The 576,716-nt window shown below is 41.2% G+C and overlaps 5 protein-coding genes and 1 non-coding gene across 17 annotated transcripts; 3 read left to right on the top strand and 3 right to left on the bottom strand.

The window, feature by feature from the left end:
- Nucleotides 1-8,088: 8,088 nt before the first annotated feature.
- On the bottom strand, nucleotides 8,089-41,109 carry LOC132818965 (interleukin-6 receptor subunit beta-like). Of its 2 annotated transcripts, XM_060830148.1 has the most exons (14): nucleotides 40,852-41,109; nucleotides 38,490-38,610; nucleotides 33,472-33,635; nucleotides 31,863-32,020; nucleotides 29,582-29,732; nucleotides 27,253-27,335; nucleotides 25,205-25,421; nucleotides 24,353-24,544; nucleotides 19,080-19,181; nucleotides 17,519-17,662; nucleotides 16,272-16,412; nucleotides 14,643-14,736; nucleotides 13,014-13,095; nucleotides 8,089-8,966 (listed from the first exon to the last, which is right to left on the bottom strand). In XM_060830148.1, the coding sequence occupies exons 1-14, from the start codon at nucleotides 41,009-41,011 to the stop codon at nucleotides 8,298-8,300; spliced, it is 2,478 nt and encodes an 825-aa protein (XP_060686131.1). In that variant the 5' UTR covers nucleotides 41,012-41,109; the 3' UTR covers nucleotides 8,089-8,297. The 2 variants fall into 2 exon arrangements, with proteins under 2 accessions (XP_060686131.1, XP_060686140.1); XM_060830157.1 differs by lacking the exon at nucleotides 13,014-13,095 and having other exon boundaries at nucleotides 8,851-8,966.
- A 57,560-nt stretch (nucleotides 41,110-98,669) lies between these two features.
- ddx4 (DEAD (Asp-Glu-Ala-Asp) box polypeptide 4) lies at nucleotides 98,670-244,398 on the bottom strand. Of its 6 annotated transcripts, XM_060823043.1 has the most exons (20): nucleotides 244,193-244,398; nucleotides 231,883-231,956; nucleotides 186,160-186,260; nucleotides 186,025-186,076; nucleotides 166,440-166,517; nucleotides 158,674-158,793; nucleotides 156,840-156,935; nucleotides 144,869-144,934; nucleotides 141,665-141,721; nucleotides 140,732-140,773; nucleotides 130,151-130,293; nucleotides 127,099-127,251; nucleotides 125,616-125,770; nucleotides 125,054-125,183; nucleotides 122,433-122,599; nucleotides 111,994-112,139; nucleotides 111,005-111,104; nucleotides 107,258-107,528; nucleotides 106,843-106,950; nucleotides 98,670-98,901 (listed from the first exon to the last, which is right to left on the bottom strand). In XM_060823043.1, the coding sequence occupies exons 3-20, from the start codon at nucleotides 186,226-186,228 to the stop codon at nucleotides 98,815-98,817; spliced, it is 2,040 nt and encodes a 679-aa protein (XP_060679026.1). In that variant the 5' UTR covers nucleotides 186,229-186,260; nucleotides 231,883-231,956; nucleotides 244,193-244,398; the 3' UTR covers nucleotides 98,670-98,814. The 6 variants fall into 6 exon arrangements, with proteins under 6 accessions (XP_060679026.1, XP_060679039.1, XP_060679010.1 ...); XM_060823056.1 differs by lacking the exon at nucleotides 244,193-244,398 and having other exon boundaries at nucleotides 231,883-231,985; XM_060823027.1 differs by lacking the exons at nucleotides 231,883-231,956; nucleotides 244,193-244,398 and adding an exon at nucleotides 194,237-194,392.
- Nucleotides 100,790-100,871, top strand: trnal-aag (transfer RNA leucine (anticodon AAG)). Its single transcript has one exon. It is a non-coding gene; the product is annotated as a tRNA-Leu (tRNA).
- slc38a9 (solute carrier family 38 member 9) lies at nucleotides 243,303-324,603 on the top strand. Of its 5 annotated transcripts, XM_060823223.1 has the most exons (16): nucleotides 243,303-243,585; nucleotides 243,965-244,085; nucleotides 255,130-255,288; nucleotides 273,238-273,367; nucleotides 277,699-277,820; nucleotides 278,142-278,205; nucleotides 278,352-278,445; nucleotides 279,782-279,952; nucleotides 280,314-280,373; nucleotides 284,975-285,172; nucleotides 286,609-286,716; nucleotides 291,317-291,423; nucleotides 297,371-297,484; nucleotides 306,431-306,579; nucleotides 308,030-308,119; nucleotides 322,833-324,603. In XM_060823223.1, exons 3-16 carry the CDS (start codon nucleotides 255,191-255,193, stop codon nucleotides 322,996-322,998), a joined length of 1,671 nt encoding a protein of 556 aa, XP_060679206.1. In that variant the 5' UTR covers nucleotides 243,303-243,585; nucleotides 243,965-244,085; nucleotides 255,130-255,190; the 3' UTR covers nucleotides 322,999-324,603. The 5 variants fall into 5 exon arrangements, with proteins under 5 accessions (XP_060679206.1, XP_060679138.1, XP_060679225.1 ...); XM_060823155.1 differs by lacking the exon at nucleotides 243,965-244,085; XM_060823242.1 differs by lacking the exon at nucleotides 243,965-244,085 and having other exon boundaries at nucleotides 243,305-243,371.
- Nucleotides 324,604-341,076: 16,473 nt separating this feature from the next.
- Nucleotides 341,077-436,910, top strand: plpp1a (phospholipid phosphatase 1a). Of its 2 annotated transcripts, none has more exons than XM_060822980.1 (6): nucleotides 341,077-341,761; nucleotides 377,385-377,539; nucleotides 392,614-392,894; nucleotides 399,573-399,630; nucleotides 428,467-428,643; nucleotides 436,411-436,910. In XM_060822980.1, the coding sequence occupies exons 1-6, from the start codon at nucleotides 341,704-341,706 to the stop codon at nucleotides 436,534-436,536; spliced, it is 855 nt and encodes a 284-aa protein (XP_060678963.1). In that variant the 5' UTR covers nucleotides 341,077-341,703; the 3' UTR covers nucleotides 436,537-436,910. The 2 variants fall into 2 exon arrangements, with proteins under 2 accessions (XP_060678963.1, XP_060678984.1); XM_060823001.1 differs by lacking the exon at nucleotides 377,385-377,539 and adding an exon at nucleotides 386,664-386,815 and having other exon boundaries at nucleotides 341,080-341,761.
- Nucleotides 436,785-575,904, bottom strand: mtrex (Mtr4 exosome RNA helicase). The gene is made up of 27 exons (XM_060822963.1): nucleotides 575,798-575,904; nucleotides 565,024-565,164; nucleotides 563,656-563,722; nucleotides 559,607-559,669; nucleotides 555,828-555,940; nucleotides 554,822-554,996; nucleotides 553,675-553,765; nucleotides 546,147-546,271; nucleotides 540,610-540,708; nucleotides 538,534-538,636; nucleotides 533,813-533,944; nucleotides 510,706-510,785; nucleotides 507,833-507,943; nucleotides 505,480-505,581; nucleotides 503,826-503,951; nucleotides 498,749-498,899; nucleotides 492,876-493,048; nucleotides 491,302-491,370; nucleotides 477,510-477,638; nucleotides 475,018-475,128; nucleotides 474,632-474,820; nucleotides 472,308-472,471; nucleotides 468,154-468,259; nucleotides 453,907-453,963; nucleotides 447,995-448,157; nucleotides 440,472-440,576; nucleotides 436,785-437,115 (listed from the first exon to the last, which is right to left on the bottom strand). Exons 1-27 carry the CDS (start codon nucleotides 575,899-575,901, stop codon nucleotides 437,063-437,065), a joined length of 3,102 nt encoding a protein of 1,033 aa, XP_060678946.1. The 5' UTR covers nucleotides 575,902-575,904; the 3' UTR covers nucleotides 436,785-437,062.
- Between the last annotated feature and the right edge of the window lie 812 nt (nucleotides 575,905-576,716).

Raw genomic sequence — 576,716 nt, 5'->3', positions numbered from 1 at the left:
ATAACTTCTCTTTTCAATCCTCCCACTTCCTCCAAACTAAAGGAGTTGCCATGGGCACCCGCATGGGCCCCAGCTATGCCTGTCTCTTCGTAGGACAAGTGGAACAGTCCATCTTCCGCAACTACACTGGCACCACCCCCCACCTTTTCCTCCGATACATCGATGACTGTATCGGCGCTGCCTCGTGCTCCCATGAGGAGGTTGAACAGTTCATCAACTTTACTAACACCTTCCATCCCGACCTCAAATTCACCTGGACTGTCTCAGACTCCTCCCTCCCCTTCCTAGACCTTTCCATTTCTATCTCGGGCGACCGACTCAACACAGACATCTACTATAAACCGACTGACTCCCACAGCTACGTGGACTACACCTCCTCCCACCCTGCCCCCTGTAAAAACTCCATCCCATATTCCCAATTCCTTCGTCTCCGCCGCATCTGCTCCCAGGAGGACCAGTTCCAACACCGCACAGCCCAGATGGCCTCCTTCTTCAAGGACCGCAGATTCCCCCAGACGTGATCGACGATGCCCTCCACCGCATCTCCTCCACTTCCCACTCCTCCGCCCTTGAGCCCCGCTCCTCCAACCGCCACCAAGACAGAACCCCACTGGTTCTCACCTACCACCCCACCAACCTCCGTATACAATGCATCATCCGCCGTCATTTCCACCACCTCCAAACGGACCCCACCACCAGGGATATATTTCCCTCCCCATCCCTATCAGCGTTCCGCAAAGACCACTCCCTTCGTGACTCCCTCGTCAGGTCCACACCCCCCACCAACCCAACCTCCACTCCCGGCACCTTCCCCTGCAACCGCAGGAAATGTAAAACTTGCGCCCACACCTCCTCCCTCACTTCCCTCCAAGGCCCCAAGGGATCCTTCCATATCCGCCACAAGTTCACCTGCACCTCCACACACATCATCTATTGCATCCGCTGCACCCGATGTGGCCTCCTCTATATTGGGGAGACGGGCCGCTTACTTGCGGAACGCTTCAGAGAACACCTCTGGGACGCCCGGACCAACCAACCCAACCACCCCGTGGCTCAACACTTTAACTCTCCCTCCCACTCCACTGAGGACATGCAGGTCCTTGGACTCCTCCACCGGCAGAACATAACAACACGACGGCTGGAGGAGGAGCGCCTCATCTTCCACCTGGGAACCCTCCAACCACAAGGGATGAACTCAGATTTCTCCAGTTTCCTCATTTCCCCTCCCCCCACCTTGTCTCAGTCGGTTCCCTCAACTCAGCACCGCCCTCCTAAGCTGCAATCTTCTTCCTGACCTCTCCGCCCCCACCCCACTCCGGCCTATCACCCTCACCTTGACCTCCTTCCACCTATCGCATCTCCATCACCCCTCCCCCAAGTCCCTCCTCCCTACCTTTTATCTTAGCCTGCTTGGCACACTTTCCTCATTCCTGATGAAGGGCTTATGCCCGAAACGTCGAATTTCCTATTCCTTGGATGCTGCCTAACCTGCTGTGCTTTAACCAGCAACACATTTTCAGCTGTGATCTCCAGCATCTGCAGACCTCATTTTTTACCTTCAGGCTATTGGCAATAATGGGAGAAGGGCCTTCAGAAATAAAGATATTTGACCTGGAGCAATTGGGACAGCCATTAATAGGGAAAGGAGAGGACATAAGTGTAATTATGAAGTGCAGGAAAGCAAGTCCTATTACAATTACTAAAACTGTTAAAAACAGAAGAGTGCTGTTCCAGAGACCATTTAAATCTGTTCAGTAAGGTGTATAGAGGATTGCAGTGTAAGGATGCAGAAGTTATGCTGCAGCTATACAAAACCCTGGACAGGCTTCACTTGGAATACTGTGAGTACATCTGGGTATCACACCTTAGGAAGGACGTAGGTTTACAAGAATGATACTTGGACTTCTGAGGTTATGTTACAAGGAGAGATTATATAAATTAGGCTTTTTTTTTACTAGGATTTAAAAAGCTAAGGGGTGATCTAATTGAAGTCTTCAAGATATTAGCAGGAAAAGACCAGGTAGATAAACATAAACTATCCCTGCCCATTAGAGAGTCTAAAACAAGAGGATACAATCTAACAATTAGGGCCAGACCATTCAGGAGCGATGTCAGGAAGCATGCCTACACACAAAGTGTGGGAGAGATTTGGAACTCTCATCGCAAATGTCAGTTGATACTAGATCAATTATTAATGTCAAATCTGAGATACATAATATTTTGTTAAGCATAGGTACTGAGGGATATGGGCCAAAGACAGGTATATGGAAGTAGGTTACAGATCAGTCATGATCTCATTGAATGGCAGAACAGACTCAAGGGACTGAATGGCCTACCCATGTTTCTTTATTCCTATGTATAGTATGCAGGGTATATCTGAGCAATTTCTATAATGTTGGGTAGATGCCAGTATTTCAATTACTGGAAGTGCTTGGCTAGGAATGCCACTATTGTCAGAATGCTGTCAGAACTCATAGTCTTTGCAGTAACCAGTGCATCCAACCATTTCTTGAATGAATGGAATGAGCTGAAGACTGGTATCTGTGATGATGAGGACCACTGGAGAAGACATGTGAATGATCAACACCACTTTTCTTCCCTCCTCCACTGATGCTAAATTGTCAGAATGTTGATACAGCATCCAGTACAGGATGACTAGAATCTGCTTAAAATTAAATATTGAAAAGGCTAACACATTTGTCTAGGGTTCCTGATCCAAATTCTGTTCCCTAGTTTCCAACTCTTTCCCTCTCATGGGAGAAAGTTTATGATTAATTCTATTTGTTCACCAGCTTGGGCCCAAATCTTTGTGGTGTCATGAAGACTCAGTGGATGAATCAAAATGGCACCAGAACCCCAGCTTCTGAAGTCCAAATCCAGAATCCTGCCCCAATCACTGACAGATCCTGTTGTTTCCAAAGAAACAGGGAAGGGAACAGAAAGTGATCCACACATGTGGAAAACCCAAACCCAAGGCCAATTGTACTTTGTCAGTCAAGCAGAAGTGGGTATTGCAGATGCTAGAGATTAGAGTCAAGATTAGAGTGGTGCTGGAAAAGCACAGTAGGTCAGGCAGCATCTGAGGAGCAGGAAAATCGACATTTCGGGCAAAAGCCCTTCATCAATTGAACTCTGTGCTGAGTTTAAACAGATTTTATTTTCACTGGAGAAAGGTCATATTACACACGTTATTTTTTAAGAATAGATGGGAATGTGCGTAAAGGTAGATACAATGATTAGATTAGATTCCCTACAGGCCTTTCAGCCCAACCAGTCCACACCGACCCTCCGAAGAGAAACCCATCCAAAGCCATTTCCCTCTGACTAATGCACCTCATACTGTGGACAATTTAGCATGGCCGACTCACCTGGCCTGCACATCTTTGGACAGTGGGAGGAAACCAGATCACCCAGAGGAAACCCATGCAGACACTGGAAGAATGTGCAAACTCCACACAGTCACCTGAAACTGGAATCGAACCTGGATCCTTGGCACTCTGAGGTAGCAATGCTAATCACTGAGCAAATCTGAACAAGAAACAACATGCTGTGTCACGGATTTGAAAATGTCTGTAATTTCAATAGCTGTGAATTGACAAAAGTCTGGGGGTTATTATTATGGTGTTACTACTGCTTGAATGCTTCTGTAACCTTTCATCATCACAGTTAGGAGTTGCAAGTTCATAGTTTAAATAATGGCTCCTAAAGGTTATTAAAGGATTGAATTTTTATGAAACTAAAACATGTAAAAGTAGAATAGGCCATTCTGCACATTGAGTCTGCTCCACCAGTCAATGACATCAGGGCTGATCTGACAATCTTCAAATCCACTTCCCTGCCTTTTCCCAATAAGCTTTGATTCCCTTACTGACTGAAAGTTTGTCTGTCTCAGCCTTGGATGTACTTAACAATGCAAGCTCGACGCTAAAGACTTTCACAGCTTCGTAAACCACTGAGAGAGGAAATTCCTTCTCATCACTGTCTTAAACTGATGACCCTTTTTCTCAGATTATGCCTTCTGGCCCCAGGTTCATCCACAAGGGGAAATAATCTTTCCACATCTACGCTGTCAAGTCCCAGATGATTTTTTAAAATTTTGCAATGAGGTCTCTCATGCCAATGAATACAGGCCCAACCTACTCAACCTCTCATTAATCAGTCCTAGTGAACCTACTCTGCCAGTTAGATAAGGGACCCAAAACAGTTCACAGTATTCCAGCTGTGGTTTGACTACGGCCTTGTACAACTTTGGCAATTCCTTCCTACTTATATGCTTCATTCTCTTTGTAATAAAGATATGGCACTATGAATATAAATGCTTGTTTTTTTATAAGGGATTAAGTAATTAATGAGCTTTAAATGTATTAAATATACCTTTGCCAATGAAAATATAAAAGAATACAAGACTGTTTTTTCCATGTTGAAATGTGTAATAGATATTTAGAACCTTATTTTATACGGCATTGTGTCTTCAAAGGTGGGTGCAATAAGCTGGGAATTTTCCCAACTCTGCGCAGCCAACACAGGAGTGTCATCCAGATCCTGATGTCACATTTGATAAAGTGTTAAGCTCCTGATTCATATTTACACCATCACTGAAATCAATTATTCCCACTTTCCTAATTTTGTGCCTTTCTGAGCTCATCTGCCACTGAAACCATCAATCATCTTCGTTATCTCCAGACTCAATCAATGTGCCCTTGGCTGATCACCCACTATCGTTTGTGTAGCGTTTATCTTCAAAAATATGAACTCATCCAAGACTCTGCTGCCCATATCTTAACTGCAAGAAGCCCTGACTCCCTGCCCTTTATGTTAGTTCCTTCATTAATTCCCAGTCAAGCAACATTTGGTGTTTAAAATTCTTATTTGTTTTTGCATCCTTCCTTGGCCTTATCCTTCCATCTCTTAACCTTTTCCAGATCCTTAACCCTTTGAGAAACCTATACTACTCAAATTCTCCCCTTATGTGCATTCCCGATTAAATTTATTGTGGGCCATTGGCAGCCTTCAGACATCTCAGCATCACGTTCTAGGATTCATTCCCTACACCTCTTTACACTGTCCTCCTTTAAGACATTTCTTAAAACCTGCCTCTTTGGCCACACTTTTGTTTATCTGACCTGCCAGCCTTCCCATCATAACTGAATAAGTGACTTAATCATTGCTCCAGCTGGAAAACTTATTTGAATCTTATACAATAACAACTTACATTCATATAGTGCCTTTAACATAATCAAAATCACTCATGGTGCTTCGCAGGAGTAATAAACAAAATTTCACATACAGCCACAAAGAAATGATAAGCATGATGAGACTTGACCAAAATTTGGTGAAAAGGGCACATTTTAAGCTCCAATGTAAAAGGAGAGGGGTACAGAAAGATTAAGAGAACAAAGTCTGAAACTTGCATCACAGGTAGACAGTATGAATGAGAAGGTATTTAGCATGCTTGCTTTCATTGCTCAGGCCTGTGAGTATCGGAGTTGGGACATCATGTTGAGGTTGGACTGAGTATTGTGGATGTTATCTACCTCGACTTCCAAAAGGCCTTTGATACGGTGCCTCACGGGAGGTTGCTGAGTAAGGTGAGCTACTGGGATGGATTGAGGATTGGCTGTCTGATAAAAGACAGAGTTGGGATAAAAGGTTCTTTTTCAGAATAGCAACTGGTGACAAGTGGTGACCCGCAGGGTTCAGTGTTGGGGCCGCAGGGGTTTACCTTATATATTAATGATCTGGATGAAGAGGCTGGGGGCATTCTGGCGAAGTTCGCTGATGATACAAAGTTAGGTGGATAGGCAAGTATTTCTGAGGAGGTGGGAAGGCTGCAGAAAGATTTAGACAGTTTAGGAGAGTGGTCCAAGAAATGGCTGATGAAATTCAATGTGAGCAAATGCGAGGTCTTGCACTTCAGGAGAAAGGATATAGGAACGGACTATTTTCTAAACAGTGAGAAAATTTCTAAAGTCAAACTACAAAGGAATCTGGGAGTACTAGTCCAGGATTCTCTAAAAGTTGACTTGCCTTTTATCTTAGCCTGCCTGGCACATTCTCCTCATTCCTGATGAAGGGCTCTGGCCCGAAACGTCGAATTTCCTGTTCCTTGGATGCTGCCTAACCTGCTGTGCTTTAACCAGCAACACATTTTCAGCTCTGATCTCCAGCATCTGCAGACCTCACTTTTTACTTGCAGGTTGAGTCCATGGTTAAAAAAGCAAATGTAATGTTATCATTTATCTCAAGAGGGTTGGAATGTAAAAGCAGCGATGTGCTTCTAAGACTGTATAAAACTCTAGTTAGGCCCTATTTAGAATACTGTGTACAGTTTGGGCCCCACACCTCAGGAAGGACATACTGGCGTATCCAGCAGAGATTCACACAGCTGATCCCTGGAATGGTAGGCCTAACATATGATGAACGACTGAGGATCCTGGGATTGTATTCATTAGAGTTTAGAAGATTGAGGGGAGATCTGATAGAAACTTGCAAGGTAATGCATGACTTAGAAAGGGTGGATACTGGGAATTTGTTTCCATCAGGTGGGGATACTAGGACCCGTGGCCACAGCCTTAGAATTAGACGGGGTCAATTTAAAACAGAAATGAGGAGCCAGAAAGTGGTGGGCCTGTGGAATTCATTGCCACGGAGCGCAGTGGAGGCCAGGATATTAAATGTCTTCAAGGCAGAGATTGATAAATTCTTAATCTCGCAAGGAATTAAGGGATATGGGGAAAATACAGGTAAGTGGTGTTGAAATGTCCATCAGCCTTGATTGAATGGCAGAGTGGACTCGATGGGCCAAATGGCTTTACTTCCACTCCTCTGTCTTATGGTCTCATGGTCTAATATTGGCGAGGCCTCTTCTGGAGTATTGAGTGCAGTTCTGGTCACCCCTCCTCTGGGAAGGTTATTATTAAACTGGAGAGGGATCAGAAAAGATTTAGCAGGATATTGCTGGGAAAGGAGCATTTGAGTTATAAAAGTAGGCTGTAACTTTTCTCACTGGAGCATATGAGGTTGAGGGGTGTCCTCTACAGTTTTATAAGATCATAAGGAGATTAGATAAGGTGAATAGCAAGGGTCTTTTCGTAAGGGTGGGAGATTTAAAAACTAGGAGGCATATTTTTAAGGTGAGAGGAGAAAGATTTGAAAAGGACAGGAGGGTCATCATTTTGCAGAGTGTTTTTTTATGTGGAATGAACTGCCAGAGGAAGTGATGGATGCAGGTGCAGGTACTGCCACAATGTTGAAAAGATATTTGGATAAGTTCATGAATGGGAAATGTTTGGAGGGATCTGAACCAAATTCAGGCAGACTGGATTAGTTTGGTTTGGGAATATTGTTGGCATATAGCTGGACCAAAGGGTCTGATTCTATGCGATATGAATCTGTCTCAAAGTTCAGCTCTTGGGACCCAGGCAACTGAAGGCATACCCTCTAGTGGTAGAACAATGAAGCACAGTGATGCAGAACAGGTCAGAATTGCAGGCACACTGAGATCTCAAGGGTACTGTACATTTCAAGAAGGTTATGAACATATGGAGGAATTTGAACACAAGGCTGGTAATTCAAACATTCATATAATTGTGGATTGCACTGTATTGGCTTCCTGAAATAATCTACTGTTTTATTTACCTTTCCTGTGCACATCCAAGCCCTGAGTTTCATATATTTAGCTCCAGTTAACTTTCATATCAATATATTCAATGTATTACATGACTCCAACACATAGTGACACTGTTAGACCTGTGTAACACTGGTGTAGTTTCACCAATAGATGAGGGAATATGATTTCAAACACAATGTTTTCTAACACATGATTTAGACTTTGACTTTTTGCTTACATTGTTCCTGCATCCCTGGCACAATTTTGAAATTATCTGTTGGGGACAGAGATCATAATGTGACACAGATTTTGTTATTGTGATGGTGCTTTCAGTAGTAATGTGAGCCTTTTACATGAATTATTTTCTTATAAAGCCTGTAATGGTTCTGACAATCATGACATAAAAGTTCAATTCCTTGAGGACAGTTGTGGCTCAAATATAAAAACAAGCTTAACATTAAAAAATACTGTTAATGCCGATATAAAATTATAAAAATATTGGACATGAAACCAAAAGAAACAAAATAAGTTAATGTTCGCTCATAATTGCAGAAACATTAACTTATTTTCCTCTATTCATATCCCAACAGGCCAGCTGTGTATTAAATTTTCAGTTTTAATGCTGATAACTAAAGAGATAACTGAGCTGATAACTGAGATTTCTAAATGGGCGCAGCACAGTAGTCAATTACATTTCATTGTTTAACATTAATCCAAGTAACTGCACTGTAATGTAAGTTTGCACTGGGTTATTCGGCTGGTTATCTTGAGGAGAACTCTGTGGATTCACATTGACAGTTCCAGCATCTCCTTGCACTTTCGTGCCCTCTTTACAGGAGCTATCAATTGAAGAATTGCTTGAGCTATCTGAATCCAATGCAATTTTTGACTCAGTCATCTGTAAGGAGTTATTCAAGTATGAGTTGATTTTAGTTATTTGTTGAAATACATCATTTTCATCAGTATTTTGTGGACACCAATTTTCTTCAACTCCATCAAGTGCACTTATTTCAGTTCCATGATCACTTGTACTCTTTTCTGAAGTATTTGAAAGTAGTGGCTGCTTTGACAATGACCGGCTGAAGTCAGGGATTTGACTCTTGTAGCCTTCTTCTAAGACTGTGTACACAACTGTATCTGTTTGCTGTAACAACTTGGTCTCTTCACCATTTGATGCGGTCTCATGATGGGGAGGCACAGTAGGGGGACATTCCACTTCCACTGTGTGTAGATGTGAAGTCAGGTCTTTCTTTATGGACTGTAGCTGGCTTTCCTCAGGCAGATATAAGACTTCAACTGTGCTGATGTCGGTGTAGTGGTCTTTTCCTGGATTCAGTATTTTTGGGGTTTGATCATTCTTGAAAAAGAAAGGAAAAGTTATTCCATCTGGTAGCATAACATTCTTATTATTTCAGTACTGCCACCATTCAGATACTTTGTATAACTGCCGAAATTCCCATTGCCACTACCTACCCAGACATCACCATTGATCATCGCCCAGAGTTTGTGGCTAAACCAGCTGTCATTTTATTTCAAATTCATGCCACTACCTTTACCATGCTCAGCAAAGTCAGCACAATCCAAAATTAATTTTGGTAGAAATCAGTTGCTTCTTTGTTTTAGCGCTAACTGGCAAATGCTAATCTCAAGAGGCAAAATACACCTAAGATCATAGGATATAGGAGCAGAAGTGGGTCCTTCCATCCATAGAGTCTACTCTGCCATTCAAGGAGATCATGACTGATCTGATAAACTTCAATCCAACTTTTCTGCCTCTTTCCCCATATTGCTGGATTCCCTTACTGATTAAAAATCAGTTCATCTCATCCTTGGATGTACTAATGACTCAGCCTCTACAACCTTTTGTCGCATAGAATTTCACAGAATGACTACCTCCTGAGAGAACAATATCCTCCTTAAATGAGTGACCAAACTACTCTGAGATGATGCCCTCTGGTCCTCAACTCTCCTACAATAGAAAAACCATCTCTCCACATCTATCCTGTCAATCTCCCCAAGAATCTTATATGTTTTAATAAGGTCTCTGCTCATACTTCTAAACCTCAAATGAGTACAAGCCCAACCTACTCAACCTCTCCTGATAAGAAAATCCCTCCATACCAGGATCAACCAAGTTAACCTTCTTTGGACTGCATCCAATGCTAACATGCCTTTCCTTAGATAAGGGATCAAAACTGTTCACAGTTTCAGCAAGACCTCCCTATTTTTATACTCCATTCCTTACTAAATAAAGGCCAACAGATCATTTGCCTTTCCTGTTCCCCACTAAATTTGGATGCTAGCTTTTTGAGATTCATGCAGTAGGATCCCCAAATCCCTCGGTGCTGCAGCATTCTGCAATCTTTCCCCACTTAAATATATATTCAACTCATTCCACATTCTAAATGCCATTTATTCTTCAAGAAATAATGATTGGAGTGATCCTTGTTGTCATTCTATTGCTAATAAGTATCAATTTGAAACAGTGATAGCATTCACATCAAAGTCAAAAGCTTGATGATTTAATCCCTCTCCAGGGCTGTCCCATTACTTGAAGAAAGATGTAATGTGGAGGTGCCTGTGTTGGACGAGGGGTGGAGAAAGTTAAAAATCACACAAAACCAGGTTACAGTCCAACAGGTTTATTTGGAAGTACAAGTTTTCAGAGCGCTGCTCCTTCGCCAGGTAACTAGTGGGGCAAGATTATAGGACACAGAATTTATAGTAAAAGATCAAAGTGTCAAACAACTGGTGTATTGAACAAACCAAGACTGCTGTTAAGTCTTCAATCACTTAGCATGGGTTGCAGGTTTTGATTCATTAATATCTAGATCACAGAACTTATTTCCAGTCACATTCCTGAGATAACTAAAGGCTTTATAAAAAGGTGACATCTCAGCTCAGACAACATACTAAAGGTGTGAGGTTAGAGTCTGTCCGCACTCCAATCTTGAGTCAAACTGGATCTATTTCCAAAATAGGAATTTATAAAATCTCACATGGACTGACTGCCTTTAGATTGTGTGCTTTCAGTGTGTGTACACATCAACCTATGGGATGAATTTGCATTTGCAGATACATTCTATTTTGTTCAAAAAGAACACAATCTCTCAGCATTCCGAAAGCTTGTACTTCCAAATAAACCTGTTGGACTATAACCTGATGTGGCATGATTTTAAAATTTAAGGAACCATGTAATTGTATTGGAGGCAGTTCAGACAAGATCCTTGGATAGTATTTATCCTTCAAGTCAAACCACCAAAACAGATTAACTGGTTATTTACTCGATATATTAGAGAGTCATAGAGTCATAGAGATATACAGCATGGAAACAGACGCTTCAGTCTAATTCGTCCATGCCGACCAGATATCCGAACCTAAACTAGTCCTATTTGCCAGCACTTGGCCTATATCACTCTAAACCATTCCTGTTCATATACCCATCCTGATACCATTTAAATGCTGCAATTGTACCAGCCTCCACCAGTTCCTCTGGCAGCTCATTCCATGCACACATTACCCTCTGTGTAAAAAATTTGCCCCTCAGGTCCCTTTTAAATTTTTCCCCTCTCATCTGAAACGTGTGCCCTCTAGTTCTGGACTCCCCCATCACAGGGAAAAGACCTTGTCTAGTTACCCTATCCATTCCTCTCATGTTTTTATAAACATCTATAAAGTCACCCCTCAGCCTCTCCAGGGAAAAATGCCTATTCAGACTCTCCCAATAGGTCATATCTTCCAACCCTGGCAACATTCAGTATTGAATTGAATTGATTTGATTTGATTTATTATTGTCTCATGTACCAAGATACAGTGAAAATTATTGCTTTGCACTCTATCCAGGCAAATTAATCCTTACACCAATATATTAGAACAAAATGCAGAATATAGTGTTATGGCTATAGAGAAGGTGCAGAGGTATTGTTTCATGAACCTAGATGTATGCCAACTGACTCGCACAAAACAACAGATTACATTCTAATAAAAAACTGATTAAATCTGAAGCATCATGGTTATCTGACAGCAGATTAGCACTGTTTTCCTTCTGTTTAACTGCCTGCACTTCCCCTGTATGTGCATAATCAATACCAAGTAATTCGCTCCACAAGTTTGTACAACTAAGTTTATTTAATGATGATTATCCTGCGGGATATCTTTTAAATTAAAGGGATTGGTAATACAATGGCAATTGCCAATGAACTGAAATACATTGTGGGGAATGAGCTACCCAAAAGCAGGAGGTATAGAAAGAATTCAGCATGTCCCAGAAATTCAGCAACAGGAGCAAAGGGTGCTAGAATTCAATAAGTTTGTATTGTGTGGGAGGCTCATTACAATTAGATGATGTAACCTGTCATAATAGCTGGAGAACCTGAGCAGCACACGTTTGGAAGAAAAGTGTTAAAGAAAGGGCAGTGCTTTCATTATAAATGGAAATGCCCACCTTCACCATGTACTTTCCTTGCCAGGTGAAAGTGGCAGCCAACAGCTTTTTGCTGTCTGCTCTCATCTGAATAGGGTTTTCATTTGTAAAGGTCCAAACAAGATAAATGCAGAAAGGATGTTTTCCCTGGCTGGGATGGAGGGATGAGTGAATGCAGACACTATAGTTTCCTAAAAAGAGGCAAGGCATTATGACTGAGATGAAGAGGAATTTTTCACTCAGTGTGTAGTAAGTCTTTCTCTATTCTCTATTCCAGAAGGTTCTCGTGGGCACTTCATTATGCACGTTTAAGCCACATCGATAGATTTCTATTAAGGAATGACATCAAGAGTTGGTGCAGAAAAAAGCAGCGCTGAGGCAGATGATCAGCAATTATCTCAACTCAACAGACTGAATGGCCTATTCCTAATCCTACACTCCTTTGTTCCTATAGCATTCCAGCACGTGGTGATGCAAGCACAAACAGTAAATTAAAGAGATGCTCACATTAAACAGTAAAGTGAAGTCAAGACAATGAAAGATGTGTTGCTTAGGAAAAATATAAAAGTAATTGAAGTGTGACTAATAGTTCAATCACTGCTTTTATTTTAGTGACAGATCGCAAGATGACACCAAGTATTAGTGCAATTAAAGAAGATCAGAAGCTAAGCTGCCATAAGGATTATGATGACTTTTTAAATTAAAATCATTTCAAAGTAGGAATTTAAAATTTGTAGAAACATGGAGCAAGCAGAGAATTTTGCTACTGATTGAATTCCTTTCCAAAATGTAACAAAGATAAACATCAACTTAAAATAAAAGCAAAACACTGGGTTAAGTGAAAAAAAAAACAAGACTATTGATTTTAAATGCTAACCCTCTTACAAACGGTGTCTCGCCTACAGAGAATTTCCAATATTTTTTACTTCTGTACCAAATTAAACCTCTACAAGTCAAAGACATAAAAGGAGAAAGGTATACCTTGTATTGATGTTCATGAAACCAATCAGCTAAACTGCTACCTGCAGGATCTGCCACGTCAGGCCAAATGTGTTTTGCAATCCTAAGAGTCAGAGGTAACAATTACAGCTGTACATCCTTCAAATGACAAAACAAACCATGGCTGCAGTGTATTTCAAATGCCATTTCTATACTTGATTGTCATTCAAAATGAGTGGAGACATACTCTATAATATTGATGGCAGATACAAAATACTAACTTTAGCTTTTTTTTGACATTTAACATCACCCTGTTAGTGAGGGTGTTCCAGATTTTGGCTCAGTGACACTGAAGGAGGAGGAATGTAATTCCAATACAAGATGGAATGCAGCTTGAGGGAGGGAGCATGATGGTGGTGGGGGTCCCATGCCTCTTTTACCTTTATCATTCCAGGTACAAGAGGTCACATGCTTATAACGTGCTGTTAAAGATACATCTTGTCGATGGTAAACATTACTGCCACTGCACGTTGATGGCAAAGGGACGAATGTGGACAGTGTTGATAGGTCTGGAGTCACTTTCAGGCCAGAGCACATTAGAATGCCAAATCTCTTTCCCTAAATGGTATTAGTGGCGCACATGGTCTTTTTTTTTTAAATGACAATCAACAACAGTTTTATGATTGTTATTAAAATTTTTAATTCCAGATTTTATTGAAATCAAATTTCACAATCTGCCATGTTGCACTTCAAACACACATCCTTTGAGCATTAGCCTATTTCTAGATTACTAGTCACATAATCTTACCATGATATCACTGTCTCCTCCAACATAAGTATACACTTACATTAAGTTTGATATTTTAAGATATTCAGTGTGGTATGGACGCTATTGGGAGACCAAGTCAAAGAAAAACAAACCGCTCCAGAGTATCCCCCTCCTTAAAGTACGACCACCTTCCACCCTACACTTGTTTCTTTTTGGTTCCTAGCACCCATATAGAGTCATATAGTCATAGAACCATAGAGGTTAACAGCACCAAAAAAGGCCCTTCATCCCTTCGAGTCTACACTGGTCAAAAATGACCAATTATTCTAATCCCAATTTCCAGCACTTGGTCCATAGCATCCCTTCACATTCCTCTGAACGTCCTGCCCCCTAACCTTAAAGGTATGCCCCTGGTCATTTATCCCTTACCATCTACCCTGTCTATACACAATTTTATGCATCCTCATTATGTCTGCCCTCAGGGTGGCCCTGGACAAAATCCTACAAGAGAATGAGGTTCCAATGTTGGAAGCACAGTCAGCAGTTCCTGCACTGATTGCCGAGATCAAGATACTCCAGATCACAACCCACAGCCTAATCCTCATGCTTCATGTGATACATGTTGCAATGCCACAAAATATTGTAATATGTCAACCTTTAAATTATATACACGTTCATATTCAATGTTGCCAGTACAGAGCTCCACATGCAGGGAATATGCAATGGAAATTTGGGCAGGTACTATTCAGTGTTCACACCTACAGAATTGAGTTGATGGAAAATCAAACCCATTTTTGATTTGTCCATATGTACTGTGTGTGAATTTTTCTGCCTTGAATGCTGATGGCCGGAACTTACCTCTGGTACTTGGAACTCAAAACATTAAGAGTTAACATACTAACCTATGCTTGTTGTTGAAACAGATTATCAACATATTTACTAGCAGTAGGAAGATGACGAGAACAGGCACCAGAATCACCACAATATCTTTTTGCCCTGTAATAAAATTATAAACTAGATATTACTTTGAAGCAATACCAGTCACAACTCTGATCAGCAACATATAATGCTTGTATTTCTATTTAGATTCAGCAAAACTTCCCACAGCATTTTGTTTTCTGCCATTTTGTTCCATTTGCAGGCATTGAATGTCTTACCAGAAAATGCTGAAAATTCTGAACATTTAAACAAACTCTCTAAAGGTTTGCCATTGCCACACAAATAATAATACCTATTGTTTGAAACCTATTAATCAACTATTTTGAATGACTTAAATTTTTGGTTTATGATATCCAAAACATGAATTCCACAGATCAGAAATTTAACATTTATATTCACAGAACACAATTTTTCAGCCAATACCATACATGTAGATTTAAAAATAGTCTATAATTTGATATTAAGTGACTGTGTTGACCAACTTATATAAATGAAAATGAAAATAGCAATTCCTTAACGTCCGGCATCCAGCAAAACCAGGTTACACTGCTTCTTGTTTGAAGGGAAAATGGTTCAGACAAGGTTTACTGAACTAATAGCTGGAATGGACCATTTGCCCTATGAGGAGAGGTTTGGACAGGCTAAGGTTGTTCCCATTAAAATTTAGAAGAGTAGGAGGCAAATTATTTGAAGCATAAAAGATCCTGAGGATCAGATGATTATGGAAATGATTTTTCCACTTGTGGTCATTGTTTAAAAATAGAGATTAGCAGAAACCTTCGTCTCACAAAGGGACATGAATGCTTAGAACTCTTTTCCTCGATAAATAAGGTGAAATTAGAGTCTTTGAGTCTTTATAAAGTACAGGTAGATAGATTCTTAACAAGCAAGGGGATGAAAGGTTCTTATGGTAAAGCAGGAATGTGGATCTGGAATCAGATCGGCTATGATCCTGTTGAATGGTGGAGATGGCTCAAGAGGCCAAGTGGCCTACTCTTGCTCCTAATTTGTGTGTTTGTATGTTCATTTGCTAAACTCATAAAATACTTGATCTCATGGGAATGTCAATTATTTTGAAATAGTGTTTGAATCTTGCAACATCTGCAGAACACTGCCATAACTGAATATGCATAAATTCTCAGTCAAATGACTACAAATATAATGAAATGTAATATTTTTAAAGAAGTTAGAATGCATTAATCTGCTTTGTGGATTGTAATTAGAAATAGGTCCACAATTTAAGGTGGTGTGCGGAAACAGGGACTGGTACCTTTTTTATGCAAATAGGCTCTATTCAGTTCCATTTCCTGATGGCAATTTGACACTGATAAAATCTGAAATTCACCTCTTCTGTCACAAACATGCACCATTCCCTTCAGTAAAGGGAATGAGACCCAAGAAATCACAGGGAACACAAGGTCTATCACTTTAAAGTCAGCCCTGGCACACAGGCCTATTAGGGATGCGTGTTAGCTTTATAGGTCAGGAAAGTTGGCTTGGCAGGGGAACACCATAGCTGGTTTCAGTCCTTGACACAAACACAACTCAGGAATAAAGTAACATTGAACTTTTTCGAAGTTTTTTTCACTGACCAAGAGCATTTGTTGTGAAGGAATTCAACGTGCTGTTCATGCTTCCCTTCACAGTGGATGCCATAACATAAAATGTGTAATCAGTATTCTTTTGCAGAGATTTCAGTGTATATTCATGGACTGTTGAATTCACTGTTACACCTGCGAAATAATGGAAAACATTATTAGAAGGCAGTAAACCTTTGTCCAAGAGAGTTTTGTGAAGACGTCTCTGTGTGCAACAATAATGTTTAATATAGTGTTCATTTTACGAATTTGTAGGATCATTTATTCAAAAAAATCACCACACAGGAGGCCATTAGCACTTATAGTTCCTTGTGCTATAGTGCAGAGCACTTCAAGAGTATTGCCATGTACTGTTAAATGTTTCTGTCTCGGCAGCCCTTCAGTCAGTGAGTTATAGGCCCTCCAGATTCTGAGTGACAAAATGTTCACCTTGTTTCCGTCTTATTCCTTCTGTGTTAATCCTTAATCCTTTAAATTCCACTCTTGGTTAATGACCTCTCTACTAAGGGAAATAGGTCATTTCCATCCACACCGTCTCAGGTCCTCATAGTTTATTTATATATCAATAAGTTCCAAAACAAACAACATCAGCCTCTTCATTCTTTCTTCAATTAAAATTCTTCAATCCTTGGTAAAACTCTATGTTTTTCCAGTGTCATCATATCCTTCGTGGTGATGATTACCATAACTGGGCTGGTTTAGCATCATATAGAGTTCCAGCGTAAAGTCCTTGCTACTGCATTCTATGCCTCCTCTAAGCAGTGTACCTGAAATGCCTTTTAACCACCTTATGTACGTGTCTCATTAGATCTGTGAACACCAGCAGTCAAAACATGTGGGAGCAGAGGACAGACTCACTGCAAAAACCTCACAAAGAGACTACAGGTTTAGTTGAGGTAAATGGACCATAAACATTTCTCTCTGTTACAGACAAATGGCTGTATAGCTTGAGAGGTATCACACTGCATCAAACATGGGGCATGACAAGGAACTACCACAGCTGATACAGGGATTGAGATCCATGCTGTTGACATCATCTGTACCATGGTCCGGCCAATTAGCCAACAAGTTAACCAGTACGAAGAGAGTTTCAGAAGGGTAGAATAGTTCATACGCAGGAAACATATAAATGATAGTGAATGTACACGCCAATACTGGAGCAATTGCTGCAGCAATGATATGGATATGACTGTGCCCTCATATTTATTTGTTTACAAGACTCCTTGAAAAAGCACACTTACCTGCCTCGCCTTTTGCAGATTTGTAAAAAATGGTGTAATTGGTGATGAATCCACGCCTCTTTTCCACTGGGATTTCATGCCATTTAATTGTGCATTCTGTTTCTCTCGCAAGTGGAGCATCAATAATTGGGCCTACTTCTGGAACTGATAAAGAAAATCTTCATTGAACAAGCAGCGAACACTAACAATCCTTAACATTTATTCATTTAGAATCAGAGATGTTTTTACCCTTCTCACTTTCACTAGTATTCAGCACAGAGAGTGTGTAGTCTTACATGACATTGCCATGGGATTTTCCAGGTAACAGCATTCAACAGCCTCGTAACACCATATCAGCTCAACTTACGTTTATCCCACTCATTTGCCAGGAACATATTAAACGAATATAGCAATCACCTCCACTATTACAGAACAAGATGGGCCCAATTTTAACCTGGTTAATGTGGATCGGTTTTAATAATTAAAATCAGATCTAATAAGTCAGTCATGTTATTTTTCAAAGTGAATTTTATTTCTTTGCCCATTAAAAGGAATGCATTCTTTGTGTTAGGATCTGATCAAAATATGATTAACAATTTTTAAAATAATCCTTTCATAGGATGCCATCACTGTTGGCAAATAAAATTTGTTCATTAGACTACTTGCCCTGCAGAAGGTGGTGGTGAGCTGCCCTCTTGAACAGTCCTTTTAATGTAGGTCCAACAAGAATGCTATTGGTGGAGGAGTTCCAGGATTTTGATCCAGTGGCAGTGAAGGAACAGTGATATATTTCCAAGTCAAGATTTGTGATTTGAAGGGGAGCTTGTAATTACTGGTGTTCCCAAGTAGCTGCTGTCCTGTCCTTCCAGTTGGTACAAGTCACAGGTTTGGAAGGTGTCGTTGAAGGAGCCTTGATGAATTACAGCAATGCATCTTGTAGATGGCACACATTGTAGCTACTGTGTAGCAGTGGTGCACGGAGTTAATGTTTGGGTACGTGGTGCCAATTAGTGGGCTGTTATGACTTGGTTGGTGTCAAACATGTTGTAGGAGCTGCATTCAACCAGACATCTGGGGAGTATTCCAACATACTCCTGACTTGTGTCTTTTAGATGATGGACAAAGTCTGGGGAGTCAGGAGGAGGTGAGTTACTCTCCACAAGATCCCAAGCCTCTGATCTGTTCTTATAGCTACAGTATTTACATAGCTACTCCAGGTAAAGTAACAAATCAATGAGAAAAATCATATTTCCACATAAGAAATACAATGTTGTATTTGTAATTTAATCAAGGACTCATTATTATTGTGTATAATAATACTAGGAGACAGGATTACAAATAAATAATTTTAACTATTCAGAAATAAAAAAGGTTTTAAACTTTCTAGAGTATATCCAGTTTTTAAGGTCAGGAAATAGAAAATTTGAACAAGGCCAATTTTACAAGCTGCATTTGTAAATTGGCAATACAATAGAGGATATAGCCTCCTCTCTGCTGTTTAATCAAATTTATATAAACTATCTGAAATCAAGGCCTTTGGAAAGTCTCTTATTAGCTGTTAAATCCTTGAATATTTACTTACTATCTTGCTGTAGGTATGCCGGTATTGAGAATGGATTTCCAGCGCCATCAGTGTACACAGCATAAACAGAGATGTTATAGCGCTTAAACTTTTCTAAATCTCCTGTGAAAAAAAATCAACAAAGGGGAAATGTGCAGCTCATGAAGATTCTTATGCACTTTACTTTCAGCATTAAAAAACAAAATGTAGATGTCATGCTCAAACTTTAACTCGTCACATTCTTTACAATAGTGTATGCAATGCATTGCTTGATCCTTCTCACTAATCTAGAACCACACATTTGTGATAGTCGCTGTTCCAAACAAAAGGACATTAATCAGCAGACTCATTATGAGTCTTCACAGACATCTCAACCCTGCTGAATTGTTTATATCATTATACTCCGAACAACTGAGGAGAAGTTAATTCGAGCTGTAGCTGCCTGTTTTACAACAAACTGATGTAGATGAGAAGATACATTGGGTAGACTCTCATCTTTGTTTTATATTAATCAATTAAAAATATTGTAGCATGTTCATTAAAGTATATAAGTGGGAATACTATGGTCTCAGATTTGATAATAAACAAACTGCTATAAAAAGTAATCTGTAATTTCTACTCTCTTAAAGTCCACAAGTTTGGAAGACGATTGCAAATAGACTAACATTTCTTAAGCACTTTTATTATTTTACATTCACATTTTATTTAAATGTGCATTAAGAATGGGTGTAGTTGTTCAAGCTCATAAAAATGCGCTTCGAGTATGTCCGCTAAATTAGACATAAGTACAGATTTTCCAATCAAGCATCAGTTAGCAGCAACAAAAACTGAAATTGTTGGAAAAACCTAACTGGTCTGGCAGCACAGTTAATGTTTCGGAACGAATAACCCTTCTTCAGAACTGATAGTAGCTCGGAGGGAGAGGCAAGGAAAAAACAATAGGTGGAGATAGAGCCCAGAGAAAGGAAAAAGGAACAGGTACAGATCAGCCTGGGAGAATGAATAACTATTAATGGAGACCATAAGAGGGAGAGAGAGAGAGAGAGAGAAAAAAAAACCTGAAATGTTAACTCTGTGTTTCTTCACAAATGCTGCCAAACCTGCTGAGTTTTTCAGCAATTTCTGTTTGCCTTTCTGATTTTCAGCATTCACAGTTCTTTGCTTTTTCTGATCAGTTAGCAGTAAGTTATTAGTACCAACTCAGCCAGCAGGCTGCACATAGCTGATTCTGCAGGGTTAGCTTTATTCATACTTAGTGGGTGCGCTCAGGCACATATTTAATTCAATGCTGGGAACTCTCTCTTGAGAGAAAAAATGCGTAAACAGCTCCTTAAGGTGATTATGAAAATAATAATTAAAATCAAAAGGAGACTTTTTTTATTTCATTCGTGGGATGTGGGCGTCACTGGTATTTATTGCCCGTTCCTCGTTGCCCTTGAGAAAGTGGGGGTGAGCTGCCTTCTTGAACTATTGCTGTCCCTTTGCTGCAGTTATACACACAATGTCCTTAGGGAACGAATTCCAGGATTTTGACCCAGCGACAATGAAGAAGTGGTGATATATTTTCAAGTCAGGGTGGTGAGTGGCTTGGATGGAAACTTTCAGGTGGTGGTGTATCTGCTGTCCTTTTCATTTTAGAAAGAAATGGTCATGGGTTTGAAAGGTGAACTTAGTGAATTTCTGCAGTGAATCTTGTAGGTAGTATACATGGTTGCTATTGAGTGGGTTATGAACTCGGCCAGACTACTCAAAATATTCTTAAGCAGGCAGCCCAGACCATAACTTTGCAATTTGTTTCGGTACGTGTACAGTGAACATTACCCAGAGTAAGTTAGCTAGGTTGACCACCAGGTTTTAAAACAGACAAACTTTATTCACAAAATTACACAATGAAACACAAAGAACAGAAGAAAGACCCCTACAGAACTCTGATTTAATTATGCTGTTCCAAATATACACCACAGTCTCAATAAGCAAACCCCCTTAAAAAAAACAGTAAAAATGAAACAAATGTCTACAGGTTTAAGTTAGAAGGGCAGAAGGAGAGAGAGTTTTTGTTGCCAGTTCACACACTCCAGTGCTGAACTTCCAACTAGTTCTGAACTGAACTGCTCAGCTAGAGAGCTGACCACTCCCCTTTCATTATACAGGTCACTTCTAAAACATGACCACTTTGGCCTGAGGTCTCATTGGTTTACATATAAACAAAAAGGCCTCTCAATATCTGTCAATCTCTGTATCAAACCAGTCTAATCAGAACTGGAAGCTGTTTATAATCCCTCTGAAAAAAAAAACCAAGGACACAGTATCCTTGAGAAAAGGAACAGCTTTGAGAAAAAAGGGACCAGGTTTGTGACAATGTCAGTGCTGGGGGGAGTGGATATTTGTGCATATTATGCCAATCAAGTGGGCCATTTTGTCTTGGATGGTGTCAAGCTTCCTGAGTGCTGTTGGAGCTGCATCCATCCAGGCAGTTGGGGAGCATGCTTCTGATGGTGAATAGGCTTTGGTGAGTCAGGAGTTGAGTTACTCACTGCAGTATGCCTTGCCTTTGACCTGCTCTTGTAGCCACTGTGTGCATGTGGGGAGTCCAGTTGAGTTTCTGCTCAATTGTGACCTCTAGATGTTGATAGGGGGTTTCAGTGATGGCAACACCATTGAATATCAAGGGGCACTGATTAAATTGTCTCTTATTGGTGATGGTCATTGCCTGGCACTTTTCAGTCCAAGCCTGGATATCATCCAGATCTTGTTGCATTTGAGCATGGACTACTTCAGTATCTAAGGAGTCACAAAAGGTCCTGAACACTGTGCAATTACTGGTGAACATCCCCACCTCTGACTTTATGATGGAGGGAAGGTCATTGATGGAGCAGATGAAGATGGTTGGGCCTAGGACCTTTTCCTGAGGAACTCCTTAAGCTGAGTTGACTGACCTCCAAAAACCACAACCATCTTCCTAAGTGTCAGGTATGATTCCAACCAGCAGAGAGTTTGCCCCGATTTTGCCAAGGCTTGTTGATGTCACACCCGGTCAAATCTGGCCTTGACGTCAAGAGCTGTCACTCTCAGCTCACCTCTGGAATTGAGCTCTTTTGTCCATGTTTGAACCAAGGCTGTAGTGAGATTGGGACCTGCAGAACCCAAACTGGGTGTCACTGAGAAGGTTATTGCTGAGTAGGTGCTGCTTGATAGTACTGTTGATGACACCTTCCATCACTCGACTGATAATTGAGAGTAGAATGATGGGGCGGTAATTGGCAGAGTTGGATTTGTCCTCCTGTTCTTGTACAGATCACATTTTCCACATTGTCGGGCAGATGCCAGTGTTGTAACTGTAGTGGAACAGCTTGGCTGGGGAGAAGCAGGTTCCGGAGCACAAGTCTTCAATATCATTGCCAGAATGTTATCAAGGCCTGTAACCTTTGCAGTATCCTGGACCTCCACTCCTTTCTTGATATCAAGTGGAGTGAATTGAATTGGCTGAAAACTGGATCTAGTACACAACCCTGAGGAAGGGCGCAACACGACCCGAAGGGTTAACTCTCATTTCTCTCCACAGATGCTGTCAGTACTGTTGCGTTTCTCCAGCAATTTACATTTTTGTGGCTGAAGACTGGTATCTGTAATGCTGGAGACCACTGGAAGAGGCTGGAATGGATCATCTTTTACTCTGCATTTTTGGTTGAAGATTGTTGCAAATGCTTCTGCCTTATCTCTGGCACTGATGTACTGGGCTCCTCCATCATCGAGGATGGGGATATTTGTGGAGTCTCCTCGTCCAGTGCATTTTTTAACTGTCTGCTACCATTCATAACTGGATATGGCAGGTCTGCAGAGTTTAGAACTGATCTGTTAGTGTGGAAGTCTCTTAGCTCTATCACTTGTTGCTTATGGTGTTTGGCATGCAAATAGTCCTGTTTGGTAGCTTCAACAGGTTGACAGCTCATTCTTAGGTATGCCTGATGGATTCCTGATGAAGGGCTTTTGCCCGAAATGTCGATTTTCCTGCTCCTCCGATAGTGCCTGACCTGCTGTGCTTTTCCAGCACCACTCTGATCTCTATGCTGAACCTACCATGCTGTCTTGCACTCTCTATTGAACCAGAGTTGACCCCTGGCTTGATGGTATAATATCTATTACAACTCTAATGGCTTTATTTAGAATAACATTATTGGTAAGCTTTCCAGAGTTCTCTAATGTTCAACATTAAATTCAGCATTTGCAAAGACATTGATAAGCAATGGAAAGTTAGAATGGCAGCACATACATACTTGGAAATGGGAGTACAGTTGGTGGTCAGGTCACAGAGGAGTGCAATCCCCCTGGCATACCATTGAGGGCCGAAAGGCCTGCTCTGTGCTGTACTGTTCTATGTTCTATATTTGATGGCCATCACGATGGAAGTGGTGTGAGTAGAATGAGATGAGATGAAATTGAGATGAGTAGCCCTGCTTGCCAGTCTGGAGAACCCTCAAAAGATTGTTATGTGGTTATTAGGTGAGAATATTACTGATGAATCTTACTGGTCATTTCAGCTCACCCAGAAGAAGGTATAATTTCAAATGATCCATGGAGCCCAATCCCAGTAAAAGTCAACATCCTCAGGAAATAAAGATGGAAATGGGGTGAAAGGAATAGCTGTCTCTCTCCACAGTGTATTCTCCACAGTGGTCATTTCATTGTAGACTAATACCCAGACAGGGAAGGTGATAGCCTAGTGACATTAACACTGGGCTATTAATCCAGACAGCGAAAGCAAGGAATGCAGATGCTGGAGATTAGAGTCGAGAGTGTGGTGCTGGAATAGCACAGCAGGTCAGGCAGCATCCGAGGAGCAGGAGAGTCGACATTTCAGGCAAAAGCCCTTCATCAAGTGCTTTTGCCCGAAACGTCGACTCTCCTGCTCCTCGGATGCTGCCTGACCTGCTGTGCTTTTCCACCACCACACTCTTGACTATTAATCCAGAGACCCAGCTAATGCTCTGGGGACTGAGTTCAATTCCTGTCATGGCAAATTTGAACTCAACTTTTTAAAATCAGAGATTACAGGTCTAAAGATGACCATAAAACCCTTGCCAATTGTCAGGAAAAATTGTCAGTTTACTAATGTTGTTTAGTGGAGAAAATATGCCACCCTTACCTAGTCTGGTCCATGTATGAATCCAAATGCACAGCAATATGATTGACTCTCAATAACAGATGGGCTATAAATAATGGCCTGGTCAATGACATCCACATCCCATGAATAAATAAAAAAGAAAGTCTCTTTTAATGTTATTGTAAGTGCTTACCCTGTAAGTATGCCATTTTGGAAGTGTTGGGCTCATGTTGCCAGTGTAATGGCCCTGCACATGAACTTGCATTCAATATCAAACACCATTCAATGACATATCCATCATCAGGTGGCCTTGAAGTGTTCCAGTGTATGAGCAGTTGGTTATTCTGTGATGTTGTGGTAATGTCTTGAACAGCTGGAAGATCATCTTTTAAAAAAAAGATGCAGAGACATTAATGCACATTGCAGCATGAAGCCTAATAAACTAATAAGAATATGTCTTATATTGTTAGGAAGCAGGACTAATAATATCGCCATTTTACTTGTTGATTTCTACTGACAAAAACTGCATGAGGCAAGCTGCTATCCAGTACGGTCCGTTCAGGTCAGTCAATGACTCTGAAACTGGTCACTAGGAGATGTGTAACATTAGTTGGAGTACACCATATAATTGACAATGTAGAAGGGGTCTATTCTAGCATTTTATTGGAGGTATCATTAGCCTCAGTTCAAATCCCATTTGGTCCAGAATCTGTACTCAGGATTTTGCCTCATTGAATTCTAGCAGATACATGGGAAAGGGATGAAGTAACTTGGAGTGAGGGGCAGCAGGTGATACTTTGAGTTTGTGCAAAACATCAACTCATCCTTTGGAGAATGCATAATTGTCTAGCTTTTTATCTAAAGTTTTGAGATGAGAGACTAGTGGAGACTATAAAGTGGTGATTGGGAAGAAGTACTTTGGAGTTAAGCACAGCAAAAAGGCTTTTCATAACATTTCAGATATTAATATTAATAATTTCTTCTGTGGTATTTTGAAAAGATTTTAGTTAAGTAATTGTTATATAGTAAGGACAGTAAAACATACCCATTTGGTTTACTGCCGGAACTTTCAAAGTGGCTTCAGGAGAATCACCAGCTGAGTTATAAGCAATTACAGTTATCATGTATGCATCACGGGTCAGGAGGAAAGACGAGTTCAAAGATGTTGTATTAAACTGTTGTATGATTGTTCGATCTCTTCTTTTCTCATACCAGACTCTGTATCCTAAGATGATTCCATTGGCTTTGGACCTGTTTAATGCCTGCAACAAAAATAACAAGTCATTTTGAAAATAATTTCACTTCCCATTATTTTTCATGGTAAGGCTTATAGATTTGTATCAGTGCATATTCAAGATCATAGTAGATGCTAATAATTTGACAAGTAGTACATAACTGAAAATAATACCATTTCCCCACAAACTCTGAGTCATTTCTCACTTCTTGTATCCCCTTATGCTTGCGCAATTTGGAAAATTAAAGATGTTGGGAAAACTATAAATTCTGACTTCTAGAATTTGCGTAGATACAAACAACACTAACTGGAAGATCAATTTAAAATAGATACCTACTGAAAGTAAAAATTGCTAAAAAGCCTTTCATAATCAAACCACAATTATTTCATCTTAGCTGTCCATAATGGCATTTCTGCAGCCAAGACTGTAACTCAGTTGGTAGAAAATCACATTAAAATAATATGTATTTCACTTTGACAATTCACAGTATTAATTAACAACTTAGATGATGGCATAGAAAGTCATATATCCACATTTGTTGATGACACAAAAATAAGTATTGTATGCAGTATATATGGAAAAGCGATGGATTAAGAGAATGGGCCCATCCACTTTGGGAGACATAACGGAATAGAAAAGATACTTTTTAACTGGTGATTGGGTAGAAACAGGGGAGACACTAGTGTATTTGCTGGGCTAGGTATTAAAATATAATGAACAGATGCAGGAAGTAAACAAAGAGGCTAAGAGAAGGGATTTGAATATAAAGGAGTAGAAATGTTACTTCAACTGTACAAGGACCTGGTTAGACCTCACCTAGAGTCATCAAAACTGTTTTGGACACCACATCCTTGAAAGGACATACCAGTCTTGAATAGGGATCTTGTCACATAGTGGTTGTACCTCTACGTCTGAGCCAGAAGGCCCAGGTTCAAGTTCCACCTGCTTCAGAGACATGTAATAACATCTGTGAGAAGGTTTATTCCAAAATGCCTATACTGGTCTAAGATGGGGTTCAATGAGATTTACCAAAATGATACCTGGACTCCAAGAGTTAACTTAAAGAAGAAACTAAACAAAGTAAAATAAAACAAAACAAAGAACTGCAGGACGTAGCAATCTGAAGCAAACAAAACCAGGACTTTGTGGAGAAACTCAGCAGGTCTGGCAGAATCAGATAACATTTTGAGTCCAGTGACTCTTCACAAAGTAAAGCTGAATTTCCTGGAATTGTAACAAAAACAGAAGTTGCTGGAAAAGCTCAGCAGGTTTGGCAGTATCTGTGGAGAGATGTCAGAGTTAACATTTTGGGTCCAGTGACCCTTCCTCAGAACTAGAACTGAGAATATTAGAGAGCACCATGATCAATCATTAGCAAGATATCAGGGGAAAAACTGGGAGAGGTTTGTTAGGGTAAAAATATCAGGAAGAAGTGACCTGACAACATCCACTATTAACGAAGGAGTTTATCATCGCACTTCTTTTGGGTCAGAAGGAGTTGGGGGGGGGGGGTAAGAGACTGGAGATTGAAATCTGAAGAACTAAAAATTGGATGGAATTAACCTCAAATTATTGTAGGGTGGAATCCTTAGCCGATAGGAAGACATTTTAGAAGCTTTTATGCATAATGTGACAGTGTCAGAACAGATATGACAGAGATGAAGCAAAAGAAGAGGGATGGAATCTTTACAGAAAGAAAACCCATCACAGAAAGAATACCAGGAAGCAAACAACGAGAGTGATAGATAAACAAAGAGGGCTGCAAATTTAAAGCAAAGTTAATGCAATTCTCCCAAGGTTAATATAATTTGTTGGTCCAAATTTATCTCTTGACAATCACGTAACATTTTAAAGCTACCTTCCACTGAACATGCACTTTTCTCTTTCCCTCAGAATCAAGATTTTTAATTTTTCTCCAAATAGAGGGTCCCGTTAATGGATCTGCAAACAACAAGAGGAAGTATAAAATAAACACAGAACTCTATTAAACTTCATCCTGAACAATCCACTTATTCCATGTCTTACTTTAATGAAATAAGTCAGTCTTCAGATGTTCATGTTCATAGGTAGGTTCTTGATTAGTAAGGAGATCAAAGGTTAAAGGAAAAGGCAGGACAATGAACTTGAGAAACATAATCAGCCATGATCGAATGGTGGATCAGACCAGATGGATTGAATGGCCTAACTCTGCTCCTATATGTTTTGTCATATTGTCTTCATTATTGATGCTTTCTCATTTCTGCAGGAGTGCTGTGTTAACAAGGATTCTTATGTTGCTGCAGTCTCAAATATAAAACTAAAACTGAACTGCTTTCAGTAAGCATAATGTGAAATACATTGGGTTCAGAGAAGAAAGGCTATTGTGGAAAGGTTCAGAGAGACAGACATAGAAGAGACAGAAATATCTTTGTTGCTGTTCAAATTTTTGTACATCAAGGTTAGTGCAAAAGGTCAGAGAGTAACAATGTCAGATGGAAAAATATCCTTACAGCAGTGAAAAGCTTGATTTATCAATGTTGAGTCCATTGACAACAAACACCAACCTGTTCTGTGCTTTGTTTGGCAATATAGGGTACAGTCTGATAAGAGCAATGTGGGCTAGGCTGGATTGAGTGGTAGAAATGTGTAAGGAGTTGCAGAGGCTATTCACTACTTCACACTCACCTCTTTGCATCATGCATGATTTATCAAGCAGCAGGTTGAAATTAGCACTAGACAGCAGCAAATTACCAGTTAATGCCACAACTCACCTCACTAATCTAGTTTCCTATCTTATTAACATATCAAACAAGCTACACATGAGAGAACCTAAGTGATTGATGGGCGACCTGAATGGGATCTCTGTGTTGTACTGATGCCATAGGTGCAATATCACACTGGCTCATTTTCCTGTTATTTTCCCATGACAAGTTTAGACTGGAACCTGGATAGTGCAAACATAGCTGGTTCCTCCGGAGGCAGGGACCATCAATCCCACCCACTTGGCACTGAAAGGGCAGTGTCACAATACTGTGGAATTCATCAGAGGGAAGGCTTACAATCCATTACACTTCCTGGAGATGTGTGCCTACTATCCCGGCAGCTGCCACCACTCCTTTATTCTGGAGGACTCCCATGTACCTGGTGCCTTACAAGGCTGGTTACTGGGGCACAGGGCTACCAATTGCAGCACGGCTCAGGACAACATTGCACAAGCCCCTGACTGATGTGGAGCACAGATACAATATTGCCCATTCCTCAACCAGAACTATAAGTGAATAAGCAACTGCTGAAGATGGGGTTTTTCTGCTTGGAATGGTTTGAGGTGCCCCTGCAGTATGACCCATACAGAGTGTGCTGCATCATCCTGGAGTGCTGTGCTCCACAGTGTTGGAGGAGGCCACGAGAGGACATGACAGATACTGAGGCGTCGGGGAAAGCAGCAATCTTCCAATGAAGAGACAAGGACACGATAGAGTTGAACCTGATTGACATCCAGTGCCTGTGGGTGAAAGCCAGGTGCAGCAGACCATCATGGACTGAATAACTCACACTGGTTATCCTGCCAACAGGTGGATTACACCAACAGGGCAAAATGCAACCTCGATCATTTTGGTTTGTTTGATTTTTGCTACTGTCAATTAAAGCTCATGTTTGGAATTGTCCAATGGCTTGCTTGCATATAATGATCTTCTACTGCACAAGGACAAGATGTGGCTGCACATTTGGTATTGGAGTCAGAGTAGCTATGACTTAGAGGGAGTTTTTAAAACAGGGTGTAGCTGAGGACAGGTAAACTATGAGGCCTGGTGGATAAACAGTGATTATGGTGAGAGAGTGGATTGTATGTGGGAGAGTTCAGCTATGTTGGCTATGTGCTGTGAGCAGCATGGCTTTGTGGATAATGTACTGTTACTTTACCAGTGAGGGCCAACACCAGATTGCTGGGTATACAGTGAACTTCTAAAGATGCATGGGTGCAAGTGGTGCTGGTCTTTTGAGCATGTACTCAGTGAATGGTGAGGTGTTCTGAGAATGGCATGTGGAAAAATCCAAGTTGAAAAAAGTTGCAGCAGGGTCTGTAGTTAATGAGGTACACGTGGTAACGTACAATGAAAAAGCTCACTGGCCTCCTAACAAGAAACATCCCAAAATATGCAGCTATTAGTCCAGAAGTTCTATTAATATTGTAAAATTTTAATACATACTATCTTCAGAGATTACTCCAGTTTTCATTGAGCTCCATTGACTCCAGTAAATTTGGTCTTTACCAATGCATCGCACAGCCACTGTATAGTTGGTGAAGGGTTTGAGGTTCTTAAGCACAAATGAAGTGTTACTAGTTGTTTCTTCTTTTACCTAAGAAATGTAATGGGCATGTATAAATAATTGTATTTAATTCAAACAGCAATGAATGCAAAATGTCACACCAGTAATAACTTTTCTGGAAAAAAAAGATGGATCAAGAACTAAATTGTTAACCGGTGTTTGAGAAGACCATCCCCAATTGCCCTTGAACTGAATAGCTTGCTAGGCAATTTCAGGGAGTTGTCATGCATCAGCCACTGTAGATCTAGAGCCAAATGTGGGTTAGCTGACTAAGAATGAAAGGTTTTCTTCTGTGAAGAATCTGAGCCAGATGGATTTTTATGACAGTCCGTGATAAGTTTATGATCACCATTACTAAAATGAGGTTTATATTTCAGATTTTTATTAATGAATAGAATTTAAATTCCACTAGATGTCATGGTGGGATTAGAACTGGTATCCCCCTAAAGCATTAGCCTGGCCTCTGAATTACTAGTCCAATAACATTATCACTACATGACTGTCCCAGGAGGATTTGCTCATGTTGTTGGCATGGTTTAAGTTGGCTTGTCAGGGTGTTGGGATCCTGAGAGGCAAGACAGAAATGAGACAATCAAAGACAAAAATAGAAATTTCTGGAAAAGGCCAGCAGGTCTGGCAGCATCTGTGGAGAGAAATCAGAGTTAACGTTTCGGGTTGAATGACCCTTTTCAGAAATGAGGCAATCAAAACTGGCAATGGGAAGTAGAAAAGTAGGAGGTAAAAATGGAACACACCAATAACAAATACCAACATCAAATAGAGCAAAAGCAGAATAACATTCATGAGGCATTCACAGCAAGGTGGGTGAATTGATAGCATAAATAGAAGATGACAGCATAATCTAGTTGCCATTATGGGAACATGGCTGAAAAGTCACCACGGCTATGAATATTCAAGGATATTCAATATTTAAGAAGGGCAGACAAAAAGAGAAAGGAACTAAGGTGGTATTTTTAATTTAGGATGTGATCTGTATATTGGTGAGAGAGCATCTTAAATCAAAAGATGATTTCATTTTTTTTAAACTCACCAAACAGTTGTGCTAATGTGGCACACAGTATAAATCTGTCCAAGTGGAGCTCGAAAAAGCAAAGGGCAAGAAACATTGGTAGACTTTTTGTAAACTCACCAAACAGTTGTGGTAATGTAGCATACAGTACAAATCATTGAGTTAGAGGTGCTGCAATTAGCATGGACTACTTAAATCTACATATAGAATGAGCAAATCTAATGAGCACCAATTTGATGGGGGCTGGATTTCAGGAATTTGTACAAATTGGTTTCTCCAGCAGGATTTTAAGGATCCAAAAAAGGAATAGGCTATTTTAGATCTAGCTTTATACAATAAAAAGGGTCAAATTACTCTTGTAAAATAATGTTTAGAAAAGAGTACCCAAAATATGCTGGATTATTCCATTATGTTTGAAAACAATGTAATTCAATCTAAAACAAGACTCTTGAACCATAGAAGTATTGGAAGCAAGTTGGCTGTGATGGATTTGGAAAAATGTATTTAAAAGGCATGATGATAGTCTGGTTCTGCTTGTCTATTTATATTTGGATGGTCAGGAAGCTTTTGATAAGTTGCACACAACATTCACGTACATGTGAAAGAGGGTAATATGTTAGCTTGCATTGTGCGTTGATTAACAGAAAGAAAGCTGAGCATTGGAATAATGAGTAGATCTCCGGTTGGCTGGTTATGACTAGTGGATGTCACAAGGATCAGCACTGTTTCCGGTTTCCAGCATCTGAAGTTCGATCAGTTTTGATCAGCATCTTAGTTTTGTTTTAGTCATTAAAGACCAAAGTTCTTTTAACATTCCAGGAAAACTTAGAAGTCAAACTCATGATCATTGATATACATGAGGATGCCAGATGAAATATTCCCAAGTTTGTGGATGACACAAAACTAAGTGGGAATGTGTGTTATCAGCTTGATTCATCAAGAGTTCAAGGGGATTTAGATGGCTAAGTGAGCAGACAAATACAGTCTAATGTTGTCACAAACAAGATACATTTCAAACTATTAGTTACATAGATAAAATATTACACAGAACTTGAAACACTATTTGTTTGCACTTTGGTGGCATGCTAGTTCAAAACAGTGGCTTACAATTGATTCAAATGGTTGTGTACCTGAATCCATTTGCTTGTACCAATGGCTTGATATTGCAGAACATAATATAATGGAAGGTTTGGTGGTGCCATTTTAGGTTTGCACCATGTTACAAGCAAAGACCTTGATTGACCCAGGATAGAGTGAACAGTTACATTCCAAGGTGGATCAGTTTTCCCTGTATTAAAGAATAAACCAGTAATCAGTCAAGTTATCTTGCATTTATTAAAATTTCAAAAAACAAATGACAATGAGATTGCTTCATGTTCATCTTAGCCTATATTAGCCATTCTTAAGTGAACATATTCTTGGATACATTGAGAAAAATTATAGCATTACTGAGGAATGTGATTTGGAGGCAGGACCAAAAGTAAATTTTGAGAGAGACATGATGGATTCCCTGATATTTCCCTGCCTCTGTACTCTTTTACCAGTTATGGGTAAGGAATGGCTGGTTCCCCCTTTCTGGGAGCACAGGCAGACAATTGAGAACATTTACAGTCAATTTGGAACGTCGAAGCGGAGTCGCAACCAACCTTGAGAATGAAGAACAGGCCACTCATACTGTTCTTTGCTAAACTATAGGAGGCATCAGTCAGGGAATACTTAGACTTAGACTTACAGTGTGGAAACAGGCCCTTCGGCCCAACAAGTCCACACCGACCCGCCGAAGCGCAACCCACCCATACCCTTACATTTACCCCTTACCTAACACTACGGGCAATTTAGCATGGCCAATTCACCTGACCCGCACATCTTTGTGACTGTGGGAGGAAACCGGAGCACCCGGAGGAAACCCACGCAGACACGGGGAGAACGTGCAAACTCCACACAGTCAGTCGCCTGAGTCGGGAATTGAACCCAGGTCTCTGGTGCTGTGAGGCAGCAGTGCTAACCACTGTGCCACCGTGCCGCCCACAATACTGTGAACAGTTTTGAGCACTTTCTAAAGGAAGATACACTGCCATTGGAGACAGTCCAAAGAAGGTTCACTTGGTTACACCAAGTATAGAGGGGCTGTCTTATGGGGAGACATTGATCAGGTTGGACTTGTATTTATTGGAATTGAGAAGAATGAGGAGTGATCTTATTGAAACAGACGAGATTCTTAGGGACATTGGATACATGTGGAAGGGTTGTTTCCCCTTGTTGGACAGCCTAGGACCAAAGGACATAATCTCAGAATAAGGAGTTGCACATTTAAGACAGAGATGAGGAGGAACTTCTTCTGTAAGGTGGTATTAAATCTATGGAATGCTTTACCACAGAGGAATGTCAAGGCTAGGTTGTTAAATAAGTATTTAAACTTGAGATAGACAGATGTTTAATCTAAAGGAAATCAAGGGTTATGGGGAAAAGGCAGAAAAATAGAGTTAAGGGTTATCAGATTAGCCATAATTTCATTGAATGGCAGAGCAGATGGAATGGGCTGAATGGCCTTTTTCTGTTCCTATGTCTTATAGTCTTATGTGTATTGCTATTTGAAAGGAAAGTGTACAATAAAGAAGGATGTTCTCAGGAACATAATGCGTGTTCTATTTTCCCCCATTTTACTGACACTTTCACGCTTACAATGGCTTTGAAAATTACTGCACAACATAGATTGTTGAATGAAATATTGATAATTACAAGTATGCCAAATGTCCAGGTCTAAAGGATCAGATGAGACTTTGCCGAGAGCATTCTGTGCCTCTACAGTAATTGCATAATTTCCTAAAATGTCTAACTCTGGGTATTCAAAGGAACACGAGCTCTTCTTCAAGTTAGGACAGATCTCACTTTTCTTATATTGCCTGTAAAATAAAAATAAAAGCGGGGATAAAATTGAAATACTGTCAAAAGAAATAATTTACTTTTTTTAAATTGATTATATAAATGACAGGGATTTCATGAAATAAATCAACATGCCAGTGCTAAACAGGTTCTATCATTGCAGATCACATCAGAAGTGCCAACATGCACCATTATCAATGTCCAATCTATCTATTACGCCTCATTGTCATAAAGCTGAGCCAATGTGGATGAAAAGGCTTTTTTTGCTGTTTCTGAATCAAATTAGATCAACCAAAAGCTGTAATTTTCTCCTTGGCGGTCCTTAGCTATTGTCCCTTTGAATATGTTTGTGTGATGGTATCTTTGCTGAAATGGCAAAAGCAAAAGAACATTATGGAAGTACTGGTATGATGGCAATGCAGTACCAATTTAAAAATAGTGAGGCAAGAAAACAATGCTGTCATGGTCTTGCTACATCTGAGCACCTAATGCTTCAATATTTGAGGAGTCAGAAGTAATGCTGAACATTGTATAATCAGCAAAAATGCCCACTTCTGAGCAGCTGAAGATGATTGAGCCGAGGGCACTACCCTGAGAAACTCCTGCAGAGATGTCCTGGAACTGACATGACTGACCTTCAATAACCACAACCATCCTCCAATGTGCCAGATATGACTCCAACAGCCGAGAGTTTCCCCTGATGCCCACTGATTCCAAGTATGCTAGGGCTCCTTGATGCTTCACTGGGTCAAATTTGATATTAAGAGCTGTTATTAACTCAAAATTAGTTGAAGACTGGCTGTGTGTGTGTGTGTGTGTGTGTGTGTGTGTGTGTGTGTGTGTGTGTGTGTGTGTGTGTGTGTGTGTGTGTGTGTGTGTGTGTGTGTGTGTGTTGAGAGGGTGGACAAAGGATTAACCCCAAATTGGAAGAAGGTAAGTGGATATCCAGAAGTAGAAAAGTTGAAGACAGAAAAAGAAAAAAAAACTACCATCAAGTACAGGTCTACCTGGAATGTGGAATAATGTAAAAAGACAGTGTTCTCAAAGACAAACACTATCTGAATACACAAAGCTTTCACAACAAGGTTAATGACCTAAGGTCAAAGGCACAAATAGAGGTAAATGGTTTTGATCAAATTGCCATTACAGAAACATGGCTGATTAATGGCTGGTAAACAAATATACACAGATATTCAAATTTTAAGAAAGACAGACAAGGAGGAAAAGAGAGTAGAGTTGCACAAATAATAAGGGACGGAATCAATACTTTGGAAAGCGAGGGTCTCAGATCAGGAAAGCAATACGTGAAATTTGTTTGAGTAGAACTAAGAAATAACAAAGGGTAGTAAGACTTTGATTCAAGTTATTAATAGGCCGCCAAATAGTACTGGTAGTGTGCGGCATGGTATTAATCAAGACGGAAGGATGTAGTACAGGCAACACAGACTTTAATCTGTGTATAGACTTTAACTAATTGTGAACTAAAGCTGTGGAGGACCAGTTTCTGGACTGTGTCAGAGATGATTTTCTAGAACAGTATGTTGAGGAGCCAACTAAAGGACATGCTATTTTAGATCTAGTACTATCTAATGGAAAGAGTTAATTAATAAACTTTCTGCAAAAGAACCATTAGCGATGCGTGAACACAATATGACACAAATCCACATTCTGCTTTTGGAGAAGGTAGGTCAACCCACATAAAAAATGTTTTATATGATTAAGGGAAATGACAAAAGCATGAGATTGGCTGGGCTAAATTGGGAAAGTGCATTAAAAGGCATGACTGTACATAGGTAATGGAAAACCTAGGTAATAGGTAATGGCTTACAGCAACTATATATTCCGTCAATTGGCAAAGTTTTAAAAAAGAAAAGTCTGTGCTATGGCTTACAAAGAACATTAAGGATTGTATTAGTTTAAAAGAAGGGGCATATAAAATGGCTGGAAATAATAATAAATGTGAGTACTGAAAGTTTTTTGAATACAGTGAAAGGGGACCACAAAATTGATAAAGAGCGAAAGAATAGAACATTAATGCCATCTAGCAAAAACATAAAAATGGACTGTAAAAGCTTCCATGGTATGTGAAAAGGAAATGTTTGGCTAAAACAAATGTTGCTCCATTAAAAGTAAAGTCAAGAGAATTGCTAAGGGAGAACAGAGAAATGACAGAGAAGTTACTTAAAGAAGCTACACAAACACTTATGTTTGTTTTCACTGAAGAAAACATAAGAAATATCCCAGAATTAGAGATCTAAGTGACTAGGGAGAAAGAGGAGTTGAAGGAAATTAGCAAAAATGTTGAACAAGAGAATTTGACAGCATTACAAGTTGTTAGGTTCCCAGAACGTGATAGTCTACATCACAGAGTGTTAAAGGACATGGCTATAGTAGGCATTGATGCATTTTGATGATCTTGCAAATTCTATGGATTCTGGAATGACTTCAGCAAATTAGAAGGAAACAAATATCATTCCATTATTTAAAAAAGGAGCAAGAGAAGATAATATAAACTACAAACCCATCGACTTTACATCAATAATATGAAAATATTAGAATCTATCATGAAGGCCTTGATATCTATACTTGAAGAAAAAAAATTTGATTAGGCATAGTCAGCACGGATTTACAATGAGGAAATCATGTTTGATGAACTTGTTGAGTAAGCTACTAACAACATTTATTATGGGGAGTAGATGGATATAAGTTTGGATGTTTATATATATTTATATTTGGATCTTCAGAAACTTTTGATAAGATCCCATACAAGAGATTGGTTGGCAAAATTGAAGCACATTGTATAGAAGCTAATACAGTAGCTAACAGACAGAAAACAGACAGTCAGAATAAATGGGTCATTCCAACATTTGCAGACTGTGACTAATGGGGTACTGCAAGGATCAGTGCTTGGGACCCAGCTATTCACAATATCTTTCAATGATTGGAGACGGAGTTCAAATGTAATTGCAAATACAAAGCCATGCCAGAATGTGTGTCGGGCAGAAAGTGGAAAACATTTTCAGGATGATTTGGACAGTCTTACTGATTGGAAAAGAATGTTAAAATAGAATATAATGTGGAAAAATGTGAGGCTCTCTGCTTTGATAAGAAGAACAGATGTGCACAGTAATTCTTAAATAGTGAAACTTTGGAAAGTGTAGATGTCCAAAGGGACTAGATGGTAATCAGGAGGTTTCTTTGCCCATGTCTGACCCAATGCCATGAGACTTCATGGAGTTTCTGTTCTTCCTAGCAAGGTGGATAACCTCATATTTTTCCACATTACATTCCATTTCAATATTCTTGTCCTATCACAAAACCTATTCAAATCCTTGAAAAACAATTTTGAGGGCTCTCAGGCAACTCCTTCCTGACTGTCTACCACTGTGCTGCTTTCTCTGATTATGCCAGGGATAGTGGCCATGTTGTCTGGACTATTGTAAAGAATATTCTCAGAGTATGAGTGTATAAGGCTGTTGCTGGACTAGTTTGTGGGACAGCTCTCCAATATTGGCACAACCCCCAGATGTTAGTAGGGAGGATTTTGCTAGGTTGCTGTTGTCATTCCCAGTGTGTAACCTGTTGATAGATGGTCCATCTGGTTTCATATTTTCTTTTAGGCTCCTTAGTGCCTTAGTAGAATTTGGAGGCTTGCTAAACCATATAAGACTCAGCTGTATTGCTTTGGGCCTGGAGTAATAAACGAGACAAGAATGGCAGATTTTCTTCGCTGAAGGGCTTCAGTGAACCAGAAGGGATTTTTATGACAATTGAGAATTGTTTCAATGAGACAAGTTTTTAATTAAAGCTTCATTAGTTGAATTCAAATTATACTAGCTACAGTAAGATTTTAACCCATCCTCCCCAAACTTCTACTCTGGGCCTCTGAATTATAAGTCAAGTGACACTACTACAATACAGTCTCCTCTTGATGCCTATAGAAGACTCTTGGATTTCCTTTTATATTAGATACCAGCCTCTCCTTACATTTTCTTTGTTTCTTAATCACTTTTCCCTTCACCAATGAATTTATTTTATTTTTATAATTGTTTTACCATTATCAACTGTATATCAGTCATGCATCCATTTTTTCAGTTTCAGCTTTCTCTTTTTTTTTCATCACCTTGGGAGCACCGGTTTGTTGGACATTTCTTCCCCATATGTAGAAATGTACTTCAACTATAGCTAAACGACCTCTTCTTCAAATCTTCTGAGATGATTTCAGCACAGATGACCTCTCGCTCTCCATCAATTAATGCTTACTTGTTTAAGGATCCCCTTTCATTATCATTATTCTACTTCCATTAGGTTAACTTTTGGGTCAGAGATAACAATTGCTAAACGTGATAGCCACAGGACTACCGCACAGCCCTTTTATCAAGATCCTGTCTTGTGCTCAGATGCTCTGCAAATGAAAAACTACATTTTTTCTGGAATTCCAACAATTTTTAAAACTTAACAATTCTTTCTGGTTTTAACTGGAGGCACTTCCCAGCAGTTTCATCATCAATTATTCTTAATGCAGCAGCAATAATGTAATGTATATGATTTTCATTTGTTTATAATGACCCTGTCATGACCAAATACTGTACTTAAAATGTAGCAATATCAGCATATACAGACCTAACAGGAAATAATCCAAAGCAAAAGCAAATTTGATCCCTGATCAGCAGTTTTCTAAGAGTAGAGACACCATACCAGCACCAATAATATACTGGAAATGACAACAAAATTTGAATTCATTCTACAGTACATGGTTTGAAACATTCTATGGAAGTAATACAGTTCTTCTTTGGCACAAAGAAATTGATTGAAACATTGGTATCAAGTCCAGTGTTTCAAGATCAAGGGCAATATGTAATTTTTATACTCACTGTTGTCTAGTTAATGTGAAATTAGTCTTTAGGTGGGTTTCACGCCCTTGGTCCCAGGAACAAGTAAAGTTTACACGCCAGTATGAAATGCAGGAAATATTCTTTGGCTTATCAGGAGGCACTGAAACAAAATAATTATGATGAAACACTACAGGCAGCATATTTTATGAATTTGCATTTCTGTCCAGTGCATGAAGCATTATGTTTTGGCAATTCAGAAATTAAGTTCAACAAAATCTAATTCAGAAGATAGCAACAATTATGAATCATTAAAAGGAAATTATGCCGAAATCTTGAAAAGTTGATGCCTTTCAGTTTTAAAAAGTGATGTCTTAAAAGAGACAAGTGTTAGAAATTTCAGCTTGGTAGACACTATAGTAATCCCTCAGTATGTGCAAGTGCAATGAATTTCTCTGCTTTGCTGAGGGAAAAATTGCATGTAAAAAGATTACAATTTCAGATCTGACAAGAGAATATAAAAAAAGTCACCTGGAGTTTATTGCTTTTATTCTGCAGGAATATAGTAACATGCCAAGTTGTGGCTTCCTAATTGCCTTCCTGGCAGTCCTCTTTGGAGCAGCGTTCCTAGCAGGCTAGCACATTGCAGCCACTAAACATACTCACTTACCCAAATGAAAAGCAATTCATTTCCAATTAATCCAGCAAGGAACTGGTTATTTCAGAATGAAACTTCAAACTAGATGCAATCTTGAAAAGCTTAATTAAAGGCTAACTAGTTAAAGTATTCAGGTTCTGAGGAAGGGTCACTGGACCCAAAACGTGAACTCTAATTTCTCTCCACAGGTTCTGCCAGGCCTGCTGAACTTTTCCAGCAATTTCTGTTTTTGTTTCTGATTTCCAGCATCCGTAGTTCTTCTATTTATTTGCTTCTTCTCCTCGAAAACCTTAACTCCGTTATATTAATCAATGCCACACCCTCAGTTGTACCCGAAGATTGTTCTCTCGTAATCAGTATTTCAGGCCATAACTGTACACAACATTCAGTGTTCAATCCCTGTCTTGTGCCTTACATCGGACAATTACCATTTTGAAGTGAACCCAGGGACTGAACAGAAAATGCTTATTAGTTCAACACCATATATACCTTTCTTGGATTTCGGAAGATAGTAGAATACATAATTTGTAATATGCTGTTTAAGGAATAAACAGCAAAACAAATGTAGCTGAGTGGGACTTCTGTTGGCCTTCAGACAAGGTTATTACTATATGTGATTAGATGATTTGTGGCTATGATGTGGAGGCACAATGGAGATATCCACTCCAGCAGCAGATTGCATTCAGTCACCACAAATTTGTGGTCCTTCCATGGAGAAGGAATAGAACCTGAAAGAACCAAAGCTATGATAAGACATCTCAAAAAGCAGCATTAAAGTGACAGCATGGAGAAGGTCATAAACTTTGTCTCTCTGGGGTTACTAATGCTAAAAATACTCAACAGGTCAGGTAACATTGATGGAGAGAAAAGCAGAATTGGCCTTTCAATCCATTAACTTTTCACCAGAAGGTCACTGACCTGGAACATTAGTTCAGGTTCTTCCTCCAGACCCTCTCAGTATTTCTGGCATTTTATGTTCAGACTGCAGATTTCCAGCAGCTACATTATTCTGTTCTTGATTTCCTTTTTCTAGAGCAGTCTAAGGCTTTTCTGACGCTGCAGTTCAATCCATTTTGAGCAACGTGGCTTGATATTTGGCAAACTTTTGGCTTTATTTTTATATGTTGCATGCACAAACCAGCTATAACAGATTTCTACAGCAATGAGTCCAATTTTCTGAGTAGCCTGAGAACTGTTCAAACCTGCACCACAAGAAGGAGGAATTCAGGCAAGAGGTTCATCAAGGCTCTTTAAACAGTGTTGGATTATAAGTTAAATGGAATGGAAGCCTCATGGATCCAAATTGCATCTCCTAAGCTAAAAGGAATTTTGGACCCATTCTCTATAAACTGATGTCACTGTATCAAATCACCATAATCTTCTCCACAGCAATTATGAATGGGCAACAAATGCTGACTCAGCCAAAGACAGCACATTCCTGTTGAGTGAATCTGAGCTTAACCCTATATGTACCACAATAGGGCGAGAACTGGGGAAAACTTTTTGTCTGCATCCAAGCCTTTGATTCTCAACCACAAAAGCAAAGTTTTACATATTACTGGGATACTAATAATTATGTGGATTATTCCCAGAACTTGGTATTTCTTTATATGAGGTTTCATTCGACGAAAACTGACATTAAATATGGTCACATGCTCTAATCAGCCATATTAGAATTTCTATTTCCTAGAGCCCTTATTCTAGCCTAGCAAGAAATACAAACATTGTTACAGAAAAGATACTTACAGCCTGCTTTAATTTCAAAACGGTGAAGGATATTTGGTGCTCCTTTGATGTTAATGTGACATGTCAAATAGGTTCTTAAAGCATCAATCCTCTTTAAGGTTACCCAGGAAACAGTTGCATTGAAATAATATTGTTCTCGTGAAATTTGGGTATCATTCATTCTCCAAAATATGTGACTTGCATTTGCATCTAATAACTGGAGGCACTCCTCTCGTAATGCACAAGACAGAGATATATTTGATTGTAGTTGAACCACTTTTGATGTTGAATCAACATGATGGCATAGCAATTTCAATTCACCTGTGCATTCAGAGAAAGAAATAGCACTGAAAGAAAAAGTCATGTCACATTGTACAGATGGAAATCAACTGTATTGCCGGACAATGTCACTGAATGATATATTGAACAGCAAGCTATAAGTATCAGCAATTGAAGGTCTTTCAATGGTAAATCATGATGAATCCTTTCGCCAATTTCCTGACTCAGCTCTTCTGCAGCTGAAATTCTTATCTGTCTTTCTTATCTCTAGACTCAACACCAGGGACTATACAAACAGAACATCTGCAGCATAAAAGGAGGCCCTTGCATCCATCATTTCTAGGTCAGCCAACATTAGGTTAACCAGCCTAATTCCACTTTCCACTGCTTGGTCTGTAGTCCTTTAAGTTACTGTGCTTCAAATGCACATCCAAACAGATTTATAAATACAAAGAGTATTTTTACCCCTTTCATTGATTGAAGTCGTGAGTTTCAAATTCCTACCATCTTTCAGAGAAAATGATTTCTCTTCAACTCTTTAAATCAATGCCCCCGACTACTGACCTTTCTGCTGAGCGGAATAGGTCCTTCCTATCCATTCTATCCAGATACAATATAATTTTATACACCTCAATTAAAACTACACTTAGCTTCCTCTCTCCACAGTAAACAACACCATCCTATTCATTTTTCTTCATAATCAAAATTCCCCAATCTTGGCAATATCCTCATAAATTTCCTTCATAGCCTCTATATAAAATGTTTCCTGTAAGAAGTTACAGTATGAACCTAGTACTCTAGTTCATGCCAAACTATTGTTTGATGCTATTCTAAACTCCCTATTCTTGCATCCAAACCTTCAGTTATTAAAGGAAAGTATACAGTTTGTCATCTTAACTCCTGTAACTATCTGTCCTACTACTGTCAGTGATCTGTGGACTTGAACTCCACCATCCCTCAGTTACTCTGTAACATACCATTTATTGTGTATTATTTTTCTATTTTAGTATGCTCTAACTTCTACCCCTAATTACCCCGTCCTCATTAACTTACATTAGCTCCTTCCAGAACTGCCTCAATTTTAAAATTCCCATTCCTGTTTTCAGTTGTCTTCAGGGTTTCCCTTCCTCCGATAACCAGAATCAACTTGATATTTTCAGAACTCTGCACATTTCAAACTCTGGCATCTAACTCATCCTTGACTTTCACTGGTGGCTGTGATTGCAGCTACCAACGTCTAGAACACTCTCTTAAATCTTTCTACCTCCCTCTGTCTTTCTCTCTTTTCTCCTTCAAGACGCTATTAAAATCTCTTCTTTGAACAAGCTTTTGGACATCTACCTTAATATCGACTTAAGCGGCCTGGTAGTAAATTTGGATTTGTAATGCTCCTGTGAACTGGCTTGGATGAATTTACTAATTTAAGGCAACTCTATAAATTTAGCGTGTTCTCACTGTTGTGTGAATTTTGTCATCTTTTTTTCTATGAAACACCACCCACGTACAAGCCATTCACTCTGGCTAAACATTCATGCTTCAGTTCCCAGCATATGTCATGAGTTTACCGATTGCAATCCCAACAATAGGATGTGCTCTGATTGAATTTTGTATCCCTAGGGGAAGGAAAGTTAAGTTGAGACACTGTTCGCATTTCCTTATTGTTACTGAGTGACTTTCGAAAGGAAATTACATGCGTATAGATATCAACTGATAATAGTCTTGGCATTACTTCCAGTATCCTGTATAGCCTGTCAGATACAGAATAGAACATAGAACATAGAAAAATACAGCGCAGTACAGGCCCTTCGGCCCTCGATGTTGCGCCGACCAAATCCTACCTAACCTACACTAGCCCAATAACTTCCATATGCCTATCCAATGCCCGCTTAAATGACCATAAAGAGGGAGAGTTCACCACTGCTACTGGCAGGGCATTCCATGAACTCACAACCCGCTGCGTAAAGAATCTACCCCTAACATCTGTCCTATACCTACCACCCCTTAATTTAAAGCTGTGTCCCCTAGTAACAGCTGACTCCATTAGCGGTAAAAGGTTCTCAGTGTCTACCCTATCTAAACGCCTAATCATCTTGTACACCTCTATCAAATCTCCCCTAAACCTTCTTTTCTCCAATGAGAACAGCCCCAAGTGCCTCAGCCTTTCCTCATACGATCTTCCTACCATGCCAGGCAACATTCTGGTAAACCTCCTCTGCACTCGTTCCAATGCCTCCACATCCTTCCTATAGTATGGCGACCAAAATTGCACACAATACTCCAGATGAGGCCACACCAGAGTCTTATACAACTGCAACATGACCTCAGGACTCCGGAACTCAATTCCTCTACCAATAAAGCCCAGTACACCATATGCCTTCCTCACAGCACTATTTACCTGGGTGGCAACTTTCAGAGATCTGTGTACATGGACACCAAGATCCCTCTGCTCATCCACACTACCAAGTAGCCTACCATTTGCCCAGTAATCCATCTTCTTGTTACTCCTACCAAAGTGAATGACTTCACACTTAGCTACATTGAATTCCATCTGCCACCTTTCTGCCCAGCTCTGCAACCTATCTATATCCCGCTGTAACCTGCCACATCCTTCTTCACTGTCCACAACTCCACCGACCTTTGTGTCATCCGCAAACTTGCTCACCCAGCTTTCAAGCCCCTCCTCTAGATCATTTATAAAGATGACAAACAGCAACGGTCCCAAAACAGATCCCTGTGGTACACCACTAGTAACTGCACTCCAAGATGAACCTAGTCCATCAACTACTACCCTCTGTCTCCTTCCAGCCAGCCAATTCCTAATCCAAACCTCTAATGCACCCTCAATGCCATACCTCCGTAGTTTTTGCATTAGCCTACCATGGGGTACCTTATCGAACGCCTTGCTAAAATCCATATACACCACATCTACTGCTTTACCCTCATCCACCTCCTTAGTCACCTTCTCAAAGAACTCAATAAGGTTTGTGAGGCACGACCTGCCCTTCACAAAACCATGCTGACTATCCTTGATCACATTATTCCTATCCAGATGTTCATAAATCTTATCCCTTACAATTCTCTCTAAGACTTTACCCACAACAGAAGTGAGACTCACTGGCCTATAGTTACTCGGGCTGTCCCTACTCCCCTTCTTGAACAAGGGGACCACATTCGCTATCCTCCAGTCTTCTGGTACTATTCCCGTTGACAATGACAACATAAAAATCAAGGCCAATGGCTCTGCTATCTCCTCCCTAGCTTCCCAGAGGATCCTAGGATAAATGCCATCAGGCCCAGGAGACTTATCTATTTTCATCCTTTCCAGTATTCCCAAAACCTCCTCCCTACATACTTCAAGGCCATCCATTCTAATCACTTGTGACTCAATATTCACACCAGCAACAGAGTCCCGTTCCTGCGTGAATACTGATGAAAAGTATTGATTTAGTGTCTCACCAATCTCCTCCGCCTCCACGCACAACTTCCCACTACTATCCTTGACTGGACCGATACCTACTTTGTTCACTTAGATTGGATATTGGAAAACAGAGAATGTCGGTGAACAGTATTTCAGTAAAAGGGGAAAGAAATTGTACTTTAGTTTCTGAATCAAAATAATATTGTTAGGTTCCATGTAAACATGTTATTTGCATTATATAGCAATGCCAGACTGTGATCACAACTGTACCACATAGATTTCCTGTACTTCATTTCCTCTCCTGTTTCTCAGGTCTGTCATCTTTAGTCTTCACTTAAATTACTTCTTTATCATCTGTACCAAACTGTCTTTTGTCACTGCTTCTACTTAATATTTGATTTTATTGCCAGGCTATTATAATCTTGTCCCTGTATAAGAAGGGAAGAGGCAGAAGATGGAACATTACAGGCTGATTAGCCTGACCTCGGTAGCTGGTGAGAATTTAGAGTCCATTATTTAGGATGACATGGCAGGATAAAATAGGGGGAAGTCAGCACTGCTTTGTCAAAAGATGGTCATGCCTGACAAATCTATTAGAATTCTTTGAGAAGCAAGTTAGAAAAAGGATAATCAGTGGATATTAACTATTTGGATTTCCAGAAGGCCTTTGACATCGTGCTGCACAGGAGGCTGCTAAATAAGAACCCATTGTGTTAGGGGCAAGGGATTGGCATGGATAAAGGATTGGCTGGCTGGCAGAAGGTAGAGTGTGGGGATAAAAGCATTTTTTTCAGGCAGCTGGTGACTATGGAGTTCCTCAGGGGTCAGTGTTGGAACTTCAACTATTCGCATTATACATTAACAGTCTGGATGAAGGAACTGATGACATTGTTGCAGATGACACAAAGATAGTTAGAGGTTATAGGTAGTGTTGAGGAGGTGGGGAGGATGCAGAAAGACTTGGACAGGCTAGGAGACTGGGCAAAGAAATGGCAGATGGAATACAATGTGGGAAAGTGTAGGGTTATGCATTTTGGTAGGAAGAATAGATGGACTATTTTCCAAACAGGAAATGCTTCTGAAATCTGAAGCACAAATGGACTTGGGAGTCCTTGTTCAGGATTCTCTTAAGATTAACATACAGGTTCAGTTGATAGGTAGAAAGGCAAATTCAATGATTGCACACATTTTGAGAGCGCCAGAATACAAGAATAGTGATGTATTGCTGAGGTTGTGTCAGGCTCCAAGCAGACTGCTTTTGGAATATTGGGAGCAGTTTTGGGCAGTGTACCTAAGAAGGATGTGCTGGTCTAGGAGGGGATCCAGAGGAGGCTGACCAGAATGATCCTGGGAATGAAGGGAAGGTAAATAGTTTATTTTCTAATCCTTTTTTTTTAGTAGTCACTTCGGGAGTTAGAACAGTGGGAGTGGAGTGTAGGGCAGTGGAATGTTCTCCTGCAGAATGTGGGAAGTAAGGGTCACCACTAGTGTCCCTGCTGACTACATCTGTGGGAAGTGTATCCAACACCAGCTCCTCAAAAACTGCATTAGAGAACTGGAGCTGGAGTTGGATGAACTTCAGATCATTCGGGAGGCAGAGGGGGTTATTGACAGGACTTACAGAGAGGTAGTCACTCCCCAGATAAAAGAAAAAGACAGATGGGTGACAGGAGACTGAAAGGGAACCGGCAGGCAGTGCAGGAATCCCCTGTGACCATTCCCCTCAACAATAAGTATACCGTTTTGGATACTGTTGGGGGGGATGACTTACTAGGGGAAAGCAGTGGGGCACCTGCTGCTTAGAAGGGAAGGGGGAAGAGGAGCAGAGCAGTAGTCATTGGGGACTCGATAGTTAGGGGGACAGATAGGAGGTTCTGTGGGGACGAGAGAGACTCACGGGTGCCATGGTCTGTGATGTCTCTGATCGTGTTTTTTGGGATCCTTCGGGGGGAGGGAGAGCAGCCCCAAGTCGTGGTCCACATTCGCACCAACGACATAGGTCAGACAAGAGATGGGGACTTGAGGCAGAAATTCAGGGAGCTAGGATGGAAGCTTAGAGCTAGGACAAATAGAGTTGTTTTCTCTGGTTGGCTGCCCTTGCCATGTGCTAGTGAGGTGAGGAATAGGGAGAGAAAGGAGTTGAACACTTGGCTACAGGGCTGGTGCAGGAGGGAGGGTTTAGAGTTTTTGGATAATTCGAGCTCTTTCTGGGGTAAGTGGGACCTCTACAAGCAGGATGCTCTTCATCGAAACCAGAGGGGTACCAATATCCTGGGTGGGAAATTCACTAAAGCTATTAAGGTGGATTTAAACTAATACAGCAGGGGGATAGGAACCAAAATGGTAGGACAGGTACAGAAGAGGATGAGAGTTGCGAGATCCAAAATCAAGTATCTGACACTGGCAAGTGAGAACCTGGTTTGAAGTGTGTGTACTTCAATGCGAGGAGCATCCGAAATAAAGTGGGTGAACTGGCAGCTTGGGTTGGTACCTCGGACTTCAATGTTGTGGCCATTACGGAGACATGGATAAAGCAGGGACAGGAATGACTGATGCAGGTTCCGGGATTCAGATATTTCAGTAAGAACAGAGAAGATGGTAAAAGAGGGGGAGCTGTGGCTTTGTTGATGAGGGACAATAATACAGTTGTAGAAAAGATGTTTGGGGACTCATAACTGAGTTAGTATGGGCTGAGGTTAGAAACAGGAAAGGAGAAGTCACCATGCTGGAAGTTTTCTATAGGCCTCCGAATAGTCCCAGAGATGTAGAGGAAAGGATAGCAAAGATGATTCTTGATAGGAGTGAGAGAGGCAAGGTAGTTGTCATGGGGGACTTCAACTATCCAAATATTGACTGGGATCACTACAGTACGAGTACTATAGATGGGTCAGTTTTTGTCCAGTGTGTGCAGGAGGGCTTCCTGACACAGTATGTAGACAGACCTAGAAGGGGCGAAGCCACTTTAGATTTAGTACTGGGTAACGAGCCTGGCCAGGTGTTAGATTTGGAAGTAGGTGAGCACTTTGGAGACAGCGATCACAATTCTGTCAGGTTTACTTTAGTAATGGAAAGGGATAGGTGTACTCCACCGAGCAAGAGTTACAGCTGGGGGAAGGGAAATTATGATACAATTAGGAAAGATCTAGGAAGCGTAGAATGGGGAAGGAAACTGCAGGGGATGAGCACATTAAAAATGTGGAGCTTATTCAAGGAAAAGCTCCTGTGTGTCCTAGATAAGTATGTACCTGTCAGGCAGGGAGGAAGATATAGAACATGTGAGCCAGGGTTTACTAAGGAAGTGGAATCCCTGGTCAAGAAGAAGACAGCTTATGTTAGGACAAAATGCAAAAACTCAGGGCGCTTGAGGGTTACAAGGAAGTCAGGAAAGACCTAAAAAGAAAGCTCAGAAGAGCCAGGAGGGGACATGAGAAGTTGTTGGTAGATAGGATCAGGGTTAACCCTAAGCCCTTCCATAGGTATGTCAGGAATAAAAGAATGATGAGAGTTAAATTAGGGACAATCGAGGATAATAGTGGGAAGTTGTGTGTGGAGTCAGAGGAGATAGGAGAAGGATTAAATAAATACTTTTCGACAGTGTTCACTATAGAAAATGAAAATGTTGGCGAAGAAGATACAGAGAGACTAGAGAGGTTCATAAGGAAGAGGTATTAGAAATACTGCAGAGTGTGAAAATAGACAAGTCCCCTGGGCCGGATGGGATCTATCCTAGGATCCTCTGGGAAACAAAGGAAGAGATTGCCGAGCCTTTGGCATTGATCTTCAAATCATCATTGTCTACAGGAATAGTGCCTGAGGACTGGAGGATAGCAAATGTGGTTCCCTTGTTCAAGAAGGCTACTAGAGACAACTCTGGTAATTAGAGATCAGTGAGTCTCACTTCAGTTGTTGGTAAAGCGTTGGAAAAGGTTATAAGAGATAGGATTTATAACCATCTAGAAAAGAATAATCTGATAAGGGACAGTCAACACGGTTTTGTGAAGGGTAGGTCGTGTCTAACGAATCTTATTGAGTTTTTGACAAAGTGACCAAACAAGTAGATGAGAGTAAACTGGTTGATGTGGTGTATATGGATTTCAGCAAGGCGTTCGATATGGTTCCCCATAGTAGGCTATTATAAAAAATTAGAGGAATGGGATTGTGGGAGACATAGCAGTTTGGATCAGTAATTGGCTTGCTGAAAGAAAACAGAGGGTTGTAGTTGATGGAACATGTTCATCTTGGTGTCCAGTTAGATGGACACCAAGGGTCACCAAGGCGCACCACAAGGGTCAGTGTTGGGTCCACTGCTGTTCGTCATTTTTATAAATGACCTGGATGAGGGCTTAGAAGGGTGGGTTAGTAAATTTGTGGACGATACTAAGGTCGGTGGAGTTGTGGATAGTGACAAAGGATGTAGTAGGTTGCAGAGAGACATAGATAGGATGCAGAGCTGGGTTGAAAGGTGGCAAATGGAGTTTAAAGTGGACAAGTGTGAGGTGATACACTTTGGATGGAGTAATCGGAGTGCAAAGTACTGGACTAATGGTAAGATTCTTGGGAGTACAGATGAGCAGAGAGATCTCGGTGTCCATGTACACAGATCCCCACAAGTTGCCACCCAGATTGACAGGGTTGTTAAGAAGGCATAGAGTGTTTTGGCCTTTATTAATAGAGGGATTGAGTTCTGGAACCAGGAGGTTATGCTGCAGCTGTACAAAGCTCTGGTACAGCCACACTTGGAGTATTGTGTCCAGTTGTGGTCACCGCATTATAAGAAGGATGTGGAAGCTTTGGTGCAGAGGAGATTTATGGCCCGAAACGTCGAATTTCCTGTTCCTTGGATGCTGCCCAACCTGCTGTGCTTTGACCAGCAACACATTTTCAGCTCTGATCTCCAGCATCTGCAGACCTCACTTTTTACTGGTATGGAAGGAATGTCTTACAAGGGAAGGCTGAGGGCCATGAGGCTGTTCTCGTTACAGAGAAAGAGGTTGAGAGGTGACTTAATAGAGACATACAAGATAATCAGAGGGTTAGATAGGGTAGACAGGGAGAGCCTTTTTCCAAGTACGGGGACGACAAACACAAGGGGACACAACTTTAAAGTGAGGGGAGATAGGTATAAAACAGATGTCAGAGGTAGTTTCTTTACTCAGAGAGTAGTAAGGGTATGGAATACTTTGCCTGCAACGGTAGTAAATTCAACAAGTTTAAATGCATTTAAGTCGTCATTGGACAAGCAATTGGACGTACATGGAATAGTGTAGGTGGGATGGGCTTCAGATTAGTATGACAAGGTGGTGCAACATCGAGGGCTGAAGGGCCTGTACTGCGCTGTAATGTTCTATGTTCTATGTTATATGAAGAGCAGTTGGGAACTCTAGATCTGTACTTGGAGTTTAGAAGGGCAAGGGGGGGATCACATTGAAAGTTACAGAACACTGAGAGGCCTGAATATAGAATGGACCTGAAGAAGATGTTTCCACAAGCAGGAGAGATTAGAGCCTGAGGGCACAGCCTCAGAGTGAAATGGGGATCCTCTAGAACAGAGATGAGGAGAAATTTCTTCAGCCAGAGAGTGGTGAATCTGTGGAACTCATTCTCAGAGAATGTTGTGGAGACCAAGTCATTGAACATACTTAAGACAAGAAATAGATAGGCTCTTGATTGGTAAGGGGATTAAAGGTTATAGGGAGAAAACAGGAGAATGGGGTTGAGAAACAGTATCAGTCATGATCAAATCATTTAGGATTAAACATGATGGGCCACGTGAGCTAATAGAACCTAGAACATTACACTGCAGTATAGGCTCCTCAGCCCTAAATGTTGTGCCCACCTGTGAAATCAATCTGAAGCCCATCTAACCTATACTATTCTATTCTAATCCATATGTCTAACCAATGACCATTTATATGCCCACAAGGTTGGCAAGACTACTACTGTTGCAGGCAGTGCGATCCACGTACCTACTACTATCTGATCAAAGAAACTACCTCTGTCATTTGTCCTATATCTATCATCCCTCAATTTAAAGCTATGCTCCCTCCTGCTAGCCATCACCATCTGAGGAAAAAGATTCTCCCTGTCCACCCTATCTAAACCTCTGATTATCATATATGTCTCAATTAAATGACCTCTCAACCTTTTTCTCTCTAATGAAAACAGCCTCAAGTCACTCAGCCTTTCCTCATAAGACCTTCCCTCCATACCAGGCAACATCCTAGTAAATCTTCTTTGAATCTTTTCCAAAGCTTCCACAATCCTTCCAATAATGCAGTGACCAGAACTGTACGCAATACTCCAAATATGGCCGCACCAGAGTTTTGTACAGCTGCAGCATGACCTCGTGGCTCCGAAACTCAATTCCTCTACCAATAAAAGCTAACACACTGTATGCCTTCTTAACAACCCCATCCACCTGGGTGGCAACTTTCAGTGATTTACACACCTGGACACCAAGATCTCTCTGCTCATCTACACTACCAAGAAAAATACCATGAGCCCTGTACTCTGCAGTCCTGTACTCCTTCCAAAATGAATCACCACACACTTTTCTGCATTAAACTCCATTTGCCACCTCTCAGCCCACTCTGCAGCTTATCTATGTCTCTCTGTAACCTACAGCATCCTTCATCACTATCCACAACTCTACCGACTTTAGTGTCATCCACAAATTTACTAACCCATCCTTCTATGCCCTCATCCAGGTCATTTATAAAAATGACAAGCAACAGTGGACACAATATAGATCCTTGTGGTACCCCACTAGTAACTGAACACCAGGATGAATATTTCCCATCAACCACCACCCTGTGTCTTCTTTCAGCTAGCCAATTTCTGATCCAAACCACTAAATCACTCTCAATCCCATGCCTCTGTATTTTGTGCAATAACCTACCGTAGGGAACCTTATCAAATGCCTTACTGAAATCCATATACACCACATTAACTGCTTTACCCTCATCCACCTGTTTGGTCACCTTCTCAAAAAACTCGATAAGGTTTGTGAGGCACGATCTACCCTTCACAAAACCATGTTGACTATAATCAACTTATTCCTTTCTGTGTGATTATAAATCCTACCTCTTATAACTCTTCCCAACACTTTACCCACAACCAAAGTAAGACTCAGGTCTATTATTTCCAGGGTTGTCTCTACTCCCCTTCTTGAACAAGGGAACATTTGCTATTCTCCAGTCTTCTGGCACTATTCCTGTAGAAACATAATGATCAAAGTCAAAGGCTCTGCAATCTCCTCCCTGGTTTCCAAGAGAATCCTAGGTTAAATGTCAACCAGCCCAGGGGACTCATCTATTTTCACACTTTCCAGAATTGCTAACACCTCCTCCCTATACACCTCAATTCCATCTAGTCTATTAGCCTGTATCTCAGTATTCTCGTCGATTTTTCTAGTGTGAATAATGAAAAATATTCATTTAGCGCTTCCCCAATCTCTTCCGACTCCATTCACAACTTCCCACTACTAGGCTTGATTGCCATAATCTTGCTCTAGTCATTCTTTTATTCCTGAAATACATATAGTCTGCTGTTATGTCTTATGATCCAATCTGTTTCTTTTTCACACACTGTTTAATTCTAACTTCTAACTTGTTAATCTCTTTCATTTTTTCTCACTAGCTTTTCATTTTACATTCTTTTCTCACACCATCTACCTGTTACATACATGTAAGTTGTGTTTGAATGCCACAGGTAGTGACAATTAACCGAGTATTCTGTCTGCCACTATAAATTGTCCCAGACAGCATCTGTGTTGGTTACGTTAGGAGTTACATGTTTATAATGTGCAACTAAATAAGTGCTTATAAACATGTGCAAACAATGGCTCCACTTCTACCCACCAAGTGGCTTCTTGTTAATCTTTAGTTAACTTTCCTGCTTAAATTCTGAAACTTAATGGTAAAGTCCTAGGGAGTGTTGCTGAACAGAGAGACCTTGGAGTGCAGGTTCATAGCTCCTTGAAAAAGGAGTTGCAGGTAAATAGGATAGTGAAGAAGGCGTTTGGTATGCTTTCTTTTATTGGTCAGAGTATCGAGTACAGGAGTTGGGAGGTCATGTTGCGGCTGTACAGGACATTGGTTAGGACACTATTGGAATATTGCGTGCAATTCTGGTCTCCTTCCTATCGGAAAGATGTTGTGAAACTTGAAAGGGTTCAGAAAAGATTTACAAGGATGTTAGCAGGGTTGGAGGATCTGAGCTACAGGGAGAGGCTGAACAGGCTGGGGCTGTTTTCCCTGGAGCGTCGGAGGCTGAGGGGTGACCTGATAGAGATTTACAAAATTATGAGGGGCATGGTTAGGATAAATAGACAAAGTCTTTTCCCTGGGGTCGGGGAGTCCAGAACTAGAGGGCATAGGTTTAGGGTGAGAGGGGAAAGGTATAAAAGGGTCCTAAGGGGCAACTTTTTCACGAAGAGAATGGTATGTGTATGGAATGAGAAGCCAGAGCATGTGGTGGAGGCTGGTACAATTGCAACATTTAAGAGGCATGTGGACGGGTATTTGAATAGGAAGGATATGGAGGGATATGGGCCGAGTGCTGGCAGGTGGGACTAGGCTGGGTTGGGATATCTGGTCGGCATGGACAGGTTGGACCGAAGGGTCTGTTTCCATGCTGTACATCTCTATGACTGTATGACTCTATTCTGCTGCTGACTCAGACTGTAGTGCAGTATCAGAAGGAAGAAGAACAATTTTACAACTTATATAGGGTCTTTCTTGATCTTACAATGCCATAAAGTGTTGCAGAGTTAATGAAGAAATTTTGAAGTGCAGCCACTATCATAATAATCTTCCCAAATGTAAATTTTAGCTAACAGCATCAGAAAAATAAATAGCCAAATGCAGGAGAAAGAGATCACTCTGGAGACATACCATCTGAACCATAAATTCATAGAATCCCTACAGTGTGGTAGCAGGCCATTCAGCCCATTAAGTCCACACTGACCCTCTGAACAGCATCTCACCCAAACCCATCCTCTACCCTATCACCCTGCATTCCCCATTGCTAATCCACCTAGCCTACACATCCCTGGACACTATGAGCAATTTAACGTGGCTAATCCATCTAACCTGTGCATTTTTGGACTGGGAGGAAGCCGGTGCACCCGGAAGAAATCCAAGCAGCCATGGGGAGAATATGCAAACTCCACACAGACCGTCACCTAAGAGTGGATTTGAACCTCAATCCTTGTCACTGTGAAGTAGCAGTGCTAACCACTAAGCAACAATGCTGCCCTGGCTGTTTATTATATTTATCAGATTTTCCATTTTGTTAAAGTTCTCCATATTCCAGGTATGATGGGGATGACAATCATTTCTTGATTTCTCTTGGAAGACATTTTTCCTGCTTGTTCCTTATTTTCACCATAGTCCAGCTTTTTCACTGCAGGGAGATTGGGTGGGTGGAATGTCCTAAATTTTAACACACATTTAGTCACGATTGAAAGATAAAGATAATCAGGGAAAGAAAAATAAAAGCTGCTTTTACACTTGCAATAGTAGCTGATAGATTAGAGTGGAGCTGAAGAGCTTTTGCCCAAAATGTTGATTTTCCTGCTCCTCAGATGCTGCCTGATCTGCTGTGCTTTTCCAGCACCACTCAAAACTAGACTCTGATTTCCAGCATCTGCAGTCCTCACTTTTGCCTAATATTAGCTGATAGCCAATGCAGAACTCCCTTGTTATGGAATGACAGGAATACTCACAACTTACATAAAAGGTGCAATATCAAACAGAAGCAGAAAGATAGAGCTGTTCTCTAAGTACATCACAGGCTGAACTGTAAAGCATATCCATGCGTCAGAGAAGATCATTGCAATAATTATGCCATGCATTGCTTACCTTCAATAATAAATGTACTTATCATCACCCATATCCAAGTAGAGATTAGATTTTGTGTGGTAACTGTAAAATTAAATATATAACTTATAAATTGATTTTAATTATTGAAACAAACACAATCTAACCGCAAAAATCAGTGAAAAAAACAATTGGGAATTATCAACACATAAAAATGGATGTTTAACTGAAGCATGAATCTCTCTGTCCTCTCCATAAGGGTTGGCTGACTCACTCCAGACTTCATTTACAATTTATCTTCCTTTGGAAATTGATAAGAATAGAAATGGACTGATTGAATTTGATTTTCTTATTTTTAGGATATGAGCACCGTCAAGGCTGATAGCTATTCCCCATCTGCAGGAGTGAGTAATAACCAATAATTTTGACATGATTAAACAAGTAAGGAATCAAATGACATTGTGTTTAGTTGTAAAGCACTTTCTGAAAGGAAGAATAGTCATATGGTCCAAGTTAGAATCAAGGTTCATGGTTTCCTGGGTTTTTTAAAAATATGGTTTGAGCTAATATAGACATTAGGATAAAAATTATGAAAATGTTTGAGATAAAAGAAACCTTTTATTCAAACATACTGCTAAATGGGTTTTAGTTTGGTAAATTATATTAGTTTTGTCTAAGCTATAGTTTACTTTATGCATCAATAGTTATTTTGGAATGCACAATTATTTTTAGTAAAGGAAGATAGGCTTTGGAGTTGAGATAATATTAGTCACTAAAGGGTGACACAACGTACTCTCAGCAAACTCACAACGTATTCTGCTGGTGCCACATTATCTTGGTAAAGATTTATGAAGTTAGGAAGCTGAGGGACAAGATGTCATTAAATTCTCATTTTAAGGAATGAATAACGAGATAGTAGGAAGTGAAATCAATAAGGTGGTTATCACTTTTAGAGAAACCAGATAGGAATTGGACACACCTGGCTGAACTGATTTTGATCACCCCTTGGTAAGGCAATTAGAGCTCAGGATACTTCTGATTACTATGAGGAGACCCTTCCAGCTCCATTTTGACCTCTCCCTCTCCCTGCATTGCCTTCAACAAGCTTTATAAGTAAATGATTCAATTGGAAAAAAGTGGTGATTTCCTGGTGGTGGTTAATAGATACAAACAAAGGGTACAGATTAATTGGTAATAGAAAAATATGTTTTGTTGTGTGTAAGAGTGCTTCAAGATATAAAAAAAATCTAAGGGAACAGTGGCAACAGAATTTATAAGCAGCAATACTTGGTAGTTCAATGCACAGAAGAAAAATCTGAAGACAAAAGGATAACATCAGTCAACCAAACACAAGAGAACAGAACAAGAGACAAGTACTTTGTCAGCCAGAAACCATGAGTTGGCGAACTGAAGTGGATTAATTGAAAAATCATAGTTTTTATTGAAAATCATTTCTTTTATGTTTGTTTTAATAAACTTAATTACATCTGCAAAACTTGTGAAACAAACTTATCCCTGGAATCGACCTGGCAAATAATCAGGATTAATAAACCTTTAGATTGGACTTTTCAACCCAGTCTATAATTGTAATTGAATTAAAGTCTCATAACTGAAATTAAGTCAAAAGCTAAAATCTTGCCCTTGAAATAGTTGTGAGCTGTGACGAAAGGTTGTCAATGGCAGGTTACTGTTCTGGGAGAGGGATATAAATCCCACTATGTCAAATGGTGAAATGTGAATTGAGTAAACAAAAATCTGGAATTAAAAGTTGGCCGAATGATTATAATAATCATTGTTGATTATTATAAAAATCCATCTAGTTCATGAATATCTTTCAGGGAAGGAAATCTGCCATCCTTACCTAGTCTGTTCTACATGAGGCCTTAGATTCTCAGCAATGTGGTTGACTATTAACTGCCCTCTGAATTGGCCTAACAAGTCACACAATATACCCAACAGCTACAACCCCTAATCAAAAGAATAACACTGGCCTGACTGTCTGGCATCAAACTAAGCACTGGAAATAACAGTCATAAACTCAGCCCAGTCAACCCTATAAAGTCCTCCATACCAAAGTTGGTGGTTAGTACCAAAATTGGAAGAGCGGACTGTTACACTAGTCAAGCACCAACCTGGCACAGTCACACTCACCTTACAGACAATGTCCCAGATATCACACCACCACCCTGGATATGTCCTCTCCTGTCAGTAGGATGGACCCACCGGACATTATGGTACAGTTGTGTACAGACTTGAAAGAGTTGCTTTGCGAGTTCTCAACAGTATTCCTGGACCCCATAAAATCTCATGCCATCAGGTCAAACATGGTCAAGGAAACAGACTGTCCTCCTTCACCCCCCTCAACTGATGAATAACACTCCTCCTTGTTGAACATTACTTGCAAGAAGCGCTAAGAGTGGAGTGGGCACAGAATTTACTCTGATTGGCAGACTTCCGTATCCATCATGAAGAGTGACTTGACAGTACCTTTACTGACCAAGCTAGCCAAATTCTAAATGACAGAGCTGCCAGCCTGGGTCTGTAGCAGGAGTGAGGGAACCAACGAGAGGAAAAATTCTACTTATCCTCGTCACACCAATCTACCTGTCACAGATCTGTCTCCTCATGACTACCGTGACAATAGGAGTGACTACCTCAAAGTCCTTGTGGAGAAGATGTCCCATCATCACATTGAGGATACATTGTGTGGGTGATACTAGCACCATGCTTAACAGGACAGATTTGTACAGATCTCGTAACACAAATTTGAAGTGCTGTGCGTCACCAGCAGCAACAGCACTCTATTTGACCATAATCTATAATGTTGTGGCCTGGCATATCCAGCATACTACAACAGAATACAAGCCTGGAGATCAACACTGGTTCAATGAACAGTGCAGGTGGAGATGCCAGAAGCAGCACCAGGCAAATGTAACAATGAGCTGTCGATCTGGTGAAGCTGCAACATGGGATTACTTGCCAAATATCAGAAATAGAATGCAATAGACAAGACAAGATCCTAAAACCATTAGATCAGAGCTAAGCTCTGCGGTCTTGCTCCATCCAGCTATTTTATCAATGGCTTCCCCTCCATCATAAGATCAGAAAAGGGGATGTTTGCTGTTGATTGCACAATGTTCAGCACCTTCTGTGACTCTCAGTTGTTGAAACTGTCCATGTCTATATGCAGCAAGACATAAGCAACATCCAAGCTTGGACTGATAAGTGGCAAGTAACAATTACACTGCACCAGTGCCAGGCAATAATCATTTCCAGCAAAAGAGAATCTGATCATCATTCCTTGATATTTAATGGCATTACCATCACTTAACCTCCCATCAACAATGGTCTGGCGGTTACCATTTACCATTTACTGAACTGCATGGGCTATATAAATACTTTGTTAGAAGAGATAGTTAGAGACTACAAGTCCTAACTCCCCACAGCAATCAAAACCATCTACAAGATACAAGTCAGGAGTGTGATGGAATACTCCCCACTTGCTTGGATCGGTGCAGCTCCAACGACACTCAAGAAGCTTGATAGCATCCAGGACAAAGCAGTCCACTTATATGGGACCACATCTACCATCTTCAACTCTCTGTTGCTTCACCTCCAACACAATATGAACCATCTACAAGACAAACTGCTGTGGCTCATTAAGGCTCTTTTAATAGTACCTTCCAAAGCCAAGGTTCCCCTCACCATTCTGAACTGGAAATAAATCACCACTCCTTCAGTGTCACTGGGTCAAAATCCTGGAACTCCCTCCATAACAGCATTGTGTGTCTCCCTCTAGCACATGGATGGCAGCACTTCAAGAAGGCAGCTTACCATGCCTTTCTCAAGGGCATTTATAAAGTGGCTATAAATGCTGGCCCAGCCAGCAATGTTCATGAATGATACATGAACAAAATCCATGACTGACATATTTTTAAAAATTTAATAGAATCTGTTGTAGCATCAGTGGGTCTCACCTACTGGCTGGAGAAACTCTTTCACACATTCATTCCTCCTAATTCCTACCTTCTTATTCTATTTCATTTCCTCCCAAAAACATTTTTTTTAACATTCTGCTCTCACACAACGATCTGTTACATTGATGGTACTGGTGTTCTAATGTATACAGACTGTGGGCATGAAATGTTGAAAGAACACCAGCAGTGTTTTCAGGAGGATAGCAACCCTTTCTCGCCCCCACCCCTTCCACAGCCAGAATCATAGGATCACAGAGAACTCAGGCCACAGCATGATTAGATTTTTTTTAGATTAGATTAGACTTACAGTGTGGAAACAAGCCCTTCGGCCCAACAAGTCCACACCGACCCGCCGAAGCGCAACCCACCCATACCCCTACATTTACCCCTTACCGAACACTACGGGCAATTTAGCATGGCCAATTCACCTGACCCGCACATCTTTGGACTGTGGGAGGAAACCGGAGCACCCGGAGGAAACCCACGCAGACACGGGAAGAACGTGCAAACTCCACACAGTCTGTCGCCTGAGTCGGGAATTGAACCCGGGTCTCAGGCACTGTGAGGCAGCAGTGCTAACCATTGTGCCACCGTGCCGCCGCATGTTTTGTAGGTTGGGGATGGTTTGCAGAATGGAGCAGAGGGGATTGAAGCAAAGAAGCAAACACTTTGATCAGATACTGATTGCCAGAAAATGAGTTATTTGCTGTAGAATTCCTAGTTTCCGACATGCTCTTGTAGCCAAGTAATTGTGGCAGAGAATTCGGTGTTTGCAATGCCATTGAATATAAAGGGAACATTCTTCCTTATTGGAGGTCGTCATTGTCTGGCATTTTTGTGAAGCTCATGTTGCTACTTATCAGCCAAGCCTGCAAGTTGTCCAGCTGCTGCTGCTTATAGAAATGGATTGCTTCAGAAATGATGCCAGTGTGACATAAACATTGGGCAATTATCAAATATTCATATTTCCAGCCTTCTGTTGGAGGAAAAGTCACTGCTGAAGTAGTTGAAGAAGTTTAGATCTCAGCCACAGTTTTGTGGAACTCTTATGACAACATTGAAGCAGAGATGACTGGTTTCCAACAACCACAACCATCTTCCTTCTTGTTAAGTATGACTAATCAGTGGTGGGTCTTTCTCTGGTTACTAATCCTGATCCTTGATTTTGTCATCAAGTGGAGCTTGCGGGAGGAAAGGGTTAGAGTCAAGGACAGGGGTATGATTTTCAGGTACCACTCCCTTTCCTGCCATTCATGTCTCTAATTGCTTCAAGATTGGCCCCAACTCAGCAGGCGACCATGGTTTCCCAGTTCAGAAACTAGCCACAATTCTCACCCGTCAGGAAGGCAGATAATCAGGGAGGTCCGTGAGTTGAGGCTCTTAAGTGGCTATTGATTGTGTACTTAAGGGCCTCATTTTGCCAAGAACGAGTGTAGTGATTGGGATGAGGTTGACCTCATTAACTACAGGGTTCCTGATTGGCCCAGTTTAACAACCCCAATCAAGAACCACTTTGTTAACAATGTCAACCTGCTCCCAATCACTATAACTGGGCTATAGATAAGGATCCAACAAGAAGCTAAAATCATATAATGGCCATTATGAATCCTATTGAGCAAATACTGTTAGCTAAATGCAAAAACTGTGACATCTTCTGTTCTACATTCTCAGCACAGTGGTTTAGTGCCTCACAGCAACGGGACCTGTGTTTGATTCCAGCCATGGGCAACAGTCTATGTGGAGTTTGTGTGCTCTCCCTGTGCTGCATAGGTTTTCTCCAGGTAGTCTGGTTTCCTCCTATAGTCCAAAGATGTGTCGGTTAAGTGGATTGGCTATGCTATATAGCTATGTAGTGTCATGGGATATATTACATGGTTAGCTATGGTAAAAACCCAATGTGGGGTGAGGGAGCTGGGTCTGGGTTGGATGCAGTTTGGATGGTTGGTTGATGGGCCAAATGGCCTCTTTCTGCACCATAAGGATTCTATGATTGTGCAATATAATTGTTCAGCATTATGATCTGGTGCTGATCCATGCAGTTCCACAATGTTAACACTGTTGAAAATTAATCTTTCCTTTCCATAATTATTAACTCTAAGAACTTTTGACCATTGTAATTATCATTAGTAAATAAAAGGTTAGTGGCAAATCTGTTTCATATTTAGATTTTTTTTAAAAGTTACTATTAACATTTTAATTGTTATGTAAATTTAGTCAAAAGTGTAAACACTAAGTGTCAGTAGGATACAAATCTTGGCCTAAAAAGTACCAATAATTGTTAGTATAAATGAAATACTATGTGGTAATATATAGTACACTTTGTTTATTTTGTCTATTAAGAAATTAAAACTACAAGAAAATTTGGTATTTGTGCTGATATTCATACCTATTGAATATAATTTCTTTCAAGAATCCTTCTAAATGTGGTGAGTATTTAACTCATCACCTTCACCACTGAGATGACTCACAGGATTGTCTGCCAATTAGCTCATTAAGAATTGACAAGTAGATTATGTATTTTATCCTATCACAGGCGTTAATGGTGACATCCCATCTTCTCCAGAAGCTACCAGGTAAAGGCTAGCTGCTTCTAGTTACTAAAAGCTGCTGGATGAGGCCCACCCCTCAGGAGATCTACTGCTGAGAAGGGAATCTTTTATATCCTTCTGCTCATCAAGTGGAGCTTGTGGGAAGAGAGGTTCAGAGTAAAGGACTATTGCTTGTCTATAAGGGCCTTAATTGCTGGTTAAATCAAGAAAGTTTCCACTGGACCTTGTTGCCCAGCCCATCATTGCAGATGTGGCAAGAAGGGGCAAGTTTTGCTCCAGACCAAACTCATTTAATCATTCCCCCTTTTCACCACCTCCCTCACCAACTTCAGAGAGAGGAAAATTCCACCCTACTTTTTTTAAAATGTTAACCAGACATTTCACCATTGAGCTGTGAGATATTCTTAAGGAAATGAGTCGTGTCAAACTATTGACTGAATTCTGGTAAGGAAGTGTGACAAAAATCCTGTCCCACCACAGTATTAGAACATTGAGACTTGTGTTTTTGACTGACTGTGTGGACACTAAAGACCTGCTGTTCCTTGAACAAAACTATTCTGAGAGAGTTTGACCGAGATCCATTTTGCAAAGGAGCAGTTCTACCTACCTGCTTTTTGTTACTTGTTAACACTTGTAAAACTTAAACCCTCACTTGTACTTCCCTTCTATATTCCACTCTCCCGTTCTCCACATTGCCATCTCCCTCCCTTTAAATCTTCTGTCATTCTCCTCCCTACCTGTAACTAATTTTAATCCCCTTGTCCTGTCCAGCTTTCTCCTTCAGCCCTTGTGGATTACAACTAAGAAACCAAAAATGTTTGAATGTTTGTATTGTTCAACAATAACATAACAATTACTTAAAAAGAATCAGGAATAATTTTTCAGAAAGCATTTTTTTTAAATAAAATCATAAAAGGTGCTGTAGAAGGTCATTTTGTCCCTGATGCCTCACTAAGAAACAGTCGGTTATCCCCAAAATGTCGTTGATTGTAAGTATAAGTGTGGATATGATCTGTTTTGTTTTCTTCCAGCTAAGTGTCGCACACGTTATGTGGTTTCAGAAGAAATGAGACAAAGGCAGGAACTCTCACCTCAGCTGCTAAGTTGCATAACACTATCAAAACATTCAGTCCAGAAGTTCCTGCTGCCTAGGGTACTTGGTTCAAATTCTGTTATAAATCACAACCACAATAGGTTTTTCTTATGTGCAGACAGGAAATATGTCACAAGCTGACTGAATATTACTCTTCTTGATGCCCTGCCAGATCATTTGACAAACTGTATTTTTTTTCTCTCTTTGTTCTGAATGTGTTTCCCTGATCCTTTGCCAGTAAAAAACATGAACAAAAACACACTTCCATCCAAAGGTTTCTTTTTCTGTAACCTTTTCAGGATGTTTTCAGACATAAATGTACAATTGCAGATCAATACTCTGGAAACCCCCAGGTCTGCAAGCATCAGCACTCAGATAGGTAAGTAGGACACAACCCCCATCAATTAGCAGTTTGAGGTTTAAAAAAAACTGCCAATCTACAATTTCAGTGATCTGAGATTCAGTGTGAAATTCTACAATGAGTGCAATAAAACCTAAAACAGATACAAACCAACTTCTTCAACCTAATCCCTATCATGGTTTAATAGATGGTGCACCATTACAGAGTTTTGTACTTTTTATATATTGGTGGGAAGAATCAAAAGATTGACTGTTTTTTAAATGTGCCAAGACACTAAGAAAAGAGGAACGCAGAGGGATATGGATGTTCTTGTGCACGAAACACAAAAATGCAAGCAGACACAGCAAGTAATTAAGAAAGCAAATGGAATTTTGCCCTTTACTGCTGGAAGAGTTTAAATATAGTGAAAGCTTGTGCAGTGTGTTAGAGAGGCCACATCTGGAGCACAATGTGAAGTTTCGATCTCTGCATTTAAGAAAGGGTATACTGGCATTGAAGGCAGTTGAAAAGTGATTCACGAGGCTGATTCCTGGGATGAAAGGATTGACTTATCAACAAAATGGCTTGATCCCTTTATCCATTAGGGTTGAGATGAATGAGGGGTGATCTTGTTGAACCATATAAGATTCTGAAGGGACTTAACAGGGTTGATGTTGAGATGATGTGTGGGGAATCGCGAACTAGGTGCCATAGTTACCAAATAAGGGGACTCTCTATTAAAACATGATAGGTATTAGGTTGAAGAAGTTGGTTTGTATCTGTCTTAGGTTTTATTGCACTCATTGTAGAATTTCACACTGAATCTCAGATCACTGAAATTGTAGATTGTAGGTTGGCAGTTTTTTTTACCTCAAATGCTAATTGTCTTGGCACATTTAAATAACAGTCTATCTTTTGATTCTTCCCACCAGTATATAGAAGTACAAAACTTTACACTTCATACATCAAACTTCATCTCCGCCAAAATGTATCCCCATTTGCTTAATCTTACTATATCCTTTTACAGATTTTCCTCTGTCCTATCACAAAATGCGTTCCTACCTATCCTGCAGCTTCTACAAATTTGGATACATTACACTCTGCGCCGCCTCCAAGCTATTAATGTAGGTCATGATATTTGAGGTTCTAGGACTGATCCTTGTAACTGTCCATTGGTTACATCTTCCAAACCTGAAAAGACTGATCAATCCCCATACTGTTGTCTTGTATGCTAATATTCTATGCTAATATTCTACCCCAAACATATGAGCTCCTATCTTCTGTAATAACTATTTATCAGATGCTGTCTGGAAAGCCAAATGCAATAGATCAACCAGTTCTCCTTTATCAACTCTGCTTGTTGTATCCTCAAAGAACTCCAGCAAATTTGTCGAATGTCAATTTCCCTTTCATAAAACCATGTTGATTATGTTTGATTGTTTTAAGCTTTCTAAATGTCCAGCAATATCTTCCTTAATAATGGACTCTAGCATTTTCCTCAACATATGCTAAGCTAATTGACCTACTGGTTTCTGATTTCAGTCTCCCTCCTTTCCTCAACAGGAGTGTCACGTTAGTGGTTTTGCAATCAGCTGAAACCTTCCTGGACTGCAGTGAGTTCTGGAATATTCTAACTTATGCCTTCACTATCTCTGCCGCCACTTCCTTTTAGCCCCTGGATGGAGGCCATCAGGTCCCCGTGACTTCCCTGTCTTCAGTCCTGTTATTTTGACAAATACTTTGTCCCTCATGATTGTGGCCCTGATATATCTTCCCTCCCATTATACCTTGCTTATCTACTAGCTTTGGGATGTTTGCAATGTCCTTCACTGTGAAGCCCAGTGCAAAATATTCGTTTAAATTATCTGCCATTTCGCTGTTCCCTAGTATCACTTTCCCAGTTGTATTGTGGAGTTTGCACATTCTCCCCGTGTCTGTGTGGGTTTCCTCCGGGTTCTTCGGTTTCCTCCCACAGTCCAAAAAAATGTGCAGGTTAGGTGAACTGGCCATGCTAAATGGCCCGCAGTGTTAGGTGCAGGAGTAGATGTAGGGGAATGGATTAGGTTGGGTGCGCTTCGGTGGGTCGGTGTGGACTTGCTGGGCCAAAGGGCCTGTTTCCACACTGTAATTAATCTTAAAAGAAAAAAAGAGTCCCACATATACTTTTGTTACTCTTTCTTTTAATATATCCATATAAACTCTTGCTGTTTGTTTTTATATTTCTTACCAATTTTCTCTCATTCAATTTTCTCCCTCTACATTTGCATTTTAGTCATCTGCTGCTGGTTCCTAAAAAAAAACACCCAATCCTCTGACCTACCACATGTTTTCAGTCTTGTGTGCCTTAGTGTTTGATTGGATACACTCCTTAATCATATTTATTAACCATGGGTGGCTCAGCCTTCTCACTGAGTGCTCCTCCTTCACCAGAATTAAATTTTGCTGAGTTATGAAATATTTGCTTCAATACCTGCCACTGCTCAACCTCAGATGTACTCCTTAGTCTATTTTCCCAGCCCACTGTGAGTTTGTGAGCAATTGTGACACCTTTTGAGAGAAAGTAACTTTGCACCAATTTAATTACACAAGCAGACCCTAAAATAATTATTACAAAAATGTTCATAGTTAAATAAAATTAAAGTGCCGGAGGTACTCGAGGTTTAGCAGCACCTATTGGGAGAGAGGAAAAGTTAACACTGTATCAAACGTGACTCTTTTTTTTGCTTGGAAATGTTACAAGAATAAGTATGGGGTCTGTGCTACTTGCCACCTCTGGGCATGAGTAGAGTAGGTGAATGATTCAAATGAAACTGTTGATTTCCTCTCTCCATTCCTAATCATCTCACAGTAAAACCAAGGTTTTAAAATTTAAGACAAGGATTCCAACAAACTCTGGATTTTCAATCCATACCATGTCCTCCCAAACACACTGTCATTTTCAAGTACTGATAGAGAGTGTGGAAGAAAGAGGGAGGGAGTTATTCAGCCAGAGGGAATGTATTTAAGTGTCACATATGCATGTGTAATATGGGAGCTGTGAGAATAACACACAAGAACAGCATTGTTGCTGAAGGGCCAAGTTATTTAGGCCTTGGCCTAAAAGCCTGAGGAGCTTGATAACACAGATCCTGTTTTTAGATAAAGGCAACTTTTGAGTATCATGTCTTAGTTCAAATGCTTGTGTGTTGGAGGTAGCAATGAGGTGGAATCATTCGTACAGTATTTGCAAGAATCAGAAGATTGCTTTGGAGTTCTGTTGTCCACAGTTTGATCATGTGACTGCTCTAGGGCAAGTATCAAATTGGTTCCTGTTAAAGTCCAAAGACGATCTATGCTTCCATGGTTACTTGGAATGTCAAATTGAAGAGGACTGTCTCCCCAGGCCAAAAGGCCAGGACCTTAGTCTCAAACAAGCATCGTATAAGGCTTCATTGTTTTCACTTGGGACTAGTAAACCTTTCTCTTAAATTAGTTTCAGGGTGACTGTACATACAAGCTCCTGGTAAGTCTGGTCTCCCACCTCCATGTGCTGTTACCATCATGGAATTCCCTCAGTATCAATATTCTGGGGTTTCCAGAAACTCATCCGGATTAACTAGACAAACATAATTCCTACAAGTGCAGGTCATAACCTAGGAATCCAGCAGCAAGCAAGTTGCCTACTGACTCCCCAAAGGCTGTCCACCTTATACAAGGTATAAGTCAGGAGTGTGATGGAATACTCCCCACTTGCCTGGATAGGTGCAGCTCCAACAACAGGAGAAAGTGAGGACTGCAGATGCTGGAGACCAGAGTTGAAAAATGTAGTGCTGGAAAAACGAACCAGGCCAGGCAGCATCCGAGGAGCAGGAGAATCGATGTTTCGGGCATAAGCCCTTCTTCTGCACCAAGTTTTTCAACGCAGCTCCAACAATACTCAAGAAACTTGACGCCATCCAGCACTAATCAGCTTGCTTCTTTGGCACCACATCCTCAACATTTACTCCAATGACTACTCAGTAAGCAGTGGTGTCTACTATCTGCAAGATGCATGACAGAAATTCACCAAGGATCCTCTTGACTTGGAAATGCATTGCTATTCCTTCAGTATAACTGGCTCAAAGTCCTGGATCTCAATGCTGAATGTCATTGTGGTCTACCTGCAGCACATGGGTTGCAGCAGTTCAAGAAGGCAGCTCACCATCACTTTGGAGCAGTATAAATGATATACCTGCAATAAATCCTTATCAAGTCTCAGCTACCTGAGCGTTCTGTTGCAACAGAGTAGCCAATTACCTCCTGCACTTCTGCTATGGAAGAAGCACTGAAGAAAAACTCACGCTAATGTCAACAGCATATTTCTTCATACACTGACACTACAGGGAAGTGTAGGGGGAAGGATGTCAAAAAGAAACTCAACATCTCAAGACTCAAAGTGGATACTATGAGGCAAAACTTTTCAATTCTGAATTGCAGCTAGATAGTGTCAAATTGTCTGTCACACAATGGAGGACAACCAGAGAACTTTCAGAGATCTAGGGCAGTCTATCACCTCAGAAAACTTGAGTCACGCCATTCATAAGCACTAAGACTGTGCCCCAAACTTCTTTCCAGAACATGAAACGCAACATAGTAGGGACCACTTTCATTTGCATTCCATAACTATGGTCTCACTAGCTGTAGCAAAAAAACTGTCCCAAAAAAACAGTATGTGAAGCAAACTATTTCAACCAGAATGATCATCAAATATACCTACCTGAGCAGTTCACAATGACAATTAAGCCAATATCAGAATAGTTTATTTCCTTTGACAAACCAAAACAGGGGCTGCAAAGAGGAATTAGTCTTTCAACTAAAGTGAAGGTATACTGAGCAGTTGTCCTTCCCATGTCTTGCAAAGTTGTAGAAAACTTACTCTAAGTATGCAAGAAAGCTACATCACCTTGACTTACGGAGGCAGTGGTATGTCAATAGACCACCGATCCAGAATCCCAGACTAATGTTCTGGGGAGATGAGTTCAAGTCCCATCATGGCAGATGATTTAAAATTAAAAGTTAGCCTAATTGTTACCATTAGTGTTTAAAAATATTCATAATTACTTTCATTCAGGCTGCAAAAGACAAAGGGATAGGTTTTAAGATAACAGTACAGAGACCTGCGGTGTGGGAATGTGTATTTGGAATTTGGACATTCATACAGTAAGTTAAAGAACATGCAGGAAATTGGCTTGGGCACCAATATCAACAATGGGATGATGAAATATTACCCCATTGTAAAAGGGTCTATATTGGGTCTACAAGTTCATTTAATCCAAATCAAATGTCTTTGTTGTTTGGACTAGGCTTGCTTTCCCATGCACTTCACAGACTAAGTGTTAAGCTCATTGAAATTTTAAGTTGATTAAAGGGGTTGTTAGGATAGGTAGAAACTATTTCTTATCATGGGCTCAATATCCCTCCATCTGATACTGAGTAGCTATGAATGACAAACGCAACATATGAGGCCAGAGGCTGGGCAACTATCAGGACATGCAGGAGACCCATGGTAATCCCATTAGATTATAAGGCATCATGAAATCCAAATGGGCTAAAGGATCATTTTTTCTCAAGCAGCTCAATAATAAGCTTAATTGACATCCTGCCATGTGTGGATGAGTGGCTCACCTGCAACCTAATAAATGTAAGACAGGTATTCTGCCACTTGGAATTGAATACTTGACTCCCATCCAATTTGTCTGCACAGATGCTGCCTGAACTGCTAAGCATTTCTGGAATTTTCTGTATATTTCCAGCATCTGCAGTATCTTACTTTGACATGTATTAAACTTGAGTTGATGCTGTTCAATGGCAACATCAGGAAAAGCATTTTTACATAAGGAGGAGTGAAGCAATTTCCCAGTGTCATGAAATCATCTTCCCAAAAAAGCTGCTGAGGTCAAGTCAACTGGAAATTGCATCGCTAAGATTGATCATTTAAAATTGTTTGGTTGTCCATGTGAACCACTGCATTGTATGGAAAACACTACAGAGAGCTGTTTAAACTCAGTGACTAAGTGGAAGAAAAATTATGAATTAACATTTTCAACACAGGGTCTAGCATCCTATAACATTTGCTTGTTCAGAATCTGAAATTAGAACTCAGTATGTGATTCGCATTTCTTTGTCCATGAAATTAATAGATGAAAGTTTCTGAGCACTATTAATTTCCAAGTCTAAATTTTTGCTGTGAGTTCCTCATATCAAGTATTGCTTAAGGAACACTAACTCGTTAAATCTGCCAATACAGTCAACCTCAAATAGCATTTTAATGAAAATATTTTAAAAATTGGAAAATTAACATCCGATTTTATCTCTACACTTTTCTTTACAACAATTATATATCCTCATTGCACCACTTAAAGAAATCAGGAAGTAACAAGAAGATAAAGGAAATGATTTGTAGTTTCACAACATTGCGAAGCCACAACTTTTCCAGATCTTATATGTGGTTCATTTTACAAATTCATTATTTAAGATAGTTTAATTTAAAAGGACCCCAAGCTGAAACAAAAAACTTGGAAATGTAGAAATTAATAGCAAGACATCCCTAAGCATCCCAGCCATTATGTTATTGTTTACTTGTAGCACCATTGTGAAAATTACCTAACTACAACATGCATTTATGGAACACTTTAAAATGTAGAAAACAACTCAAAGCATTTCACTGACCAAGAAGCATGGATGCCAGGCAAAGAAGATATTAGGAAGAATGACCAAACCATGGTCAACACATCAATTCAGTTGGAAGTTTGACAGGTGAAGAGCTTTAAAGAGGAAATTTCAGAACATAAAGTACAGAGTGCTGATGCATTACTATCAACTTTAAGGCAAAGGGCATAGAAGAAGAATGACAAGATCTATTGAAAGCTGCAAGTTATAATCAAAAATCCAATATTCGTCTGCGATCATATGAGCAATTGAACCTGGCTATCTTTTTCAGATTTATTCAAGGGATGTAGATATCTTATGTCTAGGGCAGTATTAAGTGACCATCCATATTGTCCTGGAGAAGGTGGCTGTGAGCTGTCTTTGTGACCTGCTACAGTCCTTGGGGTGTAGCCCACGAGCTATCAGGAAGGGAGTTCTTCTATTTTGACGCAGCTACAATGTAGGACCAGCTGCTAGTTCAATCATATCTGAAACTTGTTTTATTTCTTTATTAGATTACAAGGCATTCACTATTTAACATAAGTTAGTACAGAGTAATACAAACATAAGAACACACTCAATTTCATCTGTGGTGAAAACATACAAGTTATCTCTTACCAAGCTACTCAATGAAACTTACACATTGTTGGTAGATCCAGAAGACTTTTGCTTATCCAGATTACAATTGTTTGGTGTCACCAGGAACCATTTTAATTCTTCAGAACTGTGAATGAAATATGTAGGAAATGGGCAGCAGATCCAATAGCATCTGCAAACAAAAATGCAAATTAACATTATGAGTGCTGATTTAGCTTTGGAATTTGGCTTGTGACAAAAGGCTTATAGCTGAAACACTCAACTGACTTTTCAGATGTTTAAAGCTGACCTTGTATCACACCATTTGCAGCTTTAATTCAGATTCCCAACAGTTCCATGATATTTTTAGCTGGTGTAAAGAAAAAGGATGCAGGTCATGTATCAAGTGATCACACTGAATTTCAATTCTGTATCATTCGTTTATACTGCACTGTACAAATGTAACTAAATGACTAACTGGAGGGTTGTAATCTTTAAATTAAGGAACCTTAAGGATCACTGATTTGGCTGTCAACATCATTGCAAATCATTTTCAAAGTTCCAATACACAGAGCATACAGTGGCAACCGAAATATAATCCACTTCAAAGAACACTGCCAAACCAATGTACAATAAACTGAAGTATGAAATTAAATTTTACTTCCCAATGTTTTAGAGAATCTACTTTTTAAAATTATTTTCTTCTGGTATCACTCTGAATGCACTTGAAGATTTGCTTTGGCATTCTCTACAAATTGTTGGAGTCAGAAAATACCATGGGCTTCCAGTCATCCGGAACCTCTTATCACTAATACTTCAACATGTCATCATAAGTTGTATTTTTTTTAGTTTGAAACAATTTTGATCTTACTCCACCTCCTGACATTTTATTATTAATCTTTTTCACCATCCAGAGTTTGCTTAGCCATCTTAATATGAAATGACAATCATTTAAAATGAAGAATCACATATTGCTGGCCACTGAAGAATTCAGGCAACAAAGCTTATGAGAATAGTCTCAGCAATTACACACTATTCAATTTAAGTTAAGTAACTTCCAGAAATCTTTATTCAAGATAGAATTAGTAGTCACATGGAAAAATGTGGGTTGATTAAGAAGAGCCAGCGTGAATTTCTAAAGGGAAGTCATGAATGACTAACTTGCTGGAGTATTTTGAATGGGTACCAGAAAGAATAGATGAGGGTACATTGATTTCCAGAAGGCATTTGATACCATGCCATACAACAGACTTAGGAGAGAAGTGTTAGCTCATGGACTAAATGGAAGAAAACAGCATGGATACAACATTAGCTGAGTAACAGGGAGTAATGGTCAAGGGGTACCTTTCAGGCTGGAGGAAGGTTTGCAGTGGAATTCCCCAGGGGGACTGTCTTGGAAGCCTTGCCTTTTCTGATATTAATTAACTATCTAGATTTTGGAGTGCAGGGAAAAATTTCAAAGTTGGCAGATAATGCAAAACTTGGCAGCATTGTAAACTGTGAGGAGGAGTGTGGAAGTCCAAGAGGATATAGACAAGTTGGTCCAGTGGGCAGACAGGGAGCAGCAATGTTCCCCGTGAGTTTCTTGCTGTCGCGCAGATCTCTGAGATCCATGCACTGCAGCAGCTTCCAGAGGCATAAACCATTCACCTGCATGGCCAACCAGCTTGTACAGAGCTTCAAAGCAACTGTTCAACTTCAGAGGCTGAACATGGAGAAGTCGGAGCTGATGCATTTTGGTAGCAAGTACTTGGTCAAATACTATAATGTCACAATTTTTAAGTGATGCAAGGCAAGTTGAGAGAGCAGTAAATAACACATACATATTCCTGGGCTTTCTTAAAAGGAGCAAAGAGTACAAGGGAAAAGAGGTGAAGTTGAAAAATCAACATATTATACAAAATCCTTATCAGACCTCAGGCAGACTGGTGTGTACAATTCTGGGTGCCAGATTTAATGACTGTGTGGATGTGAATGTATCGGAAGTTTGTAAGAATGGTTTGCGAGATGAGAACCTTCAGTAAAGAGAACAGATTGGAGAAAGTGGAGAAAAGAAGGCCAAGAGGAAACCTGATAGAAGCTTTCAACATCATGAAAGGGCGAGATAGGATAGATAGTGAGAAACTGCTCCTGCTCAGAAAAACAAACAGCAAGAGATCACCTTTTTTCACAGAGAGTCGTCAGAGCATGGAATATACTAGAAGTTTAATGAAGGTAGGTCCAACTGAGGTATTAAAGAGGACACTGGATGGTTGTTGGAATAGAAACAGTATGTGAAGGTACAGAGAAAAAGCAGAACATTACTAAATGACACTTTTCATTTGGAGAGCTACTGCAGACAGAATGCAGACACCTCCTTTTGCACTTTGATACTTTAATTCTGGGATCCCAAATCACTCCTGGCTCAGCAATTCAAAACTTTTTTTTATCCTCTGTATTGATTATGAGACTAGTAGGGAGGAGAGTTGGTTCCTATTGGGAACAGGAGACAGAAATTACGATGTGCGGCTGAAAGCCGTGTTGAAAAACGAAGTCTTGTAAAAGCAGGCGGATGTGGTGGAAAGTGAGTTGTTTTTGCAGATGCTGACAGTTACTGCTGTTTGAGCAGAAATGTTTATGTACATCTCACTACATAATAAAACATTGCAAATATATTCTAAAATTATATGTAATCAGCGAAGCTAATTAGAGTTCCAGAAAGGACTGGACAACCCAAACAACTGCAATAAGAGAATTGGAAGGATTTGAGGCATAATTTATCTCTGTGCAAGCGAGAGTTTGTTTTAAAAATGTATGTGCGAACTCCAGCACGAATTTATTCTTAACCAACTATATATGTATTTAAAAATAGATACTCAATATTTTCCTCGCTGGTCTTTTTGATTTAAAAAAATCACATTCAATAAATGTTTCTTTCCGAACAATGATGTTTTTTTACATTAAACAATAATTGCTGTGGTGGTGTGAACTCTGCCTGCGATGACCTTCAATTCACTTAAAAACATTGCCATTTCCCATACGTTTTACTGCCTCGACCTTTTGACAATAGACACCAGTAACTCGGGAAGGTTGAACTTGGGGTCTGGTATGTGTAAATAACGTGGAATACAGCGTTAAGATGATGAGGCTTCAGGGGATGCAGGAAAGCGTCTCACCGTTCCTGAAACCACTCACTATCCTTGCTGCAGCACGTTGCTGGATAAAGCCTGTACAGTCTCTGGCTCTCAGTAATCTGACAACCCAGCAGCCAGCGGCAGACAATGTGAGTGACAAGAGCTCAGCACTGCCAACATTGTACAGTGCCCTGGACTGCCGAGGAAAGGAATCAATTACAAACTTTACTTGTAAAACATGAAGCCTTTGGCACAACAATCACATGACTTTCGCGTATGTTTTGCTTCTTCAGAAAAACAAAACTAATGCTAACAGCTGCATATTTTGTCATGCGCACACGCCACCCAAATTGCACTGTTAGCCCATGATCAGCTTCCAGCACTTTGGCACCAAATCATTGAACTCTTCACATTAAAGGCCAGGGGCTCGGAAATGAAATCGAGATTAAGTGCATTCACACCGCGCCCGGACTTTGTGGTTCACATTGCATGGAAAAATAATATGAAAATAGAAATAATTGGTAAGGTACAAAAGGTGATTGATAATTAACAAGGGCCAACTGCATAAATGTGTAAAATATGTAAGTGAGATTAGCACCTTTTTTGCATCTTTAGCATTCATTTTTAAGTATTTTTTCCTTCTCAAAACAAATAATTTGTTTGAGCAAAAGGATGCCAACGTCATGAAAAACTAAACTTAGGTCCTGAACATTTTCCACAGTAGGGATTCTATGACACAAAAAAGCTCTAACATGTACTTTAACTGGAAAAGGTTCCTTATGCCTGCAAGCAGTTTAATGTGACAGCCCCAGTAAGTGATTACAGTGGCACAGTCAATGTTCCTCTTAGTGCAGAGACCAGGAAGGTACAATATTCATTGTCTACCCTGGCTGAGGCAAGAACTTCCATTTGTACCACAGTTATGACTTTCATAGAATTATATGTAGAGAACAGGCCATTCGGCACATCAGGTAATCCAAGATGGAGGATGGGAAAAAAATTCTGGCTGTAAGAGCTGCTCCTTTTTTTGAGGTATTTTAGGCCTTGGAGGTGATTTCCTCGAATTCCAGGAGCAGCAATTACTGTTTTATAAGCTTCGCATTGTTTTGGAACTTTGGGAAAAAAAAGTCAAAACAGCAGCAGTTTAAAAGGGAGAAGAGCAAAGGAAGCACATGGTGAGGACAGTGCAGGAGGGAGAGGGAGAACCTGCACAGTTACTGCCTTTGCTGTTTGAATTCGTGTGTCACTGGACATCGGAGTGCATCTGGGAAAATTAACAAACAGTAAAATTCACAACTAATCTTGGAGGAACTGTTGGGTGAAGTTTACAGCACAGAATCAGATAAGTTAATTGTTGTTTTAAATCTGTCCAAGAGAAAGGCTGCAGTAGTGAGTATAGTGGATTCCTTCTTGATTATATGTTTTTTGGAGATAAGTCTCTTGATTAAACCTAAAACATAGGCCATAATTATTAATTTAACCTGGGGCAGTGTTTGTAGAGGAATAAGACGGTGTTATTTTCTGGGTCTGTAGATTGTGAAGGAGCAAAAATGGCCTTTACAGTGATATGTACTTCTTGTCAGATGTGGGAGTTTAAAGAGAGTTTAAGGGTTACTGTGGATTATATCTGCCATAAATGCTGTTGGGTGCAAATCTTATCAGATCGAGTGGATCGGTTGGAGAGACAGATGGAAGCGAAGAGGAATTTGTGACAGCAACAATATGGGGGAAAAGTCTCAGATACAGTCATATAGATGGGTTAACTCCAGGAAGGGGAAGAGAGGTAGGCAGCTAGTGCAAGAGTCTTTTGTGGATATACCCATTTCAAACAGATATGCTGTTTTGGAAAATGTAGGGGTGATGGATTCTCAGGGGAACGTAACACAAACAGCCAAGTTTCTGGTATTGAGACTGGATCTAATGCAATGAGGGGTATGTCGACTTCCAAGAGATCAATTGTGTTAGGAGATTCTGTAGTCAGAGGTACAGACAGATGTTACTGTAGCCAGCAGAGAAAGAAACAGAATGGTGTGTTGTTTCCCTGGCACTAGGATCAAGGATATTCCCGGAAATACATCCAGGGAAGTTATTTGGGTGGAACTGAGAAATAAGAAAGGGATGATCACATTATTGGGATTGTATTATAGACCCCCAATAATCAGAGGGAAATTGAGAAACAAACTTGTAAGGAGACCTCAGCTATCTGTAAGAATAATATGGTGGTTATGGAAGGGGAATTTAACTTTCCAAACATCAACTGGGACTGCCATAGTGTTAAAGGTTTAGATGGAGAGGAATTTAAGTGTGTACAAGACAATTTTCTGATTCAGTATGTGGATGTACCTACTCGAGAAGGTGCAAAACATGACCGACTCTTGGGAAATACGTCAGGGCAGGTGACTGAGGTGTCAGTGGGGGAGCACTTTGGGGCCAGCGACCATAATTCTATTCGTTTTAAAATAGTGATGGAAAAGGATAGACCAGATCTAAAAGTTGAAGTTCTAAATTGGAGAAAGGCCAATTTTGACGGTATTAGGCAAAAACTTTTGAAAGCTGATTGGAGGCAGATGTTCGCAGGTAAAGGGACAACTGGAAAGTGGGAAGCCTTCAGAAATGAGATAACGAGAATCCAGAGAAAGTATATTCCTGTCAGGGTGAAAGGGAAGGCTGGTAGGTATAAGGAATGCTGGATGACTAAAGAAATTGAGGGTTTGGTTAAGAAAAAGAAGGAAGCATATGTCAGGTATAGACAGGATAGATCGAGTGAATCCTTAGAAGAGTTTAAAGAAAGTAGGAGTATACTTAAGTGGGAAATCAGGAGGGCAAAACGGGAACATGAAATAGCTTTGGAAAATTGAATTAAGGAAAATCCAAAGGGTTTTTACAAATATATTAAGGACAAAAGGGTAACTAGGGAGAGAATAGGGCTCCTCAAAGATCAGCAATGCGCCTTTGTGTGGAAGCACAGAAAATAGAGGAGACACTAAATGAATATTTTGCATCAGTATTTACTGTGAAAAAGGATATGGAAGATATAGACAGTAGGGAAATAGATGGTGACATCTTGCAAAATGTCCAGATTACAGAGGAGGAAGTGCTGGATGTCTTGAAACACAAAAAAATGGATAAATCCCCAGGACCAGATCAGGTGCACCTAAGAACTCTGTGGGAAGCTAGAGAAGTGATTGCTGGGCCTCTAGCTGAGATATTAAACAACATCTGCCACTCCTCAGCCCATTGTATCCATGATAGTTTTCTTGAACAGTAAGGAATGGAACCAACGAGGGAGCAAGCTATCCTTGATTTGGTCCTGTGTAATGAGACAGGAATAATTAATGACCTCACAGTCAGGGATCCTGTTGGAAGGAGGAATCATAGTATGGTTGAATTTAAAATACAGCTGGAGAGTATGAATATAAAACCCAATATCAGGGTCCTGTGCTTGAATAAGGGGGACTATGATAGAATGAGGGAGGACCTGACTAAAATAGACTGGAAACAGAGACTTTATGGTGCTACAGTTGACAAGCAGTGGAGGACCTTCAAAGAAATGTTTCAGTGCTCAGCAAAAGTATATTCCAGTGAGAAGGAAGGACTGTAAGCAGAAGGGTATCTAAGGAAATAAGGCAGGCTATCAAAGTGAAAGAGAGGTATACAATGTGGCCAAAAACAGCAGGAATCCAGAAGATTGGGAAAACTTTAAAGGTCAACAGAAAGACAAAGAAGAACTATAAAGAAAAGTAAGGTAGAGTATGAGAGAGAACTAGCACAGAATATAAAGACAGATCGCAGAAGTTTCTCTCAATATATAAAATAAAGAAGAGTGGCTAAAGTAAATGTTGGTCCTTCAGAGGATGAGAAGGGGCAGTTAGTAATGGGATATGATGAAATGGCTGAAGCATTGAACAGGTATTTTGCATTGGTCTTCACAGAGGAGGCTACTAATAACATGCCAGTAAGTGACAAAGCAATGAAGGTAGGTGAGGACCTGAAAACAACTATTACTACACAGGAGCTAGTGCTAGGTAAGCTAATTGAGCTAAGGATAGATAAGTCTCCTGGCCCTGATGGAATGCATCCCAGGGTACTAATAGAAATGGCTGGAGAAATAGCAGATGGACTGGTGGTAATTTTCCAAAATTTACTGGACCCTGGGGCAGTCCCAGCAGTTTGGAAAATAGCAAATGTGATGCCAGTGTTTCAAAAGGGAAGTAGAAAAAAGATGGAAATTATAGACTAGTGAGCTTAAACTCTGTCGGGGTGTGGGGGTGGGGGGAAACGCTTGAGCCTCTTATCAAAGGAAGAAATAGCAGGGCATCTTGAAAGAAATTGTTCCATTGTACAGATGCAGCATGGGTTCATGAAGGGCAGGTCATGCTTCATAAATCTTTTGGAATTCTGTGAAGACATTTCAAGCAAGTTGGACAATAGGGACCCAGTGGATGTGGTGTACCTAGATTTTCTTTGACATAGTGCTAAACATGAGGCTGCTGCATAAGATGAAGATACATGTTGTTAGGGGTAGAGTATTAGCATGGGCAGAGGATTGGTTTCCTGACAAGAAACAAGAGTGGGGATAAATGAGTACTATTCTGGCTGGCAATCAGTGACTCGTGGTGTGCCTCAGGGATCAGTATTGGAACCACAATTATTTATAATTTATATAGATGATTTAGAGTTGGGGACCACGTGTACGGATGTCAAAATTTGCCAATGACACTAAGATGAGTGGCAGAGCAAAGTGTGCAGAGGACTGTGCAACCTTGCAAAGGAACATAGATACATTAAGTGAATGGGCAAAGATCTGGCAGATGGAACACAATGTTTGTAAATGTGAAGTGACACATTTTGGTCGGACTAACAGCAAAATAGATTATTACTTGGATGGTAAAAAGTTGCAGTATGCTGATTTGCAGATGGACCTGGGGATCCTTGTGCAAGAATCGTGGAAGGTTGGTCTGCAGGTACAACAAGTAATTAGGAAGGCAAATGAAATTTTGTCCTTCATTGCTAAAGGGCTGAGAGGTAGTGTTACAGCTATAGAAGGTGCTGGTGAGGTCACACCTGGAGTATTGTGTGCAGATTTGGTCTCCTTAACTAAGAAAGGATGTACTGGCACTGGAGGGGGTGCAGAGGAGGTTCACTAGGTTGATTCCGGAGTTGAGGGGGTTGGCTTATGAGAAGAGGCTGAGGGAGAATCTTATAGAAATATATAAAATTATAAAGGGAATCGATAAAATAGAAATAGATTGGATGTTTCCACTGTTAGGTGAGACTAGGACAAGAGGGCGTGCCCTCAAGATTAGAGGAAGCAGGCTTTGAACTGAGCTGAGATGGAACTTCTTCACCCAAAGGGTTGTTAATCTATGGAATTCCTTGCCCAGGGAAATGGTTGATGTTACTTCAGTAATCATTTTTAAAGCAAAGGTAGATACTTTTTTGAAAGAAATAAGGGAATTAAGGGATCTGGTGAAAATGTAAGTGGAGCGGAGTCATAATCTAATTGAATGGCGGAGCAGGCTCGAAGGGCCGGACAGCCTACTCCTGCTCCTAGTTCTATGCTCTCATGTCTTTTCCCTGTGGTGGGAGAGTCCAGAACTAGTGACCATAGGTTTAAGGTAAGAGGGGAAAGATTTAAAAGGGATCTAAGGGGCAGCTTTTTCACCTATGTGGTGGTGTGTGTATGGAATGAACTGTCAAAAGTGGTGGAGGCTGGTACAATCACAACATTTAAAAGGCATCTGGATGCATATATGATTAGGAACTGTTTAGAGGATTATGGGCCAGGTGCTGGCAAATGGGGCTAGATTTATTTAGGATATCTGGTCAGAATGGATAAGTTGGACTGAACGGTCTGTTTCTGTGTTGTATATTTCTATGTCCACATTCACTTCGGGAAACAATTTTTGTATTCTTGCTTCATGGTAGTAACCCTCTGGGATGTACTCGAGGGGCATACAGCAAGGGAGGGGAAAGCAAGCTCATCCACATTGGCAACCTGAGTGTACATACTGTGCTCGACATAAAAACAGCTTTCATTATAATTAAAATAAGAGAGGGTTAATGAGAGATGAGTGAGATTAACATTGAATTTTGTTCAGAAATATGGATTCAAGCCATGATTACAGGCAATGATTGGTGAGCAATGAATGTAGATGAATTATAACAGTTACAAACTTTCTTCTAAATACTGTATAGTATATCTTAATGCAGTTACATTTTAGAATTCACTGTAGAAGAGTTATATTCAATTTAAGACATTCATGAACTATTATGTTTAGTGAGATTTTGATAGAGCATGTGATAGATTTATTGTATTTTACATATGATACATAGTTATGTCATTATCATACTTTTATATTATGTAAAACGTGTTAGTGAAGAGTATTACAAATTTTAAAAATCACAAAGTATTAAGTTTCAGCACCTTCTGATTATTCAACAGTATTGTAAGTATTAGAAGCAGCAAATCATCTTTGAAAGGATTGAAAAATTCAATGATTTTTTTCACAATTTTTCACAATATACTTCTTGATTCCTTGAGAGATCACAAATCTGGCAATCTAATGCTTAAATATATTCAACAAATGAAACCAAAGAACAAAATTGGTGTTTTCAGGAGTATTTTACTGTTGGGCATGAGTTTCACAGCAGTTACTTGTGGGTACCTCATCCAAATGTTGTGAGCCAGGACATTGAGTGTTGGCATGACACAAGCCATCTCACACACTCACAGAGTCCAATACAGTTCATGCCATGTATTCAAACAAATGTCCCAGTTTGGGTCAATAGCTAGTCATCAAAAGTGGGAATCTGATTTTATTTTCCCTCTCCCATGGGACTAGTCTGGTCAGCATTGCTTCTCCAATGCTTCCAGATTTCCCCACTGAACTTGGCACAGAAGCTGGAAATAAATCTGGAACTGTTGGCAATATAACCAAAATGAGCTCAGCCAACGATAACATTGGATTAAACAAGTTACCAGAAACTCACATACAGTTGCAATGAGCAATTCTGAAGTGAAATAGTACAGTAACCAACACTTAGTGCAGCCTCCATACATGCCAATCAGTACGTCAATACCTCTTCCAGCTTTACCTCTCAGTTTTGGAAATTAGCGACATGCATAGATCTCAGTGGTTCACACAGAAGAGAAACAGATAACAGGGAATACAGATATCAGCCTTTAATACATGGTGATTTGAGAGCAAAGATAAAGGAGTCTTACTTCAATTAAATGGAAAACTGATGAAGCCACAACTTGACTATTGTACCCTTGGCTAAGGAAAGGGATCTTCACCAATAAGGGAGTGCAACGGAAGTTCACAAGACCTTTCCCTAGGATTTTGGGACTTTCATGTATAGAGTGATTGAGGAGACAGAGCCTGTATTCTCTAAAATTTAGAAAATGAGAAGAAGCTAACAAAATTCTTAAAGGAATAGATAGAAAGGATATTTAACAATACAAACCCAATAGGCCATCTCTATGTTAGAATGAATCTATTACTCTGTTCATTCTCCTGAAAGCAAGTCATCCCCGAATGAATCTTGCAATTTCAATGTTAATTCATTGATTTTGCAGCACTACAGAAAATCAACAAGAGCCTCAGGCAGACAGAGTTCTCTCCAAATTCTATTTGGCCAATGAGGAGGAGGCATTAGTGAATTCAGCTTGAATGCTAATAGTTCTAATTTGTGGATCTTTTTTCTGATTGAACTTTTAGTAGAATGTTTTTAACAAACCTGTTCCGATATCCTCTGTTACAGCTCTAGAACAGTCAAACCTTGAATCTGGACCAGACCAGCACGGTGGCACAGTGGTTAGCACTGCTGCCTCACAGCGCCAGGGACCTGGGTTCAATTCCCACCTCAGGCGACTGACTGTGTGGAGTTTGCACGTTCTCCCCGTGTCTGCGTGGGTTTCCTCCGGGTGCTCCGGTTTCCTCCCACAGTCACAAAGATGTGCGGGTCAGGTGAATTGACCATGCTAAATTGCCCGTAGTGTTATGTATGGGTGGGTTGCGGGTCGGTGTGGACTTGTTGGGCCGAAGGGCCTGTTTCCACACTGTAAGTAATCTTAAAAAAAAATGTATGGGCAAGACCCCTTCAATCTTTTAGGAAGCAGATTGAAATTAACCAAAGTAATTCAAATTTTAATTTCAAGCAAAGTCTGAAGCCCAGAATGCAGAATGTTGAATTATCTTATTCCATCAGTCCTTCATTAAATTAATTCAAATGTAAATAACTCATAAAGCATCTAAAATCATACCAGTTCAAGAGTGCATTTTGATCCAATTATCTGTTGTCAAGTACAATAAATTGTGTACATTTGTTTTCTGCCTGATTTCCGTTTCTGGCAGTAATTCCTTCCATTACTATGCTTTGTTCACAAGGACACTCCCCTTACTTGTAAAACTGACTTGAACTGTAATAAAATGTAATTATAACATTACATTGATGTGCCAGCAGATGCTCATTAGTCACGAACAAAAGCTACATTTTATTATTATGCACTTTGGCATAACAATTCTGTAAACTATTCAAAATGAAAAACAAATATTTCCTTACATACTCCTAGGAGTTTTAAAACAAACAATAAATATTAAAGCCTTGAATTTCCATTATACTCCTGCTGGTCATCACCACACATTAACTCCCAGAGCAAAGATGTAAACAGTCACTTACATAGTGTCTCCAAACATTCCACATTCTTCCACAAAATTACAGTGGGAGAATAAAACATCCTTCAAAGGAATTCAGAATCAACATGTTTAATTGCCATTTTGAACACCGATTACTCTAAGATTGTGCCCTTGGGTCCTAGTCTCTCCTACTAATGAAAACATTCTTTAATATTACTTCATGCACACCATGCCTTGGAGTTGGACTTAGTGCACACCGAGGACAGAATTTTCCCAAACCAAAAAAGAAAATGCCGGAGAAACTCACTAGGTCTGGCAGCACCTGTGGAGAGAAAGCAGAGTTTTGTGTCCAGTGATCCTTCTTCAGAACTTGAGATTCCTGTGATCTTGGGTGAATTCAAAACAAGAAGGAATGAACTTCAGTTGGGATGCACGCGGGATTAGTCTGATCCAGAGGCAGTCACTGAGGAATGTGATGTGGCTGTGAAAGTAGGCCTTGACAAATACCATGTCAAACATGAGGAGCAACAACAAAAGTCATGAGGGTGAACAAGAAAAAAGATTAAGAACCTAAGAAATAGGAGCAGGAGTAGGCCATCTGGATTATCGAACCTGCTCTACTGTTCAATGAGATCATGGCTGATCTTTTGTCAACTTAGTTCCCCTTAAAATTGGTCTTTTGTCAGGATCCCAATAAGATCCTGTCATCTTAAAGGTGAAGGAACTAAAATCTCCAAGACTTTATGGCTTATATCATCAGGGTCAGAAAGATGTACTGCACAGTTAGTAGATGCACTGGTTATGATTTTCCAAAATTCCCAAGATTGCACAGCAGTCTCAACAGTTTGTAAGTTAATTTGTGTAACAAGTCAGTTCAAGAAAGGAGGAAGAGAGAAAATAGGAAACTAAAGGTCACCTAGCATGACAATCATCAGAAAAATTTTTTTTACTATTAAAACCATACTTAGAAAATCAGAGTGATCAGGCAAAGTCAACATCATTTTACAAAAGAGAAATCACGTCCAACAATTTTATTCAACATTTTGAGAATCTATCTAGCAGGGTATATGAAAGCGAATCAGTAGGTACAGTATATTTGGATTTCCAAATGGCATTTGATAAGGTGTCTCATTCTGCAGTGACTAATTCACTTGTGGCTTCCCAAATACTGACCAGTATCTACAAGGCATAAGTCAGGAGTGTGAATGGGCACAACTCCAAACTCAAGATGTTTGACACAATCCAGCATCATAGAATCACTGAATTCCTGTAGTGTGGAAGCAGGCCATTTGGCCCATTGAACACACCAACCCTCCAAAGAGCATCCCACCCCTGTAACTCTGCATTTCCTATGGCTAATTCACCTAGCTCACACACTCCTAGCACTATGGGCAATTTGGCATGGCCAATTTTTGGACAGCGGATAAAACAGTCTGTTTAGTGTCCCTTCGACTACCTCAAATACTCATTCTCTTTACTGCATTGTGGGGACTGTATGGATCCCACTCAAGGCACAATGGGGAAATGGTGATATTACTGATTTTAACTGAAAAGGCATGAAATGTGTAAATACTCAAAGAGACTTAGGTTTGCTTATATATAAGAACCACAGAAAACTAGCATATAGGTACATCAAACAATTGGGAAGTCAAATGGCATGTTGGCTTCTATTGCAAAGGGATTTACAAGACAAATAAGGTCTTGCCACATTTGCACAGAGCTTTAGTGAGACCACACGGGAAGCAGGTTTGATCCCTGTATACAAATAGGATATAATAACTTTGGAGATTGTACAGTGAAAGTTCAGAAGGTTAGTTCCTGGGATGACAAGAGTTGTCCTACAGTCAGAAGCTGAGTAAAATCAGCCAATAGTTTCTGGAGTTTAGAAGAACGAAAGGTGAAATATATAAGGTTCTAAAGAGGTTTGACAGGGAGACACTGGGAGTTGTTTCCCCGACTGGAGAATCTGGAACATAGACATACCATCTCAGAACAAGGGGCCAATCATTTAAAACTGAGGAGGATTGTTGGCATGCCTTTATTAATTATTCTTCAGGCTGAGATGGACAGATTGTTGGTCAGTCAGAAATCAAGGGATGGAGGCAGCAGGTGGAGATATAAAATTAAGGTCCTGATTGCTATTAAATAACGGAGTAGTCTACTCCTATTCCTGACAGTTATGTTCATATGTTTCACAGGCACTGTGCGTCTACCTACAGCACATGGACTGCAGCAATTCAAGAAAGCAGCTCACCCCCACTATCTCAACTGTGATTAAGGGTTTGTAATAAATGTCAGTCCAGACAGCAACATTGATGTGTTGTAAGGCCTTTAAAATTAAACTATGACCCCTAACTCTCGATGCACTTACAAAAGAAAACATGCTTTCAACATCCATCTAGTCAAAACCCCTCAGGATCTTATATGTTTCAATTAAATCACTTCTGGTACTTATAGAAGGATGTTAATGCATTGGAAGCAGTTCAGAGAAGGTTTACCAGACTAATATTTGGAATATGTAGACTGCCTTGTGAAGAAAAGCTACATAGGACAGGCCTATATCCTCTGGACATGGCACGTTGTACAAAGGAAATATTTATTATTCCTTAAGAATTGAGAGAACAGAGGATACAGTTTGCTTGCAATATATCAAGAAATCAAGTTAAGGAAGGTGAGAATTTTGCTTTGCTGACCACGCATGAGCAACAATATCAGGATCCACAACAGCCAATGTAATACTCGTAATGATTATCAAGCTAAGCAAGCTAGAGAGCGACTGATGACACATAAAATCATGCAGAAAGCCTAATTTTCATTTCAGAAGACTATTGCATCATTGCAGGAATTGAACATTGGAGTGCCAGTCAGGGTACAAACCTTCAAAGTTCTCAATATGTCATCCCAAGTGATAGCATTGGACCTGTATAGAACAGTTGTCACCACAGCTGTGTGTAGTAGAAGTGAATGAGTCACTATCGAATCTACTTCCATTACATTAGAAAGTAATTTTACAATTAAGAGTCACTGAAGAGATTCAATTGTGCTACCACACCACAGGCTAGTATCAAATAGGATTAATGCAAATGCTGCATTACTTTTATGATGTTTTATAACTTCTTCTGCACCATTGCCTACTAACCTAATTCTTTTAAATCAAAGTGAGGTACAACATCTGTCAATTTTATGTCAAATTCTTTCCAATAATTTTGGTGTACTCTTAGAAGTTGCTTGACTTTTACCTGTACTCTAGAATAGAATAGAATAGCCTTTATTGTCATGTGCATTTGATTGAGCGCAGTGAAAAGTTTGAATATTGCCTCTAGGTGCTATCTTATATCCAGGGTATCTGGATACAGATACTTTCAGTGAACACTCTAGTGAATGCTTACAGCCTTAGATAATCATATTGAAAGTTGTTTTAGTTTTTTTTAATGGAAAATATCATTTTCTACTGTGTTGATTTACTTTAATATTGCACAAATTTGCTTTAGTAAAACCTAAGAAGCTAAGTTAATCAAGATTTTTTTCACATTGTTGGCAGTTTCAAGAATACGATGGACTTTCATTTACCCAAGCAAATTGATGTACCTATTTAGACAGTCTAACTGAGGTAATTTGGCTGGTAAATAACGGGTCAGTATCAAATCTTTTTATCTTGGCTTAATTTTTTGTTGAAGCAGAAAGATATTCAAGTGGTTCATTGCACTAAAAGTATTACAAAAAGGTATAGGTGTGTCAGTGTTTAATGGCAAATATTCAAAATGAGAATAAACTGCAAATAGAAATCTTCTACAAATTTTACAAATTTTGGGATATCTGTACAGTAATAACAGAAGTTTGTCAAACACAAGCATTTTGTTGGGGGAGTTTAAAGTAAGTACATGTTTGGGCTCTGAGTTTTGTAGTTTTACACTTTTTTCTCCCTCAAGCCATTTCCAAAGCCATTTTTGTCCATTTTTTTAGTCTTTTTTTGTTTTCCAAATAAACCAAATTCATGGGTTGATTTTGCCTAGATTTGTATGACAATAGTTATTTCTATCCTCCTCAAAAGGCAAGTTTTCTTTTCCTGTATTCTTCACAAGTTAAATTCCCTGAATATTATTCCTATGCAGGCAGATAGGACTTGTTTAGAATGGCATCATGGTTAGTGCAGACATGATGGGCTGAAGAGTCTGTCCTTGTACTGGACTATGTTCTATGTTTTCTACACTTTCACACATAAATACAAAAATACTTACACTTTTCTGCTGCACTTTTCCTCCTCAGAGGAAACTCACATAAACTGCAGGGTCTGTTTAAAATGCACACTCTTGCACTCTATTAACCAAGATTTTAGGTACAATATACATATTACAAAAACAATCACTGTATTATTAGTTTTCGACATTGAGTTATTTCTCATTTGAAATGTTTGCTGTTTGCTGAGGCTGCATTGAACAAAATGTTTTTTTTTTCTGTATTACAGTCTAAATGAGGCTAAATCAAGTTATGCTGGTCAATTTTCAGAGTAACTGGTACTGACGCATTACAAGTGAAAAAGATCTTTTATGTTGGTATCCAATCCCAACTTTACATAACCTACTGAAGTACCCAGGTGCTGAAGCTGTTTGGTTCAAAGATTCCATCAGGATAATGATGGCATGGAGCAGGATGATAACTTCTATGTTCCACTATTCCTTATGCTAGAAGACCACATTTGGCTGAAAATGGGGCTGAAAGTCCTCCCAATGCTTACAATACAAATACAGTTTAAGTACAAGCAAGCGGTATTTTTTTTATTTTGGTTTCAATATATGTTGAAATAACAAATTTGATTTCAAGAGATACACAATAAAATGCTTTTGTTGTGAGATATATCAGAATTGTTTTGGTCAAATTCTGTGCTCCATCTGAGTCCAATAACAAGATAATGGTAGACCACAGAGATTCTATGTAATGTCAGAAGTGAAATATTACAGAAGATTTTTATTCAGTACGTGGCTAGTTCAGTTTACAGTGAAAACACTGTTGGATGCTTAAGAGTGCACCTTAGTTTGCAAGGAGTGAGAGTCCATTTTGAAATAGCTTTAAATCAAATTCAGGAAAATAACTTGTGGCCGGAATCCCCAAGACCATGTAACACGTAAACAGTCAGAAAATTAACAATTGCAGCATGTTGATGTACTAACACAGAAACAGCTACTTCAGTCCAACATATCCATGCTGACCAAGTTTCCAAAACTAAACTAGTTCCATTTGCTTGTGCCTGGCCCATATCACTGTGAACCTTTCCTATTCATATACCTGTTCAAATGTGTTTTAAATATTGCAACTTCTGCTGGCAGTTCATACAAACCACCGTCTGTCTGAAAAAGTTCCCCTCAGGTCCCTTTTAAATCTTACTCCTGTCCCCTTAAAAATATGTCCCCTAGTTTTGAACTCCCCTGCCCTAGGAAAAAGACCTTTGCTATTCATCTTATATTTGTCCCTCATGATTTTATAAGCCTCAATAAGGTCATCCCTACACTCCACTGAAAAAAAGTTATAAGCCTCTCTTGAAAACTCAAATCCTCCAGTCCTGGCAACATCCTGGCAAATGTGTTCTGAACCTTCTCCAATTTCATAATATCCTTCCTATAGTGGGGTGACCATAAATGTATACAGTACACACAAAGTAGTCTCACCAATGTATTGTACAACCTCAGCATTATGTCCCAATTGCTACACTCAATGGTCTGAGCATTGAAGGCAACCATGCTACCTGCCTTCTTCACCACCTGTGGCACAACTACCAAAGAACTATTTGTCTTGATGCCTAGGTCTCTCTGTTTAGCAACACTACCCAGGTCCCTCCCATTAACTGTGTAAGTCCTGCCCTTGTTTGTTTTACTAAACTGCAATACCATGCATTTATCCAAATTAAACTCTATTTGCGACTCCTCAGTCCATTGACCCAATTAATCAAGATCCCTTCGTAATCTCAGAAAACCTTCACTGTTGACCATACCACCAATTTTGTGTCATCCACAAACTTACTAATCATGCCTTCTACATGCTCATCTAAATCATTTATGTGAATGACAATCAGGTGAACCCAGCGCTGATCCCTGCAGAACACCGCTTGTCCCAGGCCTCCAGTCCGAAAATCAATCCTGCACCACAACCCTGTGTCCAATCTCAAGCCAATTTTGTATCCAATTGGCAACCTCTCCCTGATCCCTTATGATCGAACTTTACTAATTAGTCTACCATGCAGAACATTGTCAAAAGTTTTATTAAAGTCCATACAATGTCTGCTGCTCTGCCCTCGATCTTTTTGGTTACATCCTCAAAAAACTCAATCAAGTTTGTGAGACATGATTTCCCTCTCACAAAGCCATGCTGACTATCCCTAATGAGTCCTTGTTGCTCCAAGTACGTCAATCCTATCTCTCAGAATCGTCTCCTACAACTTGCCCACTGCTGTCAGACTCCACAGTCTATATCACTGAACTGTCTCTATTTCACTAGATGAGGGAAGGTGGGGAATTGGAAACTGATGATCTAATGCAAACATTATTGCCAGTCCGTTTGCTACATTTCTAAATTTGCCACATGGATTACTCTAAATCTACATCACATGAGCAGTTGTACACAGCACAGCACTGTCCCGAAAAGTAAGACTAAAAATGCTGCAATTTAATGTAATCATTTTCATGCATTCTATTTTAATCAACTGTAAATAGTTGAACATTGCTATTTAGTGACCAAAAAACTTGAGTTGACTTGCAAAGTTAGTACAGTACCTTCGTCATCTTCGAAGGGAATCAATTTGTTCACCTATACAAGTAGAAACACGAACAAGGAGTACTCACACGATAAAACAATTTTGAAAATGTGACCAAACTATGAATGATGAGGATTTCAGCAATCCCGGAAACACAATCGTAGTGCCACAGATAACAGTCGTAATTCTTGCGACAACACGAGAGAAATGAATCGATTCTACTCGTGTAGGGAAATTCCACTTTTGTGGAAAAGAAACTGGGCAATCTGAACGACCAGTGCTTAGTTCTCAAGCCAGTGCAGTTCTGTGTTGTCTCTTCCACATCTCGGTTCCTAATTTGCTGCAGATTTTCGACTCCGGAAACTCCTACAGCCCTTGACTGACAGACTTGGCTCTTCTTAAAGCTGTTCCTCAGAACTGTAGCGAGTTGGGGAAAATCACTTCTTGCTTTTCGCTCATGGGACGTGGGCGTCGCTGGCTGGCCAGTATTTATTGCCCGTCCCTCGACTATGTGGATGAGAGAACTAGTAATGATGTTCAGTGCGAAGGACAGGAATGGGCATACCCTTTACGGGAGCAAAACCTAAATCTCTGGTGCAAAATTTTTTTTTTAATTTTCATATTGCAAATCTGTCCACGAACGCTCAGACAAGAATAAAGTAAATCACAGAAAATGGCCAGAAACAACTGTTATTTTCCTGGAGACATTACTCTCCCACCTTGCACATGTACATCCCTGAGACTATAAATGTCAATGCCTGAGATTTTATTCTCTCAAACGCCAACATGTACAGACCTTCTCACTAAGTTTGTGTTCAGACTTCGCTCTCCATTCCGCGGACAAAGGGGGTTTTACGTGGAATCTGAACTTTTTTTCCAAAAGCCAGGGTGTGTTCCCTGTGATTATCTAGCGGTACTGCCCCAGCTCCTAAACTGTTTCCAGAACCCCATTGCCTGGCACTGAACTTTTGTCACCTTTGCTCCGCGTGAACGTTACGCTGTCTTTCATGTGATCGAACCACCACCACCATCCCCTAGTTCTGTTCGCAGGAGTTTTCCTCACTTTGATAGTGCTGCTTCCTTACTTTGCTCGAACAGCTTCCTGCCTGGACATTCCCCCTGTCTGTAGGTCATACCACACTATTCTTGGGTTTCTTGGAAAACGAATTTTCGTTTCTCTTTTCTCTATTCGTCAAAGCTGTCTTGCTTTCGCTTTTCACGTGTCTCAATCCTGTCTCTCTCGTCCCTCCCATGTGAAATCACCTTTACAAACGCCATCAACAGTATCAAATACAACGCCTGCAAGATCCTGGCTTGACTACAATTCTCATTATGCCTCGACAGACACCAATTCATCCGAAATAGTGTTGCCCCGAGCTGATCACGGAGCGTATGCTTCTAGGATAAAACTCTCATCCTTTAGTTCAAAAGCCTCATGAGCCTTTCTCACTCTGTAAATAATAAATATCCAAGAACTCAGTGTTGCTCTAACTATGACCTCGTCCACCTACAGCCTCATCATTGGTGAGTTTCTGCCACTGATCTATTCCCATAAGCCCCTTTAAAAGTCTCCCTCTGTTGACTTGAGACTTCAGTCATATGCCAACATCGTTTTTACTGTCAATATTTTGTTGATCGTGCACAGAATCATATAGTAGAGAATCAGGATTAGTGGTACTGGAAGAGCACAGCAGTTCAGGCAGCATCCGAGGAGCAGTAAAATCGACGTTTCAGGCAAAAACCCTTCATCAGGAATAAAGGCAGAGAGCCTGAAGCGTGGAGAGATAAGCTAGAGGAGGGTGGGGAGAAAGTAGCGCAGAGTACAATAGGTGAGTGGGGGAGGGGATGAAGGTGATAGGGTGGGGGTGGGGGGGGGGGAGGGAGGAGAGGAGTGGATAGGTGGAAAAAAAGATAAGCGGAAAAAAAAGATAGGCAGGTAGGACAAGTCATAGGGACAGTGCTGAGCTGGAAGTTTGGAACTGCGGTGAGATGGGGGAAGGGGAAATGAGGAAACTGTTGAAGTCCACATTGATGGTTGAAGTGTTCTGAGGTAGAAGATAAGGAATTGTTCCTGCTGGTGTCTGGTGGTGAGGGAGCGGCGGTGAAGGAGGCCCAGGACCTCCATGTCCTCAGCAGAGTGGGAGGGGGAGTTGAAATGTTGGGCCACAGGATGGTGTGGTTGTTTGGTGCGGGTTTCCCAGAGATGGTCCCTAAAGCGCTCTGCTAGGAGGCGTCCAGTCTCCCCCACGTAGAGGAGACCGCATCGGGAGCAACAGATACAATAAATGATATTAATGGATGTACAGGTAAAACTTTGATGGATGTGGAAGGCTCCTTTAGGGCCTTGGATGGAGGTGAGGGAAGTGGTGTTGGCGCAGGTTTTGCAGTTCCTGTGGTGGCAGGGGAAGGTGGGAGGATGGGTTGTAGGGGGGGCGTGAACTTGACCAGGTAGTCACAGAGGGAACAGTCTTTGCAGAAGGTGGAAAGGAGTGGGGAGGGAAATATATGCCTGGTGGGGAGGTCTTTTTGGAGGTGGCGGAAATGTCAACGGATGATTTGGTTTATGCGAAGGTTTGTAGGGTGGAAGGTGAGCCACCTCGTGCTCCCACAAGGAGGTTGAGCTATTCATCAACTTCACCAACACATTCCACCCTGACCTTAAATTCTCCTGGACCATCTCTGATACCTCCATCCCCTTCCTGGACCTCTCCATCTCCATTAATGACGACCGACTTGACACTGACATTTTTTACAAACGCACTAACTCCCACAACTACCTGGATTACACCTCTTTCCACCTTATCTCTTGCAAAAATGCCATCCCGTATTCCCAATTCCTCCACCTCTGCCCTATCTGCTCCCAGGAGAACCAGTTCCACCACAGAACACACCAGATGGCCTCCTTCTTTAGAGACCTCAACTTCCCTTCCCACGTAGTTAAAGATGCCCTCCAACACATCTCGCCCACATCCCGCACCTCCGCCCTCAGACCCCACCCCTCCAACCATTACAAGGACAGAACGCCCCTGGTGCTCACCTTCCACCTTACCAACCTTCGCACAAACCAAATCATCCATCAACATTTCTTCCACCTCCAGGGATATATTTCCCTCCCCATCCCTTTCCACCTTCCACAAAGACCGCTCCCTCCGTGACTACCTGGTCAGGTCCACGCCCCTACAATCTATCCTTTGACCTTCCCCTGCCACCGCAGGAACTGCAAAACCTGCACCCACACCTCCTCCCTCACCTCCATCCAAGGATAGAGTACGTATTGTACTCTATGCTTTCTCCCCACCCCCACCCTCCTCTAGTTTATCTCTCCACTCTTCAGGCTCTCTGCCTTTATTCCTGATGAAGGACCTTTGCCCAAAACGTCGATTTCGCTGCTCCTCGGATGCTGCCTGAATTGCTGTGCTCTTCCAGCATCACTGATCCAGAATCTGGTTTCCAGCATCTGCAGTCATTATTTTTACCCAGTAAAGAATCCGACCCTTCCTTTCATCTCATCTATGACAATCAAGTTTCCTGAACTAAACTAGTCCAATTCGCCTGTGTTTAGCTCACAGCCCTCTTCATGTAGCACTGTGCTTTGTTTTGCCAAAATGCAAAACCTCATATTAAACAACATCTGCGACTCCTCAGCCCATTGGCCCGACTGATCCCAATCCCTGTTACATTCTTAGATAACCTCCTTCATTATCCACTTGTACTACCAATTCTCCTTTTAAAAGGGGCTACGTAAACACACAGTTGCTACTATTGAAGTGAATGGACTAGTTTGCTCATCACAACTTTCCCAATTATACTGGTTGGCTGCAAGAACTCAGTCTCACATCCATTTTCCCCTGCATTTCTACCCAAACCACTTTGAAATGAAAATGGAAACAAAGTCCCAATAAATCTGCCTGTCTCCAGCAATGTATTCCAAATGTAACTACATACCACGCAGAACACTTATTCTGGTGCTATCATTTTTGTTTTGTGGATCACCTGGTGTCCTTAGAAACTATTCAAGTTGGCAGAAGGATAGAATCAATCTGTGCTGCCTTGGTACCCCAGGCTTTTGAAAATCTCTATCAAATTTTCTTTGCCACTCCTGACAGAGGTTCCTCAGTCCTGAAACTATGTTCACGAATGCATCTAATATTATTTAGCGATCAGAATCATATACTAATTACAGATGTGTTAGGGATCATATTGCAAACTTGCCAATGCAAAACATGACTTAGGTAGGCCACATCTGATTTATGTAGACAGTCACTTCTTTGAATGCCCTTAGCTGAAACAATTATGGAAAAATACATCAACAAAAAAGTGCAGATAATTCAGATCAAATATGGTTACTGAATTTTCTTAAACAGCAAGGTGATGTTAAACTCAGAATCCCTACAGTATAAAAACAGGTCATCTGGCCTATTGAGTCCTCCGCCACCCTCTGAAGAGCAGCTCATCCAGAACACCCCCCACCCCCACCATCCCCCAGGGCAGCAAGTATTTGGGGTACTGAATGCACTGTCTGGAATTGTGGAGGAGGCATGCTCAGTTGAGGCATTCATGAGGGTATTGGCTTTTTAATACAAAAACTCATTTGTGGGACGTAGGTAGTGCTGGTTGGCTAGCATTAATTGCCCTTCCCCAGATTATTTGGATAGAAGTAGCACACATGGATTGGGTGGAGGACAGGGAGGAGATTGGCACTAGGTAACAAGCCCTTCCTGCTGAAGGGCTCCGGCTGAAATGTCAATTTTCCTGCTCCTCGGATACTGCCTGGCCTGCTGTGCTTTTCCAGCAACATATTCACAAATCCGATCTCCAGCATCTGCAGACCTCACTGTCTCCTAGGTAACGATACTCATTTTGAAGAGCTGGTGCAGGAAGAATGGGCCAAATGGCCTGTTTCTGCATCATAGCAATTGTGATTTTCTAAACACAACATTAAATCAGAGCAACCTAAAACTCTTTAGAAGCAGTTAATAGATAATTTCACGAATAATTGAAAAATTGAAATATCACATGACAGGTGATTATATGGGCCCAGTTATGTTCTAATTTGGTCAAGAGTAACACAAAGACAGCAAATTTGCTCTTGTTCTTTGGAGATAATATCGCTACCGCTGGGTCAAGAAGCCTGGATTCACATGTCACTTGCCCCAGACTAGGTTAATTAGCAAATATCTAAAACAGTAGCAGCAAAAATAAATAGAATAAGCAAAAGATAAAGTGAGGTGGAAGCAGTTGAAAAAAAAAATCAGAATTTAAATGAAAATTAGTAGTAGTAAGGAGGACTAAATTAATCTGGACTGAAATATGTAAATCTTAAATCAAAAAGATATAGTTTATAGCAAGATATTGAGGGAATGACAGTTCTTACAGAAGCTTCAAGTCACAAATGTTAACTTTCACATAACTGTAGGAAACTTCTCCAAATGAAATAACATTTCAGAACATAGAACATAGAAAAATACAGCACAGTACAGGCCCTTCGGCCCTCGATGTTGCGCCAATCCAAGCTCACCTAACCTACACTAGCCCACTATCCTCTATATGCCTATCCAATGCCCGTTTAAATGCCCATAAATAGGGAGAGTCCACCACTTACTGGCAGGGCATTCCATGAACTTATGACTCGCTGAGTAAAGGATCTACCCCTAACATCTGTCCTATACCTACCACTCCTTAATTTAAAGCTATGCCCCCTCGTAATATCTGATTCCATACGTGGAAAAAGGTTCTCATGGTCAACCCTATCTAAACCCCTAATCATCTTGTACACCTCTACAAGTCACCCCTAAACCTTCTTTTCTCCAATGAAAACAGCCCCAAGTGCCTCAGCCTTTCCTCATAAGATCTTCATACCATACCAGGCAACATCCTGGTAAACCTCCTCTGCACCCGTTCTAGTGTCTCCACATCCTTCCTATAGTATGGCGAACAAAACTGCACACAATACTCCAGATGAGGCCTTATACAACTGCAACATGACCTCAGGACTCCGGAACTCAACTCCTCTACCAATAAAAGCCAGTACGCCATATGCCTTCTTCACAGCACTATTTACCTGGGTGGCAACTTTCAGAAATCTGTGCACATGGACCCCAAGATCCCTCTGCTCATCCACACTACCAAGTATCCGACCATTAGCCCAGTACCCCATCTTTTTGTTACTCTTACCAAAGTGAATCACTTCACACTTAGCTACATTGAACTCCATTTGCACCTTTCTGCCCAGCTCTGCAGCTTATCTATATCCCGCTGTAACCTGCCACATCCTTCCTCACGGTCAACAACTCCACCGACTTTCGTATCATCTGCAAACTTGCTCACCCAACCTTCTAGCCCCTCCTCCAGGTCATTTATAAAAATGACAAACAGCAATGGTCCCAAAACAGATCCTTGCGGAACACCGCTGGTAATTGCATTCCAAGATGAACCTTTACCATCAACTACTACCCTCTGTCGTCTTCCAGCCAGCCAATTCCAGAACTTGAGACCCAGTTGGTTAAAACTTTGACAAGCAAAGGATCCAATCCTAATAACAGCTGGACTAAATAAAATTAAGATAAGAAGTTATGCTCATAATACTGTTTATAGGTTTGCTACAGTTGATTAGCAAAGACTCAAACTTTGCAAATGAAGGACTTATTCCAACTTTACACTTCTTCTGTAAACCAGGGGAGTCTTTCTCCCTAGCACTTGGCTTTGGCTCACAAATCAATCAGTACCCTTCTGCACAGAAACTGTTGAGACCATTTGAAATTTGGTACTTTTGAAGCAATATAAAGAGACTTTGCTGCTTTAGCTTTTTACAGTAATATTCAAATTCTAAGGACCAAGCTAGTTGCCTAACTTAAGTATTTCAGCCCAGTTATATGGATAAATCACCACTGCATTTTTACTACCTGATCATCCACCACAATATGGTACCCAGCATTAGTCAAAGGATCAAGCAGAGATTATTTAAAAAAAAGTTAGTGGTAATTTCCTTTTTTCAGTCCTCCACAGTAGCTATGGAAGGTGGTGTACACAGCCCAGACCATCACAGAAGCCAACCTTCCATCCATGGACTCCATTTTCACAGCTTGCTGCGGTGGAAAGGCTGCAAACATCAAGGACCCATCGCAACCTGGTAATAATCTCCTACAAATTCATCAGGTAGGAGGTACAGAAGCCTGAACGTACACCAGCTGGTTCAGGACCTCTTCCTGGAAGTTATTAGACTGATTAATAGACTCTTTGGCCTCAAATATTGCTGACCTTGTTAACATTGCTCTCACCTACTACATGCCCTGTGCAATGTAATGTCTAAGTCTTTCTGATCTGTACTTCCTTGCTTACTATGATCTGCCTGTACTGCTCATAAACAAAGCTTTTCACTGTACTTCAGTACACATGACAATAAATCAAATAATCAGTTAAGCGGAGACTTCCTGAACATTGAAAATGTTAACAAAACAACTGCATAAATACACCAGGTGTCTGACACAGATTCTAAGAAGCTGGCTAATAGAACATGTGGAAAGCAGAACCAAATAACCCCCTTATTAATGCGGCCTCATTCAGTCCTTCTCAGGGCTATTTTAACAACAACCATCTCAAATCGGAAAAAAGAAAATCCGGTGGTCCAGAAAGCAACTTTTTAAAAATGCACTCATGTTGCTGTCCATCACTACCTGCCCCAGAGGTGGTGGAACGGAACTGCTTTCATGAATCATTGCAATTCATATCTGCTTCCCTTATTCTTTTACATGGAAATGGTCATGGGTATTAAAATAAATGGTATCTAAGGAGCCTTGGCAGATTCCTGCATTGCATGTTGGAGATGATGCATAACATTGCTGTAGTGCAAGAGTAGTACAGGGATGAAATGGTTGTGGATGTGGTACTAATAAAGCAGACTACTTTGTGCATGGTGGTACAAAAACAAAGTTGCTAAAGAAACTCAGGTCTGGTAGCATTGGTAAAACGTTCCGATGAAGGGCGATGGACTCAAAAATGTTAACTGCTAAGTTTCTCCAGCATTCACAGTGGTCTTATTTTATTGGCCTGGATGTTGCCATGGTATCAGGCTTTTTGATGGTCAGTGATGTACTCATCCAGGCAAATTGGAAATATTCCATTACACTAACATTTGCTGCATGGATGGGTAGTTTTGAGGATGAAAGGCTTATGCCGAAATGTCAACTCTCCTACTCCTAAGATGTTGTGTGCCCTGCTGTGCTTTTATTCCAGCATCACACTTTTCAACTATAGAGTACTTCAATACTAGAATCAAAAATGGTGTCAAACATTGCAGTGAACATAGTGAACACCCCCCCTCCCCCTTTATCACATGGCCATTTTCCTTTGTCAGGTGCAATTCAGACCAGTGGAGAACACTCTCCATTCCTCATCAACCTCTCCCCCTACCCCCCCCCCCCACCCTCCACTAACATTATGTATTGATTAGTACATTGATTATTTATGACTTCCAGAGTCTATGAAATCTCTCTCTGAAAAACTGAGATATTTTCATTTTCAGCCCCAAAGTGCCTAAAAGTTTGGTCAATATACACCAAAACATGGAAGGAGTTCAGTAAGTGGCACATTCTCATGAGCATGCTAAGAGAATGCCACAGTCTAAGGTCTATACAGCTAAAGGTATGGCCACCAACAATGGTGTTTTCAATGAGGGTTGAGAGCCGCAGGTGATTTGAGGCCTGAGGTAAACTGTGCATACCTGAGCAGTGTAGTTTACAAGTCTCTTAATCATGGTGATCTTCCCTTATATCAGGCAACTAATTAACCAAAAAAAAGTGAAATTATTCAGAATGAAATTATTTGCACCCTTACCCACAAATCATCCACCAGATGGGTAAAGGATACTGCGTACTGTCGAAATTGCACTTTGTTCCAGAAATGTATTTATTAATGTAATACATTAATAAATAATGTAATTATTAATAGAGAACAAGCCTGCTGGTAGTCAACAACTAAAAGTGCCTTCTTCCATCTCTAAGCAGTACCACAATTAGAAAATTATTTAAAGTTTAGACAATTAGCATGATATTGAAATATTTGACCTAAGTTACTATTTATTTTTATTAGGTCCAAATTTCCATCTACTTACTGAATTACAATGGAGTATCAATGTTAGATTGGCATTACTTTGGAGATTTTGCTGACCTGTGGCTGCCGAAACAAGGAAGACACTTTTTCTTAAAAAAAGGATATTTTTGAGACAGCCTAATCTATGTACTGCATAAGCCAATTATGAACATGGAACTAGAAATGGGGTAGATTGTCATACACATTGGGAGACTTGCCTCAAGGTTACAGCTGACAGATACAAAATAATTTGTTTTAAGAAACTGACCACTGAAGAAGTACCCACAAAATAAACAAATGGACAGGTAACCTGGTAATAATTTGGAGTCCGTGAAGATGCAGCTTGCTCTAAAAGGAGGCAGTACAATGTCTTGAAAGATGCAAATAACAAAACCTCTAATCCTGCAATACATTTTTGAAATTGTACTGTATTAAGTAATTGGATTGCCCAATTTCCAGGTTGAGTGAATTCAACTTAAGATAAAAAGTATACATGAAACAGGTTAACACTGTCCAGCAAATAATGTTACATGTTATGTTCTTTACAGTTTGTTTCAAAGCAGTCTTCAATCTCTGGTCTGACATCCTGCAAATAATGTTGTAGTAAGTCCACCTGACTGATTAATTATAATTGGGTAATAAACATAGCTCTATTTAAGGCATCATGTACATCCGGTCGTCAAGCCAGAAAACAGGTAACTGCCTCATTGCTGTCAAACATTCAGTTCCCCTAGATTAGCACATCATTAAGATTATGTGGAAAGGAACCCCCCCCCCATATATTTTAGTAAGTAACTAAATTTGACTCTAAAAACTAAATATCCCTGCACAAGTAAAACCAAGAACACACAAACCCTTAGAGTTGGTTTTGATGGCCTCATGTCCTTTGCTTAATTGGACTGATTCCTAATCAAAGGCAGCCGTATAAAAACATGCCTATTGCCGAATGCCAAGCAATCATTGCACTGAAGCAGCTTGTATTGACAATACTGCATGAAAGACACCCAAACATAAATCCAGCATCAAATCCCAAACCTCAGCATTGTCTCCAATCTCCTGCAGCCCTCAACCCTCAGTGAATGTGCCAACATTGGTGTCATGCCTTCAGCTGCATACAGCTGACTCAGCTATTCTCTCTCCATACTTCTTGATAAGATGACCCTTAAAATATTTAGATTCGAGTGCAACCTTTTGATCACTTCCAATATTTAGTTCAGCATTCAATTCCATTTAATAATGCTCTGTAAAACACTTTTGGATCGATTAAATAAATTGCATTTAATGTAAGTTGTTAATGGAATGTACACAACTGGCTATAGCTATGTAAACAATGTACGAACATTGATGCTTTCCCTTTCAAATTAAAGATGCAATTCAAAAATAACAAGACATAATGGGTTTCAAATTATTAGACAATATCAACCCTAACTTGCACTTTATTACCTCAAGTCATACAGAAACAAAAAAATGCAGTATCTGGCCACTGTGATACAACTTAAATATTAAAAACAAAAAAAAAATGTGCAGAACAGAATGTAAACACCTATCTTTGAAAAACCAATCAATCAATGAAAGTTTCCTTCAAAACAAGTCAATGAAAGTTTCCTTCAAATTACTAAAACTAGTAACCCTTTGGAGGATATTAATTTAAGAGTTCAAAGCAAATTATGGCTTGAAGTTAATCCCAAGTATCTTCACTGTTTCCTCCATATGTCACTGGTATATTCGTTTCATATCCACTGAAGTTTCTGTTTACACCCAGACCCTATTAAAAAAAGTGTAGAAAGAGAGAATAGGTTATTTGCAGCTGTGGTTCAGAGGTTTATGTAAAATACACTTTTAGCAACTACTCCAAGTATTAATTTATAAATAAGGCAATTTGCCATTTGAAATGATGGCCTTGTAAAAGTCATGTCAGCTAAATGAAATGAAATTTAAGTTTGAATACTGAATGGAGTATAAATTGCTTCGTTTAATAGAAAGCATTCAAGCAGTTTAATTCAAAAAAATCTCAAATTTAAGTTGTTCCGTAGGTCATAAAGTGTTCCTCTTTAAAAAGTTAAAAACCCAAAAATAAAGCAACAAACAAAAATAATTTCTAGTTGCCTCCATAAGTTCACTCACCTACTTTTGCTTTGCAGGCTTGCACTTAAATGAAAATAAACAAAACTGCAAAGCCTGGTTCAGAATCATTCTTTTCAACAATGAGAATAATACACATTTCAAAAGATGACCTAGATAACAAGTATCCACTCTTCACATGCCAAATTCCATGTACAAAGCTAACATATATGCCTTTGAAGCACTTCAAATCAGTGCTGGCTTTAGAGCATTCTCAATTATCTACTGGCAAGATCACAACACAAACACTGAAGTTCTAGAAACAGCAGACATCGAGGCCATCCTCTTGCAAGTTCAAATTATGTTGGGTAGGTCATATTTCCTGATCAAAGTGCTGTATGAAGCACTGTCTTTGGGCAAATGGTATAGAGAGGCCCCAAAACAAACATTATAAATGACTGATTGAAATAAGATTCTGGTCAGACTGTATTGCAATATTGTGAACTGTTTTGGGCCCCCTATGTAAGAAAGAATGTGCTAGCATTGAAGGGAGTCCAGAGGTGATTTACAAGAATGATCCTGGGGGTGAAAAGCTTACCATATGAGGTGCAGTTGAGGACTCAAGAGTCTGTACTCAATGGAGTTTAGGAGAGTGAGTGATTGAAATTTACAGAATATTGAGAAGCCTGGATAGTGTGGATGTGGAGAAGATGAGTTCACTGTGGGAAAAACAGACAGAGAGAGAGACAAACTACATTCATGCCATCCAAGATCCAAGTAATAACCATCTCCAGCAACAGACCATGTCTCTTTCACATTCAACAGCATTAACTAAATTGCTGTATATCCTCCACATATTACAATCGACCTGCTGCTGAACTGGATCAACCATATAAACATCCTTAGACAGCACTTTCCAAACCTAACACTACTTCCATCTAGAAAAGCACAAGGGCTGCAGGTTCTCCTCCAAGCCACTCACCATCCTGACTTGGAATTACCTAGATTTTACCTAGATTACTTTACAATGTGGAAACAGGCCCTTCGGCTCAACAAGTCCACACCGACCCGCCGAAGCGCAACTCACCCATACCCCTACATTTACCCCTTACCTAACACTAGGACTGTGGGAGGAAACTGGAGCACCTGGAGGAAACCCATGCAGACACAGGGAGAATGTGCAAGCTCCACACAGTCAGTCGCCTGAGGAGGGAATTGAACCCAGGTCTCTGGCGCTGTGAGGCAGCAGTGCTAACTACTGTGCCAACCACTGTGCCAACCCAAATTATCATGCCTTCAATGTTACTGGGTCAAAATCCTGGAACTCCCTCCGAACATCAAAATGGACTTGCAGCAGTTCCAAGAAAGCAGTTGGCCATGACCACCTTCTCGAGAGAAAATAAGGACAGGCAATAAATCTAGTCTATCTAGTGAAACCCACAGCCCTTGAAATTATTTTTTGAAAAATGGACAATTAAAATGATAGCTGCAAATGTGTTGCTGGTCAAAGCACAGCAGGTTAGGCAGCATCTCAGGAATAGAGAATTCGACGTTTCGAGCATAAGCCCTTCATCAGGAATGATATAGCAACTGGTAGTGTGGCCGAGCGGTCTAAGGCGCTGGATTAAGGCTCCAGTCTTGACAGGGGCGTGGGTTCGAATCCCACCACTGCCATTTCTACAGATCAGCTGCAACGACACAGTTAATTAAAATGATAGTTAATAGAAGATAAGGGTTACAGTTGGGAAGGAGATCCAGGTTGCTTTGGTATAGGACAAGAAAGGCACATGGTTGTATCAGCCAAGAGGATGGTGAAAGTAGAGACCACTCAAAACATGTAGGGCTATGGAGATAAAGAAAGCAAGAAAATGTCCCACTCATTCCAAAAACAAAAAGGCAGGCATAGCTATGAAGGTATTCAAACACCTTAATATAGTTCATGAACGAATTCTTTTGAGTTTAATGTGGAATCAAGTTCACCACATGAACAAGACAGGCCATGGATGAAGACTGGTTGATCATCCATCGAAGAAAGCATAAAAAACTGGCAAAGGCACAACCAAAGGAACTGGAAATCTGAGTCAGGTGACATAATATCAAAACATTTGAAACATTAAATGTTTGGTCTATAGAATGGCAATAATAAAAAACTAAGCTCCCAGGCTCATCCAAACCATTTTACAAAGAAAAAAAAATCATGAATGTGGTAAATAGCAAAGGGCATCATTTACAGTTAATCAGAAGGTATTATGAACTGTCTCCTTAGACTGCTATAATACATTTGGGGCAGCTACACTCAGTGCAGTGTTCCAGTGCCCAGGGTAATGTCTAGTAGTCCATCCAGTTTCATTCTTTGAAACTTTGTAGCAGTTTGATATAATCAAAGGTTTGCTGGCCCATTTCAAATCAACCAGTATTGAGTTACACATAGGCCAGAAAAGGTAAAGGCTGAAGTTATCCCTTCCCTAAAGGGCACTGTGAACCAGATGGGTTTTTAAATAAATTGATAATGGTTTCATGGTCATTCCCTTTTTTTAAAAAATACAGCTTTGACCATCAGCCTTCATGGGGTTCAAACCCAGGTCTCCAGAACATTGCACTGGGTCTTAGGATTATTAATACAACTGGCACCTCCTCCTTTACAATCTTACGGTCATGCCAAACTTGTTCTGAAATGTTAAGAGGGGAAAATCAATAAAGCAAGTCACCACAATATTGTAAAATAGAAAAATCAGGGAGAGAAGATACGCAAATACAAGAGGAGGGAAATGGTACAAGTGGTGACAGATGAGACCTAACTGTAATAAAGATGGGCAAAACAATTAAGAAATTTAACTAAACCATGCTAAACTGTACAACTGTGTGGTCAGAGTGAAGAATGTCTTTTAGATTGTGCTTGAGACAACTTCCTAGTTCAGCATGACTTTGGGTCAACAAGGCAAGAAGAATTGCTTAACTTGGTTATGGGAAATGAAACAAGTCAAATCATTAATGACTAAAAAGGAGAAAAATTGCGAAAGTGACCATAGAACAGTTGCTTCTGCATAAAAATAGAAATGGGATAATTTTCTCCTAAACCACAAATATACAAATTAAATAGGAAAAGGATAAAATAAGATTAAAAGAGACAAGTAGGATTTACCGCAACGTTTTGGGGATAAAACAGTTAGTTAACATACCTAATCACCTTATGTAACACACCTTACGCAAGTAATTTCACAATAGATCCAAAACACATTCACACAAGATAAAAGAATGCATCAAAATAAATTCTGCAGATTGAGACACTGAAAATAAAATTTCAAGAATCAAGGAGAAATCCAGAATAAAACAAACGTCGTCTCAATACTGACAGACTAGGAGTATAGAAAAAAAAAAGTTGAGAAATAAAACTAAGATTCTGCTCTGGAGCTTTCCTAGGTTTGTGGCTTTAAATAAAGGGAAAATTCTAATGTTGTATGATCAGTTAAAACCAGCAGCATTCTTGATCAAAATGAAAATCAAAAGGAAACAAAAAGTAGCCAATGTTATAGGCAGAGAATCTATAGAAAGCTGGAACTGATTCTTCATAAATTAAAAAAAACTGCTCAGACATGTTATGGCACAAGCAAAAACAGTTTGGGAATTTCAACAGTTCTGGAAGCAACTGTGAAGAGAAAACAATTAACAATGAGTCTACTAACCTTCAGAAGTTCTGAATGCAAGGACAATATCACTGTGCTACAAGAGTCTTTGCCACATTCTTTATACATTGAAGAGGGAAAAGCGAAAGATTAATTGTGTCTCAAAAATGAGCCTGATTTGTCAATTCTTAACATAGAACTTGATCACTCAAAAAGACGGTATGCAGACTCGTAGGAAATTGCTGTATTTGTTATGTAAAAAGAAGAGTGCTGGGGGAATAGAGTGAATAAACAAGAGCTGACTTACAGATGAGCTGAACATAATTACTAACACTTAAGATGGAAAAACAAAAAGGTAATTCGAAAGATCAATGCTATATAAAAAAGAGATTCAGGGTAGACAAGGACTTTTAAAAAAAGAGGCCTATCAAAAGAACAGGAGGAGGTAGACAGATGGATTGCTCAGATTCCTGAAGGGCTTTTGCCCGAAACGTCGATTTTCCTGCTCCCCGGATGCTGCCTGATCTGCTGTGCTTTTCTAGCACCACTCTGATCTAAACCCATTGCTCAGAGGTAATTACAGCTTGGCAATTGAATAATATAGTTGATCGTGAAGCAGTTGAAGATTTGGAACAAAACTTAATTAGAAGGACCACGGATATTGCAATTGTAGGATGCAGGCAATCATATAGGGAGAAGAGGTCACGAAGGGGTTTGAAAACAAGATAATTTTAAGCAGGAATTTGGAAATTAAAATTAGGTTTATTGTTACGTACCCACGAGTACTGTGAAAAGTTTACAAAGTCGTCACTTACAGTACCATCTTAGGTACAAAGGTACCTCAGTACAGGATCTTGGAATAAGTTAGAAAAATAAAGAAATAAAAAAAGTTCAGCATTAGTCTTTTGTGCCATCTTAATTACAAGTGGGTAAAGGTGGTGAAAGGGTTTATTCCAGTTTGGCTAAGAAATTGAGTTTCTGACATTGACATTAAGAGGAAATAAGTTCTCAACTGCATGCACGGTGACAGTGGTTAGCACCGATGCCTCTCAGTGCCAGGAACCCAGGTTCGATTCCAGCCTTGGGCAACTGTCTGTGTGGAGTTTGCACATTCTCCCTGTGTCTGCGTGGGTTTCCTCCCACAATCCAGAGATGTGCAGGTTAGGGTGAATTGGCCATGTGCAATGTTAGGTGCGTTAGTCAGAGGGAAATGGGGCTAGGTGGGTTACTCTTTGGAGGGACCATGTGGACTTGTTGGGCCGAAGGGCCTGTTTCCACATTGTGGATAATCTAATCTAATAGCAAACAAAAAATAGAGGTGAACTTTACATACATTTTATTTAAAAACATGTAAGTAGATCAATGAATCAATGAAGAATACACTTTGCTTATGTCAAAAATATAACACCCACTTTGAACCATCATAGCAGACTGGCACAAAAGATGAAGTCATATGGTATTGGGGTGAGTTGGCAAAGTGGATACAGAATTGGTTTAATCAGAGGAGACAGAAGGTGACAGGATGCTTTTCAGTGTGGAGGGCTGTGACTAGTGGTCTCCACAGGGATCAGTGCTGGGACCTCTGCTGTTCATAATCTACATAACTGATGCAACTGTTCTAATTACTAAGTTTGCAGACGATACAAAGATTGATGGGGTTGCAGGTAGTGTGGAGGATTGTCAGAGGATGTATATTAGTTGGAGGCATGGACAGAAAAATGGCAGAGTTTAATCCAGACAAATGTGAGGTGATGCATTTTGAAAGATCAGGTACAGATGGAAATTATAGTGAATGGCAAAACCCTTAGGAATATCGATATGCTGAGGGATCTGGCTGAAGATGGCAGCACAGGTAGATAAGGTAGTGAAAAAGGCTTGTGGCGCGCTTGCCTTCACTGAAAGGGGCACGGAGTATCAGGATACGCAAGTTATGCTGCAGCTGTATAGACTTTAGCTAAACCACACTTGGAATACTGAATACAGTTCTGGTCAACACACTACCAGAAGGATGTGAATGCTTTGGAGAGAGTACTGAAAAGGTTTACCAGGATGTTGCCTGGTATGGAAGATTTTGGCTATGAAGAAAGGTTAGCTCAACTGGGTTTGCTTTCAGTGGAATGCAGGTGGTTAAAGTGCAACCTAATAGAAGTTTAAAAGATTGTGAATGGTGGAAAGTATGAGGCTTTTTCCCAGGATGGGGGCAGGTCAATTACGAAGGGATATCGGTTCAAGGTGTGAGGGGGGAATGTTTAAAAGAGGAGATGTGCACAATAAGTTTTTCCCATAAAGGCTGTTCAGTACCTGGAATGTGTTGCCAGAGGAGGAAACAGACAATAGCAGCATTTAAGAAGCACCTGGACGATTATATAAATAAGGAGGAAATAGAGGAATCAGGATCCTGTTTTAGTATGGAAAGGCAAAACGTGGTGGCACAGGCTTGGAGGGCCAAAAGGCCAGTCCCTCCGCTGTACTGTTCTTTATTCTCATGACAGGATCCAAGTTAGTGTTTAAAATACTAAGGGACGGCAGGCCAATTCACCCACAAAAAGGTCATTGGGGTGGGTGGTGGAGGAGTGAAATCATATGGATGACCACAGAAAAAAAGTTCATTCTTAACATTTGACATGGAATGTGTTCCTCCAATCATAGGCTGCTTCTCCCCCTATGCTTACTGTTGGTAAACTCACTACCTATCAGCAACCATGGGAGAGAAACAGACAGCCTACAACTGAAGCAGCAGCATGCGACTGTAAAAACCAAGAGGACAGGACAAGAAGAGGGTAGCAAGGATAACAGCGAGAAAGCTGTGGATGGCATGGATTGGTGACTAGAGGAGAAGGATGCGGATGTAGGAAAAAAGGGAGCAACTGTAAGTCAGTTTTTTAAAAAAAAATAAACAGCCGGGAAATTCTTTTTCTGAAAATCTCAAATTCTTGAAGATAAATACACACACGCCTTTTAAGGTTCAGAAGTACTACAAGGAGGAAATTGTTGTCAATAGTATTGTAATGGAACAGTTAATTATTATACTTAAACCAGAGATTGCAATCTGAAGAGCAGCAGTTTAAAAGGGCAGTAATTGCCTAGTTTAAATATTTTAATCTAGCTTTGGGTATACAATATTTAGCAAGCTGGTGAGGTCACAGCGAAGGGTGATGGCTATGTATTTAAACAAGTCAGTTTATGTTGATTTGTTGCTAACTTGTGCCTGTTGTCTTGTGCCAATTCAAATACTAAGATGTCTAGGAAATCTGTACTTCACGAGCTTTACATTATCCTCAATTATCACCTTTCCATTAATGGAAGTCTAATTCTGTTCCTGTGCAAATCTAAGTACCAGATATCAACTGAAGTACAAGACATTTTCCTACTAAATGACTGTATCGCCTAATAAATGAGTTAGAGAGAACAAAAAAGTCAAAATGTAGCTGTTGAACATCTCAAAAGTCTTTGAACGGAACTTTGACTTCTGGTCCAATGGACAAATTAAAACAAAAACTGTTCAGCTGCAAGAACAAGAAGCTAGAATTAGCAAAGTACAACTACAAACTGTAGGACTCTAAATGTCATGCAGATTTCCATTCAGTCTAGTAAAAAAATCAGCACCTTCCATGTTAAAAAAAATTAAGAAATAAAAATTTGGCCTGCACTTCCTCCCATGAATACTGGCCCAACAGAAAACTTTCTCAATCTCTGTGCATTGGCAGCCCAAAATGGCACAAGACGATGACAATAGCACAGCAGATGGGCAATTACACTTGTAAAAGGTATACCACGGACTTTAGGACAAAGATACGTCAATAGCTAATTATAATTTACAGTCTACTCGATTGCTGTTGTTTAAGTCTGAAAAGAGTTACAACAGACATGCTTCCACAGAAAAGATACATATTTTCTGTTTAAAAAATGCTTGGGAAAAAAAGCAGTCTAAAGTCGAAAAAAAACTATTAAAAAATTATATCCTTTGTCAGCAGACGCTCACTTTCAATTTAAGGACAAGCAAAATAAAAGTGCAAACTAACCTTACGAGTATCTACGGAAGCGAACACTTTTCCAAGTGGATTATGGTAACTGGTTCCATGAGCGGCATAAGCAAATTCTTCTAGCCATATAGGAACCTCTTGTTGTGCCTAGAGCAACAGTTTCAATATTATTAAACAAAGACTTAGACATAAGTTTCTACTTCCTTTCTTCCTTTACATTTCTGACTCTTCCAAATCCTAGGGCATCTTATTTCTCAAAAAACAGGACAGAACAAAAAAAAAGTATAATTTTAGAGATCCAATGATGAGAATGCGACATAGTAAATTTAATCCTGAACAATATAGGAAATACAATAATGGACTTGGGAAACTTTATGGACAATTGAGTTACTGGAGCTGCATCACGTCTTTCCAGAAGTCTACTAAATGCCAAACAAATCTTGATATTACTTACATCAGACAGAACCTTTAAGAGAGCACGTGCGATTGGCAAATCTGTATTTGAATCAAAGAATGATATTGCTTTGCCAACGTTCCCACAACGGCCTGTACGTCCAATACGATGGACATATTCATCGATTGTTGAAGGCAAATCAAAATTGATAACATGCTGTACATGCTCAATGTCCAGCCCGCGAGCTGCTACTGCTGTAGCCACCAAAACAGGACACTTCCCTGTACGGAAATCACTGAGTGCTATCTCTCTTTCCCTTTGCTCTCGATCACTGGAAAAATTACAAAATTAAACAAAATAATTTGACAATGCTTCATGCACAGTAAAAGTCACATTTGTCATTTGCACAACAGAACCTACCTAAATAAAATCACTATTCCCTGGTATTAACTCAAAGAAAGTTCAGCAGTTCTTGAACTATTTTAGTACGTTCAAAGCATTAGTCAAACAAAGTAGCTCCATGTGGAATTTTACACATGGAATCTTCCACCAGTTCCCATATATGCAATGTTAGCTCAACTTCTGAATATAAAGTGAGACAGGAGAAGATGATGATCAGTTATGATCTTCAGTGCCTCAAAACTCATACAGACCACTCCTACAGAGGGAGAAAGTGAGGACACCTTGTCATTTTAATGAAACTTCAGCAATGTCCAATGTTCATCAAAAACATGGTTCAATTGTTTAACACTTTAGTCAAACAATTCTTCCACCACCTTGCCAAACTAGATTTGGCCAAAAATCATTCCCAAATGAAGGGATTAAAAACAGAAAATATTAGAAATATCAGAGCAGGTTCAGCAGCAATGAAAGGAGAGAAACTAAGTTAAATATTTATTTAGGTAAACAATTGTTTCTCTCCCTCCACAGATGTTGCCAACTATGCTAATCATTCTCAAAACTTTGTTCTTTTTTCAAATTTGCATTATTTTTTTGTCCAAATAAGGGAACTTTGTTTTGTTGAAAATGTTTGGCATGAACTCAAGCAATAGCTAAATCTGGGCAGCTTTAAATATCAACTCATTCTTCTTCACCTGTTTCACAACCCTCAGGTACAGCAATCTGATACTGATACGCTTCCATCTTAATTTCATATCAGAGTTTCTTTCAATAGTATTACTTTCATCCAATGTGCAAAGGTATAGACAAAAAGAAGATTGGCATGAGTGAATCAATGATGGTCATTTAACAAGCCAACCCAGACACTAATGGACAAAATGACTTCATTCAGCACCATAACACCTGGGATTCTGTGAATTCAATTCACTCTGCACTCCCAAGAATAGGTGAAGGCCCTGGAAACAGCTACAGCTCTTGATAACATCCCATCAGAAGCACTGAACAGTTATGCTCCAGAACGGAATACATCCCTAACCAAGCTGCTCTAGAATGACTACACTATCGGCATCCAACTAAATGTGCAAAATTTCCTAGATATATCCTGTTTACAAAAAACAAAGCTCAAATAAATTCAGCCAACTACTCCTCCGATCTATCATCTTTGTTAGAAATAATTCTCTCATGCGTACTGGTCATTGCTTGTAAGGGGAAAATTTAATTTCACATCCTTAATTAAACAGAGCGGCTTGTTAGTTCATACCAGAGGACAGTAAAATGCTAACCATATTGGTGAGGTCTGACGATGCTGGAGATCAGAGTTGAGCGTGTTGCTGGAAAAGCACAGCAGGTCAGGCAGCATCAGAGGAGCAGGAAAAATCAACGTTTCAGGCTGGAGCCTGATTTTCCTGCTCCTCGGATGCTGCCTGACCTGCTGTGCTTTTCCAGCAACACACACTTAACTGCTCATCATATTGCCCGCTTCTGGAGTCAAACATAGGCCAGACCAGGTTAAGAACAATACCTTTTGTTCTCGAAGTATTATTAGTGAACCAGATATTTTCCCAAAAGAAATGTTGCATGTTCTCCACTGCTTTTAATTCCAAATGCATTTCAATCTCACCAACTGCCAAGGTTGTATTTGAACCTGCACCCACTTAGCATTTCCATCAGCCTTTGTGGATTACTAGTTCAGTGGAGCTACCACCATCTCATTTGTCTGATAGTCTAGTCTTAAATGACCAGTGAAGCAATGAAAGATGTTGTGGTTTTGGAAGGTGCTGAAGCAGCCTGATACACTGCTGTGCACACGGGCTGGAGAGACTGAAGTGTTAAAAGTAGAAAATAGTGCACCAACCATGCACTCTTTTGCTCTGGATGGTACTGAGCTGCACTCATTCCTGACGTGGAATGATGGTTGCTACTGCTGCAAAAGAAACTAAAAATGTCTGCGCTTCCTCTTGCCAAATATTGTCAAAAATAAAGAAAGAAAAATCTCAAACAACAAAACTGTCACAAGTGAGTTCACCCCACCCAGATGGTTATTACATCTTAAAAAAAATTATGTTTTTGAAACTGGAACCCAGTTTAAACTTTACAAATAACAAAGTGTGTTAAAGCTCACAGAAACAATTATACAAATACTCCAGCAGAAACATTACTTTTATATGCAATATAGTCAAAAATAAGCACATTTTTGGCAATAGGCAAAAAAAGAGCATCTTTCCTTAGAGAAGGGGACCAAAATCATTCAAGCTGGCCTGAACAGTGCCTTGTATAATTTTATTAAGGTTTCCTTATTTTTATATTCCACTCTATTTAATAAATGCCAACATAGCATTTGCCTTCCCTGCTACCTGAACTTGGATGTTAGTTTGTTGTAATTTATGCAGAAGAACCTCCAAATCCCTCCATGCTGCAACATTCCCTATTTAAAGAACATTCAGTTTCTCTATTCTACCTGACCAAGTGCATAATCCCACCTTTTTCCTTTGTGCAGAAGTTTGACAATGCACTCTCGTTTAGCCTGTCCTCTACATACTTAGTCAGTCTGACTACTTACCTTCCCGACTATATTTTCTAGTGTCATCTACAAGCTGCATATGTGCGCACAGCAAACCTGAAGGCATCGTGCAAGTTACTTTTCAATTACAAAGATGCAGTTCACTCAAACATAAAGGCATCAATCACACGTAAAAGAACAAGTCACACACAAATGAAAAAAGAATGTGAGGTCACCACCCAGGCACCTTTTGAAAAAGGCTTCATATATTCCTTCAGGAAGGATCAGGATTAAAAACCAGAGTTGCAGATGCTGGAAATCAGACAAAAATCTGTCTGTCAGCAACTATGGAGAGAAGTCAGAGTATTGGGTCCAGTGACCCTCCTTTAGAACTGATCATTTTTGATCAAGATTATCTTTGTTTGATTGTTATACAAAGTCATATGTGATTAGCTTTTTAGCTGTACTAACTTTGCACAAATTGAACTGACTATGAAAATGTGACTGTATACTGCACTATGTTGGTATTTAAGCCCAACCCATGCAGGTGTTGTAAAGAAGCCGTTGCTTACCCAAATTTTCACAGATGTAAATCATTACTTTCAGCAGGTTAACCAAAGCAAAATCACTTTAAAAAAAAGGCAGTGCCCTCTTGTGGCAGTGGTAATATCCCCACCCCTGAACCAGGAGACCTAGGTTGTCCTACCTGCTCCAGAGGTGTGGAGTAACATCTCTGAAAAAAGTTGATTACAAAAACAGCTTAAAAAAAGAAAGTAGTTAACAAATACTTGCACCAAAAGCTTCCATCTCTCACATTTATTGATATGGTCACCAATCAAAAATGACCAGGATTGGGCAAGAAGTCTGAAGAGATATTAACAATTAATGCAAAAAGCAATTAAACTTACCCATGAATACTTGTCGTTGGGAACTTTTCTTGACAAAGAAAAGTAGCAAGAAAGTCAGCTTTTCGTTTGGTATCGACAAAAACCATAGTTCGTTCAATACCTGCAAAACACTGCTTATAAGGAACCATCTTACATACCAAGAGAGTAAGAAAGCATCTAGTGACAACAAAAATCATCCTATAATCATGGAGTCTGTGGACTGAATTATACAAGTCACTGGATTCTGCTCCAGCCAACTCTTCCTGTCAGAGGGGACTGACAGCCAGTTAGCTGTTAATGGACTTCCAGATCACAGGAGAAGTCCTCAGAGCGGTGTTGGGACACAGCTTTCCAACTCTATTGCATGATCATGTTGGATCTTTTAGAAATAGTTTAGACTCAAATGGGTGCCAAACTGCCTGTCAATACAAAGATGGTTAGAATGGGGAGCAAGATCTGGGGTGAAATGAGCCCAATGATTCAATTAAGGAGAGATCCAATTCTTCCCACCCCTGACCTGCTGGACATTAGGATTGAACAGTGGCAGAAGAGGGGGCAATGGAAGACTGAGGCTCTCAAATGAACAATGAGTTGCCCACATCATCCACCAGTGAAGTCACCAAATATTACTTGAACTGCTGTGTAATAGGGCAGCTGCAGACAGACTGAGCATCTGCTGGATCTCAAGAGTCCTTGTGCCTTCAATCAAATTCACAAGTGAACTTGAAATCCAGTCCCAAGTCCATCATTGCAAGTTGATTTACAATACAATATCTGACTCGGTTAGTGAAAGCAACATAAGCCAAGCAAGTTTCCATTTTTAGTCCTGAATACCAACATAACTACTGCTCCTATTTCTCTGGAGACAGGGCTTGAATTATTATACTTATGCAAAGTACTGTGTATCCTTGCCAGCTGCTAACAAAAGAGCAATTTTCTATTTTAAACATGTTCACATATATGTTTATGGAGAGATTATTTTTCCTTGATAGAAGTAAAACCACTCTTACCTATGTTAGTGAGTATTTCAACCAATTTGTTCCTTTTGGAATACTGGTCAACTTGTAGTATAGATTGCTGGACATCACCACAAGCACCTCCTACTTGACCAACAGCAAGGAACAAATAATCATTCTTCATGAAGTCTGCAGCTAACCTTCAAGAATAAAGTCAAAAAAACAAAAAATCTAAATGTTCAGACTGGTTTGAATTTCACTATTTACAACCAAATCAGTATCAAGTTTCACAACTAACTTTAGTCACAAGATAAATGTAAATAAGCTTACAGATGTGGAGAGATTACACTCTCAAGAGTATAAGAGAATAAAAATGCAAGGCGATGTTCAAAATTTCAGCAGGCTTTGACAAGCCAAAGGAGAAACCTGATTACACTGGTACTTACACCCTTTTGCCAGAGGTCAGAATGTTAGGCCAAAAAAATTGAGAGAGAAGGGAGAAACGTTTTTTTTTAAGAAAGACGACATGTAAACTGAGTTTTGTTAATCTAGAAAGGCAATGGAAACCAGTTCATGTCTAACTATCTAAATTTGCAGGGTTCTTGTGAAAAGCTGACTAATTGGATTGTGCTTTCAAACAGCTAGCACAGACACTAGACTGATACTGTGTGATGACCAGTTACAAGTCAGGCAGATGATCAAGATACTTGTTTGCTCCTTGCTTAGTGTTACTTTCAGATATTTCTACACTTATGAACAGGAGGCTGTGCATGAAGAAATCTGCAGTATAATGCACAATAAACCAGTTTTACTAGCTTCAAATCTCTAAAACTGAGTCAAATCCTGACATCTCAAGCTAGAATTAAGAGGCCAATTTAAATAAATTTAAGATTATGCAACACGTTCCTCTTGACTGACACTAAAAACAAATTATATGAATTGGTTTTGGACAAGTTACAGGTTCACTTAAATCTGTTCTAAAATACTGAGTCAAGCAGCTGTTCTGAGCATTATTCCAAACTCCTATTCCTACTGAAATATTACTTAAGCAGAAAGAAACTCAAAATTTGGTTTCCATCTAACTATGCAGCCGTACAGTGAATAAGGAAGTGGGGAAAAGGTTCCAGTTATCTAATCTTCAGGCACCTTCCAAGTATTGCTGGTTATGCAATACCCCTCACACTCACTGCAAAATGTCACCACTTCACATCAAGTCCAAGTTAAATAACTTGACCATCATCTTTCACCCTGATGCATCAGCTTGCAAAATTATCTTTTGGAATAAAGTCAGAAGTTGCTGTGACAGCTCAGCAGGTCTGGCAACATCTGTGAACAGAAATCAAAGTTAATGCTTCAAGTTCAATGACCACTCCTCAGAATTGGTTCATTTGACCCAATGACAGTGAAGGAGCATCGATAACAGTTCCAAATCAGGACTGTGTGGTTCAGAGGGAAGTTTACAGTTAGTGTTCCCATGCATTTACTACCCTTGTCTTTCAAGATGGCAGGGGTCACAGGCTTAGCATTTACTGTTGCTCTGGGCGAGTCACTGCAGTGCATCTTGTAAGTGATATACATTGAAGCCAATAGTGGTGGTGGGAGAGAATGAAAAGAATACCAATTAAGCAGGCCCCTTGGATAAAACAAAAAATTGCTGATATTGGAGATTGAAGCAACAGTTCTAAAGTCACTGGACTAGAAACAATAACTCTACTTTCTTCCTACAGACGCTGCCAGACCAGAATTTCTCAGTAATTTCCATTTTAGAAGTAGGCCCCTTGGTTCTGATTAGTGACAGCCTTCAAACACTTAAACTTGCACCAATCCAAGGAGACAGTATTCCATCACACTCCTGCTTTGTGCCATGGTTATGAAGGATAAATATTAGCGGGTTACTCGCTGCAGGGTTCCCAACCTCTGACCTACTCTTGTAGCCACAGAACTTGGAAAAGGCCAGTGATGAGTTTCTGATTTATGGTAACCTCCCACAATTCAACAATGGCAATGCCATCAAAGGTCATGGGTAGATAGCCATTGCCTGAGATGAAGGATACTTGCCACTTATCAACGAAAGGCTGCATGCTATCTAGGACCTGCTGAACATGAACACATGCTGCTTCAGGGTCTTCACACTGCAATTCATCCTTACGTCAACCTCTTTATGCTCAATGCACCTCACAGCAGCAGTCCCAGGTCCCCAAAAATCAAGGCTAATATTCAGATACTTCATCTCCACTTAACAATTAAGTGCTGCCATTCTCACACCCACTTCTTAGCATCTCAGCACACCTCAAGCTGTTCACTCTTGGCACATATCACCTAGCATAGCACTACACAATCACCAACATTCTCAACACTCTTTATTTAAGCCTGAGGTAGCATACAGAATAGAAGTAGTCACAGCAAAACTGGCAGAAACATAAGTGCTTCCATTACTGGGCAAATAGTTCAAATCATGATGCAAGCCATGAGATTGGCGATCACACACCACTACAGCAAGAGCGATGAGATACCATTACCTTATCGCCTTGTGCCTCTTCTCAACTCCTAAATTATAGTAATATTTTTAAGATGGTAAAACAAGTTGCTAATACTTTGACCTTCAGCCTCTTACTTTACACTCAACCCACTTCACCACCTGAGATTCCGCTTTCAGGCAAAGAACTGCCATCTGACCCAAGACAAAGCTACAGTGGCCAGGTTTCTACAACTGAGCCAAGCCCTTTGGTTCACAAGGGAAGTGGGAAGAACATGAGAGCAATAGGTGATTCAATTGAGGGAGGGAGAGATAGGAGCTTGTGGTTGCACGCGAGATTCTAGAATGATGTGTCGCCTCCCATGTGTCAGGTTCAGGTTTGCCACAGATTGAGTCTACCAGATTCTTCAGGGGGAGGGAGAGCACCCAGAAGTTGTGGTACACATGGTACAATGAAATAGGTAGGGAAAGAAAGGGGGACCGGAAAAGAAGATTCTAGGTTGGAAGCTAGAAGGCAGGCCGGGGAGAGTAGTAATTTCAGTGCTAGGGAGACTCGAAAGAGAGAACAAGTGCACATGAACACATGGCTGCAGGGCTGGTATAGGGAGGGAGGACGGGCTTCATTGGGATATCTTCTGGGGAAGGTGAAGTCTGTACAAGAAGGCAAGATAAAAGGTAGGGAGGAGGGACTTGGGGGAGGGGTGATGGAAATGCGATAGGTGGAAGGAGGTCAAGGTGAGGGTGATAGGCCGGAGTGGGGTGGGGGCGGAGAGGTCAGGAAGAAGATTGCAGGTTAGGAAGGCGGTGCTGAGTTCGAAGGATTTGACTGAGACAAAGTGGGGGGAGGGGAAATGAACTCCGATTTCTCCAGTTTCCTCATTTCCCTTCCCCCCCCACCTGGTCTCAGTCAAATCCCTTGAACTCAGCACCGCCTTCCTAACCTGCAATCATCTTCCTGACCTCTCCGCCCCCACCCCACTCCGGCCTATCACCCTCACCTTGACCTCCTTCCACCTATCGCATCTCCATCGCCCCTCCCCCAAGTCCCTCCTCCCTACATTTTATCTTAGCCTGCTGGACACACTTTCCTCATTCCTGAAGAAGGGCTCATGCCCGAAATGTCGAATTTCCTGTTCCTTGGATGCTGCCTGACCTGCTGCGATTTTCCAGCAACACGTTTTCAGCTCTGATCTCCAGCATCTGCAGACTTCACTTTCTCCTGTACAAGAAAGACAGGATTCACTTCAGCTGGAAGGGCACCAATATCCTGGGCAGGAGGTTTGCTAGAGCTCCTAGTGAGGGTTTAAACGATTGGCAGGGCTTGGGAACCTCAGCTATGGAGTAGGTAGTGAACAGGCAGATACAGCATGCACAGAGTTATGAGGAAGGATAGGCACTTGATAGGGCAACGGTGCAGTCAGTGTGATGGGCTGAAATGTGTCTATTTTAATTCTAGTAGTATCAGGATTAAGGGTGATGAACTTACTTCCAAGTGCTGATCCAGGCTCTGATGTTGTGGCCATTACAGAGACTTTGATATCACAGGGGCACAAATGTTTGTTGGATGTTCCAGGGTTTAGAGGTTTCAATGGAATTTGGATATGGGGGGGGGGGGGGGGGGGGGGGGGGGTTGGTTGGGGAGAGAAAGGGAGAAAGAGTGATAAAAGAGGAGTGGCATTGCTAATCAGGGATAGCATCACAGCTGCAGAAAAGGGAGATTGTCGAGGAGGGTTTGTCTGTAGAGCCAGTATGGTTAGAAATCAGAAACAGCAAAGGAGTAGTCACTTTATTGGAAGCTTTCTACATGCTTCCCCAATAGCAACCAAGACAGAACATTACAGCGCAGTACAGGCCCTTCGGCCCTCGATGTTGCACCACCCTGTCATACTGATCTGAAGCTCATCCCACCTCCACTATTCCATGTACGTCCATATGCCTGCCCAATGACAACTTAAATGCACTTAAACTTGGCGAATCTCCTATTGTTGCAGGCAGAGCATTCCATACCCTTACTACTCTCTGAGTAAAGAAACTACCTCTGACACCTGTTTTATACCTATCTCCCTCACTTTAAAGTTGCGTCCCCTCGTGTTTGCCATCCCCATACTTGGAAAAAGGCTCTCCCTATCCACCCTAACCCTCTGATTAACTTGTACGTCTCTGTTAAGTCTATTCTCAACCTCCTCTCTAACGAGAACAGCCTCAAGGCCCTCAGCCTTTCCTCATAAGACATTCCTTCCATACCAGGCAACATCCTAGTAAATCTCCTCTGCACCCTTTCGAAAGCTTCCACATCCTTCTTATAATGCGGTGATCAGAACTGTACACAATACTCCAAGTGTGGCTGTACCAGAGCTTTGTACAGCTGCAGCATAACCTTCTGGTTTCGGAACTCAATCCCTCTATTAATAAAGGCCAAAACACTGAATGACTTCTTAAAAACCCTGCAGGTCAGGCAGCATCCGAGGAGCAGGAGAATCGACGTTTTGGACACAAATCCTTCTTCAGGAATTCCTGAAGAAGGGCTCATGCCCGAAACGTCGATTCTCCTGCTCCTCGGATGCTGCCTGACCTGCTGCACTTTTCCAGCAACACATTTTCAGCTCTGATCTCCAGCATCTGCAGTCCTCACTTTCTCCTTCTCAAAAACCCTGTCAACCTGGGTGGCAACTTTCAGGGATCTGTGTACATGGACACAGAGATCTCTCTGCTCATCTGCACTCCCAACACTCTTACCATTAGCCCAGTACTTTGCATTCCGATTACTCCGTCCAAAGTGTATCATCTCACACTTGTCCACTTTAAACTCCATTTGCCACCTCTCAGCCCAGCTCTGCATCCTATATCTCTCTTCAATCTACTACATCCTCCGTCACTATCCACAACTCCACCGACCTTATTTACTATCCCACCCTTCTAAGCCCTCATCCAGGTCATTTATAAAAATGACGAACAGCAGTGGACCCAACACCGACCCTTGCGGTACACCACTAGTAACTGGACACCAAGATGAACATGTTCCATCAACTACAACCCTCTGTTTTCTTTCAGCAAGCCAATTACTGATCCAAACTGCTATGTCTCCCACAATCCCATTCCTCCGCATTTTGTATAATAGCCTACTGTGGGGAACCTTATCGAACGCCTTGCTGAAATCCATATACACCACATCAACTGGTTTACTCTCATCTACTTGTTTGGTCATTTTGTCAAAAAACTTAATACGATTCGTTAGGCACGACCTACCCGTCACAAAACCGTGCTGACTGTCCCTGATCAGATTATTCTTTTCTAGATGGTTATAAATCCTCTCTTATAACCTTTTCCAACACTTTACCAACAATTGAAGTGAGACTCACTGGTCTGTAATTACCAGAGTTGTCTCTAGTAGCCTTTTTGAACAAGGGAACCACATTTGCTATCCTCCAGTCCTCAGGCACTATTCCTGTAGACAATGATGATTTGAAGATCAATGCCAAAGGCTCGACTATCTCCTCCCTTGCTTACCAGAGGATCCTAGGATAGATCCCATCCGGCCCAGGGAACTTGTCTATTTTCACACTCTGCAGTATTTCTAATATCTCTTCCTTGTGAACCTCAAGGAGCAGAAGATTGGGAGGCAGATTTTGGAATGTCAACAGGATTGTTGACATGGGTGACTTCAACTTCCCTAATATTGATTGGGAATATCAAACAGTTCAAATAGACCAGTTTGTCATGTGCGTCCAGGAAGGATTCCTGATGCAATATGTAGATAGGTCGACTAGAGGGGAGGCCATATAGGATTTGGTGCTGGCAACGAACCATGCCAAGTGCGAGATCTCAGTGGGAGTATATTTTGGTGATAGAAGATGTCATGGAGCTGTCATCACTACACTCATGGAGAGGGAAAGGTGTAAATGGCATGGTAAAGTATTTAACCGGGGGAGAGGGAATTACAATGCTATTAGGCAGGAACTGGGATGCCTAAATTGGGGACAGATGTTCTCAGGGAAATGCACAACAGAAATATGGAGATCGTTTAGGAAGCACCTGCTGATTGTGCAGGACAGGTTTGTCCCACTGATGCAAGGAAGGGATGGTAGGTTAAAAGAACCTTGGGTGATAAGAGATGTGGAACATTAATCAACAGGAAGTACGAACTTACCCAAGGTTGAGGAGGCAAGGATTAGACAGGGCTTTTAAGGGTTACAAGGTAGCCAGGAAAGAATTGAAGAATGGACTTAGGAGAGTAAGAAGGAGTCATGAAAATGTTTTAGCAGTTGGACTAAAGAAAATCCTTAGGTGTGCTACACTTAAGTGAGGAACAAGAAGATGGCCAATGTGAGGGTACGGCCTATCAAGGACTGTGGAGAGAACTTGCTCCTCAAGTCAGAGGAAGATGGGGAGATCCTTAATGAATACTTTGCTTCAGTATTCACTGCTGAGAGGGACTTTGACGTTTCTGAGAACAGCAAGAAACAGAATGATATGCTAGGTTGATGCTAGGAAGGAGGATGTGCCAAAACTTTTATAAAACGTAAGAATAGATGAATCCCCTGGGCCAGACAGGATATACCCCTAGGTTACTACAGGAAGCGAGGGAAGAGATTGCTTGAAATTACAGACGAGTCAGTCTTACATCTGTGATGGGGAAAAGTACTGGAGGGAATTCAGAGAGACAGGATTTATGATTACTTGGAAAATCAGAACTTGATTAGAGATCGTCAAGATGACGGTGAAGGGCAAGTCATGCCTCACAAGCCTTATGGAATTCTTTTGATAATGTGACAAAACATAGTGAAGCAGGTACAGCAGTGGATGCCATGTACATGGATTTTAGCAAGGAGTTTGTGAATGAATGTACTATGGGGAACTTCATCAAAGGAGGCATGGGATACAGGGAAATCTGTCTGCCTGGATACAGAATTGGCTGGCCCATAGAAGACAAAGGGTGGTGGTAGATGAAAATATTCAGCGTGGAGCTCAGTGACCAGTGGTGTTCCACAAGGATTAGTTCTGCGACCGATGGGATTTTTATAATGACTTGGATGAGGAAGTGGAAGGGTGGGTTAGTAAGTTTGCCAATGACACAAAAGGTTGCTGGAGTTATGGATAGCGTGGAGGGCTGTTGTTGGTTGCAACGGGACATTGACAGGATGCAGAACTGGGCTCATGAGTGGCAGATGGAGTTCACCCTGGAAGAGTCTGAAGTGATTTATTTTGGATGGTCGAATTCGAATGCCGAACACAGGGTTAAAGGCAGGATTCTTGGCAGTGGTGTGAAGGAACAGAGGAATCTTGGGGTCCATGCCCACAGATGCCTCCAAGTTGCCAAAGTTGATAGGCTTCTTAAGAAGGCATATAGTGTGTTGGCTTTCATTAGCAGGGGGATTGAGTTTAAGAGCTGTGAGGTTATGCTGCAGCTCTACAGAGCCCTGGTTAGACCACACTTGGAATTTTGTGTTCAGTTATCATTATAGGAAAGATGTGGAAGCTTTAGAAAGGATGCAGAGGAGATTTACCAGGAAGCTGCCTGGACTGGCATGAAGCAAGGTTGAGGGAGCCAGGGCTCTTCTCATTGGAGCAATGATGATTGAGAGGTGACTTGATAGAGGTGTATAAGGTGTTGATAGGCATAGATAGAGTAGATAGCCAGATATGGTTTTCCCAGGGCAGAAATGTCTAATGAGGCGGCATAATTTTAATGTAACTGGAGAAAGGTTTCACGAAGATGTCAGAGGTAGGTTCTTTATAGAGGAGTGGTGGGTGTATGGAATGCACTGCCAGCATTTAAGTGTCTTTTAGATTAGATTACTTAGTGGGGAAAACAGGCCCTTTGGCCCAACAAGTCCACACTGACCCGCCGAAGCGCAACCCACCCATACCCCAACATTTACCACTTACTTAACACTACAGGCAATTTAGTATGGCCAATTCACCTGACCTGCACATTTTAGGACTGTGGGAGGAAACCGGAGCACCCGGAGGAAACCCACGCAGACACGGGGAGAATGTGCAAACTCCACACAGACAGTTGCCTGAGTCGGGAATTGAACCCGGGTCTCCAGCGCTGTGAAGCAGCAGTGCTAACCACTGTGCCACCCACAGTCTCTCGAATAGGCACATGGAAGATAGTACTAGGAAGGAGATATAGGTTAATGTGAACTTAGTAGGCTAAAAGGCAGGCACAACATTGAGGTCCAAAGGGCTTGTACTGTGCTGTACAGTTCGAAAAGCACAAGGAGGAAGGCAGCGAGTGAAAGCATAGCAAGAATGAAGACAATCACTTGATCAGTCACCCTCAGCTACCTTCGCAGATACTACAAAACTGGACTCGTGTTAAGTCATCTGAGCGTGAAGTGGACTCAGCCAAGCTACAAGTTTATGGCTCATTCCTCAGGTCTCTCGAGAGCTCAGATAAAAACATCAATGGCAGATTGAGTATAAAACAGCAGAAGGGTCAGTTCCAAGGATCACTCAAAACAAAATGTTAACTCTACTTTCTCTCTACTTTCTGCCAGACCTGTTTTTCCAGCAATTTCTATTTTTGTCCACAAAATGTGAAACTGTGTCTGTAATCAGATTGTTAGCCCCTTTAAGTGACACGACTGCAGAGTTTTATACCACTTGCATGCAAAAGTGAACAATGCAGTTTACCAGGACATCAGAGCCAGTTGGATTGGAAAATGTTAGCAGTTATTTCCACGAGTTTGAGCATATGCAGGCTGTGCACAGCTACATATCCCCAAAAATTCTAGGTTAATTCTGCACACTTGTATGAGAAGAACTGGAACTACATAAATGACCTTCTTGCCCATGAAGGACTGTGGGATGCTCACATAATAGTAATCATGGAAAACAAAAAGTCCAATATAGCCAAACATTTTTCATGCTGTACTTCATATTTTCAAGCATGTATTAGTTCTTTTGGATCTTGATTATTTGTATTAAATGTTTGAACTTTGTTTTAACAAAGAAGCTGTCACTATTGGATCTATCCTACACAAGAACGCTATATAGAGTTATACATTCATAGCAGCATTAGACAGCTATTTAACCCACCATATGACAAGTGGCTTTTCAATTAATTCCACTATAGCACTACAAATTGACCTTCACTGTTGAATCAAATTTCCATGACTTTCTAGGTATTTCAAAATCATAACCACTTGCTGCATCCTAATTCTGGAACTGAACTTAACAAGAGAGAACTAGCAACAGACATATACAATTAACATTAGTACAACTGACCTTATTTTCTCAATCTATTAAATTACAATACAATATATTCATTATCTTTCAAGTGTGCAATCTGCAAACTAATTTAGACTTCAACTTTCTCAACAATCTACGCCATTCTCTCAATTATGCAAACTCAATTAAAAAATGCCCATACACTTGCTGCAGATTGGCAGATTTAAATAACCGTCTATTTGCAGTTTGCTTTTGAACCTAAGTATAACAGAAATTAAACAGTACAAAATGTTTATTGTTCGAACAGAAATTCCTATCTTCTCTCAGTTGTATCCATCAACCTCAAATCTAAGATTTCTGTTGGGTTAGGCTTGCAATTTAAGCAACAGATGGCTTTTAATCTTCGATTTACACATTGAAGGGACTGCTTCTAAGCCAAAACTACAGAAAACTAACTTTATTTGGGACAAGTAAACAGAGTCAGTATTGTTAATTTGCTTAAGACAATTTTATCCTTGCCATGATCAGTTTGTGGATCAGTGCTGCTGGAAGAGCACAGCAGTTCAGGCAGCATCCAAAATGCAGCGAAAAATCGGCATTTTGGGCAAAAGCCCTTCATCAGGAATAAAGCCTTTTGCCCGAAACGTCGATTTTGCTGTACTTTGGATGCTGCCTGAACTGCTGTGCTCTTCCAGCACCACTGATCCAGAATCTGGTTTCCAGCATCTGCAGTCATTGTTTTTACCTCATGATCAGTTTGTACTGATCTTAAGCATGAACAAACTTTAAAAGTAAATAAGATCCTACATAGATTTCGATAAACACTGGTATTTCAAATTACCTTTGAATTTCTTCAGGAAAGGTGGCACTGAACATCAAAGTCTGGCGGTTTTGTTTAGGTGGCATATCAAAGGAGTCGACTAGTTTTCGCATGTCTGGTTCAAATCCCATATCGAGCATACGGTCTGCTTCATCTAATACCAAGTACTGCACCTTACCAAGTCCAACCTATAAATCATTTTTAAAAAGTGGTCAATTTTGTACCAGAATCATAACATTCACACAGTGGCAGCTCAATTTTGAGGTTAACCACAAGTGATGAGGGGAATAACATGCACTGAATTAAAGAGGCATTTAATTGGAAAAGCTCTAGGACACACCTTAGCCTTTAGGAGGCTGGGCAATTATTCAGCTAAAATCAAGTTGCCCAACATTTGCAGAAGTGCCACAATTTCCAGTTTGTGTTAACAATAGGCAGGTGCAAGGTTTGTAGCTCAGGTTGAGGTTTACTCGCTGAGTTGTAGGTTTGATATCCAGGCATTTCATTACCTGGCTAGGTAACATCATCAGTGGCGACCTCCAAGTGAAGCATTTGGAGGTCGGCACTGATGATGTTACCTAACCAGGTAATGAAACGTCTGGATATCAAACCTACAGCTCAGCGAGCAAACCTACACCCTAGACTAGGCAGGTGTTTATCAAATTCACCATAAGGAAAACATGTACTGGTTGCACATTCCAGCAGCTTACCAGCACTCCTGTTTTATGCAAGATATATCCTAAATAGTCAACAAATGTAAATCATTGTCACTCATTATCCAGAGACAGAATAATGAACAATGCTGTCCCTAAGAATCAGTAGTTCTTTATATTGGTTTACTTCTTGCCCATTAGACAACATTGTTTCTAAAATCAAAACACTGTGAATGCTGGAAAATCTCTTCAGGTCTGGCAGTGTCTATGCAGAAAATCTAAATTACCATTTTTAGTCTGAAGGGTTAGACTTGCTTCCCTCTTTTCACAAATATTGGTTAAATGGAAGGGGGTTTCATAGAAAGTTGAAAACTGGAATAGGCCACTCAACCTACTCCACCACTCCTCATGGTCGTGGCTAATCCTCCCCCTCAATGCCACAGTCTTGCTCCCTCTCTACATAAATTGACACAGATATCCTCTAGAAAACTATTTTTTTCTTATATTTAATCAGTGATTTCACCTCCATAGCCTATTAGAGAAAGATTTTCACAGGTTCAACACAGTGACTGAAGAAACCTCTGATCAATCCAAAATGGCTTACTACATATCCCAAGACAATGAGCCCTTGTTCTGGTCCTCAGGCACGGGAAGCATTATGTCAGAAGCAGTTTGTCTAGCCCGATCAGGAAAATGCCTGTCAATGAGATTCCCTCTCATTCTTCCAAACTCCAGTGAATATAGGTCCAATCCACCTAATCTTTCCTTGTAGGACAGTTCATACAATCAGGACAGTTCTTTAATGTGGAAACAGGCCATTCGACCCAACAAGTCCACACTGGTCCTCCAAAGAGCATCCCACCCAGACTCACCCCACTCGGTCCCTGTAACCCTTAATTTCCCATGGCTAATTCAGCTAAGCAGCACATCTTTGGACTGTGGGAGGAAACCAGAGCACCTGAACAAAACATACACAGATTGGGAGAACGCCACTGTGGAGCTTGCACAGTTGCCTGAGGCTGGAACTGAACCCAAGTCCCTGACACAGACAGCAGTGCTCACCATTATGCCATCATTCTGCCATTCCAGGAATAAATAGGTGAACCTTCAAGTATTCTTTCTCTGCCAAGTATGCCTTTTTTAAGACTTTAAAAAAAAAACTGCACAAAACACTCAAGGTGTCGTCCCTCTAAGGCCCTATACAAGTGTAGTAAGGCTTCTTGCTCCGGTACTCTCATGCTCTTGCAATGAAGGCCAACATACCATTTCACCGTATCTACAGGCTTTCTTTCAGTGATGAGTGCACAAGGATATCCTTTGCAAAAATCAATTTTTTCCAATCACCACTCTGTTCAAGTAAACAACTTCAGTTATCTGCATTATGCTGCATCTACCATGCATTTACCCACTCAACCAACTTATCTAAAATCACCATGAAGCTTTTGTATATCCATGTTATTAACACTCAACACTTTTGGGAACATTGGACTATTTCCTCATCAAAATTCTTATGCATTGTGAATAACTGAATCCTGTACCCTAATATTTGCAGCAGCAAATTCGTCACTGCCTTCTACTCAAGAAAATAGTCATTTATTCTTTTGCTTCATCTATTAAAGAATTCTCAATCTGTGCCCGTATAATACCAGACACACTCAGCATGCTTTCAGGTTGCATGGTAGCCTTAAATATTTCCAACATTATCCATTTTATGGCACATATTTATTTCCTCAGCATGTAATGATAGGCTATGCAATTGGCTAAGAATTGTGGCTAAGAAACCACAATTCCTTCAGAGAAATTTCAGGCTGGAAGATCTACTTTCCTCAAGAAATTCTGAAGTTGTTTATTAAATTTTGCAATGCATGAATATCTGAACAATTGTGTTGAATATCTCGAGATTATTAAAACCACAATGTTAGCAAAACCCTGGGCCTTAATAGTAAATTTAGATTATAGCTTATTAGGATGCAATGAGCAACAGCTTACTTTTCCTTTAGAAATAATATCCAGAAGTCTTCCTGGAGTGCCACACAATATATTACAGCCTTGTAAAACCTGACGGATTTGATGGCTGGTGCTTGTTCCTCCATAGACGACAACAGGTTTCAAAACAGTCCTGACACATTGAAAAACACGATATAGAAAAATTTTGTATGAGCTTTTGTTTTGCCAGGTGTTTGAAATCTTTTAAATTGTTCCATGCGTAGATAGCTGAGTTTTTGTTTTCCCCATTTTATCTTTCTCTCCTTGGTATAAATAAACTTCTATTTCACTGTTACAACCAAATCTGGAACCGGTGTGCTTATATTTCACTGAAAGACTATGATGTTACATTGAAAAAAGATCAATCAAGAATGCAATCAGGCATGGGACCTGTCTGATTGGGACATAAATTGGAATTACACCATTTTTTTTAAAAAAAGAAGTGCTCCATGCTGACCAAAAAAGAAAGCATACATCTAAAATGTTAATCTTTAATTTCAAAATATACATACTTGGCAGAATGCAAACCCTCATTTTAAAAAAAAATTGAGTTTTCTTTATTTACCCATAAGAAAACTTCCTAGCTTCCAGATATATCTGATTGATCAGCTCACGTGTTGGGGCTACAATAACAACGTCTGGTTCTTGTAGTTCTTTAAATCGACTGGATGCTGCATTTCCCCTCAGTAGCATTTCTATTATGGGCAACAGGAACGCAGCCTGTAACAATGACAATAAAGAAGTCACTGATCATTTCTGGCACAGAAAAGGAGAAAAATTACAACCTTACAAAGTTCTTAAAAAGCCTAGGCATAGAAGCATGCAAAAAGTTTTTCTGGCTGAAGAGTCTGTAATCAGTGGACAGTCTATGAATATGAGCAAACCACTTGGGATGAAGAAGAAATTCTTCATTCAGTGTGTATCTTAGGAATTCTTTACCTCTATTTTGTAAAAGTTCAGGCATGAATTATGCTCAAGATAGAAATTAATACAGTTCTAGATATTAAAGGAACATGGAAATAGCATAGAAAAATGGGATCAAGTTAAATGATTAGCCAGGATTTCAAATTAACAGCAAGTCTGTGAGGCTCAATGACCATTTTCCTGTTTCCATGTTTCTACATTAACATATCCCTGCATCTCAGATGAAAATACCTCAGCCTTTTATCACCCAGTAAGCTGGTCTGACGATGCACATGCATTTAATTGGGAATATTCGCCATGGGATAACGCACAAAACATTAATGACCGAAGACTGTAGTTACTTTAGACAAAAATGAAGAAAATGCTTAAGGGCAACTGAAACAAGAGGAAAAAAAATTGGTGACATAGTGGCTGAGTTGTCACGCTACTGCCTCAGTGCTAAGGACCTGGATTTGATTCGAGCCTCAGGACACTGTGCGCAGTTTGCACATTCTCCCCATGTCTGCATGGGTTTCCACCCACAATCCAAAGATGTGCAGATTAGGTGGACTGGCCATGCTAAAGTTGCCCAGGGATCTGCAGGCTAGTGAATTAGCCATTTAAATGTGGGGTTACAGGAATGGGCTGTTGGCTGGGTGGAGGCAGGATGCTTCTCAGAGGGTTACAGCATACTTGCCTGTCTCCACACTGTGGGGATTCTATGATTCTAACCCCTTTATATTCAATGCAGCTAAAAATGGACTCACAGACATTATTCCTTTAAAAACTGCATTGTATATAGATATGGAATAGCTTAGAAGGAAAAACACACCAATAATACAGAAGTGCAGATACAAAATAAATTACAGACGGTGAAACACAAATGCCTCTCACAAAGATCATTAGTAACACAGATCAGACAGTCGTATTCACAATCTAGGGAACTGTCATTTGTCTGCTAGCATACAACATTTACTTCAGAAATAGGACTGTTGGGTATTTTATTGTTTCCTAGTTTAAAGGATGCCTCAACGCAAATCTAATTACATGCACAACAGTAATTATTTGGAATTATGCTTTGGGTGATGAAGGTTAAGAAGTTTGTAATTCATTGGAGTTGACTGAAATCACTTTCCAACACTCACTGTTTTTCCAGAGCCTGTTTGAGCACAAGCCATCAAATCCCGTCCAGAAAGTACAATTGGTATTCCGTGTTTCTGAACTGGTGTCGGTTTTAGATACCCTGCTTTATTTATGTTCTTGTTCAAAGTTTCACACAGGTGAGCTTCATCAAACGACTGAAGGAAAGAAGTTGATATTTTAAAACAGTGAATTTAAATTACCATGTACAAATCTTTTGAATTGAAATTCTGTACCGGGAACAGCTTACAGCAACATTATAATCGGTGTAAAGCAGGCAGTAGTTTTTGCTTTACAGTCCCAAACTATGCATAGCAGCTTCCAAATACCTAGAATTTGACTTCTGTGGGCGAAGGCATGCAGACATTTTCTCAAAACACTGCTTTCAAAAAATGTAAATGTTTTAAATGCAAAAAAATGCCCAAAACGGAACTAATTATACCATTCAAGACAAGTGAGGTGAACCTTTTCAAAAAAAAACCAAACAAATATTTCTTGGTCCACCAGCGATCATGCACCCAAACACTGCAGACAGATGATTTCAGAACATGACACCAAAGTCACAAGCAACCACAGTCATAAACCGTTTCAGCTTTTAAATCCCTGATCACTTTTACTGAAAAGTCCAACCAAAGTAATAAATGTTGCTCCCCAATTCTTCTTAATGAACATAATCATGGGAAGAAAGAAATGATTTTAATTTTGCACCTATGAATATCACAGAAGCAACTAAAATGATCATACTGACAGAGAGAAACTACTTGACAGGCAGAGATTTGGGAGTGAGTGGGTAGTGTGCAACAAAGACGTTCCTGGGGAGTAACGTAGGTTTTTATACAAGCTCACTTGGTCTCTACAGTGGGCGGCACGGCGGTACAGTGGTTAGCACTGCTGCATCAAAACATCAGAGACCTGGGTTCAATTCCCACCTCAGGTGACTGTGTGGAGTTTGCACATTCTCCCAGTGTCTCTGTTGGTTCCCTCCGGGTGCTCTAGTTTCCTCCCAAAATCCAAAAATGTGCAGGTTAGGTGAATTGGCTATGCTAAATTGCCCGTAGTGTTAGGTGGAAGGGAAATGCAGGGGAATGGGTCTGGGTGGGTTGCGCTTCGGCGGGTCGGTGTGGACTTGTTGGGTCGAAGGGCCCGTTTCCATACTAAGTAATCTAATCTAAACAGCTCAAATACAAGGATCAGTTATAAAATTGGTTATAATGCAATTTGCAAGTGAAAATAAATCGTGCTCCTTTTATGATCCTCCTTTGAAATGAAATTTTAATGCTGTCTCGGTAGGCAGTGCCAGATTAGGGACAACCATGCACAACTGTCAGAGTTAGATGTACAGTGCGGAAAAAGATTCTTCAGTCCAACTCTTCCATGCTGACCAGATATCCTAAACTAACATAGCCCATACCCCTCTAAACCCTTCCTATTCATATACCAATCCAGATGCCTTTTAAATGCTGTAATTGTACCAGCCTCCACCAATTCCTCTAGCAGCTCATTCCACTCACACACCACCCTCTGCATGAAAACGTTGCCCCTTTGGTTCCTTTTAAATTTTTCCCTTCTCACCCTAATCCTATGCCTAGTTGTGGACTCCCATAAAGACCTAATTTATTGAGTTGAGTTTTCTTCTTCCATACAGTAACATAGCTCTCATATGGAAGACCAAGAGAGTTTGTATGAAAACCTACGTTACTCCGCAGGAATGTCTTCCTGCACTAGATATATTGCACACTACCCACTCACTCCCAAATCTCTGCCTGTCGAGCAGTTTCTCTCAGTCAACACGATCATTTTATTTTTAAAAATCAAGCTCCTTCACTAAGCTTTTGGTTGCTTGACCTAATAATCCACATGGCCATGCTAATTCATTGCTAACAACATTGTAAAACATCCACAGTGCCTTACAAATATTAAAAATAAAAGTCGTTTAAATCCAAATATCTGTCATATCTTGTTCTATACAGCACCTATCTTCTCTTCATTTGGATTCTCAATAAAATACCACTTGCCTCCTTTTAAGGGGATCATTTTCACAATCTTGAATATTAGCATATCTGCATCTTCCCCCAAAAAAAGCTCTTTCCATTGAGTTTAAAGTTTACTTGACATTATTGCTTAAAGATATACCATTCCAGTACCGGAGGTATGTGATCAACAAGACGCATTGCAGCCTTTAACTATTTTTCCACATTTCATTCTATCTTTCTTTGAGGGGACAGGGGAGGAGAGAAATGGAAGGAGATACTGAGAAGCATGGAATACAAGCACATATTTGTCTTTGAGCAATCAACAATGGTGAAAGAGCTGTTGTCACAGACACTATCCATTCTGGAAGACTCTTCTCCCCTCCTTTTGATGGCATGTTTGGGGGGAAAAAAAAGACCAAATAAACCAGACCCTCTAAAGTTAAAACAACATATTGAGGGTCCAACAAGGCAAATGTAATATGGTGCATCAAAACAGAAGTGTATACTGGAAGGAAGGGGTATATAATTTACAATTTTTTTTAAACACAAAAAAAACTTTACATTGAGGAAGTGTCTTTAGATCATATTACAGAAATAATTATTGCTAAAGTGGAATGACATTGCCTTTTATATTCCAAGATTAACATACATTAACAGTCAAAATAATTTCATGTGATGATCAATTTTTGGACAAATGTTCCCAAAGATCACATGCACTACATTGTAAATGTTACACAAGATTACTGCTCAATTTCCCATTCTATTCTCCAGGTACAAAAGAGGCAAGCTAAAAAGGTTCCTTGATATCTCACCAATTAAAGTACTATTTAGTATCATACTAAGCCATGAACAACTGAACATCTGGCCCAATATCTAGACCACAGAGGTGTCTATAAATACACTCAACTCACTGCCCAACTTAAACACCATCCCAGCGAAAAATGGACAACACAAAGCTGCAAAAGTTCAGGTCTTCTGCAGAAAATTAAACTTCTAACATCACAACATTATGTACAGAAACTGAATGCAGTCAACGTATCAGCTCTAACAAATTTATTAAACTCAATGAAGTTTCAATACTAACCAGTATTGCAGGGGGAACATTAAATCCTGAAACATCAACCAAAATGTCATCATATTTATCGAAGTTAATACCAGTCTGATAGCGAGAAAAGATGGCACTCTCTTCTTCAGGTGGTGGAGGAGGAACATAGGTCACTTTAGGGCCTTTGAAGAAACACATGAATTAGATTTGAATGTATACAATTTAAATCTCAATTCGTATTATAATAAAAAGAGAGTCAGAGTCATACAGTATGGAAAAACAGACTCCTCAGTCCAACTAGACCATGCTGAACATAACCCCAAATCAAATTAGTCCCACCTGCCTTTCCTGGCCCATATCCCTCCAAACCTTTCCTATTCATATATTAATCCAAATGTCTTTTAAAAGGTTGTAACTGTACCCACATCTACCACTTCCTCAGGAAGTTCATTCCATACGTGAACCACTGAAAAATGTGCCCCTCATGTCTGTTTTTAAATCTCTCTCCTCTCACCTTTAAAGTTGTACCCCCTTGTCTTGAAACTCCCCCATCCTTGGGAGGGAATACAACTACCATTAACCCTATAAATACCTCACTTTTAAAAAATAAATTTCTATGGGTCACCTCTCAACCTCCTATGTTCTAGTTGAAAGAAGTCCCAGTCTAACTAAAGCCTTCCATACCAAGCAACATCCTGGTAAATCCCTCCGAATCCGCTCCAGCTTAATATCTTTCCTGTAAATAGACAGACAAAACTGGGCATCGTACTCAAGAGACCTCACCAATGTCCTGCACAACCTCAACAAGACATCCCAACTCCTATACTCAAAAGGACTGAGCAATGAAAGCAAAATGTGCCAAATGTTTTAATCACCCAGTCTATATATATGACGCAAACTTCAATAGAATTATGTACCTGAACCCAGGGATTCCTCTGTTCTGCAGCACTAACAAAAGGCCCCAACATTAATTGTATAAGCCCTACCATTGTTTGTTGTACCAAATCAAAAAACCTCAAATATCTAGATTGAACTCCATCTGTTATTTTTGAGCCTGCTGACCCATTTGATCAAGATCCGTTTGCAATCTTCGAAAATCTTCTCCACTAAAATGTTACTGAAGTAAAATATTTAGAGCATCAGTTTAAAAGATGAAACTGATATTTTGCACAATCTCTAGTGGCATAACATACCAAAGCAAGTGCCTGCATTCATCTTTCACGTCATAAATTTCCCTAAACAGTGTTTATGGGAAGAATGCTTAGGTTTCAACAAGAGATGCAGGGAAAAATGTTACAATGCAAAATATGGACTACTGATACAGAACTTCATCATCCAACTTAATACCAGGGACTTTCATGGACGGCAATGGTTTTAAAAAAACGTCACACTGACTTTGACATGTTGTTTGAAACCAAGTGACAGAGGGGTAAATGAACTTGTTCTCTTTTTAAACTCAAAAACCTTTAATTAGCTCCTTACTGATACAGTAAAATGAAGGTTAACTGTTGACTTTCGCTGGAGAAAGTACAGCCTCGTGTTAAAAAAGTAACAATTTTTGTTGCAACCAAACGAATAAACTGTAAAGGTGGGAGGCATTCAGCCTTATCTAATTGGCCATAACAAGAGAGAGAAGGAGCCAAAGTCTTTTCACATTGATGTAACCAGAATGAAACAAGAAGAGGAAGAATCAGCTGCCTTCAATCTAGACAACATGAACAGCACCCAAGAGTTCCTTCCTCCAAAAATGAAAACAAAGTTGGTCCAGAATGGATGTATGAATGATTAAATATTTGTAAAGCAAATGCCATTCAGTAATACCTAACTGGCTCCACATGCTAAAGACAGCAAAATAATATCAGCAATGAGATCTTAAGAAATGACAAAATATAGAGCAGGAAGTCCTCTTCCTTGTAGATTCAATACTACTTCCCATGCTAGGAATCTAAAACAGAAAACTTCCAGTGTAACAACACTGCTTTGGAGGCCTAAGGATTCCCCCTGAAAAAGCCATGTTCATTGATGATGCTCACAGTCTGATTAGAAGGTCCACAGAGACATGACAAGGTTTTGAAGACTTCCATTTGTGAAGTAAATGAAAATATCGATCACAATAGGTCAGAAGTGGTTGACAGTTGTCCAATGCTCACTTGGAAGTTTAACTTGGCAATTTGTATTGTGGGGTCCTCTTTGCAGGATCCATTTTTGTCACAATTTGCACTAACAGTCAGTCAAAAGTTGACTGATGATTGCTGCAAGGCTTCAGGAACTGATCAAAACTGACTTCAATGGAACTTAAATTGCTCAAATCAATCTAGATAGCTACCTTTGTGAGAGAGGCTTTGCTCTCTGGAGAATGCATGTTGGCTCTAATGCAACTGAAATATCTTGTTCACCCTTATTAGATTTCCCCACTCTGCCCTTCATTCACGGAAAAGAGCTGTCACGAGCCCATCCTTAATTGCCTTCTGGAGTACTGCAGTAAGCAATCTTCTTGAAATTATGCCTTTAATGTAGTTTAGGTACTGCCACAGTGACACAGGGTAAGGAGCTGCAGTTAGGTAGTCTTCAGAGTTTGGATAATCTGCTGATTGCAACATAGTTCTGTGCTGCAATTTCACCAGGTTGACAACACGTTCTTAAAAATACTGTGATTCATTGAACCAGTACTGGTTCCCCTAGTTTGCTGCAAATGCAGTGAGGGCGATGTGCCACGCCAGTTTAACTGGTGAAGGAATAGAGTTCTGCTTCACAGTCCATCATAGCACCTCATGGATACTTTTTTTTTGGAACTGCGATATCCATTCTGAATTTATCCCATTGATCACATGTCCTGTAACGACCATGGAGGTCATCCTCTTTGAAAAGTGAAGCCCATCTTCGTAAAAGAACTGTGCAGTGGAGAATCTACTAATATTTTCTTCATGAGCAGACAAACCAAGTATGCGAATTGAGCTCAATTGTTTATTTTCTTTCAACGTATGGCGATGTACTTCAGGTCTTAATCAGCACACGTTAGTAATGATGTTAGAGACTCTCTAGGTGGAAGACAATTAAGTCTCCCACTCCATACATTCAATACCACATTTGTTCCAAGTGGTGTTAAATCTGGAGGAGAGAGATTCACCATCCACTGTTACCTCAACTGAGAAAGATTTTTGAACAGAATCATTGCACATTAAAAAAAACTTAAACTGCCCTGCCTCTTGCCTGATATCTGAAACATTTCCCCCTTCAGGTAATTATGGGCTCCACTTAAAAGTCTACAGTGTTCTGTTTAAAGTTGAATCAGTTAGTTAATGTCAGCAAAGTGCTTCAATATTACCAACATTGTGACAATACATCAACTCAAAATCAAACTTGCTTTACTCATGTAGCCTGCCTGCAACAACTTGCTGCACCGACCAGCTTCAGTCACCAGATGGAGTGTGGTCAATTGATGATCTCGATAAACTTCCATTTTTTCTTAAAAATGCAAAGGTCTCAAAATCCAGGCTTCCATATGGAAGGGGAGGGAATAAGCATAAAGCCATAGAGATGTACAGCACAGAAACAGACCCTTTGGGCCAACTCCTCCATGCCAACCCTCAAAACTTTTAATATGCATCAAAATATCTTCAAACATCAGAAAAGAAACAAAAACAAGAAGCCAACTCTTAACTGCTTAAAAGCACTCTCCAAATTAAGTCCTCTGGGCATCATCAGTAAACACAGCACTGCCTGTCATTCTGAATTTTGTACAATTTTACTGCAGGTTTCAAAACAACTTATTGGGTAAAGTTCTGGAACCACACAATCTATCACCCAAAATAGTTGTAGTTTTCTAAAAAAAAACAGTAGATGCTAGAATTCAGAACCAAAACAGAAATTGCTGGGAAACATCAGCAAGTGTGGTATCATCAGTAGAGAGAAATCAGCATTAATGTTTTGGGTCGAGTGTAAAGAAGGATTACTGGACTCAAATCATTGACTCTTTTCTCTCCATAGATGCTGCCAGAACTGCAGAGTTTTCCCAGCAATTCCTGTTTTTGTAGCTATAGTTTTAGGTCACTGCACTAAATAAATCAGGGTAAGAGTGATCTATCCATATTCAAACTATGTACTTTTTGTTTTTGTAAAATGGTCAGCTTCAGGGCAGCAAGACTTCCTTATCCACGTGATCCGAAGTCACAGAGACTCCACAGGATTAGAAAAATGCTGATGGCTATTTCCTTGTGGCCATTTATCAACATGCTGTAAACAAGGAAGTGATCGTTGCCTCACTTGCTCTGGATTTTTAACTCAAGAACACTTAGAGATATACAGCATAAAGAGACCCTTTATCTAATACATCCATGCAGACCAGATATCCAAAATTAATCTAGTCCCCCCATTTGCCAACATTCCTCTAAAACCCTTCCTATTCCATATCCCCATTCAGATGCCTTTTAAATATTGCAATTGTACCAGCCTCTACCACTTCCTCTGGCAGCTCATTCCAAACATGCACCATCCTCTGCATGAAACAGTTGTGTCTTAGGTCCCTTTTAAATCTCTCCCCACTCACCTTAACTCTATGCCCTCTACTTTTGGGACTTCCCTACCCTCCGAAAGAGACCATGGCTATTCACCCTATCCATGCCCCTCATGATTTTATAAACCACTAAGATCACCCCTCAGCTTTCGATGGCCCAGGGAAAATAACTCCAGTCTATTCAGCCTCCCCCATAGCTCAAACACTCCAGCACTGGCAACTTTCATGTAAATCAACATCAACAGATTCCACAAACAGAAGCCAAGCTGTTCGAAATTCATATTTTCCTACAGTAAGGAGTAGCCTGGAGAGCTAAAAGATAGCCAGATAGAAATAAAAGGGTGAAGGAGGAGATAGTGATAAATGAGGAACTGGTGTGTAAGAAGTGCCCATACTACAGGATATTCACAAAAGGCCCTGAATAACCTCAGTAAGGCACCCCCTACTTCAGAACTCAAATCCTCTTTCAATTAAAGCAATATACCATTTGCCTTCCCAACTGCTTACAGTACCTGCCTGTCTACTTTCATTGCTCGTCGAGCAAGAGCACACAGATCTCTTTACACACCCATAATCCCCAGTGTACATTTAACAAATATTCTTCCTGTTTTTCACTGAAGTGTATAACCCTACATTCAGTCACACTGTCCTGCATTGCCATGTGTTTGCCCATTGAACTAGTCACTTCTTTGCATCTACTTCACACTCAAAACCAGCCCAGTTAACATGTAAAACATATCTGCATATGTGTTGTGAATAATTGGGGTCCAAGCACTGACCCTTGCAGTACCCCACTAGTAGCTGCCTCCAAGAATCAACCAATTCTTGATCTATGCTAATATTTTACTACCTTTCCCATGCACTTAAAACTGTGCCCATTAATATTTTAATGATAAAACCCTTCTGAAAATCCAAATACACCACATTCACTAATTTTCTGAACTATTTGTCTAGTTACATCCTCTAAATACTCTAGCATATTAATTACGTATGATTTACCTTAAATAAACCTATACTGGCTTTGTCCTAATATGTTAATGCCTTCCCATTGTTCTGTTAGTGTGCCTTTTTATAACAGACTAATATTTTCCTCACTACTGATATCAGGCTAACCTGATCTAGATTTTTAAAAGGGAGCAAACAACTGAAATAATGGGGTTACATTTGCCACCCGCCAATTTGTAAAAACTGCTCTATAGCAGGTAGAATTTTGAAAGATGACCATCAACACACCCAATATATAAAAAGCCACTTGCTTTGATACTCTGGTATGTGGATTAGTTATCAACCTTTGACCCTATTAAATTTCTCTTGCATACTTTTCTTATTAATACTGATTTCCTTCAATTCCACCCTCTCATTACATCCTTGGTTCCTAACAGTTCTGGAAGGTTATTTTACCCTCTTTCGTGAAGAGAAAGTCAAAGTATGTTTTCAATACCTCTGCCAGTTCTTTGTTCCCCTATATAATTTCCCTGGTTTCCGACAGGAAAGGGCCGACATTTGATTTAACTAATCTTGTTCTCTTCACATTTTACGAGAAACTGACCATAAAAGCTCCCATTAAAAAAAAAGCTATGGATGCTGCAAATCAGACAAAAGCAGAAATTGCTGGAAAAGTCAGCTGGCAACATCAGTACAGAGAAATCAGAGTTAATGTATCGGGTCCAGTAACCCTACTTCAGAACTCATAAAAGCTTCTGTACTCACTGCAATTTTATTCATGCTGTAATTGTCCTATCTTGATCAAACTTTTTGTCCTCTTTTAGTTCTAAAATGCTCCCCATCCTCTATTTTTCTTTTAGCAATTTTGTATGTCTTCTCTTTTTGGATCTAACCCAACAACTACATTTTTTGGTAAGCCATGATTGAGCCATTTTGTCATTAATTATGCACCAAAGAGAAACCATTAATTGTTGCAATTCATTCTCCCAGGCTGATTATAAACCAACCCTTTGACTGCCCAATTGTTTTTTCTCTCTCTCAGGGCTCTGTCTGTACCTAACAGTTTCTTCTGACCCCTGCTTAGCATACAGGCCAACCTTTTCCGAGCTACCATCAGTTCTGAAAAACGATCACTGGACCGGAAATACTAACTTTGCTTTCCCTCCACAGATTCTGCCAAACCTGCTGAGAGTTACCTGCAATATTTTTTGTTTTGGATTTCCAGCATCCACAGGTTTTTCAATGGTTGGAGACATTGAAGGAGAAAAATTCAAAAATTTTTAAAAATGGTACTCCCTCAGGTCCAGGTTTTGAAAGGAATCCCTGCTTCACCAAAATAAAATCATGTTAATACCTATTCTATATGCAATTAATTGTTTTTTAGTGCCAAATACCAAAAGTTAAGTAATTGTCCTTGCAGGAACAAATAGCTTTCCACAACTCCTACATTAAAATTCCACTTTACAGAAAAATAAACTTGGGTACACTGGTATTATGGACTAGGCCAAACCACTCAAAACATTTTTGAACCAGCAGCCCAGACCATAACTTCGCAATTTGCTTCAGCAAGTGTACAGTGAAATTACGGGAATAGAGAATTCAAAAAATCTCTGCGATGCATTGGCCGGGAATCTCTATTCCTGAGATGCTGCCTGGCCTGCTGTGCTTTAACCAGCAACACATTTGCAGCTGTGATCTCCAGCATCTGCAGACCTCATTTTTTACTTACAGTGAAATTACCCAGAGTAAGGTAGCTAGGTTGACCACTAGATTTTAAAAACAGAAATTTATTCACAAAATTGCACTACGAAACACAAAAAAACAGTATATAGAACCCCACAGAACTCGGTCTATCCAAGCTAGACTTAATTACGCTGTTCTGAATATACACAACAGTTCCAATAAGTAAATCCCCTTCGAAACCAGTATAAATGAATGGAACAGATGTTTACAGGAAGTAGGTAGAACAGCAGAGCCAGAGAGAGTTTGTTTCCACGCAGCTCACTATTGAACTCCCAACTAGTTCTGGACTGAACTAAGCTGCTCAGCTTCAGCTGACCACTCCTCTTTCATTACACAGGTCACTTCTAAAACATGACTGCTTTGGCCTGAAGTCTCATCTGTTTACATATAAACAGAGTCCTCTCAAAAGTCTAATCTCTGTACCACACTAGACTAATTGGCACCAAGTGCATTTAATACCCATCTGAAAACTAAAACCAAGGACATAGTATCCTTGAGAAAAGGATGAGCTTTTAGGAAAAAAGCAGCCAGCTTTGTGACACTGGATCATTACGAAGGCCTGCATTTCACAGCAGATCTTGAGCTGCTGTTCTAAAATTAGAACAGTACAACACAGAGCAGGCCCTTCAGCCCACGATATTGTGCCGACCATTGATCCTCATGTAAGGTAAACCTAATGTACGAACCCTCAAACTTCTGTGACCATATGCATATCCAGCAGTCTCTTAAAGATCCTCGCTTCCATAACTGCTGCTGGCAACGCATTCCATGCTCTCTCAACTCTCTGCATAAAGAACCCACCTCTGACATCCCTTTTATACTTCCCACCAAACAGCTTAACACAATGACCCCTCATGCTAACAATTTCTGCCCTGGGAAAAAGTTTCTGGCTATCAACTCTATCTATGCCTCTCATTATCTTGTACACCTCAATTAGGTCCCCTCTCTTCCTTCTTTTTCCCAATAAAGTCAGAGCTCAGTCAACCTCTCTTCGTAAGATAAGCCCTCCATTCCAGGCAGCATCCTGGTAAACTTCCTCTGAACCCTCTAGAAAGCATCCACATCTTTTTATAATAGGGCAACCAGAACTGGATATAATATTCCAAGTGCAGTCTAACCAAACTTTTGCAGAGCTGCAACAAGATTTCACAGTTCTTAAACTCAATCCCCCTGTTAATGAAAGCCAAAACACCATATGCTTTCTTAACAACCCTGTCCACTTGAGTGGCAATTTTAAGGGATCTATGTACCTGCACACCAAGATCCTGCTGTTCCTCCACACTGCCAAGAATCCTGCCTTTAATCCTGTACTCAACTTTCAAAATGCATCACTTCACGTTTATCCAGGGTTGAACTCCACCTGCCAGCTCTCAGCCCATCTCTGCATCCTGTTAATGCCCCGCTACAGCCTACAACAGCCCTCCATACGGTCAACGACACCTCCTTTGTGTCGTCTGCAAACTTGCTAACTCGTTCTTCAATCTTCTCATCCATCATTAATAAAAATTACAAAGGGTAGAGGCCCAAGAACAGAGCCCTGTAGAACATCACTCACCACTGACTTCCAGGCAGAATACTTTCTTTCCACTACCACTCACCGTTTTCTGTCGGCCAGCCAATTCTATATCCAGACAGCTAAATCTCCCTGTATCCCATTCCTCCTGACCTTCTGAAGCCTACCATGGGGAACATTATCAAATGCCTCGCTGAAGTCCATATACACCACATCCACCGCTTGACCCTCATCAACTTGTCTAGTAACATCCTCAAAGAACTCAATGAGATTTGTGAGGCATGATCTGCCCCTCACAAAGCCATGCTGACTGCATTTAATCAAGCCATGCTCATCCAGATGGTCATAAATCCTATCCCTCAGAATCCTTTCTAACACCTTGCAGACGACAGACGTGAGACTGACTGGTCTGTAATTGCCAGGGATTTCCCCATTTCCTTTCTTGAAGACAGGAATTATATTTGCCTCCCTCCAGTCCTTAGGTACGACTCTGGTGGAGAGCGAGGATGCAAAGATCTTCGCAAGCGGCAAGGCAATCCCATTTCTCGCTTCCCAAAGTAGCGGAGGACAAATCTGGTCTGGCCCTGGCGACATGTCAATCGTAATGTTTGTCAAAATTTTCAGAACATCAGCTTCCTCAATCTCTATGCGTTCCAACATGATTATCTGCTCTTCAATGGTTTCATTCAATACAAGGTCCTTTTCTTTAGCAAAGACAGAAGCAAAAAACTCATTTAGGGCTTCTGCTTCCTCCTCAGACTCTATACACAAGTTCCCTATGCTATCCCTGATCGGCCCTACTCTTTCTCTGATCATTCCCTTATTCCTCACATATGTGTAAAGTGCCTTTGGATTCTCCCTAATCCTTCCTGCCAAGCCTTTCTCATGTCTCTCGTCTCTTCCCCCCCGCCCCCCCCCCCCCCCCCCCCCCCCCCCCCCAAACCCGCTCTCCTCAGACCATTTTTGAGCTCCTTCTTCACCTGCCTGTAATCCTCTAGGGCTGAGCAAGACCCTTGCTTCCTCCACCTTACGTCTGCTGCCTTCTTTCTTTTGACGAGAAGCTCCTCCACTCTCATCATCCAAGGTTCCTTTACCTTATCCCTTCTTGCCTGTCTCCGAGGAACACATTTATGCATCACTCGCAACAACTGCTCCTTAAACAGTCTCCACATGTCTATAGTGCCTTTTCCATGGAGCAATTGATCCTAGTCCATGCTTCCCAACTCACGTCTGATAGCATCATAGTTTCCTTTTCCCCAATTAAATATCCTCCCATTGTGCCTGCTTCTTTCCTTCTCCATAGCTATGTAGAATGTGAGGCAGTTGTGGTCACTATCACCAAAATGCTCTCCCACCGCAAGATCTGACACCTGCCCCGACTCATTGCCGAGCACCAAATCCAAAATGGCTTCTCCCCTCATCGGCCTGTCAACGTACTGAGTTAGGAAACCCTCCTGAACACACCTTACAAAAACAGCTCCTTCCAAACCATCTGCTCAAAAGGAGGTTCCAATCAATATTGGGAAAGTTGGTCACCCATTACATTCACACTTTTCCAAAATCTGCCGACATATGCTTTTTTCAATCTCCCTGCTGTTATTATGGGGCCTGTAGTAAACCCCTAATGAGGTGACTGCTCCCTTGCTGTTCCTAATTTCCACCCATACTGACTCAGTAGTCAGACCCTCCTCGACAATGGTAACTTCTGTAGCTGTGATACCCTCTCTGATTAGCAGTGCTACACCCCCTTCTCTTTTTTCCCCCCTCCCTATTCTTTTTAAATTCATGGAACATTTATTGCACCTATCCAATGACCCAAGATGGAAATAGACATGCAAGCAATGAAAATTAACTTAAGAACAAGTAAAATCTTAAAATAAGCTCAGTTTGAATGAGCAAATATTACCTTGGCTTTTATCACCTTCAACATCACCAGAATTCCAACGACCTGAAAAAGAATACAACCTGGATCAAAGCTGAAGGTCCCTATTCACTTGACCAAACAGCTTTGAATGGATGAAGTATTTTCTTTTCAATTTCAAATAGAACCTTCGTAATCTAACAAACTCAAAGAAAAGGCATCATAACTGGGGTCTAATGATGTCAACACTGAGTAATTATAATCAAGCAGAGAGAAAATAAAAATGAATCCATAATAGTGCCTTTTGAAGTGTTAATAGGGTTGGTTCGAGTAATCAAAAAGAATTGGAGTCAGTGATGAGTTACAAATTTTTTTAAAAATTGCGGGTGGGGAAAGTGCCAGGGAAAAGGTTAGGATTGTTTTTGTTTCAAACACTGGATTGTGGGAACATTCTGCTCCAGGCAGAGACAAGTGCATGACTGGAGAGAAGTAGATAAATACCTGAAACAGAGCTGCACAAAAACATGGAACAGCAAATATGGGAAGACAGAAAACAGGTCAGAGTGAAGTCAGTTGTATTTATCTAGACAGAAAGCCAAAAATATTCACAGCAAACATTGTATTAACTGGAACCTAAGGGACCAGAAATATACCAGTTGATCAAGAGATCCACGTAATTAATGCAAAAATACACACAGAGGGTATGCACATCACTATTATACTTTATTTAGCATAATTCACTTATAATTAGGCAATTTGCCTTAAAAAAAGGAGCGCGCTGTCTCACTTGTACCCTCAACTGACTACACAGACAGTCCTGAGATAGCAATAACATAGTCAGCTTCCTGTATTTGTTATATAATTTTTGCTGATTTAGCAAGGGTTAAGGTTCACAAGATACCGGCTAAAACAACGTTTGCTGTAGATTCACTGGACACCTTTTGGTGCTGTTAACATCATGAGCAGTGATCAGCTCACCTGCCAATTTAGAAGTAGATCCAGAAAAGGGTTCTTCATTTCTGCCTCTGTAACCACCTGCGATTCAAAATTCCAGAAGTACAAGCCAATTTAAAATAATACAGGTAATTGTATTCCTTAAATCACAACGTTGAAGGATCACTGATCAACAACATTACTCATTTCTCTCAGATATGTTGTACCCAAGCTGTTCCAGACTTTTCTCTCCTTATTTCTGAATTAAAATACTGGTAGCATTTTACTTTTGTCATCTTGCATCATTGCTTCAGTTCAAGAAAGACATTTAATTCAGAATTTAGGTAACAGAAGTCATGTTAGCTGGAAAATAAATCAGACCCTTACCTGTGATGGCTTATAGTGAAGTTGTATTATCCATTTTAAGTATCATTTCCTTGTGATTTTCTCATCAAAAGATCATATATTGTTTGAGCTACTCAGCTGTAATGTTATATTTAAAGAATGAGATTTTTTGGTTTGTCCCATCATTCTCACCCCATCTGAGTGACTTTGTTTAATAAATAATTTGTTAAGATAGACCAATATGCTCTCATTTCATATCTCCTTCATTCCCCGCCAAGATTTAATCATAGGAAGCAGAGACAAGGTCCTACATTCTTACACCTTTGAATGCATGTAGCTATTGCGATGGGTTTGTTAGTGCTTAGTCCATTCAGAATCACAAATATTACAATGCAGATGGTAGTCATTCCGCCCGTCACTCCTGCACTGGCTTTATCATCAAGTTCAGCTCTTGTTACCTACTGCATATCTCCTATCTTTTCCTCCTAGCTCAGCACACCATGCTCACCCAAAACAAAAAATCTGATGACCTTTCAACCACCTCAAATTGAAGCTGTCACCACAATTCCAGGCAATGCATTCCATACCTTAGCAATTCACAATGTAAAAATCTTTTCTGCATGACCCTCACTTCACTGCATATCACAAGACAGTTAAGCAATCATCAATGGATCAGATCTAAACACTGCAGTTCTGCCATATCCAGTTGTGAACACAGGTGGACAATTTATTAACTCACTTGAAGCAGCCATTCCACAAATATCCCTATCTTCAACAATCTTCAGCCAGAAGTGCTGAGTGGATGATCCTTCCATGCCTCCTCCAGAGGTCCCCAAAATCAAATCAACCAAAACAATAACTCTATGTAATAAAAATTTTAAAAACATTGGAAGCACTGATTGTTACAAAATGCTATAGGTCCTGACAATATTCCGGCAGTAATACTGAAGAGTTGTGCACTAGAACATGCTGTACCCCTAGCTAAGGTGTACCAGCACAGCTACGAACACTAGCAACTACCGAATGTGGAAAGTTGGTGATATTTTCTGAACATAAAAATGCAAGACAAATCCAATTTTTAAAAATGGGGAGAGCAAGAGGAGGTATTGGTGGTGATAGAGTAGGAGGAATGAAGAGAGTTACCACCAGTCTACTCTTGATAGTAAAGTGACTGAAGGCATCAACAGTGCTATCAAGCTGCACCTGCTTAACAATAACTGCTCAGTGACGTCCAGCTTGGGTTTCTGTCAGAGCCCCTCAGCTTCTGACCTCATTTCAGCTTTGGTTCAAACCTTGACAAAACATCAGGGGAGCGTGCGACTGCCTTTAATATCAAGACTTCATTTGACCAACTGCAACATCAAGCAAAACTAAAGTCAATTAGAATTTGAGAAAGGGAGGCACTGATGATTGTGGGTCATACCTGGCACATGAGAAGATGGCACAGTTCTTGGAGGTCAGCCTCTCATCTCCAGGATATTTCAGAGTAGTGTCCTAGGCCAAACCACCTTCAGCTGCTTCAGTGATCTTACCTCCACCAAAATGTCCAAAGTGAGGATGTTCAGTGATGATTGTACAATGTTTGACACAGTTCATGACGACTCAGACACAGAAAGAGTCCATGTACAAAGGCAGCATGACATGGACAATATCTAAGCTTGGTAATGATTTGGAGATGACTGTGTTGGACTGGGGTGTATAAAGTTAAATATCACAACACCAGGTTATAGTCCAACAAGTTTAATTGGAAGCACACTAGCTTTCGGAGCGTTGCTCCTTCATCAGGTAATAGTGGGACACACTATCACCTGATGAAGGAGTGCGCTCCGAAAGCTAGTGTGCTTCCAATTAAACCTGTTGGACTATAACCTGGTGTTGTGTGATTTTTAACTTTGTAAGCTTGGTAAATAACATTTGCAACACAAATGCCAGACAATGGTCATATGTAGTAAGACAACTTAATAATCACTCCTGGATATTTAATGGCATCAACATCCCGGTGGTTACCACTGACTATAAAGTCAACTAGATGCAACATGCATACAATGACCTTACAGAGGTTTACAAAATCATGAGGGGCATGGATAGAATAAAAAGAAAGTATCTTCCCTGGGGTCAGGGAGTCCAGAACTAGAGGGTATAGGTTTAGGGTGAGAGGGGAAAGATATAGAAGAGACGTAAGGGACAACGTTTTCACACGGAGGGTGGTACGTGTATGGAATGAGTTGCCAGAGGAAGTGATGCAGGCTAGCACAGTTGCAACATTTAAAAGGCATCTGGATGGATATTTGAATAGGAAAGGTTTGGAGGAATATGGGCCGGGTACTGGCAGGTGGGACTAGATTGGGTTGGGATATCTGGTCGGCATGGACGGGTTGGACCAAAGGGTCTGTTTCCTTGCTGTACATCTCTATGACTAAGTGCAGGTCAGAAGCTAGGAATAATGCACTGAGTAGCTCCTTGCTCCCCAGAACCTGTCCACCATCTATAAAGCACAAGTCAAGAGTGTACTGGAATATTTCCCCTTGCCATGAAGAGTGCAGCTCTTCGAATCATTAGGGACATTTAAACGACTGTTGGACATGCACAGGGATATCAGAGAGTTGAAGGGTGCTTAGATTAAGTTATTTTATGATTTATGCTTACGTATATCCAGGTCCCTCAGTTATTGTGCCTGCTTTAGAATTTTACCCCATATCATTCCTCAGCAATTTCCCCCCCCCAGAGTGCATCACCTCACACTTCTCTGCATTGAACCTCACCTGCCACCCATCTGCTCATGCTACTTATCAATATAAATCAAGCTGAAAATACAGTCTAATGTTGAGCTAGAGAAATGAAATGAAATGAAAACCAAGCCACGCAGTCTTAAGATAAATATAAGAAAGACAGTCAACATCTCACCTCTTGTTACAAGAGGTGACTGAAAGCCTGTTCTTCCTCGATTTAGACGAAATCCTCCACTGTCACCTATAAATGATTCAAAACAAGAAGTGTTGAAATTACAAAAAGGAACAAGTCTTCAATATAGTAGCATTAACATATACAAAAGCAGGGCGTTCCAGGTGTGGCACTCGCAGTGCACAATTACTCCCCGATATCTGCTGGGCCCTCCCATGTAAGGGAGCTTACCCAAAATTTCTCTACATTAGAACACTTTTTAAAAATGCATGGTAGCAGAACCTTGCAGAGAAGAGCACAAATTTGCATAACGTGGGGAAACATTGACTATATTTCAAAAGTAACTACAACAGCTTTTGAAATTGAATGATTGTAAAGAAAAAGGTGAAATTAACGCGAGATTTTTCTTAAATGCACGGTGTTATCACAGAAATCAGGTACCAAAACAAGCATATAGGTCAGATTTACAAAATTTATAAAGTACAACAATCATTTTGTCCTGTTCAAAAGCCATTTGTTCAAAGCAAATACTGGCTCTTCAGAAAATGAACCTGCGTAGACAAGGAATCAGTAACCGAGTTAAACAGATATTCTGTAGTCTTTACATTGGAAGATACAAACATCCCATTGATACAAGAATTGGGGGGAGGAGTTAAGTACTATCACGAAAGAAATAGTATGAGACAAACTAAATGAGGCTAAAGGCAGATAAGTCCCTAGACCCTAATGGCTTGCATTCAAGATCCTAAAAAAGGTAACTACAGATACAATGGATGCACTGGTTGCAATTTTCCAAAAATCTTTAAATTTTGGAGAGATTCCAGAGAATTAGAAAACTGCCAATGTGACACCCATATTCAAAGAGAAAGGCAGAAGTTACATACTACAATTAGCAAACCCGTATTATTTGAATGTATTGGAATCGATTAAGGAAATAATAGCAGCACATACAGAAAATCATAATCTAATCAAGCAGTGTCAGCATGGCTTCATGAAAGGGAATAGTGTCTGACTATTGAGTACTTGCAGGAATTCTTAACCATAGCGGATAGAGGGGAACCAATTAAATGCGTTCTATTAAGACTTCATGAAGGCATTCAATAAGGTACCTCTCATAAGATGAAGTCATAAGACCCATGCTGTTGGAAGTAGTACATTTGCAACGGATAGAGAATTGGCTCATGGGCAGAAAGCAGTTGGAATCAGGGTTCTTTTTTCAGGTTGGTGACATGGGGTACTTGAACATGAAACACAAAGCTAGCACACAAGTGCAACAGGTAATCAGGAAGGCTATTGAAATGATGAGCCTCAGTTTAAAAGGGGGTTGGAGTAGAAGAGTAGAGAAATCTGTACAAAATGCTCGTGAGACCACATGTGGAATACTGAGAGCAGTTTTGGTCCCCTTATTTAAGAGATCATTTTGTTAGATGCAGTTCAGAGAAGATTCACTAGGACGATTATCTTATGAAAAAAAGGCCAAACAGGCTAGGATTCTTACTGCAGTTTAGAAGAATGAGAGGTGATCTCAATACATACGGGATTCCTCAGCAGGACAAATTAAAACTGAAAGGATGTTTCCCTTCATGGAAGAGTTTAGGAGAAAGGGCATAGATTCCTTTTTCTAAAAAATTCACTTGAGACATGAGCATCATAGCCTGGCTAGTGTTTATTGCCCATTCCTAGTTTTCCTGGAGACGGCGGTCCACATACTGTTGGTTGACCAATGATGCCCTTGTGGAGGGAATTAATGGATGCCAAATCAAGGCTAAGATGAACAATTTCTCCTCTCAGAGGGTTGAGTGTCTATGGAATGCCTTGCCACAGAGTCTCTACTATATTTCAGGCTGTGATAAGATCAATAGAGTGTAAATAAAAGGTTACAGGGAAATGCAGGCAAGTGGACCAACCGTGACTATATAGAATGGCAGATTTGGCTCAAGGGGCTGAACCCGAGCCACATCTGCCTCTATTCTGCTATTTCTTAAATAGAATCGACCCTATCCCTTTTATTCCTTGTTTAAGGGACAGAGAGGTCAGCTTGGCCACACGGTTTATTGGCCATGTCCCACTTTTATGTGGCAAAGGTTGCAGTCAATGAGATTTGTTGAGTTACTGTGGTGCATCTTGGAGATGGTACAAACAGCTGCCAAGACTTGGATTTGGTGTTGACATGTATAAACATTTAAAAGGTAGTGGATTAGGTGTCAAATCAAGCAAGCCGTATTGCCCTGGATATTTTTAAGCTTAAGAGTGCTTTGGGAGCTGTATCCAACTGGTCAAGTGGACTCTATTACACTCCTGATTCATAGCACTGAGTGCGACAATTAGAAGACTTATTCACCCTATAATTCCCAAATCACTAACTTACACTCATTTAGAATTTACACGGTTGATCCAATTCAGTTTCTGGCCAATGGCAACTCCCAGGATATGGATAACAGAGGATCCAGTGATGGTTATGCATTGAATGTCATGGGTGGCAGTTTCTCTTTTATAGATGGTCAGTGCCCTTTCTACAAAAAGGGCAGGCAATGACTTATGAATAGAATGCTGTGGATCTGTAGCACTTCCTGCATCTGTCTTCACACCAAAGTCTGAGCGGTCAGCACCCACTGACTACAAAAGTAACATCCCAGTCCATATCTTCACACCCAGGTCCCAGCTGAAGAAAATGGGAAGGAGAAACTCTGAAACCTTATCCCAAAAAGTAGAGCCACACTCTAGCATAAAAAAAAATCATAAGTTTGCCACAGAAAATAATCAACTTCCTCAATGAATTGACCATTAGTTAACGCAGGAATTTCATCATGGCTTAGTACTACAAATCAACAATACAACTGCCTATTAAAAGGTCACCGATGAAATCCTTGATGCTGAAAATCCATTTTGTGTAACTCAATAATATGCAGCCCAGGGCAGTTAGTTGTGCTTGCAGTTATTTTCTGATATATGCAGCAGATATATATTCTTAATATGAACCCAGATGACATTTATTAATAGAAGAGTCAGATTTCAGTCAAAAATTTGGCTTGATAAATTATAAATTTATTTTCTTCATGGTTTCAATGACCATCATACAGTTTGACTTAGCTGTAGATTAAATTCCTGGCTGAGAATCTGATCGGTTCCTTGAGCCTTCATACAACTGAAACATAGACTCTTGCTTTAAGTAACCCCTTCAGTGTTTAATCAAGCACTTCTAGCCAGGGACTTTTCAATTAAACTCCATATGCCACTTATTTCTTCCATTCAAAATTGTTTCCCATCTTCAGGGGCAAGGTTTTAAACATTGAAGTTTAACCAATACTTTGGGGGAAAAAAAAACCTTCAAAACCTGTAACTGAAGCTTAAAAGAATTTCCAGAGCCTCTAACTTTAACACGCTCCCATTTACTACGTTCTGTCAAAAACCCTATTACTCACTAGGGATATTTAATCTTAATATTTCAAAACATCACCACAGCTAACAAAATACACATTAATTTTGAAATCTCTTCACAGACAGACCAAACTACATGCCACTCAAAATCCAAATTCGAGGGGATCCAAGATGGCAGCGATCTGAGTAGATCTGCCTTGCTGAGCTCTGCACCCCAGCCCAGCAGCACTAATATTTGGAACCCCACCCCCTCTAACACCTTACCATTTTTCAGAGAAAATTGATGTTAACTGGTTGTGAACTTGTTTAAATCCATTTGCAATGGAACATCGATTGACCGAGCGAGACAGACGGGAAGTTTGGGTGGCTGGGAACAAGCAGTAATCTATAAGTGCCGGTTGTCCGATTGTCTCTTGATTATCTGGCAACTCACCTCTCAAATACCTAGCAATTAAAATCATAATGCAGTCAAACTGTCAACTAAATGCTAGGTTGCCTGTGGCCGTTTTTGCAGGGCCTCGAGATCTTGTTTCGATGATGCGGGACTCAGGTTATGTTTGGATAGTCGAGGTTCTACTGTAACTTCCTTTTGAGCAAGCATGATGGAAGGAAAGCATACAGCTAAGCCCCAATACACGGGTCACTTGCCAAAGGCATCGGGTGTGCCTGCAAGTGCAAACGCAGGGGCTGCAGCTCCCTTGGCAGCCAAGAAAGAGGTACCTGTACAGCAGAACAGTGGTGATGAATTCGTGGCAATCTGAGCAATGATCAAGGAGTTGATGGAAGACAATCATATTCAGCTGGAGCCAATTTTGGTCACGCTACAAAAGCATGAGAAGGAGTTGGAAGAGCTCAGGAAGCGAGTTGAAGAGGTCGAGTGATGGACCTCGGTGGCGGACACCAAAGTCACGTCCTCAGCGGGGCTGATCCAGGCCCTCAAAAAACCAGGTCTTGACTTAACAGGTCAATGATCTGGAAAATCAAGGTAGAAGGAAAAATATCAGGGTCTTTGGGCTGCCAGAAGAAGCTAGCAAGTTTTTTTTTTGAAGACTAGCTGCCAGTTTCTTGGCTGGGATGCCAAGGCAGACCAGGTGAAGGTTGACAGAGCTCAACCAGTTGTAGTGCACAGACCAGATCTGGATTGGCGTCCCCCCACCTGGCCCTGGTACGATTTCAAAGCTACAGGGACACGCAGTGTGTCCTGGAATCTTCTGGAAGGATGGGGAAAGATCCACAGTTCCCTGATAAGTCAGGGCCTAACATAATATTTTTCCAGGACTTTTCTATGGCGGTGATCCATAAAAGGAAATACTTTGGTGAAGTCAAGAGAAAATTAAGGGACCTTAGTATTCAATATTCAATGAGATACCCAGTAGTGCCTCATATTACTCACAAGGAGACAGTGCAGTTATTTGACTCCACGGAATAAGTGAAAAGTTTCTTGGTCACTTTAAAATAATGCAGATGGATTTACATCCTGGACAATAAGGTTTGAGTTTTTTTACTCTTGCCATGTCTCTTGTAACATTACCCTTTTCTTAAAGAAGCTGCTGTTGCTGCGTTTTTTTTTCTCCAATTAGGATTGGTGTTGGTATTTAGTTGGGGGTGGCAGTGTTCATTATTGCTTGGGTCTGGGGTGCAGCTCAAGTTGGAAAGGGGAATGGAGATGTGCATGGAAGTTGTAAGCGCCCTCTATGGGCAGGGGGTAGAGACCCCCATCAAATGCCTTTTGTGTTTTGCAGTTAGTTTAGTGTTTTGGTTTTTCATAACTAGGTTCCACAAGTCTTCTTTTGCATATTCCCAGCATGCTGCAACTCAAATTCTTCCTCTCGGCAGGTCAAACATGGTTGCCAAGGCTAGCAGTGTTCTTAAATGGCACACCTGGAATATTAGAGTTTTAGTTCGCCAGTTAGAAGGAAAAAGGTATTGTTGAGTCTTCCAAGAAAACACGGAGTGCATGATCGGGTGCTTTTCTTGTCCTTTAACACGGGATATGAGCCAAGTGTTGGTAATGGGACTAGATAAGGTTAGGATATCTGGTCAGAATGGACGAATTGGGCCGAAGGGTCAATTTCTGTAATGTACATACCTATTACTAAGAGTGTGTGTGTTGGGGATGGGGGGTGGGTGTGTCCGGAACAAACTTTCATTTAATAGATTGTGTTAAAGACAAATATGGCTGGTTTGTTATCCTTAAGGCCATAATACATGGCGAGGAATATGATGCTTTGAATGTCTATTGTCCTCTGGCCCTTGAAGTTTTGACTGATGCACTAAGCTGGTGGCCTTTGCATGGTGTGTCATATTACTACTTTGGGGGGGGGGGTGCGGGAGGAGCTGGGACACTGGTCAGGATGACTTTAATTGCCTTGTGTTTCCTGTGCTGGATAGAATGCGTAAAGCAGTACCCCCCCCACCCCCCCAAAGCTTTATCCACAATCTAAACAGTTGAGTGATCTGTGTGTGGAACTGGGGTTGGTAGACCTTTGGAGATTTCTCCACCCTATATTTAGGGATTTTATGTTCTTTTCCAGTCCTTATAAATATCGTACAAGGACTGATTTATTTTTCTTAACTCCCATGCCTCTTCTAGATTCAGTTGTATCTTGTTCAGTTGTGAATATTGCTATCTCTGATCATGCAGCAGTATATCTAGTGGTCGAGATTAAGGGTAATGCAATCAGCTCTCGGTACTGGAAAATGGATCCCTTCATCCTCAAGGGCAGCAAGTTCAAGTACTTTTCTAGGGAATTTGAAGCATTTTTAGCCACCAACTCCGGTACAGCTGGTAAGCTGTCCATTCTTTGGGACAGTGCTAAGGCCCATGCTGGAAGGATAATTATCTCATACTCTGCCAGCCAGAAGTGATGGAAGGGAGAGCAGCAGAGTCTAGTCGAGGCACGACTGACTTAAGCTGAGACAGCATATTACAATAGACCATCAGTGACTAAGCTGCAGCAGATCATAGTCCTTCAATCTGCCTCAGATTCCATACTTAAGCATACAGCCAGGAAGGAAAGGTTGTTTGAGCATGTGAGGGGCCAGGTAAATATTTGGCATATCATTTAGGAAGAAGAATGCCTCCCATTTTATTGCTTCTATTAGGGAAGGGAACGGGGCTCTTACTTGTAATGCTAAAAAGATCAATGCAGTGCTTTGAAGATTCTATTCTGAACTGTATTAGTTTGAATGTTGTGAGGATAGACAGGATAAAATGGAGTCTTCTTTTTAGGAACTCTGATCTTCCTCTCCTTAGTGCTCCATTAACCGCACAAGGGATACAGGAGGCAGTGAGGCAACTTCAAAGTGGAAAGGCGCCCAGCCCTGATGGTCTCCACAGTGGTTTTATAACTAATTTGTAAACATACTGTTACAACCGATGCTAGACACATAACTATTCATATAGTTGCGATTGCCTCCCACCATCCTTGGGATGGGTTAACATCTCTCCTATCCTCAAGAAAGGGAAGGCCCTGGAGGACCTACTTCTTATAGACATTTCCTCACTGTTAGACACAATTTTATAATCCGAATTTAAGACTTTGGCATTGAGGTTGGAAGAGGTGCTGCCCTCTATTGTTAAAGATGATCAAACAGGCTTTACAAAGGGTCGTAGATCCTGTAATAACGTTAGGAGGTTGCTTAACATGATTCAAGTGTGCCAACAGTGATCAGTTCAAGGATTGCTGGTCTCTTTGGGTGCTGGCATTTGATCGAGTGGAATGGCCATATCTCCTTAATACTCTGGAGCAGTTTGGCCTGTGCTTTATGGTGATCTTCTGGCAGAGGTTCTCAGCAATGGTGTACGGTCTGAGTATTTTAACATTTTAGCTATCAGCAAGGTTGTCTCCTTTCACCTCCTTAGCAGAGGGATTGAATTCAAGAGGTGATGCTGCAGCTGTTCAGGACCTTGGTAAGGCCACATGTGCAGTACTGTGTGCAGTTCTGGTTGCCTCACTTTAGGAAAGACGTGGAAGCTTTGGAGAGGGTGCAGAGGAGATTTACCAGGATGTTGCCTGGAATGGAGAATAGGTCGTACGAGAATAGGTTGAGAGTGTTAGGCCTTTTCTCATTGGAACGACGAAGGAGGGAGGGTGACTTGATGGAGGTTTAAGATGTTCAGGGGAATTGATAGAGTAGACAGTCAGAGACTTTTTTCCTGGGTACAACAGAGTGTTACAAGGGGACAGAAATTTAAGGTGAAGGGTGGAGGGGTGGGGGGTAGTTTTCAGGGGTAGGTTCTTTACCCAGAGAGTGGTGGGGGCATGGAATGCGCTGCCTGTGGGAGTGGCAGAGTCAGAATCATTGGTGGCCTTTAAGCAGCAATTGGATAGGTACACAGATAGGTGCTTAAGCTAGGACAAATGTTCGGCACAACATCACGTGCCGAAGGGCCTGTTCTGTGCTGTATTGTTCAATGTTTCTAAAGTGTCTTTGGCGGAGGCCATTCACACAGACCCTAATATGGCTGCCCCAAAAGGTGGGGTCAAAGATGCATAAGATTACACTATGTGGATAATGTTCTTATTTTTCTTTTGAACCTGGCAGTCTCAGTGCCCAATTTCTCAGGTTATAAAATCAATTTTTCAGAGTTGCAGGCTATGCCACGTGGGGGGGGGGGGGGGGTCTTAGGAAAATACCTGATATGGAAGGGGAGTTCTCCTTTAAGTGGGCACAGGGATATTTTCTTTACTTGGGCCTCTGTTAACCCTTTGATCAGTTATTGAAGGCTAATTTTGTTTAATCTTAAATAAATAAACAAGACTTCCACAGACTGGGTGGGGGGTGGTGGGGAGAGAGGGGGAAAGAGTGTGGCATTCCATTCTCATGGTTGAATCAAGTTGCTCTTATAAAATGAATGTTCTTCCTTGCTTATTGTACCCTTTGCTCTTTCCTAGGCTTGCATTTCAGAAATTGAGTGGCTGGTTTAGTTTTTATTTGGTGCCAGAAGCAACCCCTTATTAAGCTTGCAAAACAGCAACTGCCCCAGCGATTGTGGGGAGTGGATCTCCTGGACATTAGAAGATATCAACTGCGCTCCTTTCTATCTTTTCTAAGTGACTGGGCCCATGGGGTCTCAACATCAAGGCCACCAAGATGAAGTGTCCTCTTATCAAGCTGTTGCTTTAGGACAAAATGAGGACAGTGGCGTAACATTGCCGTAATCCAACAGTTATTAACATAATAAAACCATGGAGGGCAATGAGGCAAATGGAGGGTAGTATGTCGAATACATCTTTGCTTACTCCCATAGTTGGCACACCTGGTTTCCAGCCAGAGACAATGAATCCCAGGTTTAAACTTTGGGTGGTTAGGGGAATCTGTTGTTAGGGTGAAACGTTAATGTCATTTGATCAAGTAACTCGGAAATATGGATCGTCAAGTGGGGACCTCTTCCGTTTCTTCCAGATTAGAGACGTTATCCAAAAAAGGAGACCATGTACTTGACCAAGTGCTATAGATCTGATACGGAAAACAGGGTGCTTCAGTCTAAGAGCATTCTTTAGAGTACTCTCGATCATTTGTTGGAGGGGGGGTGGAAAAGAAGGGAAGTTCAAGTGACAGAGACCATTTACTTGAGGTCTGAAAGCAAAAGAAGAGTTGAGGTCACTTCAGAAACATGGGAGAACACTTGCAAGAATGTGAGGAGGATTTTGATGTGATAGGACCCATGCTACGCAGTTAAAGATTCTTCATAGGTCTCAATCTGGCCCCAGATTTTCCTGTGCAATTAAAGCAGAGAGCATCTTCAATGAGCCCCAAAATGTAAAATATATACTGGTACCCTCACTCTGTGGTCCTGCCACAAGCTCCATGCGTATTGGAGCACTGTGGCAGGAATAATACAGGTCGTCTTGGGGACCAAAGTCAAGGTGGACCCAGTCTCTTTGCTCCTGAATTTGCATCCCTTAGATGTAAATGGGAAAAAGCTTTTTCCCCATTCTCACGTTTTGTGCAAGGAAGAACATTGATGTGTGGGGTGTCTGAGAACCCCCAACCCAGGTCTATCAGGGTGGCATAAGTCAGTTATTCTTTTCAACACTTATGGGGCACCAGAAAACAGACAACTTTTACAAGACATGGCAGCCATTTTTGAATTATTTGGAAGCAGATCTTTCTGCCATTAGGACTTTTGTCTAGCCATGATGATTTGGTCTGATCAACCAAATGCCATGAGGGGAAGAATTTCAAACAAATGTGGGTTTAATAATTGATGTTCTCGAAGGTCGGGAGCTACGGTCTTGTGCTGAGTGGCGTTATTGATTGATTTGTAATAAGTGTAGTTTTGATTTCTTTTGTACAGTATAGTAGTTGTTTATTGTTGTTTTTGATGTTATGACACTATATTTACAAAATTAGAAAGTTACAAAAACTAAGAAAAGCAAAAGGCTTCCATAATTTTTTTTAAAAATCCAAATGCTACAGTCAGAGTCCTACAGCACAGAGACGGGCCCATGCTGACCAAAATATCCACTTACACTAACACCATTTCCCTGTACTTGGCTCATATCCTTCTAAACCATCCTAACCCATAGCATTTGGACAAATGCCTTTTAAATGTTAAGGTACTAACCTCAATTACTTCCATTGGCAGCTCATTCCATATGCATACCACCCTCTATGTAAAAACATTGCCCCACATGTTTCCTTTTATTCTTTCCCCTCTAGCCCTTAATTCCCCAACCCTGGGAAAAAGACTGAATGCAATTCACCCTATCCATGCCTCTTATGGATGCCTTCTCAGTCTCCTATTCTCTAAAAGAGAAAAAAATAGTCTTAGCTTATCCAACCTCTTCTTGTAACTCAGACCACTGAGTCGTGGCAATATCCTTGTAAATTCTTTTTGTGCTCTTTGCAATTTAGTAACATGCTTTCTTTAACAAGGTGACTAAAACTGAACACAATGCTCGAAGTGCAGCCTCAATGTCCTGTACAACTGCAACATAACTTTCCAACTTTTATACTCAATGCCCTGACTGTTGAAGGACAGTGTGCCAAAAGCCTTCTTCACTGCCCTGTCTACCTGTGACTCCACTTTCAAAGAACTGTACACTTGAACTCCAAGATCCCTCTGTTCGACTATACTCCTTAAGGCCCTACCATTCGCCATGAAACTTTCTTTGATTTGATTTTCCAAAATGCATCACATCATACATATCTACATTAAACTCCATTTGCCATTTTTCTGCCCACTTCCCCAGCTGATCAAGGTCCTGCTGCAATTTCTGATAACTCCTATTATAGTGTCATCTACAAAAAAAAACTTACAAATAGTACTTTGTACGTTCTCAAGCAAAATAGTGGATATAGATAACAAACACGAATGGGCTCAGCAATGCCCTAGTCAGAAGCCTCTAGTCTGACAAGCATCCTTCCACTATTACCCTCTGCTTCCTACCATCGTAGGGGCGGCACGGTGGCACAGTGGTTAGCACTGCTGCCTCACAGCGCCTGGAGACCCGGGTTCAATTCCCGACTCAGGTGACTGACTGTGTGGAGTTTGCACGTTCTCCCCGTGTCTGCGTGGGTTTCCTCCGGGTGCTCCGGTTTCCTCCCACAGTCCAAAGATGTGCGGGTCAGGTGAATTGGCCATTCTAAATTGCCCATAGTGGTAAGGGGTAAATGTAGGGGTATGGGTGGGTTGCGCTTCGGCTGGTTGGTGTGGACTTGTTGGGCCGAAGGGCCTGTTTCCACACTGTAAGTAATCTAATCAAGCCAATTGTGTATCCAATTTGCCAGCTCTCACTGGACTCTATGCAATCTAACCTTCCAGAGCAGCCTACCATGTGGAGGGCTTACTGAAATCTATAAAGCTACATCCATAGTTCTAAATTAAAACAAAAATACCCTCTTTGGCAATATACCGCACATCAACTTGTGAAGCTTCAAAACAAAAACAATTTTTTTTAAGGCTAATTCTATCGCTGAACCTAATTCACAGGCGAAGCATATTTGCATCAAATCAAGAACATTTAAAAAAACCTGTCAATATAACTTTTGATAGTCATTTAATAAAGGACCTAGAAGAAAATAAACAGGTTGAGTCGTGACCATCATTGGAGTTGCAATTCTTTTCAGTAAACTCTAGACAACTGAAAAATAATGAAATTAACACAGAAAGAAACAACAACTCTTTAGGTGGTTAACAACCAGTAATGTCAAATGTACAAACGTGCCTTGCCATCACAAGTCTCAGTTCCACCATCATGCATCAAAACATTTCAGGAAAATGAAGTAATGATTAATTGGAAAGTTTATGATTGGCCAAGGTTTTGTAGCTCAGAAATCAACAGGGAATCACAAGCTCCCTAAGAATTCAGTAAAAAGATATAAAGTTTAGACATACATATTCATTTCCCTCAAAGAGATGGAATTCATGGACATGTACGTCACTTTTATTACGTGTAACTGTGCTATTTACAAATGCAATTGATGGGCTTATATTGGAGCACATTGGACAACATTTACTAACTATCCTAATCGCATCTGGTATTGAAACTTCAAATTATGGTTTCAGTATGTGGGCAGACGCCTAGTTTACCTTTAAAAATCATTTTTGTCTTAAAAAACTTTTAAACATGTAGAGTACTCTCACCTGATTGGCCACCAAATCCTCCCCTTTCACTAGGGCCACCTCTACCAACTGGGCCACCTCGGCCGAAAGGACCATCTCCACTTGCTTTTGCAGCAACTTAGGAAAATAAAAGTCCACATTTAGGAGATTTGATTTCAAATTATTTTAAAATATGGCACCAGATCAGCTTTAAACTTGTAATTATACTCTAGGGACACAAAGGCAAACAACAAAACAGAAGAACTTTGGACAGAGGAAGATCTGTACATAGAAAAGCATAGTAGTAGTGGAAAAGAGTCAAACAATGGCAGGTGGGGCACAAGTGCATACCTCTTGTAGCACTAAAAAACATTTCATAATGTGAGACAGAATCCACATGGAAACAGGTAATAAATTTGATCACACCTAATTTACAAATATTCAGAGTTCAAAAAAGAAATCCATTTGGTACGACAGATCAGACTTCATGTTCCAATGAGCATCCTCTCATACTTCCATTAACTTTATCCTTCAATTCGAATCTCTCTAGCCCAGCCCACCACATTGTGGCCAATTTTCATTATTCGTACTCGGAGTGCCTCTAACATCTTAAACCCTACAAGACAATGATCACCGTTTCCTGAAAATGCTCTCCCAATGCCAACCTTATTTCTAAATATTAAGATAGCTGGAATTCCTTTTATATTGACCTTACACTGTTCATGGACATATGCTACAACACAATCTTGAAATATTTGCTCCTCTCTGTCCTTCAATGTTAATTAACTACCTGAATGAAGACTGAGTCAAACTTCAGTATTACCATTCTGATATGGTATCTCATGCTCCTGCATGTTTGTTCCTCCATATCCTTCCTATTAGTTGGCAGTCTATAGGCTATACTGAGCAATATAAGCCTTTGCTTTTTATGTCTTAGCTGTAGCCAAATAAATCTTACTCTTGAACCCATAGAATCTGTTTTCTTCACTACTCCTTTAATAATATCGTAAACTTGTCCTCCTTGCCAGCTTCTCAGAATACCGTGTACCCAGGAATGTTTTAACATGCAGTCTTTGCTCTTCTTTAAACTGGGTCTCTTACTGTCACAACATCACATGCCCACAAGAAGCTGCACATTTATTATATTCTGTGCATTCACAAATGGGTGGTAACCCAAATCTAGACTTCATTACTTTCTCCCTTGCTCCAACTTCACCTCATCATTTTCTCCACTACTGCTAGCTGTATCTCCAAATATGCTCTACCCTGGTATTTTCCCGTACTATGGTCTTCTGGCTCCCACATCACTGACAAGTTACTTTAAAGCCTTTGCAATAGCCAACTGTCCTGCTAGGAATTTAATTTCCATTCTGTTTAGGTGCAACTTTCCCAGTGTCCGCAAGCCAAGAAATCTGAATGTAGTATCTTGCTTCCATGTCCATTTCACAAATACAAAATCAGAACAGTTCACAGCTGTCCCAAAATGGTCTAACCAACCCAGACACTAGTTTAACAATATTATCTTGCCTTTGTAATTGTATCCTTTTTTATTCTATTTCTCTCAATATGAACTGTAGAGACCAGTCTTATTCTTCAAATTATTTTGTACATGTAAATAACCAAATGACGTAGAGGAGTAGTGATTTGTACTGATTTTGCCAAGGACTAAAAAGTGACCTTTCTTTACAACCAAAAAAGTGTCTTATCTCAAATCAAAGTTCACTTGTCAATTGTATACATATTCCAGTAGTTAATTAATGCCTCCTTGTACTTGATCACATCACTTCGCTATGTTAACTACAAAATCCACCAGAGCTCATTGTTTGAGTTTTGTACAATCCTCAAATGAATATGTGCACATTTCCCCAACTCTTACCATTCTGAGCACCAACTCTTGGTAATCCAGCACGATCACCTCTGCCAAACCCACATCTTCTTCCGCCTCTGCCATCAAATTCATTTCTGTTCACTGTAGTAGCTTCTGTAAAGCCAGCCACTATTATAATATAAAAGATGAACAAAAAAGTGGAGCACAATTCAAAACTGTTAAAACATAACTTTAGCATCAGTTTCATTCAGCCCTCATGCACAAAATCGAGATGAGAAATATGGGTATAATGCACTGTAACAATCTGTGACACTGCATTAATCAGTGATCAACTAAAAACATCACTACTGAAACAGAAAGCATTTTTGCATTTTTGTATCATTAAGTATTTCTTCCATCAATACAAACACTTCAACAGTAATATTTGGTTTTAAAAAAAACTTTCAAAATCTTGCAGAAGCATCGCTTTTGAGCCAGAAACTTTTATACGAGCATACGTTGCTTTAGAAATAGCAAACACCAAAGCTTTGTGTCAACTCAAAATTGCAGTCAATATGAAAGCAACAGCAAGGTGCCAGAATGAAGACCAAGCTCTAATGTGTTTTTCTTTGGCAAATTGATGCCAAAACAGGGGCATTAGCTGTTGGCTCCAAAACGTCACATGAAAAGTTAAAATACTAGGTTGGTTAAATAAACAGTTCAAAATATGTATTTAAAAAGGATCCAGAGAAAATTTTAAGGGCCATGTGATTCCCTGAAAATTTGCAGCAATGGAGAGCTGAGAAACACCTGCTAATTACAAAAATTATACTGGAAAGGAGACAAGTAAACCTTTAAGAGAGAGAGAGGTGGTTTATTGTTTTCATTGCTAAAGCTTAGTTTGGAAGAGATAGGACAGTGTGCTTTGTTTGGCAACATTCTTCTGGAATTGATTCCTGGTTTACTAGCACATTCAAAATGTTAAAAGGAAAGTCCTCCAAAGCTTGCAGTAAGCAGGATTCTCTGAGGGAGAGAAGGGAGGAAGAGTTTTCATCTAAACTGAAATTCAATCTTAAGATATACTCCACTGTTGGATGGCAATCAGCATTTCAAGCTCATTGACAGGAAATTCTGATTATAACTGTCATTCTATGTTCAGAGTTCATATCCTTGATTTATTATTTCTTTAAAAAAAGCAACAATGTTTATAGAGCTGTATGGTCTCCACTTGCCATGTAAATGTTTGTGTTGGGATTGTAACTTCATTAATTTATTCTTTTACCAGTTTTGTTAATTGTACATTCAAGGGAAGTAGAAAAGACAACAGTTTGACTATTTTGATGACCGAATCTAAACATTTACACTAATGGTTTGGTTCAGAGTACTGGGCAGCCAGTACAATGGTCTCATCCAAAAGTCATAATACCAAAAAAAGTTAAGTTCTGGTCTTACCAGAGTTCAATAAATCTAAAATAGTTAACTGTTACAAAAGAAATGCAGGTTGCAAGACTCAGCGTTAAAATTACACTCAACTTCTCAAGCAGGGAACACCTAATTGCAGTCAGTCCAAAATATTTATTTTTGGAGGGCTCCAGGAGCTAATTGCGTATTCTCAAACTCTTATATTTATTTTAAAAAAGAGTAATGTATCAATATGGCAGTACTAAGTATACAAATGTACATACATTATGAAAAACAATTAACAAGATGGTTTTACTATAGATGTCCCACAGTTTTTATGATAGTGATGGAGTAACCAGATCTCATAAGTTAACGTATTGTGACTAAGTCTCATCGGCAATCCTAATTGATTGTAAGCAGCTGGCACCTCTCAGTAATTTGGTTTTGTTCAAGAGGAGTGTCTCTCAATACACTGTGTTGACAAGCACATTACAACACCAACTGTATAAAAAACAAAATATACGTAAATCTATGTTGATGCACAAAGCTAACCATCAGATAATGAATGGTTTAATTCATATTTCAGTGACTTCAACTCCATCCCCCACCCCCAATCCAATGCAGCACCTCAGATGCTACGTTTGACATTGACTTTTTGTGCTCATTGGGCAAATTTGCCTTCACAAAACCACATATGGAAAAACGCTGCGCAGGTAGCTTGCATTCTTACAGATGTGCAGTGACATCACTTGTCACTCAAGATCCAAAACCGAACAGCTCAAGGTGGCCACACTGACTACAATGCTTGCATTTGGTTCTCCAGGACATTAAAAGACCTTGGTCTACGTTGTTGTCAAGCATCTTGAGCATGACAAAACTATTAGCGCTACCTACTGGTCAAGAAAAATGAGTACTATGAAAGAAATTGTTTAAATTTGAAATCTCAGGCCTAGAAGATCATAAAGTGCCCAAAACAAAAACAGTGTTCTGAGCATGTATCACGCTTCATTAGCAAGTTTCTAGTATCAATGCTGGCAATGGTTCATCAGCTGCAATTTACTTTCTCCAGAATTACCTTTATTTCTTGATTGTAACATTTCCCCATTGCTATTCACTGTTCAACTCCATTCAGCATGAGCCTCCTTCCCCTGAATCCATACCACTACATAAATCATAAGATTTAACTACTTCCAGTTCTACAAAAAAAAATGAATGATTCAAAATATTAAACCTTCTGCTCTCTGAATAGGCTGCCTGATGGATGACTCGTTTCCAACATTTGATGAGATTAGATTACTTACAGTGTGGAAACAGGCCCTTCGGCCCAACAAGTCCACACCAACCCGCTGAAGCGCAACCCATCCATACCCCTACATTTACCCCTTACCTAACACTACAGGCAATTTAGCATGGCCAATTCACCTGACCCGCACATCTTTGGACTGTGGGAGGAAACCAGAGCACCCGGAGGAAACCCACGCAGACACGGTGAGAACGTGCAAACTCCACACAATCAGTCACCTGAGTTGGGAATTGAACCCGGGTCTCAGGCGCTGTGAGGCAGCAGTGCTAACCACTGTGCCACCCATTGATTTTCTTTTTTTTAAAAAAAAAATTTCCCATGTTCATAGTATTATTTTCCAAACATTTCCTTAAATATTTAGTGGCCCACTTCAGAGTTAAAATTATACAGGCATGGGCACTTTGCAGCCAGGTAGTTGAATTTGCCCGCAAAATGGGTCACCTGGTAACCTACACAAAGAAAAACACTAAAAAAGAGTCATCCAAAGTGTGGTACAGATGTGCGCACATATGCATAAAAATGCATTAACGGTTGCCCTGTCCAATATTCCCATATATTATGGCTCCTCTGGTGTTGTCTCAACAACTCAAGGTGATGGCTGCCAGAAAATAAGGTGCAGTTTGATTGGAGTAACAAGTTAGCCTGGCCGATATAATGCCAATAGCTGCTTCAATTGCAGATTCATCTCTCCTATGCTGCTGCTTCAGTGCCTCCAATGACAGCATCTCCATCTTCTTTTCTTGTTGCTCCTCCACCAAGGACAGAAGCCAAATTAGGGATGCAGCAAGGGCAAGAGGGAGAGAATCTATCATTGGAGAAGCTAGAGCAATTAGCCTGGACGATTATCTATTGTTTGACTGGAACACTAGTCATCCTCTAGGACAACAGCAAAGCCAAGCAAAGAAGAGGGTGGAGGAAATCGGACACCAGAAGTAGATTCAAGAGTACACACAGAAGCACTGCCTGCACCAAGAACAACAGCATTAGCTAGGAGATAAGTCTGACTGCACTTTAAATTTTATGCATAAATAGTGTCAGGTAGGTTCTGGGAAAGGCAGAGATAAACAATCGACCATGCAGATTCATTTGGTGTTTCTGTGGGAGAAAATCCACATCCTGTCCACCCACAGCATGGCCACAAACAGCAACAAGGAACCATGTCTGCCTAAGTCACAACAGAAAGGACTCTGATTGCCTCAGTCTTGACCAAGCAGGCTGACTAACACACAAAGCAGCAAACAAGGGATGACTCAAGCCACTTCCAGACTGGCAAATACACTTAATGAGAGAGCCTGACAATGGATTTCATAGCTCTCAAATCAGCACAACTGTTCCTGAAGCCCTCAGGGCAGTCTCACTCCTCACACATACTGGAACTCCACAAAAGGATGCTCAGACTGAAAGGCACCGAGGTACCTTATTTGTGGACTAATCACAATGGAAACGCAATGATGCCAGGATGAGAAACAATAGCATCTACTCTCAGAGGATTGGAATCTTCAGAGTCAAACAAAGAAAGAGTGATTGCTGCTTCCAGACGGCTGATTGTCCTCCCATTGATTGTGTTTTACCCTTGATTGTACTGTAATTCACACCACATTACTGTATGCCTACAAAACTGCCTGTGCCTGCTGCTCAGCGAAGCGAACCCAAAGTCTACCTGTACAGACCGTCAGTTCGGTGTCAGCCTAGTCAATTTATTACAAGCGATATTGCTGGAAAATATGATTTGGAGATGCCGGTGTTGGACTGGGGTGTACAAAGAATCACACAACACCAGGTTATAGTCCAACAGGTTTAATTGGAAGCACACTAGCTTTCGGAGTGACGCTCCTTCATCAGGTGATAGTGGAGGGCTCAATCGTAACAGAATTTATAGCAAAAATTTGCAGTGTGATGTAACTGATTTTATACATTGAAAAATTGATTGTCTGTTAAGCCTTTCATCTGTTAGAATATAGTGATAGTTTCACTTCTTTCTTGTGTAAATCACAAAACCGTTTTTTTAAAGTTGCATTCTCAGGTTAGCTGTTAACAATGGTGATAGCTGGACAATATGTTGAAGGTAAAAACTGCAAATGTGTTGCTGGTCAAAGCACAGCAGGCCACGCAGCATCTCAGGAATAGAGAATTCGACGTTTCGAGCATAAGCCCTTCATTCTGTGTTCTGTCTATGACCTGATGTTTACACTGTTATCTCATTTTTTAAGATTAGAATCAGAGTTCTATATGAATGTATGCAGTTTGAGCAAAGTGCAATGTAACTCTGCAAGTACAAAATCACCCCCCAAAAATATGTGGGTCTTTGTCTGTCTAGGGCGTGGGGTGAGTGTGAGAGTGTCTTAAGTCTGTGAGGGGGTGCACGTGTGAGTGCGTGTGCATGTGTGTGTGGTGCAATGGTGATCACCTGTAATGTAACATGAACCCAAGGTCCCGGTTGAGGCCCTCCCTATGGGTACCGAACTTAGCTATCAGCCTCTGCAGGGCCACTTCCCTCTGCTGCCTGTCCTGAGGTCCACCTTGGAGGATGGTCACCCGAAGGTCCGAGGCTGAAGGTCCTGGACCACTGAAGTGCTCCCGAACTGGGAGGGAACCCTCCTGTCTCGATTCTTGTGCGGTGCCCATTCATACATTGGGGAAACCGAGCAAAGGCTACGACAACGTACCATGCCTCTGGGCATCCTTGCCTGCAAGTATAAGATAGCCAACGTTGGCTGAGTCACATGAGTGCCTGCCATGTACAAGGTGGGAGGTGTTCCCACGCATAATAGTGGTATCTATGTCCACAATCTGACACATCTTGCAGCGTCCGTGACAGGGTTACACGGAGTTGTCCTGAGAGCCGGGCAGTTTGCTACGAACAATGATCTGTTTGAGGTTTAGCGGTTGTTTAAAGGCAAGTAGTGAAGGTGTGAGGAAGGTCTTGGTGAGGTGCTCATCCTCATGGATAATATGTTGCAGGTCACGAAGAACATGGCATAATTTTTCAGCTCTTGGGAAGTACTGAACAACGAAGGGTACCCTGTCAGTTGCAGCACGTGTCGGTCTCCTGAGGAGGTCATTACGGTTCCTTGCTGTGGCACGTCGGAACTGGCGGTCAATGAGTTGAGCATTGTATCCCGTTCTTGTGAGGGCATCCTTGAGTACTTCCAGGTGTTCGTCACGTTCCTCCTCATCTGAGCAGATCCAGTGTATGCGTAGGGCTTGTCCATAAGGAATGGCTGTTTTAATATGTTTTGGGTGGAAGCTGGAGAAGTGTAGCATTGAGAGGTTGTCTGTGGGTTTGCGGTAGCGTGTGGTGCTGAGGTGTCCTTTCTTGATGGAGATGCATGTGTTCAAGAATTAGACAGACAGTTGAGAGAAGTCCAAGGTGAGTTTGATGGTGGGATAAAACTGATGTGACTGTGTACTCCTCGCCATGGGTCCAGAGGAAGAACGTTCCTCACAGACTTAAGACACTTTACACTCAACACACACTTTCTCACACTCTCAACCCCCACCCCAGACAGACAGACAGACAGACACACACTTTGTGGGGTGAATTTGTACTTGCAGAGTTACATTGCACTTTGCTCAAAAACTGCATGCATTCATGGAGACCTCTGAGCCCAAAAACTGCATGAATTTATGTAAAACTCTTATCTCAGTTTTTAAGATTAGAATCAATCTAACCATCAGGTCATAGACAGAGAACACAGAACACTTTCAACATATTGTCCTGCTATCACCATTGTTGACTGCTAACCCAAGAATGCAACTTCTAAAAAAAAGGGTTTTGTGATTTACACATGAAAGAAGTGAAACTATCACTGTTTTCTAACAGATGAATGCCTGTTAAGCCTATCAATTTTTCAATGTATAATTTCAGTTACATCACACTCCAAATTTTGCGATAAATTCTATGTTACAATCGAGCCCTCCACTATCCCCTGATGAAGGAGCGTCGCTCCAAAAGCTAGTGTGCTTCCAATTAAACCTGTTGGATTATGACCTGGTGTTGTGTGATTTTTAACTTTGCTGGAAAATAAACAGAGTCAATTTCACCTGATTTGCACTTGTGTTATCTCTGTTCAATTGGGCTCAATTCTCCAACAGTTTCACAAAAGCTGCTAATGCGGCTATTTGGCGTTTCCATGTATTAGGTTATTTAGATGAATCTACTTGTAGTTATATTAGTATTTAGGTGAAGAGAAACTTTCCATGCCTTTCCATTCTGGTTTTCAACTACTATTGGACAAGTCACATTTACTAAATAAAAGGTGTGGCTCTGTACAGTAAATGTTCTCAATGTTGAGCATTGACACAGCTAGTATACTATTTTGATCTGTTCTTTAATCTTTTGGTTAAAGGTTGGATGCGTTGTCATCAACTCTTTTCATGTGGTATTGGTGCACTCTCATTTCAATGAGATCTAGAGTGGAAAAATCCAAATGCACAAGGGAATGCTGCTTGACTGCAGTACTAAAAACAGAACACCAAAAAAGTTTGATGCCTTCCTTCTGATTTCTTGTCAAATACCTTCACAACATTTGCTGATCATCCAAGGTGTTTCTATATTATTTTCATATATTATGAGTGGTCTGCACTGATCTTTAAAGAGCATTACTACATCCTTTTCTACTTCACTTAGATGAACTCCACCCCTTTCAACCAAAATTTTAACATATTGCTCCACATGTCCCTAAAAAACATCTGACTGAAGAAGAAGAATTCAGCCGACCAAGATACTGTCAAAAATTCTGGAAAATCAATACACATTATTACATTCCTCTGACCTGCCTTATTTAAAAATTGATCAACATGGAGTCCAGGAGAAACATTTTTTTTTACATTATAGTCACCACAAATCTCCCTAGAACATGCCAAGTTCATTCTGTGCTCAATGGCAGCAAACTGACCACTGGAGATACGAGAAGCATTAGTAGTAAACAAATTATTTTGCCACTGGACACCGGCAGTACTTTATTGAACAGAGTTAGATTAAAGCCAGGCCGTAAAGCCAAAACAAAAGCTAGCTTTCCTTATTAAAGCTCCAGATTGATACCACAACCTCATTTGCCAGACAAAAACAAAAAAAGTGTTGAAGCAGCAAAAACTCCCAAATGCAGAAGATCCAGAAGTGGAAACTCACCTTGCTGCTTCCCAAATCCACCACTTCTGCCAAATATATTTCTATCGCTCGTGTTAAAACCATTCCCATCTCCAGATCCTTTAATTTAAAGAAAAAGCCATTAGTACTCCTTTCGGAAAAGGAGAACAAAAAAAAATCTAAATTCACTCACACCAAAACCAAATTGTGGGGAAAAAAAGAGGAATGATTTTTCATCACAAATGGTAAATAGTTGGACAATGGAAAGAAATTCCAAACACCAACAGCAGGCTTGTGTTGCTTTCTCAAGTCCCCTATCAAGCTGACAGACTTTGTTCTTTTTGTTGCTGGGCGGTACCAAGAAACAAATCCATTAATATACTATAGACCAGGCTATTTTCATGCCATGAAGAGCAAGCACCTGTCTTCCAGGTGATGTTGTTCTACACTGTAGCCAGAGCAGAGCTTCCAAAACCTTGATCCCCCATTGAAACTCTTTTGAAGAACTGAAAGCTAGCATAACCCTACACTGCGAACCGGGGGACCAGGTTAGGAAAGACTGATTGCAATCATGACCGACTCAGAGCATCAACCAAAAAAATGTCATCTTGTGACTGCAATCCACAGAGTTTGGGAAGCCCTGTTCTTGCAACAAGGCAATTTATGATATGGAATGGAAGGCATCGGTCATGCCAGCTATAAAAATTAAAACGTTTTGTTACACTGAAGTTGTTAGTTTCCTGGTATCAGCAAAACTTGGCTGTTTTGCACAAATCTATTGTCTTTTCTAACTCAGTATTCCTCAAAAGACATCAGAATGAACACTGTAGTACAGACAGCCAAAAGGCAAGTTACATTTTAGACAGCTAATACACCCCTAATTAAATGTCACCTATCCCACACTGCCATGTTGTACAAACTACTCCTTCCCCAGAAGTAGCATCAAAATTAAGTGACCAACAACTGCACTGTTCCAAAAGAGACCACAACCAGAGAGATTACTTATGCTGAATAAATAAGTTTGCATAAGATCGACCATTTTCACTTTACCAAAGGTTACAGCTTCCCAATTGCTAGACTTTGGCAGAATTAGAGAAGTTTTTTTGAAGATTATAACAAATGCTATCTTGACAGTCACTTCTTTTAAAAGGAAAGATGACGCCAGTTGGATTTCAGTCTTTAGCCCCATCAGCACTTCTACTTTTATTTCAGATTCCTCCCTTCCTTTTTCATTCTTCAGATGCATTGGGTGCCTTTCACAAGGACAGTTATGAAACATTTTTGCAAAGCAGCTGCCATTTTCTTACTTCCAATGTTACTAAGATTTTTTTCTCCCTCAGAGACTAGTACTCACCTTAGCAATTGCCGTCGGCGTTTTATATCAGTTATATTAAGCTCCATCTAAGTTTGAACACTTCATTGATTTCTAGAATTTTCGCTACTTTTGGCCTACCACCAGCAAGGCATGCTGCTTTCTTCAATTTAGCACCATAAGAGCCATGTGAATCACAGAAAATTTTCAACAGTGTGGCTATTAGTAAATAGTGTTTACAAAGCAAAGGGACCCCTCGCTGCAAACAATTTTCACTAACAGTACATTCTCTTAAAGCAACAGTTGCATTCCTCTGCAAACATGCACTAAGGAACATCACGATATGGGAAACAGCTAGAGAAAATCGCTATACCTGTTCAGTAGAAAGTTTGCATTGTCCAGTGTTCACAAATCGCCAAATGAGTTACAGCCAATTCGTGTTGATGAAACGCATGTTATACCAGAACAACCTACTATCCCATGACGGTCATTGGCAATTTCTTTTTTACAATCCATATGCTACCTTCTTGACAAAAATCAAGTAAAAACAGCTTCCACACACAGGGCAAGAAAATCCAGCCCTACCTCACTATTACCTCCAAACTGACAACCGAACATCAGGATAAAAACCTCCTCCAATTAAATATTGCAGATACTGGAGACGAACTTCAGACTCTAGTTCATAGACATCAAATCACTGTTTAAGGAGGGTTGTGAGGACAAACCAAGGAACTATAGACCAGTGAACCTGACCGGTGGTAGGCAAGTTGTTGGAGGGAATCCTGAGGGACAGGATGTACATGTTTTTGGAAAGGCAAGGACTGATTAAGGATAGTCAACATGACTTTGTGCATGGGAAACCATATCTAACAAACTTGATTGAGTTTTTTTGAGGAAATAACAGAGGATTGATGAGGGCAGAGCAATGCACGCGATCTATATGGACGTGAGTAAAGCGTTCGACAAGGTTCCCCACGGGAGACTGATTAGCAAGGTTAGATCTCATGGAATACAGGGAGAACTAACCATTTGGATACAGAACTGGCTCAAAAGGTAGAAGACAGAGGGTGGCAGTGGAAGGTTGTTTTTCAGACTGGAGGCCTGTGACCAGTTGATGTCACAAGGATCGGTGCTGTCTCCACTACGTTTTGTCATTTTGCCTATATTCCTCAACTCTTCCTATTCGTATACTTATCCAGATGCCTTCTAAATGTTGTAAATGTACCAATTACACCATTAAATGATTTGGATGCGAGCATAAGAGGTACAGTTAGTTAGTAAGTTTGCAGATGACACCAAAATTGGAGGTGTAGTGGACAGTGAAGGTGGTTACCTCATTACAACAGGATTTGGACCAGATGGGCGAATGGGCTAAGAAGTGGCAGATGGAGTTTAATTCAGATAAATGAAAGGAGATGCATTTTGGGAAAGTAAAACTTAGCAGGACTTATACACTTAATGGTAAGGTCCTAGGGAGTGTTGCTGAACAGAGACACCTTGGAGTTAGGCCACTGTTGGAATATTGCGTGCAATTCTGATCGCCTTCGTATCAGAAGAATGTTGTGAAGCTTGAAAGGGTTAAGAAAAGATTTACCAGGACGTTGCGAGGGTTGAAGGATTTGAGCTACAGGCTGGGGCTGTTTTCCCTGGAGCGCGGAGGCTAAAGGGGGACCTTATAGAGGTTTACGAAGACATGAGGGGCATGGATGGGGTAAATAGACAATGTCTTTTCCTTGGAATGGGGGAGTCCAGAACTAGAGGGCATAGGTTTAGGGTGAGAGGGGAAAGATATAAAAACAGACCCAAGGGGCAACCTTTTCATGCAGAGGGTGGTATGCGTATGGAATGAGCTGTCAGAGGAAGTGGTGGAGGCATTAAAATTTAGAACGTGTTATTATAGGACAGAAATTGTTGCAGTTATGCTGCAGACACAAAGCACCTAAAAACCAGTGTCTGTCTTTTGCGGAAACACTGCATATTACATGAGCCTCATGTCAAATATAAGACTGCAGGATTCATCATCAGCATGTAGATGCTATATACAGGGGAACCTAGATTATTCAAACTTGATGGGCAGGCACAATTTCGTTCGGATAATCAATTATTCATTTAATTGATCAAATGCCTTTCCTCTGGGGCTCGGAGATTTTAAAGTCTGCTCCTCATCACGAGACTGCAACAGCACGCAGCGCACGAGCCCTCCCCAACCCCATGCAACATGCCCCCCCCCATCCCCAAAACCGCCCTCACTCCCATTAAACACCGCCCTCCCACTTCTGTGCAACACGCACAACTCCCCCACCCTGCCCCCAACACCATGCAACACCATCCCCAAATCGCACCCCCCACCTCCAAATCCCCCACACACCCACCCCTTCTTCTGGAGCCGTTGGACTGGAAACTAACAGAAAGACTGCTGCAGTTGCCTTTGTGGAGTAAGTTGCCAAATAGCGCACACATACACGCAGTAAAAAGTTGTGTGACAGTGGTTGCAACTTTGACAGGTTCCACCTTGCCCCTGTACAGGACAACGTTGGGGAAGGAGTGTTTATGGTACACTCCTGTGTAGAACTCAGGGAAAGCGTGGGGACAGAGAGAGGGTGGGCAGCCAGTTATTTGGAGATGGTGCTTGTTTGATCACTGTTGGAAACACTCTGATGTAATGGCTCCATCAGGACCTCGATCTCCTTCGGCTAATCCAATTTTCGGATAATTGGTATTCGGATAATCGAGTTTCCTCTGTGTACACACACTAATTTAACTTGGCTTTTAAGTCAAACTATAAAGATAGTTAAAAAATGATTATTAAATAAAAGTTGCATAAAAGATCCACGCTAATAGACATTCCAATTAATATCAGAAAATAGAAAAAAAACATTATCCTCTACATGGCTAATGTCAAAATGAAGCTCATGTGGAGGTTTCTTGCTTTTTGAACCATCACCATTTCAAGTACAGTGACAGCCATTCAAGTAAGGCATCCTAAAATGGTATCATTTGCAAGCTACTACCAGTGTGATCTTGGAGACCAAATCCAAGTATTCTCTTCACCTACTCCAAGCCACCAAATTTGCCTTCAGGGAAGTGTCTACTTGTCATCAGCATAGATGATCTTAATCCTCTTCAGATGAAGGGACATTTTTTTAAATTTCAAAATATACTTTATTCGTAAAATAACCATAAATTTGATGGACTGTACATTTGGTCATGCCATACATATGTCAACATTTACATACACAGATCAGAAATTATCATTGTTATATACAGGTCTGTGCATTTCTCACTCATATGCCCATATATTTAGCTGAGGCGTCAGCAGAGCCCAAACGACTGCATGGGCCCCCTGTTCTTTAGGCAGGCAGATGTTACACGGTGGTCTTTCCCCACCGCGCCTTGGTGGCAGCTGCCCCAAGCTTCAGCGCATCCCTCACCACGTCGCCCTGGACCTTGGAATGTGCCAGTCTGCAACACTCAGTCGGGGTCAACTCCTTCAGCTGGAAGATCAGCAGGTTTCGGACCGCCCAGAGAGCGTCCTTCACCGAGTTGATGATCCTCCAGGCACGGTTGGTGTTCGTCTCAGTGTGCGTTCCGGGGAACAGGCCGTACAGCACGGAGTCCCGTGTCACGGCGCTGCTCGGGCCGAACCTCGACAAACACCACTGCATTCCTCTCCAGACTTCCTCTGCGCAGGCACATTCCAGAAGGTGGTGTGTGACAGTCTCTTCCCCCCCACAGCCGCTTCGAGGGCGGCGTGCGGTGCGGCTGAGTGTCCGGGCGTGCATAAAGGATCTCACAGGCAGAGCCCTTCTCACCACCAGCCAAGCTATGTCTTGGTGCTTGTTGGGCAGTTCTGGTGAGGAGGCATTCTGCCAAATGGCTTTGACAGTCTGCTCAGGGAACCGCTCGATAGGATCCGCCCTCTCCTTTTCCCTAAGGATCTCGAGGACACTACATGCTGACCACTTCCTGATAAGACTTGTGGTCAAAGGTGTTTTTCTTTATAAACTTCTCCACAAAGACAGGTGATACGGAACGGTCCAACTATTCAGCATTCCGCGGCAGCGAGGCCAGGACCCTCCTTCGCAACACCGGGATAGGAAGAACCTCCGTACGTAGTGACACTTGGTGTTTGCGTACCGGGGATCCACGCACAACTTGATGCAGCCACACACAAAGGTGGCCATGAGGGTGAGGGTGGCATTGGGTGTATTTTTTCCCCCGATTGCCCAGATCTTTGTACAGCGAGTCCCTTCGAACCCGGTCCAACTTTGAACTCCATATAAACTGGAAGATGGCCCGGGTGACTGCAGCGGCGCAGGTTCTGGGAATAGGCCAGACCTGTGCCACGTACAACAGCAAAGACAGTGCCTCACACCTGATGACCAGGTTTTTTCCCCGCGATGAAGAGCAACCATAGCTTCCATCTGCCCAGCCTTACTGATACGCTCCTCCCAAGACTTGGCGCACGCCCCAGCCACCCCGAACCAAATACCCAGCACCTTCAGGTGGTCGGTCCTGACGGTGAAAGGGATCGAGGATTGGTCGGCCCAGTTCCCGAAGAGCATGGCCTCGCTCTTGCCTCGGTTAACCTTGGCCCCTCGAGGCCCGTTCGAAGTGGTCACAAATGCACACGAGTGTGCGCGTGGACAGCAGATCCGAGCAGAAAACGGCAATGTCATCCATGTACAGGGAGGCCTTAACCCGCAGGCCCCCGCTGCCAGGAATAGTCACCCCTCTCAGGCTCGCATCCTTCCTGATGGACTCGGCAAATGGCTCTATGCAGCACACAAACAAGGCAGGAGAGAGAGGGCAGCCCTGCCCAGATTTGACTGGGAAGATATCCGATTCCCACCCATTGACTGAGACTGCACTGACAATGTTGGTGTAGAGCAGTCTGATCCAATTGCAGATTCCCTCCCCAAAACCCATTTTGGAGAGAACATCTCTCATATACCTGTGTGATATCCTGTCAAAGGCTTTCTCCTGGTCCAGGCTGATCAGGCAGGCGTCCAACCCTCTGTCCTGCACATAGGTGATCGTATCCCTGAGGAGTGCGAGACTCTCAGCGATCTTTCTGCCCGGCACAGCACAGGTTTGGTCAGGGTGAATCACCGACCCCAGAGCAGACCTGACCCGGTTGGCAATTACCTTTGACAGGATTTTGTAATCTGCATTCAACAGTGTGATTGGTCTCCAATTTTTGAGATCCTCCCTCTCCCCCTTCCACTTGTAGATGAGGGCGATGATCCCTTTCCTCATGGATTCGCTCATGGTACCTGCCCGAAGCATACGGACATACACCTCCAGCAGGTCCTGGCCAATCAAGTCCCACAGAGCAGAACAGAGCTCGACCGGTAAGCCGTCACTTCCGGGAGTTTTATTCTTTTCGAAGGATTCGAGGGCCTTGGTCAGCTCATCCAGAGATAGCAGCCAGTCCAGCCTCTCGCGTGTTCGGTCGTCTAAGACTTCCGTGATAGAGGACAGGAACAGGGACATGCAATGCCACGAACTCAATAGGAGTTAACTTTAAATGCTTCTGGTCAAAATACTTTCCCACATTATACAATTAAGAAGTTGGACAGAATGTACAACCTTTATCACAGCCAAGCATGACATTCACGTGATGACAACCAGAGCTGAGCAGGAGCGAACAGAGAGCAGCCTGGGGAGGATGAGGAGTTTCTGATTCGGAGGAGGAGAAACTGAAAAAGTGATATCACAACAGGGCTGTGATTTGATTGGCTAAATAAGGGTCTAAAATTTTGAATGTGTTAAATTGAATCATTACATTTATTGGCTACAACTTGCATAAGCAGAGATACAAACAGTTGAAAAATTAACAAACCAAATTCAAAACTAATTAAAATACAAGGATGGAAGGTCAGGTGATATGTTGTTTCTGCACGATGTGGCAGGTGGTGGACTCCACTGACCGTGTCTGCAGTAAATATAGGTCACTGGAAGAATTCTGGCTCAGAGTCAGAGCTGGAGTCTGAGCTTCAAACGTTGCAACACATCAGGGAGGGAGAAAGTTATCTGAACGCTATGTTTCAGAAGGCAGTCACACCCCTTAGACTAACTCAAATTCAACCACTGGTCATGGACAGGAGGGTGTGGCTGTGAGTAAGGCAGGTTGAGGGATCCAGGAAAGAGAGTTGTAGGAGCCTCAACCCGTCCAACCAGTTCAATGTTTTTGCTGCGTGTGGACATGAATGGGGACTGCAGGGAGATGAGCCGAATAACTGCAGCACCGTAGTACAGGAAGCCATTCAAGTGGGAGACGGAACAAAAATGTTGTAATTGAGGACGGTATAGTTAGAGGCACAGACACTGTTCTGTGATCAGAATCAAGAGTTCCAAAGGTTGTTGCCTGCCTGGTGCTCAGATTCAGGATTTCTCATCTGGGCTACTGAGGAACGTCCTGAGTGGGAGGGTAAAGATCCAGTGTTCGTGGTCCTGGTCCATGTAGGTACCAACGACATAGCAGAACCTTTGTCCTAGTTTTATCTAAGGGAGTACAAACAGCTAGAAACTAAATTAAAAGCAGAACCAAAAAAGTAATCTGTAGATTGCCAATAAGCTTGTGGCAGTAAAGGGTCAATAAGATTAAGCAGGTAAATGCATGGCTTAAAGATTAGTGTTGGAGAAGTGGGTTTGAATAGTGAAGAATGAGATTTGGAATATTAGACAAGGATTGAAGTTAGTTATGAACAGGTATTATCAATTCTACAGGTAGTGAAAGTAGAAAAGTCCTCTGTGCCGGATGGGATTTAGCCAAGGATTCTCTGCGAAGCTAGAGAGGTAGCACTGGAGCCATTGGCTTTGATCTTTGAGTTGTCATTGTCTATAGGGTTAGTACCAGAAGACTGGAGGATTGCAAATGTTGTGCCCTTGTTCAAGGAGGGCAGTACAGATGACCCAGGTAATTATAGACCAGTGAGCCTTATGCCTGTTGTAGGAAAAGTTTTGGAAAGTATTACAAGAGATAGGATTTATAAGCATCTAGAAGCAACAATTTGATTGCACACACTCAGCATAGTTTTGTTAAGGGCAGGTCATGTCTCACAAACCTCAATGAGTTTGAGAAGGTGACCAAGCATGTAGATGAGAGTAAGGCAGTTGACGTGGTTTACACGGACTTCAGTAAAGCCTTTGATAAGGTTCCACAAGGTAGGCTGTTGGAGAAAATGCAGAGGCATGGGATTGAGGGTGATTTAGCAGTTTGGATTAGAAACGGGCTTTCTGGTACAAGTCATTGCGTGGTAGTTAATAGGAAATATTCAGTCTGGAGTCCAGTTACTAGCAGTGTGCCACAAGGATCTGTTTTGGGACCAATGCTATTTGTCATTTTTATAAGTGACTAAGAAGCAGGCATAGGTGGATGGCTTAGTAAGTTTGCAGATGACACTAAAGTTGGTGGAGTAGTGGACAGTGTGGAAGAATGTTGCAGGGAGACTTGGATAAACTGCAGAATTGGGCTGAGGGGTGGCAAATGGAGTTCAGTGCAGCTAAATGTGAGATGATTCATTTTAGGAAGAATAAGAGGAAGGCAGATTACTGGGTCAATGGAAAGATTCTTGGTAGTGTGGATATGCAGAGGGATCTTGGAGTCCATGTAGATAGATCCCTGAAAGTTGCCACCCTGGTTGATAGTGCTGTTAAGGAGGCACATGGTGTGTCAGGTTTTACTGGTAGAAGGATAGTTCCAGAGCTGTTATGTCATGCTGCAACTACATAAAACACTAGTCTGGCCGCACTTGTAATATTGTATACACTTCTCATAGTCCCATTACAGGAAGGATGTGGAAACATTGAAAAAAAAGGTACAGAGATTTACCAGGATGTTGGCTGGACTGGAGGGAAAGTCTTAGGAGGAAAGGCTGAGAGACTGGAGTCTGTTCTCATTGGAAAGAGAGAGGCTAAGTGGGGACTTGATAAGAGACACACAAGATGATCAAAGGATCAGATAGGGTAGACAGTGAAAGTCTTTTTCCTTGGACGATGACGTCAGCTTGTACGAGGGGGCATAACTACAAAATTGAAGGGCAATAGATTTAAGACGGATATCAGAGGCACATTCTTTATGCAGAGAGTGGTAAGGGCGTGGAATGCCCTACCTGCCAATGTAGTTAACTCTGCCACACGAGGGAGATTTAACAATCCGTGGATATGCACATGGATAATGATGGGATGGTGAAGGGGGATGGACTTAGGTTAGTTCACAGGTCAGCACAAGATCGATGGCTGAAGGGCCTGTTCCATGCTGGATTGTTCCATATTCTAAGAATTCATGGGACATTGGCACCAGCACTGTGGAAGGAGGGACGGTCTTCATCTGAACCGCAATGAGACCAGGAGTCCTAGCAAATCGTATAAGTAGGACTGTAAACATAGCTTTAAACAAAACTGGGGGGAGGTCAGAGTTCAGTTATAGAGGGAATTCGAAAAAAAAAGTTTAAGGAGATAAGAGTGCACAACTCAGGAGAGGTAATTAAAATCTGCAGCACAGACACAAATACAGTGTATAGAAAGGGTTAACAATCAAACTTCAACCACGCTGGACAAACGAATGACAATGAGAAGAGGGACAGTGAATACAGGGCTGCCGGTATTCTATCTAAATGCACAAAAGGTAAGGTAAATCAGCTCTTGGAGACATGGTTGCAAGGGGATCAGGACTGGGAGAAAGAGTGGGGGGGGGGGGGGGGGGGTCAGATGGTATAGAAATCTGTGGGGGTAGTATTGAGAAACCACAAATGTTATTTTTTGTAAAAAAATCAATTTGGAGTCAGGAGCTGGGGCACAAGATACACCAGGAGGGGTGTAGGAAATGCAAAGTTATAGTGCTCATGGGGGATTTCAATATGCAGGTGGACTGAGAGAGAGTGAGAGAGAGAGTGAGAGAGAGAGTGAGAGAGAGAGAGAGAGAGAGAGTGAGAGAGAGAGTGAGAGAGAGAGTGAGAGAGAGAGAGAGAGTGTGTTTTAGGTTACTTTTATTCACTCACCAAATTCATTCATAACCCTTTGCTAAACTGTTGTTATTTAACTATACACGGTTTTCAGTCATAAAATAGTTTTGTAGTATATTTTACAATCAAAAGATAGACACAACCTTTGATAGATCAAAATTAACAACCCTTCCTTACTAAAACCACCCTTTCAACCATTACTGTTTTCTCACACCTTCAATTCTTACCAGCCTTCGCGACAAGCAGTGTTTAGGCCTAGCCACCTCTGAACAGGTGTCAATATTGTAAACAATACCATCCCAATCAAGCCTTCACAAAACATTTTAATATTAAAATCATCCCTGACCAACTGCCTCCCAGAACTAACCAGATTACAAACACCAGTTTTTCCAATTAGTATGTACAGAGGAACTTCGATTATCCAAATGACGTGGCCGGGAAGTATTTTGTTCAGTTAATCGAATGCTGGATAACAGTTTATCAGAGCATCAGAACCTTGCGATCTTGCCGGATTATCAGATACTTGGAAAATCAAGGTTCCTCTGTACTGGTTAAATACTTTTTAACTGGACCATATCCCTTTAAGAAATCAAAACAGCGCTTCAGTGAATTTGCACGAATGAAAACTCTCACCAGCAAACAAATCTCAAACCAGCTGCAGTCACCAGTTTAATATCCTTCACTCTTAAAGTCCAGGTACAATTTCTAACGTCGAGCATATAGGTCTAGTATTTTCACTAACATTTACTCATTAAAAGACAAAAGGATAACACAATTACACAAGCAGATGGAACAGACACTCTTAATCCTATCAGGAGGAGCAGCCAACATTCAGCATGTATTTTAATCCATCTCCTGTCTTCCAGGGCAGTAGCCCCTCAAACATTTGTTTTATCCATAGTACACAATGTTACACCAGAGTCATGGAATTTTAATATATATCACAACTGTGTACAAAAAAGATTTAGAGATGCCTGTGTTGGACTGGGGTGTACAAAGTTAAAAATCACAACACCAGTTATAGTCCAACAGGTCTATTTGGAAACATACTAGCTTTTGGAGAGCCACTCCATCAGGCCCGAAAGCTAGTGTGCTTCCAATTAAACCTGTTGGACTATAACCTGGTGTTGTGTGATTTTTAACTGTGTACAAAAATGCTAGCGTAAGAACTGTATTTTGGGATTCTCGAACTTGTGCTACTTGTAGTTTCTGATTAAAGTTTTTTTTGACACTCACTAATTTTGGTTGTTATTTGAACACAATCCCACAATTGCAAGAAAAAGGAATTGTGGAATGGCTACGAGATGGCTTTTTGGAGCAACTAGTGGAGGAGCCCATTTGGGAACAGGCAATACTGGATTTTGTGTTACGCTACAAGGCAAACTTGATATGGGAGCCCAAGGTGAAGGAACCCTTAGAAGGGAGCGATCATTATTGCAATTTGAGAGGGAAAAGACAGAATCAGAAGTAACCATATTACAGCTGAATAAAAGTAACTACTGAGGCACAAGGAAGAAGCCGAGCAGGAAAGACAGTGGAACAGCAGTCGCAGGAGTTTTTGGGAGTAATTCAGGAGACAACAGAGATTCATCCCTAGGAAAAAGCAGCATGGCGCAGGGAGGATAAAGCAACGACAGCTGACGAGGGAAATGAGGGACAGCATTAAAAAAAAGAGAAAGCATGTAATATGATGAAGAGCAGTGGGAAACCAGAGGATTGGGATGCTTATAAACAAAAAAGACAATCAAAAAAAGGGAGAAGATTAAATGAAAGTCAGCTAGCCAGTAATATCTCTCTAGAAATTCTTAGTCTTCCTTTATATAAAGAGCAAAAAAGAGGCAAAAAAGTGGAAATTGGGCCACTGGAAAATGCTGCTGCAGAGACAGCAGTGAGGGAAAAGGAAATGGCTGACAGACTGATTAAGACTGTGTCAATCTTCACGGTGGAAGACAAGTAATAAACGTCACGTCAGGGACAGGGGGAAATGTTTTTGTCTTGCAGGCAGTATGAGAATGTCTAGTTATACTCTATAAATGCTGCAGTTTGGAGGAATACCCTAATCATACATTAGATCATTTCAGAAACAATCACTTTAGGTTGTTTTTAGGTGGGAAGTGAGTGTGGGGGAGTGCAGGGGTGGGGTTTGCATGGATAACTGACTAAAGTAAAACCATGTATAAAGGGTGGACAATTCCTTTGTTCAGGGAGCCTCGCTTGACATGCTCCGCAAGCATCGTGATGAGTGTTAAGTGATCCTCCAAAAGCTTGTACTTGCTGAAATAAACTGTGGCTGTTCACAGTTGGCGTATTGCAGTTGCATCAAGCATATAAGCAGCTCAAGAAGGGAACCTAATAAGACTGGGATTCCAACATATATGGAGCTTCTAGGCAGGCTGAGTAAGTGGTCACCTGCGTGGCATTAACGGAGATGGATGGGCCCACGAGGGAAGATTTCCATTGATCTCTCTCACTAACATATCACTCAGTCAACTCCTCTTCCAAGGATTCTGTACTAATTGAGATAAATTACACATTTGTACACCAACGAGTTGGTCCCAGGGAGGTCAGAGTCCTACATAGGAGGGTTTGAGGCCCCGGAACATAGTACATAAGATAAAAGGATAACTACTGCATCTGTCTCAAACACCCTGCCTTAGATTGATTAAAAAGGGAAATCCCCCACGTGAAGGTCAGGACCCTGAAGTACGTCTGGAGACTGAGGACACTAAACTAGTACATGGAAATGTTAGTAAGTTGAGACTTAAAAACACAAAAAAAGGGGGGCTGACGTCAGATAAGTTGGGTGTCAGAACGCCTTTGCATCGGTTACGCTGGGATGATTCCCAAAATTAGGAACAGTTCAGGGCCTAAGTAAAAAAAAAATTGGGAAATGAAGTTTAGCCGATGGGAGGAACTTGGAACTATATAAACGTTTAAAAGCAGAGGAGGCAATTTGGAAACGTAATATGGGGACTAAATGGAAAACTTTAATACCCATGTGGAGAAAGACTGCTGAAAAAAATAACAAATAAATCTAAACAGACCAGCTGGGAGAATAAGGCACATGTAAGAGGGAGTAGAGTGTATAATCATGAGGGAAACGCTAAGTCTCAGGAGATGCTGAAGAGTCAGTGCGAGGATTATTATACGAGTAGTGTCACGACGCAGCAGAAGCCTTCCTAATTTAAAACCAACAACACAAGATTATTTATCTCACGCAGTAATATGTAAAAAATTTGTGGGGTGAAGAGCTATTTAAAGAAAAAAAAATTATTTTCAAATTCGGGCAGCACCGTTGCCACACAGCACCAGGGTCCCAGGTTCGATTCCAGCATTGGGTGACTGTGTGGAGTTTGCACATTCTCCCCGTGTCTGCGTGGGTTTCCTCCGGGTGCTCCGGTTTCCTCCCACAGTCCAAAGATGTGCAGGTCAGGTGAATTGGCCATGCTAAACTGCCCATAGTGTTAGGTGCATTAGTCAGAGGGAAATGGGTCTGGGTGGGTATGGATTGGTTGGGCTGAAGGGCCTGTTTCCACACTGTAGGGAATCAATCAATCAATTCCTTCCTCTAACCTATCTTTTACCTTCCCTTCTATAATACTAGTCTGATAAAACTCCCCATTACGATTTACAAGAAAATTCAAATTTTAAAACTAGCCAGCGGTCATATCTTCTCTTTATCTTGGTTCGTAGATTAGCTCTCCAGGTCATTGTTGAGGTTTGTCTCTGTGCAAACTCTTTCTCTAGTCAGGTACCTCTCAGAATTCTAACAGTCTACATCTGTTGGATAGGTGGCAGTTCTCCTCCCAACTGTTGAAATTTCCCCAGTCGTATACCCCAAAGCATCAGATTGTGTCATTGGCTTTTAAAACTGTCAACATACTCAATTCAAACTTGAACGGAATTTGGTATTTTTTTGGGGTATAATTTAAACTGATTGGTCTAATTCGAATCAGTTTTGTTATTTCCAAGCAACCAGCTACTCCAGTAGCTGGAGCAAGTGTCTTATTGAGAACACTTGGTGCTAGCTTTTACTCTTAAAAAAAGTATCTAAAACCCACATCTTTATAGCAGTACAGAAAAAAAAACAGGAAAAAACTAAAGGAGAGGCAAAATAAGAAATCAGGGTTGAAACGCCAAGCCTGATCATCAGATGGGAATAAGATGGGAGATACCTCCTGAATCATTATGTCCAATAATGCTTCAAAATCATGATGCAGATGACCAGTTATGGTCACAACACAGATTTCTGACCTCCTCAGGGACACCTATTCAGAACTCACTATGTCCAAAATCTCCTCCAAGCCATCCTCCTCCTGAAGCAACTGACTTTAGTCAAGTGTGCTGCTCATGTAATCGAGAATACGGACATCAGCACTGGCAATGTCAGAGCTGATCAAGCTGCCAAAGACGTGGCAACAACTCAATTCTATTGCGCCCTCTATGAACCGGCAAGCACTAATTCAATCACCTGCCCCAAACAACAGGCATACCAGACATTTTCACTGTGCAGATTTAATAGAGAGACACCCCTGACCCAGAGAAACAAATATGGAAGACACATTCGCATTGTGTCAAAAGGCCTCTGGATCACTCCAGTTGGCCAAGTGTGTATACCTAATGCTTTGTTACCAATGCTTATTGACTGTCTTCATACTGATATGCACCTTGGCAAGGAGGGAATGAGAGGAAATGCAAAGATGCTTTCGGCAGCTAACAGTCTAAAGTTTTTCCATTCATAGGTAAAGCATGCCTTCAGAACACTGCCCATCCCCCTCACCCACAAACTGATCCAAGTCGCTCTCACTTGACCCGTCCCTAGAAATGTTACCCATTGCATACCCAGTGCCAAGTCACATTCCTAGGAACCATGCTCATCACTTCTATAGACAATTGACCCCGAAATGTATCGCACCCATTCTGGCAGTGACTCCTGCTCTCCCAGGAGTGTCTGCCCAAAATAGAGGGAGACAATGGACTCAATCAGCTTTCCAGTCAGGAGTACAAAAAGTAATGAAGCTAACAACGGTGAAGAGGACGCCTGTATGCTTTGTCAGCGCCCTTCCAACGGATATTAAACCACATGAGCTTTACCTTCTCTTTCAACCATTTATGGGACAAGAAGGTTCACCTGATCAAGCCAATAGCCAGTTCGCTTTGTTACATTTGGCAGCAGAGGTAAAGAATGCATTAAACAGCATTTGATTTGATCCCGAAAATTGTCAGACTCTCCGGTTGGAATTTGCAAAGGCAAAACACAAAGATGGTCAGAAGCACTGATGGCTATACCTAACTTCACAAATATGCACCCTGCCTTAGGAGCACACTTCATTGCATGGGACCCCTACGACCTTGCAGGAACAGCACTGATCCCTGCATCCCCAAAAGGCCTGGGCTCCCTATCCACAGTACATGACAAAACTGACCCTTGCCATTCCACACAGTGTTTACCTACTCTGCTGCTGCACATCATGCTCAGATGTGCGGGTATCCTCCACCTGAAGCATCTGTGCAAGGATGGAAGTCGTCAGTTTTGTTAAGTATTTAACTGCCCTCATAGAATTCAGATTTCTCTGTGGAGTGACGTGCAAGGACAGACTTTTATTTTCAGGTTGGAGTTTACAGAGGGAGATTTTGGATAACTGGCTTGTTCACACTAAAATTTGGGGGAGGTGGAGTGATCACTAAGGACTGTGGATTTACAAATTTTACTGGTGAACTTTATTTTCACATGGGAGGATTCTACCTACTACATGGACTAATAATTCTTGTTATAATCATTGCATGTTGTGTGCCAATAAGTTGCTTAAATACTTTTCTGTCAGATTCTTACAAATAAACTGGTAGCACCTTGGCCCCCATTTAGTTGATGATCATGGAATGATAAGGAGGGAATGAGATGTTAAAAAGTCTATTTGTTCTGCGGACATGTAATACATTGGATGATAAGTAAAAAAACAAAAACAGGGCCGGTCTGTCTGTCTTGCAGGCAGTATGTAAATGCTGCAGTTTGAGGAATAACCTAACCACACACTGTTTTTGGGTGTCATGTGACTACGGGGAGTGGCAGGGAGAGGTGCCTTCCATGCATGGCTGATTGTGATGTAAAACCCTGTACAAAAGGGAGGACAGATCCCTTGTTCAGGCAGCCTCGCTTGACACGCTCTGCAAGCATTATGAAGTGTTAAGCGATCCTCCAAAAACTTGTACTTGCTTAAATAAACCACGGCTGTTCATAGAATTTGGCGTATTGCAGTTGCATCAAGTGTATAAGAATCTCAAGAAGGGAACCTAACATGGACAAAGCAGAATTCGATAGCCACCACCCATGAGCAGGTGCTAGGAAAATCTAAATGGTGTGAAGCTGGACAAATCATTGGACTAGATGGACTAACCCCATAATTCTAAGTGAGATAGCTAAAGAGAGAGTGAAGGTGTCAGTGGCAATCTTGCAGGAATTGCTTCAAATCAAGAAGGGTCCCAGAGGACTTGAAAATCACTGTGACAACCCCATTTAAAAAAAAAGGCAAAACACTGCAAATTACAGACTCATTAGTCTAACCTCAATCTTAGGCAAGATTCTAGAATACATTTCAGAAATCTCATCTTTCACATACTTCCAAGTATGTGGTAAAACAGGGCAAAGTCAGCATGGTTCCATCAAGGAGGCTATGTCTGGCAAATCTTCTAGAATTCTTTGAGGAAGTAACAAGTAGTTTAGACCAAGGAGAGCCAATAGATGTTATCTACCTGTATTTCAAGAGGCCTTTGATAAGGTGCCACTGGGTAAAGCAAGGGCCCACTGTGTTAGAGACAAGGTGCTAGCATGGATAGAAGACTGGCTGTCCAGCAGAAAGCAATAAAGGGCCCTTGTCAGGATGGCAGCCGGTGACAAGTGGTGTTCTGCAAGGCTCAGCTTTGGGACAACTTTTCACTTTATATATTAGCTGTCTAGATGAAGGAACTGAGGGTATTCTGGGTAAGTTTGCAGATGAAACAAAGACAGATAGAGGGACAGGTTGCATGGAAGAGATGGGAGGCTGCAAAGGGATTTGGATAGATTAGGACAGTGAACAAAGTAGTGACAGATGGAGTACAAGTGTGAGGTCATGCACTTTGGTAGAAAGAAGAGAGGTATGGACTATTCTCTAAAAAGGGGGAGAAAATTAAGCAGTCTGAAGTGCAAAGAGACTTGGGAGTTCTAGTCCAGGACTGTGTCAAAGTAAACTGGCAGGTTGAGTTAGGAAGGCAAATGCAATGATGGCATTTATTTTGAGAGGACTCTAATATAAAAGCAGAATGTACTCCTGAGACTCAAAGTGTCCCCCTACGACCCACCCTCCCATCCTGGCACTTTCCCCTGCCACTGCAGGAACTGTAAAACCTGTGCCCACACCACCTCCCTCACTTCTATCCAAGGCCCTAAAAGGAGCCTTCCACATCCAAATTTTTACCTGCACATCCACTAATATCATTTACTGTATCCGTTACTCCCGATGCGGTCTCTACATTGGGGAGACTGGGCGCCTCCTAGCAGAGCACTTTAGGAAACATCTGAGACACCTGCACCAATCAACCACACCGCCCCGTGGCCCAACATTTCAACTCCCCCTTCCACGCTGCTGAGGACATGGAGGTCCTGGGCCTCCTTCAACGCCGCTCCCTCACCACCAGACGCCTGGAGGAAGAACGCCTCATAACACTTCAACCCCAGGGCATCAATGTGGACTTCAACAGTTTCCTCATTTCCCCTTCCCCCACCTCACCCTAGTTTCAAACTTCCAACTCGGCCCTGTCCCCATGACTTGTCCTACCTGCCTATCTCCTTTTCCACCTATCCACTCCACCTTCTCCTCCCGGACCTATCACCTTCATCCCCTCCCCCACTCACCCACCCATTGTACTCTATGCTACTCTCTCCCCACCCCCATCCTCCCCTAGCTTATCTCTCCACGCTTTCAGGCTCACTGCCTTTATTCCTGATGAAGGGCTTTTGCCCGAAACGTCGATTTCACTGCTCGTTGGATGCTGCCTGAACTGCTGTGCTCTTCCAGCACCACTGATCCAGAATCTGGTTTCCAACATCTGCAGTCATTGGTTTTACCTCGTAGGTTATAACCTGGTGTTGTGTGATTTTTAACTTTCTATAACCAACTGAAAGGTTGAAGTCTTAAGTGATTAATTTCCAGCTGTCTTGATACACCAATGAATAGAATATAATTCAGTAACTGCATAAAACGATGTCTACCCAAGGATGTTACTTGGTCAGAATATTACAAAGTTGTTGCTTAGTGAAATTAGTTAATCAAGTAATCAAAACAACCAAGCAATGAAGTAACCCAGGGATCCAGCAGTATGTGCATTCACTTGTGACTGTACAAAATTACATGTGGTATAGTCAGCAGAAAAGCACGGATGGAAATACAAAAAAGTTACATTAATGAAACAAAGCAGTCCAGATTAAGGTAATAAATTCACCACTACTGCAGGTAATGGTTTGCTCTGAGGAACAATCACAAGACGACAGAGTACATTACTGCTCCTCGGATGCTGCCTGAACTGCTGTGCTTTTCCAGCATCACTAATCTAGAATCTGGTTTCCAGCATCTGCAGTCATGTTTTTACCTACATGAGCTTTGTGCCAAGAGCAACAAAATCTTCAGGGCCTAGTCCAGCAAAAAGGCATCAAGAATTTACAAGCTTACGTGACAGACAACATACATCCCAACACAACAGAAAACTGAGCCTACAAAAGCAACCCACATATCCACAATCACCCGATGAAGGAGCGCCGCTCCAAAAGCTAGAGTGCTTCCAATTAAACCTGTTGGATTATAACCTGGTGTTGAGAGATTTTTAAACTTTGTACACCCCAGTCCAACATCGGCATCTCCAAATCACATATTGATACACAGGCATTCAAGTAGAAAGCACTCACAAAGCTGAAAAACCAATTAAGCATGAAAGCTTTTCAAACTGAGCAGCTCCTAAAGCCTGGCTGAAGCTACCCACTTGTCTTTATAGATGAAAGCATAAATCACTAGGAAAGCTCAGTAGGTCTGTCAGCAACTGTGGTGAGAAACCAGAGTTAAACTTTTTGGATCAGGTAAGCATTCCTCAGATATTTGAGCTTTTCCAGCAATTTCTATTTTTGTCTCTGATTTGCAGCAGCCACAGTCAGTTTTCACTTATATTTACAGTTCTATTGTGAAGGAAGTGCTGAAACTAATATACAAATTGACTTAAGAATAATTAATTTGCCTTCTTAAAAATACTTATGATTCTAAAATAATTAAACCAGATAAGTTTTAAAAATACACCAGAAACAAAAAAGGAGATACTTCACCTTTCAAGTTAAATGATGGATTGCCATTGATATCTTCATTCATTAGACCAGCCTATATTAGAAACAAAAACAAATCAATAATTGCTCGGAAGAAATGATGATTTAGAAGGAAGATCAAAACTATGAAATACCTACCATATCATTAAAAGATGGAATAATGGCAACTGGTTCTGTTCCTAATTCCGCATCCCAGTCTTCTGTCATATTGAGATAGCTTACTTATCCACAAATACACTCTAAAAAATTTCAAAGTGGACAATTATTCTTTGAAAACAAAACATACAGTTCAGAAGACCATTACAAAATTGACTCAGCTACAGCCCGCTAATTCAAACTCATTGTCAGTTCCCTGAATCTCGATTATTTTCAAGTAGTCATCCCATCCTTAAGTAACAGCCACTCTAATGACCAATTGCTAGGAGTCAGAAGTCACAACAGGTTTGTTTAAAGTCCTGCTGCTCTGTCAGGTAAAGGACCGAATTTTGTCCACCCCACTCCAACACCAGCATCTCCACACTGCAATTGCAGTAAAGCACTCCAAATGCTAAACACCCTCCCTCTACTTCCAATAACAATCCTGAATGTGTTTATATAGAAATAAATTTTGTCAAGTTACAAACCACTTTCAGGTCACACCCTAAATGCATAAACAAGCATGATACAATTTTTAAACTTCTCCACTGAATTTCTAGCTAAAAATCAGGATTGAAGAGGATAACCAGACCCAAAAACATTGACTTTGCTTTCTCTCCACAGATATTGCCAGACCAGTAACTCCAGCTATCTCTGTTTCAATTTCATACGGAGTCACATTGTACTTCATTTCCTGATCCTTGCCCACTCATTTCATCTATCTATATCCCTTTGTAGGCTCTTTATGTATTCTTCACAACTCAAATTCCAACCTTGTCACCAGGCCCATGCAGCCAGAAAGTAAATCAACAGGAATGCTGGTCAGGATCAGTATAATACCTTGCTTATACTTGCTTAGTGTAAGGGCAATGCAATAATGTAAGGCACAGTTAAGACAAATAGAAGAAAAACTAAATTTAAGTCTAAGAACACTCTAGCACAGAACAATTAGAATAGGTGTTTATAATATTAACAACCAACCATTGTTCTTTAGTACCACATGCAGGAAGTGCTTTCCTGTGCAGAAACTGGAGCTCCACTATCAGCTGGAAAAGCTGTGCACATCCCTGAGGCTCAGAATGGTGAATAGCATGTTTAAAAAGGAAAGAAATGTTACACCATGGTTTAACAGCATGGAAGGAAAGAAGGAAGCAAGGCAGGGGAGGGGAGATCGCATGAGTGCCAGGTGATAGAAGAGAAATAGATAGTGCACTGTCCCCAGGAGCCCTGCTCAAATTGGTTTTCCTATATGGAAGGTGAAAAGGGTGTTTATTTCTCCTCCCCCACCCCCCAATTCCATGGGCATGGTCACTGGACAAATCAGCACTTACAGCCTCTTCGTATTGCCCTCTAGAAGTTGGTGGTTAGCCACCTTCTTGAGCATCTGCAGTCCAGTTATTGGAGATAGACCTGTAATACCATCAGCTGCAAATGTGTTGCTGGTCAAAGCACAGCAGGTTAGGCAGCATCTCAGGAATAGAGAATTCGACGTTTCAAGGAATTCCAGAACTTTGACCTAACGACATTGAAGGAATAGCAATATACTTGAAATTCAGAATACTGAATGCATTGGATGGACACATGAACATAGTGGTGTTACCTATGTATCTGTTGCCCTTGTCCTTTTAGGTACAAGTGGTCAAGGATTTGAAAAGTACTGTCTGAGAATCACTGGCAAATTTCTGCAGTCTCTCTCAAATGGTACACACTGCTGCTACTTCTGAGCATCCATGGAGAAGGGAGTGGATGCATTGCCCAGTGAGATGATATTGAACTACAAGTGTTGTTGGAGCTGCACTCATCCAGGCAAGTGGGGAGAACTCCATCACACTCCTGACTTGTGCCCTGGAGAGATGGTGGACAAGCTTTCAAAGAAAGTCAGGAGGCAAAACACTTGTGCAGGAATGCTAACCTCTGTCCTACTCTTGTAGGAAGTTAAAAACCAAACGACACCAAGTTATAGTCCAACAGGTTTATTTGGAAACCCTATGTTTCAGAGCAATGCTCCTTCAGGTAGCTGTGCAACAGGATCATAAGACAGTTTCTAGAAAATGATTAGTGTCATGCAATTCAAATGATATACCGAACAAACCTAGATTACTGTTAAGTCTTTCACGAAACTAGTGCTTCTAAATAAACCTGTTGAACTAAAACCTGGCATTGAGAGATTTTTAAAACTTTAGTGCACCCCAGTCCAACACTGGCTCTGCCACATATGGTGACTCTTGTAGCCAGTTTATGGTTAAATGCAACCAGGGTGTTGATAGTGGAGGCAGTGATTATAATACTGAATATCAACGGCAGTGGGTGGATCATCTCTTACTAGAGATAGTCATTGTCTAAGTATGGAGAGATCGTCTAGGTCTTTTTGTATTTGAAAATGGACTGCTTCATATCTGAGAAGTTGTGAATCGTGTTGACCATTGATGATCTGCATAGCGAACATCCCCACTTCTGACTTTATAATGGAAGGAAGGTCATGAAATGAAAGAGCTGAAGATGGTTGGGCAGACAATATCCAACAGAACTCCTGTAGAGATATCCTGGAGATGAGAGAATGGACCTCCAACAACTTATGTGCCAGGCTTGACTCCAGAGATCCTGCCCCGTTCTTATTGATTCCATTTTTGCTAGGGCTCCTTGATGCCATACTTGGTCATATGCAACCTTAATGTCAAGGGCCATCACACTCACCTCACCTGTGGAAGTGAGCTCCTTTGTTTAAATGTTTTAACCAAGGCTGGAATGGACCAAGTGGAACCCAAACTGGATGTCACAAACAGGTGTCATAGCACTGTTGATATCTTCCACCACTTAACTGGTGATCAAGAGTAGACTGAGGCAGTTTGGATTGGTCATGCTATTTGTGCAAAGGACATACCTTATCAATTTTCTACATGATCAGCATTGTGGCTATACTGGAACAGCTTGGCTAGTGGTGCCATAAAAATTCTGGAGCACAATTCTTCAGTACTATGACTGAAATCTTGTCAGAACCCATAGCCTTTGCACTATCCAGTATCTTCAATTTTTGGTATGACATGGAGTGAATGAAACTAGCTGAAAACTGATATCTGGTGATATTGGCGACTAATGGAAGAGGATGAGATTGATAATCCACTCAACATTTGCGGGTGAAGATTGCTGCAAATACTTCAGTCTTATCTTTTGCAATGATGTGTTGGGTATTTCCAACACTGAAGACGGAATATTTGGAGCATCACATCCTTCAGTGAGTTGTTTGATTGTCCACCACCATTGGTTGTGGTTCCAGTCAAAGTGTCACAAAACCAAAAAGGTAGAACAGAAACATCCAGAACAAACTGGATGACAAAGACAGACATTAAGAAATGTTATCTAATGGTGGTAGAAAATACAGTTAAGAACCAAAGAGAAATACAAAAAATACAGGGCGGCTCAGTGGTTAGCACTGCTGCCTCACAGTGCCAGGGTCCCCGGTTCAATTCCAGCATCAGGTGACTGCCTTGTGGAGTTTGCACATTCTCCCAGTGTCTGTGCAGGTTTCCTCCGGGTGTTCCGGTTTCCTCCCATAGTCCAAAGATGTGCAGGTCAGGTGAATTGGTCATGCTAAATTGCCTACAGTGTTCGGTGCATTAGTGAGAGGGAAATGGGTCTGGTTGGGTTACTCTTCAGAGGGTCTGTGTGGACTTGCTGGGCCGAAGGGCCTGTTTCTGCAGTGGAGGGAATCCAATCTAGCCTAATCACAAAGTTCAAAAGAAATGAAAAAAAAATTCAAAGAAGCTAAGAGATAAGACTGGCAGCCAATATTAAATAAAGCAGTGTCCCAAAGTCTTTAGGCATATAAAATGGAAAGAGTAGCATTTAGGAATAGAACTAATTAAAGACCAGAAGAGGAATTTACACCATGCAGCAGCTGGCATAGCTCAATAGTTAAATGAATCCTTTGCAGCTTTACTTTGGTTAAAAACAAAGCAGGAGATGTTTTCCTGGCTGTGGTAACAGTGGAGGAAACTCTTACACGAGAAGGTTCAAAATTAAATGTCTAAAATAGTCTTGGCTAGACTGTTGGCACATAAAGCTGATGAGGTATCAGGATCAGATAAGTAATTCCAAGTCTTCCCTCTACTCAGGAGTGTGCCAGAAGTATCAAGAATTGCAAGCATAACAACTTTGTGCAAGAAGGTTATAAGGATAGGCTTAACAATTACAAAGCAGCCAATTTAACTTTAGTGGAGAAGCTTTTACAGATAATTATTCAGGATAAAATTAGTAGTCAAAAGGAGAAAAGAAAAAGATATTAAGAGTATGAAGAGCCAGCATGGATTCCTAAAGAGAAAATTGATCAACTAACCTGGGAGATTTTTTGAAAAGGTAACAGAAAAGGGTCAATGATGGCAATTCTGATGATATAGCATACAACCTTCAAGAATATGTTTGCTATAAGGTTCAAGCAAAGTTAAAAATAATCGAATTTTAAAAAGGACAGTAGCAACTTGAAAATAAAATTGGTGACGTGATAGGAAAGCGGTCGATTAAATATTTTTCAGGCTGGAAGATCTGTAGTCACTCACTTTTCCTGACACAAAGGATGTGGATCTTGACATGCAGGGGGCAATGTCAAAGTTTTCAGATGATACTAAACTTAGAATTATAAAAATGCAGAGGATGACAGTGTGGGACTCCTAAAGGACACTGACAAGTTGGTACATTGGATAGATTGGTGATGGATGAAATTAAAATGTAGAGGAGTGGGAGTCATTTTGGTAGGAGGAATATTGAAGAGACAATACAAGTAGTACATACATTAGGGGCTGCTGGAGCATGGGAACCTGGTTATATATGAGCACAAATCACTGAAGGAAACAAGATAGTTTGAGAGCAATAATAGAGCATACAGATTCCTGAGCTTTATTAACAGTATCTAAAACAAGGTGGTGATGTTAAACTGTAAAAGACATGTTAGACCACAGCTGGAATACAGTGTACAATTCTGGGTGCCATTTTATAGAAGAGATGTGAACACATTGGTTCCAGGGTAAGAGACTTCAGTTAAGAGGATAGACTGAGAAAATTGAAACAGATCACATTGTCGAGAACAAAGCAAAGAGGTGGTCTGATGGAAGGTTTCAAAAATCAGGTTGAATAGCATAGGCAGGGACAAACCGATCACAGCTGAAAATGTGTTGCTGAAGAAGCGCAGGAGGTCAGGCAGCATCCAAGGAGCAGGAGAATCGACGTTTCGGGCATGAGCCCTTCTTCAGGAATGACGAAAGTGTATCCAGCAGGCTAAAATAAAAGGTAAGGAGGAGCGTTGGAAATGCGATAGTTATCCCTCGAACTCAGCACTGTCTTCCTAACCTGCAATCTTCTTCCTGACCTCTCCGTGCCCACCCCCACTCCGGCCTATCACCCTCAACTTGACCTCCTTCCACCTACCGCATTTCCAACGCCCCTCCCAAGTCCCTCCTCCCTACCTTTTATCTTAGCCTGCTGGACACATTTTCCTCATTTCTGAAGAAGGGCGCATGCCCGAAACGTTGATTCTCCTGCTCCTTGGATGCTGCCTGACCTGCTGCACTTTTCCAGCAACACATTTTCAGCTCTGATCTCCAGCATCTGCAGTTCTCACTTTCTCCACAAACTGATCACACTCAAGAATGCACAAGAGATCACAGATTCAAAGCAAAACAACCTGCAAAGGAGGATGAGGGATAGTTCAGATAGTTGGGAGAGTTTGTAGTGAGAGACAAAGGAGGGTATTGGTGGAGAGGGACTGAATGGGTCTGTTGGAAAGCAGCTGAGGACCTGAAGGCAGCATGTTATATGCAGACAGACAATTAATTCCAAAACCAATGGCTCAGATCTAAGCTCTGCAGTCCACTTTCCAAGGAGGCTACAAATATGACAACCCTAAAGAATAGAGGAGTCAAAAATGGTGAGTTAAAAAAAGAGTGAACAGCAGCAGATACATGGGAACACCATCATCTGTAAGTTTTCCTCCAAGATACTTAACATGTTGACTTGGAAATAAACCACTGTCAGAATTATGGATGGGCAACAAATTGCAGCTAGCCCAACTGCAATGCTCACATCCCATGAACAAACAAAAACTATCAGCAATTAACGTATGCCTTTATAAATTTACTTTAATCCTTCAAATTATTTCAATGATTTGTTCACTCCTATCCTGCAAGCATTCAATCTTGCTTCCTTAAAAGGAAGTACATTAGTCATTCAAGGCTCTGGCATCATAACCGCAACCAGAACACAGGAAAGGGATGGTCAGATCTGGTGCTTCCCCCTCAAAAGATGGTTTGTTTGAACAGCCTGAAGCACATATACAAAGAAACCTCAATTAATCAAGATTCCTCTGGACTTGGACTCTGGCAATTTATCAATTTTCATTGATAATTCCTCTTTTCCATTTGATCATATCCATTGTTTCATACCTTAACCACATTAATCTTCATCATTGCTTTCCATCTGTCTGAAAGGAAGCATTCAATAAGATCCACCTTTTAATCGTTCATCAGCCTGACTCTTAGTTTAAGTGGACAGCTTTTGGATTAGGAAGACATTTTCTATTCAACCCTGCCCTTTTCAAATCACACCTATCATGTGGATCTGCAGTTAATCAGTTTCATTAACCCCACTCTTCCTAATCACACGTGGACACTAAAATGTGAAAATTCCATGTCACTGTCCATCTGAATTCCTGGTTTTACTTGTTCTGTATTGTTCCCTCTTAGTCCTCTGCACTTGGGGAGAACTTTGTCCAACAGCCCCACATGGACTCGTCTCCTCTGTTCAAATACTGTACAACCTGCCACACCCGGACAGATCATATCATCTCCACAAACAATCCCAATGTCACAAGTATTTAAAGTCCTCCCTCTGCAGCATTTTCCCAGTAAACTACACGCATCCTACCCATTTCCTCTCTACAATAACCACGACAGTGATACCCACGAAAAACCTGGTGTGGTTTCAGGTGTCAAACCACTGGGTCCACATTCCCACCCTACAACCATTAAAAACAAGAAAAAGAAAATCCAACACGACGTGCACTGCACCATTTCACTCATTGATCATTCGACGTGCTGCCAGAGAGCCCCATGCTTTAGGGAAGGCCTCGATAAACTCTAACACGCCATTAGCCAACACGAAGACCTGGACCAGCCATTAAATAACACCTCGCTCCCGGCGATAAGTGCAGCGTAGCCGGGCCTTCGTGAGCCGAAGGGTGTTGCGACCAGTCCAGGGAAGATAGGTGCCAGTCAGCCAGCCTGGCGTGTTCCTCACGGCCAGCCCCACGGTGAGTAACCGTTCACTTACTGAGCCCTCGCCTCCGTTTGGCGCGGTTTACACACTCACGTGGCCTCCTCCCCTCGCACCCACCTCCAGCGAGATCACGTGACTACAGGCACGGCGCGCCCCCGACGCACGGCTACGTTCCCATTGTGACGCGGGGACGTAATGGAACCCGGGCCCACCACAGCGGCCACGAGACCCTCACCAAGCGGAACCGCAACCTGCGCGTGAACCGTGTCCTGTGGTGGATCGTAAGAAGCGGGACCTAAATACTTCCTGCTTCCTCCTGTTACTTTACCCAATTCCTCCCCCCCCCAAAAAAAACAATTACGGGGGAAATTTGAGCGCAAAACAAAACGACGATGTACCAACTTTCTTAAAGTCATTAAAAAGTAGTGTATTTGTAACATTTTTCAATTCCCTGTTAATAATGCTCTACAACTTCATGCACAGTTGTTTTAAATAGTTGGACTTCCTTTTATGTATGACCTGCAGCATATATTTAAGCCAAAGTTCTAACGCAATAAAGCATGAAAGCAAAATAAACCAAGGCATAAAATTTAAACTATCAGCGACTAAGATTTAAATTCATGCCTTCTCGAAATAGTTCAGACGAAATAGAACATAGATAACAATCGTAAATAGCTACTTAAGATCAATCGATTATAATACGGGGAAAAGGTCTCCAAGATAAGCAGGGTCAAATATTTCGCTGAAACGAGAAATTAAACGATTATGCTTCCAGCAAATTCCCTGTAAGAATCAACCAACCTGGTCCACCACTTACCTTCTCGTATAGCACAGTCTTTAAAGAGGCCACAATTTCTGCCTTTGCAAACTGCCTGGATATTCTCACCTTTAAGTACAAGCTGAAAACAAACCGCACAGTTCCGGTGGGTCCTAAACTCTCCAGGCTTAAGAAGGAAAGCATGCATCCCTGATCTAAATATTTACTTAAGAGGAATAGTCTCTTTTGAATGCTAATCGTGCTTTCTTGACATTGGTGTTTGCATATTGCTAACACTAGGTGGCACACGAATAATATTACAACATCGAACCAATAGTATTACAACATCGTACGAATTACACTCAAAATTACTAAACTATCTTTTGACAAAATATTGCATAAAATATGGAAAAACGGGAAATATAAAACAAACAGTCCCATTGTTACCACACTAATTTGAGAATGTTTTGACTATATATTATTTAAACGAGGTGTCCTTTCCCTAGGGTGGTGAACTTCAAGACCAGAGGGCATATTTTTAAGGTGAGAGGAGAAAGATATTTTAAAAAGGGGCATTTTTTAAAGTACAGGGGCTAAGGTCAACCGAGGCAAGAGCGAGGCCATGCTCTTTGGGAATTGGGCCGACCAATCCTTCATCACCTTCACCGTCAGAACTGACCACCTGAAGGTGCTGGGTATTTGGTTCGGAGGGGCTGGGGCATGCGCGAAGTCTTGGGGGGAGCATATCAAGAAAGTGAGGCAGAAACTGGGCAGATGGAAGCTACGGTCGTTCTCCATTGCGGGTAAAAACCTGGTCATCAGGTGTGAAGCACTGTCAGTGTTGTTATATGTGGCACAGGTCTGGCTTATTCCCAGAGTCTGTGCCGTCACAGTCACCCGGGTCATCTTCCATTTTGTATGGACATCAAAGATGACCAGGGTCCAAAGGGACTCGATGTACAAAACACTGGGCAACGGGGGGAAAAAACATACCAAATACCACCCTCACCCTGATGGCCACCTTTGTGTGTGGCTGCATCAAGCTGTGCGTGGATCCCTCGTACGCAGACACAAAGTGTCACTACGTACTGAGGTTCTACCTGTCCCCGGTGTTGCAAAGGATGGGCCTGGCCTCGTTGCTGCGGAACCTTCCAAGTAGTTGGTCTCTTTCGTATCACCTGTCCTTTGTAGAGAAATTTATGAAGAAAGACACCTTTGACCACAAGTCCATCAGGAAGTGGTCAGCACATAGTGTCCTTGAGACCCTTCTGGGAAAAGGAGAGGGTGGATCCTGTTGAGCGCATCCCTGGGCAGACTGTCAAAGTAATTTAGCAGAATGCCTCATCGCCAGAACTTTCCAACAAGCACCAAGACATGGCTTGGCTGGTGGTGAGAAGGGCTCTGCTGGTGAGATCCTTCATGCATGCCCGGACTCTCTGCCTCACCGCACGCTACCCTCAAAGCAGCTGTGGAGTGGATGAGACTGCCACACACTTCCTTCTGGAATGTGCCTACGCAAAGGAAGTCTGGAGACGAATGCAGTGGTGTTTGTCAAGGTTCGTCCCGAGCAGCACCATGACGCAGGACTCCGTGCTGTACGGTCTGTTCTCCAGGATGCACGCCGAGATGAACATCAACTGTGCCTGGAGGATCATCAACTCGGTGAAAGACGCTCTTTGGTCTGTCCGAAACCTGTTGATCTTCCAGCTGAAGGAGCTGACCCCGACCTTCCACCGTCCTAAGCTTCGCAAAAACCACATCATCCGACAACATTTCTGCACCTCCAAACGGACCCCATCACCAGGGGTATATTTCCCTCCCCACCCATTTCCGCTTTCCGCAAAGACCATTCCCTCCGTGACTACCTAGTCAGGTCCACGTCCCCCAACAACCCACCCTCCCTTCCTGGCACCCCCCCCGCCACCACAGAAATTGCAAAACCTGTGCCCACACCTCCTCCCTCACCTCCATTCAAGGCCCTAAAGGAGCCTTCCACATCCATCAAAGTTTCACCTGCACATCCACTAATATCATTTATTGTATGCGTTGCTCCCAATGCGGTTTCCTCTACATTGGGGAGACTGGGCGCCTCCTAGCAGAGCGCTTTAGGGAACATCTCCGGGACACCCGCACCAATCAACCCCACCGCCCTGTGGCCCAACATTTCAACTCCCCCTCCCACTCTGCCAAGGACATGCAGGTCCTGGGCCTCCTTCACCACCGTTCCCTCACCACCTGACGCTTGGAGGAAGAAAGCCTCATCTTCCGCCTTGGAACACTTCAACCCCAGGGCATCAATGTGGATTTCACCAGTTTCCTCATTTTTCCTTCCCCCACCTCACCCCAGCTCCAGCCTTCCAGCTCAGCACCGTCCTCATGACCTGTCCTACCTGCCTATCTTTCTTTCCACCTATCCACTTCACCCTCCTCTCTGACCTATCACTTTCATCCCCACCCCCATTCACCCATTGTACTCTTTGCTACCTTCCCCCACTCTCTTCTCTGACCTATCACCTCCACCTCACCCCCATCCACCTATTGTACTCTATGCAACTTTCTCCCCACCCCCACCACCCTCTCATTTATCTCCCCACCCTGCAGGCTCCCTGCCTCTCTTCCTGATGAAGGGCTTTTGCCTGAAACGTCGATTTTCGTGCTCCTCGGATGCTGCCTGGCCTGCTGTGTTTTTCCAGCACCACTCTAATCTAGACTCTAGTTTCCAGCATCTGCAGTCCTTGTTTTTACCTAACCGACTGAGTGTTGTGGACTGGCACATTCCAAGGTCCAGGACTACGTGTTGAGGGATACGCTGAAGCTTAGGGCAGCTGCCGCCAAGGCGCAGTGGGGAAAAACCACCGTGTAATGTCTGTCTGCCAAAGAAGAATAGGGGGCCAATCAGTAAGGGGACTCCACTGATGCCTCAGTTAAATATATGGATAGTAAACGTACAGACCTGTGTATACGAATTATTAATTCTGATCTCTGCATGCAAAGAAATAGATTGTTTACGTATGTATGGCATGACCAATTGTACAGATCATCAAGATATTTTTATACAGGATTTAGTTTATGTGTGGAATGAGGTTCCTGAGGAAGTGGAGGATGCAGGACCAGTTAGAATGTTTAAAAGACAATTTTTAGGGATGGCTGGTATTGGACTGGGGAGGACAAAGTTAAAAATCACACATCAGGTTATTCGTCCAACAGGTTTATTTGGAAGCACTAGCTTTCAGATCATTGCTCCTTCGTCAGGTGGTTGTGGAGTAATAGATCGTAGGACACAGAATTCCTAGCAAAAGTTTAGTGTGATGTAACTGAAATTATACATTGAAAAATATCTAGATTGTTAAGTCTCTCATCTTTTAGAATTAACATGTTGGTTTCAGCTTTTTCATATGTAAATCGCAGAACTCTCTTGTCAAGTTACATTCTCAAGTGTGCTTTAACAATTGGTGTCATGTCAGCCCAGATAATGCTTAGATGGTGTGAGGTGCCCTGTGTGAGACTGTCTGCGCCACAATGTTCAGACTAATTCTAATCTAAAAAACGGATTTACAGAATCTTACACGGTTCATGCAGTCTGTGAGCAAAATAAAATGTAATTCTCACACCTTCAATGCATTATCTGGGCCGACATGACACCAACAATTAAAGTTCACTTGATAATGTAGCTTTAAAATAGTTCTGTGATCTACATACGAAAGAACTGAAACCAACATGTTCATTCTAAAAGATAAGAGATTTAACAAATAATCCAGGTTATTTCCAATACATAATTTCAGTTACGTAACACTTTTGCTATAAATTCTGTGTTTTATAATCTTATAATCCACAACCATCTGATGAAGGAGCAGCACTCCGAAAGCTAGTGCTTCCAAATAAACCTGTTGGACTATAACCTGGTGATTTGTGATTTTTAACTCAAAAGACATTTGATTAAGTACACGAATAAAAAATATTTGAACGGATATGGGCCAATCATAGGCAAGTGGGACTAGTTTAGTTGGGATTATGGTCGGCATGGACTGGTTAGACTGAGGGGTCTGTTTCCGTGCTGTCTGACTCTCTGACTCTCTGACTTATATAAATTACTAAGTAGTTGTTAAAGGAAGAATTTATCATGTATTACAGTGGCTCAGTGGTTAGCAGTACTACCTTGTAGCACCACAGCATTGGATTCAATTCCATCCTAGGGTGACTGTGTCAAATTTGTACATTCTCCATAAGTCTGCATAGGTTTCTGCTGGGTGCTCTGATTTCCTCCCACAATCCAAAGTATGATTCTATGTGCAGATTGGATGGATTGGCCATCTAACTTGTCTGTAGTGTCTAGGAGGTTGGTGGGATGGAAGGTGAGGACCAGAGGACCTGATGTGTAAGGTGTGCTTTCTCCTTGTAACCCTTAATCCCCTTACTAATCAAGACCTATCTATCACTGTCTTAAATACATTCAATAAGTTGGCTTCCAAAGCCTTCTGTAGCACTCGGTTCCACACATTCACCAATCCTCCAGCTGAAGGTTATTCCAACTTATCTCAGTTTTATTCACTCGTGGGACATCAGCATTCCTGGCTGGGCCAACATTGATAGTCCATCTCTTGTTGCCCTTGAGGAGGTAGTGGTGATCTGTCTTTTTGAGTAGCTGCAGTCCCAATCTTGTATGTAAACCCACAATATCCTTAAGAAGGAAATTCCTGGATTTTGATTCAGTGACAATGAAAGAACGGTGATATATTTCCAAGTTTAAAGGGTCACCCCTTCACTCTGAAGCTGTGCCATTCGGTGCTATCCTCTCCTACTAGTGGAAACATCTCCACATCCAGGTATTTCAGTATTTTGTAAGTTTCAGTGAGATTTCCCTCAGCTTTCTAAACTCAATTTGAGTAGAGATCCAGACTCCTCAACTGTTCCTCATATGACAAGTCCTTCTTCCCCAGAATCATTCTTGTAAACACTCTCTGGCCCCCTCCAAACCCAACACATCCTTCCTTTAATATGGGAGCCAAAAGAGCTAACAACTGACCATGGCCTTAAATAGTCTCAATAGCACATCTCTGCTCTTGTATTTTAACCCTCTTAAAAGCCCATTTTCCCTGGACCATCAGAAACTGAGAGTGATCTTACAGAGGTTTATAAAAGCAGGCATAAGGTAAATAGAAAAGATATTTTCCCTGGGGTGGAGGAGTCTAGAACTAGAGAGTATGTATAGGATGACAGGGGAAAGATATAAAAGGGACCTAAGGGGCAGAGGTTGGTACGTGCAAGGAATGAGCTGCCAAAGGAAGCAGTGTAGGCTGGTACGATTGCAACATTTAAAAGGTTAAATATCACACAACACCAGGTTATAGTCCAACAGGTTTAATTGGAAGCACACTAGCTTTCGGAGCGATGCTCCTTCATCAGGTGACATCGCTCCGAAAGCTAGTGTGCTTCCAATTAAACCTGTTGGACTATAACCTGGTGTTGTGTGATTTTTAACTTTGTACACCCCAGTCCAACACCGGCATCTCCAAATCATAACATTTAAAAGACATCTGGATGGATATATAAATAGGAAGAGTTTAGAGGGATATAGGCTATGTGGTGAAAAATTGGACGAGATTAATTTAGGATATCTGTTCAACATGGACGAGTTGGATCGTATGGTCTGTTTCTGTGCTGGTCATCTTTATGACTCTAAATGCTAATATTGTATTTGCCTCTGTAACTGCGAACTAGAGAAAGTGAGGACTGCACGTGCTAGAGATCAGAGTCAAAGAGTGTGGTCCTGGAAAAGCACAGCCAGTTAGACAGCATTTGAGGAGCAGGAAAGTCACGTTTCAGGCATAAACCCTTCATCAGAAATGAGGCTTGTGGGCGAAGGGGGCTGAGAGATAAATGGGAGGAGGGTGAGGATTGGGGGAAAGTAGCTGGGAAAGCGATAGGTAGATGAAGATGTGGGTGATGGTGATAGGTCAGAGAGGAGGGTGGAGCGGATAGGTGGGAAGGAAGATGGACAGGTGGAACCAGTCAAGCGGGCAGTGCTGAGTTGGAATTTGGGACTGGGATAAGGTAGGGGGAGGGGTAACATGGATCCTAGTGAAATCCACATCAATCCCGTGTGGTTGGAGGGTCCCAAGGCGAAAGATGAGATGTACTTCCTCCAGGCATTGGGTGATTAGGGTTTGGTGATGGAGGACGCCCAGGACCTACATGTCCTTGGCAGAGTGGGAGGGGGAGTTTAAGTGTTCAGTTACAGGATGGTGGGGTTGGTTAGTGTGGGTGTCCCAGAGATGAAGGACTAACGCCCGTAACATTAACTCTTCTGTTCCTCAGATGCTGCCTGACCTGCTGTGTTTTTTAGACCACACTAACTGCTAACTGAACCTGCAGCTTAACTGAATCCTGAATGACAACTCCTAAGTCCCTTTGTGCTTCAGATTTTTGAAGTGTTTGCCCATTAGAAAATGGTCTATTCTTGCTACCAAAGTGCGTAACTCCACACTTTCCCGTATTGTATTCCATCTGCCAATTCTTTTCCCACTCTCCTTGCCTTTGTAAGTCATTATACAACTTATTGGTTCCTCAAATTATCTGTTTTTCCACCTACCTTTGTGTCATCTGCAAACTTAGCAACAATGTCCTTAGTTCGTTTGTCCAGATCGTTAATGTGTAACGTTGTGGTCCCAACACTGATCACAGCAAAACTCCACTCGTCACCGCAGCTATCCTGAAATAGACTCCTTTATCCCACTCTCTGCCTCCTGCCAGTCAGCCAATCATCTATTCATTCCAGTACCTTGCCCCTAATACCATAGTTCTTATTTGATTTAGCAGCCTCCTCTTGTGAAAGGCCTTCTGGAAATCAAAGGAGATCACATCCACTCATTCTCCTTTGACTAATTTTATCATTACGTCCTCAGGAAAATTCTAACAGATTTGTCAGACATGACCTCCCCTTGATGAAGCTGTATTAATTCAGCCTGATAGCATCTCTTCCTTAAATCTTACCAATAATCAAGGTCAGACCAACTAGTCTCCAATTTTCCATATTCTGCCTCCCACACTTCTGAAATAGGGGCATGATATTAGCCATTTTCCAGTCCTCTGAGACCCTCCCCAACTCTAATGATTCCTGAAAAATCATCACCAATTCCTCCACAATCTTCTCAGATATCTCCTTCAGAGTTATGGGTTCAGTCCATCTCGTCCAGGTCATTTATCCACTTTCAGTCCTTTCAGCTTCCCCTGCATCTTCGACTTAGTTATGGCCACTATATTCACCTCTGCCCCCAACTCTCTTCAAGTTCTGCAATGCTGCTGGTGTCTTCCACAGTGAAGCCTGATACGAAATACCTAGTCAGTTCTTCCACCATTTCTTTGTTCCCCATTACTGCCTCTCAAGCCTCATTTTCCATCAGTCCAATGTCCATTCTTGCCTTTTTCTTACTTTTGATAAATCTAAAAAAACTCTAGCTTTGCTTTATATTACTAGCCAGCTTACCCTTATACTTCATTTTCTTCCCGTTATTGCTTTTTTGTCTTATCCTTTGCTGTTTTTTTTTAAGGGCCTCTCAAACCTGTGTCTTCCCATTAATCTTCACTACATCAGATGCTTTTCCTTTTACTTTAATGCTGTCCATGATTTCCCTTGTCAGCATAGCCACCTCATCCCTTCCCTTGCTATGTTTCTTCTTCCTTGGGATGAATTTCTGTTCTGCCTCCGAATTACCACCAGAAACTCCTGCTATTGCTGCCCCACCATCTTCATCAACTCTGGCCAGCTCCTCCCTCATGTTTTTGTTGTTACTTTTACTCAGTTGTTGATACACCTGATTCAAATTTATCCCTCTTAAACTCCAGGGTGAATTCTATCATGTTATGGTCACTGTCCTCTCGGGGTTCCTTCACCTTAAGTTCTCCAATCAAGTCTGCCTCATTACACATCACCAATCCAGAACTGCCTGTTCTCTGATGGACTCTACCACGAGGTGCTCCAAACAACCATCTCATAGAGATTCTATGAATTCCTTTTCTTGGGATCCACTACCAATCTGATTTTCCCAGTCCACCTGCATATTGATTACCCCTATGGTAATTGCAAAAGTGTCTTTTTTTACATGCCTTTTTTCTCTTCTGATTACTACTTGGAGGCCTGTACAAAGCTCCCTTCATGGTCTTTTCTCCTTTGCAGTTCCTCAACGCTAGACACACATGTGTTCTAGGTCAGTGGTGCTGCAAGAGCACAGCGGTTCAGGCAGCATCCAATGAGCAGCGAAATCGACATTTCGGGCAAAAGCCCTTCATCAGGAATAAAGGCAGTGAGCTGGAAGCATGGAGAGTTAAGCTAGGGGAGAGTTAGGAGAGTTAAGCTCCTACCCTGACAACATCCTTGTAAATCTAGGGGAGAGTTAGGAGAGTTAAGCTCCTACCCTGACAACATCCTTGTAAATCTTTTCTGGACCCTTCCAAGTTTCACAACATCCTTCCGATAGGAAGGTACTGTCACATAATTATAGAGTCATCGAGTCATAGAGATGTACAGCATGGAAACAGACCCTTCGGTCCAACCTGTCCATGCCGACCAGATATCCCAACCCATTGAAACATTAAAAAAACATTAGCCTGAGAATACAGAGTTTAAAAGTCTAAAATGAGAATAAAATGTGTCTTTAAAGTCGTCAAGTTATCGTCCTTTTCCAACATGAAGCTGTTCCCACCTAGCTTCAGAACACAAGGCCACGCTGCCTCCACACACCGGTCTCCTTCAAGGACTCGCTCTGCTCCCCATTCAGGGTCTGAGCCCCTAACTCGCTCTGCTCCCCACTTGGGATCCCAGACCCCAACACGCTCTGCTACCCATTCAGGGTCCCAGCCCCCAACTCGCTCTGCTTCCCACTCCGGATCCCAGCCCCTAACTCGCTCTGCTACCCATTCAGGGTCCCAGCCCCTAACTCACTCTGCTCCCCACTCGGGGTCCCAGCCCCCAACTCTCTCTGCTCCTCGCTTGGGGTCCCAGCTCCCAACTTGCTCTGCTCCCCACTCCAGGACCCTGACCCCCACTCGTTCTGCTCCCCACTCCGGGAACCTGCCCCCTATTGCTCTGTTTTCCACTTGTGGTCCCAGCCCCCAACTCGCTCTGCTCCCCCTTTGGGGTTCCAAGCCCCATCACACTCTGCTTCCCACTCGGGGTCCCAGCCCCCAACTTGCTCTGCTCTCCCTTCAGAGTCCCAGCCCCAAACTCGCTTTGCTTCCCACTCCAGGACCCCGCCCCCAACTCGCTCTGCTCCCCACTCGGCGTCCCAGCACCCAACTCACTTTGCTCCCCCTTCGGGGTCCCAGCCCCTAACTCGCTCTGCTTCCCACTCCGGGACCCCGCCCCCAACTCACTCTGCTCCCCACTCAGGGTCCCAGCCCCCAACTCGCTCTGCTCCCCCTTCGGAGTCCCAACCCCCAACTCGCTCTGCTCCCAACTCCGGGACCCGAACCCCCCACTCGCTCTGCTCCCCACTCGGGGTCCCAGCCCCCAACTCGCTCTGCTCCCAACTCCGGGACCCGGCCCACAACTCGCTCTGTTCTTGCCTGGGCTCTTGCCACAACTTATCTCCCTTCACCTTGCCTCCATTCTCCATGTAGGGTAGAGTAGGTTAAGAAGTTAAACGTTGAGGATGGAGGAAGGGGGTAAATTGCTGCAAAGAGGAAAAAAAATCAATAAAAAGGAAAAGGAACTGGTGAGCAGAGGAGCTCCAACTAGAGCAACTTACTCTGCTGCCAAACCTATAACCTCTAAAGCACTGAAATAAAACAAAAAAACTGCAGATGCTGGAAATCTAAAATGAAACAGAAATTGCTGGAGAAACTCAGCAGGTCTGGCAGCATCTGTGGACAGAAAGTGGAGTTAACGTTTCATGTCCAGTGATTTTTTCTTCAGAACATGATACAGAGGTTATCTGACTTCTTGCTGGCCCTCATAAGTAGCCTATGTATTCAAACTGTAACTTTGAAACGGAAGGAACAATGCCTTTCTTTCATGATTCAGCACCTCAATGATGTTCAACAAACTCCTGTCCAGCTTTTGACTGACAGGGAAATGTGAGTAGGGATTTTACCTGAAGTGTTTTCAGTCCTCACCCATTGCCACACCCTCCTTGATGTCCTCTATCCCCAACCCCAATCGGAGGTCCACTTGCTGCCTCTTGATCCTGTATCCAAGTCTGTTCCTACAGATGGACAAGCCTTTGGCAGGACATCAGAGTCTGCAAAACCCACAGGATACAGCCAGGAGCATCTTCGTGATCAAATTTGGGAAACAATTAGCCTGCCTCCAACTCTACTAAAGCTACAGCTATTGCACACATAGGAGTATAGGAAAGGAAGGGCAAGGTTCTAATGTTGCAAAATCCAATTATACTTCACTTGGATGTTTAAAACATTGGTTCCATGTGTATTGAATATCAGTTTTATTTCAAAGCTGCACTGACCGATACTCCACAGTTGAGGATGTGGTAGTGTCATAGAAATGTTATTGGATTAGTAATCCAGGACCCCAGGCTAATGTTCTGGGGACATGGGCTCAAATCCTATCATGGTGGATGGTCACATTTAAATTTAATAAACTGTCTGGAATGAAAGGTTAGTTTGATGGTTACCATATGACCACTGCTGATTGTTGTAAAAACCCATTCAGTTCATTAATGCTCTTTCATGAGACAATGCTGAGTCAATAGCCAATACCATATGAATGAACTTTTAAAAACTGCCTAATTCCCACAGACTGACGTTCAATCTCAAGCAAGATGTACATAAAGGGTAAGTGTGACATGTTCAGATTTAAATGGCTGCAATGCTTCAGATTAGCGAAAATGAGCCTGAATTCATCCATCTCAGGCTCTCTGGAAGCTAAATGAATGGTCATGGACGCGCTCACTCCTTCAGGCTTGTTTGCTCTGGTTGTTCCTTATACTTCTCATTGAAGTTCCATGCCACTATAACTCTAGAAATGGTTCCTTGTACATACTGAAAGGCCATCTCCACATTGGTCTAAGGATCTGAATCATTGTCAGTGTCCTGATAGTTTGACTGTTCCTGGAATTTTTCTGTGCATCAGTGTTAGGATTCCTCACAGGTATCATCAACTGTGCCCTGGTGATATGATCACTGAACTATTAATCTGGAGACCCAGGTAATGTTCTGGGGACCTGGGTTTGAATCCTGTCACAGAAGATGGCAGAGTTTAAGTTCAGTTAAAAATCTAGAATAAAGAATCTAATTTTTTGAGTTGATTAGATTCCCTACAGTGTGGAAACAGGCCCTTCGGCCCAACCAGGTAAAAACAATGACTGAAGATGCTGGAAACCAGATTCTGAATCAGTGGTGCTGGAAGAGCACAGCAGTTCAGGCAGCATCCAACGAACAGCGAAATCGACGTTTCGGGCAAAAGCCCTTCATCAGGAATAAAGTCAGTGAGCTGGAAGCATGGAGAGATAAGCTAGAGCAGGGTGGGGTGGGGAGAGAGTAGCATAGAGTACAATGGGTGAGTGGGGGAGGAGATGAAGGTGATAGGTCAAGGAGGAGAGAGTGGAGTGGATAGTGGAAAAGGAGCTAGGTAGGTCGGACAAGTCCGGACAAGTCCTGGTGACAGTGCTGAACTGGAAGTTTGAAACTAGGATGAGGTGGGGGAAGGGGAAATGAGGAAGCTGTTGAAGTCCACATTGATGCCCTGGGGTTGAAGTGTTCTGAGGCGGAAAATGAGGTGTTCTTCCTCCAGGCGTCTGGTGGTGAGGGAGCGGCGGTGAAGGAGGCCCAGTACCTCCATGTCCTCGGCAGAGTGGGAGGTGGAGTTGAAATGTTGGGCCACGGGGCGGTGTGGTTGATTAGTGCGGGTGTCTCGGAGATGTTCCCTAAAGCGCTCTGCTAGGAGGCGCCCAGTCTCCCATTACATACATGTTCTACTCTTTCCAAGCATATATCTCTTTGTGCTATCATTTTAATTTCATCAAATTTTAGTTACTTGTTGTGAAACTTTAGTAACCTCTGGTGAGCCTTCCTCCCCTTGAACATTTCCCCAATTTCACCACCCCCCCCCGCCCCATATATAGCTTAAGGTCATATCCACAGCCCACATTATGCTATTAACCATGTCTTCCAGCATGATATACCTTTCAAATACACAGCACATTGCAAAAATACTGTGACATTACAATATAGCTGAGAACACCTATCCAGGCAAATTTAGATATCTTTGTTTGTGCAAAGATTGTGAACAGGCACGTTTTTCCAAAAGGACAAAAAAACTCAGTATGAATGAAATAGTTACAATCTCCCACATTAGTACAGCAGATATACAATTAAAAAGAGATAGAAGTCCTTGACAAGATCTAGCAGGTTATTATCCTTCAATTTTGGACAGAGACATTGCATCATCCTCAAGCACTTCTGCCAACTCCAAATAGATCCCATCACCAAGAATATCTCACCCTCCCCAGCTCCCTCAGCTTTCCACAAGGACCATTCTCTCCAACACACTGACTCCCCAGGTACCTTCCCCTGGAACCAGAAACAGTGCAAAATCTGCCGGTATACCATCCTCTCGCCTCCTTCCAGGGCTCCAAACAATCTTTCCAGGTGAGACAGAAGACCCGCTGTCATCTAACCTAGTTTATAGCATCAGGTGCTCCCAATGTGGTCTTCTCTAAATTAGGGAGACAGAATGTAAATTTAGGGACCAGCTCACCGAGCATCGCAGATGGGTCCGCAGAGGCCAGTCAGCACCCACTTTAATTCCCACAACCACCATCTTTCCGACATGACCATCCTTGGCCTCCTCCATTGCCAAAACAAACCACAGTGCCTATTGGAGAAACAGCACCTTATCTTCAGCCTGGGCACCCTACAGCGCGGAGGACTCAACACTGAGTTCTTCAATTTTAAATAACCTTCCTCCCCATCCTCCGACTTCCTTCCCATCTTGGCCCCCTCACTGCCACTGCTCCCTGCCACCAACCGGATCCATTCCTCCCGGTGACCAACCAGGTCATACCCTCAACCCCACTTCACTATGCTGCCCCCTCCTCCCTCGTTATCTGCAACTCCCCCCACACCCACCCCCAGTCCTGAAGAAGGGTTACGACTGAAACATTTACTTCTACATCTGCTGGTGCTGCCTGGTTTGCTGTGTTCTTCCTGCCTCCTGCCTGTCTACATTATCCTTCAATTCACACCTATCAATAGCAGACCAAGGATTTGCAAATATAAAAAGGATATGTTCTTGATTAGAAAAAAAATCATTAATCTCCCACAATAGTTAGATTAAAAGCAAATTTGAAGAATACAAAGCATAAATTGGTCCAAGCAAGTTTTACACATCTGCAAAATATCCAGGCTCAACTCCCACCTGCTTGGATATGTGTCACAGCATGACTGAATAGATTGATTAAAATAACTAATTTTGCCCAAGAGTCAGAGGCTAAGGGGTGACCTTATAGAGGTTAATAAAATCATGAGGGTTCGGGATAGGGTAAATCGACAAGGTCTTTTCCCTGGGTTAAGAGAGTCCAGAACTAGAAAGCATATATTTAGGGTAAGAAGAGAAAGATTTAAAAGGGACTTAAGGGTTTCATGCAAAGGATGGTGTGGATATGGAATGAGCTGTCAGAGGAAGTGTTGGAGGCTGATATAATTACAGCAGGATTTAGAGGGATATGGGCCAAGTGCTAGCAAATGGGACTAGATTAATTGAGGATATCTGGTCGGAATGAACAAATTGGACTGAAGGGTCTATTTCCATGCTGGACATCTCTATAACTTTATGACTCTAACTTCCATACAATGTGGCAGCAAAAGTTGTATTCAGAGGTCAAGCAGACTTGGTCATTTGAGTAGAATTTAAAATACCCTGCCCCTGAGGTGGCAGATATCATTTAATTGTTTGGGAGTTGGATAGGAAAGGATTCCACTACCTTCCCAGGTGAAATATTCTCTTTTGAGACAAGCAGCGGAGAAGACACTGAAGGCAGCCCTGAAACTTGGTGACTAATTCCTTGAAGTGTGTGAATGGGCACAGGTGTACAGTTGCCAAGAGTGCTGATGCCCTCATATTCAAGTCACATGTGGGAGAATCATAAACTATATACTTGTCTTGAGTGAGTCATAGAGATGTACAGCATGGAAGTAGATCCTTTAGTCCAACTCATCCATGCCGGCCAGAAATGCTATTTCCATTTCGAACAAGTATGCCGTTTTGGAAAATGAAGACGGTGATAAATTCTCAGGGGAATGTAGCAAGAACAGCCAAGTTTCTGGTATCGAGACTGGCTCTAATGCAATGAAGGGTACATCAGGTTCCAAGAGATCAATTGTATTAGGGGACTCTATAGTCTGAGGCACAGACAAATGTTTCTGTAGCCAGCAGCGAAAAATCAGAATGGTGTGTTGACTCCCTGGTGCCAGGATCATGGATGTCTCAGAGAGGGTGCAGAATGTTCTCAAGGGGGAGAAGGACCAGGAGGAGTGCTTTGTACACATTGTAACCAATTACATAGGAAAGGAAAAGGATGATATTCTGAAGGGAAAATATGGAGAGTTAGCAGGAATTTAAAAAGGAGTTCCTCAAGAGTAGTAATGTCTAGATTGCTCCCGGTGCTGGGAGCTAGTGAGAGTAGGAATAGGAGGACTGAGCAGATGAATGCCTGGCTGAGGAGTTGGTGTAGGGGAGAAAGATTCACATTTTTGGATCATTGGAATCTCTTCTGGGGTAGAAGTGACCTGTACAAGAAGGATAGATTGCACCTGAATTAGAAGAGGACTAATATACTGGCAGCGAAATTTACGAGAGCTGCTCTGGAGGATTTAAACTATTAAGGGGTGGGGTTGGGACCCAGGGAGATAGTGAGGAAAGAGATCAATCTGAGCCTGGTACAGCTTAGTAAAGAAGTGAGTCAACAAGTCGGGGAGGCAGGGACAAAGCAGAGAACAAGGTAGGACTGATAAATTAAACTGCATTTATTTCAATGCAAGAGGCTTAACAGGGAAGGCAGATGAACTCAGGGCCTGGTTAGGAACATGGAACTGGGATATCATAGCAATTACAGAAACATGGCTCAGTGATGGACAGGATTGGCAGCTTAATGTTCCAGGATACAAATGCTACAGGAAGTACAGAAAGGGAGGAAAGAGAGAAGGGGGGGGGGGGGGGGGGTGGCGGGGGGGAGGTGTTTTTGAGAAGGGATAGCATTGCAGCTGTACTGAGGGACAATATTTCCAGAAATACATCTAGGGAAGTTATTTGGGTGGAACTGAGAAATTAGAAAGGGATGATCACCTTATTGGGATTGTATTATAGGTCCCCTAATAGTCAGAGGGAAATTGAGAAACAGATTTGTAAGGAGATCTCAGTTATCTGTAAGAATAATAGGGTGATTATGGTAGGGGATTTTAACTTTCCAAAGATAGACTGGGACTGCCATAGTGTTAAGGGTTTAATGAAGAGGAATTTGTTAAGTGTGTACAAGAAAATGTTCTGATTCAATATGTGGATGTACCTACTAGAGAAGGTGCAAAACTTGACCTACTCTTGCGAAATAAGACAGGGCAGGTGACTGAGGTGTCAGTGGGGGAGCACTTTGGGGCCAGCGACCATAATTCTATTAGATGTAAAATAGTGATGGAAAAGGATAGACCAGATCTAAAAGTTGAAGTTCTAAATTGGAGGAAGGCTAATTTTGACAGTATTAGGCAAGAACATTCAAAAGCTGGTTGGGGGCAGATGTTCAAAGGTAAAGGAACGGGTAAAAAATGGGAAGCCTTCAGAAAAGAGATGATGAGAGTCCAGAGAACTCTCTGGACTCGGGGTGAAAGGAAAGGCTGGTAGGTATAGGGAATGCTGGATGACTATAGAAGTTGAGAAGTTGGTTAAGAAAAAGAAGAAAGCACAATCAAGTGTACACAAGATAGATAGAATGAATCCTGAGAAGATTATAAAGGAAGTAGGAGTAAACTGAAGAGGGAAATCAGAAAGGCAAAAAGAGAACATGAGATAGCTTTGGCAAATAGAATTATGGAGAATCCAAAGGGTTTTTACAAATACATAAAAGACAAAAGTGTAACTAGGGAGAGAATAGGACCCCTCAAACATCAGCAAGGCAGTCTTTGTGTGGAGCTGCAGGAAATGGTGGAGATACTGAACGAGTATTTTGCATCAGTGTTTACTGTGGAAAAGGACATGGAAGATCTAAAAGTTGATCTAAAATAGAATGTCGGGAAATAGATGGTGACATCTTCAAAAATGTCCATATTACAGAGGAGGAAGTGCTGGATGTCGTGAAGCACATGAAAGTGGATAAATCCCAGGACCTCATCAAGAACCTTTAAAAGTAGTAATTTCTGGTTTACTCACGATGCCAAACTCAAACAAGGGAAGGAACAAAAAGTTAGAGGAGATAAATCAGTGGCTGAAGAACTGATGTATTGTTCAGAGATTCAGGTTTTCGGAAATTGGAATATCTTTTGGGATAGAAAAGATCTGTTCAAAAAAGATGGGTCTAACCTAAACTGGAAAGGGACCAATACCTTAGCAGGAAGGTTTGCTCATTCCATCAAGGGAGACTTTGTTCTGATAGAAAGGGGGAGTGGAGGAATTCTAAGTAGCAGTATAAACAGAAGAATTGATGGGAAAGGTTCAGAATGTGAGAAGAGCACGTTAATTAGAAAAGAAAGACGAGAGAGTCAGGAATGTGTAGTAACTCCAAAGAACTAAACTGCATTTATTTCAATGCAAGAGTAAGACTAATGAACTGAGGGCATGTTTAAGAAAATGGGATTGGGACATCATGGCTATTACAGAAACTTGGCTGAGAGGTGGACAAGACTGGCAGCTTAATGTTCTGGGTTTTAGATGCTAATGGGAGGATAGAAAAGGAGGCAAGAAAGGAGAGGGAATTTTTAATTAAGGAATAACTAGGAAAGATATTTCTGAAAAAATCATCTGTGAAAATATGAGCTGAAATTACAAATAAAGGACAAATCACTTTGATAAGATTCTATTACAGGACCCCCCAATAGTAAGAGGGAAATCTCAGATATATGTGAGCATATTAGCATTGTAATAATGGGAGATTTAAATTTTCCAAACAGTGACTGGGGCTACAATTGTGTTAAAAGTTTGGATGGTGAAGTGTTTGTCAGAAGTGTTCACGTAAATTTTATTTATCAATATGTGGATGCTGCTGTTAGAGAAGGAGCCAAACTAGACCTTCTTTTGGGCAATAAGGCAGGACAGGTGACTGAATTTAGTATAAACGACTCAGTTCAATTGAAGCTCTTAATATAAAGAATTTCAGGGAATTCTTAAGAAAGAAATCAGGAAGGCAAAGAGGGGATATGAGATATCATTGGCAGATAATTTAAGGTTAATCCAAAGAAACTCTACAAGTACACGAAGAGCAAAAGGGTAACTAGAGAAAGAGGATAGGGCATTTTAAAGGTCAAGGTGGTTATCCTTGTGTTGAACGCCAGAAGATGGAAAGGATACTGAATGAACATTTCATGTCATGGAGTCTAGAGAATGTAGTGAAATGAACTTTGATGTTTTCAAAATATTTTACGTTACAGAAGAGGAAGTTCAGGAGGTCCTAAAGAATCCATCTAACCTGGACATTTTTGGACTGTGGGAGGAAACCAGAGCGTTCAGGGGTAACCCATGTAGACTCAGGAGGAATGTGCAAACTCCACACAGACAGTCATTCGAGTGTGGAATCGAACAGGGGTCCCTGGCACTGTGAAGCAGCAATGTTAACTACCAAGCTGAAGTTAAAGTGAATGATTTTGGAAGAAATGGAGAGATCCTATGGAATGGAGGCAGCAGACATGGATGCAGAAGAAAGTGTCGCAATCATCAAAACAAGGAGATCACAAAGAGTAGGAGCTGGATATGAAGAAAAGGGACACAGAGGAGTAGATAGGAGAGGGAGATAAAGGAGTAATATTAAATGAGGAAGGTTGTCTGGGATACTGGGATAGGGATTACAGTGGGTTTGGAATTGGGGGAACAACAGGATTATTAAGGGAGATGGTCAAATGGCAGTTGACAAAGCAGGAGGATTGAAGAAATTCAGAGGGAATGGAAAGACACAATCAAATGTTATGGGAAAGTGTACTTGAAAGGGGAGGGTACAGGGTGATTTGACTTGAAATTTCACCACCACAATCTTAGCTCTTGTTTACTATCTGAGAGTTTTTGAGAATACAGAGTACAAAAGGAAGATGCCCCAGATCTGTTTTCACATGTTTAGGCACAATCAGGACAGACTCAAAAGAAGATATTAAACCAGACGCAAACAGTATCGTGTGAGCAATTCCTTTGCATTGAAGTTAAAAAATCGCTATATATTAAAGACAAGTAAGGTCTAAAACCTGCAAATATCTATGTTCTAATTGTTTCTAGTAACTCTTTACATTTTTATGAGAAAAGGCAGCAGTGTTAATAGACATGGTATTGGGTTGGGAGTGAGTGATTAATTCACAATAAATTGTACTGGACCATTCAGAAGCCCCATGTATTTAAGAGCTAATAACATTGGGATGGAATTATTACACAGGTTTAGCCTTCCAATGTGTAAGGGAGGTAATGAAGGAACAATAGGTTCACATTGTGCTATTTCACACATGCACACAAAGCAATATTATGGTAAAGAACATTAATATCTTGCACATGCTGCATCGGAATGAATAAATAGTCATAGGCTTTGGAGGTTTCACTTCTTCATGTCCAGTTGTACAAGGCAGTATTCCACCCAAGGCAGGATCAGCCTGATCAAGCCTTAAAGATGCCATTGACTATACCAAGATGACAAATGGAAACCAGGGTTTGCAAGCTTGCTGCATAAATTGAAACAAAGAATATATTCTACTCAATGTGAACATTGTTTACACAGCTATGGGTTACAGCCTTTTTGCAGATGAACCAGAATCAAAATGTAGCGCACAAACAAAGCTTTGGTTAGCAATAAGCAGCAAATTGCTAACTAGGAGAAAATGAAGTCCGCAGATGCTGGAAATCAGAGCCAAGAGTGTGTTGCTGGAAAAGCACAACAGGTTAGGCAGCATCCGAGGAGTAGGAGAATTAATGTTATGAGCCATAGGCCCTTCTTCAGGATGGGTTTCAGGGCAGAGGAAATGACCTGGGGGGTTGCAGTAAGAGCCAGACTCACTGAGATCCGTGCAGAAAGAGGAGGAGAACTTGGAAGGCATCCTTGGAAGAGGCTTCGCAGTAGGGTTGAAACCAATTAGGAGAAAGTGAATACTGCAGATGCTCAATATCAGAGTTGCGAGTTTAATGTTGGAAAAGCACAGCAGGTCAGGCAGCATCCAACGAACAGGAGAATCGATATTTTGGGCATAAGCCCTTCATCAGGAATGCATAAGCCCTGATGAAGCCACGCTAAATTGCCCAAAGTATCTAGGGATGTGCAGGCTAGGAGGATTAGCCATGGAAAATACAGGGTTACAGGGATAGGATAGAGGGTGGGTCTGAGAGGGATGCCCTTCGGAGATTTGGTATGGATTGATGGACCGCATGGTCTGTCTCCACATTGTAGAGATAATACAATTCATGATTCTTACAAATCCTTTCTATCCAGTCTATCTGTCAGTACATCTTTTCTATTAAAATCCTTTGAAATTAATCTCTATATTAAATTGGTTCCCATTTTAAGTTAAGCCTGGTTTGCCTGACCTTGTCAAGTTTGCTGAGATCAGCCAATATGGCTGCCTGGTTTGAGCAGACTAGTGGGCCCAACGAACCTTCATCCCTAATATTCCAAAAGTTTGTACTTTCAAATAAACCTGTTGGACTGTAATCTGATGCTATGTGATTTTTAACTTTGTTCACTCCAGTCCATATCATTCCTAATACTGACAGTATTTAAGGACAAGATGGCAGATTGTAAATAACAGAATTCTCACGCATTTGTGGCCAAGTGGCCAACCCCCTAAATAATTAGGCTCAACATAGAAATGGCTAAACAGTTTCTGCAAAGAAGATGGAATGCAATTCTGATGGAATGCAAAGAGGCCAAGGTTACCACAAGTCAAAAGCAAACAAGGACCATCCAGATCTTTATTGCATATTCAATAGGAGTATTTGAAATTCATTAAGTACTCAGCCAGAACAATAGGGAGAGATATTGTTTGTGTATTCCCCAGTTTGGGCAGCCACTTTGGCACCAATAAGTAATCATATCTTGGAAAGGGATGGATACCACTCGGATGACATGTCTAATTTCATTGGGCACTGTGACCCTTGCCCTGTGGCCCATTAACTGAAGTCAGAGATCATTCTAGAAAATCACAGAAAGGGGGGAGTAGGGTTGTCATTCCCTCAGTAAAGACTCCTTGTGAGACTCACCTTTGTGTTAAGTGCCATGTCAAATGGAACTCTGTGAATTGGATCCAGCAGCCTAATCATATTCACCAGAGAAGATGGAATATGTATTTTTCAGGTAGTCAGTCTAATTTGTGAAGCTGTGTAAGAATTGATCTCTTTAAGTTATGAGTGTTTTAATAAAACGAAGTTTGAACTGTAGTCCTTTGTTTGTCTCATACAGCAAAAGCACCACTGTAAACAAATATGTTTTATGATCAAGAAAGTGATCTAAATGTCGATGCAATATTTCACAGGCAACTGATGAACATGGAGAGGCTCAGGCTTTAAATTGTAAGAGTCTCCACAGATAAACAAGTTTTGTTTTCCTGAAGGAGTCTTAGTGAAGAAACATGAACTCACAAGATTTCTGAAGAAGTAGACCCAATCAGGCACATGCCTCAAATGTAATCCAGTTATCAACAGATGTTTTCCATTTTTGAGTAATGTAATTTTTCCCATTCCAGCAGGTTGGGATGTTAATGAATGTTCATGGAAAACTAATAAATGCAAATAGATATCTTGCTAATTGCAGTCAAAAGACCAATTCAACTGAAAGGTTCTGAGAACCTAATAACAAAAGTCATGAAACAAACATTTTGCTTCCCATCCAAGCAAGTTTCCCCTCCTCCCTTCTAAGAAGATTCCACCTCACTTCTCTGCCCTGACAAAATTTAGGATGGAAAGGTTCATGATGCCCTCAGAACCAATTGGTGACACAAAAATAGGTGGGAAGGCATATTTCAATGAAGATGTAAGGAATATACAAAAGAACATAGATAGTTTGAGTGGGTAGGCAAAAACTTGGCAGTTACCGAGTTTATATATGAAACTCAGAGATCATATAAATTGGTAGGAAGAATTGGAAGGTCGACTAATAGTCAAATGGACAGAAACTCCAAAGGTATGCAGTGCAGAGGGATCTGGGTATTTTGTGCAAGAAATGCAAAATATTAGCATGCAGGTGCAGCAAGTCTAGTCATAGAGATGTACAGTACTCAGCCAGAACAATAAGGAGAGATATTGTTTGTATATTCCCCAGTTTGGGCAGCCACTTTGGCACCAATAAGTAATCATATCTTGGAAAGGGATGGATACCACTCGGATGACATGTCTAATTTCATTGGGCACTGTGACCTTGCCCTGTCCAACTTGTCCATGCCGACCAGATATCCTAAAACATCTAGTCCCATTTGCCAACATTTTACCTACATCCCTCTAAACTCTTCCTATTCATAAACTTATCCAGATGCCTTCTAAATGTTGTAAATGTACCAATCTCCACCATTAAATGATTTGGTTGCGAGCATAAGAGGTACAGTTTGCAGATGACACCAAAATTGGAGGTGTAGTGGACAGCGAAGAGGGTTACCTCAGATTACAACAGGATCTTGAGCAGATGGGCCAATGGGCTGAGAAGTGGCAGAAGGAGTTTAATTCAGAAAAATGCAAGGTGCTGCATTTTGGGAAAGCAAATCTCAGCAGGACTTATACACTTAAGGGTGAGGTCCTAGGGAGTGTTGCTGAACAAAGAGACCTTGGAGTGCAGGTTGATAGCTCCTTGAAAGTGGAGTTGCAGGTAGATAGGATAGTGAAGAAGGCGTTTGGTATGCTTTCATTTATTGGTCAGAGTATTGAGTACAGGAGTTGGGAGGCTGTATGGGACATTGGTTAGGCCACTGTTGGAATATTGCGTGCAATTCTGGTGTCTTTCCTATCAGAAAGATGTTGTGAAACATGAAAGGGTTCAGAAAAGACTTACAAGAATGTTACCAGGGTTGGAGGATCTGAGCTACAGGGAGAGGCTGAATAGGCTGGGGCTGTTTTCCCTGGAGCGTCGGAGGCTGAGGAGTGACCTTATAGAGGTTTACAAAATTTTGAGGGGCATGGATAGGATAAATAGACAAAGTCTTTTCCCTGGGGTGGGGGAGTCCAGAACTGGAGGGCATAGGTTTACGGTGAGAAGGGAAAGATATAAAAGGGTCCTAAGGGGCAACTTTTTCACACAGAGGGTGGTACATGTATGGAATGAGCTGGCAGAGGATGTGGTGGAGGCTGGTACAATTGCAACATTTAAGAGGCATTTGGATGGGTATATGAATAGGAAGGATTTGGAGGGATACGGGCTGGGTGCTGGCAGGTGGGACTAGATTGGATTGGGATATCTGGTCGGCATGGACGGGTTGGACCGAAGGGTCTGTTTCCATGCTGTACATCTCTATGACTCTGTGACTCTAAATTCTCCTACCCTGACAACATCCTTGTAAATCTTTTCTGGACCCTTCCAAGTTTCACAACATCCTTCCGATAGGAAGGTACTGTCACATAATTATAGAGTCATCGAGTCATAGAGATGTACAGCATGGAAACAGACCCTTCGGTCCAACCTGTCCATGCCGACCAGATATCCCAACCCATTGAAACATTAAAAAAAAACATTAGCCTGAGAATACAGAGTTTAAAAGTCTAAAATGAGAATAAAATGTGTCTTTAAAGTCGTCAAGTTATCGTCCTTTTCCAACATGAAGCTGTTCCCACCTAGCTTCAGAACACAAGGCCACGCTGCCTCCACACACCGGTCTCCTTCAAGGACTCGCTCTGCTCCCCATTCGGGGTCCCAGCCCCCAACACGCTCTGCTACCCATTCAGGGCCTGAGCCCCCAACTCGCTCTGCTTCCCACTCTGGATCCCAGCCCCTAACTCGCTCTGCTACCCATTCAGGGTCCCAGCCCCTAACTCACTCTGCTCCCCACTCGGGGTCCCAGCCCCCAACTCTCTCTGCTCCTCGCTTGGGGTCCCAGCTCCCAACTTGCTCTGCTCCCCACTCCAGGACCCCGACCCCCACTCGTTCTGCTCCCCACTCCGGGAACCTGCCCCCTATTGCTCTGTTTTCCACTTGTGGTCCCAGCCCCCAACTCGCTCTGCTCCCCCTTTGGGGTTCCAAGCCCCATCACACTCTGCTTCCCACTCCGGGACCCAGACCCCCCACTCGCTCTGCTTCCCATTCGGGGTCCCAGCCCCCAACTCGCTCTGCTTCCCACTTGGGATCCCAGCCCCCAACACGCTCTGCTACCCATTCAGGGTCTGAGCCCCTAACTCGCTCTGCTCCCCACTTGGGATCCCAGCCCCCAACACGCTCTGCTACCCATTCAGAGTCCCAGCCCCCAACTCGCTCTGCTTCCCACTCCGGATCCCAGCCCCTAACTCGCTCTGCTACCCATTCAGGGTCCCAGCCCCTAACTCACTCTGCTCCCCACTCGGGGTCCCAGCCCCCAACTCTCTCTGCTCCTCGCTTGGGGTCCCAGCTCCCAACTTGCTCTGCTCCCCACTCCGGGACCCCGACCCCCACTCGTTCTGCTCCCCACTCCGGGAACCTGCCCCCTATTGCTCTGTTTTCCACTTGTGGTCCCAGCCCCCAACTCGCTCTGCTCCCCCTTTGGAGTTCCAAGCCCCATCACACTCTGCTTCCCAGTCCGGGACCCAGACCCCCCACTCGCTCTGCTTCCCATTCGGGGTCCCAGCCCCCAACTTGCTCTGCTCTCCCTTCAGAGTCCCAGCCCCAAACTCGCTTTGCTTCCCACTCCAGGACCCCGCCCCCAACTCGCTCTGCTCCCCACTCGGCGTCCCAGCACCCAACTCGCTTTGCTCCCCCTTCGGGGTCCCAGCCCCCAACTCGCTCTGCTCCCAACTCCGGGACCCGAACCCCCCACTCGCTCTGCTCCCCACTCGGGGTCCCAGCCCCCAACTCGCTCTGCTCCCAACTCCGGGACCCGGCCCACAACTCGCTCTGTTCTTGCCTGGGCTCTTGCCACAACTTGTCTCCCTTCACCTTGCCTCCATTCTCCATGTAGGGTAGAGTAGGTTAAGAAGTTAAACGTTGAGGATGGAGGAAGGGGGTAAATTGCTGCAAAGAGGAAAAAAAATCAATAAAAAGGAAAAGGAACTGGTGAGCAGAGGAGCTCCAACTAGAGCAACTTACTCTGCTGCCAAACCTATAACCTCTAAAGCACTGAAATAAAACAAAAAAACTGCAGATGCTGGAAATCTAAAATGAAACAGAAATTGCTGGAGAAACTCAGCAGGTCTGGCAGCATCTGTGGACAGAAAGTGGAGTTAACGTTTCATGTCCAGTGATTTTTTCTTCAGAACATGATACAGAGGTTATCTGACTTCTTGCTGGCCCTCATAAGTAGCCTATGTATTCAAACTGTAACTTTGAAACGGAAGGAACAATGCCTTTCTTTCATGATTCAGCACCTCAATGATGTTCAACAAACTCCTGTCCAGCTTTTGACTGACAGGGAAATGTGAGTAGGGATTTTACCTGAAGTGTTTTCAGTCCTCACCCATTGCCACACCCTCCTTGATGTCCTCTATCCCCAACCCCAATCGGAGGTCCACTTGCTGCCTCTTGATCCTGTATCCAAGTCTGTTCCTACAGATGGACAAGCCTTTGGCAGGACATCAGAGTCTGCAAAACCCACAGGATACAGCCAGGAGCATCTTCGTGATCAAATATGGGAAACAATTAGCCTGCCTCCAACTCTACTAAAGCTACAGCTATTGCACACATAGGAGTATAGGAAAGGAAGGGCAAGGTTCTAATGTTGCAAAATCCAATTATACTTCACTTGGATGTTTAAAACATTGGTTCCATGTGTATTGAATATCAATTTTATTTCAAAGCTGCACTGACCGATACTCCACAGTTGAGGATGTGGTAGTGTCGTAGAAATGTTATTGGATTAGTAATCCAGGACCCCAGGCTAATGTTCTGGGGACATGGGCTCAAATCCTATCATGGTGGATGGTCACATTTAAATTTAATAAACTGTCTGGAATGAAAGGTTAGTTTGATGGTTACCATATGACCACTGCTGATTGTTGTAAAAACCCATTCAGTTCATTAATGCTCTTTCATGAGACAATGCTGAGTCAATAGCCAATACCATATGAATGAACTTTTAAAAACTGCCTAATTCCCACAGACTGACGTTCAATCTCAAGCAAGATGTACATAAAGGGTAAGTGTGACGTGTTCAGATTTAAATGGCTGCAATGCTTCAGATTAGCGAAAATGAGCCTGAATTCATCCATCTCAGGCTCTCTGGAAGCTAAATGAATGGTCATGGACGTGCTCACTCCTTCAGGCTTGTTTGCTCTGGTTGTTCCTTATACTTCTCATTGAAGTTCCATGCCACTATAACTCTAGAAATGGTTCCTTATACATACTGAAAGGCCATCTCCACATTGGTCTAAGGATCTGAATCATTGTCAGTGTCCTGATAGTTTGACTGTTCCTGGAATTTTTCTGTGCATCAGTGTTAGGATTCCTCACAGGTATCATCAACTGTGCCCTAGTGGTATGATCACTGAACTATTAATCTGGAGACCCAGGTAATGTTCTGGGGACCTGGGTTCGAATCCTGTCACAGAAGATGGCAGAGTTTAAGTTCAGTTAAAAATCTAGAATAAAGAATCTAATTTTTTGAGTTGATTAGATTCCCTACAGTGTGGAAACAGGCCCTTCGGCCCAACCAGGTAAAAACAATGACTGCAGATGCTGGAAACCAGATTCTGAATCAGTGGTGCTGGAAGAGCACAGCAGTTCAGGCAGCATCCAACGAACAGCGAAATCGACGTTTCGGGCAAAAGCCCTTCATCAGGAATAAAGTCAGTGAGCTGGAAGCATGGAGAGATAAGCTAGAGGAAGGTGGGGGTGGAAAGAGAGTAGCATAGAGTACAATGGGTGAGTGGGGGAGGAGATGAAGGTGATAGGTCAAGGAGGAGAGGATGGAGTGGATAGTGGAAAAGGAGCTAGGCAGGTCGGACAAGTCCGGACAAGTCATGGGGACAGTGCTGAACTGGAAGTTTGAAACTAGGATGAGGTGGAGGAAGGGGAAATGAGGAAGCTGTTGAAGTCCACATTGATGCCCTGGGGTTGAAGTGTTCTGAGGCGGAAGATGAGGCGTTCTTCCTCCAGGCGTCTGGTGCGTCTGGTGGTGAGGGAGCGGCGGTGAAGGAGGCCCAGGACCTCCATGTCCTCAGCAGAGTGGGAGGGGGAGTTGAAATGTTGGGCCACGGGGCGGAGTGGTTGATTGGCGCGGCTGTTTCGGAGATGTTCCCTAAAGCGCTCTGCTAGGAGGCGCCCAGTCTCCCCAATGTAGAGGAGATCGCATCAGGAGCTCTGGTTCGGCCACACTTGGAGTATTGTGTACATGGGCGGCACGGTGGCACAGTGGTTAGCACTGCTGCCTCACAGCGCCTGTAGACCCGGGTTCAATTCCCGACTCAGGCTACTGACTGTGTGGAGTTTGCACGTTCTCCCCGTGTCTGCGTGGGTTTCCTCCGGGTGCTCCGGTTTCCTCCCACAGTCCAAAGATGTGCGGGTCAGGTGAATTGGCCAAGCTAAATTGCCCGTAGTGTTAGGTAAGGGGTAAATGTAGGGGTATGGGTGGGTTGCGCTTCGGCGGGTCGGTGTGGACTTGTTGGGCCGAAGGGCCTGTTTCTACACTGTAAATCTAATCTAAAAAAAAAGGTGTGTCTAACTGCTGGACTGGAAAGAAAAGAGTTGGGGAGGGCAGAGGGAACATGGTGACAGAGAATGTAACAAGCAAAGCTAAAAGAAAGGGAAGGAGTGGGAGTTGGTTCATAATCTGAAGGTGTTGAACTCAGCGATAATTCCATAAAGTTGCAAGTGCCAAGTCTGAAAGTGAGATGTCGTTCCTCCAGTTTGCGCTGTGATTTGCTGAAGTACTGCAGCAGCTGAGTACAGACACGTGGGCATGCAAGCAGGATGCTGTGTTATACTGACCAGCTTCTGGAAGGTTTGGGTCATGTATGCACATGAGGCAAGGCTGTTCTGCAATGCAGTCACCTAGTCTGAGGTTGCTTTCTATGTAATGTAGAGTAGGCCATATTGAGTGCAGCAAATGCAGTGGACCAGATTGGAAGAGGTACAGGTGAAATGGTCCCTCACCTGGAAAAAGTGTTTAGGCCCTTGCATGGTGAACAGGGAGGATATGATAGGGACAGGTGTTGCATCTTCTGTGGTTACATGAGAAGGTGCCATGGGAAGTAGGGGTGGTTTTGGCAATTGAGGATGTTCAGTGAGACTCGGTTTGGGTTCCACGAGGGCCACTCAGCTCCTGAACTCATTACAACCTTGGTTCAAACACAGACAAAAGGGCTGAATTTCAGTGGTGAGCTGAGCGTGACAGCCCTTGACATCAAAGCTGCATTCGAATGAATGTGGTATCAAGGAGCCCTAGCAAAACTGGCATCTCACAACCTTGATTGAGTTTTTTAAAGAAGAACCAAAGAGGATTGATGAGGGCAGAGCGGGAGACGTGATCCATATGGACTTCAGTAAGGTATTCGACATGGTTCCCTATTGGAGACTGGTTAGCAAAGTTCAATCTCATGGAATACAGGCCATTTGGATACAGAACTGGCTCACAGGTAGAAGACAGAGGATGGTGATGGAGGGTTGCTTTTCAGACTGGAGGCCTGTGACCAGTGGAGTGCCACCAGCATCTATGTTGGGTCCACTACTCTTCGTCATTTATATAAATTATTTAGATTTGAGCATAAGAGGTAGAGTTGGTAAGTTTGCAGATGACATTGAAACTGGAGGTGCGGTGGACAGCGAAGAGGGTTACCTCGGATTACAATGGGATCTTGATCAGATGAGTAAAAAATGAGGTCTGCAGATGCTGGAGATCACAGCTGCAAATGTGTTGCTGATCAAAGCACAGCAGGTCAGGCAGCATCTCAGGAATAGAGAATTCGACGTTTCGAGCATAAGCCCTTCATCAGGAATAAGAGAGAGAGAGCCAAGCAGGCTAAGATAAAAGGTAGGGAGGAGGGACTAGGGGGAGGGACGATGGAGGTGGGATAGGTGGAAGGAGGTCAAGGTGAGGGTGATAGGCCGGAGTGGGGTGGGGGCGGAGAGGTCAGGAAGAGGATTGCAGGTTGGGAGGGCGGTGCTGAGTTGTGACTGTGGTAACGGGTCTGTTTGAGAACGTGGCTGAAGAGCTTCTGTGCAGAGGAGATGACCTGGGGGGTGCAGTGAGAGAGGGACTCACTGAAATCCTTGTAGAGGGAGGAAGAGAGCTTCTTCAAGGAAGGCATCCTTGTAAGAGGATTCGCAGTAGGTTAAAATCTTCGAGTAATGAAGGGCTTATGCTCGAAACGTCGAATTCTCTATTCCTGAGATGCTGCCTGACCTGCTGTGCTTTGACCAGCAACACATTTGCAGCTGTGATCTCCAGCATCTGCAGACCTCATTTTTTACTCGAAGATTTTAACCTACTGCGAATCCTCTTACAAGGATGCCTTCCTTGAAGAAGCTCTCTTCCTCCCTCTACAAGGATTTCAGTGAGTCCCTCTCTCACTGCACCCCCCAGGTCATCTCCTCTGCACAGAAGCTCTTCAGCCACGTTCTCAAACAGACCCGTTACCACAGCCACAACTCAGCACCGCCCTCCTAACCTGCAATCCTCTTCCTGACCTCTCCGCCCCCACCCCACTCCGGCCTATCACCCTCACCTTGACCTCCTTCCACCTATCCCACCTCCATCGCCCCTCCCCCTAGTCCCTCCTCCCTACCTTTTATCTTAGCCTGCTTGGCTCTCTCTCTCTTATTCCTGATGAAGGGCTTATGCTCGAAACGTCGAATTCTCTATTCCTGAGATGCTGCCTGACCTGCTGTGCTTTGACCAGCAACACATTTGCAGCAGTCTTGATCAGATGAGCCAATGGACTGAGGAGTGGCAGATGGAGTTTAATTCAGATAAATGCGAGGTGCTGCATTTGGAAAAGCAAATCTTAGCAGCACATATACACTTAATGGTAAGTTCCGAAGAAGTATTGCTGAACAAAGAGACCTTGGAGTGCAGGTTCATAGCTCCTTGAAAGTGTAGTCACAGGTAGATAGGATAGTGAAGAAAGCATTTGGTATGCGTTCCTTTCTTGGTCAGAGTATTGAGTACAGGAGTTGCGAGGTCATGTTGTGGCTGTACAGGACATTGGTGAGTCTACTGTTGGAATATTGCCTGCAATTCTGCTCTTCTTCCTATCAGAAGGATGTTGTGAAACTTGAAAGGGTTCAGAAAAGATTTACAAGGATGTTGCCAGGAATGCACATTGTAAATTTATTCGAGTCATAGAGAGGTATAGTATGGGAACAGACCCTTTGGACCAACTCATCCATGATGACCAGATCGCTTAACCTAATCTAGTCCCATTTGCCAGCACTTGGCTCATATTCCTCTAAACCCTTCCTATTCATATACCCATCCAGATGCCTTTTAAATGTTGCAATTGTACCAACCTCCACCACTTCTTTTGGCAGCTCATTCCATACACGCACACCCTCTGTGTGAAAACATTGCTCCTTAGGTCTCTTTTATATCTTTCCCCTCTCACCCTAAACCTATGCCCTTTAGTTCTGGACTCCTCACCCCAGGGAAAAGACTTTGTCTATTTATTCTATCCATGCCCCTCATGATTTTATAACCTCTACAAGGTCACCCCTTAGCCTCCGATGCTCCAGGGAAAACAGCCACAGCCTGTTCAGCCTCTCCCTGTAGCTCAAATCCTCCAACCCTGGCAACATCCTTGTAAATCTTTTCTGAACCTTTTCAAGCTTAACATCCTTCCAATAGGCGACCAGAATTGCACGCAATATTCCAAAAGTGGCCTAACCAATGTCCTGTATAGGCGCAACATGACATCCCAACCCCTGTATTCAATACTCTGGCCAATAAAGGAAAGCATACCAAACACTGCCTTCACTATCCTATCTATCTACGACTCCACTTTCAAGGAGATATGAAACTGCACTCCAAGGTCTCTTTGTTCAGCTACACACCGGAGGACCTCATCATTAAGTGTATAAGTCCTGCTGAGATTTGCTTTCCCAAAATGCACCTCGCATTTATCTGAATTAAACTCCATCTGCCACTTCTCAGCCCATTGGCCCATCTGGTCCAGATCCCGTTGTAATCCGAGTTAACCCTCTTCGCTGTCCACTACATCTCCAATTTTGGTGTCATCTGCAAACTTACTAACTGTACCTCTTATGCTCGCATCAAATCATTTATGTAAATGACAAAAAGTAGAGGACCCAGCACCAATCCTTGTGGCACTCCACTGGTCACAGGCCTCTAGTCTGAAAAACAACTCTCCGTCACCACCCTCTGTCTTCTACCTTTGAGTCAGTTCTGCATCCAAATGGCTAGTTCTCCCTGTATTCCATGAGATCTAACCTTGTTAATCAGTCTCCCATGGGGAACCTTGTCGAACGCCTTACTGAAGTCCATATAGATCACATCTACTGCTCTGTCCCCATCAATCTTCTTTGTTACTTCTTCAAAAAACTCAATCAAGTTTGTGAGACATGATTTCCTATGCACAAAGCCATGTTGACTTCCTGAATCAGTCCTTGCCTTTCCAAATACATGTACATCCTGTCCCTCAGGATTCCCTCCAACAACTTGCCCACCACTGAGGTCAGGCTCACTGGTCTATAGTTCCCTGGCTTGTCTTTAACCCCTATCTTAAACAGTGGCACCACATTTGCCAACCTCCATTCTTCCAGCACCTCACCTGTGACTATTGATGATACAAATATCTCAGCAAGAGGCCCAGCAATCACTTCTCAAGCTTCCCACAGAGTTCTCGGGTACACCTGATCAGGCCCTGGGGATTTATCCATCTTTAACCATTTCAAAACATCCAGCACTTCCTCCTCTGTAATCTGGACATTTTGCAAGATGTCACCATCTATTTCCCTACAGTCTATATCTTCCATATCTTTTTCCACAGTAAATACTGATGCAAAATATTCATTTACTATCTCCCCCATTTTCTGTGGCTCCACACAAAGGCTGCCTTGCTGATCTTTGAGGGGCCCTATTCTCTCCCTAGTTATCCTTTTGTCCTTAATGTATTTGTAAAAACCCTTTGGATTCTCCTTAATTCTATTGGCCAATGCTATCTCATGTCCCCGTTTTGCCCTCCTGATTTCCCTCTTAATTACACTCCTACTTCGCTATACTCTTCTAAGGATTCACTCGATCTATCTCGTCTATACCTGACATATACTTCCTTCTTTTTCTTAACCAAACCCTCAATTTCTTTAGTCATCCAGCTCTCCCTATACCTACCAGCCTTCCCTTTCACCCTGACAGAAATATACTTTCTCTAGATTCTTGTTATCTAATTTCTGAAGGCTTCTCATTTTGCAGTCGTCCCTTTACCTGCGAACATCTGCCTCCAATCAGCTTTTGAAAGTTCTTGCCTAATACCATCAAAATTGGCCTTTCTCCAATTTAGAACTTCAACTTTTAGATCTGGTCTATCCTTTTCCATCACGAATTTAAAACGAATAGAATTATGGTCACTGGCCCCAAAGTGCTCCCTCACTGACACATCAGTCACCCGCCCTGCCTTATTTCCAAAGAGTAGGTCAAAGTTTACATCTTCTCTATTGGCTATATCCACATACTGAATCAGAAAATTGTCTTGTATGCACGCAAGAAATTCTTCTCCATCTAAACTTTTAACACTATGGTAGTCCCAGTCGATGTTTGGATAGTTAAAATCCCCTACCATTGACAACCTCTATTGGGGTGGTCTGTAATACAATCCCAATAATGTGATCACCCTTTTCTTATTTCTCAGTTCCACCCAAATAACTTCCCTGGATGTATTTCTGGGAATATCTTCCCTCAGCACAGTTGTAATGCTATCCCTTATTAAAAATGCCACTCCCCCTCCTCTCTTGCCTCCCTTTCTATCCTTCCTGTAGCATTTGTATCCTGGAACATTAAGCTGCCAGTCCTGCCCATCCCTGAGCCATGTTTCCGTAATTGCTATGATATCCCAGTCCCATGTTCCTAACTATGCCCTGAGCTTATCTGCCTTCCCTGTTAGGCCCCTTTCATTGAAATAAATGCAGTTTAATTTATTAGTCCTACCTTGTCCCTGCCTGCCCTGACTGTTTGATTGACTTCTGTTCTCAACTGTACCAGTCTCAGATTGATGTCTGTTTCTCACTATCTCCCTGGGTCCCACCCCCCCACCTTACTTGTTTAAATCCTCCCAAGCAGTTCTAGTAAATTTCCCTGCCAGTATATTAGTCCCCTTCCAATTTAGGTGCAATCCGTCCTTCTTGTACAGGTCACTTCTACCCCAAATGAGATTTCAATGATCCAAAAACGTGAATCATTCTTCCATACACCAGTTCCTCAGGCATGCATTCATCTGCTCTATCCTTTTATTCCTGCCCTCACTAGCTCGTAGCACTAGGAGTGATCCAAATATTACTACCCTTTTTACATTTCTGCCTAACTCTCTGTAATCTCCCTTCAGAATCTCAAGCTTTTCCCTTCCTATATTGTTGGCCCCAATGTGGACAATGACCTCCTGCTGGCCCCTCTCCCTCGTGAGAACATTCTGCACCTTCTCTGAGACATCCTTGATCCTAGCGCCTGGGAAACAACACACAATTCTGCTTTTTCTCTGCTGGCCACAGTCTGTCTGTACCTCGGACTACAGAATCCCCCAACACAATTGATCTCTTGGAAGCCGACGTACCCCTTGTTGCATTAGAGCTAGTCTCAATACCAGAAACTTAGCTGTTCATGCTACGTTCCCCTGAGAATCCATCACTCCCTATATTTTCCAAAACAGCATACCTGTTTGAAATGGGTATATCCACAAAAGACTCCTGCCCTAGGTGCCGATCTCTCTTACCCTTTCTGGAGTTAACCCATCTATGTGACTGTATCTGAGACTTTCCCCCCTATCTATAACTGCCATCCATCACATACTGTTGCTGTTGCAAATTCCTCATTTCTTCTTTCTGTCTCTCCAACCGATCCACTCAATCTGATAAGATTCACATCCAACAGCATTTATGGCAGATATAATCCGCAGTAACCCTTAAACTCTCTTTAAACTCCCACATCTGACAAGAAGTACATATCACTGCAAAGGCCATTTTTGCTCCTTCACAGTCTACAGACCCAGAAAATAACACCGTCTTATTCCTCTACAAAACACTGCATCAGGTTAAATTAATAGCTATGGCTTATATTTTAAGCTTAATCAAGAGACTTATCTCTAAAAACATATAATCAAGGAAAGAACCCACTGTACTCACTAATACAGCCTTTCTCTTGAACAGACTTAACACAACAATTAACTTATCTGATTCTGTGCTATGAACTTTGCCCAAACTGGTTCCTCGAAGATTAGTTGTGAAATTCACTGTTTGTTAATTTTCCCAGACGTACTCCGATGTCCAGCGACATAAGAATTCAAAAACAGCAAAGGTAGTAAGTGTGCAGGTTCTCTCTCTCTGTCTCCTGCACTGTCCTCACCATGTGCTTCCTTTAGGAGAAAGTGAAGACTGCAGATGGTGGAGATCAGTGCTTAAAAATGTGTTGCTGGCAAAGCGCAGCAGGTCAGGCAGCATCAAAGGAACAAGAGAATCAACGTTTCGGGCATAAGCCCTTCTTCAGGAATGCCATGTGCTTCCTTTGCCTGCTGTTCTCCCTTTGAAAACTGCTGTTGTTTTGACTTTTTTTTCCGCTTGATTGGCACCACATCCACAAGCATTCACCTCTTCCACTACTGACACTCAGCAGTGTGTATCACCCACAAGATGCATTGCAGAAATTCACCAAAGATCCTCAGACAGCATAGTCTAAACCCATGACCACTTCCATCTAGAAGGACAAGGGCAGCAAACATATGGGAACACCACCACCTTCAAGTTTGACTCCAAACCGCTCACCATCTGACTTGGAAGTATATCACTTTCCTTCACTGTCACTGGGTCGAAATCCTGGAATTCCCTCCCTAATGTTGGATTGGGATGGACAAAGTCAGAAGCCACATGACACCAGCTTATAGCCCAACAGGTTTATTTGAAATCATAAGCTTTCAAAACACTGCTCATTTATTAGTTAAGTGCTGAGGACTTCACCTGACGAAGGAGCAGCATCCTGGAAACTTGTTTAAAGATTTCAAATAAATCTGTTGGACTATAACATGATGTCATGTGACTTCTGACCTTATCCCTCACTGAAGGTATTGTGGGTCAATGTAATGGCAGGTGGACTGCAGCAGTTCAAGAAGACAGCTCACCACCACCTTCTCAAGAACAACTGGGAATAAGCAATAAATGCTGGACAGCCAGCGACACACACATCTTACAAATGAATAAATAAGAAATAACAAAACCTTTCACTTATGCATGAGAGCTGCTGTCATACCTCTGTATTTAACAATTTTCTTGTTTTACTGATTTTTCACCTTGTCACAATTGTACTATCCTCTCACCTTGTTCTTACTGCTCTGCCCCCTTCCACATTGCTAATGAAGGGCTTATGCCCGAAACATCAATTCTCCTGCTCCTCGGATGCTACCTGATCAGTCGTGCTTTTCTAGTGGAACAATTATTGACTCTGATCTCCAGCATCCGCACTTCTCCTTTTCACCTTACTTAAGCTGAGTTCCAAGAAGCCCAAGAAATGCATCTAGCTTTAAAAATAGATTCCAGGGCTAAAATTTCACTTAATTTTCTTCCAATGTATGTAAATAGTCGAATCCATTGGTTTCCAACTGCAAACAAACCATGTTAAATGCCATGATTTGGAGATGCCAGTGTTGGACTGGGGTGTACAAAGTTAAAAATCACACAACACCAGGTTATAGTCCAACAGGTTTAATTGGAAGCACACTAGCTTTCGGAGCAACGCTCCTTCATCAGGTGATAGTGGAGGGCTCGATCGTAACACAGAATTTATACCAAAAATTTGCAGTGTGGTATAACTGAAATTATACATTGAAAAATTGATTGTCTGTTAAGCCTTTCATCTGTTAGAATACAGTGATAGTTTCATTTCTTTCATGTGTAAATCACAAAACCATTTTTTTTAAAGTTGCTTTCTCAGGTTAGCTGCTAACAATGGTGATAGCTAGACAATATGTTGAAGACGTTCTGTGTTCTCTGTCTAAGACCTGATGTTTAGATTGATTCTAATCTAAAAAGTGAGATAACAGTGTTTTACATAAATTCATGCAGTTTTTGAGCTGAGTTCTACATGAATGCATGCAGTTTTTGAGATCTATTGCATCCATTGCTCTTGATGTGGTCTCCCCTACACTGGGGAGACAAGGCGCCAACTCATGGAGCGGTTCAGGGAACATATCTGGGATGCACTCATCAACCAAACCCACCACCCCGTGGCCAATTACATCAACTCCCCGTCCCACTCCCCCAAGGATACGCATGTCCTGGGCCTCCTTCACCTCCAATTTCAAACTCACCCGCCAATTGCAGGAAGAACGCTTCATCGCCTGCTTCAAGACTCTCCAATCCAATGGCATCAACATCGACTTCACTAGTTTCCAAATCTTCCCTCTCCCCACCTCATCCCAGATCCAATCCTCAATTCAGCACCACCCTCTTGACCTGTCCTACCTGTCCATTTTCCTTCCCACCTATCCACTCCACCCTTCCCAATGACCTATCACAATTACCTCCAACCTGCAGCCACCTATAGCCTCACCCGCGCCCCCATATTTATCGCTCATGCTCCCCTCTTCCCCCTCCACATTCCAGATGAAGGGCTTAGGCCTGAAACGTTGACTCTCCTGCTTTTCCAGCACCACACTTTTCGACTATAAGAAAGATGTGATTGCTGTGGAGAGAGTGCAGAGGAGATTCACCAAAATAGTAAATAAAAACCAAAAGAACTGTGGGTGCTGTAAATCAGATACAAAAACAGAAATTGCTGAAAAAACTCAGCAGGTCTGGCAGCATCTGTGAAGAGAAATCAAAGTTATAGCATTGGGTCCAGTAACCCTTCCTCTTCGGGTCTGAGGAAGAGCCACTGTACCCAAAATGCTAACTCTCATTTCTCTTCACAGCTGCTGCCAGCTTTGCTGAGCTTTTCCAGCAATTTCTGTTTTTGTTCACCAAGATACTGTATTGCCAAGATATTGCCTGGGATGAAAAGTTGAGAGACTGAATAGGCTGGCTTTGCTTTCTTTAGAACAGAGGAGACTGAGGGAGGATCTGATTGAAGTATACACAATTAATTTTAATTATCTTAAGTTCCAGGCTCTTAATTATCATTCCTGAAATACCCTACATTTCTAGCATGAAATTTGTGTTTTCTATGATGGAAACAGACACAAAATATTTCAGCAATGCTTCAGTGAAGCCAGCTCTGAGGCATAGAGAGAGTAGATTGTGAGAATTTCTTCCCCATGGTAGATGTGTCTAAAGCCAGAGGTCATATGTTTAAAGTGAGGTAGTTTAGAGGAGATATGAGGAAAAATTCTTTAGCCCAAAGGGTGGTACACATAAGGAAGATGTAATGCCTGAGAGGGTGATGGACGCAAGTACTCTTGCAACAATTAAAAAGCATCTGGATGAATATTTAAAATGCCAGGGTATATTGGGCTACGGACTAAGTGCAGCCAAAGAGGATTAGTATGGTTTGGTGCTTATTGAACAGAATAGACATGGTGGGCCAAAGGGCCAGTTTCTATGCTGTATGACTCGAAGGAATGAATGAGAAACTGAAGTTGAGGCAGAAGATCAGCTGTGACGATAATGAATGGCAGTGCAGGCTTGAAGGATGCATAGTTTACTCTCCTAAACCTATTCTTATGTTCTTAATTTTCCAAAGTAAACTGCGAAGGATTTCAAAGCTTCATTACCATTACCTGGGTGAACTAGCTGTCATCTGTAGCACCTCATGTACCTAATAAAACTCGAAAGCTGTTTTGCACAGCTCATGTGTAAATTCAAAGTAATTTTACCAGGAGATGTCCTCAGCAAATGTAATTTCTGAGACACAAGTGTAATTAGCCAGCACAACCAGCATTGATTTTTGGCAACATTAAAAAAATGCTAATATCTAACTACAGTACATATCAAATGCTAGAAAAGATCAATGAAGTACATGATTTGCCCAAGATTTTATAAAATTGATTTGAGAATATGGCAAGAAAGAACTATGAGAGACTTCCACATTCTATCAAAGCTGCAGTTGCTGGTTTCAACCAGGAAATACCCTGCTTATGCATGCATTTTCTGTCAAACAGTTGACACAACACTTTCTGTGCTGTTTAAATGTTGAAATTAATCATAATTCGAGAGTATCTTGGCATTTTTCAGATCTTACTTGACATTGCATTGAATGTACCATGATGATGTAGTATATTGTGATACCATTTAGGGTTCAGTAGGGATAATTCCCAAAGGTTGAAAATGGTTCCATACCTGCACTTATTTGATTGTGAAGCTGTCGTCTGTGAGCTTCCCCTGTGATTACACTTAAATTTGGCTCCATGATTCTGTAACCAGAGAATATTGGAACATATAAACTAACTGCTGGTCATATAATCTAAAGTCACTTGAAAGATAGCTTTGCGAGGACAATACAACAGAACAGCATTTAGCAGAGAATTTTGCTAAGTTTCAAGAACAAAGATTTGCTGTTGGTTCTCTGTTGGACTTTAGAATTATGTGCACCTCATATTTGCTGGTCTGGCAACAACCGCTTCAGGTTTGTGTGCTTTTATTTGCTGAATTAAGTCTTTTCTAGTGATTTTATGAATTCTTTGGATTTTCTTTACTGTTGAGGGTTTTGAGGTTATGTTTGCTCATACAAGTACTGACTTTTTATGTCTGTACGTGAGAAAAAGAACATTAATGAAACATGTATGAAATGACTCAGCTAAGAATCTTTTAAGGAGTTCTGAGGAAGGGTAATTCGACCCAAAACTCTGATTTCTCTCCATAAATGCTGCATCTGAGCTTTCACAGCAATTTCTGGTTTTGTTTCTGATTTACAGTATCCGCAGTTCTTTCAGTTTCTATTAAGAATCTTTCAAGTTGTTTTAAATTACAGATTTCAAATTACAGCTTTCAAATTCAGGTTTAATTTGTAATGCAGTTTTTTTGCAACAAGAACTTATTGCATTTATTTCAATGCAAGGGGCCTAACAGGGAAGGTAGATGAACTCAGGTCATGGTTAGGAACATGGGACTGGGATATCATTGCAATTACAGAAACACGGCTCAGGGATGGACAGGACTGGCAGCTTAATGTTCCAGGATACAAATGCTACAGGAAGGATAGAAAGGGAGGCAAGAGAGGAGGGGGAGTGGCATTTTTGATAAGGGATAGCATTATAGCTGTGCTGAGGGAGGGTATTCCCTGAAATACATCCAGGGAAGTTATTTGGTTGGAATTGAGAAATAAGAAAGGGATGATCACCTTATTGGGATTGTATTATAGACCCCCAAACAGTCAGAAGGAAATTGAGAAACAAACTTGTAAGGAGATCTCAGCTATCAGTAAGAACAATAGGGTAGTTATGGTAGGGGTTTTTAACTTTCCAAACATCGACTGGGACTGCCAAAGTGTTAAAGGTTTAAATGGAGAGGAATTTCTTAAGTGCATACAAGATAATTTTCTGATTCAGTATGTGGATGTACCCACTAGAGAAGGTGCAAGACTTGACCTACTCTTGGAAAATAAGGCAGGGCTGGTGACTGAGATGTCAGTGGAGGAGCACTTAGGGGCCAGCCATCATAGAACATAGAACATAGAACATTACAGCGCAGTACAGGCCCGTCAGCCAATCGATGTTGCGCCGCCCTGTCATACTAACCTGAAGCCCATCCCACCTACACTATTCCATGTATGTCCATATGCCTGTCCAATGACGACTTAAATGGACTTAAACTTGACGAATCTACTACAGACAAAGCATTCCATACCCTTACTACTCTCTGAGTAAAGAAACTACCTCTGACATCTGTCTGATACCTATCTCCCCACACTTTAAAGTTGTGTCCCCTCATGTTTGCCGTCCCCATACTTGGAAAAAGGCTCTCCCTGTCTACCCTATCTAACCCTTTGATTACCTTGTATGTCTCTCTTTCAACCTTCTTCTCTCTAACGAGAACAGCCTCAAGGCCCTCAGCTTTTCCTCCTAAGACATTCCTTCCATACCAGCAACATCCTAGTAAATCCCCTCTGCGCCCTTTCCAAAGCTTCTACATCCTTATAATAATGCGGTGTCCAGAACTGTAGATTAGATTACTTACAGTGTGGAAACAGGCCCTTCGGCCCAACAGGTCCACACCGACCCGCCGAAGCGCAACCCACCCATACCCCTACATTTACCCCTTACCTAACACCATGGGCAATTTAGCATGGCCAATTCACCTGACCCGCACATCTTTGGACTGTGGGAGGAAACGGGAGCACCCGGAGGAAACCCACGCAGACACGGGGAGAACATACTAACTCCACACAGTCAGTCGCCTGAGTCGGGAATTGAACCCGGGTCTCAGGCGCTGTGAGGCAGCAGTGCTAACCACTGTGCCACCGTGTCGCCCATGTACACAATACTCCAAGTGTGGCCGAACCAGAGCTTTGTACAGCTGCAGCATAACCTCCTGGTTCCGGAACTCAATCCCTCTATTAATAAAGGTCAAAACACTGTATGTCTTCTTAACAACCCTGTCAATCTGGGTGGCAACTTTCAGGGATCTGTGTACATGGACACCGAGATCTCTCTGCTCATCTGCACTCCCAAGAATCCTACCATTAGCCCAGTACTTTGCATTCCGATTACTTCATCCAAAGTGTATCACTTCACATTTGTCCACATTAAACTCCATTTGCCACCTCTCAGCCCAGCTCTGCATCCTATCTATGTCTCTCTGCAACCTACTACATCCTTCGTCACGATCCACAACTCCACCAATCTTAGTGTCATCTGCAAATTTACTAACCCACCGTTCTAAGCCTTCATTTATAAAAATGACAAACAGCAGTGGACTCAACACCGACCCTTGCGGTACGCCTCTAGTAACTGGACACCAAGATGAACACGTTCCATCAACTACAACCCTCTGTTTTCTTTCAGCAAGCCAATTACTGATCCAAACTGCTATGTCTCCCACAATCCCATTCCTCTGTATTTTGTATAATAGCCTACTGTGGGGAACCTTATCGAACGCCTTGCTGAAATCCATATACACCACATCAACCGGTTTACTCTCATTTACCTGTTTGGTCACTTTGTCAAAAAACTCAATACGATTCGTTAGGCACGACCTACCGTTCACAAAACCGTGCTGACTGTCCCTGATCAGATTATTCTATTCTAGATGGTTATAAATCCTATCTCTTAAAGCCTTTTCCAACACTTTACCAACAATTGAAGTGAGACCTGGGTCGTCTCTAATACCCTTTTTGAACAAGGGAACCACATTTGCTATCCTCCAGTCCTCAGGCACTATTCCTGTAGACAATGATGATTTGAAGATCAATGCCAAAGGCTCGGCAATCTCCTCCCTTGCTTCCCAGAGGATCATAGGATAGATCCCATCTGGCCCAGGGGACTTGTCTATTTTCGCACTCTGCAGTATTTCTAATATCTCTTCCTTGTGAACCTCAATCTCTTCTAGCCTAGATGCAAGTATCTCTGTGTCTTCCTCGCCAACATTTTCATTTTCTATAGTGAACACTGTCGAAAAATATTTATTTAGTGCTTCCTCTATCTCTCTGACTCCACACACTATTATCCTTGATTGGTCCTAATTTAACTCTCGTCATTCTTTTATTCCTGACATAGCTGCGGAAAGCCTTAGGGTTAACCCTGATCCTATCCGCCAAAAACTTCTCACGTCTCCTCTTGGCTCTTCTGAGGTCTCTTTTTAGGTCTTTCCTGACTTCCTTGTAACCCTCAAGCACCCTGAGTTGTCACATTTTGTCCTAACATAAGCCTTCTTCTTCTTCTTCTTGACCAGGGATTCCACTTCCTCAGTAAACCACGGCTCACGCGTTCTATATCTTCCTCCCTGCCTGACAGGTACATACTTAACTAGGACACACAGGAGCTTTTCCTTGAATAAGCTCCTAATTTTTAATGTGTTCATCCTCTGCAGTTTCCTTCCCTATTCTACGCTTCCTAAATCTTTCCTAATTGATTCGTAATTTCCCTTCCCCCATCTGTAACTCTTGCTCAGTGGAGTTCACCTATCCCTTTCCAATAACTAAAGTAAACCTGACAGAATTGTGATCGCTGTCTCCAAAGTGCTCACCTACTTCCAAATCTAACACCTGGCCAGGCTCGTTACCCAGTACTAAATCTAAAGTGGCTTCACCCCTTGTAGGCCTGTCTACATACTGTGTCAGGAAGCCCTCCTGCACACACTGGACAAAAACTGACCCATCTATAGTATTCGTACTGTAGTGATCCCAGTCAATATTTGGTTAGTTAAAGTCCCCCATGACAACTACCCTGTCTCTCTCACTCCTATCGAGAATCATCTTTGCTATCCTTTCCTCTACATCTCTGGGACTATTCAGAGGCCTATAGAAAACTCCCAGTATAGTGACTTCTCCTTTCCTGGTTCGAATCTCAGCCCATACTACCTCAGTTAACGAGTCCCCAAACATCTTTTCTACAACTGTAATAATCTCCCTGATCAACAATGCCACACCTCCCCCCCCTTTTACCATCTTCTCTGTTCTTACCGAAACATCTGAATCCCGGAACCTGCAATAGCCATTCCTGTCCCTGCTCTATCCATGTCTCTGTAATGACCACAACATCGAAGTCCCAGGTACCAACCCACGCTGCCAGTTCACCCACTTTATTTTGGATGCTCCTCGCGTTGAAGTACACACACTTCAAACCAGGTTCTCGCTTGCCAGTGTCAGATACTTGATTTTGGAACTCGCTACTCTCATCCTCTTCTGTACCTGTCCTACCATTTTGGTTCTCATCCCCCTGTTGTATTAGTTCAAATCCACCTTAATAGCTTTAGTGAATTTCCCACCCAGGATATTAGTACCCCTCTGGTTTAGATGAAGACCATCCTGCTTGTAGAGGTCCCACCTACCCCAGAAAGAACTCCAATTATCCAAAAACCCGAAACCCTCCCTCCTGCACCATAATTTTATTCCTTTTAAAATCATAATGGAAAAGGATAGACCAGATCTAAAAGTTGAATTTCTAAATTGGAGAAAGGCCAATTTTGACAGTATTAGGCAAGAACGGTTGAAAGCTGATTGGAGGCAGATGTTCGCAGGTAAAGGGACGGCTGCAAAATGGGAAGCCTTCAGAAATTAGATAACAAGAATCCAGAGAAAGTATATTCCTGTCAGGGTGAAAAGGAAAGCTGGTAGGCATAGGGAATGCTGGATGACTGAAGAAATTGAGCGTTTGGTTAAGAAAAAGAAGGAAGCATATATCAGGTATAGACAGGATAGATCGAGTGAATCCTTAGAAGAGTATAAGGGAAGTAGGAGTAGGAGGGACTTCAGGACGGCAAAATGGGACATGAGATAGCGTTGGCACATAGAATTAGATAGAATCCAAAGGGTTGTTACAAATATATTAAGGACAAAAGGGTAACTAGGGAGAGAATAGGGCCCCTCAAAGATCAGCATGGTGGCCTGTGTGTGGAGACACTGAAAATAGGGGAGAAACTATATGAATATTTTGCATCAGTATTTACTGCGGAAAAGGATATGGAAGATACAGAGTGTAGGGAAATAGATGGTGACATCTTGCAAAATGTCCAGATTACAGAGGAGGAAGTGCTGGATGTCTTGAAATGGTTAAAGGTGGATAAATCCCCAGGACCTGATCAGGTGTACCTGGGAACTCTGTGGGAAGCTAGAGAAGTGATTGCTGGGTCTCTTGCTGAGATATTTGTATCATCGATAGTCACAGGTGAGTTGCCGGAAGACTGGAGGTTGGCAAACATGGTGCCACTGTTTAAGAACAGCGGTAAAGACAAGCCAGGGAACTATAGACCGGTGAGCCTGACATCAGTGGTGGGCAAGTTGTTGGAGGGAATCCTGAGGGACAGGATGTACATGTATTTGGAAAGGCAACTATTGATTAGGGATAGTCAACATGGCTTTGTGCGTGGGAAATCATGTCTCACAAACATGATTGAGTTTTTTGAAGAAGTAACAAAGAAGATTGATGAGGGCACAACAGTAGTTGTGATCTATATGGACTTCAATAAGGCGTTCGACAAGGTTCCCCATGGGAGACTGATTATCAAGGTTAGATCTCATGGAATACAGGGAGAACTAGCCATTTGGATACAGAACTGGCTCAAAGGTAGAAGACAGAGGGTGGTGGTGGAGGTTGTTTTTCAGACTGGAGGCCTGTGACCAGTGGAGTGCCACAAGAATTGGTGCTGGGTCCTCTACTTTTTGTCATTTACATAAATGATTTGGATGCAAGCATAAGAGGTACAGTTAGTAAGTTTGCAGATGATACAATAATTGGAGGTGTAGTGGACAGCGAAGAGCATTATCTCATATTACAACAGGATCTGGACCAGATGGGCCAATGGACTGAGAAATGGCAGATGGAGTTTAATTCAGATAAATGCGAGGTGCTGCATTTTGGGAAAGCAAATCAGGGCAGGACTTATATACATAATGGTAAGGTCCTAGGGAGTATTGCTGAACAAAGAGACCTTGGAGTGCAGGTTCATAGCTCCTTGAAAGTAGAGTCGCAGGTAGATAGGATAGTGAAGAAGGCATTTGGTATGCTTTCCTTTATTGGTCAGAGTATTGAGTACAGGAGTTGGGAGGTCAAGTTGCGGCTGTACAGGACATTGGTTAGGCCATTGTTGGAATATTGCGTGCAATTCTGGTCTCCTTCCTATCGGAAAGATGTTGTGAAACTTGAATGGGTTCAGAAAAGATTTACAAGGATGTTGCCAGGGTTGGAGGATTTGAGCAATAGGGAGAAACTGAACAGGCTGGAGCTGTTTTCCCTGGAGCGTCGGAGGCTGAGGGGTGACCTTATAGAGGTTTACAAAATTATGAGGGGCATGGATAGGATAAATAGACAAAGTCTTTTCCCTGGGGTCGGGGTGTCCAGAACTAGAGGGCATAGGTTTAGGGTGAGAGGGGAAAGACATAAAAGAGACCTAAGGGGCAACGTTTTCACACAGAGGGGGGTACGTGTATGGAATGAGATGGTATAGGATGTGGTGGAGGCTGGTACAATTGCAACATTTAAGAGGCATTTGGATGGGTATATGAATGGGAAGGGTTTGGGCTGGGTGCTGGCAGGTGGGACTAGATTGGGTTGGGATATCTGGTTGGCGTGGACAGTTTGGACCAAAGGGTCTGTTTCCATGCTGTACATCTCTATGATTCTGTGACTCTAAGAAGCTGGAGAGGTTATAGCCTAGTGGCATTATCACTGGACTGTTAATCCAGAGAGCCAAGTAATGTTCTGGGGACCCTCGTTTGAATCCTGCCATGGCAGATGGTGAAATTTTAATTCAATAAGAATCCAGAATTAAGAGTCTAATGATAACCACAAATCCGTTGTTGATTGTTGCAAAAAGCCATCTAATTCATTAATGTTCTTTGGGAAAGAAAATGTCATCTATACACAGTCTGGCCTACGTAACTCCAGACCCACAACAAGGTGTTTGACTCTTCACTTAGGGAAGGGGAGACCTAACCAGTAACATCCTCATCCTGTGAATGAATAAAAAATTAAATGCAATCCATCTTGGGTTTAGTATCTCCAAAGGTAGCAATGATTGCTCACATTGATAATTAATCATCAGATTTTCTTTTAGTCTGAAAAGCAATGAGTTGTTACTACAGGCAACTTCCATATTTCATGAAGATAATTTGGTTATCACCTTTCACACATACTTCCCCCTTAACTAGTTTATGCAAAATACTTCGACCATATCATGAAGATTGCATAGCATCCTAACTGCCTAAGAAACATCAGTTGTGAGGGTATTGATCAAGGTATTAAAGTCACAACATTTCCTGCCATGCCCATTTATATGAGTAGGACTTTATCAATTTTTAAAAGGTTTTACTTGTCTCAACATAGCTGTTTTAAAATCACTAATGGTTTCCCATTCTAGTTTGTCATGGTATTTTTTGGAGACTCTCAAGGTTTCAATTATAGGCCTTCATTTTCACTGTTCATATGTTTCCCCATACAGGGTTAAGAATGTGGTGCTGGAAAGGCACAGCAGATCAGGCAGCATCCAAGGAACAGGAAGATTGACGTATAGGGGAAAAGCCCTTCATCAGGAATGCTTGATCTGCTGTACTTTTCCAGCACCACATTCTCGACTCTGATCTCTATCATCTGCAGCCCTCACTTTCTCCTGCTGCCCCATACAAACTGTATTCATCAGTATGAGTCAGGTTCAGCTGCATGCTAATGTTAAAAAAACAGTCAATATGAAATCAGAGAAGGAAGACTCTGCCCACAGCATTTGAGGAAGTGAGAAATCATGAAGGTGTTGTATCTTGACTTCCAGAAAGCTTTAAACAATTTTTCCATTAAAGATTTTATCTAAGATGAAATGTTTGAGGAGTCATATGGGAAGGAAGATAGTGGTGATGCGATGGAGGTGCACGGTGCCAGGAATTACTGGAGTGAGAATAGCAACTGTTCCGTCCCAGGGTAGTTCGGAGATCCACTCAACAAGGACATCCACTACTAACCCACGGGCTCCCACAGCTATCTAGCCTACACCTCCTCCCACCTTATCTCCTCTAAAAATGCTATTCCTTGTTCCCAATTCCACCGCCTCTACCACGTCTGCTCCCAGGAGAATCAATTCCACCATAGAACATCACAGATAGCCTCCTTCTTCAAAGACTGCAACTTCACCTCCCATGTGCATCTCGTCCGCTTCCCACATCTCCACCCTTGAACCCCAACCTCGAATCGCAACAAGGACAGAAATGGCCCTGGTCCTCACTTTCCACCCCGCCAACCTCTACATATATCGCATTATCCTCTGTCATTTCCATCACCTACAAATAGACCCCACCACCAGCGATATATTTCCATCACCACCTGTATCTGTGTTTTGGAGAGACCATTCCCTCTGCGACTCCCTTATCAGGTCCATGCACCCCCACCAACCCACCCTCCCCTCCTGGCACCTTCTCCTTCCCCTGCCACCACAAGAAGTACAAAACCTGCTCCCACACCTCCCCCTTCACCACCATCCAATGCCCCAAAAGATCATTCCACATCTGACAGAAATTTACCTGTACTTCCACATACGTCATCTACTGCATCCATTGCACCTGATGTTGGGTGCTACATTGGGGACACAGGACGCCAATTTGCAATCATTTTAGAGAACATCTCTGGGACACCTGCACTAACCAACTCCATCGTCCTGTGGCTGAACACTTTAACTATCCCTCCCATCCCACCAAGGACATGCAGGTCCTGGGCATCCCTTCATTGCCAATCCCTAACCATCTGACTCGTGGAGGAAGTACACCACATCTTCCTCCTTGGGACCCCCAGCCACACAGGATCAATGTGAATTTCACCAGTTTCCCCATTTCCCTTCCCGAGTCAAACTAAGAGAATCGGAAAGTGCAGTTAACTAAGTTGGTACAGAAATGAAGTCATATCATGTTCACACAGAGTGGGTAAGGAGGTTTTGTTTCTTTTCCAAAGGACATTCATGAGCTAGTTATGTTTTACAATAAACAGCAATTTCACAGTCACTTTCATGGCTTTATACTCCAGAATGATTTGATTCTAATCCTCAAACTTATAACAGTTTCTCATACAATAACCACTGTATCATTACAATCCATTTTGGGCAAGGACTCGCATTTCTATAGTACCCCTCATGACCTCAATTTGTCCCAAATTACTTTACACCTAACAAAGTACCTTTTAAAGTTTAGTGTAGTCACTGTTGTAATCTGCAGTAATATATTATCTCCTAATTGAAGCACCTTTAGAAGTTTTGTCTGTCTTCCTGAATCTCTCCAACTTTCTCAAATAGACATTCAGTCATTTTTAATGTTAAGTTACACTGCAAAACTGATTCTGTTGACTAATTTTTTTCATAATTTATCCTTATAGCTCCTCATGTAGTTTGGTACAGACTTTTGGCTGGTAATAATCCTCTAAAGTATCCTGGGATGTTTTTATACTAATGGTGCAAATGTTGGTTATTACTGTTCTTTTTAAATCAGTGTAGATTATCTCAAATGGCTTGCCACATTCTTACCCAATCAATTACTTCTCATTCGTGCAAAACCGTAAATAAGGATTTAAATATCAATATTGCATTTCAATAACATCAGGATATCCCAAGAAAAAACACGGGAGGCACAGTGGTAGGCACTGCTGCCTCACAGCGCCAGAGACCTGGGTTCAATTCCTGCCTCACGTGACTGTGTGGAGTTTGCACATTCTCCCTGTGTCTGTGTGGATTTGCTCTGGTTTCCTCCCACAGTCCAAAACTGTGCAGGTTAGGTGAATTGGCAACGCTAAATTGCCTGTAGTGTTAGATGAAGGGGTAAATGTAGGGCAATGGGTCTGGGTGGGTCGCACTTTGGCGGTTTGGTGTGGGCTTATTGAGCCGAAAAGCCTGTTTCCACACTCTAAGTGATCTAATAAAAGAACACAGACAATAAAGTACACAGTGCATACCGCAAAAGTAATGGAGTAAAATACCAAATTTTGTCTTATTTACATTGCTTGGTGGATAAAAGGAGGATGAGTAGGCATCTGACCCTTTGAGAATACCCTACCATTCTCTAATAGTTTTTCAAATTGAGGCCTTAACTCCTGTTTCTAGCTCACGACCTCAGTCACCTAACCCTTGATTCTTGTAAAGATCAAAAATCAATCAAATTAGGCCTTGTATATGTTGATTTGCTCGAAAATTCTCTATTCACAAAAATTTCAAATCTTAGGTAGCATTAGAGAAGAAATCCTTCACATTAATTACTCAAATTGTAGTAGCAATTCACCCAATAACATGCTCAGTTCATGGTCTGCACAACAGTTGACGAGAATGGTTCCAGGAATAAACATCTTAAATTACGTGGGTGGTGTTGAGAATTTAGGTGTGTCCTTCTAATATGGATATTGAAAATAAGGAAGGATCTGGAGAGAGCAGATACAGAGAAACTGTTCACTGGTTGTGGAAAGCGAGGACCGCAAATGCTGAAGATCAGAGTAAAAAATTGTGGTGCTGGAAAAACACAGCTGGTCAGGGACCATCCCAGGAACAGAAGAGTTGATGTTTCCAGCATTAGCATTCTTGACGAAAAGTCGAATGTGTGGTGCTGTAAAAACGCAACAGGTCAGGCAGCATCCAAGGGGCAGGAGAATCAACATTTCAGACATTAGCTTAACGTCGACTCTCCTGCACTCTCAACTCTGATACTCCATTATCTGCAGTCTTCACTTTCTCCATTCCTGATGAAGGGCTTATGCTCGAAACGTCAATTCTCCTACTCCTGGGATGCTGCCGGACCGGCTGTGTTTTTCCAGCGCCACACTCTTTGACACGTAGTGGAAGATCGAGAAAGCAGGGTTGGTTGGCAAAAGAAGCTACAACATGCGAGAAGCCGTAAGAGTGGACATCTGGAAGGCACTGTCTGAGAGAGTGCTACAATCAGATTCAATCTGCTCCCCTCTAAAGGCAACTGGAACCTGAAGACAAAAGGTTACAGGGTTTGGAAGCAGCTTGAACAATGCGGGCTGGATGGCCTTTGTGCCGTCACCATTCTGTGAGTCACCAGGCTGAGCACTGATAGACATCACGTGACACCGCCGCGCACACCACAAAGGAAGCCGGCTTCGTTCTCGCACGTGATGATGACGACTCCTGGCAGCTGACTTCAGCGGAAACCTTGACCGGGAAGGTAGCGAGCCGTGACCGGCTGCAAAGAACCGGTGGGGATTTTTAAAATTTGTTGTCGAATGTAAAATTTACTCGCCGGTTGCGGTACTATTTTCAACCGATGAGTTGTTACTAGATGTCCGGGCAGCAGAGGCTTCTGGGAACAGTAGTTCTACAGCTGCGGGCTGGGAAGTTGAACTGCGCCTGCGCAGACGGAGCGGGCGCTCGGGCTGCTCCCGGTGGAACACTGAGGGAACCTGGAACCAGGTAAAGTGAGGCACGCGGGCACTGCTGCACTGTCCTGCAGTGAGACACCGTCACTAGCCGAGACCACTTACACAGAAGCAGGTCCTGCAAATCTAAACAGAAACAAGTTAGGGATGTTAGAGCAGATCCGCTGTTTCCAGGAGGCTGAAAGGTACACGTCTCTTGCTTTCATATTATAAAACATTTTGCTTTTCAAGTACCGATTTTCATTAGACAATGATACGAACAGATTGTCACTTCTCGGCGCACTTGATTTCTGAGTCACTCACTCTCTCAAGCCTCCAACCCCATTCTGATGACTGCTGGTAGGAATGGCCTAATTATAGGGTGAGGATGGTATTAAACGCACTCTTGATCTGCTTTTCTTTTTCCCTTCCAGTCGAGTAAACTTTCAGTGATATTTCAAGAAGCCTACTCTCTATGTTGAAGATAAGTTTCACTTCACTTCCTTGGAAATATAAATTGGCAAATTAAGCAGGCGTTCGGGACCTGCTGGAATTGTAAGACTGCAAAGACAGCAATTAAAAAACCCATCTCGCATTCGAAGTACGGTTTGAAATACCTGCTTAGAAGTTGTGCCACTCGTATAGTATCGGTTTTTACTTACGTGCGCCTCAAAGACTACATTGACGCGATCTTTCTCTGGTTTCTACAATTTGTAATCGATTCCGCATATGGTTTTTCAACTAGAATGAGTACAAATGTACACCTATCGATTTAGGATGACTCGCAGATTTGGGATTTTAAATCCGAAACCTTTTGATATACGAAACTATTAGTATACTAAATGTAACTTGCTGGGCGGTGCTGTTTCTTCCTCTGACATCCTAAGGTGTGTCCTTCTGATATCCTGTCGAACATCTAGTCTGGAGTTAAACGAAAACAAATTGCTGGAGAAACGCGGGTGTGTTACCATCTGTGGAGAGAGGCAGATTTCATAAAATCCTATAACCCTCCGTGCGAAAGAAGGCCATTCGAGTCCACACTGACCCTCCAAAGAGCATACCACTCATCCACCCTATCCCCATGGCTAATCTACACTCTCATCCCTGGACACTATGGGCAATTTAACATTGGCAATCCACCTAATCTGTACATGTTTGGGAGGAAACTAGTCTGAGGAATCCGGCACAGAGAGTGTGCAAATTCTATACCTAAGGCTGGAATTAATCCCAGATCTCTGGCTCTGAGGCAACAGTGCTAACCACTGAACCACTCATCAGCCCAATGTTAATGTGACCTTTCCTGAGAACTGATTGTAGCTAGGAAATTCTGGAAGAGTCAGTGGATTAGAAATCTACAAATATTACCCTACCTTTGAAGAAAGGTGGGAGACAGAAAGCGGAAATTGCCAGCAAAGCTATTATCCAGAGTTGTGGAAATTCATGGTTCTAGTCATAGTGGGATGTCTTCTAAAATCCTAATACAGTCAGCATGCGTAATCACAACTTTATGCAAGTGAAATTATGTTTTATGATTTGAAATTTTGTAGAATGGGACAAATAGTGGGTAAAGTGGCAGATGGAGTTTAATTTAGATAAATGTGTAGTGTTACATTTTGGTAAGGCAAATAAGGGCAGAACTTATGGGCAGTGTTGCTGAACAAAGATCTAGAGGTGCAGGTGTATAGTTCCTTGAAGGTGGTGAAGAAGGCATGTGGGCATGCTCGCCTTCATTGATCAATGCATTGAATTAAGGAGTTGGGTAATGTACAGGACATTGTGGAAGACAAATCTAGAACACTACATACAATTCTGTTCACCCTTCTATGGGGAGGGTGCAGAAAAGATTTACAAACATGTTGACAGGACAGGAGGGTTTGCCTTTAAAGAAGAGGCTGAATAGGCTGAAACTGTTTTCCCTGGGGTGTTGGAGGCTCGTGGTGGCCTTTTATAGAGGTTTATAAGATCATGAGGGTATAGATAGGGTGAATGTCGAGGGTCATCTCCTCCTTTCCCCACCCCCACCCAGAGTAGAGGGCATTGATTTAAGATGAGAGGGGAAAGACTTTAAGAAGACCTGAGGGGTAACTTTTTCATGCAAAGGACGATGTGTGTGTGGCCAGAGGAAGTGGTGGAGAAAAGTACAATTGCAACATTTAAAAGATGTCTGGGTGGGTACATGAATTAAAAAGATTGAGGCATATGGGCTAAATGCTGGCAGATGGGATTAGGTCAGATTGGGATGTGGTCATTGCACACGTTAGTCCGAATGGTTTGATTCCATGCTATGAGTTTAGAATAGAGTAGTGCTGGAAAAGTACAGCAGTTCAGGCAGCATCCGAGGAGCAGTAAAATTGCGTTTCGGGCAAAGCCCTTCAGGTATTCCTGATGAAGGGCTTTTGCCCGAAACATCGATTTTACTGCTCCTCGGATGCTGCCTGAACTGTTGTGCTTTTCCAGCACCACTCTAATCTAAACTCTGGTTTCCAGCATCTGCAGTAATTGTTTTTACCTCCCTTGCGATATGATTCTCTAAAGATGCAATGTGTTTGGAATTCTGTAACACATTCAGTAATGTTCCACTAAAGACTTACTTCACCAGAAACTTAGGGTAATGATATGGATGAGAATACTGAGTCTGTTGTAGCTAAATCTGCTGACTATACAAAGACAGCTAACATACACAATGCAGAAAGGAGTCAAATTGGGCAAACATTTGGTGTAGGGACTATAATGTGGAAAAATGTGACATTTTCCACTTTTTTGATGGGTGTATAAGAAGAGAATGACATCCAAAGGGACACATAATGCAAAATGCTGATGTAGAGGCATCTAGCTATTATATCTACATCCAAATTTAGTAGGGAGGTACAGGAAGTAATTAGAAAGGTAAATTTGAGTTTGACTTCATTGGAAGGGTGTTGGACTCTAAATCTGAGAGTCTCGCTACAGTCCTGTACATGTCCTTAGTTAGTCTGCTTCTGGAGTTGTTTCCAGTTTTTCTACTTTTTGTTTTGTTAAAGCCATTTGAAAGTTAGTGCTGATTTAAGACATCAAAGACTGTCTTGTGGTGAAAGGTTGGGCTTCTCCTCATTGAAGTTTTGGAAGAATGAGAGGTTATCTTATTAGAACATAAAATTTTAAAATGACCTGGTAGAGCAGATGGTGAGTGTTTTCCCTTTTATTGGGGAGTAAAGTGGGGAGAGGAATTTAAAAGTAAGGGATATTCCTTTTAATACAGAGAGGAAGAGGAATTTCTTCTGAGGATCATTGGATTGGTGAAGTCCAAAAGCTCAAAGGCAGTGGTGACTGGTTTATTAAATAAAATCAAAGTATTGCAGATGCTGGAAAGCTGAAACAAACAAACTCACCGAATCTGGCAAAGTTAATGCTTCAAGTCTAGTATGAGTGTGCTTTGAAGAGTCACACTGGACTTGCTTTGTTAACTTTGTTTCTTCACACGTGCTGCCAGATCTGCTGAGATTCCCCAACATTTTTTGGTATTGGATTATTAAATACGGTTGTCATTGAGTTTTATATTAGTGGACAAGGAAGTCTAAGGTTTATGGGCAGGCAGAAATGTGGAGTAAAGGCCACATACAGATCATTCATAATCTCATTGAATGGCAAAGCAGGATCAAGAGGCCAAATGGCCTATTCTTGTTCCTGGTTCTTAGAAATTATTCCTGGACTGGTATCCATGCTTGTACTTGTTCTGGAAACTCCTGCTAATTGTGGAATTGATGCCTCTTATTGTAATTTTGATAGTGTTAACATGATTCATTCAATGGTTCTGCATGCAAAAATTAGGTTGGCCTGCATTGATTTGAACAAGGTGGGTACGTCAGACATTTCAACAGAAGTTGAGAAGCAGGAATTGAATTGTGATAGGCTTGATATCGTCCTCTATCTTGAAGTCATGAATGGTAGGGCATGCTGAGGAGGCTATATTTCTCCACCTCTGTCACTTGCTGTTCTGCATTATACACCAAATAAATAAATTTAGTATTTTACTCTGTTGCCTCTCGTAAACTTTTGCAATACACATTGCACCACTGTTACTCTGCATTCTAAGAAGAACAGCATTTCTTTCACTATCAGTTGGCCAGGATTTATTACTTGTCCCTAGTTGCCCTTGAGAAGGTGGGTGAATTGCCGCCTTGAACTGTCGCAGTTCATGTGCTGCGGGTAGACCCACAGTGCTGTTCGGATAAAGGAAACTGTGGGATGAAAGGAGCCTTGGGGGCTGTGAGTGGAAACTCTGACCTCCTTTAGATGATGAAAACTGATCCAACAAATCCTGTAACAATTTATTTCTGTTGGCTCTGATTTTTAAATGATCTGGAAAACTATGTCCAGAGTAACAGTCACTCTGAAGAGAAACCACTTGATTATAAAATCTCCTCCTCTCAATATCCTGTGCTCCACAGGATAACCACCGAAAATTTGATGCATAAGTGTCCTCTGATTATGACCAGTTTAGAAAAATTTAGCAAAGCAAAGCAAAGTTGATCTGTTAAGCTGTTGGGACATCAATGAGGTCAGAGTTGCAGGACAGTGCGAAGCAACGTTTTGTTTTTAAAGTAATGACCTGGAACTTGCTACGAGGTGAATGCTGGAATGTGGACTGTAAATGATTTCGAAAGAAAATTAGAAGGACACTTTAAGGAAGTGAACTTAGAAGGTCACAGGGACAGAATGGAAGGATGTGTTTGACTGAAATTGCTCTGACAGAGTCTGTGAGCTCAAAGGAAGAATGGCTTGCTGTTGTGGTTTTATCACTGAGAAGGAATACAATGCCTCAGCATTCTGAGTACAAGCTGACATCATGCCCATTATGTTCTGGAGAAAGATTTACCAAACATTCATTCAAGCTTTATCTGATCTCTCCGTAATTTGCAAGCATTGTTATTTTCTCCACTTTATTTGTCTTCTAACATTTTCTGCTGAAATCATTAAACTACTTCAATCTAATTCCTTCGTTATTTTATAAAATTCTCTTTAATCATCATTGAATCTATACTTTTCTAAACTTAGAGCATCTTCTCTTGAGTCATTCCTGGGATTAAGACTTTCTCTTTGAAAACTGGTTGGGTCAAAACACATTTTGTATTTAAAAGAATGAGCTGTGATTTTACTGAAATGTGAGAACCTGAGGGGACTTTCTTGGGGTGGATAACAATGATATTTTATCTTATGGGGGATACTAGAGCTAGGGGTCATAGTTTAAGAACAAGAGGGTTCCCTTTTGTTATGCAAGTGGTGTCTAAAATTGGCTGGAAGTTTGTAATTTGTTAACTTATAATATTGGCTGTGCATGTACTTGAGCTTTTTCAAAGAGAATATTTTGACAGTAGAGTACACTGACCACAGCACAAAAGTCTTGAATTTGTAAGAACAGAAGTTTTTTTGAATGCAATAAGTTTGCAATATTTTCAGAGGTCAAATGATCTGGTTGCAAAGTATCTATTAATTTGATTGTTGTTGCATGTACTGAGTTACAATGAGAAGTGTTGATTTGCGTGCTATACAGGGCATACAAAGTGCATCAGGCTAGCAGAAAGGAGTGTAGAATAGTGTTACAACCACAGTGTGCAGCAAAAGAGGTCTGATCAAAAATCTGATAGTGGGGAAGAAGCTGTTCTTGAATCTGTTCATATGTGTATTCAAACATTTTTATTTTCTGCCTGACAGAAGAGGGTAGAAGAGAGTATAACTGGGATGGGAGGGATTTTTGAGTATGTTGGCTGCTTTCCTGAGGCACTGGGAAGCATAGATGGAGTCCTAGAGTCATACAGCACGGACACAGACCCTCCAGTCCAACTCGTCCATGTTGACCATGTTCTAGACCAAAGTAGTCCCTGCGTTTGGCCCATATTGTTCCAAACCTTTCCTGTTTATGAACTTATCCAAATGTCTTTTAAATGTTGTAACTGTATCTACATCCACGACTTCCTCTGGCAGTTCATTTCACACACAGTCATTGCATCATAAATGTATAAAGTGTGGAAACTGACCCATTGGTCCAACTCATCCATGCTGATCAGATATCCTAACCTAATCTGGTCCCATTTGCCAGCGCTTAGTCCATCTCCTTCTAAACCCTTCCTATTCATAGACCCATCCAGATGCCATTTAAATGTTGTAATTGTACCAGCATCCACCACTTCCTCTGGCGTTCATTCCATACACCCAACATCCTCTGCGTGGAAAAAGTTGTCCGTTAGGACCCTTTTAAATCTTTCCCCTCTCACCTTAAACCCATGCCTCTCGTTCTGGACTCCCTCACCCTCTGGAAAAGACTTTGTCTATTTACCCTATCCATGCTCCTCATGATTTTATAAACGTCTATAAGGTCACCCCTCAGCCTCCACTCCAGGGAAAATAACCCAAGCCTATTCAGCCTCTCCCTGAACCACTGTGCAAAACAAAAAGTTGCCCCTCCTGTCCTTTTTAAATCTTTCTCCTCTTAAAAATATGCCCCCTAGTTTTTAAGTCCCCTATTGTATGGAAATGATCTTTGCTATTCACCTTATCTATGCCCCTCATGATGTTATAAGCCTCTCTAAATTCACCCCTCAACCACCTCCACTCCAGTGGGAAAGAAAATCCCAGCCTATTTTTACAACTCAAACCCTCCATTCCTTACAACATCCCAGTAAATCTTTTCTGGACCCTCTCCGATTTAATAATATCATTCCTATAATGGGGTGACCAGAACTGTGCACAATACTTCAGAAGAGGCCTCATGAATATTCTATACAACTTCAACATGACATTCCAATTCGTATACTCAAATGTTTGAGGATTTAGACCACTTGACTTCATTCCTATCGTAACCACCCTGTTCAAAAGATTATGCACCTGAACCCTTAGGTGTCTGTTCTACAACCTGGTCAACGGAGGGAAGACTGGTTTGTATTATGGACTGGGCTACATTCACAACACGGTAATTTCTTGCAGTCTTGGGAAGAGCAATTGCCATACCAAGCGAGGATGCACCCAGATAGAATGCTTTCCATAGTGCATCTGTGAAAATTGGTCAGAATCTCTGAAGACATGCCAAATTTTCTTTGCCTCCTGAGGAAGTAGAGGAGGTGTTATGCTTATTTGACCATCATGTTGACACTAGTGGACCAGAACAGATTGATGTCTCCCAGGGACTTGATGCTATCGATAATCTCCACCTCACACCATTGTTTTAGACAGGGGCGTGACCTCCAATCTGCTTTTTGAAGTCAATGACCAGCTCCTTCGTTTTGTTGACATTGGATGCAAAGATTGTTGTCTTTACTCCATACTGCTAAGCTCCCTAACTTTTTCCTGTATTCTGTCTCATCACTTTGAAATCTGACATAATGGTGGTGTTGTCAGCAAACTAATAAATGGAATTGGTGTAGAATTTGGCCGCATGGTCATAAGGAGTATAGTAGAGCTGCGTACTCATCCTTGTGGAGCACTGGTTTGAGGATCATGGTGAAGGAGGTGGTCTTGCCTATTATTACTGATTGCAGTCTGTGGGTCAGAAAGTCAAGGATCCAGTTACTTTATTTTTTAGATTAGATTACTTAGTGTGGAACAGAGCAGAAGATCTGAGACCTAGGTCTTGGAATTTCGAGATGAGTTTGTTTGGAATTATGGTATTGAAGTGGAGCTGTAAGCAATAAATATGACCTTGATATAGGTACCCTTGTTATCCAGATTTTCCTTGGATAAATGGGGTGAGGAAGATGGCATCTGTCATTGACCTATTCTGCTGGTAGGTGAATTGCAAGGCAGTTTGGGAGGCTGGAGGTGATTTGAGCCATGAGTCATCTCTCTCATTGCTTCCTAAATATAGATGTCAGAGCCATAGGGCAAGAAGCAATGAGGCATGCTGTGATTTTTCCAATGGCACTGGGATAATGGTCATCTCAAAACTGGTGGGGACTTCCATGGGAAGATCACAGGAAGGAGAAGTTGAAGATGATTGCATTGGTGACTGTGGGTGCAGGTGCATTCAAGATTGTTAGCATAGATGACACTCTTTCACTGACCTTCTGCTCAAAGGGAGCATACAATCCATTGACCTCATCAGGTAGGGATGTACTGTTGCTCATGATTCTGTTTGACTTCACCTTTTACCCCATTATATCATGTAAGCCTTGTCACAACTGACTGGTGTCCATGTGGTTAGTCTTGAGCCTCGAGCTCTGTTTGGTGCTGCCTTTTGGTATGTCTGGCCTTACAAAGGTCGCTTTCAGATTTCCTGTATAGGTTAGTATTGCCTGACTTGAATGTCTCATAGTTGGACGTTTGTAGGTAGTGGATCTCCCTGTTCATCCATGGTATCTGATTAGGCAGACTATTGGATTAACTATTCTGTAATAGTTGTGGTATAGTCATTTAGGTTGGCTGCAGAGTTCTTGTATATGGACAAGTTGAGGGAAAAGGCAGTCCCAAAGAAGCCCTTTCATTGCCTCAGGCTAAGTCTGCACTACTTTCTGAACTGGGTCCTCACACTTCTGCACTGCTTACGAGGAGAAATTGAGGAGCACAGTGTTGTGAACTGAATTTCCAAAATACAGATGGGGCAGTGAGTGGTAGGCATCTTTCATTGTATAGCAATGGTCAAAAATGTTCAGACCTGCAGTAAAACACAGCCTGCTTCAGGCAGTTGTTGATCATGTATTTTTCTTATTAATTTGTTGCATTTGGGTGTTGCTGTCAGGCCAGCATTTATTGACCATCCCTAGTTGCTCTTGAGAAGGTGGTGGTGAACTGTCAACTAAAACCACTGCAGTGCACTCAGTGGTTTGAGGGAGGGAATTCTGGGATTTTGACCTAGCTATGTTGAAAGAATGACAATGTATTTCCAAGTCAGGATGGTGAGTGGCTTGGAGGGGAACTTGATGGTGGTGATGTTCCAATGTATCTGCTGCCCTTATCCTTCTAGATGGAAAGTGCTGTCTGAGGATCTTTTTGAATTTTTACAGCATATTTTAGATATCAGTGCATGCCACTATTGAGCATTGTGGTGGTGGGAGTGGGTGCTTGTGGATGTAATGCCAATCAAACAGGTTGCTTTGTCCTGGATTGTCTCAAGCTTCGTGTTGGAGCTGCAATCATCCAGGCAAATGGGGAGTGCAGAGGAACCTCAATTATTTGGAGGACATGGGCAGGGAGTATTTTATTCGGTTAGTTGAATGCCAGATAATTGATGCGTGACTAACTGTTATTGGTATTGGGACCTTTATGATCTTGTTCAGATGATGCAAAATTTGGTTAATCAAATTCCTCTGTATTCCATCACACTCCTGACCTGTGCCTTGTACATAATGGACAAGCTTTAGGTAGTCAGGAGAAGTTACTTGCAGCAGTACTCCTAGCCTCTGACATGCTGTTTTTGTGTGGCGATCCAGTTGATTTTCTGGTCAATGACAGCCTCCCAGGAGGTTGGTAATGGATGAATTCAGTGATAGTAACACCACTGAATGTCAAGTGGTGGTGTTTAGATTCTGTTATTGATAGTCATAGCCTGGCATTTGTGTGGTATGAATGTTACTTGACACTCGTCAGCTCATGCCTCTGGATATTGTCCAGATCTTGTTACATTTTGAATATGTACTGAGGTGTGGAGAGTTGTACTGGAAAACATTGTGTAATCACTGGTGAACATCGACAAGTCTGACCTTATGATGAAGGGAAGGCCTTTTGAAGCAGCTGAAAATGGTTGGGCCAAGAAGACTACCCTGAGGAACTCCTGCTGAGATGGCTAACCTCCAACAATCATGACCATCAGCCTGTGTGCCAGGTTTGACTCCAACCACTGGAGAGTTTGCCTCCTGACACCCATTGATTCCAGTTTTGCTAGGGTTCTTTGAAGCCATCCTCGGTGAAATACAGCCTTGATGTCAAGGGCTGTGTCACACTTGTCTTGCCTCTTGAATTCAGGTCTTTTGCCCATGTTTGAACCAAGGTTGTAATGGGGTCAGGAGTTGAGTAGCCCCGGTTGATCCCAAACTATGCAATCCTGAGCAGTATTGCTGGATAACACTACTGACGCCTATTAGCACTTCATTAGTGTAGACTGTCTCTCTTCTTCCAGCTGAAGGTTTCCCTGGGTCATCGTCAAGTGACAAGTGGGTGATCCATCTCTTAACCACCTCCCATTGGTCTCGAGCATCACCAATGCCGGTCTCCAGTTAACTGGATTCACTCCACATATCATCAAGAAAAAGTTGGAGACACTGGACACTGCCAAGTTAATGGCCCGTTGCAACCTTCTGGCAATTGTACTGAAGACTTGTGCTCTAAAACTTTGTACAACCCTAGCTAAGCTGTTCCAATTCAATTACCCAAAAGTGCCCTTTGCACAAATAGCAAGACAAATCTATTTTGGCCAGTTATCACCCCTGTCAGTCTATTCAGTCACTAGTATCGTGTTGGAAGGTGTTAACAACAGTGCTATCAAGCAGCACCTGCTCAGTGACACCCAGTTTGTTTGGTGGGTGTGGGAAGGGAGACAGCTGATTGCAGTCACACCTGGCACACCGGATTGGTTGTGGTAGTTGCAGGCCAGTCTTCTCTGCTCCAAGCTATCTCTGCAGGTGTTCCTCAGGGTGGTGTACTTCAACTGCTTCATCAATGACCTTCCCTCCATCATGTCAGAAGTAAGGATGTTCACTCGATGAATGCACAATGGTTACCGTAGTTTGCAACTCATTGGATACTGAAGCAGTTCCGGTCCAAATACGACAAGACTGGAAAATAACCAGGCTTGGGCGCCAGTTGGCAAGTAATGTTTGCACCACACAAATGTCAAACATAGACATCCGAATAAAAGACACAAACCAGTGCCCCTTGACACTCAGTAGCATTATCATCACCGAGCCCCCACTGTAAATGTCCCATGGGTTACCACTAACCAGAAACTGAACTGGACTCTACATAAGCACAAGAACAGATCAGAGGTTAGGAATATTGCACCAAATTACTCACCTTCTGACTCCCTGAAACCTGTTCACTATCTACAAGGCAGAAGCCAGGAGTCTGATGGCACAGACCCAATTGTCTGGATGGCTGCAGCTTCAATATTGCTCAAGCTCGTCACCAACCAGGACCAGACAGCCACTTGTTTGGCACGACATTTACAAACATTTGCTCCCTCCACCAGCAATGTTCAGCAGCAACAGCAGTGTGTACTAACTGCAAGATAGATTATAGAAATTCATGAATGCTCCGTTGACCCACTTTATAAACCTATGACCACTTCTACCTAGAAGGGAATGCATATGAACACCACCATTTGTATTTCCCCCTCTAAGCCACTCACTGTCCTGACTTGGAAATATGTTGGTATTCCTTCAGATTTTTTTTAGTTGGATGAAAATCCTGAATCCCCTTCCTAACAGCATTGTGAGTCTACATGGACTGCAGTGATTCAAGAAGACCACTCACCACAACAATCTTGAGGCCAATAAGAATGGGAAATAAATGCTGACTCAGTGACTTCGCAATCAGAATGAATTTAAAACATTTTCATTCTGAATCTGCATCTGCTTGTATGACAACAATTTCTCTTAATTGCCTGAATGTTTATCTTTATATCACTGTGCTATAGGTACATAAAAGAACAGTAATGAAAATATAACTGGGCCTTGGAGATCCAAATATTCTGAAATATGGCAGATGACACTAAACCGTTATTGACTCCTGTGGCTGAGGATAAATTGACACATCTGGAACAAACAAAAGGCAAGCAGGAATCAAATTCAAGGAGGTACGGTTTAATGAATAGTATTAGTAATTAACTGACCTACAAAGCTACTTTTTCCTTCCTTTCACTGCTTTCCCCCCCCCCATCCCCCCCCCCAAAAAAAAAACAATAGGGACTTGAGTGACCCTTTTTAATCACAAAGGGAGGTAAATTATCAGCAGTGTGTTGTGGAGTAAGGATATGCTTACAAAACTGCTGAAATTGCTATGGTTGTCCTTACACATGCAAGATTGCACTTGTATCATGTGAACTCAGCCCTCCCTTCAGTAGAGACAGAAGTTTGTCAAGGTGATGGAGGGGTCCTGGTGTCCTGTACCTCCATGAATACAGGTGGGGTAGAAGATTACCTGATGCTTTGAAGCAAGGCAAAACTTTGCTCAGCAACTCCACTGTGGATTTGATCCCCAACTTGAACAAACCGATTTCCCTGGGTGTCAGGTGCTTCCTCCAGTGGGTATTCACTCCCTGTAGTGCAAGTCGTGTCCATCCATCTCTCTGTTTATTGCCACTGGTGATGTCCTCCCCATTTTTGTTTTCAGTGGATTGTGTTTTTTTTTTAGCTGATTGACCTGTTGTCATTTTTGAGCCCAACATATATGGTTTTGACATTGCCTGGTTTCTAGTGTTGAAGGGTATTTAAATAAGGTTGCATTCAGTAGTCATTCACACATCTAGGGGAATGTGCGGACTGCAGATACTGGAGAGTCAGAATTATTAAAGTGTGGTGCTGGCAAAAGCACAGCAGGTCAGTTAACATCTGAGGAGCCAGAGAGTCTAATTTTCGGGCGTAATCCTCCTTCAGGCTTTGTAATACATCTCACCTTTTTTTAAAAAAAATCATAATGAAAAGATGGCTTCAAATCTTTTTCACTAATTTATCCCATTACAGTGGAAACTTGATTATCTGAATGTGATGGGCAGGCAGTATTTCGTTCGGACAATCGATTATTTGGAAAATTGATTAAATGCCTTTCTTCTGGGGTTTGGAGTTTTTAAAGTCTGCTCCACATTCAGGCGACTGCAGCAGCACACAGTGCGTGAGACCCCACCCCAATCCCGACCCCCAGCAAAAAGCGCGCGATCTCCTGCCCCCAACACCCTATCCATCTTCGGCCCCTCTCTGGGGCATTCGGACTGCACACCAACAATATGACTGCTGTAGCTGCCTCTGTGGGGTAAGTCTCCAAATAGCATGCAGCCACAGACATCTCTTTTTACTGCAAATGTTTGACAGGTTCTCTCTCTGTGTGTGTGTGTGTGTGTGTGTGTGTGTGTCTCTCTCTGTAGAATTCATAATCATAGAGATGTACAGCATGGAAACAGACCCTTCGGTCCAACCCGTCCATGCCGATTTAGTCCCACCTTCCAGCACCCAGCCCATATACCGCCATACCCATCCAAATGCTTCTTAAATGTTGCAATTGTTCCAGCTTCCACAACATCATCTGACAGCTCATTCCATACACGTACCACCCTCTGCATGAAAAAGTTGCCCTTGGGTCTCTTTTATATCTTTCCCCTCTCATCCTAAACCTATGCCGTCTAGTTCGGGACTCCCTGACCCCAGGCTTTGCCTATTTACCCTATCTATGCCCCTCATAATTTTGTAAACTTCTATAAGGTCACCCCTCAGACTCCGCTCCAGAGAAAACAGCCCAACCTGTTCAGCATCTCCCTGTAGCTCATCCTCCAACCCTGGCAACATCCTTGTAAATCTTTTCTGAACCCATTCAAGTTTCACAACATCATCTTTCCAATAGGAAGGAGACCAGAATTGCATGCAATATTCCAACAGTGGCCTAACCAATGTCCTGTACAGCCACAACATGACCTCCCCACTCCTGTACTCAATACTCTGACCAATAAAGGAAAGCATACCAAATGCTGCTTTCACTATCCTATCTACCTGCGATTCCACTTTCAAGGAGCTATGAACCTGCAGTCCAAGATCTTTGTTCAGCAACACTCCCTAGGACCTTACCATTAAGTGTATAAGTCCTGCTAAGATTTGCTTTCCCAAAATGCAGCACCTTGCATTTATCTGAATTAAACTCCATCTGCCACTTCTCAGGTCATTGACCCATCGTTTATGTAAATGACAAAAAGTAGAGGACCCAGCACCGATCCTTGTGGCACTCCACTGGTCACAGGCCTCCAGCCTGAAAAACAACCCTCCACCACCACCCTCTGTCTTCTACCTTTGAGCCAGTTCTGTATCCAAATGGCTAGTTCTCCCTGTATTCCATGAGATCTAACCTTGCTAATCAGTCTCCCATGGGGAACCTTGTCGCATGCCTTATTGAAGTCCATATAGATCGCATCTACTGTTGTGCCCTCATCAATCTTATTTGTTACTTCTTCAAAAAACTCAATCAAGTTTGTGAGATATGATTTCCCACGCACAAAGCCATGTTGACTGTCCCTAATCAGTCCTTGCCTTTCCAAATACATGTACATCCTGTCCCTCAGGATTCCCTCCAACAACTTGCCCACCACCGAGATCAGGCTCACCGGTCTATAGTTCCCTGGCTTGTCTTTGCTGTTGTTCTTAAACAGTGGCACCACATAACCAACCTCCAGTCTTCCGGCACCTCACCTGTGACTATCGATGATACAAATATCTCAGCAAGAGGCCCAGCAATCACTTCTCTAGCTTCTCGGGTACACCTGATCAGGTCCTGGGGATTTATCCACCTTTAACCATTTCAAGACATCCAGCACTTCCTCCTCTGTAATCTGGACATTTTGCAAGATGTCACCATCTATTTCCCTACAGTCTATATCTTCCATATCCTTTTCCACAGTAAATACTGATGCAAAATATTCACTTATCTCCCCCATTTTCAGTGGCTCCACACACAGGCCACCATGCTGATCTTTGAGGGGCCCAATTCTCTCCTAGTTACCCTTAATATATTTGTAAAAACCCCTTTGGATTCTCCTTAATTCTATTTCCCAAAGCTATCTCATGTCCCCGTTTTGCCCTCCTGATTTCCCTCTTAAGTATATTCCTACTTCCTTTATACTCTTCTAAGGATTCACTCGATCTATCCTGTCTATATCTGACTTATGCTTCCTTCTTTTCCTTAACCAAACCCTCAATTTTTTTAGTCATCCAGCATTCCCTATACCTACCAGCCTTCCCTTTCACCCTGACAGAAATATACTTTCTCTGGATTATTGTTATCTAATTTCTGAAGGCTTCCCATTTTCCAGCCATCCCTTTACCTGCGAACATCTGCCTCCAATCAGCTTTCAACTGTTCTTGCCTAATACCGTCAAAATTGGCCTTTCTCCAATTTAGAACTTCAACTTTTAGATCTGGTCTATCCTTTTCCATCACTATTTTAAAATGAATAGAATTATGGTCGCTCCCCCACTGACCCCTCAGTCACCTGCCCTGCCTTATTTCCCAAGAGTAGGTGAAGTTTCACACCTTCTCTAGTAGGTACATCCACATACTGAATCAGAAAATTGTCTTGTACGCACTTCAGAAATTCCTCTTCATCTAAACCTTTAACACTATGGCAGTCCCAGTCGATGTTTGGAAAGTTAAAATCCCCTACTATAACTTACAGATAGTTGAGATATCCTTAGAAGTTTGGTTCTCAATTTCCCTCTGACTATTGGGTGGTCTATAATACAATCCCAATAAAGTGATCATCCCTTTCTTATTTCTCAGTTCCACTCAAATAACTTCTCTGGATGTATTTCTGGGAATATCCTCCCTCAGCACAGCTGTAATGCCATCCCTGATCAAAAATGCCACTCCCCCTCCTCTCTTGCCTCCCTTTCTATCCTTCCTGTAGCATTGTATCCTGGAACATTAAGCTGCCAGTCCCGCCCATCCCTGAGCCATGTTTCCATAATTGATATCCCAGTCCCATGTTCCTAACCATGCCCCGAGTTCATCTGCCTTCACTGTTAGGCCCCTTGCATTGAAATAAATGCAGTTTAATTTGTTAGTCCTACCTTGTCAACTGCATGCCCTGACTGTTTGACTCGCTTCTGTTCTCAGCGGTACCCGTCTCCAATCGATCTGTTTCCTCAATATCTCCCTGGGTCCCACCCCCTCCCCTCACCTTACTTGTTTAAATCCTCTCAAGCAGTTCTAGTAAATTTCCCTGCCAGTATATAAGTCCCCTTCCAATTTAGGTGCAATCCGTCCTTCTTGTACAGGTCACGTCTACCCCAAAAGAGATTCCAATGATCCAAAAATGTGAATGCTTCTCCCATACACCAGCTCCTCCGCCATGCATTCATCTGCTCTATCCTCCTATTCCTCCCCTCACTAGCTTGTAGCACTGGGAGTAATGCAGATATTCCTACCCTGAAGGGCCTCCTTTTTAAATTTTGCCTAATTCTGTAATCTCCCTTCAGAATCTCAACATCCAGGGAAAGTGTCGGGGTAGAGAGGGAGGGGGCGGGCAGTCAGTCATTTGAAGGTGGTGCTTGTTTAATCACTGTAAACAAAAGATGTGATCACTATTAGAAACATTTCAAAGACTTGTTTCTATCGGGACCTCGGTCTCCTTTTGAATAATCCAATTTTCGGATAATTGGTATTTTGATAATCGAGGTTCCCCTGTACTAAGAAATATGTACGTCATTAATCTAAGTTATACCTCCTCATTAATTCTGCACACATTTATAACATTGGACTCGATACAGTCAAATCTTATCTGCACCTTTTCTTTTAAATCCGCGATATTGCATTTGCAATCACGTTTTTACGACCCGCAACATGTACAATTTGCGTTGTATAACATGAGACTCCAATGAAGTGGTCCCATGTTTTTGTCTTTAACTATTTGCAAAAATGTGAGGGATATGGTCTGTACACAACTGTCTCTGACGCATTGTTCACAAGGCCAATACTGAGGAACCTGTATTATCCAAAAGACACGGGCAGGGAGTATTTTGTTCAGTTAATCGAATGACAGGTAATCAAGGTTCCTCTATACCAAACTCCAGACTCTTTGCAAATGGCAGAATATTTTCTGTGGTGTATACGGAGTTTTGTTGAAAAGTAGCCAATTGGCCTTTCAATTCCGTCGTTGTCGTGCATCAGTACAGCACCAACCCCAATATGGCTTGCATCGATTGCAACTTTGACGGGTTTCAAAAAATTCAGCTAAAAAAGTAGCTAAAAGTGGTGGAGTGGATAATACAGTTTTTAAATTATCAATGCCTCATAGCATTGTAATATCCACTGAAATTTCTTCATTTTCTTTAGTAAATACCTCAGTGGTGCCACCATACTGCTGAAATTTGGAACAAACTTCTGCTAGAATCCATTCAGTCCCAAAAAATCGAAGCAACTCTTCGAGGGTGATTGTGGAAATTCCTCTATGGCCTTCAGCTTCACATTCCTTGGGCTCATCCTTCTATGTCTGATATGTCACAAGAACTTCACCTCTGCCTTTGTGAATTCTGTTTTCTTTAAGTTTATTATCAGTTTTCTTTTTTTCAAAGAGCCAACTGTACCATGTGATCTTTCCATGAATGGCTAAAGATCACTACATCCTCCAGATAAATAGCACAATTTTTTGATCTGGTCATAACTCTGTTTACGTGTCTTTGAAAATTGGCTAGCATTCCTCATTCCAAACGTTGTCATTTTGAATTGATATAATCCATTTGGGGTTTACAAACGCAGAAACTTCTTTTTACTTTCTCTGATAAAGATACCTGCCAATAACCACGCAGTAAGTCCAACTTCGTGATGTGCCTGGCTTGTCCAACTTTCTTCATGCAGTCCTCCAACTTTGGTTTTGGATAGGAGTCTGATTTAATTATGGCGTTGACTTCTGATAGTCCATGCAATATTGTTGAGTCCCGTCAGGTTTGGGAACTAACACGATTGGCGAACTCCACTCATTCTGATTCTGTACGATGATATCTTTGAGCATCGCATCCACTTCGTTCGGTACCTATGCAGCTTTCAGGGAATTAACCCTGTAGGGGTGCTGTTTTATCGGAACAGCATTCCCTACTTCCACCTCATGCACAATAGTGTTAGTTCTGCCGATTCTATTCCTGCACATATCCTCATAATGCTACAAGCGTTTTAACTCTGTTCTTTGCTCCAGAAACAGCTCACTGTCCTATTCCATTCCTCAAGGAATTCCTCGTTATTTAACATATTTTGAGGCACATCAAAATCCATGCTATCCAGACTTGATTCCTCACTCTGCATAACAGTAACTAACACCTAATTTTTTCCAGTTCCCTGATTCTATTAAAGTAAGGTTTCAATGTATTCACATGACATACCCAATACAATTTTTTTCATATCTGGCATCTTTATCAGATAATTTACCTGTCTCAACTTGATTGGGACCACGAAACCTGGCTTTGAAGGGATACTTTGTAAATGAGGAGAAAATTCAGAAGTCTGAAGTGTAAAAAGACTTGGGAGCTCTGGTCCAGGATTCTCTCAAGGTAAAATTGCCGGTTGAGTCAGTATTTAGGAAGGTGAATGCATTTATTTTGAAGACTTGAATATAAAAGAAAGAATGTATATCCGAGGTTCTATAAGGCTCTGGTCAGACCACATTTGGAGTATTGAGTGCAATTTTGAGCTCCATATCTCGGGAAGGATGTACTGGACCTGGAGTGCGTTCAGAGGAGTTTCAATAGAATGTTCCCAGGAATGAAAAGCTTAACGTATATAAGGAACATTTAAAGTCTCTGGGTCTATGCTTGATGGAGTGTTGGAGGGGGGGTGTGGGGGAGAAGGGATCTAATTGAAACATACAGAAATACTGAATAGCTTGGACAGAGGAGATGTTGGACCTGAGGGCATAGCCTTATAAAGGGAAGGCCTTTTAGAATGGAGGTGAGGAGAAACTTCTTCAGCCAGAGAGTGGTGAATCTATGGAATTCGTGCCACAGTAGGCTGTGGCAGCCAGGGCATTGAGTATATTTAAGACTGAGATAGAAATGTTTTTGATTGTAAAGGGGATCAAATGTTATGGGCAGAACAGGTTGAGAAACTTATCAGCCATAATTGAATGGTTGAGCAGATTCGATGGGCTGAATTCTGTTCTTATTTCTTATGGATCTCTGATCATTGCTAACAGTACTAATACTTCATCCCCATAGGAAAATGTCCGAATTGTAATCTGCCTCTTAGAGTTATAGAGATGTGCAGCATGGAAACAGACCCTTCCATCCAACTTGTCCATGCTGACTAAATATCCCAACCAATCTAGTCCTATTTGCCAGCACTTGGCCCATATCCTTCTAAATCCTTCCTATTCATATACCTGTCCAGCTGCCTTTTTAAATGTTGCAATTGTATCAGCTTCCACCACTTTCTCTTGCAGCTCATTTCATACGTGCAGTACCCTTTGCGTGAAAGAGTTGCCCCTTAGGTCCCATTTAGATCTTTCCCCTCACCCTAAACCTCTCCTCTCTAGTTCTGGACTTCTCTACTCCAGGGAAAAGACATTGTCTATTTATTTTATCCATGCCTCTCATGATTTTATAAGGTCACCCCTCAGCCTCCTACACTCCAGGGAATTCAGCTCCAGCCTAGTCATTCTCTCTATATATCTCAAATCCTCCAACCCTGGCACTATCCTTGTAAATCTTTTCTGAACCCTTGCAAGTTTCACAACATCCTTCCAATAGAAAGGAGACCAGAATTGCGCACAATATTCCAACAGTGGCCTAACCAACGTCCTGTACAGCTGCAACATGACCTCCCAACTCCTGTACTCAATACTCTGACCAATAAAGGCAAGCATACCAAACGCTGCTTCACTATCCTATCTACCTGCGACTGTACTTTCAAGGAGCTATGAACCTGCACTCCAAGGTCTCTTTGTTCAGCAACAGTCCCGAGGATACTCTGGCTTCATTCTATGCTGTGCCCCCTTCAGATGCTGTCTAGCTAATTCACCTACCCAATTTAATCTCTCCCTCACCTCGGATGCATAATCCAAATGTGAGATCTCTGACATCTGTCTTATCAATTTTACTCTTAATTTCCATGGCCCACTGACTTCATGTCCAAATATTAATGCAGAGGGAGTAAACTAAGTAGACTTATTTGGGGAATTTCTCATGTCAAACAATATGAATCTTTATCCCAATCATTTGGGTAATTCTGACAGGAAGCTCTAAACATGGTTGTCAGGGTCTGATGTCAAGTTTCCAAGGCTCCCTGGGATTCAGTGCTATATTGTCATGAAGTCGAAGGCATGCACTGTACCTTTGATAGAGGGAATGCTGTTCTGAACTGAGAGCTTCCAAGCGCCTGCCATATGACTGGCCAGTAGTCTGTGTGCTGGGAAATTGAAAATATGTAGCATTTGCCTGTGAAATCGATACCTGGTTAGTTGCTGTTTTGACAACAATTGGAATTTAACAAGCCAGTTTAAACTATGTCCCAGGATGCTAAAACCCAGTAGAGTTTGCAATTATTATTTTGCCAACATCGAACTAATGAGATGATCCAATATTGGGAGTATAAAAAAAGCAAGCAGTTTGAAAGTTAGAGCAACTGCCATTTGAAACAGTATCAAAGGTACCGTTTCACATGAAACATCTTCACAGTAAGAAGAAAGATGATCCAGGGAGATCTTCAGCTGAGAGAAGACCAACACAGAAGATGACAGCCACTGGATTGTTTTAAAATTAAGTTGATGGTAATTTTAATAAGTGTTTTGTTGGAACAGTATATTGTTCTCATGTTGTAGAAATAGAACATAGAACGTAACAGCGCAGTACAGGCCCTTCAGCCCTCGATATTGCGCTGACCTGTCACACCAATCTGAAGCCCATCTAACCTACACTATTCCATGTATGTCCATATGCTTGTCCAATGACGACTTAAATGTACGTAAAGTTGGTGAATCTATTACTGTTGCAGGCAACACATTCTATACCCTTACTACTGAGTAAAGAATCTACCTCTGACATCTGTCCTATATCTATCACCCCTCAATTTAAAGCTATGCCTCCTCGTGCTCGCCGTTACCATACTTGGAAAAAGGCTCTCCCTGTCCATCCTATCTAACCCTCTGATTATCTTATGTCTCAATTAAGTCACCCCTCAACCACCTCCTTCTCCAACGAAAACAGCCTCAAGTCCCTCAGCCTTTCCTCGTAAGACCTACCCTCCATACCAGGCAACATCCTAGTAAATCTCCTCTGCACCCTTTCCAAAGCTTACACATCCTTCTTATAATGCGGTGACCAGAACTGTACCCAATACTCCAAGTGTGGCCGCACCAGAGTTTTGTACAGCTGCAGCATAACCTCATGGTTCTGGAACTCGATCCCTCTGTTTATAAAAGCTAAAACACAGTCTGCTGCCTTAACAACCCTGTCAACCTGGGTGGCAACTTTCAAGGATCTGTGTACCTGGACACAGATCTCTCTGCTCATCTACACTACCAAGAATCTTACCATTAGCCCAGTACTTTGCATTCTGGTTACTCTGCCCAAATCACCTCACACTTGTCCAAATTAAACTCCATTTTTCACCTCTCAGCCCAGCTCTGTAGCTTATCTATGTCTCTCTGTAACCTACAACATCCTTCGTCACTATCCACAACTCCACCGACCTTAGTGTCGTCCACAAATTTACTAACCCACCCTTCTACGCCCTTATCCAGGTCGTTTTATAAAAATGACAAACAGCAGTGGATCCAACACTCACCCTTCTGGTACACCACTAGTAACTGGACTCCAGAATGAACATTTCCCATCAACCACCACCCTCTGTCTTCTTTCAGCAAGCCAATTACTGATCCAAACTGCTATATCTCCCACAATCCCATTCCTCTGCATTTTGTACAATAGCCTACTATGGGGAACCTTATTGAACGCCTTGCTGAAATCCATATATACCACAGCAACCGGTTTACTCTCATCTACCTGTTTGGTCACCTTCTCAAAGAACTCAATAAGGTTTGTGAGGCATGACCTACCCTTCACAAAACCATGCTGACTATCCCTAATCACATTATTCTTTTCTAGATAATTATAAATCCTATCTCTTATAACCTCTTCCAACACATTACCAACAACTGAAGTAAGGCTCACTGGTCTATAATTACCAGGGTTGTCTCTACTCCCCTTCTTGAACAGGGGAACCACATTTGCTATCCTGCAGTCTTCTGGCACTATTCCTGTAGAAAATGATGATTTAAAGATCAGTGCCAAAGGCTTGGCAATCTCCTCCCTGGCTTCCCAGAGGATCCTAGGATAAATCCCATCCGACCCACGGGATTCATCAATTTTCATACTCTGCAGGATTTCTAATACCTCCTCCCTGTGAACCTCAATTCCAACTATTCTAGTAGCCTGTATCTCAGTATTCTCCTCGACAACATTTGACAGTATTCACTCTAGAAAATGACAAAAATATTCATTTAGTGCTTCCCCTATCTCCTCTGACTCCACATGCAACTTCCCACTACTATCTTTAATTGGCCCTAATCTTACTCTCGTCATTCTTTTATTCCTTAAATACCTATAGAAAACCTTAGGGTTCACCCTGAACCTATCCGCCAACAACTTCTCATCTCTCCTCCTGGCTCTTTTGAGCTTTCTCTTTAGGTCTTTCCTGGCTACCTTGTAACCCTCAAGCACCCCAACCGAGCCTTCACATCTCATCCTAACATAAGCCGCTGCCTTCCTCTTAACCAGAGATTCCACTTCCTTCATAAACCACGGCTCCTGCACTCTACAGCTTCCTCCCTGCCTGACAGGTACATACTTATCTAGGACACTCGGTAGCTTTTCCTTGAATAAGCTCCACGTTTGTAATGTGCCCATCCCCTGCAGTTTGCTTCCCCATCCTATGCTTCCTAAATCTTGCTTAATCGCGTCACAATTGCCTTTTCCCCCAGCTGTAACTCTTGCCCAGCGTTATACTTTCTACCACTAAAGTAAACATAACAGAATTGCGATCGCATACACCAAAGTGCTCACCTACCTCCAAGTCTAACACCTGGCTGGGCTCGTTACACAGTACCAAATCTAATGTGGCTTCGCCCCACGTTGGCCTGTTGACATACTGTCAGGAACCCCTCCTACACACACTGGACAGAAACTGACCCATCTATAGTACTCGTACTATAGTGTTCCCAGTCAATATTTGGAAAGTTGAAGTCCCCCATGACAATGACCCTGTCTCTCTCACTCCTATTGAGAATCATCTTTGCTATCCTTTCCTCTACATCTCGAACTATTCAGAGGCCTATAGAAAACTCCCAACAGGGTGATCTCTCCTTTCCTGTTTCGAACCTCAGCCCATACTACCTCAGTTGACGAGTCCCCATACATCCTTTCTGCAACTGTAATAGTGTCCTTGACCAACAATGCCACACCTCCCCCTCTTTTACCATCTTCTCCGTTCTTACTGAAACATCTAAATCCTGGAACCTGCAACAACTATTCCTGTCCCGCTCTATCCATGACTCCAAAATGGCCATAATATCCAAGTCCCAGGTACTAATCCATGCTGCAAGTTCACGCACCTTATTCCAGATGCTCCTGGCATCCACGCTTGAAACCAACTTCTTGCTTGCTGGTGCCATCTTGCATCCCTGAAACTTTATATCGGACCTCCCTACTCTCGACCTTTTCTATGCTCCTAACTACAATTTTGGTTCCCATCCCCCTGCTGGATTAGTTTAAACCCACCCCAATAGCCTTAGCGAATATCCCCCCCCAGGATATTGGTACCCCTCTGGTTCAGATGAAGACCATCCTGCTTGTAGAGGTCCCACCTACCCCAGAAAGACCCCCAGTTATCCAAAACCCACCCTTCTGCACCATCCCTATAGCCATGTGTTCAACTCCTCTCTCTACTCCAGTAATGAGCATTTAGGAGAAAGGAGGCCTTAGAGTTCTGAATAGTTGTTGTTTAATGCTCACTACTTAGAGTTAAAAAAAATTGATGTTTTGTTTAAATAGTGGAACTTGGTTATTCTGTCACTCATATTCTAACAGATTACAAGGTAAAGTGAGCTTTACTGGGTGTTTACTTTAATTAAGAGGTTCACCACTGTGTGTCATAACAATATGCCTAAACTTACCCATGACTACCTTTAAATAGTTTTGCAGTAAAATTAGAATTTCTCTGGTAACCCATACTGGGTAAAGAAAGCCTCCAACTCCTCCACCACCCTTTTGCCTTAATGCTCCATAATGGAATTGTCTCTGGAAACTTGGTAGTCCCATCCATTATGCTGATCAAATACTGGTTCCCACTTTTATGGAGGGAACCTATACAATCAATCATAACCTGCATGAAAGGTTCTTTGAATGCAGGAATTGGCAACAAAGGTGCTGGTTTTATTACTGCCTGTGGCTTGTCTACCATTTGGCATGTATGACTTATCGCAAAATTCAACCAAATCTTTATGCAGTCCAGGTCAAATAGAAATGCTTTTGTACCTTAGCCTGAGGCTTCCTCACACCTAGATGACCGCCTACTGGTAATTCATATGCTACCCGTAATGCTTCCCATCACTATGCAACTGACAACAGAATCTGGTGCACTTCCGCCCATTTCTCCTCTGCTGTAACCTGCCGTGGTCTCCATTGTTGCCTTAAGATTTGTTAAGATCACCCTCAGGAATACATGTTGTTCCTGTTCTGAGTATGCATCATGATATAGCTCTTGTATCGATCCTTTTGGCTTCTCCACCACAATGGGCATCACTCCCACTTTGGATTCTGTTAGGTTACATCCAAGAACACATTGTATTCCTGGAACTCAAACTTTGTCGATCACTTCCACTGTTACTTCCCCAGTCTTGATTTGGCTCTTCAACCTGATCTTACACAGGGGAACACTAAATCTCTGTGCATCTGTTCCACAAATTAACACCCGGTTGGGTAACATGCCAGAAAGAGTGCAAATAGTTTCATCACTCTCTATTAGAGACTGACCAGATCCTGTATCTTTTAGAATTGTAACTTTTCTTACCCGTCTCCCCCTGTTCTTTCTGAGTAAACTTTACCCAGAGTTAATTCTTTATAAAGATCGATCACGAAGTCAATACCAGGCCCTGCCTAGGCTGTGCACTTGCCTGAAACTGGTGGGTGATGCTAGTTCAGACTAACGTGGTAGGGCTGGTGAGGTATTTGCAGCACTGTCAGATGAGGGGTCAAGAGTTTACGCAGATGTCAAACAGGATATTTTGAGTCTCTGAACTGGCACCAGAAGTGTATAGACAGCGCTTGAAACTCCTTGACTTTTCTTGAGGTTTCCTTTTACAATTTCCACTAATCCCACGGGTTTAACGTCTTTTTGTTGTTGAACAACATCTTTTCCCACCATACCTTTCTTCAATGACCAGCACTGTGTCCTGCCTTACCACAGTGGAAATTCCTGAGGCCTTTCACCTCTTTTTCTTCATCTTGGATTTCTTTTCTACATCTGTGGTAAACTATTTCCAGTGTGATCTACTGTTTGTTTTGTAGTGAAGGATCTCCCGTTCTCCCAATTTCTATCATTCACAGGATGAAATTCCTGTCAGAAGTTAAACTTCACCTTCTGCACCAATGCATATTCATCTCCCATCTCTGCCACTCCTCTCACTTTCTGTCCATCCACATGAATTCTTATCATCTCTGGAAGTGAGTTTTTAAACTCCTCTAGCACAATAATCTCTGAGCCTAATATATCTTGTCTATTTTTAAAGCCTGCACTCGGCTATCAAAATTATGTTTAATTCTTTCGAACTCAACTTAAGGCTGACCTGGTTCCTTCTTTGTTTCTGAAGTGCTGTCTATACACTTCTGGTGCCGTTCAGAGACTCGAAATATCCTGTTTGACATCTGCGTAATCTCTTGACCCCTCATCTGACAGCACTGCAAATGCTTCACCAGCCCTACCACGTTAGTCTGAACTAGCATCACCCACCAGTTCTCTGGCCACTCCATCTACTCAGCCAGTTTTTCAAATGAAATTAAAAAAGGCTTTGACAGCATTCTTGACTAAAGGCTGCAATGTTTTAACATTGGTGATTTTAGAGAAGATTTGTAGCTCAGGTTTGCTCGCTGAGCTGGTGGGTTTGTTCACAGACATTTCGTCACCATTCTTGGTAACATCAGTGAACCTCTGAAGCACTGGTGTTCTGTTCCACTTTCTATTTATGTGCCTTGGTCTGTTGTGGTGGGTGATATCACTTCTGGTTGTTTTTTTTAGGTTGGTAAGTGGGGTCCAAATCTGTATGTGTTAATGGTATTCCAGTTTTCTAGGAATTCCCTTTACCTGTCTTTGTTTAGCCTGTCCCAGGATGGATGTGTTGTCCTAGTCAAACTGGTGTCCCTTGTCTGTGTGTATGGATTCTAGTGATAGTTAGTCATGACTTTCGGTGGTTAGTTGGTGCTCATGTATCCTGGTGGCTAGTTTCCTGCCTGTCTGTCCGATGTAATGTTTGTTGCGTCCTTGCAGGGTATTTTGTATATGATGATCATTCTGTTGGTTGTCGGTAAATTCATCAGGAGCTGTTTGTATGGTTGATAGAATTGTGGATGACCATGATGCCTAGGGGCTGGGTTGGTTTGGTCATCTTCTCTAAGATGTCTTTACTGTATGGCAGAGTGGCTAGAGTCTCTAGGCGTGTTGTGTAGGAATCAGCGGAAGCATTTATGGTTACGCATTTGTTCCTGAATACATTTGTGTAGATGGTTTTCCTTGGCTGCTTATAGTTCCTGGGTGCTGCAGTGTGTTGTGGCTTGTTTAAATAATGTCCTGATGCAGCTCCATTTGTGGCTGTTGGGGTGATTGCTCCTATACTTGAGCATCTGGTCAGTGTGTGATGCTTTCCTGTAGATGCTGGTCTGCAACTCTCCATTGGCTTTTTGTTCTACTGTGTGACACCTAGGCTCTTTCTCTTTGATGAACTTTATACCAGTAAGGATGTTGTTTGTGGGTTTCTTCTAATTTGTTCGTTTTGTGATGACAATGGTGTCACCCACATAGCAGACCCAAAGCTTCGGCTGGATCGTGGGAAGGGCTATTCGTTCTAGCTTTTGCTAAGAATCCTGATATTGGTGATCTGAAGCCCCCCATTGATTTGTTTATAGCTCTTACCATTGAAGGTGAAGTGGGTTGAGAGGCACAGGTCTATTAGTTTGAGGATGCCGTCCTTCCTGATAAGCACCTGACAGCGCCAGCTCTATGTCCTTGGTTTGCTTAGCAGTGAGGCCACTGGTTCTTTTGGCTCGGGTGATATTTATTGATGTGAATAGGCCGTCACACCGAAGGAAATCATGACCTTGTCGTCTTCTACCTTGGTGTCTTTTAGGAATTCCTGAGTGGATGACTAGATGACCAGCCCCTTGGCGTCCTGGTAGCCCACAAATCTATCAACCACACAAACAGCTCCTGATGAATTTATCAACAACCAACAAAACTATTATCACATCCAAAATACCCTACAAGGACGCAACAAACATTACATTGGACAGGCAGGCAGGAGTGGCTTGAGTCTTCTACGAGGTGTTTCAGTTTGTGTTGCAGTTTCTTTGTATGTTGGTGTACTGGGAAGTGAGACTATGGGTCTGAGGGGGCCTCTTGTTTATGTAACTTTTGGTAATCCATAGAAATGTGATTGACCACAAATGGACAAGTATGTTATAATGAGCCATGAACAGGAAGGAATAGCGGACCAAGACAAAGAAAAAGAATAGCCTGACAAGAAAATCTGGCCAAGATCATGCACAGCAATAACACGGATTATTCAGAGACGTGGATAAAGAATCTGTTGAACTGACTATCACAAACTGGAAAAAGCCACCCAGGTACAAGGGATGAACTTCAACCACACGGACGCAGACAAAAAGGACTTCCCAGCAGTACTGGAATCCACCCTGAAAGATAACAATTATGGAAAATATCCAGCAGGCCATCAGACAGTAGCACCAACACTAAGTGGAAAGAAAGAAGGGAACACACTGGAAAGGAAAGGCCTGGAAACACTCCAAAAGACAAATATCGTAATCCTCCTGGCAGGCAAAGGGTGCATGACCGTCATTCTGAACAGAACACAATGCATTGAAAAAGCAAACAAAGCAGATACAAACACCTGCCAACAGTTGGCAATAGATCTAACTTCATAGCTAGAAAACCATATTGTAGCATATCTGAGGAAACTTCACGAGACAGGTGAAATTAACAAGACAGACCTCCAAAGAATGGAACCTGAAGGGTCCAATACAACCCAAATGGGGTTAAGAAACCTATCAGCCATGACTGAATAGCGGAGCAGACTTGTTGGGTTGAATAGCCTAATTTTGGCTCTTATGTCTTATGCTTCATTCCTGAAGAAGGGCTCATGCCCGAAATGTCGATTCTCCTGCTCTTTGGATGCTGCCTGACCTGCTACGCTTTTCCAGCAACACATTTTTCAGCTCTGATCTCCAGCATTTGCAGTCCTCACTTTCTCTTACGTCTTTATGGTCTGCCTTTTAAATAAGGAGACATATACAGTACTTGGTATGCCAGATATGATCTCATTAATGCCCAATATAACAGGCATAACTGACCATTAAATATTCAATGCCCCTCAACTGTTTATTGCATTAGCTTTCTTAATTACTTAGTGCACCTGCATATTTACTACGTGTAATTCAGGTGCTAGGATACTGAGAGCTCTGTAATCTCTCACCATCTAGGTAATAACATTAATACTTGCCAAAATGGACAGTTTCACAATTTCCCAAATCTTTTATTAATTTCATAATCTTTTTCACTTTTACCTTCCTTCCTTCCTTCCCCTTTGATGTAGATTTTGACTAGTTTAGGCCCTAGTGCTCATACCTGTGGAATTTCACTCAGCACTGTTTTGTCTTCAATTTGCATATGCAGCAAGGCTGACCTTAGAATTTCTGTTGTGAATGAAAAATTACAGGGTTGCACCCTTGGCCTGTTGTACACCAGGGGTTGATTTGTACCGCAGTCGACACTGGTACTTGTGTGGAATGAGATCCCTGTTCAGAGTCCAGTCTGGTGATAGTCAGAGACATCTGGTGCCACTGTCCTGATTTTTGGATGACAAAGAACCATGCATTGTGATAAGTTTCCTGCTGGAAGATGTTAGTTACACAAAAGCAGCAAGCTCACCGTAATTTCTGCTGTAATTTATCTTTGAGACTACAGTGACCAAAATAGAGGGTCATACCATTCTTGCTTTGGAATATCCCCTGTAGATAATGCCCTCATTTATGGTTGTATGAATGGCATTGTCAAGCTCCTTAGATTTGTATTTTGTTTTGTCTTTGGTGAAACACAAGTTTGGAGAATAGATACGAGTTTAAAACTTCCCTGAGATTTGTAAACACCCAAGCATCATAGCTGCCTTTGTCATTGCTTGCAAGTACCTTACCCCCTTTTACACCAGTAAAATAATTTAGTCTGTCTTTTTCTTTTTTGCAGTCAAACCAGCTAGGCCTGTCAGATAAAATGAAGGAGATCTGCAGTTTACGTTGTATTAACCATGGTGCCAAAATGTAGCAAGGTTGTGAACTCCTGTGAATATTCCACAATGTTCAGTTCCATTCTTACTTCCTGTGATAAGCCGTCTGTCGTCACATGACATGCCATCATAAACGTTTATTCCTTGACTACCAATGCATAATGGCTGCATTGAGTGCTACCTTGAAGGTGCATGCTGACATCTTGCCATTGGTGCTTTTGATAACATCTCTGACTTGAGATCAATTCTTACGGAGGACAAAATCAGCAGGTGTACATTCCTCCTCTCGCGCATCATCCTGTCTTTGTAGAGTATCATTCCTTCATTGTTCCTGGAACTCTGTCCCTTCACAGTACATACTGTAACAGTCAAGAAGATGGCTCTTCACCACCACTATTTTTTGTCCATCATACCCACTTCTTCTACATTAAAGTCTAAAATTGATATTTGCAAATCACATGTACACGTTAACAAAGTATATTTTGTATCTTCCACTTAGACCTTTCTACGTGCCACCCAGAAATCTTCATGGAAACATAGATCAACAGGAGCAGGTGACTCAAGAAGCTTCAGCAATGAACAGCCGTATTCAGTACTACAGTAAATTGACTACGACACACAAGACCTTGGTAATAATGTGTTTTTTACAATATTATTAAGCTTTGAATAAATATTGCAGGTTTCTGTTATTTTGTTCCTTCGCTACATCCACCCACTTCTCTGTATATCATCTTACTTTTCCACCTAACTCTCATCCACTTTATACTGCTGAAGCTGCTTCAAGATTGTGCCATCTCTAAGATTGTAGAGTCTCTACGGTGCAGAAAAAGGCCATCTAACCCATACCAACCTGTTGAAGGGTAATCCACCCCACCCCCTTCACTTACCATGGCTAATCCATCCATCCTGCGCATCTTTGGACTGAAAAGAAACCAGAGCATCCAGCAGAAACCCACACAGAGACTGGGAGTGTATGCGAACTCCCTACAGTGGCCTGAGGTTAGAATCAAACTGGGTTCCTGGCACTGAGGCAGCAGGGTTAACCACTGTGCCACCATGCTGCGTTGGAGTAAATGATTTCTTTTGTGCTGTTCAAGTTTAATAAGTGATGGTTGTGCTTTTCATCACAGCTGAACTTGACCCATCTTAGCAGACCTAGTGGGAATTATAGGAATTATAGGAACATCTGCTTTCCTGATGGTTTGAGTAGTAATTTGATTTAATTGAGTTTCATAAACGAAGATTTCTGGTTGATTGCCAGCAGCAGTGGATCTGTATTGCAGTGGCTTGGTTCCACTTCATGTTTACAAAGTGAGTAGATGTTTTGTTCACTCTCAGGATGTCAGCATCTCTGACTAGTCCAGCATTTATTGTCCCTTCCCAAGTATCCAGGTGATAGTTAAGAGTTGACCACATTTTGGTCTAGAAATGCATGAGTTTTGGATGTGCAAGTTGTTCCTACAGTTGCTGAAAAGGTTCTTAAACCTGTAGAAAAGTTAAATCAGAAAGAGGTAATTCAATTCACTGTGTCTGGACCATTTGAATAAAGTAGCCATTCATTTAATCCTAATTGTCAGGATCTGTTCCATAGCCTTGCAGGTTACAGTACTTCAGTTGCAGATTCGGGTCCCTTTTTTTTTGAGTTGAGGATTTCTGGCTCAATTACCAAACTGGCAGCGAATTCCAGATAGCCACCAACCTCTTTCAGCATCTTTCCTCTTAACCTGTCTAATTCTGCTTCTGAGCACCTTTTTAAAGCAGTGCGCTTTGTTATTTGATCCTTTTGCAATGGGAAACCGGTCTTTCTGGTCTATTAAATCAAGCACCTATTTTTGTACACAACTAAGTTGCCACTTAGCCTCATCTCTTCTTTGGAAAGAGCAGGATTGTTTTCCTACCTTCCCTCTTGGTGCAATTTCCAAGTCACGTCAACATTATGGTAAATCACCCATGTTCTCTAGAGCAATTATATCCTACCTGTAATGTGACCAAAACAGTACATTAAACTTCAGCCATGGCTTAATCAGTACCTTGTATAATTCCAGTATGACATCCCTGCCCTTGTTTTTTAAAATCTTGCCCTGTGAAGAAAAGTTGGCCATCTGCAATTGTTGCCACTGTATCTTGCTATTCCTCTTAACTTCAGTGATCTGTGGACATGCACTCCAAGGTTTCTCTAGCTTTCTCAATCCCTCCATTTATTTTGTATTCACATACTTCATTTACTCTTACCAAGTGCATAAACTTGCATTTCTCCAGATTGAAATCCATTTGTTACCTGTCCACCCATCCAAGCAAACGTAAACCATGCTAACTTATGTTTGTGACTTTTTCCTCCCACTTCTGCCAGAGCCCCCATCTTTCTTTCAGGCCATCTTGAAAAAGCCCACATTTTAAGGTCAACCTCTGTCTTTTGGCATCAACTATTCTTACTCCTTTTTATTGTTTAGCAGGTGTTTTACCATCTTAACAGAACTATACAAGTTTCCAAAGAATGAAATCCAAGATGTAGACTGCAATTGAAGAAATCCACAGTATCATATTAGTGACTCCCCTTACATCTGGATTAAATTTTCTTTACCACTGATCAGCCCATCTAACAACAGACTGCCCTCTTTCAGGGAGAGACATCTGGTGGTGTGTTTAACCTGAGGGCCACCTGAAGAAGTGGCAGCTTCATGGTGCCTGTAGCCGGTACAGGAGCTGAACCCATATTATTTGCATCACTTTTTGGATTGTAAACTTAAATGCAGCCAACTGAGTGACCAATGGAGTGACGCCATCATCTTGACAGTTAACAACTTTCCATTTCATTCAACATCCTGGTCAGCTTTGCTATTACCTGCATATAGAAAGTTTATATGCAGGTATAGCCACTGCAGACAGCAAGGGACCCAAGCTAGGCCCTGTGGAATGCAACTTATGGCCAAAGACACAGAACAGTTGTAGGTTAATTGCATGTGCTCTGCCTTTCAATGAGGTCGTGGCTGATGTGATAATGCTCATCCCCACATTTCTGCCTCTTCCATAACCTTAGATTTTTTTTAAATCAGTAAGAGAATCAACCTCCTGTTGGAATATATTTAACAAGCCTAGGAAGATTGATCGGTAAGCTCATAGATGAGATGAACATTGGTGGGGTTGTAAATAATGAGGCTAGCCTTCGATTACAGGAAGGTGTAGATGGGCTGATCAGTGGCAAATGGAATTCAATCCAGATGTGAGGGGAGTCACTAATATGATATTGTGGATTTCTTCAATTGTAGTCTACATTTTTGATTTCATTCTTTGGAAACTTGAATAGATCTGTTAACATGTTAAGCACCTGCTAAACAATAGAAATGCATAAGAAATAGTTGATGCCAAAAGAGTGGGAGAAGTTCGTCTGAAATGTGGGCTTTTTTAAGATGCCCTGAAAGAAGGTGACATGCTCTGGCAGAAGCAAGAGTAAGAAAGTCACAAACTTAGATTAGCATGGTTTAAGTTGTGCCTGTAAATGATGAAGCAAAGAGCGAGTGAATACACAAGAGACAGAAGTCTCTAAAGAGTAGAGTTTTTGGGATGGAAATTTATAGGGTATGATAGATTATGAAAATGGAAGAGACTCTTCTAGAAATATACAGCACGGAAACAGAGCCGCCAGTCCAACTCGTCCATGCCACTCAGATATTCTAACTTAATTTAGTCCGATTTGCCGGCACTCAGCCCACATCCCTCAATCCTTTCTATTCATATGCCCATTAACATGCCTTTTAAATGTTGTAATTGTACAAGCCTCCTCCACTCCCTCTGGCAGCTCTTTCCATACACTCACCACCAACTACATGAAGAATTTGCCCTTTAGGCCCCTTTTTATATCTTTTCCTTCTCACTCTAAACATATGCCCTCTAGTCTTGGATTCCCCCACCCCAGAAATGAGACTGTCTATTTATCCTATCCCTGCCCCTCATGATTTTATAAACCTCTATAAGATCAACCCTCAGCCTCTGACTCTCCAGGGAAAACAGTCCAAGCCCATTCAACCTCTTCCTGTAACTCAAATTCTCCAACCCTGGCAACATCCTTGTAAATCTTTTCTGAGCCCTTTCAAGTTTTACAACGTTTTTCCGATAGGACACCAGAATTGCATGCAATATTCCAACAGTAGCCTAACCAATGTCCTGTACAGCCACGACAAGGCTTCCCAACCCCTTTACTCGATGCTCTCTCCAATTAAGGAAATCCTACCAAATGCCTCCTTTGCTATCCTATCTACCTGCGGCTCCACTTTCAAGGAACTATGAACCTGCACTCCAAGGTCTCTTTGTTCAGCAACACTCCCTAAATCCTTACCATTAAGTGTATTTCCTGCTCTGATTTGCTTTTCCAAAATGGAGCACCTGACATTTATCTAAATTAAACTTCAGTCCATTGGCCCACCTGATCAAGATCCGTTGTAATCTGAGATAACCTCCTTTGCTGTCTACTACATCTCCAATTTTGGTGTCTTCTGCAAACTCACTAACTATACCTCCTCTGTTCACATCTAAATCATTTATATGAATGACAAAAAGCAGTGGACCCAGCTCTGATCCTTGTGGCACTCCACTGCTCACAGGCTTCACCACCACCACCCTCTGTCTTCTACATTTTGAGTTGGTTCTGGATTGAAATGGCTAGTTCTCCATGTATTCCGTGATGGATGATTTTCCAAAATCAGGAAAATGATATTTGAACAATTGAAGAGCCAGGAGCCCATGTATGTTTGATGAAATTGGTGCAGGAGTGGTTATAGATTGGGAGACCTATATTATGAACATTTTAATTACCATGTTGAATCATTCGAATTGGATATTCTAGGCATTGTGGATGGCGTTGAGTACAGAGAGCATGCCATATTGCAACTGAGATTTTTGTGATTTTTAAAATTTAAACATAATGGTACCTTTTATCAATAAGTTGCTGATTTCTGGTTTGCAGGTACCACCTGATCATGTAATTCCAGCTGAAGAAGAAATTTATGTTTACAGTCCTTTAGGAAGTGCTCTCCAACTTGAAAGTAGCACAGATGGCTTTGGAAAGAATCCCAGCATTGTTACAATGTATGTACAGGTTTACATTTTCTTCAATAATCTGACGTTAATTCCTATTGATCAAAATACTGGATTTTAAACTGGAAGTCAAATCAAAGACCAGAATTTCTATCCTGATATATGAGCACCTTTTTTAAAGAAACTCAAAACTCATGAGTTCATCATTGAAATAGATGAACCAGTTTTTTTTGTAGTACTTTTTAAAAAAAACATTTGATACATATGCATTCTTCAGGATTATTAATTTCAAATAGATGTCAGTTTGTAAGGAAAATATTTCTTAATTGCTCTGCCATTTTGATCAAAATGAGGTGTTTTATTCATTTCCAGATTTTCTATCTGGAATACCATGATGGGAACATCAATATTGAGTCTTCCGTGGGCACTAAAGGAGGTTGGCCATTTGTGTGAATTTTGTCAATACGTTAATCATTGTATTGCATTTTTTAAATGTATTCATTTGACATATTGGAACTTTGCAATAGTTATAACTTCAAAAGCAAACTTTTTTTTCTTTTTCCCCCCCCCCCTCTCATTTAGGCAGGATTTACTTTGGGGATTATCTTGCTCATTTTAATGAACCTGCTGATGCTGTATTGTTGTTACCGGGTGCTGAAATCTAGACAGACAGTAGGTGTGTATTATTATTTGGCGATGAACCTGTACAGTTTAATACAGTGAAAAACAAATATTTATCTGAAAATTATTTCAAATATAACGGGTAATTCCACTACAAATTTCTTGCGTTCTATGAAATGCAGTTGTTAACTTGAGGGTTGTGCAGTCATTACCATGCTTAATTTGCTCAGATTTAAGGAAGCAAGTTTTCAAAAATCTTCAGCTGAAAAACTTGTAAAAATATTGAATGGTACCTGGAGTGCAGATTAAGTACTTTCAAATCAATCTCTGACTCTGTATAACAATACTAATGGCAACTTCTGATGTGTGTTCAAAACATGTTCTGACTAGTTATAAAACCTTTTTGTATAGGATTATGAATACAGTCCTGTGGAATGGATTGTAACCCTGTGCCTCAGTTTTGAAAGCTGGTTTGAGCACCTTACGATTGACTCAACACCAATTAGAACATTTATTCCCCAAATATTTATTTTTATCATGAGTACATGTTCAACATCCCTCTGCAAAAACCTGCATGCTTAAAATCATAAAATATATTGAATTGAACTTAATTTTGGAAATAAATTAGGTCAGCCAATTTGCTCAAAATTTTTTATTTTTCACAGAAAGCTTGACATCTCCATATTAGCATCATGAGTTTTGCAAGCAATTTCCAGCAGCAGTTTTACTTAATAAGAAAAGTTAAATCACTGGAATGCTGGGTATTTGGAATGAGACATTAACTTAAGGTGTTTGAAGAAAAAACACATCTGATTTATCAATCTGATTTATCACATGTCTTTGTCTCCCATCCTACTTTTGTATTCTTTCATGGGAGGTGTGTGTTGGCAGCACAAATTTTTGTGCCCAATCTAGATTACTCTTGAAGATGGGACTGACCATCGAGTTGAACAGTTGCAGACCATGTGCATCCTGAATGTTAGGAAGGTAGCTCCAAAATTTTGACTCCAAGTCAGTGAAGCAACAGTGATGTAATTCCATGTCAGAATGTTGTGTGACTTAATGGGGGAACTTGCAAGTGATTGTATTGCCATGCTTCTGCTGCACTTGCCCTTCTAGATATTGGAAGGGCTGTCTGAAGATGCTTGTCTATTCCCATCCACTCTAGAGTTTGGCTACTGGGAAAGTGCAAACTGAATGTACAATGTCACAATGTTACGTGTTCTCGATGAGTTTAAATTCGTACTGATGCCCACATTCTATCCATAGCATTTTTGTATATGCTATTGTTTCACCAAATTACATATCCTTGATAAGTAGGACAGTAAGAGTGAGTTATTGGCTTCCTTTGCTGAATTGTTTTCTAAAATATGTTGTTTTCTGTCTTGAAGCTCATATCGATACATCAAACTGGGAATTTCCTGAGGTCTGCAAATACTACTTTGGTTCATTTGGCCAGTGGTCCAGTCTTCTTTTCTCTCTCATTTCCCTGTTCGGAGCCATGATTGTTTACTGGGTGCTTATGTCCAATTTTCTCTTCAATACAGGGAAATTTATTTACAGTAAGTTTGAAAATGTCTACCTGCTTTAGTTTAATCCTTTTCCATGTAATCTAATCTCTACAGTTTATGTTGGACACTTCACATTTTTAAAAATGTAACATTCAAGGTCATGAAGATGAGTTCAATTCCTACATACATTAAAATCCTATGCTCTCAGTTCATCAAATTACTGTGAAAGGTATTTTATATTAGGGAAAAAAATTTGGATCTTTGCAACAGAGATGGGCATGTATATGTTGATATCCCAAAGGGATTTTAGATTCCCTCCACAGAACGATCACAGAATAATGTATTGCATTTGTGTGTTAGAGTTTAAGATTATTTCATCTTCTGTACCATAATCTATTGCCTTATTTTCCAGACTATGTTCATAATATCACGGAAGTGGGTCATGTTTTAAGTACAAATGGAAGTAGTAAAGGTAAGATTCTGCATTTGAGTTCTCCCTCATAACTTTTACATGTAAATATGATCGCAATGCGCACATCGCTCTTAATGAATCCCATCATTGTGGCACGCAAGAGAGCTTTGTCATTACTTCTGTAGACTCGTCAATAGTTAGCTTTGCAACAAGTAGCAAATTGCTTCATTTGTGCGCCACATTTTGACTCCGGTTCATCTATAGCCATATAACTGTATATGGCTGTAACGAATAGCTGTGCAAACAATGTTCACATTGAGTATCATATATTCTTGCAGCAGTCCTTGCAAACCCTGATTTTGTAACAGTTGTTTTCTCATTTTCAGTAACTTGGAGATAGTGAGAACTGTAAATGCTGGAAATCCGAGTGGGTAACAAGTGTGGCTGGAAAAAGCACAACAGAACAAGCAGAGAACCTGATGAAAGGTTCTGACCTGGAACGTCAATCCTCCTCCTCATCTGATGCTGCTTGACCTGCTGTGCTTTTTTTCAGCTCCATTCTTTTTCCTACACACAGCATAGAAGGGGGGCATTCGGCCTGTTGGCTTTGTTCCAGCTCTCTGAATAATTTGCTCACATCATTCTTCTGCCTTAATTATACACCTCTGCATGTTCTTCCTTTTTCAGCTAACCGTTTAATTTTCATTTGAATGTTGCAATTAAACCTGCCACCTCTCCATTCTAGTGCGTTTCAGGCATTAACCACTTAGTTCGTGAAGAAGTTTATTGTCATGTTGCTTTTGCTTCTTTCCCCAGTTATTTGTGTGTTTTCCCATTTTTTTATTCTTTCACAAATGGTCACAATTTCTTTATTTACCCTGTACAGACCCTTATCCTTTGAAAACCACCATAAGGTTTCCAATCTGCCTTCTGGAAATTATAGTGAAGATACCCACGGATTGCTTCCTTTGCATCACTGCAAACTCCTCCCTTTTTTCTACTTCATTCCTACTTTGTTTAATATTTGCTGCCGAGGGGGAAACAAAAAGTCTCCGAATTCGCTTAGTCATATTCTCAAAATACCAACCCTCAACCTCCAAAAGTCCAACTCTTCTGCAATGGTACCTGCAGATTGGAAGGTTGTAAGTATCACTACACTCTTTAAAAAATGTGGGAGAAAAAGGGGAACTATAGACGTGTTGTAGAGAAAACATGAAAATCCTATTGTGAAGGATGTGATTACTGGATAGTTTAAAAAAACAAATAGTGAGTAGGAAGTGAAAATCATATCCCTCTTTTAGCTCCAAAGCACCTGCTAGCCACCTCTTTCAGCACTTTAGTTTAGGCCATTGGATGCAAGGGATTTGTTAACTTACAGTCACATTACTTTCCCTAAAAATAATTTTTTTCCCCTAATATTTTATCCAGCTCCCCACACTCGCTAGACTTTTTGATTCTTCATTATTTTAGGGAGAATTGTTGTATCTGGTTCCTCTGAGAAGACTGACACAGTAATCCTTTAGCTTCTCTGCCATTTCTCCATTTTCTCTCTTTAAATTATCCTGTCTTTGCCTATAATGGGCCCATATTTGTCTTTGCTAATATTCTGTCGTAGCCTGTTTCTTTGTCGTCATTTGCTGAACTATCATTCTACCAATCCTTGATTTACGTCTTGGTTTGGAAAGCCTTATCTTTTTGATCTGATGTTACCTTGAACATCTTGTGTTCACCATTACTCCTGCATTTTCTGTTCAGTGATTTCTGTCTGTTTTTAGAAAACCAAGCTTGCAAAGAAAAACAGATTCCCCTTTGAATTCCCTGTCTGCCATCAAATCTTCTGTATTTTTCCAAACATCCGCAGCCAATTTCCTCCACACTTTCAGTTCAGCCATGATTAGATTTAAGACCCTAGTTTCAGATATGTTCATATTTTTCAAAACTTTGTAATGGAAAATTCTATCTGTCTCTCAAAGTTATTTTATAACAAGATTATTTATTAGTCCTTTCTGCATAATACTGGATCTGTATTATGCAGAATGGCCTGTGTCCCCAGTTGGTTCCTCAGCATATTGCTCCAAAAACTGTCATGCAGGAATTGTTTTTCCACAGCGTTTTTGCATTGTGTTTGTACTGTGTGAATCTCTGGATTGAAATTATGCTTGACTCTGGTTTCCATTGCTACGTGCACCCCTTAATTTCCTAATTTATATCATATCCTATGTTGCAGAATATTTTGTACTATGAACTGATTATGCCACTGTTTGTTGCCATCCACCTTCAGTATCTTTCTGTAATCTAATTTAGGTGGGTTGCTGATTCCATTCTTAAGTCATAAAGTTGTACAAAAGGGAAGCAGACTCTGGTCCAACTCATCCATGCTGTCCAAATACCTAAACTGATTTAGTTCTATTTGCCAGCATTTGACCCATATCCCACTAAACCTTTCTTACTCATATACTCATCCAGATGCCTTTTAAATGTTGTAATTGTACCAGCCTCCCCCATTTCCTCTGCAGCTCATTTCATATACATACTACCCTCCATGTGAAAAACTTGACCCTCCGGTCCTTTTTTCAAATCTTTCCCATCTCACCTTAAACCTATGCCTTGTACCTTTTGAACTCCCTTACCCTGGGGAAAAGGCATTGGCTATTCACCCTATTCATGCCCATCTAGATGTCTTTTTAAATGTTAGAAAGGCAAATCAGGACTTTTACACTTTTATGGTAACGTCATGGGGAGTGTTGCTGAACAAAGAGACCTTGCAGTGCAGGTTCACAGCTCCTTGAAAGTACAGTCGCAGTTAGGCTAATGCACAAGGTGTTTAGTATGCTTTCGGGTTATTGGTCAGAGCATCAAGTATGTTGCTGTGCAGGATATTGTTTAGACCATTTTTGGAAATAGTGTGTGCGGTTCTGGTCTCCCTCCTATAGGAAGGATGTTGTGAAACTTGAAAGGGTTCAGAAAAAATTTACAAGGTTGTTACCAGGGTTGGAGGATTTGAGCTGTAGGGAGAGGTTGAGTAGGCTGGGGCTGTTTTCCCTGGAGTGTTGGAGGCTGAAGGGTAACCTTTTTATAGAGGTTTATAAAATCCTAAGGGGCATGGATAGGGTAACTAGATGAGGTCTTTTCCCTGGGGTGGGAATCTAAAACTAGAAGGCACAGGTTTAGGTTGAGAGAGGAAAAATTTTAAAAGGGACCTGAAGGACAACTTTTTACACAGCGTGGTACATGTATGGAATGAGCTGCCAGAGGAAGTGATGGAGGCTGGTACAGTTGCAACACTTAAAGGCATCTGGATGGGTATATGAACAGGAAGGGTTTGGAGGGATATGGACCAAGTGCTAGCAAATGGAACTAGATTAATTTAGGATGTCTGGTCAACTGAAGGGTCCGTTTCTGTGCTGTACATCCCTATGAAATCTGCTTCTTCCACCACCACCTCTTCTGCCTGGGCACCCTACAGCCCAGAGAACTCAACATTGAATTCTCCAATTTCAAATAACCTCCCACTCCATCTCCCGATTCCCTTACCAGCCCCTTCCCCTCACTGTCACTGCTCCCTGCCACCAACTGGATCCATTCTTCCCATTGACCAACCAAGTTGTACCTGCCATCCTGTACCCCCCCCCCCCCCCCATCCCCTTTTATCTGCAGCTTCCCTCCACACCTTGCTTTGAAGAAAGGTTACACCTGAAATGTAGACTTCTACAACACCTGATGCTGTTTGGCTTGCTGTGTTTTTCCAGCCTCCTGGCTGTTCGGCAAGTTGGTTCATACACGCCACCTCTGCTTTAAAAGTTTGCCCCTCAGGTGTCTTGTAAATCTTTACCCCTCTCACCTTACATCTAAGCCCTTTAAATCTGATGCAGATTTACTGATTGTTTAAGGTGGTAGTGTGATTGCATGCTAACTTTAATCAAAATAACAGTATCTCAAAAATGGCCTCACCAATGCCCTGTGTAGCTGCAACATGGCATCCCAACTCCTATATTCCATGCACTGACTAATAATGGCAAGCATGCCAGGCTACTCCTTCACTATCCTGTGTGGAAACAGGCTCTTCGGCCCAACTAGTCCACACTGACCCTCGGAAGAGTAACCCACCCAGACCCATTCCCCCTAACTAATACACCTAACTCTATGGGCAATTTGCCATGACCAATTCACCTAACCTCACATCTTTGGACAGTGGGAGGAAATCGGAGCACCCGGAGGAAACCCACGCAGACACTGGGAGAATGTGCAAACTCTACACTGACAGTTGCCTGAGGCTGTAATTGGACTCAGGTCCCTGGCACTGAGGCAGCAGTGCTAACCATTTGAGCGACAGTGCTGCCATGGTGGTCCATAGGTCTTTAATCAGCAGCACTCCCCACGCTACCTAATCATAATCAAAGTGATCCCTACTGGTCCTTTTGCACAACTGGTGTGTTCCCCATTGATTTTTGTCTTCTGTTTAAAATCTGCACGCAGCCCCTTGATCACCAGTAATCATTGGAATGGTAATGAAAAGGTAGAGGAATTAGTATGTTCTGCAAACTATAGCATGGTTTGCTTGGTTAGCCTGATTTTTACTTTTGCCCTTTCTTTATTAATTTGAGAATTGTTGCAATTGCTACCAAACTTGTGATTCTGATGCATTTTCTTTGTATTTTCAGTTATTTGTCCAAATCCACCTGGACTTCACCAAAGGAATAGCACTGACATGTTGGTCATTGTAAGCAATGACACTGCCTTGCACGAGTTTCAGGAGTGGTGGAATAAAACCAATACTGTCCCCTTCTACCTGATAGTAATGTTGCTGCCTCTCCTCAGCTTTAAGTCTGCTTCATTCTTTGCACGATTCAATAATCTGGGCAAGTATTCCACTCTCATACTAGCATAATTTCTTAGAAATTGGCTGAGAATTAGAGCATGAAATGAAGACTTGGTGTATATTTTGTCTACCTGTTTAGAAAATAAACTGTGGTCATAGAGGCACCCAAGAATTTGGAAAATGACCATTAAAGCTTTGAAGACTTTGCATAGCTGTATCGGATTTATTTGAGTTGACTGTTTGATATATGTCTTTGCATAGATTAATCTGCAGCTCCTTGCAGGATATTTAGTTGTTTTATGGCACATGTTCAGGATTCTGATGTTTGATGCAGATCTATTGATTGCTTGAGGTGATAGTTTGCTAACTCTCCCAATGAATATTAAAGGTAGTGTAGTTGTTAGACTTTTTATTTTAAAAATGCTCATCGTGAGTGGAGGTGATTGAACATTTCCGGGGACAAGATATCTTCAAGCTGAAGGCATGGAGCCAAATTCAAATGTTTGTGGAGGCTGGAATTTGAACACTGGGCCATGGGCTGTGGGCACTTCTATCTCTAAATGATTTAATTAGAATTGGCCAAGCAAAGCATGTGTCCTCCATTGGCTGTTTGACTATCTATTGTGGACTAAAAATATGCTCAGCTTTTCAGTCTACACTGAGTGAATACTTTTTGTTTTAGAATCATTGAACACAATTGATCTGTAGGCACGTGGTGCCAGCTTTGCTTGGAAGATGCTGCCTCTTATTTCTGTACTATTGTATCCTGCGCCTCTTTTATTAAGGCGTACCTGATAAGACGTAGTCTTATTTACTACGTGTCCAATAATGCTCCTGGCTGATTGATTATTTGGACCTTTGTTCAGCTGCTGGGTCTCCATACCCAGGATGAGAAATTATCCACTGAGTATCGCATCATGATTGCATTGTATAGGATTTGAAACCTGCTTCGAGGTTGATGCAGTATTGAGGGTTTTTTATTTTTCTTCAAATAATTGCCAACTTTTTATATATATTCCCATATCTCAACATACAGTTCCTTGAGAGCTGATGAGTTGTCCAGTGCTTCACTCGTGACCTCTTTTCGTACATATGTCCGGATAACGTATTCAATCTGAAAGACTGACTGACTAGAGGCAGGACAGGGAACTACCATAGCAAAGAGCATCTCATGCATGCCTGACATGCACTTCTGTCCTTCCTTTCTACTCAGCACACCCTTCACCCTAAATTCCACAATGATCGATGCAAATTATGATTACAGTATTCCAACTTCCTTGCTGACTGAGATTCATTCAACAGCTCCAGTTAGGAACTGTGATCCAAGTCATCTGTTCTAGTCCTATAAACACCATGAGCTAGTGCACTTTCTCAATTTAACCATTAGAGGGCAGAGTGGGTCTTTTAATGTTCATTTTTAATTGCATTTATGTATTTATATATTAACGCAACTGTAATATTTGTTTCTACTTTTAGGCACAGTTTCAGTCTTTTATTTAATTGTACTTGTAACATTGAAGGCTGGGAGACAAGGATTTCATTTGGAGTTCCACTGGTTTGAATCTGTAAACAATTTTGTTGCAGGTAATTTTTTTTAATAACTGTGCAATCTCTTTCCTCACTTTACTATACCTCATAATGAGATATATCAAACTATTCAAATTACAGAGAAACTGTAGGAGATGATTCATTTTGAGGAACTGCCTCTTGAGTTGACCTTCAAGATGGAATCAGGATTGTATTAAGGCTGTTTACCCCATTTAATGTAGGAAGTTGTGATTTCTGTCCTAAAGTTTGCTTTCACAGCCCTTTGTTACCTTGGCACACCTGAAACTGTCTTTGTGCATTAACTTTATTCAGCTGAGTATCTGAGAGTCATAACTTTGCTAAGATCCATGCTGAGAGGCACTGATTTGTAGTCTCTCCAGTGTTTCTGCTTGATTGCAGTTCTGAAGGGTTGTCCAACAAGCTCACCTCCCCTTCGGGGGATTTGAATTCGATTGCTCGGTGTAATTGCTTTATTGTGAATTCCAAATGTCTGGACATGTTGAGAGATGATTACATTTCAGGGCAAAAAAACAAATTGTAGGAGAAACTCGGCAAATCTGGCAGCATTGGTGGAGTGAAAACAGTTAATTTTTCTCGTCTGGTGTCCCTTGGTATATTCTTGGGTCTTTGTAAATTTTACTTTTTGGGGAAGTTCCACCACATCACATTCCACCTTTCTTTGTTCTTGCTTGTAGACAAATCAAGATTTTGTCGACGTTATTTTGAACTTCTGTTTTTCATCAAAAAGTTTGAGCTGTGACTTCTGTATCCACAGTCATTTCCTCCTTTTTTTTGGATTTTTATTTTGCTTCTTCCTGCCACCACATCCAAAAATATAACTATCGGTGTCTGACTCGCTTTATCTGTGTATCAGGGAAATGGGGATAGTTTGGGCACTGGGTGAGGAATTCACAGCCCTTTGACTTCCGAAGAAGCTTCTTTCTCTCCATTTAATGTTATAAATATTCCATGAACTCAATTTTTTTGTCCAAAAACTGGTAACATGACGCATGTTGATTTTGTCATGTTAATGAAGTTTGATCTACCTCATCTGCAAGTCATTGAATTTCTTCAAGAATGAGCCAGGAAGATGTTTCATGGACTCGAGTTTATGGGGTGGTCAGACTGCAAACCAATCAATAATGATCATATAGTAAAAGGTGCAGCAGGGGCCAAGGGCTGAATGGATTAGTCTGATCCCAAATCCAATATTCTGAAGTCCAATCAGTTTTTGTTAGCATTAAATTAGTTTGATCAGACTTGTAAGTAGTAGTCCTACATTTGTACATAGAACAAATTGGATACACTCTGACCATAATATTTCTGAATTTGTCTTAAATGGGGGAAATTGTTTTGCATGATGCACCCCAGCTTTCATTATCTAGCTAAATAACATTTCTCAAGGAGCTGTGCATTTCTAAACCCATTCAAAACTTGGTGTCAGTTGAAATGTCAACCTTTTAAACACTCAACATGTTTTAAAAGTTGGGATAAGGTATCAAAAGTCTTGTAGGGGTCTGATTTTTTTTTTTCCCTCTACTTATTTGTGGTTTTGACCATCATGCACTATGCAGGAGGTCCAAAAGAAGTACAAGATGATGCCAGCCAACAGCCAGATATGGGCAACCTCTTCTGCAGTCATTTGAAATATTTTAAATATTTATTCAATTTGCTTTTCAATAGTTAAATTGCCATAATCTGTATCTTTTTTCTTCATTCACTTTCTCCCTCCAACACCGCCCCCCCCCCCCCCCAAAACAAAAAAACCATAAGAGTATCATTAATTCCAACATCTGCATTGAATGCCATAAGTCACTTTGTACATATCAATTTGCCTTTCTGTTTTGGGGGTCTCTTGCATGTTCTAAGGGCGTTAGTGGTTTTTATGGATTTGAATCTCAGTTGCAGTTGAGACTTGGTTGGGATCAAGATTTTATCCAACATACCTGCATAATATAACTATTAGTGGGTTTTCTTTTCCCACTTCCTGAGTCAGGTTGAGAAGCCTATAGAAAAGTTAGACCTGTGCTGCCAACAACCCTGGCACAGTCGGCTGAAATACAGTTGAATTCTGGTTACTTATGCTGCAAACAAACTGATTCCCCAAAGAGATTTTTGTCACCACTTTGCTTAATTATCACAGAAATGGTCTTGCTTCAATTAGTGAGGGGAGATGCTGGGCACAGAACAGGTAGAGTCATAGAGATGTACAGCATGGAAACAGATCCTTTGGTCCAACCCGTCCATGCTGACCAGATATCCCAACCCAATCTAGTTCCACCTGCCAGCACCTGGCCCATATCCCTCCAAACCCTTCATGTTCATATACCCATCCAAATGGCTCTTAAATGTTGCAATTGTACCAGCCTCCACTACATCGTCTGGCAGCTCATTCCATACACGTACCACCATCTGCGTGAAAAAGTTGCCCCTTAGGTCTCTTTTATATCATTCCCCTCTCATCCTAAACCTATGCCCTCTAGTTCGGGACTCCCCGACCCCAGGGAAAAGGCTTTGCCTAATTACCTTATCCATGCCCCTCATAATTTTGTAAACCTGTATAAGATCACCCCTCAGCTTCCGACGCTCCAGGGAAAATAGCCCCAACCTGTTCAGCCTCTCCCTGTAGCTCAAATCCTCCAACCATTGCAACATCCTTGTAAACCTTTTCTGAATCGTTTCAAGTTTCCTAACGTCTTTCCGAGAGGAAGACCAGGATTGCACGCAATATTCCAGTAGTGGCCTAACCAGTATCCTGTACCGCCACAGCTTGACCTCCCAACTCCTGTGCTCAATACTTTGACCAATAAAGGAAAGCATACCAAACACCTTTTTCAATATCCTATCTACCTGCAACTCCACTTTCAAGGAGCTATGAACCTGCACTCCAAGGTCTCTTTGTTCAGCAACACTCCCTAGGACCTTACCATTAAGTGCAGAAGTCCTGCTAAGATTTGCTTTCCCAAAATGCCGCACCTGGCATTTATCTGAATTGAACTCCATCTGCCACTTCTCAGCCCATTGGCCCATCTGAGGTAATCCTCTTCGCTGTCCACTACACCTCCAATTTTGGTGTCATCTGCAAACGTACTAACTGTACCTCTTATGCTTGCATCCAAATCATTTATGTAAATGACAAAAAGTAGAGGGCCCAGCACTGATCCTTATGGCACTCCACTGGTCACAGGCCTCCAGTCTGAAAAACAACCCTCCACCACCACTGTCTTCTCCCTTTGAGCCAGTTCTGTATCCAAATGGTAAAGCTTATTTCTGGTAATAAGATTCTGTCTGACCACTGGGTCCCAGAGATAGTGGTTGTGACCCCCTAAACTGAGTTATCATCATACTTGCATCTGTTTTCCATTATCCATGTCATCAATTATTAGCCTTCATTTTGACAAACTGCTCCTTCCTTTGTCATAAGTTATTAATCTATCCCATATTCTTCACAACTGCAGACCTTGGTTTATAAAAGATTCCTGTCATCATCTGAAACTCACTCTTAAAATAAAAGTTATGGCTTCAAGCTCCAATCCAGGCTTTCAATAACATTGGAGCAGAAGGAGGTAGTTCAGCCCATTTGAGTCTGCTCCCTCATTCAGTGAAATATGAGATGATTTGAAATCCCCAAATCTACATTCTTGCCTTTTCACATAACTCTAGATCCCTCTCTGATTAATTTGGCTGATCATTGAGCGGGTGAATGAAGCAGAAAACTTTTTATTTTCAGAAATAGTATTTACAATTATTAATTATCCTGCAGCCAGCCTCTCTATATAAGGACTTGCAATTCCTTGTTTAATAATCTTGGTATTAACATGGAAGGGAAAATCTTGTGGGCTTAAGATTTCTGAATTCCAACATTATCTGAAAATACTTTGCATAAATCACAACTTGCATGTTGCAATATTTGTGGACACTTTGCCATTTCAAGACACTGTTGGGAAGAAAATGAACATGGTCTCCCTTTTGGTTTTGAAAGATTGAGAGATCAAGTCCTAGTGATTTGAGTACTCTGCTCTGACACTGGCTTCTTCCCCTACATTTCAATTCAACCCAAAATTCTACTTTAAGTGAAAGAGGTGAACCTTTGCAAGTTTCAACATTCCAACAAGCCCACATGATGTTCCTTAACGACAGTTTGATTTAAAAACAAAATCCAGCAAATGCATTTTAAGTTCCTGCAAGAGACAATACACTTAAAAATATTTGAATAATTGCAACAATTGCATTTGAGAATGCAGTTAGTCTAAAGGGCAGAAGGAATTTCTTGGTCAGGGAGGAAGTCTGGTCTTAGAATTGGGGTCATTGGTGAATTCAGTTGGACCATGGTTTACACTAACATGCAGCATGAACTGTTAATTGTCTTAGCTGATTAAGTTCATACCAAGTCATTTGACTCAGGTCAGGACATTCAATCAGCACCTGCTTCTCAAGCTGGATAAATTGTTTGTTTGTTTGTTTGTTCCTTTTCTAAAGTTTTATGCTTGAGTCTTGAAAAGTCATCTTTCACATTGTTCAGATACCATAAACTGCATCAGGGTCATGTTTTAAGCATAAAATGGATTTTCGAAGAAAACTCAGTTGTTGATTATGTTGCTGGTGAAATTCTGCTTTTGCTTTTGCTTTTCTCTAGAGTTCAGGTTGTCTTTTCCACATATGACTGGAGTTCTTGCACTTGCTTTCTTCATTCACAACTGTGTCATCACCCTGTTGAAGAACAACCAACATCAAGAAAATAATGTAAGCTGTAACATTTTGGAAGAGGCTCAGCTGATTTGCTAAACTTCATCTATGGTATAATAGTGTTTAACTTGGCTGTTGTCTGAATTGCATGTTGCACTTTATCTTCCCATTATGTACCATCCCTGGCTAAAACTTTTAAGTTTTCACCCATCTGATGTGAAATATAATGAGTGAAAATATAACGTGCTTTCAATTTGGGCAGGGAGGAAACTTTTTACAAATAATTTCATTTAGAACGATATTTTAACTGTTTTTGGGCAAACTGTGTGGATCATCCACAAGACAAGTTATGAACATAAAAATTAGGAGCAAGTGTAGACCAGTTGACCCCTCAAGCTCTGTCATTCAGTAATATCATCGCCACTATTGTTTAGGTTCCACTTTTCCAGTTGCCCAGTAAACTTTTGAGTCCTTTTCCTGACAAGCCATTCATATACTTCAGCCTAAAAAGAAATCTGATGGCCTTGTCTCCGCTATGTTGTGCAAGGAGTTCCAAATTTGCGCAGCCCTCAAAGAATCTCCTAACTTTTATTATTCCAGACTCCTAAGATTGTGATGTTTTCTCGAATTCTGGAAATAAAGCAACCTGGTTATTTGAATGGTGGCAAAACTGTTTATTCTTTCTGTCCTGTTATCTCTAGCAGGCGTGTGTGCAGTGTTACTGTGTATATTTCTTCCTATAACCTACCAACCCATTCACCATTCTGAGGGGAGTCTCTGTTCACTTTGTGGACTGTGTGGGGCACTGGCAAAGCATAGCAAGTCAGGCAGCGTCTGAGGAGCAGGTGAATCAACGTTTCAGGCTTAAGCCCTGTCCTCACTTTCTCCTTGGTAGACCATGTTGCTTTAAGTCTGTTGGTATCCAGTCCCAGATTGAGAAATTTTGCTGTAAGGCTTTCTGCCTTGGTTCTGAGGGTGTAGACCAGGAATTACTGGCACAAACCTGATTCTGAAGCTTTTGCTTTCCTCCAAAATATGTTTGTAATGATGCAATGTTGCAGGTTTGACATCAGCTAGCACTCATTTACGACCTTGTGTTTTTTTAACATAGAGCCTAAAGCTCACAGTTTACAAAGTATGGTTTGTTTATTTGTGCAGCAATGGAGGAGGAGTACTTCCTGCACATGCAGTGTCAGCTGGCCACGTCAAAATCAATAAGCCAGCTTGATACAAGCTAGCAAAGTTTTTAACTTACCTATTTTAGATCTGTATAGTCATTAATTGTAATTACTTTATCTGCTTCACCTATAATTTTGCAATTGTCTTTCTGTAAGTATGTTCCACATGATTCAGTAAACAAAGATATAATCAAGAAATTTCAGCCAATAAAATTCCCTACCTCTAATTGGTTGGTGAATGAAGGAGTGATTGATTGATATTAACCTATTTTAAAAAGCACATTTAAAGGAAAAAGATTTTTGTGCATTAAGTTGAGACAATGACCCTGGTTTTAAAAAAAAAGTTCCATTGTCTACTACCTGAGCTTTCTCAGATTTTTTGAAAGCTGTCTGCGTAAAGCTTTAATGTGGTGGAGGAAGAAAATTGAATTCTATATATTTGCTCTCTTGATCTGCTTTCATGGTTAATTTTATTATAAATTGTGGAAATCTATGTGGGTCTCTAATATCTACCTGCATTGTTGCTTCCCTTTTCAAAGACACTCTGTGCAGTTTTAGAACAAGTGGTATACCTGAGAGGTTCAACTTGTCAATTTGTTTCTAAGCCTGTTTTCCTGCCTGTTGTTAAAATAGTCTGAAAATCAGGCAAAATTCTCATTGACTGACTGGAAAGGTGTTACAGTTGAGGACTGTCCATTAGAATATTCTATTCTGAATACCTGCCACTGAGTGCCAGCAGCTGAAAATGTGTTGCTGGAAAAGCGCAGCAGGTCAGGCAGCATCCAAGGAGCAGGAGAGTCGCTCATGCCCAAAACGTCGACTCTCCTGCTCCTTGGATGCTGCCTGACCTGCTGCGCTTTTCCAGCAACACATTTTCAGCTCTGATCTCCAGCATCTGCAGTCCTCACTTTCTTCACTGAGTGCCAGCACTTTAACTTTTTTCCCTGGTTTAGTCATACAGGGTTTATGTCAATGACCAGAATTACAACAGTGCGAGATAGTAATCTTGTGTTCGCTAGTATTTCTTCAGATAATTTTGTTTAATGTGGGAATATATGGAAGTACATATTTATGTACTGTCACTCATTGAAATTTTGTTTTTGGCTGTAATCTTTTTCTTTCTGTTCTGTTACTTTTTTCTTTTTTTCTTTTTCTCTTTTTTTTTCTTTTCTTTTCCTCATACACTTCACTATCACCCCTTCATCCTTCTGGTTTCCCTCTGCCACTTTCTTTTTCTTCCTGTGATATACAGTGAAGTCATAAGTTGATCGTAGGGGACCTGCACATATATTTGTTCTCAGTGGAGCTTTAAGATAACCAAGGAACCCCCATATTTAATTTGACTTGCCAACCAATGTGCTCTGTCAAAAAAAAGGAAGTGCAGTGATACAACAAATCCGTGCAAAATATCTTCTTTTTTTTCATTTTTTAAAAACTCCTTGCAATGGTCTGACCTTGAGCAGCAAAAGGCATTTTTAAAATGTTGCAAGTTGCCTCTGATCAAACTCCAGTAATCTTTTTGTGATATGCTGATTTGGGATGAATGTGATTCTGTCTCCTCATTGTCAGTACAGTTCAGGGGTGCTTCTGTGCTGCACTACAAAATCTTGAAGCATCTTTATCTTTGCAGCTTCGGTTTGGGGAAATAGGGAGTAAGCGGGCAGATGCTCACCACTCTTGAGGGTCATTTGGACTCCTGGGTTGAAGAGTGTACTACATCTTTTCATCTGAAGAGGGATGCCTCCACAGAAACTCATCCATTACTTCGTCGAAATCAAGAGGCTTCCAACTTCCGTCATTCTTCAAAGAGAACCCGTATAAACCCAGTACTTTGACCCAGCTTTGCTACATGTTTTGTCTCTTGAAGGATGTTGCCAGAATTGGAGGATTTGAGCTATAGGGAGAGGTTTAATAGGTTGGAGCATCGGTGACTGAGGGGTGACTTTTATAGAAGTTTTTATAAAATGATGAGGGGCTCTGATGGGGTGAATAGCCAAAAGTAGAGGGCTTAAATTTAAGGTGAGAGAGGAAAGATTTAAAAGGGATCTGAGGGTCAAGTTTTTCACACAGAAGGTGATGTGTGTATGATTGGTACAATTACAACGGTTAAAAGGCATCTGGATGGGTCTATGAATAGGAAGACTTTTGAGGGATTTGGGCCAAATACTGGAAAATCGGATTATATTAGTTTAGGATGTCTGGTCTGTGTGAATGAGTTGGACTGAAATGTCTATTTCCATGCTGTACATCTCTATGGCTGTATTTATGATTGCCTGATTCTGTTGTGCGGCAAACATCATTGTCCACCTCAGTGTAAGTTTGCACAGTCATCTCCACAGGAATTTCCATCCAGCTTCCCTGAAATTAATTCAAAAGAGCCTTTCCATTATTTTGATTGATGTTGACCTGTCCCTCCCTGTTTCAGTGTCCACTTTTACCTCGTTGAACTCAATGTGGCAGAATGTTTGCAGCGTAGGGCATGTACTTTGCTCTGCAGATTATGGTGGAATAGTCTGATTTGATTCACATTAGAAATATATTTTCTACAATCATTCAGGATGAAAGTGGACAGGATATTGCAGTCGATCATCTGTTTTGCATTCTCTCAGCTTGTCACCTGGAAGACAGTGCTTATCTTGACTTGAATTAACCCAATTCCAGGAGAACTTTTGTGGCCCATATGATTTGTCTCCACCTTACTTTCTCATGACAGGAGTTTAATTTTCTCCCTGGTATAACCATACTTAGAGGGTTTCAATAACCTTTCCATTGTAATCTGTATTGAATAACGACTTGTCCGTGATTTCTACTTTTAATTTTGTTTTGCTTTTCAAAGCTATATGGGATACTTCAACATAATAACCAACAGTGCTGATTTCCAGTTGCAATGTAAATCTGAATGCAATTATGGAATTTCTGCCCAAAAATAACACTAACATACCTGCAACACTTTGAAATTTATCATAATCACTAAATTAGTAGCATAAATATACAGAGTTATGTCGTGTCTTTAGGAAAAGGAATTTTCTTCAAGTGCCTGAGGAAGATTGAGGGGCATCAGAGGAGCAAATATGCTGAATGTTATTTGGGCATGCTTGCTGATTTAAGGAAGAAAACTTATTGTTGCTCACTGTCCATTTTCTAAAACTAAAAATCTAAACATTTGTATTGTGGTTATCAAAACTGCATTCATTCTAAATGTATTTGAGAAGTTTCATTTGGAGGCTTTTTGTGAAATGACTTGCTACTTGCTAACCAACACCATATTTTGAAAATATGGTTAAAATTAACACTTCAATCCCAGAGCGCACATCATTCTGGAATCTGGAACAGGGAGATGAAAGTAGCAAATGCCGTAGAAGAGACTTGCCTGCATTGTCCTTTTTGTTTAGTGCTTAATTTGCAAAAGTTGTTTACTTTTTCAACACCAATTGGTTTTTGCAAACAAAAAGAATGCCTACTTGGGATTTTGCTTAACAGTGCTAAATCAAGAGCTAACTGAAACATTCCAGAGAAGATCTTGGGATGTTGTGTTTAAATCTGCTTTCAATGTTGAGGTGTGAAGTCAGCAGTTAGGGATGTACCAGGAGGAAACACATTAGATGTTGCTTTAATCTAGCACCAACAATGGCAGGGAATTGGTACAGGCTGTTTTCCTAGCTGTGCTAAAGTAAGATCATACTCTTGTGCTTGGATGATTGGCTCAGGATCATTTTTGTTGTCGTGTTTCTGCAATACAAACTTCAACGTTGCTGCAAAAAGTTAGTTTTGTTTTGTCAAAGTTTTTTTTGACCAGGGTGCCTCTACCAATCAGAGTCCATTTGCCCAATTAATTAGCACTGTCTTCTAATGCAATATCAATGTGAAGGAGAACAACATTTTATCTTGTGAATTGTCCAAATGAGTGCAAGTTGAAAAAGCGGGGAAATCATTATCTTCAGTAATACATCATGTTTATCATTATTAAATGGTGGCACGATAGCTCAGTGGTTAGCACTGCTGCCTCACTGCGCCAGGGACCTGGGTTTGATTCCCACCTTGGGTGACTGTCTGTGTGGAGTTTACACATTCTTCCTGTGCCTGCGTCGGTTTCCTCCTGCAATCCAAAGATGTGCTGGTCAGGTGAGTTAGCCATGCTATATTGCCCATCCTGTTAGGTGCATTAGTCAGGGGTAAATGGTAGGGGAATGGGTCTAGGTGGGTTATTCTTCACAGGGTTGGTGTGGGCTTGTTGGGCTGAAGGCCCTGTTTCCATATGCAGGGAAGTTAATCTAATCTAATTATACAGCCCATGTATCAATGAGTTACGTATCAAATATTTCCGAAAGTGGCACAGTAGAACTAATTCTCATCAAGTGATCTTTCAAGCAGCAGGCTAAAATTTGCTACAGATGAAATGTTTTCTGCTGCTGTTTATTTAGATAATGTATGAAATTTGTTTTTTTTTAAAAGCACTTCTAGTCTATTAATAGCACTGAAACATGCTGAATGTTTTCTTGAAATCAGCATGTTCAGCCAGCAATGTCAAAAGTGTCCTTTTAATGTATTTAGTGAATAGTTCTTCAGAAATGCCAAGTTAGTCCACTTGAAACTGGAGTTTCTCATAAACAACTTTATACGGCTGCAAAACTTCAAATATTTTCTTCTTTGGTGATCTTTCAGCAAACAGATTCTACGACATTACAGCAAACAAAGAAATCAAAAGGATTCCTTGCATTGTATGCACCAGGAGTGTGTTTTTAATTAAAACCAGTTGATTTGGATGAAAGCTGATTTTCTTGGCTTATGCCTCTATACAGAAATAATTTATTTCTTTTCCTCTTCAGGTTCGGGATCTCTCCATTGCCTATCTACTCGTGGGATTAACATATATGTATGTTGCAGTGATGACATTTGCTGCGTTTCCCTCTCCAGCACTGTCCAAAGACTGCATTGAGCCGGTATGTCAATGTCTTGGTGGAAGGCAAAAGAAAACGTTTTTACATTTGCTGGAGGCAAGGGCATCAAAACAAGAGGAGGGGGAATAATTGAACAAATTCTGGCTGCAAAGATTCTGTGGCAAACATATATAACCAAAAACTAGGCAGTTGACTTTGAAAGACTAACTAAGTGATTTGAATTTTCCTTGGGGCTCCTGCAGAAGGTAGTGGTATTTGAAGGAGTAGAAAATTTATCAAGTGATTCTAATATCTCTGCATAATGTTTTCCCATAACACTTGATTGCAGGTCTATCTTTGAACTTAAGCACACGCAATTGATATCCACTTAGGAGTGGCAAGACCATTTTTTTTGGCACGCCTGATAAAAATGTCATGTGCATTTTTGGCAGTAATGCTTTTTAAAAGCTCTTTGCTAATACGGGCCACAATGTTACATGAAATTCAGTCTGGTATATCAGGGCTATAAGAATTTTTAATATCTAAAATAGCTGTGCTTGATGCTATTTTTGTGATTGGTATCTAAGAGCACACACAAGGATGTCCATCAGAAGTAGACGAGTAGTGACATCAGTCAGCATGTGATGCTGATTTGACATTTTGGAATTCAGTACTCCAACTTAGACCATTTCTCAACCTCGTACAGGTTAACATGCATTAAAGCAGAATAATCTATGCTCCTGTACTATTTAAGGGGGTGATCAACTACTTTTAGCTTAATTGTTAATTAATTTCACTGCAATTGTATGTGTTTAGCATTTCCTAAGTTGGAAGTGTTGAAGTCTGCAGTAAGGATTGAAGTCAAGGATTTTGTATAAACCACAGGCTTGCAAATGATCTCCTTGGTCAAATAACATGGGAAAATTGCAAGATGCAGAAAGAGGGAGAAGAAAGGCTCCCTACTGGGAGCCATGTGGGAGCATAATAATGGAACCTATGTTGCCACATGAAATGGAGTGAAATAACCCTTTGGCTTGCTAGAACTACCCTTTTGCAATGTGGACTACTGTGCACCAGAGTGATTACATTAATTTGTGATGGCCTGTTTTATGCTGCACAGCCTTGACCACCAACTATATAGCAACTAAAGGAAAAACTGTAATCAAAGTAGTCACTTTTGTGTTTCATGTGTCTGTTGTGCGTTCATCCAATTGTTAATATCTAGTAAGCCAATCATAAGACTCCTTCACCTGCTGTTCCATATTGGACCTCCACTATTATTATCCATAAATGCCAGCTTGTCTACAATGTAAAAATGAAAAGTAATTAAAAAGTAAACATTCAAAATCAAATTTATAATTTAAAACCATACAATACTACTTCCAATTGTTAATTGATGGCATAATACATTTGCTTAGCAGCACATTTGTTTGCTTGTCCCGTTGCTTCTGAACAGTGCTACCCAATGGCTTTTAAAAAATTGTTTGTGGGATGTGAGTGTCACTGGTTAGCCAGCATCTATTGCCAGTCCCTACCTTCCCTGGAGAAGGTGGTGGTGAGCTGCCGCCTTGAACTGTTGCAGTCCATCTGCTGTAGGTTAACTCGCATACCATTAGGGACAGAATTCCAGGATTTTGAGACTGTGTAGCAGTAAAGGAACGGCAATATATTTCCAAGTCAAGTGAGTGGCTTGGTGGTGGAGCTCCCACGTGTCTGCTGCCCTTGTCCTTCTAGATCGAAGTGGTCATAGATTTGGGAGGTGCTGTCTAAGGATCTTCGAATTTTTGCAGTGCATCTTTTAGATATGACATACAGTTGCTACTGAGCATCACTGGTGGAGAGAGTGGATGCTTGTGAATGTAGCCAAGCATACTGCTTTATCTTGGATAGTGTTTTTGGAGCTGCATCCATTAGAGCAAGTCAGGAGTATTCCATCACATGCCAGACTTGTTGTTGATGAACAGGCTTTGGAAATCAGGAAGTGAGTTACTGGCCATTGTATTCCTATCCGCTGACCTGCTGTTGTAGCCATTGTGTTTGTGATGAGTCCAGTTTGCTTTTTGGACGTTGGTAACCCTCATGATGTTAGTGAGGGATTCAGTGATGGTAACACTATTGAATGTCAAGGAGTGGTAGTTAGTTTGTGTCTCATTGGTGATGTTCATAGCCTGGTGTTTTTGTAACACATGTTACTTTCCATTGGACAGCCCAAGCCTGGATATTATTCAGATCTTGTTGCAATTAAACATGGATTGCTTCAGTATCTGAGGAATTGTAAATGGTGTGGAACATTTTGCAATCATTAGTGAACATTCACAATTCTGGCCTTATGGAGGGAAGGTCATTGAAGTAGCTGAAGATGGTTTGACCTAGGACATTACCCTGAGGAACTCCTGCAGAGAGGTCCTGGAGCTGATATGACTAGCTACCAACAACGATGGCCATCTTCCCATGTGCCAGATATGACTCCAAACAGTGGAGTGTTTGCCCCAATACTCATTGATTCCAGTTTTACCAGGACTCCTTGATGCTACACTTGATAGAATGCAGCCTTTGTCAAGGGCTGTCACACTCTCCTCTGGAATTCAGCTGTTTTGTCCATGTTTGAACCAAGGCTGTAATGACATCAGGAGCTGGGTGGTCCTGGTGGAACCTAAACTTGGTGTCACCTGAGCAGGTTATTGCTGAGCAGGTGCTGCTTGATAACACTGTTGATGTCGCCTTCCATCACTTTACTGATCGAAAGTAGATTGGGGCAGGCAGCAGTTGACTGGGTTGGAGTTGTCCTGTTTTTTTTTTTAAATGTACAGATCATACCTGGGCAACCTTCCACATTGTCAGGTTGTTGCCAATGTTGTAACTGTGTACTGGAACAGCTTGGCTCTAGGAGCAGCAAGTTCTGGAGCACAAGTCTTTGGTACAATTGCCAGAATGTTGTCCAGGCCCGTAACCTTTGCAGTATCCAGTATCTCCAACTGTTTCTTGCTACCATGCAAATTGAATCAAATTGGCTGAAGACTGGTTTCTATGTTGCTGAGGACTGCTGGAGGAGGCCCAAATTGGTCATCCACTTGACACTTTTGGCTGAAGATTGCTGCGAAAGCTTCAGCCTTCAGTTTTACACTGATGTGCTGGGCTATTCCATTAGAGTGGGGATATTTGTGGAGTCACTTCCTCCAGTGAGTTGTTTAATTGTCCTCCACCATTTACAACTGGATGTGGCAGGTATGCAGAGCTTAGGTCTGATGCTGTGGGATCACTTAGCTCTGTCTATCGCTTGTATGCCAAACAGCATAAGGAGCAAGTCATCCTGTTTGGTAGGCGGACCAGGTTGACCCCTCATTTTCAAGTATGCGGCTCCTGGTATGCCCTCCTGCACTCTCCATGAACCAGGATTGATCCCCTAGCTTGATGGTAATGGTTGAGTGGGAAAATGCCAGGCTATGAGGTAGATTGTGCTGGAGTACGATTCTGCTACTGTTAGCCCACAGTGCCCCATGGATGTCCAGTCTTGAGTTGCTGGATCTGTTTGAAGTCTGTCCTGTTAGCATGGTAATAGTGACATACAACACACAGAACAGGCCCTTCAGCCCATGATGTTGTGCCAACCATTGATCCTCATGTAAGGTAAATCTAATGTACAAACCTCAAATTTTTGTGACCATGTGTATATCCAGCAGTCTCTTAAATATCCCCAATAACCTCGCTTCCACAACTGCTGCTGGCAATGCATTCCATGCTTCCACAACTCTGTGTAAAGAACCCACCTCTGACATCCCCTCTATACTTTCCACCAAGCAGCTTAAAACTATGACCTCTCGTGTTAACAGTTTCTGCCCTGGGAAAAACTATCTGGCTATTAATTCTATCTATGCCTCTCATTATCTTGTACATCTCGATTAGGTCCCCTCTCTTCTGGAGACTATTCTCAATGTGAAGGTGGGCCTTGTCTCCACAAGGAATGTGTGTTGGTTGCTCTTGAGGCGTCATGAACAGATGTATCGGCAGCCAGCAGACTGACAGGGATGAGGTCAAGTATGATTTTCCCTCTTGTTAGTTCACTCACCACCTGCTGCAGACTCAGTCCAGTAGCTATGTCCTTTGGAAGCCAACCAGCTCCGTAGTTCTGCCAAACCACTCTTGGTACTGGACATTAAAATCCCCCAGCCAAAATTCATTTTGTCCTTTCCACCCTGCTTTCTCTGAGTGATGCTCACATGGAGGAGTACCGATTCATCAGCCAAGGGAGGTCGGTACATGGTAATCTGAAGGTGGTTTCCTAGCCCATATTTAACCTGAAGCCATGAGACTTTATGGGGTTCAGAGTCAATGTTGAAGACTCCCAGGGCAACTCCTTCCTGACTGTTTACCACTGTCATCACTTCTGCTGGGTCTGTGCTACCAGACAAATTCAGGGACGATGGTACTGGTGTCTGGGACATATTCTCATGGAATCCTACCTTAGAGACTAACTGTCAGGTTGTTACTCAACTAGTCCGTGAGAGAGCTCTCCCAATGTTGGCGCTAACCCGAAGATGTTCGATAGGAGGACTTGAGGGTCAATGGGGCCTTTTCTGGTGCATAGGTTGATGCCAGGTGATCCGTTCAATTTCATTTATTTGAGACTTTATGGCAGTTGTACCACTGAAGGGCAGTTGAGAGTCAACCACATCGCTGTTGGTTTGAAGGCGCATGTAGGCCAGACCAGGTGAGGAAGGCAGGTGAGGAGATTTTCTTCCCTGAAGGATATTAATGAACTAGATAGATGTTTCTGACAATTGGAAATGATTTCGTGGTTAACAGTAGATTCTTAATTCCAGATTTTTTTTTTTGAGTGGAAGGTTGCTGACATTCAGTGAAGGAGACAGCATGTAGCCATGCCCCAAAAGGCCCAAGTTCAGGCATTTCTTCCTATGGATGAGTGGAGGCTGGCCGGTAATCGGAAAGCATTGGCAGAATGGTAGTGATAGTCAAGGAATGTTGTGATTGTGAGGAGACAGATTACTACAGTCAAAGCCAAAGGGGACTGAGTCATGTACTGGAGGACTGATTTGCTGGACTGCCATGACACCATTATGGCAAGCCTTTTTAAACATTTGGTATGCAAAGCTATGAAGGCAGCAGTTTAAGATTCATTGGCAGCATGCTGACTGAAATAACTTAGAGGCTGGTATCCCATCACCAAGTTACCCTCTTATTTACACAAGCCTAATATTTGACACTAGGTAAACACAATGACTGCTGATGCTGGAAACCAGAGTTTAGATTAGAGAGGTGCTGGAAAAGCACAGCAGTTCAAGCAGCATCCAAGGAGCAGTAAAATCGACGGTTCGGGTAAAAGCCCTTTATCAGGATGACAGATTTCCTGATGAAGGGCTTTTGCCCGAAACATCGATTTTACTGCGTCTCGGATGCTGCTTGAACTGTGCTTTTCCAGCACCACTCTAATCTAATATTTGACACGAGTCTGGCTTCCTCAGTCAGCTCAGAATCTCTGACACTCCTGTTTATATCTGTCAGCCAGATCTCCCTGATTGGGTCTGTTAACCTGGTCAAAATCAGGGAACATCATGAAGTCCGCTTGGCTGACCTCGTTATGATCGCTATACATTCCAGCTATTCCTGATGAAGGGCTTATGCTCGAAACGTTGAATTCTCTATTCCTGAGATGCTGCCTGGCCTGCTGTGCTTTGACCAGCAACACATTTGCAGCTGTGATCTCCAGCATCTGCAGACCTCATTTTTTATTCCAGGACTTCAGTCAACGTTTCTTTGACATTAGATAGGTGATACAAGTCTGGAAAAAGAGTTCCAATAAAAGCAAAATATTACAGATGCTGGCGAAACCCACCAGGGCTGGCAGCATCTGTGAAGAAAGAAACTGAAACAGTTAATGTTTTAAGTTCTTCAGAAATTGGTCAGGGTTCTGACAGAGTCATACTAGACTTAATATGTTAATTCAGATTCTCTCTGATCTGCTGCATTTCTCCAGCATTGTATTTTTGTGAGGTGCTACCTGCAACAGAAGAGAGAATGTAGCCTCTGGTTTCTTTTCTTTCTATCAGTGTTTTAAACAACTGAAGACACCTGCCTTAGTTCTTGGCCATTTCCATCCAGCTGATATTTGATCCAATTTTACAGGCACTTAATCCTTGGCATATTGTGTTAGCGTTGCTGTCATTCCCAGCCTGGTTGGCTGCACTGTTCAACACTCCATCCAAAAGATGCAGACTCTTCTCCAACCTGCAGCACGCACTTAGTATTGCGCAAATGTTAACCTCTTAGGAACTGAATTCTTAGTTTGAATTTTGATCCTTCTAATAGTTGGCAACAATCTAGCTATGTTTATCCACGTATTTGAAAACAAGAGAACTGGATAAGAAAGAGTTCTGTTAGATAACTTCTGAAAACTTGCCATTTAAAAGAGAACAGATAAACCACAACTTGCTGGAATTGAACACCTACCACCCTCACACCCCCCCCCCCCAATCCCAGTATTTTCTGGTATCTGCTGACTGTCATCAGCCTAGATCTTGGTTATTTTGCATTAATCTAATTTTTATCCAAGCTTGCCTTAATGTCTTTTAGCGTTTAATCCTCTTTCTTTTAAAGGGACTTTGTTGACACTTTTTTCTTTTTGTAGCAAGAACCCGAGGCACTGCATTTTGAATAGCTAAACATTTGTGGCAGAATGAGTAGCTAAATATTTGGAAGACTGAAGCCATTATTATGGGCCTCCAAGTACATTCCATCCTCCCTTTCAGAAATTGGCTGAGGGTAAAATAAACTGTGCATAGTTTGTCATTTTGACCCTGTGATGAACTGCTAACAATATAACATTGCCATCACAAACACTACGTATTTCCATTTCTGTACCATTGCCCAGTACCTCGGCTCATCTACTGAAATCTTCCATGCCTTTGCTACTTGCAGATTTGACTACTTCAGTGCACTCTTTTCTGGACTCCTATTCTCTGCTTTGGAGTTCACCTAAAGATCTTCCTGTCTGCAAATTTGCACCAAGATTACTCATCACCCAACTGCTAACTAGCAGATGTAGACCTCCACATTAAGAAAGACTTTATTTTTAAAAAGAAATTCTCACCCTTGTTTTCAAATCACTCCATGACCTTGTCTTTATACATCTCAACTTCTCCAGCTGTACAATACACCCGTGCTCCTCCAATTCTGGCTTCTTAAATTAAATTCTTTGCTTTAGTTGCTCCACGGTTTGTCTCCATTTGGTGGCCTGGGCCTGGGTCTCGCGCTGTAGAATTTGCACCTTGCATTTCTCCCCCTCCATTTCTTTTTAAGAAACTTAAAATAAATCTCCTTGACCAGTGTTACAATTGACGCAGGGTAAATAATTTTATTTGATGGTGCTCCTGTGAAGCATCTTGAGAGTGTCTATAGAAAATGATATAGAAATCTAGTCGATGCAGCAGCACTGAGGGAAATGATATATGAAGAATGTGTGATCTTGACATGGGTTCTCATTATGTAGGTTCCTGAGTCCCAGCCATATTCATCTCCAGGCTGAGGGTCAGGGTTAGTAATTTTTAGATCAAGTTGTGGCAAGAGCCTCCGAAGAGTAACCCACCCAGACCCATTCCCCTACCCATTACCTGACTAATGCGCCTAACCCTATGAGCAATTTAGCACAGCCAGTTTGCCTAACCTGCACATCTTTGGACTGTGGAAGAAAACCAGAGTATCTGGAGAAAACCCACGCGTACGCAGGGAGAATGTACAAACTCCACAGACAGTTGCCTGATTGAGGTGGGAATCGAACCCAGGTCCCTGGCACTGTGAGGCAGCAGAGCTAACCACTGAAAACAAATTTAAATTTATTGAACTTGTCACTGGTGTCTCATTTAGTTTCAACAACTGCTTTCCCCACTTGCTTCTGTGACAGACTACATTTGCACATTGGGTCACAGTGATGCCATCTGATCTGATTTAAGTATTTTAAGCTTGCTTTCTGATGGCATTCTGTTCAAAGCAGGTGGTGAAGATTATAAGGCACTGGAATTAGAGACTCAGCAAATTGTCATTTAACTGCTCCATTTTTCTCTTGGCACCTGAATTCCAGAAAGAGGTGCAAATTAAAATCAAGGCCATTATTCCTTCCCTGCTTTAAAAAAAATGATCTGCAGTAGACAGACTGGTAATCATCATCATACTTTTTAAATTGTGAATTGTAGGGAATGACTGTGGGATGGTCAGCATGGATGAGTTGGACTGAGGGGTCTGATTCCATGCAGTGTATCTCTATGATAGTTGATTTTAGATTTATCTTGTGCAGAATCTAGTCTCTGTATAGGTGACTATGAAACTATCATTGTAAAAATCTGGGTCATTGTCCACTTGGGGAAGAAAATCTACCATCATTGAATGGTCTGGCTTACACGTGACTCCAGATCCACAGCAATGTGGTTGACTTTTAATTGTCTTCAATTAAATTTGGACAAATAAATGCTGGCCTAGCCAGCCCTTGCTGCATCTCGTGAAAAAAGTTCATTCCTGTCTTAAATTCTAAATGTCACATTTCAAAAGGTACGCATCTTCATCAGATACAATACTGTTGATACAGAGATACGCAGGCATTCATTAACTCGCTGACATTTCCTAATTAAACTTTTAAGAAAAGTCCTGTCTACTTGAACTGCTAAACAGATCAATTCCTTTCCAACTCGAACCAACCCTTCAAATTTTTAATTGTTCTTCAGTCAACTCCTTGCTACTCGTTTAACTTAAGGCACATCCTTTAAAATTTGCTTTTGAAAAATGACTTTCTGATCTTTATAACAAAAGTCCCTGCCAGAGAATGAAAACCAAAATCTCACTTCCCTCTACTTTTAGAATCCATTTTCAAGAAAAGCAATATTGTACTACAAACCTACATCTCAAATAAAGTCTTCTCAGGTATTTTGACCTCTGTCACACCATCGTTGGCTTTCTGTAAATATGATGTCATTATTTCTTTGGCAATTTGTTCATCTCTTGCAGAACTTTTTGGACAATCTGCCAAGCAGTGATATCATGGCCTTCGTTTCCAGAGTCTTCCTGCTCTTCCAAATGACCACTGTTTATCCATTACTGGGCTATCTGATTCGTGTACAACTACTGGGCCAGTTGTTTGGAAAAGTGTATCCAAGGTGTGATATAATTCAGTTTTTTTTTTCCCCTAACTGTTTTAACAATCTCACCTACTAGATTATACAGTGTGGAAGTTTTCTAAGTTGTAAGATTGTGTTTCTGAAAGTTTGCTGCACCCAACTCGATGATAGTAAGTTAACTTAATAATATGTTCGGAACTTTAATCTGGTGGAAACATTTGGCTTGACCACTACTATTCTCTTCCCCTCATGATGTAGCTAAACTGGAATCTCAGAACGGTAACTATGCAGATGGAGGCCATTGAAGCCTGTCCCATTTGTGTTGGCTCTGTCAAAGAAAAAGAAATCAGTTCCACTTTTTTATTCATTAATTGGATTTGGTCTGCTCCGACTGCGCCTATGTTCATTACTCATCCTGAATTGCCCTTGAGAAGGTAGTGGTAAGTCGCTGCCTTGAACTGCTGCAATCCTTAGGCAGACCCATGATCCTGTTAGGGAGGGTGTTCCTGGATTTTAACCCAATGGCACTGAAGGTAATAAATTTTCATGTCAGAATGGTGCGTGGCTTTGAGAGGATCTTGTAGGTTGTAGTTTTCCATGTATCTCCTACCCTAATCTTCCAAGTGATCATGGTTTGGGAGGTGCATCTGAGGTGCTTCAGTGACTTTCTGCAAGGTCTTTAGTAGATGTGAAACACTGCTGCTACTGAATGTTGATGTTGAAGGGATTAAATGTTTGTAGATGTAATACAATTGTGCAACCTACTTCCTGGATAATGTTGAGCTTTTGATTTTCTTGGAGCTCCCTACATTTTCTTGTATCCCTGCCAATCTTTTCTGGTCACTTCTTTGGCAGTCCTCTGCTTTGTGACCCTGCTCCAGTGGAAGCAGTTTATTCCTGACTATTCCCTCTCGATTCTTTATGATTTCACTTCTTTATCAAACTTCTTTTCAACCTTGTTTCTCAAGAGACTAATCTTAGTTTCTCTGATCTATCCATTTTAGCTGAAATCAGTGAACCATTTTGATCAATCTTTTCTGCATTCTTTTTTCTCTCTCTAAATCCTGGTTTCTACTAATGGCTGCCAAAAGTAATATTATAGATTTACACGGCCTCTATCAAAATATTCCGGGAACCAAAAAATATTATTGTACTATGGGAGTAGTATAACTCCCATCTGCTCCAAACTTAGTCTCACTACTCACATTTTTAACTACAGCGTGATGTTCCCCAACTTGCTGCATCAGTTGGAAGAGTAAAATAGAGTGAATAATGATTCCTAAGATCATTCGGTGAGGCAGCGTCACAATGGTGACTAGAAAGGGTGCTTTGGGGTGTGTCTTGTGTTCTGCCATATTCTCTGTTGCCTTGTAAAATCATACCATGCAACGTACTACTCCTCCAAATCCTGTTTAGAGCTGACTGCTATCACTTCTGGCGTCACCACACTCAGTTTCCAGTTGTTTTACTTTTTTTTTTCTCTTCACAGTTTTTTACATGTGTTCATCCTAAACATTGTGGTTGTGTGTAGTGGAGTCCTTGTCGCAAAATTTTACCCCAATATAGGAGGAATCATAAGGTATTTGTGGAATTATTTTTAATATTTTAAACTTTATTATTTCAGAAGTTCAATAGAGCTATTGAAACTTTGAAATATAGATCTGTCACTTCTAATTTTTTAATTTTAAGAACCTCTTGTCAAATTGGTTATTAATTATGTATGACTGTTCCCTTTTAAAATATAGTGCTCATGAAAGTGCTGCAATTGAAATGTTTTAGCTTTTTATTTTTTAATTTTTTAGAAATAATTATTTCCTTGTATCTCAGTGAGATAAGTGTGCCTGTTTCTCAGGACAAATGTAGTTTAGACTTTTTGTTTAAATTCCTTCTCTGGACAAGGCTGTACTTTGCAATTTTTGATTAATACAAAGTAATACTTAACAGGTCTGACAGTAATGTGGAGAAACAGGGTTAACAATTTAAGCCCAATTTAAGTTCTTCAGAACTGAAAGAAGGTAGAAATGCTTTAGATACAGCCTTTTGACAGGGGCAACAAAAAGAAAGGAAAACCATGCAAGAAGATGCTGCTCCAGTTGGATGCATTTCTCTCCTGAGTTTGCTGCTGATTAGGTTTTTTTAATGACTTCAATTGGAAGAGCAGAGAACTGTGCGAAAAGAAGTAATTTCACTCAGGCTGAGGCATTTGTAACACAGATGGTGAATCTATTTGGGAGTGGCGAAGGGACATCAGTCAGGCCAGTGTGGAAAGATGCTCAGTGTTAATTGTGTTGTGGCAGACTAAATATCAAACCCATCTATTCCTGGAATTGACAAAAATTAAAACTTTTTTTTAAATATGCAAGATCCTTCAATTTCTGTCCTTTTTACACCCAGTTGACAGTGTACGAGGGTTCTGTACTTGGCAAGAATGACTATTTATTAGAAATAAATAAATTCTAGCTACAACTAGCATTTAGCTCTACTAGTAAAAACTACGACTCTTTTAAAATTCCCCTTATGCAGTCAGTGTTCTGTAAGGGTCTGTGTTGGGACCACAACTTTTCATTTTTATACGTTAATGGTCTTGATGAAGGAACTGAAACTGAGGGCATTCTGGCTAAGTTTGTAGATGGTACATAGGTGGAGTAACAAATAGTATTAAGGCTATAAGACATAAGAGCAGAAATTAGGCCATTCAGCCCATTGAGTCTGTTCTTCCATTTGATCATGGCTGATAAGTTTCTCATTCTCCTGCTTTCTCCATGTAACCCTTGGTACTCAAGAACCTATCTATCTCAGTCTTAAATATACTCAATGACCTGGCCTTCACAACCTTCTGTATAAATAAATCCCATAGATTCACCACTCTGACTGAAGAAGTTTCTCCTTATCTCTGTTCTAAAAGGTCTTCCCTTTGCTCTAAGGCTATGCCCTTGGGTCCTAGTCTCTCCTACCAAGGGAAACATCTTCCCAACATCCACTCTGTCGAGGCTACTGGAAACACCCCCACCCTCACCACCAATCCTTCAAAACTCCGAGTCCTCAATTGTTCCTCATATGTTAAGCTTTTCATTCCTGTGACTATTTTCGTGAACTTCCTCTGAACACCCTCCAAGGGCAAGTATATCCCTCCTGGGGTATGGGGCCCAGAACTGCATACAATACTCCAAATGTGGCCTGACCACAGCCTTATAGAACCTTAGGTACATCCCTGCTTTTATATTCAAGTCGTCTAAAACAAAAAATGCCATCATTGCGTTTGCCTTCCTAACTACTGACTCAACCTGCAAGTTTACCTTGAGAGAATCCTGGACTGGAGCTCTTGAGTCTCTTCACACTTAAGGTTTTTGAATTTTCTCCCCATTTATAAAATAGTCTATGCCTCTGTTCTTCCTGCAAAGTGCATGACCTCACACTTTCCCCACATGTGCTCCATCTGCCAATTATTCGCCCACTCTCCTAACCTGTCGCAACCCTTCTGCAGCCTGTCCGCTCAATGCTACCTGCCCCTCTACCTATCTTTGTATCATCTGCAAAATTAGCTAGAATTCCCGCAGTTCCTTCATCTAGATCATTTAATGTACAAAGTGAAAAGTTGTAGTCCCAACACAAGTCTTACAGAGCATCACTTGTCACTGGCTCCCCACTCTCTGCTTTCTGCCAGACAGCCAAGCTTCTATCCATGCTAGCACCTTGCCTCTGACACCTTAAGCCCTGATCCTACTCAGTAGCCTCCTGTGTGGCACCTTGTCAAAGACCACCTTGAAGTCCAGGTAGATAACATCCATTGGTTCTCTTTGGTTTAACCTGCTTGTTACTTCCTCAAAGAATTCCAGCAGATTTGTCAGGCATTACCTCTCCTCGACATTGGGGCAGGGAGGCTGCAGCAGGATATAGATAGGTTAGAATGGGCAAACATGTGGCTGATAGAATACATGTGAGGTCTTGGTAGGAAGAATAGATGCACAGACTATTTTTTTTTAAATGGGGAAAAAATTCAGAAGTCTGAAATGCAAAGGGACTTGTGGATCTTAGTCCAGGATTCCCTCAAGATAAATTTGCAGGTTGAGTGGGTGATGGAAGGCAAATACATTGTTAGCATTTATTTCAAGAGGACTAGAATACAAAAGCACGGATGTACTTCTGAGGCTCTATAACACTTTGGTCAGACCACATTTGGAATAGTGTGTGGAATTTTGGGCCTCGTACCTCAGGAAGGATGTACTGGCCCTGGAGCTGGTCCAAAGGATGTTCATGAGTGATCCCAGGAATGAAAGGTTTAATATGAGGAACATTTTGAAGCCTCTGGATTATTACTCGATGGAATTTACAAGTATGAGGAGGGATCTAATTGAAACTTAAAGAATGCTGAATGGCATGGACAGAGTGGACGTTGGGAAGATGTGTCCATTAGCAGGACAAATTAGGACCCGAGGGCACAGCTTTGGAGTAAAGAGAAGACCCTTTTTGAACATAGACGAGAAACATTTTCAGCCGGAGAGTGGTGAATTGATTAAATAAATTGCCACAGAAGGGTGGGACTAGGTCATTGAGTGTATTTAAGACTGAGATTGATCCCCTTGACAGTCAAGAATGTGTCTAAGATTACTGGGGGAAAGCACTAGAATGGAGTTGAGAAACTTATCAACCATGATTTGAATGGCAGCGCAGACTCGATAGGTCGAATAGCCTAATTTCTGCTCCTCTGTCTTATTGAAAGCCATGACCTTGGATTTTGAAGATGTGTTTAATAAGGTACTATACTTTAGGCTAATTAATAAAATGAACCTATGGTGTTGGGGTAGCATATCAACATGGATAGAGGATTGGCTGACAACTAATAGACAAAATTGGGAGAAGGGTTTTCATGATGGCAAACTGGAGTGCCACAGGGATTGGTGCTGAGCCACAATTATTTGCAATCTGTTAGTGACTTAGGAGGGAAGTGAAATCATGTTAGCTGAGTCAAAAATAGGTGGCAAGTAATAAGTATGACTGAGTCTGCAGAGTGATATAGGTAGACAGGCAGACAGACAGTCTGTTTAAATGTGTTACTACATGTTATAAAGCTAAGGAAGTACCTTTTTCATGTTTGTGATCTTTTAGCTGTGGTTCTGTTTTGGTAGGCTTGATGCTATCATGATTAAATTCCTACTCTTCAAATTAGAGTTAGCTGCAAAGGAATGCATTCCAGCTACAACTTGTTTTCAGTGATGATTCAGAGTCACTGCCTATCCATTAAAGTTAAACCATGCAGATAGATCATTGCGTATACGGGAGTGGTTTAACACTTCCATTCTTAAACTTGAACATTGTTTGCTTGATAATTGTCCTTCAAATCTCATTTCTGAAAAGAAAAATTGAAATTTTTCCTCTTTGACTTTGTTACTAATGTGCTTTCTCTGCTGAGTCTTTATTTAAAATTTAATTTTATGTTCATGGAATCTGAACATTTATGACCCCACCTGATTAATACTGGAAGAAGTATGATCACACATGAAACCTGGCTTGATAGATAAGTGAAGAGAAATCAAAGTTAATGTATTGGGTCTGGTGACCCTTCCTCAGAACTGTAATACAGTAATACATTTTTACAGATACAATCTCGGTGCACTATCACTCTAACTTTATCTTGCTTAACTAACAAGGTTACAGGCATTTCAGTGACTCAACAAATGTGATTCTCTGTTACATTCTTTCTCTGAGATATCCAGATACTGTTTACATCTGACCTTTCTAATTAAATTTCTTTAAACTCCCTTCTGCACAAGCTGCCAAAGCTGCTTCAAGATTTTATATAGATGACAAAAAGCAGAGGAACCAGCACCAATCCTTGTGGCACTCCACTGGTCACAGGCCTCCAGTCTGAAAAACAACCCTCCTCCACCACCCTCTCTTCTACTTTCAAGTCAGTTCTGTATCCAAATCCAAATAGTTCTTCCTGTATTCCATGAGATCAAAGCTTGCTAACCAGTCTACTGTGAGGACTCTTGTCGAATACCTTACTGAAGTCCACATAGATCATGTCCACTGCTTTGCCCTCTTCAATCCTCCTTTGTTAATCAATCAAGTTCATGACACGTGATTTCCCTTGCTCAAAGCCATGCTGACTCTCCCTAATCAGTCCTTGCCTTTCCAAATGCGTGTACATCCTGTCTCAGGATTCCCTCCAACAACTTGCACACCACTAATGTCAGGCTGACCAGTCTATAGTTCACTGGCTATTCCTTACCACCTTTCTTAAATAGAGGTACCACGTTAGCCAACCTCCAGTCTTCTAGCACCTCATCTGTGGCTATTGATGATACAAATATCTCAGCAAGGGGCCCCGCAATCACTTCCCTGGCTTTCCAGAGTTCTAGGGTACACTTGATCAGGTGCCAGGGATTTATCCACCTTTATATGTTTTTAAGATGTCCAGCACCACTACCTTTTTGTATTGTGGTCATCTCTTGATGTTGATATTTTTCCCAATGTTCTTTTATCTTCCATATCCTTCTCCGCAGTCAACACTGATGCAAAATGCTTGTTTGGTATCTTGCCCAAGCTACAGAGTTTCCACACACAAGTGGCCTTGCTGATCTTTGAGGGGCCCTATTCTCTCCTTAGTTACCATTTTGTTCTTAACATATCAGTAGGATCCCTTTGGCAAATAGGGCTAAGCAGAATCCAAAGCTTTTGCATGTCCCCTTTTTGCCCTCCGGATTTCATGCGTATAAATACTGGTACTGCTTTTACACTCTCTTTTCGGGATTAACTCGATCTCGGCTGTCTATACCTGACTTATGCTTCCTTCTTATTCTTAACCAAAACTTCAATTCCTCTAGTCATTCAGCATTCCCTGCACCTATCAGCCTTTCCCTTCACCTTAACGGGAATATACTGTCTCTGGATTATTCTCATTTTTGAACGCTTCCCATTTTCCAGCTGTCCCTTTTTGTCTGCAAACATCTGCCCCCAGTCAACGTTTTGAAAGTTCTTGCTGACTACCACCAAAATTAGCCTCCCTCCAAGTTGGACTGGATCTAAAAGTTGAAGTTCTATCCTCTTTCATCCCTATTTTAAAACCAGTAGAATTATGGTTGCTGGCCCCAAAGTGTTCCTCCACAGGCACCTCGGTCACTTGCCTGCCTTATGTCCTAAGAGTAGGTCAAGTTTTTGCACTTTGAATCAGAAAATTTTCTTGTACACACCTGACAAATTCCCCTGTATCCAAGCCCTTAACACAATGGCAGTGCCACTCTGTTTGAAAAGTTAAAGTCCCCTATCATAACTCTCCTTATTCTTACAGATAACTGAAATCTCCTTGTAGACTGGAGGCCTGTGACCAGTGGAGTGCTAAAAGAATCATCTGTGCTGGGTCCACTGCTTTTCATTTATATAAATGATTTGGATGTGAAAATAAGAGACAATTAGTTTGCAGATGACACCATAATTGGAGGTGTAGTGGACAGTGAAGAAGGTTACCTCTGAGTACAACGGGACCTTGAACAGATGGGCCAATGGGCCAAGGAGTGGCAGATGGAGTTAAATTTAGATACATGTGAGGTGCTGCATTTTGGGAAAACAAATCAGGGCAGGACTTACACACTTAATGGTAAGGTCCTGGGGAGTGTTGCTGATCAGAGACCTTGGAGTGCAAGTTCATGGAGGGATTTGAAAACTAAGAAGAAATTTTTTTTTAAAAAATTCCTTGATCCAAGCTAATATAGGTCAGTGAGCAGTGACTATCAATAGAGGGGCAGGATTTGCTGAGGGCTAGGACATGGGCAACAGAAGTTTGAATTCCCTCAAGTTTAAGGATGGGAGAACGTTGGAAGTTTGCCAGAAATGTATTGGAATATTGCTTCTCGCGATAGTGAAGGCCAGAATGAAATCGAGCAGCGTATGGAGATGAAAATTGGTGTCATAGTAATGGTGTGAATGTGAGGTCAGATGCTTTGTGACTTCAAGTTTGTGAATGATTTGATTAATTTCTGTTACCCAGGCAAGGGATTCAGTCTGTTGTCGGGGAACAGTGTTTGGAGTGAGAACCAGAGACAATGGTATCCCAACAGTAGTTGTGGATATTTCTGCTTTTCCAGTACTGAGTGTTAGATCAGCAGTCTGATAATTTAGTAACCAGAGAGGGGTTGTGGTGAGGGTGGAGCTGAGCTGATTTGTCATCCGCATATGTGAGAAAACTAACACACTTTCAGACAGTGTCAATCAAAGGCAGCATGTAAATGAAATAGCAGGATGCCAAACGTTGAACTTCTAAGGGACTTGAGAGGTAACCGTGCAGAGGCAAAAGGAGGATCCAGGGCAAGTGACTTTCTGGTCATGTGATGGGTAAGAATGCAACCAGGTGAGCAATCCCGGGCAACTGGGTGATGGAGTCATAACAGTTTATCTCTCAAAAACACCTCCCAAAGGCTGCAATAAATTGAAGGATTAAGAGGAAATGTTTGCTCCTGTCATGGTCACACAAGGCTTAATTTATGACTTTGATTCAAGCTGTTTCAGTCCTGCGCCAAGTGCAGAAACCATTTTGGAGGAATTCATTCATCGCGTTTTGGGCAAGATGAAGTGTTCAAGGACTTTGGAGGAGAAAGGGTTAATGATGGGAATGGTCATTTATGAGCATGTGGAGTCATTTTACTTGTGTGTTAACTGATCTAAAGAAAGGGAATGACTGTACCTGAAAAGGCAGAATTTTTTGTTGTAATATCTAAGAGGAAAAGTTGGGAAATCTGCAATTTGGTGGGAATAGAACAGAGGGAATGAGAGGTGGATTTCATGAGCAAGATAAACTCAGAGGGCATAAGGGTCGAATGTTATTTTAAAAATAAACTAAAATACTGACTGCTAGTTAATGGAATATAAGAGTATCGCTTCACAGTTGAATTATTGCTCCATTTCAAATTCCAGGACCTTGAATGCCTGAAATTGGCCATCTGGCCCTCTAGAGGTCGGTCTGTCTGTCTGTTCTTAGTCTATCAATATTTGGGTACATTGTGATGCAATGAGACAGGGCTAATGAATGACTTAATAGTAAAGTTATCTTAAGGTAGCAATTATTAATGTGATTAAAATTTGATTTCAGTTTCAGGAAGAGAAGAGTGGGTCTAAAACTCACGATCTAAACATGTAAGCATACTTAAGGCTTTTGGCTAATATGAACTAAGAAATTCGGTTAAGACTTGGGTCAATAGACAAGCCAAGACAGATATTTTAAGGAAATATTTCAGAAGACTGAAAGTTCTTGGTGTGTAAGACTGTGGGGGGAAAAGCTGCACAATCCGCACTAACTAGCGAGTTGAAGATAATATCATAGAACAGTACAACACAGAACAGGCCCTTCAGCCCACGATGTTGTGCTGACTGTTGATCCTCATGTAAGGTAAACTTAATGTACGAGCCCTGAAATTTCTGTGACCATATGCATGTCCAGCAGTCTGTTAAATATCCCCAATGCTTTCACAACTGCTGCTGGCAACACATTCCATACTCCCACAACTGTGTAAAGAACCCACTTCTGACATCTCCTCTATAATTTCCTCCAACCAGCTTAAAACTATGACCCCTCGTGTTAACAGTTTCTGCCCTGGGAAAAGGTCTCTGGCTATCAACTCTATCCATGCGCCTCATTATCTTGTACACCTCAGCTAGGTCCCCTCTCTTTCTCCTTTTTTCCAATAAAGGAAGTCCAAGCTCAGTCAACCTCTCTTCGTAAGATAAGCCCTCCATTCCAGACAGCATCCTGGTATACCTCCTCTAAACCCTCTCCAAAGCATCCACATCTTTCCTATAATAGGGCGACCAGAACTAGACATAGTATTAAGTGCAGTCTAACCAAAGTTTTGCAGAGCTGCAACAAGATCTCACGACTCTTAAACTCAATCCCCCTGTTAATGAAAGCCAAAGCACCATATGCTTTCTTAACAACCCTGTCCACTTGGGTGGCAATTTTAAGGGATCTATGAACCTGCACACAAAGATCCTGTTGTCCCTCCACACTGCCAAGAATCCTGTCTTTAATCCTGTACTCAGCTTTCAAGTTCGACCTTCCAAAGTGCATCACCTCGCATTTATCCAGGTTGAACTCCATCTGCCACCTCTCAGTCCATCTCTGCACCTTGTCAATGTCCCACTACAGCCTACAACAGCCCTCTATACTGTCAACGACACCTCCAACCTTTGTGTTGTCTGCAAACTTGCTAACCCATCCTTCAATTTCCTCATCCATCATTAGTAAAAATTACAAAGAGCAGAGCCCTGTAGAACACCACTCACCACTGACTTCCAGGCAGAATACTTTCTTTCCACTACCACGCGCCGTCTTCTGTCGACCAACCAATTCTATATCCAGACAGCTAAATCTCCCTGTATCCCATTCCTCCTGACCTTTTGAACGAGTCTACCATGGGGAACCTTATCAAATGCCCTGCTGAAGTCCATATAACCACATCCACCGCTTGACCCTCATCAATTTGTCTAGTAACATCCTCAAAGAGCTCAATGAGATTTGTGAGGCATGATCTGCCCCTCACAAAGCCGTGCTGACTGCATTTAATCAAGCCATGCTCATCCAGATGGTCATAAATCCTATCCCTCAGAATCCTTTCTAACACCTTGCAGACGACAGACGTGAGACTGACTGGTCTGTACTTGCCAGGGATTTCCCGAATTCCTCTCTTTAAGAAAGGAAATACATTTACCTTTCTCCAGTCCTTAGGTAAGACTCTGGTGGAGAGTGAGGATGCAAAGATCTTCGCAAGCAGCGAAGCAATCCCATTTCTCGCTTCCCAAAGCAGCCGAGGAAAAATCTGGTCTGGCCCTGGCGACATGTCAATCGTAATGTTTGCCAAAACTTTCAGCACATCAGCTTCCTCAATCTCTATCCGTTCCAGCACGCTTACCTGCTCCTCAATGGTTTCGTTCAGCACAAGGTCCTTTTCTTTAGCAAAGACAGAAGCAAAAAACTCATTTAGGGCTTCCCCTTCCTCCTCAGACTCTATACACAAGTTCCCTATGCTATCCCTGATCAGCCCTACTCTTTCTTTGATCATTCTCTTATTCCTCACATGTAAAATGCCTTTTGGATTCTCCCGAATTCTCTAGAGCTGAGCAAGACCCTTGCTTCCTCCACCTTACATCTGCTGCCTTCTTTCCTTTGATGAGAAGCTCCTCCACTCTCGTCATCCAAGGTTCCTTTACCTTATCCCTTCTTGCCTATCTCCGAGGAACACGTTTATGCATCACTCGCAACAAATGTTCCTTAAACAGTCTCCACATGTCTATAGTGCCCTTTCCATGGAGCAATTGATCCTAGTCCATGTTTCCCAACTCACGTCTGATAGCATCATAGTTTCCTTTTCCCCAATTAAATATCCTCCCATTGTGCCTGCTTCTCTCCTTCTCCATAGCTATGTAGAATGTGAGGCAGTTGTGGTCACTATCACCAAAATGCTCTCCCACCACAAGATCTGACACCTGCCCCGGCTCATTGCCGAGCACCAAATCCAAAATGGCTTCTCCCCTCATCGGCCTGTCAACATACTGAAACCCTCCTGAACACACCTTACCAAAACAGCTCCTTCCAAACCATCTGCTCAAAGGAGGTTCCAATCAATATTTGGAAAGTTAAAGTCATCCATTACAACAACCCTCCTACATTCACACTTTTCCAAAATCTGCCAACGTATGCTTGTTTCAATCTCCCTGCTGTTATTGGGGGGTCTGTAGTAAACCCCTAATGAGATGACTGCTCCCATACTGTTCCTAACTTCCACCCGTACTGACTCAGTAGTCAGACCCTCCTCAACAATGGTAACTTCTGTAGCTGTGATACCCTCTCTGATTAGCAGTGCTACACCCCCTCCTTTTTTTTTTACCCCCTCTCCCTATTCTTTTTAAATGTTCTAAACCCTGGAACATCCAGCAACCATTCCTGCCCCTGAGAAACCCACGTCTGTGTTATGGCCACAACATCATAGCACCAGGTACTTATCCATGCTCTAAGCTTATCATTTTATTCCTGATACTCTTTGCATTAAAGCAAACACACTTTATCCGATCCCTTGGTTCTTTCCCAGGAAATTCCTTCCCACTGGCTGCACTACCACTTGCTATTGCCTCATCTCCATCAACTCTCACCACTGGTATATAGCTCAGGTTTCCACCCACCCCTGCCATACTAGTTTAAACCCTCCTGTACCACTTTAGCAAACCTTCCACCCAGGACATTGGTCCCCTTCCAGTTCAATATCCCACTGCAAGATTAAGCATATAATTCTGCAAAGATTGACTACAGGACAGAAGATTGGCGAGAGTATAGCAAACAGCAAAAGGATGAGGATGAGAGAAGGCTAGTTGAAAACAAATCTAGTAAGAGTTTGTACAGGTATTTAAAAGGACCAGAGGAAGTAAAATGGACATATGTCCAATTGAAAGGAGTTTGGATAATAAATGGAAAATAAGGAAATAATGAAAGATTGAACAAAGATTTTTGCGTGCTCTTACTATAGAAGTCACAAATTAGATTCGAGAATTAGTCTGGATTATCTAATATTCTAGATTAGAGTGGTGCTGGAAAAGCACAGCAGTTCAGGCAGCATCTGAGGAGCAGAAAAATCAATGTTTTGGGCAAAAGCCCTTCATCAGGAATACAGGCAGAGAGCCTGAAGGGTGGCGAGATAAATGAGGAGGATGGGGGTTGGGGAGAAAGTAGCACAGAGTAATAGGTGAATGAGGGAGGGGGTGAAGGTGATAGGTCCGGGGGGTGGAGAGTGGAGTGGATAGGTGGAAAAGAAGATAGGCAGGTAGGACAAGTCATGGGGACAGTGCTGAGCTGGAAGTTTGGAACTAGGGTGAGGTGGGGGGAAGGGGAAATGAGGAAACTGTTGAAGTCCACATTGATGCCCTGGGGTTGAAGTGTTCTGAGGCAGAAGATGAGGCGTTCTTCCTCCAGGCATCTGGTGGTGAGGGAGCGGCGGTGAAGGAGGCCCAGGATATTCATGTCCTCGGCAGAGTGGAAGGGTGAGTTGAAATGTTGGGCCATAAGGCGGAGTGGTTGATTGGTGCAGATGTCCCAGAGATGTTCCCTGAAGCGCTCTGCTAGGAGGCGTCCAGTCTCCCCAATGTAGAGGAGACCGCATCAGGAGCAACAGATACAATAAATGATATTGGTGGATGTGCAGGTAAAACTTTGGATGTGGAAGACTCCTTTAGGGCCTTGGAGGTGAGGGGGGAGGTGTGGGTGCAAGTTTTGCATTCCTGTGGTGACGTGGGAAGGTGCCAGGACGGGAGGGTGGGTTGTTGTGGGGCGTGGACCTGACCAGGTAGTCACGAAGGAAACGGTCTTTGCGGAAGGCGGAAAGGGGTGGGGAGGGAAATATATCCCTGGTGGTGGGGTCTTTTGGGAGGTAGCGGAAATGTCGGCGGATGATTTGGTTTACAAAGGTTGGTAGGGTGGAAGGTGAGCACCAGGGCGTTCTGTCCTTGTTACGGTTGGAGGGGTGAGGTCTGAGGGCGGAGGTGCGGGATGTGGACAAGATGCGTTGGAGGGCATCTTTAACCATGTGGAAAGGGAAATTGCAATCTCTTAAAAAAGGCCATCTGGTGTGTTCTGTGGTAGAACTGGTCCTCCTGGGAGCAGATACGGTGGAGGTGGAGGAATTGGGAATATGGGATGGCATTTTTGCAGGAGGTGGGGTGGGAAGAGTTGTAATCCAGGTAGCTGTGGGAGTCCGTGGGTTTGTAAAAAATGTCAGTGTCAAGTCGGTCGTCATTAATGGAGATGTAGAGGTCCAGCAAGGGGAGGGAGGTGTCCGAGATGGTCCAGGTAAATTAAAGGTCAGGGTGGAATGTGTTGGTGAAGTTGATGACTTGCTCAACCTCCTCGCGGGAGCACGAGGTGGCGCCAACACAGTCATCAATGTAGCGGAGGACGAGGTGGGGAGTGGTGCCAGTGTAATTACGGAAGATGGACTGTTCTACGTAGCCAACAAAGAGACAGGCATAGCTGGCGCCCATATGAGTGCCCATGGCTACCCCTTTGGTCTGGAGGAAGTGGGAGGCTTCAAAGGAGAAATTAAGGGTGAGGACCAGTTCGGCCAAACGAATGAATGTTGGTGTAAGGGTACTGTTGGGGATGTCTGGTGAGGAAGAAATGGAGGGCTTGGAGGCCCTGGTCATGGCGGATGGAGGTTTAGTGGGACTGGATATTGATGGTGAAGATGAGGCATTGGGGGCCAGGGAAACGGAAGTCTTGGAGGAGGTGGAGGTGGTGTCTCGAATGTATGTGGGGAGTTCCTGGACTAGGGGGAATAGGACAGTTTCGAGATAGGTAGAAATGAGTTCAGTGGGACAGGAGCATGCTGAGACAATGGGTCGGCCAGGGTGGTCAGGCTTGTGGATCTTGGGAAGGAGGTAGAACCGGGCAGTGCGGAGTTCCCGGACTATGAGATTGGAAGCTGTGGATAGGGTATCTCCTGAGGTAATGAGGTTGTGTATGGTCTGGGAGATGATGGTTTGGTGATGAGGGATGGGGTCGTAGCCAAGGGGGCGGTAGGAAGAGGTGTCCTCGAGTTGATGTTTGGCTTCAGCGGTCCTTGAGTTAGTTTTTACCTAGTGGATTATGTAATGCATAACTTTCAATAGAAGAATCGCATCCAATGGTGAATACACCTTTTTGAGGCTTAAAAGCATGGGCTGGTTGAGCGTGAGTCGCATGCTGTCAGTTCATGAATGGTCAACATGATGTATTTGATATGTTCTGCCTTTAAGCCGTATACACGAGGTACCTGGCATCATACTATCACTGGAACTTCCATATCGCATTCATTTTGTGGTTGGCAAAACTTACTTTTGACTTGATAGCAGCATCCTGTTACGAGAAAACCCTTTTGTGAATTTATTGAATAGTACACTCTTCTTTTTCAAATTTGTTTCTTTCATCCTACTTCTGAATGTAAGTTGAAAAAGTTTCAGCTTCAAGTCTCCTTTTGGAATCCCTTCAGTTTGGAAGCAGGCCATTCGGTCTCTTGAGAGTCTCCAAAAAGAATCCCACCTGGACCCACCCCTACCCTGTAACCCTGCATTTCCCATGGCTAATCCACCTAGTCTGCACATCCTTGGATACAATGGGCAATTTAGCATGGTCAACCCACCTAACCTGCACATCTTTGGACTGGGGGAGGAAACCGGAGCACCGGGAGGAAACCCATGCAAACACTGGGAGAATATGCAAACTGGAGGGTAGAATTGAACCCAGGTGCCTGTGTGAGGCAGCAGTGCTGACCACTGAGCCATTGTGCTGCTTGTTTTAGCAATGTTTAGGTGCACACTACAAAGTATGGAAATATGAACGGTGATTCAGAAGACAAGGAATGTCATTTATTGCAAAGAAAGTGGGATATAAATATAGGGACGTGTAGCTATAGTTGTTAGGGTCATTGAGGCCACATCTGAAGTACAGTTTTGGTTACCTTAATTAAGAGATGATCGTATTAGAAGTGGTTTAACGAAGATTCACTCAAACATTTACTGGGATGAAGAGATTATTTTGTTAGTGAAGGTTGGACAGGTTGGATCCATTAGTATTTAAATGAATTGGAGATTCTTATTGGACTGACTCAGGGAAAATATTTGAAGGACCAAGACAATGTAATGTTTCCTTGGCACAAGGCCAAGTGTAACTAGCTGCTTCTAATAAACATTGTGGTATGTTACCACTGCCAGAGCGGAGAACATCCTTTCCACAGTTACATAGCTGATTGAGCTCAATATGTGTCTGACTCAATTTCCAGAGATGTTCAAACCAAAAGCCAAACGCTGAGGGGGCATACGTTAGTGGATGATGAAAGGATGTTTCTCCTTGGGGGTCATACTATAACTAGAGGATATAGTTTAAAAATAAGACAGATGAGAAGTTTTCCTCAATGTCTTGAATCCATGGAACTCTTAGCTAGAGAAGAATAGAGACAAGGTCAGTGTGTTTTTTTTTAAAGACAGTGGTGGAAGGATTTTTGACTTATAGGGGTTGAAAAGGTATTGTGGGGAGGCAGGAATGCAGAGCTAAAATCTGATGAGCCACTTTGTTGAATGTGGAGCAAGGTTGAGGGATTGCATGGTTAACTTCTGTTCCTATTATGTTTTTTATGATCTTTTGCATGATTTCACTTTTGGATTTGAGATTTCACTTTGGAGATTTTCTTCAATCTAGAATATGTTCCCTCCTGTTGAAGGTTATGAAAAAAATCTGAAGCGATTATATTATTTTCTATCATTTTTGATTTTCTTTACTGCAGGTATTCAGGAGCAACATGCGGTCTTGCCTTTGTATTTGTTTATCCATCTCTTATTCATATGATGTCACTCCACCGTAGAGGACAGCTGAGTTGGTCGTCTGCGATCTTCCACAGTTCTCTTATAGTTCTTGGTGTGGCTAATCTCATTGCACAGTTCATGATATGAGTCTGCCAGAAATAAAGACTGAATTTTAAGATAACTTATTAACTGAATTACATATAGTTCTTAGATTCGTAAATTGTGTTATTCTCATACGTGCTAAAACGTATCAAGTGCAACAATCAGTTGTTATCATCGCTTGAAATCTGTCCAGTTATTATAAGCCAGTCAATTCCCTGTGACACTGATTTGAAATGGGAGTACAGGCAAAAATGTCATCCAACTAATAAGCAGAAGATAAAGTTACAAGCAGTCTGCTCAAAGCCAGTTTAAAATGGATATCTAATGGGATACCATTTCTGTTTTTTGAATGATGCTTTTTTCTTTGCAAGCTGTTACATCTAGGAGACTACATGTATTGGGTGGAGAAAAAGATTATTTAATATTTCAGTAAATCAGTGAGCTTTTCTGAGCAGCTGCTTACTGTATGGTAGAGTGTAAATTCTATAATATCTATTTGCCTGAAAGATTTTGTGGAGAATTGCTTCTGTTGGTTTAAGCGTCTTGTGGGCACCTAGACTCCTATCCAAGCCACTTGGACAGACTGATTTCGTTCTAATTTTGGCAGTCTAGATGAGTGTTAGTGCAGCCCTTCACTTGGGCTGAGTTTTACAATATTAGCTTTTTGTCCCCCACTTATGTTTAACTGAACTTTTCAGTCATTTGAATGATCCAGTTCATTTAAGTGCAGAACACTATTCTGCATCATGATAAAATGATAGCATCTTGCTTAAAAAAAAAACCTCGAATGCCCAAGGAGAAGTGTCTAAAAGATTGGATCACAAACTTTGGAGCAAGCTGTGCAAGCTAGTTACTAGTCGTTCGCTGGTTAATAAATTTGCACTTCAGCTGATTATGCCAATTACTGGAAAATGTTAAGCTGAATTGTTGTAGTTTTGTAGCTATATTGGTAGAAATTGCCATTGGCAGACTCATTCAAACTGGACTGAAGGTACAGCAATAGAAAATACAAAAATAGAAGAATACAAATATTGTGTTACTGGTGCAGTATGTGTTGGGGCTTTGGGTGTCTTTTAAAGAAAATAATCCTATTGTAATGCTGGACCATAGAAGCACAAGAATGTGTTGTTTTCTCCTGTTTACTGCATCTGCATCACTATTGGATAGTGATGTATTATTTCTGGCCTCTTCCCCATGGGAAGTAGTTCCTCTCTAATGTTTGTGCATCATGGGAGCAGGCCTCGGAGCAGCTCAGCTGCACATACGGAACACATTTATAGGTCAATTGGCCAAACCCCTCTCTTTTTCTTGAATAGGATGTATTGCAACATTCTCACTTCATTATAGTCAACTAAAACCAATGGACTAGTTCAAATTTGAGTAAGTTTTTCTTGGAAAGATTTAATTTCTGTGGTAAACCGGACCTTATACAAGCCAATATGATGCCAATTCAGGCTAAAACATTTATTTCTGTTACTGTTTTGAACAAGATTTTAAAATCATTGTCAATGTTTGATTTGCTTTTCTTTCCTCTGGTGCTTTGCATTTCTCTATGGATTGAATGTACATCTATGACACCTGATTATGTCAATAAGTTACTCGTTCGAATTGCACAAGTTCAATCAATAAAATATAGCATGTTTCAATGTTTTTGAAGGTCTTTCTTAAAATATTATATTGTAAGGTTAGATGAATTGGCTATGCTAAATTGCCCATAGTATTACGTGAAGGGGTAAATGTAGGGGTGGGTTGCGCTTCGGCTGGTCGGTGTGGACTTGTTGGGCCGACGGGCCTGTTTCCACACTAAGTAATCTAATCTAATACTTGGTTTACCCCAACAAAAATGACTGGAATAATGTAGCTAACTGCATTTCTTAAGTACATGCTAAAGAAATTGCCCATTTTTTTTTGTTTGTAGGGCATTGCTTCCATGGAAGCCTTTGCTGCCCAGCCCCAATTGCCCTGGAGAAAGTCACCTAACTGCCTTGTTGAATGCTGGAATCAGTGTGGTGCATACACCACAGAGTTGTTGGGGGACTGTTATGATATTGACCCAGCTACAGTAAAGGATTATCAACATAGTGCCAAGGCAGGTTAGTATGTGGGTTTCAGGAAAGCTCTGTTGATAGTGCTCCCATGCACCTACTGCCCGGCCACCTTAGGCAGTAGAGATCGTCAGTTTGGAAGGTGCTGTCACAGGAGTCTTGCTGGGTTCTGTAAATCATGGAGGTGGTGTGCACGACTGCCACTGCTTTGGTGGAAGGAATGAATTTTGAAGCTGCTAGATGAGGTTCCAGCCAATAGCCTGCTTGGTATCAAGTTCCTTGTAGTGTTGGAGCTGCACTTACAGGAAAGTGGAGAGTCCTCTAGCACACTGCATCATAAATGGTGGATAGGTTTTTGAGAAACTCACCTCCTGCTTTCCCAATGTGGAATTGCCAGCATCTGAACTGTTCTTGTAACCACAATGCATAAGGGTGGTCCAATTCAATTTCTGGTCAATGGCAACCTTCCACCATGATGTTGGGGAATGCAGAGTTGGTAATGCAATTAACGACCAAGTGTGATGGTTCGATTCTCTCTTGCCAGAGATTAGTGCTTGGCACTTGTGTAGCATGAAATGACTTGCCATTTATTAGCCAAGTCTGAATGTTGTCCAGGTGCAGTGAGAGTGGTGGCTCTTGAGATTAATGCTGCATTTGACAGTGTGGTATCAAGGAGCCTGAGCAAAATTGGAGTGGTTATCGGGGAGAAGCTCACCGCTGGTTGGTGTCATCTGGCACGTACGAAGATAATTATGGTTGTTGGAGGCCAGTCATTTCAGCTCCAGGACATGTCTGCAGGATTCCTCTGAGCAGTGTCCTAGGCCCAACCATCTTCAGCTGTTTCATCAATGAGCTTCCCTCCATAAGTGTGCAGTGAATATCCATAATGTTCAGCATAATTTTCAGCTTCTCAAGTTATTGAAGCAGTCCATTTTCAAAGGCAACAAGATCTGCACAAAATCCAGGCTTGGGCTGACAAGTGGTAAGTAACATTTATGCCACAGAATGTCAGGCTATGACCATCACCAATAAGACCACTGAACTACTCCCCCTTAGTATTCAAGTGTTACCTCATTGAGTCCCCTGCAATCAACATCCTTGGGGTTACCAGAAAATCAACTGGACTCATCACATAAACACTGGCTTCAAGAGGTCAGAGGCTAGGAATATTGTGGCAAGTAACTCACCTGACTCCCCAAAGTCTGTCCACCATCTATTTGACACAAACATAGTTATGCAGCACAGAGACAGGTCTCTCTGGCCAAACTGGTCCATGTCAATCAAAATATCCATCTATGCTTACTGCATTTCCCTGTACTTGACTAAACCTTTCCTATCCATATATTTGTCAAAATACCTTTTAAATGTTGTTAACGTATCTGCCTCAACACTTTTGCTAGCAGGTCATTCCATATGTTTACTATCCCTGTCTCTCTCTTTTTTAAATAAAAAGTTGCCCCTCAGGTTCCCATTTATTCTTTTCCCTCTTAGCTTAAACCGATTCCCTCTAATTCTCAATTTCTCCAACCTTGGGAAAAGGACTGAGTGCATTCACCATATCCATGCCTCTCATGATCTTAGACACTTGTACAAGATCTCCCCTCAATCTCCTACACTTTCCAACTGCCCCCTATGACTCAGTCCCTTGGGTCCTGGCAACATCCTTGCAAATTTCTTCTGTACTCTTCCCCGTTTAATAACCTTTTTGTATGGCAAGGTGACCAAAATTGAACACCATGTTCAAAGTGCGGCTTCACCAATGTCTTTGAAGATTGCATCATAACTTCCTAACTTCTGTACTCTATGGCCTAACTGATGATGATGAAAATGAGGACTGCAGATGTTGGACATCAGAGTTGAGAGTGTGGAAAAGCACAGCATATCATGTCGCATCTGAGGAGCAGGAGAATTGATGTTTCAGGCAAATGCCCTTCATTAGGAATGAGGCTGAGCACTGAGGGGATGGTGAGATAAATGGGAGTGGGGGGTGGGGGGGGGGGGGGTGGTGGAACTGAGGAGGAAGGTAGCTGAGAGTGCAATAGGTAGATGGAGATGGGGGGGGGGGGGGGGTAACGGTAATAGGTTGGAGAGGAGGGTGGAGCTGACAGATAGGAAGGGCTCCCACAGCTACCTGGACTGCACCTTTTCCCACCCTGCCTCCTCCTGTAAAAGTGCTATCCCTTATTCCCAATTCCTCCACCTCCACTGCATCTGACACCAGATGGTCTCCTCTTTATTCTGCAATTTTCCCTGCCACATGGTGGTTGATGCCCTTCAGCACATCTCATCCACTTCCTGACCCTCCACCCTCGAACCCCAACCCTCCAACTGCAACAAGGAGAGCCCCCCCACCCCCAAATTCTGGTTCTCACCTTCCACCCCACCAATCTCTGTATACAGCGTATCATTCTCTGCCATTTCTGCCACCTACAAACAGACCCCACCACCAGAGATATATTTCTCTCCCCATCCCATCCCATCCCATCCCATCCGCTTTCTGCAAAGACCATTCCCTCCACGACTACCTTGTCAGGTCAACATCCCCCATCAACCCACCCTCTCCTCCTGACACCTTCCCCTGCCACTGCAGGAATTGCAAACCCTGTGCCCTCACCTTCCCCTTCCCCTCCCCTCTCCCACCCCCCCACCTCCATCCAATGCCCTAAAGGAGCCTTCTACATCCGTAGGAGTTTTATCTGTACTTCCACACGTCATTTATTGTATCCATCACTCCTGATGTGGTCTCTTCTACGTAGGGGAGATGGGATGCCTACTTGCAGAGTGCTTCGGAGAACAGCTTGAGGATGCCCACACCAACCAATGCCACCCCACCTTGGCTGAACACTTCACTTCAACTCCCCCTCCCACATGGCCAAGGACATGTAGGTTCTGGGCCGCCTTCATCACCACTACTTAACCACCTGACACCTGGAGGAAGAATGCCTCTCTTCTGTCTCAGGATCCTCCAACCACATGGCATCAATGTGGATTTCACCAGTTTCCTCATTTCTTCCTCCCTTCCCCCCCCCTTCATCCCAGTTCTAACCTACCAATTTGGTCCGCCCTCATGACCTGTCCTACCTGTCCATCTTCCTTCCCATTTATCGACTCCACTCTCCTCTCTGACCTATCACCTTCACACCCACCTCCATCGACCTATCATTCTTTCCGCTATCTCCCCATCCTCTCCGCTCATAGCCTCATTCTTGATGAAGGGCTTTTGCCCGGAATGTCGATTCTCCTGCTCCTCCGCTGCTGTCCATATTAAACTCCTATTTATATTAAACTCCGTTTGCCATTTCCTAGCTGATCAAAGTACTGCTGTAATTTCTGATAACCTTCCTCACTGTCCATGATATTGCCTATTTTAGTGTCATCTGCAAACTTACTAATCATGCCTTGTACATTCTCATCCAAATCATGGAGAGGATAGCAATGAGCCGTACTGACCCCTGAGGCATTCCACTCATCACAGCTTTCAGTCCAACAAGCATCCTTCCACGATTACCCTCTGCTTCCTACCATCAAGCCAATTGTGTATCCAATTTGCTACCTCACCCTGGATTCTATGCCTGGAACCTTTTCAAGGCCGTACTGAACTCCATATAGATGACATTCACTGCTCTGCCCTTATCAACTGGTCACTTCATCAAAGAACTCTAACAAATTTGAGAGGCATGTTCTCCCACACACACAAGCCATGCTGACTACTTCTAATCGAACCTTGTCTTTCCAAATTTACGTATATCTTATCCCTCAGAATCTTCTCATGTAACTTACCCACCATACATGCTAAGATTACTGGTCTATATTTCCCAGGTTTTTCTTTGCAGATATTCTTTAAATAGGGCAAAACATTCACTACCCTCAAGTCTTCTGGCACCTCACCTGTGGTTAATGATGCAAATATATCAGCCAGTGACCCTGCAATTTCTTCTCTAGCCTCTTGCTGTGATCTTGGATATATCTGGTGAAGGCCAGAAGATTTGTCCACCCTCATACATTCTAATATGTCCAACAACTCCTCTACTTGATATGGACTGTGCCCAAGCTATCACCACTAGTTCTTCATATCCTTCTCCATGGTAAACACGGAGGATAAATATTCATTGAGGACCTAACCCATTTCCAGCAGGTCCACACATACATTTCCATTTTGGATTCAACTCAAAAATGTGATGAATGGGAAGCTTGATACCATCCCAGACAAAGCAGTACACTTGTTTGGCACTACATCCACAACTGATGCTCTATAGCAGCAGTATATACCATCTGTAAGATGCACTGCAGAAATTCACACACCCACAACCACTTCAATAGGGAAGGGGAATGGTTGCAAAACTGTTGGAACACCACCATCTGCAAGTTCTCCTCCAAATCACTCTATGCTGCCTTGGAAATATATCACTGCTCCTTCACTGCCACTGGATCCAAATCCTGGCATTCTATGTCTAACAGCATTGTTGATCAACGCACAGAATGCGAACTGCAGTAATTCAAGGCGGCAGCTCACCACCACCTTCTCAAGGGTGATAAGGTTAAACAATAAATGCTGGCCAGCCAGTGATGACCATATTCCATGAATGAAAAGTTCTGAAATCTTCTCTGGTGGCAACATATCTGAAAATAACTTCCAGACCTAACTTCATGAATAACAAAAACTTATTTGGTCTGTTGTTCCTTTTTATACAAACTGTTATCCAAATCCAAAAGTTATTTTTAGTTCCCAGTTCACATCTCCAAACCAAACGTATTAAAAGAATAAAATTAAAATAGTGAAAAATCTGCAAGGCCTCTAACACTATTGTCAAGCTTCTGCAGTATCTACTGCTCAATAGCTGTTTCTTAATATCTCATGCTGTGAATCAAATTTGCTGAAATCCGGTATCTATGAGACTGAGCACCTCTGGTGTGGATCAAGGTGGATTATCCACGCAGCGCTACTAGCTAAAGATTATTGCAAAAGATGAGGCTAAGGCACTTACAGAGTAATAGAGTCACACAGGAAAGAAACAGACCCTTTGGTCCAACTTGACCACATCAACCAGACATCCCAATGTGATTTAATCCTATCTGTTAGCATTTGGCTCATATCCCTCAAAAACCTCTCTTACTCATACCCAGCCAGATACATTTAAAATGTTGTAATTGTACCCACTTCCAACACTTCCTCTTTCCATACAAACAGCACCCTCTGTGTGAAATATTACTCATCAAGTTAATTTTATATCTTTCCCCTCTCACCTTAAGCCTATGCCTGCTAGTTTTGGGGTCTCCCATTCGAGGAAAAAGACTGGCTATTCGCCCTATGCATGCCCCTCATAATTTTATAAACCTCTATAAGGTCACCCCTCAGTCTCTGAAATTCCAGGGAAAAAAGTCCCAGCCTATTCAGCCTCTCCCTATAACTCAAACTCTCCAGTCCCAACACTCTTGTAAATCTTTTCTGCACATTCTCATGTTTAACAACATCCTTCCTATAGAAGGGTGACCAGAATTGTACGCAATATTCCACACGTGGTCTAACTTATGGCCTGTACAGCTGCAACATGATAACCCAACATCAATATTCAATGTTCTTACCAATGAAGGCAAGCGTGCCCCAAATGCATTCTTCTACCTGAATCTCCACTTTCAAGAAGTATGCACCTGGACCCTTAGGTCTCCTTGATCACCACCACTGCCCAGGCCCTACTATTAACTGTGTAAGTCCTGCCCTGATTTGCCTTACCAAAATGCAACACCTCACATTCATCTAAACTAAATTCCATTTGCCACTTTATCCACTGCATGTTCCATCCTACAAAATTTCAACTTGTAAAACAGGTTTTCACTTTCATAAAATTATAATTACTCACGCTAACTTTATTATGATTTTCTTAAACATCCCACTACATTTTTAAACAATTCTAGCATTTCCCCAAAACTGAATAATAGTTTAGCTTGTAGTTTCCCGCTTTCTTTCTCCCTCCTTTCTTGAATAGAAAGGTCACATAGATTTCTAATCCACTGAGACTCTTCCAGAATTTCTTAGCTATCATCAGTTTCTAAAGAAGGGTCACATTAAGATTTGGCAGCATGGTTAATACTGTTGTCTGACAGTGCCAGGGACCCTAGTTTGATTCCAGCTTTGGGTCACTGTGAAGTTTGCATATTCTCACTGTGTCTGTGTGGGTTTCCTCTCGGAGCTCTGGTTTCTTCCCACAGTCCAAAGATGTACAGGTGAGGTGGATTACAGATGTTAAGTTGCCTATAGTGTACCAGAATGCTTAGGTTAGGTGGATTAGTCCTGAGAAATACAGGATTACAGTGATAGGATAGGTGGGTGAGTCTGGGTGGACTGCTCTTTGGAGGGTTGGTGTGGACTCGATAGGCCGAATGACCTGCTTCCACACTGTAGGGTTCCATGATTCTGTGAACTCTGCCTTCTTATCACAGCTGGTGCCACACTTGAGTTCCTCCAGCAATTTGTTTTCTTTTAACTCAAGTCTAGATATATAGCAGGATGTCAGTAGGGTACACTTCAGGATGTCGGCTGAAAAAACAGCACCACCCAGCAAGTTACATTTAGGTATACTAACAGTTCTGTATATCCAAAAAGTTTCTGATTTAAAATTCCAGATCTGAGAGTCATCCCTAAATCGACAGGTGCACATTTGTGTCAAAAAATGTGGTGCTGGAAAAGCACAGCAGGTCAGGCAGCACCCGAGGAGCAGGAGAGTCGAAGTTTAGGACATTAGCTCTTCATCCTGATGAAGGACTTATGCCTGAAAAGCTGATTCTCCTGCTCCTCAGATGTTACCTGACTTGCTGTGTTTTTCCAGTGCCACACTTTTCGACTCTGATTTCTAGCATCTGCAGTCCTCACTTTCTCCTAGGTGAATATTTGTACTTATTCTAGTTTAAAAACCAACTGTGGAATTGCTTTGATCTGCTGGGTTGCCCCTTCATTGGGAATGGGAATATTGGTGGAGCTGCCACTTGCAGTGACCTGTTTAATTTATCCACCATTCATATCTGGGTGTGGCAGGACTTCAGACCTTGGATCTGATCTGTTGGTTATGGAATCAATAATGTGCTGTTCAGGCAGTGTGGCATGCAAGTAATATTGTGTTGTAGCCTTACCAGGTTGACACTTTATTTCTACGAATACCTAGTGGCGTGCCTTCATGCACTTTAACTAGGCGAAAATGAGGACTGCAGATGCTGGAGATCAAAGTCAAGATTAGAGTAGTGCTGGTGAAGGGCTTTTTGCCCGAAATGTCGATTTTCCTGCTCCTCGGATGCTCCCTGACCTGCTGTGTTTTTCTAGCACCACTCTAATCTTGAAATCGTGCACTTTGAGTCAGGATTGATCTCGTCCTTAGAAAGAGAAAATTATAGAGAAACTCAGCATCTGCCAGTATCTGTGGAGAAAGAAAGTTAACATTTCAGTCTGATATGACTTATTTTTTCCAACATTTTCTGTTTTATTTCAGATTTTCAGCATCCACAGCATATTACTTTTCCTTAATTCCCTGGTTTGGTGATAATTGTATTGTCCAGGATATGCTGTGCCATGTGATTATTGATTGTGGTTGAATGCAGTTCTGCTGCATTGCTAGATCTGCTCAAAATCTATCTCATTCAGCACACTGGTGGTGCTACACAACACATTGGGTGCTATCTCAAGGCAAAGGAGGCCATTGTCTCCACAAGGACTGTGCAACTAACCGTGGTTTCATAGTCACCATGAATAAAAAAGACTTCCACCAAATTTCTTCAAAAGCTCAAAATCTGTTTCTTATAACAAAAAAAAATTCTTTTAGCAAGTGGAAAAACTGATTATGTCGAACACATAGAAAATAGGAGCAAGTGTAGGCCATTCAGCCCTTTGACACTGCTACCCTAATCAGAATGATCGTGGCTGACCATCCAACTTGCACCCTGTTCACGCATTCTCCCTGTACCCTTTGATCCCAATTGCCGTTCAAAACATTCAATGTTTTAGTCTCAAAAGCTTTCTGTGGCAGAGAATTCCACATGCTCACCACACCACATTCTGGTGAAGAAATTTCTCTTCATCTCAAACTTAAATGGTCTATTTTTACACTTTGACCTCCTGGTTCTGGACCTTCTGATAGTCACGACATCCTTCTTATGTTTACTCCATCTAGTCCTGTTTCTGTGAGGGCTCATCCCTCATTCTACTTAACTCAAATGAATACCTACACTGTAAGGTCAATATTTAAGCTATAGTACAGAATTGTAACTATATCTCTTTTTTTTTAACAAGCGAAAAACATTCTCCCTGGCCAATGATCTGTAAAAGATAGAGGTTGATGATTTCTCAGTCCATGGAGCTTCTTTTTGACAGCAGTATACCTATGGGAGATCTTTTAAGCAAGACTTCAGTTCAGTTGGAAAGCCAACTGAATCAAAATCTTCAGTTACCGTTCACAGTTCAACTTTTTCAAGTTTTCAAGGTGGTCAAAATTCTGAGATCTTGACTTTATCAGGTTCCCAACTGTCAACAAAAGGAACAGGAAATTTTGTACACTTGCTTGCTCCTCCCTCCCTTTCCCATCCTTCCCTGCCAAACAGCAGCATAAAGATCCCATAATCTCTTCCAAAGACAGGTGTTGCAGCAATTTATTTTAAAAAATGGCCAATTGGTAATTTGTTCCAGATTTTTCTTCACTATTCATAAATAATGAGTATTCCCAACAACAGATGTGTTAACACATCACACAAGACTTCAGGAGGACTTGTGACTCAACTAATAATGCTTCAGTCAAAGATGAATCATCAACTCTGGACTCTTTGTATACTCAGTGAAATTAGTAATTGATATTCACTCTTGCTCAATGTGTTCTTTTTAAAATTCAGTTTTACTGAGGGTGTGACTTACAAAAGAAGTCACCAGACATTGTCACGTTTGTTTCTTAAAACTTCTTATATCATCACATTTACTTATTAACATTTTATCGATTTAGTTGTACTTATGAACAATAAGCACTGGAAAAACTATAAACCACAGACTCAGTTAAACATTTGAAGCTAATCTTGACAATAGAACAGTCAGATTAATACTTCTCAAACTTGGATGGATGTTGAAACCAGCTTCCTAACTGTTGGTGTGTTAATAAAGATGTCTTTTAACTTCCTTTTCATTTTACCATTTACTGAATGTGGGCACCCTCCACTGACTAGGGTAGCAATTATTGTTCAACTCTTAGTTACCCTGGTGAAACTTTGTTTTTACTCATACATGGGAATGTAGCATCAATTGCAAGATCAGCATTTTTGCTCATATCTAATTACCCTTGAAGATGGTGTTGGACTGTTTTCTGGAAATACTCAAGTCCATGTGACAAATGTTTGATTGACAAGGGGGTGCAGAATTTGAAGAGCAAACAGGAATGTGGAGTTAAGACATTGTCAGATCAGCCATAATGTTATTTTAATGGGAGAGCGCACATGAGGGGTCAGAATGGCCTGTTCCACATTCTTACGTTTCTTTTTCCATTGATATGTGCACTGCCAGCAAACCAGCATTTGTTGCTCAACCCTAATAGCCTCGGAATTGAGCAGTTTGCATTTCACAGGACAGTTGAGCATCAACCTCACTGCTGTGAATCTGGTGTCACTGATCAAGATCAGTGCAGACCAAGACACCATATTTCCTTCCTTAAAGGAATCAGATAGGTATTTGACAGCAATTGATAATAGCTCCATGGTTACTGTTACTAAACTGGATTTCAATTCCTGGTCTTATCCATTGTATTTCAATTTTACCAGCTGCCATTGTGTGACTTGAACCTGGCTCTCCAGTAAACTACCCCGGACCTCTGGGTTATTGCTCCAGTGACATTACTAAGATAACATCTCCCATTTTGTGTCTTTGAGAAGAAAGTTCCAGATTCTTGCCCGAGTGATAGTGGAGGAACACTGTTATATTTTCAAGTCAGGTTGGTGGGTCACTAGATGGGAGCTTGCTGGTGGTGGTGCTTCTATGTATCTGCTGCCCTAAATCTTCTAGTAGGTAGTCATAGCAGATTTGGAAGATATTCTCAAAGATTTGGTGACTTGCTGCGGGTGAATCTTGTGGAGGGTACATACTGCTGTTACTATGAACCAAGGGTGGAGGGAGTGAATATTTAAGGCTGTGTTTGAAAGCATGTTGGTTTGTGATGGATAATGTTGAACTTCTTGATGATATTGGAGGTGCATTCATCCTAGCATTCCATCACACTTCTGACTTGTGCCTTTAGGAATGATGGACAGGTTTTCAAGTCAGGTGAGCTACTTGTCACAGAATGCTCAGCCTTTTGCCTGACCAGGTAATCATGATGAATGAAACAAAGGATTGCGGATATGAAAATGTGAAAACAATCAAAACCCAGAAATTGCTGGAGAAACTCAGCAGGTCTGGCAGATCTGAGGAGAGAATGCAGAGTTAACATTTCACTGGGCTCAAAACATGTTAATTTTGTATTCACAGATGCTGCCAGGCCTGCTGAGTTTCTCCATGATATTTTATAGTTGGCCCTCTCAAGCTGATGTTGATGCCCTCTTGTGTTGCTGCAATATAAGTGATGAAATACTACTGGTGCTGTAAAGTTACAAGTTTCAGGTCAAGAATCACCAGGATCACTTTAGCCACCAGATATACATCTCCACAGGACATAAGGAACCATACATTGGCAGCATCTGTGGAGAGAGAAAAAGTTAGCGTTTCATGTTCAAAGTGTAACAAAGGACATTGCAACTGTGGGCAGCCACTGCTCCTCAAACCTTGAACTTCTCACCATCAAATGCCGCCCCTTCTATCTACCACAAGAGTTTACCGCTGCTATACTAACTGCTGTGTACATACCGCCACAAGCAAAGGTTGAGGAAGCTGTACTCCACCACGAACACCCTGGAGACAAAACACCCTGAAGCCCTGTTTATTGTAACTGGCGACTTCAATCTAAGGAAGGTGTTGCCCAAGTACCATCAGAACATTACCTGCCCCACCAAAGGCTCAAACATTTGAGACCACTGCTACACCACTGTGAAGGATGCCTCCCGCTCCATCCCCTGCCCTCATTTCACGACCACAATGCCGTGCTTCTTCTCCTGGCTTCCAGGCAAAAGCTCAGGCAGGAGGCCCCCCCCCTCGCGGATAGTGCTGGTCAGAGGAGACAGAGGATCAACTCCAGTGCTGTCTGGAATCGGCTGATTGAGCCATGTTCAAACAGTCCGCAGGTACCTTGGACGAGTACGCCAGCACTGTCACAGACTTTATCAGCAAGTGTGTGGAGGACTGCATACTGAGGAAGTCAATCCGGGTGTTCCCCAACAGGAAGCCCTGGATGTATCAGGACATACAGAACATGCTAAAAACTAGGCATGAGGCCTTCAGATCAGGAGACCCATTCAAATATAAGGAATCTAAGTATGGCCTTCACAGAGCCATTAAGACAGCCAAGCACCAATACCGACCCAAACTAGAGACTCAGACAGACACCCAGCGACTATGGCAATGACTGAATGACATCACAGGTTCTTTTTAGCAGATGATGACATATCCCTCCCAGGTGATATCAACGCTTTCTATGCTCGCTTTGAGCAGAATTTTGGCGGAGAGGTAACACCTATTCTGACCAGTCCTGACGAATCTATCCCAACAGTCACTGCATCAGAGGTCAGATCAGTTTTCCTTCATGTGAATCCAAGGAAAGCTATGGGACCAGATGGAGTTCCAGGCCGTGCACTCAGAGCATGCGCAGATCAACTGGCAGAAGTCTTCTCAGACATCTTCAACCTCTCCCTGCAGGAGGCCACTGTCCCTGCCTGTTTCAAGAGGGCCAACATCATCCCTGTGCCAAAGAAGGCTCATGCAGCATGGCTCAATGACTAGCGCCCAGCGGCCCTAACTTCGGTGGTCATGAAGTGCTTTGAAAGGCTGGTCATGGCATTAATCAACTTCAACCTCTCCACTATTCTTGACCCACTCCAATTTGCCCATTGGACCAACAGATCCACATCAGATGCCATATTACTTGCCCTTCACTTGTCCCTAGAACATCTTGACACCAAGAACAGCTAAGTAAGAATCCTACTCATTGACTACAGTTCAGCCTTCAACACTATTATCCCCTCGAGACTGATTATTAAACTTAGTGATCTCGGACTAAGCCCCACTCTCTGCAACAATTGCATCCTCAGTTTCCTGATCCACAGGCCCCAATCAGTGAAGATTGGAGACAATATGTCATTGTCATTAATATGCAGATAACACCAAAATTGGAGGTGTAGTGCGCCTCAGATTACAACAGGATCTTGATCAGATGGGCCAATGGGCTGAGAAGTGGCAGATGGAGTTTAATTCAGATAAATGCAAGGAAAGCAAATCTTAGCAGGACTTGTACACTTAATGGTAAGGTCCTAGGGAGTATTGCTGAACAAAGAGATCTTGGAGTGCAGGTTCATAGCTCCTTGAAAGTGGAGTCGCAGGTAGATACGATAGTGAAGAAGGGTTTGGTATGCTGTCCTTTATTTGTCAGAGTACTGAATACAGGAGTTGGGAGGTCATGTTGAGGCTGTACAGTACATTGGTTAGGCCACTGTAGGGATATTGTGTGAAATTCTGGTCTCCTTCCTATCGAAAAGGTGTTGTGAAACTTGAAAGGGTTCAGAAAAGATTTACAGGGATGTTGCCAAGCTTGGAGAATTTGAGCAATAGGGAGAGGCTGAACAGGTTGGGGCTGTTTTCCCTGGAGCGTTAGAGGCTGAGGCGTGACCTTATAGATGTTTACAAAATTATGAGGGGCATGGATAGGGTAAATAGGTAAAGTCTTTTCCCTGGGGTGGGGGAGTCCAGAACTTGAGGGCATAGGTTTAGGGTGAGAGCGGAAAGATGTAAAAGAGACCTAAGGGGCAACTTTTTCACACAGAAGGTGGTACGTGTATGAAATGAGCTGCCAGAGGAAGTGGTGGAGGCTGATACAATTACAACATTTAAAAGGCATTTGGATGGGTATATGAATAGGAAGGGTTTGGAGGGATATACCCCGGGTGCTGGCAGGAGGGACTAGATTGGCTTGAGATATCTGGTCGGTATGGATGGGTTGGACTGAAGGGTTTGTTTCTGTGCTGTACATCTCTATGACTCTATGACTCAACACTGGAGTCCCCCAGGAGTGCTTACTCAGCCCCCTACTCTACTCACTGTATAGCATGACTGCATCACCAAGTACCAGACTAATGTCATTTACAAGTTCGCTGATGACACCACCATAGTCGGTCAAATCTCAGATGGCGATGAAAGAGAGTACAGATGGGAGGTGGAAGACCTGGAAAAATGGTGCACTGAGAACAGCCTAGCTCTCAATGCCAGCAGAACCAAGGAACTCATTATTGACTTTTGGTGGGATGTTACTCATGCCCCCTATACATTAACAGCACAGAGGTAGAACGAGTGGAGAGTGTCAAGCTCCTGGGAGTAGTCATCCACAACAAGCTCTCTTGGACTCGTCATGGGGACCCTTTGGTTACAAAGGCCCAACAATGTCTCTTCTTCCTCAGGCAGCTGAGGAAATTCAGCATGACGGCGTGTACCCTGACTAACTTTTATAGGTGTGCCGTCGAGAGCATTCTGTCTGGACGTATCACTACCATTCAAGATCGGAGACGGTTACAGAGAGTGGTGAACTTGGCCCGGACAATCAAAAAGGCCAACCTCCCATCTATAGAACTCATCTACCAGGCCCGCTGTATAGGAAAGGCCACCAGCATTCTTAAAGATCCATTCCACTCTGACAATGTTTTTCCACAATCTCTACCATCGGGAAGAAGGTACAGAAGCCTGAACACACACACCAGCCGGTTTCGCAACAGTTTCTATCCTACTGTTGTTAGAATACTGAATGGACTTGCAAATTCTTTACATTCGCCTATACCTGTGTTTTTGTTTTTGCCGCTGTTTACCTATTATTTACTTATCCATGCTACTTAACTCTGCGATCTGCCTGTATTGCTCGCAAGACAAAGCTTTTCACTGTGCCTCGGTACACGTGACAATAAAGTCAATTCAATTCTTGCCATGTGGCACATAGTATAGCGCATATAACAGAGACCTGGGGCACAGGGAAGAAAAACATTAGGTGTTAACTATTCAAGGTGTTCAGGCAAGGCAGGAAAAAAGAAGGGATATTGGTATCTGCTAATGAAAGCATTGCAATGTTCCAGAGAGGAGAATCAATTGGGTTAGTGTTAAGGATAAGAAGGGTGGAATTGCCATTGCTCAGTGTTATCTATAGTCCATCCCTGTGTGTGCAATGACTTTTAAAAAGTATGCTTTCATTGCATTTGTTTGTAGCAGGATTTGTTGAATGGAAATTGGCTGCTGAACTTAACTATTTTAAAAAACACATTTCAAAGCTTGGGAAAGACTTTTTGGAAAGTCTTGAATTTATGATAAGATACAATATGAATTCAATAAAAAAAGTTTTTTCTTGTTGCTTCTGTGTTTAGAGCATGTTTTTGTCCTTTATCTCTTTCCTATTCTTGTAGCCTTGAGGTTTATGTGGTTAGTCCCTTTGAGTTTCTCACACACATAAATGGAAACATTTTTTCAGCACTTTCCATGAGTTTCAGATTCATTGACATTTTCAGCACAGAAGTAAACGTCAGAGCTGAAAGGAGGAGGCCATTCAGCCCCTTGAGTCTGTTCTACCATTTAATGAGATCATGGCTGATCCATGGTGTAATTTCACAATACCTGTCTTTGACCCATATCCTTAATATCTTTGCTGAACAAAAAAACTATCTGTCTCAGAATTAAAGCTAAGAACTGATCTAGCATTAATGCTTTTTTGTGGAAAAGAATTCTGAACATCTACCAGCCTGTGTGTGGAAGTGTTTCCTAACATCTCTTGTGAATGGTTGGCCTAATTCTCAAATGACTCTACTTCTAGAATATTCAACCAGTGAAATTCTAGAGAAAACAGGATTTGTGTAATCTCTCTCTGTCTTTATGCTTCCAAAGATCTGATTAATATCATTTTTCAGCTCTTGGTCCATAGCCCTGGAGACTGGGGCAATACAAGTGATTGCAATATGCTGTGTTGCTTAAATGTTACAAGTGGAACTCCAGAAACTCACCCCATTATGAATAAGAACTCGCAACTCTGTTCTTAGTCGTAAACCTACGATTAGTGTTATTCAGTTTATGCAGGAGTTTTGATTGTAGTCACTACTGTAATGTGGGGAAAGGTGGCTGATAATTTCTGCACAGCAAGCTCTTATAAACAACTTTGAGATATCCAAGTGCAAATTTTTGTAATATTAATCGAGAAATAAATTTTGTCCAGAACTCGAAGGATAATTCTTCTCTGCCAAACAGTTCAACGGGATGTTTTGGGCTATCCTGAACGTCCAGGGTCTCAATTTGTTTATTTTTTAATGTCCAAATCTATAAATCCAAAACCTTGTGTCTCAGCGGTGTCACCCAGCAGATGTAAACTGTCGGATATTGAAAGTGCGGGACGACTCTGACGCATGTCCATGGGAAATTCTTGGGTTCCTTCATGTTGGAAATGTCCATTGTCTGGCAACGAGCAAATGTTACGTGTCACTTAACTTGTTAACCCCAATCTCAATGATGTGGATTTATCTTTTGGACTATTCTGTTCCAGTACAATAGTGCACAGAATATTATTGTGACTGCTGACACAACTGAAGTGTTTTTTTCCCACTACAAGGTTGTTGCCAGGTAGTTAGGGCACTGCCGCGCCTTTTCATTGCTCACAGTGGGAGCTCACAACCCAAGCGTTTGTATTACTAACCTACAATTTGAACGACTGTCAGTGTTGGGTGACAAGGTGGTCCACCTAAATCTGCCGGAGGGGTTTGATTTGGAAGGACTGGAAATGTGGCCACTGCACGGATGAGACCCAACTAGTGCAAAATAAATATCCTTTGTCCTGACCTGCCTATCCTGCAGGCAATGTATTGGTTTCTGATCCAAGAATACATTGGCGGGGCGGTTCTGCTTTAAAGAGCCTCACGTTATGATGAATTGATTTTTCCATTGCGGCAGTGAGAGGCTCGGCACTCCTATACCCGCCTCCTGCAGCCAGGCGGCCCGCTCCCTGCTGCCGCTGCCGCTGGCCTTGGGGACATTGCCTGCCGCTGACGTGGTTGAGGGAGGCGGATCTCTCCCGCGGCGGCGGCGGCGGCAGCAGCAGCGGAGACCGCTCTGCCCCGGCTCAGACTGGCCTCCCACTGTGACGGGGCAGCCTCCGTCAGAGACCAGCTTCTCCCTCTCTGCTGCCAGTTTGACTCCGGTCGCCGTTCCCCCCCCCCCCCCTCCCCTCTTTGGGTGGGGGTCCCGTTTGATTTAAGGGTGGGCAAGAGGGTCGGAGTTGCACTGTCGCTTGATCGTTAATTACCCCTTTATCTCAGGTTTGGGTGTCCTTATTCCCTGCCCCTTTTCCTCCCCCTCCCCCCTGAGAGGCGGACACAGTCCTGTGTCGGCCATTAACCTTCCTTTCCCGTCCTTTTAAACCTGCATTCCCTCCTCCTCCTCCTCCCACACACACACACACACACCCCAACGCGAGATCGCACCGCAAACAAAACCAAGCAAATTTCAGAAGATTGCTTACAGTAAGAAAAGTGTCTGCAGAAAGTCAGCGACCGTCAGTCCCTTCAAGTGCAAAGGCAGAGAGAGAAGATGTTTGACAGGCACAGAATCCCTTTTGTTTGCTTGGATGTAATATGCCTCATACTGGGTAAGTATATTTGAATATCTGAATCTACATATGGTGTATTATTATTACATCATTGTATACATGTATTTTTATTTGTTAATACGTTTTATGAGCAATCGCACTTGATTGTTTTAATAAGGAACTGCTTTTATTTAGGGTGTTCATGTTCACTGCTTTCCCGGTTCTTCGTGACGTGTTTTGCTTTTCTCAACTCTCAGAGAATACGATGTTAAAAGGAGACAGGGTTCTGATCAAAAGGGGTAAACACTACGAGCTGGTTCTAGTACTCGCTCTCTCTAAAATCACATTACTTTAACGGATTGCTACCGGAGAGCAAGTATTGCAGGATGAGTTTTCTTTTAGCTGTTGCAGTTTTTGTGAAGTGCTCCCGGTTAAAGTGATCCAGGCGATCTCCACAGCCGAGTAAAAAATGAGGTCTGCAGATGCTGGAGATCACAGCTGCAAATAGATCTCCACAGCCGGTCACTTTTTGTCAGTGCTTAGCCAGCCTGAAGCTGTTGAGAAGATTTTTCTCTCTCTGCTGTTTTCGCCCCTCTAATTCCCAGTCCCGTGGCTCTTCTCACTTCCTACCTAACTCCCAGCAAAACTCAGTGTCAAGAGGAAAGTCACAAATTTGACACAAGTTTGCCTGATCATGCAAAGAAAAAAGGGCGAGGAAAGGAGAGCGATTATATTTATTATGCAGTTGGTCCAAATTGATTTTTAAAAAATTACTCAGTGATACAGTAGGCGTCAATTTTCAAATGCTAAACAAGACTTTACAGTTAAGTTTGCTAACGTTGAACCACAACAGTTTATTAATATCAACAGCTGTACTTAAATCTATATAGAACAATTTCCTTCAATACGGTAAGCAGTTAGCAAATGCTTCATTGGGCTTTGCTCTATATGAAACCAGACGGAACTTCACATATGGTAACATTTTTAGTTACTTGAAACAAGTGTGCCCAAACTTGGTCATATACTTAACTTTAATTTCTGGTAACTATTAGTTTAACGCTTCCTCAAGATTTTAGAGGTGGACGCGGGGAGCGGGCCTTTATTTATTTCTAGAACGGTAATAGCGTAATGACAAAGGTGAATTTGGTTCGGGCAAGGTCATTAAAAAATTAAAAATTACGTTCATATAGTGCTCATCGCGACCACCAGACGTCTCAAAGCTCCTCGCAGCCGGATTAGTCACTAGTATTGTGTGGAAAGAGAAAGTCAATTCGAGCACCCACAATTATCACAAGGATATTGACCAGATCATTTGTTTTGTGTGATGTTGATTGAGATAAATGTTGGGCAGGATTTGTTGTCAAAGCCCAAAATTATAGCAATGAAGTTAAAAATATCAGCCTACAAAAAGTGGCAGCGCTTGTTCTGAACCTTGGAGATTCCGGTTGTGACTCATCTTGCTCTATAAAAAGAGTGCAATCTGCTCACCCAGAACAGTGAAAGGTGGTTCAACTCTGGCACCCCAAACATATTAGGTAAAAACAATGACTGCAGATGCTGGAAACCAGATTCTGGATTCTGGGAAAGCACAGCAGTTCAGGCAGCATCCAAGGAGTAGTAAAATCGACGTTTCGGGCAAAAGCCCTTCATCAGGAATAAAGGCAGAGAGCCAGAAGGGTGGAGAGATAAATGAGAGGAGGGTATCCATTGCACCCAATGCGGTCTCCTCTACATTGGGGAGACTGGATGCCTCCTCGTGGAGCACTTTAGGGAACATCTCTGGGCCACCCTGTGGCCCAACATTTCAACTCCCCCTCCCACTCTGCTGAGGACATGGAGGTCCTGGGCCTCCTTCACCACCGCTCCCTTACCACCAGATGCCTGGAGGAAGAACGCCACATCTTCCGCCTTGGAACACTTAAACCCCAGGGCATCAATGTGGACTTCAACAGTTTCCTCATTTCGCCTTCCCCCACCTCACCTTAGTTCCAAACTTCCAGCTCAGCACTGTCCTCATGACTTGTCCTACCTGCCTATCTTCTTTTCCACCTATCCACTCCACCCTCCCCCCGCCCCCGACCTATCACCTTCATCCCCTCCCCCACTCACCTATTGTACTCTATGCTACTTTCTCCTCACCCCCACCCTCCTCTCATTTATCTCTCCACCCTTCAGGCACTCTGCCTATATTCCTGATGAAGGGCTTTTGCCCGAAATGTCAATTTTTACTGCTTCTCGGATGCTGCCTGAACTGCTGTGCTTTTCCAGCACCTCTAATCCCCAAACATATTGACTGACTGCAGCTTTCACGTTGCAGGGTGCATCAACTGGACGTTGTATTCTTCAACAGCTCATAGTCATAGCCTTTTGGCCCATCAAGCCTGTGCCAACCCTCTATGGAGCAAACTACTTTGTTCATTCCATTCTCAGAGCCCTGCAAATTTTACAATTTCCTTTTGAATTCATTGATCATCGCCACCACCTCTCTAAAGAGCAAGTTCCAGATGATTACCACCCAGAATCACACAATGGTTACAATATAGAAGGAGACCATTTGGCCCATCATGACTGCACTGGATCTCCAAAACAGAAATTCAACTGGTGCCACTCCCCCCTTTATCTGTACTTTTTCAGGTCATGACCCACTTCTCTGAAATGCCAGGATTGAAGTTGCCTCCACCACACACTCAGGCAATGTATTCCAGATCCTAACTACTTTTCATGAAAATGTTTTTTTCTCATGTCTCCATTAATTCTTTTGCCTATTATTTGCCAATCTGTGATCTCTTATTCTAAGACCTTCCATCACTGAGAACAGTCTGCCCAGACCCTTTGTGAATTTTAATGCCTCTATGGAATCTCCTCTCAAATGTTTCTTAGACCATAAGACATACAAGCAGAACTTAGGCCATTCAACCCATTGAGTCTGCTCTGCCATTTCATCATGGCTGATACATTTTTCAGACCAACTTTCCCACTTTCTCCCCATAACCTTTGATCCCCTTGGCAATCAAGAAATTATCTATCTCTGTTTTAAATATTCTCAATGACCTGGCCTCCACAGCCTTCTGTGGCAATGAATTCCACCGACTCACCACTCTCTGGCAAAATATGTTTCTCCCTATTTTCATTCTAAAGGGTCTGCCCTTTACTCTAAGGCTGTGCCCTTGGGTTCTTGTCTCTCCTGCCAATGGAAACATCTTCCTAATGTCCACCCTGTTCAGGCCATTCAGTATTCTGTAAGTTTCAGTCAGATTTCCCCCCTCATCCTTACTTCAAGAAAAACAAAGTTCCAAGTACATAATTGTAGTTTCTCATCTCTGGAACCATTTGCAAGAATCTTTTCTGTAATCTCCCCAGTGCCTTTACATCCTTTCCAATGATTGTTGTGTAGAACTGGATACAGTACTCCAGTTAAGGATGAACCAGTGTTCTAAACAAATTTAGCAAAATTTTCTTGCTTTTACAATCTATGTCACAATCCATTTGACTGAGATTTTGTATGCTTTATTAAATGTCCTTACATCGTGTTCTGGCAGCTTTGATGGCTAGTGCACATTTACCTCCCTCTGCACCTGTATCCTATTTAGAATACTACCCTTCATTTTATATTGTCTCTTCCCATTCTTCCTGACAAAAATAAAACACTTTGCACTTTTCTGTATTATCCTCAAGCATACATTTTCTCTTCAATTTAATCTGTCTTTCATAATCCAGGAGCTCCGATTTGATTGCCTTTTCTTTCCCTTTCCCATTCCCCCATGAAGAAACCCTAATTGCTCTGAAAATGCAGCCCATTGTTCATTGACTATGTCTCCTGCCAACCTTATGATTCCAGTTTGATTGGGTCAGATTCATTCTGGAGTGTAGGATGTTGAGGAAGTTTATAAAGTCATAAAGGCATCGATAAGGTGAATAGCAAAGGTCTTTTTCCCAGGTTGGGCAGTTCAAAACTAGAGGACATAGGGTTAAGGTGAGAGTAGAAAGATTTACAAGAGACCTGTGCAGGAATATTTTTACACAGATGGTGGTGCATTTATGGAATGAACTGCCAGAGGAAGTGGTAAAGGTGGGTACAGTTATACCATTTAAAAGATATTGGACAGATACGTGAATTGGAAAGGTTTAGCGGGGAAAAGGGCCTAATGCAGGTAAGTGGAACTGCTTAAGTTTTGGAAACATGGTCGACATGGACAAGTTGGACCAAAGGGTCTGTTTCCATGACTCTGTGACTGTGACTCTATAAAGAATGCAGCAAACATATCTGGCGAAAAAGCTTTAACATGTCTTCAACTTTCACTTTGATGAGATTTTTACTGCGTTGTAGCTGTCACAACCAGCAAACTTCAGATTCAGTTCAGTTCTGTAGAAAATAAATAAGACTGATCTTTTGCCAGACTAATAAGCGGAATACTTGAAAATTTGAGTGTTGGTGAAAAAAGAGACATACTATTGAAGCTTTTCATCTTGTATTCATCAGAATAGATGTTAGAAACACCAAATTTTAAACACTATAACAAGTTACACTGAATGAGAAGTGGGTGCTGATATTGGCCGGTCAATTCTGATTAATCAATGCATTGCATGAGGGAACTATTTTCTCCTCTGCTTTTGTTTCAGGTCAAAAAGACAATTCCTTGATGTGTTCTTTTTTTTCTTGTCTATAAATACTTGTAGCTTTTAGCAAGTGTAAGTGAACCACATTGCAATAATGACTGATAATTGGTTGTTAAGTGTGCCAGTTCCTATTGTATGGTCAATAAGCCTGGCACCACACGGTACTGAAATTCATATACACATTACGTATTTTTGTGGAAGGTAGGTGGAACCTTTGTTTGGCTTGATACTGTAAGAGACCATTTATTTTTCTTCTTTGGCGCGAAAAACCAAAATGGTAGCTGGACGATTTTATAGCTGAAGTAACAGGAGTGTTTTGAACTTGAGACAAATTAACTGCTTCACATTTTTAGCTTGGCAAGCTAATGCTTTTTGAAGCAGTGAGGGAGATACTTTGAGTGGCATCAAGAATATTTGTATCAAGAAAATTCTACCCAATAACAGCCATCCCATTGGTTAAGGTGGTTTGTTACAAAACCGCAAGAGCAGGAACAACCAGAGACATCCAGAGCTGTAAACATTCCTTCCTCCCTCACTCTCACTATCAATGTAAGGAAAAAGACAGAAATAAACATGAAAGCTTAGAAGAAGGAATTCTAAAGACCTTTCTAAGATATTTAGCTAGATTTTAATGGAGACAATGGTGAGATTAGATTAGATTACTTACAGTGTGGAAACAGGCCCTTTGGCCCAACAAGTCCACACCGACCCGCCGAAGCGCAACCCACCCGGACCCATTCCCCTACATTTACCCCTGCACCTAACACTACGGGCAATTTAGCATGGCCAATTCACCTAACCTGCACATTTTTGAACTGTGGGAGGAAACCCATGCAGACACAGGGAGAATGTGCAAACTCCACACAGTCAGTCGCCCGGTGGAAATTGAGACAGCAGTGCTAACAACTGTGCCACCCATGGTGGGGGGAAGGTAGGGTTGGAAAACCAGTGAGGATCCATATTGCTTCTGTTGGGTTACTCAGTAAGTGCTGTCCAGCCACAGAACTACAACTAACATCAGACATTTTGTTCTGAGTTTTGTAAGCACAGGTTGTCAAAGTGAAAAACAACCAATGCTTTAAAAACATTTCATGCCATCATTGTCGAAATCAAAAGGAATCATGAAAGACAATCCAACCAACCCTTGAAATCTAGACTGTTGATCTTCAGAGTTTTGTTTCCTGTCTTTTACTTTTCACTTATAACATGTATCAAACCGTCTATCTTCTGTCTGTCTTGACTGTGAACGGGTGTCTAGATATTTTTGGAGTTTTAAAAGGTCACATAGTATAGATTAGGATTTCTTTCTTTTCTGTGCTACTTGTTCAGTGTTGTGTGGTATAATGAATAGAGTTATTTTCTATTAATGACAAAACCTGATATGTATTTCTTTGGTCCTGAATAGCAGTCAGTCATGCAAATTGGTTATCTTGGGTGTCTAACTGGGACTTTATAAATGTTATGATAGCTTGTGGAACAGTGGAGCATGACTATTAACTCACACCTCTCAGTTAAGTTGTGATAGCAGAAGCATCCTGTTAGTGGAAATTAGCTTTGCTGAGCTTCCTTGGTATCAAGCTTGCATGGCAAGCAACCAGCTGGGGCCGTATTAATGAGTTTGTTGATAAGGCCAATCTTATAACACTGACATATTGACCATGGAAAGTAGGTAGACAGTTGGAGAGAACCTAATTTTGGGGTTCTCAACTTGTAAAACTGATAGTTCATATCAATGAACATTTCTTTTGGCTTTTCACAATTGGCAGAGTACTGATTGCACCCAAACAGCTTGTGCTTACGAAACTCAGAACAAAATGTCTGTCATTAGTTGTAATTCCATAATTGGAAAGTACTTGCTGAATAACCCCACAGAAGCAACATGGGTTCTCAATGGTTCTCCAACAAGTGGGTGAGGATACCCCACTCCTCCAATTGCCACCATTAATATCCAGCCCAATATCTTGATAGCACCTCTTATAACGAGACTTAAAGCAGAGATAAGGAGAAATTACTTCTCTCTGAATCTGTGGAATTCAGTATCCCGGACCGCAGTGTATGTGAGTAAATTTAGGGGAGGAGATGGATGTTTAATTAGTAATAGGTTGAAGGGTTATGAGGAGTAAGCAGGAATGTTAATTTGAAGCCAAAATGAGATCATCCATGATTGTATCAGATAGCAAAGCAGGCTCAAAGGGTTGAATTGCCCACTCCTGCTCCTAGTTCTTATGTCTTAGCCTATGAGCCCTGGGGCATACAATACTAGCTTGTAAGATCTTTCTTTTTAATTTAATCTTTGACAGATGTCATTCTGGTAAATCTATATTGCATTTTCTCAAAGCCAATATGTCCTTCCCAAGTAATGATATCCAGAACTGCTCATATAAGCCATTTGTGTTATTGTATAGCTGTAGTATGATTTGTAATCATTATATTTAAGTCTCTACAGAGGAAGGCCCAAACTTAATTAACCATTTTTAAATTGTTGACTGTACATGTTAATGCTATTTTAATGATGCATCATTTAATTGAATAAGGTCATGACTTATCTTAAATCTCTTTGAACCTCAACCATCTCTAGCTTTTCAGAAAAAAGTACTGTTTTTAGAAAGTACAGTGATCTATTCTTTTTAGATTCAAAATGGTTGCCCTCACATTTTGCCTAGATTGAATTCCATTTGCCACAATTTTGTTCGTTCATTTAATTTGTTTCAGCTCCTTATAGTTTTATGTTTCCAACACTACATATAATGCCATTTATATTTGCATTATCAGGAAATTTGGATGTGTGAAAGTTTATCCTTTCATCGATGTTGTTTATGAATACAGTGATTATTTACACAGATTCCTATGCTGCATCCACAAGTTATATCCTATCAATGGAGTGACTGATGCATTTTCTGTATTTACTGCCACCTGCCACTCAGCCAGTTTCTCAACCCCGGGTCAATAATTTGCCTTCAATTCTATCAGCTTCATCTGTAGTTAATGATCTGTTGTTTAGGATTTAAATAATGCTTTCTGCAAGTCTACATAAAGAATATATATTCCTGTCCACTTCTTTAGGCTGCTTCTGATGCTTCTATTGTGCAATCTACAGTCTTAGCATGACATACTTGTCTATATTATGCCAACCTCTCACGTCCACTCTATCTTGTTTGCAACCATTCTGTGACATCCGTCATCCAGCTACACTCAGGTCAACCCATCTTTCTGGAGCCTTTTGCTGGCTGGAAGAGATCTCTGTAGTTTAACAGTAGTGACATTTTTTTTCTGTCACTTTTTATCATTCATTTTGCTCGTGCAGTTGCAAGTATCTTTCCATTTGTCCCTGTGGCCTATATATAGAATTTTTATCTCACTATTCACACTGCCCCTACTTTCTTTCACGCATCTTTACTTATAGTCCAGGTTTCTGAAGCATATAGGAAAGCGAACAGAATGTAGCATCTTATGAATTTTTATCTTGTCACCTCTTCAACTAATTCAATCAGGCTCATCAGGCAAGTCATAATCAGTTTGCATTTGTTAACGTTATCTCTGATCAGTTGAAAATGTTCAAGATGTTCAAAAATGCCCTATCGTTGATTACAGACTCTTGAATATTTAACTGACAACAGATGTTGAGCTAACTACTCTGTAATTTCTAGACTTTTTTTCTGCCATCTTAAACACATGACGTGCAATTTTCTCAATTCAGAAACTATTCATTTTGATTGGTATTCAGTAGTTTTGATATTATTTTATATCAGTAAGAAATTTTGTATGGTGCACCATTAAATTTAACATACGTATGATGCTTGAAGGTGCTCTTGTTTTTAATTATTAATTATCTGTGTATTTAATTATGTTTAACTAGAAGATATTATCCAGGGATTTAGTTATACCAATATAGAGTCATAGAGATGTACAACACAGAAACAGACTCTTCAGTTCAATTCATCCATGTTGACCATGAAAAAGTTGCCCCTTAGGTCCCTTCTAAATCTTTCCACTCTCACCCGAAATCAATGGCCTCTAGTTCTCTATAAGGTCACCCCTCAGCCTCTGACGCTTCAGGTACAACAACCACAGTCTATTCAGCCTCTCCCTATAGCTCAAATCCTCCAACCTTGGCAACATGCTTGTAAATCCTTTCTGAGCCCTTTCAAGTTTCACAACATCTTTCCGATACGAAGGAGACCAGAATTGCATGCAGTATTCCAAATGTGGCCTAACCAATGCCCTGCACAGTCACAACACGACCTCCCAACTCCTATACTCAATACTCTGACCAATAAAGGAAAGCATACCAAATGCCTTCTTCATTATCCTATCTACCTGTGACTCCACTTTCAAGAAACTATGAACCTGCACTCCAAGGTCTCTTTGTTCAGCAGCACTCCCCAAGACCTTACCATTAAGTGTATAAGTCCTACCCTGACTTGCCTTTCCAAAATGCAGCACCTCACAATTATCCAAATTAAACTCCATTTGCCACTCTTCAGTGCATTGGCCCATCTGATCAAGATCCCTTTGTACTCTGAGGTAACCTTCTTCACTCGACACTACATCTCCAATTTTGGAATCAGCTGCAAACTTATTAACTATACCTCTTATGATCACATCCAAATCATTTATATAAATAACAAAAAGCAGTGGACTCAGCACCGATTCTTGTGGCACACCACTGGTCATAGGCGTCTAGTCTGAAAAGCAACCTCCACCACCACCACCACCCTCTGTCTTTTACTTTTGAGCCAGTTTTGTATCCAAGTGGCTAGTTCTCTGTGTTCCGTGTGATCTGCCCTTGCTAACCAATCTACCATGAAGAACCTTGTTGAACGCCTTACTGAAGTTCATATAGATCACATCTACTGCTCTGCTGTCATGAATCCTCTTCATTACTTCTTCATAAACTCAATCAAGTTAATGAGATATGATTTCCCACGCACAAAGCCATGTTGACTATCCCTAATAAGTCCTTGCCTTTCCAAATACGTGTAAATCCTGTTCCTCAGGACTCCCTCCAACAACTTGCCCACCACTGATGTCACGTTCACCAGTCTATAGTTCTCTGGCTTTTCCTTACAACCTTTCTTAAGTAATGGCACTACATCAGCCAGCTTCCAGTCTACTGGCCCCTCACCTATGACTATCAATGATACAAACATCTCGTCAAAGGGCCCAGCAGTCACCTCCCTAGCTTCCTACAGAGTTCTAGGGTACACATGATTAGGTCCTGGACATTTATTCACCTTTAAACTTTTTTAAGACATCCAGCACTTCCTCCTTTGTCATATGGATATTTTTCAAGATGTTACCATGTATTTCTACCATGTACCAGTCTATATCTTCCATCTCCTTCTCTGCAGTAAATACCAATGCAAAATACTCCCTTAGTATCTCCCCCATCTCCTGCAGCTCCACACAAAGGTCGCCTTGCCGATCTTTGAGGGGCCCTATTCTCTCCCTAGTTACCCTTTAGTTCTTAATGTATTTATAGAATCCTTTTGAATTATCCTTAATCCTATTTGCAAAAGCCATCTCATGTCCATATTTTGTCCTCCTGATTTCCCTCTTAAGTATACTCCTACTGCCTTTATACTCTTCTAAGGATTCCCTTTATATCTCCTCAATCAATTAATTAACCAATTAACTCCAATCATCTGCTCTTTAAATAACACCTTTTGAAAACACCCAATCAATCCTTGAGACCAATGAATGGAAATTAAACATAATACTTTTCTGTCATATTCTATAACTTACCGAATAAGGCAAACTAGATGTTAACAATGTTTTTCATAATCCCTCTTCTTTCATCAAACATTTTTTTAGAAATGACCTTTAATCAGAAAGCGATCCAAACAAAATTGATTTGTTTTCATGTTTTTATAACTTCTCATATTATCCCTGTTTGAGGATGTCAGTGCCTATCCAACCCCAAGGAATGCTCCCTAACAAAGTTACTGCATCTCCATTGTTAACTATTACCTACTCAGACTTTTCCATGCTTTCTGCCTTTTCTTTTGTAATATACCATATCCCTTCGATTACAGCTAATTTCAGATAGCCTTATGGGATACTGTAAGGCTCACTGAATTTCCTCTAAAACATCATCATGTAGGGCATTCAATCACTCAGAAAAGGTGGAGCTAATTATAGCCCTTCTTAGCCAGGGAATGGTCACTCCTTACTGAAGGAATTTTTGGATTTCTTCAAAATATCTCTTCATTTAGACTGTTTTCAGATGAGTTCTTTGTAGGGACTTGCCATGCCATAGCAGATGTTAATTTGTGATTGCAGCCTTCAGGACCCAATGTCAAGTTCAATAACCATTGGGCCTGAGCACCTTCTCACATGCCCTTCTCCAAGCAGCCATACGCTAGCCATACATGAGCTGCTATTACAACCAACCCATTGTCAGCCACTAACAGTCCCCATTCCTTCTTTCAGACTGACCATTTCCCATTTGTTTGTCTGCCCAAGTGTTATTCTCTCTACTTATCTCCATTTCCACCATCATTTACTCCTTCCTCTTGCTCCCACCCCTTCCTTATCATCGATACCAATCTTTTACTAGCTAATGTCTTTTACTAGACCCGAAGTGTTAATTCTACTTTCTCTGTTATCAGTTTCTCAAGAAATTTCTGTTTTTATTTCAGATTTCTGGCATCCGAAGTTCTTTGGTTAGTTGAAAGCCTCTGCTGGATCAGTGTCTCTTTCCTCTCCTCCCAAATCTTCTATGCATGTTTTCAAAAACCTTGTTATCCCATTTAGGAAAATTGATTCCATAATGGTGTTTTGAGATGCATCTAAAACATCCATTGACCTTTCCCAAGTGGACTCATCTGTTTCAGTTTCCTGTTGCCTGTTATAATTGCCAGATATATTTCTATGAGAAAGTGAGGACTGCAGATGCTGGAGATCAGAGCTGAAACTGTGTTGCTGGAAAAGCGCAGTAGGTCAGGCAGCATCCAAGGAGCAGGAGAATCGACGTTTCGGGTATGAGCCCTTCTTCAGGAATGAGGAAAGGGAGGGGCGTTGGAATTGCGACAGGTGGAAGGAGGTTAAGGTGAGGGTGATAAGGTGAGGGTGATAGGCTGGAGTGGGAGTGGGGGCGGAGAGGTCAGGAAGAAGATTGCTGGTTAGGAAGGCGGTGCTGAGTTCAAGGGTTGGGACTGAGACAAGATGGGGGGGGGAAATGAGGAAACTGGAGAAATCTGAGTTCATCCCTTGTGGTGGAGGGTTCCTAGGCGGAAGATGAGGCGCTCTTCCTCCAGCTGTCGTGTTGCTATGGTCTGACGATGGAGGGGTCCAAAGACATGCATGTCCTTGGTGGAGTGGGAGGGGGAGTTGAAGTGTTGAACCACAGGGTGGTTGGGTTGGTTAGTCCAAGTGTCCCAGAGTTGTTCTCTGAAACGTTCCACAAGTAGGCAGCCTGTCTCCCCAATATAGAGAAGGCCACATCGGGTGCAGCGGATGCAGTAAATGATGTGTGTGAGGTGCAGGTGAATTTGTGGCAGATGTGGAAGGATACCTTGGGGCCTTGGAGGGAAGTAAGGGGGGAGGTGTGGGCACAAGTTTTGCATTTCTTGCGGTTGCAGGGGGAGATGGCGGGAGTGGAGGTTGGGTTGGTGGGGGATGTGGACCTGACGAGGGAGTCATGGAGGGAGTGGTCTTTTCGGAATGCTGATAGGGGAGGGGAGAGAAATACATCCCTGGTGGTGGGGTCCGTTTGGAGGTGGCGGAAATGACGACGAATGATACGATGTATATGGAGGTTGGTGGGGTGGTAGGTGAGAACCAGTGGGGTTCTGTCCTGGTGGTGATTGGAGGGGTGGGGCTCAAGGGCGGAGGAGCGGGAAGTGGAGGAGATGCGGTGGAGAGCATCGTTAACCACTTCTGGGGGGAAATTGCGGTCTTTGAAGAAGGAGGCCTTCTGGGTTTTAGGGTATTGGAACTGGTCCTCCTGGGAGCAGATGCGGTGGAGATGAAGGAATTGGGAATATGGTATGGCGTTTTTACAGGGGGCAGGGTGGGAGGAGGTGTAGTCTCAGATTTCTCCATTTTCTTCATTTCCCCTCCCCCCACCTTGTCTCAGTCCCAACCCTCAAATTCAGCACCACCTTCCTAACCTGCAATCTTCATCCTGACCTCTCCGCGCCCACCCCCACTCCGGCCTATCACCCTCAACTTAACCTCCTTCCATCTATCGCATTTCCAACGCCCCTACCCTAAGTCCCTCCTCCCTACCTTTTATCTTAGCCTGCTTGGCATACTTTCCTCATTCCTGAAGAAGGGCTCATGCCCGAAACGTCAATTCTCCTGCTCCTTGGATGCTGCCTGACCTGCTGCGCTTTTCCAGCAACACATTTTCAGATATATTTCTATCCCAATTCCTTTTAGTTATGGTATTGGTCCTGTAGGCCGGTATTTGAGCTAACTCACATTGTTGCTGCAACTATCCTCCTTTCTTTCTGTTACTGCTGAATGTTCTGTATGAGCCATGAAGGCCGCTGGTAATGACTGTTCTCTCAGGATTGTTTGTGAAGTCTTTTGTATTTGTTCCAAGACACATTTCGTTTTGGAAGTCTGTCTCCAGTTATTACTAGGCTGGTCCACGTTTGACACCTTAGCACAGCCCAACAGTTTAAAAATGAGCACTGAATTAGGAATCTTTGAATAGAAATTTTGCAATAACACCTGTTAAATTTCATTATATATTCTTCTATAGAATGACCATCTGGCTTTCTAAATTTGTCAAAGTCTGACTATGCCTTAATTGGATTTAATAGGTCATCTTATGTGTTTCACAGTTTTCTCCATAAACGTTAATAGAATTTCCAAACGTTCCTCTGTATCCAATTGTTATATTTCTTGCTTTGGGAATACTTTACACTTAATCTTGCATCCAGTGGTGACCAGCAGTATGGCTTTATGAGGAGCATCATAGTTCCTTTCACACACCAGTCTTACACGTTCCTGCTTTATAATAACCTAGTAAATTAATCGGTCAATTAACATTATAGTAATTTTATGGGATGTGGCGTGCTCCTTTTCATTTCTTAGGTGGAAGCATTGGGATTGCCGAATCCTGTTAAATTCAAGTATCAATTCATTGCTGCAGAGAAGGAGGCCATTTAGCCCATTATTTCCATGCCAGGCTCTTTATAGCACAAACTAATTGGTCCAATTTAGCAACAGAACCACAGGAGGTACTGAGATTTGATTGAAAGAAATATCATATTTAGATAGAAATTACTAACTGAAACCAATCTATTTTAAAACTTGAGTGCTGCACATAGATAGAAGCAATTAATAGCTAATATACCTCCGTGGAATAAGACACAATTGGCAAAAACTCAGAGAAAAAGAGAATGGTGTACAGTTTGGTTTTATGGTTTAAGCTGTAATTTGAGAATGTAATTTAATTTCAAAAAATAATATTTACATTTGAATTTGTATTTTAATTGTCAGTGTTCAAGATGATGATTCTTATCAAATCTGACAGGAGACTGCTACTGACAGTATGGCTGGGAACCAGCATAGTCTTTAAATGCATGGCAAGTTGTTCCTAATTTGTTTTGGGAGTAGACAGGACATCCTCACATTTACGTTCCGCAAACATTCATTTCCCAAAAATTTCACATTGTGTTTTATTTTTCCTCAACAGAATGTCTTAAAATCCTGGTCCCCAGCTACTTACAATTAAAGCCTTTTGGATTAAAGGAGCAGTGGCAGTGTAGATTCCATGTTGGCTCAAGATACAAAGTTGGGAGTGGTAATTTTATCAGACCAAAGAAAAATATAAAATTGGTATCTTTCAGTGGTTGGTATTAAGGCTACTGCTGGTTTTGATCTTTGTTAATGACTGGATCACAGATATAAAAGGAAAATGTTCAAAGTTTGCAGAACAGACAAAGTTTAGGATATGGTAAACAATGAAGAGGGTAATGGCAGACATCTGCAGAGTGGGACTGGTGAAATGGGCAGACATACGGCAGATTAATTTTAATGCAAAGAAGGAAAGGTGGTGACTTTTAGATATTACTAAACTGTACAATGTTAATGGGTCCTCAGAAACAAGGAAACCTAGGGGTCATTCATCACAAATCTTTAAACATAGAAGGATATATTTACAAGCCTGTTGATGTTAAAAACAAAGCATATAGAATCCTGGGCTTTGTAAATTTAGGCATTGAATGAAAAAGCCAGAAAGGTAAGCTAAATTTCCATAAATGATTGGTGGCTGTAAGTGTAGAGAATTGTGTCAAATTCAAGGCACCAGAGTTTGGTAAAAAGCTAAGAGAGGGTGCAGCGAAGATTTTCTGGAATAGGACTTGGGTTAAGGAACTTCAGTTAAGAAACTAAAGAATCTGGGATTGTTCTTAGAGAAGTTGAATGAAAGATAAAATAATTCAACATTTACAGGAAACGTTTTGATATAATGGGAGAAACTGTTTCTAGCAGTGAGAGTTGATATCCAGAGAACAAAAGTACAAAACAATTGATGAAAGAAGCATAGGTAAGGAAAAATTATATTAATGCAGTGAGTTGTTGTGGTCTGGAATGAACTACCTTAAACAGTAGTAAAAACAGGTCCAACAGCTGCAGTAGAGGTAAAGCCAGTGCAATACGGGGAGAGGCAAAGGGCTGCTTACAAGATTATATGAAAATAATTGGATATCCCTTTGAACAATCAACACAGGCAAGGTGAGCCGTACCATCACCTCCTGTGCTCAATTATGTCATTTTTCAACATTTATAGTTAATTTGTCACACTGTAAATACTTCACTTTTCCTTTATCTTAAAAGACTTTCGTCATTGATCTCTGTGTAGCAGCTTGAGTTGAATTTGGAACATGCAGGATTGCATGCAATCTTGGCACCACATACTGAATAACTTACTGTTTTGTTTTGTGACTAAGTGACATTCTAACCTATCTAGTTTTTTTCAAGAACTGTAAATAATATCTAAATGTCGACACCCTGGCACCACAAAAGAGTCTTGACCTGGCTGTGAAAGTTAATACCTAAAATGGTTGGCACTACAAAGTCATTTTTTTTTATTCATTCACAGGATGTGGATGTCGATGGCTAGGCAGCATTTATTGCCCATCCTTATTTGCCCAGAAGCAATTAAGAGTCAACTACATTGCTGTGGGTCTGGAGTCACATGTAGGCCAGACCAGGTAAAATGGTAGCCTCTCCCCCTAAAGGACGTTAGCGAACCAGATGGGTTTTTCCTGACAATCGGTGATGAATTTGTGATTTTTAGTTAAGTTTGTTTTTTTTTAAAAATTGGATCCAAATTCCACAATCTGCTGTGGTGAGATTCAAACCCAAGTCTACAGGGCATTACTGGGTCTCTGGATTAACTGTCCAGCAAAAATACTGGGCCATCACCTCCCCTTAAATGCTGATTTAGCCAGTGATGCCCTTATCCTGTATGTGAATGAAAAGAAGTAGGTTCACTAATGGATTGGTTCCATCAGTATCCTATTCCTGTGTTTGAAATTTTGAGCTACTGTTTGGGTATTTTAGCTCCAAATGCAAAAGCGCTCTATACTGAATCTTTTGACTACTTTTCTTCAGTGTTTAAGAGGTTTGTGTGTGATATATAGTGCTGGATCGTGTTTGAGTGAAATACACAAATTATGTTTGTGACCATCATACAATCTTTGCACCCACGAGCACACTTCCTCAGGATGAGGAGCTAGTCCTGTTCCACTGAAACAGCTAACAAAGATAACCATAATTTGCTCAACTTGACCCTAAGCAAGTTGATTACATATGATACCATTAATTTTATCTTTTTCAACGCAGTCTCGTAATGTAAGGAGAGACCGACAGTTGTTGGCTGGGAGCTGCCTTCTACTCTTGTCTCCACAGGGCATTGCTCTGATCAAAGAGATATAGCTTTGTTTAGAAGCAGCGAGTCCTGCCTGGATCTTGGCACATGTTACAGTACAGGTCTGCCGAATCTGTGCATAGAGAAAGTTTGTGCCTAAATATGGTGGAAAAATGCAAAACAGCATTTTAATAAAGAGCAGATGGCCAGATCCAAGTAGAGTTGGTTTTGACAGCAGATATTACATGGGCACTTAATGATCTATATAAACAGCAGAAAGCAAGGTGTCCTGTAATGTATACAGTTAGTTGTGAAACTTATAGGGGAGAGCATCGTTACTTTCCCTCCACTCCACTCCACTCCGGGTAATTGATAACATTTCCCAAATAATTTTGACTGTTTCTAGAAAGCACCTGGCAAGATAAATGCTTAATTCTATTTTGTCATCAGTCTCCCTCTAATCAATAGAGCATATCACATATAAAGCTCTAACAAATCAGCAAAATAAACAGTTCTTGATCTGAGTAGAAGATTTAAATATTTAAAAATAAACAATTTTTCCTGTTCAAAAACATGTGTCTCTTGTTATCTGACACCCTTCCCATCTGCCCACCTTCTGGTGTAGTTTGTTCACCTTTTCTCTTCCCTCCATTGGTTTCACACTCTAGTTTCCTTTTCTGTCTTTCTGTATCTATGACTTCTTGTTTCTTATTCCTATAAATTGTATTTCACTGTCTTCTTTTTTAGTAGAAACATTCAGCATATGAGATGATTCCGCTCATTGTAACAGTATTGACTCTTCAAAAGAAATACAATTAGTTCCATTCCTGTACTCTTTAACGGTAGGCTTGTAAACCACTCTCATTCTCTCCCTGCATCATAATTCTGGCCCAAAACAGGCAATCACCTTTTACTAACATGGACCGTATTGCAACTGGCAGCAGACCAGAGTCAAAGATTGTAACTTGTAGACAACTGAGTCAGTGAAATGAGAGTTAGTTCCCATTTTCTAGCACAGTATATGTTCAGTTCTCTATTACAAGTTGTTAGATTTAGATCTAAAGTTTATTTCGATTTAGCATCAGATGAGAAACTATTGAAAACAGTTAAAATTAAATCAACCAAGTACTAACAAAGAATACAACAAAAACAAGTTGTGGCAGAGATTCAGCAGGTCTGACAGCATCTGTGGAGAGTGAAACACAGTTAATGTTTTGACTCCAGTTACCCTCCTTCAGAAGGGCTTCTTCGGAATATATGAACAGAACAGGTTTTGGGCCTGATGGCATTTACCCCAGGATCCTATGGGAAGCTAGGGAGGAGATAGCAGAGCCATTGGCCTGGATTTTTATGTCGTCGTTGTCAACAGGAATAGTACCAGAGGACTGGAGGATAGCGAATGTGGTCCCATTGTTCAAGAAAGGGAGTAGGGATAGCCCTAGCAACTATAGGCCAGTGAGTCTGACTTCAGTGGTGGGCAAAGTCTTAGAGAGAATGGTAAGGGATAAGATTTATGAACATCTGGGTAGGAATAACGTGATCAGGGATAGCCAGCATGGTTTTGTGAAGGGCAGGTCGTGCCTCACAAACCTTATTGAGTTCTTTGAGAGGTGACCAAGGAAGTGGATGAGGGTAAAGCAGTAGATGTTGTGTATATGGATTTTAGTAAGGCGTTCGATAAGGTTCCCCATGGTAGGCTAATGCTAAAACTTCGGAGGTATGGCATTGAGGATACATTAGAGGTTTGGATTAGGAATTGGCTGGCTGGAAGGAGACAGAGGGTAGTAGTTGATGGATTATGTTCATCTTGGAGCGCAGTTACTAGCGGTGTACCACAAGGATCTGTTTTGGGACCATTGCTTTTTGTTATCTTTATAAATGATCTAGAGGAAGGACTTGAAAGCTGGGTAAGCAAGTTTGCGGATGACACAAAAGTCGGTGGAGTTGTGGATAGTGAGGAAGGAAGTGGTAGGTTACAGCGGGATATAGATAAGTTGCAGAGCTGGGCGGAAATGTGGCAAATGGAATTCAATGTAGCTAAGTGCGAAGTCGTTCACTTTGGTAGGAATAACAAGATGATGGATTACTGGGCTAATGGTAGGCTACTTGGTAGTGTGGATGAGCAGAGGGATCTTGGTGTCCATGTACACAGATCTCTGAAAGTTGCCACCCAGGTAAATTGTGCTGTGAGGAAGGCATATGGTGTACTGGGCTTTATTGGCAGAGGAATTGAGTTCCGGAGTCCTGAGGTCATGTTGCAGTTGTATAAGACTCTGGTGCGGCCTCATCTGGAGTATTGTGTGCAGTTTTGGTCGCCATACTATAGGAAGGATGTGGAAGCTTTAGAACGAGTGCAGAGGAGGTTTACCAGGATGTTGCCTGGAATGGTAGGAAAATCTTATGAGGAAAGGCTGAGGCACTTGGGGCTGTTCTCATTGGAGAAGAGAAGGTTTAGGGGAGATCTGATAGAAGTGTATAAGATGATTAGGGGTTTAGATAGGGTAGATACTAAGAACCTTTTACCGCTGACGGAGTCAGGTGTTACTAGGGGACATAGCTTTAAATTAAGGGGTGGTAGGTATAGGACAGATGTTAGGGGTAGATTCTTCACACAGCGGGTTGTGAGTTCATGGAATGCCCTGCCCGTATCAGTGGTGAACTCTCCTTCTTTATGGACATTTAAGCGGGCATTGGATAGGCATTTGGAAGTTATTGGGCTAGTATAGGTTAGGTAGGATTCGGTCGGCGCAACATCGAGGGCCGAAGGGCCTGTACTGCGCTGTATCCTTCTATGTTCTAGAACAATTAGACTTAATAGCTGAAAGAGGTATCTTTGTGCAAATTGAATGTGTATAGCTCTAAACATTTCAAGAGATAGAAGAGTTATGGCAAAGTTAAGAAGGGAGATAAAATGGCAATATTGAGACAGGGAGGGCTAATGTATGTGGGGAAGGGCTGCTGTTAGAATCAGATGCCAAGTTGGATGCGCTGAGCTGGGAAGAATCCCAGCTCTCACTGTCCATCTCTAACATGCAAGTTCAGTCCAATAACTCAATTTAGTTATGTCACTCAACTTTGCAGTGTGCCTGGTATGGAAAAGAAAACTTCTGGTTTCCCTTAAAAATGAACAGTAATGAAAATTATTTCGTAACCTCCAAACCGTAACAATATATTTACTCAGAATCCTGTGTACCAATCTATTGGGAATTTTGACCTTAAGACATCAACGCGCCACATGCATGCACAAGGCTGACCACAAGGATAACTGTTAGCCTCAAATAGGCTGGGGACAATACACCAGTATAAAGTATGTGCTCACATGATTCAGCTGAATATATGCATTGTTCACCAGTTTGCACTGTGCATTTCTCAAATCGCATTTGACAAGGAATTGAGCAAAAGCACTACTGCACCAGAATTACTCCAGAATCAGTTACCTGTAACATAAAGTCACATCTCCTATAACTGCATCTACAGCATTTATGCTGTGACTGGAGTGATTACAAAGTTGACTGTAATTTATAGATTTGATTTAATAGATTTGAAATTCTGTGGGTATTCTCCCAATCTCTCACCTACCATACAGTTTGCTAATAAAGATACTAATACATTCCTGGATCAGTGCATTGGTTGCAAGGAGCCTTTCAGTGCAACCTGCATTAATGAAGCACTTCTCGCAACCTGAGGACATTCCAGGGACCATTGTTTTTAGAAGTGTAGTCACAACAGACAATACAAGAAACATGGGAGCCAGTTACTTGCACTTGTTTGGATTTTAAAGTGCCACAATAAAGCTTCTGAGAATTAAAAAAACAAATGAATAGGATGATTGTTGCATGTGTGTAGGGAGATGTAGGAGATGTAACTGAAAAATGGGTTGAATGGATGGGCTTTTAACTTTTAAAGGCTGAGTGAAATAGCATGATGGTGGGTTTTGCGAGGAAAGGTCAAAGAGGAGAGCTGAGACAGTTGAAAACTCTTTTATCATTGTTGGGCAGGAGAAGGGCAGACAAATTTAAAGTCCATATTTAGAGTTGGGAGAAACCTAACAGCAGCAAGATTAGAGAGTCATGATTTGGAGATGCCGGTGTTGGACTGGGGTGTACAAAGTTAAAAATCACACAACACCAGGTTATAGTCCAACAGGTTTAATTGGAAGCACTAGCTTTTGGAGTGTCACTCCTTCATCAGGTGGTTGAGGAGGACACAATTGTAAGGCACAGAATTTATAGCAAAAGTTTACAGTGTGATGTAACTGAAATTATACATTGGAAAATACCTTGATTGTTTGTTGAGTCTTTCATCTGTTCGAATACCATGATAGTTTCACTTCTTTCATGTGTAAATCACAAAACTTTTTTTTAAAGTTGCAAAGATTAGTGAGATAATTCTTTAATCTTCTCTGATTTTAGTTGGAGAAATTAAGTCAGATCTAAGTGCTCACAGATGACTGTGTGTTCATGAATGTCACGAAAAGATTAAAAGCTTAAGAAATGAAACTAGATGTTCAATCATATGTATGAAAGACATTGTAGGTTTGGAAGGGAAAATGGTGAATCATTGGGACCTCCAGAATGTTTAGAATATGAAGAAAGTTACTGCTCAACGCAGTGAGGCATGCAGTCAAAATTTGCAAACAGAAATCTTTCTTGTTTAAATGGCTCATTACCACATTAGATAGTGCATTTATTCAAAAACCTGTCTGTGGACAAAAGGGTAACTAGGGAGAGAATAGGGCGCCTCCAAGATCAGCAAGGCAGCCTTTGAGTGGAGTCACAGAAAATGGGGGAGATACTAAATGAATATTTTGCATCAGTATTTACTGTGGAAAAGGATATGGAAGATATAGACTGTAGGGAAATAGATGGTGACATTTTGCAAAATGTCCAGATTACAGAGGAGGAAGTGCTGGATGTCTTGAAATGGTTAAAAGTGGATAAATCCCCAGGACCAGATCAGGTGTACCCGAGAACTCTGTGGGAAGCTAGAGAAGTGATTGCTGGGCCTCTTGCTGAGATATTTGTATCATCGATAGTCACAGGTGAGGTGCCGGAAGACTGGAGGTTGGCAAACGTGGTGCCACTCTTTAAGAAGGGTGGTAAAGACAAGCCAGGGAACTATAGACTGGTGAGTCTGACCTCGGTGGTGGGCAAGTTGTTGGAGGGAATCCTGAGGGACAGGATGTACATGTATTTGGAAAAGCAAGGACTGATTAGGGATAGTCAACATGGCTTTGTGCTTGGGAAATCATGTCGCATAAACTTGATTGAGTTTTTTGAAGAAGTAACAAAGAAGACTGATGAGGTCAGAGCAGTAGCTGTGATCTATATGGACTTCAGTAAGGCGTAAGGTCCTAGGGAGTGTTGCTGAACAAAGACATCTTGGAGGGCAGTTTCATAGCTCCTTGAAAGTGGAGTTGCAGGTAGATAGGATAGTGAAGAAGGCATTTGGTATGCTTTCCTTTATTGGTCAGAGTACTGAGTACAGAAGTTGGGAGGTCATATTGCGGCTGTACAGGACATTGGTTAGGCCACTGTTGGAATATTGCATACAATTCTGTTCTCCATCCTATCAGAAAAATGTTGTGAGACTTGAAAGTGTTCAGAAAAGACTTACAAGGACGTTGCCAGGGTTGGAGGATCTGAGCTACAGGGAGAGGCTGAACAGGCTGGGGCTGTTTTCCCTGGAGCGCGGATGCTGAGGAGTGACCTTATAGAGGTTTACAAAATTACAAAATTACAAAGTCATTTCCCTGGGGTCGGTGTCCAGAATTAGAGGGCATAGGTTTAGGGTGAGAGGGGAAAGATATAAAAGAGACCTAAGGGACAACCTTTTCACACAGAGGGTGGTACATGTATGGAATGAGCTGCCAGAGGATGTGGTGGAGGCTGGTACACTTGCAACATTTAAGAGGCATTTGGATGGGTATATGAATAGGAAGGGTTTGGAGGGATATGAGTCCGGGTGCTGGCAGGTGGGACTAGATTGGGTTGGGATATCTGGTTGGCATGGACGGGTTGGACCGAAGGGTCTGTTTCCATGCTGTGCATCTCTATGACTTTCTAAGCAGTGCTTTTTTGCCTTGAGGATTGAGCCCCTGTCCATAGCCACATTAAGTTTGGTAATCTCATCTGCTGATCGTTTCACACATTAACTCATTAAGTCTGTCTAAAAGACTTCCAAATTGATTGTTTTGAGTCCTTCCTGATGCATATCATTCACGTAAATAATTGACATATTAACCGTGACACCAGGACTCAAAAATATCCCCAATTTTTAATGTTCTTGTAAAAACAGTACTAATTGAATTAATAATTAGATCAGAATAGAGCTTTGTAAAAGGGTCACTGGACCGTGTGTTAACTCTGATTTCTCTCCACTGATACTAGCAAACTTGCTGAGATTTTCCAGCAATTTCTGTTACTGTTTGTGACTAATAATTGAATAATTTGGTGGTAAATTTTGTAAAGTTCTGTCAGGGACTTTTTCGTCAATTATCTTAACATCAAGGAGCCTATGCTCCACACTACAGGAGCAATGTTGTTAAACATGGAAGGGGTCAGAAAAGATTGATAGGAATTTTGAGTTAAGGGAGAGGCTGAATAGAGTAGGGGTATTTTCCCCGGAGTGTCCGAAGCTGAGGGGTGACCTTATAGAGGTTTATAAAATCATGAGTAGCATGGATAGGATAAATAGACAAATTCTCTTCCCTGGGATGGGGGAGTCCAGAACTAGAGAGCAAAGGTTTAAGGTGAAGGGGAAAGTTATAAAAGAGACCGAAGGGGCAACTGTTTCATGCAGATGGTGGTGCGTGTATGGAATGGGCGGCCAAAATAATTACATTTAAAAGGCATCTGCTTGGGTATCTGAAAAGGAAGGGTTTAGAGGGATATGGGCGAAATCCTGGAAAACGGGACTAGATTAGGGTAGAATATCTGGTCAGCATGGGTGAGTTGGAATGAGTCTGTTTCCAAATTGTAGAACTATGACTCCATGTTTTAAGTAAGTCCAGGAGTGCACCAAATAAATAGTAAATAGGTCTTTTTACAATTTTTGCATGTTGGTGTTATATTTGTACGGTTGAAACTGGTAACAGAAGTCCATACAAAATATAAAGAATGATCAAGTCTATTATTTTATTCTGGAATTTTATTTCTATTCAAGTGGGATTTTAGAATACCATGGTTGAAGTTATTTATGTTTGTAATCAATATGAAAGATCCTAATGGGATCGGGACATTAACCTTTTCTTCTTGGAGATGCATATTGCCCTTTATATGACTAAGTGTTCCCTCTCGTTTGTCAGTCCTAACCTGCATGTTGAACAGATCCTTGCATAGACTGCTGTGGGTTGTCCCTTTATCAGAAAAATTGTGAGTGATTTTACAGTTTTACAATCATTCTTGATTCCTTCCTTATGACGCAACAAAATGCATTGATGAAGCAACTGAAGGTGATGTTTGGTTAAGGGCAATATCTGGAGATTGGTCTGCAATGATTGGCATCTAATCCAAGGCAGGCAACTTCCTGTATGGAGACTATAACTTACAAAAGTTTTCTCTTTCAGTTTATGTTCTTTGTACAGCAGTATTGCTAATTTTTAAAAGCATTTTGTCATATGTATTCTCTGGCATAGTTGAATATTTCCAAACGAATCGTTCATTCAGAAGTTCCAAATTCCTTTACTATTACAGTATGTAAAATCTTCAAGTGATTCAGCAGCAGACATCTGTCTATGTGTGACTAATTACTTTGAAATCGACAAATATTTGTACAGGAAAATATAATCTTCTGATGGAAGCTATTTTCTAAGGCCCTAATCATAAAAGAACCTTTAGAGATTGTGTTCTTCCTTAATTCAGAGGGATTCATTTGTCACAGTTTTCTTGAGATTATATAGTTGACACAATTTTGATTATGGTGATGCTGCACAGTGGAAATTGTTTTGTGTCCATCTATGTTTTGATCTTCTACCTGACAAATGCTATGTAGCAACAAAAAATGATTTTGCTTTCTTGCATTTATCCAGTGTTGTTTTTGCCAGAATGAACTCTTACAGTCATTGAGTGGTAAAGTCCTACAGCATTGGGACAGGCCATTTGGCCCAATCTGGTCCATACCAACCAATATGCCAGTCCACGTGAACCCCATTTCCCTACACATGTCCCATATCCTTCAAATTCTTTCCAGGGATTTGTCCAATTTTCTTTTAAATGTTGTTAATGTACCCACCTCAACCATTTCCGCTGGCAGCTCATTCTATTTTCATATCACTCTCTGTGTAAAAAAGTTGCCCCTCAGGTTGCCTTTTATTCTTTCCCCATTAACCTTAAACTGATGCCCTCTAGTCCTCAATTTCCGAACCCTGAGAAAAAGACTGAGTGTTCACCCTATTCATGCCTCTCATGATCCTACGCACCTCTGTAAGGTCCCCCCTCAGTCTCCTATGCTATAAAGAAAAAGGTTCTAGCTTGTCCAACCTCTCCCTATGACTCAGTCCATTGTGCACTACTTAATGATTTTCTTTAGATGTGGAACCATTTCTTTCATGGTAGTCACGTGGCATGCACTCTTAGAACTAGCTCTAAATTCTGAAACTTCTCATAAAGGGAATTTCAAAAAAGACAAATCGTGGGCTTAGCTATAGGTTTAATAGTAGCTTCTTAATCTTGCACATTTATTACAAGCCCATGATACAAGCATATAATTAAAGTTTTCTTTTACCAACTATATTTTAACAGCTGTTTACAGCAGTCCCTTCAATATACAACTAATTTCCCATTTTGTTGACTTTTCAATCTGCCGCATCACGTTATAGGATCTCACAGGAACTCACCATTATCTGGTAGCTGGTTATGTCAGAATATTAAAATTGCATAAGTTATCAAAAACATTAAAAGTATTTTTCTATTTCCAGAGACAGGAGTACAGTTGTTTTGCCATTGCTGTTTTACACTTTGAATTCCAGTTGCTACTGTGAATAGGACAAATTCAGAGCATTGGAAAGTAACTTCTTTATTCAATTGTGCACTTGTAGACATGTCTTTGGTAAGCTGGTCTTCTGTCATGCATTAGTGTCTAACTCACCGTCCAAATAACCACAATTTCAGCATTGATCATGTTGTTGCATTGTCCCACTTTGGTATTATTGCTCTGCATTGCTTAATTTTCAAGAGAAATTGTATTTGGCATTGAGGTTTGTTTTACTGGTTTCACGTTCCGATTGTAAAAATTCAGGTTTTCTGCTGTAAGAAGTATAATGGAATTTGCAGCCGGCACCAACATAGACTCCAATGTATTTTTGCATGTTTTAATATGTTATATAAGGTCATTAATTTCAGTCATTCCCTCCTTCTTAACTTCAAATCACATTAGTTCAAGCTAACATTGTTCAAGTGGCTGTACTGTATATCTATTGGTCTCTTCAAATATCACTTAAACATTTACTGCTCAATCTTGTGGATTTGCTGGTCCAGCTCTGTGGTCTATGAGTATGCTGCATTTAACTTTGTGTCTCACCCACGGTCTTGGGCTTATCATGATGTTCATTTGTACAATACATGGCTAGGTTTTAAGCTTTGGTCTTTTCTAAACTAAACTACCCTTATCATTGGCTTACTTTTAAATTCATACTAATTTTGCATGTACAGAGGCTTTTCTTCACACAGAGAAAGATTACTGTTTGTAATTCTCTTCCCCAGAGAGCTGTGGAGACTAAGGCAGATTTGATTTACAAGGGAGTCAAAAGCTATGAGGGAAAGACAGCAAAGAGTTGAGATCACAATTATATAGGCCAAGTCTATGCAATTCCTGCCTCTATTTCTTCATGTACTTATTTTACAAATACAAGTATATGACATGTATATATCCAACAGTCTGGATAGCAATCCTTATTCCTATGTCATAGTGTGAACTGTACCCTTCAGCCCAATCTGACAGTTTCCTGCACCAAACTGTCTCTTTGTTTTCCAATAGTTAGTCACCCAGCTGCCTGATGTGTTGTTGAAAAAGCTAAAGTATTGGATTAAAGGGTGTGGTAGGTACTTCAACTTAGGAGAAATTTACAGAGGACTGGGCAAAATTGTGGAAGTACTTAAATGGATATGTTAAGATCATGGGAGCAACATAGGTCATTAAGACAAGACTGATTGGTATGTGAGACAAAAAGACTCCAGATGTGGACTCACCAGTGCCCTGCATAACTGAAGTATTTTGTCATACTCTTGTATTAAATTTCTCTTGCAATAAGTGCTAACATTCTATTAGCTTTCCTGATTACTTGCTGTGCCTGCACACTAACGTTTTGTGAATCATGCACTAGTACATCCAGATCCTCTTGTATCTCAGAGCTCTGCAAATTCTCACCATTTAGTTAACATGCTTCTATTTTCTCCCTGTGAAAGTTGCCAATTTCACATTCCCACACCATGCTGCAGTTGCCAATCTTGGCTCACTAAACCTACCCACATCTTTATGTAGCCTCCCATGTGCTCTTTACAACTTACTTCCTTACCTACTGTTGTGTCATCAGATCCTGAGAGCCTATGATGAGCCTGTCACAGCATTGATGAAAGTTAGACCACTGTAGTGTTCTTCAGCGTCTATTAGGAACTGAAATTCAGCCATTGTTTCCACTTCTGATAGTTATTTTGTAACCTGTTTGGTAAAGTGCCAATGTGAGGTAGATGGTTGGGCTCATGATAAACCATAGGGAAGCATCAAAATAGAATGTCCTACAAACTTGTATAATTCCATTTTATTGGTGAAGAAAAATGTTTTTAAAGATGTATGAGTACATTTTCATGAATTGTAGTCCCACTACATCTATCTCTTACTTTAAAGGAAATTCATCTTGTTTCTGTTTTCATTTTAAACTTAGAATGCCCCTCATGAATAAAAGCCCTTGTCAGCTTTGCTGAACTGCAGTTTGTTAGACAGAAACCTAGATCAGGTGTAACTTCCTTTATGGAGAGCTTGCTTCCTTCACCAGAATTTTCAGAGTAATAGTCTGTAGAGGGGTCACTGTCATAGAGATGCCTTCAAGAAGTGAGAAATAAAGTGAGAAACATAGAAAGTAATAAAACAGTTATAAAACATTTATCAGTTTATCAACATTTAGTAAAACTATTGTGCAGGGTTTAAAGACAACTGCTTTAAATTTGAAGTTGCCGAAGTGTTGATTGTTGAGGAATTCTGAGGAAGTGATTCTTGCCTGACTCATTGCTGACTAAGTGCAGAATTGAATTGAATTCCAAAAGGAGTACAATTTATGCTAATCTTTCTACTTACACAAACCTGGCACACATAAGACTGGATTGAAGCGTTACTTGCTTCAAGGATAGAGTGATGTTTCATATTTTGAAACATCAGTGTGAGAATGTGTTTCTGCTATTAGATACATGTCTGTTTAGACTAGTTCAAAGTAATTTCACTTTCTAACTAATCTTTACATCACCATGAGAGGTGTCTTTGCACATTGCGAAGGGTTGAGTAAATCCATCTCTGTTTGGATTGTCGAGGCAGTTTGACCTCGCTCCCTGGAGCCAATCAAACTCAGAAGCCAGATGTGCAATTGCTGAAGCAGTCAATGGTTCAGGTCATAGCCTAATTCAGCACAAAGTGTTTGTTCAGGTGCTGTCTTTTGATTTCTTGATTTTTTTTTAATATTAAGAAATCACTACCAAGCCTATCAAAAGTCCCGTATTATTGTAACTAGCTATAGTTGGGTATTTTTGGCTTTTAACTTTTGTTCTGCCCTCATTCTTTAAATTTTACAACCATCAAATTTTTCCTCATTTAAACTAAAGTATTTCTGAAAATAACCCATAACTTGAAATAAAATCTGCTTCCAGCTGTGTATAGTGATTTTTAATTTACTTTTGAGAGCTGTCGATCATCATGTAAATGGATCGAGTAACACAGACTCCTGTGGTCTAAGTCAAGTTGACCATTGAATCCATGTGTAAAGGACATCATGATTATGTTACTGTGCATCTTAGCAATTACATTGATTTGGAGGTTTTATTTTCAAGTGAGGGTTATTTTGAATAGTACTTTAGATTGAGAGAAAATTGTATGATTTAAGAAAAGAAATACAAACTTTAATAGCTGAATCCGTGCCTGATGATATATTTTACAGTCAGAGCAATCCCAATCATAAGAACATCCCCCCTTCTCACTCCTGCAACCCCTCATCCTTTTGTAATATTAGAATTTAAATCAAATTATGATTGGGACAGAACAACATATTCTACAAGTCTGAAGCCACCATGGGAATTAATTTCATGATTTCCCTTGAAAGGTAAAGGGTTTGCAAAAAGAATTCCTTGGAAGAAGTTGATATTGAAATGGAGTTCTCCACCACTACATCCATCTTTTACTTTAAAGGAAACCCATCTTGTTTCTGTTTTCATTTTAAACTTAGAATGAATAAAAGCCCTTGTCTGCTTTGCTGAACTGCGGTCTGTCAGACAGAAATTTAGATCAAGTGTGACTTCCTTTATGGAGAGCTTGCTTCCTTCACCAGTACTTTTAACGTAATAGTCCATAGTGGGACCACTATCATCGCATGTACTCTGCGATGTTTAGCTTTACCACTTGTGCATCAATGAATATGTTCCAGATGAGCGCAAACTGCAGAATCTCCTTTAATAAGGTAATTGGACATACGTTGGCTACTTACCAGATAGGGTGGCTAAAATATCTCATCTGGAACCAATTTTATTGTTATGTGATGATACCTTGTAAGGTGAATGCTTCCATTAGTAGTACAAGTTGGAGAGAAAAGGCAAACTTGCCTGAGGGAGGTCATAGGCCACCTTGAGAATTGACATAAGGTTAATGAAATGACTAAAGCTCTTTTCCATTATAAATGAGTACAGCACACACTAAGGATCTACAATTCTGTTGTTCAAAGTGTGGTGATTTTGTCTATTTATTCTGCATAAAGGTGGAACTCAGAATGTCTACAGAAGTTGTTTATTCAGTCAGGAACCTTAAAAGAGCACAAAACAGATGTTGGGAAATGGGTTTGGGGGACATGGGGGAATCTATTTAGTTTTCATTTAATGTTGTTCTTAATTTTTGAGTATTGCTGAAAAATGTGTATTTGTCAAAACTTTCACCTTGCACTCATCAAGACAGTTTGCAAGAATGCCAATTGAAGAAACATAAAGTGAATGATTGGTAGAGGCATTGCTCAGAAGAATTAACTGATTACTGCTGATTGACATTCTACAGTCAGGCATTGTTTAAACTTAAACCAAGAGGTTGAATCTCATTGGTCAAGGCAGTGCCTTAAGAAATAAATCAATGAATGGCTGTGACCTATTTTGATGAGTTGAAATAGATGCAGAGCATGTATACGTTTTGTCTGCCAAGAGCTGAGCCCTTTGTATTAATATGTATAATATCCAGTACACATAAATAGCAACACTGAGAGCCTGACTGACAATCTAAATTGGGTGTCAGTGTAATTCTTGGCAAACTCAGGATTATCCAGCAAATGCTGGCCAATTGCTGAATCAAACCTAATATGAGTGTGGGCTCAATGGGTATGATCAGTATCTTGTTTGTTGTGAACAGCTAAGGAGGCATACTGTTTATATGGGAGGCAATGGCCTAGCAGTATTATTGCTGGACCTGTTAATCCTGGGAATGGACCCAGCAGCAGGTTCGAATCCTGCCAAAGCAGATAATCAACTTTGAATTACCTTTTAAAAAGTCTGGAATGAAGGTGACCTATGACTTACTGACGATCATGAATCCATTGTTGATTGTCAGGAAAAATCCACCTGGTTCACTAATCTCCTTTAAGATGGAAACTGCTATCTTTACCTGATCTGGCCTATCTGTGAGTCCAGACCCACAGCAATGTGGTTGACTCTTAACTGCCCTCTGGGCAATTCAAGATGGGCAAGAAATGCTGGCTCAGCTGGTGATGCTCTCATCCTGTAAATGAATTTTGAAACAGGACATGTGGCATATATGACATTAATCTTGTGCAGAAAGCAGAACATCTTTATGGCTTGATGGCAGCATCCTGGTAGTGAACATCACGCATGTTTTGTACTACCAAACAATGATTTTTGATTTTTGGTGCTGTTTTCTGCTTCTCTTCTGAGTAAGCAGTTTCCACAGTCTTTAATGGCTCCAGTGCACTCGATGGAACGAGTTCCAAATGCTGGTAATGCAAATTAAAATTAGATAATAGAAATGGACTGTAGAACTGTCATTATCAAAAACGATACAAAATATATTTCATACACTCTGTAGCATTGTTCTAAACGACTTTTCTTTCCCCAATGCTGACTGACTTGTATATTCCTAGCATTTTCTATGTCTGTTCATATAGATGTACATTTATTTATTATTGATATGTAAACTGGGATTGCTATTTAAAGGAACTGGTGCAGACCTTGACTTTGCATAACTTGTTAAAACATCTCTCCCAATGATGTCACTAAAATGGGTGGTTGCTGACGAACACTCACCTAAAAATCTCATTTGACGATTTTTACCTCATTTGACGATTTTTACTTTGCTTCATGTGGTCATGATGTAGAATATTACAGAGACGAAGTAGCAACAATATATCATCCTCTCCACATGTTAACAACCAATTGAAGGAGTAAGCAACAACACAATATTGCAAATCAATAGAAAGTATTAGCAACTTCCTTCCTCTAACTACCAGATGCAGAGTGATGAATGGCTGCCATTTCTTCCCACTCTTTGCTTGATTTTAACATAACTTTTAAAAAGCTTTGTAAAGCATTCACTTACCAATTTAGTTTCTGCTTATCTGCTTACTTTTGGATGAGTAAGAATTAGCCAGATAGATTTCCTTGAGTTGAACAAGAAAGAAGTTCACTTTTATTATGCAAAAACCAGGTTAAAAAACTATATAAAAAAACAAAAACTGGGGAAGTTCATCCCAACTTCTGCAAAACATGCCCAAACTCACCTGCTTGAATCACACGCAAAACTATAATAGAAGTTAACTTTGGACGAGTGAACTGGTTATAGCTGACTATCTGGTCTGACTGTAGCTATCCTGTCTTAACACATGTGAGTTGGTCACATGACTTTTCTATAACTGCCATCGGAACTTTAAAAATCTTTTGGATAATTCACAAGGCATCTTTCAGATGGTTGTAAATCTGGGGAATTCTTGATTGCAGAGGGGTGTAGAATCTGGATTATTAAGTATATTCAAGGCTGTGATAGATGGATTTTTTAATCAGTAAGGGAATCAAGGGAGGAAAGTGGAGTTGAGGATTATTAGATCAGCCATGATCTCATTAAATGGTACAGTAGATCAATGGGCCAAATGGCCTACTTCTGATCCTATGACTTATGGTTGGCTGTTAATAGACCCATTTGGAGTGGATTTGAAGTACTACAGAGTCAACCAAACTTTGGCAGCAATTTTAATTTGTCAGTATCCTTATTTTAGTTAAAAATTGCTGTTTTAACAAGTCCAATGTTTATTTCTAGCTGATGAGTTAAAAATTAATATTTGAATGAGCACATCTTTGTAACACTTGATGTAGACACTTCAGATTTTCACACCTGTGAGATTGTTTCTTCTTTGAAGCACAGTGCAAGACAAAATAATATTGGATTAGTCGCTTGTTATATTTTTCATCCTTTTTAACCTATATTGAATTCAAATGTTTTAAAATCAAACAAAATGATTAAAATGTGGGTGATTCAGTAGCTCCCATTGCCTAATGTCAGACAAAGTTAAAGTTACTCCCTTCTGTGAGGAATTGCACTGAACTGTTCACACAAACAACTTTCTCGGTTTAATTTCTCATCTGCATAGATATTAAAATTGTCATAGATTTAAGGGCGAAACCTATGGCTCTGGAAAAGCACAGCAGGCCAGGCAACAGGAGAGTTGACATTTCCAGCATAAGCCCTTCTCCAGGAGAAAGAGAGGAAAAATACTCTGTCCAGTAAATCCTACTGACAGTTGCTCCTGTTTAGATATTGGGTATGGTGTGGGATTGGATTGGTTGGGCCTGACCAATTGGCTAGGAATAGCCAATTGTGGGATGGCTAGCTGCACCTATTGATGATGAATTGTTGGGGCAGTTTTTCTGCACAGTGCAGGAGAAGTCACAGTGGCAGAGGCGCTGGCAGTGTCTAGTATACACACATGACTTCAGGAAAGGAGGACAGAAAATAAACTCACTCTTCTATAAATGAGATTAACATTGGCTCAGAAGTTGGTGATATCTAAATGAGCAGACATGAACAGTGGTCATTCTGTCTAGGAGTGGTGTATTTATTGACTGTCTTTCATGTTCTGTTTACTCATTACTAAAATACCACTGCTATTTCCTTCATAATTACATTAGTTAAGACTTCCTGGACTTTTAAGCATTATGAGTTTGTTTGAACTGGAATGCTAACATTAAAACTACTAAAATTAGTATTCTGTGTAGTAGCATTGAATAAATCATTGGTGTATGTCTATTAGATCGGCAATGTAGTGCTTTAAACCATGTAATCTATAATCAGAAACAGATATGACTCTGCAAGCACTATAATTGGCCTTGGCTCACTAGTTAATGAAGGGAAAGGTTGTCTCATTTTCTGTTTCTGATTGCTATCCAGAGAATCCTGTGCACACATGAATGTTGGGTGTGGACTAGATAAGGTGCTGAATTACAGCTCGTTCCAACACACACACACAACCCTCCCCTCCTCGCCAACACAATAGTCAGATAACTGATTATCAAAGTTCATGTAAAAATTCTGGAAATTTGGTAATGTTCCAGAAATCTACTAGCAGCTAAGGATCTGTAAAAGGAAATGCAAGGGAAATGAATCAACCGAAAGAAATGATTATACAGAAATGCCCTTTTTTATCTGTGAAAACATTAGATAAATTAAAGATAAAAAGCTAGATATATTTTGGAACTGCGAATACTATATTATACAAATTCAGAAACATTTTCAACTCAATATGTGGATCATTGTAGATTAATGTTGTCCAAGGTGAGCATAATTTCATGGTATGACTTCATATTATAGGAGACTATATTGGGCAAAAATAATTATTATATTCCAAACAGGAAGAAATAACCAAAATAAAGCATTGTACAATGCATAATTTTTGCCGCAATCTAATTGAAAGACTGGTCGCCTTCTCCAAAATGGAGCAAAACTGTCATTTAACAGCATGATATTACACAACCTTTCCAGATATCCAAAGCAAACTCAAATCCCTTCCTTGTACAGTTCTGTTCTCCCTCGTATCGGAAGGATGTTGTAAAACTTGAAAGGCTTCAGAAAAGATTTACAAGGATGTTTCCAGGGTTGGAGGATTTGATCTGTACAGAAAGGCTAAATAGACTGGGGCTGTTTTCCCTGGAGCGTTGGAGGCCGAGGGTGACCTTATGGAGGTTTACAAAATTATGGGGGCATTGATAGGAAAATAGACATGGTCTTTTCATTGGGTTGAGGGAGTCCAGAACCAGAGGATATACGTTTAGGGTGAGAGGGAAAAGATTTTAAAAACTCCGAAGGGGCAACATTTTCACACAGAGGGTGATGCAAGTATGGAATGAACTGCCAGAGGAAATTGTGGAAGCTGGTACAATTACAGCATTTAAAAGACATCTAGATGGGTATATGAATAGAAAGGGTTTGGAGGGATGTGGGCCATGTGCTGGCAAATGGGACTAGAAGGAAATGGGTCTGGGTGGTTACTCTTCGGAGGGTTGGTGTGGACTGGTTGGGCCAAAAGGCCTGTTTCCACACTGTAGGGAATCTAATCTAATCATTAATTTGGGATATCTGGTTGGCATGGATGAGTTGGACCGTTTCTGTTTTGGTCTGTTTCCATGCTGTACATCTCTATGACTCTAGTCCATAGCTAAAGGCATGTTAGTTACAGTATTCTGTTCTTACTTAGTTGGTGAATCTAGCAGATAAAAAAATGCCCTAAGTTGAGTTCTAGGAAAGCCATAACAGTGGTTTTGTGAAACCAAACAATGGCATTTCTTGTATAGACGTACCATAGTGTTTGCATTCTGCTGTTATGTGGTCCAAATTTAGCCGCACATTTTGCACAAAAAGTAGATATAATTAACAAATGATGTCAAATCTGAAAGAACCAACTATAAACCTCAAACTCTGGGGCTTTTTGATGGTCCAGTGGAATGGCTTGGCATGTGTTCATACTACAAGTTGTCATCAATTCAAACTGTCCTGAGCTATTCCTTTAGGTCGAGTGTGATTGAAGGCTGCAGAGTGGCAGAAAGACTGTAAAGCATGTCACCCTACTCCAGGATTTCACACACATCTGAGAGATGAGTATAGATTAATATAGCAGAGGCTTTATGTATATCTTTCAGTCCCTGTTTTGTATTATATGGTACTAGAAGTGCAAAGTAAATTAAATGACATTAAAAATCCTTTTAATGATGAGGTAAATATATCAATTTATCTGAACTGATAAGCCTGTTATTACTTTTCTAATCTATTCACACTGATGTTTGTTGCTAATCAAAAGAAATAGATTAGATTACTTACAGCATGGAAACAGGCCCTTCGGCCCAACAAGTCCACACCAACCCGCCGAAACACAACCCACCCAGACCCATTCCCCTACACCTAACACTATGGACAATTTAGCATGGCCAATTCACCTAACCTGCACATCTTTGTATTGTGGAAGGAAGCTGGAGCACCCGGAGGAAACCCACGCAGACACCACAGAGAGAGAGAGTTGCCTGAGGCGGGAATTGAACCTGGGTCTGCTAACCACTGTGCTGCCTCAAGTAAATTCACCAAAATGAGACTTACCAAATAGCAGCCTGAGATCAGTCATGAAAGTTAAAAGTCTTGCGTGAACGTCAATACTACAACAATTAATTTAAGTTCATGTCATGAGAAAACAAATAGAATTTCCATCTTGGAATGAAACAAATATGTGGCTACTCAATTTGTAGTAAACACAGAATTGCCAATCCTAAACCTATTTGACAAAAACTGAAGCAAGGACATATAATGCTGTTATAAATTAAGTGTTCTGTGTCTGTGAATTAGGCACAAAAATCTATTTACTTAAGTCTTTTAATTCAGAATTGAGTCAAAATCTGACAAGTGAACTGTTTTGTACTTTGAAATTCCTGGAAACAGAATTTGTGACTGTTAACTCTTGTAAAGTTTGTCAGTTGAAGGTGCACTTAAAAGCTTCTTTTTCTTCCTTCCCTACAGCTGGTATGCCAATGAGCGTTTTAAATTTGTTCAAAGTAAAACCATTTCACAGAGGTTTTTATTGTGATGATGAAAGCATCAAGTACCCATTCAAGAATAGTACCGTCACTTCCACTGTGCTGTATACAGTGGGGTTATCACTATGCATATCATCTGTAAGTAGCTCAAACTATCTGTAGAACAATCGAGATTGGCCCTTAAAACTCTTGATAGATGAGTGAATGGGAGTGATAAAAGCATGGTGCTGACATAGCCTACTGGTTTAATTAGAATCAAACCTGCTTTTTATTCCTTTCTATATTTTCTTCGTCAATTTTAATCTTAGCCAAATGTAATATTTTAAATGTAATCATAAAATTATATGATGGATTTTCACTAATACTGTATTTCAGCCTGTCACTACTAAATAAACAGCTATTACCAATATTAGGTGATGGGGAGGTGGTGCATCTGTGGGTCTAGTGTATGGATTGCACAAGAAAAAGCAGGTATAGATCCCTTGGGTTGAATGGTTTTCTTCAATGCTACAAACCTATAAAGATTTATGCAATGTAATGAGTGAGCAATAGCTAATGGAATAATTAAAATTAAATTTTATTTAAGAAGTAGGATTTTGTTTGTTGCAGTTTTATGTGCCTGGCTACTGACTGTATTCTATTTTGCCTATGAATGCTTTGATCTTTTGAATGTGTCAACAGCCACACATTCAGGTACTGGCTTGCTTCAATATTATTATCTTTTATCCATTGTATGCCAAATTATTACTGCAACTAATCAGCACTGCTGATTCGTTTAGCTTTTTTGTACTCTTCCGTACAATGTCAACTAGTCTTGGAACAGGATGATACTGAGCTAAGTGTTTCAGATCCTTCTAGAGAAGAATATTCCATTCTTAAGTAAACACTGAAAAGAACTGGTTGGCACCCAGCTCCCACACTAGAACAGTGCAGATCAACTCAAGAGTCACTAGTTTAGATCTCAGCTTCTGATGACATCAGTCTTCCCTCATTACTCTTGTTTCCATTGCCATTTCCCAGCTAAAATCCTAGTGGTGCTGGAGGATTCCAAGTCTTAGGGCTGAAATGCTGTATTGGACACAGTAACTGTGTCCCTGCCTATCAGTTATAGCATAGCATTGACTGCTGCTGTTAAGTCAGCATGCCCCCCTCCTGGTTGAATGGAAAGGAAGGGATGGGGAAATATTGAAGCCTTGAGTCTCAGTAAAACTGAGGATGCAAAAACTGTCCAGGGCCCACAGGATGCAGCTTGCTATCAAACTAATGCATATCACCAAGTTTGCTGGTGTCTGAGTATCTGAGATTGGCAAAATGAATGTTATAAATATTAATATTTATACTTTATTGATCTCATAAAAAGCAGAATGGTTGCAGCTAAAATTCACGCATGATGTGCAAAAATAATATGAGTGGTGCTCACGGTACAGCAGATGATTTCCGTTTATAATTTGAAATTGTAACTGCATTTCAACTGAAAGAAACTTTTAAAGTTAATCCTATATTCCATGGATGCAGAGCTATTTCACAGACTAATGTTATTTGACTTTTAAATGCTGATACATCAGAAAAATTATTTTTATTGTAGGAATGAAGTTCATTGTTGGTAAAATGTTCAGCACTCAGAGTTACTCTTGCATCAGCATGGAAAGACGGGAAATCACTATACACACTTGTAATAGTGATTGCTTGTGCCATTAGTCATGCTACAATACAAGCATCATGTCCTTTTTTTTTGAAAAGAAAGACAATTTTGTATTGTAGACAGGCACCGTGGATTTAATGTTTATAATCTCTCATCCATGTTAATGCCACTTTCACTGCATTTGTACATGCTGATGGGAAGTAGTTTGATCCAACTCATTGCTTCTAAATATAATGTGGAGTAAGAGTCTTATTTTAAGGTGATTATTAGGAATTGATCAAGTAAAACTTGTTGAGCTGGTGACCATTTTACAGCTTTGATGTTGGTTGAAGGAATAATCTTTTCTTTGGAGATCTCAATGAGGTGCTGGAAACATTACTTTATGACAGGGGTCTTTGATTAATTTTCAATATCCTGATTTCTTATTTCACCGTTCCTTTAATTCTGTGGATAAAACATGACATTAAAATAACAAGTCATCTGTGAATTTGAAAGTCACTGTTTGATTGCAGCTTCTTGCGTTTTATTCCTGCCTGTACATTCTCTTCTGTTGCATTAGTTCTATTGGATAACTCTTAATCCAGTAGCATTCCAACTTCTTAGCAGACAACTTAGAAGATGTTTTGCTGACTAAATTGCCATCCTTTTTGCAGAGATTAAAGAGCACAGGAGAGGGAGAAACAATTTGGCTTGATTCCTGGTTTCCTCCTTCAGAATTTTCTTTGAAACTGTTCCCTTTGGAAGAGGTTTTGCAGCTGTCTGCCTCAGAAGGTGGTGGAGGCAGGGTCATTTAATACTTTTAAGAGAGAGGTGGATGGATACTTGTTAGGCAAGGGAATCGGGGTTGTTGCGTAGATCGATAGCTGAGAATGTGGGAACACAATCAGATAGCCATGATCTTATTGGATAGTGGAGCAGACTTGAGAGGTGAACTGGTCTGCTACTACATATGTTCCTATTTCACACATTAGTACAAATTGTAAACAATTGGCAAATTGAAACACAACTAGCTGCCTAGTGATTGTGGTTTTGCTTTTTGAAAATCACAAACACATTTTGGCCTCTTCTGTGGTCAACAGTTCCATTGTTAATCGTTTTTGTGCAATTTTTGATTTTGTTTCAAAGAGGGAATAAAATAGTAACTGTTGCAAAGTGATGGAGTTCATTTAGCATAACCATATGCAGCAGAATCTGTGTAGATCATCTTAATCGAGTTGAGTTGTGGCTTTTGAGCTTTGCTGTGCATTTAGTTCCTGAAAAATTATAGAGCAGCAATTCCATTCTTTACAGGTTTACTTCAGGAATACAGAAAACCACAATAATGGTGGTATGATGAAAACATGACTGCCAATTTCTGGTGAGCAAATTGTACATATAGTATGTTACCGAGCAATGAAAGTAAACCACAGAATTTTGAAACTTTGGGTTACTCACAAAACATTTGGAATATTGCTGCAAAATGAAAGCGAACACAACTTGAATGTAGTTGGTGGTAATGTTCTGCATTCCAAATCCAGTTAGCTCATGGAATAGTCCTGTCCATTATGTCCAAACTGGTGCAGCCTGAGAATCAACCTGTTCATCTACATAATTCATGGCAGAAACATGGGACCTTTCAAATTGAAGTAAAGCAGATATGTGATTCCCCTATACCAACCATAGGGAGCAAAATTGCTGCTATTTAGGTGATAAAAGTGATAGAACAAAAGTCTTCTGTATTTTCAGTGATTTATGTCAATAACATTGTCAGTTCAATTCTTAGAATCCCTACAGTGTGGCCTTCAGCCCACCAAGTTCACACTGACCCTCCGAAGAATATCACATCCAAACCCATTATCTATTACACTACATTTACGCCTGACAAATGAACCTAACCTCTTACCTTGACATCAGTGTCGCTGTCATTTGCTGCTTCCTGCTTATTATTACAGAAATAAGTATCTTTTAATTACATCAGTTTGGGGCAATTCAATGCTGCAATATATATTCTAACAATACCATGTGAAATTTTAGAGCAGAATCTATTTACAAACATATTATCTCAATGATGAGGAAAGGAACGACTCGTTATCATGCCTAGCCGTGCCGTGGTGACTGGATCATCATGGCTAAACCAACTTAAGCCATTTTTTCACAAACATGTAATCTCCGGGGTGAAGTGAAAACTCTGGGTACAATGAAGAAAAAGATATTCTGAAAGACTCCTCCCCATCCTCTTGGTATTAATTTGCATCCACTTGGAGATCATTTGGATGAAGTGTTCTCAAAATATGATCTGTATTACAGCTACAAATCCTGAACTGCATTACAACTCCTGAAGACATAGAGAATTAGCACCTACCACACTAGCTGGCAATGCATGCAGATGTTTGCTCGAGGAAAGGAACACCTGTCCAGTCTTCCATCTGCTCTTACTCTGACATTGTTTAAACTTCAGATCCCTGCCCTCCCCAATCAATTAAAATTGAATAATCTGTTAATAGTGATTGGATCTGTATTTTTAAATATTTTATAAACTTGCTATTTATTTTGTAGTTTAAGAGGATGACCTCAAAGGTAGTGATCTCGGGATTGCTACCAGTGCAGTGGTAGCCAGCGTAGAAATGAAAGAATAGGCAGGATGAACACGTGGCTTGAGGGATAGTGTAAGTGACAGGGGTTCAGATTTGTGGGACATTGGGACCAGTTCTGGGGCAGGTGGGACCATTACAAATTGGATGGTCCACACCTGAACCAGACTGGAACTAATGTTCTTGAGGGAGTTTTTGCTACTGCTGTTGGGGAGGTTTTAAGCTAATGTGGTAGGGGGCTGGGAACCAGAAGAGAAAGACTACTAAACAGTGAGGTGGAAACTAGATACTGTAAAGATCATGAAGTTAGCATTACCAAGAGGAAGAGTAGGCAGAGAGCAGATGAACACAAAAGAACTGGTGGTTTGAAGTGCAAATACTTTAATTCAAAAAGTATAATCGATAAGACACATGAACCTGGGACTTGGATTGGTGCCTGGGAGTATGGTGTTATTGCAATCACAGAGACCTGGTTGAAGGAAGGGCATCATTGGCAACTAAATGTTCCGGATATAGATGCTTCAGACAAGACAGGGAGAGAAGGGTGGGGAGGAGTTGCATTGCTAGTCAGGGATGATATCACAGCTGTGCTAAAGGAGGACACTAGGGAGGGCTTAAGCAGTGAGGCCTTATGAGTAGAGCTGAGAAATAAGAAGGGTACAGTTACATTGTTGTGGCTGTACTACAGGCCTCCCAACAGTGAGCATGAGGTAGAAAAACAAATAGGTAAACAAATTATGGAAAGATGTAGAGGCAACAGGGTGGTGGTGATGGGAGATTTTAATTTTCCCAACATTGACTGGGATACACTTAGTGTCAGAGGTCTGGATGGGTTTATCAGTGATGGGCAACATGGTTTTGTGCAGGGGAGATTGTGCCCTATCAACTTAATAGAGTTCTTTGAGGAAGTGACCAAGTTTATAGATGAAAGAAGGACTGTAGATGTCATATACATGGACTTTAGTAAGGCATTTGATAAGATATCCCATGGTAAACTAATAGAGAAAGTGAAATCACATGGTGTGCAAGGTGTTCTAGCCAGGTGGATAAAGAACTGCTTGAGCAACAGAAGACAGAGACTAGTGGTTGAAGGGAGTTTCTCGAAATGGAGAAAGGTGACCAGTGGTGTTCCACAGGGGGTCAGTATTGGGACCACTGTTGTTTGTAATATACATCAATGATCGAGAAGAGAGCACTGTTGGTATGATTAGCAAGTTTGGAGATGACATGAAGATTGATGGAGCAGCAGAAACAGATAGACTGGCGAATTGGGTGGAGAAGTGGCGGATGGAGTTCAATCTGGGCAAATGTGTAATGATGCATTTGGGAAGTCTAGTTCTAAAGCGAACTATACTGTAAACAGAAGAGCCTTGGGAAAAGTTAATGAGTAGAGAGATCTGGGAATGCAGGTCCATTGTACCCTGAAGGTTGCTTCACAGGTGGATAGAGTGGTCAAGAAGGCTTATGGTATGCTTGCCTTCATCAGACAGGGTGTTGACTATAAGAGCTGGCAAGTCATGTTAAAATTTTACAAGTCTTTGGTTCGACCACATTTAGAATACTGTGAACAGTTCTGGTCACCACATTACCAAAAGGATGTGGACGCTTTGGAGAGGGTGCAGGGAAGGTTTATAAGGATGTTGCCTGGTATGGAAGGTACTAGCTATGAAGAGAGGTTGAGTAGGTTAGGATTGTTTTCGTTAGGAAAAAACAGATCGAGGAGGGACTTGATTGAGGTCTACAAAATCATGAAGAGTATAGACAGGGTAGATAGAGATAAGCTTTTTCCCAGGGTGAGGTATTCAATAACAAGAGGTCGCGCATTCAAGATGAGAGGTGAAACATTTAAAAGGAATACACGTGGAAAGTACTTTACACAGAAGGTGGTAGGTGCCTGGAACATGTTGCCAGCAGAGGTAGTAGAGGCAGGCACAGTAGATTCTTTAAGGTCCATCTGGACAGATGCTTGAATAGGTGGGGAGCAGAGGGATACAGATGCTTAGGAATTGGGCGATAGGTTTAGACAGTGGGTTTGGATCGACTCAGGGTTGGAGGGCTTATGGGCCTGCTCTTGGGCTGTAAATTTTCTTTATTCTTCTTTGTTCTCTTCTTACCAGATTACTTCAAAGTCTATAATACTATAAAATAGACAGACTAAGGCTTTTGAGCGTACCTGAGTAACTGATGTTGATTAAGCTAATGACCACTCTCATAGGTTAGACTGCATTGGGGAACTATGATCTGTCCAGTATTAAATACTGTCTTTTGAATTAGATTAAAATGCTTTATTAGTTCATAGAGCCCAGCTTTAGCTACAGTTTGGTCATGAAGATTTAGTCATTGGTGCATAACACCAGAATCTTTTCTTCCCTCAACTTCTCTCAGTATTGTTCCCTGCAATGATACAGATCATCTACGTTGGACTTAAAAACATGCATGACACTATATTTATCTAAAGTAAACACAATACAACACTTAGTCAAAATCTGAAGAAGTCATACTGGACTCGAAATGTTAGCTTTGCTTCTCTTTCCGTAGATGCTGCAGTACCTGCTGACTGCATTTTAATAACCTTGTGTCCTTGAATCTCTTTTGGTCTCCAGTTCTCCCAGATTTTTGTTATTTAAAAAATACTTGAATGCATTCTTTTTTGGTCCAGTTAGAATGATCTGACAATTATTTGCATTGAAGTTCTCTAATGCAGATATTTGTGTGATGTCATGAGACCATTGACTTCATAAAACCTAATTTTCCCTGAACTTCGTCCCTTAATCACTTTTGCAGTGTTTGTCCAGAAAAGTTGTTAACCCATCACTTTGAAACTACCTCCACACAAATCTGAACAGGAGGAAAAAAGATCAAAAGGTAAATGCCCTTATGGTATGAATATTTTCTGGAAATATCTGTGCGGAGATAGAAATTCCCTTCGCATCACAGGTAACTGTTCTAATGCCTGCTCCATTCACTTGTCAAACACTCAGCAGGCCCAGTTGATTCATGTTGGTGGAGGAATTTTAGTGTACGTGGGCTCCCTTTTAAAATTTTTAAAAATGCAGGAGCAACTGACATGTGTTGAGAAACTTGGAAGCCAAGCTACACATTCTAGGAGAAAATGCTGCCTTGTGAGTGCAATTATTTCTGCATTATCAGCAGTGATGAGGCAATGGACAAGATGAGAATAATCAAGAGGATTTTCCTTTTATAACCCTTCCTGCTGTTGGCAGTATTACATTGTTAGAAGTCCAGTTAAGACGAGTTACAACACTGAACAAACAGGCCCAGAGGATATCGATGGTGGGTCTTGGCAGCAGTTATAAAACCTAATTTTATTCATAGCTTTTCTGCATAAAATCCTGTTTCAATATTTAATTTCTGGAGAGCAATTCCAGAATTTTCTCTCTTGTTAAGTCTCACAACCATTTTGAAGATATTTCCATCATGATATTTTGCTAATTTTTGCTTCTCCTCTGTTGTAAAATAAATGTTAATAGAACACCAAACATGCAGTTTGGGATTTTGTTTGAAAAAAAACTGATAATTGAAATAAATATATTTAAATTGCTACACTGTTTAATCTTCACACAATACAGAGATAATTCATGCCTTTTTTTTAAAAGAAGAAATGATTTGTATGACATTCTGCCAAAAATATAGACATTAATGTTTATCACTGGCAGGTTATCATCTCAGTTATCATTTCAAGTTCATGTTCAGAAAGAATTTATATGAAAATCTGATTACTTCTGACCTTTGTTTTATGACATTATGATGAGGCTCAGTTCCATAAGTTGGAATTCCTGATGTGGAGCTTTGTGTACAAAGAATACCAAGTGAGACTTAGGTACATATATCCCAGGGGTCCTGCACAATTGTCCATACATCTGTTTGAATGGACGCCCACAGCATAATTCCCTTTGACAATAGCAGTACTTCATGAAATTTGCAAGAATATATCAAGTGGAATCAAAAACCTCTGTTTAACATATCTAATAACATTTCTTTCTGCCATTCTCAACCTTTCCTCTATATTACAGTACCATTCATAGGTGCTGGAAACCTTTTAGTCTATCACCCAAATGGCCATTCTTTGTATGAGAGTAGCAATATGCTACATGACTATGGAGGATAAAAACTTGGAACTGTCCCCCAGTACAAATCAAGGGAGAAAGCTGGACAGAAATAAGTAGCTTCAATAGATTTAACTTCCTGAGAAATCTTCTATGTTTGAACTGAGGGAGTTGTATCTCAAGTAATCATAAAGTTCAAGTTTATGGTAGGTTATTAAAATGATCAGCCGTCAACGGTCCAAAGTGTGTGTATTGACATCCATTTAAAATTTTTGATTGTTCGTTCTAGTTCTGTTTCGCTGCTTTTTGAAAGCTGTGACTTTTACCTTTTTTTGTACTGTCCACATTATACTCTTGTGACCAAAAATGGCTGGTAGCTATGTGGCAGCAGACATAGAATCACTACAGCATGAAAAGAGGTCATTCGGCCCATTGGATCTTCACCAACTCTCTGAAGAGCATCCCACAAGACCCAGCCCCCTCCACTCTATCCCTGTAATCCCACATTTACCATGGCTATCCCACCAAGCCTGCACTCTATGGACGTATGGGGCAATTTAGCATGGCCAATCTACCTAACCTGCACATTTTTGGATTGTGGGAGGAAACCAGAGCACCCAGAGGAAACCCACATAGACATGGGGACAAGGTGCAAACTCCTCACAGACTGGAATCTAACCTGTGTCCCTGGTGCTGTGAGGCAGCAGTGCTAACCACTGAGCCAATGTTTCACATCTCTAGTGATTTCTACATTTCTATGCAACAATAATGATTATGTGCCTTCTAAGTGGACAATCACCCTGAGACGACCATGTGCTGTGACCACTCAATTTAATGTCTGTTTATTTTCTTCTGTTTTAACCTGTAGTTTGGAGCTAGACAAGTCATTCAACCAGGTAATATTTTGACATCAATCATTGAGCAATTCACACAGTATCTGGTTATACTGACGGTCTGGTTTTTTTTATTATTGCTTTCGCTAGCTGGATTGCCCTTTGCAATTCTTACACTGATGCATTCACCATTCAGACGAGGATTTTACTGTGATGATGAAACTATCAAGTACCCATACAAAGAAGACACCATCCCCTACCAGTTATTAGCTGGCATATTTATTCCAATTATTCTGCTGGTAGTAAGTCAACTTATTTTTACTCAATGCAATTTGCTTTTATTTGCCTGTTGCAAATTCTGTTGCTTCGTCACTGATGTGTCCATCAATCACACTAAGAAAAACTTCTGGCCTGTTTGACTTTACTTTAGTCATTGCTTGAATAAATTAGTGGGTAAATAGAAATTTCAGCCAATACTTAACTGCCCATCAAGTAAGCCCATGGTTGAATTCCCAGCCATTGCTGAGTGTAGTACTTGAAGTTTGCCTTATTGCTGCAGTCAATATCCAGTCACTATCCAGTGATTCCTGGGGAAGAGGGGGAGCTCAGTTAGCTCAGTTGACTGGACAGCTGGTTTATGATACAACGTGACGCCAACAACGTGTTTAATTCCCACGCTGGCTGAGGTAACCGTGAAGGACTCTACTCATCATCTCTCCTCACCTGAGGCGTGGTGATCCTCAGACTAAACCATCGCCAGTTATCACGCTCTCTGTCTCTCTAATGAGAGAGCAGCCCTATGGTCCAGTAAGACTAAAGTGATGACTGACTCCTGCAGTAAAATTTAACTGTGCATGTCAGATTAGACTTTGTTAGCACTCAGCAAGATGGAATCAGCTATTGATAGTCATTTTACAGAAAAGCAATTGTAATGTTTGCACAAAACTATTGAACTACTGGATTGCCAACTTTGTACTTAAGATTATCAGTACCTTTAGGAGAGAAAGAACAGAAAGCAGTATTTTCAAGACAGAAGACAATATCCTTGAGTTTCCTATCCCATTGTGTTAGCAAACCAGGAAATGGAGAAGGAAAATTGGATGAATTAGCTTCTTGTGAGCACTTGCCCCTTGCCATCATTTATGACATTTTCTGCCGGAAGTGATGTTGTCTGCTAAAGTATGCCTGAGCTTGTCATGAAAAGAGTGAATACATTTATATGTTGTGTTTCCTTTCCTTTCCACTATTGCAGACGAGACACAATGGACACGTTTGCATCCCTTGTACCTAATGTTGCTATCGGTTACACAATGGGGGTAACTTTAAAGACCAATTTCCTTTGGAAATGATACTTTACAAATCTTCAGGTGGGACCACAGGCCAACTAAGATAGTAATTGGCATTATAAATATCTCCAGTGCTGGCTAAAATACATAAATGGTCCTGACCCACATATGTAGACTGAGGTCAGAGGACTACTGACAATGGACAGAAGGCCTACATATATTTTTGATTTGGAGATGCCGGTGTTTGACTGGAATGCTTCATTAATTAAGCCCTTTTTCTTGAAGAAAGTGCTCTTTTAAAAAGGTATTAGCCAAATTTAAGAGTTGAGTTTAAAGCAATATAACAAAGCTCAAGAAACTATTTTAGAAATTGCAATCAAGTCAGAATATATGAACAAAGTTAAAAATCACACAATACCAGGTTGTAGTCCAACAGGTTTATTTGGAAGCATTAGCTTTCGGAGAGCTGCTCCTTGTACAACCACCTAATGAAGGAGCAGCGCTCCGAAAGCTAGTGTGTTTCCAAATAAATCTGTTGGACTATAACCTGGTGCTGTTTGAGTTTTAACTTTGTACATATATTCTGACTGTGAGGAAGGCATATGGTGTACTGGGCTTTATTGGCAGAGGAATTGAGTTCCGGAGTCCTGAGGTCATGTTGCAGTTGTATAAGACTCTGGTGCGGCCTCATCTGGAGTATTGTGTGCAGTTTTGGTCGCCATACTATAGGAAGGATGTGGAAGCTTTAGAACGAGTGCAGAGGAGGTTTACCAGGATGTTGCCTGGAATGGTAGGAAAATCTTATGAGGAAAGGCTGAGGCACTTGGGGCTGTTCTCATTGGAGAAGAGAAGGTTTAGGGGAGATCTGATAGAAGTGTATAAGATGATTAGGGGTTTAGATAGGGTAGATACTAAGAACCTTTTACCGCTAATGGAGTCAGGTGTTACTAGGGGACATAGCTTTAAATTAAGGGGTGGTAGGTATAGGACAGATGTTAGGGGTAGATTCTTCACACAGCGGGTTGTGAGTTCATGGAATGCCCTGCCCGTATCAGTGGTGAACTCTCCTTCTTTATGGTCATTTAAGCGGGCATTGGATAGGCATTTGGAAGTTATTGGGCTAGTATAGGTTAGGTAGGATTCGGTCGGCGCAACATCGAGGGCCGAAGGGCCTGTACTGCGCTGTATCCTTCTATGTTCTATGTTCTAAGTTATTTGTTGGTTTCATCAGCTACTCTTGATTTAAGGATAGTGTCCACCCAGGGTCATGGATCTTCATGCAACTGGACAGGCTGATTTTGGAGCTGCTGATATTTGTGCAAGTGCTGCAAGACGTGCTGTAGTGGAATCTGGGACACAGGATTTGCTTCTTTCTCTCTTTTTGTCTGCTGCTGTCTACCTCAACAATAAAGTATTTGGAATGAAGGAATATATGGTTTCATGGACAAGTAGTTACCACTTTGGTAGCAAGCTCCTCTCCAATTAATAACCTCAGTGCTGCCTTGATGAAGGAGCAGTGCTCTGAAAGCTTGTCATTTCAAATAAACCAGTTGGACTGACGTCGTGAGATTTCTGACTTTGGCCAAATTTTTGAGGAATGTCTGTGAAGATTTTACTTTGTCTTGCCCTGGATCATTGGCTCAGCAACTCACTAGATCAACTTGCTAAACAGTTCAGCAAGAATTTTCTGCCTCAAGGAACAAAAACTATTTTCTTAAAGCTCTCTGTGAGTCTCTGATTTGGTGCTTTATGTAATTCTGGAGTAAAACCTGTTTATTCACTTCTAACTATATAACTAATTTTAGTTATATACACAATAGGTCATGTCAAAAAGACATGAAATTCTTGAATTGTCACATTTTATTCTCTGCTGTAAAACAATTTCAGTAAGTGCTGCACCTTTGCTTGTTACTGAATAGCATGTAATATTGTAATAACATGCTGTACCCAATTCAAGGCTATCTAACAATATAATGTTAAGCTAGTTTATTACCCTAGCAAACACAAGGTGACTCAATGTTTTCATGGATTATGTTGGATTTGTTTTTGACCTTGCTCGCTTAATTCAGAAGGCATTAAGGATCAACCACATATTGTGACAGATAACATCAACGAAGCAGCAGGTTCCTCGGTTCTTTCTCTGTTCTGGGTCCATAGTTCAAAATTTTTAAACACATTTTACAGTTTGTTACGGTAGAATTTGATCTTAAAACTATTTGGCTGTATCCAAGTATTCCACACTCTATCCTCTTTGTTACCATAGCCATATTGTGGTTATTGAATATTCAACTTCCACAAGTCTGACATTTGCTTCATTAACCAAGTTAGAGGATTGGTTCAAAGGAGTCTTGAAGATGGGCTTTTCACTGCTCAGTGACCCCTGCAATCTGCTGTCACAAATTACAAGTCAACTTGCAGTACTTAGTGCTCTGTGCCTGGGATTCAGTGGAAAAGAAGGAAGAGAGAGAGCTTCTACATTGTCTAAAAGCACCAAGCTTCCTCAAATAGTTGAATCAGTCTCCTACTCTTCACACTGTGCTCCTTGTGGGCCATTGGACTCTGCTTTGCATAGTTCTTTTGATATTGGAACATTTTGCAACATGCAGCAGACCGATTATTTGGTTCTGATGGGAGGTAATTGACCTGGAACTTTAAACGTTTTCTTCAGATTCTGAGTGTTTGCAGCATTTTCCTTCTTTGTGATTATTTTGGATTCCTCAACTGCACCATAAAAGTGGTCCATTTGTCAGGACCTCCGCTAGTCCTGGTACAGCTTGCAATTGGGATATCAGTATGTTGGGTACAGCCACAGTGTTACCCCACCCTAGAGTAGTGAGGGAAGAGGCAGCAGTTAGCCATGCAGAGCTGTCCCTTTGGGATGGCCTGCAGGAGCCTCTGGGTAGCAGGGCTGTCCCCACTAGTCAGGGGTAGACTGCTGGCTGCAAAAGCTGAGCTCAGCTTAAGGCCTCATCACTTTTTGAATTTGATCCACATGTCACCTTGCTGTGGAATCTCCAGTTATCCAAAGGTACAGTACCCACAACCTTGGAAACCCTTAACATTAATTGGACAGCATTCCCCAAAAGAGCGTCTTAATTGACCACCTCTGGCAATGTCATGTACAGAGGCAGAACTTGGTCAGTGGATTGTGACTCTCATTTATTTCTGATGGAAGAATGTTTTCAATAGCAGAAAGAGTTTTGCCCCTTTTTCTGAGCTTTACAAATAAGTGCATTCCATGAACCATGTTCTGCATTGGTCTGTAACATTTGCTGCTGTTCAAGCTTGTTAACAGCCCTGACTGGGGAGGAGAGACTAGGTCTTCCATCAGCAATCCTGGCCAATCTGTGTGAATCCTTACCTTGTGCAGATACCATGGGCTGTTACATAATAAACTCATCATGGATACCTCCTGATCATGGCATTTGTACATTTGTTACGGCCAGTTGCCATGAATGGAAAGATAGTCCTTCTTGATCGTGTAGACCATACGCTTGATGTCAGAAGCCCTGATGTCCACAGGATTCTGGTCTTTTGGGAATTGTGCCTCATGGTGAATATTCCATGATTAATCCAACTGATGCCTTACTTTGGAAGGACAAATATTAGAAATACTATACGTGTTATGGGGAATGGACCCATGGACACATGGCATATTCAAAGGTGAGGCCATGGGAAAAATCATGGCAATCTGGCTCAATGATGTCTCCTTGCTCTTTTCCCAAAGGTGGTTTCAGTTCTGATTCGGCAATCCCACTCAGCAGCAGCAGGACGCCATTTAGGGCTAATCAGCGGCCATTTCATACCACCTTTCCAGTGTAAGTCATTGTAATGGCTGAAACCTCACTCCCCTGTTGGGTCTTTAGCAAACCAAGTAACAGAGGCACCTACACAGCAGCAGGTCAGAGAACTGAGACAAATAATTTGAATTTACCCACAAAAGGATGCAAATTGACAAACCTGAGGTGGTCTTCATCAGATGTATGCTTGCAATTTCCTCCAGTCTCCTAGGGACAGCAGGAAGGGATAACACTTGCTGGTGAGCAAGTGGTCGCTGTTTCTTCCAGCTACTCTAATCCTTTTTTGTCCCAACTATCTTCTGTCCAAGGCACATCAGCAATATCCACTGTGCAAGTACAGTGAAGGCTGCCTACTGACCTTGCAATTACATTCAATCAATTTCCCCCCCTTACCTCCACAAGCTGCTCAACATTCAAAATTGGAGATAGCCTGTTAACTGGGAGCATGCCCCAGGATTTTCTTCTGCAAATAAGTTTGACACCCAGGTATATTTGTGACAAATTTAAAATTTTTCATGTTGAAGAGATTCAGCCTTAGGTCTTTGTTTAGTTTATTATTCACTGATTTTGTAGTTGTGTCTTTGAGCAATTTGGTGATAGAGAAATTCAATGATGTGGTAGCTGCCATTGCCAGAGGTGGGAGCAGCCTGCAGCAAATCTGCAGTTCTCCTCACGTTGTGATTGTCTGTGTATTGAAACACTGCTTCTGAATTAATGAGTAGCCTTCACTGATATCGGTCTTAGTTACAGTTTGAAAATTGCAGTATATCAAAGAAGGAACACTGTACACATGAGCACCACTCAAAGTTTCACTTCTAGTGAAATAAAAGTCAGCTTCCACAATGAATCATAATTCAAAATATTGAACCTGATAAAATGTGATTTCATTTTGCTTTTGCTTCTTTTTCCTGTGATTACCTTTGCTGACCTATTTGTGGAATGTGCATGTTTTGTCAATTATGTGTATTCATTATTTCCTATGCAGATCTGATGCCCTGCTTTTCTCTGTTGCAGATAATCGTGGGAGAAATAGCTTCGGTTCATTGGAACCGTTTGTACTCAAACTCCTTTGTTAGAAATTCCTACTTAGCCACTCTTTACAAGGCCATAGGTACATTTTTGTTTGGGGCTGCAGCAAATCAGTCCCTGACCGACATTGCCAAGTATTCCATTGGTCGTCTTCGGCCTCACTTTATTGATGTTTGCAAACCCGACTGGGCGAAAATCAACTGTAATTTGGGATACATAGATCAATTCACATGTCTGGGTGACCCAAAGATGTCCATAGAAGCACGGTAAGTAAGACGTTAGCTGGATATGAATTGTACAGCTGTACAACCAATGGGCAGTACCTTTAATCTGCTGCTCATTATGTTACAAATTTCTTACATTATAGAGAATAATATTTTAAACTATCAAATGTGCAAGGCATGCAACTGAGTATTATAAAGCAAGATTTGACACTGCTGACATTATGGAGACATTAGAAATAAAACAGGAAGTACTGGAAAGCCTAGCAAGTCTGATAGCAAACATGTAGAGAGTAAAAGTTACATTTTCACATTCACATGACTTTTCTAGAAATATTGAGATTTTGGAGATATTAGGGGATTTGGAGATACTAGGATGGATTATCAAAGACATGGTCAAACTTCTGCAGAGAGTCTTAACTAGTGAAACAGAGATTGTTGGATAGTTTTCAGAAAGGAATTCTGGAGTAGGATGGATGTTAGCAACTCAAGGTATGCACGTCACTGATGGAGCCAATAAATGTGGATGTTCAAGGGGCCAGAATTAGAGAAGGGCAGATGTTTGAAGGATTGAACATCTGGAGAAGGTGACAGAGTTGTAGAACAGGCAAGGCTATAGATAGATGCAAAAGAAAGATGTGACTTTGAAGCTAAGGCACAACTTGACCAAGAGGTCATCAGGGAGAAAGATGATAAGTGAACAGGACTTGATGTGAAGTATTGTGGTACTTAAATTTTAGTGCCAGTGAAAATCCAGGGATATTGGCCAAATGACTCATCAACTGGCAGATCATACCAAACAGCATGCCCCTTTGGCTGTTTGTGATAGAGTGCTGGACATATTCAATGCTTGCGAAACTCAGGACATAATGTCAACAGTTAGGTGTGATTTCATGGTCAGGTAGTGCTTGCAGAACAATCCCAACTGCATTAAAAATTACATTAAGGACTAATTTAAGATTATCACTTGACTACAACTGCATTGTGGGAACGCAGTTTGAATATCATAACAAGTTCTGGCACTCCAACTACTGATACTCCATGTATCCTGTGTGTTGAGTTAGTTTGCTCAGCAATTTAGATTTTACATCTCACTCCTGTTATGGACCAGGTCAGACCCCTCAAAGCATTTCAAGAAAAAAGCCCAGACCCTAAGTTTGCTAGTTGTTTTAAGCAGGTGTAGAGTAGATATTCCAGCTGGCCCAACCACTTAGTTTTAAGCAAAATAGAATTTATTTGCAAGATAACTGAATGAAACAAAAACAAAAGAGAACAGAATGTAGAATAACGTAACCTATTCAAAAACCCAACAGGTAATTCCAATTTAATAATGCTGTTCCAAATACTTGCAACAATCCCCATAAACACTCCTTGGCATAAAAGGTAAAATCAAACATAGGGTCTTGCAGGAGAGATGTCAGAGAGAGGGAGGATTAGCATGGACCTGCTTCTTTGGGTCCAGCAGCTTCTCAATCAATTGCTTGCTAAAACCAAACCAAACTGAGCTGGGAGAACTGGCCACTTTCCCTTTCATTGTACCAGTGTTTTTTTAAAACTTGAAAACCTTTTACCTGACTCAGTATCTATTAGCTATAATCAAACTGGCCCTAAAACCCTTCAAACCTAGACACCCTGAAACCTGTGTCTTTACAACTGCTCTGAAAAAGGAACGTAATCTGGTTAAAGGAGCAGCAGCATCACACTCCTTTGATCCTCTCCTGCCTATTGTAGGGATAGGTGGACAGTTAGTATGAACACAATGTTTTGCAGGTGACGGTGTTCCAATTTGGAAAGTATAACACCCTTTGAAAAGACCCTTTGTTTGCAACTCAGCTTGTTGGATCACTTAGAAAATTGTATTGTCCCGGTTCCTAATAAGGCTTTTCATGTGTATCAGGATCCTGAGACTCAGTGCTATGTTAATAATTTCATGGAATTCTAATATCCTGAACTTGAGATCCAATTAATCAATTTACTCCATATTTATCGTAAATTGAAGTTTAAGATACCACACCATAATAGTTTCCAAGTGTTTAATGAACGTTTGATCCAATTTCATAAAGTTGTTTTCAGCTCTGAGGTTTTGCTTGCAGATAAAGTGCATACACCCAGTTAGAGAGCCCAATAAGACCAGAAGGATTGATCTCTATGGATAGAAGGGCTTGTTAGTCGCTTTGTCCAACCTCTCAACCTTGTAGGAAAAACTCAGCATTGAGAATGCATCATTAAAGTCAGAAAAGAACAATACCATGTGGTGCCTGTAGGCTGTTGATAGTTGCTGATCAGCTACTGCAGCATGAGCTCAGAATTTGGTGTGATTTCCGGAGGTGCTCTGGATGGAAGGTATCTCTGAGTCAGCAGCTTCCTACCCTGGTGAGTTGGCTGCAGGCAGCAAAGACTTGGCCCAGCTTCAGGCCTCATGAGTTTTACTTTGTGCTTTTACTGTAGGGACCAGGGGTTTGATGCACTCCAGAAAGCAGAATGGAACTATAGAATTTGATGAATAGCTCAACATGAGAAATGAGTATAACTGGAAGAGCAGTAAATAAATTGCTTGACATTTTACAAGTTAACACCTGTTTCAGATTATTGTAAAGTGAGATAGATTTCAGTTTGATGAGATTGGGGTTTGCAATGTAAAAATTCTCACTCTTGCAGCAAGTAACATCTGTTTGGATATTTGTTATTCATGATTCTGATTTTTAACTCATGGGAAAAAGGCTTGTTGGGCTAAACTCCACAGTTTACAATGAGGCATATGCAAGCATAGAATTGATATTAATCCCGCTCTATGGGAAAAGAGCTTAAAGCTTATTTTATACTAGCAAGGAATAGCACATAATGGTAAAAACACTTTGCATCGTATTACATGGAAGAGTCTTATTTGAATAGTCCTTGGAGGTGCTAGTAATAAGGAAATTATAGGCATGACATTTTATATTACGCATACTGCATTCTTCAAAAAAGGAAACAAGGCCAAAAAATGAGATGTATATTACAACGTAATGCAAAATAGGATAGTGTTTAACAGATGGCCACTCCATTCCCAGCGAAACAGAAATTGACCCACATTCACATTCACTAAAACACATAGTTCTCTGAAAAAACTGCCAGTGAATGTTCACTATTGCTATGATTGTTGGCCATAGATTTGTGTCTGAAGTGCTTCATTGTAATTAAAACAGATGTTTTGGATATTTATAGATCTCAAATAGTCTTTTTGAAAGCCAGTGTTAACTGTGGCAAACAATTGCTTGTGCATTTTGTTGCACAAACAACTGAGTTGAAACATTTGCGGTGAGGGTGAAACCTATTCAGTTGCATTTAAAATATGCAGAATTAATTATTTATTCACTTAAGGTAATGATTCTCCATAAGAAATAGAAATCTAGGTATTTTGTTTTCATCAGATGCCTTGATGTAAAAACTATCGACATTATGTTACCTGATTTATTGGCACTTGTCTTTGAAAATAAATAGCAGATGACTAAGAATATCTTAATCCCTTAGCTCGTTTCTATCCTCATTGCAATGCACAAGACAGACTGCTACAGCCAGTTACTAAACAGTCTTTGGCGTTGGCTTTATATAGTTCGGCCAGAAAGCCATGAACCTATTCAGTGAAGACTTGCCAACTCATCTTGTGACCTTTGATGAGTTGAAGTAAGCTGCATGCTTTTCTCGTGAAGTCAAACATGCATAGAATTACAAACTTATACACTTTTGCCAAATAGCAGAATAAAAGTTCAGAAAGTAATGGTAATGACAGAAGTTCCTGAGGCGAGTATAATTCATTGTATGAGATGATTGGACGAACTCCTTCAATAAATCTGTCAAACAGCAAAGGCTTTGGAAAACACAGAAATGGAAAAGAAATTTGCAGAAGGTTTGTATTTAAACAACAATTACTATTATGGGGATCAAATTACCAAGTTTTAAAGGAGCACTTTTTGTTCTGCAATTGTACTGGGTCAGAATCCTGGAATTCCCTCCCTAATAGCATTGTGAGTGTTTTTACAACACAAGATCTATAGCAGGTCAAGAAGACAGATCACCGTCACATTCTCAAGGGCAACTAGAGACTGGCAATAAAGTTCTGACCCAGCCAGGAATGTCCACATCCTATGAATGAATTAAAACAATATTTCAGCTTCTTCTGGGCTTTAAATTTGATCTGTGTAAAGCTCCTGGTTCATCCGCAGGTGGACTAGAAATGAGTGGAATTGGAAAATGGAAAGATTGGCTGAAAAGTTACATTTTAATCAATGTTTTGTTCTATAACTTAATAAAATAGAAAGATGGGTTAGTAAATTTGCGGGTGACCATAAGGTTGGTGGAATTGTGGACAGTGCTGAAGAATGTTGCAGGTTACAAAGGAACATAGATAAGCTGCAGAGCTGGGCTGTGAGGTGGCAAATGGAGTTTAATGCAGAAAAAGTGTAAGGTCATTCACTTTGGAAGGAGCAACAGGAATACAGAGTACTGGGCAAATGGTATGATTCTTCGTAGTACAGATGAGCAGAGAGATCTCAGTATCCATGTACATAGATCCCTGAAAGTTGCCACCCAGTTTGATAGGGTTTTTAAGAAGGCATATGGTATGTTAACTTTATTGGTAGAGGAATTGAGTTTCGGAGCCACGAAGTCATGTTGCAGCTGGACAAACCTCTGGTGTGGCTGGACTTGGAGTATTGTGTACAGTTCTGATCACCACATGATAGGAAGGATGTGGAAGCTTTGGAAAGGGTTCAGAGGAGATTTACTCTGATGTTGCCTGGTATGGCGGGAAGGTCTTATGAGGAAAGGCTGTGGGACTTGAGGATGTTTTTGTTAGAGAGAATAACAGAGGTGACCTAATTGAGACATATAAGATAATCAGAGGGTTAGATAGGGTGGACAGTGTCAGCCTTTTTCCTCTGATAATGATGGCTAGCATGAGGGGTCATAGCTTCAAATTGAGGGGTGATAAATATAGGACAGATATCAGCTGTAGCTTCTTTACTCAGAGAGTAGTAGGGGTGTGGAACATACTGTCTGCAACAGTAGGAGACTCGCCAACTTTAAGGACATTGGATATGCATATGGATGAGAATGGAATTTTGTGGGTAAGATAGGCTTCAGATTGGTTTCACGGTCAGTGCAACATCGAGGGCCAAAGGCCTGTACTGCGCTGTAGTGTTCTATGTTCTAAAACATGACTTGATTTGTTGATCTTATTTTCTTTCCTTTCTCCCATTTATCTTTGCCAGTTCTTTGTGTAATGGGCCACTGGGCGATGAATTGGAAACACTGTGTTTTTCCTTATTCTTTTTCCTTTTGAAAAAGTGGCTGAATGAATCCTGCCCAGAAACCCACTCAGCTTTTCACTCTTCAGGTGTCATCTCAGGTTTTGCCTCCTTTCTGAAAACCGAAAGAACTGCGGATGCTGTAAATCAGAAATAAAAACAGAAATTGCTGGAAAAGCTCAGAAGGTCTGGCAGCATCAGTAAAGAGAAATCAGAGTTAGCGTTTCAGATTGAGTGACCCTTCCTCAGACCTCCCTCAGAGTTAACTCTGATTTCTTTGTTTTTGATTGCCCTCCTTCTGTAGGCCTGAGTTTGCAGGTGAGCAGGCAGTCTCCTTGGAGCTGAATGGAAGTAATTAAAATAGGTAAATATGAATGTGTGGACAAGGAGGAGTAGGAGAATCGATGTTTCAGGCATAAGCCCTTCACCATTTGCTCCTAGTTCTCTTGACTCTGATCTCCAGCATCTGCAGTGCTGACTTTCTCCAAAGAGGAGTAGGTAATTTCATCCCTTGAGCCTGCTCCAACTTTGCTGATAGGCACAGAGGAATTAGGAGTGGGAGTAGGCAATTTAGCCCTTTGAGCTTGCCCCACCATTTAACGTGATCATGGCTGATCTTCTCCTGGTCTCAGCTCCACTTTCCTGCCTGCTCCCCATAGCCCTTTATCCTACTTTTCATCAGAACGTGCCTGTTTCTGTGTTGAATAAGTTGATAGATTCTGCCTCCACTGCACTCTTGGACGGTGAGCTCCACAGATTCTCAATCTTCTGATCTGGTGTCTCCCCCTGCCCACCTTCTATTGGGGAACTCAGAAGTGTGATGTTAGTTTAACAATGTTTAAAGTTCTGCAGTAAATGCCACTGACATTTTCTACTGGTTTCTGATCCATCATAGGTCCCACTGTTCCAGCAGAGACAATTACTCGACAATTTTGTCTGAAGTTCTTTTTTAATTCATTCATGAAATGTGTGCACGATTGGCTAGAGTAACATTCATTGTCCATTCCAAAATGTATCAGCCGTTGAAATATATCCGGTGTGCCTCAGTGTAGTTGATGTTTACACAAGCTGTATGGAACTCATTTCTGGAAAAATGGCATTTGATAATGATTGTATTGGATTAGCTGAACAAATGGAGGTTTTTAGAGTTATTGACTTGGGACAATATAAATCAATCACTGAAGACAAAAACTGTATTAAATAAATTTCTCCAATTCTTGTGATAAACAATGTAATTATTTCTTGAAAAATACAATCCTGTCAGCATTAACCTATTTTTTTTCCAACTAAATGTTTTGAAATTTTTATTATGTATGTTTTCCACATTATTAGATGCATATTGTAACATTAGCTGATTTTACTTGTAAGGTCCAATTTTGTTCCTGGCAGTAGCACTTCAGTGAGAATGGTACTAACATCGTATTCTTCACTCCACTAGGCTCTCCTTTTTCTCTGGCCATTCATCCTTCTCCATGTACTGCATGGTGTTCCTCGCAGTAAGTATCTTTGCATTTTTATTGACATGGATATTCATTTACATTGTTCTTCAACCCATGAGAGATTTGAATAATGATTGATTTGGTTCCATGCAGTTGAATGTAGAGGAGGGCTCTGTTTGCAATTGGAATAAAACAGAAGAGTGGAAAAAGAGAGGAAGCCTAAACCACAAAATATGACTGAAATCCGTCATGTTAAATAGAAACTGTCCAATTAATTGAGCCAGCAGTCTGCTGCACTGGCCATCTGTTCAGGATCATTTTACATTTGTAAAGTCAAGCTTTGAACAAGGCACTGTCTATACAAGAAAACCATGATGTGAAGGAGCCAGTGTTGGGCTGGGGTGGACAGAGTTAAAAACACCAGGTTATAGTCCAACAGGTTTATCTGGAAGCACTAGCTTTTGGAGTGTTGCTCCTTTATCAGGTAGCTGTGGAATGGTATCATAAGATACTGAATTTATAGCAAAAGATTACAGTGTCCTGCAACTGAAATGATATATTGACTAAACCTAGATTGCTGTGAAGTCTTCCATCCTTTAGAATGGGTTGCAGGTTACGGTTTATTAATATGTAAATCCCAGAATTTCTTTTAAGCCACATTCTCAAGATAACTTAAGCTTTTATAAAAAAAAGACATCTTAGCTCAGACAGTGCATTAAAGATATGAGGCTAGAGTCTATCTGTATCCCAATCTTGATTCAGACTGGTTCTATTTCCAAAGTAGGAATTTATAACATATTATACAAGGATTGATAACTAGAGTCCAGAGATAGTATATCCATGTTAGGATGATTGGAAAAGGCTGGTAGGTATAGGGAATGCTGGATGACTAGAGAAATTGATGTTTTGGTTAAGAGAAAGATGGAAGCATATGTCAGGTATAGACAAGAGAGATCAAATGAATCCTTAGAGTATAAAGGCAGTAGGAGTATACTTAAGAGGGAAATCAGGAGGGTAACAAGGGGACATGAGATAGCTTTGGCAAATAGGGTTAAGGAGAATCCAAGGGGATACTATAAATACATTAAGGGCAGAAAGGTAACTAGGGAGAGAATATAGGAAACTGTACCTCCTCTATTCACATCCAAATCATTTATGTACATGACGAAAAGCAGTGAACCCAGTACCAATCCTTGTGGCAGACCTTGTTAGCCCCTCAAAGATCAGCAAAGCAGCCTATGTGTGGAGCTGCAGGAGATGGGGGAGATACTAAAGTGGTATTTTGCATCACTGTTTACTGTGGAGAAGGACATAGAAGATATAGAATGTGGCGAAATAGATAGTGAAATCTTGAAAAATGTCTGTATTGCAGAGGAGGAGGTGCTGGATGTCTTAAAATGCATAAAAGTGGATAAATCTCCAGGACCTGATCAGGTGTACTGTAGAATTCTGTGGGAAGCTAGGGAAGTGATTGCTGGACCCATTGCTGAGATATTTGTATCATTGATAGTCACAGGTGAGGTGCTGTCAGACTGGAGGTTGGCTAACGTGGTGCCAGTATTTAAGAAACTTGGTAAGGAAAAATCAGGGAATTATAGACCAGTGAGCCAGATGTCGGTGGTGGGCATGATGCTGAAGGACAGGACTTACATGTATTTGGAAAGGCAAAGACTGATTAGGGATAGTCAGCATACCTTTGTGCAAGGAAAATTATGTCTCACACACTTGATTAAGTTTCTTGAAAAAGTAACAAAGTGGATTGATGAGGGCAGAGCGGTGGATATGATCTATATGGACTTCAGTAAGCTATTCACCAAGATTCCTCATGGAAGACTGGTTAGCAAGGTTAGATGTCATGGAATACAGGAAGAACTAGCTATTTGGAGATACAGCTGGCTTGAAAGTAGAAGACAGAGGGTGGTGTTGGAGGGTTGCTTTTCATACTGGAGGCCGGTGACTAGTGGTATGCCACAAGGATCAGTGCTTGATACACAGCTTTTCATCATTCATATAAACGATTTGGATGTGAACATAGGAGGTATAGTTAGTAAGTTTGCAGATGACATCAAAATTGGAGGTGTAGTAGACAGCGAAGAAGGTTACCTCAGAGTACAATGGGATATTGATCAGATGGGCCAATGGGCTGAGGAGTGGCAGATGGAGTTTAATTTAGATAAATGAGACGTTCTGCATTTTGGAAAAACAAATCAGAGCAGGACTTATACACTTAATTTTGATGTCCTGGAGTGTGTTGCTGAACTGAGACTTTGGGGTGCAGGTTCATAGTTCCTTGAAAGTGGAGTCGCAGGTAGATAGGATAGTGAAGAAGGCATTTGGTATGCTTTCCTTTATTGGTCAGAGAGCATAGGAGTTGGGAGTTGCGGCTGTACAGGACATTGGTTAGGCCACTTTTGGAATATTGTGTGCAATTCTGGTCTCCTTCTTATCGGAAGGATGTTGTGAAACTTGAAAGGTTTCAGAAAAGATTTACAGGGATGTTGCCAGGGTTGGAGGAATTGTTCTATAGGAAGAGGTTGAATAGGCTGAGGCTGTTTTCCCTGGAGCATTGGAGGCTGAGGGGTGACCTTATAGAGGTTTATAAAATTATGAGGGGCATGGATAGGATAAATAGACAAGGTCTTTTCCCTAGGGTAGGGGAGATCAGAACTAGAGGGTACAGGTTTAAGGTGAGAGGGGAACGATATAAAAGAGACCTAAGGGGCAACTTTTTCATGCAAAGGGTGGTACATGTATGGAATGAGCTGCCAGAGGAAGTGGTGGAGGCTGGTACAATTACGGCATTTAAAAGGCATCTGGATGTGTATATGAATAGGAGGGTTTAGAGTAATATGGGCCAAGTGCTCCAAGTGGGACTAGATTATGTTGGGATATCTGGTTAGCATAGACGAGTTGGACTGAAGGGTCTGTTTCCATGCTGTACCTCTCTATGACTCTATGACACATTGACTACCTGCATTGCCTGCCTGCAGGTTGTGCACTTTTTGAGCAAAACAGACTGTATCTGCAAATATAAGTCTGCAAATGCAAATTCACAACCTAGACTTGTGTGTGTATGTGCGTGCATGAGACCGAGAGAGTGTGAGTGTGTGTGAGTCTGAGTGTGAGTGCATGTGAGAGAGTGTGTGATTGCATGTGTGCATGCTTGGTAAGAGTGTGTGTGTGTGTGTGTGTGTGTGTGTGTGTGTGTGTGTGTGTGTGTGTGTGTGTGTGTGTGTGTAGTGCAGTGGAGTCACCTTTACTGTGAGATGGAATCAAGGTCCTGGTTGAGGCCATCCTTATGGGTTCTGAACTTGGCTAACAGCCTCTGCTTGGTCACTCTGCATTGTTGCATATCCTGAAGACTGCCTTGGAGGATGGTTACCCAAAGATCCGAGGCCAAATATCCCTGAAAGCTGAAGTGTTCCCTACGTGGGATAGAACACCCATGTCTCGTGATTATTGTTCAGTGTCCATTCTTCCATTGTCATAGCCTCTGCTTGGTCTCACCAATGTACCATGCCTGCAGCGTATGAGATAGACAACATTGGCCAAGTCACCTGCCATGTACATGGTGGGAAGTGTCCCCACGTGTAATGGTGGTATCCGTGTTGACACTCTGACACATCTTGAGGTATTGCCATACAAGGAAACCTCTTCAAAGATCCACATACTATGGAAACAGAGGTGGCCAACCTCAGCTACAATGGAGTTTTAAATGTTTTAATTCATCAGGAGGTAAGGTGGCCTCCAGGTTGAGATTGTTTTTATCCAGCATTTCTCATGCAGAATTTTGGAGTTTTGGTCAAGTGTCAAACATAGTTAATAGAATAATTACAATTCCTCACTTTGTCTGTTCTTGCGTCAATGAAATGTTCAGTGACATTTTGATAATCTTGCACCATTATTTCAAAACACACATTTCTGGTAACAGTTGAATAGTGTAGTTCATGAAAGAGAAAGTAAGTTAATTGCAGAAAATTTATCACTTTATTTCCCTTGAGCACAGTTTTGGTCTCCCACAGTAAGAACAGATATGCTTGCTGTAGAGTGACTGTAGAGGAGGATCATTAGGCGGATACTGGAATAGCAGGACTGTTGTACGAGGAGAGGTTGGTTTGACTGGGTACATGTTCAGTGGAGTTTGGAAGGAAGACAGGAGATCTGATTGAAATTTCGAAAATCCTAACAGACTAGATTCAGGAAGAATGTTTTCCATGACTAGGGAGTTTAAAATCAGGGGTCACAGTCTCAGGACACAGGGTAACCCATTTAGGATTGAGATGAGGAAACACTTCTTCATTCATAGGGTGGTCATCCTGAGGAATTTGCTACCAAAGAAGGTTGTGGAGGCTGAGTCACTGAATATATTTTAGATATTTTTAGATATTAAAGGCATCAAGGCATATAGAGAGAAAGTGGGAGTATGACATTGAGATGGAGGATCAGCCATGATCATCATCAAAAGGCAGAAAAGACTCAAAAGATATTTCCAGTTTCTATGTTTCTACATACTACTGAACAAAGCAACCGCATTGCTTCCAATTAACAAAAAATCATTCTGTGATAAAACAACACTGATTTTATATGCCATGCTTCATATTTTAGTTTTAGGATAGCTCATACTTTATTGTGGCATGATGGAAGATTACTGTCAGTAATAAAGAATAACACTCGATGCAAATAATGGGATGTTACTGGCATTAAAACTGTAATCCTTGCCATCACCATCTTGGTGCGTGAATGTTCTAAAGCCTTACTTACCAACCTTCCACTCTTTAGCCTATCAAAATCATCTCATTCATAATTCTGCTCATTATCTTATCTGCATTCAGTGAAAAAGCACCTATAATTAATTAACTTCTGTTTTCGAATGAAGTAAAGTCTCCATTGTCTTACCAGACCGTAAGGCTGCTCTCTCATTAAAGAGAGAGAGAGAGATGACTGCTGGTGGTTTAACCTGAGGGGTACCATGCTTTAGATAAGGGGAGAGGTTAAGAAGAAGAATCGTTCATGGTAACCTCAGCTAGTGTAGGAATTGAACTCTTGCTGCTCTGTATCACTAAACAGTTGTCCAGACAACTGAGCTAAACTGACACCAATGAAACTGAATCTCCATCTGGCTGCCTGGGTGGATGTAAATGATCCGCTGGCACTATTTTAAGAAGAACAGGGATCATTATCCCTGTTTGTTGGAGTTTGCTGAGTCAAAATGGCTGTCAGGTTTCGTACAGAACAACAGAGCATTGAGTAACTTCAAAAACTGTATTTCATTGGCTGTAAAAGTGCTATATAAACACAATTTTCTCCTCTTACTTACTGGCTCATCACTTTTAAAATGCATTTTCAAGGTCATTTTGTCCATTTTGCCAGCAGAGATCAATCTATTTTCTAGCTCTGGGCTCATTGCTCAGGAGGCTACGGCAATGCAAGTGAATATCTAAATATACTTAAATGTTATAAGTTTCTGATTCACCAGCCCTTTCAAGCAACGAGTTCCAAACTTTCACAAAACACTCAAATCTCCTTATTGTCTTCAACTTCTTATCTTGAATCTATACTCTCTAGTTATTGATCCATGCACTAATGGAAAAAGTGCCTTTCAATCCATTATATCTATGCTCTTCATTATCTTATCCACCTTGGTCTTGCAAGGAAAACTGCATGAACTTTTCCAATCTTTCCTCATTGCGCAGATGCTCCAGCCCAAGCAGTATGCTGGTTAATCTCGACACACCCTTTACTGCAGTTATACCTTGTGGTGACCAGAACTGAATACACTATTCTAGTAGTGGCCTGACCAACTTTATACAGTTCAGTACAAGTTCACTGCTCTTGTATTCTTTGCAACTCCAGTAAAGGCAAGTATCCCGTGCATTCTTAACCACCTAATCTCTCCTAATCTTTATCTTCAGGGATCTATGGATATGCAGTACTTTCCAGGGTCCCACCATTCATAGTGTAATCCCTCGCCTTGTTAGTCATCCCCAGCACTTACTTGACACTTTTCTGAGTTGACTCTCATTTGCTACTGCTCTCCCCACCTGACCAATCTGTTGATATTCTTCAGTGATTTACAGCTATCCTCCTCAATATTTACTGCCAAAACCAATTTTTGTGTTTGTAAACTTCTTGATCATATCCTTACATTAAAGTCCAAATCATTAATGTACACCACAAATAGCACCAACCCTGGTGGAACCCCACAGGGAGTAGATTTACAGTATAGAAATATCCTTCCACCATCACTTGCTCTTCCTGCCTCATGATCAATTTTGGATTCTCTGGGCTCTTATTTTTGTGACCAGTTTATCATGTAGTTTTTTTTTAGTGTTATCTATCAATGTAATATTTGAGAAGGATATTACTTATTAATGTTAGAGAAGACTTTCTAAAACAGGAGGCTCAGGAGACTGTCCAACGAGGATACCCAAATGCCATGAAATCGTACAAAATATGCTAACATGATACCGTTTAAAGAGGTTGAGAACAGGAGTAACACCATCGGACTCTTCGAGCCTGCACCACAATTTAGGACAGAAATGGCTGATTTGTCTTAACTTCAATTTCCATTCTGCTGCCAAAATCCCTTATTAGAACACAGAATATAGAATAGTACGGCACAGTACAGGCCCTTCCGCCCATAATGTTGTGCTGACTATTTATCCTACTCTAAGATCAGACTAACTTACACACCCTACATTTTCCTATCATCCATGTGCCTGTCCAAGAGTCGCGTAAATGTCACTAATGTATCTGAATGTACTACCACTCGAGGCAGTGCATTCCTCGCACCCAGCACTCTGGAGAAAAGGAAAGTCTGGTTGTGCCAGCTTTGCGTGCATTCAGTGACGGGATCATCCACAACCCTCTGGAATAAAGAATTGCAAAGTTTCACAACCTGATTTCCGTTCTAAATGAGCAAACCCTTATTCTGACAATTAGCCTCTGTGTTTACCAGCCAGGGGAACCCACCATTCACTTTCTACCCTGGTTTCCTACCCCCACTTTTCCTAATCACTGTCTCATCGCTCAACAACGTAACATGTGGAATTCAAAAATTATGTCTCAGTTTTCACTACTACTTAAGATTGTATGTTTTCTGATTTTTAAGTGTTGATAAAGTTACAATTTTTGCCATATCTAATTTGTTGTTTTGCTTTCTCTTAAGTGCATTGTTTTGAATGGCTTCAGTTTACTGGATTTTTGTTTAGAAGAACAATTTTTTTATTGCAGTTAACCTTAGTGAAAAACCTGCTGCTTGGGCAATGGGGCAGAGATATGGATTTCAGTAGCTTGAGCAAAGTATTGAAAGAACACTGTGTAAGCTCTCTCCTATAAAAAGTGGATATTATCTGAGAATTAAATGAGTGAAACTTGGATTTTTGTGAACAAGCTATGAAGGAAGTGCTTCACATACTGCCAGTGAAAAGCATTGATATTTATTGCACAAGAAGAAGTTGGCCCATTACTTCTACTCCAGCTCTTCACCAAACCAATCTAAAATCAGTCCCATTGCCCATAACACTCTGCTTCAAACATTTACCTTATAATATGCACTGCTATCAGAATCAAACATTCAGTTTGATAAAATAGTACCTAATGCAGCTACTCTCTTTACAAATATCATGCCTAAACCTGCACCTCATTCCCTTAGTAATAATCGAATCAAAACTTTCTCATTTAGCTAGGGTTGCACAGCAATTGCTTTGTTGCAATAGTGAGATAGTGAACAGCTTAGAGGAGATATTGTGTTTCTAAAGTGCAGAATCTCTCACCTAAAAAAGCTATTTCTAATACATTATCTAATGATCTAGACCATGCAGAATAGAATTAAAATGTTTATTTTTAAATGGTAGCTCAGAACACTTCTTTTTAATGCTCTCAACAAATGAACTGAAACTTGTGGCATGATTTTACGGTGCTTTCCACGATACCAATTATTTTTGGTGTTATTTACAAGAGCACAGTGTTTTCACTGCATGTGCGAATTAGATAAATTATTGCATTATTACAGCAAGTGCCTTAAGGGAAAGATAGTGAACTTGAAATAATGGCATTTGCAGCAGAATGTCCATGCTAAATATCTATAGGAGCATGTATTACTAATTAATCATGAGAATGTTCCAGTTTGAATCTTTTTTTGTGAGTATTCTATATTTTTTGATTCTAATTGAAAATTACCTGTGAGAATAAGTTCAACAGAGAATCTCAAACAAAAACAGTGCGAGAGGAACTCTGTAGGTCAGGGAGCTCTGCAGGGAGAAAAATAGAGTTAATGTTTTGAGGCTAGTGACCCTATGACAGAGGCGAAAGCAGTCAGCGAAGTGGTGGTGTTTATGCTGATGATGGATTTTGGGGTTGTGGAGCAGATGGAGAGGACAAGAGGGTGTGATGAATAAATGGAAGTGATGCCCAGAGAGAAAGAGAAAAGGGATTACTGACAGTGGTAAATACTGAATAGGTGATAACAGGAACTGAAAACAGTTAAATATGTATTGCCTGTGTTGGGACCAATCCATACAGGACTTGGGGTGTGTGGGTGGGTAACCAACATAGAAGAAGGTGCTCACACTCTGGAATTATTAAACTCATTATTGAGTCCTGAGGTGTCTGTAGATTGTGAAGGAGCAAAAATGACCTTTGCCGTGATATGTACTTCTTGTCCGATGTGGGAGTTTAAAGAGAGTTTAAGGGTTACTGCAGATTATATCTGCCATAAATGCTGTTGGATGCTAATCTTATCAGATCGAGTGGATCGGTTGGAGAGACAGATAGAAGTGATGAGGAATTTGCAACAGCTACAGTATGTGATGATGGCAGTTATAGGAGGTGGGGGGTAGTCTTGGATACAGTCACCTAGATGGGTTAACTCCAGAAAGGGTAAGAGAGGTAGGCACCGAGTACAGGAGTCTTTTGTGGATATACCCATTTCAAACAGGTATGCTGTTTTGGAAAATGTAGGGGGTGATGGTTTCTCAGGGGAACGTAGCACGAACAGTCAAGTTTCTGGTATTGAGACTGGCTTTATTGCAATGAGGGGTATGTCAGCTTCCAAGAGATCAATTGTGTTAGGGGATTGTGTAGTCAGAGGTACAGACAGACGTTTCTGTGGACAGCAGAAAAAAAGCAGACTGGTACGTTGTTTCCCTGGTGCCAGGATCAAGGATGTCTCAGAGAGGGTGCAGAATGTTCTCATGGGAGAAAGAGGCTAGCAGGAGGTCATTGTCCACATTGGAACCAATGATATAGGAAGGGAAAATGTTGAGATTCTGAAGGGATATTACAGAGAGTTAGGCAGAAAGAGAGTTAGATGGAGAGGAATTTCTTAAGTGTGTACAAGACAATTTTCTGTTTTAGTATGTGGATGTACCTACTAGAGAAGGTGCAAAACTTGACCTACTCTTGGGAAATAAGGCAGGGCTGGTGACTGAGGTGTCAGTGGGGCCAGCGACCATAATTCTATTCGTTTTAAAATAGTGATGGAAAAGGATAGACCAGATCTAAAAGTTGAAGTTCTAAATTGGAGAAAGGCCAATTTTGACGATATTAGGCAAGAATGTTCGAAAGCTGATTGGAGGCAGATGTTCGCAGATAAAGGGATGGCTGGAAAATGGGAAGCCTTCAGAAATTAGATAACCAGAATCCAAAGAAAGTATATTCCTGTTGGGGTGAAGGGGAAGGCTGATAGGTATAGGGAATGCTGGATGACTAAAGAAATTGAGGGTTTGGTTAAGAAAAAGAAGGAAGCATATGTCAGGTATAGACAGGATAGATCGAGTGAATCCTTAGAAGAGTATAAAGAAAGTAGGAATATACTTAAGAGGGAAATCAGGAGGGCAAAACGGGGACATGAGATAGCTTTGGCAAATAGAATTAAGGCGAATCCAAAGGGTTTTTACAAATATATTAAGGACAAAAGGGTAACTAGGGAGAGAATAGGGCCCCTCAGAGATCAGCAAGACGGTCTTTGTGTGGAATCACAGAAAATGGGGGAGATACTAAATGAATATTTTGCATCAGTATTTACTGTGGAAAAGGATGTGGAAGATATAGACTGTAGGGAAATAGATGGTGACATCTTACAAAATGTCCAGATTAGAGAGGAGGAAGTGCTTGATGTCTTGAAATAGTTAAAGGTGGATAAATCCCCAGGACCTGATCAGGTGTACCTGAGAACTCTGTGGGAAGCTAGAGAAGTGATTGCTGGGCCTCTTGCTGGGATATTTGTATCATCGATAGTCACAGGTGAGGTGCCGGATGACGGGAGATTGGCAAACATGGTGCCACTGTTTAAGAAGGGTGGTAAAGACAAGCCAGGGAACTATAGACCGGTGAGTCCGACCTCGATGGTGGGCAAGCTGTTGGAGGGAATCCTGAGGGACAGGATGTACATGTATTTGGAAAGGCAAGGACTGATTAGGCTTTGTGCGTGGGAAATCATGTCTCATAAACTTGTTTGAGTTTTTTGAAGAAGTAACAAAGACGATTGATTAGGGCAGAGCAGTAGATGTGATCTATATGGACTACTTTCTAAATGGTGAGAAAATTCGTAAAGACAAAGTACAAAGGGATCTGGGAGTGCTAGTCGAGGATTCTCTAAGGGTAAACATGCAGGTTGAGTCCGTGATTAAGAAAGCGAATGCAATGTTGTTACTTATCTCAAGAGGTTTGGAATATAAAAGCACCGTTGTGCTACTGAGACTTTATAAAGCTCTGGTTAGGCCCCATTTGGAGTACTGTGTCTAGTTTTGGTCCCCACACCTTAGGAAGGACATACTGGCACTGGAGCGTGTCCAGCGGAGATTCACACGGATGATCCCTCGAATGGTTGAGGATCCTGGGATTGTATTCATTGGAGTTTAGAAGATTAAGGGGAGATTTAATAGAAACTTACAAGCTAATACATGGCTTGGAAAGGGTGGACGCTAGGAAATTGTTTCCGTTAGGCGAGGAGACTAGGACCCGTGGACACAGCCTTAGAATTAGAGGGGGTCAATTCAGAACAGAAATGCAGAGACACTTCTTCAGCCAGAGAGTGGTGGGCCTGTGGAATTCATTGCCGCAGAGTGCAGTGGAGGCCGGGACGCTAAATGTATTCAAGGCAGAGATTGATAAATTCTTGATGTCACAAGGAATTAAGGGTTATGGGGAGAATGCTGCTCAGTGGAGTTGAAATGCCCATCAGCCATGATTGAATGGCGGAGTGGACTCGATGGGCCGACTGGCCTTACTTCCACTCCTATGTCTTATGGTCTTATGGATTTCCACTGCTCTATACGATGAGTCATCGAGAAATCTCCCTTCAATTTGGGGTTTTTCCTCAGAAATTCAGGTTCATTTCTGGAAGACATTATAACCCATTAGTGTTGAGTGCGTAAGGTGACAACAATATAACAAGCATAACTCTACCTGACAAAAGTAATGCTTATAAGGCATCTTTATCAATGGACCACTATTTGCTTTACAATGTGGAAATGACAGGCTATATTGCAGTAGCATTTAATTAACAGATAAAGGAGTACAGTGTTTACTGACATGTCACTTCAAGCATGTGATTTACCTACTTATTTTACTCTGACAAATTCATTCTACTGCTGTGATTAAATTTATTTTAATTTTAGTGATCCCACTTACAGTCATAGAATCATAGAGATGTACAGCATGGAAACAGACCCTTTGGTTCAACTTGTCCATGCCAACCAGATATCTTAAATTAATCTTGTCTGATTTGCCAGCACTTGGCCCATATCCCTCTACTCACATACCCATCCAGGTGCCTTTTAAATGTTGTAATTGTACCAGCCTCCACCACTTCCTCTCCATATATGCACCACTCTCTGTGTGAAAAAGCTGCCCCTTGGGTCCCTTTTAAATTTTTCTCCCTCACCTTAAATCTATGCCCCTTAGTTCTGGACTTATTTATCGTATCCATGCCCCTCATGATTTTATAAACCTCTATAAGGTCACCCCTCAGCCTCTGACACTCCAGGGAAGACAGCCCTAGCCTATTCAACCCCTCCCTATAGCTCAAACCCTCCAACCCTGGCAACATCCCTGTAAATCTTTTCTGAACCCTTTCAAGTTTTGCAATATCCTTCCCTTAGGAAGGAGACCAGAACTGCATACAGTATTCCAAAAGTGGTGTGACCAATGTCCTGTACAGCTGCAACTTGACCTCCCAACTCCTATACTCAATGCTCTGATCTATAAAGGCTATATTCCAATTTTCTCCCCTGGGAGTCTGAAGGCAGTGACTGACACTATGAAGTGCAGAATTCTTCATACCTAAGCCATGGCATTCTGGTTGGCAAGTTTTAAACGAAGGGTGAAGAATATGCAGCTTTCGATGAGCCATATTTTATGAGCCTTATTCTATGTGCATATACAGCATAGTTTTAAAACAAACCTACAATTATTTTGTTTATAATTTGGATAAACGGTTTCAATTTATTACCTCAGTTAAATATGCTAATAAGTAGTTACACTAGTCAACCATTAATAAAACATAAACAACAACCAAAGTTGCTGGAAAAGCTCAGCATCTGTGAAGAGAAATCAACATTAATGTTCTGAGAAAGGGCCACTGGACCTGAAATGTTAGCTCTGATTTCTCTTCACAGATGCTGCCAGACCTGCTGAGTTTTTCCACAACTTCTGTTTTTGTTTCTGATTTTTCTGTTTTGTTTGCGTATCTGCAGTTCTTTTGCTTTTTATTGATAAAATGTGCTTGGCTGAACCACTGAGCAATTTTACTTCCACTGTGGTAGTGGAAGAACCTAAAAGTAATAGAAGGAATGTGTGGACATGTCAGTGAACTAGATCACTGCTCCCGGTGGGGACTTTACAGCTATGTAATGCAGCATTTTGTGAGTGACTCAGATAGTAGAAATCATGGCTTTTCTATTTACAGGTACAAATGTTAATTAAACTCAGATGTAGGGCTTATGCCCAAAACGTTAGCTCTCGTGTTCCTCAGATGCTGCCTGACCTGCTGCGCTTTCCCAGTGCCACACTTTTTGACTCTGATCTCCAGCATTTGCAGTCCTCGCTTTATCTCAGAAAAGTGTTTGTTAACGTAATTTGATGTGTTCTACAAGTTTTGCAAATAAATATATTCTTTAGAGCCATTGCCTTTCAGTAGCATGGTCGAAGTGTTAATTCTTCAAATGGGACTAGGTTCATTGATTGTGGTGAGCATGAAAGCAATGCCCAACCTTACTTGACATTTACACAATGGGAGACCTGCCATTTAAATTTACTTACATTGCTGTAAGTTGACCGAGGCATACTCAAGAGTGTTAGCTGGGATTCGGTAACAACAGACTGAGTATCTTTGGACTCTCTATGTCTTAACAACGTGCTGGATGGTTTGTTTACCATCTGCACTGTCAGATCAGCTGAATTTGAGTAAACACGTTATTGGGGCAGGAGAAAGTATCATTTAGAAATAATATTAAACATTACTCATTTTCATACATTTGCATTTTATTTTTTCGCAGTATAAATGTCAATATCTAAATCTATGAAAGGAATTGCTGCTATAAACTTGTATGTTAAGTACAAATCCAGAAGGAGTAATTGAGTAAATGTTATAGGAAGGCTTAAACAATAGCAGACTTTAGGTTTACCTTAGTAGTTGTTACCTCATGTTTTAGAATCTCAGGAGAAGTGCAACAGAATAGGACAGTTTCTGATAGATGTTTGCTATACATTCAAATCAGTGTGCACCAACAAATTTCATTTGGACTTTTCAAACGTTTGGAAGATACAGATGTAACTAATCAACTTGTTGAATGCAGGCCAGATAGAAATGAAGCTGTTCAGACATTATAGTTTCATTGTCAGCAAAAAAAAAGGCTTAGCATTCAGATGAGTATAATCAGATTTGTTCAAGCTGTAGTCATGTTGTTACTGTTCAGTGTAAGTATAAGCTAATTATCAGAATCAATGCTCGGAACCAGATGTTCAGCAGGCAATAGCTGTTGCTGTGGAGAAGAAAGAGCTGGTAATACACAAACAAAAAGAAACTTTCAAGCTTTTGCACATCAACCAAAACCAAACATTATAATCCCCTGCTTCAAGAAGGGGACACAGGCATGTGTGGCCTTAAATGCAAACCAGGCAGCATCCAAGGAGTAGGAGAGTCAACTTTTCAGGCATAAGCCCTTCAGCAAGAATGCTTTTCCAGTACCACACTTTTCGACTCTGACTCTCCAGCATCTGCAGTCCTCACTTTGTCCTTAAATATAAACCATCAGCTCAAACAGTTTAAAAATGCATTACTGAATTTTCAAACATGTCGGCTATTGTCTCATGGAGCCTGACACACTTTAGTAAATATAAAACTTCGATGGCTGAATTTTAGACACACACACACACACACACACACACATACACACACACACACACACACACACACACCAGAAACGACAGTAAACGTAGCCCTGCTGATTCTGCCAGGTCTCTCTTACCAACGTTATGGAATTGTTCTAAATTTGCAAAAGCTGACTCAATGATGATAGTGTGAGTGGAACATCCGAAGCTCATCTTAGAATCAAATGTGGTGCCAAGACTGTAAGCAGCCTGGCTCAGAGCGAGACTATGCCGGGGAGAAGGATGGATTCACTGGTCAGAGAATGGAGTTTGGAGCAGGTATCAAAAATAATGAGTTCAACTTTCCAGTATTTATGTAGATGAAATTTCTGTTCATCCAGTACTGGATGTACAGATAAGCAACCTGATCATTCAGAAACAATGGAGGTGTTGAGAGATGGTGATGTGGTAGGAATGGGTATTGCCAGCATATGAATGATGTGCCTTCGGATGAGGTCACAAGGTGATAGTATGTAAGTGAGAAAGAGGTGGAGATGGTAGTTTGCAGAGGAAAGGGAAGATGGAAATGGTAGGTTTTTAAAGTTCGTACATAGGATGTGGGTATCACTAGCTAGGTCCATAACTATTACCCATCCTTAATTGCCTTAGGGAAGCTGATGGTGAGCGGTCACCTTGAACTGGTGCAGTGCTTGAAATATAGGGTCACCCGTATTGCTGTTAGGTTGGGAGTATACAAGGATAGAGGGGCCAAGAGTTAGTTTTAGAGGATCAGGTTGGAAATCATTGATGAAATGATATATTGAAGATTGTTCTGTGAAAGATAAGCACTTGCCTTCACATGAGGCTGCAATGCTGTATGATGACATGACAGCCACTGCTTGGCTCCTCTCAATTGCCTGCCTCAGGGTGACTCCTGAGGAACTTGATGGGCATTCTATCCTGTCCATTTTACTGTTCCCCACATTCCTGGGCCAGTGTGTTGCCTCGGGAGCCACAAACATGCGAATATTTCAGCTTCATTAGGTGTGTGCATGCAACCCTGATCACACCCTGATTCAGAAACCAATTTCAAGACCTTCCAAAATGGTATACATGTGACCACAAGAAGCAACAAAACAGACAATTAAAAAACTTAAACGGCTCAGCTTATTTGGTGGAAGTTGAAAACATTTTGCTTCACTATGAATTGTTGTCATGAACATTATTACGAAGGCTCTACCCTGGTTAAATCACAGCAGAACACTTTGTAGCTATCTTATATCCAGGAAACCTGAACAGTGCCAAAGGGTGATTTTTAAATAGCATCTTAACAGTTGGTGAAAAGATATATCTGTCATATCGCTTACAGCATTCTGGAAATGCGAATAATCAAATGGGTTCAGGTAATGACTGATGATGTTAATTACAGCTAGGTTAGCTCATCGTGCAGAACACAACCCCACCCTAGGAATAGCAACATTGTTTACGGATATCTATCAAGCTTTTGAGAATACAGACTTTTCACCAAAATAGGCTGAGGGAGAACCAATATGTTCTTAGTTAAGATTTCATTACATATTGACAAGTCACATGAAGAACAGATCGAAAAAATATTAACAAGTCTCCAAATATTGTTATCATTTAATATCATTGTTAAACATTGTGACCTGTTATGATTTGAGACCTGTCTACACCTACTGTAATTACATGTCTTCAGCCCAACATCTGCAGATGAATCAAATCTCAGACATGAGATTATGAAGTGGAATTAGCAGCAGTAATTACACAACTCAAACAAATGATGGGAAAACTCTGCATTAGATCCAAATACCTTTAAGTTCACATTAAATTTACTGGAAACCGTTTCATAATTTACTCACATATGAAAGTGCTGGACCACAGAATTGTATAGTTCATCTAATTGATCCCAAAACAAGTTCATCTCAGTACCTGCTCACTCAGATATCTAATATGTACATATGAAATATCTGTTTCTAGCAATGTCTCCACATTATCAGGTTCTACTGTCCCACATTACCAGTCCAAGATGGAGGTTGACCCAATAAAGCTCTTTTTAAATTTATTAGGGCATAAAAATTATAGATGCTTCCAAAACAATGGGATGAAGCTTATGTGAAAAATAAAACTCAAGTCCAGAGCAGTCATCTGTATAGTTTCTGTGTTACCAATTCTCTGTACTAAGATCTCAATTTAATTTGCCATGTGCCTCCTGTTTCTTCCAGTTTTGCTAATCTTTAACGTACTTTGAAGTTCACTTTATATTTTTTACTTCAGAATCTTGAATTTGATCCATTTTTGAACATTCTCTTCAACAAAATAAGCTGTATACAGAATAACCTCAGGTTGTCCTCATTATTAAGACAGTTTAATTGGGTGTTAACTCAATGTTAGTTTGGATGTTAGTTCAGTTGCTCTTTTCTTCACTGTTCTTAAAACAGTACTGTAAACAGATACAGTGCTTTCAATGCCTTGTATTCATTTACTTGGATTTGTGCTCCATTCCTGTGGCTATATATCCCAAGATCCTTTGCTGCGCTTATTTCAGTGAATTATTCACCAATGTTCACATTTCTGTTATGCAGTTTCTTGTAGTCTGGAGATAATTAGACTATGTCCATATTATTTATTTCCCTATCCTAGCCTCAGTAGCTAGTATTTGTTCACATTTTCCTGGTGGTGTAGCAGTAACATCATTAGAGTAATACTCTAAAATCCTATTAATGTTCTTGGTTTGAATCCCATCATGGCAAAATTCAGAAAGTCTGGAGCTGAAACCCATCCATGGGGATGAAATCTGTAATCCTTCCCTGGTCTAATCTACATGTGAGGCCGGACCCATGATTTGTTGGGTTGACTTTGAATTCTCTTCTAAAATGGCCTAACAAACTATTAATTGTATCAAATCAATACAATGTTAAAACAAGGAATGAAACTGGACAAGAAACGTGGCATCAAACCAGGCACTGGAAGCGATAATGTAAAACACATTTCTGCTGACCTTGCAAAGTCCTCCGGATTGATTCTGGGGCTTGTGCCAAAATTAGGAGACTAATCAAGACTCACAGACTAATCAAGCAACAGCTTAATACAGCCACACCTAAAGAATCATATCTTACAGTCAATGTTCCAGACATCACCATCCCTAGGTATGTCTTGTCCCGCTGGTCAGTTAGCTCAGTTGGATGGATGGCTGATCTGCTAGACCACTACCAGTAGCACAGATTCAATTCCAACACCATGGTGGAAATTACCATAAATGTCTCCCCTTTACAGCCACACCCCTTGCCTGAGCTGTATTAACCCTTGACTTAAACTCACCACCAGCCATCTCTCTCTCTCTCTCTCTGTAATGTAAGAGCAGCACTGTGCTCCTCTGGGACAGTGGTGACCTTACCTTTACCTATTGGTAGGTATGACCGCTGCATAATCATTGTGGAATTGAAGCATTGAGAATACTCTCCAAAATGTTGTGTGGCAGTATCACTGCGCTCAATGGATTAAGTTGAAAATCACACAACACCAGGTTATAATCCAACAGGTTTAATTGGAAGCATACTAGCTTTTGGAGCAACACTCCTTCATCAGGTGATAGTGGAGGGCTCAATCGTAACACAGAATTTATAGCAAAAATTTACAGTGTGATGTAACTGAAATTATACATTGAAAAATTGATTGTCTGTTAAGCCTTTCATCTGTTAGAATACAGTGGTTGCTTTAACAGAGATGGAATATAGAAGTAAGGCCAAGAATGGGTCCTTAATATTCCACATTATAAATATTCAAGTATGCTAGAGGAGGGAAAGTGGCAGGGTTAATGAAATTTCAATTTGTGGTTTTAAATAAAAGGGATACATATGGATGGCTCTAGGACTGAAACCATTTGTTCAGAGGATGAGAGGGGCTGTTTAACATCGCTGAAGCTTTTATCATAAAGTTCAAATGGTGGTCAGAACCTTTAGTTTCACTTCTTTCATGTGTAAATCACAAAACCTTTTTTTTAAAGTTGCATTCTCGGGTTAGCTGTTAACAATGGTGATAGCTGGACAATATGTTGAAGGTGTTCTGTGTTCTCTGTCTATGACCTGATGTTTAGATTGATTCTAATCTAAAAAGTGAGATAACAGAGTTTTACATGAATGCATGCAGTTTTTGAGCAAAGTACAATGTAACTCTGCAAGTACAAATTCACCCCACAAAATATATGTGTGCTGGCATCTCCAAATCATGCCTAATTGGATTAGATTTTGAACAGATTGAACAACTCAAGGTTGGGCATCCATGAGGTGCTGTGGGCCAACAGCAGCAGAATTGGACCAGTGGTGCTGGAAGAGCACAGCAGTTCAGGCAGCATCCAAAGTGCAGCGAAATCGACATTTCGGGTAAAAGCCCTTCATCAGGCAGAATTGTATTTAACCATTATCAATAAACTCATGGTGTGGCATGTCCACTACTCTGTCAATACCATAAAGCCAAGAAATCAATCCTGGTTCAATGGATAGTGCAGGAGCACATGTCAGGAGCAGCACCAAACATTTCCAAAAATCTTGGTGTCAACCTATATCCAGTGGATCAGGTCTAAAACCTGGAGTCCTGCCTCATCCAGTCATGAATGGTGATAGACAGTTAAACAACTCACTGGAGGAGGTGCCTACACAAACATCCCCATCCTCAATGATCAGGGAGCCTACACATCAGTGCAAAAGATAAGGCATTCACAACAATTTTCAGTTAGAAGTACTAAGTGAATGATACATTTTGGCCTCACAGACGCCAGTCTTTAACTGACTTGGTTGACTCCAGGTGGTATCTGTGAGTGTGTCAGAGAGTGTATAATGCAGTGGACTCACCTATAGTTTGATATAAGCTGGAAATGTGTTGCTGGTCAAAGCACAGCAGGCCAGGCAGAGATGCTGCCTGGCCTGCTGTGCTTTGACCAGCAACACATTTCCAGCTGTGATCTCCAGCATCTGCAGACCTCATTTTTTACTATAGTTTGATATAACCCAAGGTTGCCGTGATGCCGTCATTATAGGGGACACGAGCATCATAGCCAAGTTTGATATCTATGGGGATGGCCTCATGTCACATTATAAGTGACTCCACTGCACTGTAGACTCTCTCTCTCTCTCTCTCTCACTCACACACACACAAACACTACATACTCACAAACTCTCGCACACCCTCTATCATACACAAGCTCTTTCTCATATGCACACACATACACCCCCACACTCTCACCCATGCATGCAACCTCTGACAGGCTTATACCCCATCACACTCACACACATACTTGAACAAGCTTACACACACATATGTATACTCTTGCACATACTCATAAATACACACCCACCCTATCTCTCCTGCATGTGCACACATGTCAATTTATGGGATGGATCTGTAGTTGCAGAACTACATTTTATTTAATTCAAAACAGCATAAATCCATGTAGGATTCTGAAAGTTCCACTTTAGAAATAAAACTGACTCTACATTGGGACAGACTTTAAGTTCACACCTTTAATACATTGTCTGAGTTAAAGTAACATCTATTGTTAGATAAACACCTTGAGAATGTAATTTAAAGGAGTTTTCGTATTTACATATTAAAGAGCCTAAGCCAGTGTATTAACAAGGTGTGGGTGTTATTGGCTAGGCATTTATTGCGTGCATCTAATTTCCCTGGTGTGTTAGTGGCCTTTTTGAACCTCTGCAGTCCATGTGGCAGTACACCCACAGTTCTGTCAGGGGGAGAAGTCCAGGATTTTGACTCAGCAACAAAGGACTATTGATAAATTTCCAAGTCAGTGTAGTTTGTTGTTTGGAAGGGAACTTGCAGTTGGTGCTGTTCTCATGTATCTGCTGCCAATGTTCTCCTCGGTGGTTATGAAGAATTTGTTGAACACACGGCATCTTAGAGCTGTAATACACTGCAGCCTCAATGTGCCTGTGGTGAAGGGAGTGAATGTTTAAAGAGAAGGATGGATGTGCCATTTAAGTTGGCTGCATTGTGCCAGAAGATATTGAGCATTTTGCATGATGTCAGAGCCATACCTCTCCAGTGAAATAGAGATCGTTCATAAACTGGATAAAAAAACCTATGATTTTGGGGGTGAGTGCAAAATATGATCATTTGAATTTTGTTGATTTTTGCCTTGTAGATGGTGGACAATCTTTGAGTTATGAGACAAGATAGCAAGCAAAATACCCAGCCTCTGGCCTACTCTTATAATCACAGCATTTTTGCTGCTGGTCCAGTTCAGGTCAATAGAACTCCCAAAATATGGAGTGACAGCAATGTATTGATTGTAAACAATGTTTACAACAATGTTCGCCATTGTTGATAATGGTCTTTACCTGGTACTTGTGTGGCCTGAATGTTAATTGCCATTAAACAACCGAAGCTCTCTAGGTCATTGCTGCTTGTAGACACAGAATGTATCAGCATCTGAGGGGTTGCACATAGAACTGAACTCAACTGAATTCATTGAACGTTACTTCAGCCATGTCACAAGATGTGCAAAAATGATATAGCGTTATGGTAAGGGAAGCCAATCAAGTGGGAGGAGCAAAAACGAATGTAGCTGTCATTAAAGAAATTATTGAGAGCATTTTCTACGGTTCCAGACAGCTGTGTTATCTGCTGGTGCCAGGATTTGGCTGAAGAAAATTTTCGGTGAGAGGGGGAAGATCCAGTCATCACGGAAGCCCCCTAAGAGGAACCACATAATAAGGTGGAGCATGAAGAAAGACATAATAGAAGTTTGTCAGAAAGGCATGGTGATAATCATGGGAGATTTTTGTCTGTATATTGCCCAGAAAAGTCAGTTGGACAAAGTTAAGCCTCGTTGAAAAGTTCATAGAAATTACAGGAGAAACTCAACAAGTCTAGCAGTATTTGTGGATAGAAAGCAGAGTTAATGTTTCAGGTCCAGTGACCCTCAGAACCTTCTTCTGAAAGTCTGGCTCCTGGTGGAATTCATCATAAAGTCCTGAAAGAAGGGGTTAGTGAGATAATTCTAGCATTTATTTTAATGGTCCAAAACTCCCTAGATTGAGGGAATTGTCAGATATCAAAGAGGGGAGGAGATAATGTGTTGTCACTGGAATAATAGTCTGGAGCCCTTGGCTATTGATCGGGGCCCTTGGATTTGGATTCCTCCACAGCAGTTAATAAATTTCAAATTCAATTAGCAAATCTGGAATTAATAGTCAATCTATAATGCTAACCATGAACATTTGGGATAGGGAAGATGTTAGAGACTATAAGATGTAGGACAGAAGTAGGCTAGTCAGCACATCAAAAATGCTGTACCACTCAATGAGATCATGGCCAATCTGATAATCCTCAACTTCACTTTCCTCATATTTCTCCATAATCCTTGATTCTCTTCCTGATTTAAAATCCATCCTATCTCAGCTTTGAATATACTTATTGACCCAGCTTCAACAGCCCTCTGAGGTAAAAAATTCCACAGATTCACTACCCTTTCAGAGAAGAAACGCCTCCTCATCTGAAGTTAAAGACATTATAACATGGTGCTTAGACCAATTTGAGTTAAAACAGGCAAAATGTGACATCAAGAAACCCTAGCAAAACAGGAATCAGTGGCAATTGGGGGGAAACGCTCTTCACTAGATGGAGTTGTACTTGGAACAAAGGAAAATCATTGTGGTTGTTGGAGGTCAGTCATCCCAGCTCCAGGACAACTCTGTGAAAGTCCCTCAGGACAGCATCCTTAGCACAACCATCTTCAGTTGCTTCAACAATGACTTTCCCTTCATCAAAATGAAGCATCATTCACGATTCCTCAGATACTGAAGCAGTCCATGTTCAAATGCAGCAAGAGATGGAGAATATCTAAAACATGACAAGTAATATGCACATTGCATGAATGCCAGGCAATGACCATCTCCAACAAAGAAGAATCTAACTATCATCCCTTGATATTCAAAGGCATTAGCGTTACTGAATTTACCATTGGATTTACCACTGACGGCAAACAGAACTGGACTTGTCATGTAAATGCAATGGCTAATACAGCAGGAACAGCTGATGGAAATGACAGGTAGGTTCTGCTCCTCCAAGTTTGGAATCCTTTCTACTTCTGCAACTTTTCCATTCTTCATATGTCTAATGGACGCTTCAGCTTCTGCCACACTAATTGGAAGTCTGAGATCATCTTTGATGGTGTATTGGGGGATTTCCTTAAACATGTCCTTGTGATTGTATCATGGATCAGGAGTTTTTTGAAATGTTCAGTCCATTGGAGACTGATGTTTTCTCTGTCTCTCAAAGAATGCCACCTTTACTCTGCACCAGTTTAAGGCCAAGGGTATCATGTGCACATACTGTTGAGAGTGTGTTGCTGGAAAAGCACAGCAGGTCAGGCAGTATCTGAGGAGCAGGAGAATCAAAGCTGCGGGCCGGAGCCCTTCATCAGACTCTGGTCTGAAACGTTGATTTTCCTGCTCCTCAGATACTGCCTGACCTACTGTGCTTTTCCAGCAACACACTCTCAACTCTGATCTCCAGCATCTGCAGACTTCACTGTCTTCTTCTGTCCATATACTGCCTTGGTAGCACCGAAGAAACTCTGGGTGTTGTGTTTGTCAGCAAAAAGTTCCACTCCTTAGTTTTCTCAGTGCACTATTTGTTCTTGACTTGCTTTGTTCTTCTTTGTAATTTTGCTGTTGATATTTAATTAGTTCTCCTCCTTGCCTCGCTGGTGATTTTTGTTCGCCAAGCATGGGAGAGCTCTTCTTGTTGATGAGATCTTAGATAATGTAGTTATTCTCATTGAACCAGTCTTGGTGTTTCCTGGTCTTTTGCTAAAGGTTTCTTCACGGCATGAGATGATGGCTGTGTCCAGGTCTTTCAAGATTGCCTCCACTCCATTAAAATGAACTCTTTGAAGAGTTTGGGACAAAGGCGAAATCCCTGCTGATTTCAGAGATGCTGCCATTGCCACTGTCTTCAAGGAAGGAGATAAAGTAGGCTGTGGGAACTACTGAGGAAGCTCCCTACTCTCCATCACTGAGAAAACCATCACTCCTATCCTCACTAAGCACCTTTTCCTGGTCTCTGAGGAAATCCTTCTTGAAAGCCAGTATGGTGTCTGACCAAACTGGTGGAACAATGGACATGAGTTACACTGCTCGGTCAAGAGAAATGCCAGGAATGACACCAATCACTCTATGTGGCCTTCATCGATCTGACCAAGGTTTTTGACTCAGTCAGTCAGGAAGTGCAATGGGAGACCTGTTAAAGGCTGGCTGTCCACTGAAATTCATCAACATTCTCCATCTCCTCCCTCACACTGTGTCAACAGTCATCCTCACAGATGGTAATATGAAAGAATTCTTTGCAGTCAAGACAGGATCAATCAGGGATGTACTTTTTGCCATTTTCATTACAACCATTCTTTGCCTTGTCAAAAAATAAGCTGTCATTGTCCACAGGATGGACGGAAAACCTTTCAACCAGAACAGGTTGATATCCAAGACCAAAATGACCCTGACCCTTTTTGTGAAATTCAGTATATAGATGACAAGATCTGATACCAAGATCATTAAGGCAGTTATCCTTCCAATGCTTGATTGTGGCTCTGAAACTTGGACTATGAATACACACTATTTCCTGATCCTTGAGGAATACCATCAATCCATTTGACAGGGACTCAGTGCAGGAAAATGGGGCTCCTGTAGACAGCAGTGCATTTGGCTGTACATTTGATGGGCTCTTCATTACAGCATGATTCTATGAATTAACTCACCTCCCTAAAACAGTGACTGACAGAGACCAATCCGAAAGAGGGAAGCTATCTATGTTACTTTGCACACCACAAACTGTAATAAAACAGTCTTTAGAATGGAGGAAGGTAAATTCAAGGGCATGAAATCTTCAGTGCAGCTCAGCCTTAAAATTGTAAATTTAGTTTTGTCTAAACTTGATGCATATATCTTTTTGAGGGAAATAACCAATATTAATAAAACAGCAGTTTTATTTCAAAAGTTTTAAATTTCATTTTGCTTTATACAGATAGATATTTCTGTGTCTTATTAATATGAAGTTTGTTGCTCAGAAAACACATTTAAGAACTGCCAGTTCCTGAATCATAGTATTTATTTAAGAGGAAACATTTTACATTTCTCTACATAAATGGAGAGGAAATTACCTGACATTCCTGCTTGGTTTTCAGTTAGGACAAAAAGATATTTTATTGATGCAGTTTTGAACACAAAACGCCTTAAATTGTATTTATGTTACAGTTGGTTTAAAGTGCCAGATACAGGGAATATCCATTCCAGTTTTCCAGTATAATTGTAATCAATGTGTCCTCAATGAACACTCATCATGGAAGACTGTGCAAAACAGGCAGAAATACTGGGAAAACCCACAGTTCAAAGCAAGTTTGTGTTGAATCGGATGGAAAGTATAAGCGAGGTAAAAACAATGACTGCAGATGCTGGAAACCAGATTCTGGATTAGTGGTGCTGGAAGAGCACAGCAGTTCAGGCAGCATCCAAAGTGCAGCAAAATCGACGTTTAGGGCAAAAGCCCTTCATCAGGAATAAAGGCAGAGAGCCTGAAGGGTGGAGAGATAAGCTAGAGGAAGGTCGGGATGGGGAGAAAGTAGCATAGAGTACAATGGGTGAGCGGGGGAGGGGATGAAATGATAGGTCAGGGAGGAGAGGGTGGAGTGGATAGGTGGAAAAGGAGCTAGGCAGGTAGGACAAGTCTGGACAAGTCATGGGGACATTGCTGAGTTGGAAGTTTGGAACTAGGGTGAGGTGGGGGAAGGGGAAATGAGACAACTATTGAAGTCCACATTGATGCCCTGGGTTTGAAGTGTTCTGAGGCAGAAGATGAGGCGTTCTTCCTCCAAGAGTGTGGTGGTGAGGGAACAGCGGTGAAGGAGGCCCAGGACCTCCATGTCCTCGGCAGAGTGGGAGGGGAGTTGAAATGTTGGGCCACGGGGCGGTGTGGTTGATTGGTGCGGGTGTCCCGGAGATGTTCCCTAAAGCGCTCTGCTAGGAGGCGCCCAGTCTCCCCAATGTAGAGAAGACCGCATCGGGAGCAACGGATACAATAAATGATATTAGTGGATGTGCAGGTAAAACTTTGATGGATGTGGAAGGCTCCTTTAGGGCCTTGGATAGAGGTGAGGGAGGAGGTGTGGGCACAGGTTTTACAGTTCCTGCGGTGGCAGGGGAAAGTGCCAGGATGGGAGGGTGGGTTGTCGGGGGGGCGTGGACCTGACCAGGTAGTCACAGAAGGAACGGTCTTTGTGGAAGTTGGAAAGGGGTGGTGAGGTAACTATATCCCTGGTGGTGGGGTCTTTTTGGAGGTGGCGGAAATGTTGGCGGATGATTTGGTTTATGCGAAGGTTGGTAGGAAGGTGAGCACCAGGGCGTTCCGTCCTTGTTACGGTTGGAGGGGTGGGGTCTGAGGGCAGAGGTGCGGGATGTGGACGAGATGCGTTAGAGGGCATCTTTAACCACGTGGGAAGGGAAATTGCGGTCTCTAAAAAAGGAGGCCATCTGGTGTGTTCTATGGTGGAACTGGTCCTCCTGGGAGCAGATACGGAGGAGGTGGAGGAATTGGGAATACGGAATGGCTTTTTGCAAGAGGTAAGGTGGGAAGAGGTGTAATCCAGGTAGTTGTGGGAGTTGGTGGGTTTGTAAAAAATGTCAGTGTCAAGTCGGTCGTCATTAATGGAGATGGAGAGGTCCCGGAAGGGGAGGAAGGTGTCAGAGATGGTCCAGGTAAATTTAAGGTCAGGGTGGAATGTGTTGGTGAAGTTGATGAATTGCTCAACCTCCTTGCAGGAGCACGAGATCGCACCAATGTAGTCATCAATGCAGTGGAGGAAGAGGTGGGGAGTGGTGCCGGTGTAATTACGGAAGATCAACTGTTCTACGTAGCCAACAAAGAGAAAGGCATAGCTGGGGCCCATACGTGTGCCCATGGCTACCCCTTTGGTCTGGAGGAAGTGGGAGGATTTAAAGGAGAAATTGTTAAGGGTGAGGACCAGTTCGGCCAAACAAATGAGAGTGTCGGTGGAAGGGTACTGTTGGGGATGTCTGGAGAGGAAAAAACGGAGGGCTTGGAGGCCCTGGTCATGGCGGATGGAGGTGTAGAGAGATTGGATATCCATGGTGAAGATGAGGTGTTGGGGGCCGGGGAAACGGAAGTCTTGGAGGAGGTGGAGGGCGTGGGTGATGTTTCGAACGTATGTGGGGAGTTCCTGGACTAGGGGGGATAGGACAGTCTCGAGGTAGGTAGAGATGAGTTCAGTGGGGCAGGAGCATGCTGAGACAATGGGTCAGCCAGGGTGGTCAGGCTTGTGGATCTTGGGAAGGAGGTAGAACCGGGCAGTGCGTGGTTCCCAGACTATGAGGTTGGAAGCTGTGGGTGGGAGATCTCCTGAGATGAGGAGGTTCTGTATGGTCTGGGAGATGATGGTTTGGTGATGGAGGGGGTGGGGTAGGGTCGAGGGGGCAGTAGGAAGAGGTGTCCTCGAGTTGGCGTTTGGCTTCAGCGGTGTAGAGGTCAGTGCGCCAGACTACCACTGCTCCCCCTTTATCCGCTGGCTTGATGGTGAGGTTGGGATTGGAGCAGAGGGATTGGAGGGCTGTGCGTTGTGAGGGTGAGAGGTTGGAGTGGGGGAGGGGGATAGACAGGTTGAGGCGGTTAATGTCCCGGCGGCAGTTGGAAATGAAGAGGTCGAGGGCAGGTAATAGGCCAGCGTGGGGTGTCCAGGTGGATGCAGTGTGTTGGAGGTGGACGAAGGGGTCCTCGGAAGGTGGGCAGGAATCCTGATTGTGAAAGTAAGCTTGGAGGCGGAGGTGGCGGACGAATTGTTCGATGTCACGGCGTGTATTAAATTCATTGATGCGTGGACGGAGGCGGATGAAGGTGAGTCCTTTGCTGAAGACTGATCATTCGTCCTCAGTGAGGGGGAGGTCTGGAGGGATGGTGAAAACTTGGCAGGGCTGGGAGCTGGTGTCTGGTGTGGGTGTGGAGCTGGGAGTGGGGTCGGAGCCAATAACTGGAGTGGGTGTGATGGTGGGGGGAATGGGGGTGGAGTCATGAGCAGGGTGGTGTTCCCCTCGGGGTTCTGGGTGGTGGGGATAATGACAGTGGAGCCTGTGGGCGGTGTGTCAGCAGACTGCAGGTGAGTGGCGCTGGTGGGCGCGGAAGTGGTGGTGACCACGGCAGTAGGGGTGTCGGAAGTCATTGAGCATGTGGCATCAGCGATGATGTGAGGGGCAGACGTGATGTCACGTGTGATGCATGAGGAATTGTGAGGGGCAGAAGTGGTTGTGGGAGTGACCACGATGCGGGTGGAAATGACGTCATCAATCGGCGTGGGGGTGGTAGCTGCATCAACCGCATGGCTAATGGCGTCTGAGTCGTTTCCGAGGCCAGGGGAATCTTCTGGAATGTTTGAGGAGCGCTGGTTATGGAGGTGGGTGGATAAAAGTTTGTTGTACTTACAGTTTTTGATGTTTGAGATGGAATTGAAATACTGTTTGTTAAGAGTATGAATTCTCCTGAGGATGTAGTACAGAGTGGGTTCTTTGCAATTCTGAGAGAGTGTGGCCCTCACCTGAGGCAGGGCTGACTGTAGAGAGATTAGGTGCCGGTGCATTGCTGCAAGCGTGGAGCGGAGCACCTGGTGCTGATAAGGGCATGTGTATAGACTGTAGTTGACAGTGGGATTAGTTTTGATTGTAACATTCCTGCAACCAAAGAGCTTGCTATCCATGAGGAAGTGCAATAAGCAAAGTGTAATAAAGTTTCTGGTATCCAAGGAACAATCTCTACAGTATGGGCTTTCAGGAGAGAACAAGAAAAATGTATGACTGGGGGAAAAGAGAGAAAGACAAAAGATTATCATCAATTGAATCACTGGAGAAAAAAAATTGTTAATGTCTTTAATTTTGTGGGCAATCTCTTCCATAAACCTCATGGGACCCGATGTGGTATAGGTCTAAAAAAAAATTTGGAAAATGTAAACGTAATTTCTCTCAAAATCATGAGGAAGTTTGTTGTTGAAATACCTTCGGCACTCTCAAATAATAATTGTTACAATTTAGCCTGTTCCATTGAATAAATTATATAATGGTGAGATTTTCATGATGCATAAGATCCCTCAATGTCATGTTTCCTTAAACAAGTCCATAATCCTGAACCCACAAATGAGTCATTAAAGTTTAATTCGTCTGTGGAAGATCAACCGAGTTGCATAATGTTTTTGCAATTAATCTTAGCTTTAAAATAGAGTTTATTTCCAAACATTTGTTTTTCCTGATGAGAACAGGATATTAAAGGCCATGGAAAAACAAAAAAAAAACAGATTTAGGATGCATAGGGAGAATTTTGAACTCAGCTTCACTTCATTGTTTGGAATTCTAGAAAGATCATTTAAGTGAACAATTGTCCGTTTTACTGAAAGGAAGTGTTTCTTTTGTCCAAAACATTAACAATTTCATACTGTTAAGAATCGAGAAAAAGGCTTCAATGGCTTTAACATGAAATTGCATTTCTCATCAGTTTTACCTTCAGGCACGAATGGTAGGCGATTGGTCCAGACTTCTACGTCCAACATTTCAATTTGGCTTAATTGCATGTGCAGTTTATGTGGGCCTCTCACGTGTGTCCGATTACAAACACCACTGGAGTGATGTACTGACTGGCTTAATTGAGGGAGCTATTGTCGCCATCCTGATTGTAAGTAGAAATAAATTCTTTATTCACTGCTTTGTCATTGTTGACTGCTGAAGTAAAATACTGAGAAACAGGGAAAATCGAAAACAAAAACAGAAAATGGTGGAAATACACAGCAGGCCAGATGGAATCTATGGACAAAGAAACAGTGTTAACATTTCAAATCAATAATCTTTTATTAGAATTATTGTGGAGCTAGTAATTTTTTTTAGCTATAGAATTCCCATTCATGTGAATGGATAACTTAGAATTTTTATCTTGCAAAATTTACAATATGCATTTGTTGGTATCAACTTCAATGACAAGGCACATGTGATCATTATGTGATACATTTGAATTGCATTATTTACTGCTTTGCTTAAGCAAAATATAATTGGCTTACATTCAACAATTTATTGAAATGTTACAACTTACACAAAAGTATAAATGGAAACAAAAGACAAGGACATTTTTTTGATGGTATGCAACATTGTTGTTTGCCAAGACAGCTCCAGTACGTATCTCCAAGGATGACATTTGAGGGATTTAACTTTTAGGACGATGAGGATGGAGTAAATCTATGGGACTTGGACATGATTTGAATAGGCTGAATGCCCTTGTCTGCATTGTAATTACTTTTGGATATGCTAAATAACCTTTAATATATTTGCTTCTCTCCATTAAACACTCTCTGTAAATCATGTGAATTTGGTGAGGGCCTGCAGATTCCATAATCACACCACCATTTTTGTGAAGAGTTATTTTCTTCTTAGATTCCAGTTTAACTTAAAATCTGTAATTAAGTCTCATTAAGTCTGATAACTGACTTAGAAAGAAGAATAACTCCCTAACAATGATGCCAATTCTAAATTATTTCAAATATCTCAATTAAATTATTCCTTTAACCCCTCATTTTCAGGAAATAGAATGTATCACCAGGTTTTTCTCATAATAGCAGTCCCTCATCCCAAGTATTCTCCTGAAGAATCATTGCACTCCCAGTGCAGGTGGAGCTTCCAAACAGGAACAGTTCAAAATAAGCAAATAAAATTGATATATTCAAATCGAGACTGAGCCCTTTTTTGAGACAGCTGAGGAAATATACAAATGATTTAATTGGGGAGGGGTGAGCAGTTTAGCATTAACTCAGTAATATTTGACAATGTCTTGAAATGAAACAGCAAAGTTTCAGTCATAATAAGGAATTATGACAATGATCAAGATAAAATGCAGTTTGACAACAACTTGTATCCAAATCACGATTCATATGATTGCAGGAAGGCAAATGCTATTATGGTCTCTCATACAACAGATTGGAGTACTAGAATGGAAAACTCTTGCCACAATTGTACAGCTTTTGGTGCAGCCTTATCTGGAGTACTTTAAAAGACCTTCAAAGGTCGCTTTGGAATACAAGATTTTGAAGGGATTTGATAGGGTGGGCACTGAGATTGTCAGACACTGAAAAATCTTGAATGAGGAGACACAGTTTCGGGATAAGGTGCTGATTGTTTGAGTCTAGGGTGAAGAGAAATTTCTTTATTCAAAAGGTTTGAATCTTGGGAATTTCTATCCCAGAAGATTGTGATACTCCAATGTTGATTACATTAAAAGTGAAGATAGATAAATTTTAGGATCCCATGTGGCCATGGGGAAAAGCAGGAAATTGAAATAGAGGCTGAGGACCAGTCATAATAATTTTCAATGGTAGGCCAGGCTTGATGGCTTGTATGATTAACTGAATTATGTTTGTTGGAAGCTCAGTGTAAAGCAGAAAGAGCTGCCTAAGTTCAATGTCACCGAGTGTCTAGATTGGTAGCAGGCATCAAGGAGATGAACCTGATATGAGAGTCACAGTTGTTATGAAACAGAACAAAAAGATCATAAGATGTAGGAGCAGAAGTAGGCCATTTGGCCCAGCGAGTCTGCTCCCCCACCCAGATGATGGCTAAGCCAATAATCCTCACCTCCACTTTCCTGCCTTTTCCCACAAATCCTCCTTCCTTTTACTGATCTAAAAATCTATCTCAGCCTTGAATATATTTAATGACCAGCCTATAGAGTCCTGACACAGCCATTTGGACTAACAGGTCCTTGGTGGATATCTGCAGAGAATCCCATTATCTATTCCCATAACCTTCCAAATTTGTTTCCTTCAAGTGCCATTCAATTTCCTTTCAAAATCATCAGTTGTCTGTGCTGTCAGCATCCTTGTTGGTGTGAGTTTCAGGTCATTACCATTCATGGTATAAAAGACTACTTCTTGCACCTCTGACCAATCTGTGTCCCCTAATTCTTGTATCATGAGCACATTGGAAAAGCTGGTCTGTTTTATCCAAACCTACCTCAATCCTGTACATCACTATAAAATTCCTTTGCTTAAAGAGAACACATCCAGCTTCTCTAATCTTGTAGCTAAATTCCTTTCCTTGGGGCACCTCAAATGCATCCTCATTATTCCTCAAGTATGGTGACAAGAAATGGATGTACTACTCTTCAAAGATCTATGAACATAAACTCTGGGTCTCACTGCTTATGCACGCTTTAAGAATATGAATAATTAAGTCTACATTGTCAGTCCCTATTCCTTCTGTCAAATTACATCACTCCACACTTCTCTGTATTAAATTAAATCTGCCAGTTGACTTGTCTGCATTCTGTTGGCTTAAGACCCATAGCAGTCGATTGGCCTCAGTTTCGTTAACCAGCCTTTTGCATACGCTCCTGTGAGCATAGAAATCAGAAGCAGGAGTAGGCCATTCAGCCCATTGTGCATTTGAATATGATGATGGCTGATCTAATCGTAACCTTAAATCCGCATTCTCACCCACCCCTCATAACCTTTCAATCCCCTTTTTAAAAATAAAAATCAATCCACCTCTGCCTTAAAAATATTTAAGGACTCTGGTTCCATCACCTTTACAGGAAGAGAGTTCCAAAGGTTCGTGAACCTCTGTGAGAAAAAAGATTTGCCTTTTCTGTTTTCAATCAGCAATCCCTGATTTTTAAACGGCGACCCCCCCCCCCGGTTCTGGATTCTCTCATAAAGGAAACATCTCTACATTTATCTTGGCAAGACTCCTTAGGAAGTCATCTTTTACAGGTTGTTCTGCTATAACATGACGGTTGTGTTTCTCTGCAACCTCGCACTATACAGAATTGCACTATACAAAGTCTCGAATAGAAAATCGTTATACCCATTCAGTACACAACATCCACAATTCACCAATCGTGTCCAGCCAATTTACGCTGACAAAACACGTTACAGCAGAATGACTTGTACTGTTCTAAACTCCAACAAATACAAGCCTAACCTGCCCAGTCTTTCCTCATTTTAGGCATTAGTCTAGCAAGCCTTCTCAGAACTGCTTTCAACTCATATACATCCATCCTTAAGTGAGGTAACATTACTATAGACAATACTATGCTATTCACAACTAGATTTGTTTCATTAGTGCCCTGTATACCTTAAGGATAACCATCTTACTTTTCTACTATTTGCCTCAAGATATACACATCGGTCTATTAGCTTTCCTAATTACTTGCTGTATCTGGATGAAGCCTTTCATGATTCATGTGCGACATCCAGATCCTTTCGCATCTCACAGCATTTACTACTCAAAACACTTACATAAAATCCACAGCATTTTCTTTATCAACTTTTTCTACTTTATCAAAAAAAGTAAATTATTCAAATATGATTTCCATCCTAAAAGTTCATGCTTGCTCTCAGTTCAAAGCACTCCCAACTGTCTGATTTTTTTTTCAATTATTGGTTTTGAACGATAGCCACCCCTCATGTTGAACTGATCAGACTATAATTATCAGGAACGTCTTGTATACTTTATTGAATATTGAATAATATACAATCCTTTGCCATCTCAGCAACATCCATTCTGCTGTCTCTCCTCCCATTTCCCTTCACAACATGGTTTGTTATTTGAACCAGGTGCATATCCATTCCTTCCAGTACATCCCATAAGTTTCTGCCCCATTCCTTACCTTGACCAACTTGATTTTGTCAGCATCCTCTTCCTTGGTACATGCTGATCCAAAGTACTCATGTGCTGAAATACTCTGAGCAGTAGCCACTGCATGCAAAGGTCTTCCAACCAGATACTGATGAAGATTAGAGTCAAGGAAGACAGGACACACTCCTTTTCCCAGCTGCCATATTACAGCTGGTAAATTTAAAGATGCAGTTTTTAAATGTGGTTTAGTGACTGCAAGTGAATGAATGAGCAAATGGATGAATGGTTAGGTGCATGTAGGTGGTCAGTTAAGGCCAGGGATGGGTGGCCAGTTGGGGGCAGGTTGGGTGATCAGAGAGTAGTTGTGAGGTCCAGGTATTGTGGAGTTACTCAGTTATGTACCAGGTTTTAATAAAAGTAAATTGCTGCAGATGGTGAAGATCTGGAATAAAAACAGAAAAGTAAAAAATGGAAACAATTTTCCCTATTGAGCCCACTCCGCCATTCAAGATGATCATGTTTGATTCCGCAAGGATCAGATATTGGGAGGAAAATCAACTGGAACAGATAGAAAATGTGTTCCAGAGCAAAACAGAAAAAGGATTGCAAATGGTGCTGGATGTAGATGAACAGTACTGGTGTTAATGGTAGGCATCATAGCAGAAAATTGGTGGATTCTGCTGAGATCAAACCTATGCATGCAGAATAATGGGTGTGGGGAGACAAGTTAAAGTAGAAGAGAGTTCACAGTCTCAAGTTATTGAACTTTATATTGAATCCTGAAAGCTGTAAAGTGCCTAAGTGGAAAATACTATAGACCGTCCTATGCAGAAGATGTAACATTCATCCCTTTACCATCTCCTTCCTCGCTTCCAAATCTGGGAACAAGTCAGTCATACAGCATGGAAAAAGTCCCTTCAGTCCAACTCATCCATGCTGACCAGATTTCCCAAATTAAAGTAGTCCCACCTGTGTGCATTTGGCCCATATCCCTCTAAACATTTCCTATTCATGTACCTGTCTTTTAAATGTTGCAACTGTACCCACATTTATCACTTCCTCTGGCAGGTCATTCCATACATGCATCTCCCTTTGTGTGAAAATATTGTCCCTCAGGTCCTTTTAAATCTTTTTCCACTCACCTTAAAAATATGCCCCCTAATTTTGAACTTACCCGCCTTCGGGAAAAAAATCTTTGCTATTTACTTAATCTATGCCCTTCATGATTTTATAAACCGCTAGAAGGTTACCCCTCAACCTTCTATGCTCCAGTGTAAAAAGTCCAGTCTATAATGCAAACCTTCCAATCCTGGCAACATCCTAGTAAGCTTTCTGAACCCTCTCCAAAAGCTTCCAGGTAAAGCAGTAATGTACTTATTTCAATCTAATCTACCGTATTTGTTACTCACAATGTAACCTCTCTACATTGGCAAGACCAAATATGCAGACTGGGTGACTGCCTTGTGGAACAGTTTGTTCTGCTCACAAGAAAGATCCCAATCTCCTGGTCACTTGCCATTTCAATACACCATATTGCACTGATGCTAACATTTCTGTGTTACAGAAAAATCCAAGGCATGCAGAAAGAACTCCACTAAGACATTGTACAGCTGACATAACTTTCCTAGCTGCCTTCAGTTCCAAAATCAGATCGAATTTATTTTTATTCTTTCATGGGCTGAGTGCATTGCTGACAAGACTGCATTTATTACTTGTGAATACTTGTAACAATACTTGTGAAGTGAATGTCTTGTTCAGCTTGAAGTCACATGTTGGGCAAACTGAATAAGGACAGCGTATTTCCTTCCCAGAAGGCCATTAATGAACCAGATTTTCTTTTACAATAAGCAATGATAGTTTCACAATTTCCATCACTGAGATCAGCTTTCAATTCCAGATTGAAACTCCACCAGCTACTGTGGATGTAGCTGAGATCACCCGGGAATGTGTCTGGGTGAACCTTGGGTGGCTGGATTACCAGTCCAGTGCTATCACCACCGTATTACCATCTCCCTGTATCTCCACATATAATACCAGACATGAGTTTTCCCAGCATTTTGATTTGAAACTGTCCAACATACCTTGGATATCTAAACTTCTCGGGCAATTCACACACAGATCCACATGTGGAGACCACCTGACATGCTCTTCATTGTCCATCACATCTCTTGATACACTGTAGATCTTAAGATTAGACCCTTTAAATGTTTTCACATTGTCCTGCCCTTCGAAGTACTTTGTTCCTAATACTAAGTGGGTAGTAAAGGTGGATTGGGGCCTGTTTACGTACTGGTGCATCTGAGATCCCTTTTACGTTATTTGCCACTCTAATGCCTCAATTTGCCTGTGTTACTGTTGATGGTCCAACAGTGCTGACTGTTAAAAGTCTAAATCAAACAGCAACTTTCAGTTAAACATGGAGCCCAGGCAGCTGTAGTCTGAGATGTCCTGAACCTTCAAGAGAACCTACATGAAACATAGTAGAATCTTGTTATCCTCGCTATGAAAGAAAAGGCCATATATTCAAATGTAGGTGATTTTGTTTTAATTAATGCAATTAATATTTGATTATTGCCAAGCAACTGGAGACTGAAAATCAATTTGTACAAATGCAGTCTTTCATCATAAAGTTGAAATGTAAATATTTTAAAAATGTTATTTCTGTTCATACATTTGTCCCTTAATCTCAGCTTGCTTTCCTTTTTTATTTTGTTTGCTATAAATGATTTCGCATCAAATTAAGTATTTTAAACAATATTTGCCTCAGACTCTGTTGAGAATGAACCTTTTAATCTGATTAGTTAGAAATTGATGTTTTTCCTTAGTAAAGGATGCTATGCCAAGTTAGGTAATAGACAGGATAAAACTGATTAGTTTTGGAAGGGCTGAACACCTGGACTGAATGACTCGTCATCCATTTTGCTCATTTCAGCAAGTTCTAGTACAAAATGACACAAAATGTAATAAAAGATTGATGATGTTTGCTTGATGCTGACTGCAAATTTCAGTGTGGTTTGGTGTCCCTTATAATAAACTGAAGAAAATTGTAGGAGAAAGTGAGGACTGCAGATGCTGGAGATCAGAGTCTAGAGTGTGGTGCTGGAAAAGCACAGCAGATTAGACACCACCTGAGGAGGAGATTCTTGATGAGGGGCTTATGCCCAAAATGTTGATTCTCCTGCTCCTTGAATGCTGCCTGACCTACTGTGCTTTTCCAGCACCATACTCTCAACTGAAGAAAATTGTAGTTGATCTAAAATGGTAAATCAAACAATCAGCAGAGAATTGATAAATGACGAAGGAACCAGGTGATGTCAGCGTACGTGAACAAACTGACCTTATATCTAGCTGGCACCCTAAACCTAAGTACAGGTTTGGAAAGAAAAACTATACTGGGTATGCTCTGACGTCAATGAGGAACTGACCAGAACAATGGAGGATAAACCACAGTGATTACTAATCCTGTGGTGTGAAACAAACCCAGACTAATTGAAACCTAATGTAATGTATTGCCAATATTGCTCCTTAAAATAATTCAATATTCCATGTGCTTTTCTAGAAACAATCTTGGTGCTATTTGTACAGAATTTTAATCTTAATACTTGGGTTTTTCTTCCAAAATAGGCTTTTGGACCTTCTATGTTAGATTTTTCTGCCCAGATGTATTCTCAGATTTCATTAATAATCTGCTTGTTTGAGTGACATGCAAAGGGAGTAGAAAGACAATTTGATCACAGCCATCTAAATTCCTTCCTTGTGCCACACTTATGTATAGACTGATTTCAAATATTACCCTAATGCATTTTTTTTAAAAAATCAGGTGGTGTATGTGTCAGACTTTTTCAAAGACAGAGCGGTTAGAATTTCACATTCAGATGAGGAAAATCCACATTCAACTCTTCACGAGACACACGGAAACCATTTTGGCAGGAATCATCAGCAATAAAAGATCATCCTGGGCACCAGTGAATGTAAATCTATCTGACTGTATAACTGTCAGAACAGAATTTCATGATACACACCTACTCAAGTTGATAACCATCTATATGGATAAGCATCTGCTGCTATACCCTTGGAATCCACTTTGTATATATTAAATATTCTTATATACAATTAAATTTTGTTAATAAATTCATGTTTTTTATTTCTACATTACACGGTTATCGCTAAAATGATGTGAAGCAGTCAGATTAGTGCAAAATGTAAAATGTTTATTAAAATAACAGTTATGTACAGTTCCAGCTGTTGAAGCTTGCTTTGATGGTGCTTGAGTTCAACTACACACAAAAGCAATGGAAAATAAAAAAAACTACAAAGTTTGCCAATCCTCATTTGTTGTCTATTTATTCCTTAACCAAAGACATCTCTCCATAAAAATCATCTACCTCAATGCTGCTGGACATTTCATAAACATGTTCTTTAATTTCAACCTGAAAGTGGATGGTGCTTCTGCTGCTGTTACTTCTTCAAAGTTACAGGTAAAGACTTGCAGCAAATACAATATCTCTTTTGATCTTGGTAATTCCTGAAAATAAAAGATAATCCTGTATTAAATAAAATTCTTATGGTTCAACCAGAACATCTGAGTTCTGAGCAGTTGCCTTTCTAAATTCATATTTGTGCTTTGCTGCTGATCCCTATAAAGATGTATTTCATCCTAAAAAGTATTAATTCATGGTGGGAAGTATGCAAGTTCAAGCAATAGAAAACGATGAATGTTATGGACCTTCTCATTTTGCGTCTAACTTCTCTCCTTCTCTTCTGAAAGTTATTATTTTCTTCCAGAGTCCTAAATTGTGTTTGGTCATGTATCCATGCATACTGACAGTGTCATACTGTGTCAGGTAAAGCAGAGACTATCAGCAATTCAGCCCTTGGATGACCTCAGGGAGAAGATCACTGATGTATTTTATTTTTAACTCAAGGATTCTGACAAAACCAAATGTTTTCCGAATGCAAAGATCACTGAACCCTATACAAACTGAGAATACCTCAAATGCTTAACTTCTTTTTGATACTAACATTTAAATGTAATATAATGGTCTATAAATAAATGCACATTTTCAGTAGAAGCAGTGATAAAACTGTTGTATGCATTCACATGAAATCTGCAGCACTGGCTTTCCTGACATTTATTGTCCAAATCTAATTGCTCTGTGGTGTTGGTGTTGAGGTGCCTTGAACTGGAGCAGTCCTTGGTGTGTAAGTAGGCATGTACTGCTATTAGGAAGAGAGTTGCAGGATTTTGACTCAACGACAGTGAAGGAACATATATTTCCGAGTCAGAATGGTGTGAGACTTGGAAGGGAACTTGTAGTGATGGTGTCCCCAGTTTGCTCTATTTTCCAAGATAGTAGAACTGACAGGTTTGATTGGTGTTGTGTGAGGAGCTTGGTGAATTATGGTAGTGCAACTTGTAGATGGTACATACTGCAGCCTCTAACTGTAAGTGATGAAGGGAGTTAGTATCCGAAGAGTTGCCAATGGTGACAAACACTGCGCAATCATCAGCAAATATTCCCTGCTTCTGACCTTCCAGTGGAAGTAGGGTCATTGTGGAAGCAAGCCTAGGACATTATCCAAGTAAGTCCTTCAGAGATGTCCTGTTGATAGTTTCATCACAAAGCTTTATTATCTTTATGAAACTTATTGCAGTTAAATGACTATAGTCATAGAGATGTACAGCATGGAAACAGACCCTTTGGTCCAACCCGTCCATGCCAACCAGATGTCCCAACCCAATCTAGTCCCACCTGCCAGCACCCAGCCCATATCCCTCCAAACCCTTCTTATTCATATACCCATCCAAATGCCTCTTAAATGTTACAATTGTACCAGCCTCCACCACATCCTCTGGCAGCTCATTCCATACACGTACCACCCTCTGCGTGAAAAGGTTGCCCCTTATGTCTCTCTTAAATCTTTCCCCTCTCACCCGAAACCTGTGCCCTCTAATTCTGGACTCCCCGACCCCAGGGAAAAAACTTTGTCCATTTATCATATCCATGTCCCTCATAATTTTATAAACCTCTATAAGGTCACCCCTCAGCCTCCGACGCTCCAGGGAAAACAGCCCCAGCCTGTTCAGCCTCTCCCTGTAGCTCAAATCCTCCAACCTTAGCAACATGCTTGTAAATCTTTTCTGAACCCTTTTAAGTTTCACAACATCTTTCCGATAAGAAGGAGACCAGAATTGCATGCGATATTCCAACAGTGGCCTAACCAATGTACTGTACAGCCGCAACATGACCTCTCAACTCCTGTACTCAATACTCTGACCAATAAAGGAAAGCATACCAAACGCCTTCTTCACTATCCTATCTACCAGCAACTCCACTTTCAAGGAGCTATGAAACTGCACTCCAAGGTCTCGTTGTTCAGCAACACTCCCTACCATTAAGTGTATAAGTCCTGCTAAGATTTGCTTTCCCAAAATGCAGCACCTCTCATCTATCTGAATTAAACTCCATCTGCCACTTCTCAGCCCATTGGCCCATCTGGTCCAGATCCTATTGTCATCTGAGGTAACCTTCTTCACTGTCCACTGCACCTCCAATTTTGTTGTCATTTGCAAACTTACTAACTGTACCTCTTATGCTCACATCCAAATCATTTATGTAAATGACAAAAAGTACAGGACCCAGCACCGATCCTTGTGGCACTCCAATGGTCACAGGCCTCCAGTCTGAAAAACAAACCTCCACCACCACCCTCTGTCTTCTACCTCTGAGCCATTTCTGTATCCAAATGGCTAGTTCTCCCTGTACTCCATGAGACCTAACCTTGCTAATCGGTCTCCCATGGGGAACCTTGTCAAACGTCTTACTGAAGTCCATATAGATCACATCTACTGCTCTGCCCTCATCAATCTTCTTTGTTACCTCTTCAAAAAACTCAATCAAGTTTGTGAGACATGATTTCTCATGCACAAAGCCTAGGTGACTGTCCCAAATCAGTCCTTGCTTTTCCAAATACATGTACATCCTGTCCATCAGGATTCCCTCCAACAACCTGCCCACCACTGAGGTCAGGCTCCCTGGTCTATAGTTCCCTGGCTTGTCTTTACCGCTCTTCTTAAACAGTGGCACCATGTTTGCCAACCTCCAGTCTCCCGGCACCTCACCTGTGACTATCGATGATACAAATACCTCAGCAAGAGGCCCAGCAATCACTTCTCTGACTAGATGAATCAAAATAGCTCTGACTATTGCCATTTTTATTGCACAGCCTGGTATTCCACTTTTGGAACCACCATGCAGCACTGTCTTTTCTAAGCCAAGTAAGCATGTGCAATATGAAAGCTGGTCTATTCAGTTACAGTAGTGATTAGCCACACATGCGTACCGCATTGCTCATTTATGAAGATGACAAAGCTGCTTCTCATCACTTCACACATCAGCACCTTGATTTCAGTAATTAAGTCATGGGCTTCTTTTTCCAGTCAGATAGAGGCCAGTTCCTTAGGTTCCCTTTTCTCAAGTTTATCTGTCTCTTCTCAGTCCTCTTCTCCTTGGGGCTTGGTAATGACTGCTAATGGTTGAGATAGCTTTGGAAAAATATCAAAAACTATCAGAATTTTTGTTCCCTATTGTAATAGTCACTAGCTCCCATTTCATTTGCTTTGGATGGAATTTCCCTGTCATTGGTTGTTTTGATCTGCCAAAACATACAGCTCAAGTCATATCAATGAACTGAATCCCAGGGGAGAGAGTAATGTTTCCTTTGAACAATCACGACTTTTACAGAAAAGGTAAATAATAAACCATGAACATATCAAGCTGGGAATGGCATCACTGCAACATATGATTGCAGAACAAAAAGAACTTCTTTAAAACTTGGCAATATGACTCTTCTAATAGTAATAATGGTTTAAATACAAACCTTCTGCAAATTTATTTTCCAGTTCTGTGTTTCCTATTGCCTTTGCTGCTTGACACATCTGCCGAAGGAGTTCTTCCAATCGTCTCATACAACGAATTATACTGCCTGTTTAAAAATAACAAAATGATCACTGGTGTATTAATTAAGCAGAAAAAAAGATTTTTTCTAAACCATAGAACTGGACTATGTTAATTTAGTGAAAGCTTGGCTAGCTTTAATGATGTAATCTAAAGCCTCAAAGTACTTCTATGACAGCAATGTACTTCCACCAGCTGAATGCTCTTTGACAAACTTGGATTTCATGACTTTTCCCCATTTAATGAGCTGATGTAAATTGCCAAATCATTATGTAAAACAGGGTACATGTTCCAAAACGATAAATAATGCAATGTTGATATAAGTAAAAGTGCATTAGGATTCTAGCAAAACCAGGATTTTGACTGGCATTCTATAAGTTTTTAAGCTTACATATCAAATGAAGACTGATACATTTTATCTGAAACAAAAAAACATAACACAATTTAGACCTATCCTATCAAAGACGTCACTCTAGTGAAGTTAATTCTAGAGAGATGCTACTTTAATCCTAATAACAGTGGTTCTTCTCTAACATGATGGTTGTGTTCTTGTGCAACCCCGTGCTATAGAAAAATTGCACTTTAGAAACACGTTATCTATCAATCATCAATCGCTTTACAGCGATTTTGTGTTAACGAAACACGCATTATAGCAAAGCGACTATTCTCATTATTGAACAAAATTATCTCTTAATATTTTACAGTTGGGTAACGATCACAGGGGAGGTGACAAAGCAGCAAAATGGATAAGGAACATGATCTAAAAGAAAGTTCTCAAGGAAAAGGAAGAAGGTAGCTTATATAAGGTGGAGGAAACTAGGGTCAAGCTCAGCTCTAGAGAATTACAGGCAGGCGAGGAAGGAGCTCAAAAATGGTCTGAGGAGAGCCAAGAGGGGGCACGAGAAAGGCTTGGCAGAACGGATTAGGGAGAGCACAAAGGCATTTTACACTTTTGTGAGGAATAAGAGAATGGTCAAAGAAAGAGTAGGGCCGATCAGGGATAGTATAAGGAACTTGTGTGTGGAGTCTGAGGAGGTAGGGGAAGCCCTAAATGAGTTTTTTGCTTCTGTCTTTATGAAAGAAACAAACTTTGTAGTGAGTGAAACCTTTGAACAGCAGGTGTGCATGCTGGATTGAATAGAGATAGAGAAAGCTGATGTGCTGAACATTTTGTCAAACATTAAGATTGACAAGTCGCCAGGCCCCGACCAGATTTGTCCTCGGCTGCTTTGGGAAACGAGAAATGCAATTGCTTCGCCATTTGCTAAGATCTTTGCATCCTTGCTCTCCACTGGAGTCGTACCTGAAGACTGGAGAGAGGCAAATGTAATTCCTCGCTTCAAGAAAGGAAATAGGGAAATCCCTGGCAATTACAGACCAGTCAGTCTCACGCCTGTCGTCTGCAAGGTGTTAAAAAGGATTCTGAGGGATAGGATTTATGACCATCTGGAAGAGCATGGCTTCAGTAAATGCAATCAACACGGCTTTGTGAGGGGCAGGTCATGCCTCACAAACCTTATTGAGTTCTTTGAGGATGTGACTAGAATAGTTGATGAGGGTTGAGCTGTGGATGTGGTGTATATGGACTTCAGCAAGGCATTTGATAAGGTTCCCCATGGTAGGCTCATTCAGAAGGTCAGGAGGAATGGGATACAGGGAAACTTAGCTGTCTGGATACAGAATTGGTTGGTCAACAGAAGACAGCGAGTGGTATAGAAAGAAAATATTCTGCCTGGAAGCCAGTGGTGAGTGGTGTCGTTGGGCATCTACTGTTTGTAATTTTTATTAATGACTTGGATGAGGGGATTGAAGGATGGGTCAGCAAGTTTGCAGACAACACAAAGGTTGGAGGTGTCGTTGACAGTACAGAGGGCTGTTGTAGGCTGCAGCAGGACATTGTTGAAAATGTGTTGCTGGTTAAAGCACAGCAGGTTAGGCAGCATCCAAGGAATAGGAAATTCGACGTTTCGGGCATAAGCCCTTCATCAGGAATGCCTTGTAGAGGGAGGAAGAGAGCTTCTTCAAGGAAGGCATCCTTGCAAGAGGATTCGCAGTAGGTTAAAATCTTCGGGTAAAAAATGAGGTCTGCAGATGCTGGAGATCACAGTTGAAAATGTGTTGCTGGTTAAAGCACAGCAGGTTAGGCAGCATCCAAGGAATAGGAAATTCGACGTTTCGGGCATAAGCCCTTCATCAGGAATGCATTTTCAACTGTGATCTGCAGCATCTGCAGACCTCATTTTTTACCTGAAGATTGTAACCTACTGCGAATCCTCTTGCAAGGATGCCTTCCTTGAAGAAGCTCTCTTCCTCCCTCTACAAGGCATTCCTGATGAAGGGCTTATGCCCGAAACGTCGAATTTCCTATTCCTTGGATGCTGCCTAACCTGCTGTGCTTTAACCAGCAACACATTTACTGTGATCTCCAGCATCTGCAGACCTCATTTTTTACCCTGCAGCAGGACATTGACAGGATGCAGAGATGGGCTGAGAGGTGGCAGATGGACTTCAACCTGGATAAATGCGAGGTGATGCATTTTAGAAGGTCGAACTTGAAAGTTGAATACAGGATTAAAGACAGGATTCTTGGCAATGTGGAGGAACAGAGGGATCTTGGTGTGCAGTACATTGATCCCTTAAAATGGCCACCCAAGTGGACAGGGTTGTTAAGAAAGCATATGGTGTCTTGGCTTTCATTAACAGGGGGATTGAGTTTAAGAGTCGTGAGATCTTGTTGCAGCTCTGTAAAACTTTGGTTAGACCGCAGTTGGAATACTGCGTCCAGTTCTGGTCGCCCTATTATAGGAAAGATGTGGAGGTTTTGAAGAGGGTTCAGAGGTGGTTTACCAGAATGCTGCCTGGATGGGAGGGCTTATCTTATGAAGAGAGGTTGACTGAGCTTGGACTTTTTTCGTTGGAGGAAAGGAGGAGGAGAGGGGACCTAATTGAGGTATACAAGATAATGAGAGGCATGGATAGAGTCCATAGCCAGAGACTATTTCCCAGGGCAGAAATGGCTAACATGAGGGGTCATAGATTTAAGCTTGTTGGAGAAAAGTATAGAGGGGATGTCAGAGGCAGGTTCTTTACACAGAGAGTTGAGAGAGCATGGAATGTGTTGCCAGCAGCAGTTGTGGAAGCAAGGTCATGGGGACCATTTAAGAGACTGCTGGACATGCATATGGTCACAGAAATTTGAGGGTGCATACATGAGGATCAATGGTCAGTATAACATCGTGGGCTGAAGGGCCTGTTCTGTGCTGTACTGTTCTATGTTCTATGAAAAGCTTGGAATTAAGGTAAAAAGCGTAATGATAGAGATGTTGGAGGTTTAAAAATTGCAAATAAGGTCAGAGGGCTGGAGATGACTGCAAAGGTTGAAGCCATGATGTGACGTGAAGGCCAAGAAAATAAACTCAGAAATCACACAACAGCAGATCATAGTCCTACAGGTTTATTTGAAATCACAAGCTTTCGAACTGCTGCTCCTTCATCAAGTGAAGCTCAGAGAGCTTGTAATTTCAAATAAATCTGTTGGATTATAATCTGGTGTGGTTTGACTTGTGATTATACCCACCCCAGTCCAACACCGGTACCTCTACATCAAGAAAATAACCCTTAATGTTGATTTTAGGACATTGAGAGTCAATGAGAATGGAGTGATACGAATGCAGGTTGCAGTACAACGATACAGGCCTGATATTCTGGATGAGCTTTGAGGTGCTATAGTGTTGATCAGGAAATTGATAGCAAAGGGGGCATCAAAAGGGTGAAGGCAGGTGATGTAGTACAAATTTGTCTATTGCTTTCAATGCTGGTTTTAAAACTTCAGTCTCGAACTTCAGCAAGTTCTAATAAATAGCCAATGTTCTCCAGCAAGGTGGTCAACATTACCAGGGAAGCCCATTCTCATGAACAATTGAAAAATTATATACTTGATGGATTTGTAACAAGAAATTAATGCCTACCTCCTAATGGCACAAAGAAATTTAAAGATTCTGATTTTCTGTTCAGAATCAAGTTCAATTAAAAAAATCTCATTTAATGTAAGGCAGCATTCAGTATATTTTGGATAGAATACTAACGTTACATACAAGAAAAGGTTTTTGTAATAGAGCAGTTGACTCCATTATATTTCGGCCCAACTTCCTTTTCACACTGCAACTGTGTTCCTTAGATAAGCTTCAAAAGGAAGAGCTGATGTTTTCTCAAAGTAACAGCAAATATAACATGCCAAGTGGAAATTAATGGTAACCTGAATGTATTATTTACCACAAACCAATATTTTAAAATTCACCTACTCTACTTAAAACAAAGTGCTTTACAAGTTTAAACATATTTTCTATCTTTTAATCATTTTAGGTTCATTGTTTAAACGTGGAATCATAGGCTAAGGGTTATGACCTTATGTTTGCAATGTTACGGACATTATCCTCAATTCATGCTGCAGCAATATGCACTTCTGAATAAAGCTGATGTGTCATTACAAAAAGACATAGTTGTTGCTCTGGGAAATGTAATTCACAAAGCAGAGGTTTGGACTCACTATAATGTATAAATGTTGTTACATTTCAGAAGGCTGTGCATCATTTGTAGATACAGGGACTTGAAAACCAAACAAAAATGTTGCGGATATACTTTGAATATTAAGTGGCTTTGATTAGAATCATTTTAATTATTGTATGGCAAAGTTCTCTAGTGAAGTAAATTACTCCCTTAGTTTGTTGATGTTAGAATACTGTCAGAACTGCTGCAAAATAACAAACTGGTGTAACTATAAATGAATTTCTATGCAAGGATCCCAAGGATCTGAGAAGTCCCCAAACCCATCTGGAATGAATCAGAAAAGGGCAGAAATCCAAGACAATGAAAGATGCTGCGGATTCCAAAAGCAGAGCCACGCTGCACTTGGCACAATTCAAGTTTCATTTTAATCTTTAGTTACATATTAACGGAACAAATTCTTCACTGATATGTATTTATAATCAAAACTCGCAAAGCACCACTTACATTCTAAATTCTCTGAAATAATGTGAGACATTTAACTATGTTAAACTCTCTTTCTAATGTTGCCATTAGTAAAAGCTCTGACTTATTTAAAAATCTAGGGCGCAATAAGCTGCTGATCATTAAACCCCAATGTTAGCTAATTGTCTGACTTCATTTGGAAAATAAGCTAACACGAATATGTTAGGGGAAGGAGGCTCAGATACTCAATGAAAGTAGTCCTGTTGGCCACAATACCAAATTAGGAAGTACAGTGGAATTAAAATGCCAGCTGTGAAACTACAGAATCAGCAAACACAACTGGGCCAAGCAACAACTGAAATTTAATGCAGACAAGGTTAAAACATTGTAACACCAGCTAGATGAAACAGTATTCCATGACTGAGAATGAAAACTGAACCAAATTACTTGACTCAATAATTCAGATTATGCGCAGCAATCAACAATGCGAATAGAACATGGCTAAAACAATATAAATCACAGGAAACCAAAAAATTCAGGAAAAACGTAAGTTGCTTTCTTGTGCAACCCCGCGTTATAGAAAACTGTGCTTCAGAAACAGTGCTTAAAGTGTTGGCAATGTAAGCAGTTTTGTGTCCAGATCGAAAGAAGAATTTGCAACATTTGATGGGGTCCAAAGGAGGTTTACAAGAACGATTCTAGAAATGAAAGGCTTGACATATGAGGAGAGGTTGATGGAGTTCAGAAGGATGAGAGGAGGGTTTCTCATTGAAACGTTCAGAATACTGAGAGGCCTGGACAGAGTGAAGGGACAACCTTTTAGAACCTAGATAAGGAGGAATTTCTTCAGTCAGAAGATGGTGAATCTGTGGAACGCATTACCACAGAAATATTGTGAAGGCCATGTCATTGAGTATATTTAAGGCAAAGATAACCAGGTTCTTGATTAGTAAGGGGGTCAAGGGTTGCAGCGAGAAGGGAGGACAATGGGCTTGAGAAACATATCAGCCATGATCGAATGCTGAGCAGACCTGATGAGTTGAATGGCCTAATTTTGCTCCTATATCTTATGGTCTACGGTATTTAATATCTGAGTGCATAGCACAAAGAGTCATGCATTCTATTTTAAACACATTAAAACATAAAAATTGCATGTCACAGAACAAAGCTTGACACACCACAATAGATCATCATATGAGATGGCATGTTTAAATCCAAATTTTTACAATAGCTATTATGGAAGCACATTTAAAACCCTACAGAAGCAAAGACGATTTTGAGGGACATTTCCATGCAATTTCCTTGCCTTGTATCTCTTGGAAACGGGGTTTTTAAAAAAAGTGAAAGGTTCCAAGATAAGAAAAATAAAAGGCTTTAATTCAGACAATAAAGAAAATCCATGAAGGGCTGATTATATCAACCTTTGGCAATTTGGTCACAGATTATCACTTAAAGGAACAGGGCAGCTTTTGACCAAGGCACAATGAACCATGGAAACCACAACTTCTTTTGTCTCAATTTACTGGAATGACTAGATGACAAGCTCAATAAAATTGGTTTGAAATAAACCATAAAATCAACTGCACAAAAGTCAACAGAAGACTATTTATTAAATATCATGAGTTCAATTATTCTACTTTAACACTTAACAAGCAATAAAGGACAATGCACAGATCAACAAAGTGATTAAAAAGAGGAAGAACTAAATGTATTGATCATCACTAGATTATTGAACCATAGCACCGAAGATCATTCAACAAGGCATTAGCCTACCTTGCATGCAGCTGCATCTTTGTGACAACCGTCTGCAAACTAAATTCATCAACCCCCTACAAACCCTTACATGAAAGGTATGTACACGGTTCCTTTAAAACAAAATGGTCTCTGCCTCAAATGCTCATGATAAAGCAATACGTGAAGAAGTCACACAGGCTCTCTTTGCACCATTAGTGATGACTTTAAGAGATTCCACATATGGTTTCTGACAAAAAAAATTTTTTTTTCCTCTCTTCCCACACATTATTCTGCCCTTTCACATCAACCTTGCCCTTTATTCTTGGGATGTGCAAGAAAGTTATTAAAAGGCGATTTCAGCAACGATGGATTATCCAAACGATATGCATCCAGAAGTATACAAACGATGGGTTATCCAAGGGGCCAAGAAATGTAAAGTTAATGCATGAGTCTAAAGCGTAATTGGTATTTACCAAAGTTATTAAACTAACTTTCAGCAGCTAATACATCTGAAATGGTTGCGGGATAGCATTAATGGATAAAGAATCAGTTGTGGATGCAGAATTGCTTGAAAGCATAAAACTGTGATGCTGTCTTGTTACCCGTAATTAAGACTTTGAGCAGATAAAGTCAAACATTGGTTTCCAAATTCTGAGTCAAAGCAGTTTCAGGAACATACTAAGCTACAACATTAAGGTCATTGGTAAATTCAAAAATTGTAAGGAACATGAATGCATTTATTACCTTCAAAAACCTCTGTCATTTTGCAGATCTGAGCAAAAGTAGCTCCATTTGCCCACGTGAACACAACATCCATTAAATGGGGGCGAAATGAGTCGAGGTACATTTCCTCATCAACCTCCAGTTTAGCTTCTGCTGAAACTTTGGCTATTCTTCTGGCACATTCCTGAAACCAGGCATGGGAAAATATTACATCAAATTAATTTCAATTCAGATTTCTCCTATACAAGATAGACATATAGCTTCACAAGAAGCTTGTCTTCTCCAGGTTTAACAGGTATGTGTGTTTCTGTACCAACTCAAATTAACAATGTGCAAATATAAGAGGCAGGTTAGATGACTTGTGAATAAAGAACACATGAAATGGCTAATCAGGATGAAGAAATTAGGGTAGAAGAGAAAGCTAGCTGGAAATGTAAAACCAGATGGCAAGCTTTCTGTAAGTGTATAAAAAGGAAAAGAATTAAGTAAATGAGCGCTGGCCTTCTAAAGCAGTGTTTCTTAACAAGACAAACATATCCCACTGGTTGGATACAAAGGTCATTATTTGGAACCCCAATGGAATGAGTGGGTTATTATCTTCACAGGAGCTTAGAACAGTAAGGGACCATTTGATGGAAGCATAGAATATCCAGAATGGTGTTGACAAGGTGGATGTATAAGGGATGTTTCCTGTTGTGGGTGAGTCAAGAACAAGGGAGCACTGTTTTAAAATTAGAGGTTACTTTTTTAGTTCAGTGGAGAGCAGAATATTTCTCTCTCAAATGGCTGTGCAACTTTGGAATTTTCTGCTTCAGAAGATGGTGGAGGTCGAATGTAATATTTTTAAAGACTCTCATCTGGAAGCAATGATCATCAGGAGTAGATAGAAATGTGGGATTTAAAACACTAACAGGTCAGCCGTGACCTTACTGCGTGGCTGGGCAGGCTTGACGGACTGAATGGCCTATCCCTGCTCCTAATTCATTTTTGGGTGACTCACTGTGTGTGGGCGGCATGGTGGCTCACTGCTGCCTCACAGCACCAGTGACCCGGGTTCGATTTCTGCTCAGAGACTGTCTGTGTGGAGTTTGCACGTTCTCCTGTGTCTGTGTGAATTTCCTCCGGGTGCTCCAGTTTCCTCCCACAATCCAAAAACATGCAGGTCAGGTGAATTGGCCATGATAAATTACCCATAGTGTTAGGTGCATTAATCAGGGGTAAATGTAGGGCAGGGGATTGCGTTTGGGTGGGTTACTCTTTGGACATGTTGAGCCGAAGGGCCCATTTCCACACTGTAGGGAGTCTACTACTACTACCTCAACAAGTACATTTTCTGCCTGTAATGGTTAAGGTCATTCTAGATCTTGAGATATGCACCAGAATCAGATAGGCATGTCATAGAATAATAGGGTCATAGAGTCTACAACACAGAAAAAGACCCTTTGGCTTATCAAGTCTGCGTGAAAATGCAGACTGCAGATGCTGGAGATCAGAGTCGAAATGTTTGTTGCTAGAAAAGCACAGTAGGTCAGGCAGCATCCGAGGTGCAGAAGAGTCAACATTTTGAGCATAAGCCTGATGAAGACGACTGCCTGATCTGCTGTACTTCTCCAGTGCCACACTTTGACTCTTATCAAGTTTGTACCAATCAAAGACAGCCACCTATTATCACCCCATTTTCCAGTACTTGGCCTAAGCCCTGTATGTCTTGCAAACATACATCTAAATACTTCTCAAATGTCATGAGGATTTTTGCCTCTACCATACTTACAGGCAGTGATTTCCAGATTATCCCCAACCCCTAGGTGAAAAAATATTTTCCTCACATCCCCTCTAAACTTTCTGCTCCTTTCCTTAAATCTATGCTCCCTAGTCACTGGTCCCTCATCAAGGGGAAAAATTCCTTCCTGTCTACCCTATCTATGCCCCCTCATAAACTTTGTACATCTCAATCATTTTCCCCCTCAGTCACCTCTGTTCTAAGGAAAACAACCCTAATCTGTTCTCTTTCTCTCTTCATAACTAAAATTCCCCAGCTCAGCAAAATTCTGGTAAATCTTTTCTGCACCCTCTCCAGTGTAATCATTCTTGTTTTAGAAGATAAACATTTACATGACATAAGTAGGGAAGTCAGGAAGATGTGGTTGGTAGGCTAGAGGTTATTAAGGTGGACAAATCCCCAGGACTAGATGGGATCTATCCCAGGTTGCTGAGGGACGCGAGAAAGGAAATAGCTGGGGCCCTGACAGATATCTTTGTGGCATCCTTAAATACAGGTGAGGTGCCAGAGGACTGGAAGGTTGCTCATATTGTCTCTCTGTACAAGAAGGATATTCCGGGTAACTACAGACCAGTGAGCCTGACGTCGGTGGTGGGAAAGCTGCTGGAGAGGATACTGAGGGATAGGATCTATTCATATTTAGAAAAGAATGGGCTCATCAGTGATAGGGAACATGGTTTTGTGTGGGGGAGATCATGTCTTACCAACTTAATAGAAATCTTCGAAGAAGTGACCAAGTTGATAGATGAAGGAAGGGCTGTTGATGTCATATGCATGGACTTTAGTAAGGCATTTGATAAGGTTCCCCATGGTAGACTAATGGAGAAAGTGAAGTCACATGGTGTGCAGGGAGTTCCAGCTAGGTGGATAAAGAATTAGTTGAGCATCAGGAAACAGAGAGTAGTAGTTGAAGGGAGTTTCTCGAAATTGAGAAAGGTGACCAGTGGTGTTCCACAGGGGTCAGTGTTGGGGCCACTGTTGTTTGTGATATATACATAAATGATCTCGAAGAGGGAACTATTGATATGATCAGCAAGTTTACAGATGACACGAAGATTGATGGAGTAGCAGAAAGCATAAAGGACTGTCAAAGAACACAGGAGGATATAGATAGACTGGAGAGTTGGGCGGAAAAGTGGCAGATGGTTTTCAATCTGGACAAATGTGAGGTGATGCATTTAGGCAAGACTAATTCTAGAGCAAATTATACAATGAATGGAAAAGCATTGGGAAAAGTTGATGTACAGAGAGATCTGGGAGTGCAGGTCCATTGTACCCTGAAGGTTGCTGCACAGGTGGATAGAGTGGTCAAGAAGGCATATAGTATGCTTGCCTTCATTGAACGGGATATTGAGTATAACAGCTGGCAAGTCATGTTAAGATTGTACAAGACATTGGTTCGGCCACATTTAGAATACTGTCTACAGTTCTGGTCACCACATTACCAAAAGTATGTGGACACTTTGGAGAGGGTGTAGAGAAGGTTTACGAGGATGTTGCCTGGTATGGAAGGTGCTAGCTATGAAGAGAGGTTGAGTAGGTTAGGTTTATTTTCATTAGAAAAAAGGACACTGGGAGGAACCTGATTGAGGTTTACAAAATCATGAAGGGTATAAACAGGGTGGATAGAGACAAGCTTTTTCCCAGGGTGAAGGATTCTGTAACAAGAGGTCATGCTTTCAAGGTGAGAGGTGGAAAGTTTAAGAGGGATACACATGGCAAGTACTTCATATTGAGGGTGGTGGGCATCTGGAATGCGTTGCTAGCAGAGGTGGTAGAGGCAGGCACAGTAGATTCATTTAAGATGCGTCTGGATAGATGCGCGAGTAGATGGGGAGCAGAGGGATACAGATGCTTAGGAATTGACTGACAGGCTTAGACAGTACATTTGGATTGGCTCAGGCTTGGAGGGCCGAAGGGCCTGTTCCTGGGCTGTAAATTATCTTTGTTCTATGAACTAAAAGGGCTCAAAGATCTGTTTGCATTGCAATTGCCATGTTACCTATTGGATAAAATAGCTTTTGTATGATATGCAATCTGCAAAATGAAAATGAATGTGACCAAAACAGTCAACACACATTATCACAATTCTTCAATGTTTAATATTAGATCATAAAAGTTTCCCCAAGTCTTTGTTAGTATTACTTTCTCTTGTTTCAATTGTTTTTCCAATTTCCTTGACTTATTGTGCTCCGGTACTTAAATTTAATTGATCCGAAATGAAACGAGAGCAGGCCTGAAAAGATTGAATTTTGCCTGCTTTATTTAAATTCCAATGTTAAATATTTAACTTTGTATATAACAAATGCATGGAGTACACACATATCAGATTTAAGAAAACCTTAAGCCACTTGAGCTTAAATCCCTACTTTGCTGAGTAAGATTGGAATGTAGACTCTTGAGTTTATTATTTCCTGGTAACTGATGCTCACAAATTAAACCACCAAATCAGAGTTAAAGTGAGCAAAAGAAAATTAAGACTAAGGTAGTTTCATTTGTAGAAGGAAAAAAAAGTCAAAGTTTTAGCGATCCCAATCACTTTGAATTATTTCCTTCAATGTTTTGAATGGCAACTATCAACAGCAGGAAGTCACACATTTTGGGAAAACTGAAGCTATTGCTTTTGATCCCTGCTCCAAACTCCATTCCCTAGTTATCAAGTTAATATCTTTTGCAGATAACAGTCTGAGATTTAGTTAGTTTGCAATATTTGTGGTGTCAATATTTGATCCCAACATGATATTCTAAAACATATTTGCACTAAGAGTACTTACTTCTACCTCCATAATAACTTCCCATTGCACAATCTACTGTCATTTGCAGCTAAAAAACTCACAAATGCCTTCATACCTCAGAATTAACTAATACCACGCACTCTTAGACTGCTTTCCACTGTCCACCCTCCTTAAATTTAAGGATATCCAAAACTGTGCTGTCTGTCGTCTTTCCTCGCACCAACTCTCCCATTCACCAAGTGACCTACTTTGATTTTGGTTGAGCTACATCTTGATTTTAAAACGATCACCTGCATTTTCAGGAGAGATTGAATGCACTGGGACTATACTCATTGGAATTGAGAAGAATTGTGGGCGGGGAGATGTCTTATAGAAACATATAACATAATGAAGGGTATAGATAAAATACAAGCAGGGAGGTTGTTTCCACTGGCAGGTGAAACTAGAACAAGGGGGCATAGCCTCAAAATAAGGGGAAGCAGATTTCGGACTGAGTTGAGAAGGAACTTCTTCATTCCAAAGAGTTGTGAATCTGTGAAATTCCATGCCCAGTAAAGCAAATGAGGCTACCACGTTATATGTTTTTAAGGCAAAAATAGATAAGATTTTTGAACAATAAAGAATTTTAGGGTTATGGTAAGTGGGTGGGTAAATGGAGCTGAGTCCATGTAAAGATCAGCCATGATCATACTGAATGCCAAGGCAGGCTTGATATGCCAGATACTCCTATTTCTTATCCATGGCTTCAATTTTTGACTTTCCCTACTTTTGTCATATCTGCATTGCATTGGTCTTTGCCAAATTCCGGTCTCTTGAGCAGCTGCAGCTTTAAGTTGGTCCAGTTCAGGTTCTCTTCTATTGTATTCCCCTGGATATAGGGCTGTCAGTGACAGTAAAAGCCACTGAATGTCAAGGTGGGGGATAGTCATTGCCTGGTACAATTGTGTGGTACAAATATTATTTGAGACAAAGAACTGGTTTTGAAAGCAATATTAAGGAAATGCTGAGAAAATTTAAAAAAACCCTGTAGAAAACTTCATTCATTTTGATCACATTATAGAATAATTCCTGCATGCATGTGTGGGGCAAAGTTGTTGAGGTATTACACACAAGATCCATGTTTGGAATTGGGGAAGGAAAGAATTAGAGTGGTAAATAGAAACTAAGGTGTTAGTGCAACATTGAAGGAAATGTAATTAATTAAATCTTGCTGATTTGGTTCAACTAATTCCAAAGAGGCTACGATAGCAAATTAGACACAACATAATAGCTAAAAAATGTCTATAATGCTACGCCTTATTTGTCATTAAGCAGAAATATAATAGAAATTAGCAGTTGCTAATGATTTGGTAGCACTGGCATATGAACTGTACCTATAAATATTTAAGTAAGTACAATAAACAACAATTCAGCCTTACCTGCATCTGTCGTAATGGACCTGCTAGTTGTTCTGTCAGTTTGGGCATTTCGTTTGCCTATAAATTAGAACAGACACATTCAAATTGTTGATTTAGTACCACACAACATTGCAAACCTCCTAGGTTTTAGTATTGAAGAATCACTTTAGCTGACAATTTTGGGCCAGATAAAGTTTAAACCAACATCAGCGATTACTTGTAGGCAGTTCAAGTTGTTAATGCAAATAGATCTTAGGGTTGAGATTGAGGACATATCCAATAGTAAAGGAGTATCTCTGATAGCAGAGTTTACTAAAACTTCAGGCTGGCAAAACATGACAGGAAAAATACTGAAGACTGGAAGTTACGCTGCAGCTACACAAAATCCTGGTTGGACCCCAGTTGGAGTATTGACACCAGATCTGCACATCACACCTTAAATTGGCCTTGGAGGGAGTACAATATAGGTTTACATGAACGATACCTGAATTTCAGGGGTTAGGTTATGAGGAAAGATCATATATATTGTTTTTTTCTGGAATTTAGAAAATTAAGGATGATCTGATAAAAATCTTCAAAAACATTAACTGGAAAAAACAGGGTAGATAAAGATAAACTATTTCCACTGGTTGGGGATTCTGGAACTACTGGGTCATAAGTCTCAGAATTAGAATTAGGAACACACTATTCAGGAATATATTAGGAAGCACTTCTATACACAAAGGGTGGTACACATTTGGAACTCAAAACAGCAACTGATGCTAGGTCAGTTGTTAATTTTAAATCTGATATAGAAAAGTCTTTATTCAGCAAAGATGTTATGGATCTAGGTCAAAGGCAGATATGTGGAGTTAGGCCACAGATTGTCCATGATCTCCTTAAATGGCAAAATAGGCTCGAGGGAAACATATACATGCAAATCATTGTCAGGCTATGCCAGTTATGGTTCCAAAGCTCATTTTTTGAAATTGGATTGCAATTTTATATGATTGTCTTAGATTATTTCATGTATCACCAGAGACAACTATTTAATTTTTTTTGTAGAAATATAATTGTTCTGCATTAATCATTGCTGGTGAAATAATCACAGAGCTATCACCATCTAACCTACAATAGAAATGCCATAAAAGCCCAAGAAAATCAGAAATGTCATGATGTACAGGCATGCCTTCAGTCCATCACTGCTATGCCAAAAGAATTGCACACTTTTCCATCTACTTTCCTCTGTAAATATAGGTGAAATATTTGACCATCGCTGCCTCTCCTTCATTCTTTATAATATTTATCCATTGCCCCTTAGTGAACTCACTGCTTCTTTGAAAATGGTCTTGTTTATGCACTTACAGTCTTTGTTATTATCATTTATGTTAATGACCTTTTTTTCAAGGTCTCTCTGGGGTGTTTATTTGCTTGGCTTCTCTCATTTTATTAATCTCCTTTTACTTTCTATATTAACACATATCATTTTATTGTATGTCTTGTTCTTAATGTTAATTCTTTGAAGCAATCTTCTCATTCATTTATGTAACATTGGATTTTTCCACAAACCCCTTCCACCCGATAAGAAAGTGCTTAAATCAGCAATCCCCTATTTCAAAATTAAATAGCTTCCATTTCAGATTTGCTGCTTTGTTAGCCAGCTTTTATATTCTGTTTACTAGATCCATGTCTTTTCTCATTCATTTAAAATGTGGACTTTGCTAGTCAAACACTGTTTTCCTTTTAAACTATAAGAAATCTGTTGGAGTTGATCCCACACCACTTCACAAGACATGATCCAATTTCTTCAAAACAAACGTCCTTTTATGACCAAGCTAACACCTTTTTGTGAAAGAAGTACTTCCAACAAACAGATTAACTCAATGCTTTTCTAACTTAGGTTTATCCCTAGACCTCTTCATCATACCCGCTGAAATAGCTTATTCATTTGGACAGAATCTAATCCTCTTCTTATTTTGAAGACCTCAAATTACACATTCGCAAACCTTAACATTTTCCAGAATGAAAAGTCCCAACTCTCCATGCTTACAATGACAATTATAGCAAACCACTTTGAATTGCTCACAGATACTTGTCAAACATTTCCCTAAACAAAGATAATTCAAAACTCTCCCATCTATACTATTATTCCAACCACATTTACCAGCCTGTTTGGCCAACCTATTGCTTGGCACACAAAGAACTGCACTCTTATAATCATTCTCTTTAATTTCTTCCTTAACAGTTAATTCCTTGCAAGCTTCTTTACTTTGTCTAAAATTTGAATTCCAACCTACTGCTAAATATTACGCAAGGCTGACTGATCCTGCAGGTTGGAAAGATTCACTCGTGTCAGCTAAATTCGATGTATAAAATGCTCACTATCTTTAGCCTAGCAGCAGGAAGTGATGGGTCATATTGAAATCTAGGTTTACTAATCTATTTTATTAATTCTTGACTCTGCCGTAAACAATATTTCGATTCTCTTGCTCCTCTGATGTTGCCTGACTGGCTGTGCTTTTCCAGCAGCACACTCTTCGACTCTGATCTCCAGTATCTGCAGTGCTCACTTTCTACCATTTTCCCACATCAACAATATTTGTCTCTCAGTAGCCTAATCTTTACAGACCGTTCTTTTCTTTAATAAGTTATCTTGAAACAACATTTTCAGTTCTGATTCCTGAAGAAGGGCTGAAGCCCGAAACGTCAATTCTCCTGCTCTTTGGATGCTGCCTGACCTGCTGTGCTTTTCCAGCAACACATTTTCGGCCTTGAAACAACTTGCCTCATGATTGCTGAGTATGATCGAATCAGTGTCAACAGCGTTTCAACACATGGATGCACATGTGCTGAGAGATGCCTTTTGTTAAAAACATGACATATTCCCTGCACTCTTCAATCACTCAAGGTTTTGGCTTTTTGTTGCCTTGCTGCTTCTACAACCTATATCTGCATTAAGTAAAAAATGAGGTCTGCAGATGCTGGAGATCACAGCTGAAAATGTGTTGCTGGTTAAAGCACAGCAGGTTAGGCAGCATCTCAGAAATAGGGAATTTGACGTTTCGAGCATAAGCCCTTCATCAGGAATGAGAGAGAGTAGCCAAGCAGGCTAAGATAAAAGGTAGGGAGGAGGGACTTGGGGGAGGGGCGATGGAGGTGGGATAGGTGGAAGGAGGTCAAGGTGAGGGTGATAGGTCAGAGTGGGGTGGGGGCGGAGAGGTCAGTAAGGAGATTGCAGGTTAGGAGGGCGGTGCTGAGTTGAGGGAACCGACTGAGACAAGGTGGGGGGAGGGGAAATGAGGAAACTGGAGAAATCTGAATTCATACCTTGTGGTTGGAGGGTTCCCAGGCGGAAGATGAGGCGCGCCTCCTCCAGCCGTCGTGTTGTTATGTTCTGCCGGTGGAGGAGTCCAAGGACCTGCATGTCCTCGGTGGAGTGGGAGGGAGAGTTAAAGTGTTGAGCCACGGGGTGGTTGGGTTGGTTGGTCCGGGCGGCCCAGAGGTGTTCTCTGAAGCGTTCCGCAAGTAAGCGGCCTGTCTCCCCAATATAGAGGAGGCCACATTGGGTGCAGCGGATGCAATAGATGATGTGTGTGGAGGTACAGGTGAACTTGTGGCGGATATGGAAGGATCCCTTGGGGCCTTGGAGGGAAGTGAGTGTGGAGGTGTGGGCGCAAGTTTTACATTTCCTGCGGTTGCAGGGGAAGGTGCTGGGGGTGGAGGTTGGGTTGGTGGGGGTGTGGATCTGACGAGGGAGTCACGAAGGGAGTGGTCCTTGCGGAACGCTGATAGGGGAGGGGAGGGAAATATATCCTTGGTGGTGGGGTCCGTTTGGAGGTGGCGGAAATGACGGTGGATGATACGTTGTATGCGGAGGTTAGTGGGGTGGTAGGTGAGAACCAGTGGGGTTCTGTCTTGGTGGCGGTTGGAGGAGCGGGGCTCAAGGGCGGAGGAGCGGGAAGTGGAGGAGATGCGGTGGAGGGCATCGTCGATCACGTCTGGGGGGAATCTGCGGTCCTTGAAGAAGGAGGCCATCTGGGCTGTGCGGTGTTGGAACTGGTCCTCCTGGGAGCAGATGCGGCGGAGACGAAGGAATTGGGAATATAGGATGGAGTTTTTGCAGGGGGCAGGGTGGGAGGAGGTGTAGTCCAGGTAGCTGTGGGAGTCAGTCGGTTTATAGTAGATGTCTGTGTTGAGTTGGTCGCCCGAGATAGAGATGGAAAGGTCTAGGAAGGGGAGGGAGGAGTCTGAGACAGTCCAGGCGAATTTCAGGTCGGGATGGAAGGTGTTAGTAAAGTTGATGAACTGTTCAACCTCCTCGTGGGAGCATGAGGCAGCGCCGATACAGTCATCGATGTAGCGGAGGAAAAGATGGGGGGTGGTGCCAGTGTAGTTGCGGAAGATGGACTGTTCCACATATCCTACGAAGAGGCAGGCATAGCTGGGGCCCATGCGGGTGCCCATGGCAACTCCTTTAGTTTGGAGGAAGTGGGAGGATTGAAAAGAGAAGTTATTCAGGGTGAGGACCAGTTCAGTCAGTCGAAGGAGGGTGTCAGTGGAAGGGTACTGGTTGGTGTGGCGGGAAAGGAAGAAGCGGAGGGCTTTGAGTCCTTCGTGATGGGGGATGGAGGTGTACAGGGACTGGATGTCCATAGTGAAAATAAGGCGTTGGGGACTGGGGAAGCGAAAATCCTGGAGGAGGTGGAGGGCGTGGGTGGTGTCCCGAACGTAGGTGGGGAGTTCTTGGACTAAAGGGGACAGGACCGTGTCGAGGTATTGGGAGATGAGTTCGGTGGGGCAGGAGCAGGCTGAGACAATGGGTCGGCTGGGGCAGGCAGGTTTGTGGATTTTGGGCAGTGCTTTAACCAGCAACACATTTTCAGCTATATCTGCATTAACTCAGGTTTAAATTCCAAATGTGGCGAGATAAAACTTCCTAAGCCTTTCCTCCTCCTTTCCAACACCACTCTTCCATTTTACTGCTTGCTCATTTCAGTACTATTCTGACTCCATGTTGTTGTTGTTGCTTCTGACTCTGCAAAGAACCAGAAAGAACCACTCTACAAAGTGTCCTCTTCCACCACCTTGCAGAAGCCCAAACCTCTTGGCTCCTTGTATAGTTTTGTCCCCTTGTTTTATTCTACTCCCAGATGCCACTCTGTCGTCATCTTCTCTTCTAACCCAACAATTTCAAAGACCTCCTCTTCCTGAATGCTGACCCCACCCCACAATTCAAGACCTCCTCTTCCTGAATGTCGCCATCCACAATGCCTGACTACCATCCCCAATCACCACCCATCCTCCAGATTAGGCATCATGTAGACACTGCTCTAGTGGCGAGAAATTTAATTTGCTGATTTTTCCAAATAATCTCATGGTATAGCCCTGAAAACCCAAGCCCCAATTTGAAAGGTACTTGGTCACCATGATTTTTATTTACCTATCTGGTTTCTGGAGGAGAGATATTATACCCATTGTCCACAGATATAACCTTTGAATGGAGTTGCCCATGAATTTGACACAAACTGTATAGCTCGCATTTTTTGAATGTTTGTAATTTCAAAGGGCAATTTGTATCCATTTTCAATATAAGTTATTATCCACTGTAAATAAGGTCCATGTCTTCATGTTGTCTCCTTGATACAGACTTTTAGTGTGCTTGACGTTCAGGATCAATTCTACCTTTCTAACAAATATAAAGTTAAGGCGCTTTCTGAGAAAAGCAATTATATCACTGGAACTCTAACAAAGGAAACAAAATAATCCTTCGTTTGTGCTCATTTTTCACTGAGTCCATTTGTCATATGTTCTTAGTTCTTGATTGATCTTGAAGCCTTTTTTTTCTGCAGGCTTAACTTTCGGAATACAAAACCAAAATAAATGAATGTTGGAAATTTGAAATAAAAACAGAAAATGCTGAGAAATAAACAGGCAGGGCAGCATCTGTGGATGAAACAGTTAATGTTTCACATTAATGACCTTTCAAGTGAAGGCACATCCTGATGACAACCTGAAATGTTGAGCTTTATTCCTTCTGAATTTTCCTGCAACTGCATGTGCAGATCATCAAAGCAGCTGCTCACACAGAATATTGCTGGCGAGTATTTCTAACATTTTCTGTTTTTATTTTATATTTTTCAATTTGAAAGTTTATCACAGAAGAAACTATGATTCAATAGCTTCCATTCAACTTAGTTCTATTTGTTTCACAGAGGTTTGAATTAAGATTGTGCAAAAGCTGAAACACTGACTTGTCATGTGCACCATATGAATGCCATCATATCCATCTTAATCAACATGAATTCCAGTCTAATTTCCTTCCCTTTTCCATCAGCACTGAGCAGAAATCTCTCATATCAGAAATGCACATCCTGAATCCCACTATTCGTTACTACTTTATTCATTTTCAATACTTTTGTCCTGCACCATTAAACTATCTATCTCCGAGTACTTTGACATCCAAGTGTATGAGCTTCAGCTTTGCAAAACATCTCTGGACATTTACTACATTGGAGATTGGCAATGCATTATCTAAATGATTTATGTACATGCAACACTGTATATGTTGTTTTATTTCCTTACGTAACTTAAAATTACAAAAAGGTGGGCCAAAATCCTGGAACTCCTTTCTTAACAGCAGTACTGGCATACTTAGACAACATCAGCTGCAACAGTTCAATAAGACAGCTCACCTTCACCTTCAATTACATTTGGATGGCATGTGCTGGCCTAACCAGCATACTTCTTTATCAAGTGACTGAAGAAGTTTAATCAAAAGAGTTGATATATGACATCAGTATTTTTCACAGATTTTAAATCAGCACTTGATAAATTTTAAGCAAACAGAAGTTAGTAGCATTGAAAAACAGTTTTCAGCTCTGAATTTCTTTACCTCAAGTATTAAAAATTACTTTTCAAGTTACATCATATGTCGGATCTTATTATTTGTTCTAACAGATGCGATCTGATGAAAAACTACGTATTCCAGTTTCTCTGTATAATACTAACAAGAGAGAAATATTATCTCAGGTGTGACAAAAATATCAATGCTAAGAGTATAAGAAATCACGCATGAGGAGAAAGATCAAATTCTGACAAGATAAACAAATCAAATTTCAGAAAAATGGTAAGCAAAGGAAAATATTGGATAGCTCTAACATTTATAACATCATCAAGATTAGAATGCAATTTGCAAATATTATCATGCATTTAGGCCTCAAGAAATTGCAGTTTATAAACAGGTTTATGGAATACGGACATCAATAATGCTCAATAATAGACAGATGACAGAAATCACAAAGTGGGCAGGCAAGAGGAAATTACAATAAGATTGTTCAGCATTTTTGTTTGTAAAGCTTATAAACTGGAAAGCAAATCAATACTAAAGTGTAATCAAAGGTATTAAAGAACACAAAAGCATAAGAGAATTTATTCATTTGACTAATGAAAGAACAGAAGTACAATATATTGAGGTTGTCCAGAAGTATGTAAAGAAAATATGTTAAAAATTTAACACGTCGGGATTTTCTGCATTGCTGGAAACTGAATCCATAAAGGGATTTGTGTGTCTAAATACAGCTGAATGAAAGGGAGGGCTGATGTCATAAAAATATACCTTCTAGGTACAATAATCTGCCTTGATATGAAAATAAATGTTAAACATTCAAATTTCCAGAAAACAGTTTCTCTTTGAATTTTCTCCTTTGCTCTCAGCTGGGGTATAGATCTACATGTGCCAACATTCCTATGATAACTTAAGATGAGCATTCATTTTTCATGTGGAAAACTGAGCAGTTTATAAAAACAGACTACTTGAAATGGGAGAGACTGATTTGTGCTTGACTAATTCTTATATATACTCCTTAGTAGTAGTTATTAAAGACGTTGGGAATTTGGAAGCTACATTTTTGTCTCCATGTTTCTGGAATATAGACAGCAAAACTGTTACTAGATTAATTATCCACCATGGGGAATCAAGGTTACTACCTTCCACCTACATGGTTCAATTAGGTTGAAGCTATTCAGCAAATAATACCAATTTTGTCTTTGCAATGGCACAGCACATCATTCCCACTTATTTTCTTTAATTAGTTAATTTAAATCTGCGTCCTCTTGATCTCGATGCATTTATGAATGAGAAAGGTTTCTCCATATCTGGTCTTTCCAGACCTCTCAGATTACTGAATATATTTGCATAAATCTCCTTTCAGCATTCTCTTCTCCAAGTAAATTAGCTCCAGTACAGGAAGTCACAGCTCCACATGGTCCTTGAGTTGAAACAGACACAGCATGTGTACATGTTCTTTCTGTCTGCAATGAACAGGCCCATGATTCATATATGAAGCTTCCGGATTGTCAATCTTAAAGTTAATTTTCAATGTAATTCTTAGCACACACTCTTATCTAGCAAGCAGAGGATGGTTGGATAGAGGAAGTACCTTATTTGCTTCTAACAGCCAACATACTTAGCATGAGACTAGCATTGAAATTTGTATATCAAGTTGCTCACTTGTGTATTTAGGCAGCACATCTTTCTGGCTTGATGACAACATCCTGTTAGTAGCGAGCACCAGTTGTAGCAGCTACTTTTACCTGGTATTCAAACCTTACCTTATACCTTGTCAAGATAACTGGAGGTAGATTGGGCAATTTTTGAGACCAAAGCTGTTTCACAATATACAGTGAACAGCGTTCTGACCATGGTAACCGTGATCCAGCAGGGTGGTTTCTCAGTGCCTTTGTTCACCCTCAAACTTGCACAATGAACAAATGATTCAGGCCCTATTTATGAGTTTGCTGATAAGGTCAATTTTATAATGCAGAGAACGGTAAAAATCTCAACGCATGATTCAGAGAATAAAGACTTGCAGGCGATAGTAGTGAAAAACCTCTGGGTCAATTCTTCAACTAAGACATTAAGGAATCGTTTAGTTTATCCACTCTTCTGAAGAGGTCGAATTCCTAAACCATTCATTCTACTGGCCTGTCCATTGTCTCAATTTTGGAACCATCTTCCTGAGTCAGTTAGGATTATAATCTATTCCAAATAGTTGAGCAGATAATCAAGATTAATACAGCACAGAAAGCAGCCAACTGGCATACAGTCTATGTCAAGGTTGAAACTTCAATATAACACTGAAAATCTTTCAGTTGAGAGTTGGAAGAGACACAGTCTGCCTGTTCCTGTGGACAGGTGAGATGGGGCAATTTCCCAGTGTCCTGGTGAGCAATTATCCAAAATCAGCATAACAGATTACCAATACAGTTATGTCATGGGGACCTTCCTCAGTAAAGTTTGTTGAAATGCTTCTCACATATCGAAACTCAGTAACTTCAAGAAGCACTTAATTCCAAGCATTTGTCTCGTAAATCCCCTTTGAACCATGTCCAAGACATTTATATCTTCCTTCAAATAAGGAGACTAAAATTATACATAGTTTATCAAGAAATGGTCTAACAAGTGCTCAGTATAAATGAAGCATAACATCCCTATGTTTATATTCAATTCCTCTTGGAATAAAGGGTAGCATGCCACAAGCCTTTGTAGTTATGTGTTGTACTTGCATACTAATTTTGGTGACCCATGCACAATTAACACTTCAATCCTTTGCACCTCAGAATTGCCTTAATGCCTTAAATAGGCATTCTCTATTTAAGTAACTCTCTGCATTTTCACTTTTCCTGCCAAAGTGATTAACTTCATATTTTCCCACATCATACTCCATCTGTCAGATTGTTGTCCACTCACTACCACAATTCAATCTACTACCTCCAAATAACTTCTTCACAACAAAATTTCCAATGACTCTTTTAATGGTATTTAACAATTTACCTATCATTACTTTGCTTCTCTCATCTGACGACAACAGGACTATAATCTGATGTCATGTGATTTTTAACTTTGTCCACCCCAGTCCAACACCAGCACCTCCACATCATCTCTCATCTGAGATATCGATGTAAACTGTAAGATGTTGAGGCCTCAGCACAACTGAGGAACTCAACTCACCATACAGTGCAAATAAAAGACCCATTTACAAACAGTGTTTACTGCCAGCCAACTAGGCTAATCTTCTAGGAATGCTAATATATTATTTCCTCTATCATAAGTTTTTGTTTTCTGCAATAAACTTTGACATGGGATCTTATCAGAGGATTTCTGTGCTTAGTACATCTAGAAGCTTTCTTTTATCCATAGGATATATCACTCCTTCAAAGAAATTCAATGCATCAGTTAAATGTAATTTCACTTTGATAACACCATGCTGACTCTTCCAGATTACCTTGAGTTTTCTAAGTTCACAAATAAATGTATTTTCATGATCAATTTTAAGACTTTCCTCATGACAGATGTCAAGATAACTGGCTTATACCTTCCAGTTCACTGCTATTTTCCAAGTTGAGGGAACTTTGTTGAATTTAGGGAATTTTAGAAATGTAACACCGACTCATATTATCTCATTAGCTACCCTGGGATCAAGTCCATCTGTTAAATCTCTGGGATCAAGTCCATCTGTACCTGGAGACTAATCAGCCCATAGCTCTGGGTCAGATCACAGCTCTGTCAGTTTGCTTTGGATCACTTCCTTATGATTGCAATTTCATAGATGTTCTATTCTCCATTCTACCTCCTGATCTACATCTATGACACAAATGTTTTCTGTATCATCTGCAGTAAAAACAGATATTCACTGGTTAATTACAACTTATTATTCACTAGTAATGGCTCAGTTTCACTCTCTAGAGAAACAACACCCATACACCTTGCCGGTTTCCTTTTTAAATATGTAGAAACTTCTGCTACATTCTGAGTTCACTTCTCATACTCTTAATTTCTTCCTCGTGATTAATCTTTTCGTTGTTCCTTGCTGTCCATTATATTCTGAACAATCACTTGACTTGCCATTCACCATCGCGCAGTTGCATGTTCTTTGCTTGAATTTGCTGCTTTCCCTAACTTGGGCAGTTAACCAAAGGGTCCTCCCTTTGGAATTTTATACATCATAAAGTCAGAAGTAGAGGCATTCGCTTTTGAATGCGCAAGGTTCAGTAACACTCAGAACACCTTGGCAATGAAACAATCAGAGTTCATATGCAGAAAGATCTGGACAGTATTCATATTCATGGCAAAGAAGTACTGATCAATGATCACCCCCAACGAAAGAAAATAAACTTGCAAACAGACCTCAGAGCTAATCTTTCTTTGCACCTTCTCTGTAGCTGTAACACTATATTCTGCATTCTGTTTTATTACTTATGCAAGGTATGATTTGTCTGGAGAGCAAGCAAAACAATACTGTGCATATCTCGGCTCATGACATAATAAGAAATCAAATCAAATCCTCCCCTATACACTCAGTGACAGTATCATTACTGTATCTCTCTCATGCTGTGTGGCTCAATGATTATCAACATATTGAGAGTTGTGAATGACTAGAGCATCCAAGAAGCTCAATAGCATCCAGGACAAAGTGGTCCAGTCGAGTGGCTTCTTATATACTATCTCAAAATTTCACTTCTCCCAGCGCTGACACAAAGTGGTAGCATTATGAACTCCAAACAAGATACACTGTAACAATTCATCCGAGCCTCTTTCATCAGTACTCCAACCCACTTCACATGCAGAGGAACAGTTGAAGGTACTGGATACTGCAAAGCCCATGAGCCTTAATAACACTCTGGCATTCAGCTAAATGCTTGTGCTCCATGTAAACTGATATGTCCAGCCAAGTGTCCTATCACAGTTACAACCCTGGCAGCTCACTGGCAATCTGGACAATTGCCTCCCCGTCATCAGGAAATAATGGTTGAAGTTGTTGACAATGCCATCCAGTGACACTGCTCATGAATGCTCAGATTGTGTTCCACCAACTTTAATCAGCTCCTGAGCTCAATACAGCCTCAGTTTAAATATGGACTAAAGAGCAGAATTCCAAAGGAAGGTGGGAGGGACTGCTGTTGACATTATGGCATCAAAAAGACTTGGCAAAACTAGGGTCAATTGAATCAAGAAAAACAAAATCTCTTCACTGGTTGTAGTCATATTTAACACAAAGGAAGATGGGTTCTGGTTGCTGCAGGACCATAATCTCAGCTTCAGGTTATAGTCCTAGGAGCAAGCACCTTGAACTGCTTCACCTTTTCCCATGACGAGGTTATAAGTGTGGATGTGCACTCATGACTGCACAATGTTCAGCACCATTTGTGACTGCTCAGATACTGAAGTAATGTATGCCCACATGTAGCACAAGCTGGACAACATCTAACCTTCATCCTTCAGTACTGCCATCACTGACACACAGTACTAGCGGTGTCTACCATCTAAAGGGCAAGTGCAGTAGATGCATGGGAGCATCAACACTTGTTAAGTTCCCCTCCAAGTCACACATCACCCTCATTTGGGACTGTAGTGTTATTCCTTTATTGTCATTGAGTCAAGATCCTGGAACATGCTTCTTAACACCACAATGGCACTTACCCGACTGCGACCAAGTGGTTCAGGGAGGCAGCATCTTTGCAAGGGCAATGAAATAAGAGCAATCAATTCTCATCACACATCATTCTGACTTGGATCCATGTAATATTTCAGTGGTAGTTATGTCGGCGCAGATTCGATGGGCAGAAGGGGCTTTGCTGCATTGTATGGCTCTATGGCTATGACTCTGTGACTAAGGCTGCTTCTTTTTTCAAATTAATATTGTGCTAAAATGTCTAGAAAACCATCCTGAAACCATAATTGTGACATATCACTGTTCCTTTATTGGTGCTATGTCAAAGTCCCAGAACAACAATGTGGAGTACCTATGTGGCAATATTTCAAAATAGCAGGTCACCACCACTTTCCCATGGGCAATTTGGGATGGGCAACAAATGCTGGCCTAACTAGCCATTTCCACATAGAGAGAGGTAATTAAAAAAAAGAGAAAAAGTCAGGGTTTTCAACCTAGCTGTCTCAAACACATCCTCAGTATCTTTGATAGGAAAAGGTCCTTAACTCAGAGGTGCTGCAGAGTTCTAATTCCATCAGCATACATCATTACTCGGGCAACAAGGTCTGTGCTGATTCACTCACATTTGCGCATTGTTTGATGGTACTCAAAGATCTTCTGTAAATGAAATGACAATTGGATCATGACTTCCGGTGTGCCCATAATTTGGTTACACAGACACTTAAAAGCCAGATGTGAAGATCACAGGCAAAAGTAAGATAGTCATCATACACCTTCTCAACACAATGTTGTCCTCTGTTGCAAATATGGCAGAGACTGGCATGTCTGAATTGGGTTGCTAAGCCACACCTGATAATGTTCAATACATAGTTGACCACCATGGCACAAACCACAGTCTGACAAGACTAAAGGCTAAAACCAATTTAAAGGAAGGTATTGTAGCTGATCTACATATTTACAGTTCACATGTAACCTACACTTACAGTGTCTGAATCAACAGTCAGCTTAAAATTGTCCACTTTTCACATCATTATGCCGAATTTCATCTCCAAGTTCATATTTAAGATGTTAACCACGAACCTTAGAGAGAAAGCTAGATTTACAACACACTTCAATATTTTCAGAAATGTATTTATACTATTCTATGAAGTTGGACAAATATGATATTTAACTTGTTAAGACAATCTTCAATGTCAGCCAGATAGTGCTCATTATAGTTTACTCATGGGATAAATTTACTAAGTTTTTCTGAACTGTCAACAATTCAAAATGTTACGATTTAGAATTATATTGAACCCTTGAAGCCAAAGTTGGGTTTTCCTGAGCTTGCAAATGATCCAACAGACAAAGAAGTGTTTTGGTTTGATCAATATTCTTGATTGAGTTAAACAGATCTTAAACAGAAAATAAATCTTGCATTTATACAACATATTTCAGAACCAAAGTAGTTTCCAAAGCACACCTTACAGTCAGCTAAAATATTTTTCAAACTTAGTTAATATTGCACACAGTGAGCTACCACAAACACCAGGTAAATCAAGGAAAAAGCAGTAATAGAATGGAAAAAATTACTCATACATACCTTACTCCCCCCCTCTCAGTAACACAGCCCTAAGTGTTATGGTGTGCCTTGTACTGATATTATCCAACCACAGTTAGGTTAATTCCAATCAAGAACAAGGGAAACCATGACAAATCAAACTGTGGATACCTTTCTGTGTAAAAAAACTCTTCTTATTCTGATGACAAGATTAAGCTTCTGTATGCACAGGAACAAATGCCAGGATAATCATTTTACAATGCATTTTTTTAAAGGAGAAATGTCAATGAGTGTATTTACCTTCTCCTGAAATACAAAGCAACTCAGTAAGGCTGTAGCCTGCTCAGCTGCCAGATCATTGAAGATCCCATTAAACATCATTTCTGTCAGTAGTAGTTCATCCGCACTGCAAGAAAACAAATTATCTGGTTCATACTAATCACACAAAACCTTGATGGTAATTTGTATAATTCATGCTTTATTCCATACCTCTGAAGAATTATGCATAATTATATGTTATAGCATACTCATGTATAGGAAGTAGTGTTTAACAATTGAAGAACAAGTTGGTAAAGTTCTTAAACAAAACATGCAGCTAAGACTTTATAAACAGGAATCCAGAATGCAAAAATATGGATAATGCAAAGATCAATTTAAATCTCTGGATAGGCTTTAGTTTGTAAATTGCACATCTTCCCAAACCTTTTCCTGGAGTGACCCTATTTTAATGCAGATGTGAGACCCCAGCGTATTATCTTTGTGATTTGTGTTTGGGGTGGGGTGAGATGGAAGTAGCTAAGGACCATATGGGTAATTTTTCACAAATTATTAATATTTTTGGACATTAATGTTTTAACACCATGATCATTCATATGATCACAATTATTGCACTAGTTCATGACTTCAATCTAACAGCGTCTTTATTAATGTAAATGGGCTTGAATTATAAAGATTTTAATGTAGGAGTGTTCTAATTATTGAATGAATAATTCCTGATAATTGAAGGAATAGGGAAGTGATATAATTGCAAGTGTGTAATCAATTTGATCCTGATTAAATGTTATAGAATGTTGATGATTTTTGCAGCACATCCTGAATCTTAAAGTAATAGGGCTCTGATTATGAATGTAATAGGAAGCTGATATCCATGGAATAGGACTATTAGCAGTCATGTAACACTGTCTTTGTTACTGATGCAATAGATTCTGATTAGTGCAATAGATGGATTAGTAAACTTGCTGACGATATAAAGATCAATTGAGTTATGGATTGTGTACAAGGTTGTTAAAGAGTACAACGGGATATAGATCAGTTGCAGATATGGGTGGAGAAATGGCAGATGGAATTTAATACAGGTAAGTGTGAGGTGCTGCACTTTGGGAGATCAAATGTCAAAGAAAAGTATACAGTTAATGGCAGGATTCTGAACAGCATTGATACACAGAAGATCTTGGAGTTCAAGTCTGTAGCTCCCTGAAAGGAGCCAAGCAAGTAGCTAGAGTGGTAAAGGAGACATATGGCATACTTGCCTTTATTGATCAGGGAACTGAGTACAACAGTCAGGATGTCATGTTGATTAGGCCACACTGCATTCAATTGTGATCACCACATCACAGGAAGGATGTGGAGGCTTAGGAGAGGGTGCAGAAGACGTTGACCTGGATTAGAAAGTATGAGCTATAAGGATAGGCTAGAAAAACCCAGGTTGTTTTTTATTGAGCGGCGAAGGCTGAAGGGAGGAACTTAATAGAAGTCTATAAAATTATGAGAAGAGTGGATAAGGTTGATGATTAGAACCTTTTTCCCAGAGTTGAAATGTCAAATTCTGGGGTGGGAGGGGGGCATGCACTTAAGGTTAGAGGGTGAAAGTTCAAAGGAGTCTTTCAGGGCAAGTTTTTTCTAACACAGAGAGTGGTAGGAGTCTCAAATGCACTGCCAGGATGGTCATGGAGGCAGATAAGCAAGGGGCATTTAACAGACTTTTTAGATAAGCACATGAAGGAATAAGCAAGGAATGGAGGAATATGAACTAATGGCAAGCAGAAGGGAGTGGTTTCATTTGGTGTCATGTCCAGCACAACATCGTGGGCCAAAGGGCCATTTCGGTGCTGTACAGTTCTATGTTCTAATCAGAATTACCTTATTTCCTCTGTCTATCCCTTATGTATTCTATGGTTTCAATAAGAGCACTTTGCATTTTTCAAAACTCTAGAGAATACCCTCACCCTAACTCTAGTTTTCTCAAGCTCTCTTTTTAGAATAGCCCTGTTATCCCAGAAATAAGTCTGTTGGACTTAAATTGCCCTCCCTCAATGGCAACAGAATCGTCCTAAAACGATCTTCTGTGTATCAATGCTGTTCAGAATCCTGCGATTAACTGTATACTTTTCTTTGACATTTGATCTCCCAAAGTGCAGCACCTTATACTTACCTGTATTAAATTCCATCTGCCATTTCTCCACCCATATCTGCAATTGATTTTTTTATTGAGCAGCGAAGGCTGAAGGGAGGAACCAAATTTGCACACAGGACCCCAGGTACGAACCAAAGTTCAACATAATTGGAGCAAGACTTCATACTACTTCTGTACTCAAGTGCTCCTCAATAAAGCCCAAAATATTATTAGTCTTTCAAATTGCCTGCTGCACTTGAATGCAACCCTTCACTGAGTTAATGACAAAGACACCCAGATCCCTTTGTACATCTACACTTTCTAATCCCTTGCAATTTAAGAAATATTCCGCAAAATGGTAATCCTATATTTTTCTACATTCCACATAACTTGCCATGTTCTTGCTCACTCATGAGGTCTGTGCAAATCTCAGCAAGTCACTTGCATCTCCCTCACACCACACATTGTCACCTAACTTGGCATCATCCATAAACTTTGAAATATTACATTAGATCCCCTCATCCAAATCACTAACGCTGTTAAGAAAATGTGTTAAATTTATTATTGCTTTGAGGACTTAAATTTCAAGATAGCCAAAATTGGTTTACTTTAAGTTTTATGGAAATGCCTGGAATGGTTTCGTTAAAAGAGCTCATTCTAATTTCACAATGCATGTAAATTCCTGTAAATACATGACTGGTGATGATTGGTTGCTTTGCTGCAGAAACTTGCTGGGGCTGCTTTTGAATAATGACCCCATTGGAGAAGATACTAACTAAACAGGCAGAGAGTGAAAGAGCAGGTGGGGGATTGAAGAGAAAAGAGAGAATGTTTGCTTGTGTGCTTTGGGATATCTGAAGGAATGAACATTTATACTTCTATATTACTGAATGCATATGTTAACTAATCACTGCATCTTAATTTAATAAGTTTTTTTGAGAATAAAGCAAAAATTGTGTTTACTAAAAGACCCAGCTAATTATTTTTGTTTCAATCCTGCTACAGAAAAAGTATTTAATAGATCACCTTGGTAAGTGGGAACTTATTTTGTGTTGCGATCTGAGTAGTTGTGAGATGAGGGCAACAATGCAAGGTGACTCAGTAGTTAGCACTGCTGCCTCACAGCGCCAAAGACCTGGGTTCAATTCCCACCCCAGGCAACTATCTGTGTGGAGTTTGCACATTCTCCCCGTGTCTGCGTGGGTTTCCTCCGGGTGCTCCGGTTTCCTCCCACAGTCCAAAGATGGGTGCAGGTTAGGTGAATTGGCCATGCTAAATTGCCCGTAGTGTTAGGTGAAGGGGTAAATGTAGGGAAATGGGTCTGGGTGGGTTGCTCTTTGGAAGGTCGGTGTGGACTTGTTGGGCCGAAGGGCCTGTTTCCACACTATAAGTAATCCAATCTAATCTATCCAGCCTTGGTAATAGCAAGCTATGTTGGAAACGCATGGGTCCATGTAATGAACTTGCGAGCCACAGCCTGCCAACACAAGAATCCCATTTTCTCTTTGTTAACCAGTTCTTAATCCATGCCAGTATTGTAACGTTTATTGCATTTCTTCAGTTTTGCTAACTGCTCTCCGGTGACATCTAGACAAGTCTTTATTTACAGCACAAGTTAAGTAATAGTCTAAAACAACTTCAGCTTTGCACATATACTAAATAAAGAAATGTAAATCAGCCTTTAAAAGGGAGCTAATGTGAAGTTGGCTAAAACTGAATTGAAGTAGCTTTATTGTTGCAGCCACAATTCTGAAAGAAAGTAAAACTGCTGCATACTTAATACAAAAACTGCAATATAAATGCACCAAAAAAGTATGGAAGTGTCATGTTGTCATGGGCACATTTAAAACTCAAATCTTTTCACCTTGCTTAAGAATGAAGTGTGCTTATAATGGAGAGCAATGGTGACCTTGGGAATTATCACATGACTGGAGTTGTGGGGGCCGGGGTGGGGGAGAAGGGAGAGGTGGAGAGAGACCGACTGAGGAGACAACTCAAACTGAAATTTCCAAATGTTTTCATAAAGTGCAGGTAATACAAATTTGTTTCCTTAATGCCTCACCTGCTTATTTCACAAGCAACTCGTCCTTTCATTTCAATTACATCAGAAGAAGTAGCAAAGCCTAATCGTCTGATCACTCGTTTACGGCATTTCAGTTCATCCATCTGCAATACTGTTCGAGCTTTCTTCAGCTCTCGCTTTGCTGCTTTGATTTCTCCAGCAATCTACACATACAGATATACGAACATTCAATACATGCAAGTTATGATGTGGCACAATCTAAGCTGCACATATCTGAAAACATTAATTCATCTCGGGGTGTCAATACTTTCATTAAATCAAGTTCACAAAGTTATGAAATACATTTTTTTAATCAAAGCTGGACCATGTTACAAACTAATAACTTCAAACAAGTGATGAGCTAGGTAAAAACTGGGGAGATGGTGTGGAAAGTTAGAGCAAATAAATGAGGCTTATGATTGTGTGGAGGACCACAGCAGTTGAATGACACAAGCGATGATGGTGCAAGGCAACAATGTGATATTGAGCAAAGCACAGAAGAAATAGGTCCAGATAGTTATTCAATTGTTACAACAGATGATTTGGGAAGTATGTAAAAAGTGGCAAAATATGGAAGTTCCATGGTTGGTGAATGGCAGTGTGGGATGCCCAAGTTGTCATGCTCACTCTCACTCCCTGAAAGTTGGACTTCAGCTTTGGTAATGAGCCTCAAGATGTATAGATTCTTCCCAAATGCTTTCCCTCCACTTTGGGCATTCTTGGGTAGGAGGTTTATATAAACAAAAGTAGAGCATTGGGACTTCATTACCTCCACCATTCAAGATGATTCTGGCTGATCCTCCAGCTCAGAACCCTGCTACCATTTTCTTGCCAAATCCTTTGATATCTTCATCTTAAATGCTGTATCCAACATTTTCATGAAATCATACAATGTTCTGGCTTCAACTGATTTCTGCAGTCGTAAGGTCTACAGATTCAACACTCCCTAGGTGAAGAAATTTCTATTCATCTCAATCTGAAGTGGCCGACCCTGTATCCTTACACTGTGAACCCTGGTTGTGGACGCCCAGGTCATCGTGAAGATCCTTTCTGCATCTAACCCTCATTCTTTTAACTTCCTGTGAATATCGTCTTGACTGAACCAATCGCTCTTCATACATCATTCGTGCCACTCCAGGAATCAGTCTGGTAAACTTTTGGTGCACACTATCCACAGCCAGAACATTATTCCTTAGGTACAGCAAGCAAAACTGCACACAATACTCCAGGCGTGGTCTCACCAAGGCCTTGCACAGTTGCAGCAAGAAATCCTGTACTCAAATCATCTCACTATGAAGGTCAACAGACCATTTGCTTTCTTTGCTGCTTGCCAGACCTGCATGCTTACTTTCAGCAACTGGTGTACAATGATACCCAGGTCTCATCTCACTTCTCCCTTTCCCAAATTATTACCATTCAGATATTAACCCACCTTTATTGCTACCAAAGTGGATAACCTTCAAGGAGGAAGTGATGGTCTTCTGGTATTTTCACTATTCATCCTGAGTCCCAGGTAATATTCTGGGGACTCTGGTTCAAATCTACCAATGACAGAACTTGAATTTAAAAAAAATCTTAGATTAGGAGTCTAATGATGACCATGAAACTTTTGCCAATTGTTGTAAAAATCTATCTGGTTCATTAATGTCCCTTAGGGAAGGAGATATGCTATCCTTATCTGGTTTAGCCGACATGTGATTCCAGACCCACAGCAATGTGGTTGACTTTCAACTGCCCTCTGAATAATGAGAGATGATCAATAAATGCTGGCCTAGTCAGTGACTCCCTCATCCCATGAATGAATAAAAAAAACTCTTTGAGAACAAGGATGGGGACTCAAGTAGTATAAGGGGGAATCAGGAAGTGACAGAGAAGTTCAATGAATACTTTGTATCAAATGCATTTTTACTCAAAGATTCTATTATTTTTCTTAAAATCAACACTCGCAATTGAACTAAAGTGTATTTTTTAAAAAAATAGAGGATTTCTGCATTCCCTGTTCCAAATTCATGTCTTCAGTTTCTAGCATTTTGCTTTTGCTGGTAACACATACTCATTTGATCTAACGTTTCTCCCAACTGTTACTTTGGTCACATTTATCTGTAGTCAGTTTAAAAATATTAGTAAATTACTCATATAAACATTAAGCAATGGCAAAACGATCATATGGACACAATACACTTACACTTCAATGTTGCCTTGGCACACTAGTATGCCAAAGATTTATATGCACTGCAAAAATATGCATAAACATCATTTCACAGCCACGATAAATTAATCTTGTTTCCTCAAAAACAATATATTACACAACATAAGTCACTTACCTGTGCTTTCCTCTCACAAAGTCTGTAAACAGTTTCCAAATTTGAGTCATTATGCATGGAATGTGAATACATTCTGTGCTCAAAAGCCTCAATTTTCTGTATTACTTTCTTCAGTCCTTGATCCTTGATTCCCATGTCATCAATTGGATCAAGTAAAGGTACACCATCAGGAAATCTCTTTTGTACTTCCTAAAACACACAAAAATGTTCAGAATACAGAGTGAGAGAGCTATAAATCTTTGGCTAACAATGTATTTCATATAGATTTTTGTTTATTTTTCATTTTTAAATGTGCTGCAATAATTTATAATTCAACAAGGACAGAAAGTGAGGCAATTGGGACTGGAACTAGAGTCCATAAGTCTCAAATGAACAGCATAACGTACCTGTATTGATTTCAAAACACTTTGCCTGTTGTCTAGTGGTCTCAGATCTTTTGGAATATAGAGACGTACACTACTAATGGCTGTAATTAAATGAAGCAGGATGGGAACAACCTGTTTAATAAAGAAGTCACAAAAAAAAATTAACATCACATTACAGCCAAGTTAACAGAATACAAACAATGTTCAATTGGCAATGTACGCATTATCAATTATCAACAAGATTAAAAATTTATAGATGCCCTGGAAACCTACATATCCATTCACACCTGTGCACGAGAACACAGAACAAAATCAGAACAATATCAGACAGAAATTAACGTTGCAAGGTAAAATCTGGCACAGAGGCAGTTGTTTTATCCTAATTCGATCTTGTTAACTGGATTACTGAAATATTCCAAAATAGATTGAGCATACAAAGAAATTTGAAAAGTGTTCCTTTTGCATCAATTGAACATCTGTCAATTATGCTTTGCTGTCTCACATGTCATGTGATGGCTATTAACTGAGGTACCCAGACATCTGAAGATGCATCAGCAATATAAAATTTGATAAGCTAATTAAGTTAAAAACAAAAAAAAAGCATTAGAAGGAGAAAGCCAAACATATCTTCACATGGGTAAACATATGGGATGTGGAATGAAGGGGTGGAATTAGGAAGAGCACCAAACAGTGAGAATTAGCAAAATTGACTTATATGCTTTCTTGCATTTTCGTGTATTCCTACACTTGGCACCTGTTGTTTGCTGCTCAAAACTTTGCACTCAATTAAGTGGGACAGGACCCATTCTAGCAACAGTTAGCACATTCCAAGTTGGGAAAACAGATAAACATCTTAATTTTGTTTTTGTTCAAAGCTGAGTTTGGAGATTCGTATGAATTAATTTGAAGAAAATGCATGACATGTTGGACATCAAAATGACCCTAAAGAAGATAAACAGTTCAGTAAAAAGGAAAAGCAATACGTAAGAGGGGCAGATGAAAGACAGATACAGAGGGAAAACTTGAGTAATGCAAAGACAGAAATGGAGAAACTATAATAGAACAGAAAATGTAAAAACAAAAGTATATGAAAGACAGAGAAGCAATGTTAAAAAAAAATAGAAAAAAATAAGTAAAGAGTAGCATAAAGGCCTGGAAACAATGCCACAAAAAATCTAATGGTGCTTTGAAAAATCTTTGTGCTTGTCTTTTAAAAATTTACAAATGCCAGGTCTCCTGGAATTCCCAAAGAAATGATTAAACACTGGCCAATGTGATTTGGTCGTTTTAATTTTCTCCAGACTGTTCTTTCTATTCTGGATCTAATCTGTGGAAATATTTGTATTTCAGCAGCCAGATTTAAACTAGAAAGACAGACAATTACATATCGTATAGCAGTTACCAATTCACTGCTCTGGTACTTGGCTCTGACCAGAAAAGCAGGGCTTAACAATTATTCTTATTTGACATGAGAACAGAGAGTCTTAAATTACTCTTTGAACACTAACATTGCAATTTCTTTCTCTCATCTGCGGTTGTCTCGATAGTGATGATACCCCCACTGTGATGTTTTGCAAATGCAGGATGTGGCTCAGTGACCAAGAATTTACTACAATATGACAGCAAGTCAGGATGACGCAATTTGGAAGGGAAATTTGGAAAGGGATGTCGTTCACGAAATATTGCTGTTCTTGGTCTTCTGGTAGTAAAGACTGTAGAGACAAAAGCTATTAAATAAAGCTTTTTGGAGTTTCTGCAGCACAACCTACAGGCAATATGCGTTGCAGCTACAGGATCAGTGAATACCGAATGTGGGAACAAAAGCAGCAATAAAGAGAATGTTCATACACGATAACTCAGGATCTCACATATTCTTTAGATGTCCTCTGCATCTGGTTGATGCATGGCTCATTATTTAGAATTGCAAATGGTGCTGATCGTGGTGGAACCATCAGCAAACAACCCCATTCCTAATTTAAATACAAGGCAAAGATCAGTGATGAAGAATTTGAAAATAGCTGGGCAGAAAATGCTGTGTTGAGCAATACTTCTGAAACATCTTTCCAACATGAGGCCTGAAAGCTGTCAGAATCCCTCAGTGATAAAGGGTAGGATAAGTGCCAGTTAGAGAGGGAGTCCAGATGTTATAACTTGGCCAAGTTCATGGCCTCAAGATTTCAATTCAGGGCCGCACTTGTGGCCCCAAATCTCAGTTTGGAAAGCCGCCCACTTGAGGAAGACATAGCCATTTCCTCAGGCTATAATGATTGGTCTAATAGTTGCAACAAACTTTGTTTGCTTTGGCAAGCAAACGGGGAGAAGTGTGGAGTTGAAGACACAAAAAAATGCATGTGTAAAAAGTAAGCATGTTCCTGATGCAGCATCATCAACTGGAGTTAAATATCTGTCATCAGGGTTTTAGTTCTGGATACATTTAAGACCAATTCCAAAACAATTAAATGGTAGTATTATTTTTTTTTTAATTGCATTGAAATTAACTGTAATCCACAAACCTGCATCTCTCCTTTCTCCCCTGGTTTAGCTGGTTTAGCTGCTCCTGATGCTGCAAGTTTTACGCTGTCTTTATTGCAAAGCAATAAAACCTCCACCACATATAAGGGGTCCAGTTCTCCAGTGTTAGGCTGTGAATATCAACAAGGATGAAAAACTGTAACCAGAGTTCTAATATTTTTGAGTATCTTTTTGAAATGTTTTATTACTGACAGCCTGCAAATTCAAGAAAAATTAAACACCTGAATAAAATAAATTTTTTAATAAACAGATATGCAACATAAATGCTTATAAACTCAAGATGTTAACATGTATAGCTTTATGACTTCGTTATTTAATTAATATCATAAAAATGTTTGTAAACTTAATTTTAAAATTGCTACCTAGATTTAAAAAGATTTAGCGAGGAGTAGGGATGAAAGAAAATGTTCCAAATGGGAACTGTGACAATGGTGATCAAATGTCTTGTGATCTGTATTGTATATTCAATTTTTAAATTAATGTCGGGAATTGTACTTGCAATATGTTAATTACAGTTAAGACCAAATATGATAGCATTCTAAAAGATCAACAACAGGTCAACATTCTATATCAAGTGATGATTGATGTATTTGAAATTTGGTTACTGTAATGTAATGCAGAAAACAAATTATCTGGACAATTCGAATACTAGTCCAGTTTCAATATCACTATGCCATCACCTATTCCTACTGATCCTTTTTAGCCTGCTCCACCATTTGAAAAGGTGATGGCTGACATTTTTCCTCCATTTCAATTTTCCAAATGATCCTCATGTTTTTTAATTGCTTTGGAACCCAAAAATCTAATTGCAGTCTTGAGTATACTCAGTCTGCACTGGCTTCAGGTTAAGAACTTCATATTCTGGGTCCCACAATTTAGAAAGGACAACCTCTCTAATATGCATCCCTGAATCAACATCACAAAAACAGACCATCACATATCCCATTGCTACTCAGACATAGGAATTGTATTAATGTTACAGTCTGTAACATTCTCAATCACATTCAATACCTTCCTGATCTTGGTACACATGATCAGATCCAGAAGGACTTCAATCTTTATAAGCAGCAAACAGTTGAGTTGATGTGTTGTCCGTGTACAAATTAGGGGCAGAAGTAGGCCATTCAGTCCTTCAATCCTGCTCCACTATTCAATACAACGCGGTTGATCTGTTTTTGTTTCAAACTCCACATTGTGCCAATCCTAATAATCTTCAATTCTATTTCCTAACAAGAAGTTAATTCCACTCCATCATCTTCTAAGACAAAATATTTGAAAACTGCACAATCACATGGCAGAAAAGAATTCTCATGATTCCTGTCCTATATGAGTGACAAGTAAGTTTAAAACGGTGCCCCTCAGTTCTCAACTCATCCATGAGGAAACATCCTTTGCAGATCCACCTTGTCAAGGCCACTGAAGATCTTTTACATTAATCAAGCTGCCTCTCATTTTTATCAACTTTAGTGAAAACAAGACCTGGACAATAATCAGGTTTGGGCTGAAAACTGGCAAGTAATGTTCATGCCATGCAAATGATGGGTAATAAACATCTCCAACAAGAAACAAATGAACCACTGCCCCATGACATTCAATGACGTTACCATCACTGAATCCCCCATAATCAAGATCCTTAGGGTTACCATTGACCAGGTACTGAACTGTACGAACAAGGTAAATGCAGTGGCTCCAAGAACAAGGTCAGAAACTCAGAATCCTGCAGCGAGAAGCGACCTCCTCAAAACCCCAGACCCTGGTCCAGCATCTATAGGGCACAAGTCAGGAGCGTGATAGAATACTCCCCAGTTGTCTGATGAGTGCAGCTCTAACAACACTCCGGAAGCTTTAGATGATCCAGGGCAAACTAGCCATGGATCCACACACAGTCACTCCCTCCATCTCTGGCGCTCAGTAGCAGCAACGCATATGATCTGAAACATGCATTGCAGAAACTGACCAAAAATCCTTGTGACACCTTCCGAACCTGTGACCACTTTTACCATGAAGAACAAAAGCACCAGATACATCAAAACAAAAAATTGTAACGTCCCCTCCCAAGACACTCACCACTCAAACTTGAAAATATATCATTCCTTCAGTATTGAAGGTGCTGGACTTCCCTCCTGAACAGTATTGTAGGTCTGGATTAACCGTGTCTGGACTACAGTACAGAAGGCTGCTCACCAGCACCTGACCACCTTCGCAAGGGCAAGTTAGCGAAAAATAAATGCTGGCTCAGCTAAGAAGTCCCATATCCCATGAATGAATATAAATAGCCATGGGGAAGTAAAGCACAGAATCCTTACTTTTTTTTAAAATCAGTTTTTCTTCTTGTAAAGTACTGTGTTCCACAAACTTATTGATTTTGTGCTGTAGCTTCATACTAACCTTTGGTGACTTGTGCAACAGAACACTCTGTTCCCTCTGCACTCATTCCCTGTTTAAGTAATACTCAGCTGTTCTTCCTTTCAAAGTAAACAACTTTACATTTGGCCACATTAATAACAGAATATGAAAGCTAATGAATGAGATTACTCAAGGACTGAACTGGCAATGGCTGCACATTGATCACAACTTCCCAGTGTTGATTAGCATGGTTGGCTGATATCAGCCAGCGTAACATCAGTATCATAAACCCTGGGTTTCAGAGGAATATGTATGGTATGGCTCCTTCTCCATCTCCAAAAGCTCTTATGAAAAATACAACTAAGTGGACATCCTGTAAGGATAAGATTTGGTTTAGCCCCAATTACATCTCTCATTCAGCCATCCATCTCTAGTCATTCACTTCAAGACTTGTATATAAAAATGAACCACTTAAGTCATGTACTGGAAGAGGCACAGAGTGTCCAGAAAACTGTAATCTAGTATGATCTTCAGCATAAGATAGAAGAAATAACAATCAAAACAGTGATAACTACATGCTTGCACTACTCAGAACAAAAAGAGAGAATATGGCACAGTTTTGTGTTGTTTTGGGAATTCTACAAGTTTGCAGCCCAAATTGTTACCCGTATCAGTTTATATTCAAGTACTCATAAACGCTATCCTTGTCAGGGTAAATTGAGTATGATATATTTGAAGTTACATTTCCATTGTTACAGGAATATGATTCTTATGCCAGGGAATACATTCACATTTATTAAACACATGCCTTATAACGGAAAGTGTGAGATAAAAACTACAAACGTTTTTGCTAATTCTACATCATAAGAGAATTTGTGACAAGAAAATGAGTCACAATTAAGTAATATTACCCCAAATTCAACAATATTTTCTGCCACAAAGTGCTCATTTCTGCATTGAAATTTTCTAGTGAAGAATATCTTTTGCTTCTAAGTGGTTCATCTGTCTTTTGTAGCTGGTAAATCAATTTGTCTAATTAATATTAATGATTAGAAGTATCTAATATATCCCATTGTATGCAACACTGGGATATTTTCATTCTTGCAGCTACCACTCATCAATCATGTATATCACCATGATATCTTATGCTGTACTCAATAGTATCACCATATTGGCTTATTTCCCCATGCTGGATTGATGTTAATAATAACACCTTTCAAGTGTTCCCACTTACCAAGTGACCAGAAATCTAAGCAGCAGTTGCAACAAGAATAGATTCTCTAACTTCTTAGTAACAAATTTTTCTTTGAGATACTGTTGGTGGAAGTATAAGTTGTTCACATGAAAAAAATGCATTAAAAAAAAAAATTGGAGTGAACATAAATGTATCTGGTCATTGCAAAAATAAAAATAGAGTATAACCAAGCCATTCCTTAGATACTGCATTTCTATTTGTACAATGCTTGCTTAAATAATGATCAAAATGAAAAAAGGCAACATAAATGGCAAGTCATCACGTAGTTGTCACTGATTAATGAATTCAGGGAGAAGTTATTCTTCAGTAGAAAGTAAAAATGTTATCATTGCTGGCTGCTATCTAGGACTGATACCCTACTATGAACATTGTTGCATAAATAATTTGACATGTAGTTTCCTTTCTTTTCCAAGGTCTACTATTGCCTGATGTGTTACTATTAAGAAAGCAGACAGAACGTAAACACGGTTAGAGTGGTGCTAGAAAGGCACAGCAAGTCAGGCAGCTGGGAAAATTGACATTTAGGGCAAAAGCCCTTCATCAGGAATGAGATTGGGAGCCTCGGGAGTGGAGAGATAAATTGGAAGGGGGGGGGCTAAGAGAAGTAGCTGAGAGTGCAATAGGTGGATGGAGGTGGGGGTGAAGGTGATAGGTCGGAGAGGAGGGAAGGAGGATTGACAGGTGGGGCAAGTCATGAGCTGGAAGATTGGAACTGGGATAAGGTGGGGGGGGAGGGGAAAATGAGGAAACTGGTGAAGTCCACATTGATGCCATGGGTTGGAGGGTCCCGAGGTGGAAGATGAGGCGTTCTTCCTCCAGGTGTCGGGTGATTTGGGAGTGGTGATGGAGGAGGCCCAGGACTTGCATGTCCTTGGCAGAGTGGGAGGGAGAGTTGAAACATTCGGCCACAGGGTGGTGGGATTGATTGGTGTGGGCATCCTGGAGATGTTCTCTGAAGTACTCTGCGAGAAGGTGTCCGGTCTTCCCAATGTAGAGGCGACCACATCGGGAGCAACGGATACAACAAATGACATGTGGAAGTGCAGGTGAAACTTTGAGGGATGTGGAAGATGCAGGTAGTCTGATTAGCAAGTTTACAGATGACACTAAGATTGGTGGAGCAGCAGATAGTGAAGGGAAATGACAGTGAATACAGCCAAATATAGATAGATTGGAGAGTTGGGCAGAAAAATGGCAGATGGAGTTCAATCCATGAAAATACGAGGTCATGCATTTTGGAAGATCCAATTCCAGAGCAAACTATACAGTAAATGGAAAAGTCCTGGAGAAAATTGATGTACAGAGAGATTTGTGTGTTCAGGTCCATTGTACCCTGAAGATGGCAACACAGGTCAATAGAGTGGTCAAGAAGGCATACAGCATGCTTTCCTTCATTGAATGGGGTATTGGGTACAAGAGTTGGCAGGTCATGTTACAGTTGTATAAGACTTTGGTTCGGCCACGTTTGGAATACAGTGTACAGTTCTGGTCGCCACATTCCCAAAAGGATGTGGATGTTTTGAAGAGGTTGTAGAGGAAGTTCACCAGGACGTTACCTGGTATGGAGGGCACTAGCTATGAAGAGAAGTTGAATAGATTAGGATTATTTTAATTAGGCAGACAAAGGTTGAGGAGAGGATCTGGTCGAGGTCTACAAACTCATGAGAGGTATAGACAGGGAGGATAGCAAGAAGCCTTTCCCCCCCAGAGTGCAGAACTCAATTACTCGGGGTCACAAGTTCAAAGTGAGAGGTGAAAAGTTTAAGGGAGATATGCGTGGAAAGTTCTTCATGCAGAGGGTGGTGGGGGCCTGGAATGCATTGCCAGCAGAGGTGTTAGGGGCAGGAACGATAGTGCCATTTAAGATTTATCCAGACAGATACATGAATGGACAGGGAGCACAGGGATACAAATCCTTAGAAAGTAGGTGACAGATTTAGATAGAGGATCTGGATCGGCACAGGCTTGGAGGGCCAAAGGGCCTGTTCCTGTGCTATAATTTTCTTTGTTCTTTTAAAGCCAGCTAAGAGATCCATAGAAGTAAGAGATGATGGGAGTGGCATTTTTTTAATATAAGGAATAGCATTACAGCTGTACTTAGAGGGAAATTATTTGTGTGGAACTGAGAAATAAGAAAGGGATGATCACCTTATTGGGATTGTATTACAGGGACCCCCCCCCCAATAGTCAGCAGGAAATTGAGAAACAATTTTCTAAGGACAGTTCAGCTGTAAGAATAATAGGGTGGTTATGGCAGGGGATTTTAACTTTCCAAACATAAACTGGGACTGCCGTATTGTTAGGGGTTTAGATGGAGAAGAATTTGTTAAGTGTGTACAACAAAGTTTTCTGATTCAGTCTGTTGATGTACCGACTAGAGAAGGTGCAAAAATTGACTTCCTCTTGGGAAATAAGGTAGGGCAGGTGACTGAGATGTCAGTGAGGGAGCACTTTGGGGCCAGTGACCATAATTCTATTAGTTTTAAAATAGTTATTCGAAAAGCATAGATCGGATCCAAAAAGTTGAAGTTGTAAATTGGAGGAAGGCCAATTTTGATGGTACTAGGCAAGAACTTTCAAAAATTAACTGGGGACAGATGTTTGCAGGTAAAGGGACAGCTGGAAAATGGAAAACCTTCAAAAATGTGATAACTAGAGTCCAGAGACAGTATATTCCTGTTAGGGTGAAAGGCAAGAGAAATTGAGGTTTTGGTCAAGAAAAAGAAGGAAGCATATGTCAAGTATAGACAGCAGAGCTCGACTGAATCCTTAGAAGAGTATAAAGGCAGTAGCTGTTAACTTGTGAGGGAAATCAGGAGAGCGAAAAGGTTTGAGGAGAATCCAAAGGGATTTTGTAATTATATTAAGGACAAGAGGTTAACTAAGGAGGGAACAACAAGAGATCAGCAAGGCAGCCTATGTGTGGATCCACAGGTGATGGGGGAAGATACCAAGCGAGTATTTTGCATCAATGTTTACTGTGGAAAAGGATATGAAAGATATAGAATGTGGAGAACTAGATGGTGACATCTTGAAAAATGTCCATATTACAGAGGAGGAAGTGCTGGATGTCTTGAAAAGCATAAAAGCGGATAAATCCCCAGGACCTGATCAGGTGTACTGTAGAACTCTGTGGGAAGCTAGGAAAGTGATTGCTGGACCCACTGCTGAGATATTTGTATCATTGATAGTCACAGGTGAGGTGCCAGAAGACTGGAGGTTGGCTAACATGGTACCAGTATTTAAGAAAGGTGGTAAGGAAAAACCAGGGAACTACAGACCGGTGAGCGTGACATCAAGCTATTGGAGGGGATCCTGAAGGACAGGATTTACATGTATTTGGAAAGGCAAGGACCAATTAGGGATAGTCAACATGGCTTGACGTGTGGGAAATCATGCCTCACTAACTTGATTGAGTTTTTTGAACAAGCAGCAAAGAGGATTGATGAGGTCAGAGTGGTGGACATGATCTATATGGAATTCAGTAAGGCCTTCAACAAGATTCCTCATGGTAGGCTGGTTAGCAAGGTTAGATCCCAGAATACAGAGAGAACCAGCCATTTCAATACAGAACTGGCTCGAAGATAGAAGACAGAGGTGGTGATGGAGGATTCACTTTCAAACTGGAGGCCTGTGACCAGTGGAGTGCCACAAGGATCGGTGCAGAGTTCACTGCTTTTCGTCATTTATATAAATGATTTGCATGTGAACATAGAAGGTATAGTCAGTAAATTTGGAGATGACACCAAAATTGGAGGAGTAGTCAACAGAGAAGAAGGTTACCTCAGATTACAATGGGATCTTGATCAGATGGGCCAATGGGCTAAGGAATGGCAGATGGAGTTTAATTTAGATTAATGCGAGGTGCTGTATTTTGGAAAGGCAAATCAGAGCAGGACTTTAGACACTTAATGGTAAGGTCCTGGTGAGTGTTGCTGAACAAAGAGACCTTAGAGTGCAGGTTCACAGTTTTTTGGAAGTGGAGTTGCAGGTGAATAGGATAATGAAGAAGGTGTTTGGTATGCTTTCCTTTATTGTTCATAGTATTGAGTACAGGAGTTGGGAGGTCATGTTGTGGCTGTACAGGACATTGCGTATGCCACTTTGGAATTCTGTGCGCAAGTCTGGTCCCCTTCCTATTGGAAGGACGTTGTGAAACTTGAAAAGGTTCAGAAAATATTTACAAGGATGTTGCGAGGGTTGGAGGATTTGAGCTATAGGGAGAGGCTGAATAGGCTGGAGCTGTTTTCCTTGGAGCATTGGAGGCTGAGGAGTGACCTTATACAGATTATAAAATCATGAGGGGCATGAATAGGGTAAACAGACAAGATCTTTCCCTGGGATGGGGAGGCCGAGACTAGAGGGCACAGGTTTAGGGTGAGAGGGGAAAATTTAAAGAGAGACCTATGGGGCAACGTTTTCATGCAGAGGGTGATGCACATATGGAATGAGCTGCCAGAGGAATTGGTGGAGGCTGGTACAATTACAACATTTAAAAGGCATTTGGAAGGGTATATGAATAGGAAGGATTTGGAGGGCTATGGGCCAAGTGTTGGTCATTGGGACTGGATTAGATTAGGATATCTGGTCAGCGTGGACGAGTTGGACCGATAGGTCTGTTTCATTGCTGTACATCTCAAGAATTTCTAATTCTGATGAAGAGTCATTGCATTCAAAACATTAACTCTGCTTTCTCTCCACAGATGCTGCCAGACAAATTTTCTTAAAACTCGCTAGCTGACATACTGCTGAGTTTCTTCAGTAGTTTGTGTGTTTTCATTCAAGAATTTGGGTGTTGAGACATTTCGTCTTGGATGATGAGCTTCAGCTCCCTGCTTGGAGTTTACTTGATAAGAAACACATACCAGAAACACTTTCTATTTATGGAATTCCTTACTCTCGTTTTAAAAAAAAACCATTGCAATTTAGACTTACTAAAGATGTTTTTTGAAAACAAATACTCAGGATATGGTCACAGATTGCAAGATTATCGTTTGTTGTCCAGCCCCAGTTCCTTCACAAAGTTTAGTGAGCCTTCCTCTTGAATTTCTTCAGTCCCTATGCGGGTGGTGCTCCCACAGAATGACAATTAGATCAGGTATTTAAATAGACATCCAGCAATGAAAAGGAACAATGATATACATTCAAATGAAGATAGCCTGCAGTTTGGAGTGATGGCGTGATGAGCATTTGGACATGTTGAGTTACAGTGCATCATTGGTGAAGGGAATGGATACCAAATTAACCAGCACGGGAACCAACCAAGCAGTCTCCTCTTTTCTGTCTTGTGCCACACTTCGTTAGCTATTGCAGCTGCACTTACTCAATGGTGTAACATTCTTACCTTTTCCCTAAGTGTTCTCAGCAACAGACAGGGGGTTAGTCTACTTGGTTATGGTTACCTGAGTTACATTTCTAGTTTGTTTGCTAGTTTACAAATTCTGTGGAGGAATATGCCCATGAAATATTCAATCCAATCCAATGAACTGCAGTGCACTACCTCTTGCTAACCGTAATAAATTAAATTTCTAGTTGTGGTCTGATATATTTGATTTGGCAAATAATTATTGTCTTGGTACTCAAATAAATTACAAGCTTACAGTAGCTCTCCCTATTACTTTTAAAATGTACCTCATTGCTAGAAGGATTAATTAATTTGCTATCTTAGTTTCTTTTGTGTGTAAAGACAAATTTCAATACACAAGGATTGTGCAATTGCCTGTGGGAATGGATCTTTATGCAAGCAATGAGAATAACAATTTTCGTCTCAATACTATCAGAATATCTCCACCTCATGCCAACTCTCACTTTAATTCAAAATAATGCCTAAAAGTCTTTGCAAAACAGCTTTGTTACAAGTGCCCAAGGAAAACATTAACAAGGAAAAGGCAATTAAGAGGGCAACTCCAAGGTTTAATTGAAGTGTTTTTTAAGAGTGTTCAAGAAAGAGATAAGGTTACAACTCAATATTCCAAAGATTGGATACTTGACATTGACAAAGCCATTAATAACATGAAAGAAGGGAGCAGATAAAGACAGTATCAGAAGAATGCACATTTGTGGATGTGGATTGTGGTGTCAGACAAGAATATTTGAGGAAAGTAGATAATACTGAGGCTGCAGAGTGAGTTACTCACTAAAACTAAAATTGTAAATTTATATGGTTTGAATGAAGGCCAGAATGATAAAGATGATTTGTGACCAGGACTTAGTATCATGTCACAGAGTTAGAGTTATATAGCACAGAAACAGATCTTACGGTCCAACTCGTCCACACTGATCAGATATTCTGACCTAATCTAGTTCCATTTGCCAGCATTTGGCCCATGTCCCTTTAAATCCTTCCTAGTCATGTGCCCATCCAGATGCCTTTTGATTGTTGTAATTGTAACCACCTCCACCATCTCTTCTTGCAGCTCATTTCATACATGCACCATTCTCTGCATGAACAAGTTGTCTCTCATGCTGCTTCCCCTCTCACCTTAACCCTATTCCCTCTAGTTTTGAACTTCCCTACCTTGGCTATTTACTCTATCCATGCCCCTCATGATTTTATAAACCTTTGATAGGTAACCCTCTGACACTCCAAGGAAAACAAAACGTCCAGCCTATTCAGTCTCTCCCTATAGCTCAAATCCTCCAATCCCAGCAACATCCTTGAAAATCTTTCCTGAACCCTTTCAAGTTTAACAAAGTCTTTCCTATGGCAGGTCAGTAGAACTTTAGAGGAGTTGAAAGTTACAGACAGTAATGACAGCTTCAGTAGCAGATGGGTTGAGGTAAGATAAACGGAGAACACGAGAGAAACTGTAGATGCTGCAGAAATCAGAGTCGAAAAGTGTGGGGCTGGAAAAGCACAGTATGTCAGCAGGATTCAAGGAGCAGGAGAGTCAAGTATAAGCCCTTCATCAGGAATATGAACTTACTGATGTGCAAGTAGCTAAGAGTTTGTGATGGAGAAGATATGAAATCAAAAACTCAGTTTGAACTCAAATAAAATAGTAGTGGTGTAAGTAATCTAAAGGAATAGCTGGAGAGGTGACATGATTGGCTATAGGAGCAAAGATGATATTTCTTATCTTCTGGTTCAGCTGGAGGAATTTGCAAATCATCAACATATCTGTCAAGCAATGTAACAAGAGAGAATCAACAGAGATATCAACAAAAGTGGGGGAAAGTATCATTATACAAATGGAAGTATTGAATGACATTATAAGGAACATCACATAAATGTGGAAGAGGAAGAGCCAAAGTACGGATCTTTATCACACTTCAAACAAGAAACATCAGAGTAATCCCATTCTGTTCTCCTAAATCATTTTGGTTGGAGAATTTCTTTTCAAATGCACTAATAATTAGACTCCTCATTTACATTAGAATGTTATAATAATACTCAAAATATCCAATTTTTAAAAAATAAAATATGGTATTCATTCACAAATGCCACTGAGATAGGTGTGTTCATTGCTCACTGTAGAATCTAACTTGGGCACAAGCATTAGAGAAGGAAGGAAAAACCAGGGTCTGGAACAGGGAGAAAGTAAACGACCAGAGTATGCTGTCTGAGGAGACTACTCTAAAATCAAGTTTATTTTAAAGTCAATCACAGAACAAACCATTTCCAAAGGCCAAATCAGCATGCACATGCACGCATCTGGGGGAGAAGGAATGAGAGAGAGTGAGTTAGATTGTGGGGGTGACAATAGAATTTGAAGAATGAAAGTGGTCTAATTCCGACTCGTCGAAGATTGCGGTGGTGGAAAAGCACAGCCAGTCAGGCGGCATCCAAGAAGCAGAAGAATTGATGTTTCGGGAATAAGCCCTTCATCAGGTATTAAGTTAAGATAAAGGCTGTTTGAAATAAATTGTTGTTTCTTCAAAACTGACAAAAATCTACTGCAAAGACAGCTGCTGAATGTCAGAGAGAGAGAGAGAGAAAGGGGTGATGAGCTGCCTTCTTGAATTGCTGCAATGCATTTGTTATAAGTACACCCACAATGCTGATTGGCACACTTTAATGATTTTTGACTCAGCAATGGTGAGGAAACAGTGATATATTTCCAAGTCAGGATGTTCAATGCCTTGCAGAGGAACTGAAACAACTTATCACACAATTTCAGTTGCTGATTTCACCACAATTATCCATTAGGAGCGAACAAATCTTCATCAGATCTGCAGTGTCATTTCCCAGAACAGGGCAACCGCATGACTATGGACTATGCTTTGGCTAAGGACCTGTAACAGTGCACTATCCCCTTCAAATGTACTTTCTTTGAGTGTGCATGATTCTGTGAACAAGTGTGGCACCTTCAGATTTCAAGTTGAGCACATAAATAAACAATCCTCATAAACCCTCAAAAATCTTGCTGCCACATCTCTCTCCCTCTCTCACACACAAAAACGTTTCTCTCTGAAGCTCAAATGAGTATAAAACAGGAACAGTCCTGTCTCACCTTGTCCAGAACAAACTCATGAATGTCCCATTGCAATCATACAGCCAAATAAACACTTCTGATTTATAACCAATGCAGTAGTCATAGTCATAGAGATGCACAGCTGGGAAACAGACCTTTCAGTCCTTGCAGGAGTAAATTTTAAAAAAGTTTGGTGGTACTGGTGAATAAAAACTTTTGAGATATCCGACCAGATTATTGGTTTTAGAGTTAAATATCGGCCAAGACAACAGGAAACTCTTACATATATAAATAATTTCATGGGTCTTTCATACCCATCTGACGCTTTTGTTTCATAAGATGGCGTCTCAAAGTGGAAGGGGCCAATATTTCTGAGAAATGGTTCAGGAGAAGCCTTTATTAGGCACACAAAGAAAAATCAGAAGGGTGGAAAGTTTTACTTCATAATGCTTCAAATGACTGAGACATTTCTGGCAGTCAAACTGGTTAGTTTCAAATTTTGTCCTGCAGCTTTAAGCACATGTATCCTATTGTTGATAACCATAAATGTTTTTATCAGTTCAGTTACTAGTGGTGTACCTCAATGATCTGTTTTGGGTCCACTGCTGTTTGTCATTTTTATAAATGTCCTGAATGAGGATGTAGAAGAATGGGTTAGTAAATTTGCGGATGACACTAAGGTCGGTGGAATTGTGGATAGTGCCGAAGGATGTTGCAGGTTACAGAAGGACGTATAAAAGCTGCAGAGCTGGACTAAGAAGTGGCAAATGGAGTTTAATATGGAAAAGTGTGAGGTGCTGAAAATGTGTTGCTGGAAAAGCGCTGGTCAGGCAGCATCCAAGGAACAGGAAATTTGACGTATCGGGCATAAGCCCTTCTTCAGGAATGAGGAAAGTGTGAGGTGATTCACTTTCGAAGGAGCAACAGGAATAAAGAGTGCTGGGCTAATGGAAGATGCTTGGTAGTATAGATGAGCTGAGAGATCTGAGTGTCTACGTACATAGACCCCTAAAAGTCCACCAAGGTTAATAAGGTTGCTCAGGCGACATACAGTGTGTTAGCTTCTATTGCTAGAGGGATTGAGTTTCAAAGTCACAAGGTCATGTTGCAGCTGTACAAAACTCTGGTGCGTCCACATTTGGACTATTGTTTACAGTTCTGATCACCGCATTACAGTATGGATGTGGAAGTTTTGGAAAGGGTTCAGAGGCGATCTACTAGGATGCTGCCTGCTATGGAGGAAGGTCTTATGAGGAAAGGCTGAGGGACAGGAGGCTGTTTTCATTAGAGAGAAGTTTGAGAGGTGACTTAATTGAGACATATAAGATAATCAGAGGATTAGATATGGGGACAATGAGAGCCTTTTTCCTCAGGTGGTGATAGCTAGCACGAAGGGACATAGCTTTAAATTGAGGGGTGATAGATATAGGACAGATGTCAGAGGTAGCTTCTTCACTCAAAAAGTAGCAGGGGCATGGAATGCCCTGCCTGCAACAATTGTAGACACAACTTGAAGGACATTTAAATGGTCATTGGATAAACATATGAATGAAAATGGAATAGTGTAGGATGACAGGCTTCAGACTGGTTCCACAGGTCAGTGTAACATTGAGGGCTGAAGGGCTTGTACTGCATCGTAATGTTCGATGTATCTTACATTTTTAGAGCAATACATGTGTTCTAATAAACAGTGCTTCCAACAAATGAACTGCCATCCTATTATCATGTCATTTGTATATAATTAATCCAACTGTTTACCTTCACATTAGATTTCTTATTGAAATTTATGACAACTCCCCAACCAAAGTCATCGTCATCATTTTTCACCTGAAAAACAAAAGATCTTCAGTTTACCTAAAATGCTGCATTTCAAGGTATATAGCAAACAGATCATGTTGTACATTATGAGCAACACACAAAAGAGACTGAAAAAGATAATTACTGTCAATTTTTCTACTCCTCTGAATATGAATAAACCCACTGAGCAATAGTTTTATGAATCAGACATTCCAAGGTTCCTGGCATTGTCTGAGCCAGAAGAAAGTGGCATGTGATTAAAAGTTCCTACTTTTAACCTTTGTTTATTACTTTCATGAAGTTCAGTGGGCAATGCCACATCTAATGAACCTCTTGCTTCAAACCTTTGATGAACAGCTTTAAAAGTAATTTGTTTTGAGGTGCTAAAAATGGATTTGACAATCCAAGTGAACTAGATTCTCATCTTGGTAACTTCAAGTGAAAAGCCTGTTACAAAGAATATTACACTTCTTTTTCATGACCAGGTTTGAGGAGCAGTTTGTTCCTGTTGAAAGGGCAAACAGTAAAGAATCGTAAAACATTCGCCAGCAAAAAGGTTCACCAAGACAATTCAGATGATAAAAGCGTATGTTTTTAAATATTTCTTCCTCAGCTTGCCATTTTAAATTCTCATGCTTTCACCTGCATGGTAGGAATAACATTGCATTTAAAATCAATTGGAGGTCCAATAACATTCAACAAGCTCGATAGCACTCAAGAATGATGCAGTCTACCTAACGGACAATGATCCACCATCAATCTATACATTTCATTCACCAATGGCACAATATGTCTGCAGAGTGTACCATTGAACAACTGCAGCAGTTCATATGGTTACACCTTCCAAACCCATGACCTCTACCAATTAGAAAAGTTCTGGAACTCCCTATTTTTCAACATTTGGAAATATCGTTAACACACAAACTCCTGTGGTTCTGGAATGCAGACCTCCAACACTGTCACTAGGTAACAAATGCCCACAGCTACCAAATCATATTTTAAGAAGTCTGACATGGTATACAAAATTACATTTAATGTCAGCACACAATTAGACTGCACTGTATACTCAAGTGTCAATTCATAGCCATTATATAAGGGAATAGAAAAAAAAATTGAAATGGGGTTGGGTAACAGCAGGATTGAATAAGAATTTTCAAAATTTATTTTTCCATAGGAAATAGGCATCACTGGCAAGGCTAGCATTTGGTGCTCATCCCAAGTGCAACTGAACTGAGTGGTTTGCTTAGTCTTACTATTATTGAAACTAGCTTTAATTTAACTTATAACTAGTTACAATGGTGAACCCATATTCCAAATCAACCTGGATCCCTGAATTACTAGCTCAGTGACATGACCACTGTGAGCGACCCCTAAACAGTAAAAAAAAACAAAGATTAAAAGACTGCCTTGTTTTTAACCTCCATGAGCGATGGGAAATAGCATGCATCATTGTTCCCTGCAGAAATTTAAGGCAATAGAAACAATGATAAATGGTTCCACTCCAGTGGAATCAAATAATGATGATATAAGTATACCTTAACAAGTCTGCCTGGTTGTAGAAATGGCAAGCAGTATTTTGGTTTGTGTATATACTCCTCAATTTCTTTACCCAGTTTAGCCAGCTGCTGCCTTATTTTGTAGTAAGTAACGACATTTTCTTCATTGGGAATTTCAATTTCATTGTATTGGCCTTCCAATATCTTGACTTCTGCAGATACAAAATACATTGAGTTATACAATGTGATACATTATTTACAGATTTCTCTTTGTTAGTAGGAGATGAGCACTGCTCACAAAGTTAACATTAATTGTGCATCCTGAACTATCCTCAAGAAGGTGGTGGAGAATCACTGAAGGTGGGGTTGATACATCTACAGTGCTGATCAGAATGGATTTCCAGGATTTTGCCCCACTGTCAATGAAGGAATGATGACAGAGTTGCAAGTGAGTATGCTTTCTGACTTTTGAGGGAAACGTACAGGTTTGCTTGTACACCTAAGCATCCACTGCCTTTTTCTGGATGGTAGAGATTGTATTCAAAGATGCCAACATACAAAAGATGTTTTAATGAGTTGCATCAGCTATCTTGTTGATGGCACAAAGCAGAGGGAACAAGTGTTTAAAAATGTTGATGGGGGACTAGCAAGATAGATAGCTTCACCCTTTTATGGTAATTAACATTTTGAGTACTGTTGGACAGCTTTCATCTATGCAAGTGCGGTGAAGTACATTAATCTCCTGATTAGTGTGTTGTAGGTGACGTGATTGGTAAATTATGTGCTATGGAATTTCCAGTCTTTGACTTGCTCTTCTTGCCATGAAACTTGTATGGCTGATCTAGTTCAGCTTTTGGTCAATAATGCTCTACACTCATTGGAGTTTAGAAGAAAGAGGGGTAAAATGTTTGAGACATGAAGGATCCTGAGGAGACTTGATAGAATTAATACCTGGGATGACATTTCTTTCTGTATGGGGGCCGAGGACTAGGAGCCAGGGTCAAAGGACACATGCTTTTAAGATGGAGATGAAGATACGTCTTTCTCCAAGGGTCATTTGTCACTGGTGTTCTCAGAAAGCAGTAAAGACTGGGTCATTGAATTTGCTAAAGGCAGAGTTAGATAGCTTGTTGAAAGGCAGAGTTAGATAGTTTGCTGAAAGACAGGGGAGTTGACAATTATGAGGAGCACAATTAGGAAGACAGAGATGAGATTACAACCAGATCAGTCAAGATTTTATTGAATGGCGAAGGAAGCTCAAATGGTCAAATAGTCTGCCTGCTCCTGTGAGCAAAATGCTTGGTGCAAGAGATGGAATTTGAAGATCAATTAAAGAATAATTAATTGGGAGCATACAAGAGGCCTTAGTATAGATCCCTAAACATGTGGGTTTAGGGCAGTTTACAGATGTCACAGACAGGAGAGGCCAAGGAAGAACTCACAAATAAGGTGAAGAATTTTAAGCAAAAACAAAAATTGCTGGAGAAACTTGGCAGGACTGCCAACATCTGTGGAGAGAAAAAACAGTTAACGTTTTGCATCTAGTGGCCCTTCCTCAGAAATTAAGAATTTTAAATTTGAGATTTTGCTTAGCCTGGAGCTGTGTTAGTGAGCACATGAATGATGGGTCAGTGGGTTCTGGTGCAAGACAGATTACAAGCAGTTCATTCAATTCTCAAAAGACCACTGCACCATTATGAACCTTTCAGTTTTTCACAAACCCTAATGGTCAGTTAGTTTGACAAAGTAAATGCAAATACCTGCAGGGATGTGAGTAGGATTTCCAAAACTCATTTCACAAAAACTATCACATTGGCACAGAGATAACTATATTGCTGGATTTTTATGGCAAAATTTTCAAATTAGGAAACAATTAGTTAAGAAACAAATCAGCAAAGAAAACTACAAAGAGCTGTGTCAATTAAATTGATCATATCAGCATGCTACACCAAGAATTTCTATCATAAGAGTCTGCAATAAATTGAAATGCCAGGACATGTACACTCAAAAGGCATTACCAGGAATTCTGGATGCCCAAAGTATTCATCAATAAGCAGTTGATTCTCCTATCCTCAATTACTTGCCAGCTGCTCTAAGAGTGTACACACTCTTCGTTTGTGCAAAATTAATCAGAAGAGTCTGATATCCAGCCCCCGACCCCCCTCTCCCACTACCTTCAACTCTCAATGACATAGGGTGATGAACCTGGTTTTCAACTGGTGCCCAGGAATTTTTTTTCTCTCTCAAAAGATTTGACAGGTCACAGTGAACTACCTCAGTACTATCACCCATTGTCAAGTACATTATCTTAAAATAACCTAACCCTAAGGAAATTCTTGCATATGGTCAAAAGAATTATTCAATTGCATTCCTAACTATGACTGGAGACTGCATAGATTTTTCTTGTATTGTGCGTTTTTGTTGACAAAAGCTCAATTCAACCAAAATTTGTCGCCAACAACAACATCCAAGAGAAAAAGATTACATCTTCCAATCATAACTTTTGAGATCCATTAATAAACACAGAAAATATTGGAGAAACTCAGCAGACCTAGCTGCATCTATGGAGAGAAAGCAGTTAATGTTTCAAGTCAGAACTGGTCTAAGATGATGACAATTGGAGACTGTGCTGAGGGAATTCACTATAAACTCAAATCCTTTGAGATGAAAAATCCTGGGTGCGTGTTAAAGACCAGATAAAGGTTCTATCTATTTGCAGTTCTGAAGATTCATACTGAACTAGAAACACTTTCTCTGTTTCTCTCTCCACCAATGCTACCAGACCTGCTGAGTTTCTCCAGCATTTTGGGTTTGTTTCAGATTTCCATCATCTGAAGCATCTCATTTTTCATTGAAAACCATTTTCAAGTTGTCATGCCACGTTCAGTCAACAAGTTCTGAAATTGCTTAGAAGTAGCATAACAGCATGCACCTGGACAGAAATGTATTTAAGGCAGAGAAATTTCAATTATTTCAGGTACCTGAAGAACCTAGGTGTCATAGTTGCTCACAACACAAAGTCTATGAAACGTTTGTCGAAAATGATGTCTTGATTGCTACATGAATAGAATCTATTAGTCAACTAACCATAAACGCCATTCATACTCACTTCCCTACTTGAAGGTAAAATTTAAACTGGAACTTAGTGGGTGGCATGGTGGTATACTGGTTAGCACTGCTGCCTCACAGCATCAGAGGCCCGGGTTCAATTCCCACCTCAGGCGACTAACTGTGTGGAGTTTGTACAATCTCCCCGTGTCTGTGTCGGTTAATTGGCCATGCTAAGTTGCCCGTAGTGTTAGGGGCAGGGGTAAATGTAGGGGAGTGGGTCTGGGTGGGTTGCGTTTTGGCGGGTTGGTGTGGACTTGTTGAGCCGAAGGGCCTGTTTCCACTCTGTAAGTAATCTAATCTAGTCTCTGTTATTCATTACATTCCAAGGACACAAACCATGTTCACACTAAAGCATGCACTGATGATGAATATAGATGATCCTTTGCTGTCTTCTCAAATAGCCCAGCAAGCTACTCCGTTATAATCAAACCACCAGAAAGAAAAATTAATTCGACTAGACAACAACAGTTCAAGAAACTCACCCCCAACTCCTTAGGACAACCAAGAGGGATAATAAGTGTCAACCCTTACAGCAATGCTCACATCCAAAGAATTACAAAAAACGCTACGTAGCATTGCCTTAAAACTTAACTTTACTTCAAAGCAGCTTGCAAAAGTAAAGGTTCTATTTAGTTGCAACTTGAAAACCAGAAAATAAAAGTTTTTTTTATTTTTCATGATGTAATTTAATAGTCATGAAAGATTTGCATTATAATTGATTCTTATAAAAGAATAAATATAACAAGAAAATCCTAATGAAGTGCTTTTTATTTGCTTTTCATTATTCTACAGTTTTACAAAACAATTGCATCATGCTCCCCAAGTAGCACTTGGCTATGAACTTTGGTCTAAGGCTTCCATTTCTGATATTAGCGTGGCTTACTTTTGCTCACTGCCTTGGTTCACAGACAGAATGCCAATACTTGCAAAATATCATTCAAAAATTTGTTTTTGCCAGTTTTCCCTCAACATTAACACAATTACTGTACACTATGTATTCTGCCAGATTCTTTATAGATGCTTACTGAGATATTTAGGCAATATGAATAAACCTACCTAAAGTGGTTCAAACTGAGACCAAGATGCATTAATGTAATATATATCAATCACCACTTCTCAAGTCCCATTCTCCTATTAGCCCTGCTTTCAGTGAATTAAATTTTATAAATTTATATCCCGGCTTTCAAGTTTGTCCATGACCTTTTCCCTTCTTGATTCTGTAATATTCTTCAGCTTCACAACTCTGAGATAAATGGATACATCTAATTATGGCCTCAGAGGACTCTGATTTTAATTGTTATACATTAATGACTCTGACCTCATTTGCCTAGACAGTGAACTTCTGGAATTCCCTCTCTAATGCCTCTCCACCACAATTTCCTCATTTAAGATATTCATTAAAATCTCTGACCACGCTGTTGTTCATCTTTATATGGCATGTCATATTTTGTTTCATAATTTCCTGTGAAACAATTTGGGATATTTTATTACTTGAAAGGCACTATGTTAAAATAAACTGCCTTTTTTTTCAGATTATTGAGATAACATCATGCCAAATCTCAAATGAAATTTTTTTATTTCAGTAGAAATGACAGACACATAGTTGTCACTATTCAAGATTGAGTTAGTTAGTGAAAGTAAAAGGATTGGAGACATGTGAACAGTATGCTTACAACTATTAAGTACTTCCTGCTTAATGTAAGGAAAACACTAGCACTGACTAGCTCGGCTAAAAGGCTTATTTCCATTTTTAATGCAAATTTAATTGTTTTTTCAAATCTGTTATTCTGCAGGAATAGCAAGTCTAAGCACAGCATGTCGGGGTCAGCTAGCAATGCGGAGTAATGCCGACAGCAGTGTTTCAATTGCCATACGGGCCGAGAAATACCACGAGGGCGTGATGACCCTCAGGTTAAACAATCACCAGCTGCCTAGACCCTCATGATTTTGAACACCTCTATCAAACCATCTCTCAAATTTCTCTTCTTGATGGAGAGCTATCCCAGTTTCTCTATCCATCTCTAAAACTTTCACACAATCCCTCAAGTGCAGTGTGCTGAATTGCAGTTGAAGGGAAATGAGCATTTTCATCATTACTCTTTTTTAGATATAACAGCACTGGCTAAATGGAAAGTTGAGCACAATTGCAAAAATGGCTGATTGGGTAAATGTCAAGGGAAATAACAATCACTACACTTCTATTATCTATAGCAACTTTGGTTTAAATCCTTCCTAAATATATACACACAGTAACACTAAAGGAGTTGAAGTGGTGCAATCCCCAACGTTATAATGGATGCAAATACTGCAGTGCAGAGGACAGTGAATTTTACGTACATGATCCAGAATACTTAACAGTATACACATTTCTACATACCAGAGCTCAGCACAAGGAACAAATATAACTGGGTGTGAATGAAAAGGTGATCAATCAGAAATTGTGGATCTTTTAGATATGACAAAGGATTAGGTTCAGCCCTCAAAATAGCAACTGTAAATACCAACAAACATTACGGCACATGAGACAGTTTCACACAGCTGGGATTATTGGTTTCAGCTGTATGTATCTTATTAATTGGCAAAATCTATGTGACAGAAGTTGAGCAACATTGAAGATACATTCATTAGATATTACTTACATTGATTTCACTATGTAGCCGACCTGAAGTTGGTTAATATTCATCAAATTATGTGAATAAAATAACCACAATCGATACATTCTCATCCACAGTATCATTAAAATCATAAACTTTACATCAAATTATTAAACAATGAAACCTGTGAAAAATAATGACACTTACTTTCTACCACTCCTGGGATTGCTTTGTAATTCTGAAACTGGTAGAAGGATTTTTCCAACATGTACTCAGGATTTATTTCTTCAACACGAAGGAGGTTTAAAACCATGTTATAGGTCAGATGAAATGCGCTATTAAGAGGATCGGCTGAGCCCTAGACAAAGAAAGCCCAAATGAGTAAAAGTAAAAAATATTGTTGCTTGATAAAACTCTAAATGCATAATAAAATAATATGGATATTTCAACCTTTCCCTGAAAACACTGATTGTTAAAGCTAGTTTTCTCTTTTCTAATTTCTTCATGAATTTTTGTCATCACACTTGCTTTTTAAAAAAAATATTCTGTACATTTTTCAAACCTGCCTTCATGCAACTGTACACCTTTTAATTCATAAAAGTTAAAATAAGGAGGGAGATCCAAGATGGCGGCGACTCAGCAAGTCTGAGTCTACAGAGCCCTTCCCAAAACCTGGGAAAAGTGGGTTTCCTGCCCCCACCACACTTGCCAAACCACCCAAAAAAATTCTTTAATCTTAATTAGCTGCTGAATATTATATTTAAATAGTCTAATACTGAGTGGATAATGAGTAAATCAAAGGGACCCCGCAGCTCTCAGAAAACAAAGACCCCTCCCCCACCCTCCTCTCCTCCGGCTGCAGCTGATGTAAAAACAGGCCTTGTAGAGATGATTGCTAGATTGGAATCGACACTCGTCAATTTCATCGCAGAATCCAGACAGAGATGGAATGCATTCGAAGAAAAGCTGCAGAAACAGAATCACTCTATGGGAGAATTGCAGGGCCGAGTGGAGGGGGCGGAGCTAAAGGCCATGACCTCCGAGGCTGCAGCTCAAACAGCTGCAGAACAGGTGCGAGCTCTGGAGCAGAGAATCAGGGCCTTTGAAATCTACATGGATGATATTGACAACAGAAATCGGAGAAAGAATATTTGATTGCTGGGCCTTCAAGAACAAGAAGGGAAAGAACAGTTAGTAGTATTTCTGGAGCGATGGCTGCCCCAGCTTTTAAACCTGGGGGCTGAAACTGACCGGGTAAGGGTGGAGTGGGCCTACCGGGTCGCAGTACGCGGATCTGGCCCAAACCAGCGCCCACGCCCGGTCCTGTTCCGGCTGCAGAGTTATAGGGAGAGGCAGATACTCCTGGATGCCTCCAGAAAGCTTGGAAAGGATCCTAAAGCTATGATTCATGAAGGATCCAAGATTATGTTATTTCAGGACTTCTCCCCGGCTTTGGCACGAAGAAGGAAGGCGTTTGATGAGGTGAAGAAATGTTTAAGGGACTTAGATATTCAATACACCTTACGCTACCCAGCGACGTTATGCTTTACCCACGAAGGATCCGAGTATAATTTTAGATCATCGGAAGAGGCCAAGAAACTTTTAGACTCTGTTAACTAAATCGTAAGAGACAATTTATGTTGGCTTGCCTCTCCCACACTCCGTGGGGAGAAGTGGATACTTTATTCTACTTTACTTTTGCCTCTGGGAGCGGGGTTGTCTTCCTTGCTATGTTATTATACTTAACTGTAATCTGTTGGAGTTGTAATTTTATAGTTATGTGTGTTTGTACGTGGCATTGATGCTAGCAGATATACTCAGGTATGGGTGGGGGTGCAGCGCTCACTGTTAACTCTAGCTCGGTATTATATCTAAATCCTATTAAGGAGCGCCCGGGTTGAGGGTGGGACACTGTTTGGGAGAGGATATGGTGGAACGTTGGAAAGGTAGTAAGGCCCCCTGAGAACAAGGGGGAAGATCTCCATTCAAACATGTTTAATTTTTTTTTTGTTCTTATTGTTTGGAAATAACTTCCTTTTTATCATACTGTTATGAGTGTATTAGAGAACATTTTCTCTTATTTGAAGGATGTAAGCGACTCAACTATACACTCTGGATGATTGTGGATTAGTTGAATTTTGATGATTATATATTTAAGATCTATTTTTATATTAATGTTTGTGCTTGAAAATTCTGCTTATTTTTGTAAATTTGTCAAAATGTTAAATTCCCAATAAAAATATCTATAAAAAAAAAGTTAAAATAAAATACTATAGACGCTGGAAATCTGAAACAAACCAGAAAATGCTGGAGAAACTCAAGATACATCTGGCAACATCTGTGGAGACAGAAAGTTATCATAGAGTCTGGTGTGACTCTTCAGACTAGACAGACATTGGAAAATCATGGCTTTTGTGCAAAGGGGGGACAAGGAGGAGTGAAAGTACAGAAGTGATAGTACCCAGATCAAAATACAAAGTGTGTGCTAATGGTGGTAATAAAGGGTTTTAAATGTAAAACAGGTGTAGGTGATTTTGATTTAATTTGATTTGAATTATTGTTGTCACAGGTACCAGGATACAGTGAAAAATATTATTTTGCATGTTCTAGAGACAGATTATAGCATAGAAATTGCAGAATACAGTGTCACAACTACAGAGAAGCTGCAGAAAGAGAGAGATAAACACCAACATTTGAGAGGTCCATTCAAAAGTCTGATGACAGTGGAGAAGCAGCTGTTCTTCAATCTGTTCAAGCGTGTATTCAAATGTTTACATTTTCTGTCTGACGGAAGAAGTTGGAACAGAGTTTTACTGGTGTGGGAAGAGTCTTTGATAATGTTGGTTCCTTTTGCAAGGCAGTGGGAAGTATGGATGGAATCAACAAATGAAAGGCTGGGTGGCATGATCTACTGGGCTGTGTTCACAATGCAGTAATTTTTGCAGTCTTGGAAAAAGCAGTAGTCATACAATGCTGTGATACATCCAGACAGGATGCTTTCTATGATGCATCTATAGATGTTGGTAGGATCTTTGTGCTCATGCCGAATTTCCTTAGCCTCTTGAGAAAATTGAGGAGTTGTTGTGCTTTCTTAACTGTTGCATTGATATGGGTGGATCAGGACAAATTTCTGGTGATCATCACTTCACATTCTGGACCACTTCCACTTCAGCACCATTGATGCAGACAGGGACGTGCCCTCCACTCTGCTTTCTGAAGTAAATGACCAGCTCCTTCATTTTTCTGACATTGATGGAGAGACTGTTGTCTTTATACTATGACGCTAAACACTCAATTTCTTTCCTGTATTGATAGATTATTTCCTCCAATGTGGCCCCATTCAATGCTCAAAAGGACAATTTCTAAATATATGGTATGTTGGATTAAGGGCTTATCATTGAGGAACATGACTTTATTTGATGCTGCATGACCTCCGTGCAGCCCACCCATTTTTGGAACAACTCCCTTCAACTTTGCAACAACAAATTTGCAAAGTCATACTGACTAGCTATCAATGCTCGAAGGTCCGAAAGTCTGACCTCAAAATGTTACGGCTCATTACTTCCCTTGCCTCTTTTAATTTGCTTCTTAAAACCTATCCCTTTACCCAAAATTTTAGTACCCTTGTCAAGTTGTGCTTTGTAATGTCTCGACAAGTTGATTCAAACATTTGAAGTTTAATCTCCCAATTTTTGTATCTTACTTCCAAAGATTTTTTTTCTTAGACATAGCTGCAAGCTGCCTCTCCTCCCTCCATCCTCCAACCCTTCTCCACATAACGTTTCAAACTTACCATTTACTATCCTGTTGGACTTCCATTAATTTGCTACATCTTAATAACTTTGAGACAGATAGGAAACAAAGTGAAAACGAATCCTGCCAGTCTAACCAATCGTCATAAGACAAGCTGCTGATTGAAGGATATCAACGTAATAAACCTACTGTGAATAGCCTCCAGTGCATTTACATCTTTCTTAAATAAGGAGTCCAAGACCACACTGTATTTGAGATGTAGTCACAATGATTCCTGTATAAGTGAAGCATAACTTCATGTTTGCTTTCAATTCCCCTTGTAAGGGACGATGTTCATCAACATTTCCTGATTTTCTGCTGCACACCTGCATTCCTCTACAGTTCAGAATTCTGCAGTGAATGGGAGCTTAGTTTATCCTATTTTGCTCTTAACTAACTCCTCAATTAAGAATGATAGTGTTATTAATTTCATGCCCATTTCATTTAAAACAAACCAAGTCAAGGGAAGGTGGAGGGTTGTTTTTCAGACAGGAGTCCTGTGACCAGCAGTGTTCCACTGGTAATGGTGCTGCATCCACTTTTGTTACTTTTAGAAATAATTTACATGAGAATATAGAAGACGTGGTTAGTAAGTTTGCAGATAACAACAAGATTGGTGGTGCAGTGGACAGTAAAGAAGGTTATCTAAGATTACAGAGATCTTGATCAATTAGGTCAATGAGCCGAAGAATGGCAGCTGGAATCTAATTTGGGTAAATGCAAGATATTGCATTTTGGTAAAAGAAACAAGGGCAGGGTTTATACAATTAAAAGTAAGGCGTCGGGTAGTGTTGTAGAACAGAGAGACCAAGGAGTTCATGTACATAGTTCTTTGAAGTTTGCAGCGCACATGGACCGGGTTGTTAAGAAGGCATTGAGCACACTTGCTTTCATTGCTGACTCCTTCAAGCATCGGAGTTGGGATGTTATGTTAAGGTTGTATAGGACACTGGTGAGGTCTCCAGTACTGGTCATCCTGTTGTAGGAAGGATATTATTAACCTGGAGGGGGATCAGAAGAGATTTACCAGGATATTTCTGGGAATAGAGGGTTTGAACAATGGGGACAGGTTGGATAGGCTGGGACTTTTTTCACTGGAACATAGGAGGTTGAGGGGTGACCTTATAGAGGTTTATTAAATCACGAGGCATATAGACAAGGTGAAGGGCTGGTATCTTTTCTCTAGTAAGGGGAATTTCAAGATTATGGGCATATTTTTCAGGAGAGAGGAGAAAGATTAAAAAAAAAGACAGGAGGCAATCTTTTTCCACAGCGAATGGTTCAGACGTGGAATGGAATGTCCAGAGAAAGTGGTGGATGAGGTTACAGTTACAATGTTTAAAAGACATGTACATAGGTTCATGAATATGGACTGAGCGCAGGCAAATTAACTGGTTTAATTTGGGACTATGGTCGGCCTGGATCATTGGGACCAAAGGGTCTGTTTCCATGCTGTATGAGTCTATGAAAGAAGTTACACTGAATTTACTACCTTCAGAAGTTGTTTTCCAACTGTTGGACTCATCTTTTCATCTACCATAAGAATAACGATTCCTCTTTCATCCATGCCACGCCTACCAGCTCGACCTGACATTTGAATGTATTCCCCTGAAGAGATCTATTAGAAAAAAAACTGCATTAGCGTGCTTTTAATTTTGAAAGTAAACTCCTGCTGCAATGATTGAGCAACCTTAATTGACCAAATAGAGATGGATTCATAAATATTCAAAAGCTGAATAAAATGAAAATTATGTCAACCACAAAGCTATTGGAACTATTTATGAGCTGGAGTATTTACGTATGCATGCAATATATACAACCTGAACTTGGAAATATTGAAGAATGAATTGCTTTGCTCTTCAAACAAACAAATGCAACTGCCATTGACACAAATAAAGCTACACTAATCCTATACAGTAACCGACAATTGTGTCTTTTTGGAGGGAAGAAAAAAAATTGAAGAGATTAATGCAATATATACACATGAATGGTTAGAGATCCTAATTACAAACAGAATCATGGAAGTGATTCCTGATTAAAAAAGAAATTCCAAATTTTGGGGAATAAAAGCAAATTTGGACTTATTCAAATGTACCAGCTGTTCAATATCCCGAGCCAGCCTTTTTTTTTTGGATTCAGTTCCTCTTTCTCCATTGGTGTTCAGGCCAATCCACATTTCTGGTTTCCACTAAAATAAGCAAATCCAGTCTGGGCCACTGCAACCTTAGCACATATCAATCATCTGAACAGCAAAGGAAGCTTAAAATCAACAGGACACCTGCTCTTGCACTCATAACAGTTCGTAGCAGACAGATCCATCTTTAATGATCAAAACCTATGGCTGTCACAAGAATAAGTGCACAGATTGAGAAAACAAGAAAAATGGTGTAAAAAAGCATTGATGCAAGTTACGGAAAATTCCAAGTATTAAAACAGTTTGACTTCAGAAATATACCATAAACAGGGCCTGGATTAGAATCAGATGTGAATTATGGAACATAACTCTCCACAATACTGGTAAAAATCTCAGAACAGTTTGCAATAATTTTAGTCACTACTAACTATTGGAATAAAAGTATAATCCAGAAAAAAGAGAATGTTTCTTAAACAGCAACAATAAACAAAAAATACAGATCTTAAATTTCAGCCTTTGCTGAAGCTTTTGATGAAAAACAAAAAAGAAATTGGTATTTCATTAAGATTAGAAAAAAAAGAAACACAGAAATATAAACAGGATGAAGGATATATCAACATAAAATCGATAGATAAAGATAATTAGAAGTTGCATAAACAAGGAGGATAAAAGTACATGGAGGGAGCAAGGGAGATAGAGGTCCGAAAAATCACAGGAGTCTAGAGACAAAAATGTGACAAAATCTACTCTTTGTTTCCTCTCAATAATGCGGCTAAAGTGGGATACCTAACTATCAAAATTTGTGTACTTGATAACATACCATACATCAAAGTTAATCACTGCAAACGACTTCCAAGATAAGAGACTGCACAAAGCTAGCTTTCAAATTAACTCAGTACAGTTTATTTTCACCATTTTGATGAAGTATTTAAACAGATTTTTATAACTTAAATAGCATGGCAAGTGCTGTGAGCAATGTAAAAATAACTGAGGAAAGGTAAATTCTCCATACCCAACGGAAATCTTTCCCATCAAATTTGCGGGCACTGGTGAACAAAACTGTCCTTGCTGGCATGTTGATACCCATAGCAAAGGTCTCTGTTGCAAATAATGCCTAGAAAATTAATTATTGTAAAACTGAATCAAACGCAGACATTTGTACACAAGCATCTATACTTTAACTCAAAAGTAGGGTGCTGGATCCACCATTGTTTATCATTTTCATAAATGATTTCGATGAGAATATAGGAAGCATGGTTAGTAAGTTTACAGATGTGACCAAAATTGGTGGCAGTGGTGAACAGTGAGGAAGGTTATCTAAGATTACAAAGGGATCTCAATCAATTTGGTCAAGGAGTGGCAAAAGAAGTTTAATTTTGATAAATTTGAGGTAGCACATTTTGGTAAGACAAACAAGAGCAGGATTTAGACAGCTAAAGGTAAGGCCCTGAGGACTGTTGTAGAACTGAGACACCTAGGGATTCAGGTACATAGTTCATTGAAAGTTGCGTCCCAAGTAGAGTTGTAAACAAGGTATTTGGCCTGCTTCATTGCTCAGATCACTGAGTATAAAAGGTGGGACGTCATATTGCGGATGTACAGGACATTGCTGACGCCACTTTTGGAGTACTGTGTATGGCTCTGGTTGCCCTGCTATAGGAAGGATATTATTAAATTGGAGAGGGGGCTGAAAAGATTTACAAAGATGTTACCAGAACTGGAGGGTTTGAGTTATACACATAGACTGGATTAGCTGGGACTTCTTTTCTGTGGAGTGTAGACGGTTGAGGGGTGACCATAACAGAGTTTTATAAAATCATGAGGGGGATAGATAAGATGAATGAAAAAAAGTCTTTCCCCTATGAGGGCATAATTTTAAGCTAAGAGGAGAAAGATTTAAGAGGGACTTAAGGGGCAACATTCTCAAAGGAAGTGGTAGATGCAGGTACAGTTACAACATTTAGAAGACAATGGAACAGGTACATGGATGGGAAAGCTTTAGACGGATATGGGCCAAATGCAAGCAAATCGGACTGGGTTAATTTGGAAACTTGGTCGGCATGGACGGAGTTGGACTGAAGGGTCTGTTTCTGCGCTGTCTGACTCTATGACTAATCCTTATTAATTATAACTGAAGGCTGAAATCAAGTAACTATTTATAGAGGCTAACATGTCACCTGGTTGTATCATCCATTACAAAATATAAAACTACCTTCATCATCTATATTGATTCAAAGTCGCGTCATTAGGTCAATGGAAGACATGCAATAAATGCTGCCTTTTCTCGCAATATTTCAAGATGTGAAATTTGTTTGTGAAATTAACAGAGAGATTAGGAATTTGTAACTGCATCAGGTCATAGAAATCAAGAAGGATTTTACTTTCAAGTATTGTTTTGAACAAAAATCACTAAATGTAGACATTTAACAAAGGAAAAGGAGTATTACATTCAGTCATTCAAGGCTGCTCAGCTAATCTAATTAGATCACAGGAGATCTATATCTCAACTCCATTCACCTTGGATTGCTTTCTCTTGCTATACATACCTAATAAAATTCTATCAATCTCAGTTCTGAAATTTTCAAAACAATTCAAAAATTTCACTTTTCTTTGAGATAATGTGTTCTTATTACATTCCTGAATGGCCTGGCATCAATACCAATATTCTGTTCATTTGTTCTTTTGACAATGACAATCAACATTTTACACAATATTTTCAAATTGCACACAAGAACATTCTCTAGTTAAACCATGCACTAATATCACCTTATCTTTCAATCATAAATTACATTCCAGCCAGTCATTCTATTCTCAGAGAGTAACAGAGTCACACAGCACAGAAACAGATCCTTCGGGCCAACCAGTTTGTGCGGAACATAATCCCAAACTAAACTAGCTCACGCGCCTGCTTCTGGCCCATATCCCTCCAAACTTTTCCTATTCGTGTACTTATAAACATTGTAATTGTACCCATTTCCACGACTTCCTCGGGAGGTTCATTCAACATATGAACCACTCTCTGTGTAAAACAATTGCCCCTTAAAGTCTTCTTTAAATCTCTATACAATGTTCACTTAGTCAAAAGTCAATGGTTCTGACATGGATGTCCTAATCAATCTGACACCCAGTGCTTGACCAAGACTGTCCAATTCCAAAAGTCAAATGTTATGCACTTCCATTCCTAACTCACCCACACCTTCATAGTTTCCTCACGCTCTGCCAGCCCTGTGAAATCTCAATTGATCCTTACTTCTTGCAAAGAGCATGCATTGAAGTCCCATCCACACATCACCTTACTCATTCCTTATTGGCCCCTTAACACGTTGTTCTAATGCATATACAAGACATTCCAAGATAAACTTTACCTTCAGGAGTCCTTCAGAGAAGAGAATTTCAATAGTTTCTTTCAAAATAGGAAGCAAACCACCATGGTGGATTCCAATTCCTCGTTTTAAAAGAGGCAGCACATGTTCAACCTGGTTACATATGAATTAAAATATCAATAAATAACATTCTGAAAATGTACGCATTGAGATTGGAGATAATGCAATAAAGGAGAGAGACTTGAAATTGAAGATGCTCACTGCTCTCTCACCCCCCCTGCTTTCTGAAGCTAGCAAATTTAGATTCATCAATGGATATTGTGCAGCATTATGCCACCTCAGTAGAGATGGCCATTCTTCAAGTGAAGGTCGGGCATATTGAGCATGATATAATCTACAATTGGCATTCAGCATCACTCAATTTCTACAATCAATCAGTGAAGGTCACAAAACTTAACAGGAAATACAAAGTCGCTGCCGGTTACTACAAACAAAAGGCACTCAACTCAAGAGTCTTCGGCAGTGCATCTGCTGTCTTTTAAGCAGCAAATCTGCTGGGAGAAAAATGTGTTCAAAATAATGAAAAAAAGATGGAACTTTATTTTTATTTTCACCCTAGGCATATCGGCATTGCTAGCTGGGACATGATTTAGTCCTCTTGAGAAGGTGCCGTAGAGTTGCTTTCTTGAACTGCTGCAGTCAGTGTGCTGTAGGTTGACCCACAATGCTCTTAGGGAGGGAATTCCAGCAACAGTGAAGGAATGGTGATAATGTTTATAAGTCAGGGTGGTGAACGGCTTGGAGGAGTAGTTGAAGGTGGTGGCTTTCCCATGTATCTGCTCCCCTGTCCATCTAGATGGAAGTGGTCATGGGTTTGTAAGGTGCTGTCAAAGGATCTTTAGTAATTTCTGCAGTGCATGTTCTAAGTGGGACACACTGCTACTATTGAGTGTCAGTGGTGGAGGGAGTGGGTGCTTGTGGATATGGTGCCAATAAAGCGGGATGCTTTGTCTAGGCTAGTGTCAGGCTTTTTGGGTGTTGCTAGAGTTTCATCCATTGAGAGAAGTGGAGACAATGTATGTATGGAAACTAGTGATTGTGTGTTGTGTCTTTTGGTGGCTAGCTGGTGTTCATGTATGCTGGCGTCTCCAATTCATATATGCTGGTGACACCATGATACTTGAACACCAATTCATATAGACAAAGAAAAACACCACTTTGACTGGAACAATACACATGTCCTATGACAGGCGAAACAAAGACACTTATTAGAATTCTTAGAGGCATGGCATTCTAACCAGAACTCCATCAATTATCACATCGACTTAGATCCAATTTATCTTCACTTGAAAAAAAAAACCGGAAATTACATCACCCACCTTAAGAAAATATGACCTATAAATAGAGAGGTAGGACATACCACCGATAATGTTACCTAGTCATGGTGACGAAACATCTGAAAATAAGCCTTCCAGCTCAGCGAGCTCACTTACATACTTATCATCAACCTGAGCTACAAATCTTCTCAAATATCGCTACTTAATGAGGATGTTACCCAGACTAGAAAGGTGAATTTTTAATGAATGGACTTTATTAAAGCCTTTGATAAGCTTTATGGTAGATGAATTAGTAAAGTTAGGTCACATGAGATTCTGGGTGAGTTTGCCAATTGGATACACAACTGGCTTAACGGCAGGAGACAGTGTGATGGTGGAAGATAACTTTTTGGACTGGAGGCCTGTGACCAGCGGTGTTCCACAGCAATCAATTCTGAGTCCTTTTTTTGTCATTTATATAAATGATTTGGATGAGAATATAGAAGGCATGGTTAGCAAGTTTGAGGATGACATCAAAATTGGTGGCACAGTAGACAGTTAAAAAGGTTTTCTAAGATTCAAAGGGATCTTGATCAAATGGGTCAATGAGCTGAAAAATGGCAACTGGATTTTAATCTGGATAAGTAGTGAGGTATTGCATTTTGGTAAAATAAACAAAGGTAGGGCTTATACAATTAATGTAGGCGCTTGGTTAGTGTTGAAGAACAGAGGCACCGAGGGGTTCAGGGCACGCAATTCTTTAAAGTTTGCATCATATATAAACAAGGTGGGTAAAAGGAGGTTTCGCATGCTTGCCTTTATTGCTCAGTCCTTTGAGTATAGAAGTTACAGTTGCACAGGACATTGGTGAGGTCTCTTCCAGAGTACTGTGTCTAGTCTTGGTCACCCAGTTATAGGAAGCATATTATTAAATTGGAGAGGATTCAGAAGAGATTTAAAAGGATGTTACCTGGTATGGAAATTTTGAGTCATCAAGCATCAAGGCTGGGTCTTTTTCAACTGAAGTGCATGGGGTGGGACAGGCGAGCATGTATGAGGTGGGACAGGCGTGTCCGCGTGGGGTGGGACAGGCATGCGTGCGTGCGTGCGTGGAGTTGAAAGGCAGTGTGTATGGGGTGGGACAGGTGTGCGTGTGTGGGATGGATAGGAACGAAATGAGAGCGCGCATGCGCGTGCAAGGATGCAATAATATTACATACAATACTAATTTTCCAAGAAAATGAAGCCCTTCGAGCCTCATCCATTATTCACGAAGATCAGAGCTGTTCTTGTCATGGTCTCAGTTCCAACCTTAAACTCTCTTGTACATTCATATCTATTAAACTTTGGACAAATTTAAAGATGCAGCCTTTACTACCTTCTAGGGAAAGGAATTCCATACACTAACAAACTTTTGAGTATTATTTAATATTCACTTCTTCATGCAACGAGAGCATTGCAACATCACACTAATCAGCATAAATGGAGCAAGGAACATTTCAGCTTTAATATTCCCTAAAAAAAAGTACTGACTTTAAATTTGTCTTACTACTTGGGCTTACAGAAACAAGATACCTGATTTGGTATCAAAGCACTCACCTGAGGAAGTTTTTTATCTTCATCAGACAAGCAATCAATAGCATTGTTAAATACCTCTTCCACGAGTTTTTTTTCATCATCTGTGGGGAAATAATTATTTCTGATATACTTAACTACATAAACTTCACTCTTTATAGTTTTATAGCCCAAGCAAAGTATTCAAATTTATCTTTTCACTTTTACTTTTCATCTTTCCTATTAGGAACCGAAGTAGCAGTTGGTCACAAAACGCAATTTAGAAAGGTAAATGAAAATGACTTGTTTATACTTGTTAACCAACATTTATAATAATTTCACTTATGTTTCTTCAAATACAACTAACTATGACATTATTGGACACAAACTCAGTAAAGTGGAGTGTGTGTTGCTGGGAAAGCACAGCATGTCAGGCAGCATCCGAGGCGCAGGAGGATTGACGTTTCGGCTATAAGCCCTTCATCAGGAAAACTCAAGAATGGAAGTACATTTCTTGAAACTTAAGCAAACTTGCATGTGCTCCTGGTTACATACTTATCATACATTATCTTGGGTCTCAACTAGTTAAGTACAGTTCCCAACTGGCAGGCAACATTTTCTTGCAATGTCAAATTCTTTCAATTGAGAAGTCAAATAAAAATGAGGTGTCTCATCAGTGAGAAACGAATTATAACATTCAACACAAATTTGAGTCTTCCATTTACCATGTGGGCTCAAGCTGGTGACAATGCAAGATAATAATGCAATATAAATATTAAAATTGAAAAGTGCGAAACTGGAACTAACAACTGCGATTAAATGGTTCTCTGCATACCGAAAACCTTGCAAACTTCAATACTAACTACCGAACAATAATTATATTGCCACTAATTGGGAGTCAAAAGACAACAGCATGTATTCAGTACTTTTGTATTTTGTAATCTTCAGAGTGGGATAGAAAAGAACAGATGGCAAGCGTCAAAGTGAGGAAGGGCACAGAAAAGTAACAGAAAGCGATTTTGAACGTCCAGCATGTCAAAGGATCCAAACGCAATCTCACCTTGCTTTGTGAGCTGACAGCAAGTTCTAACTTTATGCAGAAGTTGAACAAACAAGGAAAAAAGCAGTATTTGAACCAATAATGAGTTACAGGATGACTGCGATCTTTTCCAACCACCACAAGCAGGCAGTTTGTAAAAGACTGGAGAAATAATTAAATTGCCACAAAGATTCCCTGACAATTTCACTGAACCAAAGTGTCAGCAAATGTTCAATTTGGCGGTTACAATGAAAACAGTCTTTGAGTAATTTGAAGTTTTTCTTGACAAATTACATAATTTTCTTTGTGGAGAACTGCTCAATATTCTATCTCACTGCAATGTGTTGAAAATGACTAAGCCAGTCTTCTAATTCACAAATCACACTACTCCCATCACAGTAACAGGTCACAACCTTGATTTTGCTAACAGCAGATAAATCACAAAAAGCTCATGCTTGTGTATATGGTGTGTGCATTTCAGTGAACTCAATATATGAGCATCTAAAACCATGCAAGGATTCTGGATTTGTTCATTTTTTTGGGCAGAAATAATTAAAAATTAACCCAGTTTTCATAACCCAAAGATGGTCAACCGTGGCTTTTTTATTCATAGCATTTGCAAGGAAGCTTCACAAAAAGGCAAACAATACCCTTGAAATATTCCTTGAATAAGTTTAACCCTGTTTTCAAGACTTTGGGAAATCTGCATACAAAGACATTGGAGCTGTTCAGCAGGCAGGCAGGGGTCACCAGTGATTGCTTCCTGGTATTTGCCAAGACCAAGTTCAAATGGAACACATTGTTTTCTCAGAAACTCAAAAGTTTCTTTATTTTATTAATTCACAGGTTCTGGGCAAGCCTAGCACTGCTGCCCATCCTTGCATAAAGTGGTGGTGAGCTGCTTTCTTCAACCATTGTAGTCTAGGTAATGTAGGTACATCTACAGGAGTATGAGGGAGGCAGTTCAGGATTTTGCCCTAAAGATAATGAAGAAACAATGATATATTTCCAAATGAGAATGCTGTGCGGCTTTGAAGAGAACTTGCGTCCATGCAATTGCCACCCTTGTCCTCTTCAGTAGTAGTACAAGTTGAAGATTTGGAAGGTGGGTATAAAGCCTTGATGAGTTGCTGCACAGCAGCTTGTAAACTGTATAATGTTGTTACTGTGTGTTGCTAGTAGAGGGAGGGAGTTGAAAGTACTTTTGGATTGAAATTTGTTCTTTAACATATTGTATCAAAACTGCTACAATTGTTTCTCCAATAATTTTACTTAGTCAAGCTTCAAAGTGGGCGGCACGGTGGCACAGTGGTTAGCACTGCTGCCTCACAGCGCCAGAGATCCGGGTTCAATTCCCGACTCAGGCGACTGACTGTGTGGAGTTTGCACATTTCCTCCGGGTGCTCCGGTTTCCTCCCACAGTCCAAAGATGTGCAGATTAGGTGATTTGGCCATGCTAAATTGCCCGTAGTGTTAGGTAAAGGGGTAATTGTAGGGGAATGGGTGGGTTGCGCTTCGGCAGGTCGGTGTGGACTTGCTGGGCCGAAGGGCCTGTCTCCACACTGTAAGTAATCTAATCTAATCTAAAAAAAGTTATCCAGTTTTAAAAGTAGCATACACTTTGGGAGTTGACCACATACTCAAGACTAAAGGAATGTTGGAAATGTAATAGTAGTTATTACTGGAAAAAACTGAAGTCAGAAACAATCACATCACGAGTAAAGTAGCATCTTCTAATGTTTCAACTGAAGTTTTTGAAATAATGAGCTATTAGCTTGCAATAATTGTTTTCAGCTTTTGAGAAAAAAATAACAGGTTTCTTTTCTTAACATGTGAAATCTGCAGACAAATTTTCAGCCACATTGAAACAGCATACTTTGCCATAAGGATAACAAAAGAAAGAAAGCTCAAAAGGAAATATAAGGAGCTGTTGTCTTCATATGCTTCAACTGAAGTGGCAAAGTAGATTAGTAACATAAATGCTTGCTGGCTAGAACTATTTTAATATTCTGCCCTGGAGCTAAGAGGAATCATTCATTATAAAGAGTTTTTCATTAGATGATCAATGGTCTCACGGCAGATGTAGGATTAATTCCCCCACGCAAAACAACTTCATTAAACACCTGTATAAGTCTCATGGAAAATGACATTTGACAGAAATTTTTAGATTAATTCAATTGCTGTACACTGATGAGTACTTACAACTCGCGGCTCTTGCTGCATTCTTTAGCTTTTATTTGTAGCTATAGGTTTTGTGAATGGCCACCAGTTTTAACCATAACGTGAACTAAAATACAACAGCCTGTACTGCATGATCGACCAGTTAGAATGAGAGAAACCCTAGCAGCTAAGTAGCATATGCAATCATCAATGATGTGCCATGGCAGGAATAGTTGGCAGGTTGCTTCCAATGACTGTGTATATTTCAGAACTTCTGATTTGCTGGGAGAAGATTCTTATTTCTGTGACCAGAAAACAGGTGATCTGATCAGTTCGCTCCTGCTGTTTTAGACAGATCTTTTTTGTCTTTTTTTATTATTCACGGGATTCAACCATGTTTGGTAGTGCCAACATTTATGCCCATTCCTAGTTGCCCTCGAGGAGATGGCAATCAGCTGCCTTCTGGAACCGCAGCAGGTCATTTCATGCAAGGTAAAGTTGCTACAGTCTCAAATGTGGCATACCATGACTCACTCATTAGAGGAGACTGGTGGGAAGTTTAACCTGCCTCAGGCAAGGGACGAGATTGAGAAAATGGGACCTTCATGGTTACCTCAGCCAGTATAGGAATTGAACATATACTGGAGGCATCACTCTCCAGCTAACTGAGCTGAGCAAACTCTTCATTTGGTGTAGGTACACCCACAATGCTGTTAGGGAGGGCTCTGTCATCTCAAATACAGATAATACTGTTTTCTCATTGTCATGTACACCTAAAATGGGAGGCAACGGCCTAGTGATATTATCACTGGACTGTTCCCCAACAATTTCTGTTATTGCCTTTGGTGGCATTGTTGTGTTGGAATACTTCAGTTAGAAACTGTATGGTATTTAATAGCAAAGAAAAAAATCATACTTCACAGTTATATTATAGAATAATTTTGTTTAAAAATCTTGGCTTTAGAAAGTTAGAAAACCCTCCAATGCATGGGAAAAAGTGTACAAGTCATTTCACGTGAGACACTAACATGAACATAAAGCCATACATCCATGCTTTTAAAACCAAAGAGGCCCCTTTCTCAAGTGCAATGCAAAATTTATGTAGGTCTTTGGAAAGCCAGTGCTTAAAGGCTTTATTTCCTGTTTTCTTTGAAAATGCATTAAGCCTTATTTGAAGAAACATACACCAAACCCTCAACAGAGCAGAGGGAATTCAGAAATTTTACACCTGAAGCAAATAGTTTCCAACACATTTCAAACTCATGTTAGCCTCGATCAGAGTCTACGCAAGTAAATCAAATAACGATTCATATACTAATTCATTTAAAGTATTTCAAAGAAGACTTTGATAAATGATTAGTACTCAAGAATTTACTACAGTCAAATAATTTATAATATTCTGTACCTAATGTTAAACCAAGTACTTCTTTTGAAATGTAATACTGTCTGTCAAAAATGGAAATCAATCGATTTGAAGTTGCTCAGAATAAAGGAAGTTAAACACATTTCTTGACTTTGACAGTTATATGCTATGTCTCAAATGCAAATAACTGTCCAAAAATTTGGTTTGAATTTTATGAAAACGTCAATAGTGAATACATTAAATAAATTCAAGTAAAACCACACTTAGAAACATTAGGAGCGTTTCCTTTAAATATAAATTTACTGGATATTTGAGATGAAGGCAAATGACTACTATTTATATCAATGTAATAAATAAAATTAATAAGCATGCATATTGCATTTTAAAGTATAGCCACTACGTTCACTAAATAATCTAAGCCAGAGGCAGCCTCAGCATTTTGGTTCCTCAAAGCTTCTTACTATCTATTTACACTCAGTTACTGCATCTCAAATGAAATGACAAGGCATGAATAATTTACAGACATCCACCAGGACCTCAGGATCACAGGACTGTTCATTTAATTTATTGCAGTCTTAATTCCTCTATAAGCACAGCTCCTGTTTGCCTGAGATGGAGGGGACAGACCCATTCCCATCTCAGGTTGGCCCCAGAAAGGGACACATAAAACATCTAAGTGCATCATTACCACCCTACCCATAAAATAGACAGGCATCCACACCTCATGGAATTTCAGTTCATTAAGTTGGAGTGGCAGAACAGTGCAAAGTTAAAGCAGGTTACTGCCAATGGTCAAGCTGCGAGCCACATATGTGAGCTAACACTGCATACACAGTTCCAGAAATACCTTCAATCACCTGTTGCTCCATTTCTTAGAATTTTCTCATTGTGTACATGACACACCAGTACCGTCAGCATTTTTAACAGCATTATGATCTGCCAATTATTTGCATATATTTACATATTCTTGAATATCCAAGTTCAATGTCAGGCACTTGCATTACACATCATGGACTGCTAAATTCAGATCTCAACACATAAAACTTTGGCAAACCATTTACCTAGTCTGAAGTTAAATTCTCCTCCAGGTTAACATAGGTCAAGACTGGTATCATTGCATGGAGGGCATACTTTATCAAAGATTGTTTCACCTTCAGGATATTTCTGTTTCTAGACATTAATTTATCAAAGCAAATTGGCTGACATAAGCTAGAGTCATACAGATGTACAGCATGGAAACAGACCCTTCGGTCCAACCATACAGTTAACCTGATCACCATTCCATCCTTCCCTGGAGTAGTGGTATTATCGGTTGACTCAATAACTCAAGCTGAGTACGGTGGAAAGCAGGTAAGGGAAAGAGGGCCCACTTGCCTCGATTACAGAAGACGCTAACTTGTAGCTTTGGATTCTATGGAGAAGCCCTGTTATTTGGAAAATTACTTGATTACAAATCAAGAAAAGCTTTCGGGGTCATCTATTGCAGCAAAAATTCAAGTCTGCATTTAGGTCATGCCAAGGATAGCAACTGGACTTAAATGTCTGTTTAATTATCTGGGAGTCTATTCAATTATCGGGTAAAGTATCATAGCACTGCACAACTTTCAACAAGATTCACAAATCATCTTTTTCCTTCTTTAGATGGCTGTCTTTTCTGAAATCTGCTGAGGTGAGAAAAGGCTGCTTGGTCATTCAAAACTGGGTGAGGGACTCCAGAACTAGACGGCATAGGTTTAGGGTGAGAGGGGAAAGATATAAAAGAGGGGGAAATTTTTCATGCAGAGGGTGGTACATGAATGGAATGAGCTGCCAGAGGAAGGTATGGAGGCTAGTATGATTGCAACATTTAAAAGGCATCTGGATGGGTATATGAATAGGAAGGGTTTGGAGAAATACGGGCTGGGTGCTCATAGGTGGAACTATTGTCTGAGAATGTGAAGATTTACCTTTCAACTCAACAGTACTTCACTGATGTAGTCTGTGGATCAGGGGTACAGTAGGCCTAACACCTGCATTATACCTTGTCCTGACATATCAAGGAAAAGGTTACAAGAATACAACACCAGTCAAGAAATGTTGCTGTGGCCATAACATTCTCAAATGCACTAAAAATATCATGGAATGATGTACTATCATTGCGTCTGATCCGTTTGTGGCAGAAATCATGACTCAAATGTGCCATTGGCCAAGGAGATTAGCACACCCAAGATTCAACATGCCATCACCACTTTGGCAAAAGTGTGAGGCAGATGTGGCAGAATTGCATGAATTAGATGGAGAGGAATTTCCCAATGAGTAATTAATGTAGCTAGAATGTCAAAGAGCTAAAGGGGAAGACTACACTGAAACACCGGCTCGGCAAGCTTAGTCCATAAAACAACCAAAGAAGGCTCTCCAACTTATGGAAGAGGGCAAGGAAAATCTTAGAGAAGCTTTAAATAGAGAAGTCTACCTGGAGAAGCCTGATGAAACCATTCAAAAATTTTTGGTTACATTTTTCAAAAAAATGTAAATAAATATATTTCACTTCTATTCAATAATTTATTTTAGTCTGCAAGTTATCTCAGCTAGGTATACTCAATACTGCGCATATATGACACAACAATTCAATTTGGTAGTGAAAGGTGTGCAGAGGAGATTCACCAGAATGGTCCCAGGAATGAAGGCATTGAAGCTTACAGAACACGGAGAGGACTGGACACTGTGTACATAGAAAAATCAAAATAAATCATAAACAAAGGCATATTATACAATCTAGTCTGTCTAGAAAATAAGTTCGTCCATTGCTTGCCAATAGCACAACCAAAGACAAAAGCTGTAAGTTAATAAAGACAGATGACTAGTAACTCAAATACCTTTGGCTTGTGAACCCATAAAATCTTTCACTGAGTGAGTGATGTTTGTTCATTACCATATACTTCCAAGAAACGTTGCCTGCCAGACGGTTCTCAACTTTTAAATCCAAAGTCAACACAATGACCGCACAGGTGATATTATTCAGACGCTTGGCAACTGAGTAGTTGAATTACTGAACACATAAGGTACTATAAGTCCTCACTTTCCCCTAGTCACTCTAAGTAATTCTACAGGTTCTTTTTGTGAAGGAATTACATTAGTAACAAACCAATCAACACAGAATGATTTTACATCCAATTTTAATTGTACGCTTAAATCAAAGGTAGCTTTGTAACTGTCTGCAAGAACTTGAATTGGGAAACGGTGTTAAATTCTGAAATATTACAAAAATCTAATGGAAGCAGCCGTTTGAAGAGATAGATTATTTGGTTGGACCAGAGTATGTGAAAATGGAAGATTCACTTTCAACGATTATACTGCGTTGCAAAGTAAACAGAACTGATTTTAATAGAATAAGTGAACCTCTCAAAATGATGGCCATGTTGTATGGAAAAGGTCAGGGGAAACAAATGCTGCCATGATGATAAGGTGAAGACAGACCTAGTAGCCATATAGAAAATGGCGCTCGGCGTGTCGGTTAAAATGGTCAATGTTTGTGGGGGATTGACTGTACTGACCGACATGCTGAGCGACACAAACTGCTAACACAGCAACTTGTAAGGTTCCCTGAAATAAGCTGAATAAACAAGCCCGTTCCCACATGTCCGAGAATAGTATAGTACATAGCACCAGGTCAAGGGGCCGCTACCAGAAGGATGCTGGTGCCTAAATGTCTAACTTTAAAACAATGCTGATGTCTTAACTAAAGTAAGTGCTAATAGCTTATCTTCAGAAAAATGCTAATGTCTTAACTTGAGGTAATGCTGGCGTCTGTATGTCTGACTTAGAGCATCCCTGATGTGTACTTTTACATTTAAGTATAACTTGATTAACGTACTTTGTGATAACCCCGTGACACGGAAAACTGTCTGGCGTAAGAACTTCTGTATATAATGACAATGTTTCCAATCGAAAGCTGAGCAACTACTGACTAGCACCCGGCGTGGGCTAGCGTGGATCTGCTCCCAAGCTTGTTTGTATACATGTATACTTGCAAACTTGAATAAAGACAGCACTGTTGACGCTATTGATCAAGTGGTGGTTCTCTGTTCTCGGACGGGCGCTCACAAGAAGCCAGCAAGCTCGGGCTGGGCTTCCACATTTTGGTGGCAGTGGTGGGATCCCAACGGAATGCGGCTCCTGGTGACGGTTGAACAGGGTACGGTCTTGCCGAGGCGAGGTGGACACGGGCCCAACTAGGACGTGAGTATACCGTTTGGGACTCGCGACTAGTGTCTCCCCAAGCCAGGGGCGGACCTAGACCCAACTCACCGCAGCAGGAACTGCTACCGGACGGGATCCAGAACGAACCCGTGAACAGCCTTTGAAAGGAACCACCACTCAAGCGCGGGGAACGCTATAGAAGGTAGGAAACTTTAAAAAGTCGCTGGGAGCGTGGGTAGAAATAAGAATAGTTAGATACGTACGGGTTTAAAGTCCCATGAGGTTAGAGTCCTCATAAAAGCACCAAAGTATGTCTGTGTGAGAGGGTTTAAAGTCCCTTGAGCAGGATCTCATAAAAGCACTGCTCACAAGTGTAGTTAGGGTAGTTAGATACGTACGGGTTTAAAGTCCCATGAGGTTAGAGTCCTCATAAAAGCACCAAAGTACGTCTGAGCGGGAAGGTTTAAAGTCCTTTGAGCAGAATCTCATAAAAGCACCGCCCACAAGGTTTAGGGAACTTTTAGGGAACATTATGGGACAGTTCATGGACAAATGTGAGGATCCGGGATCATTAATTGTAACAGTCTGCGCAGAATATCCTGAAGATGCACAGTCACTCAGGAAATTGTCAGGATGGCTAACAGAAAAATTGGGACCCGACGAATGGCCTGTAGGGGGTACGTGGAAATTGGAGATTGTAGAAAGAGCTACGGAGTTAGTATGGAAAAAGGGAACAGGGGGAAAGAAGGGTAAGAAAATTATGGCTAAATTAAGAAATGCATGCTTAAGAAAGAAAGAAGCAGCTAAAAAACAACACGAGAAGAAGGTTTATAACAGTTGGTTACATAATACTACAAAAAGGGGGTTAAGTGTCACCAAGGATGGGCTTCCTTTGACCCTCCATGAGCTCAAGGTTGCATGTGCAAAATTTGATGAGAATACTAACGAGAACAAACGGTTGGCCAACCAAGCGGTGGAGACGGCATTGTCTGACCTGAGGCTGAGTGCAGGATGGGAAGATAAGGGAATTAGTTCTAGGAATGTGGAATCCCATCCCCAACCCCCTCCACTGGGCACAACACCCCCGAAGGCACGTAGTGAAATAAGTTTTACCCCAAGCACAGGAAAAAAGGGATATCGGCCTCCACCACAGTGTGAACCCGAACGGCAATTGTCCTACCCGCGGTATCCGCTCAAAAAGCTGAATTAATTGCATTAACTAGGGCATGTGAGCTAGCCTCCGGACTTACAGCTAATATTTATACTGACTCTCGATATGCCTTCGGGGTCGCCCATGATTTTGGGACACTGTGGGAAAATCGAGGTTTCCTCACCTCATCTGGGACCCCCATCGCACACAGGGAGGAAATTATTAATTTGTTACAGGCCATTCAAAGTCCTCGCGAATTGGCCATTATTAAATGTTCCGCGCACTCTGCCGGAACGGATCCAGTTTCTATGGGAAACAGACAGGCAGATGAAATTGCTAAACAGGCTACGGGGCTCCCATGCTCCTCTACGATGGTTCAGAGGAAATCTATTAGGGCCTCGGTTCCTGACAAGCAGCCTCCCTCCACCGCTGATATTGTTGCCTTACAGGGGGACGCCCCTGACAATGTACTTCATGAATGGACTGATCTGGGATGTTTCAAAGACGTTGACGGTCTTTGGAAAACCCCAGCGGGCCAGGTGTGTATGACTGATGTTTTAGCCGTCTGGGTGGTCGATGTCATCCATCACTTAACGCATTGTGGGGCTAGACAAACTGCAGATTTAGTCTGGGAATCTTGGTGGCATCCCAGTGTCTTGCAATTGGCTAGAGCACAAAGCAAAAAATGCTTGACATGTATGCAGCATAACCCTGGCAAGAGGGTCCCCTGTGAACAGGGTAGAACCCCGCTGCCTGAAGGCCCCTTCGACACGTTGCAAATGGACTTCATTGAGCTACCCAGAACGGCCAAGTGTAAATATGTTTTAGTTATTGTCGATGTTTTTAGTAAATGGATTGAGGCTTATCCTGCAGCCAATAACAAGGCTGACACTGTTGTTAAGACTTTACTCAAGGAGATTATCCCTAGCTTTGGTGTGCCGCGGACACTCAGTTCCGATAATGGCCCTCACTTTGTGGCCCTTGTTAGTCAAGAACTTTGTAAAGTTCTAAATATCAAACAGCAGTTCCACTGTGCCTACCATCCTCAGAGCGCGGGTTTGGTTGAACGTGCTAATCAGACCTTGAAATCCAAATTGGCCAAACTGTCAGCTGACAACGGTCTCTCATGGCTCCAAAATTTGCCCATTGCCTTGTTTCAACTCCGGGTGTCCCCGGCAGGAGCCCACCGTTTCTCCCCCGCCGAGATTTTGTATGGGCGGCCCCTCCGCACTCCCTTTAGCTCTGACTTCTCTGATTCTCCTGTTGACATCCATCAGATGTCGGATGGGATGATCTCCTATGTTTTATCCTTAACTGATGCCTTATGCATGAACCATGCGATGGTTAAAGCTGCCAGGCCTCTGCAGTCGGATTTGCCGTTGCCTCCAAACATCCGACCTGGCACCTTTGTATTGATCAAAAACTTTGCCAGAAAGCACGGCTTGGAACCCCGGTGGGAGGGCCCTTTTCAAGTCCTCCTTACCACCCCTACTGCTGTTAAGGTTGAAGGTCGTAAAGCCTGGATTAGCCTACACCATTGTAAGATTGTTGGGGAGGAATGATAATAAGGGGCAGCTACTGCTGTATGTATTTTCTCTTCCCTTGACATGGGTGCCACTAAGGAAGGAAGACTGAAGAAAAGTGAAACGATGAAAACTACCCTCTTCCTCATTGGCCTCTGCCTAACAGCGACAGGGACATCAACGCAGACCAGTAACACCACCAGCGGTGCACCTCCTACTCTCCAAGGGCCTACAAGCAACTCTAGGGCAGTCACCGCGGAGACTTGGACAAGAACAGGCACCCCTGCGATGACTTCACACTCTACAGATGTTACTACTAACATGACTAATGGTTTTGTGAGTATGGCATCAAGCATTGTTTCTGGTGGCCCTAATGGTGCAGTAAAAGCCCCGAGTGACCTCGTGAGTACTATGAGTGACAATATGACTACCAGCACCCACCCAATGAGTTTACCACTGCCCAGAGTGACAGATACCCAGTCCAATAAAATAAGAGAGTCCAGTCAGGCCCTAGCTATCCCTTGCAACCTTACTGGGGATTGGTGGGTATGGACACAGGAGAATAGTATAATGCTGAGTAACACAGGCCCCACTAGAATAGTTCAGGTCAGATTGAACGTCACGTGTGATCATCATGGCTCAGATAACAGTGGTTTTAACCAGACAATTTGTCCCTTGGTCGGCTTTCCCGACTACTCCAATGCCACTTTTAACTATAGCAGCATAGTCATCCAAAATATTGCATGGTCGCAGGATTGCGTAAATCATTTACAAAACTTAACAGGACTTAGACAGTGGTGCCCTGAAAATAATATCACAACTCTGGATGCCAGGACAGAATGTCCCCGTAATATAACAATTCATAACACGGGCACCTGCCAGGAAGTAATGTATGTGTGCCTACGCGGAAATGGCACCAAATCTGGTGACACCTATACGCACCTAAGTGATACACGCACTTGTTGCCATGCCTTTGTGAATAATACAGCAGCGGACCCCAGAAATTATTTGTTCAATTTTCCCGGTTGCTTAGAATCCAAAAAACCTCGCCCGCCTACCGCACCGTTTCCTTGAGACCCACCGAAAGAAACGAAGCGATCCACCAAAAGCAACGAGTCTTATCAGCAACACCTTTACTGGCTTCCTTGAAAAATAAAAAAAATCATCTTGACAATCAGACTAACGAAGGAAAGAATACCAAAATAGTCTGCGTCCCAGGCCCACACTCGATAGGGTCCGGGTTCTTCATGATGGCGGCCCCTACTGGTCAGGATGAACTCTGTAGTCTTACCTATAGGCGTACCCAACAAACCCCAAAACTTATTCCCTATAGAGACATTTCTGACCAGTACCCGATCCAGTATGGTTACCTCAGGCGTTGCTATGACACCTGGCAAGTGATACCGAAAGGTTTTGCAGTCGCGGTGGTGCCAGACTTAGAAGACAACAGATGCCAGGTAATAATATCTCATGACCAAACCAAGTGAGACCCCTTTGGGGGCCTCCCGGAGGACGATTGGGACCATTGTGTTAACGAAAAGACTCGTCCCGACGCACCTACAAGCCGCATGGGTGCTGTTCTCTTTCATGCTAAACACTGCATTACGCCTGCACTTTACGGGACATTTTGGTTATGCAATCACACAGCCTATGAATACCTACCCATTAACTTTAAGGGCACCTGTGCGCTGATATATCATTCCTCCCTTCATTCCGGTTATTGAATTCAACCCCAGAGGTTAACAGCAAGTGGAAGAAGTGGCACGATCTTAATTCAAATTACAAACCTCATACTCGAGGCCAGAGAGACTTGTTCCACCAACAGTCATTTTGGAGCAGATTCTTTGGCGCCCTTCTGCCCAATTATGGGGTCATGCAAGCCCTGGACCAGATCCGTGATCTCAGTCACGAACTTGAGGAAATGGCTAAGGCTACTGCTGATGCCCTGGGTCATTTGGAACACGAGCAGGCTGCCCTACGAATGATGACCTTACAGAATAGGATGGCCTTAGACTATCTCCTAGCCAGCCAAGGGGGAGCGTGTGCAATTATTGGCCCGGAGTGCTGTACCTATATTGAGGATGAAAGCTCTGCTGTATATAATGACACTTTAATAATTAACGACGTTGCCACTAAGGCATATGGTCTGGACCACAAAGGCTCAGATGAGGCCTTTGCCTGGTGGAACCTACTGTGTCCACTGTTGGGATGGCTAAAATCCATTGGGCTGGACATTCTCTCCATTCTGGCCATCATTCTTGGCATCTGTATTTGTATCCGAATCGCTTGGGCCCTTATCAAAAGAAGTTGTCAGACTTGTTCTGAACGACGCCGACGTGACAAAGAGTCAAGCCCTTTATGGACACAGAAGGAAGGGCTGATATCTACACTTTCGGCTGATGACGGTTCAGATGTAGAAACAGGCAAGGAGTTTGCCCGACTTCAACGTATTAATATCTGAGGTTTATCATAAAATGATAAAAAGGGAGGAATGATAAGGTGAAGATAGACCCAGTAGCCATATAGAAAATGGCATTCGGCGTGTCGGTTAAAATGGTCAATGTTTGTGGGGGATTGACTGTACTGACCGACATGCTGAGCGACACACAAACTGCTAGCACAGCAACTTGTGAGGTTCCCTGAAATAAGCTGAATAAACAAGCCCGTTCCCACATGTCCGAGAATAGTATAGTACATAGCACCAGGTCAAGGGGCCGCTACCAGAAGGATGCTGGTGCCTAAATGTCTAACTTTAAAACAATGCTGATGTCTTAACTAAAGTAAGTGCTAATAGCTTATCTTCAGAAAAATGCTAATGTCTTAACTTGAGGTAATGCTGGCGTCTGTATGTCTGACTTAGAGCATCCCTGATGTGTACTTTTACATTTAAGTATAATTTGATTAACGTACTTTGTGATAACCCCGTGACATGGAAAACTGTCTGGCGTAAGAACTTCTGTATATAATGACAATGTTTCCAATCAGAAGCTGAGCAACTACTGACTAGCACCCGGCGTGGGCTAGCGTGGATCTGCTCCCAAGCTTGTTTGTATACGTGTACACTTGCAAACTTGAATAAAGACAGTACTGTTGACGCTATTGATCAAGTGGTGGTTCTCTGTTCTCGGACGGGCGTTCACAAGAAGCCAGCAAGCTCGGGCTGGGCTTCCACAATGACACTAATACTTTGTGCACTCATGATGCAGAAGGTAGTGATGGCATAGTGGCTTGTGTCTGGATAACCAATCCAGAGAAATCAATCCAAACCAAAGGAGTGGCCATAGGCACCCGCATGGGCCCCAGCTATGCCTGCCTCTTAGTAGGATATGTGGAACAGTCCATCTTCCGCAGCTATAGTAGCACCACCCCCCACCTTTTCCTCCGCTACATTGACGACTGTATCAGGGCTGCCTCATGCTCCCACAAGGAGGTTGAACAGTTCATCCACTTTACTAACACCTTCCATCCCGACCTCAAATTTACCTGGACCATCTCAGATTCCTCCCTCCCCTTCCTAGAGCTCTCCATTTCTACCTTGGGCGACCAAATCAACACAGACATTTACTATAAACCGACCGACTCCAACAGCTACCTAGACGATACCTCCTCCCACCCTGCCCTCTGCAAAAATGCCATCCCATATTCCCAATTCCTCCGTCTCCACCACATCTGCTGCCAGGAGGACCAGTTCCAAATTCCAAACCACCCAGATGGCTTCCTTCTTCAAAGACCGCAACTCCCCCCCCCCCCCCAGATATGGTCAAAGATGCTCTCCACCGGATCTCCTCCACTTCCTGCTCCTCCGCCCTTGAGCCCCGCCCCTCCAATCGCCACCAACCTCCATATACGTCATATCATCCATCGTCATTTCCGCCATCTCCAAACAGACCCCCTCACCAGGGATATATTTCCCTCCCCATCAGCGTTCTGAAAAGACCACTCCCTCCGTGACTCCCTTGTCAGGTCCACACCCCCCACCAACCCAACCTCCACTCCCGGCACCTTCCCCTGCAACCATGACAAATGCAAAACTTGCGCCCACACCTCCCCCCTCACTTCCCTCCAAGGCCCCAAGGGATCCTTCCATATCCGCCACAAATTCACCTGCACCTCAACACACATCATTTGCTGCACCCGATGTGGCCTCCTCTATATTGGGGAGACAGGCCGCCTACTTGCGGATTGTTTCAGAGAACACCTCTGGGACACCCGGACCAACCAATCCAAGCACCTCGTGGCTCAACACTTCAACTCCCCCTCCCACTCCACCAAGGACATGCAGGTCCTTGGACTCCTCCATCGCCAGATCATAGCAACACGATGGCTGGAGGAAGAGCGCCTCATCTTCCTCCTGGGAACCCTCCAACCACTAGGGATGAACTCAGATTTCTCCATTCCTCATTTCCCCTCCCCCCACCTTGTCTCCGTCCCAACCCTCAAACTCAGCACCACCTTCCTAACCTGCAATCTTCTTCCTGACCTCTCCGCCTCCAACCCCACTCCGGCCTATCACCTTCATCTTATCACCATCACCTTAACCTCCTTCTACCTATCGCATTTCCAATGCGCCTCCCCCAAGTCCCTCATCCCTATCTTTTATCTTAGCCTGCTTGGCACAATTTCCTCATTCCTGAAGAAGGGCTCATGCCCGAAACGTCGATTCTCCTGCTCCTTGGATGCTGCCTGACCTGCTGCGCTTTTCCAGCAACACATTTTCAGCAAGCAATCCAGAGACCCAGGTAATGTTCTAGAACCAAGGTTAAAATCCTACCGTGGCAAATGGCAGAATTTAAAATCCAAAAAAAAATCTGGAATTCCAAATCTAATGATTACCATGAAACCATTGTTGATAGCTACAAAAAACACATCCAGTTCATTAATATATTTTAGGGTAGGACTGGACAGGCTTTCAACGTGGTAAAAACAATGACTGCAGATGCTGGAAACCAGATTCTGGATCAGTGGTGCTGGAAGAGCACAGCAGTTCAGGCAACATCCAACGAACAGCAAAATCGACGTTTCGGGCAAAAGCCCTTCATCAGGAATAAAGGCTAGAGGGAGGTGGGGGTAGGGAGAGAGAAGCATAGAGTACAATGGGTGAGTGGGGGAGGAGATGAAGGTGATAGGTCAGGGAGGAGAGGGTGGAGTGGATAGGTGGAAAAGGAGCTAGGCAGGTCAGAAAAGTCCGCAGGGCAGAGGAAATGACCTGGGAGTTGCAGTGGGAGAGGGACTCCCTGAGATTCTTGTAGAGAGAGGAGGAAAACTTCTTCAAGGCAGGCATCTTTGCAAGAGGATTCGCAGTAGGGTTAAAATCAACGGCCTTCATATGATTCCAGATCCACATCAATGTGATTGACTCTGAAAGGTCTTTTGAATTGGCCTAGCCAGTCACTCCATTGAATTAAACCATTAAAAGGTGCTCAAACAAAAAAGGCACAAAATGGGACATACTGATTAACACTGACCCACACACTGGCTGATTAATCAGCACTCCATGTTGAATACTGTTCAGAGGAAACAGTGATTCAGCAGCACCGCGCCTGACCAAGCTTGTTCTGGCCAAAAGGATATATCCGCTAGTCTAGTCTCCTGTAGTAGCAGAGGGAAACACTATTTTGACCTCAGGCTCTGCAGTTCTGTCACATCCAGTTGTGAATGGCAATGGATAATTAAACAACTCACTGGAGACATCCACCCCACAAATATCGTCATGCTCAATGATGGGGGAGCTCAATACATTAGTACCAAAGATAAGGCTGAAGCATTCTTAACAATCTTGAGCCACAAATGCTCAGTGGATGATCCACCTTGACCTCCTCCAGAGGTTCCCAGCATCACAGGTACAATCTTCAGCCAATTCAATTCACTCCATGTGATATCAAAAAATGGTTGGAGAAACTGGATATGGCAAAGGCTGAGGGCTCTTACAACATTCCTGCAATAGTACTGAAGAATACTGCATGTGCTCCCACCCTTGCACCTCCAGCCAAGCTGCTCCTATACAGCTGAAAATGTGTTGCTGGTCAAAGCACAGCAGGCCAGGCAGCATCTCAGGAATAGGGAATTCGACGTTTCGAGCATAAGCCCTTCATCAGGAATGAGAGAGAGTAGCCAAGCAGGCTAAGATAAAAGGTAGGGAGGAGGGACTTGGGGGAGGGGCGATGGAGGTGGGATAGGTGGAAGGAGGTCAAGGTGAGGGTGATAGGCCGGAGTGGGGTGGGGGCGGAGAGGTAAGCCCTTCATCAGGAATGAGAGAGAGTAGCCAAGCAGGCTCCTATACAGCTACAACACTGTCATCTACCAAGCAATGTGGAAAATTGCCCAGGTATGTCCTGCACACAAAAAGCAGGACAAATCCAACCAAGCCAATTACTGCCCCATCAGTCCACTTCGATCGTTCGTGAAGCCATCAACAGTGCTATAAAGCAACACTTGCTCGGCAATAACCTGCTCACTGGGTTTTCCTGGGGCACTCAATTTCTGACTTGGTTGAGAGATAAAACAACCGAACTCCCGAGGTGAGGTAAGAGTGACTGCATTCAACCTCAAGGTGGTATTTAACTGAGTGCAGCATCTAATAGGTAGACAAAACAAAACTAGAGTCAATGGCAATTGGGGGATATCTCTCCATTGGTTGGAGTCATGGCTAGCATATACGAAAATGGATGCGGTTGTCAGAGGTCAGTAATCATTGCCTCAGAACATTTCTACAGGAGTTCCTCAGGGTAGTGTTCTAAGCCTAAACAAATGCCGCTTCATCAATAACGTTCTCTCCATCATAAGGTCACAATTAGGATGTTTGCTAATGACTGCACAGTGGTCAGTACCATTCATGACTCCTCCAATACTGAAGCAGTCCATGTCAAAATGCAGTATGACCTGGACAATATTCAGGTTGGCTGAAAAGTGGCAAGTAACATTGGTGCCACACAAGCACCAGACATCAGCAGGAGAGGATCTAACCATTGCTCCTTGACATTCAACGGTGTTGCCATTACTGAATTTCTCACTGTCAACATGGGGGGGTTACCAATTCAGATTGTGGTCAATGGACTAGCTATATAAATACTGTGGCTGCAAGAGGAAGTCAGAGCTAAGGAATCCTGCAGTGAGTAACTCCCCAATGCCTACCAATCAACTACAAGGCACAAATAATATGTGCGATGGAATACTTCCCTGGATGAGTGGAACTCCAACAACGGTCAGAAAGGCTTGACACTATCCTGGATAAAGCAGCCTGTTTGACTGGCACCACATCCACAAACATCCATTCTTGCCATCACTGCTACTCAGTAGTGGCAGCATGATGCATCCACAAAATGCACTGCAGAAATTCATTAAAATCCTTCGATAGCACCTTCCTGATTTGCACCACTATCGTCTGGAAAGACAAGTATAGCAGACACAGTGGTCCACCATCACCTGCAAGCCACACACCATCATGACTTGGAAATAAAACACAGTTCCATACAGCAAATAGACTACAGCAGTTTAAGAAGGCAACTTACCATCAGTTTTTCAAGGCAACTATGGATGGGCAATAAATATTAACCCAGCCAGTGATGCCAATGAGCCATGAGTGAATAAAAAAGGTATAATAGAAAATTAAATTTACAGTCCATATAAACAAACTCAAACATGGTTAAGTTGAAAGACAAAATACTAAATAGTGCAAATCTAGTTTTAAATAAACACAGTTTTGACATTTGTCTGGAGAAGCAATGTAATGCTTATATGAACTGCAGCAATACTGGGAAGAAGGAACAACTACATTTTCTGCAAGTTGAGGATTTAAATGATGAATTTGAATTAGAAACTGGAAAAGGGGGTAAGAGTTGGCTAAAATTTTTAACTGACAGAGAAGTTGCCCTGACTAATAGTACAAGTTAAAAATTAGAGGCTTAGAATAAAAGGCAACCCTTCATTCAAAAAGCAACAATGTTTTTAGACTAAATGAATAAGATAAAATGAGAAAGCGAGCAATAAATAAATTTAAGATTCAATTACATACACTTCTGGAGAAAAGAAAGTTTAGGGAAACGACTGCAATGCTACCTAAGTGGGACTGATCAATTTTAAAATTAATTTAACTCATTGATTCATCTTTTCCTGTTCTTAAAAATCTAATCCAACCGGACTGAACAAGCATCAGTTCAATTCGTGACACTCAGCACTGACTGATGAACAGAAATACATACTCCGAAGAATGAAGGTCATTGACATTATTCTACTAAATGTTGGTGAAGGTAAGGCCACACCTAGTTGCCACCAGGAAGATTAATAGTTGCTGTCCATATGGTAATGGTATGCTCACAATATTGTGAAGACAGTCCAATCCAGGATTTAGACTCAGCAAAAATGGAAATAAAAATGGGCGATGCCCAAATAAGGATGAACCTGTAGTGGAATTTGAAATCTGTGTACATCAGACAGTAGAAGTTGTGACCACAAGTCCAGTTCTCAGGATGGGTCACTGGACTCAAATGTTAACTGTTATTTCTCTACACAGATGCTGCCAGACCTGCTGAGCCTTTACAGCAATTTCTGTTTTTGTTTGTAGTAGACCTTTACAGCAATTTCTGTTTTGGTGCTGCGGAACAAGCCATATTGAATTGCTGATTAGCATCCATTAGTCAAGACAAGTTGCTGCACACAATGGGACGCAGTTCTGATTAAACAAGACAATTTTAAAAAGCAGTCGGCCATACTGCCCTTCTGGCCTAAGTTGTGATTCAACACAATCATGGCGGATCTTCCACCCAAACTCCATTTTTTCACCTGCACCCCATCTCACTTGATTTCTTGAGAGTCCAGAAATCTTTGTATCCAAACCTTAATTATTCTCAAAAATGGAGTATCCATAACTCTCTAGGATACAGAAATTCAAAGACTCACACATTCCAAGTAGAGAAGTTTTTCCTCATCTTGGTTCTAAATCATTGCCTCTTGCCCTGTGCTCCCATGTTCTAGCTTTCCATCACCAATAAAACTAGATTCATTACTCAGACAACTTCATCCAACTTATGAGCAGACTGTAAACAACTGTGGTACAACAGAGACTTTTGCAGCACTTAATTAGTCACAATTATTACAAGTTCCAATCACTTCTTGTTTAATGTTCAATGATAAAGTTACTGTTAAGACTAAATTACTACTGCCCCACTAACTCATTCATCTTATTGCAGATGATTTGTGCATTGAAAAGATCTTGAATTTCATCTTTTTCCTTGTGCTCCCTGCAGTTATCTAATTTATGAACTCTGATTCTTGTCCTGCTGTCTGTGGTTTTACCCACATTGCTATATGTTCTGAAGCCTCAACCCTCTCTTTTAGAGTCATAGAGATGTACAGCATGGAAACAGACCCTTTGATCTAACTTATCCACCCTGACCAGATATCCCAACCCAATCTAGTCCCACCTGCCAGCACCCAGACCATATTCCTCCAAACCCTTCCTATTCATATACCCATCCAAATGCCTCTTAAATGTTGCAATTGTACCAGCCTCCACCACATCCTCTGGCAGCTCATTCCATACTCTGCATGAAAAAGTTGCCCCTTAGGTATCTTTTATATCTTTCCCCTCTCACCCTAAACCTATGCCCTCTAGTTCTGGACTCCCCGATCCCAGGGAAAAGACTTTGTCTATTTATCCTATCTATGACCCTCATAATTTTGTAAACCACGATAAGGTCACCCTTAGCCTCAGACACTCCAGGGAAAACAGCCCCAGCCTGTTCAGCCTCTTCCCATAGCACAAATCCTGGCAACATCCTTGTAAATCTTTTCTGAACCCTTTCAAGTTTCACAACATCTTTCCAATAAGAAGGAGACCAGAACTGCACGCAATATTCCAACAGTGGCCTAACCAATGTCCTGGACATCTGCAACATGACCTCCCAACTCCTGTATTCAATACTCTGACCAATAAAGGAAAGCATACCAAATGCGCCTTCACTATCCTATCTACCTGCAACGCTACTTTCAAGGAGCTATGAGCCTGCACTCCAAGGTCTCTTTGTTCAGCAACACTGCCTAGGACCTTACCATTAAGTGTATAATTCCTGCTAAGACTTGCTTTCCCAAAATGCAGCACCTTGCATTTATCTGAATTAAACTCCATCTGCCACTTCTCAGCCCATTGGCCCATTTGGTCCAGATCCTGTTGTCATCTGAGGTAACCCTCTTCGCTGTCCACTACACCTCCAATTATGGAGTCATCTGCAAACTTACTAACTGTACCTCTTATGCTTGCATCCAAATCATTTATGTAAAAGACAAAAAGTAGAGGGCCCAGCACCGATCCTTGTGGCACTCCACTGGTCACAGGCCTCCAGTCTGAAAAACAACCCTCCACCACCACCCTCTGTCTTCTACCTTTCAGCGAATTCTGTATCCAAATGGCTAGTTCTCCCTTTATTCCATGAGATCGAACCTTGCTAATCAGTCTCCCATTGGGAACCTTGTCGAACGCCTTACTGACGTCCATATAGATCACATCTACTGCTCTACCCTCATCAATCTTCTTTGTTACTTCTTCAAAAAACTCAATCAAGTTTGTGAGACATGATTTCCCATGCACAAAGCCATGTTGACTATCCCTAATCAGTCTTTTCCTTTCCAAATACATGTACATCCTGTCCCTCAGGATTCCCTCCAACAATTTGCCCTAAACTTCCCTTCATCTGAATTCTTTCAAAGCTGCTGACCTAGCCCCACATTTGTTTGAAGCCCTGCCACAGCCTTAGCTGTATGATTTGCCAGGACAGTAGTTTCAGCCTGATTTTGAATGGAGTCCACCCCAATATATTAACTCAATCTTTGCCAAGTATTCATAAAGTTAAATTCCTGAGCCTCAATTATCTAGCTTGAACCAATGCTAATAGGTGCATGGCTTATTCAAGAAGTCAAAAATAATGACCTTTGACTTTCCCTAACTTCTCAAATTCCCTTTGGTCGAAGCAGAAATTATGTACCTGTGGTGTAAATCATGACAACCGGACCCTCCGGTTCCAAGTTCTTCACGTAGTTCTACGGGCACGTCCCTCATGCCAACACTGGGTGGAACTCATGAGAGTTCCCAGTCACAGCTGAAGAGAACAGTATATATCTCCTGACTGGACTAATGTTTCTTAAATTACCACATTCCTCTATCTTCCCCAGCTTGAACAGTTTACTTCACATCGGTCAATTGACTTGCTGCCCTTTCCTAATCCACACAGGAAGGAAGTATCTTGTTGTACTTGCTGGACAGTGAAAGGGATTGAGGTGTTTCTTGGACATGTTGATTCTCCATACCTGTCTAAGGGCAATCACACTCTTCATTCCCAAACCACTGACTACCTCTGAATTTCTATCTAGACCAAGGAATGTGACCAACTCCTGGAACTGTGTCGAGGTAATTTTCCTGATCTTGTTTTGTCAGCCTCCAATGATATGACTGAACTGAAGCTCAAGTTGCACACATTTAATACAGACAAGTTTACCTTCGATCACACCAGGACCCAACATCACTCACAGTCACAACACATCACCTGCCCTGCTGTCTTTACTGTGTGTTAATTAAGCAAAAATAAACTAATGTATAATTAATCAACCCTTCAAATGTTACTTAACAATTTGTCAACGGCCTTCATTAAATTAGAAAAATGGTGGAAAAATTTCTCTCGTATGTATTAAACAGTTCTATTTAAACCTTCCTGTAGGAATCAAGTATTTAACTTTGTAAGTGCTCCTACCTGTATTAAAATCCAACTTGGACATTTGAAGTGCGTACGCTTCACAGTCTTTCTTGCTGAAGCTGAAGATGATAACAGGCTGAAAATTCCTTTCCATGATCATTTTCACAATTTTGAATACATTTGATGGTCCTAAATGTCAGAATAACAACATTTCACATACAATGGAGTGAAGTTAAATTTTGATGCATGAAAATAAGTCATACAATACAACTAATATTACAACTGCAGCTCATGAATTCGGATCAAAACACACAATTTCAACATTTTTGAAACAGAAAGCAGAAAGAAACAGCTTATTCCTTAGTCTCAGAATCAAAACTTCATTTTGTGGAGAATGTTGGTTTCCAACACAGTAATTTGGGTATTGCATTTGATTGGCTAAAAATAAAATCACCAGATCATAAATAATTGCTTGATTAAACCACTTTTTCACTTCTACAAATATATTTACAACTGCCTTTAAGTCAGGAGTTTAGAATTCACAGGATAAAAATGATATTAACTCAGCACAGCTATTTTTTAGCAATTATCCATGTAAATACAATTGTTATGCCTGTGGGTTCTTGATTTCCAACATACAAATTAATTTGAAAAACGTCCTGTAATACATTGCAAATATATGTGTGACGATGCTGTCATTGTAAAAAGGTTATTTTGGCCCTTGGTTTTTTATTTGAAGAGGGGTCATAAAGGCAGAGGTACTGAAAAGTCTAGTTTAAAATGGAAGGGGTGTGGTCAGTTCTCCCAGTTCAGGTTCTATCTAGTTTGTTTTAGCTGGAGCAGTGATAAGATGTGAGGGTCCAGGAGAGATGCAAGTTTCTGTAAAGGATTCCTCTGACTTTCTCTAAAATCTCTTTCTGGATGTTGCTCCCTCCTGCCTGTACCAACTTGTGTTTGAATGTACCTGTTGGCCAATGGGTGTGTTTATAGGGTGTTACTATATTGGAACAGTTAATCAGTAATACCGCATGTTTTCCAATAGTTAAGTTATTCTAAATTCGGCCCTTTGTTCATGTTTCAACTGTGGTGTTTAAATAAACTCAGCCTCACTTAAAGCCGAGTGGTTTGACCAGTTGCACCACACCTAGGACACCCACTTTTCATGTACTTTTAAAGTAAGAAAAAATAAGTGTTTCAGCTACCTTCTTAAAATATTTTAAGGGTGTCTGGCCTGGTCCATAACAGATGGCAACTTCACCAATTTTTAAAAGGCAATAAATGTGACGATCACTCAGTCAACTTTTTTGTCTTCTGAATTTCCTCATTAAGGTGAAAGATGCTCATGCTAGGCACAGGTCATGTTTGCCATGTCTTGGTGCTCGATAAAACTGTGATGACACAAGTCTGAAACAACCACATAGCCTCTAACATCATTGTGTCGTCTTTTTCATTTATTCCAACAACTTATTTGAGGAAGGCTGACAATTTAGCAGAGTCTTTTTTGATGCTGGACCATTCCAACTCCGAACTAAATTGGATGCTCCATATGTAATATAATTCATGGATATACATGAATAGTCTATAGCTAGCTAAAACACAAAAAAATGAGTATTTTCTGAATGATGCGAAACTAATAACTGTTAGTGTTCAAAGGATTTGGGTGTTCTTCTGCAAGAAATATAAATTTATCAAATACAAGACGCAATAGGAATTCAAACTGCCCTGATGTCTATTTTGGAAGGGGGTTGGAGCACTAGTGTGAGGATCTCTTAGTGCAATTGCACAGGACTTTGGTGAGGCCACATCTGGGGCACTGTGTACAATTTTGGACTCTGTATAGAAGCAAGTATAAATTTAACCTAAACGAGTGCAATGACAGGTCATCATATTCATTCCTGGGTTGATGACAGTGACTTAGGAAGAGAGATTGAGCAGGAATGAGTGCATATGTTCTTGAGATTCAAAGGGTGTCAGGGCATTACATGAACTCGATAAGATTCTGAGACTATATTTCTCTGGCTGAAACCTTCTAGAACTAGGGGCGTAGTCTCAGGATAAGGAAATTTCCGTTTCTGACTGAGATAACATCAAATATAACTGAACACTGCAAAACAGTCAAGGTCTTTGTAACTGAAACCCATAATAACTCAAATAGGAAGGGATATTTCTTCAATAATCTATAAAAAGCAAAAATGGCTGGCACTATGTAATGACACACTTTTTAATTGCAGGCAAGAAATCCACAATTCTTGTTAAACATGTTTCATATCAAATAATACCTCGCTTCAAAATTGTGGAATAGGGCTGAAACAAACTTAATTATGTCTCAGCATTTAATTTTTCATTATTTTTCCATGCTAAGTTTTATTCTTTATTTTAATCAGCATTCATTTGAAGCCCTATTAAAAATGTAAATTGAAGATCACAAAACTCTTCACTATCAATTTAGCAGTCAAATAGTATAGAATTCAGAATATGTGGCAAGTCAATGCCCAATGTAAGTAATCATGATATCTCATTGGGAGACTTCTGAACATGAATAGGCATTTCAGTCTAATCAATAAAAATGTATTGTTCTAATCAACCAAACATTATTCAGCAATATTCTGCCTACCTGTGAAATAAAAAGAGAAACAAGAATTGCACCACTTTTCATTCAAATTCAGCAATCTTTATTTTTGAGACCGATAAACTTATATTCAACTTGCTAGTCATGCATTTAAATGTTTCACTTCCAATTCTGGGTTTTCGTGAAAAATAAGTATCATTTGATGAATCATATTAGAACATCATAAATTCTACTCACATCTAGACATGGGTTTTGTGCTTAGCTCAATTAGAGAAACTGGGGAGTTTGATTCAACAGATTTTGAAAAGACCAAACCAGATGTAGAATAAGAGTTACGACTATGTAAATAGGGCAATAAAAAAATTCTCTATAGTCAATGGTTTTTATTCAAAATGCCAAAGGAAACACTTGATTTATTTTAAAGCTGCTGCTAAGGGTTGTCTTACTGTAAATAATGCTGAAAGTAGATTCTATAATAGATTTTAAAGATAGAGCTTTAGAAATGTTGGAACAATATTTTTCAATGCTACTGGTTTTAGAAAAAATATTTTTTTTAAGGAAAATGATCTGTCAAGAAGATAATGCAAGTGTAATGAGGTAATTGCATACTTCAAAACTCAGATTTTACAGAAAACATTGCCCCTCAACCTCAACCTAAAACTATCTGGCACAATTAGTTATTTACAAATACCAGAAACGAGAACAAGTGAAGCAAAAGATCTGAAAACCTTTTTGTTCTGAAGAAATGTGTACACATGATAGAGTGAGAAAGTCATTGCATGAGCGGCCAGAAGATGATAGCACCAGTAGTGATCTGTTGGGAGATGTAAATGTTTCCAGACAACTTCAGATAGTGGAATTATTAGATGCTATGTGAGTAGAAACATAAGTATTCCTTTTGCTTACTTTTTATTAGAATGAAAACTATCTACCAAAGTATTTGCATAAAATCACTCATGTAATCTTCGCATTTCAACAGTGCAGCATTTTTTTTCCCTTTTCCATGAGACATGGGTTATGCCCAGCCCTGATTGCTCCTGACCCAAGGAGCTCACTTGGTCTTTTCCGAAAGCAGTTAAGAGTTAAGTTTACATGTGTCAGAAGTCACATGTAAGCCAGACTTGGTAAGGATGGCAGATTGTATTCCCTGAAAGGCACAGGATGAGCCATATGAAAATTGATGATGATTTCATCATTGCCATGACTGAGAGACTAGCTTTTAATTCCAGATTTATTAGTCTAATTTAAATTCCACCAGCTGCTGTGGTCAGATTGGAACCCACTAGGCTAGGCCTCAAGGTTACCAGTCAAAAGTGAGGACTGCAGATGCTGGAAACCAGAGTCTAGATTAGAGTGGTGCTGGAAAAGCACAGCAGGTCAGGCAGCATCCGAGGAGCAGGAAAATCGACGTTTCGGCAAAAAACCTTCATCAGTAATGGAGGCAGGGAGCCTCCAGGCTGGAGAGATAAAGAGGGGGTGGCAGTGGGGATGGGGATGGGGCTGGGGAGAGGGTAGCAAAGAGTACAGTAGGTGAATGGTGGTGGGGATGGAGGTGATGGGTCAGAGAGAAGGGTGGGGGAAGGTAGCGATGTTACCATTATGCTAATGTGTCCTAGTTTGTGTATATAATGCAGGATAAGGTCCACACTAACAATGCAACATAATCCAGTCAGCTCATGTGAAGCAAAGGGTTGCAAAGATGAGGAGATGGAGATCAGGGCAAAACATTTCAAAGGGGAGAATTCCACTTCAAATAATGCTGACCTTGCTGATGTTGATCTTGCCTAGCACATACCCTGTGCAATGTAACCTGTCTGCCTCCAAGTTTTTCTCACTCTATGATCTGTATTTACTTGCTTACTATGATCTTCCTGTACTGCCTGTAAACAAAACTTTTCACTGAACTTGACAATAAATAAATCAAATCAGAGGTTGCAATTCTGCTAAAAGGCAGAAATCTTTCATCCCTGAAATAATTGGAGAAAGGAGAAAACACTTCAAAAAGGATCAGATGCTGAAGAAAACACAAATCAAGTAGAAACTGTGTTTCAAGTTACAACAAAATTGTAGAAGAGAAGTAACAATCCAACGACTAAAGAAACCATACTTTAGCATTGGTATAACTGTAAACATTGAGTCAGCATTTCACTGCAACATCACGCAGCTGACCATAAAGGAAACATAATTATTTCAGTTCATTTTTCAATACCTTTAGTTCCTCCTTTACGTCCCTTTGGATCACCCTTGGAAAGTTCACCAGCATCTCTCAGTACTTGCATAGCAGTATTGAAGTTATCTTCTCTAAAATCCCCCTTTCAGATACAAAATAAATGCATTTTCTGAAAAATACTCATTAGAATCATGACTAGCTATAAAGCTGGAGGGCTGCACTGTAATCTTTTGCATTTATCATATTAAAAATTACTTCCTACTTTCCACAGTAAAATCATTTTGCACATCTAAAGGATCATGCAGCTGTGGAATTCACAGTAGGTGCTGGGAAACTTAATAAATTTGAAAAGGAAATGGACAAATTTTTAATTAGTAATCAGTTAATGGGTCACGGGGAACAGGCAGGAAAGTAGAGTTGAGGCCAAGAAGAGATCAGCCACGATCATGTTAAAATGGTACAGCAGGTTCAAGGGGCTGAATTATCTACCCTGACTCTTATTTCTTTTGTTTCCTGTAATTAGCATCAGAGAGCTAACCTCTTCATTGGGACATCACATGGGGGGATGAGGGTGGGCAGAGAAGGCCTTGCTGGAATGACTGTGCACAATCACTGAAATAAAACAAGAAACTGCACATGTTGAAGATCAGAAACCAAAACAGAAATTGCTGGATAAACTCAGCAGATCAGTCTCTGTGGAGAGGAATTGGAGTTAATGCTTAGAGTCCAAGTGACCTTTCTTCAGAGCGGCTAGCAAGTCTAAAAATATAGTCTACATATTAATGATACCTTTTTATTTGGGGGGGGCTGGGCAATGCCCGAAATGTCAATTTTTCTGCTCTTCGGATGCTGCCTGACCTGATTTCCAGCATCTGCAGTCCTCACTTTTGCCTAGTGAGTGAATAGATTGACACGGAGCCCAGAGACACAGAAACAAACTTAGGCAAACAAAGGAATGGTTGATAGTATGCAAGGGAAGGAGAAAAGCTGACAATATGGGCCATGTATGGATAAGAATGAGTTGGTTGGGCTGAAAGCAGCCAATGTCATGACAGAACCTGGGATGTGGGTTTAGGTATAGGACATGGAAGGGAGGTTTAGGCTTTAAAGCTGTTCAAGTTGACATTGAGTCATGAAAGCTGCAGGGCTCCTAAGTGGAAAGTAAGATTCTGTTCTTCATCTTGCAGTGAGACTTGCTGGAGCAGAGTTGTTCAAGGTGAAGATCAGCTTAGCCAGGTGGAGGTTAGTGGTGGTGGATAGGGTTCAATTTGTTCAAGGTGAGGACAATAGTCTCATAAAAGTGAAGAGATATGCTCAGTGGTTGGCACTGCTGCCTCGCAGCACTGGGGTCCCAGGTTCGGTTCCAGCCTCGGGCGACTGTCTGTGTGGAGTTTGCGGGGGTTTCCTCTGGGTGCTCTGGTTTTCTCCCACAGTCCAAAGATATGCAGATCAGGTGAACTGGTCAAGCTAAATTGTCCATAGTGTTAGGTGCATTAGTCAGAGGGAAATGGGTCTGGGTGGGTTACTCTTCAGAGGATCCGTGTGCACTGGATGGGCCAAAGGACCTGTTTCCACATTGTAGGGAATCTAACCTAATCTAATCTTCTGTGATTCATTTAAGGATTCTCCACCCATTTTTAACTGCAAATTTCAAAAACAAACTATAACTGGTATAAAATTTAGCAAATTCAAGCAACTTTTCCATTAGCTCTCCACACTGGGAGAAAGCTGCTCTGGAATATACAGGCATATCTGAAACTTGCCTTGACGGTCAACATGACTAGCTGGAGGGATGTACTATAATCTTTTGCATCTATCATGTTAAAAATTACTTCCAAATTTCCACAGTAAAATCATTTTGCACATCTAAAGGATCGTGAATCTGTGGAATTTACTACTCCAGAGTGTGGCAGGTGCTGGGAAACTGAATAAATTTGAGGAGGAAATGGACAAAGGTGGCTACACTTTCCTCACTACCCACAAGCTTAAACTGCTTTGGTCATTTTTCTGGCCAATATATCCATCTAACAGTTACATTTCCACAGTTCAAAGTATACAAATGAAATTCCACAATTCATTTTTATACAGTGCAGTTCAAAGATCTCCTTCACTTACATTTTCATCAACTACTAGATGCAATCCATCACCTCCAGCTGGAAAAATGTAGTGCTGCAAAGGTGTCGGTCTGTAGTCGGTATAGATCACATGGCATGGCTAAAACAAAAATTACAAATAGGACATTCAAACAAATTGGAAAATGGGTGTTTAACCACAAATGTACACCTTATTTATAAATTATAACTACCCTATCTAACAAGTCATATAATTGAAAACATTCAATCGAATTCACATTAAAAACACATCCAGATAAAGCATTAAAGACGTTTCAAGTTTACAGTTTCAGAAATGCACAATTTAATATATTACAAGGATGGTTGAACCTTCTGGAATAAAGGATGCAGAGAATAAAACTAAAGACTTTGAACCAAAGGCATTTTTATGACATATCCACATAACTGCAAAAATAAAAAGGAGTCAATTAGAATCCTATTGCTAGAAGCATCAGAAAACACATGGAAAATTAAGATATTCTTGAGTTCAAAAGTCAAAAAGAAAGAAACATTATGACAGGTGTATTCCAAGAGTTTGGAATTTTCAAACTGTGTTAGAATTATGACATGAAGTGCAACAAGAAGCATGAAAAGAAAATTGATCAGTTTTAATTTTGTGCCGTGTAGTTTGCAGAATGCCGTCAGATTCCAATTTGGACGAATCAAATTACTTTGCAGCAGTACAAACTCGATGGGCTGACGGGCCTCTTCTGTACTATATGATTCTGTGAAATGGTAAACTGAAAATCTAGCTGTACAAGCCAAGCCAGAGAATGTTGCTGGTGTTAGATAAAGAGGTATGGAAAGAAGGTGGCATGGAGCGTGAACATTGGAGGAGACCAGCTGGGCCATATAGCACTTGAAAACAAAACACGCACTGGGAAATCACAATAATACCATGATTTAACAGATATAGGAGGGAGAGATCGCAAGGAAGGGAGAGGCTGTTTAAAGAAAGTGTTCAAGATTGTGGAAGCAAGACATTTCAAGGCTGCGACTCAAGGTTAACAGATCTGGTAGAATGTAAAAGAAACAAAAATGTGCGAAGATACAAATTTAAGCAATATGAGGAATACACCTTACAACTCCTTCATTCCACATCTGTGTCATTCAACGTGATTACAGTTGATTTTCGAGTTAGTTTCTATTTTCCCACCCATTTACCGTGTCCCTTGCTTCCCTAATAGGCTATGCATCTGTTACCCGAGGCACTAAGTTTTATTAATGTCGGAGGCTGAGGGGTGACCTTATAGAGGTTTACAAAATTATGAGGGGCATGGATAGGATAAATAGACAAAGTCTTTTCCCTGGGGTCGGGGAGTCCACAACTAGAGGGCATAGGTGTAGGGTGAGAGTGGAAAGATATAAAAGAGACCTAAGGGGCAACTTTTTAACGCAGAGGGTGGTACGTGTATGGAATGAGCTGCTAGAGGATGTGGTGGAGGCTGGTACAATTGCAACATTTAAGAGGCATTTGGATGGTATATGAAGAGAAAGGGTTTAGAGGGATATGGCCCGGGTGCTGGCAGGTGGGACTAGATTGGGTTGAGGTATCTGGTCAGCGTGGGCAGGTTGGACCAAAGGGTCTGTTTCCATGATGTACATCTCTATGACTCTGTACATACTCTTTGGGGTGGAGAATTCTAAAGATTCCAAATTCTGATTCAGTTATAAATGATCATCACCTTAACCAGTGATTATGTCTGTCTTCCAGATTCCCAAACAGGGGGAACACATTCAGTGTCAGTCCTCCCAATCACTTTCAGAACTTTGTATGTTTCAATAGTATCTGCTCTCTTCTTTTAAGCTCTGCAGAATACTAATCAAATTTACTCAGCGTTTTATCAGAGAATAACATTCTCAAATCATGGATTTATTAAACCATTGTTGATCTGCCCCCAGTGCAAGTACTCGTCCTTAAATTTGAAGACAGAACAGCCCACACTGCTCTAAATGTAATAAATTAGAATACGACTTTCTTTTTTATTCCAGTTCCCTTGCAATAAAAGCCAACATACAATAGGTCTAGCTATTTGCTGTACAGTAGCGCCTTGACATACAAACGATTCTGTTCACGAACAAATTGGTTTACAAACAGGATTGTACGTAAAATTTTGCTTCAACGTAGGTATGAAATTCGAGGTACAAACGCAAGAAGCCAGTGTGCAACCACGTGGTTTCATCGTTCTGCTTTCCTACGCACTTGTTGAATGCAAAAGCTCTTGGGCCGCGCGCGATCTCATTCAGCTCGTCTTTGGCGTGTGCGCTGTGAACAACCGTCCAAGCATTAGATTAGATTAGATTAGATTAGATTACTTAGTGTGGAAACAGGCCCTTTGTCCCAACGAGTCCACACCGACCCACCGAAGCGCAACCCACCCAGACCCATTCACCTAACACTACGGGCAATTTATCATGACCAATTCACCTAACCTGCACATTTTTGGGTTGTGGGAGGAAACCGGAGCACCCGGAGAAAACCCACGCAGACACTGGGAGAATGTGCAAACTCCACACAGTCGCCTGAGGCGGGAATTGAACCCGGGTCTCTGGCGCTGTGAGGCAGCAGTGCTAACCACTGTGCCCATTCTGACGCTATCCAAACAATGGAAAAAATTGATTCAGTTCGCGAACGGATTAAGTTCATAAGTCGAGGCGCTACTGTATTTGCACACCAACTTGTATTCCTTATCAGCACACCCAAATAAATGTTAATTTTCAGGAAAACACATTTCATAGCTTTTCAAAATTATTATGTTTTTCCATTCTTGCAATAACCTCACACTTTTCATCTTCATACAGTCACTCACTCATTTAACCATATTTAACTCCTTGCTACCTCTTCACATCCTCCTCAAAACTTATATTCACATCCAGTAGCGGATGTGGACACATTATCCTATCTCATCAATAATGATGTGGCATTAAACAAATGTGAAGCTCTATTTCTGATCCTTGTGGCACTCCACGAGCAATGCCCACCAACTTGAAAATGTCCCATTTATCTTTGCTGCCTGTCCATTATCCATCCAAAGGTATTACTTCCAATGCGTAGCACTTTATCAAATAACTTCCAGAGATCCAAATATGCTACATTCAACTGGTTGCCCTTTATCTGTCCTAGTTATATCATCAAAAAATGCTAATAAATTATCAAACACAATTTTTCTTTCACACTGATTTCATCATACCGTTTTTCTAAGTGCAATGTTGAGACTCCGTTAAAAAAATAGATTCCAGTATTTTTCAGATGGCTATCCTTAGGCTAATTGGCCTTCAACTTCCTGCTGTCTCTTTCTCTCCTTTATTTAAATATTGAAGTTTGATAAACTCCAATCTTCCAGAACTTCAGGAATTTTAGAAAATCATAACCAACCCAACACTATCTCTGGAGCTGCACCTTTTAGAATACACCAATGCAAGCCCTAAGAATTACAAATTAAGACATATAGATTCAACAATTCCTCAGAGAAATATCCTAGTCCCAAAACTTGAGATCTGTCATCTTTCTGCTATCTCAAAATTAAGGAGGAGACAGTTTGCTAAAGAGTTCAGTACTGAATGCTGTTCACAACTTATCCAATAATGAAGCGGTGTATGCCATAGTTCAACAGCATTTGAGGTGTTGTTTCACTACGGATCAGAAACAGAACTTTAGGTAATCTGGATGTACATGGAATGTGGGAGGGCTGGAAAAAAAATTATGAGAAGAATCATAAATCATGTACAGAAAATGGCCAAGGAATGAAGTTAGGAATAATTCAATCCATCCCCATGGTCCTCTAATTAAGAGCTCAATATCAGAATATGAAGCAAACCTTCCTAGCACTGCTTCTAAAATACCATTGGAATTGAATAAGAGATCCTGTGACAGCTACAGGATGGTGATAACAAACAGCTTGTCACAAGAAGAATGCTGGTTGCATTGAGTAGACAGAAAAAGTGACTAAAGTGACAGAGAGAGGATGAGGAATTGAGAGGTGAAACAGTTTGCCTAATGTCATTAATCAAATTTGGATTTGCTTCCTCATCATTGAGACTTAGGAGCTGGACACAAAGTGCTGGAGAGCTAGCCTTGTCTACAGTAATGCTGGAGAGCTAGGAAAGGCAGCCTTTTCCAACTGTCTTCCAATGCCAGTCAAGAGTACCTTTACAAGCCCTAACTTACACCCAATATTTCATTTAAAATTAAGAATATATGAAAATGTTTTTAAATGCTACAATTGTTTAGTACAGATGGATGGATACGTAGAAGCAGAACTAATCAGTTCAACTTTAATTGTCTGTCTTTGATTATATTCATTCATAACCTCACAACATAAATCTCAGAAAGCTTGATTTAAGATGCACTTATGTTTATGGGGGAACAAATTCTAGATATCCATTACACTCAATGTGCAAAAATTCTCCTCACTGTCACTTTGAATTACCTAGCTCTACTTTTAAGACTACTCCTTCTTTTATTGAATTCTCCTTTCGGGAGTAGGCTTCTTGGTACTAACACCTGGAGATCTCAAATGGACTTCACAACTTAACCCTCAAGGTCCAGTCTCCAACCAATATAACAATTACAACATCACATTTTTCTAAGGTACAGCGTCCAACACTAAATTTAGCACTTCAATTGGGACGCAACCTATATTCTACAACTGAAGCAAAATTCTCTTTGAGATAGAGTCCGACATTTATCAGCACTTGTTTCTGCTATCTAGCGAACCTACAGTGTTACTGAGCATTCTGTGGCACTTCCAGTGCTGAATCCCTCACAATCAATATTCTCGTCATTATCATTTTCCAGGAACTGAACAAGACAAGTCATGTAAATGCCACAGTTACAAAAGATGGTCAAAGGTTTGGAATGTTGCAGTGAGTAACTCACTCCTGACTTCCCACAGCCTGTCCACTACCTATAAAAATCAGAGTATGATGAATTAATTTCCATTTGCCTCGATGAATGCAGCTCCAGCAATACACAAGAATAAAGCATTCACTTAATTGGCACCATATCCGTAAACATTCACTTCCTCACCAGCTCATTAACAGGAGCAACATTCCCTCTAGGATGCATAGCTGTGCAAGCATGCAGCCACTCCAATGTTCTGTGCAAGCTAACTGCTGCCAGGATGCCAATCATTGTACTGACTTCCAAGTGTAGAAGTTACTATTGTACACTGGCTTTAGAGGCTCACGTAGCAGGTAACATTCGCGGGAATGCTAAGCAGTAGTGCATACTATCTACCATGAGGTAGATTCCTGATTCCTGAAGAAGGGCTTATGCCCGAAACATCGAATCTCCTGTTCCTTGGATGCTGCCTGACCTGCTGCGCTTTTCCAGCAACACATTTTCAGCATACTATCTACCATCACTTGTAAATTCCCATCCAAAGCACTCACCATGCTGACTTGGAAATATATCACTGTCTTTTCAATGTCAGTTGGTAAAACTCCTACAACTTCCACCCCCCCCCCCCCCCCACCCCCCACCACCACAATCCCACCCCATATCTCCAGTTTTTCACGTCTACACTTTAGGTTAATTACCTGCTTGTGAAGGTGGCAGATCCATTCAGCAAATTGTCGTGCATTGGGAATAGTTGCAGAAAGGAACACATAATGTACATTGTCTGGGAGAAGAATAATTGTTTCCTCCCAAACAACACCACGTTCTGAAAATAAAATGGAAGAAATTTAAATTTTACTTTCCCATGGAAACTGCTAAACAGTGCGCAATCTAGCATTTTGGTACAATGAAGTATAATGATAGAATTAACTCAGCTGCAAAATAGTCCTCCATTTATAGAGTCTTTGAACAGATCCAAAACTGTTCCTTGTGTTATGAGTTCTAATTGAAATATCTGTCTGCACTAAACGACCATAAAACAAGTAGTGTTCTTTAAACCTTCATTAATTTTGATAATAAAACCAAGCAGTCAGAGGGAGATAGAGAGGGAGAGATATATGCAAATCATAGAAAGGTTGACAGAAATAGGGGTGATAGTTCAATTTTCTGAACATTAAGTGGGATCACCTTACTATGAAAGGGCCAGATGGGATAGAATTTTTAAAGTGCATCCCGGAGAGCTTTTCCTGCCTGAATGTAAATAATCCTACTGGAGATGGGCGGCACGGTGGCACAGTGGTTAGCACTGCTGCCTCACAGCGCCAGAGACCCGGGTTCAATTCACGCCTCTGGCAACTCTGTGTGGAGTTTGCACATTCTCCCAGTGTCTGCGTGGGTTTCCTCCGAGTGCTCTGGTTTCCTCCCACAGTCCAAAAATGTGCAGGTTAGGTGAATTGGCCATGCTAAATTGCCCGTAGTGTTAGGTGAAGGGGTAAATGTAGGGGAATGGGTATGGGTGGGTTGCTCTTCGAGGGTCGGTGTGGACTTGTTGGGCCAAAGGGCCTGTTTCCACACTAAGTAATCTAAAATCTAAATGGGGCAGTGCCAGACCTAATCCCAGGGAATTAAGCTGGTCAGTCAGTTGAAATTTCAATGGATGAGCATTTTGGGTATAGTAACCATAACTCTAAGTTTCAAAGTCATGACGGAAAGGGAAAAGGAAAGTGCAGAAATTAAATGTCTAAACTGGGGGAAGGTCAATTTCAATATCATTAGACAGGATCCATCAAATATAGGCTGGGATCAGTTACTTGTAGGTGAGTTTAGTGGAAAATGGGAGTCTTTTAGAAGTACTATAACGAGAATTCAGGGCTATTATGTTTTTTGAAGAGTGAAGAGAAGGGCAGCAGATCCAGGGGAACCCTGGATGTGAAGAGTTTTGTAAAAAAATAATAAGGAAGCATATGTTGTATACTGTGCATATACAGAGTGTAGGAGGTTGTTTAAAATCAATATCAGGAGGGCTAAGAGAGGCCACAAAATATCTTTGGCAGATGGGATCAAGACTTTTTATAAGTATATCAAGACTAAGAGGATTACCAGGGTAAGAGTGGGACCTATTAGAGACCAAAGGGAGCCAGTGGATTTGGGTGAGGTTTTAAATGAATACATCTCACCTATATTCGCAGACAAGAAAGACATTGTAGTCAGGGATATCAGGTGGGATAAGGTGGTTCTAGAACACATTTAAGATTAGTAAGGAGGAGGTATTAGATGTCCTAACAGGCATCAACCCCCTGGGGCCTAATGAGATACATCCTGCTATGGAAGGTAAGGGAGTGTATTGCTGAGGACATGGAAGAGTCATTTAATGCCTTGCTGGCTATAGGCAAAGTGCACCAAGACTGGGGGATAGCTAACGTGGTGCCTTTGTTCAAGAACGACAGCAGGGATAGGTCAGGTAATTACAGACCAATTACTGACATCACTGGAGGGAAATTATGAGATGAATGTTTGAAGGACAGTATTAATCAATACTTGGCAAGACAGAGATTGATCAGGGATAATCAGCATGGATTTGTTAGAAGGAGATCCCTGACTAATTTCATGGAATTTTTTTGAAAAGGTGACGAAATATATTGATGAAGGTAATGCAGTTAATGTGATTTATGTGGACTTTAGTAAGACCTTTCACAACAGCTCATATGAAAGGCTGCCCCAAAAGATAAGAATCCATGGGATCCAAGGCTGATTGGCAAACTAGATCCAAATTGGCTAACAAATAGGAAGCAAAAGGTGATGACAATGGAAGCCTGTGATCAGTGGAATACATCAGACTTGGTATCCTTGATGTTTGCTATGTACATAACGACGAGGATGTGAATGCAGGAGGTACAAGGTAAGTTTGCAGATAAGATGAAAATTGCTGATGTTGTTGATAGTGAGGATGATGGTCTCAGGCTACAATTTGATACTGATCAGCTGGTAAACTGAGCAGAGCAAAGGCATGTGGAATTTAAACACTATAAGTGCAAGTTGGTACATTTTAGAAAGTTGAATAAGAGAAGGAAAGTCCCTAGGGAGATCTGAGAAACAAAGGGACCTTGATATACAAGTCCGTATATCCCTGAAGGTGTCAGCACAAGTAGACAGGGTGCTGAAGGCGGCAAACAAGATGCTTACCTTCATTAGCTGGGGCATGGAATATAAAAGCAAGAAAGTCAACTGCAACTTCATAAAATATAGGTTAGGCCACAGATGGAATACTGTGCGCTGTTCTGGTCACAATATTAAGTGATCGCACTGAAGAGGGTGCAGAGGACATTCACCAGAATGTTGCCTGTGATGAAAAGGAGAGACTGGATAGGCTGGGTTTGTTTTTCTGTGAGCAGAGGAAGGTGAAAGGGTGGACCTGATTGAGGTACACAAAATTATGAAATGTATCAACAGATTAGATTATGAGCATGGCTTTCCTTTGGCAGACATGTTTAACACCAGATGGCACAAGTTTAATGTGAGAAGCAAGTGGTTTAGAGGAGATCCGAACAAGAAATGTTTTCATCCTGAGTGGCAGAAGTATGGAAATAACAGCGTGGTGGAGGCAGATGCTTTCGCATCTAAATGAGCCCATAAAATGATGGGCATAATAGGCTATAGAGACCAAGTGCAGGCAAATGGGATTCAGATGTTTGTTTGGTATAGACATGATGGGCTGAAGGGTCTGTTCCTATGCTGTACGATTCTATGATACAGTCATCCAAGTCACAGCTTCAATCTGTTACAATCTTGTCAGCAGAGAAATTTTTTTAACCCTCATTGCAGATCTTCAAATAGTGAATTGGAACGCATATACAAGCTAATAATTTATAAAAACATCGAGATGTCCAAGGTCAATACAAGATTTGACCTGCTAATTTTACTTCCTTGTTAGCCTCTTTCAGTACATCATAAACCTTCCCAGGATGCAGGGTGCAAGAGTGGGTTTTTATGAGTTAGCGAAAGAAAGGAAGACATAGGAAAGGGATGAAGGAGATCATATTAATATAATTTTATGAGATGATACCCATGTTTAACAAACTTTAACTCATTGAGAGGCTGGCATGTTGCTGAGATTCCAAAGTGTGGTGAGTCAAGACAGCTGTCAGGAGGCAGGATTGAAGAGGTGCAAGGATGAGAGAGACAGGGGCTTACGGCACTGGGTACAATGAGTGTAGGAGAACTGTGGGTGTAAAAGGGGATTGCAGAGCTGAAGGTGAAATGAAGTACTTTTAAAGCTTTTTAGGATTTTTAAACAAAAAGTTTTTCACTGGGTTTTTCAGAACAGGAATTGGACCTCAAAGATTGGCCAAGTGAGCCAAAATTAAAAAAAAATTGAAAACTGGAAAGTGTTTTTCAGCTGTCAGCATGTGGTGTGAGTTCCACGAATCCATCACTGCCTTGGTGCTTGAACCCCAAAATGGCACCTCACAACCGCATGGGAAAGCACACTCCAGGACTTTGGGAGGCCCTATTATTAGGAATTAGCAAAGCAGGGGAAGAGTAGGACAGTTGGCTTCTAAACCCTGCTCCACCATTCAATAAGATCATGACTTAGCTGCTTTCCTGCTGGATCTTCTTAATCCACAAGTCCACTATTGATCCAAAATCTATAACTGAGCTTTAAGCATAACCCCGCCCCCACACCAACTTTCGTCACCACATGTAACCCCGCCCCCACGCTTATTTCTGTCACGACGCATGACCCCGTCCCCACATCGAGCAACGTCACCATGTCTAACTCCGCCCCTACTTCGATCTCTGTCCCCGCCCCCAGCCCCAGCTCCAGCTCCAGTCCCACACCAGGTCCTAGCTTCCAACCATGCCGGATTTTCACCATCCCTCCAGATCTCCCCCTCTCTGAGGATGAAAGATCAGTCCTCAGCAGGGGCCTCACCTTCATTCCCCTACGCCCTCGGATTAATGAGTTCAACACGCGCCGAGATATTGAACAATTCTTCCGCCGCCTTCGCCTCCGTGCCTACTTTCACAACCAAGACTCCCGCCCACCCTCTGACGACCCCTTCTCCCGCCTCCAACACACCCCATCCACCTGGACACCCCGTGCTGGCCTCCTACCCGCCCTCGACCTCTTTATAGCCAACTGCCGCCGTGACATTAACTGACTCAACCTGTCCACCCCTCTCACCCACTCCAACCTCTCACCCTCAGAACGTGCAGCCCTCCACTCCCTCCGCTCCAATCCCAACCTCACCATCAAACCCGCAGACAAGGGAGGCGCGGTGGTAGTTTGGCGCACTGACCTTTATACCGCTGAGGCCAAACGCCAGCTCGCGGACGCCTCCTCTTATCACCCCCTTGACCACGACCCCACCTCCCACCACCAAACCATCATCTCCCAGACCATCCATGACCTCATCACCTCAGGGGATCTCCCATCCACTGCCTCCAATCTCATAGTCCCACAACCCCGCACCGCCCGTTTCTACCTCCTGCCCAAAATCCACAAACCTGCCTGCCCCAGCCGACCCATTGTCTCAGCCTGCTCCTGCCCCACCGAACTCATCTCCCAATACCTCGACACGGTCCTGTCCCCTTTAGTCCAAGAACTCCCCACCTACGTTCGGGACACCACCCACGTCCTCCACCTCCTCCAGGATTTTCGCTTCCCCGGTCCCCAACGCCTTATTTTCACTATGGACATCCAGTCCCTGTACACCTCCATCCCCCATCACGAAGGACTCAAAGCCCTCCGCTTCTTCCTTTCCCGCCGCACCAACCAGTACCCTTCCACTGACACCCTCCTTCGACTGACTGAACTGGTCCTCACCCTGAATAACTTCTCTTTTCAATCCTCCCACTTCCTCCAAACTAAAGGAGCTGCCATGGGCACTCGCATGGGCCCCAGCTATGCCTGCCTCTTCGTAGGATATGTGGAACAGTCCATCTTCCGCAACTACACTGGCACCACCCCCCACCTTTTCCTCCGCTACATCGATGACTGTATCGGCGCTGCCTCGTGCTCCCACGAGGAGGTTGAACAGTTCATCAACTTTACTAACACCTTCCATCCCGACCTCAAATTCACCTGGACTGTCTCAGACTCCTCCCTTCCCTTCCTAGACCTTTCCATCTCTATCTCGGGCGACCGACTCAACACAGACATCTACTATAAACCGACTGACTCCCACAGCTACCTGGACGACACCTCCTCCCACCCTGCCCACTGCAAAAACTCCATCCCATATTCCCAATTCCTTCGTCTCTGCCGCATCTGCTCCCAGGAGGACCAGTTCCAACACCGCACAGCCCAGATGGCTTCCTTCTTCAAGGACCGCAGATTCCCCCCAGACGTGATCGACGATGCCCTCCACCGCATCTCCTCCACTTCCCGCTCCTCCGCCCTTGAGCCCCGCTCCTCCAACCGCCACCAAGACAGAACCCCACTGGTTCTCACCTACCACCCCACCAACCTCCGCATACAACGTATCATCCACCGTCATTTCTGCCACCTCCAAACGGACCCCACCACCAAGGATATATTTCCCTCCCCTCCCCTATCAGTGTTCTGCAAGGACCACTCCCTTCGTGACTCCCTCGTCAGATCCACACCCGCCACCAACCCAACCTCCACCCCCGGCATCTTCCCCTGCAACCGCAGGAAATGTAAAACTTGCGCCCACACCTCCACACTCACTTCCCTCCAAGGCCCCAAGGGATCCTTCCATATCCGCCACAAGTTCACCTGTACCTCCACACACATCATCTATTGCATCCGCTGCACCCGATGTGGCCTCCTCTATATTGGGGAGACAGGCCGCTTACTTGCGGAACGCTTCAGAGAACACCTCTGGGCCGCCCGGACCAACCAACCCAACCACCCCGTGGCTCAACACTTTAACTCTCCCTCCCACTCCACCGAGGACATGCAGGTCCTTGGACTCCTCCACCGGCAGAACATAACAACACGACGGCTGGAGGAGGAGCGCCTCATCTTCCGCCTGGGAACCCTCCAACCACAAGGTATGAATTCAGATTTCTCCAGTTTCCTCATTTCCCTTCCCCCCACCTTGTCTCAGTCGGTTCCCTCAACTCAGCACCGCCCTCCTAACCTGCAATCTCCTTACTGACCTCTCCGCCCCCAACCCACTCCGGCCTATCACCCTCACCTTGACCTCCTTCCACCTATCCCACCTCCATCACCCCTCCTCCCTACCTTTTATCTTAGCCTGCTTGGCTACTCTCTCTCATTCCTGATGAAGGGCTTATGCTCGAAACGTCGAATTCCCTATTCCTGAGATGCTGCCTAACCTGCTGTGCTTTAACCAGCAACACATTTTCATTTAAGATATTCAAAGACCCAACCCACACTACTGACTGCGACAGAGAACTGCAAAGATTATCAATGTGCAAAATAAATTCCTTCTCCTAAACTGCAAAATGCTAAAAGACCAATTTTCAAAACTGTATGCATTTGCTCTAGATTTTTTCACAATGCAAAACATTGTCTCATCAACTACCATGTCAAGTCTCCTCAGAGTTGTACATACTATACTAAAATCTTCTCAAATTTTAAACGCCAATGAACGTAGGCCCAATTTGCTCAAATTTTCATTGTAGACATCAACCCAGTGAACCTGCTCTGAACTGTCTCCCATGAAACATATTCCACCCCCCGGTTTACAGGAATATAAAAAGGCACAAAATACTCTCAGCATAATCTAACAAATGGTTGCAAAGCTGTACTGAGACTTTGCAAACTGTATGCTCCATCTCCCTTGCAAAAAGCCACCATTCTGTCCAATTTCTATCTGATTTGCTGGTGCATTCTTATATTTGTACAATCTGTCATACTATGGTCATTATTTCCCATAATCCTGACCTGCTAATGAACTCACCCGACCACCACCAACCAAAGGGCTCTTAAAGCCCTAATGATATTATTAGTTGAGCCATAGGTCCCAGTGAAGTTTGTCCCAACTGTGCAGTTCCCTTTTTCCTTCACAGTGGTGCTAGTGGCTCATGAATCAAAGCCTCTTTCTCCCACACCAATTTTTTAAAGTCACACTTTCATCCTATTTACCAGATACCATTAAGCGTGTGACTCAGGTAGCAATTCAAAGATTAACACCTTTGTGATTGAGCTATTTAATTTAATCTTATTTTGTATAGTGACTCTGCAATGTAATTGCATATTGTTAAGTTTCTAAACATTATTAACTACTTACATACCTGCATCTCTCATGTAATGAATTTCATCAAAGATAACCCAGGCGACTTCTCTCATTACCTCAGATCCCCTGTACAACATGCTTCTCAAAATCTGTTACAATAAAAGTGACTTAAATTACATAAAACATGTCATAATTTGGGTAAGTAATGAACATAGTACAATATCTTAAGTGCAACATCTGATAGTTTTCAACAATTAGGAATCTTGCTCAATCATGTCCACAGAAAACATAACTGGGCACTTTTTTAAAGGAATAATGAAGAGTATTGTCTGCACTTTCACCTGGTCCAATTGAAGGCAAGTCACAAGAAAGTACATTTCTGCAACAAGGTGAAAAGAAATCAGATGTACAGGAACCTGCATTACTTAACAAAGTTCTACTCTACAGCCAGCAGTCAACAGCATCAAAGTTTCATTTCTCATTTCAGAAAGTTCATGGAACATCAGACTTGAGAATAGGAAATCAATGTGCTAAAAATCAAAGTATTAACTCCCAGCCCAACAATGAACTCTGAGCCATAATACCAATACCCAGATTTAATTAACCAATATGTTTGATGAGACTGGATGCATATTCTGCGGAAAACAGAAAATCCACTGGAATTGTTTTACTAACTTGCACTAACTTTCAAACAAAACAAAAAATATAAAATTCTTGTCAGCATAGCTGTACATGTTATTAAGTTATATGTGAATGGTATGGTAGGTAAAATCTTCACCTGTTCTATGTTGGCCCAGATTTTAAAGTAATGATGGATGGTAAGGCAAGAGCACTAAAATGCTCTATAAATTTTAAGTTTCCACACAAAAGCCCATTAATGTGAATGGGCATCTATCAACTTGTGAGAAAGTGATAACTGCAGATGCTGGAGATCAGAGCTTAAAAATGTGTTGCTGGAAAAGCGCAGCAGGTCAGGCAGCAAAGGAGCAGGAGAATCGACGTTTTGGGCATAAGCCTTCCTGAATAAGGGCTATTGCCCGAAACATCGATTCTCCTGCTCCTTTCACGTTGCCTGACCTGCTGCGCTTTTCCAGCAACACATTTTTAAGATCTATCAACTTTTGCCTCTGACTGCAAAGCTCTAGTTATTTTCTTTAACACTTGATAATAAACAGGAATAAATGTCATGCACAGATCAACTTTACCTCAGTTGTCATGACCAGACAGGAGGCTGTTGGATTGATTGTGACATCGCCAGTCATTAGTCCAACATCCTGGAATTCTTCATACATTTCACGATATTTTTGATTACTCAATGCTTTGATAGGACTGGTAAAGATAACTCTTTGCTTATCACGTAAAGCAAGCGCTATTGCATATCTACAGAGCAAGAAAATATCATTTTAAAACTAATCTTAAAAACCTGAAGTAATAACACCTGCTTCACTTAATTCTCATCACTAACAGAGAAACAGAGTTATAAGAGAAACTGCTTCTTTAAAACAAACTAGGCAAATAAGAAAACTGCCAATCCAAACAAACAGATAAAAGCTGAAAATGCACATGTTCCAGCAGCCCAAATTCATTTGAAATAGGTAGGTTCTGATGAATCTGTTGCTCATTCACAGAATTTTTCTACTTCCTTATTTTGTTTTCAAGTGCAAAATGAAGACACCCGGTTGTCAACGTCCAGTCAATGAAAACACTCAAGGAAGCAATCAATTGATTTCGGGATACAGAGTTCATAGGGAGAGTAGAATTAAGGTCAAAGATCACCTACAATCTTACTGAATGGTAGCCTGCGTTGCAATTTCTTCCATTTTTATGCAAAGTTCTGCCAATATTTTTTGAAGTAAGCAACTGAAGATTTGCAGCTAGGCACAGCAAATTTCTTTCTCTGCTTACAAAGACTGCATTGATTGCACTGTTCATGATCATGTCAGTATGACTGAAGCAGCAGAACCATTGGTGGATGCACATTCAGCTGACCATCTCAGAATCGTTATGACACTAAAGGAGGCCATTCAGCCCTTCATGCCTACATCAGTTCTATTAGCTTATCCCAATCTCCTACTTTTTCCCCAAATCCCTGCACATCACGAGAGATACAGCATAGGTGAGTAAAAGAAATAAATAAGTACTCAGGACTTCGAATCTGGACCACAAAAAATTTAAGTAAAATGCTTAAAACAAATTGGAATGAGCACTTACTCAGCGCACACAGTTTTTCCAGCTGATGTATGTGCAGACACCAGTACAGACTGATTGTTATCAATGCAAGCAATGGCCTCTCTTTGAAAAGCATCAAGAATAAAAGGGTATTCCTGTAAGTAAAAAGAATTAATTAGAAGCAATAATGATAACTTTGTGGTTTTTTTATGATATTGGCCAAGGCCATACATTAATCTTTATTTTTAGATAATACTGCACATCAATTTCATTTGATAATTAGTGACTGGCAGAAGTGAACATGTGGCTTACTTGATGAACAGTGATGACGGAGAAAAAGATCATGACTGACTGATGGTTAGAGAATTGAGGGTTAGGTTGGTCATTGTCCATTTTGCCAGAAAGGACAAAAATGAAATATATTATCTGAATGGAGAGAAATTGCTGAGCTCTGAGATGCAAAAGATCTGGATGTCTTCATCGAAGATGTGCAAAAGGCTAAAATAAACCATAGAATCAGCACAACAAATTGATTCTTTTAATTTATTATAAGAGGAATGGAGCACAAAGTAGGGATGTGTTGCTTCAGTTATAGACAACACTGGTGAGGCCATATCTGCAGGACTGTGTATAATCAGGGTCACTTTACTGAAGTAAAGGGAACTGTACAGGAAATTGCTCAGAGAAGCTTTACCAGACAAGTACCTTGAATCAGCAAGTTGTCTTATGAGAAAAAAAATGAACAGGCAAGGCTTTTACTCTCTCGAATTTAAAGGATTAAGAAGCGACTTGACTGAAAAGTATAAAATACTGAAAGGTGAAAAAAATGTTTCTTCTTTTGGGGAAATCTAGAACAATGCATCAATGTTGAAAAATCAGGGGTTTCCAATTTTAAAACAGATATGAGGTCAATATTTTTTCTGAGGCACTTTGGAAATCTTTTCCTGAAAGGCAGCATCTATTGAATTAAATATCAGGTGAGAAATTCCATATGCCTGACATTTGTAATAAAATCTTCGAGGAGAAAGTGAGGTCTGCAGACGCTGGAGATCAGAGCCAAAAATGTGTTGCTGGAAAAGCGCAGCAGGTCAGGTAGCATCCAAGGAACAGGAAATTCGATGTTTCGGGCATAAGCCCTTCATCAGGGATTCCTGTTCCTTGGATGCTGCCTGACCTGCTGCGCTTTTCCAGCAACACATTTTCGGATTTGTAATAAAAAACACACATATACATATTCTTCTGCAAATGTTGAAGCCGATTTTTAAAATACAATATAAATTCTGATTCAACTGATGTTTTCTCTCTTCATCTTTTTTTAAAAGTTTTTTTTTTCCATTAAGGGTTTGCTAGGTTTTTATTGTTCTTCACTACAACTTATTTCAGAGATTTTGCCCTTACTACACGTGCTCCTGGATGTCTGCAAAACCAGGCTATTAAAAAGGTAATGGAAGCAAGACTTCAGAAGTGGACAGATTCTTGTTAAGGTAGAGGATGAAAGATTATCAACGGGTAGGCAAGAGTGTGGATTTAACCTCACAATCAGATCAGTCATGTTTTAATTAAATGTCAGAGAAGGTCTGAGAGGCTCAATAGGAGATGCCTTGTTCATTTGTTGTAGCACTATAATTGTGGAGCGAGCCAAGTTCTTCAGAAGACACACCAAACAGAATTAAGAACTAAAAGCAGTGAATGACAAATTCAAACATTAAGCAAATTTCAGTAGATACAAGATATGAAACAATCAGGGCAGAAACATCTTCTAGATGTTCCTGACTGTGCAATAACTGACATCACAGTGGCAAATTCTGTACTATTTGTGCTTTCACAAGTATCTTTAAGAAAACATTCATGCAAATGGTGTGACAAATACATGATATTAGAAGTCAACAGGAAGTGGACATGGAAACTGAGAAATCAATCTGCATTTATTCAGGGGGTCATTCCCATCTCCAGGTTGTCTCAAAGAGCCTCTCCGCAAATGAAGTGCTACAAAAGCAATTAAACTTTGAGACATTGAGAAATGTGGAAGCCAATATCCAGATGAGGGTGCTAGGAAACATCAATTTTTACAAAAAAAAATCATTCACTGGATGTAGAAGATGCTGGTTAGGCCAGCACTTATTGCTAAATCTTAACAGTCCATTTGGTGCAGGTACATTGACAAATGTTGCTGAAGCTGAACTCATCCAGTCAAGTGAAAAGTATTTCATCACATTCGTTACGAAGATAGAGGACAGGCTTTGACAATCAGAATTTGCAATCTCTGACATGCTATTGCTGCCACAGTATGTATATGGTTGGTCCAGTTCAGTTTCTGGTCAATAACAACCCCTAGTATGATAAGAGTGAGAATTCAGAAATGGTGATGCCACTGAATGCAAAGGAGTGAAGGTGCTACAAGGCCAGAGAGCGCAGAATGTACCTTCGACACAATTTCTCTGGCACTCTAGGAAATGTATTGTTAAAGCACCATCCTGTGGCTAATATTAGCTATTGCAGTTAGTACTAAAATGATGGACTTTTACAGTTAGTTGTGTAATTGAAGCCACACATTAATGTGAAATTATATACCTATTGTGTCTGGTATGGGTGCAATGTATTGACAAAGCCATGACCAAAGTTTTGAATAAAACTTTCTTGTGCTATTGAGTCTTCTATTTGGTATTTTAGGAACAAACACAAAGTTCTTTCTTTGCCTGTGTCTTGCAATAACTCCCCAAAATACAATGTTTATTCGAACGTATGAGAGAGCGCCCAAGCAGAAAATTTCAACAAAAAACATGATTAAACTGGTCTTCACTAAGTCCAGTCAAAACAGAGCTTTACAATTTGACCCCACCATCTTACCAAAGCAACAAGTCCAATGTTTGCATGAATGTCTGTGCTCGAAACTGAACCAATGCCAAAGATTGAGCTAACACATTGAGGGCACCAAATCCTTATGCTTTAATATCAGATATATAAAAAAAGGAAGAGGCTATTGAACTCATCAAGCTTGCTCCAGCATTCAAGATGATTGTGGCTGATTCTCTGGAGATCTCAATGCCATAATCGCACTTCCACCCCCCATGCCTCTTGATGCCCTTAGCGTCTAGAAATCGATTTCTGTCTGAAATATATTCTGGAACTTGGTCTCTTCCATATTATGTTGTAGAGAATTCTACACAGTCACAACTCTCTGAATGAAGAGATTTCTCCTCATCACCCAAGTTCAAAATGATCTACCCTTAACTTAAGACCATGATTGCTGGTTCTAGACTCACTCATGGCCAGGGGAAATGTTATCCATGTATCCAGTCTGTCCAGTCGTGTCAGAATTTTGTTTGTTTCAATCAGATCCCACCTCATTCAACTCCAGTGAATACAGGTCTGGATGTGACAATCTTTTCTCATATGACAAATCAACCAACACAGGACTCAGCTCAGTGAACATTCACTGAACATCTTCTGTGGCAAGTAGTGCTACAGCAAGACTTCATTGTTCTTGTAATCAAACCCTCTTGCAATAAAGGCCAAGACACCATTTGTTTTCCGAACTGTTAGCTACACCTCTTTGCATTCAGTGACCAGTGTAGAAGAAAACCCAGATCCCTTTGCATATTGACTTTTCCTAAGTTATCACTATTTAAATAACACTTTCAGGAAGAAAGGTCACCAGACCTCGAAACATTAACTCGGTTTTCTCTCCACAGCTGCTCCCAAGCCTACTGTGTTTCTCCAGCAATTTCTATTGACAGGAGCACAAATACTTATTGCTACAGGCAGAACACATGAAGAACAAACAGAAGATGAACCATGTAGAAAATGCAAATGGACTGTACCTTGGCTGCTTTTCCAGTACGAGGTTTTAGTTGCTGATATTCATCTGACAATGGAATGGCCACCTGAAATTAAGCATGTGTTGTTATTAGAAGTGACACAGACGAAACAATCCGCCCATCTTGCAATAAGTACAAGCATAATCAAGGTCCTAACATACAGAAGTGAAGTGACGTGTTTAACATATAGCTCCAAAGTAATACAATTCCTTTTAAGTAGTCAAAAACTATTACTCTCAAATGTAAATGATTACTGATTGCCCCCTGGTCCTTATATTTGAGCTTTGGGAAGTTTTCACATGGTTATTCTAGTCAACTCCATTCTGCTCCATTGTTGAATGACCTTGGCTTTATTGCTTCCAGCACCAAGTCACTCCCACTCACTTTTCAGCACTCAGCAAACCTCACGTAGTTCCCTAATCTAGAGAAATTTCTCAAATGTATCTTGAACTGTGCCTGGCTTCACAGCTTTTATTTCTGGAATTTCACTTTTACTTAACCTTGATTATTTGCACGCAAACTCTATCCCCATTGTCTGACCAGCATCAAGGTCACTACTCACCTCCACCACAAACTAATTTTCATTAGTTCAAGATCAATTACATACACCACCTCAGCCTATATCCCAAGATAAAACAGCCTTATTTTTAATGCATTCGGAGATAGAGCCTAGCTTTTTCAGAAAACTTTGACAGAAGTCTTACTTACTCAAGTCCCCACTCCCACCATACTTGTCATCATCAGCCCTGCCCAGAACTATGAGAAAGCACAGCGTGGACTCCATTCTTTAGAAAGATTGTAATGCCGAACTTCTACCTTTTTTTAAACTTTTCTACTCTAGGAATTTTTGTATCTGAGATGAATCCAGAAATGGCAACTCTGTACACTTTTCGTTGTACTCATGTATCCCTGTATTTAAATAGATGTGACAATAAACCTAATTCTAATTGTATGAAACGTCAACATTGAACATCACTTTAGTTTATCCTCTCCACTTTCCACATCAACTGGTTCCTCTGGCACCTTCTCAACAGTCATATAGCATGGAAACAGACCCTTCAGTCCAACTTGTCCACGCCGACTAGATGCCCCAATCTGACTTACATTTAAATTGTACAATATATTTTTGCCCCACTCTAAGGTTCTTACCAAGATACAGCCCTGATATGTTGGATTGAATTCTTGGCAAATGTAGCAGAAAATTGATATCATGCTGTCCTACAATCATCAAGCTGACAGCAGCTTGACAAGTTCGACTAAAGACAGGAGTACCATAAGAAAAAAACAGTTTTGCCATATCAATCTAAACAAAGGAAACTACAAAGGGATGAGGGCTGAGATGGCTGCAGTAGACTGCGTAACTTTATTGTAAAGGCGTAACAGTAGATAAGCAATGGCTCATATTTAAGGGATGAATGCATGTACAGCAACCATTCCTTTCTGATGAAAGGCAAAACAACAAGAAAAGTGGTCCAAGCACAGCTAACAAAACAAATCAAGGACAATATTAGATCCAAACAGGAGTTTTACAAAGTTAGTAGAAAACGTAGTTTGAGAACTGGGAGCAGTTTAGAATTCAGCAACAGAGGATTAAGAGGGGGAAAAATACAGGATAAGAATAAACTAATAAGGAATATAAAAACAGGCTGAATGAGTTTTTGTTAAATGAAAAATTAATGCAGACAAATGTAAGCTCCTATCTAAGCCAGGAGACTTGATAAATAAAGAACAGGGAAATGGCAGAGCAATTATACAACTTTAACCTGATTTCACAGAAGACACAAATAACTTCCCAGAAAGGCAAATAAAGCAAGGACAAATTGGGAAGGGGAAATTGAAGGAAATTATTATTTGTTTGAAAAGGCTATAGGGTATTAATAGGTCTGAAGTTGATAATTCCTCAGATCATGATCATCTACATCCCAGAGTACTAAGAAGATAGTCCTGGAAATAGTAGATGCATTGGCCGTCATCTTCCAAAACTCTGTGGATTCTGAACAGCCTTAGAATATTGGAGGGTGGCAAATATCACAAAATCAAAGAATCTCTACAATGTGGAAGCAGGCCATTTGGCTCATCAAGTCCACACTGGCCCTTCAAACAGCACTTCAGTCAGTGGCAGCGCCCTCAGGTCTGAGTCTCTCCTACTAGTGGAAAGATCTTCTCCACGTCAGGCTGTGTATTTCTCCCATGAGGACAGTTTGGGTTTAGATGAATTTGGGTCGGGGTGGGGTGGGGAGGTGGGGGTATCGAAACATAAAACTCTAAAAGAGGTGATAGATTGGATGAAATGATGATACTTTCTCTGGCTTAATGATCACAGTCTCAGAATTGGTCAGTTTGGACACAGATGGTGAGAAACATTTTCACCTAGAGGGTAGTGAACCTGTGAAATTTGAAGACAGAAGGCTGTGGAGGCCAAGTCACTGAATATGGTAAAAACAATGACTACAGATGCTGGAAACCAGATTCTGGATTAGTGGTGCTGGAAGAGCACAGCAGTTCAGGCAGCATCCAAGGAGCAGCGAAATCGACGTTTCGGGCAAAAGCCCTTCATCAGGAAGTCACCGAATATACCTACTGTACATGGACAAGTTTTGTATGTGTATGTGTGTGTTTCCAAGTATGCACCTGGAGCATTTTCTTTTGTGGAGCCCTACAGGGGTTTTCTGATGTGAAGTGTAATACTCCAAAATGATCATCATGACCTCCTGAGTTGATTAGGTCAACTAAAAATTCTCCATAATCCTTAGAATAAAAGGACAGCAAAAACAGTATTAGCGCAGACTTTGGTCAAACAGGCCAACTAGTTTAATGAACAAATAGACAGGTTTCTCAAAGCTAAAGGTGTTAAGGGTGTGGGGCAGCATAGTGCTAAAAGGTGGGCGGCACGGTGGCACAGTGGTTAGCACTGCTGCCTCACAGCGCCTGTAGACCCGGGTTCAATTCCTGACTCAGGCGACTGACTGTGTGGAGTTTGCACGTTCTCCCCGTGTCTGCCTGGGTTTCCTCCGGGTGCTCCGGTTTCCTCCCACAGTCCAAAGATGTGTGGGTCAGGTGAATTGGCCAAGCTAAATTGCCCGTAGTGTTAGGTAAGGGGTAAATGTAGGGGTATGGGTGGGTTGCGCTTCGGCGGGTCGGTGTGGACTTGTTGGGCCGAAGGGCCTGTTTCCACACTGTAAGTCTAAAAAAAAATCAGGTCCCATCATGTTAAAGGGCAGAGCAGGAGTGATGGACTGAATGGCCTACTGTTGCTCACATGTTTCTACAAAGAAGCATTTCTCATATTAAAGGGGCTGCAATCAAAGAAATACTGTAAATAAAGCATTTTCCTTTTAATGTGATTTGTGGCCTCACCACTCCATATTTTGAAACTTCCTCCAACGAAACATGCCCAATTCAACAAATCCAATTCTAAACTTTATGCTTTAACTTCTTTCCCCTTAGTAGTAACAGCACTGTACACTCAAATTCTCTCCGGAGATCCCCGTGCCTTCTCAATTCAAAGGTGCTTCTTTAACTCATCCGAGTTGTTTAAGCGGTGTATTATTTTATAAGCATCTTTTTAACAAAAATATCAGTAATTATTACAGAAAGACAATGTAATGTGAAAACATAAACCTTAACATGCAAAATGCATTCAGAACTCAGTGTATATAAAATATAGTCCAGTATCTTGATGCAAGTGGAGAACAAGTTCAACACGCTAGTCATATTAGGCATCTATGTTTATGTATCAATCAAGCCTGCAATGTACTGATGTTTTATATTGTTTTCTTGACTAGAGTGGAAAGCAAGGCAAGCAACATAATTCAATTTCAACTGAAGGGTGATTGCAGGCTTGTACTTTCTCAGACAAGGAATGGTGCCCGGCATTACAAAGTGCACAATATGCAACATTACAACTAGACTTTTAATGATGTACATAGTTTGCCGCACATGCAATTCAAAAGTATTACACATTAAAACTGATGGTTTTAAAATTGATTTCATCAATGGATCAATACTGAAAGGTAGAAAACAAAGAAAAATATTTTAAGTGAGGCACTCACTTCATGGTTACAGCCTTCGACTGTATCAACTTGTTCCACCTTCACCTTAGGCATCAGGTCTGCAAGACTAAATTACCAAAACATTAAAAGGTATGCTGCTCCTAAATGTTACAGTTAACTGTCAGAACATGAGATATCAATACTAATGCACCAATGATGAACGAGCACAGCTTTAAAACAAGCCATTAGTTATGTTAACTCTGTTACTGCACATAACCAACAACTCTGAATTCTGTTCAGAAGCCTTATGAAAACACGTTTTTGGGTCCTAGCTAAGTTCGTCCAATAACACAGAGCAACTTAACTTTTCTATTCATGTGCTAAATTATGAATAATGTGTGGCAGAAGGTTATCACTTAGCAGAAACAAAAGATTGCTAAATAATCATGGGGCAAACACATTTCAGTGTTCACAGGAAAACAAAAGTGACTTTTAAAAAATGTATTCATGGAATATGAACACGACTGGCAAGGCAGGACTTACTGCCCATCTGTAATTGCCCAGAGGGGAGTTAAGATTCATCCACCTTAATGTGGTTCTGAAACTCGGACATCAAGGATTAAGTTATGAGGAGAAATTAATGAATTAGGCCTGTTGACTCTAGCATTAGTGAAAGGTTAAAAATAAAATATGATCAAAGTCTTCAAGATATTAACAGAAAAAACAGAGTAGATAACGAGAAATTATTTCCAAAGGTAGGGATTCCAGAATTAGTGGGCATAATTTGAGAATTAGGACCAGACCATTCAAGAAAGATGTTAGGAAGCACTTCTACATACAAAGAATGGCAGAAGTTTGGAACTCTCTTCCACAAAAAAGATGGATCAGTTGTTAATTTTAAATCTGAGACAGATAATTGTTTGATAAACAAAGGTATTATGGGACGCAGGCCAAAGGGAGGGATACGGCGTTAAGCCATAGATCAGCCATGATCTCACTGAAAAGCAAAACAGGTTCAAGGGCTGAATGGCCTATTCCTGTTTCTCAGTACCTAATTATGTATAGAGTAGACCAGTAAGGATATCAAATTTAAATATGACTTAATCAGATGAGGTGTTACAACAATCGACAATGATGACATTGATAGTGACATGATGGTCATCATGAGGACAGATTTATTTTCATTCTAGGTTTTTACTGAATTCAAATTTCACCATCTGCCATGATGGGATTTGAACTCCTCTCCCCAGAACATTAACTTGGTGTTCTGGATTACTGGTTCAATGTTGTTAGCTAAGCAAGCTAAGCATGGTTCACAATCAGACACTGAGATAGTAAGTGACAGTTATAACTTCCAATATTTTGTATTAACTACAGACATCACACAAGTTTTCTTTCAGGCATATTTTAAATTTTTTAAAATATTACTTAATTTCCTCGGTGGACACAACTTCAAGTTTTGGTTTTTTTCCAAAGAATGCATCATCTGGATTATCTGTCTCGACTTCACGCTTGTTCTTCACTGAGGAAACTGCATTAGCTCCTTGAGCACCTCCAGCAAAGGCCTTCCTGCAGAAGATAAATTTAAAACTTCATCATAAATTTAAAGAGTACAACAACATTTGGTTGTACTCTTAGTAACCTTTAAAAGTTAACTGTATGATTTCCTGGACACATATAAGCCGATTTGAACAACAAGATTTAAGATGAACAAAACAAAATTCCAATAATCTCCTGGAAAAAAATTACAATACTTGGCATTTGTCCCATAAAGTATACAAGGTTCACAATACACCTTTCAATTAAATACAAAGTCTTCAACAAAGTGAAGAAAGAATAATGGCTAATCCTAGTTCAATCTTATTATTCCTCCTAATTACATAGACTATAATACAATACTAATTATGTTAAGAGAAGGCAAACAAAAAGAATTACAGAGGAATCTCAATTATCCAACGGAGATGGGCGGGCAATATTTCATTCAGGTAATTGATTATTTGGATAACTGATTCAATGCCCCTGCTCTGGGATTCGGGAGATTTCTGAAGTTTCTTTTCTTTTCGCTCTGCCTGCATTGCTCCCTCTCTCCGTCTCAGGGTTTGTTTCTGAGCAGACACACGCTTGTGTGTAAGCAACCTGCAGCATTGCTGAAGCCTCTCCCCGCTGCTGCTTCACTTCAATGGGATGGACAGAGTGAGCATTTACGATGTCCACTCCCCGTGCAGGATACTAGGCAGCAGCACACTGCCGCATCCCCCAATCCCGCCACCCCACGAATGCTTAGAAAGTGCAGAAATGAAGTTGAAAAGTAAATCATGAAATCAAACAGAAGGCATGAAATACCACTGGCAAATAAACTCAGGGAAAACACAAAGTATCGTAGAAATATATGAAGAGCTAGAAAATACTAAAAGAGAGAGTGCAGCAGATTACAGACCAAAAAGGTGAACGGTCTTCAGACTTTAAAAAAGAAGATGTAGTTCTTCATGAGCACTTTGCCTCTGCCTTCATAATAAAGTGGATAATGCAGACATTGCAGTTGAGGATGATTGCAAGATATTTGATGGTGAGAGAGGAAATATTGATTTTATAAACAGGCAAGTTACTAGGTCTGGGTGAAATGCAACCTAGGTGGGGGATTTAAGTGTCCACTACCAAGAGTGGCTCGGCAGCAGTACTACTGATCGAGCTGGTTGGGTCCTGATGGACGTACCTGCTAGACTGGGTCTGTGGCAGGTGGCGATGGAATCATCAAGAAGGAAAATCAACTTAAGAGGTTTACAAAATCATGAGGGGCATCAACAGGGTAAATATACAAGGTCTTTTTCCTGGGGTGGGGGAATCCAAATCTAGAGAGCATAGGTTTAAGGTGAGAGGAGAAAGATTTAAAATGGACCTAAAGGGCAACCTTTTCACGCAAAGGATGCTGTGTGTATGAAATGAACTGCCAGAGGAAGTGGTGGAGGCTGGTACAATTACAACATTTAAAAGGCATCTGAATGGGTATATGAATAGGAGAGTTTAGAGGAATATGGACCAAGTGCTGGCAAATGCGACTAGATTAACTTAAGGTATCTGGTTGGCATGGACAAGTTGGACCAAAGGATCTGTTTCTGTGTTATACATCTCTATGACTCTATGAGAGCAGCGCCAAAAACACACAGAAGCTTGACTCCCACTAAGGTCAAAGCAGCTCACTTGTTCACCAATACACTCAAAAACATTAATTCCCACCATCACAGGCTCAGGAGCTGCAGAATGTACTATTTACAATATGTACAGCAGTCAGACATTCACCATGGCTCCTTTGCCAGCATCTCACAAATTCATGACCGCTATCATCTGGAAGTCATTCACCAATCTGACTTGCAAATACAACATCGTTCCTTCTCTGTTGCTAGGTCAAAATCCGGGCACTCCTTCCCTAACAGCACTGTGACTGTCCTAACACTGCAGTTCACCACCAACTTCTCAACAGTAACTATGGATGTACAACAAATGTGAAGCCCATAGCTTGCATGAGCTTCTATGCACAGACCTGTGAAATCCATGTAGTAAATGGAAACATTAGGGGGGATATTGCCTGGAAGTCCCTTTCTAATTGCACAGTGGACTTACCTACACTACATACTTGTTAAAGAAAACATTGAGGGATGAACCAAAAGGCCCATACCTCATGAATGAATAACAATGAAAATCTTTTGCAAGTTGATTCAAGGTGGGCAGTGACTCAAGGCAGCAGCTCACAACCAACTTCCTCAGGACAATTAACAACAGGCAATAAATGATAGCCGAGCCAGAAATGCCCATATCCCAGGATCGAGTAAAGAAAAAGTTGTGATGAGAGGAAAATATTGGTCGGCACACGATCCAGTAGCAACAAAATTTCTTGCTGAATTAACAATGATTTTACACAGTAATGAACGAGTTGCACTGGAGGGTCTGTTTCTGTACAGTACATGTCTATGACTCTAAAAGACGAAACAGTGAAGAATAGACACAACACAGCGATAGAGAGCTCCATTTTACAAAACATCTACAGAGAATACACATGACAAGAAAGAGCATCAAAAAAAAGCTATTTAAAAAGATATGGTTGAGGCTCGCTCCAACAAAACTGACTCTGCGCTTCACTGGAAATTAACCCCGCTGTTTTCAACGAGTCTAATGCCGCAGTGGTACCCACACCTGATCAATATCAAATATGAAGACTGGTTTTACCTATAACACTAAGCATCAGCAAAATCTCTTTAAGAGAACAAAATACTGACAAGGGCATTTTGCTAGCGAGTTTTGAGGTTGAGGTTTTGGATGAAAGTCTGCTCACTGAGCTGGAAGGAGATGACATCACCAACCCAAGGAAACTGAAACACAAATAGAAAGTGGGACATAACACCAGCCCTTCACTGGAGGCTCACTGATGATGTTATCTAGTATGGTGATGAAATGTCTAAAAACAAACCTTCGAGCTCAGTGAGCAAACTTTCATCCAGGCCATCTTGCTGTTTGATAACTGCCTTTCTCAGAGACCCTTGTAATATGAGTTGGAAATCACATGTAGCTATCCAGCAAACAACAAAACAAAATTTCAAAAACTTTAAATGAGCTGAAGAAACTGATCAAAAGAACATGTCGGCACAAATGATGCCGGAAAGAAGAGGAGGAACATACTACAGCGGGACTTCGGAGAACTCGGAAGAAGGCTGAAAAGCAGGACATCCAAGGTGATTATCTCAGGTTTGCTTCCAGTTCCTCGGGCTGGAGAGGCCAGGAACAGGGAGATAATGGACTTGAACGTGTGGCTGGGGAACTGGTGCAGGAAGCAAGGATTTAAATTCTTGGATCACTAGGGTATGTTTTGTGGTAAGCATAAACTCTATACAAGAGACGGTTTGCACCTTAATAGGTTGGGGACCAGCATTCTGGCAGGCAGGTTTGCTACTGCAACACAGCTACGTTTAAACTAAATAGCGGGGGGGGAGGGGACAAACTGGAAGTTTAAGACGGAAATTGAAGGGAAAGTTAGAACAAGGGAAGTCAAGAAAGACAACGGTATCAATGAAGCAGAAAACTCAAAAAGGGATCATGCAGTAAGGTTGAGTGAAATAGGGGTTGTTAGGAAGGGTGAGGTAAGTAACAAATTAAAAATACTGTATATGAATGCACAAAATATTAGAAATAAGATGGATGAGCTTGAGGCTCTTTTGGAAATTGGCAGCTACGATATTGTGGGGATAACTGAGATGTGGCTTCAAGTGGACAGGGCCTAGGAAATGAATATTCTAGGCTATACGTACTATTGTGAGGACAGACTGATGGGCAGAGGGGATGGGGTGGCCCTGTTGGTAAGGGATGATATTCAGTCCCTTGCACCGTTGCGCAGGGGGACCTAGAATCAGGGGATGTAGAGTCAGTATGGATAGAGCTGAGAAATTTGAAGGGTAGCAAGACCCTCTTGGGAATTATCTACAGGCCCCCAAACAATAGTATGGATGTAGGGTGTAAGTTGACTGAGGAGTTGAAATTGTTGTTATGGGGGATTTCAACATGCAGGTAGACTGGGAGAATCAGGATGGTATTGGACCTCAAGACAGAGACTTTGTGGAGTGCCTCCAAGATGTATTCTTAGAACAGCTGGTGCTGGAGCCTACCAGGGAGAAGGCAATTCTGAATCTGGTATTGTGCAACGAACCAGAATTGATCAGGGACCTCAAAGTGAAGGAGCCTTAGGAGGTAGTGACCATAGTACAATAAGCTTCAATCTGCAATTTGAGAGGGAGAGGGTAAAATCGGTAGTGACAATATTTCAGTTGAATAAAGGGAACTATGAGGGAGGAGCTGGCCAAAGTTCAATGGTGCAATACCATAGCATGGATGACAGTGGAGGAACAATGGCAGATATTTCTGGGTATAATGCAGAAGATGCAGGATCAGTTCATTCCAAATTGGAAGGTAGATCCTAGGAGGAGGCATGGGGGGCCGTGGCTGACGAGGGAAGTTAAGAAACATATAAAGGCAAAAGACAAAAAGTATAACATAGCAAAGATAAATGAGAAAACGGAGGACTGGGAAGCTTTTAAAGAACAACAGAGGATTACTAAGAAGGAAATACACAGAGAAAAAATGAGGTACGAAGGTAAACTGGCCAAAAATATAAAGGAGGATAGTAAAAGCTTTTTCATGTATGTGAAAGGGAAAAAAATGGTTAAGACTAAAATTGGGCCTTTGAAGACAGAAACAGGGGAATATATTACGGGGAATTGACATTTCGGGCATGAGCCCTTCTTCAGGAATGATTCCTGAAGAAGGGCTCATGCCCGAAACGTCAATTCTCCTGCTCCTTGGATGCTGCCTGACCTGCTGCGCTTTTCCAGCAACACATTTTCAGCTCTGATCTCTGGCATCTGCAGTCCTCAGTTTCTCCTAATATACTACGGGGAACAAAGAAATGGCAAAAGGGTTGAATTGGTACTTCGGATCTGTGTTCACTGGGGAAGACACAAGCAATCTCCCAGAGGTAACAGTGGCTGAAGGACCTGAACTGAAGGGAATTTAAATTTGCCAGGAATTGGTGTTGGAGAGACTGTTAGGTCTGAAGGCTGATAAGTCTCCAGGGCCAGATGGTCTACATCCCAGGGTACTGAAGGAGGTGGCTCTAGAAATCGTGGATGCGTTGGTGATTATTTTCCAGAGTTCAATAGATTCAGGATCAGTTTCTGCGGATTGGAGGGTGGCTAATGTTGTACCACTTTTTAAGAAAAGAGCGAGAGAGAAATTGTAGACCAGTTAGTCTGACCTCAGTGGTGGGAAAGATGCTGGAGTCAATTATAAAGGATGAAATTATGACACATCTGGATAGCAGTAACAGGATTGGTCAGAGTCAGCATGGATTTATGAAGGGGAAATCATGCTTGACTAATCTTCTGGAATTTTTTGAGGATGTAACTCTGAAGATGGACAAGGGAGATCTAGTGGATGTAGTATACCTGGACTTTCAGAAAGCCTTTGATAAAGTCCCACATTGGAGATTAGGACACATGGTATTGGAGGCAAAGTACTGACTTGGATTGAAAATTGGTTGGCTGACAGGAAACAAAGAGTAGTGATAAACGGCTCCCTTTGTAATGGCAGGCGGTGACCAGTGGGGTACTGCAGGGATCAGTGCTGGGACCGCAGCTTTTTACAATGTATATTAATGATATAGAAGATGGTATTAATAGTAACATTAGCAAATTTGCTGATGATACAAAGCTGGGTGGCAGGGTGAAATGTGAGAAGGATGTTCGGAGATTACAGGGTGACCTGGATAGGTTAGGTGAGTGGTCAAATGCATGGCAGATGCAGTTTAATGTGGATAAATGTATGCTTATCCACTTTGGTGGCAAGAACAGGAAGGCAGATTACTACCTAAATGGAGTCAAGTTAAGTAAAGGGGCAGTACAAAGAGATCTGGGTGTTGTTGTAGCTCTGTTCGCCGAGCTGGGAATTTGTGTTGCAGACGTTTCATCCCCTGTCTAGGTGACATCCTCAGTGCTTGGGGAGGGCTTCTGTGAAGCGCTTCTGTGATCTTTCCTTCGGCATTTGTAGTGGTTTGAATCTGCCGCTTCCGGTTGTCAGTTCCAGCTGTCCATTGCAGTGGTCGGTATATTGGGTCCAGATCTGGGTGTTCTTGTACACCAGTCAATGAAAGCAAGCATGCAGGTACAGCAGGTAGTGAAGAAAGCTAATAACATGCTGGCCTTCATAACAAGAAGGATTGAGAATAGAAGCAAAGAGGTTCTTCTGCAGCTGTACAGGGCCCTGGTGAGACCACACCTGGAATATTGTGTGCAGTTCTGGTCTCCAAATTTGAGGAAAGACATTCTGGCTATTGAGGGAGTGCAGCATAGGTTCACGAGGTCAATTCCTGGAATGGCGGGACTATCTTATATTGAAAGATTGGAGTGACTGGGCTTGTATACCGTTGAGTTTAGAAGACTGAGAGGGGATCTGATTGAGACAGATAAGATTATTAAAAGGGAGGCAGGAAACATGTTTCCGCTGATGGTTGAGTCCCGAACCAGAGGACACAGCTTAAAAATAAGAGGTAGGCCATTTAGGACAGAGATGAAGAGAAACTTCTTCACCCAAAGAGGGGTGGGTGTGTGGAATGCTCTGCCCCAGAAGGCAGTGGAGGCCCAGTCTCTGGATTCATTTAAGAAAGAGTTGGATAGAGCTCTCAAGGATAGTGGAATCAAGGGTTATAGAGATAAGGCAGGAACAGGATACTGATCGAGAACAATCAGCCATGATCATAGTGAATGGTGGTGCAGACTCAAAGGGCAGATTGGCCTACTCCTGCACCTATTGTCTATAACAGTGGACAGTACAAGATAAAAGGTTTGGCCAATGAAATTCAGTATGAAAGAGGAATCTACATATGTGACCATGCCTGGCAAGATGATCAGCAGTACCAAAACTTCTTGCAGACACTCCCTGGGTGCTGCACTCAAGGTAGAAGCCAACAATGATAATACAGAGGATTTTGAGAGTATTGCAGAATAATTGGGAGATGTATAATTGAGTGGCTGATTATAAGGGCAAATCAGTTGTACTTCTCAGTTTGAGTTACTATGGAGAACTGATGAGACCAGATATTAAACTGTCTGATATTTCTAAAGTTAAGTATGTCCTGTCCAAATATCTGTATAGGAGACATTGTGCAAGGGTCCAAATCAGAGGAAATCAGTCCATTGGAAGTTTAAACTTTCCAGGCATTTTCCTGCACATATCTTAGAGTGCTGACACAGATATCCCAATGCACATTCCATCTCCAACAATCCAGAGATCAGAAATTTGAGCCAATACCTAAATCTAAGCTCGTGTTGCATTAAGGTTTGCATAAAGATTTGGAGCTCGGGTGCCGGCTGCCAGTTATAGGTATGTGTGCCAACTTGAGAAGTTGATTTGCAGATGTTACGTCTACTGTCCAGGTGACATCTTCAGTGCTTTGGAGCCTCTTGTGAAGCGCTGCGTCTTCTGCAACTTATTCGGTTCCTTTCCTGCTGCTTCCAGTTGCCAGTTCCAGTTATTCATTGTACTGACTTGCGTATTCGGTCTAGGTCTATGTGTTTGTTGATGGTGTCCATGGATGAGTGTCAAGCCTCCAGAAATTCTCTGGCTGTCCTCTGATCGTTGTGTTGTCCCAGGCAAATTTATGGTCTTTGACATCTGCGTAGATAGCTACTAGGGACAGCAGGTTGTAGTGTTGAGTGGCCAGTTGGTGTTCATGGACGTGGATTGTTAGTTGTCTGCCTGATTCCCTTTACAGAGTTTCGTGCAATCTTTGCATGGAATCTTGTAAATTACGTTTTTCTTGCACATGATGGGTATAGGGTCTTTTGTCTGGTCAGTTGTTGTCTGAGCTTGGCTGTCGGTTTATGGGCTGTCAGGAATCCGGTGGTTGGAGAAGTCTGGCTGTCAATTCTGAGATTTTTTTATACAAGTAGGAGTGGTTAGTGTGTTCAGTTGTGGCATGTTCTCGTTGTATTGTTTATCTGTTAGGCATCTGCGGATGAAGTTGCGGGGATATCCATTCTTGGTGATGACTCTATAAGGGTGTTCTTCTCTTTGTAGGTTGGGAGTGCTACAGTGTGCTGTAGCCCTTGTGAACAGGGTCATAATGCAGCTTCTCTTGTGTGTATTTGGGTGATTGCTGTTGTAGTTCAGGACTGGTCGATATGTATGCCTTTTCTATACACTTGGCAGTGCATTCACCATTCTGTATTCTTTCTACCATCACATCCAGGAATGGGAGCGGATTGTTGGTTTCCAGGATCATATGTCCCGAGTAGCTATACACACAGGGCTACAACACACTGCAGCACTCCAGACCTGCCAAGAGAAGAAGAACATCTCTACATAGTCTTCACCAAGAATGGATATCCCCGCAACTTCATCCGCAGATGCCTAACAGACAAACAACTCGATGAGGATATGCCACGACCCAACACACCGATGACAAGGACTACAAATTTGACTGGGACAACACAACAATCATAGGACAAGCTAAACAAAGGACAGCCAGAGAATTTCTAGAGGCATGGCACTCCAACACAGACTCCATCAACAAACACATAGACCTATATCCTATATACCTGCCGCTACAATCAACAACTGGAATTGGAAACCGGAAGCAACAGGAATGGAACCAAATAAATTTCAGAAGACACAGTACTGCAGCGCTTCACAGGAGGCTCCAAAGCACTGAAGATGTCACCTAGGCAGGGGTCTGCAAATTAGTGTTGCATCATTAATTCCAAGAATACTCCTGATACAATGGGGAGGTAAAAACTTCACATGGCACAGGCTTTAATAGTACAGTACAAAATTTGCTCAGAACCTTGTTCTGACACAACTTAGTCATGTGAAACATGTGACAATCAGAGCATGATGATTATTGAATGTGAGCTTCAAAAAGAAGTAAATTAGGATTCCACATGTGGAGATAAAGTATAAAATACTGACCGGATATAGCACTGACTCAGTACTAATGAATGATAGCAATGATACTAATGAACCTCACCTCAGAGAGCCATGCTCCTCTTCTGCTTTAAGTAGTGATAGAATTAAAGAATAGCTTCAGCCAATGGGGACATTTGATTAGCAAACCTAAAACAGGTCTCTTCAAAAGCCAGTCCCTGTAGAGATGTACTGCTTCTCAGTAACTTAGGATCCTTGCTGAGTATTAGAATTCAATTTCTTCAGGCAGTGAAGGCAAATGGTATGTTGGCCTTCATAGTGGGGTAAGCCAGAACCAGTGGTCATAGTCTAAAGGATGTAGGATTAGGCTATTCAGAAGTGAGATGAGGAGACATTTCTTCATCCAGACAGTGGTGAACAAATGAAATTGTCTGCCACAGAATGCATTTCAGGACAAAACACTGAACATTTTTAAGGGTTAGATATAGCCCTTTAGGGCTAAAGAAAAAAAAAAGGGCGGCACAGTGGTTAGCACTTGCAGCGTCAGAGACCCGGGTTCAATTCCCGGCTTAGGCGACTGACTATGTGGAGTTTGCACATTCTCCCCATGTCTGCGTGGGTTTCCTCCGGGTGCTCCGGTTTCCTCCCACAGTCCAAAAATGTGCAGGTTAGGTGAGTTGGCCACGCTAAATTGCCCGTAGTGTTAGGTGAAGGGGTAAATGCAGGGGAATGGGTCTGGGTGGGTTGCGCTTCGGCGGGTTGGTGTGGACTCATTGGGCCAAAGTGTAAATAATCTAATCTAATCTTCCAACATCAGATAGCACAGTTCAGACGTCAGCCACTTAGCATGTAAAATACCATTTGCCTCACGCTAATAAAACCAAGAACTGTAGATGCTTAAAATCTGAAACAAAAATAGAAATTGCAAGAAAAACGCAGAAGGTCTGACAGCATCTGTCGAGAAAAACCAGAATCAATGCTTCGGGATCAGTGACCCTTCATCATATGTTGTCAGATCTGAATTTCTCCAGCAATTTCTGTTTGTGTTTCTTCTCATGTTACTGTTTACAATAACTAAACACCATTGTCAGTATTTTTCAGTGCCAACATATAGAACCTCATAACTACTCAGAAACCCTGATCCCAATTTAAGCTCATTACGCTTAGCAGAGGGTATTTACTGCTCTTTTTTTAAAATACCTCGCTTCCTAAAGTCTTAAATGTGCGTCCCTGTACGTTTTTCTAATTTGTTTTATCTGAACAAGTCACAGTCTCATAGACCACTATCAAATCTTGTTTGGTCCAGTTGTAAACTCATCTTGTTGCTGAAAACCCACTTGCTTGGGGTCGTTTTAGTAAATTTTCTCCGGTCTACATCCTGAATGAATGAGTTGAAAAGGAGGTTGGATCAGCACTTCTGCCTCTCCACAGGACCCTGATTCGCAGAGTGACTCGCCCTAAATCAGTGACTCTGAACCTCCCCTCCCCTCCTTGGTCTCCCTCTCTCTTCTCCCCCCCCCTTGGTCTCCCTCCTCCTCTCCCCCCCCCCCCCCCCTTGGTCTCCCTCCTCCTCTCCCCCCCCCCCCCCCCCCCCCCCTCCTCCTTTCCTCCCCCCTCTCCTCCTTGGTCACCCTCCCCCTCTCAGGGGTACAGCGAGGATCACGCGTTCTCCCCGGACAGGGGAAGCGGGGGGTCAGGGATAAATGATTCCTCCGTTTCCGCTGGACAGTATCTTTCTCACCCAAGAGTGCCCCCGCCGCCGGTGCCTCCAGACCCTGTTTTATCCTTTTTGGAGGATTCCTCCTCGAACACGCTGAACAAATCATCCCCGAACGCGTCCGCCATCTTTACCCGGTCACCCACAACACCGTGGGGCCAACGACGGTGGCCACAAACGGTCAAAATGAGCGGCACCACAATCGCGCATTTCAAAACCTGGGCAGTCGGGATCCTTGTCTATTCAAACACCTGATGTGGAGGAGTTGGTGTTGGACTGGGGTGGACAAAGTTAAAAATCACACAACACCAGGTCCAACAGGTTTATCTTGAAGTACTAAGTTCAGACCACTGCTCCTTCATCAGGTAGCTCTGGAGCAGGATCATAAGACACAGAATTTACAGCAAACAGTCACAGTGCCATGCAACTGTATTGAACAAACCTAGATTGTTGTTAAGCCTTTCATATTTTAGAATGGGTTGCAGGTTTCTGTTCATTAAAATGTAAATCCCAGAACTTCTTTTCAGTCACATTCTGGAGATAACTTAAGGTTTTGTTTTTATAAATGACATCTCACCTCAGACAATGCATTAAAGATGTGAAGTTAGAGTCTGTCTGTAACCCAATCTTCAGTCAGACTGGTTCCATTTCCAAATTGGTGAATTCGAGGTATACAGAAAAGCCACACACACAGACCAAGTCCTGAACTATGAAAGCAACCACCCCAACACACACAAACGAAGTTGCATCAGGACATTATTCAAAAGGGCCACAACACACTGCAGTACACCAGAACTACAAAAAGAGGAAGAAGAAACCTATACAAGGTATTAACCAAAAATGGATACCTGCGCAACTTCATTAACAGATGCCTAAGGGAAAGACAACAAAATGAGGACATGCCACAACACAAAGGACTGGCCACACTACCATATATCAGGAA

The sequence above is a fragment of the Hemiscyllium ocellatum genome, chromosome 1, assembly GCF_020745735.1.
Source record: "Hemiscyllium ocellatum isolate sHemOce1 chromosome 1, sHemOce1.pat.X.cur, whole genome shotgun sequence".
NCBI classification, from domain to species: Eukaryota; Metazoa; Chordata; class Chondrichthyes; order Orectolobiformes; family Hemiscylliidae; genus Hemiscyllium; species Hemiscyllium ocellatum.
This window is presented reverse-complemented; position numbering and strand designations above follow the sequence as displayed.

Coding starts and splice junctions, on each gene's coding strand:
- LOC132818965 (XM_060830148.1), bottom strand. CDS start 41,011: ATGAATGATACCCAAATTTCACGAGAACAATATTATTTCAATGCAACT. Junction 14,737..16,271: donor CTTCACAACAAATGCTCTTG/GTCAGTGAAAAA, acceptor ATTTTATTACAG/GGCAAAAAGATATTGTGGTG. Junction 8,967..13,013: donor TTCATGAACATCAATACAAG/GTATACCTTTCT, acceptor TTCTTTTTCAAG/AATGATCAAACCCCAAAAAT.
- ddx4 (XM_060823043.1), bottom strand. CDS start 186,228: ATGACAGAAGACTGGGATGCGGAATTAGGAACAGAACCAGTTGCCATT. Junction 125,184..125,615: donor GCTAGGAAGTTTTCTTATGG/GTAAATAAAGAA, acceptor TCAATGTGTCAG/GACTGTTTTGAAACCTGTTG. Junction 111,105..111,993: donor TGAAATACTCACTAACATAG/GTAAGAGTGGTT, acceptor AGTGTTTTGCAG/GTATTGAACGAACTATGGTT.
- slc38a9 (XM_060823155.1), top strand. CDS start 255,191: ATGGCAGATGACACTAAACCGTTATTGACTCCTGTGGCTGAGGATAAA. Junction 277,821..278,141: donor AATCCCAGCATTGTTACAAT/GTATGTACAGGT, acceptor ATTCATTTCCAG/ATTTTCTATCTGGAATACCA. Junction 285,173..286,608: donor TGCACGATTCAATAATCTGG/GCAAGTATTCCA, acceptor TTCTACTTTTAG/GCACAGTTTCAGTCTTTTAT.
- plpp1a (XM_060822980.1), top strand. CDS start 341,704: ATGTTTGACAGGCACAGAATCCCTTTTGTTTGCTTGGATGTAATATGC. Junction 341,762..377,384: donor TGTAATATGCCTCATACTGG/GTAAGTATATTT, acceptor CCTTCCCTACAG/CTGGTATGCCAATGAGCGTT. Junction 399,631..428,466: donor ACTGCATGGTGTTCCTCGCA/GTAAGTATCTTT, acceptor ATTTCTCATCAG/TTTTACCTTCAGGCACGAAT.
- mtrex (XM_060822963.1), bottom strand. CDS start 575,901: ATGGCGGACGCGTTCGGGGATGATTTGTTCAGCGTGTTCGAGGAGGAA. Junction 553,766..554,821: donor GTCTGGTCATGACAACTGAG/GTAAAGTTGATC, acceptor TTATTGTAACAG/ATTTTGAGAAGCATGTTGTA. Junction 498,900..503,825: donor TTGGAAAACAACTTCTGAAG/GTAGTAAATTCA, acceptor TTCTTTGTCTAG/GGCTCAGCCGATCCTCTTAA.